We start from the raw sequence: 527,544 nt of genomic DNA, 5'->3' as shown, positions 1-527,544 counted from the left end.
TCAATTTAAAGAGGGAATAGTGTCATTTAAAGTATGGGTCCATATACTCTGTATGTATGTGTCTCTGTGTGGCATGGCTATCACTGTAGTTCTTTTATTATATATAGAAAGCAGAACTTATACCCTGATTGGATCCTTTTTGTCAAAATGTATATTATTTCTAGGAAGCCTGCGTTGGGCAGGAGTAGAAATTGTATATTCAATGCTTTGCCTGCCAAATGTTTTAATTTTTGCCCACTTGGCCCAATTTTCAACCTCGTCTGAATTAGGTTAAAATAAAATCTAAAAAGGGTCACAATCAGATTTTTTATATTTGTTTTTATATTTTCCATACAGGCAGGAAAAAAACAAACCAGGAGGCATGAAAGGTTTGAGAAAACAAGACAAAGAGAAATGATGAGAAAAGCATTATGTATCAAGAATGAACAATAGGGTGACAGAAGGTGGATAAAAAATAGCTTTGCTATTCACAAGCGATAAATGCTTGGATTGGGTGACTGGACTGAATTTGCAGTAGCTTCTTGCCTAATTTGCTTCAACACCTGAGTCTCATGCAAAGCAGCAATGGTAAAAGACACAATAGAGAAGGAGAAGAAGGGGTGAGATCTATCCAACAAACTGAAGATCCATTAGTATTGTTGTAGATACCCTTAATACTTCTATACAATGTCCCCGAATAACCTTTTTTAATGAACATTTCAACAGAATTCTAGTTGTTTTTTTTTTTTTTTTTTTTTTTTTTTTTTACAAGATACCAGATATAGAGAAGACACTATAACACCACATCAGTTACAAAATCTTCTTTTGTAGCTTTATTATATATACGTAGTATATTAATGTAATGTCTTCAGTGTGTAATTCAGTTAGCACATACATACTTAGCTTTCGAGGTTGCGCTGTTTAGAAATAAGAACAAAAAAATGTGCGCTTCTCCTATCCAGATACATAGCTGGTTGTCTCAGCCCAAGTAACTGGCCCTCCAGGGGTTAAAGCAAGATGGTTTCACCAAAACTTCACTACAAATGGCGTGAACATTTCCTTTAATTGTGGTTTTCGATATTATCTGTATAATAAAATCCAGCAAAATGAAGACAACACTGAAGATGAACCCCAATCCTTTTCTTACACTATGGGGAGATTTGTAATGGTGCTGCTAGCAAACAGTTGGTACTGGCAGCATAATGATATGTGTTACTGGAATATGGAACTCTTTCATTTTTAGACTTGGTACAAGAACAAATACGGTGGTTCAACTTTCCATAATGTGATTGGACGCATAAATACTTTTTAGTGTGACAATCACATTCCAGAAAATGTTGTTGCAAAATGTCTGCCGTTGTTGTTTTGCATGTTATAGGCACATTTTGGTACCTCCATATATATTATTAGATATTTCCGGTCCCTTAAATAAAATAAAAACATTCTAAACACAAGCGGCCCACACGTCAGTCTAATTTCATCTGTATGTCTAGACACTTCTAGCAACTGTACCGAGCAGAAAACTATTACATTATTCCAACACTAACTTACGTTTTCTTTAGTTATGTTCAAAAGGTCATAATGGTTTATCGAATTTTAAAAAGCGCATATGGTATGTGTTATCTTACTCCTTTCCTGAAGTGCCAAAAATAACGCTAATCTAGCAGACCCATTTTGCAGCTTTTCTCCTTCATTTAATGTCAAGAAATTAAATCTAATTTGATCATTTATCTAGCAAACAGTCCTTTCTCAGTTTGATTAATATTTCATTCAATCAATTTCATAAAGAAGAAAATGAAAGGTCAATTTGTTACTCAGGTTGGTTTACTTTTAAAGTATTTATGTATGTTTTGTAACCTAAATAATATGTCTGTTTTTTAGTTTAGAATAGACATTGGAAGCCTTTGAATAATTCTACACAGCAATCAATGGAAATCAATTACGCACGCACCAAGCAGATGAAACCTCCTTGGTATATTATGTATTTAATAAAGATACCATTAAAGGTACTCATTTTTTCAATGCTTATGTTCCTCTCTTTAAAAAAAAATAATTTATACTGTAATTTGCTGATCAAAAAATTTCATCTGGGGACTCTTAAATCTACAATGAAACCAATCTGCTCTGTTAGTCCACCCATTTCTGACATCGCTGAAGTGTCCTTACAGCAATGATCCTTCAAGCGATGTAACATACAGGACGAGACTTGGTTGCTATGCAACACAGGTAAGTTCATTTAGCTTCTAATGCTGCTTCTTTTGGACAGGGATCATAGAGAAAAAATTAAATGGCATTTCTGCTTATTTTCCTTTTCTCTATATGAAGCAGCACTTATAGTGCTATATAGTTTTATTGAGGCACCCTAGGTGGCACCTTTAACACCCACTATATGTACACCTGATTATTACACCAACAGGGACTTTTATGACATCACATTCTAAATACCTAGACAGTAATATGTAGTGCCCCCCCCCCATCTGCAGCTATAACAGCTTCCACTCTTCATGGAAGGCTTTCCACAAGATTTTGGAGTGTTTGTGGGAATTTGTCCCCATTCATCCAGTAGAGCATTTGTAAGGTCAGGCACTGATGACGGACGCGAAGACCCAGCTAGCAATCTCCATCCAGTTGATCCCAAAGGTCTTCAATGGGATTAAGATCAGGGCTCAGTGTGGGACGGTCATGTTCTTAGACACCAAACCCATCCAACCATGTCTTTATATGTCATGCTGGAATAGAAAAGGGCCTTCCCCAACCTCTACCAACAAAGTTGGAAGCATAGCATTGTCTTGGTATGCTGAAGCATTAATATTTCCCTTAACTTGACCTAGTCCAAACTCTGATTTCAATAATTAAGGTGTGTCCCAATACTTTTGTCAATATGGGGGTGCACAAAGACAGGTCACTGTAAGTGCTATTATTATGAAGTGGAATTGTCTTGTGGAAAGCCTTCCCATGAGATTGGAGGTTGTAGCTGCAAAGTGGGGACCAACCCCATATTAATGCCCATGGCTTTGGAAAGAGATGCCCAACAAACTCATATAGTGGGTCCACATACTTTTGATCATACGGTGAATATTTCACAGTAACTACGGTATTATTAAATTTCATTAACTAGAACACAAAACATACCCTGGATATGGTAGGTTAAGGGAGAGCAACCAGAGGCACTGCTGTGGGTTAAACTAAGGAAGATGAATATTATCACTGTTTAGCCTACCAGGAACAAATTGTAACTGCACTCAGACTGGAATCTAAACTATTGCATGCCATCAAGCGTAGGCAGGTGAACCAGAGGGTCTCTATCAAGGCTCTTACTATCTGGATCTCCCCCATTTAATGAAACAACAAAGGGTAAAGATATTACATGGCATTGTGATGCTGCAGATTTTTGTTACTGTGTGCATACAATTTGTCACAGCACACAACATTAGTTATGTTTATCTGTCCTCTTCCAGGCAAGCTAACAACTGTTCAAATCATCTTGAACATAGGTACCTAATACTTTTAATATAAAGACCCCTTATTATTTTGAAATACCTTTGGGAGCACATTTAAATACAAATTGGTTCTAAAATATATTTACTGACCCGATGGAATTGTGGTCACCAGCAATTCTGAGCCCAAAGATTAGGGACTAAATGTGCTACGCTGGCCTGAAATATGGTGGATGATTGCTGGCAACTACAGGGAAAGCTGTATTTTATTAGTGAGGTAGTAAGGATCAGATAGCATGTATGGACACTGCCGGCACCTGTAATGACAGCATTTAGATCTTCACCTAACACAGAAAAGTCATACCACAGGAGGTAAGCATTGAAGGCACGTTTCATTGCTTTGTTTGATGCCTTTAGCTGATAATTGTAAAAACCTAACTTTACACAGGAATAAAAGAAATAGTCAATGTGTTCATGTATGAATACACAAGATATGAGATGTGGAGGACTAATCTTTACACTGGTGTATGCATGAAATGTTAAATATCCGAAAAAGAGGAAGCTAAGCAATTAAAGAAAAAAAAAAGCATAAAATCCCTGAGGTTAAGCTGCAAGAACATAACAGGAAGTATAGACTACTTTGTAATATGGAAACAGCTGAAAGCTTGAAGATGGAATGTAATGTTGGCACTATTATTTTTTTATCAGAATTAAACACACAGGGGAACCTCTAGGGGTACCTAGAGTATTTGGCACCTGGGGCGGATCCTGTATGTGGCACCCCCTCACATACACACACAACACACATAAACAGCATAACCACTATCACTATACACAGAGCCAGACATTGATGGTGGTACAGCATAACTACTATCATTATATAGTGAGAGCAGGGTTACCATATCAGCCATATTTTCTAGGACACATATAATTTTTACGTATTGACCAGACCAGACAAAGTGCTGTCCAGCAGTATGGATAATGTATAACTGACTAATAGGTTCCCTAACATGAGTCTATGCATCCCACATACTGCAGGGCAGCATTTTATCCGGGCTGGTGATGAATATGAAAAACGTATACATGTCCTGGAAAACATGGCCGATGCGATCACCCTGAGACAGACGTTGACGGTGGTATATATAGGACTTATGCTGTACCACTGTCACCTAGATTGTAAGCTTGCATGAATTGGGCCCTCGTCTCCTTTTGTGTGGGTTTATGTGATTTTTAATTTTACTGACTAAATGTAATAGCACTACAGAATCTGCTGGTGTTATATACATTCATATAATGTAATGTCTGGCTCAGTATAAAGTGATGGGAGTTATGATCTAATTTAGAGGGTAACTCCCATCTCTATATACTGAGCCAGGCACTGATGGAGTACAGCATAACTCCCACCACTTTACACTAAACAAGACATTGACTAATACTTTCTCAGCCTCCCTCCCTCTTTCTCTTCCTCTCTCAACGTCTTCCTACATTTTCACCGTCACTGTGATTTTTCCTCCTCCTCTTCGTTCATCTGTGTCCTTCAGGTGTAGTGAGCGCGGAAGGCGGCGGGCGCGGCTTCAGTGTTGTGCACCGAGATATGACATCAAATCCCGATGGACAGCCGCAGTTGCTGCGCGCATCGCAAAGAGGGAAGGATCGGAGGTCTGCATTAACAGTTAACCATTGAAAAATTTGGGGTCACTTACAAACTGACTTGTTTTTGAAAGAAAAACACATTGTGTTCATTAAAATAACATGAAATGGATCAGTAATGCAGTGCAGACGGTGTTGATGTTGTAAATGACTATTTGTCTTGGAAAAAGCTAAGTGACCCCCCAAAACTTTTGAAAGGCAGTGTATGTATGTTTATTCACCGATTGCTGCAAAAAATTAATTTAAAGGACCTTTAATAAGGTATAGTTATAGCTAAGCTCTCAGGAAGACACAATAGTCATTTAAAGAAAACTTTGGGAATTAGGACAAAGTGAAGTTTATATGTTGGGCTTCACTCCGTTTTTTCCTTCCTCACATCTGATGAACTGAAGGGCCATGATGGGGAATCTCACTAAAGATCCTCTATCACTGCTCCACCAGTGAGACTTTTACATAACCGGAGGGGATATAGTCAAGATTTCTACTCTCCAGCCTAGGCCACAATATGCCACCAAGTCGGACATCAGTGCTTAGTTCTAGAACCACAAGATAGAACTAAATTTTGAGAGGCCTGTTCTACCAATCCTGACCCAAAACCAAATTTAGAGAGTTTGCTGGAAAATGTATTTTCTTTCCCAAAGAATTTGGACCATGGGAAGACTAGTCCATTTCTCATGATGTAGACACTCAGACCTGAATCCTCAGTGGCTCAAACCTCAGGATACTCATATTACTATCCCATGCATGTTTAAATACCCTTACTGCATTAACCAGAAAAAAAAACCTCTGCTTTTATTTGTCATTAGGTATGCTTATGCATATAACAACCAAATAGTATAGCATTTATTTTCAGAATGTGTGTAGGTGTGTGTTGGACTAGAGATTATTCTGATAATAATGGAAGTTTGTTAAAATCTTAAATTAAAGGGTCCAATGAAAGATCAGTGCTCTGTGTTAACAAAGATGGTGGTAACGAAGATGAACGGGCAGAAAACAACTATTACAAGATCGACAATCATTGTGTGCGGGCCTGGGCTACACATCTGGAAAAATTAAAGCATAATCCATAGGGGAAAGACACAATATGACTTTTTAGATTTTGTGAAATAAACTTTGGTGTTAACCAGAAGTCAGTAAATCCTGGAAAGCCTTTGCGAAATATACACTTGTGTAATCACTTATATTGAGAAAGTAGAGAATAGTCAGAACTGAGAGGACGTGGGAGCCACATTCTGAGAAGACTGCAGGCGACACGTCAGTGCCTATTTCACAGTTCTGTACAGTAGCTAAAGAACCATCGGGTTATAGAGAGAAAACTAGATTGTGAAATGAAATGAGATACCAGAAGACAAAAGTGATAATTAAATAAAATACATTTTATATAATTCAAGTACATGATTAAAAAAAACACTCCATACCTTTTTAACACATTCTTAACAGAAGCCGAGCACACATTAAAACCCATGACGATTCAAATGAATCAAGTTTCATCAACCCTTGGAGTGATGGCTGTTTAACCACAAGCTTATAATTTAAACATTATTTAATGTCCGCCCTGCTCCTTTTTATTCTCTCCAGCCCTTACCAACATAATAGACACATGGTACAGGAAAACACCGTTCCTTAACGAGGAGCTAAACTGTATCTCCAGTCAGTCATTCGCTGTCATCTTAAGGATACACAGTACGTTCTACCACCATTTTTCAAAGTAAATCTGGTCTCTTGGTATATGGAGTCCTTCGAGCTGTTTGCACATGGATTCTATCATTGGAGGTGGCCCACAGATGTAGCACAGATGATCACGAGAGACACATTTTGCTAGATCGTTTGTAGAAATTCTCCCCTCTGGCAAAAATAAAGAAAAACACAAAATCTGATGTACAGGAAAACTATTAAAAAAAGGGGCACAAACATAACAATTTCCTTGTGGTTGTTGAAAGGATAACATAATTATACTATCCCTAATTACTGATATCAAAATCTGTAACAGCTGAGAAAGTTATTTACTTAGCATTGATTGGTGAGCGTTAAAGTCTTTCATTTAGTTATTTTTACAGAAAATCAAAACTAAAAATGCACAAACCTGGCTGGGCTGACCTTGCTTATTATTAATAAGTAACATTTTGTTCTGCTCACTGAAATAGACCATTTCACGTCTATCACCCTCCCAATCACTCTCTGCTTGCAGGCATTAAAATGCTCTGGCTGTTAGTATTTAGGGCATAAATGTCAATTCTGAGTGGTTGCTAAAATATTTTCCTGTTAGGAAGTGCATTGCCATTTTTCTAAAACACAACACAACAGCCGTATTTAATTATTGCTGGGAAAGGTGGCAAATGAATGCACCTTTCATAAAAGAAATCTTCAAAAAACTTCACTTGTAGAGTCTATTAAAGTTAAGTATAAAGTTTTATGTAAAGTTCAACAGGCAGCAGGCGGTAAAAAGCTGCCATATGTGGTTGTAAAGTGCGGGTTTATTTGCTCTCAAGGTCTAGCAAAAAGGTGTGAAATTCCATCACCGTATACACCTTTTGGACGGAATCATTTGCTTTTACGTGCACACATGGATTTCCAAAAAACCCTTAATATGGAGATACTCGGTTTGCCCTTTATTCACAAATAAATTATATGAAACCTGCGGGATCAGCATGAAACTACAGGAGGGCAGTTTTCATTGCCTATAATTTAAGGAGCTGGTGGGTGTTAGAAACAATAATTAACCTGTGTAATCTTCCCATCATCATTAAAATGTCAAACCTTCTATTTCATGTTATTAGTATGGGCCAGGATAAGTTTTCCCATTGTTTTAACCCCACTAACCTCCACTACAATGACACGCATTCCCAACCAAAAAAAAAAATGTCCATTTTTGTTTTGTTTTAAGCCACATGGCCCAATGGAAAACATTACCCCCGTAATTCATTTTATCACTTTATATTTAATACTTAACAATTTACTATTAATAAGTTATAAGGGGAGCCTGGCTTTATACCAAACTGTTATGCTACTATTATCATTGCTTGATCGGGAAAGAAGAAAGTTTAGAATCTTTACCAATTAAACATTTATCCCTCTGAAGCTTTGTATACAAGTATTTTTATGCAAATCCTAACATTAGCGGTTTAACCTCCAGAAGTCCATCAACAATCCTAGCCTAACTTTATGCCATTAGGGATATAAAATAAATCAGGACTTCTGGTGGCAATTATGGAGTGGTTTGAGGTTCACCAAAGTAATGTTCTCAGTGCCAGAAACATTTATCTGAAATGAGATTTACTCGGGTCGATTTTGACATATCTGGTTTTTGGTGCTTTCTTAGTCAAGTGGATCACACTGCGTATGTCTTGTGTCTTCCTGTTAAAATAATACATTATACACGTCCATAACTTATTGTCAAGCGTTCCCCTCAACCTGTAAATTAAACAGCATCTGCATTCCTGAACACTGTGTCCATAATAGCTCATGATGGGCACTTGAACTGTCTCCATGAACAAGACCCAACTCACCAGTGACAAACGGCTGGAGCTCGCAGCAAATTGGAGAGTTCTGCTGCGTGACGTGAAAGCTGCATTTGATCTTTCCAGGAAAGCTGGTTACCAGACTAAGAATGTTTTTCTGCAAAATTTAAACAGACAATGATTAAGTTGAATATTTTTGCAAAGGAACAGAGAATACAAAACACAAAACTTCCTGCGGCGTGTATATTTGGAAATGAATCATATTCACTCGAGGCGCAATTATTGCTATTCTTTCAACAGAATATTGAAAATTGGTCCAAATTAAAAATGGCTACCTGCAGGGCTTTGAATGAACAGAACAACAGCCTGCTGCTAAGCGCTTCAATCAATCAGCTGAATCTATAGCCAACAGTCTTGCTGCATGCCAGAGACTTCTTAAAGGGGAATTACTATTACCATACTGTGATACTTAATACTTGAATTAGACCCAATTACATTAACATTGCTGATAATTTAGGAGTAAATATTTTGATCTGTGGGATGGTGAGCCTATGCCTCGCTCTAATGTAGTCTATGACTTATTTCAGCAGGACACGCTGATGGCTAGGTGGCATTGTTTAGCTTTCAGTTTACAAAAAGTGCAAATTGTATGTAGAAACGTAGGCACTTGCCACAGATCCAAAAAAAACAGAACTTAAAGCAATGGCCCATTTCCATTTCGTGAAGCATGGTAACAGGACACAATTTAAGATCACATTGTATCCATGCTTACATCTAATGCCATTTATGAAATGTGACCAGCAAATAGAATTTGGCTTATGTACTCTAAACCAGCTTGCCCCATGCAAAGTAAAATTACCTTTGCAGATATTAGCATTATTTCACTAATGGCCATGTGCTAGCTCTGGGGTTGTATTTACCCAATTTGTAGACCTGCTAAGAAACAGATGATTGCTATTATGGCCTGATATGTATAACCATACAATACATACAAGAGGGTGTACTTTCTTTCTTTCACACTCCACATTGTCCATCTGTATCTAGAGTATTAAACTGTCCAAAAAGGAATGTGCATTGACCAACAAATCAATCATTCCTTTACCTGTTATTATTACAGTCTTGGAAAATACGTTTAGAAAGCACTGAACAACGCAGATGGTAAAGGAAACCTATATTTCCAAAATGCTCAGCGCTATTAAAAGATGGACTATTTAGAAGGCAACTATTCCTTAGAAGCACTCTACATCAATAATCACAAGCACTGGCGCTGCTGGTGGCTGTCCCAGCCAGCGTCCCATTCATTGTCACTGCTGGAGGATTTGGGTGCTCGGTTCCAAAATGGCATCCATATTGGTGTCAGGGATCTGCTGTTCCATAGGAAGAACCTCCCGTTACATCACGGTGCCATTACTAAACAGTGGACAGACAGTGATGTAACACCACCACCCACATGTTACGGGTAGACCTGTCACACAACACTAGGCATCTTGGGAAAGGGACACACAACTGTTTGGTAAGAATGATGTGAACAAAAATAAATACATCCTAAATAATGTGCTGGTATACACACACAATCAACGTGAGAAAAAGACAAGGCTTAACACATTTTGCACTTTAGATGGTGCTTACTCATAATCTGACATAATGCAGGGTCTAAGACAAAAAAGTGTTTGCATTCAAGCCATTATAATTGTGCCTTATTTGCAAAATATTAATATAGTCCCCATAGATATAGTAAAAAATAAAAAATGATACTTTTCTTATATTCTTGATAGACCGAGCCACATTACATTACAAGCCACTAACAAAGGCTGAAATTTAAATTGTTCTCAGTCTCTTTTTTCCTGAGATGTGTTTGTAAAGGCGTAGGTTTGCATTTTAGAAGCATTAACGCTGTTGATTTTCGCTCTGCAGCTGTGAATGTAGCAGAGGCAGCCCATTTCCTTACAAATTCAAAGCAGTCAACAAGCAAGCGGCAAAAAGCAGTTCGTACTCTTTTGTCGAGACCACTTATCCAAGGCATGGCTTCTCCCTATCCCACTGGGCGCTACTTACACGCACAATGAAACAGCCTGCCAGGCTGGGCTTTTCTCGATAATAAACACCAGCAGGACAATTTTTTTTTATTATAAAAACTGGTCTCTATATATAGGAGCTAACCTTCAAGTTCAGAACTGAGAGTTCTAGTTAAGGAATAAGGTACGTTTCAGGACAGACGTCATTAGTTGGTGGCAATAAATGCACATTTTGGGATTTTCTACCATAATTGTAGGTACAAAGTGGTGTCCAAATTTAAGTATTTTACCATATGTGTTGGACAGTGTTAAACCCGTTTGGTGACACCTGCCATACTTTTAAAACATTGAAAACAAAATGTTCTCCTATGCCTACTCAGAAGTAATTTACAGAACAGTTCATCATTCTTATATTACTGAAGTACCGTATTTGCTCGATTATAAACAAGTTTTTTTCCCAGAAACAGTCATGGTAGTCTCAGACCTTACATCTGCGGCACAGCCGACTAGAATTAGGGGCTTGTGACCGACATTCTCTCACAATCTCAGTGTTCTCCACCACCTTCTCCACCAGCCACTTCCACATGCCTGTCTCCTTTTCCATGTGTGATGTAGGACAAAGTCACTAAGATCTGACACAGTGGTAGAGCTTGTGCGAAATTCTTAATACTCAAGTGAGGAAAGATGATAATGGGCAGTTGGATTCTTAGGAGGAACAAACAGGGTGGCTAGGGGTGTATTTCGTTATGATAGTGTTATGGAACCATTATATATATCAGCAAGAAACGCTTATTGCTTTAATGAATATAAGCTGGCCTCGACCAATAAAGGGTTACACCTCACGCAGATACGTGAGAGACGCAAGTAGCAGTGTATTCAGTTATCTATATTTTACTAACCGCAAGCGCCATTCTGGCTATATCTTGTTGCAGGAAAGTATCTAATATTTGTTTCTAACGGTTTTCTGCCTTTCTGCCTATTTCCGCATAGTTTCAGGATTAACCAATTAATAAGCTTTACGTAACCTGACGTCCCTTTTTGACGTCCCTATATAATCTATAATATAAACAAAATAAAGCAGAGTGATTTTGGACCTGACCCAGAGTGTGTCGTGTGTCTTATTTTTCTCTCCGTGCACGTACATTTATATTCACATAATTTGGAGCAGTTCAACAATTGAAGAAAGGCTTTATTGGAAAGCATCCAAAACAGTTGGCGCCCAACGTGGGGCTCGAGGAAGCCGTACCTGTCGGAGGTCCCTCCCGGGGAGAGTTCACGCCGTGAGCTGACGATTAGACCCTGGGACTGCAGCCCAGTTACAAGGTAAGATCGTTTCTTATCTACCTTGTGTGTCTCTCGTTACTCACGTGTGTATTCGGAGGAGGGAACTCAGGTGGTTGACGCACCCTCGAGAGGCAATAAAAGAACCCCATGTAAATCTACTGTATAATCACTTGTTGAACTGTGGTGCCTCCCTTTTGCTGGCGAGCACACTGTTTCGGAAAGGTTTCGGAAAGTGTTTCAAGTCTACACCTGATCAACCCAGTTGCTCTGATCCCAGACGGTGCTGTAAGACTAACACTAATTTGGACAGCCTAGTCGTCTGTCCCTAGCACACTGTAGAAATCGGTAAAGTGTTTCAAGTCTACACCTGATCAACCCAGTTGCTCTGATCCCAGACGGTGCCGTAAGACTAACACTATTTTGGACAGCCCAGTCGCCTGTCCCCAGTGCATAATATTACTACAGTGTGTGTGTGCCTCGCTCGTATCAGAAGGTTTCGGACGGTTGCGGACAAGGTTACGATACCGCTGCGGAATGGGGAACGATAACAGCGTTCCAAGTGGGTTCTGTACTCCCTCCCAATTAGTTGCTGACAGACGAGGGAAAAGATACATTAAGCAATTATCTAAGTTGGAAAAACGATATAAAGTACCCAGAGGAGGAACCTTATCAATTTGCACCTGGCAAAACCTCCTAAATGAAAAAGCAGGAAAATTAGACGACGACGGATTGAAAGATACTGTTAAAATCTGGCTAGATTGTAGCAAAGAATTTAAATCGTTAGATGGCGAAGAAATGTATGATGAAAAGCACTCAAGATATCTGTGTAAAATTCCAATGTCTTATACGCCACAGCTCTATAATGGCGCCGAGTCGTCGGACAAGGGGTGGAGCTGCCCAGCCTGTAATGCAATGACGTCAGGAAGCCGTCGCTCTTGTCTGTACTGTGAGGCCCCCCGCCCCCCGTCTACTCCGGCTACTGTGTCGTGTCTGACACAGACACCAGCGCCATCTTGTGACGCACTTCACCAACTGTCTTCAGTGGAAAATCCCCACCAATTGCCTGCCCCGCCTTCCATGTTAAATCCGGTACAGGCATCGAGGCCATCTTTGTTAACTGACAACGCCCAAAATTCTGGCCTACCTCCAGCTCCGTTATCTTCTATGTCTATTCCCACAGTGTCATTGTACCCAGTAGTTAATCCGGATGGCACATTTGTATTACCTACCCAGATTACAGCACCCAGACATATGGTCCCAATCATGATAATGGCAAGCGGTGAGGAAACAAAGAAGGAAAATATATCTACTAGTGCTGTTATGCTTCCGGCCCAACACCAGGCTGAGGAAGGCCTACTACTCCAGGAAGGCAAAACACTAGAAAAACCTCAAACAGTACTATTTCCACCCACTCCTCCCGGTACCTACACCCAGCACTACTGTCCCGTTAATGATGATGGGCCCAGGCGACAGTCCAGAAGGGGAGGAAATAGATACGACCAAGGGTGCAACAGCTGCCCCAACCCAATCCGATGCCGACAGCAGTATGATACTTAAAAAGGGAAAAAGGTTACCTAGACCGAAACCAATAACTAAACCCCAAAGAAGAACTAAGCCCAAACACACACAGTCCCCCTTGGTGGGTTTTGACCCACCTGTTCTCCATGCTGAGGAGATGGGAGCTAGGCCTAAGCACCAACCTATTTTCACTGATGAAGAAATAGGCACTCATGACAGTCTATCAGAAGAAGAGGGCTCAGAGGAGGGGGAGGAATCCCAAAGTATTTACCAGAGCTTACCTTTTGTACGTTCTCCTATAGGCCATCGCCGTATAAGATATACTCGACAATCTGATACCGAACAGCCCTCAAGTACGTCAGCCCCTCAGCCACCATCCATGGGGAATACAAATCCCAATAATCCGTTTTCTTCTCAATTCGCTGAAATTATGTCTGCAGCTATAGTACAAGCCACCCGACTCGCCACAGAAAATGCTACTCCACGAGATGGTCTTGCTTTCACGGAGCCGCGTTCCAAGTATGTAGCATTCAATCCGCAACAACTGTATACAATCGTCAAAGATCTCCCTGAACCTGATACACATCCAATGCCATTTTATCGAAAAGTTTCACAGGCCTGGACTACCTATGGATGTACCTGGTCTGACCTTGTTAGTATTGTCCAAGCCAAAGCAGGAGACTACGCAGATCTTATTCTCAACCAAATTATACGAGACCCATCTTATCTACCTTGCGATCCCAGATCCACTGAATCAGGTCAACAGTTTATCAAGCAATTGGAAATCTGGGCGAAGGACAGATTGTCCGAACAAACAGTATCTCTACAGGATATAACTCAAGAAAAAGGAGAGTCAGTGGAGAAATATGCCTACAGAATCAAACGACATTTTCGTGATCTAGGATTCTCACTCCAAGAAGTGGCACATATTCGTATGTTGGGTCGTGCCTTTGTAGACGGCCTCCATTCTGATCTCAACAAAGTACTCACTACCTGCCGCCCGGAATGGAGGTCAATGGATCTTGAAGTCCTTATACAGGTTGCTAAAGGATTGGAGGCAGGAAACAGCAAGAAAAAGTCCGCCATCATGGCGGTAATGACCGGAGCCGACGCCACTAATGAAGCCACGGACAGACAGCGACAACCTCGTAAATGTTTTGGATGCGGAAAAGTCGGTCATCTTAAAAGAGTATGCCGTAGTCGCCATCTGTGGGCCGCTTATCAAGCCCAGAACCAAAACCAGAACCAGAACACTCTTCCTCCACCTCCTCCTCCTCAGCCATAGGAAATAGGCGAGCAAATGGAGGAGGGGGACTCTATTTGCATGGCCGTCTCCGCCCCTCCTTCCGGCCCTTCCCCTAAGATCACTCTTGATGTAGCCGGAAAACCTTGCTCATTTCTTGTTGACACTGGCGCTGCTCGTAGCGTGCTTTGTGAGACGGATGCATTACCATCCTGGCTATCTGATATACAACTCCCCTGTAGTGGGTTAGAAGGCGTGGTTCAACACAACCCACTCACACGCCCCTTACCCGTCACAAGCTCTTCAATACATCTGCCTTCATCTACTCTAGCTCAATTTGTGGTCAGTGCCACTTGCCCTTTCAATCTTCTAGGAGCGGATTTTCTCAGCAAAATCCAAGCCAATATTACCTTCACTGACAAAGGAACTGTCACTCTCAACACTGCTCTTGCCCCTGAAGAAACCTGTATGCTTATGGCAGTAGTACATGATCCTGGTGCCGAAACCTGGGATAATCTATTTAATTCTTTGAATACCATGCTAGACCATCTTCCAGCTACCCTATGGGCCTCTGGACCTATGGACATTGGACGTCTCAATGTCCCACCGGTACAAGTTGTGCTTAAGGATCCTAATGTTCTTCCATACAAGGCCCAATATCCTTTATCAGTGGCCCAACTAGATGCAATATCTATTCAAGTAGCTGCACTCCTAGAATCCGGTGCAATAATACCTACTACTTCTCCTTGCAATACTCCGCTGTATCCAGTCAAAAAGAAGCAGATAGAAGGCCAACCTCCAGTGTACAGGATGGTACAAGATTTACGCGCTGTCAACGAAGCCACGGTTCTGGATACCCCTATTGTGCCAAATCCACATACTCTTCTATCCAGTATTCCACCTACGGCATCCTGGTTCACTGTAATTGATCTTGCTAATGCCTTTTTCTCCATTCCATTACACCCTTCGTGTCAATATCTTTTTGCATTCACACATGCTGGTCGGCAATACACCTGGACGGTGATGCCACAAGGAGCTCAAAACAGCCCGTCCAGTTTCAGCAAAGCCATGTCTTCTGTGCTTTCTTCATGGCAAGACGCTCACCCGGAAGTTGAGCTCCTGCAATACGTGGATGACCTACTTCTTTGTGCTCCAGACCCATCCACGTGTCAAGAAACTACCCTGGACCTACTCTATTTTCTAGCTACAGCTGGCTGTAAGGTCTCCAAATCGAAACTACAGTTATGCCTTCAAAAAGTGATTTTTCTGGGACACTGTATTACCAAAGGCCGTAAACACCTTACAATGGCACGAAAAAAGGCCATCCTGGAGTTGGCTCCGCCAGAAACTCCACATCAGCTACAGACCTTTCTGGGTCTCATTTCATACTGTCGTCCCTGGATTCCCGACGCTTCTGTGCTAATGCAACCACTCTATGACTGTATACCTCGAGAACTACCAGCAATTTTTTATTTAACACCAGAGGCACTGGACTCATTCGACGCTCTACAACAAATGATTGCCTCATCTCCAGCTTTAGGAATTCCGAACTATTCTCTGCCGTTCCGTCTCTATGTTATGGAACGGCAAGGCCATGCCACAGGTGTTCTCACTCAGATGCACGGTGGTCGACATCGTCCCCTCGGATTCTACTCCAAACGATTGGACCCAGTTGCTCGCGCGACACCTTCCTGTGTAAGGGCTATTCACGCTGCCAGCTGTCTTCTGGACGTCACTTCAGATATTGTCCTCGGACATCCCTTGACAATTCTAGCTCCACATGACATCTCAGCTATTTTACAACAGACTCAACCCAGACATCTCACTGCTCAGCGTCATCTTCGTCTCCAAGGGAGTCTGTTGTTGCCCGACAATGTTACTATTCAACGATGCAATGTTCTCAATCCGGCTGCCCTCCTTCCACTTCCAAGGGGGGAGTATACTGATATTCCGTCTACGGATTTTATTGATCTAGCCACAGAAGAAGATCTTCAGGAACAGCTATTGTGGCATACACAGTCATCAAATGTCGATTTTCCAGATGTACCACCCGAGGACGATCCACATGATTGTCTGACCATGATGCAAGCGGAAGTCGGTTCGCCTCCGAATATACAGGATACCCCACTCTCAAACCCAGAATGGACCCTATTTGTGGACGGCTCCAGATATGCCGATGACAAGGGTCATTTCCATACGGGAATGGCGGTTACGACTGACACGACTGTACTCTGTGCAAAAGCTCTACGACCGGATCAGTCGGCTCAGGAGGCTGAACTAGCTGCCCTCACCGAGGCCTGCATTATGGCTAAAGATTCTACCGCGAATATCTATACGGATTCCAGGTACGCCTTTGGAGTTGTACATGATTTTGGAGTCATCTGGAAGGCAAGAGATTATATCACCGCAGCAGGGACTCCAATCAAGAACGGGAAAGCAGTTGAAGCTTTGATGACTGCGGCCCTACTCCCGAAACAAGTTGCAGTGATCAAAGTCAAGGCACACTCACGGGCTGACACTATGGAAGCAAAAGGAAATGCCTTAGCAGATAGTGCAGCCAAGCAAGCAGCTCTCGATGAAGACTCAGTGGTCCCTTTAATGACGGTGACCAAGAAAGCACCAATGGAATTAGACTGGGATATTTTAATTCAATTACAACAACAAGCTTCAACCAAGGAACAAAATCAATGGATACAAGAAGGAGCATCCGAGGATGAGCGGGGAGCCTGGGCCAGAGGCCAATATCTTTGTTTACCCCGGACTTTATATCCTTTAGTCGCATCACTAGCTCATGGACCGACGCATCAGTCTAAAACCATTATGAAGGAGATTATCGACAAAATCTGGATCGCACCAGGAATCACCCCAATGCTAGCACGAACCACCGAATCATGTTTAATCTGTGCTCAGTGCAATACCGGAAGGACAGAACCTACACCATCCAAATGTTTACCGAATGCTCAATACCCTTTCCAACGGATTCAAATTGACCATATTCAAATGCCGATGTGTCAGACATTTCAGTATGTACTGGTAGTGGTAGATGTGTTTTCCGGATGGCCAGAAGCCTATCCAGTACGAAACCAAACCGCACCCACTACCGCAAAGAAGCTTATTCAGGAACTCATTTGCCGGTTCGGTGTCCCAGAAGTCATAGAAAGTGATCAGGGACCTGCATTTACGGCAAACGTCACTCAAGAAGTGTGGAAAATTATAGGTTCACATCTTGCTTTCCATACTCCCTACAGACCGCAGAGTAGCGGGAAAGTGGAAAGATTAAATGGCATAATCAAATCAAAGATATTGAAAATGACACAAGAGACTGGTCTAAATTGGGTACAGTGCCTACCCATCGTACTTTTTGCTATCAGACATACGCCAAAGGCGTCACACAAACTGACCCCACACGAAATACTTTTTGGAAGTAGCCCTAGGTTAGGACAATACTTCCCACAACAGTTGCAAATGAATTATGAAACAATGGCAAAATATGTTATTGCTTTGACTACTCAATTATCTAATATATATACCCAAGTTTTCTCTTCTATTCCAGATCCCAATATCCTCGAAGGTACTCACTCTCTATTGCCTGGAGAGTGGGTGGTCGTGAAGAAACACGTCCGATCTACTTTGGAACCGAGATTCGAGGGCCCTTTTCAAGTGCTACTAACGACTCCTACCTCAATAAAAGTTGAAGGGAAACCCACGTGGATACACGCATCGCATTGCAAGAGAGTCAAAGGATACGATCCTCCAATCAATGACTCCTAGAATGCATATCCTTTGCAAAAGAGTGGGCATCCCACTATTATTATCATTCATTTTCCAACATACATGGGGAAAACCAGCCCAAGCTATCAGTCACCAGGGGGGTCGGGTAGCCATTACAAGAGATGCAAAACAAGCAGGTCCTCCCATTTTTTGGTACAACTCCAGTAGCACAACAGTAGCCACATACTCATTCCAATTTTGTCACATTATAGATTGTGTTTCTAAACGCTACACCAATGTATATACCGGGTGATGACACAAGAAGGGGATACCACCGACAATTTTGACCCCGGGTATTGTGATGTTCAAATAGGAGAATGTGTTGGGTACATATGCTATGTTGGAGGGCAATGGGGGGACGACTGCAGGTATTGGGGCTCTGTTATAACTAATTCAGGAACCAAATGGGGATATAAGCCCCCTGAAGCCCTAGCCCTCAAAGATCAATATGGTAAATCATTGCTCTCACGAATGACTCTCATATCCACCGGAACTGGTGATAACCAACGATACACCCTTACTATAGAGAATCCCCGGCCAACTGATGCTCGAAAATATATTTTCGGGATTTACAAATATGGTTTCATGAGCGGCAAGGCCCCCTTCTATCTTAAAGATATGTACAATAGTTTAGAATGGGAAGAGCCACAAGGTAAACCATCAAACCAACCAGTTTCGAAACCACCGGAAATTCCATATGCTGTTCTGTGCGCCATTCAAAGTATGATAGCTATAGCGAATCCCACTTATGATGATACTTTAGCCATAGAAACTGGATATAATGATATTAATCTATGGCTCGAGTGGATGCAATATTCTGCTATTAAGCACAATAAGTCCAATTGCTATGTGTGTGGTAAAGCCCGTCCACATCTGGGTACAGTACCCCTACAGTTGCCCTATCAGTCACTACTATGTCTGTTGAGTCTTTATACCAATACCAGTAACAAATTCACCGAATGTGAGAAATGGAAAAGAGAATATCCTCTACTAATCGAGGCTCCCAAGCTCAACGGAGGAATTACTATATATTCTGGCACTTATATTTGTATTTCAAACACCAAAGGAACAGGCAAATTTCTTGGTAAATTCTCTAATGGTGATTGTGCTGAATACAGCAATTTGACCGGTCCCCCCACACAGAATCAAGTATATTCTCTGGGAGACATCTATTGGCTATGTGGAGATATGAAATTGCGCACCAGATTAGAAGGTAGTTGGACTGGTGAATGCGCACTGGCCAAAGTTATAATGCCGTTATTTATAATGTCGGAAGAGCCAGAAGCTGTTGAGGCCCAGTCTACCCTGTTCCGTAAAAAACGCAGTGTCTCAAAAGCCCCCGAAGGAAGTTTCGACCCCCATGTGTATATAGATGCAATAGGAGTTCCTAGGGGGGTCCCAGATGAGTATAAAGCCCGAGATCAAGTAGCCGCTGGTTTCGAATCCATTTTTCCCATTGTTACAATAAATAAAAATGTTGACTGGATTAACTATATCTATTATAATCAGCAGAGATTTGTCAACTATACCCGAGATGCACTCCAAGGACTTTCGGATCAATTGGAGGCTGCAACCCAGATGACTTTTCAGAATCGTATGGCATTAGATATGATTCTGGCAGAAAGAGGCGGGGTCTGTCGAATAATTAGAGAAACTTGTTGTACTTTCATCCCAGATAATACAGGCCCCGACGGAAAAGTGACCATGGCTATCAAAAAGTTAAATTCTCTAGGAGACGAATTAAAGCGCAACTCCGGAATCGATCATCCATGGGCCGAATGGTTTGGCTGGCTCAAAGGATGGAAACAAGCTCTGGTCCAGCTGGGAATAATTTTACTGATTATTGTGATTATTGTTGCTTTTATGCTATTCTGTGTAGTCCCTTGTCTTCAACGCCTATGCGATAAAATGTTTGCAGTAGGCGAGACTATCCCGTTAATGCTTATGTACGATGACACGATGCCAAGCTTTGCATCTTCTTATGAAACACCATCTAGTTCGATAGTTCCCCCTGACAGTAATCCCCGCCCCGTGTAGGGACATATAGATCCGAGGGACATGTCCAAGACCTGAAACCGGGATTTTATCCAATAGGGATAATTTGTCGCCACTGCAGGTGAAGAGGATGCGGGATCATGTCCGGTAGGATCTGTCAGGATTAGGGACAGTCGGCCATCGTATATTCAAGGGGGGACTGTTATGGAACCATTATATATATCAGCAAGAAACGCTTATTGCTTTAATGAATATAAGCTGGCCTCGACCAATAAAGGGTTACACCTCACGCAGATACGTGAGAGACGCAAGTAGCAGTGTATTCAGTTATCTATATTTTACTAACCGCAAGCGCCATTCTGGCTATATCTTGTTGCAGGAAAGTATCTAATATTTGTTTCTAACGGTTTTCTGCCTTTCTGCCTATTTCCGCATAGTTTCAGGATTAACCAATTAATAAGCTTTACGTAACCTGACGTCCCTTTTTGACGTCCCTATATAATCTATAATATAAACAAAATAAAGCAGAGTGATTTTGGACCTGACCCAGAGTGTGTCGTGTGTCTTATTTTTCTCTCCGTGCACGTACATTTATATTCACATAATTTGGAGCAGTTCAACAATTGAAGAAAGGCTTTATTGGAAAGCATCCAAAACAATAGTAGAAATATAGGAGGGGTTGAGAGTTGTTAAGGTCTCTGTGCGTCAGAGACAGGCATTCCTTCATCTTGGGGCCCTTGTGACATAATACCCATTAATGTGACTGGTCTTGCCCAATCATCTGGTTGCACCCATTTAATTATTTTATAGTAAGCAGGAGAAGGGCTGCTCCAGGTGAACCAGTCGATGAAGCTCATAGGTAAGCAGCTGATCTTATAAGACAGGGCTTGACAAATTTGTTTCAAATCTAGGAGCCAGGACTTTTTTTTTTGCCCCAGCACTCACACTTTGCCTTTGACCCCAGTTTCCCATAGGCATCTTTGTCACTAAACATGGGACTATGGGAAGCTATTTAGTGACAAAGATGCCTATAGGAAATTGGGGACAGAGTTTGCCCTTGCCCCCAGCCTCCCACTGCCATCTTTGCCCCAGCCTCCCACTGCCATGAATGCCTCCAGTTACTTCAACTTACCTGACCAAAGACCCCGATGTGCACTCTGTTCAATTCCCGCTCTCAAACATCTGTGTGATGCACCTCACTGAACGGGGCTGGCACCGTCAACAATGGTCATTGAGCAGCACGAAAGTTATTGAGCGGCGCTGGCTGACTCACTTCTATTTAGAAGCCATCCCCGTTGATCCGAAATAGAATTGAGTCAGCTGGCCAGCGCGACTCAGTGACCTTCGTGAGCGGTGACAGCCCCGTTCAGTGAGGAGGGTGGGTGGAGCCAATGCAGACAACCCTGCTGCTGCCGGAAAGGAGGATCCAGGTCCCCTGCAGCACCACAGGGGATCTGGACCCAATTATAGGTTTGGCTCATAAACACCTAAGAGCCAGGAAAAAAATATCAGTCACCATGGCGACCTGGCACCTGTCGAGCCCTGTTATAAGATATGTCAGCTGTGATCAGCAGCCTCCTGTTGATAAGTCACTGGGCACAATTGGTAGGTTGCGAGTATCTGCTTTTAAGCTATGCCCAAGGTGGCTTGGGACAGTGATGTCAAGGGTGATTTTCTATCTGTAGTCTAGATCTGACTAATGGGCAGCATACAATGTCATTACAAAGGAAAAAGCCTGTTTCACATACACAACTGCAAAACAAAAAATGCAAAAGTGTTTATGTACGAAGTTTAGAAAAAAGAGCTGAGCTACAGCATTGTAAAATTACATAATGTGCCAAAAACATTTAGTTCTGGGTTGCGATCTCAGCGCTTCCGCCCCATAATATTTTCAAGTGGAAAAAGAACAAAACAATATGGATAGAGCCTCCCTAAAGCTATCCACATACAAATGTATGAGCTGTGCATATTTCGTTGTTTCATCTTCAAAGTGATTTCTGAAGGTATTTTCTATAGGATTATTTTGACTTATTCAGCAAAGTAGTGACATTTGGTGAGAAATTGGAGCATGCTAAACCCCTCTCTACAATTACTGCTATATAACCTTGCTGCAAAAGCAATGATAGGGAAACTTTCACAGAAGGGAAACACAAAATTGCTACACAAACTGGTATTTTTCTACCAGTTTCACATTAATCTCTACTATCCTGACTTTTCAAAAAGTAACGTTATTTATGGGAACATAATGCCTAAAGTCTTTAGAGGGCCAGTTCTTCTATAGCAAAATACTTTGTATCAATGGTACTTGTAAACTTTATAGAAGGTCAGACATTTGCAATGCATATAATATTTAGTTCTATATATCTTTCTATCATCCGAGATGATTAGAGACTTATTTCACTGAGCCGCTCAGCATAAAGCATGGTTAACTCAGAGATTCCTTTAAGATGAAGCCACAGAGTGAACTATGTGTTATACAGGATCATGGCAATGCAACTCTGCTGCAAATTGCATCTTTTCTTAACAAACCCAGGAGAGAATGATATTTTGAACAGGCTTCTTGAATGGATAGTGTCATACATGTCAAACTGATTTCTACTTTTTCATCATTTTCATCACCAAAACCCTTCTTCGTCTTTTTTTTCTTCTTCTAAGGAAGCTTTAAAGCAAGCACTTCACTACAGTCTGGACCGGTTAATGCATTTCCCAAATGGGCACAGTCAAACTCTTCCATATTAATATTCTCTGTGATATTCACTGCTGTATGTGGCTCAAAGCTTCTGGGAGTGAGGTACATGGTAAATACTTATTTTATTATTTGATGGCATGGCTTAGGCTACTATTAGAATTCACTTTTCATGTTCATGAGCTCCTAGTCACAGTTTGGAAACTCAAGTATTATCCAAAACTTGGTGCAAAGCCCCACTGTACAATATAGTCCTCCCTCTTTGACTACTCAGGCCCCTCGCATTTTACATATATACGTCCCGTAAAACATTTTTATCTGCTGTCCTGGTGAAGAAATATGCTGATTATGGCACTTGGGAAATCAAGTATTTCAAAATAAGGGACCTATATTATGAATGAACAGCAAATTAGATTTAGTATGTTAGATTTATAGCAGACAGCAAATTCTAACGTTATCTAAATTAGCATTTCTAGTGTTGTCACTTGTTAGCATTGGCAGTTGAATGTATGTCATATGTGATTGACTCATGACCAACATATGCCTCGGAGGGGACATTTCTGTGGTCAACATTCTTATAGCAGGCTATAAAGTTACAATACATTAAGGTTAATAAAACCAAGAATGTTTGAAATTACCTTGAAAAGAAGCTCGCTGGTGTTTTTGGCACAATAATAGAGTTTTACGCTCCCTGTTTGGAAACCTTTTCCTGTAGTCGCCAGAGTTTTGTGAAGGTCAGCAACGTGCAACAGAATTGAAAACAAGGGATTGATCCCTACTCCGCCAGCTATTAAGACCAGATCCACCGGTGAGTCGGAAGGTTGAGGATCATAGTAGAATTCTCCACCCACTCTTAGAGCTACTTCTGAGCCGAGTGAACACTGAGGATAAGAGAGAGCCTTTACAAACATAAACAAACATCATGCAGAGAGAGAACACTCTAACAAACATTTGTGGAGGAATGGACACGTCCAATAGTACGAATCAGCTCAGGAGTTATCTCAGTTATGTTCATTAGGTGTGCATGTTGATTTATACACAATTATGTAAATACAAATTGTCACATAATGGCTTTACAGGAGCAATTAACACCTCAGCTAAACCCGATTTGTGCAAAGGCAGTATTTGTGCATATATGAGCTTTTAGACACATTGTAGATCTCATTTGTGAAATCTTATGTACTTTATTACAGTATCAACGTATTCACATGGATGAAAAAAACATGATGCCAACGAGATCCAAAACTTACCATGTTTAACAGTGTATTAAAAGAAACAATTTAGTACCCAAAATTCTATTTTGCTTTTTAATGCATACAAGTTCATTTTGCATTTTTCATAGATCATGGATTTAAGTAGTCACCGTGTTGCTAAAACTTGGTGAAAATAGGATGTAATAGTTTGGCAAGCTCAATAGCAAGCCAATCACATGTATTCTTGCAAAACCTACAACTGACTGACTGCTTCTATCCCACTAATTAAGAACTTCTAATGAGCATGTGCAGGATGCATACTGAGGTATGCTCTCTGTATATAGTCAAGTCACCTGGGGAGGAGTTACATGAGGAAACAGATTAATGAATGGTGGCACGGATTCACATGCAGTAAAACGCATTGAAGCCCATAAATAATGAATTCCAATATGCGTTTAACAAAAAAATTCCTTCCTAATTATATCAGACATTTAATGAGGTCATGGTATTACGGCTCTGTGTATTAGTGCACTCCATTACCAGTTAAATGCGAGGCAATAAATATACTGTATAAAAATATAATATATGGTAAACAAAAATTACATTAATTTTGTTGGAAAGGAATCTTTTATATAAGAGATCAGCTCCAAGTTATAGAAAGCACTCCCAAAATGGGGATATACGAGACATTGTGAAAGGAAGATGGATAGAGCAAATATAGCAAGTAGTAACAGAAATCTGTGGGGAGCTGTATAGCTCAAATGGAAAGGTCAAAGATTAGAATATAGGGCATAAAAAATACCTTAAACTCATGTTTTCCTTTTCTATCCTTCATTTGGTCATAATTAAAATAAATAGGCATAAAAACTAGGTAAATGTGTTTTCTTCTGCATATGCGCGAGTGTTAAGTGCCGACTGAGGCTATAGGAAGCTTTTAGTCACTAAATGAATATAAATTACTCTCAAGTTGAAGCTTTGGGTACCCAGTTTTTATAAAGTTTTAGATGGTGAAATAAAATTTTACTGCTGGTATACAAGACCGTATCGTTCACAACAACCGTCTGATTAGCACATTATTCTGTAAAGGGGAAACATGACACGCTGACAATAAATACACTTCTGAAAATGGTCATAACTGCTATCTATATCAAACAGCGTATTTCTGCTTCCATACAGTTTTTAAACCTGTGTCAGCCATGACCTTGCATCTGACGTTCTGAAGTTTATTACATGGAAATCCCTTCTTAAATCATTTTTGTTGGAGCAGCTGCAAAGTTTGACCTTGAATTTATTTTCTTCTTCTGAATAAAAATTCTCCAGCAACTCCTACAAACTTTTTTTTTTTTTTTTTGAAAGAGTCCTCAAAGTGTCTTACAAGCTGCTTGATAAGTGTGACCTGGGAGTGGGTACAAAGTGCTTTGATGACGAGCTAAAAGACAGAAGGATCTCTCGGTCTTTGGATGTCAATGTATTCCTAGAACACGGAGGTCACATACGTTTGCAATTACGCTGGTCTGTAAAGTCTGAATACAGAAGAGACTTGGCATTAAGGACTTGACCTTTACCCTAACAGCTTGGTGCTACCGCGTCCTGTGTCCTGTGTCTCATACATGAGAAAGAAACCCCTCACAATCCTATACACACAGGCAGCGCTTCCCGTTTCATTTCCTCTCCCGGAGAATGTGTTTACGCAGCTTCAACACCTACAATGCAGAACCTAGATTTCTACACAAATGACTGTGAAAGAAGAAGTACGAAGCCCCCAACACAAACAGGAAACTAATAAAACAATGTGAATTGTAACCCTGAGCCAGCAAAAAAGGTTGGACGTTGAAAACGTTGAATTTAAAAATCCCACAAGACCATTACCAAATGGCTTATTCGCACCGCTGATAATGGACTGTCATTTCTCCGTAATGCTTTGGAGTTAATGAGAAACAGCACCGTGTGGCAAGGAAGTGCGAGGAGGGGCAGGCGGAGGACGTTTTTATGAAATGACAGACAAAACATTGCTGCAGATTTTAAAAACAGATAAATCTCTAAACAATGATGTTGTATAAACAGATTTATTCCCCCTACTGTTAAAAAAGTTAATGGGTAGCAAATAAAATATTTTGCCAGTAATTATTCAGAGGCCCAGTCCTTTTTTATCATTCTTTCTTATCCTCAATGGGTACTAATGCCACATCCCTGCTACCTCTAAAACATAAGAGTAACATTTCAGCAATGTAGGATACCCATGTCAGAAGTAGGTGTCAATTGCTTAGTACAGACTCCTGGGCAGCTGTAAATGGAGCGAGTAGGCGTGTGGCCTTAAGTACATCTTTCAGGTCGACAGGTGCTCGGGAACCTGTCGACAGTCCAATTAATGTGTCTTTAGAAGCAAGGCAATTCATTACCTGCGTGTGAATCCAGTGGGCAGGAGGGTGTAGGTTATATTTGACTGCTAGCTCTAGAACACCTTCTCTTTCCAGGAGGCCAGGACTTGAACAAATTGAAAATCCTCCGACTACAGGAACTCCAGGAATAAAGAAGTCTACCCTAAAAAAAAACATTATGGAAAAAAAAAAAAGTTACATACTTGGAGTTCACTTATTCTAGGTTTGAAAAAGATCAGGAGCTTCTAAATTCTATTATATGTACACCGATCAGCCATAATATTATGAGCACCTGCCTAATATTGTGTAGGCCCCCCTTTTGCCACCAAAACAGCCCTGCCCCGTAGAGGCATGGACTACACTAGACCTGAGGGTGTGCTGTATTATCTGGCACCAAGACGTTAGCAGCAGATCTTTTATGTCCGTAAGTGTGGTGGGAACTCCATGTATGCATCCTGAAAACGTGATTCATCAGACCAGGCCACCTTCTTCCATTGCCCCGTGGTCCAGTTCTTATGCTCACGTGTCAATTGTAGATGCTTTCGAAGTAGACAGGGGTCAGCATGGGAACAAACTGTGATGCACTGTATGTCCTAACACTTTTCTATCAGAACCAGCATTAACTTTTTCAATGATTTGAGCTACAGTAGCTCGTCTGTTGGATTTGTCCACACGGGTCAGCCAACGTCCCCCCACATGCATCAATGAGCCTAGCTGCCTATGACCCTGATGCCAGTTCACTGCTGTTCCTTCCTTGGACCACTTCTGATGGTACTGACCACTGCAGACCAGAAACACCCCACCAAGAGCTGCTCTGACTCGTCTAGCCATCAGAATTTTATCACTTTTCCTGCTTCTAACACATCAACTTTGAGGATGAAATAACAAGACTATCAGTCACACTGTTATGGCTGATTGGTGTATGTATATATTCACACATTTGTTTTATTTTATGTCCTTGTCTTTTTTACATAGAAAAAACATTAAATAATATTTGTCAGGGCTTAAAAACATTCTTGTTTGTATGATACCAACACATTGCACATTAGAAGTAAGCAATAAAGAAGTAAACATGCCCAGAGCTATAACAAACACACTTTATGACCCAGGGTAAAAGGATATATTATGGGCCATAATTAATTTAAGCTTGGAAAATAAACTATTTTCCATGTTGCCGCTATGTTAAGCTGCACATGCGTATTTTCAGCTGAAGCTGGGAGAAATATGGAAGCTTAAAGTTCATATCACGTTTGGCTAAACCACATATAAGAAATGCTGCTTTTAACCCATCTCGCTGAACAGTATGACATCCCTACAGCCTGAAGTCGTTGAGAATAATAAAGGGCTTAATATATGTCACAGCATAATATATGTCACAGCAAAATGGTTACTGTGTCATATAAGATGGACTAATGATTATACACATTTGTAATACACATGAGACAGAATACAAATGAATCTAATTGTGAAATAAATGTTAATCTAACTGAATTCAGCACCATGTTTCTCCTGACGATTATCGCTAGGGCAAACCTTATAAAGAAAGGGGAGCTTTTTTTTCTTTTTTGGAAAAAAGTAATAAAAAAATTCTATTTCTAAAAAGGAGTCATAACTTTAGAATAAGGTATGAAACAGTACATGCTCTTTTAACAGCAGCTCTGAGAAAATCTTTACAGAATACATAAATTGCGAACTTCCTAACAATAATGCATCTGGTATAACAAAATAACAAGGTCATGCAGGCAACATCCATATTGTATTACATCTCGATTTAAATTATTTATTAGGTTCGGAGAGTTAAGAACGGCAAAGAAAATTATGCAGAAACTTCTATAGGAATTGTGTGAACCCAGACATTCCAAAGCAAGAGATTTTTATAATTAACTGTGCAATAGTAAAGGTTTTTTTTATGGTTGGTAACTTCAGAAATAGCATGTAAGACGGCAAAAACCTTGGTAAAAACATTGATGCTTAAAGATAAGAGTGTTTTGTCAGACTTTTTCAGGGTTATTTACTGAAGGGAGAGATGACAGAATTGGCAGTAGAGTTGTGTTTCAGTTCTTACACTATACATTACGAGTGCCAATCTAAGTGATCTTCCGCTGCAGGAAGAGCTTGGCTGGCTCTGTACAATACATTGTCTTCAAAGTCTCCTTACCCACTGAATTATGAATTATACAGGGCTAGCTTGGCCCTTAAGTTGGTGAAACTTGCTAGTGTTGGTCCTTTGTAATGAATACCGAAGCAAGATTATGGAAACTACAGACCTCCTGCTCCCCTACCTTCTGAGCTACTGTCATCTGAGAACTTGTTTATATGAAGAATAATATATATTTTTTTTTTACACAAGTTAATTTATCATTTATTTTTTTTGCTCTTTATACACATATTATTCTGTTTTTAGGTCTGTCAAAGACAGATATACTCATACCCAGCAAAACATTTTGAGGGACACCATGAGGGTAAAGAGGGACACCATGAGGGTAAAGAGGGACTGGGGATTTGGTACTAAAGCGGGGTGCTCCCTCCTAAATAGGAACGCATGACTGGTGTACCTTTTCCTCACAGACGATTGAGCTGAGAGTGCTACAGGAAAGAATAGCCCACTTTTAGAAAGCTTGCAGCACGACTAAATTATGTAGCCAAGTGTTTTGTATGTAAAAATATTAATGGAAATGTATAAAAAGCAGTTCATATTCACGTCTAGTGTTTTAATGAAAATACAGTGGAAGGTGTGTATAAGCACACTGATATACTGTATATTAGTTGTAAACAGTTGTTACGGTATGTTTCTCCACTACAAAGTTATTTTTATGATGCAACCCAACACGTTGCACTACGTGTTCAAAACTCAATGATTATATAGGTAGGCGAAACCTAACTACCTGGTGTTGCGCACACGAAAACAGGGAATACTTTCCGTTTGAATAATCACTTGGTGCAATTACAGAATCTTCAATACATATCATATCCTGACGCAGCATAGACACGTAGCAAATAATGAGGAAAAAAGAAACCCAGCGTAATCATCTTATTTAGTTGAATTCCTATATAATATTAAAATGTGTGTGTGTCACCGAGCTCTACTCCTCCGTGGTGTATGTATGTCAGTTGGGCTTCAGGCAAAGTAAATCACATTTGAAAGTATGTTTAAAATAAGCAATATCGCCTTCTATAAGAAAAGGTTAACAGAATAGAATTGATAACCATTACATACATTTGCAATAACTGGGAAGGATTTGTTAATCGATTATTCAATTAACAATTTATTCTTAATTAATTTATATTTTAATAAAATATCTTATGGCAATAATAGAAATGCTAAGTTCCTGCAAATGGTTTTACATATCAAGACAAAATAACAATCATCTGTTCCTTGGCAGGTCTAAAAATTAGGTAAACCTCAGATGAACAACACATGACATGATTTATTCAACAAAGCCAAAATGGAGAAGCCATGTGTGAAAAGCGAAGTACCAAAGAATCCCTTTTTTTCAAATGACTATTTGTAACTGTAACCATTTCTACTCTGTTTTAAATAAATTACAAAAGGACTAATTAAGACTTGATAAAATAATACCAAACAAACACATGAGAGGGGTCGGCTACTTCCTTTTTTTGAAGCACCTTGAAGAAGTTATAATAGCAAAACGGACAGGGTGCACTGGTGTCCTGATCGACGCTGTGTCCACAACACTGAAGGTCCAGACATATCGAGAACGACTCCCAAATAGTTCCTGACATCAGGAAACTTAGCAAAAGGCTAGGTTTGTGCACTTCTTTTTCTTTTTTAAGTGGATATAGCTTATTTTAAAGAAACAATTTTAAAGAAACAATATTGAATGTGACTCCCTTTGCTTGAAGACCAACTGACGTACATACATTACAGAGGATTAGAGCGCAGTGACGCACAGGAGCAGTGGGTTGCTATACACTATATTTCTTTTTTCTTATTATTTTCTATATATATATCTATGCTATGTGAGGATATCACATGTATTTAAGATTATAGCACTGCCTTAAGTGATTCTTTAAACAAAGTATTTCTCGAGTTTAGCCAGCACTACAAATTTAAGTTAAATTGTTTACTTATAGATCAGTTAATACATGTAAATGTATGACGTTTTGTCTGTGGGGGGAAAAACATGGTTTAGTTATTTTTTTACATATGCCCTTACTGTTAAATATAATACTCCTAGTAAAAGTGCTTGAATATACTATGATCAATTTTTGTAAATCCTAGTATAATTGCAATGAAAGGAGGGCTTACATCCAAAAAAGTCGATACATTGCTAATGTAATAAAGAAACCAAAGTAAACCATTAAATTGATTTTACCACTGGTTTTAAACTGGCGAGTTTATTATGCCTTTATGCACTAATGAAAAACATGTTGTATGCACAAAGATTAATAGTCTGAAATGCAATGACGTAAGATTGCCAGGCTTTTGAAATAATTTGGTTCCAGTAAAAAAAAAGTGTATTAGGCCATTGAATGTTGTTTTTGTAAAAGAAACAAAGCCCATGATATTTTAATACAACCATTAAGTGAGGAACATAATATAATCATACAATACATGGCAAGCTTTACTCATACCAGTTCTCCATGATGTAATTGCTTTCCTTAACCCTTCTAGAACTAAGCAAAGCAATGGATTGTTCATGCCTTTGAGTTAACACACAGGCTGTTAAGACTCTCATCCATACATTGGGACTGTGCCTTTCCAGTGGAATACTGGCTTTGGAATAGAAACATTGGTGTTGTTTTGATGATGCCATTTTGTAGTTAATTTACATCCAAGTGTGTGTGTAAATATATATTTTCTATCATAACCAGGGATTTTTTGTGTAATGTGAAAAAAATTAATAATTCTAATAATACATATTTAACTATACTTCATAAAGATTAATCAAAAGTTTTTAATGGCACAGAAATGTCCTTAAAAGAGGGTTTATTTTTTAGTATCATTTGTTTATAGCACCCTCTAGTGCAACAATGCGTATATAACAATCATAACTTTACAAAGCCAAACCTTATGTGACAACATACTAACCCATCTGAGAATAAACCCCCCTCAACGCAGAAAAGGGAATATTTGTACTTAACAGCTATTACATTATAGTTAAACTATACATTTGTTTGCAGCTCCCTAGACTAAAAATGTAAATGCTGTGGTTTACGGGCGTGACTGTGGCCTTTATTTATAGTTACCGTCCTCTTTCTGCCCACCACATAGGTGGTCACTGAACACATCATCCCCCACCTGAGTGGTAAACCTACCACTACATCAATGTATGGACGGATGATGCATCTCTGCTAAGAGACTGCTGTTACCCTCAGATCCCATGGGAACTTTTAGAAATTTTGTGGCCAGCATCAACTTCTTAAATGATGAGAGAGTGGGTGAGCTGGGACAGGAAAAGACACTACTTTAATATGCATTTTTACAACAAAAAAACCCTGACACAGCATTTGCAACCATACTGCAAAATCTTCTTTATTTCAACATGTACCGAACTTTCTCATCACGGATTGGATGCTTAAGCTGTATTCCAACATTTACAAAAAAATATATATATCAAGAGGTATTATTATTTGCTAGATTAAAAAATAAATGTTTACCGAACTGCAAAACAGTATGGAACGTTTTTTGTTTTTTTTATAATACACAGAAGGGTCAATGCTGTTTCGCTGAAAAACGAGGTAATTTCGGAACATGGTAATCTGTGAAATTAAACAGGAGCAACCCTTGTTACGCTGGCAAAAACTGCTAAGGGCCATGAACAGAAAAATAATGCAATGTTCGTACTAAACTAGAAAAAAAAAATTATACGTTGACATAAACCAAAAGAAATGTCCTATCAGTAATTCTTCTATGGAAACAGAAAATTGTCGCAGAGGGATATATATCGCCGGCTGCTTTCGCGTTGGTGAGAATACACTTCAGCGTATATCACATACAGCCTGTGGTCTTTATTTGAAACAGTAATTCCTGATTAGAAACATAAGGTAATTGCAGCCAAAGTAACCGTATATCTCAACGGGCAGCGGAGAGTGTGAGAAAGAATGTATAGGGCAGACCCTGTGGGGAACAAGCATGTTCTTTAATGCAGCAGCAGAATCGAAACATTAATAGACAATGACGTTTATTCACTTAAAGGAGAGTTTGGGTTTCAGCTTCCTTGCTTCGCTGTTCGTTAAGAAAAGACAGCAATGGGAAGTTTCTCTAGCATGAAGGACTCAGCCGGCCCTGCATGATGCATAATTCAGCCTGTAAGGAGACTTTGAAGACATCTGATTTAATTGTACATTGTGTACAGCCATCCAAGCTCTTCCTGAAGCAGGAGGTCACTGGGGTCAGACCCTCACAACGTATATGGCAGTCAAGGGGCTGAAACATGAGTCTCCTGCAAACTCTCATGCTTTTAGTGAATAAATCCCAACGCACCCACAAGGAAACGGGATGGATTCTGATCCCTACATTGTTTTAACCAGTGCAAACAAGTTTATATAGACTGTGCACAGACAAAATGAGAACAAAGTAATACCAGCCTCAAGTCTGCTAAATAAAATGGGGCAGGCAAACTAGAACCATGCAAAATGCATAACATCTACATAAAAAGTTAAGCATTCCTAAAACAAGGTTCTTCATATAACCTGAAAGTGAAATATTACTATTTCATATCAGCTTTATACAACATAATGATGATTGTGCTGCAGGAATAATGGTTTCCTGTTTCAGGGGCCCTGCACGTCTACTACCATTTTACCTGGTGGTGTAGAGGTGTTCCTAAATAGTACATACCGTGGACTCAAGGTACCTCATTCTGACATTGTAACCTGGTACCTGCACGATGTAAGGGAGCAGAACAGGCTCCCGTATAGAGGCACCCACGATAGCAGCCCCTGGAACAACTTTCATAAGAGGTAAGGTGGTGGGGCAGAGCAGCAATGGGCTACCCACATAGGTAAAAAATCAGAAGCTACAGGCAAAAAGCTTAGGCTATAAACACATTAAGAAATATCTTCTATAAAACTCCAAATCACCGATGCTCATGATATTCCCAGAGGTCTCCAGGACAGACATTATGAAAGGTTCTAATGAGAACTGTGTCTGTTTCCTAGTAGGATATCCTGTTTACTCTACCAGCGGAAAAGGGACTACAGTAATTTAGGATGCTGCTCTTGTGGATGCTTTTATTTTGGCCTTGTAACACAAAAATCACACACAAAAAAAACACTTCATGTGATAATGCTCTGTAGTCACTAATATCCTGCTCAAGGGATACCTTGAAACACACAGTTTCTGAAAAATAGCCAAATATTATGTCATAGTGTCTTATTACAGGCAGAAGTATACAACAGCTGAACAAAACGCACATTGCAAAACATAATATATATGAAATTTCTCCTCTACCACCACCTGTCTTGTGATAACTTTGATCCAAGTTAAACAGGACAGAAATGTTCATGGTTATCACAAGCTTTCTCCCAATCTCACCACCTCTCGTCACTAGTTATCATGTGAGGCACCAACGTAGGGAATGTTACTGAAAATGTAGGTTAAAGGTGATGTTCATGCATATTCTTGAATTAGAAACAGCCTATCGGAGGCATCATTTACTGATAATCCGAAAAGCATCACATTTTATATCAAGCAACATAAAGACGTCTTACCACTGTCCAGCTTTAAAAGAAAATTCATTGTTTTCAACAGCAAGTCGCACTCTCTTCACAGTAGCAGACTCGTTGATGATCCCGCAGACCTTTGCAGGAGAAATAATCTGAGAAAAAGAGTAATATTCAGTTAAAAATTGAGACAAGGGCCAACACACTGAATGTTTTATCAAGGGATCGTATAAGGTTCCCTTCTTGGTGATGGATATAGATTAATGTTACATATGTACTTCTCGTGGTGGCAGTCAGTGTGTATATACATTTATGTGGGGGTTATCTCTATATCGATGTGGTTATGCTTATTAAGCGTGTGTGAATCAATGTATGTATGTGTGTATGTGTATTATGCCTTTGTGTGTCTGTGTAACAACAGAAGAACAGGAACAGCTTCCATGACAAACGTAAAGGTTTATTCTTATACTGCCTCATCTGATGGGTGCTTGGTTATGGTCGCTAACTTTCATGCAATTTTGTGTAAACAAAATCTTGTTCTGTATGATGCCCCATCCACTCCCGCACCCCGTGCTTTGCTTGTAGTTCCCTGCCTGCTCCCTTAAATCCGATTCCTGTGCATGATACCGCCTGGAGCTTTCCAACCACACGGTGAATGATGCTCTGACAGTCTATGGGTTAATATAAAAAGTACCACATTTGTAGAAATGAAAAGTAGTAATCCTATTGAGCAGTTAATGCGGTGTATGTGTAACAGTGTTGCCACCTGACATGATGCCTATATACCGTAATTAAAACGTTCACCAGTTGCCCTATGTATATAGGAGAGGGAATGACCCCAAAATAATTCAACAACAGATGCCAAATTAAATGCAAAGCTTAAAATGTTACTGTCATTATTCCAAAACAAAAACATGCAGTGTGTGTGAATGAATCACGTGAAGGATATGCATAAAATATATTCGGAAGCCTTTGGTAACCAGCTACCAGTGCATGGGATTTAGGGTACTGTATATGACAAAATGTAGATGTGTGGATCGATTTAGAGCATAAATAACATAATTTAATGTTATTAACAAGGACTTTCTGAATAATAGCACTAGCACTATGCTAAACTGCATTGCCCTGGATTGGTTTTGTAGGTGTGCCCAACTGGTTCACACTTTACAGGGGGAGACATGTTTTCTTAGCCCTCCTGGTCCTCAGAGCAGGCTATTTTTTCTCCCCAGAAAATGTTCTAATGTCCCGCCATAACATTTAGTTACCTTGAACTACGTTTTAGTTGTTTGGTGATAGGGATATCAGGTAAACATTGCAGTTATCAGACACACTACCTTCTCAGAGTAAGGGGTTAGAGGTTTTTTAACTTGGATCTGCTCAGGTCTCACTTTTAGTTTAATTTCCAACAATAAAAAGGAACATTTTGGATATTTATGGTACAATGACTGAGCAATGCATCTCAATGCAATGCTCACCCACTTTGGACCAAGAGTATACCAAGGAAACACTTAAATAGAAAGAGAATGCTCAAAACAATGGAGTAGAAAGAAAAGACACTTACCTCGTGTCTAAAGGTATTGGCTGTTCTCTCCAAGTGGTCTGTTTTGCTTTTAGATGTCATTCTCCGTCTAGTTAAAAAAAAATAACAAAATCCAGATTTCAGGGTTACAAAGTTACACTTGGTCTTCAATATGCAGATAAATAAATTCATTTTTAAATAAAAAATCAGAAGAAATTACACAAAAAAAGTTACTACAAGAGGCCCTTTACTGAACACGCACCAGACATGAGCTGTTTTTGCCGGTCAGAAATAATTGTGCTAGCTGTTTTTACACTGAATGACATGCATCAGTGTTACTTACGAAAGCCCTCTGTCCTATAACAACAGCAACAAAGATCTACTGTTTGAGAGTTTGATGAGCATCTCTTTCCTAAAACAAAAGAACTGCCATCACATCACTTTGCAAACAATATTTAATAGCGCTTGTAGACAGATCACCCACCTATTCAGGAGACCGGCGTGCAAAGCACAGGCCCTCGACAGCAATGGTGCCGACTGACTAGTGAAAATTCCAGTTGTCCCTCTGAGCGCTTGGCAAGCAACTGCAGCAAGGGCCATGCTTGAGGTTAAAAGCAGATGATTACCTGCGGAATAAAGACGTACATCAAACGAATGAAGTGAGTGACATTATTATTATTTAATGTTTTACTATGATGAAAAAGGACAGATTTAACCCATGCAACAGTAGCGCCACAGACAGCGCCAGCATGTGCACAAAAATGTATTTTGCCATTAACATAATATATACAATTCTTCACTGCTCGTGAATGTGTATTATGAGATTTTAGAGACACACGTTTTTAACTGAATGAACTATCCTGTTATTCACACGCTTAAGCCATTTACCGTAATTAGACCTTTAAAGGTCACGATGCAGCATTTTTAAGGACCCTCAGATCTAAAACTACTATATGGGTGTCTTTAATTTTACAGATTACCTAAAGCTACAATTTTTACTACTAATGTGAAAAAAAGCATATGCACATTTTGTTCATCTCTTACAAGCCCATGCAAACTGGGCCGGCGGCTCCTATGTACTTAGCCCAACATCCCTTCTTTTGAGTCTTGAATTAATCAGAAGGATAATACAATCTGTAGTATCACTAAGGACATGATTATGGGAAATGGTAGTAGCACTTGGCAATCGGGTCTCTTCAATCAAAGAATTTTTCACTGGCATGAATAATAAAAAGGACATTTAAATGGAGGGTTACAAATTAGATAACAGGAAATGTACGCACAACCGTGCATTCAAAAGTACTGCAATAGAAAAGCATTAAAGGAGTCTTTTCTTAAATAAAGACAAACCCTGTCCGTTGCCCAATGTTTCACACCACTAATTGATGCTTGAGGCAGCCAATCAGTGGCAGGAAACCAGTCTTACTGCTACCAATGGGATTGCTTTCTCATTAGACCCCTTCCTGGAGAGTTCACAGAGCCTGGGCTGTCTTCAACCGATGGTAAGTATGTTAGGAGTTAGAACATGGGTTCAGGCAAAGGGAGAAATACATATGGGATGATTCTGTAGAGTCACCCTATGTGTTTACAAAGGGATACCACATAGATTTAGAGGGATCTCTAAGCTATCATGTGCATAAAAGTGCATGTGATGGCTGAAGTGTCCCTTTAAATTGTCTAATGTTAAACCTAAAACGCCACTTCAATTAAATATAACTGAACCCAAGTTCAGATATAAGAAAAAATAACAAGCTGAGGTCTTGTATTAGACAAAAAAGACCCTTTTCATCTGACATTCATTTAGCTGGGTGACAACTTCATCAGGGACAAGTGATACATCTGGTTATAAATGGCCTTATACTTTCCGTAGAAATCCTACCTGAATGTACACGGTCATTCACACAACCCTGACCACATCAAATGAAACGGTCACAGATCCTGTCACTTATTCCATATGGATCGTTAATATGCATATTGCAATCAGATATGAAAAGCTTTACAGCTCGCAAAAGAGTAACTGTTCAAAAATTGTCTTATCTCCAAAGCACTAAGAACTTCAAACCCAACTATCACAGACCCCATCAATCAACTCTTGAGAAACCTCAATGTGAGAAACGTTATTTTTTGGGGTATTTTTTTTTAGCAAAGTCCTTGTGGGTTACAATAAATACCACTAAATAATGGCCCTGCCTGTTGCTTATCTTCTGAGACAAGAAACGTTTGATGGCACATTATCGGTGCTGGATAGTAAGCTATGCAAGTCTCTCAACACTGTTAGACCTTCACATGGTACTGAAATGCCTCAAGATATTGTGAGTTAAATTAGTGATGGGCTAACATGACCATCATTCCCATTAATGCATAGGAAGTTATTGAAAACAATGGAAAATGGAATTATGCCAATCAAGGCGTGGTGGAAATATCATTCCAGCGCCAAAGACTACTAATAAATATTAATTATTGGGCAAATACATAGATACAGTATCCTGTTAGGATAGAACACAAAGAGATAAAGGGTACCTTAATGGTATCCTTGACACACAGCTCGTACATTACAGTTACAATCAATATAGTGTAGCGGGTTGGACATTCCCCACCTAGGGATTTTTGTCTTATGCCTTTACTCCTGTTGAGTTACATTTAATGAAATAGTAATCTTTCTTTTTAGGTGGAACATAAGATCTTCAATAGAGAGGCTATTCCTACGGAGAACCATTGCTTTAGACATATCATATATGGCTATATAGAATGAACGTATTCCAAACGCATTGAGGAGGTAGAAAGGAACTGGCTCACATAGGATGGTGGATGGAGGACGACTATGACAGGTAGGAGATGTTCTAGTTTAGTAAGATGTTTTGAGTGTGAGTCACAGAGCCATACAAGGAAAGTATTACAGGCTGTGTATGCGATTGTCAGAATGAATTAAACATGATTCCTAAAGCCATGGGAAGCAAGTGGGTGAGGGGGCTTCAAAAGTTAAACACAGTATGAGGAACGATATGTGTGATACACATGCATCCTTAAAGGCATCTTTAATCAAATATAAAATGTATACAAGATTCGGATCATTTATATAAATAAAGACAAACCTGTTTTGTAAGGTTGAACAGGGGTTGAAGGTCAGGAGCTCATCATAATAACCGCATATCAAGTCTCTTAGATCTCTACTAACAGGACAGAAGAGAATACGTTATGTCCGTATTACGTCCAATAGTAAGAAATCCTAGTAATTACATCAGGTAATCGTGAATTTCAACCAGATTGTTACCTATTGTTATTTGGCATTTTAAAGTACATTTAAAGAACTATGTAGACACCAATACAGTTAAAATTGGCATTATTGGGACTGCATCTGTAAATCGTAGGGAGCTCCTGCCTTCGTCTACCTTAATATTCTGCTATAATCGCCACATATATAAAGGACATTATATTCCAAAAAGTCCCATGGCCGGTCATTTAAGTGGCATTAATATACATGAAAGTATAATAATATGTGTGCATATTCCAGGGTTATCCATTTGTGTACACTGGTGGAAATAAATACAAAGACTCTGAGCAGGGCACAATTTCAGAGCCATAAATATGGGTATGCAAAATTAAAATTACGTAACATGGAACGTGACATCACTAAATACGATTGATTCTTGCTGTCGTGCAGCCAGACCGACGCGCTCTATAAGTTTCATGGCCATTACTTATTAATGTAACGCATTTCCAGTTATTACCCGTAGACTTTAAAGCACCGACTCTCTCCGGTTCTTTAAGAAGATGTCTGTGTCTTCACTCCGCTAATGACAAGTCAGTCGCAGCTTTCAGAAGCAATGTGGTGCCGGCAGCAGGTTACAGTGTCATTGGTAACTTCCGGGTTTGTGACGTTATTACGTTGACAGCGTCACCGCGTCGAAAGGGGGAAGCGGGGCATGCTGGGATGTCCCTGCTGCCGGCGTTCGCATGTTGTCACTGAATTGCTTATTATTATTATTTGTATTTACGCGAGCATCGGTTTTCATCGTAGGCCGCGGCAAAGCCTTATTATAGTTAGTGAACCCGGCTCTAGCAGCGGCGTGTTCTTTCCTGGGCTGCTTTCACGGCCGGATGATGCTTCAGCATTGGGTGATTTGGAGCATCAAATCATTAGGGGGTTTGTGCGCTAAATGCCGAGTAGACAGGTGAATTTGCCTTAAGCTGTGATTCAGCTCCTTGACTTCGCTATTCCTTATGAAGAGCCAACCACAGCGAGCGTCTGCTGCAGTAAGAGCTTGGCTGGCCCTGCGTAATGTATAGTTAAATATTACACACTGTATTATGCATTATGTAGGGGATAGTTACACTCGTGAACAATGCTTATTTTTGAATTTTTATATATTTGCGGTTGTGAAAGCAATAGTGCCTGAGAATTTGTTGTAATCAGCGGTTTGTCCAGCAGGTGGCGCCATTGCTATATATTAATAAATTCACATTATTAATAGGGACTGTACCAGGGTATTTGCAGAACGGAATGGAGGCCAACCATTGCAATTGGTGAAATTTTGAATTTATTTTATGATGCAGTCTAGCCCCAACAATACCATACCAAATACAATACCAGAAGCCGTAACACCTTAAACAATACCGGGATGCAGGGAGTGGGATTTGCCCCCCCTGCCCAGGACCCGGTGGTTCGTAGCAAACCATAAAGTGCCCATCATATAATACATTAGCTACTAGTCTCTGAGCTTGTTTAACAGGATTTTCAAGAAAGGCCGTGCCAGCACTGAAACTGCAGCCCTGTAACATGTATAAGTGGCAGTAATGAAGGCGGACAGTGTCGGAGTGTGCCTTCTATATGAGGTGTAATTGTGTGTCTTTGGATAGACTCACTCAAGCTAGGTTTGCTTTGTGTGCGCTGGAAATCAGCTTTGTGCTTTTGTCTACATTTATGGATAAGATCTGTCTGATGAGAGGCTTTGTTGTTTTCAACAAGCTATTTTCATTAGAAGTGGCTAAATAATCTCACATCTATAACATTATAAACATAATAAGCCTAAATAATACCCAGGACTTGCGTGGCCCAGCTTGCTTAAAGAACTCCCAGGATAGACACTAAATAATGCATAATTAACGAGACGAAATGTTTATTCTCGACAGGCTAGATTTTACACGGTCCTCTTGCAGCCCTCCAGTTCTCAGTGGAACTCCTCTGATCGTTTCAGAGCCAAAGAGCTGAAATATACATTCATTTAATGTCCCGTAGGTATAACGCACGTTTCTGGAGCACGGTTCTAAATTTGGAATAATCACCATGGAAAAAAAGTTGGAGCGTTCCAGCTCTTATATTTAGCACTTATATGACTCATACCATCTTTCTTCCTTTACTTCTGGCTCAAAGGAGATCACTTTGTGAGATTCAAATTTAAATATACATTTTTGTTAAAGCTACTCATCCAGTTTATCAAACCCATGTGTGAAAGTACTTCGATTAAAATAGAAATTAAAGTGAATTTGATGGCTGGAGTGTCCCTTTTGTACTGTAGCTAATATATATATATATATATATATATATATATATATATATATATATATATATATATCACACACACGGTACTGTATAAAACAATAAATTATTTTCTCAGTTCAGAGAGGTATCATTTTCCAGAGTTGATTTCCGTGATTGTTACAAGACCGTAGTAACACTTTGTCTGAATGACTGTCTGCAGCTTCTATGCACTTGCCAGTAGAAATGTGTTTCAATAATCCATCCTGTAATAAGGAAGAGGAAAATAAATGAATAAACACACTAAAATCACATTATGGGGTTTGATTGAAAACAAAAGAACCAAGGGAAATACACACACACACACACACACATTCTTCAGCTATTAGTCATCAATGAGACTTCATAAACCAGGAAGTATAAGCAGGAAGCATACTTAAATACACTTCCTGCACATGTTCTGTAGCAGTCTAATTAAAGTCAGTGGGAATAGGGGCAGCCAATCGCAAGAACATCAGTGTTCAACTAAGTTGCATGTTATTGGCTCCCATTGTTTTCTGTGCTACAGAGTGTGCAGGAAGTGTACCCAAATACACTTCCTGATTTTGGGAGAGGGAGACAGAAACTCCAACAACTATTGAATGTCTGCATCTCTTTGCATGCTATGTAATACGTTGGAATATATAAAAGCTTGTGTATTGTTTTTATTATTTCCTTTTTTCATTTAGGACATTTCATGTTCTTTCATGGGTTCTCTCCCCGGCCTCTCCAGCTTGTTCCTGACAGCACTTGTCATGTAATGAAACAGGGACATTTTTTCTTGTTTTGTTACAGTAATAAGAACTATTTACACTTTGAGGTAATAGCGTTGATAACTATATATTTGGCTAAAAATGCACATGCCTTTGACACACATGAAACTGAAAGCAATGTATTGAGTAGGATTAGCGTCGCTATAGAAACTGGGTTATTCTTTTGTTCCAAAAATATATTAAATGATAGATGTGATAATGCTAAGAGAAACTTTTCATTTGTCTGTTGGTATCCGATCAAAAGTGGATATGAAATTATAGGGTAGCAGACATCCAGAAATTATAGGTCTCCTTTTCAAATGTAAGTGTAATAAAAAAGGGGTTTTAGTAGTCTCTTAAAACAAAAAGTACACTTAAAGAACAATCTTTAGAAAATCAAAAGGAGCCTTGTACGCTATACTTTACCTAGATACCATATTTATATAAAAAAAAGTTTAACTTTTAAGAACAAATAGTTGTATAAAGGACTTCTATTGAGGTTAAAAACAACGCATTAAGAGTGTAAAAATCTATTTTTGATATCTCTGAATAGGCCCAGGAATTTCAACAAAATAATGTAATCTTTATGTTTTTTGATTTGAAAGGACCTGTCAACAGGATGCAAACAGATGTACCCTGTACTGATTAATATATGCAAATCTCCCAACAGCCCCTGTGTTTGTAGGATAGTCCTGATGGTTGGACGCTGTCCCGATGACGCAGGTAGCTCCCCTACAGTCCCTTATATCTGCAACCTAGCATGGTCCTGTTTTTTAATCAGCTGTTGTGACTGAAATAAAAAAAAAAAAGAAATCTCACAACGCAACATCATCGATGGAGACGGGGCACTACATCTATAAGATTGAGCAAAATGGATTTTTGAATTAAGAACCTCTAATGGACTATTTATATATTTTTATATTCAAATGATAAAAAGGTTTTGTACCGTGTTAGCCGTTGAGAAAACAGGAGAAAAGTATAGTTAAAATGATACCATTAATGAAGCTAAAACAGACTTTTCTAAATGCAAAAGCACAATTCACACGTTAACAAAGATTTTAGATAAACACAGAGGTATTGGGGAATTTGTTCAGCAGTAAATTAGCTGGACTAGCAGAGATCCAATGTATCGTTTTAACTATACTTTTCTCCTATATTTTTAACTATATGCATTTTAATATTTTTTATTGTTTAAAGTATTTTTCTATTTTATTTTTAAACCATATGTTTTTGAATTACATTAATTTATATTTGATTACTTTTTTTATGAAGGGAGTAATATTTATGCTAATTGAGCACTGCACTTTATAATAAAAATTCATCATAATTACAATGATGGAATTATGGCAATTTGTTATAACGCAAGACACTTCTTTTGGCACAATTGTGATTAAGATGCCTGTTCATTGATGAGAAGCATGATGTGGATACTCTTCCTAACTTCCCATAGGCTAAGTATAAACATGAGTCAAAATGATTTTTGAATTACATAACTATAAACACAGTGCATTTTAGTATATTAATGTTTGAAATCAGCACAAACTCAAAAAGCCATATTTATATTTGAATACCTCGTTAAAATCCCATATCTGCGTGGATTTTTCACGTAGAGAGCAGTTTCTGAGGACAGCCTGTTCATATCTCACATCAAGGCAAAGGGAGCGTTCTGATTTAAACCTTATTTCATTCTGGCTGTACTTGAATATCTGCAGGGTTAAAATATTTGCATATTGATTTCAACATAGTAAGGATCCACACTAGAATAACTTGATAAATGAAGAATTCGACTATCACATTACCTGAGTATTTGTCTTATCGCAGTTGGAAAGTTCAAGAGGTTGACCTGAATGTTTGTACTCAATACACAAGCCAACACCTGCGTTAAAAATCTGTAAAAATAAATATATATATGTATATATAAAATTTTATAATGTAAGATTACTCCTTCAATGTTGATTTAGCATTTTGTATCGATATATTGTTCAAAATAGGCCAACTAACTGTAGTCGGTATATAGGCATTACAATATGGGGGCCAGCCCTGGGCAGAGCCTAGATAATCACACTGGTCTATTAATGGTCTATATGCTCACTGTAAGGGGCTTGCATTTTCTAAGTGACTTGCTTTCTGTAAGTGACCAGTTTGTGCACCACAGCAGCGGCAGAGAAGTGGTATTATAAGTATACCAACAGTGGGTTTGTATCTCAACCAGCAACAAGAGGGTTGAAGGGTTTGTGGTAAAAAAACAAAAAAAAAAAAAACTGTGTTTTGCATTAACTGTTTGGTTTTTTTTCTCTCCCATTTTCTATAGTGTAATTAGTTAAGGGTGGGGTTTATAATCAATTAACTGTGTTGCTCTGTATATAAGGAAGTGGTTAAACTCACAGAGCTTGCTCACTGTAAGGGGCTTGCATTTTCTAAGTGACTTGCTTTCTGTAAGTGACCAGTTTGTGCACCACAGCAGTTAGTGCAACACAAGAGTGCAAGAGCAAGGAGGGTAAGTGACATAAAGCAATTGTTTAAATTCTATACTCGCGTCCCTTTATAAAGAATGAGCAAGCTTGGAGATTTCACTCAGTGCACATCATGCCATATGTATGCATGCTTGGAACAGCAGTTCCTGGGTCCATATCGCTGTGGTAAGTGTGATCAATTGGTCTCTCTGGAAGCTGAGGTTGGTGCTCTGAAGAGGCACATTGAAACACTGAGAGAGATTGACAACCTTGAGAGGAGTCTGTTGCTCACTGAGCAAAGTTTAGATGGGGCCCCTAGCAATGAGGGAGGAGATCAGTCAGAAGGGAGTCAGGCACATAGCTGGGTGACAGTAAGACGTGGTTGCAGTGGGGAAGGGAAGAGGAAGAGGAAGAGGCAAGCCAGCCCAGAGTCTCTCCCTCCCAACAAATTTGCCCTTTTAAGTGAGCATGTTGGGGAGGCAGACTCAGAGGTAGGCTTTGCGGAAAAAGCTGTTCTCCCTAACAGCCGGGAGAGCAGCTCATCCAATGTGCAGGGGATCCGAAAGGAAGGAAAGCCCAGGCAGGTTGTGGTGGTAGGGGATTCAATAATCAGGAAAACAGACAGGGTAATCTGTAGCTCTGATCGCAGCAACCGAATGGTTTGCTGTCTCCCGGGTGCCCGGGTTCGGCATGTTGCGGACAGAGTGGATAGATTATTGGGAGGGGCTGGTGAGGATCCAGCTGTCTTGGTGCACATTGGCACCAATGACATAGTAAGAGGAAGATGGAGTGTCCTAAAAGATAATTTTAGGGACTTGGGTAGTAAGATTAAGAAAAGGACCTCCAAGGTAGTATTCTCAGAGATACTACCTGTGCCATGCGCTACACCAGAAAGGCAGCGGGAGATTAGGCAGCTAAATGCATGGCTGAAGTCTTGGTGTAAGAAGGAGGGCTTTGGGTTCTTAGAGCACTGGGCTGATTTTGCTTTGGGGTACAATCTCTATAGTCGTGATGGATTGCACCTAAATGCAAGAGGGTCCAATGTGCTTGGGGAGAGAATGGTTAGACTGTTGGAGGAGATTTTAAACTAGGAATGGGGGGGGAGGGAATAAATGCCGGGTTAGACAGTATAGAAAGGGAAGGCGATTTACTTAGTAACCAGGTGGGTGGATCTGGGGGCTTGTTCTATAAAGATAATAGGGAGAAGCATATGTTTTGCCCCCCAAAGCAAGGACAGAAAGTGATTGCAGCATCGGTGTTAAATGACAAGCTGAAGGTCATGTCTACAAATGCTCGCAGTTTAGGGAATAAGATCCATGAACTTGTAACAGTTGTGGCAACTGAGAATGTTGATATAGTGGCTGTTACTGAGACATGGTATAATGAGAAAAATGACTGGGACATATCAATACCGGGGTACTCTTTATATAGAAAAGATAGAAAGGGCAGGAAAGGGGGAGGGGTGGCCCTATATGTGAAAGATAACATAAAATCTAACTTAATACAAGTTGGTGAAGAGAACTTAGAGTCGGTTTGGGTTACAGTACAATTTGGCAAAAGTAAAGTAACTCGCATAGGTGTGATTTATAGACCCCCAGGACAAGTAGAAGAACTCGATAATCTACTAGTGGAGGAAATAGCTAAAATGACAGTGAAGGGGGATGTTATAATCATGGGTGACTTTAATCTCCCTGATGTGAACTGGAAAACGAAAGTAGCTGGTTGTACCAGGAGTGCGGATATTCTAAACTCCTTATTGGGATTATCTTTAAAACAGGTGGTTGAGGAACCAACTCGTAAGGAGGCCACATTGGATTTAGTGTTCACAAATGGAGATTTGTTAACAGATATTTCTGTAGGTGAAAGTTTGGGATCTAGTGATCATCAGTCTGTGTGGTTTAATATACGAACAGTGACTGAGTCACACCACACAAAAACAAAAGTTTTAGATTTTAGAAAAGCTGACTTTTCTAAAATGAGAAAATGTATAGAGGAGTCATTATCAGACTGGCACAATTTAAATGGTGTTCAGGAGAAATGGGATTTTGTAAAAGCTGTTTTATCGAAGATAACAGAAAATTGTATTAGGTTGGTCAGTAAGAGTAAAAAATTAAGGAAACCGCTGTGGTACTCTGCAGAAGTGGCCAAAATCGTGAAAGACAAGAAGTTAGCCTTTAGTAGATACAAAAATACCCAAAGTGAGGAAGATAGACAGATCTATAAAATTAGGCAGAAAGAGGCAAAGAAAGTTATAAAAACTGCCAAATCACAGGCAGAAGAGCGAATTGCCCTATCAGTAAAAAATGGAGATAAAACATTTTTTAGATATATAAATGAGAAAAGGAAAGTTAAACAAGGATTAGTTAGACTAAAAACAAAAGGCATATATGTAGAAGAGGATAAAGGTTTAGCTGACTGCCTCAATGAATATTTCTGTTCAGTTTTTACAGATGAGAATGATGGAATGGGACCTCAGTTGGGAAAAAAGACTGAATCATTTGAAATATGTGAGTTTATCGAGGCGGAGGTTTTACTTCAGTTGTCTAAGATAAAGACAAATAAGTCGATGGGGCCTGATGGGATACACCCCAAGTTATTAAAAGAGCTTGGGGGTGTACTAGCAAAACCGTTAACTGATATATTTAACGAATCATTGGTAACGGGAGTTGTCCCTGGGGATTGGAAAGTAGCGAATGTTGTGCCTATACACAAAAAAGGCAGTAGGGAGGAGTCGGGCAACTACAGGCCAGTTAGTCTTACATCTGTAGTGGGAAAATTAATGGAAACAATGTTAAAGGAAAGGATTGTTGAACATCTGAAGTCACATGGCTTTCAAGATCAAAAACAACATGGGTTTTCCTCAGGAAGATCTTGCCAAACAAATCTTATTGATTTTTTTGATTGGGTGACTAAAGTAATTGATCAAGGTGGTGCAGTAGACATTGCGTATCTGGATTTCAGTAAGGCCTTTGACACTGTTCCACATAGAAGACTTATAAATAAACTGCAATCTCTGGGTTTAGATCCCAATGTTGTTGAATGGATTAAGGAGTGGCTGAGTGACAGAAAACAGAGGGTTGTAGTCAATGGCGTATATTCAGAACAAGGTCTTGTTACCAGTGGGATACCTCAGGGATCTGTACTTGGACCCATTCTCTTTAATATTTTCATTAGTGATATTGCAGATGGTGTTGATGGAAAGGTATGTTTATTTGCTGACGACACAAAAATTTGCAACAGGGTTGATGTTCCTGGAGGAAGAAGCCAAATGGCAAACGATCTAGGTAAGCTGGAAAAATGGTCAGAGCTGTGGCAATTGGCATTTAACGTGGATAAATGCAAAGTAATGCACCTGGGGCATAAAAACCCAAGGGCAGAGTATAGACTATTTGGTAATGTCCTAACCTCAACGTGTGAGGAAAGGGATTTAGGGGTAATTATTTCTGAGGATTTAAAGGTAGGTAGACAATGCAGTAGAGCAGCAGGTAATGCTAGCAGAATGCTTGGTTGTATAGGGAGAGGTATTAGCAGTAGGAAGAGGGAAGTGCTCATGCCGCTGTACAGATCACTGGTGAGACCTCACTTGGAGTATTGTGTACAGTACTGGAGACCGTATCTCCAGAAGGATATAGAAATGTTGGAGAAAGTGCAGAGAAGGGCTACTAAAATGGTTTATGGGTTACAAAATAAACATTACCAGGACAGGTTAAAGGATCTTAACCTATATAGCCTGGAAAAAAGACGGGACAGGGGGGATATGATAGAAACATTTAAATACTTAAAGGGAATCAACAAAGTAAAGGAAGAAAGTTTATTTAAAAGAAGAAATAAAACCGCAACAAGAGGACACAAGCATAAACTAGAGGGGCAAAGGTTTAATGGTAACATCAGAAAATATTACTTTACGGAAAGGGTAGTGGACGCATGGAATAGCCTCCCAGTGGAAGTGGTAGATGTTAATACAGTAAAGTCATTTAAGCAAGCATGGGATAGGCATAATGCCAAGCTAGATATAGGATAAGGGCAAGTACTAAAGGAGAGTACTCAGAGGTTGGGCAGACTGGATGGGCCTTCTGGCTCTTATCTGCCGTCACTTTCTATGTTTCTATGTTTCTATGTTTCTATATGTTGCATCAAGATGGCATAGGGGAAGAACACTAGGGCTGAAGGGAAGGGGGGAAATGGAATTTGCACATAAACAGGAGAATGGCGAGGTGACAGAGGGAAAAATGAAATGGACGTGGCTGTGGAGATAAAAACGGACAAGGGGTGATGGGGAATAAATAGGCTGAGCTGGGTTGCATTTACAATACACATGCGCCCCCCCCACACACACACACACACGCACACACACAAATCATCGTCGCTCGCTCTCAAAGCAGCCACGTCTTCATACATCACGTATTGGATTATAATTTACCCTGTCCACTATTCAACACATTAAAAATGGCGATGCTGATTTACATGGAATGTTAAAAAATGTAAAGTATTACGTAGAAATTATAATATATAACTCTAAAGAAGCAACGTGTTGAAAGCATCTCTGATCCTCAACACCCACACATGTAGGTCACAGTCTTACTCGTCCAGATGATCCCAACATGGAAAAAGTAGCATTGATTTCTGGGTAAATGTTGGCTAGAAACCACTCAAATTTTTTACATCCCAACCTTAGACGTAGCTGTTCACGTTCAGTAATATCAGTCGGTTCAACCTGAGACCAAAAACAAAGCAAATGTTATTGATGGTAGCTCCAGTATAGGTGCAATAACATAAATAAACACATTTAGTGAGCAACTTAATTTTAACAGTAGGGCTACGCGCAAGTTTTCCCAAATAACGTAATAGGGGTTTATCACATCTGAAAAATAATTGTTATAAATTCTGATTCACAAATATAATTAAGGGTTTAGAGTTCCAGCTCCATACAATTGGACAAGAGGAATCCATGTTCGGTGTAGGTTTGCTTAAAACGCTTTTGGTATCCTAGGATTGAAATCTAATTTACTGAATTTGTTTGACTCAAGCCCTCCTATATTTAAGCATTTTCTGGTGCTTCTCCAGAACCAAAGCAGATTTAGGTCTCAATTATGTTACCTTTATTTCCAAATGTGTTATGTACCCGACGCACAGATGTGCAGTTAGGTATTCCTTAGCTTACGTAGCCCAACTTGTAGTGTGTCAAAAGTGGTCAATGGTTTATTGACCATTCATAACTTTTATAGTTGTGTGCATCATACCCTGCTGATTAAAGCCTTTCCAATATGCTTATAGAAGGTATCCTTGTAGGAGTCCATCCATAACTCTACAATTCGGATTTTGTTCCGCAATACTGAGTCATTTTGAAGCGGAGCGTACGTGGTATGATTCTGATTTACATGTCCAACTCGTGAACACGGAACGATTTCCACTGAACCACCGCAGAGCCAAACCTGTGAAAATGAGATGACCATTGCCAAAAATGAATGCAGAATTGCAGAAACCATCATAAAAAAAAAATATACACCGCCTGAAATAGGAATGAAATTACATTTTGATATTTGTACAAATAAGCATGGATCTGTTAAAGATGTGTGTTCAATGTTAATAATTGGCAACATGGGAAGATACGTTGAAAGGTAATGCTAAGGCGTTCTAGTTATAAACTTAGTGGAGCCTTAGCCTTGCCGGCTAAAGACTTAGAAGCATAGATGGAGAATAGCACGCAATGTCAATAATCTTTGTAGGTACAAAAAATAATTTGATGTAAAAATCGGGATAGATAAAAATGTTGAATGACTTAGGTCTGTATCAACCAAAAATCACTATTTAAAACATGAGACCCATTGGATTAAGTAAACATTTACTTATATTTATATATATTTACTTATATAAATTTATATCTTACCCGGATAGATAACTCCAAGTTTTCAGCCCCCCAAAAGTTAGTGCCTGCATCAAACCCCCCAATATTTTGGAAGTAATGGCGATCAACTGCTACTACACACGCTGGTATTACTGGACTTCTAGAAGGAATACAGACGATATAATATTTAAGAACTTAACACAGACATATAGATATAAGACACAGCTACGCTAAAACAACTGTGTTACTTAAATCTAGTGATATAGCATACATATTAGATACATATTATGTTTATTATATTATCTCTGAGTATGTTTCTTTTTCCATACTGAAAATTTTTCTCTCACACAAATAAAGTACAGTATATAGCGTATATATATATACATATATATATATATATATTGTATATTGTGTCTACAATGTCAGAAATCAGAATGCTATTACTAAATGCATTCAGAGAGGCAACTAACTTGCTTCATTTATACAATATGTGCTACACTTGAATTCACCAAAACAACACAGATCCTATACAAGTACTCCTCATACACAGTATGCACAATGTAATTGGGAAATATGGAAGATAAATATAGAATTGTAAATTTACAAATGTGTATGTGTTTGTATATTATATATATATATATATATATATATATATACACACACACACACACACTTATTGAAAGGAACTTTGCAAACAGAATGAAACTAGAAGTAGAACCAATGGTTCATCCATTCTGCTTACTACTGATCTAGCACATACAAGCTTGATTCTATATTTCCAGCTCCAGGGTAGAAAACCCTGTCATACAATAGCTGTCAATCATCTGAAGGTTAAGTATTATTTCACAAGCTACAGAAAACACATCTAAACCCAATGCACACTGTTTGGGGAATATGTATAGCCAGCAGGAACTTTTCTCCTTATAACGCATTGGTTATACAAATCAGTGTACATTTTTGGAATAATAATAATTCCAATATTGTTTGAATCCCATGGAACTTTGCGCTATTTTCTGTAAGGTAAAATCGTTTTGGCACTTCCAAGTCAATTATGCTGTTCCATTTATTTTCTGGGGCAATTAGGAAATGATTACCTGAATGGAGCGATGGGAGAGTGGCGTAGCTTCTCTTCATGCTCCGGTAAAGTCACCCAGTGAAAATCAAGTTTCCAGTTAAATACGAGTCGTTGCAGATCAGCAGAGTAATAATACTCATATGTCTTCCGGTCAATAATGTCTAGAACAGGAGAAACTATTCGATTTCTTAAAAAAAGAAATAGAAATTAACGTATAATTTGCAGACTTTGACTTTGCTTGCCAAAACTTTATAGATTAGTTTATAATGTGTTGGCTTTTCTTCCTACACCAATCACTTATTCTTCAACTGAATATAGCTTTTTAAGATTACATACGTTTACTTTGTTATCTCTGTATTACGGAATGACAGAAAGTATATATATATATATATATATATATATATATATATATATATATATATATATATATATATGTGTATATGTGTATATATATATATATATATGTGTATATATATGTATATGTATATATATATATATATATATATATATCCCTATTTCTATATAGAAGATTGCTTATGTTTTAAAAGGATTTGAAACTTTTGTGAACCTGAAATCCAAATAAGTATGGGATGTAAAAAGCACCAGCAGATGGCACCACCTTCCCAATTTTACACTCAGTAAACTTTAATTCTAACAAAAACTTATTTTGTCACTTAAAGGACCTGTGCACAAAAACTCCAGTGATAGTGAATAAGAGTCCTTACATATTATTTTTATTAAAAAGGAAGTCCCCTTGAAAAATACACCTTTTTACTTTGCACATAAAATAGAATGTTTTGTACAGTGATATACCGGTAGTTTATTATTCAAGCAAAGTGAGTTTAGAGTTTTCTTCTACCAGGAATTAGGTAACCATTGCAGGCACACTTATGAGATTTAAAATGTGACGTGTTCTGCTCTCAGCTGATTTTTTATGGCAACTCTAACAATGCCCAGTCCTTTCCTCCATACATTGTAGCGAGTTTATTGGAGTAAGAGAACACATTTCATTTGTGCAGCTATATCAAAAGATTATGTGGAAAACATGGAATTGTTTTAAAGCATTCTAGTGTCAGAAGAACTTGTTTTTAATGTAATATCTTTTTTGTTCATATTTCCTTTAAATATATACAATGGTCCTAGTTGTAGAGTCAGCATTGGCAATTACAATGTATATCCATCCTAAATTGGGATTGTAAATTATTCAGCAGGACACATATGTATGATACAACACCTACTAGGGATGAGTCTGAGCAGTTCTTTTAGCTGTTATGTTGCTATTTTATATAAATGTAAAAAAATACTGAATAAGCGTAATTTTGTAGATATTTTCACGTCACATTCTAGATTCAGTTTTTTGAAAGAGCAGCTCACCTGTTATTCATTATTCTGCTCAACAATGGCTCCAACCAGCCTTTGTGACACTCACAGTGTGAGTCGAGGAAGACCAGGACGTCTCCTGATGCCCTCGCTGCACCCAGCATACGGCCTCCAAAAGCACCAAGCCTCTTGTTACTCCTTATTAATTTCACTCCACTGATTCTTGAAACATATTCGCTCAGGGCAGACTTAAGTTGTCCTATACTCAATCAATAAAAAATACTGGTTACAATTTCTACGCTTCCGCAACTAAAATTATAGCTAAAATGAAATAAATGGTTTAAGATATTTTAATGGGCGTTTTGCCTTCAGGTTGTGCATTTTGGCCACTCTCCCCACTTGAGGACTTTAGTGGGTTTTCCGTTCAGGGAGAACCTAAGAAGATCCAGCCCTCTTAAGACTTCAGTCTAGGGGGAAATGCTGTACATGCCTTTGTGGAAGTACAGGCCCAAGAAGGCAAAGATTGGGGACATTGCAATTTCCCTGTAAATAAAATGATGATGAGGAGGGTCCAAAGTTGGTACCTTGCCTAGGCCCTACGTAGTCTTAATGCAGTCTTAAAAAGGTGAAGCTTATTTTAACATTTTAAATGTGATGTATCATCTTTCAAACTCCTACATCTTACAGTTTGAAACATGAAACAATGAATACATTTATTTTGTTATGCTACAATATACTACCACCCCACCAACAATTGTCCATCTTTCAGAGGGTCTCAAACCACTCTGTCCCTCTTCTCTAGGAGCCAAGGTTGAAATCAGTGAAAAGTAGCAGGCAACATGTGAACTATGACTGGGCTACTCGGTTGAGCAGTTTGACCTCTAGGCGTGATTCTCACCACCTGCAGTCTTCTTCAGGTTAGATGCGGGTAATGCTGTGAGGACATTAGGCTGACCATAAGTCATGATTCTAAGGTGCTGGTTACCTTGATGACTTAGATCATCGACAAGGATAACTTCTTTTAGCCAGCGTCTTGGGGAATTGTCAAGCACACTGTGGACAGTTCTCAGTAATGAAGACAGGGCTTCATTATGAAAGGAGATGATAACACTGGCTGTCGGGAACTTCTCGTCATAACTTTGCTTGAGACATCTGCATGAACGAAATGTAATAATTACTTTGTATAGAGTTTAAAACAATCTCCCTAGCTTTACATTAGCACATTAGTGATTCTTGTGCAAAGCATAGTACAAGGGGAACAGTCACCAGACTTCTGTTTCTCTTCCAGGTTGTGCTGCTGTGTTTATTCAGTGTGTGCTTAGTATAAAGCAGACAAGCTCCTGGTTTTGTTCCTCCCAGATCCTGCTTCTGCAGGTTGCGTCTTTTTTTTCCCCTCGCTTCTACATTAGCACAGGTGTAACAGTTACAGTTATTTGCAGTCAGGGTTGTGTCAGTGCACTTTTGAAATGCAACAGAACGTCCCAGAAAGTTAGGATTTAATCAATTACATTGGCATGGGGGGGCATGTGAAACACCATACTTTTCTTTGTTCAACCGCGAAGGAGCACTGATTGACGCTTCCAAGCACTGGCTTGACTACAGGAGTACCTTCCTGTCTCCTCGTACTGGTTCAAAATTGTTCCTTCTGACCTGGACTGCATCGATAAGTACATACTATATTTGCTTATATTCGAGGTCGCCTGATAATCAGACCTCAAATAGAGATCGGACCATAAGACTAAGATCCAGATCCCCCACAGCGCTGCAGGGGACCTGGATTCTCCTCTGACAACCTCCGCTTCTGCTGGCATTTCCTCTGGGGCTTCTATGACGGAGCGCTGGCGTAACATCACCTTCTGGTGCTCCGTCATAGAAGCAAAAATGCATGTCTAACGCATATATATATATATATATATATATATATATATATATATATATATATATTTTGCATATGTAGCATTTTATAACTGCCCCCCCTACTTTGATCCCTGTCCCCCCATGTGCACCCCTAAATATGAAAGTTGGAGATTACAGTGGATGTAATTTATTTTTATTTAAGTTAGGTGTGAGTGGTCATATTTATGTGGTGACCTAAATCTATCAGGACACCTTTCTTAGTAGCATGACTGGGCATGGTAAGAGGCAGGGCTCGGGCAGGACTACCCACCTACCTTACCCACCCTGTCAACTTGGGACCCTCAGCTTCAAAGCATCACAAGAAGACCAAATGGTAGCTATGATAGCTATTGATTTCACAGCATGGTTCCCTGGTCAGAAAGGAATCAGAGCATGTCCCCAACCTGCAAATGATCCCCACTGCCGACAGAAGCAGGACAGTGCCAAAAACTAGGACTGTCCCATGAAAAACAAGAGTGTTGAGAAGTATGAGTAAGAAACCTATATAATTACACAATGAACCGAAAACAAACATAGGTAATGTCGGTCCCATTTTTACTACTACATGAAGATGCTATATGTCAGTATCTCTTGTATGCCGGTGCATATTGCACTTTGGATGAGGATAATAAACTACAAATTTCCCTTTCAAACTTACATATATAGAATTCTAACCACACATACATTCATTCAGGATCCTTAGCCAAAACAAACACGCCCATTCACACCCACACAGAATCTTCCTTCAAAACACGTACACTTATTCAGGCTCACCCCACGCCCAAAACGTACACACAATCCAAACCATAGGAACACATACATGCTCTGATACCCTCTCCTAAACACCCTAACAAACACTAGCAGGAACATCCAAAAGCGGATCAACATCATACACATCACACACCATACACACTAACCATACATGCGCACGCACAGGAATCACTCTTCTGAATACGTCCTCACTCACTCCCCTCCTAGGCACACATACTTAGAAAAACACACAAGGATGCGGATCTAAAAGAAACGAGTTCCATGTGAAAAATGTTACTTGTCATTTTACTCTTAAACAATAGAACTAGTAAAGATACCTAAAAACACAATCTATTTCCTAAACATATTGACGCACACTCACAGCACTGTAAGTTTTCTTACAGGTACTTAGCCTGGAGAAGTTAAAATTCGGCTGCAAATAAAAATTACTGGTGATGCCACAATATATAATCATTTTGTTTGCTTATCTACAATAATTACTGATGTGAATGATGCCGATTGATCAAATATTATTTGACCGGTTTAGCAATTTCATAAATTACCCTAAAATTAACGCGTCCTGCATTGAACACCAATGCCAACTCAACTGTCACATTACTCACAGTGGATGGCGTCCTTCTGGTATTGTCCTATGTACAGGAATTTTCTGAATTTCGGAGTCATAGCCCACTCTCTCTAGTGCCAGTCCTTTGTGCAAGACCTGGGTTGGTAAATCACCTTCGTTCTTCCTCTTCGGCTGCCCCACTATTCTGTACATTTTTCTCCTGTCTCTGTCAGGTCTCTCTCTGGGTCCAGACATCGTCATTGCAAGTAACCCTTCCTCCCTTAAAGAAGACAGAGGAGATAACAATTCCACCTTATACTGATGTCTTTCATCAACCCTCTCCAGAAACGAGCTTGCAGCTGTCCTATAATGATCTCCTTCACGATGGTGGTCCAGATTTCTAGAATTGCTCTCACTCTGGGTTTCTGGATCCAGTATGGTAACTATGGCTAGTATCAGCAGTAAGCCTAGCGTAAGCACCAGCATCTGCGGTTGGCACAGAAGGGACCTGCACCTCTTTCTCAACAACATGCTGCTTGTTGCTATATATGACACACACCGTCATGATATTCACAATTATCTTCATTCCTGATCAGTTTTCCTCTAATGTACTTTTCCCACGCAGGTCTTTATTTCCTCTCTCGGTATCCAACTTGCACGCTCCCTCTGTGTATATTTTCTTTTCTTTTTATTTCCTAAACCAACCGCAGCTCTCTCTGGAAAAATTCCTTCTAGACAATGTTTGATATATCAGTAAGTAGTACGCACAGGGATTTCTTCAGGATACAAATACAATCCAAAATAAGGAAATACCCCAAATCCTTTAGATGTTTTCTCCTTCCAGAAAGTATTAAAGAACTGATATACTCTCCATCAGAGAGACAGCATTCTGTCTTCCTTGTGAGGGAATCATTTCACATGGTCAGTGTAACTTCATCACTTTGTCCCAGCTGCTTGTAAGCGAATATGCCCAGATGTGAGCCCTGCCCTGTTGTGACACTGCACTCAGATCTTATGAATAGATGTAAATAGGCAGTCACTGCCTCCCCTTCACATATAATTCCAGCACTGCCAGACCTTAGAGAACACGGCTTGTCTTTCCTGGTCCTAATGCCCTCTCAGTTTCTAAACTTGTCTTCGATCAGCCGGGATGATTGGTCAAAACAAATCCCAAGGAATGCACAACCAAGAACAAAATGTGCAATATCCCTACGAAAACAAAGTTCACAAACAAAATGTTTTTAAATGGAATTTTTTTTTAGCTGATCCATAACTGTTACAATCGAAAGTAGGAACATTAAGTCTTGTTTCCCAAACAAGCCTTTTTGTAGAAATAATTTGTATTCAAATTGTTTAACTTGTTTGGTGTTTTGATCCGAAATGATGATAATTTTGTATTATTGGCTAAAAGGTTAAGTGAGGTAAACACAATCATAATTTAGTATCAGCCAGAGGTAGTGGCACGTCTGCCATGGAACCTATACTAGGTGATTAGAGTACAAATGAGGCAGCCTGTGATCTCAGGTGAACCTCTCTATAGCGACATTGCCTGGCTACATTCACTCCCTATGCAATATATTGGGCTAGCCTAGGCCTGTATGTAGCTAGCTGTTCTACCCCAACAAAGTTTCACCCTCCCACCTCACATGAAACAGGAGGGAGAGTGCTTTGGAGGACAAGCTCTGGGTAGTTCCAATGGATGTTCTGTTGGTAACTCCATATATACCTGGGAACTCTCTGGGATTGACCCGGAGTCTCAAGGTGAAGCATTGCTTTCTCCAGGTAGCACCACAGTGTTTAGCTATGCTAACTCCCACCCAGTTCCCCTCCTACTCAAGACAGTTTGGGACTAGCCTAATCCCTATGCACAGCTAGCCCTGCCCCATACACAGCTAGCCTCACCTACACAACCAGTTAGCCCCACTTCATGCAGTGCTATTCCTGCCAGAAGAGGGAGAGCTCCAGGTAGCCTGTCCTGGAATTTTCCTGTGTATGCCTATATATATATATACATGAGAACTTGTTATAGCTGGTACCCCAGAGTTCTCCCTTTCCTGCTACTAAAGGGAGGTGGATGGGACATGTTAGGGGAGTGTGGCTAGCCGTGGTATACTTAATACAATATGAGTGGCAGAAGAAGTGTGATGAGTAGCTGGAGTCAAACACCACTCCTTATCCTGTAGTCATAAAACATTGTTCCTCAGGTCTTCAGATTAGTATGTTAGTTGTGCCTTGAGGAAGGATAAATTAGGGAAGGCAGAGGGATCAATCAAGAACAAATGAGATAGTAGCTCTTGGATATGTTGAGCTTCAAGCGTTGGGATTCTATCCAGGATAAGATTGCATAGAGATATTCTGTGAGATGGATCTGAAGATATGCTAACATACCTTACCTCTGGTGACATCAAAATATAAATGGTACAGAAATCCAAAAGAAGAGATTAGTTTACCAAGTGATGGGGTGTTGGTAGAGAAGAATAAATGCCCAGAACTGAGCCTGTGACATACCAACAGAGATCAGTAGTGGAGGGCTATGTCAGTAGAGTTTTGAGGACAAGAAAGAAAGAGGCAAATTTAGACTAGGCATTCTAGTAGTTCAGCCAGTTCCCAGGTATGTCCATCTGCTAACAGAGTTTCTCAACTGTACCTGTCTGATGTGGAATGTGAGACAGCGGCTTTCTTCCTGAGTGGGAAAGCACCTAGACCTATGACTTCCTCAATGGCCCCTTTAATGTGGCTATGTGATACCATAATTGACAGATCAATAATGGACCAAGGAAATAAATCTACACCACAGAGGACATCAAGGATGGACCCTCTGTTGGGCTTGGTTCCAAATAATGCTCTGACACTCATGTAGGGGCACCACTGAAGTGTGGCATTATGGGACCCTCCACCTTTTTATGTTTTGTCCCCTATATGTAACCCTGTCATACCATCAAAAGCACAACTGTATATAAATAAAAATGCCCAGTTGGTCACTAATGCCTATCTACATGATGCCATCATAGGAAGGACAGTCATCCATTTCCATGATGCTTCTACCTTTGCTAGTAATTCTTGTAGCACAAACTATACACTACTCTGTATTCTTGGTGTGAACGCCACTCAGGGTATGGTGACTTTACCTCCCAAACCAGGTAACATTGTAGCCGGCATGACTAGTACTTAATGAATATTGCAAGGGAACTAATCAAGGAGCTTGAAAGTAGGAACATTAAGTCTTGTTTCCCAAACAAACCTTTTTGTAGAAATAATTTGTATTCAAATTGTTTAACTTGTTTGGTGTTTTGATCCGAAATGATGATAATTTTGTATTATTGGCTAAAAGGTTAAGTGAGGTAAACACAATCATAATTTAGTATCAGCCAGAGGTAGTGGCACGTCTGCCATGGAACCTATAATAGGTGATTAGAGTACAAACGAGGCAGCCTGTGATCTCAGGTGAACCTCTCTATAGCGACATTGCCTGGCTACATTCACTCCCTATGCAATATATTGGGCTAGCCTAGGCCTGTATGTAGCTAGCTGTTCTACCCCAACAAAGTTTCACCCTCCCACCTCACATGAAACAGGAGGGAGAGTGCTTTGGAGGACAAGCTCTGGGTAGTTCCAATGGATGTTCTGTTGGTAACTCCATATATACCTGGGAACTCTCTGGGATTGACCCGGAGTCTCAAGGTGAAGCATTGCTTTCTCCAGGTAGCACCACAGTGTTTAGCTATGCTAACTCCCACCCAGTTCCCCTCCTACTCAAGACAGTTTGGGACTAGCCTAATCCCTATGCACAGCTAGCCCTGCCCCATACACAGCTAGCCTCACCTACACAACCAGTTAGCCCCACTTCATGCAGTGCTATTCCTGCCAGAAGAGGGAGAGCTCCAGGTAGCCTGTCCTGGAATTTTCCTGTGTATGCCTATATATATATATACATGAGAACTTGTTATAGCTGGTACCCCAGAGTTCTCCCTTTCCTGCTACTAAAGGGAGGTGGATGGGACATGTTAGGGGAGTGTGGCTAGCCGTGGTATACTTAATACAATATGAGTGGCAGAAGAAGTGTGATGAGTAGCTGGAGTCAAACACCACTCCTTATCCTGTAGTCATAAAACATTGTTCCTCAGGTCTTCAGATTAGTATGTTAGTTGTGTCTTGAGGAAGGATGAATTAGGGAAGGCAGAGGGATCAATCAAGAACAAATGAGATAGTAGCTCTTGGACATGTTGAGCTTCAAGCGTTGGGATTCTATCCAGGATAAGATTGCATAGAGATATTCTGTGAGATGGATCTGAAGATATGCTAACATACCTTACCTCTGGTGACATCAAAATATAAATGGTACAGAAATCCAAAAGAAGAGATTAGTTTACCAAGTGATGGGGTGTTGGTAGAGAAGAATAAATGCCCAGAACTGAGCCTGTGACATACCAACAGAGATCAGTAGTGGAGGGCTATGTCAGTAGAGTTTTGAGGACAAGAAAGAAAGAGGCAAATTTAGACTAGGCATTCTAGTAGTTCAGCCAGTTCCCAGGTATGACCATCTGCTAACAGAGTTTCTCAACTGTACCTGTCTGATGTGGAATGTGAGACAGCGGCTTTCTTCCTGAGTGGGAAAGCACCTAGACCTATGACTTCCTCAATGGCCCCTTTAATGTGGCTATGTGATACCATAATTGACAGATCAATAATGGACCAAGGAAATAAATCTACACCACAGAGGACATCAAGGATGGACCCTCTGTTGGGCTTGGTTCCAAATAATGCTCTGACACTCATGTAGGGGCACCACTGAAGTGTGGCATTATGGGACCCTCCACCTTTTTATGTTTTGTCCCCTATATGTAACCCTGTCATACCATCAAAAGCACAACTGTATATAAATAAAAATGCCCAGTTGGTCACTAATGCCTATCTACATGATGCCATCACAGGAAGGACAGTCATCCATTTCCATGATGCTTCTACCTTTGCTAGTAATTCTTGTAGCACAAACTATACACTACTCTGTATTCTTGGTGTGAACGCCACTCAGGGTATGGTGACTTTACCTCCCAAACCAGGTAACATTGTAGCCGGCATGACTAATACTTAATGAATATTGCAAGGGAACTAATCAAGGAGCTTTTAAAATCTCTACTGTAGAAAGGCTAAACAATACGGTTTCCATTCTGAAAACAGATGGAACTGCACTTAAAAAAGGCACAATTTGTTGTACTGTAGAAGGGCCAGGTTCACCTGTTATAACCCATAGTTCATTGTGGTAAGGTTTTCATCTTGCACCAACTCACTGCTTAGACAATAAAGCTTCAGTAAAATGTTTCATAATATTTTGAGTTTTAAAGTAAAATTGTTGAACTCTCCTTTGTATAAGCAGTGCTATCTTCCACAGATGACCTGTGCTGATTATTTTAATAGCTGCTCTTAGCATTCATTAGAGCAGTCAATGGGGAGCCTGCCTTGTCACACAAGTAAGGTTATAGTGACAATCAAACAACTACAGAGGAAAAATGGGAATATTGGAATAAGTAATTAAATAGTGTAACGAGTCATAGTCTGAAATAAGATTTCACTATGTTCTGCCTTTGGACAATACTTATACTTGTGTGGCTGGTCCATCCCTAACAGCGGTACTTTTACCTCTTGTGTAATACACCCTAACTCCCTTTGGATTGTAAGCTCATTATATACCCTGTTATGTTATACACAACTTCCAATGTCCTCTTTACCTATTGTACAGCGCTACGGAATCTGATGGCGCTACATAAAACAATAAGTAATAATAACATGGTATGATGCAGAATTTCCAGAAAATCAGCCTGGACACTGACATCCCCTCCCACACTCAATTCGACATTATGGTCCTGTCTGTAACCCACGTACTTCAACTTAATTTAGAGTTCCAGTCAGGGGTAAAATGTGCATACATAATGTAAACAGTGCTGGATGGTTTCCTTCCCTCTGCTACTCTAATTCTTTCCACCTTGCATCAATATTTCCCGATCTGCCATATACTGCAATTCAGCTATACTATGGAGTTATGCTGTCCAAACAAAAAGTTTTCAAAAATTCAACAAATTAAGCCCCATCTTTTCATTTGAACTTTGTATTCCATTCATTTTCAGTGTTTTCAAGTCTGCCGTGCACCTTAAGCAGAAAAGTGTGCTTTATTCCATGCTGTACCGCTTTTAAGTGAACAAGAAAGCTAATTTGTTCAAAAATTGTGTTTCTGTGTTGTCAAAGGTTTCTGAGAACTCTGTTTCACTTAATTAGGAGAAATCCTACTGCAAGGATGTACGAGGGCATTGTGTTTCCACAAATAAATAAAAGAAGTCAGATCGCATTAAAAATGCAGATGCTGGACTTATGTATGTCAGGGCCCAGGGGCACCTGATGAGCTGAGTGTGTATAATAGAGAGGTAAAACAGGATTTTGTTATTGGGCTCCGAGATATCTCTTTTCTCCGAGGTGTATGTGAAAAACCTCACATACAGAGTGTCTCGCCTCTATTAAATAGATTAAGGAACAAGGCAAAGGAGCCATTAGAGTGGGGATTGGTACAAAGATAAGCCAATGAAGGCATTTGGCTGAAACCCTCGCCAGCCCATCTACTCATAAAGAAGAAGCAAAGAAAGGTTTATCCCTCCTTTTCTAAGTGAATGAGTGAGTTAGGTACGTTTGAAACCACAGAAAGAGAGTTAAGTCCCTCCATTGGTCCTTAATTGATGCTTTCTCAGGGTACAGGGCTATTTTGTGGGTAGCTTTATTACTTATGCTTAGGGATACACACATGGAGCAATGGGCATATCCTTCAAATTTCACCTTTGCCCCCTGTCTAGGAAAATGTCTGGGCTTTAAAATAAAACTTGGGAAACAGGAATGATTGTCACAGCCTTATGCTGCCTGCCCTCGGGTATTTCTTTCAATATTAACTCAACTACTGTAATAATGGACTAAAAGTGTCCAGATTTTAGTCTTTTCACTTCATTATTCATTACATTTCACAGCTGAATTTCCCAGTGCAGATATTTTTTCAGATATTTCTATCTACCCTTATCACGCCTCGCTATGCTTTTTTTGTAACTTGGAATGACATTATGCTTTCACAAGAATGTTTAAGCTATATTCTGGAAAATACATGCATGTGAAAAGAAGAAAACTATTTCCAGTCCTCTACACAGCCTGGCTCTGCTTCTGTGAAATCCTTGCAATATTTATTTTGGCTGTGAGAATGGACGCACGCCCGCTGGTCAGCACGGATGAAAGAAATCCTAACTATTACTACGTACGTTTTCATTTTCTTATGCAATTCCTAATAATATGGAACCTAAGAACATGACATAATTGTGAAAAATGGTTCAAATATGTCTGTATAGATTACTTAACAAATAAAAATAAATCGTATGTTTTTCTTTCCTGAGCTTCCAGAATATACCAATTTATGTTTTTCTTCTTTTTCTGAAAATGTTTTCTGTAGAACCCCATTGGATCCGGTGATTTCGGCAAATAAAATGCCGAGACGTTCTGTATTCTCACATCCAGAGATTAATCTGGCAAATGAAAAGCTCAACTGCTCCCTCCAGAGAACTCCACAGACTTCCAGTGAACTAAGTTAAAGTATTACATTAGATTTAGACAGTTTATCATTGCTGTCTTATTTTGTCCAGCCTGTTTTTCTTGGTGAAGTCCAAATATTTCACTCATGCTACGGATTCACTTTCTGTGCTGAGCCAGGTTTCCTCTTGAGCAGAAACTTTGCAAGTTCTATCAACACCCTCTTGGAAGGTTCTGACATGTTTTACACTGCTCTAATGTCATGGCTTGGCAATAGGCAACTGGATAAAAGAGAGTGATGAGAGTTACAGTCGACAAGAGTGGCACTATTTAAACAAAAAAATCTGTAGAGATATTTCTGAAGAAAATATTGTCCATGACTCTTCTGCAGTTGGACTTCAACTTGCATCAACCATTGTTTGTTGGCTGAGAAATATAGGAATTAGTGTAGAAAACAGACATGAAGGACTGAATAAACCTAAAATAACTGATAACAGATGGGTTTCAATAAATATAAATAATGCGGATTTTGTCTATAACATATGTAATTGAGTTATTAGTTTTAAACAAGTTTAAAGGAACACCATTCAGACTGCAGTCTGTAGACAAATCCACACGACTTACTTACTTAATGTTGTATCAGGATCGGCAGTTAATGATACAAATATTTATCCTTTCAGACAGAGATTGGGCCGTATCCAAGGAAAGCTGCCATCTCTCTCTATTATGAAGCAATTAAACAGACAAGAAGACAAATGTAAATACTTGGTTTTGTTGTTATGTAGATGGTATATTGAATATGGCACACAACTTACTTTGTTACAATAGGCCACCTACTTTAATACGGTCACTTAACAAAATTAGACCCCCTTTGCAGAAATAGAACAGTTCAAAATGGTGGATGCTGACTATAAGCTGGGTCAGGTACAAGCCGGATCAGAATTCCAGAAGTCAGCATTGTCAGAAACAAGCCGGGTCAGGATACCAGAAGTCAGCATTATCAGAAACAAGCCGGATCAGGATACCAGAAGTCAGCATTATCAGGAACAAGACAGGTCAAGATACCAGAAATAGCCAAAAATACCATTAGGAATAATGACACTCCCAGGTTCAAATTATAAGAACCCCTTGGATCCACCTTGTAGCAGGCCCAGACAGGGACAAAAAATAGGCCCGGGCGTTTCAGACTGAGCAGCCCATTTTTATGAAAAAACATATATGTACATACACATACATAATACTTGGTCATTCAACATGGGAAGCCTGAAGCCACAATTTAGTGCGACTAATCCTTGAAATAAATATTATAGAGTAAATAACACAATACCTTATCTTTTCCACTAAATGATTTCAGGGCCTTGAATGTTTTGTCCCCTGAAGTCACTACAAATTCAGGAGGGCTTTTTATCTCTGGATAAGTAAAAATGAAATAGTTCCTACTGTAAATTAAGGAAACAGATAACCAAACACACACACCAGGACAGGCTTTTCCACACCAACACCCAGACACACACCCCAGGACAGCCTCTGCCACACCGACACCCAAACACACACCAGGACAGGCTCTGCCACACCGACACTCAAACACACACCCCAGGACAGGCTCTGCCACACCGACACCCGGACACACACACTAGGACAGGCTCTGCCACACTGACACCCAGACACACACATCAGGACATGCTCTGCCACACTGACACCCACACACACATACCAGGACAGGCTCTGCCACACTGACACCCAAACACACACACACCAGGACAGGCCCTGCCACACAAACACAAAGAAGGTTTAATTGCACCTCCCCCAACACATTAATAAGGTTTTGGTAGCAGTATAAACTGCTTTGTGTGCCCACTATGTAGGAGGTGAGAGTAGGTTCTCACCCTATTGAGAGTGTGACTTGACGTGGCGGGTGAGCTTAATTATGCTTTGGCCAATTCATATAACCAAAACCTCTCATTTATATTATGTTTATATATTTGTTCCCAACTTTATTAGGGTGAGAAGTGCAGACAGTATTTTGTTTTTTGTATACATTGTACAGCCAACACACTGTATTTGCAGCATGCTCACACTGTTTGATAGGCCTCATATTATACATTTGTATTATTTGAGCCTGAGACTCTTTTCCATTCCCCTTCTCTCCCTTTCCTCATTCTTTCTCCATTCCTCCCCTCTTCTTCCCTATCATTCTACCACTTTCCCTCCACTGCTTGCACCCTCTCCTCAACTCACCTATAATCTTCTTACTTTGCCCTCATTTAGATGAGGAAGGTGAGAGTATGTGAGGGCAAGCTCATCCAACCATGTCTATACAGACCTTGCTCATTTGCTCATCATACTAATAAGCGTAATTAAAGTTTTGTGGAAAACACCTTTACCGGTAATGTAGATGTTCTGCTACTTGACTTAGGCTTCGTTATGCTTCTTACTCATGTTAAGTAAGGAATTAAAGTAAACGTCACGCAAAGTAAATACATTAACATTCTGATCCAAAAAAAAAACAAGTACCTTCTTATTGAGAAGAACAAAAACAGTAGAGTTTGCTCTCCACCAGAAATTGAAGGGTTAAAATAGCAAGCTTTTTCTGAGTCATTTTACAACTTTTTTTTTAAAAAAAATCTTTATGCTACCCATGTAATAGACTCACACAAAGCATTTCCTCAAACAAAACAAATATATTGCTTCATTTATGATGCCTTCTACGTAATACGGCCTGGTGAACAAATACACTCAATTTCTGAATTCCACAGAGACAAGTTCTACTTTAATTCATTTGATTAATGTACCATATTATACCACTGCTAACTACGAGCACCTGCTTTCAGTTTATATACCCTATTATAAAGCCATATTGATGATGTCATCACTGGGGATTTGCAGAGAAAATTATGAGAGCCATGGAAACTAAATAAACAAGACTGTTTAAATCTACAGTGCACGCAGGTTCTTTTTGTTACTGTGCATATTTTTTCTTTCTTTTCTAGAATTTGCTAGTATTTGGTTTATAACTAATTTATTAAAATGAGACCCCATTTGATCTTTAAGCATTCTCATTTGACTTTTAAAACATCTGAGCCTGCTTTCTTTCAATTACTGCTTGTTGGAGCTGGAACCAGATGGAACAATTATGTTCAAATACTGTTTCCATGCCAAAACTGCCTGAGACCTTGCTGATGCCCGGAACATTACACTTTGCTTTCCCATATATTTTTAGACCATTTATTATGCTCTGTGTTTGTGAAATGATGTGTGTAATCCCAAATTAATTGCTAAACTCTAATAAAAACACAATGACATTTAATGTAAACATCATTCAGTTGGCCTTCCCAGAGGAAATTTATCTCAAAAGGTCATCCGTAGGTTGAAGATGGACACATTATAAATATCTTAATATATATACAAAAGGTAAAGACACACCTGGGTAAAACCCTGATACCCGAGTCACTTTGTCTGGGAAGGAGAGCTGATTCATTCCCCACTATACTTGGGAATCTCTTCTGTTAGGCAGATGGCGTTGGTGGGAAGTGTGCCTAAACGCCGCTCACACGACTGAGATATTGGGCCGTGACCTGGAGACCCTGAGAAGTGTTGCTTGGCCCAGAGCCTCCAGGTGAGACCCGTAGAGTTCCCAGGTATGCTCCCCACCGACCTTCAACTTGCTCGCTGCCCACTTTCCTCCTACTCTGTTTAGCCCTGACCTTTATGCTGCTAGTCCCACCATTTGTGGCTAGCCCTGCACCATCACAAAGCCACTCCACTAGAAAAGGGAGTGCTCCCAGGTATGTCAATGTGTCACAGCAGTAAGGTCTTTATTATCTCATCGTTGACTTATCTTTAGAAAACATGACAGCTTGTGTTTATATACTCAATGATATATCTGCAGAAAAGTGAATACCAACTTTAAATCCAAATCGGGATACAAATTAAGAGTGATCACCTTAAGTAAGCTTGTAATGGGCCCAAATTTTTGTGTTAAGCCACTGATGTCAAAAGGCAGTACCGTAATTTAAGTAGACAGACCATGCTAGCTGTTTTGATAAGTTTAAAGGGAAGCAATGTTGTTGTGCTGCATGTACAATTTTATTGCCTACTTAACACCCCTTAAGGACAATGGGTGGTCCCTAACCACTTTATATTTATTAACCACACTATATATATACTTTATATTTAGTTTTTTTAAAAAAAGGTGAATTTAACTCTGAAACAAAAGTAGATTGAGGGCACATACCTATTATTTTCAAGAAGGGCTATGTGAAACTTCTAAGCAAGTGTCAAATTGACTTGGAATGTAGCTGACTCTGGCAGTATATGGGTTACTTATAACTGACTTTGGTTATATGTGTATTTTATGTGTAAAATGTCGCAGAAGGGCAGTCTCTTAGTTTTGGGAATGACTAAAAATCTCCAGCAGTCCTCACAAGTTTTTTAATGCACAGTATTGTGTTAGATTTGTAGGAAGTAGAGGGTGGTCCTTTTGTTAACAACGGTAGAGCTTTTTTCCACCTTGGTATGTCTTTTAACGCAATACTTAAAGATCTTTTAAAATCTGGCGTACATTACAAATTATTCCTTTCAATGCCGCTCTCACAAGAGAGAATGGTCGTCAGCTTGGATTTTAGTGAATGAATGCCATGGTATGAACAGTAAGACACTGATGTATCCACTGGGAGGACTTAAATGAAAAAAGTTGTTCTTTGATCTGGACACTGCCATTCTTGTTATATAAAATCACTGAAGACTCAATGTTCCGGAAAATATTTTCCCTTCCTTGTAGTCTATAGGGATAAGTCTGCTTTTAGTATTTTCCCCTTCTCATTCCATCACTTCTTCAACTGATTTCATTTAGTTAAGTGTCTCCTTACTTGGAAAAAAAACACCAGTTCATCCAAAACCTCTTCGATCTTTGAAGCTGAGACTCCCAGGTTATCCGTATAAAAATAAAAGGTCCTTTCAAAACTAATTATATTGAATTCTCCACTTTAACCCCTTTGCGACCAATGAAGCTGGTATGGCATTATTAAAAGTCGCTCTCACATGGCGATGCAGGTCGAGATTGCAAGGTTATTCAGCACTTGGTGAGCTGAGTGGTTGGTCTACATCCAATACCCCCGATTGCTGTTAAAGCGAATAATGTGCACAGATCCCTCCTCCTCACTCCTGATTGTGAGTTGGAGAGAGGAAGAATGTACTGATGTACTGACACCCTAATTTTTTAGGGATGAGGAGTGGAAGAGGACTCCGGTGGCAACCTGTGAAGCTCTGGTGAACTCCATGCCCAAGAGGGTTAAGGCAGTGCTGGAAAATAATGGTGGCCACACAAAATATTGACACTGTGGGCCCAATTTGGACATTTCCACTTAGGGGTGTACTCACTTTGGTTGCCAAGGTTTAGACATTAATGGCTGTGTGTTGAGTTATTTTGAGGGGAAAATCAAATTTACACTGTTATACACACTGTACACTCACTACTTTACATTGTAGCAGAGTCATTTCTTCAGTGATGTCACATGAAAGATATAATAAAATTCTTACAAAAATGTGAGATACTGTATTTGTATTATTAGTGAGAGTGGACGGTTAGAGGGTGGTTTAGCTGTTATTGAGAGGTTGTCTGATGTTGATACCACTGACACTGTGTTATAATTTGAAGTAGGTTAGTTTAGCAGCTCTTATGATGCTGGGACCCCAGTAAAGAACAGTAAGATAAAGGCCCAGCCAACCAATTTCTGAAAATTCAACATTCGAAAACTGAAAAGCGCATGTTCACGTTTAGGCCTCATAGCTTCCCCAAATGTATGCATTGCTGTACTCAGAATATGTTGGTGAATGCAAATTGGTGTTTTTTTGCAGCATTACAATCAGGGGCGTAACTAGAAACCTCAGGGCCCCGGTGCGAGAATCTGTTAAGGGCCCCCCCAACCCATCTATTCCTTTCTCACGATCTACCCTCTCCCTCCCTACCCCCCTTCTAACAATCTACCCTCTCCCTCCCTACCCCACCCTTCTCACAATCTACACACTCCCTCCCTACCCCCCTTCTCACGATCTACCCACTCCCTCCCTACCCCCCCTTCTCACAATCTACCCACTCCCTCCCTCCCTACCCCTTCTCACGATCTACCCACTCCCTCCCTACCCCCCCTTCTCACAATCTACCCACTCCCTCCCTACCCCCCCTTCTCACGATCTACCCACTCCCTCCCTACCACCCCCCTTCTCACGATCTACCCACTCCCTCCCTACCCCCTCTTCTCACGATCTACCCACTCCCTCCCTACCCCCCCTTCTCACGATCTACCCACTCCCTCCCCCTTCTCACGATCTACCCACTCCCTCCCTACTCCCCCTTTGTAGGTCACTTACCGTCAACTCCTGTGTTGGGAGCGTGAGGCGTTTGTCTCGGGTGCCGGCGCTTCACTGCTGAGCGCCGGCATATGACGTCATATGCCTGCGCTCAGCGTGAAGCGCCGGCACCCGAGACAAACGCCTCATGCTCCCAACACTGCACTCTGGGCAGCGCTGAGGCAGGCGGCGGCGGCGGCGGCGGCGGCGGGGAGCGGAGGCATCTTGGATTTCTGTCAGTCAGGGGGGCCCAAGAGTTGCCGAGCGGTCGTTTTCAGCAACCGCTCGGCACCCCTTGGGCCCCCCTGAGTGGCAGAACTCCAGGGCCCGGTTGCAGTCGCGACCCCTGCGACCCCGGTAGTTCCGCCACTGATTACAATGTGAGGGAAAAAAATACAAAAATAAACATACCGCAAGCTTTCATAGAGATTGGCGATAAAAAGATGTGCCAAACTGATCTTAGTGAAAAACCCTGGATTGTCTACTTTTCAGTAACATATAGTTTATGGGGTGTTTTTTATATCTCTGACCAATATTGCAGTTAGAGGCACATCATGGCAAATTTGAATGAACTGAAGTTTGAAAAATATGATGTGAAATATTTGCCCCGTAACTGCCAAAACAGATGAAAATCCTAGCCATATTCCAAATCAGGAGAAGTTAATGAATGTATTTTGGAGTTTTTTCCCCATAGATTTTTGCAATTTATATACATATTATACTGTAAAAAATAAAATTGCTAAAAACAAAGTATTTTTTAAGCATCATCAAAACCCACTGTAACACAACAATATATATAAAGTGATAACACTTTAAAAGTCAACAAATTAAATATTAATTAATGGATCATAAAAGGGGAACCCACTGACCCTGGTTAACACCGTCTACATTTGCCAATGCTCCCTGCTGCGCTACCGCCCCCTGGCACCACTTCACCAGTGTGTCACACACGTGTGTGCTTTGTTGGACATGTGATATCAATATCCCCAGAGCATCAACAATGCTGACTCATGGAACGTGGAATAGATGTTCTTCTTGCATTCCCTCCTGTATATATATATATATATTGTGTATACAGTATGTATGGTGCTAGAGTCAGTGTGTATGTTATATATACAATACACAAACTGACTAACAATTTATATACATACTGACTCAACAGTAAAATAACATGCTGGGGTCCCCTGCAAGGTATATACGATTGGGACCTCCTAGCTCCTCTCACACACAGTAACATACACACTAGCATACTTACACACACAGTAAATAGACATACCAACGCACAAACTAACATATGTACTTACTCAGACAGTAACATCACATATTTACACACATACGGTAACATTTTTTCAAACACACTAATATACTTACACACATTAACATACAAACATACTTACACACATGCATGAACAAACATAGACACAGTAACATACAGAGGTACTTATACACACACATATACTAAGAGACACAGTAACATACAGACATACTTATACACATACATACTAAGATACAGTAACATACTTACACAGACTAACATCCTTACTTACATACACATAATAACATACACACATACAGCAACATACCTACCCTAACATATTTATTTACACTTACACACACAACACCTACTTTTGTTGACTAAGGAGGACGTAGGCTGGTGTCAGCTCTTCTGCTTCCTCAAGGTCCTTGGGAAGCAGGGCCTGCAATACCAGCCTAGCGCTATGTCTGGAAGGGATCTGGTACTAGGGGCCGTGGGGGCCTCACTGCCCCGTGGCCAATCAGGCAGGCAAAGTCTCTGGTGAGAGAGCATGGCGGCCGGCCTGGAACCCCCCTGAACGCAGCCCTGACATATTTTAATTTTTTTGCCTTTGTTTCTATCCACTCTTTTATTTTATTTTGAAAAAACCCGCATTTCACGCATTTCATGAGTTAATGCTTTGTACCAACATTTTGCAAATATGCAGCAAATTCAAGGTCAATTTATTCCATGTAATTTAGCACTATAAACTAAAAATTTGCAAAATTTTCCTACATTTGAAAAGTTCCTTCGAATAATCTTGGACATATCTTTCTCATTAAAAGTCTTCTTGATTTGTGACAGTTTTTCATGCCAAAGAATGCTCAGTTGATTCTTCATATTTTCATCTTTCCTTCTTCACATTCCAACACTCTGACTTCACTTTCCAGTAAGATAGCGGTGAAAACGGCTCAAAGGAACAAAAATCTAGCAATAAGAGGCACAAATCTCTGACACTCAATCACATCTCAAACATGTAAAGGGATTCATCAGAGTCCATGGCTTGACCAGGGATAGAAGGCGGCCCTGGCACTTTAAGGCCAGCGGCTGCTGAACGATGTTTTTGTGGCAGCACGTTACGTTATTATACTCCCACAGTGTGGGTACCCAGCCGACAGTCGCAGGCTGCAGTACATGATGTGTCACTGGAGATCTAGCCGCTCAGTCCAGCCCTGTCCGCTCTATACATATCCTCTCTTTTTGACATTGCAGGTGATGTATTCAGCTGAATGCAGCGCACGCACATGTATACTCTCCACTAGCCAGCACCAGAGTTTGCATGCTCAAGTGTTACAAGGGAGGTTTTCAGACCCCCATATCCATGCGCAGAAAGTGTTTAATTGATTTCCTGGCACAAAATGTGGACTGTAACTCAGGAACTGCAGCATTTTCACCAGGTAAGCCTTTTCTTATTTTCTATAGGTAAGGGATGTATATTAAAGTACTTACACAGTAAAGTGCTAGATGGCCAGTCCAGGCATGCAATATTCTTAAGCACTATTAGGCAATATTATTCAAAGCACAAAAATATATGCTTCACCTTTAGAACTATGCCACCTGTTGTAGCGGACGTGCCTTGTCTGGAAAAAGCTAAATGTAATTTTAGGTTGTTCATATACACACAGTAATGATCACACTTGATCCAGGCGTAAGATACATAACTCTGGCTGTTACTCAGTTTATTGCTAGTTCACTGATATGATAGCAAAGGGAAAGACAAAGGCAGACTACAATAAAGGGCATTTTTCCTTGCCCTCTGCTATTGTATCAGGGAACAGGTAGACTGCTGGCTCTATGTATATCTTGTATTTATTATAAAGTTCACAAGCCTCTTGTGTGTGTGCATTTGTACCACGGACAGTGAGGATACCAAAGAACACATAAGGTTTGTGGTTTTTAACTCTGGAAATGGGCAGATTAGATGGGACAAAAGGCTCTTAACGGCCATCAAATTATATGTTTCTATGTAAACATTTACATGAGTGTAGAGCATATAAAAGCGTGTGTACCTCGTTTGTTCAATCATAAAGCAACTATATTAACAAACATGTACAAGTGGTGATATGATGTGCATTGTGATGTCATGGAAGGCAACCTTGCCTGGAAACTCTCTGAGTTTGACTGGAGTTTACCGGATGAAGCCCTGCTTCCTTGGAACTCCGGGGTCAAACTCCTCTTTCAAAGGAAAGATCATTGGTGTTCCCCCTACTCCCTGACCAATTATGTTGATAACAGTAAAGATATATATATATATATATAATTATTCATAGAAAATATCTCACTACATTATGTTTCTTGATGGAATGTGGTTATTCCAAGTGATTAAAAACATAATAAAGAAATGTATATTTGTTATGGACTCCATTGCACTGACATTTGCTCAAATAAAATAAAAACGCAAATAATTATAATAGTTTCCCTTTAAGCATCTGTTCATCCATGATCAAGTTTATTACGGATTCTGAAGTACAATAACAGATGACGGCGAGAAGCATGTGTCTCGTGCTGTGCAGCTTACTAAGTGCTGAAAAATATGGAATACATTAGTCAGTGAAATAAAGTATCAAATATTATCCTGGGAAGAAAACGCCTACACCTAATAAAAGCTCTCTGATGGCACAAAAGTTTTGAATCCAACGTGTGAGTCATAGATTATTTTTCTAATTAAGAAGAAAAGGAAAAAAATATATATGTGATGACTCTTAAATGTTAAAGTGCAAAGAATTTAGAAATACATTTTTTTTTTACTTTTTATGAAAGCCAGGAGAAAATTCACTAGGAATATCATGTTTAATATTTTTTTCTGGTATTTCTCGTAGGTGGGGCAAAAGAAGGAGCAAAACATTGGAGCTGCCAGACCCATAGGCCAATAAGACTCAGAGCAAAAAATGTTAAGAAATAGAGAATGTTATTTTGGGAGGACTTTATGGCAAGTTAAAGTAGAGACATTTTTACGTTTTTAAATTAGTTTTTGAGATAGTTTAAAAAGATGATTAAACCTTCTATGAAGACATAATTCTAAGAGAAATACTAAAGAGCAAAGTACTAATGTAAAGCTCTTAACCGGTTGATGCGCTTTCCGATCTACTGTTGCATCAAAAAAACAAATGAGATAATGAGCAGAGAATGTAATAAAATATCAATAGGGAGGTCTCCTCTGGTGTCTACTCTGTAAGCCGGAGAGCCAGCATTATCTTCCAGTGTTGTCTGCCATCGGTGCAGTGAGGCCCCTGTGAGGCTGATCGCATGTGGTGTGAGCAGCGAGAGTCCAGCTCTGTGCTGATCACTGACTGAGGTCATAGTGAGAATGCGGGAACTGTTACTCGCTTCAGAAAATGGAAGAAAAAAATATTACAAATACCGTACTGGCTCGGATATAGGCCGCCCCCATATATAGGCCGCACCCTAAAAGTTTGGTGCTTTTTTAAAGAAAAAGTTTTTTTCTTTAAAAAAGCACCAAAAAAACATGCTGCCACTCTGTCTTCCCCCCCTGAGATATGCTGCCACTGCCCCCCCGAGATATGCTGCCACTGTCCTCCTCCCCCCCAAGATATGCTGCCACTGTCCTCCTCCCCCCCGAGATATGCTGCCACTGTCCTCCTCCCCCCTCGAGATATGCTGCCACTGTCCTCCTCCTCCTCCCCCCCCGAGATATGCTGCCACTGCCCCCCCCCCGAGATATGCTGCCACTGTCCCCCCCCCGAGATATGCTGCCACTCTGCCCCCCCGACTTACCAGAGCAGACTCCCGGGTGTCTTGCGGGGCCGGCGGGGGACATCTACGCAATACGCGTATACAACTTCCGGTGTCGGCACTCAGCGGATGTGCCGGCACCGGAAGTTGTATACGCGTATTGCGTAGATGTCCCCCGCCGGCCCCGCAAGACACCTGGGAGTCTGCTCTGCTAAGTCTTGGGGGCAGAGGTAAAACGCATCGTGCGGACGGTCACCGGCTGCGGCGATGCGGGTAAACAACCTCTGCTGCCGGGACATCTGCACTATGTGCTTTAACAATCTCGCTTGCCAGGACTACACCCGTGGGAATTCCCGGCAAGGGAGATTGCTAAAGCACATCGTGCAGACGTGCCGGCAGCGGAGGCTGTTTACCCGCATCGCCGCAGCCGGTGAAAAAAGTGCGGCCTATATCCGAGCCAATACGGTATAAATAAATTGTTACAAAAAATCCATGTTGTTTACAAAAACCACAAAGGGTTTTGAAAATTCTGGAAATTTTAAGAAAAATAATTTTAAGTGAAAAAAGCAAACATTCATAATAAAACATATGTAACAAAGTTCCAAAAACTTCTTCAAGTACAAGTATAAAATAAAGAAAAATAACTTTCCTATTTCAAAATAATAAATAATAATAAATGGGAAATGCAGATGACCTTCAATGCAAATGGCTCATTCGTGCCGGCTCCATAGCTCAGGGGTTAGAGCACTGGTCTTGTAAACCAGGGGTCGCGAGTTCAAATCTCGCTGGGGCCTTTGTGATTTTTTGACTAGGATTGTTTTACAAAATTCTACATTTGAATGTAATAATCCTTACAAATTGAAATAAAACCTACATACATGTATTAAGAAACCATATTATGTATTCCTCTACTTTACTTCTTACCAACTTTTCTCCAACCAAACCACATCATATCAGGGAATTTAGGAATTTTAAATAAGATCCAGGAAGTAAAATACTTGGATGGCTATGAGAAGACAAGTAAAAAGTAAAAAAAACCCCACAAAGCTCTGCAGCATACTAAATCCTATGTTCAAAAATGTAATATCCTTAAGAATGGATAGGGTTAATGAACATAGTTTAACATATGACTATTCAAAATATTTCCGGTGCAGATAAATGTGGAATCCTTTTCTTGTAAACATGTCATTCTTTCCACGTCTCCCGGACCTGAATTACTAACTGAGAATTAACATTTCTACCTCATTTTTGAAACGGTATACCATTAAGCATGTAGACTGGTGGCAACATGCCGGCAGAAAAGTACTAATTCACTTAACACATCATATGCATAGTTTGAGAACACACACAGTTATACCACACACAGCATTTCTCAAATAGTCAGACCTACTCCAAAAGTTTATAATCCCATCAGTGGATCAGACAGAAACACTTCCTGCGAGGAAAGTTCTTTTTACATTGACTTCACAGCCGCAGTCATTATCATTTTTTGGATAGCGCCGTCATATTCTGTAGCGCTGTCCAATGGGCAATTAAAGTACCTCCTTTTAAAGGAATGATAATATAAGGATATAACCATTTAACACAATCCGGTATAGCGCCTCCTGTATCGTTGACGTCATAGTTATATAGCCCAGCTACACAATAAGTTCCCATTTAACTTGGCTCATTGACATCCATTCCCTGTTTATATAAAGCACTGTATTCACCAAACCCTTACACATGGTAGATAGATCAGCACTAATATTGGGTTTGGTGGTCATAATGTTATAAACATGTATAATGCAGATTAAATATATTTCATGCACATATTTTTGGTTGCATTTGCATGTGATGTCACACACTGGTCTGTTGTTACATGTGTGATGATGTCATAGTATGCCCACATACATATGCCCACATACATATTTCCAAACGAGCACTTGCACTTACGCATAATACCTAGACTGGATAATGATCTCATACTCCACCGTATAAAGTCTTTTCCCCGCCTCGTACTGATGCGCAGAGCCCAAGCCGTATATTCCTAGCAGACGATTGAGCACGAGTTTCCTGCTGCATTAAACTCCACCTATCATATTGCGTAAGCACTCACAACGTACGGCTCCATAGCTCAGGGGTTAGAGCACTGGTCTTGTAAACCAGGGGTCGCGAGTTCAAATCTCGCTGGGGCCTTTAAGATCATTTTGCATGAAATAAAATTGCAAAAGCGACTAACGGCTATAAATGGACCCGTAGGTGACAAATTTGAAGGTTTTTGGCTTTCATAAAAATAAGCATTAAAAGCATGGGCTAGTTTCAGATTTTGTCTTAAACTATAATTTCCCTTGTGTGTAACTACACCAATTCTATAGTATTTATTTTTATGAAATCCCATGAGCTATAGACATTTTTGTGTCTATAGAATCGGTCCAGAGATTAAACACAGCAGAGATCTATGAAATCACACACACACACAAAGTCAGCAGGGACGATGATGTGTAAAACTAAAATGTGTCCAGACAGTGATCTGTTGCACAGCTGGAAGCCAGGAGCTTAGTAATGGACGTTACTGCACCCTGCTCCTCTGAGCAGCTTAACACTTCGTGTGCCAGGAGGTGTGAAACAACAGCTAAAACATATTTCTAAGTGCTGTTGATCTTGCATTTATATTTACTGAATCTGTTTCGATTAGATCATTTTACAGAAACGCTGCTATTATTGCTACGAAGAAGTAATACTTATGTTTCAAGATTGAAACCCTCTGTATCTTATGGGATCTGTTCTTAAACAGATCTTAGACAGTGATCTGCTGCACAGCTGGAAGCCAGGAGCTTAGTAATGGACGTTACTGCACCCTGCTCCTCTGAGCAGCTTAACACTTCGTGTGCCAGGAGGTGTGAAACAACAGCTAAAAACATATTTCTAAGCGTTGTTGATCTTGCATTTATATTTACTGAATCTGTTTCGATTGGATCATTTTACAGAAACGCTGCTATTATTGCCACGAAGAAGTAATACTTATGTTTCAAAATCGAAACCCTCTGAATCTTATGGGATCTGTTCTTAAAGCCTCGCATAGAAACATAGGATTTGACACTGATTAGAGCTCCGCCTGTTCAGCTGAGCAACGCATTACAGTCATCACGTTGGCTCCATAGCTCAGGGGTTAGAGCACTGGTCTTGTAAACCAGGGGTCGCGAGTTCAAATCTCGCTGGGGCCTTTCCTGACAATTTTGTATAAAGAACAATTAGGTGAAAGGGGGCTTGTAGAAAATTATCTGTGGATGCATAATGCATTAAAAGTTTGTTGGTGTATCCATGTCTCCAATATGATGAGCAATCTTAATACATACAGCGTATCAATTACAAGGAATCTTAACATGCATAGCTTGGAAGGTGCCGGGGGGCATGATTTTATAAATGGCGAGAGCCATTATGGTCTATATACATTTTATATACATTTTAGACTTTATGTGAATCAGTGTGTATGTGAGATATATATATATATATATATATATATATATATATAATATACAGTTGTGTGTGTAATCTCATCCACTTTATACTGTGTCCCTGAAAGGCAGATATAAAATGTGGTCACCTTAGCCCTCACTTGTAGACGCATCGCTAGCTGGCACCAACTTGTTGCTTGTAGGTAATTCTCTGTGGACACATAATGCATTACTTGTATGTTTGCTTGTGTTTCCAATACGCACTCTGAAAAGAGCAATCTACATATTGGCTATGAACTACATCTTAGACTTTATGTGAATCAATGTGTATGTGAGATATATATATATATATGAGATATATGTGAGATATATATATATATATCTAATATACACCATGTGTGTGTAATCTCATCCACTCCATACTGTGTCCCTGAATGGCAGACGTAAAATATGGTCACCCTAGCCTTCACCGGTAGAGGTGTCGCTAGGGGGGTTATGGTGATTTTCTTGTGTGTCTGTTTTGGTGTGGCAGAGCCTGTCCTGGTGTATGTGTGTTTGGGTGTTGGTGTGGCAGAGCCTGTCCTGGTGTGTGTGTGTTTGGGTGTTGGTGTGGCAGAACCTGTCCTGTGTGTGTGTGTGTGTGTGTGTGTGTGTTTGGGTGTCGGTGTGGCAAAGCCTGTCCTGGTGTGTGTGTGTTTGGGTGTCGGTGTTTGGGTGTCGGTGTTTGGGTGCTGTAAAGAGACCCACAAAAGTTTCTGATGGCATAGCATATGCTGGAAGTTGGCTCCATAGCTCAGGGGTTAGAGCACTGGTCTTGAAAACCAGGGGTCGTGAGTTCAAATCTCACTGGGGCCTTCCTACATTATTTTGTCTAAAGAACAATTGAAAACAACTCGTTGAAGGCGGCCAGTAGGTAGTAGTAACACATAATGTGTTGTTTGAATGAGTATGCGTGATTGAGGGAATGAATCTGTGAATGAATGAGTATATGAATGAATGTGTGTGTTTGATAGCATGGATGTGTAAGTGCTGGAACCTAGGCATGATGAGACTGTGATTGCTGTTAGCAATCACACTCCTGTCATGCCAAGTCTTGTGTATTGATGCTGCCACCAGTATGGGGTCTGCACATCACTTACAGCCACCCTGTACCAGCATGTACTGGCTGACTTGGCATGATAGGAGTGATTGCTAACAGCAATCACAGTCCCATCATGCCTAGGTTCCAGCATTTACTGGTTGGATGTGTAAGTGCTGTAACCTAGGCATGATGGGACTGTGATTGCTGTTAGCAATCACACTCCTATCATGCCAAGTAAGCCAGTACATGCTGAAACCTAGCTAGCTGCCTCCCTTGTGTATTGATGCTGCCAGCAGTATGGGGTCTGCACATCACTTACAGCCACCCTGTACCAGCATGTACTGGCTGACTTGGCATGATAGGAGTGTGATTGACAGCAATCACAGTCCCATCATGCCTAGGTTACAGCACTTACACATCCGACCAGTAAATGCTAGAACAGCAATCACAGCAAGCACAGTCCCATCATGCCTAGGTACCAGCATTTACTGGTTGTCTGGGTAAGATAGGAGTGTGATTGCTGTTAGTAATTGTCCAATTGTGGTGTGTTACCTACTTTTATTAAAAATGTGAGTTTTTATTATTATTTTTAAAGGTGGAGGGTCATTTTTGGTTTTGGCTAAGTGAACCGTGAATGTTTTGGTCCAGAATTTTCATTTTGGTGCATCCCTAGAATAAATAGAACTATTTCATTTTTACTTATCCAGAATCCTGGATTTTTAGTCACAAAACTTTCTAGGCCCAGAAATCAGTGAGAGGAAAAGTAAAGGTTTTGTGTCATTTACTTTATGTTAATCTGCATATTTTTTTTAAAGGCCACAGTGAAAAATGAGTGCGGCCCGCGCACGTATACAATTCTGATGAAGTGGCCCACTGCAGAAAAAATTTGGACACCCCTGGTCTATACACATCTTAGACTTTATATAAATCAGTCGGGTGTCGGTGTGGCAGAGCCTGTCCTGGAGGGTGTGTTTTTGGGTGTCGGTGTGGCAGAGAATCTGGGTGCAATCTGGGTTCCAGGGCTGATTTGATACTAAAGGGGGCTGGCTAGGTGGTATAAATACACAATGTGGGGCTAGCTGCCTGCTTCCTTCTGTGTGTGAGCAACACAGAAGGAAGCAGGCAGAAATAAAATGTGGTCACCCTAGCCCTCACTGGTAGAGGCATCACTAGTCTCCCGAGATGCTTCAAAGACGTCTTTGTCACCAGACCATTTGTTCGATAAAGAGACCCACAAAAGGTTCCGATGGCAAAATTTGCCCCAGCAGTTGGCTCCATAGCTCAGGGGTTAGAGCACTGGTCTTGTAAACCAGGGGTCGCGAGTTCAAATCTCGCTGGGGCCTTCCCTGATTGTTTTGTACAAAGAACAATTGGCACCAACTTGTTGAAGGGGCCTTGTAGAGAGTTCTATGTGGACACATAATGCATTACTATTATCAGGGCTGGATTAATGTAGGGGCTGATGAAGCTGCAGCTCCAGGCCTCTACCTAAAAATAGGCTCTTTAATGCAGCAACCAAGCCCGCCACTCTAGGGGGCCAGGGCAACCCCCGTGATCACTTCCGCATTGGCCGGCTACTTACCTGTGTGAGCAATGTCTCCTGTACTGCCAAGTGGATGCAGGAGTGACATCACATCACATGACCCTGCTGCGCGTCTGCTTCCCCTGTGCGGTAAAACAAAAGTTGTTTGCACATATCCATACTATATGGAGAGAATATATACACATAAAAGAAAATGTACACATAAGTAAAAAAAATATATCTAAAAAGGAAAAATATATATATATATTTTTTCCCCTTATGTGTACATTTTATTTTTTTATATATATATATTTTTTCCTTTATATATATATATATATATATATATATATATATATATTTTCCTTTTTAGATATATATATATATATTTATTTCCTTATGTGTACATTTTCTTTTTTGTGTATATATTTCTTTTATGTGTATAGGCGAAATGCGTATTGCTACTGCCCCCCCCCAATCTCCGGAGATCCTGTGAGATGTCACACAAGAACCCGGAAGCAATCAGCGCCCTATAGAAGATAGACACCAACGGACTTTGTTAGGTTTTCTACCTTCCGTTTGGGACTTCTATGCTGGCTGTATACATTGGTCCTGTAAGCATATTTATTGTATTTATTTGATGCCGGAATTAAACCTACATATAGAAGTTTATTCTGCAGGACCTTGACTGATCTTATTTACTCTTTATGATCCACGCATATAGCACTTTATTAGTGCTGTTGTAAAGTGTGAGTTTGATACTGCAAAAATTTTCGATCTTATTCATCTTGTAATTAGAGGTTGCGCTATGTCTTATTTGTTTTTCTATGTTTCATGTTTCGAGTTTTAAATATTCGGACAGAAGATCCTTCCACATTCAGATATAGGTATATGTATCTATTTTTATATTAATTTTTGATATCACAGGGTGTGAACAACACGTTTTACATATTGATTTAGATTGATTTAGTGATTTATTATCCACAGCTCACCTACTCTAAGTTTCTTTTTTCACTTTATTGTTTTTGGGTGTGTGCAAGGGAGACCACCTTGAGTATTTGGTTTGGAGCTTTTCTTGCTGTTTTGCTAGTGCTGTATTTCACTTCTTGTTAGTTTTATATATATATAATATACGCCATGTGTGTGTAATCTCATCCACTCCATACTGTGTCCCTGAATGGCAGACGTAAAATGTGGTCACCCTAACCCTCACCGGTAGAGGTGTCGCTAGGGGGGTTATGGTGATTTTCTTGTGTGGCTGTTTTGGTGTGGCAGAGCGTGTCCTGGTGTGTGTGTTTGGGTGTTGGTGTGGCAGAGCCTGTCCTGGTGTGTGTGTGTGTGTGTGTGTGTGTGTTTGTTTGAGTGTCGGTGTGGCAGAGCCTGTCCTGGTGTGTGTGTGTGTTTGGGTGTCAGTGTTTTGGTGCCATAAAGAGACCCACAAAAGGTTCTGATGACAAAGCTTAGTCAGCAGTTGGCTCCATAGCTCAGGGGTTAGAGCACTGGTCTTGTAAACCAGGGGTCGCGAGTTCAAATCTCGCTGGGGCCTTCCTTAGACTATTTTGTATAAAGAACAATTGAAAACAACTTGTTGAAGGCAGCCAGTAGGTAATTATCTGTGGACACATAATGCATTACTTGCATGTTTGCTTGTGTGACCGATAGGCACTCCGAAAAGAGCAATCTAAATATTGCCTATGAATTACAAGGAGTTTTATCATGCATAGTTTGGATGGGGCCGGGGGGCATGATTTTATTAAAAAAAAAAAAACCTTAGCGAGTGCCATTATGGTCTATATACATATATATATATATATAATATACGCCATGTGTGTGTAATCCCATCCACTCCATACTGTGTCCCTGAATGGCAGAAGTAAAATGTGGTCACTCTAGCCCTCACCGGTAGAGGTGTCGCTAGTCTTCTGAGATGCTTCAAAGACGTCTTTGTCACCAGACCATTTGTTCTGTAAAGAGCCCCACAAAAAGTTAAAATATGAAAGCCTTGTTTAACAAAGCTACTGAAATATGTAAAAGAAAGTGGATCAGAGAAACTAACCAAACTGATGTATTTTTCTTACTAAAAGGATTTATCTCATGACCTGAAGTTTGGTGCCAGTTTTCTGACAGGAAGTATAAACTGTCAGCACATAATAGAAGAGAGGAAGCTAGGCTTGGCACATGAATGTGAAGTAAACGGCTTCTTCCCTCTTGTGTTTTTTTTTAAGCTCTTGAATTAGTTAAAAAAACTTAAGTACAGAGGAGTAAGAATTCACAAATTCACTGTCTCCATTCATTACTGAGAGTTCTTTCCCCTCTCATTTAATGGGGGACAGACCTCAGTGACCCAAATTGTAACTCACATCAAGTTACTTGACCCCAATATGACCCCCAACCTTAAACTAGAAATGGTTGAGCCAACTGGGTAAGACATGAGCTGAGTAAGGTCCAGGTCCGGTTTGCAAAGCTTGTAAATAAAGAGAGCTGGACTTGTCCTTTGGATAAGCCGGGTCGGTGTGATCATCCTAGTGATTGTGAATGAAGGCTCATAAATGGAAAGGGAGGATTTGTTTTATCTGGTTTAGTTTCAGCTTTCAATCCTCCTTGTTGACAGGTCTAGCCAAGCAATATGTTCGACTTGAGTCCTTAAAGAATTAATTTGATAACAGGATTCTTTAGTATGAACATCGTCATTCATGCATGCATTTAAACAGGTTAGGCAAACTGTCCGAACATCAAACCATGTGCGTGATAATGGCGTATTATCCATAGTACATATGTGGCATGTACACAAAACCATGATCTTGCCTAACCATGCTCAAGTAAAGCAACCTCCAAAGTGTCATCAACTGTTTTGCGAACAAAGGAAATTACCTATCTGTATATTGATATCCTTTAGGGAAAACAGATTCTTATTCCATGTTTAGTTGACCAGTTTAGTTTTCTAATTATATGACTAAATTTCTCTGTACATTACCTTGGCAAATCAAAATGACTGAACAATTTTGTTGATAAAACTGAACGTAATCCATTTCCTGAGAAGTATTTTGGGTAGCTTAGGCTATTTTTTTACTTAATTATCCATAAAATTGTCAAGGCTTTTTTTCCATTACAGAAGAATAAAGGTGTTGGGCAACAGGAGATGTGAATGAGGAATAAACACTGATTAGTAATGATTTTCTTGTGATTCACAGGGTTTAACATGAACCCAGTGGGACCACCCATACAGCACAGCTGCCCAAAACCAATAGTATTTAATTTTGCTCTCACTTTACTTTTCATTCTCTGTAATATGTTTAATTAACCCTTTAAAATACTGTTCCTTTCATGTCTGGTTTTAAGGAAATGTGAATGCAAAAATGTAATTAACCTCCAGTAAATTCCAGTGAGATTTCAGACTCTCAAGTAATATGGTTACTTTTTTTAGGATTAAGATTATTATCATTAAATGAGAAAGTGTGATAAAATATTTCTCTATTCTTTGTAAGTACTTACACTATTGAACAAATTAATTAATTGATGTCATCTCTGTAGCCAAATTCAGGGAAAGTGCTCATGGCATCTATCAATTGGATCCCACCAAACTTGACCACTGAGTTAGAGTTAGACACAGGTTAACCTTAGTGAATAATCCTGTGTTAAGAACCAGCATTTTTGGACTGCTTCAAGGCTAGCTCTGGTCTTAGAACAGGCCCAGACTGGCTATACGGCACATCAGGCAAAATGAGCATCAATAGTAAAATGTTTTTCATTGTGAAGTGAAAAGTTAAGTACAGAAGTCACTGAAGGATCCCCAAATCTTTGCCAAGTCATACTGTGCGGAAGCAGAAAATACAATGCTTTAGAATACCCAAAACATTAATTAAAACAATTAATGTAGGAAATATCACTTAGCAGTTCTTTGGCTTCCTGACTTTACTGACCCTCAGCTGGAGATACAAATCATTTTTATTTCCTCTTATTGTTAATTCTGATTGATGGAAGCCCAATTAAAAGCCTATAACTCCCCTACTGTGTTCAGTATAGTTAACACGTAAAGTACTGTTTGCTTTGAGCTATATAGAAGACATGGTACTCATGGGGGACCAAAGTAAGTTCAGAGGCCTTATAGGTCCTGGTGCTGGACAATCAAACTTCTACCAGGTGGTGAGCCTTTGGAGTTGAGGGCTACATGGAAGATTCAATCTAAAGTCCCAGACAGTTTATGTAATTTATGTAAGCCATTGTTAAAAAAAATAGCAAACTGTGTCTTTATTTGCAATAATAATCTGGCTTCACATACGGCGCCTCTAAAGTCAGCTCAGGCTAATATTGCCCCTTATTGGGTGAAGACTGGCTAGGAAAGGTGACACTCATCTCTAGCAAACATTGTATTTATTACAGATAAATCACACTGGGAAATTGCAACTAAGTAGCATTTATATGTATATAGTGATAAAGGAGACTAACAAAATATAAAAAAATGTAAAAATACATTTCTTGTGCTGGTGGCTGCTTTCTCCTTCAAAGCATGCTATTTTAAATACTGTTAGCATTCTGGTGAATCTGGTCATGCGCTACGCATTGTAGAGTTATTAGCTGCCCTCATCATGTTACATTATTTTTATTTATATTGAGCCAATTAGTAACTGTGTCAGTGAAATGTGAAATTGTTTTCTGTCAGAAGAAAGGCAGTCAGTTTGTAATGCTTATATTCCAATTCTCCCTGGGTTTGTGGAAATTGGGCTTCAGAACTTTCCGCTGGTTGTCGCCAAAATCCTCAAATATTTTTTTTACTGGTCTTAAAAAGCTAGAAGAAAACATATCATTTCACAGGAGACATGTAAGTCAGGGACAGAGTAATAAATCAGCCTATATCTTTTCATATGTACTCCAACTAGAAAACCAACAGTGGGTGTAATGCCATTTAGCTGTTAAAACATAATGGGTGGGTGGGTGGGGGAGTTAGGTTGCACTGTTCCTCATTTCATGGCAACCCATGTTGGTTATATGTACCTCACAATATTAAAGCTTAAAAAAAATATTCAATATTTTTTTTTTATTGCATGTGGTGATACTTGACAGATGTATCTAAAGTTTATGATTCAGTGATGTGTTAATACAGAATTAATAAATTTACAGATTCATTTTAATCCATCCCATCTTTACCGCATTCTGAAAAAATGACATGTAAGGACAGCAATTACCCCTCAAATGTTTGGCGGAACTTGGATAGAGACCTTAGAAAGATGGCTCCATAGCTCAGGGGTTAGAGCACTGGTCTTGTAAACCAGGGGTCGCGAGTTCAAATCTCGCTGGGGCCTTGCTTGTAGTTTTATACATTTGGCCACAAAAAATTTCTAAGCATTAGACAATTATTTCTAGTGAGTTAATATTTGAGTTCCATAATGGATTATCAATTCCTGTTTCTGTTCAGGTATTAGTACAAAGGACTTGATAAATAAAGTAAGGAGGTTTTACTTTACTGAGACAGTGGTAGATAACTCAAACAGCCTCCTTGCCTCTACCCTCCCAGAGTGTAGAGGCAAGTGTGGGATCTTCAATATGCGTAAAATAGGCATTTGACTAGCTTATAAACATATAATTTGATGCCAAATGAGACCATTTTTTTCTGATGCAACAGACTTAGATCTACGGACACACTCTTTACCATTCTTTTAATTTTTAAATATTTTAACATCCAAACAGCACAATTTATTTATGAGTCTTCTATGAGGGGCAGTGTCAAACGCCTTACTGAAATCCAGATAACTCAAAAAAGTAATTAAGTTAACTACTCTTGTTAATAGTAACTGCTTAAATAAGTCTGCACGTGGTATTGCCGAAACATTCCAACATTGACTTAAATGTGAGTGCTAATAAACATGTTCAGGAAGTATGCTTGTGGCTCACACTATCTGGTATCAGTAGGGGTCGCCAGTAAAATAGTTATAGTTACTTGAGACTGAGACAATGTAAACAGACACTGATTTGACACTGGTTCACGGATTGAGCACTGTGCCGTAGTAAAGGTGGACACCAGATTTTTTGGCGGGAGAGATGGTGGATGCAGTGGTTCCCCTGCTTGTACTGGAAGGGCGACCAAGAAGATCTGGCCCTCCTGCAGGCCTTTTGGGCGGGGAGGGAAGGAAGACAAGGCATATCCGTACAGGGAGTGCTTTGTCAGAAGATTTTCCAAGGTTCTAGCTTCTGCTGCGGATCTAAAAAAAATAAAAAATAATAATTTTGGTTGCTAGACTGTGAGGCTTTATTTCATTAAAAGGATAGGTTACTGCCCCACACAGCCTTATCACATATTAATGCATATTAAAACACAATCTTTTATCCAGTATGTCACGGAAGCCTCCGTGCCATGGGCTCCTGGAGGGGACTGAGTGCCAGCCTCCTTACTACAGACTATGGGCCCTGATAAAGAGTGCGATGTTATCCTTTTGTGTGTTATTAATAAAAATGTATTTTATTATTTCCTAACCGTTTACACACAGCACACTAAGGTCTGGGAGATAATCTAATCAAGACAATGTGTATTTCTTATTTTAGTGGCATCTGTATCCTTTTGTATTGTTAATCCCTTTACTGCCCTTGTTGTCTCTGGGATGCAGATTAAGGGGGCGGTTTGTATCCCAATATCTTGTTTTATGTTAATAAATAATGTGAAAGTGTTTTGCTGGATATATCTGTGTCTAAAATAAATCAGTTCTCCTCTTGTTGTAACTAAAGACTAGTCTTGCCTGGTTATTTGGATACTGGATAGTGATATGCCTTTACTTTGCTTGGGGATATTGCCGACGGATTGTGGGGAATTATTGTCCTGAAGGGAGAAGTCGCTCTTGGCGGAGAGGGGCAACCTGAAGTCCCTGGTCGGTCCGTCACACATTACAGCACAATTGGTCACGACTAACCGTGGCAAATGTTGTACCACCCAGGTGTATGCTTGGGGACGTTTAAATGTCTCTGTCTCTATCTAATATGCCACCCTGTTCTTATTGGTTATTGTTCTACATTGAGTTTTCACATTGATTGGTTGCCATGGCCAAAATTTTTATTCCCATTGGCTTGAGATACCAATGGTTATTGTGTTTGTTCCAATTCATAGCATTGACTTACCACCCATAAAAAGTATTGGTTTTCTCCAAAAGTGTCTTCTGCATTCTGACCGGCAAGTTGTGTCCTTATTTGTGACCTGGTTCTTAGGAAACTTTATGTAGATACCTATCTTTTACTGCAAGAAATGAAGCGATGACCAGCGTAACGGGTTCACCAAGAGAGCTGTAGTAACTCCCAGAGATCACCCAGACGTATCCTCCTGTTGTCCCCGGAATCACTTCCAGCACCAGCCAGCATGCGCACCTTGGAACCCTGCTATGTGTACCCAATAAGTAGACACAACTACCTTGAACTGAGTACAGCAGGAATGAACAGTTTATTGATGTAAAACAGACTCATATATCCAGAGAACTGCATTAACATAAATTAACAGATATATGCATACAACCCAACCTTTAATCCCTAGGCAGCAATCCTATTGATGGGATTAATTAAACAATGGAATTCCTGCCTGTTTGGCAGCCAGGCTGGAGCCATCTCTGACTACCTTGGGGCCTTGTATGACAGGTCATTCTGTCACAACCAGGGACCCTTCTATCTACCTGGTTCCTCTTACAAATATGCATGTAAAAAATAAAGAAAACCACTGAAAAAGTTGCAGCTCCAAAACCAAAATTTGTACACTGATGACAAGTTCTCGACCAGTCTGTCGTTTGACCAGAGAACCAAACTTCAATTGAATTAAATAACTGCATGCAAACTATTTTATATATACATATATATATATATATATATATATATATATTTCTATGTCATAGAAATGTAAAGTACATCATTATATTTTTATTTGTGTTTCTCAAATTGATACCACAATGAATAATGTGCTTACTAGAAGGCAGAGCAGCCATCAGAGGGGTACAAACATGTATGGGGCACAAGCATTAGACAGAGGGAAAAACATAGTTGCACCCTCTTAAAAACGAAAGAAATTAAAATAACTAATTTAATAAAGTTTAATAAACTTTAAATATTTAAAGGGACACAATTATTTCATTTTGAAGCACTGCCCACCCCTACCCATAGTGTAGTGTATATGCAGATGGTCTGTTTGGAAGGTTTGGAACATATGTATAAAACCATTCTAAAGACGGTGGCAGCGAGTAAAGTAGAAGTGGGACAGTCAGTGGAAGGGACAATTTCTAGGCACCAACTTCTTTTTAATCGCAGCACTGAAAGTTGGTCTTAATAAACACAGCACAATGGCTTGCACGGAAACCAGCTAAGTGTCCCATTAACAAAGCAGATCAGAACATATTGGGGTATAATACACTAATAAGAAACACAAAAGATGCATACATTCTTATATTCATTTTACATAGACAAGAGGGATGCTTGGGTGGGTTAAAATGCATAATATTTTGAACATATTTTTCATTGATCAGTGCGGTTAGAAAAATCTAGGGGCATATTGTGAGTAAGGATTTATAATGGGAATTGCATTATTTTAGCTTTCTTGCTGAATAATAAGTTATTTTAGCACACTCTAGTGGTAACATGCAAGTATAACTACATTGTAGTCTTGGTAATATTTTTGTTGTAATTATTATTTTATTTACACTGTATAGCAGTGCTTCTTATAGTACATACATTCGATGGTTACGACAAACTAGGACAAAATGTTACATTAGGTAATAGATAACAAAAGGTAACTGGGACAATGGTGTAGTGAGATTAGGTAAAAGGGTTAACATAGAAGGTAGGAGAGGGTACAGTAAGGCTGAGGGTTAGGAAAAGGTATAATCTGGCTGTTAATTTATTCTAAGGATTTAGGTTTGATGAAGGCATATCTTTGTAAATGTAATATATTAAACAGTTTCACCATATACTGCAATACTATTTTTTTCTGCATTTACACCGCAGCCTAACACATCTATTCCAAATGATGCAACCACTGACAGATTCCTTTACTGAATAATTAATCACGCTTTAATATTTAGTGACAATTGAGACGGAAACTAAAAAAATATTTTATTTTGCACATTTTGTTAATGTAAGATGTCATGTTATATAATTTTTTTTAAACTTTTTTAAGGAATACAACATTTAAAGTAATTTTAACTACAAAGAACTGTTTGCCGGTTTAGGATGCATCCTAATTTTATTACAATTTGCACTCTTGTTTTGCCAATGGATGTGAGCTAAGAGGACATAAAAAACATTATTCCAATTTGAAAAGAGCTTCTGTATCTATTTTTGATACTTGCCTGAAGCAGCAGCTTCCCTTGATGTTCTGTCCATTGTATGACAGTGGCCACTTAGTCCTACAAATCATAAGAAGAGGAATAGCTTTTTTGGCCTTTTCTACTACTGATTTATGGTTAACCAGTTACGGATATTTTCTATCAGCAAGGTCCTCCCTTTCTTCAGAAGCCCATTGTATTAACTACAATTTCTTTTAATTAGTCCTTTCTTGATCAGTTAATAATAACAATTAATAAAGCCAAACTTAGAACTAAATGCAGACATACATATCAGGTAGATACTGAGCAACTACATCAATTATTTATCTTGGCTGTCAGACAGGATTGAAATCAAAAAGCATTTCACGTCAATTCTGGCGTAATTCTTGCTACTGCTAATGGATCCAATGCTTTTGCACAGCAGGACTTTAGTATTCTGAATGGTTTCCATGTTAAAATGCATTGTACAAAAAGCTATCAGCCGTTTACAAAATGAATCCCTGGTCACAGGTGCAATGATTTTTGTTGCGTCATCTACTGTATTCCAAGAACAAATCAGACTTGGACCCTGGACTGCCCCTTTAATATTACATTGGTTAATCTGGAAGAAGATAAATCAGGTTTTCTAAAGTTTGAGTTTATCTTGTGAATGGGTCATCTACCTTCTTCCTCCCAAATTAGCACATGACTTTAGGCCGTCCTTCACATAAAGCACAGATATCAATATTGATTTAATAACTTTTATTTCACTATGGATAAATTATTCACCACGGCGGCCAACTATGTAACCCACCGTGACACTCAACAATATCTCATAAACAGTAAGTATTAACATTTCAACAATAGTAAACTCGTCACAATGTGTTTGATTGTTGATAATATCAGCAATGCTTCATTTAGAGTGCAAAATTTAACCTAAACAAATTCTTAGTCACATAACCTACTATTAAAAAGCCATATAAACCAACCCTAATATAGGCATAATGCTGCAACACTTTCTATGTTGAAGCCACTGGCGTCCCCTCCTGCGCGGTGGATACAAAACTGCTTATCACCAGGCCAAGCCCGAAGGCTTGTGCAACACGAGCAAGGCTATACACCTAAGACTATAGTGCTCTTGCACTATACCAGGGCCATAACAGCCATAAACATGCTGCAGATACAGCACAAATAGGGGCGCATGTGCATATAGGAAAAAAAAAATATATATAATAGTATAATAATGTATATTAAATGAAGCAAATATATGAAAGATGTGAATGCACTCACAAACAGTGCCGGTGTATGAGGTTCTTCAGAATAAAAAACATCTTTATTTATTCATTAAAATCTATAGATAAATAAAAGACCAAATGGTGGAATATCTTCCTGTAGATGGTAAAAGCAAACGAAATGCACTTACAGGATGGCAGATATCAATGAGGCGTTCAACTTAAAAGTCTGGAGGCAGGGGGAAAAGGTCCCGATATACGAATCATTGCGGATTATAATTTTACATTTCTCCTGAGGAAGCCCCCTAAGGCGAAACGCGTTGAGAAGAGAAGAAGCAGGAGTACAATATCATCTGATAGGAGTTGATCGGGATAATCGCTGACCATACTACCACTAAGCTCTGATTTTTAGCCTTTAATTATAAAAAAAATCTCCCTTCATTGCCCACAGCAAAGTGAACCACCATTTCTGCGGAACCCTACCCAAAAAATTAAGAAACTATCTACCCTCCCACCGCATAGTCTGATTCACCTAACCTAAAATCACTCAGGATCCGAATTAAGGATGCCTACCCACATGGCCAACCCAAGCCTGCTTTGCTGCCCAATAATGATACAAATGCCCCATAATCAAGATTGTGCACCACAAACTTATAACGACAATTAAACAGCCCATTCATTAACGGCTTCCTACACAGTCTATTCTATTCTGATATGCTTTTATTAAAGCCTCATATATTGCCCTAAAATGAAACTGGCCACATATATTTAATATATTTAATGACCATTTCATGCATCAGTTCTTAATGCCAGGGCTGATCTTTTTCAGCAAAGTCATAATATCATAACTATGTCAAATGCATGCTTTCAAACTATGACAATTCATTTTGCCTTGTCAGCATAGCTTAGAATTGTTATCATAACTTTGTGTTTGTTTCCTCTCTTTTATCTAACTTGATTCTACTTGACCTTTCAAGGGCCAAGAGAATTTAGTGTCACCAGTTATTCCTGGCTTTGGAGGAAACCATCATAATTATGTCAGGTCTCTGCCGGTGATGTATCCTGACATTCATTTGATGTTGTTGAATTTGTTTTTGATCTTATACTTCGTATGCTGAAGTCCATATTTTCATGTCATGCGACAATTTACCTGTTTTTTTTTTTATATATATATATATGTAATTTTATTTTATTTACAATCTACTATCAGTGTAACAACATTCAGCGTGAGCTGTATCCATCCAGTTATATTCCTTACAATTGATATCACAGCATGCTCCACTGTGTGATCAAAGTTTAACCAGTCATGTAAACTCGGATATAGGTATGTAGTTCTGGTTTAAAAGTTTAAACTAACCAATAAAACTAACTCTGTTCTGAGTACCTGTATGTCTCTTTGTCACCTTTGTTTATGAACATCTAGTTTCAGATTGATTCCGGCTACTTGGGCCCACATCCTCTTAAACCCTTTAAACATATTCATACTGGCATTGGACATTTCTTCCATTATTTCCATGTCATGAATCACTTTGGCAGCCTCCCTCTAACTGGGTGTTTTATCTGACTTCCGATGGCTACGACCAGTTTAACCCCCATTATAACAATACCCAACAGCTTATTTCCCTTGCTTGGAAATACCCCCATAAAAAGATGAAGAAGTGCAAAATAATGGTCCAAACATTTTGATATTTGCATCACTGAGAAGCAAATTAACACCAGGAATGTCTTGCTGTTTAAGACAGTGGGAGTTATGTACCGTGTTTCCCCGAAAGTAAGACAGTGTCTTACTTTCTTTTTATCCCTAAAAGCCCCACTATGTCTTACTTTCGGGGTATGTCTTATATTGGGAAAAAATTGTCGAATTTTTTGTTTTAACCATAACACACATATACCAATCCACACACATATACACCAATCCACACACATATACACCAATCCACACACATATACACCAATCCACTCTCACTTAATGCTTTCCTACCTTTCCTTTCTTCTTTCAGCTTCTTTTCCTCCTCTTCGCTCCTCTTCTTCAGTTCTTGTCTCCTTCCGGGTCAGAGGGCACGGACAGCGGTGGGCGCGGCTTCAGTGTTGTGCGCCGGGATCTGACAAGAAACCCCGGCGCACAACAGCTGTTGCCGCGCAGATCACAAGGGAGCGGTATCGGAGGTCATTAACAGACCTCCGGCTCCCTTGAGTGATTTTAAGCCGGGTTGAACCCGGCTTAAAATCACTCAAGGGAGCCGGAGGTCTGTTAAAGACCTCCGATACCGCTCCCTTGCGAGCCTGCTCCTCCAGCGGCGGACATTACTGTCCGTCTCTGGAGGGGTGCCGGGTGCCGCAGGTTGGCACCCCCTGGAGTGTGGCGCCCTGTGCGGTCGCACACCCCAAAGGTCGGCCCTGCTCTAAGGGGCCGGCCTTAGGGGTCTGCGGCCGCACAGGGTTTAAATAAAAACATCGGGGTTTTTTTTCAACTTTATTTAACATCCTCCATGTTAAATAAAGTTAAAAAAACTTTATTTAACATCCCCCGTGTTTCCCCGAAAGTAAGACATATGTACGGCTTATATTAGCTGACCCCTCTGAAACTCCCGATACGTCTTACAATCGGGGGTGTCTTACTATCGGGGAAACACGGTAGTAAGAGTAATTCTGGTGCAGTGTCATGTCCTAACACCATAGTAACCAATGGAATGTCCATGCTAGCTTCATGATAACATTGGTTGCCATGGTAAAAATATTAATGACATGTTGTACACTAAATGCATCAGGCAAACTGTTTCATGCTCTACTGCATAGGTCCTGCTGTATGTCTTATTTGTGTTTTGCGTCTCTCGGTTTGATCTATTTAATGTGAAATTAAACATTTTACCTATACTTATGCCTTGTGTGTTCCAAAGGTGGAACACAGCAATAAATAAATAAAAAATAAAGAGTGGGTGCTAAAACCCATAAAGGGTTGTTTCCATACAATGCAACTCAACTAGCATTCAGCGATCAGCACACGCGTAATGCTTATGCAATTTGTTCTACACATATAGTAATAAACATGAAAAGCACGTAAGCACAGCAACAATACAAAACATAATGTAAGATAAAGGCAGTACCTGTGAGATCCACCTTTGGAACACACTGGGAATATTGTTATGGTGACAAGACAACCTTTTAAACTTTGCATCAAATCACTTTACCATACCCCATACCTTCCATAGTCTGCTTTTTTTTACATTACCTAACTGATGGGAGATTTGTAGTCCTCAGTAGGGAGGTTAGAAAAACGCTGATTTAAAGGGACAGTCTAACATTCCATACAGCCCCCATGAAGAACACATTATAAAGTACTTGGTACATTTGTGTATGTTTAGTGTGGTTTGGAGATAATAAGGGCAATTTGAAATGGAACTCATTTGTCACCATAGTGTAACCAGAAGGGATCCTCATGTACATCTGCCATGCAAGGTGATGTGCCTCTTTAAAATTGATGTCCAGAGCTCTACCTACAGGCAACTAATCGCTAACAAAAAGAGTATCTGGTAGGAGGAGGGAGCTATCATGTGGACCTGTGTTATTCTGGATTGTGACGACAGTATAGCAATGACTTTCCACCTTATGGTTTATCTGGGATCAAATGCAAATAAACCCAAATAAATAAGCAAATTGCTTTGCTAGGCAATGTAGGTCAAGGAAGACAAAACTGTTTCATTAATTAAGTCAGAGTTGTGCTTAAATGCAAGTATGGTCTACCAACCGAACCTGTAGCCAGAAAGGTAGAAAGAACCATGGTTGACGTCAGTATCAGGAGTGTACATATCCACGATGCCATACAGTGGTAACATCTCTAGAATGTTATCAGTTATGGCTTTGTTGCATTATTAATTATCTCAGAGCTGGGTGCCCCTGGACAACAGGGTTTGTCCCTTATAAATGTTAAAAATAACAATAACAGGCATAACCAGCTGAAAGGCAAATTAACTAATTGACTAGGTATTGAAAATGAATTGTTGCACTAGAGCTTACTTTTATAGGAATCAAAAATATAAAGCTTGCATGAGAAATTATTAGCAGTAAATGCTATTCTAACATACAATCTCATAAAAATATACACGTTTACATCAATTAACAATGTTTCAATTATATGTAGTTCCCCCAAAATGTCTTATTTTTCAAGAAAAAAAGCACATGATCTTAGATGCTCGATCAGAAAGCAAATTAACATTAATACACAAATTATGTGCCAAAACGGTCAGCTAAATATTATTTTATTGGGACAATTTGTGTGTGTGTGGGGGGGAGGGCATAGCACATATAAACAGCTAAGCATTTATATATCACACAAGATATTCTAGACTAATTGTGATGGCTTTACTTGGCAGGCTCATGAACCTAGTCACCGCTACCAATCCGCTGCTGGAAAGGAAGCAAGTGATTGCAAAGACATATGTTCCTGCAACAGGATGAAGGTTAAACGGGAAGTCCTATGGGAAAATAATATTTTTCCTTGAGCATAGAATATAGCACAGTTTACAGTAATGTAGGTTAGCGTTAAAGAAAACTTGGTTTTATTCATTTTGTTCTAAAAAAAAAAAAAAAAACCTGTCCTTTAACTGCATACCTGCCATTGTTGTAAACTGTGTGATATTTTAGGTGACTTTCTCTTCTCAAACACTCCAAAGAGCTGATTCTTTATGGCGATACTAACAAAGAAATACTTTCCTCCACTGACTTTCATTACAGTGTCAGTTTCTGGGTGAATAAACGTATTCTATTGTTTATCACAAGGCAGTATGATAAAGAGTCAGGTTAGTAGACAAAGGTGACAGAGGTGGAACACATATAATGAACGAATAACCCAGATATGTAAAAGATTATTAAAACTTTGGAACTGTTTTATAAAAAGGATACAACTTATTTTTAACACAATTCTTCTAATAAGAAATAGTTCCCCTTTAAGGATTGTGCTCCTTATGGTTTTGACAAGTACAAAATAGCTATGCATAAAACACTAGACAAACACAGCATGATTACTATTAATATGGGGTACTTAATCTTATGTCTGTGAAACCAGTCTGACATTTGTCTGGGAAATAACTTGCAGCAACACAGGTTAAATAGGGACAAGGGCTATTGGTAATGTTTATTTTTAAATTGAGATTTGCACTAAATATATGCTCTAACAAGACCAAGCAGAATGGGTTTTGGCAAGTATAACGTTTCTGTAGCCTGCACCCAAGCAAAATAATGCTATTTTCCCATTGCTTTTCATATCTTCCCTTCAGGCAGTATATCATATGAGTAGGAGTAAGGGTTTAAAGAAGTAAGGTTTTTTAATCCTCCTGCACACACACACAGACTAGCGTACTTACACACACACTAACATACTTATACACACACTGTAACCTTCTTACACACACTGTAACATATTTACATACCTAAACAAACACACAATAATATAATCACACACTAACATGCACACACAAACATATTTAAACACACACATACACCATACTTAAACACTTAGCACAAACTAACATACATACTTAAAAACAAATAGCACCAGAAACCCCTCCTGATCTGTTGTCCACCAGCCTGTGAGAGCTCTTCTGCTCCCTTAGGTTCCTCACACGCTGAACGCTGGGAAACAACATATCCCGGCGCTCATACTCAGCTAGCTGGGACTGGCATGGTTGTGCTGGTGGTGGGGCACCATAGACAGGAATCATGGGCCTTCGTTACTCCAGTGCACGTGTTTATATGAATCTAATGTATAGTGGAGATGCTGACCCCTTGCTGATTATCAAAGATACCCTTTAATTCTAAGAGATATTTATGGGTTCTATAAAGACATATGAAGATTTCTAGTCATGTTGCAAGAATTAAGCCGCTCAGGGACTCCACATGAAGCATGCACATACACCCTCTGCCACATTGGTAATGCATTCCTTCTCAGGAATGATTTTGCAAAAAAGCAGAAAAACATGAAGAGATCCAGGAAGTCACATATGATTATACAAAATAGAAAAAGGCTCCAGGCACTCAAGGGTTCCATCAGGCAGATTTATTGAAAGAGACGAACAACAACGTTTCGACCTCACGATGAGGTCTTTATCAACTTGATAAAGACCTCATCGTGAGGTCGAAACGTTGTTGTTTATCTCTTCCAATAAATCTGTCTGATGGAACCCTTGAGTGCCTGGAGCCTTTTTCTATTTTGATTTACTGGGGAGCTGGCCCTTCCTGGCACAGCTAAGCACCTGAGTTCCTGTGGGGAGTGTGTGCAGATTCCTGATTCTGGTGACTATATGATTATACAAAGACATCCATGCCTCTCTTGCCTTAGCCAGTGTGAGCATTCGTGATGAATATACCTAAGAGAGTGGCAAAGTTGAAACCACTGCTCTGTAAGAATGTGAATGCTTATCTAGATTATGACAAAAAAGCATCATGATGCTCCCTATTGATTTTTAAATGACAGATGGACAAGTCCCATTATTTTGTTTTAAAAAGTGTATTCCACATTAAGAACCATATATCAACAGTCAAGTGTGATGACAACAGTACATCAAGGCATGGACAACTAGCCATCATCAAGGAATAATGGACTCTCCTTTGTCTCAGAGAATTTGGCCGGAGCATGGGTATATAGTTAGGACAAAAAACTTTTATCTAAGAATACGTATTGGTTGAAGATTGAATCGCCCTTAGTGGCAAAAATATCCAGAAATGCAAAAAGAACTGTATCTGTTTACTTGGTATGGCACCAACAAGTGAGTCTACTTTTTTTTTTTTTTTTTTACAGCTTATATTACAGCATAGGGGAGGTACCTTGTATGTCATAATAGGTTCATAAACCTAAGGTCTGGTCAGAGCCTACAAAAATATACAATAACCACCAAACGGGAAGTATTTGCTAGGTGTAAGTCCTTGCTTTGTGCCATGTACATGTTTGGCATTTCAGCAGCACCCCAAGACGTGAACATATATGCTTTTTACAGTGTGCTTCCCTTTCAAAATATATACAATAAGGTGGTCATTACTTTCGCTATAGCATCAACAATAGATGCAAGTATATTTCTTGACTGGAAAACAGGTAAAGTGGAATAATCAAATGTTAAAACATGGCTTATTTAGGATGCAAATTGACTGCATTAGGACGCTAGGTTGTATGCGTTTCTGAATAGGTAGGTTTTAGTGAGTAAGTAAGACAATCTGACACAACAAGGTAGGGAATTCTACAGAATAGGTGCAACACAAGTAAAATCCTGGATGTGGGAAGAGCTGATGATGGTAGAAGAGACAAAGTGCAAATTGTGGAGATAACAGTGCTGCAGATGGTGCATACTTCTTAAGGGTTCTGAAGGTCATGTTCATTTTGGAGGGGAGTTTATGAAAGGTCCAGCAGAGTGGGACAGCAGATAAAGAGTGGTGATCAACCCCCCCCCCCAAATATCTGGGTTGGAGATGCATTGGAGTGGTAAAGGGGGGAAAGGAGGAAGCTGGTTAGTAAGTATTCAAGATGGAATATCACATTGGAATGGATTAGTTGCCTGGTTGTTTCAGTATGAAGACAAGACAAATCTTAGAGATATTTCTCAGGTGAAGGTGGCAGGATTTGGTGGGTGACTAAATAGAAGGAATGTAGGAGAAAGCAGTCAACAGTGATAGCAACGCAACAAATTTGGTCCGGGTAGTTTTTCTATAATGAAAACTCTGCAGTGCTGCCAAGCTCCAATTTTACGAAATAATAGACTATATGTATAAAATAGCATCAAGATTGGAAAACAATATATGTGTAGGTGCACTAAACATAAATATAAAGAGGACCGTGGGAATCGGTCTTATTTTTTTGTAGGCACCATGAATTTCATTTGCACTAAAAGTGTGTTATCAGGAAGGATAAGCAAAGTGTCTGTACAAGGATATCAGTGTCCACGCCAAGGCTTGTGGAAACCATTGGGGCAAATTAGAAGGTTATTTACCGTATTTATCGGCGTATAACACGCACTTTTTTAACTAAAATATGAAGCTGAAACCCTACCTGCGTGTTATACGCCGATAAATCCTAGAGCCAGTGGCGGAACTACCGGGGTCGCAACTGCGACCGGGCCCTGGAGTTCTGCCAGTCAGGGGGGGCCCAAGGGGTGCCGAGCGGTTGCTGAAGACGACCGCTCGGCAACTCTCGGGCCCCCCTGACTGACAGAAATCCAGGACTCCTCTGCTGGCGGCCGCCGCCGCCGCCTGCCTCAGCCTCAGCCGCCTGCCTCAGCCTCAGCCTCTGCCTCAGCCGCCGCCTGCCTCAGCCTCAGCAGCAGCAGCCGCCGCCGCCTGCCTCAGCGCTTCAACTCCTGTGTTGGAAGCGTGAGGCGTTTGTCTCGGGTGCCGGCGCTCAGCAGTGAAGCGCCGGCACCCGAGACAAACGCCTCACGCTTCCAACACAGGAGTTGAAGGTAAGTGACCGGGGTGGGGTTAGGGAGAGAGAGGGGAGATCCTGAGAAGGGGGGTTAGGGTGTGTGTGTCTGAGTGTGTGTGTCTGAGTGTGTCTTACTGTGAGTGTGTCTTACTGTGTGTGTGTCTTACTGTGTGCGTGTCTGTGTGTGGTTTCCCAGATAGCAGTGATTCTGATGAAGTTTTTTTTGTTCAGTTTTTTTGTTCAAAAATGGGGGTGCGTGTTATACACCAGTGCGTGTTATACGCCGATAAATACGGTATATGTCTGCCACAAAGTCTACTACCCCTGCCCTGGTAAGCAGCAGTTGAATGTTGAAAGCGCTGTCATTAATAAAAGCACCTTGCCACATATCAAATTACCCGTCAATGGTCATATGACCTGTTGTGCGATGAGTGCATTGACAGTACTTCTTTACATGGATATTGACGTGCTCCTAAGTACTTTCACATGTATGCAACCAAGAATTAAAGAAGCCGTTATCTACATGAAGATCCTTTATCGGCCAAACAAGCACAATTTCAACTTAAAACGTTACTCCTATTTTTGCAACGGCCACTTACACATTTACACGTGGCCTTTTGCAAACGCAGTGCTGCAGGCATGTATTTGGATTAACCCAATAATTTCTCCCCTAGCTAAACCCTTCTTCAACCAAGCCATTGCTGGTTCATAATTCACACTATACTTTCTGTGACCCGAACAGAACATACATATCATGCACGAGACACATTGCAATACCGCGCAGAACACAAACATCAACAGCTTAACCAACTATATAGAGGCACACATGCGTGTAACGTCGATATTCATCGATTTATATAGTGCCTTTAGAGCATAGAAAAAAGGTGATTGGGGCCCTGCTGACATTACAATCTAGGAGTTAGAGTGTATTACACTGGAGGCAAGAGCGCCAGTCTTTGTGATGAAATTAATAATATTTCGGGAGATGAGTCTGCATGTAGGAGAGGGACTAAAGAAGGTGAGCCAGAGGGAGGCGGGAGAAAGGGACTTAACCTGTTAGTTGATCAGAGTCCCTAAAGAAGTGGGTCTTGAGAGATTTTTGGAAGGGAATGTTAGATAATCCAGGGAAGGCATCCCTGAGAATGGGAGCAGCCCTTGAGAAATGCATTAAATGTGCTCGAGAAGTCAAAGGACAGGCAGATCATCAGATGAGTGGAGAGACCGAGCAGGAGTCTATTCAGAGACATCAAAACACTCACATGAGTGTAATTACTGGACTGTCTCAGCAAAGCACCAACGATCGCTCATGCAGTAATCATGACAATGGGATAAACAGTTACCGGGGGAACAGAAGGACTGACACCTGGCGATGGAGGTAGGCGGGATAGATGCGCTAATAGAAAGGGAGTTGGGGATAGGCCACCTCTGAATATATGAAGGGCAAAACACAAGGTATTGTTTTTCCTTGTGCACAACTCTCACAATCAAGTGTTGTCAGGCCTGTGGGAGTGAATGGCATTGTGCACCATTTGGGATCACTATCCACGATTTAAGAAAAGAATTTAATTTCTTATGTCCCAAACCCTCTCACGGCCAGACAGCCAGTGCTTACGAATGAGCGGTAGTATACACCCAAAGCCTTACAACCCCGCTTATACCCACGACACCTAATCCACATACAGCTTTGGGCCGACTCTTAACCTGCATCCCTGCCCTCCGCAAACACCTGACTAAACAGCTCACCTTCCCTGTCCCGCCTACCTTTTATTAAACCTACAGACCCCGCCCACCGCGCGCCCGCTCTCAGAACGGAATACGAACAGTTCGGGAGAGGGACGCAATTGGCTGCGTGTTTTACACACCCGCCTTCCATTGTTAACCCTTCCACCGCCGAGACACCGAAAGAGTCGCATTGGTTCTATTCGAACCCGTTACCAAAAGGAATTACGTCAACGAAGAATCCACGTCAAAAGGACAAAAGCAGCAAACACCGCCGCGGTCAGGTAGCGCTTACGCGCAAAGATCGGTGTGACAGGCGCGCGCCCATCTTATTACCTCCCTCAAGTTTTTATTTGTCGCAGTGACGTATGACGGTTGGAGTTCCCACCCCCATAGTGCAACCAATCGGTGGTGCACTTGCGTCGGGTTTGGCGGTTGCGTTGTGGAAGGGGTGGTTGGTGAGAGAGCGCTACTGTGTTCTTCATGTACAAGGAAGAAGACGGGAACGATAAGGCGGAGTGTTCGTGTCCGGCCCGCTGTCTCAAGGCCCTGGTGGCCGTGTATTGAGGAGCGGAATCAGGCCTAGCGTTGTCACCTACAGGCACTCCCCGAGGTTGGCGGAGCTGCATGCGGTGGAGGCGGAAGAAGCTGCATATCGTCGCGCACCATGGTGTTTCTCAAGCTCCGGGAGCAGGTGAGAGGTGGCGGGGTGTTCCGAGGTGTCTGTCACCGTGAAGCTGGGCGGCTAACCGCATCTTCTGTCACAGGCCTGCAGCACAGCTTGGCCTGTGTTGTTATAGCCTGGACGCATTGCATGGCAGGGCACAGCGTTCCATTATTCCACATGCAGTATGAGATGCGATAACCTTAGCATGCAGCGATGGCTGCACTGGCCGCTGAATGCACCAGGTGCTGGGTCACCGCCAGCGCCCCCGGATCTCTGTCATGTGCTTCTCGCCACCGAGGGCCATCCCCGTGTGTATTGGAGCGGCATGTCGCGGGTGGGAAGGCGGTCTCCACGTTTTTGGGTCACCGTGACATGGATATAATTACACGAGGGTTTGACATGATGTTGCCTGTTTGTCATTTGCTTTAGGATGTCTCATGCTGTGTGCTTCATACCCTACACAGGACTTCATTGTTTCATGCACGTATCGCACATATATTATATTTGAATTGATAAGGATGTGGCTACTCCTGATAAGATATCCTTAAGTCAGCATGCCTGCTGCAATTATGGTGTTAGCATTTATTGCAATGCTATTTTTGCACAGGTGTGTGTGTAGCTTATGTGTGTGTGTGTGTATGTGTATATATATATATATATATATATTATACACACACTCTGGCCTTTCAGGTGTTCTTAATGTTAATATATCCACTGTGATCAATTTCCCGAATGCATTCCCGATTCTCTCGCGTATATCTCACCTCCACGTGACGCCAAACGACTTCCGACTCCACTATTGACTAACGCGGTCTGTCATGTAAGTGGTTTATATTTAGCTTCCCTCTAGTTAGCCATCCTCCATTTCTGGACTATATGTTCAAACTGTTGCTGTGGATATTCGCTCCTCGGGTTACACAATTTTCCACGATGCTATTGAATATATAATTCTGTTCTAGAGAAAATTGATTGGCGCTCTCTCTTGCATTGGAATTGGGGAATATGTGCAGTTAGCTTTCAAACCTATTTTTGCCCTAAGAAGTCTGCTGTTAGCTGCAATTTATGCCAACGCATTTCACACGTGGCAGCTAGCGCTCTAATATGCTATTTGTTCTATATATTCTCTGCGTTTCTTGTTAGGCTGGTCTCTGGGTCAGCAGGTACAGTTTAGCTTAAAGGAACCCTTTAGTGTCCCTAAAACACTCGCTACAGAAGAATGTATATTAAAGTACAAAACAAAGATGACCTAGAAGTTGCCGTCCTCCATGGTCCTAAATCTAATGCCGCTGATTAATTACTTCAAAGAGCTGATCAGTGACAGGAAAGCGTTCATATTGACCCCAATGGGAGAACTTTCCACGCGTGTGCCCCGTGACCCCGTGGTGGTCCGAAGGTCGCTGTGCCTTCTACGTAATTAAATGGCATCCAAAACAAATCAGCAGCCCCCAAAGAGGGACGGTAACGCAGCCAAGGTGGAGGAATAATCATTAAGTGGCTGATTAAGATGGCTGCTTTCAGTAGTGTAAATGTATGGTTTCCTCAAGAGAGATAGCTATATGCGTGTGACTTGTTTACATGTAAATACCATTATATGTTTAGTGTTTTCATCTACACAGTATAAGGTATGGGCAAGATGACAGACTTCAAAATGTCCCTGTCATTCAGATGGCGAGGTGTTATTTGTTAATGTAGAACCTTATCTGTACATATATTTATACATGACTCTGTCATTTTAGCTTTTTCTGCAAAGATTTAATAGCACAAAATAAGACTTTTTAATATGCTTTTTCTGTTGTTATGGCAACAGGAGATTTCATCCTGTCAATGTTGTTCCCATTTGGCAAAATGACAACTGTACAGGATTATGGCGGCTCTGCACCTTTTCCCGAATCGCGTGTTCGTTGGAGCTTAGAACATTAAACTCTTGAAATGATGTTTATGGCATAAAATGTGTATTTTTAATACGTTGCTTATGTGTTTACTACGAGAGGCCATCTTAACTCCATGTTATCAGGGCCAGCGCCTCACCTTATTTCCCCTCTACTGTAGACCTTCTTTCCTTCAGGACCGTAAGCTGCTGATTGCATCTGAAAAGTGTTGTGGAAAAGAGGAACGACTTGGTTATGGAAAATTGGTTGGATCCGGTAGTTTTACCACCTTTCTCGTTTCTCCGCTTCCGTTAGGCACAGTAGTAGGCTAGCGTTTAACTTTATATCTCTTAAACTATGGATAGTTTTAATGCAGGTACTTGTTAAGCCCTTTAGACATTTAAGGGGACAATCCAGCCATGATAACGCTCTTTAATGTACATTCCACCCTTTAAATGTACGTGGCTATCTCCGTTGCGAATGCAGAATTTGCCTCCCCCCCCGCTGTTTTCCTTTCACATGGTTTACTTCCCGCCCGTCAGCTTGGTGGATGTCACAGGACCTCTGTTCTGAAAGCCTTCCCATCGATCTCGGTGGGTTTGCGCTGTTGAACTTGATTGACCGGTGACTTTTATAAACCTAATTTTAAAAACTTGCTACGTAATCAGTGGTGAGAATCATCGGGCCATGGAGGAGACGGGACAAGTAAGTTATTGTATAAAGTATACAATACACCTAGAAAGTATGTTAATGTGCATTCTTCTTTGGTGAGAATGTATGAATGGAGGAATTCTGATTCACTTATAAGATATCCATGTTCTGTTTAGAAGAGCGTCTTTTAAGATGGATTCATCTGTTTCTCCTGTGACATAAAGGACGATAGTAATATTCCCAAAATGAATCGCAGTCATATGTGGTTGATATACCTGCTGTTTCACAGACAGGTTTATAATGCCCCATTACCTTTAGTTTACAATAGCAACATAACTATACCTAAAACTGCATTACTGTGCTCAAGATTACTCCTCTAAGGTCCTTTTAATAAGCCGGATGCTTCAGGAAGCTGTTAAGATGGCAGCAGTGGCGAGATGTATATACCCAGCAACGTCTGTTATCACGCTGTCTGCACAACATCAGCCCGCTATACATACATTACTGCACTGAAATATATGGGTTTTATGCAGAAAACAGAACACAAATATCAAGTGGAAGTAAACACTTACACCGCACACTGAGTTATATTGGATTACCATTGAAGTTCCTGTCTTATTGCCTTTTAAGGGGGTGTGTGTTAATTTATATATGTAATGTGTGTGTGTGTGTGTGTGTAAATCAATTTATACATGCGTGTGTGCGCGGGTACATTTTGCAGCACTTCCACACATTTTGTCACGTCTTCGTTTAGTTTGCTGTTATAAATTGTACATGCTAATGTGCGTAGTCTCTTAGTCTGCTTTAAAATAGTGCCTGCAATATCAAATATCTTCAAATACATGTGTATGGACACGCTCGTCATTGCCTGTGTTCTGTGTTAACGTGCGGCTTAACTGTTATAACAAGATAAATCATCTTAAACAAGCCGCTCATACTTGAAGTTAGTAGCCACTGACTATTTGATGCTTGTTACAGGGAGCTGCTTGATTTAAGATCAGTGGAGTGGAAGCCAACTTTCTCTTATGACTCTTCTTTGGCCTCTTTCAGTTGATGTAAATTTTCTTTGTTGCGTATCTGTGACAGATTGAGACTTCTGTTATCCTAATTATTAGGCAGAGGATCTCCTGTGGAATCGCTAGCGTACATTAAAAGCAGTCCTACCACTGTTGGAAATTGAAGCAAAAGTATTATATTCACAGGCTGGTGGATGATTTGCATTTACCAAGAGCCATCAATATTAAATCTCCAAGCCAGGTAACATTGGCTGCCTCACGTTTATTGTTGATGCTGCACCTGTTTCTTGCTCCTTAAATATTTAGTGGTCCATGAGCCCCCTCCCCCCCACTTTACCGACCAAGTAAAAAAAAAAAAAAAAAAAAAAGTTTACGTTGACTAATTGTCTAGTTCTGACAGCTTGTGATTCACTTTACATGTGCATAAGAAATCAATACATATTTCCTAACTAGCGACATATAAGTGAAATCCCACATGTATGTGAACAGAGCAGTGCGTGTTTTTTTGGTTTTTATAGGATCTGGGTCAGGTAATGTTCTGCGTTTTGACTTCCATATGTGACAGACTGCAGTTCTTATCTCTCCGGGCCACATATAGAATGTGCCCGCTTACTTTGTTGCAGCTGCTGAGAGTAATAAGCTGTTTGATTACTTATAGCCGCTGAAAGTGTTAAATTCTCATTAAAAACCGGCTGACTTTATTGGAGTAGAAATGTGATTATACCGCAGATAAAGATATATTTGTATTACGAGGCTGTGTAATGAATGTCGTTCTGATGACTTTTTACCTGTATAGGTGATTGCTTGTGCCAGAACCAAGGGTAAATGTTAAGTCAATAAAGACAATGATGTTGTAATTATGTGATAAACATTTAATAAAAGTAAGCAGATAATAAAGATCTCAGATGTTTTTAGGTTTTAAGAAGCCTGTCCATTATGTATGCATTTTACTATATCATATTACAATCCTACGACATGTTCAGTATATAACATGCGTATCCACAACACAAAACCTTGGGGGGGTGGGGGCTTTTTTACTCCCTTTATGTCTGTATAACCTCTTATGAGATTAAACTTGTAGGTGAGTTGCGGTGTGATTAAACTTTTCAGCTGATTTAATTCTTATTATGAAATGCTACCCCAAGTGGACTTCTACTCGGAGGCCCACGGAACTTCTGAGATGGCCCTCCATATAGCTCAGGGTTTTAAAATAACCTTTTGTGCCATTTTATACTGATCTTTATGAGTGTACTTTCTGGTTCTTCCAAAAAAATTAAATAAATAAATAAAAATCAAGTGGGCTTATAGGTTTGGCTGTCTGGCTCCAGAGTTGTATGCAGTTATGCCCAGCACTGATCTAGATTCCCAAATAATGAAGTTTGAACATATAGAAAGTTGCTCTTAGCTGCCACGTTGGAAACGTTATTCAACCTGTTAGAAACTGGCTATAAATGCAGTGAAGTGGAACAGAGCGGAGTGCGAGTGAGGCGTTTATTCAGTAAATAGCCAGCTATCTCACTGTCTTTGAAAGAAGAAAGGTTTCTACTCACAAAGCTCCTAGTTGTCTCCTGAGAAGTCTATGGATACGTTCCTTCCTTGTTTGGAAGGTGTGTTCTCTGGCTGACTTTCTTCACAGGATTGTCCCGTTTTAAATGTAGTTTAGACGTGGTGGTGCGAAGCAAGCATTCTCGCCAGGTGACTGCCTGCCTCCTAACCCCCAACGCTTTCATCCTAATGCAATTACCAAATGTCTTTACTGAGACCTTGTGAAAGATTGCTAGCTATTTGTTATTGTCAGTCTCTGCCGTTAGTGACCCGCTTTGTTTTCTCGGTGTACCTATGCTCGTTTATTAGCATCATGCCTTTCTTTTTTTTTTTTTTTTTTGGGGCATATCTTCAGTTTTACGATGACGAAGGTTAAAGAATTTATGAGCCTCTGTAGTTAATATGTAATCCTGCGAAGCGTGGTGAAGGGTTTGGCACCATATTCTGCTTTTCAAAGTGATCTATTGCTGAAGTGCTTCCCTTAAGGACCTGCTCTGCATATTTGTTATGTTTGGAATAAACTCTCCTTCGGCTACTATTTTGACTTTGGGAAAGCTTCCCAAATAAAACAATACGGTGACCCGCCATCTGGAAACGAATTTCCTTTTGTTACAGAGTGGAGTTTGTTCCAAGTTTTATAGACACCTTTTTTCTTTGTTGTACACTTTTTGTTACCTTTTATACTTATTATTGTGGCTTAAACTTTCTTTAAATTCAGTGCGATCAATATATTTTAATGTTTTTTTAATGTTTTAATAATGATCAGGTTTTGTTGTCACCAGTGACACAAAATATGTATGTTTTGTCAAGTCTTAATCCAATAGAGACTAAATTCTCAACAAAACAAACCACGTCCTAAAAGAGTAGATCAAAGAACATCATGTATGACTAGGGTAGGGTCTGTTGTCTCAGCTCAAAGGGTGTTTGATATGTCTGGTATCAGCGGTGGTCAGTGGAAAAAGCTTTGCATCTTATGGTAAGGGCTAGCAATGTACATTTTTTCCCCAGTCACATAATTTAGCTACTAACCTTACTCTAACAAAGGAGATCTCTATAACCGTAACTGTAACAGCTTTTATTTTAGCACTGGGGCGCAGCTCCTTAACCATTACTCTACACAGTCATGTGTAACAGCTTTTATTTTAAACATGTTAAAGGTACATGGATAAGTCAAACAGCCTCCCAGCAGAAGTGTTAGAGGCTAATATAGTGAGGGTATTTGAACACGTATAGGATAGGGATATGGCTTGACAAGACCAAGGACTAATAACGTTTTTAACCCCTTAACGTCCATTGGCGGGTCAGGCACGTCAATGAAAAACTGTCACTTAACAACCTATGACGTGCCTGACATGTCATTTCATTAAACAGGCTTAGAAAGTGATCAAACAGTAACATACTTACGCACGAGCTAACACACACATCGTATACTCACGCTTGGGACCAGAGTATGACAACTGACTGACCATGGCCTGCTTGCATGCAGTTGTGTGGGTAAGGGTTTGACAGGAGCCTCCGTTACACCAGTGGTTTCAACAAAGCATGTGAGTTTGTTGTGATGGCGTTCACCAAAACCCTTGGTTCTGGGAAGGAATTTCTGGTCGCCATAGTGACCTATTGCCTGAGGTTTGTAGAACCTACTATAATATCCTATTTGTGTCACTATTTGAAATGATTTTGATCCGGGTGTTGGGTTTTGTGCTAAGCCCGGGTTCTTAATATGCACATTCTGTTCTGTTGTATGTCACATATAGCTGTGTACAGTGCTATTTATACAGAATATTCCTAAATTTTACGATTCAATGGTTAAGGCCTCCGAGAGGAAGTGTGTACTTTGATTTTTTTTAAATATTATTCTTTATTGTAACTGTCTGGGGATTTTTTAATACATTATTGTTGGTGTCTCTGAAAAACATTTTTTCTAACCCAATTTGTAAAAAAAATAAACGTTTGATTCTTGCTGTACACCCGGTACTCCAGGAGATGGCAGGATTGCTTGATCTTGCTCTAAACTTCTTATCCTTGGGAACTACCGTGTTTCCCCGAAAGTAAGACAGTGTCTTACTTTCTTTTTATCCCTAAAAGCCCCACTATGTCTTACTTTCGGGGTATGTCTTATATTGGGAAAAAATTGAGAGTGATGGGAGTTATGATGTACTTTTAGAGCATAATTAGATCATGAAAAAGACATTGGAAATGGTACAGCATAACACCCATCACTCTCACACACTTACCAATCAACACACCTACCAATCCACACACATATACACCAATCCACACACATATACACCAATCCACACACATATACACCAATCCACACACATATACACCAATCCACACACATATACACCAATCCACACACACATACACCAATCCACACACACATATACACCAATCCACTCTCACTTAATGCTTTCCTACCTTTCCTTTCTTCTTTCAGCTTCTTTTCCTCCTCTTCGCTCCTCTTCTTCAGTTCTTGTCTCCTTCCGGGTCAGAGGGCACGGACAGCGGTGGGCGCGGCTTCAGTGTTGTGCGCCGGGATCTGACAAGAAACCCCGGCGCACAACAGCTGTTGCCGCGCAGATCACAAGGGAACCCGGCTTAAAATCACTCAAGGGAGCCGGAGGTCTGTTAAAGACCTCAGATACCGCTCCCTTGCGAGCCTGCTCCTCCAGCGGCGGACATTACTGTCCGTCTCTGGAGGGGTGCCGGGTGCCGCAGGTTGGCACCCCCTGGAGTGTGGCGCCCTGTGCGGTCGCACACCCCAAAGGTCGGCCCTGCTCTAAGGGGCCGGCCTTAGGGGTCTGCGGCCGCACAGGGTTTAAATAAAAACATCGGGGGTTTTTTTCAACTTTATTTAACATCCTCCATGTTAAATAAAGTTAAAAAAACTTTATTTAATATGGAGGATGTTAAATAAAGTTAAAAAAAAACCCCGATGTTTTAATTTAAATCCTGTGCGGCCGCAGACACGTAAGGCCGGCCTTGGTGGGGACTTCCCGGCCCCTTAGAGTGGCGGACCCGGCAAATCCCCCGTGTTTCCCCGAAAGTAAGACATATGTCTTACTTTCGGGGTACGGCTTATATTAGCCGACCCCTCTGAAACCCCCGATACGTCTTACAATCGGGGGTGTCTTACTATCGGGGAAACACGGTAGCTGAGTTTATCCAATAGCTGAGCTGAGTTTATCCAATATAAAATGTGTATAAACTTTATTAAATATTTGTGCTATAGCCCCCTTCTCTCTTCACACATTCACGTTTCCTCTGTCATTGGTTATAATAGTATTAGACATTCGTTATGAGTTTTTAGGATGACTAGCAATGGCTACTTAAAGTATATTAAATATGTTTTGAAAGGATAATATGGGGATTGGTAGACTTGATAAAATATGAGCTTTAGCACATTAACAATCAATTATTGGACTCTTATACCTTTTAATCAGTTTTAGTTATGACTTTGAAAATGATTTCTCGTTGCTGCTCTCCCCCTAAATGACTAATTCATTTTTGTCTCCTAAGGTCATTGGGGAAAATCTCAAATTAACCTAACACTTGAAAGTTAGAATCACCATAGGTCTAGGGAAGATAGTAATATATTTTAGTGGTCCCCCTTGAGGTCCAGAGTGACATCCATTTCAAATAAAAGAATACCCTACCTAGAACTTAGCAAAATGGTCAGTGTTTGCTGTGGCTTTATCGCCTGACTGTAGCCGTCATAGTTGCAAGTATTTTGGCACCGGTTCTGATAAAACGGCTAGTACAATGTGTGAGCGGTGACTTCTCCCTGGGCCGGGTGCCATGGGAAGGATGGTGTGCACAACATATCGATATGTGATTGATTTAGAGCGCCGTGTTGGTTAATTTGGCTGTGAATGGTTGTGTTTTTGAGTAAATGTTAGCGTGGCTGAGAGTGGTCAGTATGATAATATTGCGTCAGTATGTTGAAGAGTTGTTAATGCGTATGTGTCGGTGAAGCATGCTTATAAAATGTCCTTACTATTTGGAAGGTTCTGCTCTGTAAATGTAAATTACAGGCCCTGTGTATAATCCTAGGGGTAAGTAAAGCACAAACCTTTGCTATTTACCATGAAATGATATCTTCCTTCTATGGTGTCTGTCAGTGAGTGATGGATGATGACTTTGACTCTATGTATTAAGGCGAATCTGGAAAATTTTGGGAGAAAAGTACCATTTCTGTTTAGCAGTCTATCCCATTTGCAGTTGCACAAGGACCTTTATACAGTGGCTGAAATATGCTGCCGTAGTAACATAGTAATTTAATAATAACTAATAAGTCACTCAAGTTCAACCCTTCTACATATCCTCCCTACGTTCCAGATATTCTATACTGTGCCTGGACAAAGTATAACTCATTAAACACAAATTACTGTGTGTCACAGCCAACCTTTCCTTTAATGAGAACTACTGAAGATTACTGAGCTGCTGTGAAAATGTATGAAACAATGTCATTTTAGGGATTAAGAAGATGCGTGGTGGTATTTATTTACAACCGTTATTAAATGATTTATGCCTCTCCCTCCTGAGAGTGTTTGTGAGACACTCGGCAGAGTTGCTTCGTTATGCTCCCTTAAGTTTTTTTTTTTTTTTTTTTTTTTTTTTTTTTTTTTTTTTTTTATAAGCATAGCTGCATGAAGGGTTCGTTTAATGAGCATGCTCGGTAGATCGGCTGGTAATGTCTGCCAAAATGCAGGAGCAGGAAGGCTTCCTTCACGCAAAAACTATTCGCTCACTGATGCCTAGAAGAGAAAAACATAACCAACTTTACTACAAATTTATATTCTTTTTGTTTAGAACAAAATTTACCTATGGTAAAAATATAGCATTTCTTACAGTAAATAAGCTACTAAAATGTGTGTAGCTTTTGCACGCAATCTTTTTAATGAATAATTGATACAATGTATGTTGAGTTTTCTTTGAGATTTTTATTTCTAAAGTAGCAGCTTGCTGAAAGGTTAAAACCTGCTAACTAAGCTTTATGAAGAGCAGAAGAATACAGCTTGTGGGTTTGGTTTTTGTATTAATTTGTATAATCATTCTGTCCAGTCTCATACTTTGCATATACAATTTACAGAGACAATATTAGATGCTTTTTGGAAATATCTTCAATGCATACATGACCTGAAATCATATGACTATTACATTGGTATGATAACTTGTTTTGTAGAATTCAAGTAATAGCTTGGGTTTTCAGGATGCCTAATGATATAGTTTTGCATTTTAAAAGTGTAAAAGAAAATATGTACCAAGTCATTTATCGGATGAAACAAATCGCATAAACAAAACCTCCTCATAAATACTACAAATATAAAAAAATAAAACACATTAAAAAAATATACCGCAATCGCCATTTATAAACTCAAAACCAAAAAAACTAAAACCAGCTAAGGAGCTAAGTTAGGGGTAGGAGGCCAATTGCTTTGCACGTTTTCCCAAGTTCAAAAAGGGAAGGCCGATAGATTGTCTAAAGCTAAACGTTAAGTATATGTTTATATAATTGCTCAGTACTCTGCTAAAACCTTAGGAAGGCAGATATGAAAAAATGCTGTCAAGTAAGTGCCTTCAAAAATAGACACGTTAATAGTTAATCTTTATCAGTGAACAAAAAGCAAAGCGAGTGCAGTGGAAAAACGTAAATATTGGGTATGACCACTCTTTGCCTTCAAAACAGTAGGTACAGTAGGTATGCTTGCACAGTCAAGGATTTTGTAGGCATATATGATTATACCAAACAGCTGCTAATGATCATCAATCAGCAGTGAAGTCTCATCCAAGCAGAAATTTCAAGGCAGACAAGGCTTTCCAGATGTTTTATCCAAGCTCTTTTGAAGAACAAGGAAACTGGATCATAGATCCAGTGGACGTCCAAGGAAGCTTCATGCAGCAGATGAGACACTCCATGCTTAGCTTTTAGAAGATGTCGAGCAGAGCCATCTCCTCGGCATTGGCAGAAAACAGTGGGACTCTGGTACACCCATCTACTGTCCAGAGAGGCCGGTTGGAAGCAGTCTTCCTGAAAGAGTTGTGGCCAAAAAAGCCCTACCAGCCGACTCAACTGGTATGGAGCTCTGGACTGATGAATCAAAATTAGAAATTTTGGCTGTAGCAGAAGGCAGTTTGTTAACCAAAGGGCTAGAGGGCAGTACAAGAATACATATTTGCAGGCAGCAGTGAAGCATGGTGGAGGTTCCTTGCCAGATTGGGGTTGAGTTTCTGCAAATGGAGTTGGGGTTTTGGTCAGAATTAATGGGCTCCCCGATGCTGAGAAATACAGGCAGATACTTATTCATCATGGAGGCATCTGATTGACCCCAAATTACAATTTGAAGGCACTTACTGCATTTTTTTTTTCGCACTTGCCTAAAACATTTGCACTCTACTGTGTGTGTGTATATAGATATATATATTTGTCTAAATATTACGTGTGTGCTTATATAATGTGTAAAATGTCCTCTTTGCAGACCGTAACCAAATAAGAGTCCTAAGATTGCACAGTGAAGTTAATTTCTGTCACACGCTCTGTTATTCTGTCTGTTGTGGTTAGGAAATCCTAGTGTTCTCGTGAGTCATCGTCCCACATTTTAAATAGACTACATCCAATGTCTGCCACCACCCTTCCGAGGACCTTAAACGTGGTGAATCATTTCTCGGTGTTTCCCAGTTGGTGGGTTCTGCGCACAGCCCTCCTCTCTGCAGCTTGGATGTTGAATGACCTTCTCCCAACCACTGAAAATACACCCAAGGGGCATCCTCGGAATTCACAATCAATAGGAAAACCTAACGTTTTCTTAGCTGTAAGACCTTATACCCATTCTTCAAATCAATACATGGTAAATATTTTAACAGGGATGAATTCTCCACGCTTTCCTCAAAGTCCCACTCGGTTACTTGGCTCTCAAGCACATGCTGATATTAAGCTTATTGACACTTTTCCTGTGCAATGATTTTGCCCAGAATGCCGACACGGTTCTGTTACTAACTCGTTCCCCACCCTTAACTTTTTAAAATGTATTTACTTTAAACGTCAACATATTCTGTTGTCATGTAGCGAATAATTGCAAGATAGAGGTTAAAACATTTTTTTTAAACTTCATTCAGTACTTGGATTTTAAGCCTTCATTTCAGTGTAAATATGATACCTTTAAATGTTTAGTACATGGGAACGTGTTTTTTACATCTGTAACTATATGAACAGATTTATATAGATTTTTCTAGGAGAAAAGAGTCAAACAAGCTTACCAAGCTTTGACATTAGGCCAAATGGGTGAATAAAAAGCTGGTTTACTCTAATTTCTCTAGGTGTCATTGTAGGCCCTACATTATTCTTTTGAATAAAACTTGGGAAAAACAAGGATTATATTGTGGCCGATTTGGCTTTTTTTTTTTTTTTTTTTTTAAGGAAACATTTTGATGGCAGATAACAGCCATTTGCCTTTTTTTTTTTTTTTTTTTTTTTTTTTGCAGAACTTAAACCTTAGTCAGTCCTTGGTCTCCTCTTGGAGGCAGGATAGCTGTATGCCAATTACATGCATGTTCAAATTCTCTCGCTGTATTAACCTCTACCACCCTCTCTGTAAAGTAAAACATTTACTACATTGACATCTAAACCTCTGACCCTCCTGTTTTTAGATTGACCTTGAACAGTTCTCCACCTTACCCCCCCCCCCAAGCTGTATGTATGGAGGTCACTAGGTCTTTCCTGGCATCGTGTCTCTTGCAGACCATTCACCATTTTAATGCTTCAAGTGGCAGTCTGTTCATTTGTGTGACGTGAAAATCAAAATGACTTGGACAGCTGCAGTCAGATTTATTGTTTACCTTAATATACTACAGGTTGTTGGGCATTCCCAGTAAGAAATGATGCTTTGGATGCATGTGTTTACGGGGACACTTTGTCTAGGAGGCTGTGGCATCCGATCAGCGTTTTCTGCCCTTGTGTGTGTGGAGAGGCAGGGATTCTCCCGCGTACGTGCGTTCTTCCTCTGTTGTAAGCAGAGCTGCGGTTGTGGGATTCCCTTTTGATGTCACAGATGATCACTTGGGCAGAGGGGGGAGGGAGGGGGTGGTTGTTGTGAAAACATATTGCTCTATAGCTTTACCCCTTTAGTTTAATATCCGATCAGTTCAACTGACACTAGTAGGAAGCTGGGAGGGGTGTTTTTCTATTTGGGTCAGTAATTGTCTGCTGTTGGTAATGCAGTAGTTAGTATGGAATCACATATTATATATACAAGCTGCACTGTGGGGGTAATATGGGAGCACGTCTGGCTAGTTTCTAGGTTACTGTTTATGGGTACACACACCCATCCAGTGATCGGTTTATGGCAGGGGCTTGTTCCACTCCTCCTTACATCTTAGTTTGCTAGTAGTATAGGTCACATGACCTTGCATTTGTGACCTCCCCCCGAGTTGTGCCTCATGCTTCCCAATTGTATTTGCAACTCTGTCTGATCACCTCGAATTGCTGCGCGAGGGATAGTTTAGAGATCTGCAACTACAGACTTCTTGCAACCCTACCTAGGAAGTCATTTCATGTTACCATAGAGACCTAGAGCCTTGATAAGCCCTGGCATATAGTACATACACATACAATTTACACACGTGGCTTTTCCTGCTTCTGCCACGTCAAGTCTAAATACAAACACTAATCGTCAGCTTTATGCTTTGTTTGCACTGGTTTCTGCTGCTTGTAAGATTATATATATATATATATATATATATATATATATATATATATATATATATATATATATATATATATATATATATATATATGCATATGCATATGCATATATATATATGCATATATATGCATATGCAGAGGAATGAAGTCTCACAGATCAGTGTTCAAGCGCCGTTTCCAGGATCTTGTCTTGTGCTATAAGATTCCTTCCATCCCAAAATTCCAACTTCGGGCTGACGTTGAAGGGACCGCTTGGCGGGGCTGACTTCAAAGAGTACACATGAAAGTAGTTATACGTCCTGCCTTGCGCTGGAACAGCCATTTTCCATGTGGTTTACAGTGGAAAATATTAAAACTTCAGCAGGGTACATATTTTTTTTTCCCTTTGCAAATTAGTCACTAAACCACCAATGCTATGGAGGGGACTTTGGCCCCTCCCCGTTCCAGGAAGTTACTGGTTCACCCAGTGCCGTTTCTCCAGTGGCTTGTTAACATGCTCGCGTTGGTAGACGTTTCATTCTGCGGCTCTGCAGTGTGTCTGCTTCTTTCCGTAACAGCTGCGATGGAATGCTTCTGCCGGGGGAGTGAATTCGCCTGCGATTTCCTATAAACAGCCTCTCTGCCCGGGGCTCTGCAGCTCCTCAGCCATCCACCGAACAAAGCAGCCATCCAGAAATAGCAAGAGAGCGAATACTAAGCGCGGGGTTGATGGGAATCAGGCTGTTGAAATGAAGACTGTTACTCTTTTAAGGAACCGTCGATGCCTTCGTTAAATAAGGATTCTCACGGTGACCGATAAACTAGTTCCTGGCACAGTTTTTAACCCCTTAGCATTATTTGGTGCTGCAGCAGCGGGACTAATCTATTCACCTGGAATCCTTTAATGCCTGTGTAGCAGAAGATGAATGGCTGCTGATGATCACTTTGGTCTTCATGAAATCAGCACATCCTCTGCATTCCTGTTATGTGGTCCATTTGGGTCATAGAAGGCTACGTTCATCCCGGGCCCCTGCGGCCTGAGTCATCACATGTGAATGTTATTGTTGCTGCTTCTGTGGACCTTGCTGGATTTTCAGGCTTCGTGTAGGAGCTCAATACCGGATTAAGCCTGATGAAAGCCGCACAATGAATGGAAAACCATTTCAGATTCTCTTAGAAACGCGGTATTGATTCGGCTCAGTGCAAGTGTTTACAGAAACAGAAAAGCTGACTGGTCTGGTTTTTAGCCATTGACCTTGCCGAGCGTAGATTCGTTTTTTGCCACCATCTTTTACCTGATAACGCTTTTAGGACTGCCCGCTAATGCCACGTACCTCGTTATTTCCTTTTATGAAGGAAGGAGTGCAGATATTTGGGTGGTGGTAAATTAACGAATGCTCAAACTTTTACGTTGAGCTTTATTTGTAATATAAAGCACTTCCAGTATAATGGCCGGTGGAATATCTCCCATGGGATTTATGAGTATTTTTGTAGTGTAGCGTTGAGTCGTTTTATAAGTATCTTGTGAGTAAATATATTTACTGCGTAATAGTGAATATTATTGGCTTTGCGCCGTATTTTTATTATCGCATGGTATAGAGCTTTTGCTCGAAGTTTGTGCGAATGAGCCGCGTATGCATTGTGGTTTTGGAGGAGGGAGAAGATGATTCTCCAGCTTTTACTCCCAAATTACCTCGGGGAAGTGCATATCGACATTCACCCTCTGGAACTGGAACGGTAAGATCTACTGTCGGGGTTTGATAAAAAATTAATACAAAGAGCTTTAATAAATGGATAATTTCTTTTATTGAAAAGTTTTTTAAATGTATGATGGACCTGTCTAGATGAAGATCTTCCCGGCACTTGATTATACTTCCTTTTAAATAGAAATGCCTTGACATAAGAATTACAAACCATTTTTCTTAGAATTGCGCTCGCTGTATGTTCAATGGCGTGCAAAGATTGTTCAGTATTACGCAATGATGTCATTAAGCTGTAATATTATATAAACCTTGTATGCTTTTCTTAGATACACCGGGCCTTATTTATAAAGTGCAACCCATGGAGTGCCCCCCCTGCTTGCACCACGATTACCACCCTTATAATGTCCTTATTAACTAATTTTATGGCTACTTAACAGTAAGGCCTTCTACATATATCTGGTTTATAACTTTCTCTTTCTGTACTAAGCTTTTTATCTGTAAACTGAAATCTCTGTAGTCTATATGTGCCGTTTATATGGCAGGTTGAGTGTGTTAAAAATTCTTGGCATGCTAGACATTTTTTCTTATAATTATATGGTCTTTTTCGCCCCAACAAAACTTTGAGCATAGTAAGGTGGAGCTGTAATAAACAGTGCTGTTAAAAGGAATAATTTACAGAGTATAAAGAAAAATGACTATTGATTAAAAACATAAAGATGTCGAGTTCAACGACATCAGCTGTAGGTAACACATCGACCCGCACATTCTGTTTCCATTAATCATTGGGGAATGTCTTGGAGGTCTGTATCCGTAACCGTTTTTAATTCATTGGATAGCTGAATATCCTCTTTACAGTAACCCCCCCAAGTGGAAATACGCAAATGGGGTTCATGAGAATCTATGAATTAGCATTTTGGGCCTTTTAGCTCCTTGGCTGTTGACGCTCAAGAGTTCCAAGGTGTCTGACTCTCTGTGGAACTGGTGCTGTGGAGCGTTGGCATGTGCCTTTAAATGTTTCTCTAGTAACTACTGTAGAATTACAAGGATAATAAAAAATTGATAGTGCAAGCAGTAATAACTTTGGTCGTGTGTAGACCTTTAGCAGAATGCCTGAGCTCTCTGTTTCGGAGAGGCCATTAAACTGTCCCATACAGACAATTTACCTTCAGGAGAAGCGGTGGCACACCAACCCCCTCCGTGCTTCCATTTTCGTACCACTTTTGCTCGCTTAAAAACCACCAATCCGGCCATAAAGAACTCCCATTGACATTAATAGGAGTGCGTTCTGCACGGTGGGGGCCTCGTTAGACCCCCCCTGGAACTTTTGAGTTGATGAATATTGCATGCGTGTCCTTTGTCAAGGCTAAGAGCGTGGGGCAGGGAAAGACGCAAATGCCTATGTGGACTTCCTGACGGATCCTTCAAAGCATTTGCAGACTGAAGGAATGAATTAAACTGCATATGATGGCTGGAGTGTTCCTCGTTATGTATCCCGTGTTTCCTCTGCACTTAAAGAATTACATGTTTGTGTGCACTATTGCATTTTTAGGCTATTTGTTTTTGATTCTTAACGTAATATTTATATTCTCTTCTTTCTGTTTCAGCCTCCCCTTGTTCAAGCAATTTTTAATGGGGATCCTGATGAAGTCCGGGCATTAATATTCAAGAAAGAAGATGTTAATTTTCAGGTAAAAGGGAAATGTGGAATTCATTTTACATTTAAGTTCATTTGTTATGTGGGAATCATGTCTTCAAGGAATCCGATCAGATACTAGGCCCTAACTTCTGTCCAGAGTCGTATATCGCTGCTGTTCACTTCTATATACGTTTTATTTCTATTATATATATTTTTATTATGTTTCTGTGGATAATATGGAACCACATACCCCCAACCTTTTTTGGTGTCCAAATCGGGGGCACATAAGATGTTCTGTGACCGGGTCCAGGAGCAGGCTTGATTGGGGCAGGGCTGCACATACGCCATACCCAAAGAGCCACCTTGTGGCCCTCAGCTTCAAAGTGTTGCAATGAGGACACGTGGAAGCTGCAGTCCCCTTTATTTTACAGGAAGTGGGGCAGCCTGGTAGGACAGTGCTCGAAAACTGGGAAAGTTGGGATATATGGAACTAGGTAGTGGGGAAATTATCTTAAACTTGCTATGTTGCAATCTTTTCAGGGATGGCAAAATATGATTGTGTAGACTTCAGACATCTCTCCAGTTCCCTTATCTGCTTTGCATTGGTCGTATAGACATGGGGGCCTGACTACAGTCACACGAAAGCCATTAGAGTACATTTCTCTCTTGCTCTGTCTGTTTTCTTTACTTATTGGAGCTAGACTGTGAGACTTCTGTCTTTTTCATCTTCTCCTGGACTTCTTAAATACACCTGAACAGCACATCTCTCTAAGTCGGTGCCTGAACTTTCTTTGACATTACTTGTGAGTAGCCACTTGCATGTAATTCTCATAGTGTTTCGCTAGGATACGCGTCATTAACTTCTTCTACCCCGGTTGACTTCAACAGCAGTGTTAGAGCATGCGGAGGAAGCTGGCACCTTTAATTATTTTTCCCGCTTTTGGTAGCGGGGGAGAGTTAGATTTAGAATGCGTGCACCAATGTTCATGTGATAAAAATAATTTGGGTTTATGCAAAATGGACTCTATTGTGCATTTAACATGAAAATATGACTGAAGTGGTCCTTTTTAATAGAATTATAATGTAACATAACAGAAAGTACAAGGAACACAACCACTGTTTTATTTTCTCTATCGTTTGCCATTTAGACATGCTGAGGTCTCTTCTGTGGGGCTTCTGCAAATTTTGTCTTTGGCTTTTCCCCAAGGTTCTGATTTGTCTCCCATTCTTCCTCGTTATCCTCGTGAAAACTTTAGTAGAGGAGCTCTGTGGTACAAAGATCCGTGATACTTTAATACCTGCGCCATCCTTGTTTGTTTTGCTGTACCCACCAGGACGTTTCAGCCAGGTCCATCACATGTGTTTACGTACCCTTTTTATAGAGCATGACCTGTTTCCTCAAAATAGTTTACACAGCAGTAGACTTATTTCAAAGAATCGCCATATGGTTTGCCAACTTGTTCGTTCTGCAGAAGTGTTAGGGGTTAATACATTGTGCGGCTTTAAGCATGTATTGGGTAGGCGTAAGGCAGCCCTGAACAAAGGATCAAAATAACGCTTTCCAGAAGGGGAAAACTGCTTTAACTCAACAGGCACAAGGCAGCAAACCTACCGGGGGGGGGGGGTAACACGGTGACTTGCATTCAGTATTTTTCCTTTATACGGCAAATGCTGACCCTTTTCTATAGCTGTCCTGTCCTATTTTCATCCCGGCTTAGCTTGAGACTAGACTTGTTTTGTTCTTGCTGCTGTTTAATTGCGTTTCCGACAGATGTCACCATCTTACATGCAAGGTCACACTGGTCACCTGTCTCGCATACATGGCTACTTGTAGTAACTTGTTTTAGTGGGGCTTAGTGAAATCTTCCCACGTCCCTGACGGTACTTGCCCAGCATTGGCTTTCTGCCCTCAGGCTATTCCTATATATTTCTGATATGATTTGATAGACGGTTATATAGATCATTTGGTAAATTGTCCTTCCTATCTAACAATGATCATCATACCAGTAATGGAATAATATGTCTAACGTGTAATCCAAACACGTGTAATATGTAGCTGCCACCTTTTTCCCTGTGAATCCAGGTGGTCTTTCTAACTTGTTCTTGGTCGTAATGTGGAGCAAGTGCTAATTTAGCCTTGGTTGACCTTCTAAGCATGAGCAACTCCGTAGGCATATCCTTCAGTGTATGGGAGGGAAAGTTAGGAAGCAAATGGAAAATGTGTACGCAGGCAAACAAATTGGTATAGAGTTGCCCAGCACTTGAGTCACTTCAGTGGAAAAGGTAACAAACAGCTTTAGGTTTTTGGGGAAAGGAGCTACTTAGATCTGAGATGGAATGTCTTAGTAGTGGAAGGCGTTCTGATGGTAGTGAGTCAAAATGGCTTTGTGAATGAAAGTCTGAATAGTTTCCAACTGTTACAGCTTGGGGTGTTCATGCCAGCTGGAAAGTGTCAGATGCTGAGAGCTTCAGCTGCATCGTCTGACCAAGTCTTGTGCTACTAAACGCATATCTGTTCTAAATCATAGAGGGAATGGATTACATTTTGAGGAATTCTGAAAACCATGTTTAGCATCGTGACTACATATCTGCATTCAGATGTTTTTTTCCTCTGTTGCTATAGTTTTGTGCTCTGAAAGCAATGCATTCCACAATCTTTCAGTCTCTTGCACTAGATGTTTGCACGATCTGCTATAAAATGTTCATTGAGGTGCGAGAGCTGCTGCTATACTGACTCACATCAAAATCTGGCGCAGTGGCATCAGAGTCTGACAACAAATACCACTGATCAGCATTGAAAAATAGTATTTCCCGAGAGTTATAAATCTCCACAGCAAGTGAGGAGAAGAGAGTTAGGGTGTACAGACAGATACAGTGTTTATGAACATTGGATCTGTCATGCATGTTTTTTGCTTTAATGGCGATCGCGTGTGCGAAAATGCAGGAGACTGGCTGTAGAGCGATCGCTAGGGTTACCGAGGTTTAAAATGTGATCGCATGTGGCATTTCCTCTTCGGTACCTTACTAAATTTGTTTGGCTGCATTAGTTCGTTTTCCACGAGTGTGTGTATATAATGGCACTGCCATAAGCCACTTCTATTTTTAAATGGTTAGTAAACATTCCGTGGGAGACTTCATGCAAACTCAGGCATCATGCCTTCATTGGCTATGCAAACATTTATAAATGAAGTTTGCATGGGAGTGATAACACTCTATGGTGATGTACACCCGTTTTTAAGAGTTTTAAGCCCTTCTTGTCCCGAAAAAAAACCAATACATAACTTGTGTGTGTTCAGTATATGGGAAGGAAGAGAATTACAGCTAAACACGAGCACTGCAGAAATGTTACAACTGCCATTGTCACGAAGGGGTTAAAGTCCAGTTGATTGAAAGCATGCTGTTCTAAATCTGGATTATTAATCTTACAGGACTGTGCGGTGAATGAACATCATGTACTCCCTGCGCAACCACCTGTCAATCAGATTATAGTTTAAATACAGTATAGTAGATCTGCTTGCATACTTCAAGGAAGGTTTTTTTTTTTTTTTTACGTAACGTATATTTTGGACATAAACATCTATTTGTCAAAGTCCTCCTTGTGAGAATGTTAAGCGATCATAATGCAAGTTTAAAAATAATTCAAAATTAAAACTATTCCCTTAAAAACACAACTGAAATCCTGACATTCAGCCAGTGGTACAAAACTCAACCATTGTTTCCAATGTAATTTACGTGTGGAGCCATATGTCTTTACAGAGCAACTTTTAGAAGAAGGGTTCACAGCCGTTACTCTTGAGGAAGTTAGATGTCTTTAGTCCTTGACAGAAGACGGTTAACTTCTAATTTTATTTTGTTTTTAAACATTTGATTCAAGTGATCCCTGAAGCAGCAGTTACTTAGTACTGGTCGGACTTCCGGCAGGAGTTATGGTGCAACGCAGTTATAATCTAATCTTTGTACATATGCCTTACTTATTTGGTATGGTTTGTGTGCAGTTCTTGTAGGTATTACGAATAGTGTGTGTGTGTGTGTGTGTGTGTGTGTACATGTATGCACATTTTTTTTCTTTCTTGAGCCCAGAAGGGCACCTAGTACCCCAAGCTTAAAATGTCAAAGTCAGAGCTTTGATGGCCGTGTAAGTTTCAATAGCACCCACGAGTTGATAGTCTTTGCATGTCTGGTGATCTAATAATCTATCTTGTTCCTGAAAGTATTTTACACCAATTGAGTTATATTCCCTTTTATAAACGCCTCTGATGAAATATTAAGGTACCAGGAACAAAATGTAGCTCTCACTTTGCTTTAACAACTCACGTGGCCATCGTCCAGCCTTTCGTTGGACTACCACAGGATTCGGTAATATCAAGGAAGTTATCTGTGGGGTTCCACTGTGATGCATCAGTCATGGCTGCATGGAAGCCGCTTCCATGTCAAACATTTGCCTTTTAAATCTGAAATGCCTGGTGTTGGTGTGAAATAAAGCGTTGGTTTTGTCTGGCTGCACAGCCGTGACTCATTCCTTCCTTCTGCGGTCGTTAACAAGACAGGGGCCGTTTGTGTGGCTCCAAATGCCGTTTCTCACCGGTGCCGCCGGGAATAATGGGAATCTTTATCGATCTGTACATTCTGTTGTGCGTGCTTTCACAGCCACTCGCATCGGTGAAATTCTGCTCATGTGGCTTTCATCTGTTCCGTAATTCAGAAGGAAATATTGTAATATGCCTCTGCGTGCAATGTTTTTGCCAATTGTGTGTCTATATATAGAATTATTATACCAAGTTCACGGTGCCTCTTGGCACCGTTTTAAAGGGAAAATACAGTTCTTCTGGGACTTTCTGCATTTTTTCAAAATTTTTACCATCACTCCTGGGTTCCAGTGGCATGCTTGTGTTGGCTAATCCAAGATTTAGGCGGGTATGCACCTGGTGAAGTTTCCCCCCTTGGAAATGCACACGGCATCTGGATCCAGGGCTCTGGATCATCGAATGCACTTGATGGGGTTCTAGTGAGACCCCCATGCTCATGTGCAGAAACAGCACCCATTGATTTTAGTGCAACACTTTCCTGCCGCTGATTGGTTGCTTCAAGCAGCCAATCAGTGCAATGAAACTTAAGACCACAGATGGCAGCTGGGAAGCTGGAGTGTCTTTGAGGAAAATCATCACTGCCAATGAACTCTGTCGATGTCTGTGCTGATTTGTATTATATACGTATCGTAAATATTCAGGTATAATATGAGCCTGTGCATAATACACAGGTATAACTTTATACTCTATTTTATAGGAAAAATGAAGTACCTGTCTATAATACACACTCACCAGACCAGATCATGTCACTGGCTGATCTATGACCAGTGACCTAAAATGTCATTGATCACATAAGTTAAAGTATTTTAAATATATTTAAATAAGTCAAATAAAAATCTTAAGTTTAGGTCACTTGCATTGGTGAATCAATAACCAGTGACCTAAAATAATCAGTTATAATAAAGATGTACATATAATATATTTATTGTATTAATGTGTGCGGTTTGGGTTTTTTTTTATTATAAAACCTGGATGACCTCTAATGGGAGGCACAGTTGACCTGGAAGTAGCTGTTGAACATTTATTTTTAACTCTGCTGCATGGGAGAACAGCATAGTTCAGCATAGTTGATAGTTAACCCTTCAAATGCAACTATTGTGGCATGTATAGGGTTAATAGCTTTCCCTTTCGAATTACACCCAAGATTTTACGGGAAACTGTTGGGAATTGCTTGAGGACCTGCAAACTCATTACCGAAGCATGGTCACTCAGGTCATCTCTTTCCTGCATCTTCTCTACAGTGCTAACTTATTAAAAGAAGCATATGTTATGGAAAAATACCTGTCGGTTGTTAATGTATTTCGTGTCCTGGAACAGGCTTTGAATAATAGTCTGCCTGCTGTTTCAGATTAAAGGCCTTTTCGATTTAGTTGCAAACAATTAACTGTTTCCTGAGTAAAGACTTTAGCGGCATGTTCCGTTTTAGCCCCTTTGTGAGCAGACTTTTTTCTTTCTCTCCTTTCTTTCTCAAAATGTTATACCCTCTGTGGCAATGGCGTTTTTTTTTTTTTTTTTTTAACATTTCTGCAGTGTTTGTGTTTAAGCTGTAATTGTCTCTCATTTAGTGTACCCACACAAATTATATATGTTTTGTATTATTTCAATCATATGCAATGTATTATCTATATAAAAAATAGAACATGATTAAAATATTTTTCAGACAAAATAAAATCCTTCCCTGTTTTTTTGGGGGGCGTTACATGGCAAGTAAAAGTAGCTTGTTGCTATATTATAAGGGTGTACAATGCACCTTACATTTTGTTATTTACAATACATTTAACTGTTACTGCATATTTTACATGATCTACTCTGATGAAGGTGAATGGCGAAACAGGTTAAGGCAACTGTTGTAGCGAACAATTCCTTTGGATAATAAGAAAAATACTTTTATTTACCATATTATAACTAAAATTACAATATCTGCGAACAAAGTCTTTCTGTTGACCATACTACACCAATTTTTTTGTTTTTTTTTCTCTTCAGAATGCATACATATGTTGCAAATATTATGTGTATGTATGTGTGACACATCGGCACGCTTTATTTTTACATTTGGTGTCACATGTGGATGACCATAAGGTGCGTTTTAGGGAAGAGACAAGCCGTTACACATCACTTCTTCGCATTCTGTCAGTCCTCTGTTTCCATGCATACTCAGCATTGCTTCTTTTTATCGGTCATTCTGTCACTGCAGGAAATATGCCATTAATTTCAGTTCTGATAAACAACTTCACTGGAATTGTGCTTTCTTGAGCATTAACAGGAATAAACAATTCCATCTGGGATGAGGTGGATGCTCTAGTCTTTTCCCAATGTTTTTGCAAAATGTATTTTCATATGCTTTTACATCTAACATTTTGCAAGAGAAAAACATTCACACAAGTTGTTTTGAAAAAGTGGAGACTTGTAATGACTTTGCTGGCATAGCTATTGAAGTGACGTAAATATATTTTTCTTGCTTTCCCTCTCTAACGAGAACACACAGTATTTGTATTGTTAGCGCAGCGTAATCCCAAACAGAATAAATAATGGCTTCTTATGAATTTTTGTCATGCAATTAGAGAAAGGTCAGTGCTGTCCACTTCCCAGATGGAGCAAGGAGCTCTGATTCTTCTGAATTAAAACAGAAAAATGTCTAAAAGATAATTTCCCGTCAAACTCCTTTTTCATAGTGTACATTTAATACAAGAAGTCTCATGATGACTTAAAACATAAAAACACCATTTCCCCCTTGATCACCTGTTTTTCTGCGCCCTCATACGCATTCCAATGCCGCCTTCTTTACATAGAATACTCAACCGTTCTGACCTTCTCAGATTACCTACATCAGATTCTCTGGCCCACCACATACAACCTTTTCCTCTATAACTCAACCACTTGAAGGTTCTGTTTTGACATAAAGTGCAGAGATCCTCAGTATGTGTTTTTCAAGCGGTCCCTCTCAGCTGAATGTCACTCGTTTCTGTATAAAGAATACAACATTGGACGTTTTGGTGTTCTGCTTAGTACTATATTGCCTGATGTCAGATGCCTAGATTTCCTGCTTCTGTTGGCCACCTAAAGTGTTTACTTCATACACATCTGTGTCCAGCCTTCTCTTTTTAGATGAGATGAAAAGATGTATGCGTGTGTAAATATATAACAAACATCCATACGTAACAAAAAAAAAAAAAGTAAACCCTCTTTTAATTCTACGGACAGATATAACAATGATCTGTTCCGTTGCAGGTCTATAAATTTGCTAAATAAACACCACATATTAGACAGTGTCATGATTTATTCAACAACAATAAAGCCAACATGAAGAAACCATGTGTGAAAAACTAAACTAAAACACAAGTACACCTTTACAATTCAATAGCTTGAAGTAATCGTTTTCTGTATGACCTTTTCAGTTTCCCACACTGTCTTTTCAATGTTGCTTCAGTTCATTGAGGTTTGCAGGAATTTGTTTATGCACAGCTATTTTATGGTCCCGTAACAGCATTTCAATAGGGTTGAGGTCTGGGCTTTGACAGGGCCGTTGTAACACCTTGATTATTTCAGGCATTCTGTTGTAGATTTGCTGGTATACTTGGGATCATCGTCCTGTTGCATGACCCAGTTTCGGCCAAGCTTTAGCTTTAGAATACTTTAGTATACAGTTGACGCGATGACTGCAAAGTTCCCAGGTCCTATGGCTGCAAAACAAGCCCAAATAATCACCCCTCCACCACCATGCTTGATAGTTGGCATGAGGTGTTTGTGCTAATAAACTGTTTGGTTTTCCCCAAATGTGGTGTTTTGCATTATGGCCAAACATCTCCACTTTGGTCTTATCTGTCCAAAGGACATTATTCCAGAAGTCTTGTGGTTTGCTCAGATGTGACTTTGCAAACCTAGCCTACGCTGTCATGTTCTTTTTAGAGAGAAGAGGCTTTCTCCTGGCAACCCTTCCAATCAAACCATACTTAGTCTTTTTCTAATTGTACCGCCATCAACTTTAAAATTTAACATGCTAACTGAAGCCTGTAGAGCGCCTTAGACCATCGGAAAACGCATTTCACAATATATAATTACATAATTTTATGGCTGGGGGGTCACCACAACATGAGGAACTCTATTAAAGGGTCGCGGCATTAGGAAGGTTGAGAACCACTGCTGTAGAGTCCGAGATTTAACTCTCATGAGTAATTTTTTTTGCAAATTCTCTGACCATGGGGTGAGTTTGCTGGGATGTCTACTCCTGGGAAGATTGCCATTGAATGTTTTCCACTTTTGAATAATCTTTCTCACTGTAGAATGATGGACTTTCAATTGTTTGAAAAAATTACCTTATAACCTTTCCCAGATTGATGGTCAGCAACATTTGCTTCTCTAAGAGCTTTGCTTCGGCTTCTGTAGAGATGGCCACGCTTGCTGATGATCCATTAATCAAGGGCATTTGATTTCCAGCACCTGCATGCTAGTTTCTTAATTCCTTTGGAAGCAGTAACGGTGTACTTAGTTTTTTTTACATAATGGCTTCTCCATTTTGGCTTTATTTTTGTTGACTAAATCATGACATGGTGTAATATGTCATGTGTTCATCTGTGGTTGTATTTACCTAACTTTTAGACCTGCTAAGGAACAAAATATGTCCTGATATGTTAAACTAAAGAATTTAAAAAGAGGGTGTACTTTTGTTTTGTGTGTGTGTATATATATATTTATGTATGTGTATAATAAATGTTTCTTTAACCTTGTATTCCCCGCACCTTATTAGTGCTTATTAATAGTAAATTGCCCTTTTTGGCTAGTTTTAACCAAGCTGATAAGCACCAGATTCTTCACTCTTAGCCAGAACAGACTTGCGTTTGCTGTAACTTTTGAATTTGCATACGGATCCTGATATTTTTTTTTTTTTTGTGGTGACTAATCATATCAGGTTTGTCACATTTTCTTATATGGTTCTTTCATTTCATAAACACATGTACTGACATGATAAGAGTTGGTATGACTCAAGATAACATGTTGTCTATCACAGTGTGCACGTGTATGAAATGTTTATCGCTGTAGTTTGCATCTCTTTGTTTTTTTGTTTTCTTTTTAATGTTAAGTGAGCGTTGGGTTCTTATGTGGGCATGAATACGAATAATTGAGCGTTTCTGCCATGCGACATATTCCTTGGGTTTTTCTATCCTTCATAGATAATGTTTAGCATTTTAGTATACCAAATGTTTAGTATACCAAAGAGTTCGAGTTTGTATGCAAGATTTTCTCAAAGCTAAATTCTAATTATGTATGTTTTATAATTTCAGGATAATGAAAAAAGAACTCCCCTCCATGCTGCAGCCTATCTAGGAGATGCAGAAATAATTGAGCTTCTTATTTTATCTGGTATGTCAGCATGTCGGTGTCATGTCAAAATAACATTGTTTTATATTAAATATAAATGGGTGGAAGGGCATCTACGGAAGAGCTGTCAAAATGAGTATAACAAGTTATGGAAGGAGGATTAAGGACAATCGTGCGGAGAGGAGATTATTAAAGGTCGTTATTTGGTTGAGGTGGCATAATTTTAGATACGTCAATGTAAGTAAATAGTAAAAGAAAGCTGAATTACGCTTTCTTTGAACAGTGCCATACATGTAATGCTTAGCATTGAAGAAAACTTTCATTTAATTTTGTTCCAATTTGTTGGTCTGCAGACCTGACGGCCACCGTATTTTGGGAGACTATCCCTGCTCAAATACTACCTTGAGACGTCGAGTGGGAAGGTCCCTCTGTGTAATAAGATCTCCCGCCAACATTATATTTTTCTTACTAGTATCAGATTAAAAATATGTTCTCAAAAATATTGGGCAACCTCCATGTCTGAAAAATGAAAGGTTATTGGACCAAAATGAAATAAGACTAGTTTTTGTTAATACTAACGGTAATGTGTTTTATGTCTGAGATATTCTGTTTACTCCAAGTCAGTATGATAAGTCAGTATGTTTATCTAGTAGATTAGACCAAGATAACAGACAGAACACGCATGTATGACAAATATTCTGTGTGAAATTATCTGCCAGCAATCATATGTTCCCGATGTATATTCCAATAGTGCCAGCAATCATATGTTCCCCGATTGTATATTCCAATAGTGCCTGCATTCATATGTTCCCGATATGATTGCAGGCACTATTGGAATACACATCGGGAACATATGATTGCAGGCACTATTGGAATACACATGTTCCCGATGTGTATTCCAATAGTGCCTGCATTCAGCATTGAACCCGTTCTGTTACGCTTACAGCCTGCAGATAGGACACACTGTAGGCCAACGACGGCCTGATCTTCCATGTACCAGGAAACGTCTCGCTGGTGCCAAAACAGTAGGGCGTATTACGTCTTGTGATCATCTAGACCACTTTCCATAGGATATAATACGTCCCAAGGTCACGAAGGGTTTAACATGCTATTGACTTTTGTGCAATAATATTGGGGTACGTGCGTTGCTTGCAGGAGGTTTCAGGATTTTGTTTTATTCCACTGGCTAATCAGCACATTTTATTAAATTGTGAGAGGAAGGAGACGGTGAAGAGAGGAGGCAGTCTGAAAGTGATGTTTGTTTTAGATCTTCTCGGTTCTGTTGGCAGCACCTGAATACTAAGTAGGCTGTGCTTTTCCAGCATCAGCACACTAACCCCTTTTAGCTAAAGCATTGCTGACTTGTTACAGCTGATGCAGACGTTTCCTATAGAAGAGCTCACTATGGTAACATTCACACCACACGTGAGAAGAAAACTCAGGAAGTGCCTGGTATGGATTTGGGACAATGCCTTTTGTTTGATTAGTATGATTAGTACTCTATCGAGATAGAAAGGAACCAAGTGGGTATTCTGAGAAATGTGCCGCCCCCCATACATGCAGGCAACCTGCTTGATCATCGGGTTACTGTTGTAAAACGACGTAACTATTTATTAGAAGTTTTTGGACTGGTTTGCTTATTTGCATGATTGTTGTCTAAAAAAATCAGTATCTGAGGTGATGGGAAAGTGGAATCCATGTGAAAACCTAAACACGTCCAAGTACAAGTATAGCTGTGGAAGTGATTGGTAATCCGTGAAACGAAAATGTGTACGCTGGGTAGTGAAACTGGTATTACAGAGATGGAATCCAGCTGCTGCTCTTTCTTGGCCACTTTGGAACATGAACCAACTTCTGGTCTAGGGAAACAAATGTTAAGATTTATGTCTCGAAGGAAATGGTGGTTAAACAATCCAGAGCTGTCGGTAAAATGGAGGATGAGGTTTCTAAGGCGGGTTGTGTATAACTTGTTTTAGGCGCATTATAGTAATGCCTCCCACCTCACCTTAAACTCTACGTTTCCTGATTTTCCCTGCAGGGATCTGATCTTTTTACACCTTTGTGCACAACACTGCACTCTTACCTAGCCTACAGTGTACCGGCGCTGCGCCAGGTCCTACACGATGTTCTCTGGCGTCCACGAGCACACTTTCTAATACATATCTGTTCTTTTTACATTCATATTCGCTGACGTATGTGTTCAATATAAAACGTTGATTGCAGACTTTAGTTACCTGGAAGCTCTTAAGAAGCATGGTAAGATTCAGCTCAGAGTTCTGATGCGGTTCTAGGTTTGGAAACGGATTAAAGGTCGTTGGGATGCGTGCTTTTATGCGAGGAAGGAAGTGTTTTTAGAGCCAGACTGGTTATACACGGCAGCCCGGCGGAAGACTGCCACAGACTTCCCGATATTTTTTTCTTAGTACCTTTTTTATTTTCTAAAATAATGTGACTAATACCATTGTACGCAATCCCGCTTGTTGCTGTGGTTACGCGATCTTATGGCTTTATCTGTTAACAATGAGTCATGCATTGTATGGCAAATTTAGATTTATTTCATGGAAACTAGATATTTCCGCGCTCTCTTGTCCAGTATGGGGGTTTGGATCCTGGTTTGATTTCTTTATTAAAACAGATTAAGAGAACATAATTAAAACTATTTTGCAGAATGCATTCAATGGTCACTTCAGTTAAAAAAAAAAAAGTCTCATAGTAAAAAGTCCAAAATAACTAATTGATCCATACTGGGCATCTTAAGAAATTATTTAGTAAAACATGGAATCTAAAGGCTGCCTTTATTAGAAATAATAGCGGCGTATGATGATTACTATCTGTATAACGTGTTCATTTTGATTATTGATCATCTTGTAGGTGTAAGTATAACCCATTAAAGGCTCCGCTCGAGTCATATTGTGGTGTGTTTTAAAGCTGCGGCTCTTTGTTATTAAAACTGTTATCCTTTCCTTCTTTTCTTTCAGGAGCTCGAGTGAATGCCAAAGATGGCAAATGGTTAACCCCTCTGCACCGAGCGGTGGCATCCTGCAGTGAGGTATATATCAATATTTCATGACCTGATTAGCGTGCGTCCGTGTGCCATGTATATCGATACATGATACGTGGGTTAGGTCACAGTGTCTATTCTTTTAAAACAGAAACAAGTAAATGGTTAACAAGCATGACAGTTGAGGGCTCCATGCCACAGTGGTGTTTCTCACGCTGGAGGGATTAATAGTATTACAAAGCCAGTGCTTTCAAATGCCACATGTTGTGTGTAACATGGACGTGTGAAGTTTTATGCTCTACGGCTTTCCCTTTCATCTCGGGCTGTAATTTTGGGCACGTTACCTCTGGCGTTTATTTTTATTGAATTTATATTTGAAAATCACATTCATGGTTTTTACCACTGCATATTCTGCATAAATGAACTGTTACAAGTATTTTAGTAGGCACTGATGTCCAATAACAGCGGGGATTCTAGTGCTTAAAGGCGAATGTTATTTTGCTGAGCTTTCTCTTTTCTTGTGACATTTTCTAGGATGCTGTTCAGGTGTTGCTGAAACATTCGGCCGATGTCAATGCTCGTGACAAAAATTGGCAGACCCCTTTACACATAGCGGCGGCAAACAAAGCTGTGAAGTGTGCCGAAGCACTGGTGCCTCTGCTGAGCAATGTTAATGTGTCCGACCGAGCAGGGAGAACAGCCTTACACCACGCGGCCTTCAGTGGCCATGTTGAGGTACGGACGGCAAACGTCTCAGAAAAGTTGTCAAACGTCTGCTCTTAGGCGCTTTAGAGGCATCTGATATATCTGATAGCTACCTGCAACTTATCTACATGTTTACCCATGTAGCATAAACAAATCTCTGCTAAAACTCTATTGCGCACTACTATTGTATGTAAAGGAAACCGTTAATAGGTAGGCTGGCTATCCCAATGTCATAGCATTTAAAGGTGAATGGCAACAATTTTGTCTATTATACTTTTACGGCGTGTAAGGCGCCATTATATTCTGCACTGCTGTGCTACCAATTGGATAGATTTAACAGGATGGAATAGTTGAATTTGCCAGCAATAACACTTTGGAATGATGATAAAGAGCACATGTCATCTCTTTAGTCACATCTCATACCTTACAAAATATGGTACGCTACAGCAGCTTTCAGCAGCATTAATGGATTTTCTTTTGGTATAATCACAGATGGTCAGTTTACTTCTGTCTCGAGGTGCCAACATTAATGCATTTGACAAGAAAGACAGACGAGCAATACACTGGGCTGCTTATATGGGTAAGTTTTTCTTCACCAGCTAATAGCTGTTGGGAATCGGCACTGTGAAATGATTACAGTTTCTACTGTACTGAGCAAAAATTGTAGGCAAGTGAGAAAACAAATGCGGTAATGTAAGAATGGTTTCAAAAATAGACATGTTTTTATAATTGGACAAAGTGAGTGAACAGAAGAAAAATGTAAATCAAATCTGTATTTTGGGTGACTTCTTTGACTTCAAAAAATCATAAACTAGCTAGCTATTTTTTTAAGGAACTCGACAGGTTGTTTTAAATATATCAGAGAACTAACTACAGTTCTTCTGTGGAGATAGGAAGCCTCAGTTGCGTTCTCCATGTAATCCCAGATGGACTAAATGTTGAGATTAGCCCTCTGTGCCGTCACTTCCAGGACTGCTTGTTCTTCTTTACGTTAGAGATGTTCTTAATGACTTTGTATGTTTGGTGGTGTGCTGCAGAGTTAATTTGGGGCTGACCAGATGGTGTTGCATGATGGATAAGTATCTGCCTGTACTTCTCAGCATTGAGGAGACCATTAATTAAAACTTGCAAGGAACCTCCATGCTTCACTGCAACCTGTAAACACGCACTCTTGTACTGCTCTCCATCCCTTCAGTGAGCCAACTGCCTTCTGCTACGGCCAAATGTTTCACATTTTTACTCATTAGTCCAGAGCTCCTGCTGCCATTTTTCTGCACCTGAGTAGTTGTCGCCTGGACGTATGGCTTTTTGGCCACAAGTCTTCGGTGAAGACCTCTTCTGATAAGATTTCTCCGGACAATAGATGGGTGTACCGGAATCCCACTGTTTTCTGCCAATGCTGAGCTGATGGCACTGCTCGACATCTTCAGATTGCGAAGGGAAGCATGATGTGTCTTTCATCTTCTACACTGTTTCCTTGGCCCACCACTGCATCTATGGTCCCGTTTTTGTTCTTCAAAAGAACATCTGGAAACCCTTGTCTGCCTTGAATTTGTTGTCTGGAAGAGACCTTGCTGATGCAGTACAACTACCTTGTGTCTTGTTGCTGTGCTCAGTCTTGCCGTGGTGAATAACTAGCCATATACTGCTTAGCCTGCCGCTACCTCAAATACCCAAAGTTGGCAAATCCCATCTAAACTTTCATGGCTTTATTGATTACCAAGGAGCTGAATCAGTGGGACTGCACTGCATTTTAACATAAACAATTTAAAGCCTTCTCTGCACACCATCAATGAGGCACATGCCTGGCAAGATGAGCTGCTCAACCCTAAGGTTTGGTCAGGACCTGCAAATATGCATAGCATATAACTTTTGTGCAGTACTATGTGTATGTATACGTGTGTCTACATTTTAAATATATATATTCCCACAGGCACACAACGTTAATAACATTCCATGTTCTGATTGTTCCATGAGAATACAGCCGTTTCCTCACACTGGCCTGCCACATCCTTTTTCAATTATGTTAAACGAAAGCACATGTCGCAGCCTCGATCCATCCGTAGACTTGTTTCTGTTGTTTTCTAATTGCTCGGTTTGATGCAAAGAGGGTAGTTAAGCTGACCGTGCCCCGCGGTGGCAGGGAATTGTGTGCCTTTTGTCCTTGATGGCTCCTCTACCTCTTTAATGGGAACACCGATAGTTAGTACCGGGAGACAGACTAGGATAAGACATTCTAACGGTTCCTTCCAGGAGGGGTGAAATATGTTCTATTACCGTACCAGGAAGCCAATCTCCCCCTGAATCGCTAGCTCAAACATGGTATGTTGGTAACGCTGGGCAACTGTTTTCATTTCTTTTTGGATTTTACATCAAAGGAGATGAAAAACCTCTTGATATTTGTTAAGCAGTGCGCACATCACAGTGATCAAGTTATGAAAATACATTTAATCATGCCGTGAAATGCTAATGTACAAAATTGAACTGAATGGTGTAGAATTTTATGAGACAGAATATTTGGGTCGGTTAGACCCCCGGAAGTAAATACTGAAAGGTTGTAGTGCAGATAAGCAGTGTTTCCATGCTATATTTTTCAGCAAACATTAACCCCTTGCGACAAGCTCCTTACTTGTTAAATGCATTATCTCAAGCGAATCTATAAAAAGTGATTCCTTTTGTGTCCCAAGCGAAGATCTTTCATTTTGATTTTTTTTTTTTAATGGAACATTTTAAATATAATTAATTTGTAAGGGTACTCTGTGTCTGCCGGAATCGCCACCAAGGCTTTTCTTGTTTTAGCCCTATACAGGACAACGCGTGTTCTGCGTCACTATTGTTTTTTAGATTCAGTGCCATAAACAGGAGTTCACATGGCTGAGAAGGTAAACATCAGCTGTATTTTTCTTTTCTCAGGTCACATTGAAGTTGTTAAGTTACTTGTGACTCATGGGGCTGAAGTCATGTGCAAAGACAAGAAATCGTACACACCGCTGCATGCAGCCGCCTCCAGCGGGATGATCAGCGTAGTGAAGTACCTCTTAGACCTTGGAGTTGATGTAAGTGAAAATTGGTTGTTAATGTACTTTATTATTTTATTTATATAACGCCAACAATTTGCGCTTCTTACAATACATATATTCAAGGGGTATGACAAGACGAGAATTGACAGACTAAGGTTTTTTATAGTTAAAATGAATTATGAGCCTTGTAATGACACACGGAGTGTATGTATATGTGTATATACATATGTGTGTGTATATATATATATATGTGTGTGTGTGTGTAAAAATATATGCGTGTGTGTGTATATATGTATATATATATATAATTTTTTTTTTTTATTGCGTCTGTTTTATCGGTTTTAGGCTTATTGGCAAGGAGAATATTCACAGTACAGGAATACAGAGCATCATGCTGTATTTTTTATGAAAAGCACACTGACTCTCAGTAATGGATTACCCATTTTAGTTAATTACCTCTGATGCGTTGTTTTAAAGGTGCACTCCAGCTATCGTATGCTCTTTAATGCATGTAATAACCAGGTGCCTCTTTTAAATGTCTCAGTGTCCCCTTTGTAAATGCATGGAGAGGTTCTCCAGAATCCTCCTCTGTTCATTTGTCGTTCCTCACTCCCCGATACTGGATTTCCAGACGATGTGTTCAGCTTCACATTTCTGCTGCTGCCTCCCGCATCCAGTCAGCTCCAGTGTTTCAGTGAGGGTCCCGGGGGAGTCTAATGAGACCCCCTTGTGCGTCTGTGCGCTGTGATTTCTGGAGTCCTTTTCTGCCATTGGTTGCTTTAAGCAGCCAATCAGTGATGTTTTCGCAGCTACAATAATAAAACTGCGCCATTGTGTAGATGAGACATGGTTTTACATTGCTTGTTTGGCCTTTTCATTGCTGTATAGACACTTCCACGGTACAAAGGCCACACGTAGAAGCGTTGCCCTGCTATTCACAATATATGCAACACAATCTTACAAATAATCCATATTTCCCCCCCTCTTTAAATAGATGAATGAATCCAACGCTTACGGGAACACACCTCTGCACGTGGCCTGCTACAACGGGCAAGACGTAGTTGTGAATGAACTCATTGACTGCGGTGCTAATGTGAACCAAGTAAACGAGCGAGGGTTTACGCCATTACACTTTGCTGCCGCGTCAACTCATGGAGCGCTTTGCCTGGAACTCCTTGTCTGTAATGGAGCAGATGTGAACATTAAGGTAAATTTACACTTCTTCCATCCCCTTTCATTGCTACCTTACTATAAAAAGCAGTCTGTTCATTACGTCTGTTCATTGCCGTGAGAAACCTCAAAGGACAAAAAGCCCTATATTCAGCCTAATCCTTCATTAAATATTAAAGCTGACATTCCACTAAACTTAACCTTTTGATTGCCGTCTCTGCAATTGCTCATGGAAATTCCCATCTCCATCAACACATAACCATATCGGGTTTGAAGCGCAGGGTCTGAACCGGAATGTGTTTAAGATGAAAGCAGCCTGACCTACTTTCTTGGCAGCTCACACGGTTCACCGCTTTAAATATGTATTTGGAAAGTGTTAAAATATTACACATTTATTACCGTTCAACAAGATGTCTTCAGATCACTTATAAGGCATTCATTTAGTTCAGCATCAAGACTTGCGCATCACAAACAAATGTATTTCTTTGATCACCACAGAAATCTTAAACATTAAAATCTCTTAACATCTTCTGGGCCCATGGTAAACAGATAAGGATTTTTTAGTTAAGTTGATTGATGAGTACAGAGGCTGTATTTCTTATCACAGTTTAAGTGGTAAAACTTAACCAGACATCCATTTGCTTGCTCTGCCACGTCTAGATTTTGAATGGAGTTTTCGGTAAAGGAATAGCCAAATTTCAATTGTCAGTACTTTTCAATTGTGGTACTTTTGGAAGTCATGGAGCAGTCTGTTTGTGGACATGTTGAAGTGTATTATGTAGTATGCCTGTAATATGCATGTCAGAATATCGGGGTTTTTTCAAACCACTTTCTCCATTCCATTATGAAACTCATGCGTGATGGTCATGCCTTTTGGTACATCCATTATCCGTCCAATTTTATTATCGTTTGATCAAACGAATAAACGGTTGCATGTGTCGTCTTCTGGGTCGTTGAGGATTCAGCAGAACGGAGTAAGGCAAAAGTAAAACGAGATGGTGAAATAAAAACTAAACCTACGTTAAAATCCCATTATTCTCGAGCATTTTGCTCCCTTAGATCTGGAAATGTGGCCCTCGATTACTATCAGTAAATGCTAAGAACAGGAGTGTATGTAGGTTTATAGAAAAGGGAGTTTAAACCCTTGTGGAATAGACATAAAGCTGAATATAAGTTGGACCCAAAACCCAAATAAGGTTTTACAGCAGGAAGAATAACTATATGGTCTTATCGCCATCAATTTCTGTGTGTTCTGCATATTATGAAGAGATGACATAAGAAGTGTACATATCCTACCTGAGTGGTTCTCCATCCACCTTCCTCAGAAAAGACTGTAGTATTTACTTAATCCCATCATGTTCAGCACCTTGAGTACTGGGTTGGGAATCGCTGTCCTACATGTCGCCTTATACAAACAATCCCTATAGTCCTTAAACAAGCTGAAAAAGTTATTGTGCTGTAAAAAATGGTCTCTTGAAAAATAACATACTATGTTTTGGACATGTCTCTGCTGTTAATGTTTTTATGTGTTGAAGATAAGTTAATTTACAAGTTTAGCCACATATTGTGTTAAACGCCAGATTTGATTCTTTTTTGTGTGTTTAGAGTAAGGACGGGAAGACACCGCTACACATGACAGCTATCCATGGTCGCTTCTCGAGATCCCAAACAATAATCCAGAATGGTAAATACGTCTCGTTATGAATGCTAATAAGCAATGTTGTGCTCTGTTGATCAGCCACTTGGCAGAGTTGTGGGTAAAAGAAATGGGCTTGGAGAAGCAAGTTCTGTCAGTCATAAGAAGCACATGAACCTCGGCTCTAGTTTAGTCGGGGTTGTATATCTGTTCGATAACTTTTCATCCTTACATCTGCTAGCCAAATGGCTACTGCAGTGTATAGGCAAAATGTTACCTCCAGCAAAACTAGAGGGCAAAACCGGTAAAAAGTGAGTTTTATTTCTGGTTTTTGTACTTATCTGGAATTGTTTTATCGCAGGAGCGGAGATTGATTGTGAAGATAAGAATGGAAACACACCATTGCACATAGCTGCCAGATACGGCCATGAGCTTCTCATTAACACGTTAATCACCAGTGGTGCAGACACTGCAAAGTAAGTGCCCAGCACTACCCAGCCATTGAGCATTGTAATGCAACCTTGTAATAATGGCTTCAGAATTAGATTTAAAGGTTGCTTTCAGCCTTCCCCTGAATTCTTATTTAAATGTAATCTTTAGAAATGCATGCACTGTGTGTTTGGACCACTTTATACAGCCTAGAGTAGCTTTGAATCAGATTGCCGCCACGCTGTATGAAATCAACACACTTTTTCTCTATATGGCTGTGATGGTAAACGGTCTTCTCCAGCCTTTGCTTAGTTGCGGTTAGTTTTTGCCTATAAAAAGATACGGCAATTTAGTTGGCAGTTGGTCTGCATGACTTGTAATATCTTTATGCTGTCGTAGAACATATAACCCGATCTCTGTTCTGTATCCTAGGAGAGGCATCCATGGAATGTTTCCTCTTCATTTGGCTGCCTTGAGCGGCTTCTCGGATTGCTGCAGAAAACTCCTATCTTCAGGTTTGTCAGGTTACTGAGAAATGATTTATGTCATTAAGTGGTCTCTGAGCAAAGTGAAATGTAAATTGAATTGCCCCCGCAGTAATGAAAGATGTATGAATGTAACAAGACTTCCTACTAATATATTTTCCTAGAATTTGGCTGCTGTAGATGAGCTCATTAACTGTTTAGCAGTAAAAAGGCCCTGATCGTGGTAATTTATGAGCTTGCACCGAGTACTAGACATAGCTCAGTGCAGAAGTCACCCTTGATCTGTCGATCCTTGTTGGATTACAAGTGGCTCCCTCTTGTCTAGCGGTTGTGGTTGGGGGAGTTATGATTGACAGGCAGGCCATGATCTTCCTCACGTTCACCTGAGGCACAAGACTACAAAACATGCTTAAACAGTGATTTTTACATTGATAGAAAACTATATTGTCCCTGTGTTACGCTGTGTTCCTATGCACAACAATTGATGGCCAGCAGTGTAGATATGTAAACCAAATGTTCAGTAACATCAGTTTTCTTTCCACAGCAGCGCATGTGATCTTGTTGTTGTAATCCGCAACTCCCTGTGATTTTGTGGCCTGATGGGATATATGTAGTCAGTCAGCCAAAATAGTTTTCTCGGGGAACGTTTAGGCCATTGTGCATTGCAAATGCTGTGTGCAAAACCATCCAAACGCAAAGTTTAGGCTCCTTAAGACTGTGTCTTTAAACCCATGTTAGAGGAGGATTAAATCGCCTTGTGTTTCCGTTTCGTATTATAGGTTTTGATGTCGATACCCCAGATGATTTTGGCAGGACCTGTCTTCATGCAGCAGCAGCTGGAGGGTATGCATTCTCTGCGTTACTAGAGAATTTATATCTAAACATAGCTTAACCGCTTAGTGTTGGGTAGTGAATTCAACATATTTGGTTCCGCATATTTTATTTTTATATATATATATATATATATATATATATATATATATATATATATATATATATATATAATATATATATACACACACTCACACACACTATGTGGAACTAGAGAGAATTATCAGAGAGATAATTACACACATATATATATATATATATATAGATATATATAGATATATATATATAGATCTATATAGATATATAAATAAAACAAAACACATACTAGTGTCATGTTGAATTCACTAGCTATGTTTAGTGTGTGTATATATGTATGTAGGCTGGCTCTTCAGCTTTGCCATTAAGATCTAGGGTTATATAAATGTTATGTTCCCACTATCGGATTTACAGTACGACGTGTCCAGGATGAGAGAGAACCGTTTATGGGCAGTATAATTATTGGCTGGTTTGTTAATATTGTTCTTTACATTGTTTATGTTCATAAAATGCTATTCTTGCTTAACCCAAAGGGTGCGTAATTCCAATTCCTTGGAGTGTATATAACACGCAAATGTTGGGGCTGCTTTGGGGTTTAGGAAGCAGGTTCGCTTTCTTCTCCCAAAGTGTGGCTCGTTCAGCAACACCGAAAACTGCTCCAAGGGCCCTATCTGATCGCTCCTGGAGCGCCAACATGAGCCATATTCAATGCTGCGGCTGTCTGCTTTAAAAGAGCTTAAGTGGCGATCAGAAAGAAGAAAGTTAGATCTAAACACAAACCCCGCAATAATGTTAAAACAGCCATTGTCACAAAGGGTACAAAAATAGGAAAAAATAAAACGGCTTTAACCCCTTAAGGACAATGGGCAGTCCCTAAACCCATTGAAAGCAATGCATTTTGAGCCCGTACATGTACGGGCTTTGCCATTAAGGGGTTAAGTATCAACCAGAGCTGCATTCATTTCTGTAAACATGCGCCCATGCTACTTTAAATAGCGATCCAAACATTTTAGAGTTTAATTTCATCCTACTTATGTTAACTGCATCCAACAATGGTACTTTGATTTACATAATTCCAATGTACTTTAGCTGTGAGTTTGTCACGGTACAGAAATACCCTCCAAGCGACAGCGTGTGATGAGACGGAAGATCCCAGTGCAGCTCTGACACCCAAAATAGATCTAAATGTTTATTTTTAATCCTCCTAAATATCCCTCTGGCTACAAAATGCACATCTCTTCTATAGAGGTGAAAGTCTCCAATTCCCATGAAACTATTTCATAAATCTCCTTACAGTAGGGGAAAACTAATAACTACTAAAAACTTTTAGAATCGTGTTGCATAGAATGTCTGGAAATCATTTAATCTGTTCATGCGTTAAAACTGCTCAAAATCAATCTGAAGCCATTTACTTTAAGATAGAATTGCTGCATGTCGGGTTTAATAAAGCGTTGGACGACGGGCCATTTTACAAATAATAAATCCCTCCGAGACCGTGCTGTCTTTTGGATGTCATTTGTTAATTCTGGCAAAATATTCCCGTGTATCAAAAACTATTTGATTATATGGCAGAGCAATATAAAGTCACAAGATCAAATGTTGGAACATGCATGTGTTGTGGCTGCGCTGGATATGATGTCATTTCACATCCGGCGCGATGTCATCACGCAGCCATGTTTGTTTCTGGCTGCGGGCACCGGAGCTTGGGAGCAGATCTTCTGCATTTTAGTGGATGTGAGGAGAAACTCATGAGGTCATGCTGGTTGACATCTGCTGACATGGTGTTAATATAACTAATAATAAATACTTATGCCTTATTTAATTTATTTAATACATAGACTCTTTTTAAATACAGTTGTTGGATTAAAATTAGTTTTTGTATCAGCACAAGTAGATTGGGCTACCATTTTAGTCCCTTGGACGAGTAGTTTTTTTTTTTTTTTAGTTCCCACACCCCTGGTATACTGACTGATCACATATTGTGATTCTTAAAGTGGTTTTGAAATTTAAATCTCAGTCCAAATGCTGCCTGTTTGATATCTTGTCTCTTTCTAGGAACCTGGAGTGTCTAAACTTGTTGCTAAACACAGGTGCAGACTTCAACAAAAAAGACAAGTTTGGAAGGTACGACAGAGGCCGGCACCGATAAACCGTCATGGCTTTATTTTAAGGAGGGGTTAGACAACCCTCCCTTCCTTAATGTTTACGGCACGTGATATCGGCAAGCACTGGCGCTTACAGATAAATATCTCAGGAATACTTAGTTGATGAATTAAGCCACTTCTAAGTTAAAATGATGACTAGCTGTGCAGAATATCATGCTTCCATTTAATGAATCCATAATGTCAAAGTATTTTATAAGTGGAAATAACATAAATAATGTGTGTGTAAATCTTTCTTTTTCTTTTTCCCTGTTTACTACACGTGATGAAGGACTCCGCTCCACTATGCTGCAGCGAATTGTAATTATCAGTGCCTGTTTGCACTGGTGGGATCTGGTGCTAGTGTAAATGACCTGGATGAGAGGGGCTGTTCACCATTGCACTACGCAGCTACTTCAGATACCGACGGCAAGTAAGTTGTGTGCATGTCCTACACTTCTGGAATTCTTCACACACAAAAACCCCTTAGATCACCAAAAAAACGATTGGGGGAAAATGTTCTCTTAAGATTCCACAGAGCACTGCTGATTATCACGCAGTCTACGGTCTACACAAAGGGCCCATTTATTTCCGCACATACGCCCCTCTTTTTAGATCCATTTTTTATGACGCGAGTAGTCAGTATCTAATTAAAAGGGTGGCGCCTATGCATTCCAGAATTTTTTTTTTTTGGGTGGGGGGGTATAAGGAACACTGATCATCTGGAATGGAACATTTAGAAAATACTGAAGTTCTGTGTTTCAGGGGCTTTGCAATGTATGGCTCTTAATTTTCTAATGCAACTGGATTTTCTTTTTTTTATTAAGATCAAGTGGTTTTGTTAGTGTGATCCTGTTTAAACCCACTGTGGATATATATTGTCAGCTGCAGGGTTGTCTGTACAAAATAATTTGTATTATATACAATGATAGGGTTTATTCACTAAAGGGAGAGCTCTTCCTCACTTCACTATTCATTATGATGTGCATTCGTCAGATCAGGGGCTGAGCTGACCCTGTGTAATAATAATTCTAAGGGTAATGAGACTTAAAAGAAACCTTGCAGAGATATCTATGCAGGGCCGGCCAAGCTCTTCCTGTTGCAGAAGCTCGCTGGGGTTTCACCCGCCATAATATATTGGTCAGGGAGCTGAGACCATAACCCTCCTGTCAACACTACCCAAGTGTTGTACTTTGTAGATAATTATCAGTCACGCTTCACAGCTCATCCATAAACTGGACTGCCGTGCCTCCTAGTGGGAAGAACGTGTAATTTAGTGTTTATTTTACACGTCTCTGAAAAAAATGGGAACCAACTCGGGTAATGATGGCTTTTTTTGTGCCTGGGTCCGAGCCAACAATGAGATGAGGTCAAAGCCGTGTTCCTTTAATAGTCAATATGAGCATTCTTAAATACTGATGAACATCTGTGAAGGACATCAGCGGTTAGGTTAAATGCAGTGACGTTTAAAGATGGGTAACAGTATAAATAAATGTTCTGTACAAAGAATCTCCCTAGAAGGGCTATTTGTCTTTAAGGATTTCAAAGGTAAAAGAGCCCATTTATATATTTTTCAATCATATCTGGCAGTGTTAGCAGCACTTTATACTGTGAATTAATTGACCTATTCATGTCTGACTATAACTTTTTCAACAGGTGTCTGGAATACTTACTCAGAAATGATGCAAACCCAGGGATCAGGGACAGACATGGATACAACGCGGTTCATTATGCAGCTGCCTACGGTCACCGTTTGTGTCTTGAATTGGTAAGCGTTACCTGAAACCGTGCCTATAGGATTAGGGTGTTTTTGCTGTAGGTTATATTCAAGGTTTTACATTAGATGCCTTCAAAAGGGGTCTGGATTTATTATTTCTGGAAAGACATGACATACAGGGCTATAAATATAATATTAATATTATTTTAGAGCTTCTTGATCCAAGGAGAAATCCGATTGCCTTCAGGAGTCAAGAAGGAATTTTTCCCCCTGATGGCAGAATTCAAAATAGCTTAATTAGTGTTTTTTTGCCTTCTTTTGGATCAAGAGTAGGAAGGTTAGGTAGAAGTCTTGAACTTGATGGACTTGGGTCTTTTTTTAACCTTATGTACTATGTGACCATATGTAACTATGTAAGGTGAGATCTTATGTGTGGTAGGACGAATGCCGCGTTTATTGACCTATGTTAACTGTCACGTAAATGTCACGTAAAACTATGTGTTGACAAACATTTGAGCTGCAGAGGGGTTTACTTACTAAAGAGGAAGTTAGTAGGCAAACCCTAGTGAGCTTCAACAACAAATGGTCTGAGTTGGCCCTGTGTAATGCAAAAGTATTTTATTATTTTAACACCATCCTTACTAATCTACCTGTGCATTACACAGGACTTTATCACCCCCCATATATTTATTTTAGAGAAGATGCCTGCCATTCAAATCCGAAACACTCTTGCAAACTGACATAAGGGCAAAGCAAGCATCTTTTAATACGTGACAATATATGCAATCTTCTTACTGAGGCACTAATAGCTATGAAATGTGGTTTTGAGATTTTTTTTTATCCAGCCAGTATAATTCCAGACATTATAAAGATTACCGTTAAAAATATTTTTCATAATGGTCCGGCGTGGCTGTTCCGAATAGTTCTTTCTGCCGTTAATTCACCGCTTGCCTGCATGTGATCTCGTTCCGTTATGGTAACTGTTGTAAAATGTGCACTCTTTACCTAGGCCCTTTCGGCTAACCTATCAATATTGTCATGTAGCTATGTTTGATTGTTTGAATTTTTTAGAATGCTTTCCTAGACTTAGTCCTGTTATGCTTTTCATTATTTTTGCAGATTGCAAGAGAAACCCCCCTCGATGTCGTAAGTGCTTTCCCTTCTGAAGTTTCTAGATAGTGCTTATTGTCCGGAACTTTTGTAACTTCTGCAGGAATTCCGCTGTACCCGTGGAAATTCTAAGGATTTGCTAATATGTATATATAATGAAATCAGGAGGGAGGCATTTCTCTTGTTTACTTAACAAAATCTAATGTTTTAACAATATCGAACAAGATCTGGCATTGTGTGTTTCAGTAAAATACATGAAGGCCATCAGATATACTTGCTGTGTATATTTAGGTGTAGGTGATGTTCCACCTGTTATAATAATGGAAGTTTCTAATCTTGTGTAACACCAAGCATTTTTGTTGTAGCTCATGGAAACTTCAGGTACTGACATGCTGAATGATGCCGATACCCGGGCACCAATAAGTCCACTGCACTTAGCAGTAAGTACCTTGGGATTGTTTTTATTCATGCAATTCTTTTGATTAACGTGCCAACCATGTTCAAATCCACCAGCATTCTTGGCGCTTCCAGGTGCCATAACAGTTGAGCTTTCAAAATAGTTTTTTTTAATACAACCTGATTTCCACATAGTAATTACATGGTTATATTAACCCTTATGTATTTTAAAGTTATGCTCCTGTTTACCAGGCATATCATGGGCATCACCAAGCATTGGAAGTGCTGGTGCAGTCTTTACTGGACCTTGACGTAAGGAACAGTACTGGAAGGACACCCTTGGACCTTGCTGCTTACAAAGGACACGTTGAATGTGTAGATGTTCTCATCAACCAAGGAGCATCCATACTAGTTAAGGATTACGTAGTCAAGAGAACACCCATTCATTCTGCAGGTATGTCTCGCGGCTGATGTTGGGAATTAGTCGTTTGATGAATAAATCTGAGCCTTCTCTGTACATCCCTGGTATGAATGACGGGATGTATGCACCTATTTTGATATATCTAATTTAATTACACAAGGAAGAGTCCGCTAATTGGCTACATTGTACACGGCATGAACTAGTTAGTCTTCAGAGGCTTCCTATGCATCTGCCAGATAGCGAGTTATAATTGTGCTTTGTATTTTCTTTTTCCTTTCACAGCTATTAATGGCCATTCGGAGTGCTTGAGGCTTCTTATTGGTAATGCAGATGTACAGACAGCGGTGGATATTCACGATGGGAATGGACAGTACGTGAATGGCTCAAGTAGCACTTTTCTTCTCAAGAGCACACAAGCATTCTGATTATGCTTTCCGTCTCATTAGTATAAGTTTTTAGTGTTTATAGTCGGAGACTGGGATAGTGCATAAAATTGCTATATTTGTCTTATTCTGTGTCTTGGCTATTTTAAAAGTAAATGGGGGACTATAGTATTAGCATTTCTAATATATCAATACTATTTCAATGCTGATATGTGGTAAAGCTCTATATGGGGACATGGAGGACTATGTGGTCATAGGAGTGACCATCTCCACTTCAGACGGTACATTTCATTTCTGGATTGTGCTGGCCAGGCTGCCAGCAGATATATGGACTGTATATTTATATTTACCTGAAGACGGCACCTCCTGCATGCTGAGATACTTAGTGGTTAGTAATTGGGGGCTTGACATACCCCAGGAACCAGGGAGCCGGAGCCGCTAACATATTACTGCTGGCTCCTTCGCGGTTTCAAAGTATTTTATTGGCAAGTGTATTGACATACTGTACATATCCTTGTGGAATTAAAAGGGCTTGGTATTAAGCACAAGTACAAAATAACTTGACTCTAAATTAGTCTATCTCTGGCTGCAAAATGGTTAACCTTGCTACATGTTGCCTTTGGGCTACTACACAATGTGGATAGTGGTAAGGCACATGCTGCATGCGTTAGACTAAAATATGTCAGACTAAGAGTTTGTGATTTTGTATTCCAAGTGTTTCCGTAGCCATTTCCTGCTCTTTCCGATACTTGCCTTGTAAGTTGTCTGTCTAGGGCCTGCGATGCACTTCCGTTCGCTGTTTAAGTGCCTTTCTGGATAATAGCCACGAGGGAATAACTGAGCTGGCTGATGCAGTTTCCAGTAAAACGTGTCTATTCTTGCTCTGTGCGTTCTTAGGACTCCGCTGATGCTCTCTGTCCTGAACGGGCATACAGAATGCGTTTATTCACTGCTAAACAAAGGAGCCAACGTAGATGCCAAAGATAAATGGGGAAGGACTGCATTGCACAGAGGGGTAAGCATTTCCTCTAATATGCCCTTGTTTCCAAGCCGGTCCAGTCGTGCGGATTTCATCTGCTATGTATAGGACTTTGTTTAGTAAGTGATGTTCGGTTTAGACCGTTGGTAGAAGCAAGAAGTCACCGTTACTGTTAGGAAGTTTATCCCACAGCCTGCATAGATTAGGTGGGGCTTCTCTGCACCGTTACACAAGATTATGTGCTAAGCTTTTAATGTAAAGTCGTCCTTATTAATAACTGCTATTTCTTTATGCGTTAAATAAAATGTACATCGCAAAAGTTGAAGGAAAAATTAATAACTGATATTGCCGTTTTATTGGCCAAAAAAGATTTTCTGAATGTGCATAGTAATACTGAAATGTTGATGTTGTAAAGCACCGATATGTGTCTTGGACCAGTATATTATGTACATGACAGTAGTTATGTGTGTGTGTGTAATGTAATATATATATAGCGTGCCTATTTGGTACTACTTAAAGCTTAATTGTGTGGCCACTGATGCATCACACTAGGGCTACCCTGTAACTGTAATATCAGGACCCGTGTTTCATCATCTGAAACCTATTGTAAATTAAATTAGATTGCCTCATTATGTCACTACAGACGTCCCATGTATGTTGTCCCTCTTCTTAGTGAAGATACAGTGACTAGATGGGTACTTTCAGAGCCTAACACCAGGGGTTGTTGATAGGGCTACGTTTGTGGTAATGGGGCCTGAAATATACCTGACAATAGGTTGACTGTCTCCTGCCACAGGTCTCTAACAAAGTCACATTCCCATATAACGAAATAGTTAATTGTAGCATTTTTTTATCTTTTAGGCAGTGACTGGGCACGAGGAGTGTGTAGAAGCCTTGTTACAGCACAACGCTAACTTCTTGCTCCGGGACTGCAGAGGCCGGACCCCCATTCATTTAGCAGCCGCCTGTGGCCACATAGGTGTTTTGGGGGCTCTCCTTCAGACGGCAGTGTCGGTTGATGTTGTCCCAGCAATAGCAGACAATCACGGATACACGTCTCTTCACTGGGCCTGCTACAATGGTGGGCATTATTCCCGAATTGTTCCCATGTTCTACATGTTTGACCCCAGGTCAAAGTGTGTCTTAAATGAATACAGTTTAGATGTCTGCATTAGTTATTTCTGACAGAGGCTACTGTATCTTCTGGACTTGCACAATCAGACTGGTAAATTGCTTTTCTAGGTGTTTGCTTCTTGGTTTTTCCAGAAGCAAATAATAAAAAAAGATGATTGTATACAATAAAGGTGCAGCATTCTATCCTCATCCCATGGGCTGCATGATCTCCCTCACCAAGCTGGGTTTACGGAGTTTAAAAAAAAAATAATAATAATCCTCTGCTCTTCAAATAACATTCAAATGTTAGAGCCAGCCTTCCTCTTTCTTTCTTTCTTTCTTTCTTTCAACTTATTCAAGATACCGTATGTTCGAGAAGTATTTATAAAATGTAGTACTTTCCTAATAATAATAAAAAAAAATCTTTTCTGTTACTGTTCCCGTTACTGTTCCCTTTTTTTATTGGCATTTTCTAAAGTGTTGTTTGCTGTGAATGACTGGGAATCTTTGTGTTTCGTTCCCTTGTGAAGGTCATGATGCGTGTGTAGAGCTGCTGTTGGAACAGGAGGTTTTCCAGAAGATGGAGGGAAATTCCTTTAGTCCTCTGCATTGTGCAGTGTAAGTAAATGACAAAGATGTTTTTTTCTGTGGCCGATGCTCCTTTCTGGTTTTGACATTTCCTTTTTTTTCTTTTTCTAGTATAAATGACAATGAAGGTGCTGCCGAAATGTTAATAGATACACTTGGTACCAGTATTGTGAACTCAGTGGACTCGAAAGGAAGGTATGAATACAACAGATACATCTTGATACATTTTGAAATTGTCCTGTAGTATAAGAGACTGAATGATGTATCCTGTTGTGGGAAGACAGTGCTTTAGAAATCAATAATAATCTGGAGCCAAAGGAAGACGCTTGCAGTGTGGTTTCATGAGACATATGATCTTCCATGCTTCCTTTTCAAGGGGACCTTCTGTAACAGCACAAGAAACTGAAATATAAACGTCTGTACAACAACCAGCGTGCTTAAAGAATAATGTACTTGTTTGCAGGACGCCGCTCCATGCAGCTGCTTTTACAGACCACGTCGAATGTTTGCAGTTGTTGCTCAGTCACAACGCACAAGTCAATGCTGTAGACTCTTCTGGGAAGACACCACTAATGATGGCCGCTGAAAATGGTCAAACTAATGCAGTAGGTACGGTAGACGGTAGTGCTTTTTATAGTTTTTTTCCTTTACTTATTTAGTGCCATACAGCAGTGTGCACCTAAATCTAGCCCTCATGGCCCATCAGCATTTGAGGTTTTCAGTACCTCTGCAGCAAGGGGGTCTACCTGTGCTCTCCAAAGCACAACCAGGGGTTTGGAGTCCATTCTCCAAATCCACTTTGTTCGGGGACTTAGTTTTCACCTAAATGCTGTTGGCCAGGCATTTTAAAATGCCGGTGTTGAAGCGTATAGTTGTGCATCTGAGCCCAGAATGCCTTGTGCAACCGTACATTTAGTTTGATTGTATGCTAAGTAATATTACATTAACATGAATTCTGCAAAGATAATCTGCTTTTCTTTTGTCATTTTTGTTTATTTTGGCTTTTTCAGAGGTGTTGGTTAGCAGTGCGAAAGCAGATTTGACGTTGCAAGATAACAATAAAAATACCGCGCTTCATTTGGCATGCAGTAAGGTAAGTTGTCTTTGTGCATGCCATCTTCTTTTGGATATTCATGTAGGCTCTACACCTACTTCAGTTAGGCTCACTTTGCTTTCTAACACCCATGCCTTTACTTCCCACCCCAATAATAATGCAGTGGGCTTTGGCAAGATGAATTTCTACAATGCGGTTGTCAGGCTGTTCACTAAATTTATTTGGTGTGCCACTTCTGTAATCTTCCTACAGTTCTGAGCCTTCACTCCAATGAGTGCATTGTTACACAGTATATACATAGTCTCGTATCACAACAAACAAAGCCAGACATTTTCTATCGCGTTGAACATCTTTATGCAAAGGCAGTTTTTTACCCCAATGTACCAAGGTAAAACCCTCTCAGCCACATATGATGGCATGGAGGTTATGGCATAGATGGGACAATGGCTTGGTATAAGTGAAACATGGTGAAGGAGGATGGTGGAACAGAATAGTTACTATTTAGCAATGCACAGCCTTCCCTCTGTTTGGAAAAAGTGTCCAGCGTGCCTAAGATTTAATTATGTGCTCATAATTTCATATAAATATAGCTTGTGTAAAACCTTTTAGAAGATGGTGTCTTACACAGTAGAGCTCATTTATTTGTATTTCCTCCCATAGGGTCACGAAACCAGTGCCTTGTTAATATTAGAGCAAATCACGGATCGGAACCTCATAAATGCAACAAACACAGCATTACAGACGTAAGTTCCTCGTTGAGAATATCTGAAAAATAGAATATATATATATGTGTATGCATGTAGACACTACAGTAACAGACAGTGAACAATAAGGGATAAAACACCTGCTCGGTTGTCTTTGTTTTGCAGACCTCTTCATGTCGCTGCTCGAAACGGACTAACAGTTGTAGTTCAGGAACTTTTAGGAAAGGGTGCCAGCGTATTGGCTGTGGATGCAAATGGTAAGATCTTTTCAGTGTCGTGTAGACATTTTATGCCTCGCGTATTAAGCCAGTATCACAGCCTCATGCTGACAAAACGGCTGTCATGAGTGATGATCTGGCTGCTGCACCTTTCTTGAGCTTTGTCTAAAGGCTGCGTACAAGCGGGCATTTTGCTCTCAAGGAATCCATGTATAAAGTGGAGATAGAGGCAAAAGGTGATCATTGTTAACTGCATTTGCATGGGCCTACCCAGAATCCCTTGTGGCTGTGGCAGCCTTCTGCCTTGTCTGGTGGGTGTAGATGATAATGCCTCTGCTACCCCTGACATTTTATGTAGTTACTCAACTTGTTTGTTCCACGTTCTACTTATCTGCTTCCACCAATGACTTTGCAAAAAATAACAATCTTTTTGGGTGTGTTTAATTTAAGAGTTGTTCTGTAATTACCCGCAGGTTATACGCCAGCGTTGGCATGCGCCCCAAATAAAGACGTTGCTGACTGTCTGGCTCTTATATTGGCAACGATGATGCCGGTGTCATCCAGCAGCTCATTGCCATCCCTGACTTTAAATGCCATTAACCACTACACCAACACCTCAAAAACTGTCACGTTTGACTCCTTGCCCCTCGTGAGAAATGAGCACAGTTCTTACTGCAGTTTCAACAACATCGGCAGGGAAGATGGATACCCGTATAACGAAGACGACGAGCTTAATGACTCTGACTCCGAGACCTACTGACGTTCTGCAACAGCCCTGGTTTTAAGTAGTTTCAGTTTGTGAAAATGAAAAATTGGAATCCTATCTCTGTGCTGTCCGAACGGCTGGACGCGCAGAGGTTTCTTTGTCAAGTTCAAGGAAGAAGTAGCTTGTTTTTTTGTCTAATCTTGTTTTGTTTGTTTTTCCCCTTTTTAAACTGATTACACTGATTTATTGAATGACTTTAGAAAAGTTTTAAATTTGACCACTTTTGTTGGATAAGAAGCTCTTATTTCCTAACTTTTCTACTGCTGAATTTCAGTGTTCAGTAGAGATTTTATGCCCGTGGCATGAAGTCTTCATGGGAAAGAGATATATTGATATCCGTCAAAGAGCATTTAAGCAGTCCATACTGTTTTATTTAATATTTTATTGTCTGTGTCAAGAGAATTTTTATATGGCAGGGCACAGAAACTTAGTTCAGCTGAGAACTCAAACCATTGTACAGCAAACAGTATAGTGAAAATTGTATAAATAAAATGGAACATTTTTGGTGGCAATAAATTAATTTAGTACATCTGGCATTGTGTGTATATCAATTTGCCAAAGGACCAAATAGGATTTCCTTTTTTTTCTTCTATTGTTTTCTTTTAATGTGAAAAACTGGAAAACTGAGCTAAATCTAGACCTTTTGAATCTTCCTTTCTAGACATGTTCGAAAGAGTACTGTATGGCGTTCATCCCACTGTTGCATAAAGAATTATCATTTTCATTTTTGCATGCAACTTCTGGGAGAACAGGGTTGTTTTTATCCTCCCTGTATTCATTCTGGATGCCTTTTTGGTATCGAACAATATTCTCATACAGTAACCAGGGCCCAAATGGGATTTTGCCTGCAGAAATGGTGTCTTGCCATTTCCAACATAACACTAGGGATAAAGAGGGCTTCCTTCATTTTTACTTATTTGTTAATCTTTATGAAGAATCTGATTAAATGAAATGAAGGCTTGATTATGAATTGCTGAAAAAGTGGCAGTCTGTAAAAGCTACATTTGGGTTCCTATAGAGTTGGCTTTTAATATATTAGTAATAATGTCCTCTGGGTTATAAAACACTTTCACTAAGACTGCACAGCACAAAAATGTAATAAATCTGTCAATGCTTATTTATAGATTTACGTCAACCGATAACCACAGAATTCACTCGGGGGGGGGGCAGACAATGATATTTAAAATGCTCCTGGTGCATTTTTAAAGCCCATGCAGATACTTTTTTTGTTATGTTATATATTTATACCCAAATTGGCAAAGGTTTCCTGCAGAGCAGAAAACATACTTTTTTTATATATATATATCTATATATTATTATTGAAGAGAAGGTGTTCAAGACATCAAAACTGTATTAAGAGCCTTCCCATATCAGTGATGAGGCAGAGCAGGTAAGGAGATTCTAGTCCTTGTAAGACTTGTACGTTTCTTAGCTTTGCCCTCAATGACCAGTTTTCTCTCTTCCTTTTCAAGTGAAATTGCTTACTTTTAACACTAAAATTAGTGTCTTGGTGAACCATTGATTTCTTTTTTTTCTTTAAATTGTGAAACTGGAAACCTTGAAAAATGATCTACTGCTTTTGAGAAGACAGGACAGTATTCTGATCTATTTGATTATTTTGTGAGTTTTCTAAGACCATATCGGCATGTACATAGGAATAGTGACTGCTTGGATACTGTATCTACCTGCACTCTTTAAGTACGTTGAAATTCCTGTATATTTTATGGAGTATAATAAAAATGTGAGTTATGTTTAATTAATCGTTGCATCCATTGTGATAATTGCCAATGCCCCCCCACACACACACACACCAAGGTTTTATTGTGACAAAATAAAATGGGAGTTAAATGGGGCTTCTGATTTTGAACACAAACTCCATATCTGACCAGGAATCCAATCTTCCTCCCGTGAATCAATACTCCTTTTAATACATGCCAATATCTTATTTGCCTTTGCATCCGCTAGCTGGCACTGTGCACTACTGCTAAGTCTATTGTCTACAATTACTTCCAAATCTTCTTCATTAGTAGATTTCTCCAAGGGAACACCATTTTAAATTGTACTTTGCATTTTTATTATTATGCCCAAAATGCATAATTATATATTTGTCTACATTGAATCTCATTTGCCATTTATCAGCCCAGTTACCCAATTTATCCAAATCCTCTTACAGTGAAGACACTTCTAGTTCAGCCTTTATTACCCTAATTAAGTTGGTCATCGGCAAACACTGAAACCTGGTTCCCTATGCTTTCCTAGTACTTTCATACAGGACATTTTTGCATGAAGCACAAGTAGGAATTGCAATAGGGACAGTTATGTTAAAATGTCTCCATAAACAGACACCATAAAGATTACACTTAATGTCATAGAGAAGATGCTTCACACACACACGTAGTTATTTTAAGATCCATCTTTCTGCATGACGTGATGACTAATGTGTAAAGTGATAACAAATTAAACATAAAGGTACGAGATATGTATTGTTGGTAATGGAATTTCCTAGAAGTAAAACCATCACTGAAACTGTCAACAATTCTTTAAGTAAAGCCAACACAAAAACAGTCTTTTCACCATAGCGAACTTGGATTGTTCTTGCTGATTGGCCCAATTGATGATTTGCTTGTTAGTTGGTGGTAACGGTAATTAGCACCAAATGCTCCAAAAAATGTAATAGTGTCCAAAGACAGAATACCCTTTACAAAAACTGTCCGTTTATCGCATCCTCGTCTCTTCAGGGGTACCGTGAGAAACAAGTGAATATGGCTTAAATGGATTTGCCATGTTGTGTTGACGGACTTCCCACAAGCTTTTGTTTTTGTTCTTTAGGATGACATCCTGTTTTATTTGCTAAGATCAGAGGTGTTGTGGTTTAAATGCCCTCATTTAACAATCCATTGTCGGGGCCAACACGGGCAAGTTTCTCGGGCAAGAAGGTGTGCGCAGGCCCTGGATAATGCATAATTCAATGAATAGGGAGGCTTTTAATAAATTTAATTTCACTATACATTACATAGGGCCAACCAAGCTCTTCCTACAGCTCCTGTCCGCTCCCTGTTTAGTGAAAAAACCCAAAGTAATTTGTCTTTGTATCTGTATCTAGAAGAAAATTTGATAAAACTTCATGTAACAGTTTGGGCAAATATGATGCCAAATAAGAATCCGTTATCATGAGTAACCAAAGTAGAAGTTAAACTGGTGACATAGCTCTAATATTACATTAACATGGAAAAGTTTATAACAGAGCATGGTTGTGTTTACTTGAGCGTACTAGTAAGTTGACAAGGAAAACTTATTTTGATCTTGTCTAAGCCATCCAGAGGTCAAATATGATGCTGCTCATCTGCATTTATTCAACATAGGCAAATTTATATCGTGATATTTAATGCAAATTTAAAAATAGTGACTCAATCAGCATGGAATATATTATGATTTGATGAGTTAGTAATCTCCCTAAGTGAATTGGCAAATGATTGCAACAGCTTGTGAGTTTAAAGCAAACAAAAACATCGGCCTTCGAGCAAACGCCTACATTGCTACTCTAACTGGCCGGTAATGTTCCCTGAGTTAAGCACTAAGAGATCAACTAAATACAATTGTAATGGATTGCTATAGAAAAATATACCATATGTACAAAAGCATTGGGACACCCCTTCTAATTATTGAGTTTAGGTGTTTCAGACACACCCATTGCTAACAGGTGTATAAAATCAAACCCATAGGCGGTCTCGATGGACAAACATTGCCAGCAGACTGGGTCGTAAAAAAGAGCTTTGCCGCAAGTCAGTTTGTGAAGTTTGTCCTGCTGTATCTGCCGCAGTCCGCTGGAAGTGCTATTATTGTAAAGTTAAAATATTTCGTAGTAGCATCAGCCACCAAATGGTAACCTCCATACACTCCTGGAGCGGGGCTACCAAGTGCTGAAGAGAACCCACAGGGCCCACTCGATACTTCACAAGCAACATTATAATTATTGTTTTATATAGTGGCGCTGTATCCCGCTGCACTCTACAGTGAGTAAACAGGACATAAGTAGTATTTAACATAACTACAGAAATAAGGAGTAAAGTGGGCCCTGCTCAAACAGGCTTACAATCTGGATGTGCCACCTTTGCCCCCAAAGAGCCTGTCATTGCCATCTTTGCTATGAAAAAAAGCTTGCCAGTGCCCCCAAACAGCCTTCCTGTGACATATTTGCACCCATAAACTTAGATTCATGCTTACGTGCTCATTCAAGCTCATATACACTTACACATACGTTCTCATTCTGACATACATACTTGGCCTCACTTGCCTTAGTTAAGGTCAGTGTTTACGATTCCACAAAAAGACTGCAAAAATGACATCCATGGAAGAGTTGTAAGGTTTTGGATAGGCTTCGGATTGAGATGCTGTGGCATGACCTTACAAAGAAAGTCCATGCTCAAAAACTCTCCTATGTGGCTGAATTAAAACAATTCTGCCAAGAAGAGTGGGGCAAAATTCCTTCGCAGCGATGTAAACGGCTCTTTAACTTTTGTAAAAAATGTTTGATTGCAGTTTTGCTGCCAAGGGTGGTACAACCAGTTAAGTTTAGGGGCAATTACTTTTTCACCTGGGCGATATAGGTTTAGATGAAATCTTTACCTTCAATAAATGAAATCATTTAAAAGCTGCATTTTAAATTTTTCACATTCTTATATTAAAATGATGACCTGAACAGCATTGTAAATGTATGGATTTGAAGGTTGGTAAAGTCTTTTTTGTTGTTAAATATGACTAGGTTCACAAGCCTACAAAAAATCAAAAGCTAACCATCAAAGTGAGGTCCGTTGCATGCTGGGATGGATCATTTTCCTAGCAGAAGAGTCAGTGCAAATATTTTATTCCAAAACATCTTAACACAGAAGATAGGTAGGTTGCTTGTACTATTAATGTTAATTGCGTAGGTTACTTACTTTCCAATGACTTGAAGTGCCTACACTTACGCACATCATTATTATATTATTATAACAACTATATTCACCATTAATTGATAATTATCAAATTTATGTTGTTTGGCTGCAAACTATTTCTAATTATAATTTTTGCCTACACATACTATAACTATTAGATGTAGTTCTGAAGCACTCTCCTCCATCTTCAAGAGCGGCAGACATCTCCAGTGTTATTTTTAACCTAATTATTCTCATACTAATTAAGGACATATTTACTCAAAATATGATACAATTTTATTATAAACCAATGAAGTTGAAGAACTCTCAACTTCTACAGGACATCTCTAGCAGTTGTCCCGAGGATAAACTTTCCGTTGCAACCAAGGGTGCTCACTTTACAAATGACTTGATTGTTGTTAGTCCCGGTCGTAGTACCTGCCATACAAAGCAGCAGTCACTAAGCCAGATGACACGTTGCTTGCATTCATATAGCAGTAATTGCTTTTCCAGCCCCAGGAGTCAGGTAATTGTAATGTTACACCTGATGTTAGCAACAAAGGAAATATGTGCCTAGTGGTGAAATTCCCCCGCAGTTCGAACTGTATGACACTTTCGGCATCAGTTACTTCATGTCCACAGGTTTGGGGCTCCAGACCACCACATTTTACCAATGCACATATCTGTAAAGAGTATGTTCCATGTACTGTGTGAAGCCCATCAAACACACCCAGAGCATAAAACTCATCAGATAAAATGGCTTTCCTGTAGTTTAAAAAGCAGCATAGGGTTCCGGCGCATACTTCTGCAATCCCTTCACTCGATGTGAGTGGAGTGAAAGTGAAATTATCATACATCATCTCAGAGTAGAAGAAAGAAGTTGGCATCTGCTTAGTTGTCACAGATGACTTACAGAGAACCGATCTCTCATCTTTTTCACAAACCTGTGAATGTTGAAGCTCATTTAGTAGAATGGTTGGACCCATCTCAATGTTCAACAATAAATTCTGGTCATCATGGTATGAGGAAGCATCCTCGGATGGCTCCACAGGTACCTTTGCTATAATAAGTGTCCCATGTTCATTTGTCATGTCATAGTGATATGAAGACGTTGAAGGACTAAATATCCCACTGCCAGTCATACCAAGAGTTGTGTGGTGAATGTTTGCTGCCAACACATTAATGTTGAAGGCTGTTGCAAAGCCTCTTTGTATCTGAATGGCTGACAAGAGTGGTAATTGATTCATCCATGCTGTCGGATACAACACGTGCTTCACCTTATACTTCTCGACCAGACTCACCGTGGGCTCGTGGAAGAGAATATCAAAGCATGTAAACAGGGCAAATTTGTTGGCAAAAGGTGTATCAAATACTACATGCTGGACCTCATGAGGTGTGTCAAAACCAAATTCGAAGTACAAATTTTGTTTGAAGTAAGTGGCTACCAGCGTGCCTTTGTCATCAAACACAACGTTTGTATTAAACTGGAATCTTCCGTCTGATGGACACTGAGCGATCAGAGGCTGACAAGGCATCTTGGTTCCTAAGTTGGCAATCAGATACATTCTGCCCTCTTCTGCCATACAGCTCAGTCGCTGCAGAACCTAAAATAATGGTATGATACATCAACAGGCTTTTAGTACATGAAAAGCACAAAGTCATCCATTAGTATTCTTTTCTTCTTTTTCGTTATTATTATCAGCTAAGTGCACATTACATACTGCATCACTCATGTACGTTATACTTCTTAGGCTGTAATAATAGCAATGCTGTCATTATTTCAATTCTGTGCTTAACTTAAAGATAAAAATAGCCTATATTTTAGTACCTAACCCATATACAGACAGAATGCATTAACGGTTCTCGGGAGGGACAGATTTATTCATTATTTTGCATACAGAGTCGCACTACAGCTATCACTTCGGAAAATAAAAAAGGCCAATGATCAGCTTGAGATGATAGAATTCATAATGCTGTAACAGGGGAAGGTTTGTTGGTTATTGTCACAATATATAATTTGAACTACGAATAGGAGACGTTCTGGTATAAAAATATACATAGTAAAGGGTAGGAAGAATCTGTATCTGCGTGCCAGTGTTTCAAATCAGAACTCTGTGCAGCTAATGAGCGGGGTCAATATTCCCTCTCCAAATGACTGCTTGTACTTTAACAGTCTAATAATGTAGGTTCGTAGTACAGCATCCCTTCACTATGGCTACAACAATCAGTAATAATCCATCCATATGCCAAATCAAATCAACATCAATACAAATCCATCAACTCACTAGTAAAAAAAAAATTAAATAAAGCAATTATTGCAAAAGAAAAACAAAATTGCAGATTTGCAAAATGATACCAAGAACTGGTAGCTATTAATTATCAATTCCAAAGATTTGGTGTTTGGACCCGTCAGAGGTGTTCACACAATACAAATTTTGGAATACGGTAAATGTTATGGGAAGCTCTAAATATCCACTTGATCAACAATATAGCCATCTTACGACTTTTTACTTAACTTTCATCTTCGCTTAGACATACAGAGCTAAGAACATAAGCAGAGCGTGCTATTTAGCATACCGGTAACAGAGTGCTTTGTTCTCTTTTGATGTTAGTAACAGGCAAGTATCTCATATCTTTAGATCACAATCTTTCATCTTTAATATTATTCAACTACTAAAAAACTGGGGGAGGAGTACCATCCTCCAAGAAACCACAATAATTGTTAACATGGGTAAACAATTACGTATCCTATTGCTACATATTTAAAATCCAATAAGTTAGAGAAACAGTTCTGGATTTCCATAGACCTAACACGAGGTCCGGCTAGTAAAGCCTAGTGATCTAAAAAATAATATTACATGCATATTATATTATTATATTTTCAGTGCCATTTATGTCTGCCTGAACATCTTATTCTATTCTTCCTCCAACTAGTTTTTATGGATAGCGTCCGAATAAACTACGGAATAGCTACATTCCAGTACACAATTTAGAAGCACTCTAGAGTTGTGAAGGAGCTTAGCTACTGACCATCGGATCTAAACCATAACACAGATCAGGTTTCCTGCATTATGAAGTTGTCGGGACTCAGGTTCTTACCTCTGTATCAGGGAACTTGTGAGGCTCCAGACATGGATTCCATGGCAGTAAATGTGGAGGAGGAACATAGTCCAAGTAGGGGTAAATAGATTGTCTCGTATAGTTAAATCCATGTATCCCATCTTCCGGAAAGACAATAATCTGGGCTCCCTTAATAAAAGAGAAAGCACATATATACATTTAACAAGTATATAAGGTAGATATATAGAAACATGCAATTATATTAAACTACAATTTTACAAATTAATAAAAGTCACATCATGAAACACTAGTGCCTGAAAAAGGACATGACTGTCCCTTTAAGCATATTAAGTCAAAATGTATGCTAAGGTTTCACCATGTAAAGCAAGTCTACTGGACACAGGCCAGGACTTTCTTGGACTTGACTAGCACTTGGTAACTGCAGAGTATGGCATGTGTTACTTTAAGGATTTACACTTTTTCTCAAGTTAAACAATATTAGCAGAACCTGGATTCTGTTTTTCTACAGTGTTGTATTATAGTTAGGATCCATTTCATAACCGTACAGAATGTCTCTTGATGACAAATATTTTAGCTTTGTCATAATCTTGTGCTATGTGTATGTATGCAACAGCCAGGAAAACACAGCTGGAGCCAGAAAATGTCAGCATATGAGTCAAATGTGGATATGTTGCATGTCTCAAAAGTTGGCAGTACAGGCTTTCACTGAGCATAGTCTGTGCTAGAGAGCTAGAGATGAAAGATACGGGTCTACAACACACAGAGTTTTCAATTTCTCCTGACTTGAGACTTAAGTGTCTAATTATTTTGGGTCTGACAAGCATTGACTGATCCTATTTTCTTGAAGTACATTAAACTAGAGCTGAGTGTGTTTGCTTGCTACAAATTACTTGCCCCCCTCTGATTTTGGGTCCTTCCATGTACCCAGAAACACATGAGGACCTGAGTATCTGCTTGGCTCTGCTCTGTGTGGGCTTGGTAACCCAAGCAATAGTCTGACTAGGCTAAGTTCAGCCATTTACCTGCCACTGATAGCTGGCCCACCTCTCTAAGAAACTCTACTGAACTAAACCAATTTTTTTGCCTATTTACCATTTACCTATGGACCTTTTTTTTCAATGAAGCACTTCACCGTGCACATGCCATTGTAATCAACAAATCATTAGCAGCAGATATCATTAATACCAACATTAAAGGGCCCACTAGTGCACCAAGAAGACTTTGGCCCATAAGAGCTGCAGCTGCCTACTTTATGTTCCACTTTGACGTGTAGTCACCAGCATATTAGTTGTTTCTCCAGTTGACAAAACAAGACATTTTCTGTACTTCTATTTTGTGGCTAATTGAGATATGATGATCTTGCTTGAACTTTTAATGAGAGCCAATTCCATGCGTAAAATGTAACATTGCCAACCCCCTCCAAGCACCTATTTGAGCGTCGCTGTGAGACATCCGTGTCCTACCTCTGAGTTTCAGCTATATGACATTTGATGATTAAAGCAAAGTCTCCATAGAAATGTGATGTCAACATCAACACAACATAATTCCATTTTACCTGCTGTAAACTATGGCAGGAAAATATCTTGTTTTATCGCTTTAAAGTGATCCCTGATTCCCCTTGTATGATCCCTGCTGTAAATGTTTTCTTACTTTTTTTGCAGCAGTCTTCACTTGTTTTTCATAAATATCTAGATTTTTGGACATAAACTCTAACGCAGAGTTACGGTCAGACAGAGCTGTAGAATTGGGATTCAGGAACACATGGTGTTCATAGACAGCTGCCACATAATATTCCATTCCACGGACTTTACAGGGTAGAAAGTTGCTGCAGACAATCCAAATGATGAGACTGTAACTTGCTGGTAACATCGTAAGCACTGTAACTGAATGAGAAGAAGGACAATGTTAACTGACTTTAGAAGAAGCAAATGCATATTAAATGATACCACCCCCACTGGGCTATCAGGCTCCTTGTAGTGCCACAGCTCAATGTGCCAGTTAATAAAAAGAAGACCATTGATCTCCCAACCAGCCCACTAACACAAATGGAAGACTGTGCTGAGTTGGAACAGCCTGCCTAGTTTACTTGTGCCCAGCACCACGTGTTTAAGAGATGTCGCTCTGGGATATGATGTAGTAACGATTCTGCATGGACTGGTGGTGCCAACTTATATGTTACTGGTTACCCAAGACACATCAAAGCCATAATTGTTGTATTGTCCATAATTATTTAGGGTTATAGGGCACATGATAAAGCCTTCATAAATAATTACCCATCCCAGACTCTTCTTCATCAAACTACCAGAACCAGTTCCCATCACGTGAGAATGCCAGGTTAATGATGAAAACATATAACATTTAGGTATGTTGGCTGCTCTTACTGACTTATAGATATAATATATAATTCATATATAACATATAATTCTCTTCAACAATTGCCCTATATACTAAGTATACTTAGCTATAAAATGTAGGATTTGGGAAAGTAACAGGTACACTATCGTATGTCTATGTACCCCAAATCAGTGGCTTTTTTGTGTGTCTCATGACAATTAAGTGTCCAACAAAAAATATGAATGATGCAAAATGATACATGATTACGAAGGTATTTTTGGGAAGGGTTGGAGTGTTCAACAGTACTAGCGATGTTTCTAAAGTTGCGTTTCCCCCCCCCAAAAAAAAGTGTTAAACTCAGAAACATAAAACATGGTAAAAAGGTCCTCTGTGCAGCTCTGCACCCGTTCCGCATGCCAGACAGAATAACACATTGCTTTGAGAGTGTATAATGTAAATGATGTTGCTCATATTTATGGTGCTTGGTTCCTCAATACTAATAATTACATATTAAGCAAATAAAAGGCAGTTCTGTTTGATATACTATTGTGTGTCTTTGTCTTAAGAACTAAGGTTAAAATACAAAACATAGAAGAAACGAACAGTGTTGGGTGTCAGAAAGGCCCAGGTTATGCATGAAAACACATTAGCCCAAATATGTTGATCATTACTGTAATTGTTCCATTTATTTAGCTGTTTGAAAGAGACACAGGGGCATTGTCTATGATGAATGAAACTTGGTCTGGAAACGCCTGTCTATCGTATAAAGAGGTCTGAATTAATATGACCCGAAAGCCACTTTCCCGACACAATAAGGTAGAATTGCCCATTATGTGGCTTCCATTATTAAGTGATTTATCTTATTGCTCATAATCACAGTGCAATCAGAATCACATTCACCATATTCTGATGGAAAATGTCAGAATGGCCTCGAAAAACAGCCGTTATCTTTATACAGTTCAACATTTCCACTGTGTTAATACAGCAAGAATAGAAATGTATCTGTTATATAAGAGCCCCACACACTTTTCTCACTGCGTGTAAGAGGCAAACACATTACCCAAGCGTTCAACATTATGATATCAGAGGAATAACATAGGCCCCAACAGCCCCTATGTTGCATGGGCAGTCCCAGGTCCTAGGGGGTCCCAAAACCTTGTGGCACATAAGCTGCTAAACACATGCCCTAGGTTGAGGAACATAGCAATAGTATGTACTATTTGAGTGAATAACGACAGCTGTGATATATATATATATATGCTATATATATATATATATATATATATATACACACACACATACATATACAAACTTATTACAACAGTCCTCCTTTCTTTTTATTGTCTGTATTTTATTATTATATCGTATCTATTGGAATTGGATGTTACATTTGCCCCCTTCTCCCAGGCTGTGTAATATAAAGAAATATTATATAAAGAAATATTTTGGCTCCTCTTCCCCCATACTGACTCCTCATTTTATATAATGTTTTCTCAGTATAGAAACTGTTTGAGAAGACCGGAAATGGGAGGTGATTTGGATGAGTTCTCAAAATGCCCAAAGCCTACTGAATTCCCCAATGGGAAACGGAGATCTATTACTAATATCTTCAAAACTACCGTAGTACGTGGCGTATCCAAAAATGCTGACACTACATTTTTTTTTTTTTACATTGTTTCTTTTTAGACGACACATTTGCTTAAAGTGTTTTTATTTAATGGCCTCATCAACATATTTAAGACAAAACCATAAGTTGGTAGAGCACTGGAACGTCCCGTTATCAAAGAGCTTCTTAGCCACCCAACATTACCCTACACAGACATGTCTCCCTCTTTATTCTATATATTCCTCCCTTTTCATTTACTGCCCCGTGGGGGTTAAGTACATGGGTAGACATTTCCTCTACAGGAAAATTACTGAAATTATAACTACACTTTAAATCCTAAGGGTATAAAACAAAGAGAGATAAGATCTCAGGGGACATCATCTATGACGTAGGAGCGAAGCATCTCTCCAAGCACAAGGGCCTCTTCAAGTTTCATCAAACAAGGAATTTCATGAAACTTCTTTTCATGCTCAGCCTTTTTTGAGCACACTCTTACTCACGACAACCTCAGAAGGACTCTAATTGCTTCTCCATTTGTGGGTGAACAAAGCAGGTCAATTCATACCGCTCATCATCGCACGAACTCAGTGTGGGAAGTGTATTGTCATTAAGATGTATAAATTGAAGCCGAAACCCGGCTGTCACTCTGCTTATCGGATGACAAGAACACAGCGGTGGACAGAGCTGCCAACGAACAACTATTATTCTCAAGGTAAGAAATCGCTTGACTCTGGAAACAGCCAAACAGGGGACTCTTCTCCCGTGTTACATATTAAGGTCTGTATGTAGTGTGTACTTATTTACAGACATCTGCCTTGCTTTTTGCCAGGATGAAAGAGACACAGTTTGCAGTAGCTGCTATAATATCCCTATTTATTGCATGTGTGGCTGCACAATCCTCAAGAGAAGGAGAATGGAAGTCTTTGGGAAACCCATACAACAGAGACCTGGTAACTTCTTCCACTTCTTTCCTTTCATATTGTGGTTGGCACCCGTGGGTCTGGGGTATGTTTAATCTTAACCCCCCTGAATTCTGCACGGACAGTATATGCTCAGTGTTGTAGAAGTTAAGTCTTAACCCTACCTTAAATAGCATTATATGGGAAAAGCAAGGTTTACTAAAATATTAAATTGTAATTATGTCTCATTTGTTTAAGCAATCATAAATGTTACTAATTAAAGAGCCCCTTATATTCAGATTTTTTTTAAATAATTTAATTTTACCCCAAATGTGTATTACCAATATCTCTTAGTTTTAATATTTTTTTTATAACAATTCCCCTTTTTTAACATATAAGTAATGTTTTGGGGAGTTTTTTCAATTCAAAATTAATATATTCTTCCTGAATTTTTGTTCTTTTCTTTTTTTATTGCACATTTACTTATTTCTTAATGTTCATATTTTGGAGAGAAAATCAGCTGGTGTATACTGATTTATTCAGTGGACTAAAGTAAACTTTAAAAAGCAAGACATCCCAACTATACATTTCTGCCAAAATCAGTGATGAAATTGCATTATTTTTAAATTTTCTGATAAACATCTACCCTGATGTGCAAAAAGAAACCGTATACTGTTATATTCATCATAATAAGGTACTGTTAACACACTGTTGAAAAGTACAAGGTATAAATATAATTTTCAAAAATAATTGCTAGCAACCTGTGAAACATTTAATCATCTCAAAATACTGAATCAGATCTGGTGAGCCAAGAGTTTGTTTCAGGGGGCATCACATATCATGTAGATAAAATGCAATTTACATTTGTAAAAATGAAAAGCTATTTATAAGTACAATAAGTTAGATATTCTTTTTAGTACAAGAATAATTACCCTCTTCACGACCAATGACGTACGATCACGTCATTGGTAAAAAATAAAAACGGTCCCACGTCGCCGCCATCATGGGGTCAACACTGTTGCTGACCGCTCCATGACCAGGGCAGATCCACTGCACTTCCATGCATTTGATCGCTTATACAGCCAAATCTCATGCACAGAAACAGTTAAATAACAAAGGCAATGCTTGCAAGCACTGCTTTTGTCTCTCACTCTGTGATCGTGGGCCGGGGAGAGACAGGGAAGAGTAAAAAAACAGTAATTCCCTGGGTCCCAAGTTTTTATGAAAAATAAACTTTTTTAAGGTGTATTTTTTAATGTATAGTGGGTAATTAGTGTGATAAGGGTTGTGGCAAATCAGTGAGATAGGGTTTGGGTTAGGTAGGGGTTAAAAAATAAATACTTTAAAAAATGAAAACTCAAAATAAAAATTCTATATGAATATATGGTTTTTATATCAGTGAAGTTAAATATATTTTTGGTATTTTTTCACATTTACCCTAGCTAGTGAATGATTTATATACCTTTAAAACTGTGAATAAATTGGTTCTTAAAAAAAATCCAATTGTTTTTAATTTAACTCATAAACAAATAACAATATACGGTAATGTCTTACACATGCGAATACGGTTTAATATATGTATATATATATGTGTATATATATATATATATATATATATATATATATATATACATACACAGTACACAGAAAATCGGTCCAGAAGCATAAAAAAGCTCTGTCACTCACTCATGCGTGCAAAGCTAGTGGTCCAAACATCATAGCCACAAATAGGGCAATGGCCATCCACTGGCCTGGGCAATTCTATTTCAAAATTGTAAAAACTGGTTTTATCACCATAGCAACCAATGGAATGTTTTGGATGATTCCGTTCTATGGAACTTTTTTGCACCTTTCTTTCTTCCATTGTTTCAGGTCTAGGTACGCTGAATAATGGTGTTGCTTATTGTTATTGCTTATTCAATGTAATCGAACGACAGTATGCCACTCAACTGAAATACAGATTGTCTGCTATTTGTCTATAATGTTTACTTTTTTTTAAAAAAAATGTTGTTTTTATTTAGTTTTTCAAGTTTTTGAAATCTTACATCACTGGGAGAGGCACTCACATGGTTAACCCCGGCCCCAAGGATAAGCTTGTCAATGACCCGAGAACCAACGCAGACTCCAAGTACAGCAACCTTCAGCAACTTTTGGACAACAATGAGATTGCGGACATATTGTAAAGCTCTGATGTGTGGCATTAGGTGGCAAAAAACGTCCCTGTGTAAAAATCCAAGCTATTTATGTTGTTTTATTTGTCTTATTTTATACACAGTGTCAATAATTCTATGTAGTGCTTTGAATACATTTTGTTTTGAATTGTTAATAAAACCTCAGTAAATGTAAATACACTGTACAGCGCCACAGAATATGATGGCGCTATATATATATATAAAATAAATAATAATATATGTATGTATGCATGTGTTTATTTGATATGGTCTGGATTTTCCTATTCGGTCACATGACATTGAACGTTAGCCTGCGTAATTCTAGTTAATTTCCTAGAGGAGAATGCTGTGGCACTTGTGGCACTAAGCAGCTTATAGATATAGGATCACCGTATACCTGCGCCATGTATGTGTACATTTACTTAATGTGTTAATCTCTTCTGCTGGGAAGCTGTTCCACTTATCTACCACCATCTCAGTAAATCTTCCTTACATTGCATTTAAGCCTCTGATCCCCTAGCTGTAGATTATGTCCTCTTGTCATTAATAACGTATAAGTAATCACAGTATAGCGCTTGCATTTGTGCCGAAGGGGGACAGAGAAACCATTTTCAGTATCTCGTTCCAATGATCTTAAGATACAGAGCCGGAATTCTGCCATCAGCATAAAACACTGGACTCTGCAGCCTCTCTTTGCACTTTGACCATAAGATAACGGGAGTGATCGTATACAACGGCTGCGAGTCTCCAGCGCTTTATATGACCCGGACACACGCTGCTTATAGAATTGTAACGGTCTGAATGGTTTCTAGAAACAGGCGAAAGGAACCAGAACTCCAGAATGCAATCTATGCCAATAAGGGGCTTAACCCATCCAGCGCCAGTTGGGTGAGCAGCACATTAATCATAGCATACGCTAGTAGGAAGGGGTATCATATATGTGCCATGTGTCATCTGGCCTACGGGGAAACCCAGCCAAGTGGGAACACCGTCAGTTCACCAAAGGGCAGCTTAATAGAACAGAGGGAGCACAGAAAGGATCCAGACATGGTGCCACATAAAACCCTTTTTAATCTAGACAGTAGACACTCTTGTGTTAAACTGCATGTAGCAGCCCTGAATCAGAGTGGCCCAGGAGGCATTTGCCCCTCCCCCCTCACATGTATGGTGTATTACATAGCAATTAAAGAATCAGAAGTTCAGATAACACACGACAATGATACTGTCCTGTATAAGGTCACATGACTAAAGGTTGCAGCCGTTAATAGTTTGCTGATCGGGGGAAGTTTGCTGATCGGGGGATTTACTATGAGAATTACTCATGAACTGCAGCGCGCGACAGATCGAACATGAAAACAACTCACCTCTGATACAGTAACGCTTTTACTGCCCTTACCCACATACCTGCCCCCTCCTGCTACGGGAACACGAAGAGGCGGGGCATCGCCCAGCTCAGCATGTGATTCGTGGCCAGGAAACTAGACCACGCCTCCTGGCAAAGTTCTCCTAACGTTGAACAAATCCCTGCTGTAGTGACGTCACGGTGGGCACGGCTGGGGGCTGGTCAGGAAGTGTTCCCTGGTGCTGAAGTCTGGGTTAGAGTCCAGACTGGAGGAAAGATGGCATCTGAGCGGGACATCGGTGCCAGGGAGCCCATTACTGGGGCACAGATCATTGCAGAAGCTTTGGTGGCACAAGTAAGGGGGTTTGTGATTGTGTCATAGGATTGCCGTACCAGGTCCCTCCTGTCTGTAAGACACATGTCAGGGGCGGAGGGCATGGAGTGTAAATAACCTTTTCACTTGATCTTACCCATTGGTCCAGTTGGCACGGTATAGAGTCTTGGCTGCTGTAGAACCTGTTGAAAATAAGGGATTGACAGCTCTTATCTTGCTGTTGGCAATGTCCTGGTTCTTTCACGTTGTCCTCGATCATGGCCAAATGCGCTCCTATAACTCAAATCATACCAGCCCAGTAGCAATTTGTCCACCAAGGCAATTAACCCACCTATCAGTGATAATCCCACTAGTGATTTCATTATACGACATGTGATTCTCGCTATAATAATACATTACTATTGTATAATTACATATTCTCATAATCTGTGTCTGTTTGGGGTCTCTTAGAAATATCCTTGTTTTTTTAAAGAAAATGTTTGTCGCATGAAATTGATCAGAAATACAGCACAGACGTTAAACAAACACACACCGCACAGTCACATGCTAAGTCATACGCTCGTGCACACACATGCCAACACCATGCACTAATATACACACTAACACCATATGCTGGCATACCCTCACACTAATGCCATACAGTAGCACACATGATGCCATAGGCTAACACCACACTGTTACACACATGCACACAGTATCTATCAACATACACTAACACATGTTGACTCTGGCACTATACATACACACATTGACTCTAAAACTACAGTCCATACTCTGGCACTATACATACTCACAATGACTATCACTACAGTACACACACTGACTGTGACAAAATACATACACGCACACACTTTGGCGCTATACATACACACACATAGACACTGACTCTAACACTACACAAAAAAGCAAGAATTCAGCGCATGCCCAGTGAATTCCATTAAAAAAAACCTATCCGAGGCATAAATATTGGGGATTCCCTCACACTACACGGCCATATGTTGGTTAGCCTGCCACTATGTCAATGTACCCCAAATTCGGTGAGTCTTTTCTAATTTTTGGGCTATATTGGTTACCAAGGAGCTGTGTCAGTGGGGTTTCACTGCATTTTAACCCAAAAGGTACCCTCGACCAATTTAAAGGCTTCTCTGGGCACCATTAATGAGGCACCCGAGTGCCAGGAAGGCTGCTCAACCTTAAGTCAGAACCTGCAAATATGCATAGCACCAAAAATATACAAAAAAAGAGGAGTGCACAACATATAAAGCATAAAAGGCATAAAAAATTCAGATTCCCAGGTCGCTTCTAGAATAACAATGACAAACAAGTACACAAATCAATGCATGAATTCAGCGGATATCATTAAAAGAAAATAAGGCATACATATTGGGGACTCTAGCACTATATATATAAACACACATACGTGTTGACTCTATCCCTATACTCACACACACTGCTCACACTATCTTCTAGAGACCTGTCTGCCCAGCGCCCGAGCTGCCTGCTGCTGCCTCTCTACCGCTGCGGGGTCACGTAACGTGGCATATGAATGCCATGCACCCGTGGCACCCACCTTAGCACTCCCTGTAACCAAGCAGGGGGCAGTTTCCCTGCTTCTCGGGAGCCAAGTGATTTATAGTCTCCATGGCGACCTGGTGCCCGGAGTTATATATATATATTCACTCATTCTACAGTAGTAGTTTATTATTTAATCTAGCAGCTGTTTTAAAATGAATATATCCTACACAGCTATTCAATTTCAGAAGCCAGTGCATTGTGAACACTTAAAGACATATGGGCATTGCTATGGCATGAGCCATACACTATCTGTGCCATGCTCTCCCTCCTCCATACCCTGGCACTCTATCCTTCAATGTAGGATGATCAGAGAGTGAGACTAGAGTGGCTCCATATTTACCTGCTATCCTTGTGAACAAACATTTTTTGCATCTCTGATGATACGAATAAATGTCTTAACGGGAATCTGGCACGGTTAGATTGCTGTTTTGATTCTTCTTTTTCTTTTCAGAATGTAAAGTATATGTTTGGTATCGTTGGCATCCCAATTATTGAAGTGGCTATTGCTGCTCAGGTAGCTGGAATCAAGTACGTGGGCATGAGGAATGAACAAGCCGTGAGTACCCCAAACCAAAGCTAATAAATATGGGTAACCTAACTTCTGTTTCCCCCTTTTTTTTGGGGGGGGGGGGGTAATATGGGCTTATTGTGTCATAATGATAAAGTGCTCAGCACAAACCCCAGCTGAAAGCTTCAGGCTGTGGACCTCCAGTTGGACATTAATGATGAAAGCCAGCATTGGGTTTGAAGTAGTCTTCTACTACTACAGGAGTAAATAGCAAAACTCTTTCTTGTAGGCCTGCTATGCTGCCTCTGCCGTGGGATATCTGACAGGCAGGTAAGTAAAAAGGGCCACTTAACTTAAAAAAATACTTTTTTTTTGAAGGAGCACAAAGAGGACAGAACGGTCTAACTCAATAAATAAACCACCTGTCACAAAGACCACAGTGGAGGATAGATTGTATATGAGCAGTGTAAATAACTGTGTGGTATCCAACATTCTACTAATCCCTTGCTTTGAGCACTTTTTAAAATGTATTCTGTGATTAAATGAATTTGTTTTTATTTTGTTTTTAGACCAGGTGCATGTCTTGTGGTATCAGGACCAGGCCTCATCAATGCTCTCAGTGGCATGGCAAACTCTAATATGAACTGCTGGTAATTCTTTTAGATTGTCTTGATGGGTTATCTATCTTTAAAAATTGTGCATTCAAATTTAGTACCCTTTTTTCCTGAATGGATATAAGAATCCGTTCTTAAAATCAGGGGTGTCACTAGAAACCACAGGGCTCAGGTGCAAAAATTGATCCTCCCCTACTTCACAAAGCATTATGTCGCACAGTGCCAGCCTTGCCTGTGCCATTTTTGCCCCCCCAAACAGCTTGCCTGTGCCATCTTGGCCCCCCCAAACAGCTTGCCTGTGCCATCTTGGCCCCCCAAACAGCTCGCCTGTGGCATCTTGGCCCCCGAAACAGCTATATAATAAGATATAATAAGGCAGGACCAATTAAATCCAGATTTTGGCATGAGAATGGTATTAATGTGTTATAAAGCAGTGCCAGCAAACAAATTTTTTAGTGTTGTGTTTTGTATGGAAAGTTCAAATCCAACATATTTTTCATCTTATTATTTTGTACGCCTCCTGGGGTTGTTGCTGAAATGGTCTTAGTTGCTTGCTTACCGTGCTGTTCTTTTTTTTGAATATAGTAGAGGTAGAATTGACAATATTTTGACTTTAATTAGCCAAAACATAAAAAATAGTGTCTGTAGCATGTGTTCAATGTTTGCTTCACATAATCACCCCAAACTGTAGATCTTTCTAAAACATTACTGTAGAGATGTATCTAGATTCTAAATTGTTGTATATGCAATAACAATGCCTATAACCAGGCTTGAGGCACACCAAAGAGTTTATGGGCACAATCATGATTTGCAAATGGCCAAATCCATGTATTTTTTTAGGCCACTAATAGTGTTGGGAGGATCTTCTGACACCAATCAAGAAACGATGGGGGCTTTTCAAGAGTTTCCGCAGGTACGGCATGTGCTTTCATAACAAATCCCTGTACTGTGCTGATTCTGTGGGATGTATGCATGTAGTGTGTGTATATAAAGTATATAGATAATTGTCTACTAATGTGATCTCCTGTGCATTGAAATCACATATGACATCTTTTCAGTTCAACTCACAGAAACATGTAATGAGGGTGTTTTATTTTATTAAAAAAAATGATATGAATTAACACACACTCTTCAATAAACACATTTTTCCATTTAATTAAAGGTCCTCTCCAGCCCTGTTTTCCTATTAAATGCATACAGAAACCTTGTTATATCCGTTTAGGATGTTTGAACACATGGTAACCTCCTCTTATTCGCTCGTAGGTGACCTTGAAGCATAATGACTAACATGTGATGCAATCAAATATTGGAATTTGATGTTTTAGGTTGAAGCCTGTAGACTATACAGTAAATTTTCAGCCAGACCAGGTAGCTTGGAAGCTATTCCCGCCGTCATCGAAAAGGTATTTTCTAATGAAATTACACTTAATTATATTTATTAAAAGTGTGCAGCAAAAGGGCACCTACACAATATTAGGCAGGTGGCCATAATGTTATGGCTGATTGGTGTGTACATAGATATATATATAACACTATATAAAACATTTTCTACTGTTTATATACACTATTATTGTGACTCTTAGGGTCATGTCCTGATACACACTCCTAATAAAAATAAGGAGAATTAGGATCTCAAAGAAAGACTGCCCTTCATAGAGAATAACATCTGATATTTTTATGGTACCATTTTTTTAATTGACTATTTCTTTTCTTTAACGTAGGCTGTAAGGACGAGTATGTATGGCCGACCTGGAGCGTGTTATGTAGATATACCTGGAGACTTTGTAAACAAGCTTATTGAGAAGAGTGATGTTCGGTAAATACAAATTTTCAAAACACGATATAATTTTATAAGAATTAAAGTGTGATCAGAAAGTGTTGATTATTACTTAACTTGAAATGCAACTGAACTTTTTGCTAGTATAACATATAAAACATTTTTAGTGACTAACATTCAGATACACGGCAATAAATATATTTAGAATTGCTATATATGTGTGTCTTTGAGTAGCGTAGCATTCTTTTAAATGTGCTTTTGCTGTTGGGTAAACAAGTTGAGCTCAAATTAGCCAAATAAACGTGTTATTGTATGTTTTAATAAAAATAAAAAACCCAAAACCAACGCATTTTGTGTGACAGCACTATATGTTGGCTGCATTGGCTATATGTGTCTTTCTGTGCATTGTTTGTTGGTTACATGTTAATGGCATACAAAACAGGTTTGAGATGAATTGACTAAGGCCACACAGCCGCTTCATAGCCTGTCCTACCGTGTATTTAGGTCTCTTGTACCATTACAGAGGAAAAAGTCTCATCCAGCTACTAGGGCAGTCCAGAACAAAAAATGTCCCCTGCACTAAGGCTGACACACGTTTCACCCCTCATGGGCCTCGTCAGTGAGGTCCGGTTGATATCCCTCTAGGCACAATAAAGCAGGGAGGTCCACATATGGCGTACAAAGTTTTAGATGAACTCACCAAGGACGGAAAGCCGCTTCCTAGCCTGTCCTGTGGTGCATATGCACACAGGAGCATCTCCTATGTGACTCCTGACATGGACCGCCTTGCTTTCTTGTGCCTAGAGGGATACCAAGTGGACCCCACTGACAAAGCCCATGATTGCTGAAAAGTACATCTGGTTCTCTTATGCAGGGAAGTTTGTCTCTTTGTTTCTGTTCGGGACTGGCATTTTTTCTCTGTAATGGTACAAGAGAGTTAAAACCTGAGAAGATCTCAGTGGGGGATGCACTGTAGGATAGGCTATTATGCAGCCTGTCCTCAGTAAGTTCATCTCAAACGTGTTTTTTATGATATTACATGTTAATGGCCCTTATTTATTGCATTACATGAGCACGGTCTGAATTCCAGGTACATTGAGTCCTGTCTGCCGCCTCCAGTCAGTTTGGCGAATCCATCTGAAGTACACAAAGCCGTGTCAGTGTTAAAGAATGCCCGCCAACCACTTGTAATTATAGGAAAAGGTCAGTTACTGTATGCAGCTATCAATGTTATATGTAAGTGTTTAAGGATATGTCCAGTTAAGACCCTAGTAGAGATGCTTCCCAAATAAATTGGCAATATGAGGATTCTGCGCAAAGACGTGGGAAGAGTGATCTGATCGCTGACAGTGACTCACTCCTCTTAACCTAGAGGAATACATGTCAACTTTAATCAATCCCTGCTACCCATTACCCTGATCCTAAGTCCACCCCTGGCACCAAATACTAACACACACTCATACGAACACTATGCACTTATATGCACACACGCATACCAACACCATAGAGCAGGGGTGTCCAAGTTTTTTCTGCAGTGGGCCACTTCATCAGAATTGTATACGTGCGCGGGCCGCACTCATTTTTCACTGTGACAAAAAATATGGCCTTTAATAAAATATGCAGATTAAAATAAAGTAAAATTACACAAAACCTTTACTCTTCCTCTCACTGATTTCTGGGCCTAGAAAGTTTTGCGACTACAAATTCAGGATTCCCTAGATTTATTCTAGGGATGAACTGAAATGAAAATTCTGGACCAAAACATTCAGGGTTCACTTAGCCAAAACCGAAAATAGCCCCCACCTTTAAAAATAATAATAAAAACTCACAGTTTTAATAAAAGTAGGTAACACACAACTGGACAAAATTAGCAATATGACTTGGCAACCAGTAAATGCTGGCAACCCAGGCAACCAGTAAATGCTGGTACCTAGGCATGATGGGACTGTGCTCGCTGTGATTGCTGTTAGCAATCACACTCCTATCATGCCAAGTCAGCCAGTACATGCTGGTAAAGGGTGGCTGTAAGTGATGTGCAGACCCCATACTGCTGGCAGCATCACTACACAAGGGGGGCAGCTAGCTAGGTTTCAGCATGTACTGACTGACTTGGCATTATAGGAGTGTGATTGCTAACAGTAGTTACAATCCCATCATGCCTAGGTTCCAGCACTTACACATCCATCCAGTAAATGCTGGAACCTAGGCATGATGGGACTGTGATTGCTGTTAGCAATCACACTCCTATCATGCCAAGTCAGCCAATACACGCTGGTACAGGGTGGCTGTAAGTGATGTGCAGACCCCATACTGCTGGCAGCATCAATACAGAAGGGGGGCAGCTAGCCAGGTTTCAGCATGTACTGGCTGACTTGGCATGATAGGAGTGTGATTGCTAACAGCAATCACAGTCCCATCATGCCTAGGTTCCAGCACTTACACATCCATCCAGTAAATGCTGGAACCTAGGCATTATGGGCCTGTGATTGCTGTTAGCAATCACACTCCTATCATGCCAAGTCAGCCAGTACATGCTGTTACAGGGTGGCTGTAAGTGCAGACCCCATACTGCTGGCAGCATCAATACACAAGGGGGGCAGCTGGCCAGGTTTTTAGCATGTACTGGTTGACTTGGCATGATAGGAGTGTGATTGCTAACAGCAATCACAGTCCCATCATGCCTAGGTTCCAGCACTTACACATCCATGCTATCACACATACACTCATTTATTCATATAATCATTCATTCACAGATTCATTCCCTCAATCACACACACTCATTCAAACACCCTCCCCATCCCCTTACCTGGACTGCAGCTCCTCGATGCCGCTTACAGACGTCAGCAGGGGGCGCGGCCTCCCTCTGCCTTCTCTGCTAAAGCACAGAGGAAGTAGGATGTCACGTGAACTCCGCTTCCTCTGTGCAGTCCAGAAGACCCTCCCACAAGTAAGTAGCAGGGCTTGAGGTGCGGCTCGCATAAGATCGGTTGCCCTGGCTGCCGATCTTACGCGGGCCGCACCTCGAGGTCTCGCGGGCCGCATTTGGCCCGCGGGCCGCATGTTGGACGCCCCTGCCATAGAGTAACACGCACACACAAGCTAACAGAATCCATCCACACATGATAACACCATTTATTCTTACACAGGGTAACAACATACACTAACATCATACAGAAACACACACTGGGGCTAATGCCATATCCTTAAGCATATACACACTCACTCTAACATATAAACATGCCCGCTGATTGCCTTGGTTACTGGCCTTAGTACACCCCTGAACACACTCTAGCATTGTTTTATGTAACTTAATATGTTTAACTCCTATAATCGAGTATTTACATTTTTACGTTATTTTTAAAGGTGCGGCCTTTGCACGAGCAGAAAACAGCATCCGGCAGTTTGTGGAAGAATGTGGGCTTCCGTTTCTGCCAACTCCTATGGGTAAAGGGGTTGTCCCCGACAACCATCCGAACTGTGCCGCGGCAGCAAGGTCCAGGTATTATTAATAACCTGTTTTCCTTAGCTCTTAAATTGTATTCTGGTCGTTGTAAATAAAATTAAAAATGAAACACTCTAGAATGTAGGTTAAGGTATGTATAGAGTAAGGATCGATAAACCCAGGGATCACATTTTTCTAAGGATTATTATCTTGTGGTGTTCACTAGAGCCTCTTTAGGGCCAACTTGATACAAAGGGACAAGTTTCTTCTGAAGTTTCAGTTAACTGACTTAACAATGCATGGAGGATCTGAGTTGGCCCTCCATGATTTATAGTTGCCCATTGTTTACGGCCCACTCTGGGAAGTTCCTTCTGTGAGAGCGAGCTGTGTTGACCCTGCATAATGCTTTGATTACAGGATGGGTTTAGAATGTGGAGCCAGCTTAGCCCATATTTCAGGGTGAACTTGCTTGTTCTTTGTATATTTCTGTTAATGAACAGGTCACCGGAGAGCACTTTATATCGGCCCTGCACATAGTTATTCAATGTTATAATATCCCCTCTAAGACGCCATTTTTGTTGCGGATATAGATGCAACTTTTTAAGTCTCTAACTAAGATCTTCCAATCCCCTTTAGTTTTGTCGCCCTCTTTTGCATTACACAAACCTATGGTGTAACTCCTTTTGAACACGTTTTTGGGGAGAAATTATATGACAGACTGATCTTGTCTCACCAGTGCTCTGCAGCATGCAGATGTTATATTGTTGCTGGGTGCGCGGCTCAACTGGATTTTGCACTTCGGTCTCCCACCTCGGTTTCACCCAGATGTGAAGATTATTCAGGTAGGATTTATTATAACATGCATTGGATGGACAGGGACAAAAAACTGCCTGCCTCGTTTACCATGTAGGAAACCATTAAGAAAACAGAGTAACATTTTTCATTTATGTTTTATATTAATTTTACATTTGTAAGCTTGTTTGGAGCAGGTCCCATCTCACTTTCTAAATTGTAATGTGATGCAATACTTGTTAAGTCTTGTTTACCCATTGTACAGCACAGCGGAATATGATGGTGCTATACATATCAATAAATAGTAATTAGTATAACGTACTGTCTGCTTTTTTTCTATTTCCTTAGCAATCCGTTCTGTGTTAGCGTTTTTTTATTTTCTCCCACAGGTTGATATTTGTGCAGAAGAGCTCGGTAATAACGTCAGGCCTGCAGCTTCCCTTCTGGGTGATATTGATGCAGTGACTCAACAGGTAATAAGGAATGGCATGAGAATAGTAAATAGCATTGTACAGTAATGTAGTGTAACACCACTTTTGTAATAACTCATCACAGCCAGATCTGAAAGGCAATAAATGTGGCTATTCTTAAACAGAGGAGTAATCTAACTTTAGTAAAGGGGTTCATATTAAAAAAAATAACAATTCTAGGGCAAATAATCAAATTTGGAACCATTAGCTGATTTGTAGGGGAATTTAGCAGTTAGATGAAGGTATGCTTTTTTTGTTCTTTAACGAGAGTGGGCGCTTGGTTAGATATTTCTGTCTAAAGGAGAGCTACACACAAGACTGTATTCTTTCCTTTAGCTTTTGGAACACACGAGAAAAACTTCCTGGAAGTACCCATCCAATTCTGCTTGGTGGGAAAAACTCAGGGCGAAGATTAAATCCAATGAGGAAAACACAAAGGTAATGGATACATCACAAATATCCTGCATTTCTTAAGAAATATCAAAGGGGAAAGTATTGTGTTGCATATATAAAATTAACTATTATTATTTCTTTTTTGTGTTGTTGCACCCAGACCTTATACTCTGATCTACAGACCTCTACAGTATAAATGTTACTATTTCAAGGGAGATCTTTGATACCCCCAACCATCTCATCTGGGGCTGCAGAGCACTAGAAAGGTCAATCTCTTAAAGAGGTGATCAGCACCTGGTAGAGCAGTCCAAGGGCTGCCGCTCTAGAACAGAGTCCGGGACCGTATCTACATCACAGACGCCATTAGCCACAAAACCTTTTAGTTTCTCCCTTGCCCATAAAGATATTGACCGGGTGTAGTCGGGGGACTGCATCCATAAGGCATTTGCCTGGAGCGTCCCTTAGAGAGATAGAAACCCATGTGTGAAAGGGGCCAACTAGTTATCCTTGTTCATGATCAAGAAAGGACTCAATTGAAAAAACACATCTATAGTTGCACTGGAACAAGTTTTTTTTTTCTTCTCTTTATCTCATAAGGCTACCTCTGTTCACTGGTTTCCATAGGGAGAACTGTTGATCGGCATACGTTTACCTATTTTCATAGTTTTTTTGGGGTCCCACATTTCTTGTAGTCCTTGTTTTCAAGATACTAATCCAAACATACAAACCATACATGTCATTGGTTAATACTTGTCCCCAGAAATATACCCGTTTTTTTTGGGGGGGGGGTTTGTGGCACCCAGAGTTCTGATGTTATTACCCCTTCATGTAGGGGAACTTTAATCGTCAGAAGCCAACTTTGTAAAGAAGGACCCTGCCATCATAATGGTTCAAATTCTAATCAGAGGAGTCACAAAAAGGCATTTTTGTACTAATTTGGCTCAGCTCATGGCTGCTGTGAAAACAGATTGGTAAAATATAATCCGATTGATTAACATATACAACAATCATATTTGACACCAGGTTTTGGCTGCTCAGACAAAACTTCCAATGAATTATTACACCGTGTTTGGCTATGTGAAAGAGTCCTTGCCTAATAACTGCGTCATCGTGAGTGAAGGAGCCAACACGATGGACATTGGCCGGACCGTGCTACAGAACTATTATCCACGTCACCGGTAAACAGTGTGTTCATGGCTATTCCTGTTTGATTTGCACATTAATGTCCCATATTCTAATAATTAATCTAATTACCCATACATATAATGTCAAAGTATTTTAATCTGACAGTGATGACACTAACGATTATTACATTTTTTTAATGAAAAAAACCCCTCCTTTATCTGATTCTTTATATTGGTATATTTTAAATTTCTTGGCGCATTGTGAATGCTACTTCGCTTGTTTAGTTTTGTATATTGTGATGCTCCACAGATTGGATGCTGGCACATTTGGCACGATGGGAGTTGGCCTGGGGTTTGCCATAGCAGCAGCGATGGTAGCCAGGGAGCAGAGTCCTGACCAGAGAGTGGTCTGCGTGGAAGGGGACAGTGCTTTCGGCTTTTCTGGCATGGAAGTAGAAACCATATGCAGGTAAGAGTCCTTATAAGTAATTTTATATAGTTGCTTTTACCCAGTTGGATATTCTTGCCTGGGCACAACTTTGTCTTTCTTTGCAGGAGGATTTATACACAACACCAACTCATTACAGTCGCACAATAGATGAGCTGATTTATTTACACGCTTGGCAATATTGTAGGTAGATATTAGTATCTGCAGGAAATTACAAGACTGGTTAGAAAAGCGGTTAAAAAATAAACTTGGAAGATGCAGATTTAAAAATATACAAAGTAGGTAGCTGGTATTGATGGTGGAAATAGCACTTTTATGGTAATTCCATAATTATTCCCAGAAATGAAGTATAACAGCTTGGTACGGGAAAATCTGTCATTGCAATAAGTTGTAACGACTGAGGATGCTTAATATGCTGGTAGTGATTTAGCTTTATTGCTCCTGTCGAATGTGATCTTAAAACCAATCGGGGAGGAATAGCTGGACAGATGCTATATAAATCTAGATAGCCTGTAATAAATAAGATTTATAGTTTCCGACCTAGGTTACCTTTGCAATGAAGTAAGGCCTTCTCCGACTCTGTAATAGCCTATCATCTCCCTGTTGATCCCCTGTGCCTTCGCTCCGACCGCTTTAGTTGGCTACAAGGATCGGGTCTTGTGGGCCCCCATGAAACGTTTGGCCCTGGGCACCTGCTCCTTTATCCCTGCTGTAAACATAGACCTGCTCATAGGAATAGTCATCACAAGAAAATGTTTCTGCTGTGTATTTGATGCTCCTGATCACAGTAGTTCTAAAGAGATCTTTCCCTTCCAGGCATAACCTGCCCATCATTATCATCGTTGTCAATAACAATGGAATTTACAATGGATATGATGAGGATACGTGGGCAGAAATGTTAAAATCAGGGGATCCAGCATCAATGTAAGTACTTAACATTCTCGGTTTGGAAAAATGTTAAGAATCCTCCCCCTCCCCACAGCTCTTAAACAATTAACAGCGTCTGCATTGAATTACTAGATGTATTCACTAAAAACATGTTTTGTCAGAATGTACGCCGCTATATACATTTTCAACTTAAACCCACAGCTTAAATGTATTTTTATAGCAGAGCGCATATCTACTAGCGTAATAATAACACCAATAATAATAATAATAATATTGAATGTGCAATGGTTTACCAGCAGAATTGGGCTGTAATTGGTATGTGAATAGGTGAAGACGCATGGGGAAGCCTCTCGTTTACTTTTCCATTCGCTTCTTTCCAGTGCGCCTCCTTTGTCTCTTAAACCGAACGCTCGCTATGAGCAGGTGATGACTGCCTTTGGAGGAAAGGGATACTTTGTTCGTACCCCTGAAGAGTTACAGCAAGCGCTAAAAGCCAGCTTTGCAGAAAAGCGGTTACCGTCGCTTATCAATGTCATGATCGACCCGCAGTCAGATAGAAAGAAGCAGGTAATTTTAAAATTTGACTGCGAGATGTAACACTTTTTTTTGCCTTTTTGCTCTTTGTTTTTGTGCTTTGTGTTTATTATGTAAACAGTTTTATAATATAAATTCAAGTTACAAATATTTTAGTTGTGGAATATTTTGTAGATTACTCAAATCTTCCTAGTTATTTAAAAAAATAAAAAAAATACATAGATCCATTCTTCAAGTTATATTACTACACTTTATTATATGTATGTGTGTGTATGTATATGTGTATGTATGTATATATGTATGTATGTGTGTGTATAATATAATATAGTGTATGTACACTTCATTGGAATAATATGGCCAAAAATCTTTCTCTTTCCCCCTTCTTTCTCTCCCGCTACTCTTTTTCTCCCCTTCTCTCTACAAATAAGTTGTTATTATCAAACAAGTAACACAATGTTTGACAGTGATTTCACGTGCTGAACCTCCAACCTCGGAGGTTTAGATGTAATGTAAGACAATTTCCACAGTGACAAGGCTATAAGATATATATATTTCTGCTTTCCTATGTGCTATAAGTGATGATATATCGCGGTGTGGCCCGTCTGCATGTACTTACACGTGGCATGCTTTTTACAGTGTTATATAGTGTAAGGATTTCTCTTCTTAACAGGATTTATATTGTACACGTGTGCTTTTTTTTCAGGAATTCCACTGGCTGACTCGTTCCAATCTGTAATTGACGATATCTCCAAAAAGAATTTCTGTAACACAGGAAGATATTAGAGAATCCATTGCTGAATTACAAAACCAAGAAAGAAATTTGGCAGCGCACTTGCTTTGGTTTTCAAAATGTAAATAACTTTGTCTTCGGAGCGACAAGTAACCACACAATGTTTTAACGGTGATTTCTCATGCTGAACCTCCAAGCTGATAACATAAGCTTTTAGAAAATTATGGAATAAAATTTAATTTAATTTTTTTTAAATTTGAAACAATGCGTGTGGATTTTTCTTTTTACTAAAGCGTATTGCCAGCGGGACAAAAAAATAGCGTTGCTGCTATGTTTTAGGATGCACATGTTTTTCTAGAATGTGGAGTAAATGCCATTTTTTTAAGACGTACCTATGCAGTAATATTTCGGGAGTGCAAATGTGTGCTGAACATGACGATTCGGTATGCTAGTATACCAAATGTGTTTTAAAGCTAGAAATGGAGGATCTGCTCCATTTGTTTTTGCCCCTTGGGAAACGTTTCTCAAGTCAGGGGTCATAAAAAAACAAAACTTTTTTTGCATCCCAAACCCTGTTTGAGGACATTGGTTCATGAGGAAAAACCCAAAACATTTTCCAAAGTAGGGATGAAAAAATCTTCAAAATAGATTTGCTATATTTCTGCTGTATTAAAGGTGGCCACTAGAGGTCAGTACTAAACAGCTTAAATTTAAATGTCATGCAACTCCGAGTCGAAAAAACAGTTTTAAATATTTTTCTTTTTATTGTACTAAATGCATAACAAGCCAAATAATATTGCATAGCAACAGAAATGGATATAAGCTTTATCTGTGGATATATATATATATATATATATATATATTATACATTATACATATATATCACTTTCCTAAAGGGCTTTAACAAACTTTTATAATATCCTTGGTTTCCGTTCTATGCTGGCTAAACATCAGTGTTCAGATCAGTTTTATCGGGGAAAATAAGTCTCCTTGATGTTGCAAATATTTGTAACTGATTCCAGAACTTTAACAGGACTTTTTGCTTCCCACACCAAAAGGTAAAAAAAAAATATATAATAAAAATAGCAATAATTAAAGTAACCTTTTTTTTGTGAATCCTTGTTTATTCCAGCATGTAGGATTAAGACAAAAAAAAATCACAAAGAGGTCATAAAATATATAAATACAATCTGACAAGGCATTTTGGTTTTTATTCAGATTTAGGATTTGGCTTTGAAAGAATAGAAAGGTGAAATCGACCAGTCACAAAGAGGTATTAGAAGGAAGAGATAAAAGGGTTGGAAGGTAATTAGAGAGGCCACCAGAGTTCACTAGATCCATACAGCTATTATTGAAGTCAAAGATCCCCGAGTCACATCACACCTCAGAGCACATTAGGTCACATTTGGAAACTATTATGTGGTTGGAATGGACAATCATTGTCAATTACATACTAAAAGGATTGAGAACACAACCAAGAAGGGACAGCAGCAGGCTTAATAGCCTGCCCTATGGTGTATTTGCACTTGGGCATATCATGTTTTAGCTCACTTGTGCCATTGCAGGGGAAAAATCTCCATCAACATGTCAGTCTGATCCAGTCTATAATGGCGGACCAGAACCAAAACGCTAGGCAAATCTCCCCAGTACGAGGAAACCAACAACCCCAGTTGCACATTTAAGCGTTAATGGGTTGTTAGTGGAGTGCACTTTGTATTCCTTCTGAGTACTAGTGAGCAAGGATGATGTCTGGACTCACTTTTGTGGTTGGGGTGAATGTCAAGAGATCTCAGAAGGGTGAAATTGCTTACGGATAGGTTTGAGAACAATTGAGAAAGGACAGCAGGTTAATAGCCCGCCATTCAGCTCATCTCAGCTTGGGAGCGTCTCAGGCTATTAAGCCGCTGACCGTTCTTGGTTGAGTTTTCCCCAAACCTTTTTGTGGATAGAAACTGCACCTTACTTGTGAGGCCTATGAAGATTGAAGTTGTTGGTTCCTTTGAGAAGTGGAAGTTGTTCTCAAAACTTTTTGTATATAAATTTGTAGCTAAAAAAAGGCAGCCAACAGATGGAAACTGAATTCAGTCCAGAGGATGGCTGGCATCTGTTGGCTCAGTGGTTACTTTCGGAAGCACAGCTTAGTGGCCATTTTTTTATGGCGGAAGGCATGACACACGCATACTCTTTTACATGTCAGCTGATCTTAACTAATATCAGGTCTCACCCTGCCACGCAGGATACGGCATACCACGTTTCTACCCCATGTTACCACTTTCTTCCCCCAGTCTCTACTAAATTGTTTGTCCTTAATCCAAATTAATTCATTACAAGAACACGTATGATGTCATGTAACACCCCATCTACATTATGTGAGGATGTTGTGGTGTTCTGTCCTAGCAATGCTTTTTTTCAGCGTAAGCCAACTATTTTGAAAACAAAATATATTGCTTAATGCTTTATTTACAATACCAGCAACATGCAAAGCAGCACAAAGTATGCGCTGTAATTGGTGGAAAGGAAAGGATCTATCCATTATATATAAAGGGTAATCCTAACAATTTGATCTTGGGAGTACAGGTCCGCTTTACGTTATTGATAAATCATCTTTGATGTTAGAAATTTTTAGGGAAAAATTCCAGAGACCAAAGGAGTCTGAATCAGTAGACTAGCCACTAAAAACCAAGAGCATCGGGCCCCCTTAATCTTGGTGCCTGCACGATTCCCAACGTTGGCACAAAATACATGCACTTGGAGAAGTGAACCAGTTTGCCAGTCCTGCTTTGTATTAAATAATGTGATGTGCCTATTCTTTAACCACTGACGTGCCATTACAAGCAGTGATCCAAAAGCATTGCGTGCTTTACATTGTCTTCCCGAGCCCACGCCGTTGTTTTCACATCAATAGAGAGCATGTAATTGACAGTGATAATGTGGTTAGATTTGCTTATTTATTCCTATCTATTACTAGCCATGTGTTCAGCTTCTTACCGAAACTCATATACTGGAACAGAGGAAAAAACCCAGTGCATGGTGCGTGTTTTAGAGGGTGAAGGGGGATGCTAAGGCCTCGTTCTCTCAGTACAGCTATTTCTATGAAAATAAAATTCAAAATTCTAACAATCATTTTAATCAAATATATTTTGTATTTATGAATCAACATGATCCCCTTAAGCTAGAAGAAAGGAGCTTTGTATGGTTAATAACTGGTACCAACTACTAATAAATAATTAAATAATCAATCTTTTGCTTGACCATTCATTATAATATGTATCTAAAAATGCTTTTGCTCAAGCTGATTTTCCCTGTTACTGTATTGCGGTTAACATTTTAAAATAGATCATCATCTAGATGTACCCAGCAAGTGACAGTGTTTTACTAGTGCTGTATTATGACATTGCTGGATTCTGATGACATCATAATGCACTGAGCTCAGTTGTCCTTCAAACATCTACCAGATCTCTTCTTTGTAGATCATATATTTTAGTAAGAAGGAAAAATAATGATTCACTGCTGAAAAATGTATAATGTATATAAAGATCCATGGTCCAGGCTTCTAAATATCTCTGTTTCATCATGATACAGTTGGATCTAAGACTATTAACATAAATTAGAAGCAAATCATTTGAAGTCAAATATGAAACAATCAGTCTGTCTATTCTGCCATTTTTTTCTGGAGTTTTTTAAATTCAGTCAGTTGTATTCTTCCATAGATGAATAGTCTTGTCTTTGTGCCAACATGTGATCTCATGGCATCAATTTATTAGTGAATACGAAATACAGTTAATATTTTATAAAATATTTAGCATTTTACAAAAACTAGCTTCACCCGGTGTACATTTTAACTAATGATTAATTTTACACACATAGGAAAACATGTAAATGTCTCGTATTAACCCCGGGGACACCCCTGGGTGTCTCTGGGTGAAGCTACACTTCTTTGGTTCTCCAGGTCACGGTACTTAGTCTTCAGGTCACAGGAGTGTGGTTAGACACACCCACACCCCGCCCCTTTCCCCTGCAGACTCCAATAGGAATGTAAGCTATCTGAGGCTGACCCCACCCTTATAGATGACTAGCCCCACCTCTCGCGCAGCTAGCAGCCAGCGTACGTAACTATCCTGCCCCTCGCCAAGCCACACGCCTGAAGAGAAAGAGCTCTGGGTGCATGTTATTATATTTGAAATTAGATTTAGATAAAGCAGCTTGAGGGCCACATGTAAGATCTACTCATGAATTGGGGTGTTAACATGTTTTACACATTGCTCCACTTTTAATACGTCCCCAGTTAGAAGAGTCATGTGATCACCATGAAGTGAATTTAGAGTTCTCACTCACCAAGTATTAAACTCAATTCATAAGGGTGACTGAATGACTCCTTTAGGAAAGCATCACTTGTGCAAAAACATAGTAAAACGTTGTAGGAACCTCTTTTTTTAGAACCTTTTAGACATTTCCAGGACAGCTCCTGTTGTAAAGGTATTCAGAAGTGGACTGCAGTTGGCTACTCGTGCTTGCATGCCAAGTAGAGGAGAACAGCTGACGCTAATCCGGCTTCATTTTGGTATTTTCCAGGGCTCTTCACAATGAGGGGCATATTATGTTATTTTTAATAGCGTGTATTACTTTTATAATCTTTTAATAAGTCCCAGTGGAAAATAAATATACATCTGTTTAACCTGCTAGTCGCTAAGGGTTCATATTTGTGTCGCTGGCGGGGAGAAACTATTTTCAGTACCTATAGGTTAGGATTGCAGAACGGTGAAGAGCAAATCTTTAACCATAATTTGCATGTATTTAAGCTTCTTAGAATGAAATAATTGTAGCAACAAAGTTATTGTTTACCGGCTATTGGCTCTGTTGAAGCATCCAACTCAAAAACTAGTCTACTAGTTGGCTGTTAAAGAGAAAGAGGATGGCGGCCATCATTCACATACCTGGTGTACTCCTCAAAGTAGACCAACCGGTACTCTCCCTCTCCATGGCGATTGCCTTTATATAGGGGCAGTGCTATCTTCAGATAGGGGTGGGGCTAACCACACATAGGGGCAGGACTAGCCCCAGAGAGCCATTAAAGGAGGGAACTGGGCAGGGAGCAGAGGGAAGTGGGTGGTAAGTAGGCGCGACACAGAAATGGAGTAAGCATAGCCACACACACCGCTCTCTTATACTGGAGAAAGAGGAAGCTGCCCAGAAGAACGCCTGGAGGAAACCCAGCTAAAAGGCCCAACACAGTGTGAACAATACAAATTCACAAAATGTGGGTCCCACAACAGAAGCACGAAAAAGGCCCAGACATGATGTAAATGCTGCATTAAATCCTTTGTGTCTCTAGACCATTCTGTGTTGCGCTACGGGTGAAACACACAAAAAAGGCTGCTGGAAGTGGCCCAAAACGTTCAAATCAGAGCAGGAAGTATGAATATGAATTTCTCCAACATGAAAGAACCTATTATAACATTCAGAAATACATAAAAGTTTACATATTAACCAATATCAGTCCAAAAGAGTCAGATTTCATTTTAAAGAAGAACTTAAAAGCATGACCACGGTGTTAAATAGGCCATCAGGAGAGGAAAGCAGAACAGAAGAATTTAGGTTTCAAAGAGGCACTGTCCCACCAAAAAAAGGCACACTTGGGACAAACTCAACATATAACAAATTACCCATAGAAGCTCACTGTCTAATTCTCCTAGAACTGAAAAAGCAGAAGATCCCAACTGTACAACCCATAAGAAAATGATTCCATATTAAGTTAAATTACACATGTATTTCCACTTTTTAAATGATTGACATTGTGCATTACACAAAACCATGAATGATGTTTCTAATGATGAGTTCAGCTCTGATTCATTCACAGTGTTAAATTCAGAAGGGCAGGTAGAGCAGTACCTTTAATACAGTCCTCCTTATGTAACATTTGTTTTTCAAGCATTGCATTGCTGCCCGCCGTCACTAATGGTGTACCAATTTTTAACCTATTAGGATGTTCTCGTTTTACATAGAAAAACATGTTCTTAAAAATTCTAGGAAGTACCCAAAGCGTACGGTTCTTCTGTATGTACTCTCTATTCTGTAATAAACAATATTCCACAAGCTTGTGGGGACCTCATTCAAATGGTGCTATAGTGATCCTACAAATGGCAGAACACACTGCTGTCTTTACAACTACAGAATGTTACCATATACCTTTCAACATATTAAATGGTGAGTGTAAAATACTTTTATTATTTTAGGGGGGGGGTATGATTGTTGCAGAGTGTTCCAAGAATAATTATGCAACCCCACAACCTTCTATGTGAGTTATGTTAAAGTGGATCCAGAAACCTCACTTGTATTCTCCATTTATGAGTTAGAAGGTGTCCGGGCAGGTCAAGAGCATGCTTGGTGGAGTTCATTCAAAGATAGAATGCACATATAATTTACAATGCATGCTGCGTCACATCACAGAGCACAAACATTGAGACAAACCTGTACGTCCTGAACAAAACGATGCTGCTTCCCATACACAGCAGTCCTGCGAGAGGCAATCAGCAAGGCAGCTTGAGTCAAATGGGACTGTCCCATTTTTGGGGTCCTCTCCTGTCAAATTCGGGTCTGTCCCGGCATTAAGCATTGCCTATGCACAGTGCATTACGCGGTGTACAGGCAGCATTGCATTTTAACTTAGTTTGGTGGGTTGACAGAGGGGCATTAAAAAAAAAACTAAAAACACTTCATCACTGCCAAAGTTACACTATCTTGGCATCAAATTCAAATGAAGCCACACTTAGTGGCATCAGACAATGATAATTTATTTCTGACATTAAACTGTCACACAAGGTGACACAGATGTCCACATATTCCACCCCACAAAATGAGGTGCACTGTGCCTGTTGTGGAGGATTGTTGGTTACCTCCAAACATGGTGGTAATTTGTGGAGACTCCTGGGATCACTAGCAATATTGATGCCGGTGAATTTTGTTTACCTTACAAATATTTATGTTGCTCAATATTAGGCAGCCCACCCAGCTTACCCAAACATCAAAGCTGGCACCCCACTGATCCATATCAAAATAAAACATTTGGAGCATTGAACATAATGATAGGTATTATGAAAAAAAACACAATTCAATCATACTGGAGCACAAACCCCATACTTTCAACCCCCCTTTTCGACTGAATCATGAGCGTGTTCACTGGACCTGCTTAGATTCCTGCATTTCAGTGATAATGCCCCCCCAACGATGACCCACAATTTGATAGGCTATTTTTTTCTTATATATACCCCAGAACAGAAAGTCTGCAGAGATAAGTCCCTTTTGCTCTTCAGGGGCAATATATCCCTTCTAAGCGGTCACCTTATGGGGTCAAATTACATAAACTGGGTAAAAGCAGTACAGAATACATAGATTGTCTTTTGGAATCTATGAAGGAAAGAAGAGTGAGCTAAAGCTTGTTTGAGACCTCTCCTTGCTCTTTGTAAACAAGGACCACCGCCTCTGGGTAGACAAATACTACAGAAGCCCAGAACTATTTAGGTGTTCATACATGTTTGACACCCTAGCCTCTGGCACCAAAATAAAAAAATAGGAGACGATTTCCCAAGCAGTTGGTGTATCGCAATAAGGACTAGCAGGTAGGCCAGTGCATGTCAGAGGAAAGGGTGATTCACAAGTCAACAAGGCCCAGTGCATCATTGACTACAATAAAAATATAGGAAGGGTGGATCTAGCTAATGTGTATAGCCGTAAGTTGTACTTTGCACTTGTGCAAAAGTACACCGCCTGAACATATGTACAGGTCTCACGCATTTGTGCCCCTGAATACCGTGCAGAACCTTCACTTGAAGTGGTCATATCACCCATAATAAAGTTACTTGTAACTTGGTACACTGTGCATACAACCAACACTTTTTTTTTACTTAAGTATGACAATTAGCCATTCAGCCTGTGACAAAGTAAAAATGTATCCCTGATTTTTCATTTCTGGGGGATTTTTAACACGATATGTATCTATAATTAACATATTTAGAAATTGATTTTACAATAAGAGACTTTCAACACAGATTTCCCACTTACAGACCTTTTGTTCCATAAATAATCATAAATAGTGGTTTACATGACTTAACAGGGAAGCTCTGTCCTTTTATATTTAATGGTATAATGCATCTCTGTGTAGTCTGCTTTATATTTAACCTCTCTCGATTTAATTCCCATGTTGTGGAATTTATTCACTAAAATAGATATCTCTGACTCATACCATGAGAAAACAATGTGTCTTTTAATAAAAGACCTATTTACAGCCTCTGGAACAGACAACTCTCAGCACATTTTCTAAGATGACCTCTATCTTTTTGGTCAGCTTGGTTTTCTAGAAAACAGAGAAAAGACTTCTGGAAAGGCTTTTAGTCATATCATCCAGACAAGAGCTCTGACCTAATGCCAATGATCCACTGCAATGCCCTGGTTTCAAACATTTAGAGTCCCTAATTTGTATTTCCCCCAATTCCATTATGTTCACAGGTTTCAGGCACCATTTTGTCCAGTACCGGTTACATTGTATATTCCCTTCTATTTTTATGTTTTATAGTATATATCAAAACGTGCTTGCCATGGTACATTGTAGGAAGGTCTTTGGGGCAAATATGTTTTTCGGTCTCTGTGTAAATAGACCAGGTGTGTGCCAGGGAATATAAAATCAAAGACATAATATTGTAGTGATTTGCTAATAATGGTGGAAAACAATGATTCTAACAATTGGTCTTATGAAAAAATACAATCCTGGTGGATGTTAAAAATGTTCTCAAATTAGATTTGAACTTTAATATTACAGTGAAAAACACACCAGTTTGGGAAATAAACATCAAATTCTCCAGTCTGAGAACTTTTTTGCTCTATCATGCTGCTGAGCTTTGTACTGTGCAGAAGAAGAAGCTCACACCATAGAAGCCAATTCTAGAAAAGGCACAGATCTCCCATTTTAGGCCATAAACCCCCCTTTAGCAAGGTAAATGTAAGGGAGGAACAGAAATATGATGGCTGGAGGCTCTGATTGTTGAGCTTAGCAATCAGTTGAATCAATGCATGGGTAGTCTAGAGTACTTTCATATTAGCCACAATATCATATTGTGACATGTTGCTATAATATGGGATCATAAAGATATCTTCCATTCTTTGTTGCTTTCCCAATTTGAGTAAGCCATTTGAGACAGCCATTTTGTTCCAGGATGCCATTTTATATTGCTGATTCGCTGTAGTATGCTTGGAGGTCACAGGATCAAACACTAGAGACTCGCGCTATTATGTAAACAACGCAGGTACAGTCCAGCTGACAATAGGATTCTATTGCCATCTTTGCTGTGGGAATATAGGAAATAAATTTAAATTAGCTTGAAGTGCCCTTGCTATGCTTTTTGATGGACGTCAGAGTTCAAAAAAATAATTCCGAATTAAAAACACAATGATAAAACTGATCGATAATAATGCAAATGCTAAATTGCTTTCAGTAAGTCTCAGTCAGGGTTTTATTTCAGATGATACATACACCCTTTAACATTGACATTTTTTTTCCTGCAGTGACAAGCGCACCTCCTTCCATACATGGTGGGAGTTTGTTAATTCATTTAGCTTTTGGAGAGAGCTCTTCTGTCTTCCTTATTCACTTGTAAGTACAAGCGTGAGCCTTGAACATACAGATTAATAAGGCCAGCCAGAAGATAATCAGCCAGCTTTGCTTGACAGCTAAATGCTGCCTCGATACCAAAAACTAATTGGAAAAAATTGCCCTCATTAGCTATTTCTTCCCGCTTTTTCCCTGGAATCATTTTATACCGTGACTCTATTGCCAGTTTCCTGCCTGCTTCGTTCACCTACAAAAATTAAAATAGTACCATAACATTTTATATGTTATCAATCCACGCAAGCATTTTTTCATAGGTAAATGTCCATTTGAATTTCGGACAAGATATAATATGCCCTTTTTTATGGATGCAAAAAACCAGTTTGACTGAGAACGGCCAATGCTTTATATCTTTCCGTACATAAGGCCTTAGAAATGGAGATTGACAAAATCTTTCATCCATCTCCAAAAATGAGGACACAACCATTAGTTCCTGCTGTCGTTTGCCTCATAGGTGTTGTGACATCATGACACGTGCAATATATAAATGTGAAACATCACAATGGGCCTCTGGAGCTGGAGCTTCTCCTAAAGGTAAGTCACTGATTTAATTTTTTATTCTTTAGGGAATACATATCACAAAGAACTTTAATATACATTCTTTGTTGAGGATACTGCCTGGGACACTGGACTGTCCCTATAAGCATTGTCCATTCTTTTTGTACATTTTTGTCAAAGTATGCCATCTGCTGAGAAACCTGTCCTGCAGTCCATCTCTGTGTTGAGGATCATTTAGACGTACTTATGGATGTGGTCCTCCATAATGTTTTGTAAGCAAAAATATTCTCAGATACTTCCAAGGGGCTACAAGCTATTAAGAAGGTCAAATTAATTGAAAGAACTTGACTGGCCGCACAGAGCCCTTACCTCAACCCCATCGACTACCTTTGGGATTCGCACAGAAACACTCCAAAATGTTGCGGAAAGTTTTCCCAAAAGAGTGGGAGCTTTTATAGGTGCAAAAGGGGACCAACTACAAATGAATGTCTATGTAGTTAGAATGCAGTGTCATAAAAGTCCCTGATGCTCTAATGGTCAGGTGTCCCAATATTTTTGTCCATACAGTGTGTGTATAATGTATATATATAATGTGAGTGTTTTCATATATACACATATATAAGATATGGATGCATTGAAATGCTCCTTTTTCTCTGCTCAGGGTAATAACATGCTCTGTGCAGTCAGAGTTAAATATAACTGGTCTGCAGCAAGGAGCACAGCTATTGAGAATGATTAGAATTCCTCATTGCTTAAGGACACAGCCTGGAAGAGCAATTCTTACAGTGGGAAAAAGAAAGAGTCAAATCGACTCACAGCCCAGGAAAAGGGACTGGGGGCACACAGACACACTGCAGCCTGGCACAGAGAGTATAGGAGGGGGCAGATACCACACATTGAGGGTGGACACAGGCACACTCAAGGTGGCAGACACAGAAGCCAGCATTCAGACACACACACCCACCCTCTGGGTGGTGGCAATGGGAGGGTGCTCTCACTGACACACACACACACACACGTTTACACATGCACTAGCACACACTGAGTCAGGGGGCTTCCCTCACTGCTGCTAACATGATTGCCTTCAACCTGATCGCAATGGGATTTTACCTCCAGCTCTTTTTCTGTCTTGTCCTTTCTCAGGCTTCCTTCCTGGACAGTGTCTTCCCAATCCCTGCAGGTAAATGCTGCATTTTTGTGTCAATGCTACACCAGCTGCATGGTTGGTACAGGCTGTGCAGGGGCTGCAGTCATTCTATATGCTGACCCATGTACATGCTGTGCATATATGGTGGGACTGTGTGGGTAGCATGGTCAGTGGCATCCCCCTAGAGCTTTCTCCATTTCCTTTTGGGATTTCCTGCTCCTGGCACCAGGAGCTGCAGTACTTGCCTTGCATGTTTCTTTCTATTTTGGTCAGGGGATAGCCAGGGTGTAGAAGCTGAGAAAGAGACTAGAAAGTCAGTACCAAATTGTAAATGTGAGTCTATTAATACACCCTTGACTGACCTCATTCATTCCTGCAAGCAGGACTCTGGATCCCAGTGAAGTAAACATGGTGCTGATTACTCTAAATTATTATTAAATATAGTCCAAAAATCCTCCCTTGTCTGGAACTTTAGGGGAACTCAGAGCCCTTAATATTTATCATATACTCAGTGGTGTGCTTTGATTTTGCAGTGAGCCCAAATATAGCTTATACAATGATAATGGTGGGAAACAATGCATTATTTTATTTTTGGGGTGACACAATACAAACAAAAAAATCCAAAATATTTAGCACGCTTTTTATTGCACTAATTTGTATCTATATAATATTTTTTACGTGACATAATGAATGTACTACCTAATGTGTTTAATTAAGTTTAAAGTGTCACAACCCTAGATTTTGCAAATATATACTATATTACATATATGATAAACTTTGTTTTATGGATCATGGTGGATTATGCATTATTAACAGTAAATAATGATATGCATATTCTGAAAATGTACAATTTATATTGTGTAATATGGAATATTTATTTACTGTACCAATGATTTAAACAATAATGTAATATCTTGTTTGGGCGGTGATAATCAATGGATCAAGGAAACCCAAATACTCCAAGTAACATAGGTGTTTAACATATATCCAGTATCTATCCGGAATATATGTAAATGGCCCGATAGAGAATTTGTAATAATGTTGTGTTAAAAGCCATTTCTTAGCAGTGCATCACGAAGGACAAGCATCCAGATAATTAAGGTTGTCTATTCTGAAAGGTGACTGTTTCATTTTCTCCTAAGCCACTTCTCCATAGCAGTTTTCCCTAAAGTTTTCAGATTTTACTTTAGGCTTTCTACCTATATAATATTTCACCATGTCTCTTAGATGTAAATATTTGAAATTAAAATATACACTAGATTAAAAACAATTTATGATAGTCAATGGTTATTTCATTCTCTAGTCTCATTTTTTATTTATTATTAAATTATGTATTATTTTGTTTATGTTTTGTTTTCCAGTTAAGTCATTTAAATATATAAAATTAAAGAGTTTTTTTTATAGTGCAGTGCAGGGTGCTGAGTCGTGGCTTAGTACAATCAATAGTTATCTACAATTACTATAAAATAAAAATTCAGCCATATATTAAAACACGTTACCTCTGCTTTTCCAGATATTAAATGCACCATGTTGGCGTGTGTGTGCACATACTCTATTGATATTAGACAATAGTTTGTTCTTAACATGAAACATAAATGCCATTATAAATATAAGTATATTTTTTTCATGGAATCTGTGTACATTTTATTAAGTTTGTATACGCCGGTGAAGATACCAGTAATATGCAATCCATTATGCTTCTTTTGCCTGAATGAAGGCACCGATAGGTGTGGCTTGATCACTGCAGGATTTCTTCATCTCCAGCTGATGACTTTGATAAATGGAAACATTCACCAGTGATTTTAAGCGAATCTGGAATTTGACATTAACCATTCATCAAAGATATTTATGACACATCAAACAGCTGGAGTTTTTACATTAAATTAACGGGCTGCCCTGAAACAGTTTCATTATTTTTAAAGCTTCTCCTCCAGTCGATAAATAGCAGTCTACTGATACTGAACCCTGTATGATTTAGTATAATTCTATGAATGAAAAAAAAAACATATAACAAACATACCACCAAATATATTGTATATATTAATATATATATATATATATATATATATATATAAATATACAGTGTATATATACACACCAATCCATTAAGTGACCTATTCATATATGAAATATATATATATATATAATATTTGGCGGTGTGTTATATATCTCATACCACCAAATATATCATAAATATGAACTGAATATATAAATATGAATTGGTAGTTTCTCTGGCACTCAATGGATTGGTGTATAGATAGGTAGGTAGATAGATAGAATATAATTCACGTTGCTGTACAATATCCTTTTGAACATTGGCAGGGAATGGGTTGATGGTCATTATATTAGTTTAATTTAGACTGGCAGCATTGATTTTTTTTAGACTGCAGAGCATAGGCCTTCACTGGCTTGAGAAATCAACTAAAGGTTTTTACATGTTGGTTCCATGCATCGGTGAATGTTTTTTATATCTTCTTAGTGAGGTTGGTTATGATCAGTGTCGTTGAGTGGTACATAATCGGTCACATTGCAGTGCCTTTTTGCACATAATAAAGGTGGTTTAGATATTTAAAACAGTTACTTTCATAAAAATGAGATTCATTAAAAAAAAAACCATACCTGACAGATATGCCCATTGTTTTATATATTTTTTTTAATTTCCTGTGTGCAAAGACACCATAGAAGAAGAAGTTTATAACTTAAAATTACAGCTATGTTTATTCATTATTATTATATAGCATTTTGTAACCTTCACATGTGTTTGAAAGTATCTATACCTTGGCAGATATAGTCTTATAAATTGCATATTTTGTTATTAGATATATAGAGATGTACATATTGTCCCAAACTATTTCAGCAAAACTGATATTTATATCAACATTTGTAGATCAATATAAAGAATTTCCCTTTGAAACCATTGAAAGGCAGTCATCTTAACTCATTGGATCTTTATGATTATTCCTCCCTATAAATGTTCTCCTTTTTTTGGTGGAAGCTGATTGGCTCGATCAGCCTCAGAAGGTTAGCGTAATGAAAAAGGTGAGTTTAGTTCAGGGAATTAATTCATTACAGACCACCATCTGCCTCTGAGCTTAACTTCACTCCCGTAAAATAGTTTGTTGCACTTATTGAAAAACCAAAAGGCAAAAGAAACAAATTTAATTTGGCTGAAAGTTGTATAGTTCACAAAGCTCTACACAGATGTGTACTTACTGGATCACATTCACACCATGGACATGCATACTGGTTTTGACGCAACATGTAGAGTCTGCATGCTCCTTGTGGATGCTGTTGTGTTGCACAAACACACCAGTACACATTAAAGTGCCTCCTCAATTAGTACGTATTTTATCAAAGTAGATTTTGTTGTTTTGTTGGGAAAAGCCAGCTGAGAACTCTGGTGGAGATAGCTGGCCATTGGGACATATGTCCGATTATGACACTCACATTTGTTTCTCAAAGATCTGCTAACTTTCCCCATCTATATGGCAGTAGGATTTTTTCGCCAACAATAAAATTTTTCTCCTATTACCGGTACACTGATTTTGTTGACGGTACATAAGAACCATTCAGCACATATAGTCTTGTTTTTCCCTAATGTAAAGAATCAGACCTTAATTAGTCCTTGGTTTTGCCTTAGTTTCAGGATAGCTTTATGCCTATCCCATGTATGTCTACATTCCATCACTAAATCAGCCTCTTCAATTAAGTGTATAGCCTTGTATGTCTTTGTTATGTAAAAAAGGTAAAGCAATCCATCCACAACAACGAGCACACCCTAAATCAATAATAAATACAATTAAGGGAAAAAATAAATGACATGTCAGTACTGGTTGTATGGAGAAGACCCTGCTTCTCTTAAGCACTAAAACTTAATTTTGTCTTATCTCAATGATGACCTTGTGTCTTCTGTAATTATTTTCAACCAAAGACTCACACATAATTTGTATTGAACATGAATATATTTATGTTAAGTAATCATACCTCCCTGTGGACGCATGTATGCCATTTTGGTCTAGTCTTTCTCCATAACTTAATTGTATTCCAGTAGTTGAGCTGCTCACACTGCAGTAAGACAGCACTTATATTGGAAAACTCTAAACATGGGTCATATTTGTTTCTGTAGTTGTTTATAATGTACACTCTCTAAAGGTTATAGAAAGGGAAACTTTGTGAATATTATATGTGAGATTTTATAGCCAGCAACTCTCGGATTGCAGTAAAGGTAATTTGAATTAGCAAAATGTAGTGGGTGCTTTCCGTCCATTATACCTGCTATCGTTCTCAGTTGCATTATATTTCATTACAGTTGCTATCCTCTCTGAGTCTAAGTAGAGTAGGTTTTTGTCTGCTAGTCACGTTTTATCATCATTCTTGCATGTAAAAGAGACAGTTCAGTGTCCCTGACAGCCTTACCACAGAGAATGCAAATTAGAGTACTTTGTGAGTACTTTAATATGCATTCTTTAAAAACGTAAAAAAAATAATCAAAAAAAGGACTTAACAGACGTAGAAGCTGTAGCCCATGCTTTAGCCAATGATTCTTACCACTGATTGGCTACTTCAAGTAGCCAACAAATGGCAAGAAAGCCATCCCATTGATATCCTTAGACAACCCCCCCACAACGTTCACTGAGTAAGCTGCTACCCTTTTAAGCCACTTTTCGTTTTTCTGCTTTTCATTTTTTTTCTCTATATCCCTTACCAAGCTCCAGCAAATAATTCTAAAGCCCTTGGTGGGGAAGGGACCTGGTTGACCTTATTGCAAGGTTAACCTTGACTATAGTCCATAATACCCTATAATATTGCAGAGTTGAAACTGGAATTTTGGAAAGTTGAAATCAATTGCCATGAGTTTATGAAAACAATGATTAATTGTGTTCTTTTCTAATGGGTTAATTAGAAAAATGTCAGACATTCATCAAGAAATCACCAGTCATCAAAAATGTATGTTATGTTTACCTTAATTATACAGAACCTCGGAAACTAAGCAAATTTTATTTACAATATTTAATTGATACAGATTTATATTAGAGCAGGAACATCTACTTTTGTGTTTTTAACCATTTCATGGAGGTAGTGAAATTATAGCTGGAATCCTGTAATTATTCCCATATAGCATTTAGGGTAAGTGTTTTGACTCCATGGGAAATATATGTTCTGATGTAAGGACACATGCTTTAAAAATATACCTAATTTATATGTGAGGAATTTCATTACTATCCTCCACCTGGACAAAGTATATTGTATTTTAATGAAGTTTTATTTTTATCAATGTTATGTACATAAAATAGAATACTATTTTTAACAGTTTTTAATAATTTTGTCATCTCATTTAGGAAAAAAGTGGATCAGTCACTTTTTCAAAATCCTACATTTTATAGTTGTATACACTAAATTAACCCATGGAATGGTGTTTACACATGAAATTAAGCAATATATAAATATATTTGAAACCTATCTCAGTAATATACCCATTCTATGTTCAATATAGGAAATTCATTAGATGTGCTAGTTTTGCCACCTTTTGCCACATTTCATAATTTCCATAGGTTAAAACAGCATCCTATTTGTAAACCAAATAACTCAGAAAAAAGATAATCTGGTTGCCAAAGAAAAAAAATGTAGGCAATTTTGATATATTATTCTTTATTAAAAACAATGAAGGAGACAGCTGCCTTTTAAAACGCGGTACATGCTCGGAAATCAAGTAATTGCAATCTCTTGGGGGTTGGTGACTCCATTTGAACTCACAGAGTATCAGTGCTATTATTTTTAGACAGTTATGCCTCTATAAAGTAAGCAACATATTTTATGAAAGGAAAACTCCTGTCTTGTAAAGCATTAATCTAATAGTGATACCATTCTTGAATGATGACTTGTTTTTCCATTATATAAAAATACATTTGGATTATATCCAATTCTGCTTGAAATTCTGTGGCCTTAGGACACCTTTTATTTATGTCATCACATGTCTTTCCATGGCAACATATGTATACAAATATTGTATAGGTGTTACAGGGTCACAAGACAGTAACTAGGAATCAGAGATAAACATTGTGGCGAGAAATAGTTTTGCGAATTTCAAATGATTCAATGCTTAGGAGCAATTTAAGTGACTATCGCTAATTTGGGTTAATAAATATGGGTGTAAGACATAGGTTTATTTCATCCGTATACTTTTTTGCTCTTCACATTTAAGTAAGGTAGCATAATCCGTTAAAATGTAATAATAGTATATTTTTTTTCTAAAAAAAAAGTAGTCATGCTATTAATTTTGCACTTTTTTTTATAATGCAAAAATAAATGACCCCAAACAATTTGGTTGATGGAAATATTGATATATTTTTAAATTCTTGGTATTTAAACATTATTAATAATTCAATTTAATATGTTTATGCATATATATAGCTATAATACATCTTAAAATAAATGTATGCTGTAATTATGGTGTTTAATGAATTTTATCTATTTTTAAGTAAAATAGATTGTGTACATGACACAGTAAAGGAAAAAATATGCAGTTTGTTCTACGTCCTTTGTAATCAGTCCTCGATAGTTAAACACATTGCACTTCTCACGTAACAGATTTTTGACACATTTGGGCAAAGTGGTTGTTTATTATACTTGTGTTTTACAAAATCCCCATAAAATTGGAATATTTTATTAAGCTATGTTAACTAACAAAAATGTCAATTGCTACAGTTGGTACATTTTTTTAAAATATATTTTTTCTCAATTTTTCATTTGAACTGTATTTTCTTAGTTTAGTCATTATTAACCCAATAACCAAACCTCCAAATGTAATGATTTTTTTTCAGGGCTGCCAGTAAAGATTATGATTAAATATCCTTAGTGACAAACAATTGTACCGTATTCTTTATCTTTTCAGTATGTAACTAAAGTTAGTTTATGCGGGAACAAATTTGTTATCTAATTCTTAAAGAAGATATATACATTTTATTATGTGGCACTACTAATGATATGATTTGCAAATACTAACTAATATAAAATGAGACTAATTTTTAGGCATAAGATGGTGAGTTTTATATTACTTTTTATCACTTTTGTGGAGTTTTCTTGTTCCTACATACAATGATATACATACACAGTGCTTTAATGCATCTGTATTTCTTATTTCTCATCCATTCATCATTCCAGATTACATTTGCTTTACATTATATACAGTGCTATATACTAAAATGTATTATGTACAAAATTATGATCCTTTTCATTGATTCCATTTTATAATACACAACTGTATATTAACCGTTACTATGTATATCACGCCTAAATATGTTTTAATTTATAAAATGTTGATTAACGCAAAGTTAATGGAGAACGCCTAATTGTTCTAAACATATTTATCAGGAATGCTGACATAAAATATATGATTATACACAGTTTATTTTTAATTAAGAGAATCGTTTAATGTAATCGGCTGATAGACATCCTAGCCAGCCGTTGCTGCAGTTACTAATTTTTTATAATTTGGTGTACTTCGCTATAAAAAGTATGCTTACCGCTTATTCTATGCGTATTGTGTCCCACGTTATTCCATATACTATGCTATTCAGAGAATTTGCCATTTAGCACTTTTTCAACAGACCAGCTGCAGGCAAATGCCATCTAGTATTCAATATCTATTAGAATGGCATTCCTTTTCCCATAGAACATTTAGAAATATTGCTCAAATCATACTCGCTATCCAAATTAAATGAAATCACATTGCTATGTGCAATGTTCCATGTAGAATGCCCATTTTTTGTGGCTTTATATTATCATACTCATATTTTAATAGCAATAACTAATAGATTTCTACACTTTTGCTCCAGAATAATAAACCAATATTTGCAACCAAATAACAAGGCAATGTTATAGCAAATTATTTAACATTAAACTTTCAAAATTCCATACATGATGATGTGCTGCAGCAATCTAATTCTAAGATGCCTTGGGCCAGTAATGATTCTTGGCTTCTCTCATCTCTCCTAGTTAGATTTCTCTATTTTTTGCCCTCTCTCTCATTTTCTTGTTGAAAACATTTCATTGAAGCCACTTAAATCTTGTGCTCAGTCTGCCCATCTCTGACATCACATAAACCTAAGGTTTCCTAGTTTAAAGGGACACCACTGCCATCACACCTGTCACACTGCACTCCCATCATATTTATCACACAAAAAATGTCACACCTACCACACACATCACTCCAATCACCCCTATCACACAAACACCTCACAGCTATCACACATCACTCCCATCACATATCTCATACAAATCACACATTATTCCCATCACACCTATAACACAAAACACCTCACTCAGTAACAGTCACTTCCCATTGTGGCAGTTTCTGTGTATTAGGATCTGTAATGCTTTGCTGTTGTACGTGCATGAGCATGAAATGGCAGGTGTAATACATGGAGGAGGGCTTGGAGGAATGACAAGACTCTGTTTCTAGGCAACTGTGGTATGTCAATAAACTTTTAAGCACTCTTTTTAAGTTACAGGGAACACTAAGGAGCCAAAGAAAGTCACATAGGTTTCTTTTACCTCTCTCTCTACATGTTATATTTTGCAGAACGTTAAGAAAATAAAACATCTAATTGCATTGAACCGTATTATGAGTGACAGCTCCTCTCCTAATCCAAGCAGTAAAGATGAATGGTTTTCATGCTATATAAACATACCTGGGAACTCTCCCAGGTATGACACACCCCACCCCCCCTTTTTCCATTTAAATGGGGGTGTTTCCCACTGACGTTGACGGGAATACCCCTAATGTCAGCTGGACCTCCCACCGACATCACGGGACCTCCCACTGACATCACGGGACCTCCCACCGACGTCAGCTGGACCTCCCACTGTCATCACAGGACCGCTCGCTGACGTCAGTGGGCAGTCCTGGCGGCGTCCCGCAAGGGAAGGCTCTGGGTAGCCGGAGCCCAGAAGTTCCCAGGTATTTATATAAAGAAATGTTAGTAGTGTTTTGGTGTGTTAACAAGTGCTCAATTTCAACATGTTTTATTCTGCGGATTAAACCTTAATTAAATAAAATGATATGTATAAATGTAGGGAAAAAAACTTAATCAAAAACCCTGTTTTAAATAAAAGAAGAGGCTAACTTAAAATCATAATTCATTTGAATCTTCTAAACTATTCTATGTAATATTATTACTGATAATACATTTCTTTAATACATTTCACAGTTTCTCCAGTAGTTTAACAGTAATAAGATCTTAGCGGAAGCAGAGTGATTTAATTCATGGGAGCGTGAGAAAATGATGAATGGACACACTTGGGCAGTGTTAGTATAAAATGCGTAATGTGTGTCATGCTGCTTGTTTATTAGTTTTGATTTACTCCTTAGTAGGAGAAACACCTGTGATGATATGTCAGAGACTGTTCCTTAGCATGGCTTGTACCAGTCAATCAATACTTACAGAAGCCAATGAGTCACTTGGATTCAGGGCAAGCCTTCAGGACAGCTGGTGCAGGGCACATGATTATGCCAGTGATTTGTGTCTGCTCCGAGTATGAACCCCTCGGTATAAACAAACAAAGAACGGGCACTGAACTCAATAATATCAATCAAACAAGCTGATCTAAAGAACTTTGTTAAAGTCATAATATAACCACCAAAGATTATTTTCTTAGATTGTATCAAAGTGTCCAGTTTGTGGACTATGGATTATTTAGATTCTGGCATTTTAAGTGAGCAGCTGTTGGATAAAATGCCCGCTGTGACATTTTCAGTGTACTGAAAAAACGTAGATACATATACTTTGGATTGTTGTATAGTGTGTCAATTTTTTTTCCAAATGGTGAACATGTGCACAAAAAATAAAAAGTGCATTTGCACTCACGTGATGCACGCACAGATTGGAGCTTCACTGGGGGGCTCCGAAATCACCTTGGGTTTACTGCATCCTCAGCCTTATGGGCAGAGGATCAGGTTTTCACCTTCTCACAGGTACTCACTTGACCTTAGCCAAAGACTGAGACGTACATGTTTTTTGAAGAGACAGAGATATTTTTTGGGTGCAAAGCTGCCAAAAAATCAGCAAGGCCATCTACTTGGTTGTTATGGTAATTTCACCAGTTTTACTATTTTGTACCACAATTCCTCTTTGTGCGTCCCCTAAGACTGTTGTAGATAAAATACAAAAGAACGTTAGTCCTATAACTTGTTTTATAGTTTGTGTACTTAGCAACTTTCAAAAGTTAATTTTACTTTAGTGTTTCATTGTTTAAATGTTTGCGGTACATTATTTTTGGGGATGTAAAAAACATAATTGTTTGTCTTTACCCTTTCTGGTGTACGTGCTGTACGCTCTTAAGAAACAAGTGAAGATATTGCTAGTCATACATGCTGGTTTCATGATCACACGCACAGAAATGTTGCAGATATTGTGTAAATGCATCATAATTTTATTGGTCCCTATATGTGTAAACTAAAATCTTCAAATACATTAATTTCAAACTGTACAAATGTTTTATGAAGTGTTGCTGAGAAAGATCATACTCTTTACCTACCTACATGGGGCCGTGACTGATTAGCAGACTGAAACTCATATTCAGGCCTAGTGCTTCCTTAGCTTACTAAATAAGACATCTGACACAGGGCTGTAGAATAATGCTTATATATAATATTGCAACACCCTAAAATCATTAGGGGTTGGGGTTGAGGCTCCATAGGGAGACTGGGGCCCTATGCTTTTCTGATTTGTTTTAAGGTTTAGGCCCATTACCAAAAGCATGGGCACCCAAAGAATGGACATACATACACGCATGACAAATGAAGCTGTCTGAAATAATACAATATTTAAAAAATAAGTTTTAAAATACAAAACAATGTAATGATATGTTTTTAAATATATATAATTATATTATTTTCCATGTAAACACTGTAACTTACATACTTTGAAAGTATGAAGCTAGAATCTTTTTTAGTTAGCGTCTCATATAAACGAGGAGGTCTTTCAGACTCTATCTAATAAAAGGAGCAAATTAAAGGAAAAATAATTTGACATATATTATCCTGGAGCTCCATACAGACTGCAATTATACAGAATAATATACTGCATGCAATAAACAAATTGTATTAGAATCTCTGTTAATTCTTCACAGTAAACAAGACTGAATAATGGAGGTGGATTTTCACAGCCATAAATTTCAGACTTGATTAAATAATTCATTCATGTCAGACACAGCACTGCAGAGCCCTGCAGAATGATTCCCCGAAGTTGAAAAGATGTAACATAAGAAATATTCTATTTACATTCTCTGCCAAAAGTCTTAATATCCCAGGGACCTAAAATCCAACTAATTTCCTCTGTTTCTCCATGGCCTAATCTACAAATGAATAGCTTTATCTGTGATGGAAATTGATTTAGTTTGAATAAGTAAATACGCTGAAAAAATGTGGTAGGCTTTGAACCACTTTGGGGGCCCAGTTATTTACTTATTTTTAATAAGATTATGAATAACAGCAGTAATATCAGTGATAATTTTGAAATATTGTGGAAACGAGTTGCATACAATTCAAGGGACAGTCTGATGACCTAGGCAGGACTGACCCCTTTTGGTCTACGGCATATGTAAAGCCAATTGTAACAAACACACATTCAAACACTTACACACAAACACTCACTATAACACTATAACACGCAACGTTCATTCCCCTTCAGAGCCTTGTCTCCACATGCTGTGGAATTACCACAATTTCCAGAACAAACAGCATTTATTTGGTTTACCTATCTACATATGATGGTCATCGGAACAACAGCACCAGTCAATAAATGCAATGCATTTGGGATGTTGGCTATTGCTATCAACGACAAAGTACTTGATAAAGCACTTACTCTCTGTTTGTTCAAATGACACTGCACAAGTGTCACAACTGTTTTGTGGCCTTATCTATTTTGGTCACAAACAGTGTTATACCTTTTGGAAAATGAAGATATCAAATGTTCATAAGGATGACACAAAAGCTTCCATCGGTTCCATGAACACAAAGCCATGGGGGTTGTTGCCTAATGCTTTATAGGGTAAAAGGAATGTGGTCTTTGTTGTTTAATATTTTGTAATGATATAGGAAAATATGTAACTATTAACTAGCCACTAAAATGTATTTAAGTGTCATAAATCAATAGTCATGTTGTCAGTGGTAGAAGAGACACAGTTTCTTACTAATGTCCTATGTCCTAAACGAGTTGAATGTTAAACCAGGTGATGAGTCTCGGTTGGTTGAGATGGTGTGCTGTATGTCAAGGGTGAGGCTTATCTATTCAAAAAGAGTCTTTGTTGTGTAAGTTTAAGTGCTGAAGCAACCCAGTTTTCCCTCTAGTATAGGATACATTTAGAGGTAGCTTGCTTAAGCTAGAACAAGTATAGCTTAGAAGGGCAACGGCTCATTGTATAAAGCAAATGTTAGGGGTTGCTTAGTGCCTAAGAGAGCATGGGCAGTAGTCTAGAGGCTCTTGTGTTCTTTAATAAAGAAACTAAGAATCTTTGCTTTTTTTGATGGGGCACTTGTAGGCAGACTTAAATATCAGGCTTTAATAAATCTAAGAGAAGAATCATTTCCCCATGAAAGGGGGTAAGAACCATTCAACCCAACTAGTCTGACAATGTTTCCTGACTTTTACCTAACTCAGACCTTAATGAATATTAATTAGTTTAGAGGAAAGATATACATTTTATATTAATATGTGCTATTTAGTTGTGAAACAGTAAGGCATGATATTTAGAAGTTTACTGTAGCTTTTGGTAGTATGTATCTACGGCCAATGACCACCATCATCCAGAGGTTTTCTAGCGCTGCTAAATATCATGACGCTATATCAAACAATAAAAAAAATAGTCATAGACAGCAGCATATGGGTAATAATCTGCCCACATGTTCCTGGCTCCATAACACTGTGACATTCCTCCCAAATATCCAAATATCTAAATATCTAAGAGCGTCTGGAGCAATGGCTTAAAGATTAAGACTTCACAAAGAGCATTTGTAATGATGTTATGTTAGTATGTTTGTTGAGAATATTGATACATTTGATATCAGTTTGATGTCATGTTTAGGATACATACATAGAAATAGGCAACCTTGGCTTTCCTTGTATTACTGGACAGCAATGTCCATGATATTTAATAAGCTATCTGGGAGTTTTTGTCTAAACTTTTTTTGTAAAAAGAAGACAAATTACTTATCTTGTTTTAGATGATGATAAACATTTTCATTCAGAAGCAGAATGTCCTGTCCAGAATTCACTTCATACATTTTGAAATTTACTTTTAACAGCGTTTCCATCGTTTGAGCAGAAGAAACGGAGCAGTAGCCGGGGATGCTGCATTTTTACACCTCCTCCCCCACCTATATTCCCACCACCACCATTCTACAGAGAGCGGAGAAATTCAGTGAGTATCTAAAATCCTATGGAGGGGAGATTTATTATATAAGGAACATTCCAAAATTAATGCTATGGAGTATTACCTCATTACGAAAGACAACACTAAAACTGGTATTGAAAATATTTTCATGTGCAGTAAAAACTCCATTTTTTATGTTAAAGTCAAAATTACAGTTATAGCATATTACATATTACATTTCCAGGCAATGCTGTAGATATACTGTAGTTTGACATGTTAGAGACAGACCTGGGGAAATGGGGGAGGCTGTCACAGGGGCAGGTATGGGGTGTGGGCTTTGGGCGAGATGAGGTAATTGAGAAGAGGCCAGTGGGCCAAGAGGGGAATAGTCGTTCTCCTTTACACTGTCCATATGAGTGTAGCCACAGATATGGCACACCTTTAGCATTCCAGATACATTGGTGTAAGTTGGTAATTGACCACAATAAGTTCAAAATGTGCCTCCAGCCTCTGTTTTTTTTATAACTTTTTCTCTTTTTATATTGATGATTTTTATGGGTTTATACTTAAAAGACTCCTCCTACATACAAAGAACAACTACCGATTGCAGAACACGTAACTTTTTTCGTAGCTACCACTGGACTAAAATATAAAAATTTACTGGGAACTGATCTGAAGTATGAAAGAAATCCGGTAGTGCACTCTGTTGTTGTGCATTTACAATGATTAACCTGTAACGAATCCTAAAAAGTACAGGGTGGTAACATAGTTAATTTCTCCCGAGATTTTGATCTCCAGGACCAAGTGAAAGAATGCCTCATTCTCCATCCTGCACTGTGGGCACTGTCTGCAGATGCACATAAGAAATAGATGTAGATGCATAAATGTCCTTAGGGAGGAGGCCTCCAAGAACAGCCATCTAGTACGCTGTAGAGTAACATGAATTTTTATTATCCAACTTTATGCCTCTTAATAAATTTAGATATTATGCTCCTCTAGGCATTTACAAATACTGTGGTGAAACAGAACATTGTGATGACATTTGTATCCCGAGGAGTGAAAGAAAATGATATATTATTTATAACCTGTTTCAATGAAACTTGCAGAGGTCTACCATTCAAAAGGGTTAAAAATAAGTCAACAGGGCTGAAAAAGGGGTTTGTAGACAATCCCTCTTTTAGGTGGAAGAACAGTTTAAAGAGTCAAAGGGAAACGGTTCCCTCGTCTTTTCAGAAAACAGTTCATATCTTTACCATTGAACATAAACATAAAGCACAAGATAAATAACATGTAGAAAACAAACCCAATAGTCATTGGCACAGAGAGGTTTAAAATAATTCATGGAAAACATCAAGAGCAACCATCATCATTTCAGTCAATGACACTTGGAGTCAGTAAGTCTTCTTTTTATAGAATATTCGTTCTATTCTTCAAAACAATTACTCAGGGGAACTTGCCCTTGAAGCATAAGACCACTGCCTAATATAAACGACTGAATTTCATTAAGTGAACGTGCTATGGTTACTGATTATTGTACAGGCAACACCGAGAGATTTATACTAAAATAATACAGCTCTTCATTATATCTTACTGTCGGTCTACCTATCTATCTATTAAACCAGCTATCTAAAATGTATTTTTCGATCCATCATCTATCTCTTTTTGCTGAATTTTTAAAGTGCCCCTTTTATCTAAAAACATGGCCCGGGGCAGCAAAAAGTCATGGCCCCCTGTGGTGATGCCCCTGCCTTAGCCACACCTCTTCTTGGTTAAGAAGATAACTTTTAAACAGTGTAAACCATATTCATATAATATAATATCAAATAATATCGACAGCAATTGAAAAATACAAGTAATTCTAATCATAAATATACAAATACAGAAAATCAGAAGTTTTTAATTATTTGGTCATCACAGATGTGTCTTAGCCAATGATAAGAATCTTTTTGAATAATTGAATGAATACATTATCACCATGCACAGCCACTGCCTATATTCACCAATGTATACTGTTTCTTATGTTTATTTCTGAAAGGAATATGATGAGGATTATAAAAACTCACCACTGGAGTATAACCCAACAATACCTATATGTGTACCTGGCCCACCAGGACCGGAGGGACCTCCTGGTCCACAGGTTAGTGCTCAAACAGTCCATGCCGAATGTATCCTGCGTCATAGTCAATGTGCTGTTCCACCTAATGGTGAGTAATACAAGAAGTTACGTTAGAGGAGTTTAGGTTGTAATATAAAATAAGTAAATAAGAGTCCCATCTGCATATGTACACCGGGGGTCTCATTAGACCCCCTGAAACTTGGAAGAGCCGGTGATGTGTGACTCTGCATTACTGCACACCAGATGGATTACGCTGAACCCATCTCCTTCAATACAAAATATCTTGGGGCCCTGCTGGAAACCATGAAATCTGTACATGTTAGTGATACCTTTTAGTGGTAAAGTAGAGTCTAGATCTTACTTTATGAATATATTCTAGAGAACCCAATTTTAAAGAAGACAAATAGGCTCCCAAGAATGGCCAGGGTGCTTACTCTCCAAATGTTCGCATTTTGATACATTTTCCCCTAAGTATTCAGATGTGTTGTAAAACACTTTAAGGCGAGTAAGGACATAGTGGGAGCTCAACCATTGCCCTGTTTATGTACACTTGCTTCATGAGAACGGACAAATAACTGCATGACGCCAGTGCGTCAGTCAGTCCTTCGGGCGTTTTTTGAGGGTCTTTTAAGCTTTTTGTGTCGGAAATGACCTGACAGTTGCAGTGCAGTACATGCATTGATACGTGAACGAAGGTAGTGCTTCAGTACATTTTTGTTTTACATACATGGTGTGGACCCCATTGTGTACGTTAATGTGGAGTATGCATGTACCTTACCTTTTGTCTTTTTTATTAGGGTTCTCAAGGCTTTCCAGGGACAGCTGGACCAAAAGGAGATAAAGTATGTTTCTTGTGAGCACTTTTACAGACAGCTACTGTATTTAGAGAACTCGTTAAATTATTCATTTTTTTGTATTTAGGAATGCATGGTGACCTGTTTAATTCATGTTCCTGAGTTCTGGTGTGCATGTGTTCTCTGCAGACTATAATTTAGTGCTCCCTTTATGCATCCACGGTACTGGCTGTGCAGTCATTAGTAATGAATCCTCCTGACAAGGACCATCAACCTCAATCCTTCATTTATGCACCAGAACCCGCATAGCTGCACTGCGGTGGTGGCTAATCCAGTCAAAGTGAACATGATATCACATCTGGGAGCTCCTACAATGTCATCCCACAGGAGGACACCTTGCAAATGTCAATCTGATTTTGACTGGTTACAGTTAATATTATGAATGTATACGTGCCTGTCCTAAAATGTGACTAAACGTTCTTTGATCTCACAGGGTGAAATCGGCAGGCCAGGGAGGAAGGTATGGTATAATTATGCTTTTATTAAAACCAGTTTGTCTGCATGGTTGTTTGTTTAATGTCAGACTCTACATAATAGGGGATTCTTTTTTTTTCTTCACTGATGTAATCTGGAAGAAAAGTGTACAACGCGAGTCCTTGAGGGCCGCAAACATGCTACAATTTTTGCATATCCCACTTTAATATTAAAATGGAGTTGTACAGCCCAAGCACCTGTGGTGTGCCAACCTGTCTGATAATCCTAAAGGTTATTCCATTATTCATTTTCAATCCTAATTTATGTATTGTATTCAGCCTGTTCAGGTAAAAACGGTAGTCCAATATCTTCAAATTTCTTAGTTAAGTCAATAATTCAACGCAAAGGACCATTGTAACATATTATCAGATCGGACAAGAAAATGGAGTAAAAATGAAAATTAGGGCTATGTTTTATTTATACGTGACCCCTTTATAATTTAATATACATTTTAAAAATCAGCTATAGTAAATTTCATATTTTTATTTAGGTCTTGTCTTTACCGATCTTTTACAAAAGGAGTTTGAGCTGTCTTCTAGAATAGTTCTGTTGGTAAAGTTACAGGGAAGCTTACGCATTTTGTGTTATTTTTCTACACCTTGAGCCACAAAGTAGGTTAAAGCGTGTCTTCTACGTGGGAATCTCGTGGATTCTATTCTTGCAGTGGTGTTGCCTCTCGTCACATGTAAAGGAACACAAAATATCCAAGACTTTGTGGCACCACTAAGCAAGATGTCATTTTGTTTCAGTCTACCATAAAAATACTCTGTGCAAGCTCTGCAAGTCTGTCTGGATTCTAGAAGTTCACATGGCGATTCCCATACCAACAAGCTACAAATAGCATGGGCCCTGCACATGCTAAGCATTTAATCTTGAGGCCGACGACACTAGAACATCATACACATCCTGTCTCGGAAGCACTCTGAATCAGAGCAAGGGAGAAAACATAGGATTTATGCATACATGCCTACGAATGTTTCAACAGACTGTGGAAAATCTACAGTTCCAATTATAGAGGAAAAGGTCTCATGCATACACACAAAATATTTCTTTCATGTTGCATGTTGTTACATATTGATGTACAGGTATGAAGCTAACTGTTGTGTTCATTTCCCAGGGAAGGCCTGGTCCTCCTGGTGTTCCTGGAATGCCAGGGCCTATAGGGCCTCCAGGACCAATGGGACAGAAGGTAGGAGTCAATTAGCTTGTAGACCTGTTAATCCTTTCAGCCTCAGAATAAGACCCATTAGCATCTGTATGTCAGCTGTCCATAAGCCAACTTTATGGCCCACTGTCCCAAACTGCATTACCTCATGCAGACTGCTGGGTAAAGACTACACACCTAATGAGTTTAAATAAGGATGCCGCCACGTGAAAGAGGACCATCGGTGGTTGGTGGTGTTAGGCCCCTTAAGCTCCAAGATACAGTCCTGCCTGTCAAGATCTTCAGGCCAAAGGCAGATAAAACATTTGTCTAACCATTGTTGATAATCATGTTTAATTTTGATCACTCATCTTGTGACTTCCTTGTTATATATTTTAGGGAGAAAAAGGGGATTCAGCAGCTTTTGGCTTAAGAGGACCAATGGGCCCCAAGGTTTGTAAACATGGCTACTGCACGCTTTAGTTTTTTGTTTTTTCCTTTATCAGATTTTTATTCTATAAATCGTTTCAACGTAATAGGGTCCATAACGCATTTGGAAAGGACATGAGAACTTTAAATGACCAATTGTCAAATGTAATTGAGTGAATGCACTATACTTTTCACTAAAATTGATTATTTTGGGGTTGAAATTATATCACAAGCTACCAAGTGAAATTCAGCACTATTCCTTAAAGATATTGGCATGTAGCTTTAAAATATGCTAGCATTATTATAATATTGCAAAAGAAAATAATAATAATTTGCATGCAAGCACTGTGTTTTATCAAAATCACTGGTACCTTTCTTTATTTGGTGTATAATATGTTGTTAGTATTTTTTAAAATATTGATCTTGTGATGTTATGAATTCATCACTTATTGTCAGTATAATTAATTATATTTACTGGAGAACAAAATTCAATTGTGCAAATAAATACATAAAACAATTGCATAAATATGTTGGTGACAGGTCCAGTTTACACTAAACTAATGCAAATATTAAGCCAGCAGGGCCGTCTCTACCCAATGTATCAGTTTGTCTTGGTCTATCAATTCTAGTTTTGTCAAACATCTTGAATATATATATTGTAAGAAGTGCTGTATAAACTGAAAGAGCTACATAAATAAAACGTAGTAATAATAATTTTAACCAAATATTAGAAATATAGAAATAGTTTTAAAGGAGAAACGTGAGAAAAGCTATTTTTCAGTTGTTTTTATTTAGTTGAGTGTCAGTTACTTGTTAAGAATTTTCTGTTTTAGTATGTTTTTTAGCTATTTTTTATATTATCAATCATAATATGGCTTGTGGAATTTTTCTGAACCAAAACTCATAAAACAGCTGGATGTTACACATTACCTTTACCAGAGAAATTACACTCAGGTTTCCATTTCAAACCCAAACAGCCATTCTTGCATTATCAAGCCATTTTAATCATGTCATTCCAGATCATTCCTTACCCTGTAGTCCTTGTTTAAACTTTTTGTTAACTGTACCCATAGTTTGGAACTTTGGTTAACAGGCACCCCTTCAGTTAACCAACTGGCACCAGTATCCTACAGACAAACCAAGATTTAGGAATCTTGCCTTGATGATCTGCTCATCCAGTAATGTCTTTACTACTAAGGCAGCAGTAATTCTGGGCCTCTTAGAGGTCCTTTGTTAGCCTACATCCGCCCACCATTGGAGTTGTAGGGTTGCTATGGTTGTTTTTATTTAACAACCTACTCGGACATAGACGGCATTCTAAGGGTAAATCTAACATAGCCCGATGAAAAATAACATAGCCGGAGCGGCTTAGATGTCTTGTGTGATTCTTCAGAAACATTCATTTATCACGTTGTTATTCACTAATAGCATCCTTGTGGGAGTATTAATTAGAGAGTTAGATGCCAGAGCCAACGTTATAGTAGCAGCCCTATATATCAACTGGCTAATTACCTGAATGTCATTTAGTACAGTTGGCTTTGAGTAGAATAAGAACATATTTTTATGGCTGGTAGAGATGCCAGATATATTTAAGTCTGATATTGATGTGACTTAAAAATTGAGCTTTTGATGCCCTACTCAATTTCACCGTTTTACACTGCTCAGGACATTTAGTTAATATTTCTGCAATTCTTTTAAGGGTTTCCCTGGCGCTAAAGGAGAAAAGGTCAGTAGATCTGGCTCGTTCGTACTAACCATAGAATGCTGTGATACAGATTGAAGTGGAGTTTTAGGGTTTGTGGCCTACTAAATAATTGCTGTGTCAATCTTGATGGTTACATTCAATGATAGAAATTGCTACTTGGCAGCCTTGTGACATCATTTCATATTCGGTTTGCCTGTCTTTAACAATACATCTCACTGAGAATTTTCCCACTGACAAATAACCTGGAAGAAACGAGAAAATGCAAAATGGCCGCACAAGTTATACTATGATCATATTGCCATGTAAAGATGAGGGGAGGAGTTTATAAGCTATTGAGGGGAAAACTCTTTTTAGCACATCTTATCAGAGCCATCTTTTATGATCAATACAGTTGTAACTGTGTTCTACAAGAATGAAAAAATATAAAAACAGGGTACTTAGCTTTTTAACCCTCTATTCATTCCTCGGAACACATATGTGGTAGCTTCCCCAAGGACTCTTCCTTCAAAAAGCCCCTTATAACAGGTATATGGATAAAACAGAACAAATTCTGGGGATACAGCTTTAAAAATACTCTGTAAAGAGAATAAAAACCACAAATGGTGCAATAACGTTTTAAGATACAGGCTATCTTTAAGGCGCAGTTCCTACTACAATCTTGTGAGTGTGGCACAACTAGTGGGGGCTGTTTTAAACCTTTTAAACGTTATTGCACCATTTGTGGTTTTTATTCTCTTTACAGAGTATTTTTAAAGCTGTATCCCCAGAATTTGTTCTGTTTTATCCATCTTTTATGATCACCTCATAGTTCAGTGTATAAAGATATTTATAATGAGAAATCAATGAATCCTCAACACTCAACGAGCATTTTATTAAGCCTGTTTTATATCAGTTTTTGGAAGCCATACCATTACCAGATGAGCAGCGACTCTGCTTTGTATAAAGCACTTATTAGTAAATGTTTTGTTGAGAATGTGTGTAATCGAAGTTAAGGCAACATTATTATCTGCAAATATGACATTTTATGACATTATGCCATTTACATACCCTACATTTTCATTCATAGCCTATCTGTATTTGACAATGGCTTCTAGGTGGCTATCAACCTGTATATCCACAGTATGTGGAAGAGATCGTGTAAGAACATAGTTCCATCATGGCTTATTACTCTATAGATTAGATGTCATATTTACGTTTATTATCCTTATAACATATATAAAGATTTCAATAAATAACTTGTTTTCTGAGCGAATGGAGATTGCAATTCTATGAAAACTATTGGAAAAATGTGCATTTGCCTTAATCTAGTGGAATATATAATTCTCAGTAAAGATGGCTAAACTAACAAACTCGTTTTTCTTCCTTATTCCCTTCTTGCCAGGGAATGAAAGGAGACATGGGTGAAATGGGTCCCAAGGGCGAACAGGTAGGTATCCTGCTTGCCCCGGTTATTATTATTCTGTTTCTCTAAGATTCTAAATTATTGGTGATCAGTCCAAATGTGTTCCTGTAAATCATATACCATCAGCAACAGATATCCTTAGCATATTTATCCTAAATCACTGTTTTTTTTTTGTTATTTTTCAGGGTTTTATGGGGCTGCCAGGAATGCTTGGCCAAAAGGTAAGGTTGATATGATATTGGAACAAGTATTCACCATTTAAGCGCCTCTTCTCCGGGTCAACACCCGAATCCTCTGGGTCGCGGGAGCGGGAGCGGGAGCGGGAGTGGGGGTGTTTCCCACAATGTCAGCGGGAACTCCCCCCAACATCAGTAGGAACGTCCTCCGACATCAGCGGGAATGCCCCCTGAGGCCAGTGGGCATCAGTGGGCAGTCCTTGGCACGTCCTGTAAGGATAGGCTCCGGGTAGCCGGAGCAGACAAGTTCCCAGGTATGCAGATCTGACTGCGTGAGAAATAAAATGGAAATATTACACAGAGGCACATAAATAATTAAAAAGATAATTGATAGTTATTCAATGGAATGAAAGGTCCATGCAGATTTTATCAGTCTCCTAAATTTAGTATATATAGCTGAACATGTTTAATTGATATTGCTTTTGAATTTTTAAACATACAGTGGATATTATTATTTAGACAATTGTAGGTCTGCTTTCTATTATCATGTTAGATTAGGTCACGATTGCTGAATCAACTGATGTTACCTTTGTAGGCTGCGTTGTTTTTATTTTTGGCCTTGTACTGGAGAATGACCCTTGTATTGGAATCAGCTGTCTTATAATTCTTATTATCCAGGCTAAATATAGCAATGCTTTCTGGAAGCAATTTTCCTAGCGGTGATAATTACATCATTTTTAAATAAGAATAGTACTGAACATTTTTCCTTTTGTATTTTTTTATTTTTAATTTAGAGAAAGCCCTTAGAGGTAAACATCATGCAATTAATAGAATGTAATTCATATTGTCTCTAGAGACAGAAATCAGATAGTAGGTTTGTTCACAAAGGAATACACTAGGAAAAAATACCCGGGGACAGTCACTTTGGTTCTATTGTTACTTCAATAGGAATAAGTTAAGTATGTGGGGAAATATATTAAAGGTGCTGTTCCACTTTTAAGAAGTATTTTCTGTTCCTGGGACAACTGTGAATACCTGCTTTACATTGTGTATATTTAGGCTGTATTAATATGCATTTCCTTAATTTTTGAAAAAGGGAGAAATGGGTCCAAAAGGAGAGTCAGGAACTCCCGGTAACAGGGGACCAACTGGGAGGCCAGGAAAGCGTGGAAAACAGGTACATAAATAAAGATCATTTAAGTATTTGGAAATGTCTGCTGATATCAAAGTGGGTATCAAGTATAGGGTTAATTAACTATACTACGTGCTACACTTTATAGTTATTTTTAAAGAGCAATCCATGTGGATTGTCACCAATGGAAAGACCCACCAGTAGGAACATGACCCCATCATGTCACTCTGCAGTCCTCCCCTTCCATTCTGTTGATGTTGGGACTTTCTGAACCATATTGCATTCAGACTGATGGCAAACAGAAGCCTATTAAAAGTTTGATAGAAAGTTTTATCTTTAATTTTCTTTTTATGAAAATGGGCACACAATATGAAGAATAGGCAAAAACCAGTAAGTGTCGCACTCAAAGAAATTCTCTGTTTAGGCATCTTGGGTTGAAATGTCCTGTGTGGTTTTGAGTACCCCTTCTATCACCTATCTACATGCAGTATGCTGGTAAAATATTAGCTATATTGCTACAGTGGTACATTCATTCTAGAAATGTGAGATGCTCCAGATGCAAATGATATTGTGTTCTCTCATTACACGGGATTGATCTTGGTCTGTGCTGTGGAGGATCACTATCTTTAGTCTGCCATCTCACACTTTCAGGTTAAGCAAAGAGTAGATCACTCAGGAAATTGCCAGAAACAGGCCAGGGATTGCCTGTGTATCCTTGCCTGAAAACAAATATTGCATTAGTATCTTTTAATTGAGATGCCTGTAGTCAAGATAAGGTATCCAAAAATACATGCTCCCCTGTTTTGAGTTGTGCCTGGATGGGCAGTGACGTATTCTGGCCTAGGCCGACTAGGCCCAGGGGGGCAGCAGTCTCCTTGGCACAAACTGGGGGACAGATCTCCCTCTCCGGCGATCAAACCCTCCAGACAGTGGGCTGATTACAAGGGCTGGCCGATTTACGCTTTGGACGCTGTGCCGGCTCAGCACAGCCTCCATAGACTTCATTAAAAGGTGCTAGGTGAACACAGTACTGTGAACAGGCCTCATACTCCAGTTACTAGAGAATGAAAAGCGTCTACAGACTGGTATTGTTTTGTTCTAGTGATATTTGCAATTATATCTGAAAAGGAGGATTATAGTTTGATGGTCTAAATAACTGCAAATAATTATAAATGGGACATAGGGACTAATAGGTGGAAATGTATTTTTTTATACAATGATTTATGTACAGTGTATTAATGTGTTGAATGTGCAGTTGTTGTAGTGCGTTGGATTAAAAGATAAACAGGCTGGTTATGTTACTAAATCAATGTTTGCCAGTGGTCGAGCCTCTCGGGAGTCTTATATGACGTACTTCGTCCATAAAAAAATTGCAGTCAACTGTGTAAGTTGCTATTCTGATGTTCCAAACTAGTAAAATGATATACTTACCAATGTCAGCTGATTTATATGCGCACTTGTGACTCTGCTGGTTCAGCACAAGCTAAATATGACATCATAGCCCGCAGTCAGAGGCAGTGGGGAGTGTTTAGTTCCCATACAGGTTATGTGAGTAAAATGATCTGTCCCTTTCTCAAACATTGCAGGTTGAAGTTCAGTAAATTGTGTTTACATTAAAAGAAAATCAATGTATACCTATCAGTAACCCACTGGGAGCAGCCATCTTTGCCTTTTGTTCTCAGATTTTTGTGAAGCTGATTTATTTAGGCTTTCTTCTGCCCTCAGCATAGCTAGGAGATATCTGATTTGCCTGGCTGTATCCATAAATCACTGCTGATTGGGCCTTTGGTGGTATTTGGAATGCCCCACTTCCTTCTGCCCACTTCCTTCTGCCCAATATAGCCTTACTACCCAATCGTTTTTTGGTCTTTATATAAATCCATGTGCTTACGCCAGCAATTATCTGACTCCATGAGATTAGTGAAACAGCATTGTAGTATATATCATCCATGATATATTATATAAGCACGTCTCATGGAATTATTAGTACAAGGATGCATAAGCTACTAGTGGTTCCCTGCCATTGAGTTCATTTCATCATCTATTCCATCATCCAACAATCTTTCATTATATAGGAGCCCTCACACAGTTCAGCACTGAAAACAGTTTTATAGTTTGTTAATGTTCCTTTGTTTGAGTTATTCATACGTATATGTTCTTCCTCTGATATCAACCAAAGGATTAGCCAAGGCACTTCATGCCAATTTTCTTTCATTTTATATGGTCCCTCTTGATCCTTTAGGATACTTTTGTCTAATCAAGTTGGGAAGTGGTTCCTCCAAGTGAGCCTTAAGCACTGGAGATTGTTGATGTCCTCGCTGCTTCTCTATGAAGTTATTTTCATGAACATTGCTGGAGATTTCTCAGGGATGGTATTCTAAAGCCTCCCACTCCTGGTCTATATGGCACATGCATTGAGGTGGGTCTATCGATGCATGAGGATAGGGCTGGTTGAACTGGCAAAGTGGTATGGAGTGGGCAGAAGGAAGTGGGGCATTCCAAATACCACCAAAGGCCCAATCAGCAGTGATTTATGGATACAGCCAGGCAAATCAGATATCTCCTAGCTATGCTGAGGGCAGAAGTAAAGTGCATCTTCAAAGCTGCTGATGAGATCATTTGCTTCTATAGCCCATGAGGAACATTTCTGGATCTAGGAACTGGGATAAAATCCACAAAAAGTGGCTGCAGTTTACGCATACGTTGAGTAAGCACATATGTTTCTGTGTTATTATTGTGTTTTTTGTAGGTCTTTACATGTTTTATGAGTGTAGCGACTGGCTTTTTCTCTTACTGTGCAAATTACCACTTGCTGTGTATCAGCAGCAGACATCCCTATATAAATATCCCTTCTGAAACGCCATCTAAATTAAGAAGGTGCTACTTCCTTTTCCACTTTAAGAATCATCTTATGCGACATCTAGCCTCTTTTTAAATTGGAAAGTGGCCCAGTTCCAAATAGAGGTGCCTTTCTGTGGATTTTTATACAGCGCAAGCAGATTTTTTTTTCTGTTATAGCAAATTTATTAATAATGGTGAAATTCTTTCCTGCATGGGCATGTTATTTTACTTAACTACTCAACATGAGATCATGTAAAAACCTTTATTTTCATAAAGGTTTTTTTAAGAATTGAGTCACTAAAAATCACACGTAATGGTGTAATACAGGCATGTCCAAACTTTTTTCGAAGAGTGCCAGATTTGATGAAGTGAACATGTGCGAGGGCCGACCATTTTGCCTGACATTTTCTGAACCATTAAAATGAAATGCAAATTAACTATTTTATGCAAAGTTTATTGAAAACGGCATACCACATCTATCCCTTTCTCACTCTCCTTTTTCAGCAACCGCTCGGCACCCCTTGGGCCCCACTGACTGGCAGAACTCCAGGGCCTGGTCGCAGTCGCGACCCCGGTAGTTCCGCCACTGCCTACAATTTCTTCATCAGATGCCCTTGTGGCTGTGTGTGCCGGCGCAGGGAGAAGGAAAGCCCAAATCTAGCGACGTCCGAGATCGCAAGATTTGGGCTTTCCTTCTCCCTGCGCCGGCACACACAGCCACAAGGGCATCTGATGAAGAAATTGTGTAGGGGAGGGCAGGGGCGTACCTAGAGTATTTGGCACCCGGGGCGGATCCTGTATGTGGCACCCCCCCACACACACACTTTAAAACTACCTGGCCGAAACTGAATATGACCCCCCACACACACCATAAAAAAAATCTAACTCTTTTATTTAAAGTAAGTAACACACCAAAATAGGACAAAACAATTAAATAACAATATATATATATATATATATATATATAATTGTTAACAGCAATCACATTCCTATCATGCCCAGGCATACCCAGATTCCAGGAGGCAGTCGCAGACTTGGCATGATAGGAGTATGATTGCCTTATCTACCCCTTCTCGCTCCCTTCTGCCCTATCTACCCCTTCTCACTCCCTTCTCCCTATCTACCCCTCCTAACTATCTACCCTCTCCCTCTTTGAAGTTCACTTACCTTTCAGGAGTCCTGCGGTGGGGGTGCAAGGCCTCTGTCTCCCAGCTCTGCCACTGTATGGAACAGTATAGAGTGATGGGAGTTATGATGTACTTTAGAGCATAATTATATAATGAAAAATACATTGGAAATGGTACAGCATAACACCCATCACTCTCACACATTTACCAATCCACACATACCAATCCACACGCATACCAATCCACACGCATACCAATCCACACATATACCAATCCACACACATACACCAATCCACACACATACACCAATCCACACACATACACCAATCCACACACACATACCAATCCACACACATACCAATCCACACACATACCCCAATCCACACACATACACCAATCCACACACATACACCAATCCACACACATACACCAATCTACACACATACCAATCCACACACATACACCAATCCACACACACACCAATCCACACATATACCAATCCACACGCATACCAATCCACACGCATACCAATCCACACATATACCAATCCACACATATACCAATCCACACACATACACCAATCCACACACATACACCAATCCACACACACATACACCAATCCACACACATACACCAATCCACACACATACACCAATCCACACACATACCAATCCACACACACATACCAATCCACACACATACCAATCCACACACATACCAATCCACACACATACACCAATCCACACATACACCAATCCACACATACACCAATCCACACACATACACCAATCCACACACATACACCAATCCACACACACATACCAATCCACACATATACCAATCCACACGCATACCAATCCACACGCATACCAATCCACACATATACTAATCCACACACATACACCAATCCACACATACCAATCCACACATACCAATCCACACACATACACCAAATACACACACATACACCAATCCACACACACACACTAATCCACACATATATACCAATCCACACATATATACCAATCCACACACATACCAATCCACACATATACACTAATCCACACATATACACTAATCCACACATATACACCAATCCACACACATACACCAATCCACACACACATATCCACACACATACACCAATCCACACACATACACCAATCCACTCTCACTGTATGCTTTCCTACCTTTCCTCTTTTCTCCTTACAGCTCCTTTTCCTGCTCTTCGCTCCTCTTCTTCTTCAGTTCTTCTGTCTTCTTCCGAGGGCACGGGGTTCAGAGGGCACGGACAGCGGTGGGCGCGGCTTCAGTGTTGTGCGCCGGGATCTGACAACAAACCCCGGCGCACAACAGCTGTTGCCGCGCGGATCGCAAGGGAGCAGTATCGGAGGTCTTTACCGGACATCCGGCTCCCTTGAGTGATTTTAAGCCGGATGTCCGGTAAATACCTCCGATACTGCTCCCTTGCGATCCGCGCGGCAACAGCTGAAGCCGCGCCCACCGCTGTGTGGCTGTGTGTGCCGGCGCAGGGAGAAGGAAAGCCCAGATCTCGCGCTTTCCTTCTCCCTGCGCCGGCTGATGACGCCAAGTCCCGTGGCTCACTTGGGGGCCGCATCAGTCCGGAACGCGGGCCGCAATTGGCCCGCGGGCCGGACTTTGGACATGCCTGGTGTAATATCAGATCATATTTTTGGATCTGGCTTTTTCAGCCACATTTTAATCCTATAGAATTCTCTTCTGGCCAAGTGAAGACAGCTGGGGAGAAACAGAAATGGCGGGTGAACATTGATCCTTTACCTAATACAATGTCCAACTCATGCAGATCCAAACAATAACTTTTTTATAATTGTTTTTCCCTGTAGACACAGTTGTCTATTTCTTCATTTTTACAGATGATGCTTTTGAGATGTATCGAAAACTGATTGTAGTCTTTGATTAATAAGACAAATGTGTGGTTTTGTGACTTATTGACTTCCAATGGCCTTGTGGTAATAACTATGAATGTACTGTATCCCTCCAGAGTGGGGATAAGGTGGTCCATGGGAATACGGCCTCGCTTCTCTTGGGGGAGGATGACCAATAGAGGAATCAATAGATTCAGACAGTGTTGTTGGAGATATATGGTACAACGTTTCATCATTCTCTTGGGTTTGTTCGCTGTTTGCAAACAGGATTGCTCAAGTGATGAATGAAACACCACACTATGCACTTCAGGTTGTTAAGTATCTTGTTGATGACACATATTAATTACCACATAAGAGCAGGATGGACTGAAATCGAATTCATCAGTACGTAGAGTACCTTCCTCATTATTTAGGACACATTTTGTGAGGGCAACATAATACCAATGCCGTGTATGTACATCAAACTACAGCAAGAGACATTTTCCCATTACCGATTGATTGTATTTGGTGTAAAAGTACTGAGGCATTCTAGAAAATTATATTATAGGTAAATAAAACAACTTAATACATGTCTCTAATTAACTTTTTTCCATATAAGTTCCATATATTGACTAATTTGGCAGTTCTTTCATTTATATACCTTCAATAACATATACCTTGAATCTAACAGATAAGGTTTTATATATTATACTCTCCCAGGTATTCCTGTTTAGGTCCCTCCTTGGGACCCAATCCAGTTGCCCCCCCCAATGTCTCTTTTTTCCAGCAGCTCGGAATGTTTGCTGGGTATGAGTGTATCAGTGTTCTTTAGCCCTAAAAGTCATAGTAATGTGCATAAAAACAATAGAAAACCTGTTTCAAAATGCAGTTGTATAATGTAAATATAGCCTTCTCAATGCCTTACACAGTAACATAAACGTGTATAAATAGGTCATAAAGTCACATAAAATGTCTTGGCACAACTTTGAACCTAGACCTGCCTCTGAACCACACTTTTAAAGCAAAATGTATCTCTTTTGCCATTGGGAAAGTTGGGAGGTATGGATCATAGAACATATTAGCAACAAGCTTTAGGGTAAAAAGTACACTTTTCATCGCCATTGGGTATTTAGTATCTGCCAGTTAGTGTTGTGCTCTGCTTTGGTTGATACAGTGGTTGCTGCGAACCATCTTTGTGTGTAGGTGCCCAAAGAACATGGTAAGAGTGAATTCCTTACCAAGCCCATAGGCATCAAGAGGGTACTTCAATGTTCATGCCAATATGTTATTTATATTCAGTATGCATGTGTCTTTGTGTCACATTCATTGTTGGCTTCTACAAAGATGAATACTTATAACGCTTTTCATGTGTTTTTTTTTATATTTAACTATATATTGACCCACAGCGATATAACACAGAATTAGTATTTTCAGAACAGGAGTGTCTGATGTACTGTAGATTACATAAAATTTGTATATATATATATATATATATATATATATATATATATATATATATATATATATATATATATATACCTCTGTTTGTGTTTTTTTTCCTCCTGTTTCTATTATTATTTGAATATAAAGAACCAGTTCTAAACAGATGTTGTTTAATATAACACTAAGATCATCATAGCTAAAAGAAACCCAAGTAAATCTACCCGTTTTACTTAATTCCAACCTTTAATCTAACTAACCATAGGTTCCGTTATACTGTAACGGTTTATATTGATAACAGGCACAATGGACAGGTCTATGTATATCTGCAGTCGGTGATATGTGTAAATGACATTGCTTCTTACTCAACTTTAGGGAGAAAATGGGGCAACAGGTCCCATGGGGATTATGGGACCCCCTGGAAGACCAGGTGCCACTGGAGCTCCAGGACCCCCAGGACCAGGTATGATGTCATCAAATGCAGAAGGTAACAATCACATTTTAAATGGGTACAAACAATGCGCTTCTTATGTTATAATGTAATTTGGAGTTGGATGAGGTTATCGTAATTCAGAATCGTATTTCTGCATTGAGACCCTGCTCACAAACCAAATTTGTGTGATACTTATACCAATTAAGGCTTTTTTGTTTCTCATTGTCCAATCAGTAAGCTTGATATAATAGTGCAGAAAGAATGTATTGTGATAACCTGTTCCATTGACAGCACATCAAATGTCTGGACCAAAAGGAGAAAGAGGTGTTCCTGGTCCTCCAGGAAGATGTCTTTGTAAACACCCACAGACTGGGTATAACCCGCATTATGATGAATCTTTCAATGGATACAATTATGCCAAGGTAAGAATGGTGACTTCTCCCCCCCCCCCAGTTACATTGGGTTATACAGGTTATATATCTGATATGCTCAACTACTGACATTTGAAAACAACATTGTATTTATTCAGTCAATAATTAAGCTTCTTATTTCCTTATATTCTATGGATTATTTGACCTAAGACATAAATAGCACATTTTACATAAACATGATCTCTGAACACTCGTCTCGCAGACAAAAAGAGGGAAACAAAAAACACCTTTAAAGAAAATAGCCTTAAAACCATGTTATACATGATACACTGACGCACGTGGAATGATGGCTCTGCATATTGGAATACTGATGCTTTGTGTTAATGTGAAATGCTTTGAGGACAGTGCCTGGTGGGGAGTTGACTTGGGCAGTAATAATTCCTAAGGTGTGGTGAGGCTGGACAGGTAGCTCTCATAGAGCAAATATTGAAACTTGCATTGAGAAACCCAAATGTCCCTGTATTTTTGAAATAGCCAAATCATCTGAAGACGTTTCATCTGTCCACATAAAGACACTACAAGAAATATGCTTTGCTTTTTATAGCCTGTCTAAGGATGTTTATGATGCCTTTTAGCGGATGACATTCATAGAGTAAGGTGTAATGCCACATAAGCATTCAATATTTAAAGGTTCATTTCTTTTTAAGTAGCTAAAGCCAAATTAAAAATGAATTGCTTTAAACAATAGAATTTATATTATTTATACGGTGTCTTAAGTATTATCACACATTTTTAGTGTAAGTCAGAAAAATATATTGTTTTCCAGTACTTTTTTTATTGGCACTAACGTGATATTTGTCTTCCAAGATATTCTTGGTTGATAGCCAGGAGGAGCTGGATGGATTGAATGCTGACAATGCATTAGCTTTTCGGAAAGACCTTAAGTCTCTGTATTACAAGGACACAAATGGATGGCTTCCTATTCAGGTAAGCAGTTTATAAGTCATGGCAGGCCACACACACACGCAGACATATATCTTATTGATGTAAAATATCAACTTGGAATGACCTCCTCACATCAAAAAATTAAGCGGGTAGGCATTTGGTTAATTAAACTATGTATGCAGAACAGGCGGTTGAAAAGTGGAGCGAACGGTACGATCTATTCATTGGTTACGTTACTTTATACATAACTCTTTTTTTTCTATGCCAGAACATATTTGGCTGCCAAGCAGTTGAGTTGATTACTACTTTGGATGGTGTGCAATAATATTTTATTGTAGAAGGTCTTAATAAAATGTTTTGGGTACCACATGCCTATGGAAGTACATGAATAGGCTCCGTGAGAGGTAGACACAAAACTTCATGAGAGCTGCTCTGCACAAATAAAATGTTTTCATTTATGTTCTGGAAGTGACTACATAGGTTATAGTATCATTAGTATACAATTCATTTAATTTTTAAGAAAAACGGGTCAAAATCATGTTTTAATTGCTTTTGCTAAAAGAGGTCAACAAAAATGCTTTTGAGCAACCAATCTTGAATACACAGTAATTATCTATGACAGTTGGGTCTCTCCCAAAAAATTATCTCCTAAACTAAACTGTGAACTGCTGCTGGACTGTTAGCCAGTTCATAGATCTTTCTATATTGGCCCTCACTTGGTCATCTGGTAGAGTATGTCCACAAAAGCCTCCCATTCTTCTCATCATATGATAACTCGCATCTACAGCTACTGCACAGCAAACACCTTCACTTAATAATGCGGCCGACTTTCTGTTTTATGCGTCCAACATACAGTCCAAGTAAAACAAGGGCTAATCCTGCGGTGATTAGACAACTTTGGATGCTCATATGCTTTTGATGTTGTAGACCAGCAGTTCATGAAATGCACAGAGTGGCATTAAAACCTACCGTGTTTCTTTACAGCTCACACCGTTTATTCACCCCAGCAGCACTTGTGGGGATGGAATTGTCCAGCCTGGGGAGGAATGTGATGATGGCAATAAAATCCTCACTGATAACTGTATAAGTAAGTTTGTGATACACACTGATTCCCTGCAATACTCATGCTGTAATCTTGATATTAAGGAATCCAGCCATTTTAATACAATAGAATCTAGTACTTTTTATTGGGTCGATATAGAAAAAATATGTCACATAAGGGACCTAAGAGGTATCATTCTAGAAGAGGCCTCTGAGGTTCTGAAAGCTTATGTTGTAAAATAACAACATTGAATTGGTGTGTAATAAACTCCTCAGTTTGTTGCAATGCTGATAACTCAACAGCTAGTTATAAATAAAAGAAGGAAAATGTACTTGTCAAGGGAAGCTGATATATGGCAACTCGATGTGGAGCGTAAAGTGGGTGCTGTGTTTAAAATACAAAGAAAGATTAGCTAATCACATTCTGTGAAAGCTCCTGGCAGTAACACGTAAGCCCAATCGCTAGCAAATGTGTATTGATGCCCATGAAAAATCTCAGTGCTCTTGTTACATTGCTTACCAAACCTCCAAAAAAATACCCTCAACAAAAGTGTCCCTCTTTGGCCGTTTCAAATTTTGGAATGATAATTTACCTTGGTAGTATTAAATTAACACTGAAATTAAGTTTAAATGCCTAATCTGCATTGTAGAGTATCCAACCCTGATTTTAGTTCTGAATTCTTCATCATATTTTCAACTTTAGCTGAAGAATGGACATTCAAGGACATATCTTGTCTTTGATTGCCATGCTGCTTCTTGTTGTAATAATTCATGGTGGCAAATAAAACCTAATGATGGTAGCAATAGACCACCACCAACCAAAAGCCAAGAACATTTTAAAAATATATTGGTATTATTACAAATAATATGGAACAAATTCTCCATTAATATTTTGTAATTTGACATACCATTTTTTGTTTTTTAAGAATCTCGTATAAACATGTCAGGTTTTTGCACTGGACTAGGAAAAGCTGTGTAATAACATGTAATAACCATGTTTACTGCTAGAATGCAAGCGAGCCTACTGCGGAGATGGCTACCGGCATGAAGGGGTTGAAGAATGCGATGGAGAAGACTTTGGATTCCAGTCATGTAGGACATATCTTCCAGGGTATGTACCAAAGACTAATTAGGAAGATCATGGTTTGTATCAGAGTTATCTGCTCATTTTTAAAGACTCACTAGAGTAACAAGGTATTTTCAGATAAAACTAGAATTTCTGCATCAACCATACTTGACTCTGTGTCAGTGGGAACTAGTAATAACAAAGATGATTCTACTTACTCGATATCACAATACATACAAAACATATTATGTATTATCTCTAGCTTGCAGGCAGGGGCCTCTCTACCTAATGTTTGTCTGAGTCTGTCAATTCTAGTCTTGTCATACCCCTTGAATATTTGTATTGTAAGTAGTGCTGCGTAAATTGTTGGCACTATTTAAATAAAAGATATTAATAATAATAATTCATAGTATGTGAGCGTGTGTAATGCTGAAGTTGGAAATGTTACATTCACCCCTTCAGATTTTTATTTGAATGGCAGCTTGTGTTGGACTCCATTTTTTTATCATTGTCTGATCCTAGCTGATTGGAGTTGGCCAAATGTGTTAGCCCTTTACCATCATGACCATCTAGTCTTTAGTAGCACCTACCATTTCTTGGCAGTCATGAGTAATTGCTAACCAACCGAGCTCCAGTTACATTAGTTAGCCTTGTAATATTGCCCTCTTCTTTAAATAGCACTCAGAGAGAGGCCATGCGCACAAACTAATTATGTGTTTTTCTATAATAGGTCTTATGGACAATTACGATGCACTACCTACTGCTACATTGACTCTACACAGTGTCGATACTTCACATGAGAAGTCAGCCGACATGGAGAGAATGAAACGCGATGTCACAATTAACACCAGGTGCTATCGTAACAATGTTCAACAAGATTGGGCAATATACTAAAATTAATGTACGGGTGAAAGAGGTGACTCTATGCCGCTGATGGCTTTTTGAGAATTGTTTTAATGTCCAACTGGAAGAAATAGGACCACTGCATCCTGTCTTAACAAACCGCGCTGATCAGTATTTGCCAGCGACTCACGGTCTTTATATGCCGATGTATGGAGATTTCTCACAGGGCAAAGGCAAAACCATCACAAAATAAGATTTTCACTCTACAGGAAAATTGTGTTAACAAGACAACATTACCTCGACTTAGCACTGTTATACATGCAAATGAAACTCTTCAGGTTTATTATTTTGGTTTTCTGTAGACTTTTACTAACTAAGCACCTAGCGAATGCTGGGTTGTGGTGTTTTCCAAGAAAGTTTAACTTCTTAATACAATGTGAAAAGTTAATGTACTGTATTGTACCTGCGTTTTATTATAGCTTCAGCGTTATGAAGAACGTTCTACTAAGTGGTTCTGTCTGTGAATTCTATTGATCAAGTGCAAGCAGCCAGGAAATCTATGGAATGGAAGGTTTTGGGGAGAAAAACAACATCAAACAAGGAAGAACACAGAATTTTACTATTTACAAATATACACAATCTAAGTTGATGATAATGTTGCCGACCAAAGACTGTAATAAGTGGAACATAAGTTTAAAAACAATTGTGCTGATGTGAATGTTTTCTTAACCTTTTTAATAAACCGAATGGCATGATTCTGTGAACATTTTCAGGATGGCTTAAAGATGCTATGAAATCCTATCATAAATTATTCCAAGTGTTTGAGCGGAGAGAACACATTTAGAGGGGGAGTACTGATATTTGGATGAAAGAAAACTTCCTTTAAAGCTTTTTTTAAAATAAAGCAGTCAATATCTTATATATTGAAAACACAACCTAAACTACAACATTATTGTTGTGATAATGAAAAATGCTTTAACATTGCAGATAAGCTTTGAAAAGGAACGAGATATCCAAGTTACTAGAAGATATATAACAAACGAAGCAGACAACATATTGTGAACACAACCTTCTTGTCTACGTTTTACAACTCAAACCTTCTTTCGACGTGTAGGGCGAATAGCTGAGTAGCATAATTATCTGTCATTAAATATTTCAGCCCTTTCTCAATACATAGCAAACTATAAATAAGTGGGTTCTTTTATAAAAAAAATACATAGATTCTCATATGATTATCCTTTTTGTTCATGCAGTTCCAGCATGTGATCAAATGAGTCTAGGGGGGACAGCCATCTTGGTTTTCCGGCATTTCCTAGTTGAGTAGCACCAGCACGGTTCTCAGTTGAGAAAATGCTCATCCATTCTATAATACAATTGCATGGAGATATTTTGCAGATGGATATTTACATTATAACAATGGTAAACCTGTTAAAATGACCATTTTCATGCAGTGCTATCGCAATATAATTATAAAGAAATGATAAATGATAACAAGAGTTTACATAAAAAAAAGAATGGTGGCAAGGGAGTTCTATTCAAAAGAATTATTACTGTCTTTATCCCGGATCATTTACTACTGCTTCTTTTTTTTTTTACCTCTTTACAATCTCAAATACCTGTTTTTCCTCTTGATCTTAACTCCCATAAAAATCTGACTTACATACATTGATGTTCTGGCGTTTAGACTGTTCAGTGTCGGTAGCTGTCCTGGTTCCGTGTCTGTTTGGGCAGGTTCCAAATATATTTGTATTTTGCATTAAGTGTTTTGATGTATGTGCTGCTTGTTCAGCGTAAAAATACTTTTTATTTATTTAATACCAACAAGTATATGGACTGCAAGCTCTATATGTATTATGCATATGCTTTTAACAGATGTAATGTTGATGATGTTTAGTCTATTATTGTTTGTTAACCAAGCGGTATGTTAATCACTTTCTAATTCTGAAAACCAATGAATCACAGATGGTAACGAGAATGTTTGAAATTATTTTGTACATGTTCTTAAATAATAGCAGATAAAGATTTGATATGCATGACTTACCTTTCCCATCAAATTTAGTAGTACATGCCTTAAAAGACAAAAATTTGATATGCCATGACATAATGAATACTTTAATGTACGAATATGTATGTATTTTAGTGTGACACTAGAATTTTCCTTTCCCTCTGCATGCCCTGACCCTGGAATTCACAGATGACAATAAACAAGTAATGTCTGCTCTCTTACTATCGTGTCTGTAGTCATTATTTCTACTTCATTGGAACAGTATTGTGTTACGAAGGTGATAATGGTGGGGAAATGCTTTACGTCAATGACATATACTTGCATCAAAAGCAAAGGATTGCAGAAAAAGAGGCCTTAGCTCCTCCCAATCACATTCTATTTTTCTATTTCACTAACCGGACCATATGAAATTGGTGAGGACTGTGCAGACAGGAAGTAGACAGTGATTGAACAGAATAGGAGGGGACTAGGCAGGGGCAGAGTTGGCACTGGCACGCTGTATCGGGGGCAGAGGTAGCACAGACAGGCTGCTTCAGGGGCAGCAGTGGCACAGCAAGGCTGCTTCTGTGGCAGTGGTGGCATAGCCAGGCTGTTTCAGGGGCAGCGTGCCACAGCCAGGCTGTTTCAGGGGCAGCGGTGGAACAGGCATGCTTTTTTAGGGGCAGTGGTGGCTGGGGGAGGCTGTTTTAGGGGCAGTGGTGGCAGGGGGAGGCTCTTGTAGGGGCAGCTGTGGCACGGGGAGGCTGCTTTAGGGGCAGAGGGATACGTCAAAGTCGGGCTTACCGTATAGTTATAGGGGTTATGCTGCACTACCGTCAATGTCTGGCTCAGTATATTGTAATAGGAGTTATGCTGTACCATATCTGTTCAGTAAATGTTATTTAATGTATATATAAGGTAATATACAAGATATTCATATATAGCAAAGAATCTCAGGATCTGCTTATAAATGTGAACACCACTCTGTAGGTCATCAATAAATATACAAAAAAGCTCTCAGTGAGAGAGACAGGGGAAACAGAGGAGTAGGTACTCACTGGATACAAATGTATCACCATCAATCATAATTGAGAAGAAAGTAGAAACATCAGCCAGGATAATAGTCAAAGCAGTTCTTTTCTTTATTTCTGGAAACACCGACCGGTTTCTGCGTGAACAAACGCCCTTAAAGGTGAAACCTTGATAAGGGTGTTTGTTCTAAGGCCAAGGTCTGATTAAGGCCTGAGTCTTTACATGTGAAAAAATGCTATCAAAATCTATGTTTCTAACTAACAGAACTATAGTTCCTGTTAAAATTTTCCTGTATCCAAAAGATGGCCAGAGCATTAACCCACATTGCCAAATCCCCTTGTTGCAAGGCTTCTCTTCACTGCCTTAAGAAATTAAAGCAATGACAGCCCTTTTAAGGAGTCATTATATAAAGTGATTGTCCGCTTCCCAGAGATCCATTTAATCATGCTAATGGCAATGAGTTATGGCTTATTGACTATTCTGATCTAGGGCTAGTTAAAGGCACTGCTGGCAATACACGCAAATTAAATGGAGCATATTTACGGCAAATGTAAAAGAACAGGTAAACCAACTGCCAAGCATCCTAAATCAAAATAGTTGTGGACCGTTAAATCCATTAAGGGCTACAGAGTATCCAAATAGATTTAGCTCAGTGATACTAACAAATCCTTGTCAGGAACACCACGGGTCCTCTTCCTCGACTGAGACCTTAATGCTTTCAATTATTGTCTAATTTCTACTGGCAGGGTCCTTTCTCCTCTTTTCATTTAGATATTGATGGCTGGCTGGGATCCAGGGTGGATTGGGCCAGAGGAAAAGCAAGATTGGGGCATTTGTGATTGCATTTGCAGTTTCCGAGTCTGAAAGAATGATCGGCAGCCAATATGCAGAAGAACATTAACCTGTTCAGATGATGTTAGTGAAATGTGCCGCAACATTAAACTAATTAGGAAATGCTATTGCATTCCGTACTTAGGAATGTGTCCTCCCATGAAGAAACATTATCCTTCTCGTCATATTGATCAAGGGGAAGGCCACCTGAGGTTCTCAGGCAGATTTAAGAATACATCCCCCACCATAGAATTGTCTGGGAATAATGGGAGTTGTAGTCTAGCTGCAACTTGCAAACCTAACTTTGCCCAGTGCTGTAATGTGCTGTCAGAACCACCGAATCAGTACACTAGACACAGAGAAAAGCAGCTGTATTCACATAGGGGTATATTCACTAAGTGAGCACAGTTGGCCCAAAAATACCTCGGAGACGATATTTTTTTTTTACCATCAGCTTAATATCTTCATAGAGTATGGTGAATAGATATAACCTTTAACCATATGATTTCTTCACATTACAACTTGATGTTTGGTGAAGAAACCCTTGGTAGAAGTTTTCATTTCTGGTGTATTGTTAATTCCTTGCATGGTGATAGTTGTCCTTTATTTGAAATGTTAAAATACCCATGCAGGAAGATACCTAGAAATATAATCTTTCTGACGTATTCTTTATCGTTCCCCTCGGATCTGCATTTAAAAAGGTGATGATATCCAGGGACGCTTTTAGGTAATTTTATAATTAACAAGGACATGGTTGTTAACATTCTCTTCTTTGTGGATATGTTGCTGCATTGTAGTATTATGTCGTACTCTGCCTATATCATTTTACCCACTCAGATATTTGGCAACTACATTGATAGTCAATTAATTCAATATCAGTTATATATTGTGTGACAAATCATGTAGCTGAGGGCCATAAATCTCACTTTTAGGGATCTTAAGCAAGGTCCTGTAGGGCAATAAAGCTCAGGAACACTGATTTGCAGCAAACTGTGTCATTTATTTGCAAGTGCAAGCACCCCAAAACGAAAAGCTTTGCAAACCTGATTCGATACCCGGAGCCTTCCCTTGCGGGACGCAGCCAGGACTGCACATTGAGGTCATTGGCCAGTTCTGATGATATCAGTGGGTGTTCTTGCTTACATTGGGGGTCTTACCGCTGATGTTAGTGGGCTATCCTGCCGACGTTCCCACTGACATGTCAGGAAACACCCCCATTTAAAGGGGAAATGGGCAGGGAGTGGGGCGCAGTGGCGGAACTACCGGGGTCGCAGGGGTCGCGACTGCGACCGGGCCCTGGAGTTCTGCCAGTCAGTTCTGACTGACAGAAATCCAGGATGCCTCTGCTCGCTGCGGCTGCTGCTGCAGCCGTCGCCGCCGCCGCTGCCGCCATATGACGTCATATGCCGGCGCTCAGCAGTGAAGCACCGGCACCCGAGACAAACGCCTCATGCTTCCTACACAGGAGTTGACTGTAAGTGACCTACAAAGGGGAGGGTAGGGAGGGAGTGGGTAGATCGTGAGAAGGGGGGGTAGGGGGGGAGTGGGTAGATCGTGAGAAGGGGGGTAGGGAGGGAGTGGGTAGATTGTGAGAAGGGGGGGTAGGGAGGGAGAGGGGAGACTGTGAGAAGGGGGTAGGGAGGGAGAGGGGAGACTGTGAGAAGGGGGTAGGGAGGGAGAGGGGAGACTGTGAGAAGGGGGGTTAGGGAGGGAGAGGGGAGATCATGAGAAGGGGGGGTAGGGAGGGAGAGGGGAGATAGTGAGAAAGGGATAGATGGGTTGGGGGTGGGGGGGCCCTTAACAGATTCTCGCACCAGGGCCCTGAGGTTTCTAGTTACGCCCCTGGTGGGGCGTGTCAAGACCCCGCGACCCGGAGGATTCAGGTGTTGACCGAAGGAAGCAGCGCTTCTCTCAGAGTTCTCCGGGCCAAACCCAGAGAGTTCCCAGTCATGCTTATCTGGCCCAGGCTGGCCAGCCCAACTACTCATTTCCCTGCCTGACCCAGCTAAGCCAGGCTCTGGACACCCCCGACAGACAAAATGCACGAGTCCAGGCAGGTTTGCCACGCTTGGCTCTGGGATCTTTTTCTTGTGCTGGGAGCACTTGGGAACTTCCTCTTCCCACAAAAGCCTCTGTGATTGAGAGTTTCCAGGGGGTTTCAATGTCCAGCACCTGATGTAGGCTCCATCAAATACTGAACCCTGCAAACCCACCTTGGGCACCCAGGGACCCATAAATTAGGCTGACCACATCAGCCATGTTTTCTTGGACACATGTATAATATTCACATATTGCTGACTAGCCCATATGCAATATTGAAGATGTATAACTGACTAATTGGCTCCCTTCAGCAGGAAGAGAGATATTTGTATCCCATAGAAGTACTGTGTGTGTGTGTGTGTATATATATATATTCTAATGAATACAATATATTAGTTATATGTTGGATAATGCGTTACTCCAACTGCCCTTATTGAAGGAAAAGTCATCTCAATACAACATTTCAACATATAATTTTAGACACATGATACATCTTGTTTTGTGTTATTACATTTCCTATGTGCTATTTTTGATGCCTACACAGCAAACTTTTTTTTTTCCAGAGGGGAAGAGATTGTCCTTTCCATTCCCATCCATGTTTTTCTAACCTCTGCTTAATTATTGTACTTGTCAGTCAGCACATATCCGCCACCTGCTGGGCACAAATGGTACTGAAGAATGTGACCCATGTACTCTGAGCGAGTTGAAAATAGATTGTCTGGCTATAAAAAGAAGTTCAACTCATCATGATTGTTTACCTTAGCCAAACAGCAGGATAAAAATAAAAGATATACATTGCAGGAAATGAAAAGTAATGTAATCTTTTTAAGAAGTCATGTTACAGTCGATTTTTGGTATAAAACTGAAAGAATGTATACAGCTAAATAATCATTTTTATAGGGAAAATATGTACCTGTCAAGTTTCTGTTTATCACTAGTAGTCCCTCTAGGTTGTATGCTTTATCTAATGTAATGGTTAATCTTAGCGCTTCTAGTTTTGTCAGATCCTTTGAATGTATGTTGGCGCTATTTGAATAAAGTATAATATTAGGTGTAGATGAGATGAATAGGCGACACTTGTTACAAAAAAAAGTTATTGTTATTAGGGTCACTGCAATCCAGTGCATTCAGGAGAGAGGAAATCAGAGACATAAGACAATAGAAAACCAAGGGCAGGCCTCGGTGTTAGGAACCATGTAATGCATATTTGCAGCCCCAATGAGCAATTCATCATTAGGCTTTTTGCTGAGAATGACCATATATCCCACTTTACTCCAAAATAATGGCGGCTCAGCTATGAGTTGTGCCCTGGACCCCCTCAGTGTCCTAGTGGGCTTTAGAGAGGCATTATTATAAAGTAAAGTTATGACTATGACGTATTTATTGGTTAGAAAGGTTTCTTTATGTAGTCATAAAGTAGTCATGTAGTCCACTACGATGACAAGTTTTATTATTTACAGCTTGAATCCATTGATGGAATGGAAGTATTATCAAAAGCAATATAAATATAGCCCCAGTGGGATTAACAGTTGTAAAACAACAAAAGAACTTTACTGTCCTATTGATCTATATTGCTGAGAAGTAAGCTACGAGTGTGAATTTCCACCCAAATTATACCAACTAATTTAGCATCTGTTCGCTGGTGTTAATATTATCAGCTCGCCTGTAGTCTTCCTAGAGTAGACATGCCGAGCATACTTTCCTATAGGTCATAGTTTTCCACTTGGTTTTACTCAACAGCTGGTACCCGGACTCCTTCCTGCAACCGAGAAGCGGTTCAGCTCCTCAATCTGTAGCGTCTCACAGGACTCTTACAGACCCTCCTTAGTAACCCGATAGTGGAGAAGTGAACTGAAGTATACAGCATGCTGCTAAACTTGATATAGGGCTTTCTTTTCTGCATCGTGTGGCAGCTGGGTTCCTGATGGAGCTTGTCACTTTAGAGCTAAAAGAGTTAAAACGGTAATAACGCATACTTGAGGATCAGTCAATGAAAGCTATCTGCGAGGGCATGGTATAACACCCTACAAGCTGAACACTGATCACAGTCAATATACTTGAAGCCATTTGATCACACGTCGCGCACATTGTTCTAGCCCAGCTATTGTTTGTGGTAAGGTACCAAACTGTAAGTTATTAAATTAATGTATAATATATAAAAGTTTTTTTTTTACATACTGTGGATGCGTAATTGCAATTATATTTGTAAGTCGGGCTTGAAGTAAGGGGAATACATTTTCATTTGTCTGCCCATTTAGGTAATATTCCATCACACAGACTCATTCCATCACATAGGCATTCAAGAGGGAAAAAAAACAGCAAACCTGAAAAAATATAGAAACAAAAGAGAGATAAAGAGAAATATACAGTGGAGAGATAATGGGGAGGAGAGAGAAAGGGGAGAGTTAGAGAACAGGGAAGACATGGGAGAGAGAAAGCGAGAAGGGGCGATAAGGATAAAGAAGAGGCATGGGGAAAAGTGGGAACAATATTGGAAAAGGGAATTGATAATGAATAAGGGAAGAGAACAGGGGACATATGTGAGAAAAGGGAGATAATGAGAAACAAGAGAGATAGAGACGAGATAAAGGAGGAGATAATGTGAAATGGGAGAGATGAGCTATAGAAAAAGAAGCGATAATGAGAAAGGAGGAAGAGATAAAGAGAAAGGAGGAGAAATATAGAGAAAAGAGGGGGAGAGACAAAGAAAAGAGGTGGAGAGATAAACAGAAAGTAGAAAAGAAATAGACAGCAAGGGGAGGGGAGATAAACAGACGGTGAGAAACAGGGTAAAAAGGGTGAGGTAAAGAAAAAGAGAAAGAACAAAGAGAAGGGGATCTATACATCTGAACCTGAACGTTTATGCCTTTTAGGTTGTGCACTCCCCTGTTTTGTATATTTTTGGTGCTGTGCATATTTTCTGACCAAACCTTGGGGTTGAGCAGCCCCTCCTGCCTCACATGTGCCCCATTAATGGTATCCAGAGAAGGCTTCACATTGCTCGAGTACTTGGGGTACTTTGACATAGTGGTGGGCTAAGCAATATATGGCCACATAGTGTGACAGAACCCCCAATATTTATGCCTCAGATAGGTTTTTAGAATGGTATTCACTGGGCTTGCGATTAATTATTGTTGTGTATTTGTACAACGTGTGTGGACCCAGCTGTATAGATGGGAAATATGCAAGCAGAAGACTATATTGATGGGAAAATGCATGGATTGGGCTGGCTGTATAAAGAATATGCATGGATCCAGCAGGATGTATAACATGAGTGGATCTATGTGCATTTAAAATATACAAGGATCCCGCTGTAATTATGTGAAACATGCATGGATCTCATGCATTTATATGGATCTGACAAATCCAGCATTTGCCCACTTACGCTAGATGACCCTACAGGGGCTGTTGCTGATTTATTGTAAACCCATCATCAGGGCTAATGTTCCCTCTTGGCATTTCTAGGGAGTCGATCCACATACATGCAGAAAAACATCCAATTTGTTTTGGCTGACCTATGACTCTAGGGACTTTAGGCCTAAAACTGGGTTAATATTGTCTCCGTTTTGGATGAGACATCTATGTTGTGTTTGTAGGTCCGCACTGAACTCTGTTACTCTGGATACCTTGGCCTCTATAGACCCAATTTTCTTTCTTACGTTTTCTGGTTGAATTTACTTAGGTGCAGGGATCATAGAACAGAGCTAATATAACGCTAATATAATATAGGCGCAGCCTGCATCGACTTCTGCACTAATATCCAAGCAACTTGTGCCTCGGAGACCTTGTCAGTGGGCTGGTTGGGTTCTGAAGACCTTTCAAAGGATGGCCACAAAAACATGCAGGGGTGTGGGGCCTGAGAAAGCCACTCTTCGTAGTTTTCAGGATACTTAATACCTAATTTTGTTTTCCATAGAAAGCAGTAAACTAAAAGCAAATGAAATGTATCGCTGCAATCCTGCAGGTAGAAGAAATGTAAGGTTGCTCTTACAATTATTTTTTGTATAAACAGTGCAGATTTTTATATTGACCTTAAATAACTACACGTAAAATGTACCAATAATTGTAAAAGAAAAAAAAACTATAAATATCAGTAACAATCACTAGGTGGCGCTATAACACTATCATTTTGGCATTGAATTCCCTATAATGAGGAATGTTTTTAAGGCTACAAAACAAACACTCCACATGTTCTAAATACAAAATATACAAACATATTTATATCACTCTGTTATATCCCTTTCTGAACCATGGCAGCAGTTCTCTGCTACAGTGTGGTCTACTTTAAGCAAACATCATAGGTAAGGTTAATATCTTGTTTTAACCAGCGTTTCCCCCCTATTCCTGTTCTTGACTTAAAAGTCTTGACTTAAAAGTCCTACACACTCTTCATTTTTCTACGCTTATTCTACTGATTACTTGTTCATAGGACTCTGTTTGAATATCACCTGTTACACACCTTATTGCGTATCCCATTGGCAAATGAACCAACTAGAAAAAGTAGAGGACAACATTTGCCTTGCTGTAGTAATAATGAGCTGCTCAGTGTTTCAAGAGATCAACTCCTTTCCTTACGTGGGTAGCCATCCACATAATGTTGTGCTTCAATTACATCACCTTCAACATAACGCTTAGATAAAAGCTGGAATGACATCACAATCACCAAACTTTCTTCACCAATTGTGATCGTGAGTTGAGGACGCAGGCAACAACTGTCTCTTGATCTCTTGCATATAAAGCACAAACAAGAAAATTCATTTCAATTTTTATTACCTTTTATTCTTTATATACAAAAGTTTAGAAGTACAATCTGCAACACCTGCATAGCAGATAGATCTAACGGAAATCTATTGTTATAGCACTGTACAATGGTACAATAAGTGCATCAAGAACACTGAGATACATAACACATAGCACCAGTGAGCTGGATTCAAAACCGGTAAAATGTTTGTGATAAAGCTTTGATTATAGCGCATTGTGCACAATTGAAAAGCCTTGTATTTACCACTTCCCTATTTGTTTTTTGCTCTACAGTTTGAAATTAATAATTATATTAGTCATAGAAATAGGACAGGATTTAGAAGAAAAAAAGAACAATCACATTCTCTATAGAAAAAAGTATTGTAGATCGAGCACAAGCTAGAATTGGGTGTAGCTTGCTCACAATAATAGGAGGCTGCTCACAATGGTAGGAGGCAGCTTGCTCACAATGGTAGGAGGCTGCTTGCTCACAATGGTAGGAGGCTGCTTGCTCACAATGGTAGGAGGCTGTTTGCTCACAATGATAGGAGGCTGCTCACAATAGTAGGAGAATGCTTGCTCACAATAGTAGGAGGCTGCTCGGTGCAAGCTAAAATTGGGGGTAGCTCGCTGACTACAGTAGGAGGCTGCTCAGGAAACACAGAAAAATGTACATGGGCTGCTGCTAGGCCCTTCTTTATTTTACCTCCCAGAGCACCCCTAAAAAATAAAAAAGGAAAGTATTGGCTAATGCACCTTATGGCGACCCTGTATATATCTTTACACTAAATACTTGTAAACAGTGAATTTCCCATTAAACAAAAATAAGTGGAAAAAGAATCCATAAAAAATGTTCTCCTATATTCAAGTCTCTTTCCAAAATAAAACAAATAAACTAACTTAGAATAACTTGGTTTATTCTCGTAAATTCTTTGTATTGTGCGGGTGCATTGTAATATACAGATTAGTAATGCATTTTAAATGTTAAGAAGCAATAATCTACCAACTACATCTATAAATTGCATATTCGTCAGCTCTTAATTGAATAGACTTTTATGATATTTTATGATACATAAATCAGCAGCATGTTTGCTTTATGTATAATTTTCTGCACATAAAAAGCTCATGTGAATGATCCACCTGTGTGCATCCCTGTCTCAGGGGAAAATAACTTTTACTGTAAATGAAGATAATTTCTTTAGTCAAAGGACCTCTTCAACACAATATATAGATTGACTTTCTTTAGTATGTTGGTACTTCAGTTTAGTTTAGGTGTCGCTTTTATATCTAGTATCATGGTTGGGTTTAAGCCATGGTCTCTCTACATTGAAAACATGTCCGTGAGATAACACATTCTAATGAGAATGTCTTACAGCGTTTTTAGAATACTAATGCAATTTCTTTTTACTCTGTCCTGATGTACCGGTATATAGTAAGTCTCTAAAATGAAACATTATCTTAAATATTATATGAGGTATGGTTTATAAAATCTGTAGCAAATGTTGCTCAGAACAAATTTTATTAATTTATTATAATTGCTATTGGGCAATTATCTCAAAGACTGTAGAAATAAAGGACAATCTGTATTGTATTATATATGTTTGCCTTTCGTGGTAGTTTCTCCTAAGCTACTAATGTACACTACTCCATGTTTGTCTTTAAAAATAGTAGAACGATGGTATGTGGGATTTCCCAAGGATTACTTTCCATATACTCTGCACTTTGTTTTTTAGTGCACAATACCATTAATGCTAAAATTTTGATAGTTACCTGTAAAATATTTTTAGGCATCCTGGAGACACCTTTAATACCATTAATGCTAAAATTTAGATAGTTACCTGTAAAATATTTTTAGGCATCCTGGAGACACCTGTACCTCGATCAAGGGTGGTTACCCAGAAATTCTACACTCGCTATAAGAAAAGGTTCTTATCCATTGAAATTAAAGATTTGTACAAATCTTAAATTTAACAGCAGCATCCAAATAGTTTAATCCATTAATACCCAAGATTTATCAAAGACGTTGCTAACTATATTTACAAAGAATTTCAGCGCTGGCCCTGTTCTCCTGCATTATTACATATAGAACCCCCCAGGAAAGGTTCTGTGGAATTAATGGGTTTCAAATGGCAAATTATCTTGAGAAGCATTTGGTAAATGGCCCATTATTTGGGTCACTTGGCCCCTAGTGGACAGGTCCTATGGTTCGCTTTTGTTTAACTTATTGGTAGTTTATAAAGACAAAATAAAATATATGGTTATTATTATGGCAAAAAAAAAAAAACATTGTTTGCACTTCATATAAAATTTCTCATTCAATAAATAAAAGATTGCATATATGAATGAAAACAACACAATAAAAAAAAAACATGTATTGAGGGAGGTTTTTTTTTGTTTTTCTTTACATCTTTTCTGTTCCTTTAGCTTGACAGCTTCCAAAATTGAAGACATTTATACATAAATGTATCTGCATCTAGTTTAAATAGAAATAAATGGGACAATGCTGAGCAATTGGAGATTTCACTGGATTTATTCTAGGATAATCCAATTTTCCGGCACATTGTGTTGTGAAATCTGGGGATGTGCAGCGACGACCAGTGAGGTCAGTCCAGATCATCAATACCGAGATAATCGGTATAGTTTTGCTCCTTGGGCATTGGTGATGGACGTGGATTGGTGTACTTTTCACAACTGTAGTGCATTTCATCTTATGAATGGATTTATGGACATAAAATGCTCAACATGTGACAATGGGCGATCACCCCACTAGCACTGTTGCTAAATATAAATGATTCCTCAGACGGTAGATTCCTAGAGTAATATAAAATATTTAGTAATAGAAAATTGTAAATGGGAAATTCTATTACACAACACATGATAAAAGGCTGCCAACAAAACACAATTTCAAAGTACAATCAGTATAATTGGACGGCACTCGGATGTTCTGGTTTAGGTTCCTCGAGGATTGTTTCAGAAACTAGTGTTAAATGGCATCTTCTGAAGGGTTCTATAAAACCCAGACAATTGGGACAGTTCAGAAATGTTGGTTACACAACCCGTTTGGCCTTAAAAAGCATATAACATACATATTGTGTACATTTACAAACCTGAAGATGTTCTGCTCTGAAAGTAGACAAGCTCCCAGACGGCCAGCCTTGTTCCTCTCTTGTAATTATTAGGCCAATAGAGCCTCTTGGTATTTAGCTGTTCGTTCATTTACACAAAATGAAATTTTTAAAACGTGTGACTACATTATATACAACAAATAATATATATTTAATATAGGTATCTGCATTTTGAGACTCCTCTGAATGACAAAGCTCTAATAATAAGTTACATTTCTTATCTGTTACTCCCCATTCACTGAAACGGCTACTCAAACGAGGTCCTCAGACTGAAGCCCAATAGACTTATGAGCCCTTAAGAGGGCAACTTCACAGCCAAAACAGAAGTCCAGATAACAGAACGTTTCCCTTTTCAATGCTCTTCATAAAAGACGTTACGGTAGCATCAGAAGATGCCACTCATACAGCTGGCCTAGGGGAACCAATGAGATCAATGACATCTGAAATCCCTGAATCTTCGACCGGTCACTACTCCTCATACTACTTCATCTGATTCCAAACCATGTTTTTCGTACAGACTGTCCAGGAGGTGTAGGTGCTTCTCCATGGCAGGAAGGTAGATGCTCAGGTCTCTCTTCATGGCAACATGGAAAGAGTCTCTCTTGTCGTCTCCCTCATTGACAGCGAGGGCGGCCACAAATCCATCGTACGCTGGTGCTGCTCTTAGGGCCAACTGCAAACAGAACCACACAGATACGCAATCTGGTAACCCGAGCATTTTTCCTTAAAAGCGCAGACCAAAAAAATGCATTGCACAATGATATTAAATATTTCCCACACTATGTTCTGAAATGTAGATTTACGTAAATCATGAACTTCTACACTGCTGTAGATATTATTTTAACATGTTTTTTTATGCTTTGATTTAGTAACAACATATTATATTTGTCTTCAAACATACATTCGTGTTAGAATGAACATTTGTTTTTAGCTAAATAAGATACACCTGGCTTTAGGAACAGATGATCACACTTACTGGTTCGTTCCAGAGCCACTTTGCCTCTTTAATGTGTTGCTAAAAGTTTGTTAGGAACAAAAACTGGACTGAGCAGGCAGTGGGTAGAAGGAGAGAGATGACAATGCCCTGGTTGCACCAGGATAAAGAATTATGAAAATGATTCTCTCAGACAAGACTCAAAAATTCTTACCGCGAAAACACCACGTACAACCCAGCCGTGATACTGCCGTAATGTCCTACCATATGCATTACCTAAAGACACAGAATGACAGAATCAGAGGCAGCTACAATAAGTTATAATTTCCTCTATAATAATAAATAATCTATAGGAAATAGCACTTACTTAAGGCTGCTTGGATGTCGTTCTGACCATTTTTCAGCTCAGTTAGAAATGCATACAAAAACTTCAATCCCCTGGAGGGCAAAAGGAAACGTTACTTGTCAGTTTGATCCTGCGCCAGACTATCTTTGGCCCGCAACTCCCACCATCCTGTGAACATTTCACAGTAAATTAAATGCATTTTAAGGAGAGCCTTCTTGATATGCGTTTCACAGCATTCCTAATCCTTTGAGGGTGATGGGAGTTGCACGTCACTCGCTGAACACGATGAGACATATAACCTGCTGCCAGAATGAATATGCGTTGAAGTTCACCATAGAGTTGCGGAGCAGGTAGGTCTCATATCATCTCTGATCATATTACCCTTTAATCTCAACACTTACATTAAAAAGGGGCAAAATAATCTTGCTTAATTTTGGAGCCACATATCCCTACAATCTTACTAACAAGTCCTGATGGTGCAACCAGCTACATGCACCCATTCTATCTCTAGCCAACAAAAGTCGGGTGGAGAACATCTCCCCGAGACTCGCTGAGTTCAGGTTTACATGTATACGTGACCTAAACATCTATTAAAAGGGAGTCTCATTTTATTTGTGGAAATGAAAGTTAGAGCAGTTGTGTTTTATCTGTCTTTATACCGGTCTCATCCAGGTGCTCTTCTATTCGATGCACGCATGCAATTCTTGAGTTATCCGCAATTTACCTTTTGAGCCACAACAAAGCCTCGGTTGCAGAGTTCCTGACGTGTGCCACATTTGCATGAACTTCATGGAGGACGATCTTCTGTAGAGTCGTGAACTCTTCTTTATCGGTTATGTATTTTTGGTTTATTTTCTGGAAAACATGGTAACGGATAAGCTTTACCATCAGCATTAGGTGCGAAACTGGTAAGAAAAGTAGCATTACTGACTATAAGTATTATCAACTGCATGAGTAGCACGCGATATTAGAGTGGATTCAACATTTCTAGGTAATAAGGAGCAAGATGATATTTATAAATCGGCTTGGAAAAAATTTAATTGCAATGCCTTATAAAAAGCATGTAAAGAAGCGACTTTTGGATAGCTTAACAGTGTTCTTTCTGGCCTTAACTGATGTCAACGTCAGACTGATATAAAAGAGAAAGTCTTGCTAAATTATATGATTCACGCATTTAAGAATGGTGAACAAGTGCCCCTCGAGTCTAATGAGTTGCAATATGGATTGCATGTGGCCACGAGTGTCTCAATAAATGCACTAGAGTTCAGTTTTAAGACACTGTGATAGCTTTACTGGGCCAGGGTGTTTATAAGACTTGAAGAGCTGCGTACATTTTGAAAGAACATATGAAACACGGCTACCAAGTGAATTCCATTGGTTTTAAATTATTCCGATTAGTGCGTTATTGAAAACAAATTGTTCTGACTTCATACAATCTCACCTTAATATTTCCCACAAAGTCCATTTTTACAGGAGCAAACACTGTTGATCCCAGCTTGTCTACAGAAAAACAAAGCATTAAGTGTCAATGACCATACAGAAAACTCTTAATAATAATAATAATTAATTATTATTAAGTTCTAATTATATCAACAAGCAAAATAAAGAGCACATATATACCTTGTGTACATGTTAGACATAGAAACAAACAATTTAAATCTACAGATGTGTCTCTGACGTCTTGGATGTAAGGAAATAGGGCTCTAAAGTAGGTTATAGACTTTACCGGCACCTATATGTTCTGAGACCGGTAATAGAGATCAGAGATAATTCTTTAATCAAGTAAATGTTTGCCTCATTCATAGTTTTTGCCAGGAACATAAAACTCAAAAGTGAGCACTAAAAAGGCTTCTAAAAAATAGTTTTTTTATGCAGTTATATTGCCAAGGTTTAATTGCTCAACATACTATTTATTTATTTTTTGCCATCGGTGGAACAGCATCTTTAAAACGCAGCACAGCAGTAACTCTAGAAGTACATACAGGCAATCACATACCCAGAACGGGAACAATTGCATAACATGAGTTCAGAAAATATTCGGTTGGTATTCCATCTTCATCATCCAATATAATGTCGCTGAATCTTCAAAATAAATATGTCACTTAAGTACAGAATAAGGCTTGTGTAACAGCACAAAATACAGTCGTAATATAAAATACAATACAGTCGTAATAGCTACATATAATTCCCTAAAATCATGTGGGGTCTGTACTGGAAAATTCTGTATGGGTTTAATAACCATACCTATAACATCACAGGCAATTAATTTATATATACCCGTATTTGCTCGATTATAAGACGACCCTGATTATAAGACGATCCCCCAAAATCTAAATATTAATTTAGGAAAAAAACAAAAAGCCTGAATATAAGACTACCCTTTAGGAAAAAAGTTTTACTAGTAAATATTAATTCATGGAAACTAATTTTCATATTTAATAAAAGCTATGATTGAGAAAAATATATATATTTTATTTCCTTTTATTTGCCAACCTGCCCCCCCCCAGTTATGCACATCTGCCCCCAGGCTTGCCACTCTGCCCCCAGAAATGCCTTATACCCCCTATTTGCCACTCTGCCCCATGATGTGCCTTTTAACCCTCTATATGCCACTCTGCCTCCAGAAATGTCTTATACCCTCCTATATGCCACTGTGCCCCATGATATGCCTTTTAACCCCCTATATGCCCCTCTGCCCCATACCCCTATATGCCACTCTAGCATACAGGGGGTTATAAAAGGCATATCATGGGGCTGAGTGGCATACAGGGGGGTTAAAATGCATTTCTGGAGATATATATATATATATATATATATATATATATATATATATATATATACTGCTAACAGCAATCACACTCCTATCAAGCCAAGGCAGCCAGTACACGCTGGAACCTGTGGATGATAGTAGTGTGATTGCAGCCTCCCTATGTCATGCTACCAAACCCCCCCCCACCCCCCTTACACATCCATGCTATCACACACACACTCATTCACAAACATTTAAATACTCATTCATTCCATACCCCCCCCCAAAAAAAAACCTCCCCCACCCCCTTACCTGAACTGCAGATCTCCCACTCGCAGACTTCTGCAGGGGTGGCTGTGCGAGCAACTTCTCTGGCCCCGCCCCCAGAGGAAGGAGGGGGGAGGCAGAGTTATGTGAGGACTGTGCTAGCTTCCTGTTCTCCTGGACGCTGCTCGCGACCAAAGCCCGGTAAGCAGCCTGGCCCCAGCAGAATGAGGTCTGATTAGAAGACGACCTCGATTATAAGACGAGGGGGATTTTTCAGAGCATTTGCTCTGGAAAAAACCTCGTCTTATAATCGAGCAAATACGGTAATTTAGAAAGGAGGTGTTTACACAGACAGCTGTAAACTGGCTGGAAAACACTAGGACTTCTCTATCTCTCTTCATTTCTCTTCTGACAGTGTAGGCAGACCTGGCACAGGTTACGACTAGTTGAAGACCAGTTGCATACTTGTCAATCGCTCACTTCTACTTGGGAGAAGAAATGTCTTAATCATAATTATTACCATGTTATAAAGGTCACCACACCAGTTTTTCTACCAGTGAATGGAAGCAGAGGCTGGAACTTATTTATATAAGGTAACATACAGGCTGATCCACCCCCCGGTGACTGGGTATACCTGTGAGTCATTGCATTGAAAAAGGTGTGAAGATCATCAGAGCCTCCCATTTCTTCTCCTCCTCCATCACTTCCATCACCTCCACCTTCATCTTGCTGCTGCGTGCTGGCCACCGAGGGTGCTTCAGCCTGTACATCTGTCCTTCCATCGGTTCGGTCGCTGACTGCAGTGCTGTCTGCATTCTGAGAAATGGTATCCGGGGTCCCTTTACTATCTGCACAGATTAATAGTAGCTATTATGAAACAAGACACGCTAAAGCAGCAAAAAGCTAAGTTACACTTCATTATATTTAGCAAGAAATGTCAATAAAAAAAAGCTATGTAACTGATGGAATATATCTGGGTCTTTATACTACTATATCTCAACCGTTCACTAAAATGAAAACTTCAATAGTAAAATTTCTTTTTATGGATCTACTCAAACATAGCTTCTCCACTGTATGAATGTCCTTCATCAAAACCCGAGGATGATTAAGGTTTGGTTTCTCCCCTGTGGCCATAGAAAGTAAAAGACCGTGAGAAACAAAGATCAGACAATGGGTTATTTTAGTAAAAAGCATTCCCACTAAATAAAAAAAAATGGTTTCAATAAACTATGAAATAGAACACCTGGAAAAGGTTTGAATAGCCTAGTTCAGGTGAAACCAACATGTAGCTTCCCAAAGGCGAGGGTTCCTCTAGTTGTTAAGGAAATTCAAATCACTTAATGTTGTTAGAAACATATAGTAGGAACAATGAAGGGCCATTAATAGAAGAGAAATTCGTTTCCTACCCCCCCCCCCCGGCCTATCATATTTACAAAAAGCAGGGACATTAAAAATGTAAAGTATACCTTTTACCTACTTGGCATTTTAGCATAATTTATTTTATCCTCTCCAGCCCTATTTTCACAATAATTGCACACTGGGACCACATTCCACCAACACTGATATATTTTACATAAAAAATTAGCATTAAAACATAAACATCTAATTTGGGGTAACCACCTGTTCTTTTAAGTAAACAAAAAAGTATGCTTATTGGGGTACACTTTTTTGTTTTACTAATATTGTGACTGCCATGGTTATAGTTCCAAAAAAATCTAATTGAGATATTTTACCTAGTTCTGTAAATCCATGGCAGATTACTATGCAAAAAAAAAGCCAAACCTTTCTTTCTTGTGACATACGTGAAGGAGTCATTTCTACACTATCCATTATCAACAAATTAAAAAAGAAAAAAAGTTTTTAGCAGATTTGTTAAGTAGTCTTACCTGCTAAACGTTTGTTCCAATCACCGGACAGAGAGCTGACAGGCACGTTTCTGGAAATTTCCATACCGATGCAATGGACATGTTCATTTATTGAATGCTCTTTGTGGTTGTTCTCTTCCTTTAATGACCCATTTTCAAGGTTATTATTCAATTCAATTTTCCTATAGGGAATAATGACGTTAAAATATTAGTATTCCAGTGTAAATGCATTCTCCGGGACTGTACAATTCTAATTATGAATTGGGCTCTTTCCTAAATGTTATCAAGTTATTTCAACTGGAGCCCTGACCAACAAATGTGTGGCTAATAGGGTGCATTAAAGCTTAACATGGTGATGATTAAAAATGCAAATAAATGTAAGTTCAAAGTCTACAGACAACAGGATTAGTGCATTCACACCTACATTCCTCTCCATTCTTTTGTAGAATGCTGTGAACACTCACAATTCTGAATTTACATGGAGATGACTGTTGCCCCCAACCCCCTCCTGCAGCCCTCTTATTTATAGTTTTTTTTTACCTTTATGGTGCAACAAGAGATGGTATTGAGATTAGGGCTCTAATATTTCAGGTAAAACCGTTTTTACGGATTCTGTCCTAGATAATGCAAGATGACTGGGTATCCCGTAAGGAACTAGACATTTATATATGGCTGCCCATAGATATCTAGAAAAAAAATAGTCCTCCAAACAGGGACAACTGATTGTTTATACATTTTTAGAGTTATCCCTAACATAAAGTAGTGGTTTCTGAGGTAAAACTTAAATTGCCTAATACAATATATTCTGTATTTGCAAACCTCAGCTTTGTGACTAGATGTTGCTTTCTATACAGAACCAGCAGCGTATTACGGTGATCAGTGCTGCCCAGCATGTATAATATGGGGGGCTTTCTCATCCCGTTATTCAGATGCAAAGAAAGAGTTAGTTTACTATTAAGAAAAAAGAAGTTTGCAACTGAAACAGTCAGAAAGGCTTGTTAGTGACAACAATGATACACTTAACTATTGTACTGCTGGACAGAATATTGTCCCACCTTGCGGGGTGGGGCGATGGGCACCATTATTTTTTAATGCAATGTATTTTCAAAGATCCACTCACCTTTGCGCAGATGCATGAGTTGGCAATGTAGACCGACGTACCTGACACATAAAAACAAAATGAAATGCTTCAACTACAAATATTCAGTTTGAAATGCACTGCGTATTATCTAAAATCTCCAGGAAAAGCTATTGCGTTTATAAAAAGCATGAAATTCCCAGAATCTCAATCTCAAAGCATACACACTGGTGGGCAAAAGCAAGGTTTGAGTATTGTCTTGTCTTGTTTAAAAAACAAAACAAGAAAAAAAACCACAAAACAACAGGTCGCAGCAAGAATGCAAGTTTGCCTTTTATTGCTGTGATTATATATATATATATATATATATATATATATATTTAATTTGTATACATATTTGCATATGTTTATTTAGTGTATAGAACTGTAAGATGCAGGGAAAAAAATTGTGGGATAAACATTGATATTTTTTACAGGAAGGGAATGAGTTAATTGTTTTTCGGCTCCAATTACTTGTGTTGTTAACTTATGCAAATCTGAAATGGAAATGCATCTATCTATAGATATACATCTTTCCCCTGTCTTGCTTCAATCCTGTTGGGGGTCACAAGCCGAATCTAGGGTATGGAATTCAACATGTGAATGAAGCGTGTGTTATGCTGCTTTATGATGTATGCAAGTCAGGAGTTTAGCAGCCGGTCACGTGGATGTCACAGAAGCAAACTTTGTACCTTGGTGGGTTTCAGAACGGAGAGGTGTGGAGATCCTGGAGGTGTAGCCTGCACGAGGTGAGACGTGAAGGTGGTATTTGCAATCTGCATACACTCCTCCAGCGTTTTCAGGAATGTATTACATGTAGATTTCAAAAGTGTTCCCATATCAACATTTTCCTGGAAAAAGAATGCATATTACATAAAAAAATGCACACAGAAAACTCAACACACTTTTTTTCCCAGGTACAAAGCATGAGCATTTGGGTCAGAGGTCTATATAAGATCTTTCCGCCATCGCTCCTCCAACTAAAGCAGTTTACAGTTAGTAATCTCTATGGGAGACTTGTCCAACTCAGCCCTTGAGGGCAATAACCTTGCTGGAATTTTAGGATTTTTTACACCTGAAGAGATGCCACATGGGCTGCACAATTCTCCTCTAAACACAGTCTTGTTACACATTTACAGAACAAAATCAGGGTTAAGCTATCTTTAGCACAAGAGAAAAAAAGGGGTGTGAGCCTCTGACAGCACTCTCTCTCGAGGAGTGCCCAGCCTACAATGAAATGACAGGTAACACAACTCACCTGAGAATCCTCATCGCCGACTGCAGAGCTTTCTTTCGTTTTGTTGACTTGTTGCACTAGAATATCACAGTACAGTCTTAATTCCGACATCTTCCTTTTCAGAACATCTGTATTGTCACTGAACTCTAGAATGAAGAGGATAACAAGTATAAAAAAATAAATTCACAAACTACACACACACACTGCTATGCTGGTTACTGGTGATTATGTCCAAGGAAAAGCATTTCCAGTTGATGGGGTCAGGTCATCACAGAGATTTGATCATGTTCTTGTGTAATGTAATCTGTGCTTAAACAGATGCTGAAGAACAGGTTGCCTCTCTGCAACAAATCAGATTAATAATTCCTTAACACTATATAAAGGACTGTGAATGAGTGCTTAAGGATACTGCGACATAAACAAATCAATGAAAAATGCACAAAATTCAGACAAAAGTCATCAGTGGGTGGCAGATTACCCTGGTGGTGAACCCACTCGTGAAACTTCAACTAGTATTTTGGAGCTCAGTTTCTGAGATTCCCTGATCTGCCCAGCTAATACAATCTGCATTGGACTTGTGAATGTGAAGTAAAGAGTTAATACGCAAACATCACACACTCTGGCATTTATTACTTACAAGCAGCGGACAACAGGGTTTGGTTGTTCATTCATTCATTCACACACATTGCAACATCTAAAAAGATGCTAGAGAGAAGAGATGGTGTATATGCTGTATAGGTGGAATCGACGCCACCATAGAATACTTAAGTGCACATACGTGCGCAGAACACAAAGTACTCAAAGCCCTAGAAATTAGGATTCCCATACAGTACATCTCTTTATTAGTAAAAAAAAAATAATTTTCCCATTAAAGCAAAGCTGCAGATTCTGTGCTTTACCAATAAGTAATAGGATATACCGTATTTGCTCGATTATAAGACGACCCTGATTATAAGACGACCCCCCAAAATTTGAATATTAACTTAGGAAAAAAAGAAAAAGCCTGAATATAAGACGACCCTAAAGTAAAAAAGTTTTACCAGTAAATGTTAATTCATGTAAACTATTTTTTTTAATAAAAGCTATGATTGAGAAAAATATTTTTTTTGTTTTTATTTCCTTGTATTTTCCAACCTGTCCCCCAGTTACGCACCAATATGGCACTGTGGCCCATGATATGCCTTTTAACCCTCTATATGCCACTGTGCCCCATGGTATGCATTTTGACCCCCTATGTACCACTCTGCCTCCAGAAATGCCTTATACCCCTATATCCCATTCTGGCATTTAGGGGGTTAAAATGCATATTATGGGGCAGAGTGGCATATAGGGGGTATAAGGCATTCCAAGAGGCAGAGTGGCATTAAGGGAGTTAAAAGGCATTGTATAGAGCACTCTGCCTCCAGAAATGCCTTATACCCCTATATGCCACTCTGGCATTTAGGGGGTTAAAAGGCATATTATGGGGCAGAGTGGCATATAGGGAGGTATAAGGCATTTCAGGAGGCAGAGTGCTCTATTAAATGCCCCCTTAACGCCACTCTGCCTCCTGAAATGCCTTATACCTCCCTATATGCCACTCTGCCCCATAATATGCCTTTTAACCCCCTTAGTGCCAGAGTGGCATATAGGTGTATAAGGCATTCCAGAAATGCCCTATGCCCCCATTTAACACACACACACTTACCGGTGCTTCCAATTTCCTGCTGTATTGCCGGGGCAGCGGGTTGACGTCTCCTTCCGCTGCAGAGGTGGAGTTGGCAGCGGGGCCACACTAGCCACACCTCCTTCCGGCTGCAGCGGACGTTGTCTACGCGGATCGCGTAGACGTCAACCCGCTGCCCCGGCAATACAGCAGGAAGCACCGGTAAGTGTGTGTGTGGGGGGTGTTAAATGGGAGGGGGGAGACAGGAGGATCCAGGTCCCCTGCAGCGGTGCGGGGGATCTGGATCTTAGTCTCCTAATCAGACCTCTATTTGAGGTCTGATTAGAAGACGACCCCGATTAGAAGACGAGGGGTATTTTTCAGAGTATTTGCTCTGAAAAAAAACCTCGTCTTATAAATCGAGCAAATACGGTAGTTCGTTTTGAACCGTAGTGTTCAGTAGTGTAGAGAAGACAACTCCTGAATTTAGCACTCTTCCCATTCCCAAAAAACAAACATTTGCACACAGCCCAGTATTTTTTGTTCCTTATCTTAAGATTTGATTAACATGCAAACACGTCCCGCAAGCTAAAACCAAGGTGACCATGGAAATCTATACAGAAAGCACAACAGAAGCTGAAAGGGAAAAGCCTTAAGGTTAGGGCACTCTGTAGGTATTCTGCACGCCAGTATCTCAAAAATATTGTATCTTAAAACATATAGGGGTTAAGTATAAAAAGTGACTTGGTAGTCAAGCGTCACCATAGCAACCAATGAAACGTTGCTGTAATTGGAGCATTTCACTGGGAGCTATGGTGATATAGACTCCTTTACAAACGTTGCACCAGAATCCCTTTTTATACAGATCTCCTGGTGTATAAAGAGAGAGCCCACTCACCTTTCTCCTTCTTTGTGCGGACGTCCGTAATGCAGGCTTTAGCTGACCCCAGCGCCACCAGCCACTGCTGTCTTTCAGCTGCCGTCCTGGCTTTCAGGTAAAAGTACTGCTCCCCTGGAATAGCCAAGTCCATCCGTGTGTTATCTGTGGGGTGAACTAAAGGCCCAACATTTCAAAATTAAAGATATTGAAAGTTCTGGCAAAAATAAAGGACAAGAAAATGTATAAACTATAAAGCAATTCCTCACTGGATACAGAATACCCTCCATTAATTGGCCAAGAGTTTATTATTACGTCTAACTTGAAACCACAGTTTAGAAATTCCCGATATAAAGGGTGATTTTGGGGAAGCGGAGCCGTGTTTGGACACAACTAGAAGAGGTTGCCAGGTATGCTAACTGGGGGCAGGTAATCTGGGTCAAACAAGGCTTGTGAAAGTCATTGGTGCTTATGAAGCCTTTCGAAAAGTATCAGCCGCAAAGTAAAGCCTTAATTAAATCTCTCCTCATTAGAAGTGATTGGCAGTTTTCCCAATTAAGTCAGAACATTCTGACACTCACTATAACAATGCATTTATGTGCATCAGGCATGACAGAACGATTTAAGTTACATATATATGACCAGCATTTTGCTTACAACACTAACTAGATTGTAAGCTCCTTTGAGAAAGGCCCTCCTCACCTTTTGTGTGATGCACTGCTTGCTATGTCCTATCTACCCACGGTACAGTGCTCCAGAATACAATGTCGCTATATACATCAATAAGTCACGATAATAGTAACTCACTTTTCAAATAGAACAGTAAAAATAATTAATATGGAATCCTGTTGAACGTTCTATTGGGACGTAGTTTTACCTTGAATTTCACAAACGGCCATTTGAATGCTTCCTTTACAGCCCTTCCAAGCATCTTCTTTCGAGTCGTAATAAGACAATATCCCTCCACGCAAAAGAAACCATCGAGGCTGCCACCCTAAAACAACATCAGAGAAATGTTCAGATTAGCAATACAACAGCAAGGGAATAAACACAGAGTAGAATCGTTTTACGGTGTCTGGCATATATTCTGTTCAAACTGACAAATAAGGAACTTAGTAAGAGTCAGGAGCCAGGTAGGAACTTTACATCTTACACGACCTTAACTCAAGCGAGTGAGGCAAATCCTCAAGGTCTACCATTGCAACTGTATAATAAGAGGCTTAGGTCAGTCTGTAGAAAAGAGAAGAAACTTGATACACTAGCTCAATCTGAAATAGCACATTTTAGGTCTAGTAGGTAACGTTAACATTTGTCACAAACTATCCTTTAGTCAGAGACCAAAGTCTTTTCATAGCCAAGGGCATATACCTTCACCAAAGATGGATAGATATGGGGGTTCTGGCTAGGCCAAATCCCAGGGAGAATATGAAATAAAGGAAAAGTAGAGCTCTACATTAAGGTAGCTTAAAACGAGGAAACCGTAACGGACACATACAGGGTATCAGTGCTTATTCTTATTCATGATAAAGATTGCAGATGATATCATCACTCTACTCCGTAAGTACTGATTCCTGGCCAGTAGATAAAACTTAGCGATATATAGATTTTAATATTCATCTCGAAGTCAAGGACCAGATGACATAGCAAACATTTCTTACAGCAACCCGACAATTAAGTGGACAATGGAAGGGAAGGGTGAATTCCAGACATACTGGTGTATAAAGAAAACACCCAATTAAAAATCAATCAATACTGGTCCGGCAGAAACAATATGGAATAGGTGGGAGATTCATAAGCAATACCAATGCATACTTTATTACCAGCACACGCATTGTTGTATAAATAAATGTTCCAAAATCAGATCCTTTATATTAACTCTCTCTTGACCAGTGGAATTTTGTACCATAAAGGTCCGGAATTAATCCTTTCTGCCATATTTACCATGTTTGTTCAGAATAACCATTCTCCCAAGTTAATTTATCATTCATTAATCAGATAAAATTGTTTGACTTGAATGTGGCTTCTGTCTACTTAACACAGAAAAAGAAGAAAAAAGTGAACATGGGAACCCACAATGGAGGGGCACAAAATGTTGGTGAGGACCAGGACCGATAGGGTAGCACTGTTAGGAAATTTCTACGTTGCCAGAATTAACATACCTGTATTGGACTCAAATATATATAACAAAAATAGGTGAAATTGAAAAAAAAAAAAAAAAACTTTTTTGTTACAATCTTACAGGGGGAGAATGTCTGTACCAAAGCGCCATTACACCAAACATGCAATGCAGGCTGCTTCTGATTGCAGAGAAACCTGGTTTTTATGTTTTGTTTATTTATTTATTTTATTGGTTATTTTTTCTATTTTTACTGATTTTTGTACTTTACAGTCCCTTTAAAGTGCAATTTAACTTTTTTCTTAAAAGGACACTCCAATCATCATTTCGACTTTAATGCATAATATAGGTGCGAGGTACCTTTCAACTTTCATGAATTCCATTTTGCAAATGCATGGGGGGGGTCGTCTGCAAAATCCCACCAAATGCATTTGCCCCCCCTTACCCACAACCCAGCCAAAGCTAAATGCCCTATGGGAGATGCAATTGGCATTGGACTTGTGAACGTGAAGTAAAGAGTTAATAAGCAGAGCTGGCTGTACGCTGCATTCATAAATCAGATTATCCCCCAGTGCACATGTGTAAAGTATTCCCATTTTAATTGGTGTACTTTCTTTTCATTCATTGGCTGCTTCAGCAGCCAATCAGAAATTTCAGATCATGGCGGAAGTACTCACAAAATGCTTTATTATACATTCTATAGTAGGGGTGTCAGGGGCTTTAGATGAATCCTTCAAGCAATGCTTAATACATTAGTAGTGGGGAAATGAATGGAAACTATTTTAAAGGATAGGATTGTCGAGCATCTGAAGTCACATGGGTTTCAAGATCAAAAACAACATGGGTTTACCTCAGGAAGATGAGCCAAATTAATATTGATTTTTTTGATTGGGTGACTAAAGTAATTGATCAAGGTGGTGCAGTAGACATTGCGTATCTGGATTTCAGTAAGGCCTTTGACACTGTGCCACATAAAAGACTTATAAATAAACTGCAATCTCTGGGTTTAGATCCCAATGTTGTTGAATGGAGTATGGAGTGGCTCAGCGACAGACAACAGGGTTGTAGTCAATGGCGTATATTCAGAGCAAGGTCTTGTTACCAGTGGGATACCTCAGCATCTGTACTTGGACCCATTCTCTTTAATATTTTTATTAATGATATTGCAGAAGGACTCGATGCTAAGGGAAGTCTAACTTTGGAAGGTTAAGCACAACTTTTGGTCAATTATTGACATTAAATAATCATATTAAAATTTATTGGCTTGTCCCAATTTAAAGAAGGAGATATATAAGAAAAAAAGAGGAAAACTGGAAGGGCATTTATTGACATGTCTGATAATTACTGCATGGTACTTATCTGATTGAGTCAACATCGCTAAGCTTGTAGAAATAAATCCTCAAACGAACATAATGGAAAAAGAGATTACAAGATATTTATTATTCAAAAACCTTTTGGCCCAAAAGAGGGGTCACTGTGAGCCACTCAATCATCAGATGCATTTTAAAGGAAACGATAGCCGAGAGGTCCCTTGGACTCTGCAAATCCCCCCAATATGCATTGCCCCCCCAGCTATTTTACGTGCAGGAGGTGTGTTGCACCCCCGATGGGAGCGGCTTCCCACTAATACCTTAAGGGACACACAGAGGGCGTGAACTGCAGCTTCTCATTAAGGTATAGGTTTTTTGTAAACAATGCATACACAAGTACTTTCACACACATTGTTCGTTTAGGGGCCCCCGGGTGACACTGGAGTGTCTTTTCAACAGATAAAGAAGCTCCATAGCAAAATCCCCAACTGACTAGGACAGGGATGCTGGTGAAATAGCCCTCAAGGCCTGCATAACAATTTAGGTTTAGTACTGCCTCATTTGTCGTATCAGGACAACAGGACTGGAGTGTCTTTTCAACAATTTGCAATTACAGAATCCCCAGCAGAGATACAGTTACCTTCCACCAGGACCAGGAAATGCCACAATTCTGACAATGAATGGTTTATGGTTCAGAAATTTTATAAACCAAATCTTATTATGGATAGGTTAGCGGAGGTAGTAGTTACACATCCCTGTCTTTCACCAAGCGCAATGGCAGATTCCAACATATTAGGGATGTTAGTGACACAAAACAAAAGGCAAGCAGAAGTCTGACTGCACTGACCTAGTACTTTTATTTCTCATGACCTGACCCAGAATTTACTATAGCGATGATGAGTACAGGCAGAGTAGCCCCATGGTATGTGATAATCAGAGCTGTTTGGTGTATGGCTGTGCATGTATAGATACTTCCATAAATAATAATTATAAATGCAGAATGTAGAATAATATTCTAAACCACTATTTAGGTCATTGGTGCAGATAGTGACTAATTAAGATGGGATTCAGAAGCTAATCTGATGTTCCTAGGAGTCAGGAAACAGGCGTGTATATCGCACAGTAACCATGCACACTGAATCAAAGTGCCTCTTTCAGCTCGCAAATCTAAAACGAAGAAAAAAGTGCATTACAGGGATTTAAAAAAAATAAATAAAAATAAAAAACCCACATTATTATAAGATTGGGGTACACTGCTGTTACAAGCGAACAAAATAAAATATCTATACAGGGAATGTGAAATTGAGTTGTATATTCTCATCTTCCACAAGTTGTGTATGAGTCGGAAGACCAACCAAATAGTAAGGAGAACACACAATACTATTTTCGTAACTACAATGCAAAATGATCCAAGATGAATGACTTTTCATAGACATACATAAATGCATTTGCAAACATCATGACCATAGTCAGAACCATTTGTGTACCAGAGATTGTAGGTTCAGTTATTCCTCCAAACGTCATTTATTTGGAGGGACAGCCGTACCTACAAATCCCTGGACTTGTCTATGTTGACCAACTTAACTCTGAGGGACCGAGGAGCATAGAAGGCCATTGTTCAGCAATCACTTCTGTGTTTAGGGATGGGAAACCAGTGACTAGACATTGTTTTGCAGTTTGGTCACTGATTACTCTTCCTTATATTTGAGGCACATGGTCATGTACCCCAAGAATTTGTAAAGGGGAAACTGTTCTAAGATGCATTTTGGATTAGCAGCCTGGATGGAGTGGCTCCTTGGGACGGAATTACAGTAATTACAAATTATAATTTTCTATGTGAGACATATATTTGAACCTTTAAAACAGATTTGGGTTCAAAACGTGGCTCCTCGCAAAAAAACATTCCGTAGAAGCGTAAAAATAATATAGCAAATCGTTGGGTGTTGATTTTACGTGAAAAATACTTGATTTTTGCTTGGCTAGGCAGTGGTAGTCAACCATATGTAATACTGACACATTGTCATAGTGACTATTCGATAGTCCTACGCTACATTGGTCTGAGTTGAGCAGACGATACACCAGGGGATATATATATATATATATATATATATATATATATATTAGGGCTGCAACTAACGATTATTTTAATAATCGATTAGTTGGCCGATTATTTTGTCGATTAATCGATTAATCGGATAAAAAAATACATTATTTTAAATTGAAGAAAAATTGCAATAAAAAACGTACAATTTACACTTTCATCTCTTTATTGCAATGGCCTTCTTATTTTACTGACATAATAATAAAAGCTACAAGAACCCAAACACAGTGCTTCTCAAACTAGGTTTTAATACAAAGTTATTAGTAAATATTAATTCATATGTTAACTATTTTTCATATTTAGTAAAAACTGAGAAAAAAGCCTTGTTTAAATTTTTTTATTTACCAAACTGCCCCCAGTTATGCACATCTGACCCCCAGCTTGCCACTCTGCCCCCATATATGCCTTATACCTCTTATATGCCAGATTCCACTGTGCCCCCTGATATGCCTTATACTCCTTATATGCCAGTGATATGCAACTGAGCCCCCGATATACCTTTTAGCCCCAGATTTGTTTTATGCCCCCCTGATACCCCCTATATGCCACTGAGCCCCCTGATATACCTTTTACCCCAGATATGTTTATGCCCCCCTGATATGCCTAATATCCATATGCCTTATACCCCCTATATGCCCTAAAAATTCATAATACCCCCCATACACCACTATAACTCACCCATACACCACTCTGGCTCCTCCCCCTCCCATACACCACTCTGGCTCCTCCCCCTCCCATACACCACTCTGGTTCCTCCCCTCCCATACACCACTCTGGCTCCTCCCCCTCCCATACACCACTCTGGCTCCTCCCCCCTCTCATACTCCACTCTGCCTCCTCCCCCCTCCCATACACCACTCTGCCTCCTCCCCCGCCCATACATCACTTTGGCTCCTCCCCTCCCATACATCACTTTGCCTCCTCCCCCTCCCATATACCACTCTGCCTCCTCCCCTCCCATACATCACTTTGGCTCCTCCCCCTCCCATACTCCACTCTGCCTCCTCCCATACACCACTCTGGCTCCTCCCCTCCCATACATCACGTTGGCTCCTCCCCCTCCCATACATCACTTTGCCTCCTCCCCCCTCCCATACTTCACTCTGCCTCCTGTGAACCTCCGTTTCTGACAAGACACCAGGGAGCCTGGTAGAGAGGCAGAGTGGCGTATGAGAGGGGGAGGAGCCCGAGTGGTGTATTGGAGGGTGGCTCCCATACACCCCTCTGACTCCTCCCCCCTCCCATACACCGCTCTGCCTCTCTACCCGGCTCCGTTACTGAAGGCACTTTCATTGCAGCTTCATAGAAGCCACAGTGTAAGTGAAGGGCAGTAACGGAGTCTGTCTGTGCGATGCAGACCCTCACCGGCTATCAGAGAGGATGATTCTCTGTCAGCCGGTGGGGGTCTGCATCGCACAGACAGACTCCGTTACTGCACTTCACTTACACTGAGGCTTCTATGAAGCTACAGGGAAAGTGCCTGTCAGTAACGGTGCCGGGTAGAGAGGCAGAGTGATGTATGGGAGGGGGGAGGAGGCAGATGGGAGGGGGAGAGAGACGGAAGTGAGAGACCGGCCGACAGTGAGAGGAATCCAGGTCCCCTGCAGCGTAGCGGGGGATCTGGATTCCGGTGTTATAATCCGATCTCTGTTTGAGATCGGATTATATAAGGAGAGGAGTTTTTCAGAGCATTTGCTCTGAAAAAACCTCTTTTTATAATCAATAAAAATCGATCCGATTAATCGATGATGAAATTCGTTGACAACGATTTTCATTATCGATTATTATCGATTTTATCGATTAGTTGTTTCAGCCCTATTATATATATATATATATACACACACATAATAAGACCAGCTCTTTAATAAATTGTCCTAAAAGGTGTATACTTCTTGAAATGCGGTACATGTATGGAAACAGTACAAAGTGGAATCCAAACATTAGGAAGCCAAAGATACATCATTAAGTATCAGTCATGTAAATGCTATTTAATGCACAGTGTCATCGCTCGTGAAGATAGGGTGTTGTTCTGACAATACAATGCTTTAAATGTGTATCATCAGCACCATTACTTATAATGGGTGTTAAAATTGTGCTACAGGTGCTTGAGTGTTACCGTCAGGCAGCCGGTCTTGATTGATCAGTCCGAATTCCAGTATAACCAGTACTGGTTTGGCCAAGCTATACAACAGACTACAACTAAAGACTCTAAACAAACAGCGTCCCGCTTCTACCTCTTTTACTTTTTTGTTTACCTCCATCACCCCTAATTAGAATGCACAACTTCCAAAAAAAAGCTGGTGATTTGCCCTTCTTTTAATGAAGACGTTTGGGGTTCCCAGATCCATACCACTGCTCAGCAATACATCAAATTCACACACACAGTTAATTTAAATCGTTGATATGGAAACATGAACATTAAATATAAATCCTGAATATCAACTGAATGAAAGATGAAAAGGGCAAAAAATAAAACAAAAATCTAATGAAACAACTGTTTCACAATGTCTATGGTTTTTTTTATAAAACTGGATAAAATCCAGCAGCATATTATAAATAGCACATGCATTTTGGTCTCGTCCCTCCAGTTCATTAACGGTAACTCTTCCGTACCAAAAAGATAATAAAACATAGCTCGAGCTTGTGTAGTTCCCGCAACACCTCTAATTAGAACACCATAAAATCTTGGCAATATCAGCAAACATGCCTATAAAGTTCTGAATAAAGAGCCCAGTCATCGGAGCTGCACTTCATGTACCGCAGGCTGCTTCCTGCTGCGTCATGACATGTCAACAAACACCGCCGATATACGTTCTGTTACACATGCTTTATCAACATAGAAACATACAATTTGACGGCAGATAAGAACCATTTAGTCCGTCTGGTCGGCCCATTTTAATCAGCCCGGATAGTTATATGCCTATCCCATGCATGTTTATATCACTGTATTAGCTTCTGCTACTTCGGATGGTTCCATTTAAGAGCATTAGTTCAAGTATAGAGAGTTTTTTTTTTAAATAAATCTGGGCTATAGTTTGGGGGGGGGGCGAGACACGGTTTTCTTATAGTTCTATGTCTCTCTCCAACTCATAATCACTGTGAGGAGGAGAGTCGCAGAGAACAGAGAAAAGAAATGGTTACCAGCATTGCTTCTGGCTGACATTACCTCATTTGTGGTGAGGTGGGAGAGATCTTAAGCGAGGACATACCAGGTATGTCATTGGTCACAAAGGGGTCAAATAAAAGGGTATGTATAGCAGCAGCAAAAAACAAAAGCTTCACTCATGTAAATCAAGGCTGTACACTAGTTCTTGGGTATTCTTGTCTGAAAACAAGTAGGTTGATATGTTTAGCTGCCTGCGCACAGGCCTCAGTAAAATGCCTACTTGTGCGATGATAAGTAAAACAATACAAAATGAGAAGCCCTTGGAATAAAATAAAAAAAAAAAACAGGCCACTACGCGCAATTGGACAGCCTTCGTCTGAAGGCAACAATACACTATATTCACACAAATAAAATGAAAAGGGATAGGGAACGTGATCATGGTCCAGAATATTTCGTATCACCGCAGAAACAGGTGGACCAATTCAACTGGTCTTGGTTGCCATGGTGATACAGCTACAGTTCAAGCCAGCCACAATCCTGTGTTATAGATAACCCCTTCTTAGTCTCTATTTTGGGGAAATAGCACGGGCAGGCGCAAGGGTGATCGAAAACTATTTCCAAAGGCTTTGTATCAGCTAAACGCTCTCAAATAAACTGAATAACCATTATGGTTCCAGGCTATCTTATACCTGAACAGGTAAGATACCAACTGTTAGTATGGATACTAGCACTGCAGGGTAGAATGAATGGGTGAAGGATAGTGGAGACTCTTAACTTCCCAGCACTGCTTTAAACAGCCATAACAAGCATCCAATGTGTATTACCATAACACTTTTAATAAAAATTAACTACTATATCACCGCAAAGAAATGGACAGATAAAATCCCCACAGCAGATGCACATCACAATGGGGTTTATTCACTAAAGGGAGAGCTCCCTTACTTCACTACATATAGTAAAAGGGGCTACCCCTATTAAATTTCTCCAGCAAGAAGGACTGAGCTGGCCCTGTATAATTCATAAATCAATAGCTAAGGCTTAAAAGAAATCTCACTGATTTAACTATACGTGACGCAGGGCCAGCAAAGATCTTTTGGAAGCAGAAGCTCACTGTGGTAGGCTCTTCATAATGTATAGTGAGGTCACAGCTCTATGGTAGTGAATATACAGCGTCCAGCAGCCCGGTATTTCCTGTACATACAGACGATATCCTCATGACATAGATAACAGGCTAAATCTCCAAATCGCATTAGCAATGTGTCGGCCAGGAGCACTCACCGCTCAGGTAATTGGTCCACTTGTGCAATATCCCTTCCATGCTCCGGGGCTTGTCTTGATTAACTTCGCATGCCCCAAAGTCGTGCTACTGACAGCCCTGTGCCTCCCCTGAGCTGATGTCTCAGTACTACAGCAGACACAGGACCCAACGCGGGCGGAAGTACAGACACTAGTACCTAGTAAATAACAACTCCTGGTGACGCAACACAACGCCCACTGTACGTTTCAATCGCCAGAGAGCAAACAACCCGCTATTCTACTGCCCGAACGGCTGGAGATTTGTGATCAAATAGGCGAAAGCACAGCGCCTCTCACCGCCGTACACTCTCTTCCTGGAATGTATGAGCAGCCAATCGGATCTCACAACCGGTGCACGCGATGTCGCCTTCGAACCAATGAACATCCCCGGCTAGCTGCTTTCCCTGCCCACCTTTCCAGCCAATCCGAATGAAAGCTGCACAGTTTAGCGGCCCATCAGCTGGCGGTAAGTGTAGGAGTAGTCGTGCCACGTCTGCGGGTGCTGAGGCGTTAATGGAGAAGTGAGAGGACCCTCAGGGCTCCGTGTCATGCACAGTTACTGAGCGAACACCGACATGAACCTGCTCTTACTCACCGCGCTGCTCGCCTGCGCCAGCGGAGCCCTCATACCGGGGCCCGAGGTGCAGATAAAGGTGCTGGAGAAGCCATTCCTCTGCAAGAGGAAGACCAAGAATGGTGACATGCTGCTGGTTCACTTTGAAGGCTTCCTAGAAAAGAATGGGACCCGTTTCCACTCCACGTGAGTGCTTCTCCTGCAGGCATCCTGTGATAACCCACAAGGGGGTTTACAAGAAGGACAGAGATATAGACTTTGTCAGGGAGTGGGATTAACCTCTGGGGTCTGGGAGCTATGGTGAAAGGGTTAATAATATCGTGTAATAACTGGTGATAAATAATACAAACTGTGTACCATAAGCAATAATATGGTGTGCCTTACTGATTAATACTCATTGAACTTATTGTTAATGTTTTTTGGGGGGGTGGGATTTCAGCTCCTGCTATATGAGCTAAATGGACCCAGCAGCCCTTCTGTATTAAAGGACACTGTCAGCAGTTTTGGGGTAATGTAAATTTGGGGACTGTAGGTAATGGGATTAATCAATATGATCCATTGTGTGAGATTGCCTCTCATATGTACTTACCAGCCCAGCACACATATATTAAATATCTCATATAATATAAAAAAGGATCGATTTGATTGGTATAACTAGGCTGAGCAATTGTCTCTCCTTCTCCTTCAGTTACGCGGAAAACAACGGCCAACCGGTGTGGTTCACGCTCGGCATTAAAGAAGTTATTAAGGGCTGGGATAAAGGCCTCAAGGAGATGTGTGTCGGAGAAAAGCGAAAACTGGTAGTGCCACCAGCTCTTGCGTATGGGAAAGAAGGGAAAGGTAATTCCTAGAAGCTACTACGGGCTCGCGTGTCCCCTTTTACCCTGGTTTATTACATGCTGTGTTAATGTACGCTGCCCTCTTTAATAAAGGGACATTGCTATACACGTGCGTGATATTAGATACAAATCAGGGAATGTAGAGAGGGTAAACCGGCTTGCCGGGGCAACCACTTTTTAAGACCTGTAACAAAGCGTATTTAATGAAATGGGTTTTATCGTGAAACGTGGAAGGGATGTAGATAAAGGGAGCCGCTGTTCATCTGGTACCTCCAAACCTTGCAGTCATGGTGTTGACGAGTAAATTCAGCTTAGTTGGCTCAGAGTGCTGCTTAGTTTAATGGATGCGTCTTTGCCTTGGTGTGTAAATTCCCAATGAATATCCTATCGTTATGGAGAAAGTTCCTGTTAAACTCAGACTGGTTGAGTTTGTAAAGTAAATGTGAAAACCAGTGCCCGTCCGTATGTGGGCTAAAATAAAAACAAAGGGGGTATACTTCCCTTCTTAACGGAAACACAGCTGCAACCCTGTAAAATACTCTCCAGGTGTTGTAACTTCACAAACAGATTCCACTTAGGGGCGCTTGTGTAAACCGACAATGAAAAAACAAAGACTGGTATAGTGTAGACGTCAAAATGGACGACTATTGACCAATTCATTCTCTCAATGCACTCATAAAATTTGGGTGGTATTCAGAATAGGATTCCTTGGGGTCTGTATGCAGGCTCACATATATAGGAAAAAGCACAAAGACAGAAGGCAAAAAAAACATGGGATGTATCTCTTCTTCAAAGAAATAATAGAAGGTAATCGATGCACTTACACTTGGATGAATATACTAGGCATGTATGTCACTCGGACTTATCTCCAGGTATGGTTGCTGTCTGATTGTCCACAGCTTCGTGATATGGTTCCCACGTCATTATTACTGTTCCGCTAGTATCTCTGATGTTTCCAAATAGGGTATATTTCCAAATAGGGTATAGTTCAATGACTTGTCTTCCTATATCACCAATCTTTTCTCATCCAAAGATTAATCAATCATAAAATGTATTATGGGACACAGCCCTATATTTATATATTACAAGCAACTCTTAATACATGATTCCAAATAAATAAATATTCTAAAATAAATACTTAAAATCCATATATAGTGTCCAAGTTCCATGAAGAATGTATAAATAGATAAAAACCAGTCTATTAAAAAGTCAGTATCTACCGACTATTTAAAAAGTCACTTAGTTTAGGGTTCCTATTAACCGCAGACTGGTTGTATAGGTAGTCCAGACAATGAAAAGGGCGACGGCCACCGATGTACAGTAAGCTGTTCTCTTGGAAGTGTGGAGTTGGAGGATTATGGCTAGTTAGTAGAGTTGAGTAAAGTAGGTTCCTTTACAGTGCCAGTCTCTCTGGTGTAATATTTACTACAGATCTCAAATCCAAATATATTTAACAATCACACTGTAGATTTTAGCATGAAAGCCAAAGTTATTAAATCTGGATTACCACTATATATTATTTTTTTACTAATATGTAAAATACTTTCCTTGCATGCGATTGTTTAAAAGTCACGGAATCTCTATTTTAAATGGCTGTTAAAGCCAGTTCCAGTTACTTTTTTTACTATGTGCATGGAACAGACAGAAATCCGATGTCGGGATGACTGGAATATGTTTTAGCAAGACGTTCGCTAGATTTAGCGTTCCTTTATGTGTAGACTGCCAGCACGTCATGCATGAGTAATGTTTTAGTCTGTGTGTATTTGCAGAAATAATATTTGGCTCCACTTCAGGTATACTAACACCTTTCCTGTTTTACACGGGGCTGCTAGTATTTTATGCATGAGTACCTCCTTGGAAAACCACCAGCCTTAATCCAGAACAAATGCATGTGGGTTTCGCGCACTCCCTTTAACTCTGCACCTGTTTGAACCGGTAAGCCTCTATGTTGCACCTTCTTGTCTCTATATTTGTAACCATATTTGCCTTCTCTTTGTGTGACCATATTTGTCCAAGACGTGTATGTATGTAAAGTTTGTTTTACCTTCTTTGAACTTTGTAATATATACATATGTGGATTGGCTGCTGCTATATCGGGGTCGGACTGAGACTTTTTTTTTTTGTTTGTTTCTTTCATCCAGTGTTGCATGTGTTCATCCATTATTTGGACGAAACTGTAAAATTTGGCACGAAAACGACTTGGTGCATTAGTAACTTATTTGGAACCCATTTACCTATCTCTGTGTTGTCTGTTTCGAATATGTCATTCCACTGAACCCAGCTTTACGAAGGGAAACTGTTCCCAGCGTCAAGCCATCCATCTTCAACATAGTTGAACAGTGGGGACTGTTACTGGTAGTTAAGGGATATTCATCTTTAGCGTGCTAAATTCTGTGGTCTAGACAAACCGGTATTACGTAACCTTAGTATGAAATGCTGTCTAGCCGACGTTTCTACAGCATTGCTGCACTTTGCCTGAGTTTGTATTGTGGCCAGAAAGTGTTTGAGAACGTCTGTATTTGCTTTCCAGGTAAAATTCCTCCAGAGAGCACTCTTATCTTCCACATTGACCTTATCGAAATCCGAAATGGACCAAGATCCCACGAATCCTTCCAGCAAATGGATCTTAATGATGACTGGAAGTTATCAAAACAAGAGGTATACTTTTTCTTTTTCACAACCACGAGTATGCATTTTAATGTCTCCTATCCCATATAAACTATAATGCCAGTGCCCCAGGCAGCCCGATGAACAATGAATGCAAATGAAAGTTCTTTGCTACAGGCATTTAACAAGCAAAAATAAATGCCTTCCCTTAGACAGAAGCTGCAGCTCCAGAGCCAGTGCTGCAGCTGACTGGCAGCAAGCTTACCACGTGTTAGAAGAGAACTCTGGCTAGGGCATGGGAGAAAATGCAGGTCCCCCATTTGCAAACAAAACACTGAAAATATAAATGGACCGCTTTAAGGTTCATATGATATGATGAATTATTCAAGCTGTGTCGTCAAGCATACCCAACTAAGTGTTCAAGTATGGAAAGCACATTTCTTTTCCTAAATTACCCAACTAACATGATTAAAATTCTATTAACCATAAAACATATAATAAGCCTCTATAAATGTAATTACAAGGTATAATAGTGTTTGAATATTAAATTTTTATAGATGTGGTATTTAAGGATTTGAAATTATGGTGTGTGTATTTTTTTTCCCTTTGTAAACAGGTAAAAGAATATTTAAAGCTTGAATTTCAGAAGCATGGATCCCAAGTAAATGACACCCATCATGAAGTCCTCGTGGAGAGTATCTTTGAAAAGGAAGATGAGGACAATGATGGCTACATTTCTGCCCGAGAATTTACATACGTCCACGACGAGCTTTAATGCGCAGAATGGCTTTGTATCAGTCTGCAGCATTTACTAACCTATTGCGTTCACTGACCTGGGTTGTAGGATTCGATGATGTCATTGTAGTCGTACACGCACGGAAGAAGTATGGCTGCCAAAATCTGTGAAGCTGCGGTCATTCTGAGCCAGGGATTTTTATGACTGTTAATGCCAAATCGGGTTACTTTTAAGAAAACCCACCTGAAAGTTGGATGGCCTTCTTTGGTTGTAACACATCTTTGTTCAGTAAACATTTGAAGGCTGAGCCGCTTGAATTTTTAGATGTTGACCATTAAACCTGGCCGTTCCTTTTAATTTATGCAGTTTTTAAATGGAGCCAAACTTTTGTTTTTATATCTAGGCCACTTTAATAAAGAGGACTTTATAGTAATGCTGTGGGTTTTTTTCTTTTTCATTGAGTGTTACGCACATACAGTATTCAGCCGCAGTTTCTTAGCAATTCTCTGCAGATGCATGTTCATTATACCCAGAACTCTTACATTCCATTAAGAAACAAATACTCTTGGAGATTTTAACATCGGCCGTGTGCCATCGACCTGCCCCATATACAGGAAAGTGTTATGAGGAGTATAGCAAGGTGTTTGTCTCTGAATTTTTGAAGTATCTTTGTATTGTATACGTTTTATATATAAAGCAGCCGGACCTAGCTTGGTGTTTTATTATATATTTTATTCGAATGGCTTGATCTTGTGGTCTGTTGGGCACTACATGGTTCTGGACCCAGGGTAGGCAGCGGCGGACTAAAAGCCCCATAAGCAACAATGACTTCCACAAGCCTTGTCACAGATACTGCTGACACACTGACTACTCCTTCACTGCATTCATTCACTGTCGCTCTTCATACTCTCCAATACAGTTGGATGTAGTTATTAGGAAGACCCCAACTGGGATGCTGCCATATGAAATAATATGAAATTATGGCAATGCGTGTGACATTGCCTTGTGCTAGCTGACTCCATGTGGGAATAACAACTCCCATATTCCAGCATATAAATGCAGAGCAGAACCATTCGGTCAATCTATCCTGATCTAAGAGTCAAACTGTTTTGATCAGTCCTTGGTCTAGTTTCAGATTCGGGATAGCGTGTTTAAATTTCACCACTGAATTAGCCTCTACCACCTCTGCTGGGAGGCTGCTCCAGTGAATTGTGGTGCAGTGTTAGTGTGTGGGTAGCAGTGTGATGCTCTTTACCCCCCCAGCAGGCAGTGCACTGTGCAGCGCATCGCAGTTGCTCCGGCAGTTAGGGGCGGCGCTAGCACAGAGCAGGCGAACCGGGGCGAGCGGCCGTTCATCTCGGTGCTCGCGATCATCGTTCACAGCCAGGGGTCCGGGGCCTGCAGCGGGTGAGTGGCAGCCTCTGGGGTCTGCTTGCGGGTGTGTGTCGCCCGGGGCTGTCGGGCTGTAGGATGGATGCTGCTGCTGCGTCCTGGGTGTTGTCTGATCTTCATTAACAGCCATAGACTGAAAGCCCCCGTTCGGGATTAATATCCGCGTCTGTCTGACTCTCCATCTTCCCATAAAGGATTATGCTGATCAAAAGGATCTGCTCTGTTTAATCTATTAACCCTTCAGGTTACAGCTTCGGTGATGATCATCTACATTCCTGTTTTCGAATGCAGCTGCATCACAGCACATTATAGTGAACAGTGTCAGCAATGTCACCGCTAGTGTGCTCCATACATGAATAGTCCGTACCTTGAATGTATGTTTTATTAGATCACTAGTGCCATAATCTTCTTAACGAATTAGAAGCCACAATCGGAGGGATCAGATGTCAGACCATATGACATGTCCGTGCCCTAGAAACAGAGATAAAGAGAGAGCCATTCCAACTCCTAAAAGCAATCACAGGGTTATCCCAGTGATATATGTGTGTATATATATATATATATATATATATATATATATCTTTCCACAACTCATTTCACCTCCGATGAGGTCAGATCAGTTAGATATTTTTTTGTTTATAAAATATAATTTATTATTTGTCAGCAGGGCATGCGAGCCAAGAATGGAAAATAAATTATTAAATTAATATTATTAATAATCATGTTTTATTTATATACATTGAAAGAGTTTGAGAAAATAGAACTGACAGACCAATACATTAGGTAGAGGGGGCTCTGCTCAGAAGCTTACACTCTAGACGGTTAAGAAGTTACTGAATGGGCTGTGGTTGGAAATCAAAAGGGGGGGTAGCTAGAAGAAGAGGGAGCCTAGATTTGATTTTCAAACTCATCAATAGTAGAACAAGCCACATAATCTGCTGTTTGAAATGAAATATGCCCAAGGGTTTAATAATGGACCCGGACAGACACATTATGTGGGCTGCACTAAAACCCAAAATATTTATGAATTCAAAACACTTGGAGTTTTGGTGAAGCTCACCTGTCAGGTAGCCGAGTCGCTGGCCGACCTGGCCGACCTTACAATATGTGACATGTATGTCACACTTTCCAAATTCCTAGTAAAAGTCCAGGTTACTTGTTATTTTTGTCTCAGTTTATTTGATTAAATCTGTATCCAGTTGGTATACAAATAATACTAGCCTAGCCGTTAAGTGGGTTTTTGTGTGACCCCACTCTGATAAAAGGTGTCACTTGACAGGGGGTACTGTGCTAGCAAATGAAGAAATATACCTGGGAGCTTCCTAAATGAGCTGACCCTGAGATTCTTGATATAGAAACCCTTTACTAGCCCATTGTGAAGATTAATTACAGCTTGAGGGCAGTCTTGATTCCCCAATTTGTGAAAAGTTAAGTGCGTCTTGAGGACATCTTTTTTTAATAAAACCTTGGAGTGAATTAATTATTTGAAAGGAGAAGTTTTCATACCGAGTTCCCCTGCAGTAAATCTCCACTACCTTTACTTTTATTTGCATGGTGCTTAGATTCGCAGCACCCATCGCACATGTCCCTCAAGTTACCAGTTTCCAAGAAATGAAAGTGACCCATTGTTATACCCATTGACGCTTCCCTCGTTAGGGCCAAGATGTATCACGGGTTCACGTGGCTAATTCTGGATTTAATAGATTTGTATAATAGATTTAGTAGATTATTATTTCTAAAGTTTTTAAATAAGGAAAGATGCTGGATATCCTTCACCAACATTCCACCAAGATGTCACCAAACAGCTTGTCTGTGCCACATTTGCACCCAAACAGCCTGCCTGTGCCATCTATCCCCAATGAGCCTTTCTGTGCCATCTTTGCCTGCCAAACAACCTGTCTGTGCCATCTTTGCCCCCAAACAGCATGTCTGTAACATGTTTGCCCTCAAATTGCTTGTCTGTGCCATATTTTGATGCCAAACAGCCTGTATGTGCCATCTTAGCCTCCAAACAGCGTGTCTGTGCCCCCCCCTAAAAAAAAAGCTTGCCTGTGTCTCTCTCCTTCAGTGCAGACTGGTCCGGCATGCAGTAACTGGATATAATGTAATTTACTGCATCTTGGAATCCAACACGCGCAGTGCTGCTAACTGCAGGTGTTTCCAGCAGCTAGTAGCTTTTAAAGTGGCGATCATAAGGGTCCACCGGGCCCCTACATTGGAGAGCCTGGTCACAGTTGTGGCTCCTGCGACAATGACTGTTACGCCCCTGGACGTGCAGTGCAAATCCATTATTCACAGTCTATATGCTATAACCTCATCCTTCGGACACACAGACAGTGCTAGCGCATTCCTGTCCCATTGACATCCCCCGGGGCGACACACAGGCCCATTGTTGTATAGACAGGCGCAGCACTGTGGTCCTACCGTGAACGTGCTTCTGGTGCGGAAGACTTTCTGAATGTAATTGTTCTATAAAAAGGCTTAGATCTGCAGATTTGTATAAATGATATTAGTTGAATTTTGCTTCTGTGAAATATTAAAGCATCTCGTCACCGAGACAAATGTAATCAGTAAAGCTTAACAATCCCTATATGTTGTGTAAATATTGTGAATAGACCATATGGCAATGTTTTTAAGACATTTACAATGAAAAAAATATTTTTCTCGTCTCTTATACTGAGATTATATAATGTGCGGTTCACCCCCTACTTCTTGATTGGTTGCCCATTTAACTTATTATTTTAAAATATATGTGGTACATGATTTTTTTTTTTTTTTTTTATTACAAAAATAGATAAAAAAAATGTCCTGGCTTTCCCTGACTAAAATCACAAAATTCAGGTTCTAAAATTGAATAAGCTTGATTAATTGATTAATTCATTAATTGACTAATATAAAGTAATTAGTGGGAACGGATCGACTATATTTTATAATATATATGGCATAATATATTCTTTATGTGATATTATCTGTTAATCTATTTTATTTTCATGACACTTTACTTTCTAGGATGGCAGATTCTCCACCAAGCGTTTGTTTTGTGGTTTTTCCACCTTTAGCAAAAAATAATCAAATCCTTTTTGGGAAGAATTCAGCTCGACCAAGAGATGAAGTTCAAGAAATACTGTACGTACCTGCTAGTGATCATGAACCCGGCAGTAAAGTACAGGTAAGGCTGTCTCAACAAATAATTCTTTCATTATCTAAAACGTTGTTTTATTCCTAATTTTTGTCACTTACTTATGCAAAAGCAGGCACTGATATTGGGTATTGACATAAATGCCTCTTAAAAGTTTTTATGGGGAGGAAAGAATAAAATCACAGATCTGCGCAGATTGATTTGGATGATCGACCCTCCTCGCCTGTTGTTCCTGTAAGTCTTATTGTCATGTTATACACTACTTGTTTACCCATTGTACAGCGCTGTGGAATATGATGACGCTATATCAAACAATAAATAAGAATATTGTCAGGTTGAAAGGCTGGTGTGGAATTGCGTTGTGGTCAGTGTGACAGATACATGGGGGAACGTAACCGTTGTGGTCACAAGTTGGTTGATGCCCGTCACAGCTGAACGAGAGTCACTGTTAGTAGACTTCCCTTCTAAGAGAATTCAATATGCTGTTAATAGCTAAACTTGTTTGCTGCGTAGGTATTGATTTTTCCCTGTTGACATGTATTCCCCTCACAGCCACGGGCGTAGGAACCGGGGGGGACGGGGGGGACGGATCCCCCCCAGGAAATCATGCGGGGGGGACCGATAATATAGAAATCCCCCCCAGGGTGAGCGCACTCGGGTGCAGCTGTGAGGGTGCTCACAGCTGCCCGATCGGCAGCTGCAGCCTGCAGGACTGGTTAGGGAAATCCGTGATCTCCCCAACCAGTCCTGCAGCTGCATTAAGGTCACACTCACCAGCTGTCTGTAACTGAGCGCCGGGGCGACGGGATATGACGTTTATATCCAGCCCCGGCGCTCAGCAGAAACAGCTGTGCGCAGCCGCACTGCACAGACTGCGAGCGGCAAACAGAAGGAAAGTTAGAACAGAAATCAGAAAGGAGGAAGCAGAAAGCAGGAAGCAGGAAGGAGGAAGAAGGAAGAGAAAGCAGAAAGGAGGAAGAAGGAAGAAAAGGTAAGATTTGTGGAGAACCAAGGTGGGTGGATGGTTGATTATTGGGGGGTCTGATGTGGAGAACAAAGGTTGTGGGGGGGTCTGATGTAGAAAACGAAGGTTGTGGGGGGGTCTGATGTAGAAAACGAAGGTTGTGGGGGGGTCTGATGTGGAAAACAAAGGTGGGTTAGGGGGGTCTGATGTGGAGAATGAAGGTGGGTGGGAGGGGGTCTGATGTGGAGAACAAAGGTTGTGGGGGGGTCTGATGTGGAGAACAAAGGTGGGTTGGGGGGTCTGATGTGGAGAATGAAGGTGGGAGGGGGTCTGATGTGGAGAACGAAGGTGGGGGGGTCTGATGGTAGATTTGTGTGTGTATATACATATGATAAGGCATGTGTATGGGCACTTGGGCAGGCATATGTGTATAGGGCAGCTGTGTATATGTGGGTGTATGTGCATACGTCTGTATGGGCAGTGTATATGTGTACGTCTGTATAGGCAGTGTAAATGTGTATGTCTGTATGGGCAGTTTATATATGTGTGTGTATGGGCAGTGTATATGTGTACGTGTGTATAGGCAGTGTATATGTGTATGTCTGCATAGGCAGTGTATATGTGTACGTCTGTATGGGCAGTGTATATGTGTACGTGTGTATAGGCAGTGTATATGTGTATATGTGTATGGGCAGTGTACATGTGTATGTGTGTATGGGCAGTGTATATGTGTACGTGTGTATAGGCAGTGTATATGTGTATATGTGTATGGGCAGTGTACATGTGTATGTGTGTATGGGCAGTGTATATGTGTACGTGTGTATAGGCAGTGTATATGTGTATGTCTGCATAGGCAGTGTATATGTGTACGTCTGTATGGGCAGTGTATATGTGTATGTGTGTATGGGCAGTGTATATGTGTATGTGTGTATGGGCAGTGTATATGTGTATGTGTGTATGGGCAGTGTATATGTGTACGTGTGTATGGGCAGTGTATATGTGTACGTGTGTATGGGCAGTGTATATGTGTACGTGTGTATGGGCATTGTATACGTGTACGTCTGTATGGGCAGTGTATATGTGTGTATATAAGGAGTGTATTTGTCTTATAGTGTATATGTCTGTGTAAGTATGTGCAAGGGCAGTGTATATTTATGGGGAGGCATGTGTGTGTGAGCAGATTATGTATGTTTGGGCAGGCGTGTATAAGGGTAGTGCATAAGTGTGAGTACTGGCAATTGTGTATGTGCAGGCAATTGCAGCGTATACGTGTGTTTTTGTGGGCAGGCATGCGTAAGAGCAGTGCATATGTGGGTATGAGCAGGCATGTCGTACTTAAAGGGAAGATTATGATTCCCTGTAACACATGTTTAACCCATTGTGTGTGTGTACGTAAGTGTGTGCATGCGTGTGTATGTTATTCAAGTGTTTAAGTGTGTGGATATGATCCTGTGTGTATGACATGTTAGGAGTCTTAGATGGTTCCTTCAATACATCATAGTAGTCTCTGTGGCCGTGTCCAGTGCGGTCCATCTGTGGTTGTAAGAATTTTCTCCCATTTATCTAGTAGAACGTTTTATGAGCTGAAGGTGATAAACCAAGACATTTTGGACAACACTATGCTTCTAACTTTGTGGGAACAGTTTTGGGGATCATGACTGTGCCCCAGTGTGCAAAACAGCTACTTTGCACCATAACCACTACAGTGCGTTGGTTGTAGGGTCTTACTCTGCCTGCAGTTAATAAAATATTTCTATAAGAGCATTTAAGTGTTGTCTGCTCCCAGACCACAAATGCGGAAAGGGTTAATTGCATCATTGCATTTCTGTAGGATCTTTTGTGAAAATGTTGGCAATTGTGCATTACTTAAAGTATTATTACCGGTTGTTCTAAGTGAAATAACTGAAATATAGGCCAAACTTTTGGTTAATTTTCTTTGACCTGTTTGTTTAATAAAGAGCTTGTCTGTGAAAACTGAACATGATACTTTTTTTGGGGACATACTAAAACGAATGACAAAATGGAATGCCCATAGACTTTAATGGGGAGGAATGCCCATAGACTATAATGGACAGGAATGCCCATTGACTTTAATGGAAGGGAAAAGAATCATTGATTTTGAAATAAAAGCTTAAGAAATAGCATTTAGATCTTTGGCACACATACTCCCCTAGCACACACATGTGATCTTAAACTCAGATTACGTTGGATTATAGCTGTTTTCTATGGAATGACAGGGGAATGACAGTATTGATGGAATGCCCATAGGATATAATGGGAGAAAAATCAAACCTGTTTTTCAGACAAAACCCTCTGAAATATCATATAGATCTTTGGCACATATACTCCTCTAGTACAGAGACAGGATCTAAGATCTATATGCCAAAGATCTATATGATATTTCAGAGGGTTTTGTCTGAAAAACAGGTTTGATTTTTCTCCCATTATATCCTATGGGCATTCCATCAATACTGTCATTCACCTGTCATTCCATAGAAAACAGCTATAATTCCACTTAATATGAGGTTTGGAACTTATAACTGTACTAGGGGAGTATACATAACAAAGATCTATATGATATGTCATAGGGTTTTCTCTAAAAAACAAGTTTGATTTTTCTCCCATTATATCCTATGGGCATTCCATCAATACCGTCATTCACCTGTCATTACATAGAACACAGCTATAATTCCACATAATATGAGTTTTAGATCCTGTCTCTGTACTAGGGGAGTATACATGACAAAGATCTATATGATATGTCAGAGGGTTTTCTCTAAAAAACAAGTTTCATTTTTCTCCCATTATATCCTATGGGCATTCCATCAATACTGCCATTCACCTGTCATTCCATAGAACACAGCTATAATCCCACATAATATGAGTTTTAGATCCTGTCTCTGTACTAGAGGAGTATGTGTGCCAAAGATCTATATGATATTTCAGAGGGTTTTGTCTTAAAAACAGGTTTGATTTTTCTCCCATTATATCCTATGGGCATTCCATCAATACTGTCATTCACCTGTCATTCCATAGAAAACAGCTATAATTCCACTTAATATGAGGTTTGGAACCTATAACTGTACTAGAGGAGTATACATGACAAAGATCTAAATTATATGTCAGAGGGTTTTCTCTAAAAAACAAGTTTAATTTTTATCCCATTATATCCTATGGGCATTCACTCAAAACTGTCATTCACCTGTCATTCCATAGAAAACAGCTATAATCCCACATAATATGAGTTTTAGATCCTGTCTCTGTACTAGAGGAGTATATGTGCCAAAGATCTATATGATATTTCAGAGGGTTTTGTCTGAAAAACAAGTTTGATTTTTCTCCCATCATATCCTATGGGCATTCCATCAATACTGTCATTCACCTGTCATTCCATAGAAAACAGATATAAACCCACTTAATATGAGTTTTAGATCATGTATCTGTACTAGGAGGGTATATGTGCCAAAGATCTATATGATTTTTCAGAGGGTTTTGTCTGAAAAAAAGGTTTGATTTTTCTCCCATTATATCCTATGGGCATTCCATCAATACTGTCATTCACCTGTCATTCCATAGAACACAGCTATAATTCCACTTAATATGAGGTTTGGAACTTATAACTGTACTAGGGGAGTATACATGACAAAGATCTATATGATATGTCAGAGGGTTTTCTCTAAAAAACAAGTTTGATTTTTTCCCATTATATCCTATGGGTATTCCATCAATACTGCCATTCACCTGTCATTCCATAGAACACAGCTATAATTCCACTTAATATGAGGCTTGGAACCTATAACTGTACTAGGGGAGTATACATGACAAAGATCTATATGATATGTCAGAGGGTTTTCTCTAAAAATACAAGTTTAATTTTTCTCCCATTATATCCTATGGGCATTCCCTCAAAACTGTCATTCTCCTGTCATTCCATAGAAAACAGCTATAATCCCAAATAATATGAGTTTTAGATCCTGTCTCTGTACTAAGGGAGTATATGTGCCAAAGATCTATATGATATTTCAGAGGGTTTTGTCTGAAAAACAGGTTTGATTTTTCTCCCATTATATCCTATGGGCATTCCATCAATACTGCCATTCACCTGTCATTCCATAGAACACAGCTATAATTCCACTTAATATGAGGTTTAGAACCTATACCTGTACTAGAGGAGTATGTGTGCCAAATATCTATATGATATTTCAGAGGGTTTTGTCTGAAAAACAGGTTTGATTTTTCTCCCATTATATCCTATGGGCATTCCATCAATACCGTCATTAACCTGTCATTCCATAGAAAACAGCTATAATCCCACATAATATGAGTTTTAGATCATTTATCTGTACTAGGAGAGTATATGTGCCAGAGATCTATATGATAGTTTAGAGGGTTTTGTCTGAAAAACAGGTTTGATTTTTCTCCTATTATATCCTATGGGCATTCCATCAATACTGTCATTCACCTGTCATTCCATAGAAAACAGCTATAATCCCACTTAATATGAGTTTTAGATCATTTATCTGTACTAGAGGAGTATATGTGCCAAAGATCTATATGATTTTTCACAGGGTTTTGTCTGAAAAAAAAGGTTTGATTTTTCTCCCATTATATCCTATGGGCATTCCCTCAATACTGTCATTCACCTGTCATTCCATAGAAAACAGCTATAATCCAACGTAATCTGAGTTTTAGATCACATGTGTGTGCTAGGGGAGTATGTGTGCCAAAGATCTAAATGCTATTTCTTAAGCTTTTATTTCAAAATCAATGATTCTTTTCCCTTCCATTAAAGTCTATGGGCATTCCTCCCCATTATAGTCTATGGGCATTCCTCCCCATTAAAGTCTATGGGCATTCCATTTTGTCATTCGTTTTAGTATGTCCCCTTTTTTTGTGCGGAAATTGTACATACACACACACATACATTTATATAAAATTTGCCATGAACAATTCCCAGTTTACTGAACAAGAATATACCCTACCAGTAAAAATGCTATCCCCCCCAGATTTTTAGGGGTTCCTACGCCCATGCTCACAGCTATTCAAACCGATGTTTTCTTCCAATTAACTTGTTTGCACTTTCAGCTTAAACTACAAAAAAAGGATACACGCTATAGTGTTTAATGTATAGTTACATAGTTACATAGTTACATAGGCTGAAAAAAGACATGCGTCCATCAAGTTCAGCCTTTCCTATATCTGTTAATTTGTTGCTGTTTGATCCAAAAGAAGGCAAAAAACCCCGGCTTCGCTCTTTCCAATTTTGCACTAACCAGGGAAAAAAATTCCTTCTTGACCCCAAAATGGCAGTCAGATTTCTCCTTGGATCAATAAGCTGTTTCCCCATAATTAAAGATTATATCCCCGAACATTATGTTTTTCCAGGTATCCATCCAGTTGCAGTTTAAACGTCTGTACAGACTCTGATAAAACTACCTCTGCAGGCAGAGAATTCCACATCCTTATTGTCCTTACTGTAAAAAACCCTTTCCTCTGCTTTAGTCTAAATCTCCTTTCTTCCAGTCTAAATGCATGACCACGTGTCCTATGCATAGTCCTGTTTATGAACAGATTTCCACACAATGGTTTGTATTGGCCCTGAATATATTTATATAATGTTATCATATCCCCTCTGAGGCGACGTTTTTCTAAACTAAACAGATTTAAATCTGTTAACCTTTCTTCATAACTAAAGTGCTCCATTCCTTTTATTAATTTTGTAGCCCGCCTCTGCACCCTTTCTAGTGCTATGATATCCTTCTTTAGAAAAGGTGCCCAAAATTGTACAGCATACTCAAGGTGCGGCCTTACCATTGATTTATACAGAGGCAAAATTATATCTTTATTCCGCGACTTGATGCCCCTTTTTATACACGACAATACCTTACTGGCCTTAGCAACCGCAGACTGACACTGCACATTGTTGCCGAGTTTGTTGTCTATAACAATTCCCAAATCCTTCTCATTTGTCATTACCCCTAATTCACTACCGTTTAGGGTGTAGGTTGCTTGTGCATTCGCTACCCCGAAGTGCATAACTTTACATTTGTCTACATTGAATTTCATCTGCCATTTGAGTGCCCAGTCCCCCAGTCTATCTAGATCCCTCTGCATCACTGTAATATCCTGCTCGCCCTGTATAACTTTACCTAGTTTTGTGTCATCTGCAAACACAGAAAGATGACTTACAATGCCTCCTGCCAGGTCATTTATAAATATGTTGAATAAAATTGGTCCCAGAACAGAACCCTGAGGGACACCACTTACCACTTTTGACCAGCTTGAAAATTTACCATTTATAACAACTCTCTGTTCTCTACCTCTAAGCCAATGTTCTACCCAAGAACAAGAATTTGCATCTAGGCCAATTTCTTTCAGTTTGAATACTAACCTATTGTGTGGAACCGTGTCAAACGCCTTGGCAAAATCCAAGTAGATTACATCCACTGCAACACCCTGATCTACACTTCTACTTACTTCTTCGTAGAATGCAATTAAATTAGGTTGACATGACCTATGTTTCATAAAACCATGCTGATTTATGCTAATAATACTATTCTTCCCAAGGAATTCTTGAATATTATCCCTAAACAGCCCTTCAAATACTTTCCCAGCAACGGAAGTTAGGCTCACAGACCAGTATGGAAAGCATACTCAATGGACTGTATTCTATGAATTTGCAAACAAATGTATAGAATAAGGGAAACTACCGGTGACTCTTTATGACATCATGAACCCAACAACAGATACAGGGACGGGTAACATCTGCCAAGTGCCATGCCATTGGTGGGGACTTCAATTCCCATGAAGCTCAGCCAGTCTCAAAAGTCATTACCCGATGAAATGAACAATTACACAAAAGATCAATTCATTTACTTTACCATGATACCAAGGTAGCATGGGCAGGGCTACTGTTAGTTTTTTTACCCTTTTGCCACAGACGCCAGCCCTAAAACATAGCACCCTAGACCAACACTTAGCCTGTCTAGTGGAAAATCTTAACTTAATAGCCAGGTGCGCTAAACAAACAGCTCTAGTGAGCATCATTTCTCCACACTGATGAGAAGGAATGGTAGTTGGTCATGGTTCACTGCTTCCTGTACTTATTCACTTTTGTTAGCGCTTTATTGTTATTATTGATATTTGTAGTGCACATACCTTGAAGTTGACCAAGTCCAGAGGACTCATGCTGTTCTACTTACTAAACCAGTCTGGATGTGGGGAGGAGAGATGGGAGCCAACGAACATGGAGTTTGCATTGGGAACGTGGCGGTCACCACGAAACAGGAAGCATCCGATAGCAAGTTACTACTAGGGATGGATCTTGTCAGGTGAGTGATTATAATAATAGTCATATGATTTCATTATTTGAATGAAAGACTGATTGTAATGTCATAAGCTTCAAGACTTGGTACCTGTGTGCGCTGGACAGTCTTTTCCTTTGGCGCTGCCCAGGGCCGGACTGGCCCACCGGGATACCGGGAAATTTCCCGGTGGGCCGGAAGGTCCGGGGGCTGGGCGGCCATGAAGACAGCCGCTGAGCTGCCCCCCAGGCTGCCCGAAATCTAATCAAAGCGGCCGCTGGGTGCTGATGCGGCCGGCCGGCATCAGCACCCAGCAGCCGTGTGCGATGGCCGTCTAGTGATGGGAGCAGTGTGAGGGGTGAAAGCTCCGCCCCCTCGCACTGACCTTTCACCCCTCACGCTGCTCCCATCACTATGCGGCCATCAGATTGCTGGGAATGTAATCTGAACAGCCGATGCGTGCTGATGCCGCCGGCCGCCTCTGCTTTAATACTTTTTTTTTTACTTTATATGGCGAGCCGATCCAGCTTACCATATAAATAAAAAAAAAGTGTTAAAGTAGCTCCGGCCGGGGGCATCAGCACGCACCGGCCGTTTAGATTACATTCCCAGCAGCCTGATGGCTGCATAGTGATGGGAGCAGCGTGAGGTGGAAGCTCCGCCCCCTCGCGCTCAGACTGCTGCAGCACCGGATGTCAGGTCAGTGGCATCCTGGCTGTCAGCATAGAGGAGAACAGTGTGCAGCTGCCAAGAAGTCAAGAGAAGTAGAAGGTGAGTAAAATAATGTATTTTTTGTACTGTATGTTTTTTGTATTTGTTAAGAACAAAAAAAATCAGCATGTGTGTGTATGTAAGTGTCCCCCCCTATATGCCACTCTGCCTCCAGAAATGCCTTATACCCCCCTATATGCCACTCTGTCCCATGATATGCCTTTTAACCCCCCTATATGCCAGAGTTGCATATAGGGGTATAAGGCATTTCTGGATGCAGAGTGACATAGGGGGTCAAAAGGCATATCTGGAGGCAGAGTGGCATAAAGGGGGTTAAAAGGTATATCATGGGGCAGAGGAGCATATAGGAGGGTATAAAGCATATCGGGGAGGCAGAGTGGCATATAGGGGGCATAAGGCTTTTCTGGAGGCAGAGTGCCCCATGATATGCCTTTTAACCCCCTTCATGCCACTCTGCCTCCAGAAATGCCTTATACCCCCTATATGCCACTCTGTCCCATGATATGCCTTTTAACCCCCTATATGGCAGAGTGGCATATAGGGGGTTAGAAGGCATATCATGGGACAGAGTGGCATATATTATTTTTTATTTAATATGGCAAGCTGGATCGGCTTGCCATATAAAGTAAACAAAAATGTCCCATGATATGCCTTTTAACCTCCTATATGGCAGAGTGGCATATAGGGGGTTAGAAGGCATATCATGGGACAGAGTGGCATATAGGAGGGTTGAGGCATATCAGGGAGGCAGAGTGGCATATAAGGGGGGTATAAGGCTTTTCTGGAGGCAGAGTGCCCCATGATATGCCTTTTCACCCCCTTTATGCCACTCTGCCTCCAGAAATGCCTTATACCCCCCTATATGCCACTCTGTCCCATGATATGCCTTTTAACCCCCTATATGCCAGAGTGGCATATAGGGGTATAAGGCATTTCTGGATGCAGAGTGACATATAGGGGGTCAACGGCATATCTGGAGGCAGAGTGGCATAAAGGGAGTTAAAAGGGATGTCATGGGGCAGAGGGGCATATAGGAGGGTATAAAGCATATTGGGGAGGCAGAGGGGCATATAGGGGGCATAAGGCTTTTCTGTAGGCAGAGTGCCCCATGATATGCCTTTTAACCCCCTTTATGCCACTCTGCCTCCAAAATGCCTTATACCCCCCTATATGCCACTCTGTCCCATGATATGCCTTTTAACCCCCTATATGGCAGAGTGGCATATAGGAGGTTAGAAGGCATATCATGGGACAGAGTGGCATATAGGGTATAAGGCATTTCTGGATGCAGAGTGACATATAGGGGGTCAAAAGGCATATCTGGAGGTGGAGTGGCAAAAAGGGGGTTAAAAGGCATATCACGGGGCAGAGGGGCATATAGGAGGGTTGAGGCATATCAGGGAGGCAGAGTGGCATATGGGGGGTATAAGGCATTTCTGGAGGCAGAGTGACATAGGGAGTAAAAGGCATTTCTGGAGGCAGAGTGGCATATAGGGGATAAAAAGGCATATTATGGGGCAGAGTGGCATATAGGAGGGTATAAAGCATATCAGGGAGGCAGAGTGGCATATAGGGGGCATAAGGCTTTTCTGGAGGCAGAGTGCCCCATGATATGCCTTTTAACCCCCTTCATGCCACTCTGCCTCCATGAATGCCTTATACCCACTAAATGCCACTCTGTCCCATGATATGCCTTTTAACCCCCTACATGTCTCAATCATAGCTTTTATTAAATATGGAAAAAAATAGTCTACATGAATTAATAAAGAAATAAAAGTTTCTTACCAGAATATCGTGAAGAATAATGTGATCAGTGTTTTGTTCCACTGAATAAAATGGAACTCTTTCATCTAAAAATGTTCGCAGTAGTAAATGTTTTGATCCCATTATGTGTAATGTATTTCATTTATTAGGGCCTTTTAACACTTTTGCTTTCTGGCATTTTAATACAAATAATGAGATAAAAAGAATGGCACATAGTGTGACTCGGGTGTGTATAAGGGGTGCGTGTGGGTATAAGAGCTTCACCGTGAGATAAACTATATGGGGCTGGTCTCCAAATTTTTCCAGGGCTGCTTTTCAGTCCCAGTCCGGCCCTGGCGCTGCCCTGTCCGTGCCCCGTCTTTACTTCTTGGGGCGTCTGGATATAGCGGCATATCCCAGCGCCAAACATTTAAAGGAGTGGAAACCATGAAGGACTGTCCAAGCACAGCCCTTGTTAATGGGCCAGTTAGGGAGATTAGCGATCTCAACCAGCCCCATGAGAAGTGGCGTTGCAGGAAGGCTGCAATAATTAAGTTATTTCTTTTGTCCTTAATTTTATCTCAATGAATATATGTTCGATGGAGCTAGACTTTTTAGTGAATGTCTATTGATGGATATTGAAGTCAGTTAGCTGAAGTCACAACTCTCCTGTCAATTCATGCTTTGATTGAAAACATATTAAGATCTCAGTTTTAAATTTTCATTAAATATATAAAATGTCTGCTAATTGGATGTTCATAAACCTTCTATAAACTGGGATGTCAGTGGACTAAAATCATTACATTATCTCTCCTATTTCAGGCTTGGTTTAGAACGAGGAAAAACCGCCAAAGAGTCTGTAGACATAATAGTGTCCCTACTGGAGGAACATGGACAAGGTGGAAATTATTTTGAAGGAGATGGCATATCCCAGACATTCCACAGTGCGTTCCTTATTGTGGACCGAGTGGAAGCCTGGGTGTTGGAGACAGCGGGGAAATTCTGGGCAGCTGAAAGAATAACAGGTTCATTTTTCACTGATTTATATACTACAGCCAAAGACACAATGAGTTCTTCGGGGTGGTGAAAGAGTTGATGAATCTCAAGGTCCATTTGCTATTTGACTACAACTCCCACCGTGGTCTACTGGAAAATTGGGGTGGTTGTTGTTAATGGATTTTAGAGGGCTGTCTGCTTTAAATACTAATGTTTCAAGCTAAGGGTTTCAAAAAAAAATGTGGGATTGCAAAAAATGCACATTTTTAATGTTTTTACATGTGAACCAAAGAGCTAACAATATTTGTGAATTGTGGATTAAAATGCTCTTTTGCCTTTTTCACTCATGCCCACATTTCCATATATTTATTAGTGGGATTCCTAATATTTTGAGGGACGCTGAATTCTATATAGTATCTATGCTTTATGTCGGCAAAACAAGTTGACCAACTCACAATGCCTCTAAGAATAGAAGAAACATATTATAAAGCTAGATTGTAGATAGGTATTGTGTATAGGCAGGTAAAAGGTGGCGTGGAAATGCGTCATGCAAAACCTCTTATGTTGTCTTTCTATTTAGTACAGTGGGTTTAACGTTATTGTTTGGTATTTTCCACCAAATGAAATATATCTGTGGAAAGTGGCTTAACACTGAACCAAAAATGAACACTTGGCATTGAAAAAAAAAATTAACTAGAATATAATAATAAAAAAAAAACAGATGGAACAAAAGTAACGAAAAACCAAAGCCAAGCTTTTCGTAAAAAATAAAAGCCTGAAAATCTAGTCATATGGAGAAATTCTTTCCTACTCCTTCAAGGACATTAAGCATAATATATATATATATATATATATATATATATATATATACACCACAAGTTCCACTTTGAGTTAGTAGCCAGGTAGGCTAGATATTTCTATTCTTCTGCTTACTAGTAAAACTACAAGACTTAGCTTTGGCCATGAAGTAGGTAAGTGTAATCTTTTTTTTGTCCACAATAATTTCTGACATATGATATTTTAAACTGTCTACTTTGACTAATAAATGACATAAATCATCATAGAAACATAAATTGTCACTAATTATGAAACAGCCATTTGAGATCTATGGCCCCAGACCCAGACAATTCCCCAGACAATTCTTTTTTTTTGTTCAGAATACCTAAGCCTTTTCCTTGATCGCTTAATTTAATATATGACAGGGATGTTCCACACCTATAATGACTGTACTACCGGTATCATATCTTTTAATATTATTTGTTTGTTTACACACTACATCCACACGCCTTACTCGGCAAAACTCAAACTCATGAGAGGTTCACTAAATGTTAAACTTACAGCTATTACTGAATTGCATCTACTAAAGACCCAACCGTGAATGGTTCTTGGAGGCTTAGAGAAGGCCCAAGTTCTGAAAACAAAAACCCAGAAATAATAGTTGGTGCCAGCAAGTGTACCAATGTTTGGTGCTTTTACAAAGGAGAAACTTAGCCCTTAATACCGTATTTGCTCGATTATAAGACGACCCCCCAAATCTGAATATTAATTTAGGAAAAAAAGAAAAAGCCTGAATATAAGACGACCCTATAGGAAAAAAGTTTTACCAGTAAATGTTAATTCATGTAAACTATTTTTTTTAATAAAAGCTATGATTGAGAAAAATATTTTGGTTTTATTTCCTTCTATTTTCCAACCTGCCCCCCAGTTATGCACATCTGCCCCAGAAATGCCTTATACCCCTATATGCCACTCTGGCATTAAGGGGGTTAAAAGGCATATTATGGGGCAGAGTTGCACATAGGGAGGTTTAAGGCATTTCATAGAACACTCTGCCTACAGAAATGCCTTATGCCCCCCATTTAACACTCCCCTGTCAGACTGTCAGAGAGAATTGCCCGCGCCGGTGCCGCACCGGTGCAGGGAACTCTGATCTCTGACAGCCGGGGAAGGTCTGCGCGATGGACGCAGACAACCCCCGCTGCTAGCCACACTGCCCCGGCTGCACACCTGGGACTCAGAAGCACCGGTAAGTGGGGGGGATACAGGAGGATCCAGGTCCCCTGCAGCTGCGGGGATCTGGATCTTAGTCGTCTCATAGTCAGACCTATTTGAGGTCTGATTATAAGACGACTCCGATTATAAGACGAGGGGTATTTTTCAGAGCATTTGCTCTGAAATAAAACTCATCTTATAATCGAGCAAATACGGTATTTCCTTCCAGCACCTATAAATTCTCAAATACTTTTACACAGCAACAAATATACCAAATATGGTAGCTAATGTATGTAACCACAGGTTTTCGAATGATCAATTAGCCATTTAAACTTAAACTTGGATTAGTGAACACAAATGTGCCCTTGGAGCACGGACGTGATGGGAGTGATAAAGGCCCCAGAATACTTTTAGTAACTGCAGAACTTTCTTAAGCTAATCTTGAGATCAGAGTTTATTATTTTTCTTTACCAAAAACTGATGTTAGAATAACGATTCACCAAAGTGCATGCCTCCACCTTCTTTTGTTCTCCTTTTTTTGACATAGACGGAGTGAAATGCATTTGCGATCATTTCTCTATAAAGACACAAATTGATCTGGAACACCCAGAGCTCCGCAGTCACGCAAAGAACCAAGGCTGGTGGAATGAAGATAAAGAATTTAGTTTTTCTGACGTGTTCTCAGAAGATAGTGGACGTGATTGTTCCCGAAAGAAGACAATTGAAAATCAAGAAGGTAGCATATATAGAATAACATTATGTAGGTCCCAGACATGCTAACTGTACCTTAGCTGCCTGTATAGAATTTAAAGCAGTAATGTTCTTAGACATATTATTGGTATAGGTGATTTTATTTTGCTTGCTGTACTCTATAAGTTTTGTCGCTTGTTTGCATATCATAGAAATACTGAAGAAATATACCGGTATATATATTTATTCTTATCACAGCACCACCTACTGGCAATCCACATGTCATACACATGGTATATACGGTTTATATATATTTACCATGTGTTTGACGTGTATTGCCAGTAGGTGGCGCCGTGATGAGGATAAAACACTTTATTTTGTAAGAAGGTATAGGCTCCCCTAAAATTACAGCTATTCAAATTAGACTTTTTTTTGTGTTTTTTTTTTTGCGTTTTTTTGGATGCAGCTATGATGTCGGTGGAAACTATGTTCAGTGTTCTTCGTGATAAGAGCAGTGGTGTCTGTGTGGACTCTGGGCCGTTCATTACTACAGCTAGTGCCGTATCAGTGATACCTCAAAATGGGAGCTCTCCTTGTATCCACTTTGTAACTGGAACACCAGATCCATCAAGGTGAGTCAGGTGAAGATGACACAGTGGGTTGTATACATTATTTATTTAAAGGCGTAGTCAAAACCCAATGCCGCCTTCTTTGAGAAATGTGACCAGCACTCTTTCCCTTTCTCCTTTTTCCCATTTGTTTCTCTCCCAGCACACGACAGCTCTATATTTACTGCTCCATTTTTTAGTCACTGAATTTTAGTTTGTACGAATTAGCCGAAGAAACCGAAAACTGATCATACTGATGTTACGATTTATATTCCTGTTCGTTCATCTTCAGGTCCGTATTTAAGCCCTTTATCTTTGTAGAAGATGTAAAGCCGGTAAACAAGGCTCAGTCATGTTGTCTAGGAGGTGAACCGTGCGGCCATGGGCACTCGCAGCGGAGCCATGAGCTATATAAACGTCATCAATGCGCCCTGTCTTTAATAGAGAATGACCAGGTGAGTCTAACTCCAAAATACACATCATAGCGTATAGAAGGGATGATAACGAACTAAACCTCTCCAGACAACGCTTTTTATAAATAGGAACTATTTATCCACTTATAATATAACTTATATTTCACAGGTGATACTTCATTGAGGAAATTGTCCCAGGTATTTTTATACACACAATACAATGTTTATTGGGTTTTTTATACTGTTTGTATACTTATTTACATTTTCAAAAACAAATGTTGCCAATCTTTTTTCATTATTATATAGTTATCATATGGTAGTGACGCTATAGAACATCAGCTCAAGAAGACCGAAAAAGAAGCATAGCATTACAATAAAAAAATGTATTTAATGGCTACATTTCCGAATAAATGTGTTCTAGTTTCCATTTTATTGTTTATCTTGATAAAAGAGGGAATTCGTGTTTCCTCTATGTTATGCAGGCTCAAGGAGAGAAGCTATTAAGTATAATGCAGGACCTGGAGAAACAAGGCTTGGAGGCCATGGAAGATATACTGAAAGGTTCAAGTCCCTTAGATCCGGCAGAGATAGTGGACCTTTTCTATGACTGTGTTGACACAGAAATCAAGTTCTACAAGTGAAGTAAGATGGTTGTGCTTGGTACATAATGCGGGTACTTGGGAATGAAACGGATAATTAGGGATTTTGTTCTAAAGGAACAATCATGCCTATTTTTAATGTCGATGTACGTATGTTCCCCAAATTCTCTATGCCAACAAGTAGTGTTTCTGTGAGAAACATAATGGATTTTTGCCCCGGCCCTTCCCTATAATAGCATGCTAGCTGCCTAGCAGGTGCTTGTGCTGATTGCCTGGATGGGACAAGACTGTGTTGATTGCTAGATTCAGGGGAAATGCGTTGGGGGGCTGTTGCTGCTAATGTCAGGAGGCAGCTTCCACGTGACTAACAGACAGCTGAGAAAATGTGTGGCTTCCCCTCTGAAGCACCACATGCGTTGGTATTATTGTAAAAAAAAACTCTACTGTTCCTCTAAGACATACTCACGGTGTGAGAGCCCCTAGAGTAGATTTAGTAACTTGTGAAAAGTTACACAGCAGCTTGAAAACAAAGCGTCACAAAGTCAAGTCGGATTTGTCACGGAGGGGTCAGAAACCTCCTCATATTTCAGTGCTTATCAGGAGGGGGAGGAATAGCATGGTATAGATCTATAACTATAGGCGTTTTGTATAGCCCATATAGGAAATATAGGTGCTACAGGTTTATTGTTTCAGAATGTGTTACGCATTTAGATCTGTTTATTTTCTTTCTAGTGAGTGTGCTTGGGTCTGCTGTCTGCCTCCAAACTTTTTCTTACAGCATCTGTTTAAAGACCGTACTCTAATGCCCTCAATTATTCACTAACCCAACATCCCACCCTAAAAACCTTCCTCCTCACCCATAATAGTTGTTTCATACTAACTTGATTTATACATTTATGTTCATTTCAGAAAACCTGGAGCACATCCTCCTTTATTAGCAGAAGAAAGAATCCATATGTTGGCCAGCTAGCTTCTCCACGTTCTGGTGTGATGACGGACAGTTTCTCTAGCTTTTTGTTCCACCTCGTCGTTTGTTCAGTGATAAGAATGGGCTTCTGATTATATGTCTCTGCATGCAGGATAACTCTGAGATGAATGTGTTTGTGCGTTTTCTGTGTCCATCTCTTCAATCCAATAGAAAATAACTCCATAATACTTTTTATTAAACATTAATAGTGATTATGCAGATTAATTTGACTGCCTTTACAATGAAACCAATTTGTAGTTTTACTTCTAAATGGTCAGAAAAAACATTGTACTATAAAAAAAAAAACAAGTAATAGGCTGAAATCCATTGGCAATAAAGATTTTTTCAACAAATTTATTAAAGTGTCTCATATTTTGCGGTACAGCTGTAAGTCCAGTGTGGGGACCGAAATGATGATGGTTCAGTGAATATACTATCTATTTATTTATTAGCAAAGTCCTGGGAGAGGCAGAGCTTTTGGATGGTTATTATATATATATATATATATATATATATATATATATATATATATATATATATATATATGACACACACATATACTGTATCTATAGGAGGTCTATTCACCTTGTCAGTAAAGTATAGTGTATGAAAGAATCAAATGCATTTTTAAAATTATTTTATTTATAAAAGCCCCCTCACAGCAAATTACAAATAATAAAACAGGAACAGTCAACTGGTATCCAAAACGCACACAATTAAAATAATAAGGCATGCTCAGCAGAGCTCACATTCAGGGTTATCACCGTTACCATAAAACTCACAGCTAGTGCACTATACTACACCTGCTTTGAATACTCTATATTTTGTATATTGAGCCCCGTGTGACTATGAAACCCATAGTAGAATAACATTTCTCAGTAAAAACCAGTGCAACCAGATTTCAGTTGTTTATTTTAGTTGAACAAGAACCAAATCCATCTTTACCAGCAGATAACCAGTTAAAGATCCTTTATGTTTTGCATGGTAAAGGGCCCTTATTGAAACCACTGCAGTCCTTCAGCATGTATATTTTATAATACATGTGCAAAGGCGTGGTAGCCCATTGTAAAAAAAAAAAAAAAGGTATCACCTCTATAGTGAATAGTAAACTCACAATACATGTCCTTTTCAAAGTAGGGATTTCTAGTCCAACACCAATTTAAAGTTACAGGCTGGTCATAAGTGCTGCATTTCTGAAAAAGAAAAAAAAATCTCGGCAAAAGGACATGTATTATACTATTCACTATTTAGAGAACTGTATCCTCCGGGCGGTTTACAGTTTGCAAGGACTGGTTAGGGATATCTCTGCATTAATCGGCTTTTATAACCCAAATTAATGTAGATTTTTTTTTATAAAGTATACACACTGTTCACATATTTATATTACCACTTAGCCTTTAGCTACCCTTGTAAATGATAACACAAATCATAGAATATATAGTAGTTATGTTGGGCTAAGGAGCCGAAAAATACATTATATTAAGTAACTTATTACTAAAATAATTACTTTGAAATAAAGTTACAGTAATAAATTACCATTCTAATTACTTGCTTTGAGGATTTTATTAACATATTAAATGTCGGTTAAGATTAGTGTTGTAGAGTTAGATTTAAAATAATCGATGTTGATAAATATACTTTGATCCATATAAACATATATGTCAATACTGCGTCCTTTTAAGCATTTTCATGTATCCAACATGAGAACAGGTATAATGGGACAATATTAACCATACATGGTTATAAACCACCTAGAACGAGTAATGGCTTCTTTATGGAATTATGAAGGTTTAAGGCTCATCTCATCTGGAACCTCAGAGGCGGTGGTAGAGGTGGTGCTCCTGGGTAGGCTAAAAATAAAAAAATATAAATATTGATTAACTAAACACCACATGGATACCTTGCTAGGTCACAGCTAAACCCCTACCTCTATTAGCTGTTAAGAAAACAATCAAATGAGCAATGCAAGATTTGGGTGATCTTCTCAAATTATTGGTTATTTTATAAATGCAAACATTTCATGCTTTTCAGTAACAGTTTATTACAGGTGTCAACTTAGGTCATTAAAACCATAATCTTGATTGAGTTCATGTAGTTCTTTATTTTAAATGGAATCCGACAAGCAACACCGTATATCGCTGTATAGCTGAAAACTTTAAGGAGAGTTCCAACCTTTTTTCTGTATTTTGGGATGTTTTTCTATGCCAATAGGGTACCCAGCATTGTGTACTAAGTAGCTTTTGTTATTTGAAGTAGAAGAGCATGAGATATTTTGTAACATTTCACACGAGTGCCCCTTTGTTGCTGTTTTTACCTGCAGTAAATCAAGTGTTGGCTACAATTGAGTGTCGCCTTTCCTAGTCAGATTTTGGACATTAAGGACTGGCCTTAGATGACCCCGGAAGTGCCGTACATGAAACATGAGTATTGTTGCATCTAAGACACATTTTACTATTTTTGGGGCAATACTTGGCTTGCGTAAGGACATTTTTATTCCACACACAAACATTTCCATGATTGGATTGCGCATGGCATCATGTGAGACAAAATCAGTGCCATGATCTAATCTCCTAGACGCTTTTATGCCGAGAGAGCTGGCTGCATACACAGCAGAGAATCATAGGTAGGTGAGTACAAAAGACAGAAAAACATGCTGAAAGCAATTATTTGTTAAAACTTTTTCTGGCACGTATTACATATACTTTGCTTACAGTCACAGGACAATAATAAAAGACCGGTGGTATCTATGGCCTATGTCCTGTCCTCTGTTGCCGCTTTGCCCATGCATCCTTGACACAATCAAATGCTTCCATTATCCTTTCTTGTTCCCCATTCGTATTTTCTACATTATTCTTATTTTGTCTTTCACTGTAGTATCCTCAATATGTGCAGTCCGTGCTCACAGCACACTGACCATAGATCCTGAGGTCTCACTTAATCCCGAGGGCAGGGCCAGATTAACGTAGGGGCTGATGGAGCTGCAGCTCCAGTCCCCCACCTGAAAATAGGCCCAGATAGGGTGGGACTGGCCCACCAGGAAACCGGGAGATTTTCCCAGTGGGCCAGCCAGCGGAGCACTGAAGTGGCCGCACAACCGCCAGGACCGGCTTTAACGCGGGGCAAAAGGGGCAGCACGGGTGTCGCAACTGTGACAAGTTAAAAATTTTTAAAAAGGAAATAAAAAAAATGGCAAACCAGATGGGAGAACGGTTTCTGTTTTGCTATCATCATCAATTGCACCAAATGAGAAAGTGCATTAATATCATTACCTTAATGACGGATACACGTTGCTATGATATATTAGATCATAAATAAGCATTTTTTAGAATGTTGTAGGCTATGTCATTTTCTACTCATGTATAATATGCACCCCACCTCTAACTGTCCTAAGACTGGGGGAGAAATTATTATAGGTGTCTATCTATTCTAAAAATCCATCACTACATTACTTTTCTCCATGGAAATAACATTCTCCACCCTCTGCAGTCTGCCCTTTCCATCCAGTGCGGCCTAAATTTCCTGCCAATAGACATTTTGCCTGAACAGCTCAATACATTCTTTATACTTTTTGGCTTCTTATTTTGAGATACCAAAGAGTTTCCACCAATTGCACGGCATTGATTAAAAACAGTAAAAAAAATATTTTAAGCTTCAAACATTTTCCCTCCTATTCTGTTACTGATTTGTTTTTTCTCTGTTGTGATGAAAGTTACGACTTACCACGAGGGCACTTGCTGGGATAGACACGTTCAAAGGGTTCAAAATGTTCTGGAGCTGGCAAATCCTCCACTGAATGGAACGTAAACTTAGATTCAAAATCATCTGTGCACACAAGCAAATATTAAATGGTTAGATAATAACATGGTGCATGATACACCTAAGGGATTCAAGTCTGATTACAGTCACCCACAAAAAATGCATATTAAGGTAAACTTGTTAAAAATGATAAAGCCAATTACATTTTGGAGAAGCATGGAATTGTTTTCAATAGTTAAAATAGTTAAGACCACCCCCCCCCAAAAAAATAAATAAAAATAAGTGCATTTACAAAAAAAGACAGCCTCTCAGAACTCAGGAAGCTGCCCACCTAAAATATCTTGTCCTGCCTTGCTGTTAAGGACAATATCAACCTTTCTACAGAAATGTCATAGATGTTCTTCTAACTAGCACTGTGTCCAACAATAAAACCGTTTGCCTTTCTGTGTTACAGTGTGATCTCTGCACCGGTAGCCAGTTATATGGAGAAATAAGCAAATCAATTTTATTTTACCCAAGGGGTGATTTGACAGGCCTGACATGCGGTTCGAAGAAACTTGCTGCCTGCTCGACAGTTCTGTAGAAGATGACCTTGCTGGTGGTGGTGGGGGAGGAATTAGTTTTCCACCAGGGGTTGCTGTAAGAAAGAAGTTGAAACTGTATAAAATAGTTATACGTTGCGTACATTTCTTTAACTATTGTAATAGTAATAATATCCCTTTAAATGTCCCATGAGTTAGGAAAACACTCCAAACGCTACATCTTAAAGGGTTAATGAGATAAACACAATTGTAATAACCTATTAATAAAGCAATAATGCCTGGGGAAATTTAGTCTGACCTATCCAACATAAATTATAGTGTCACTTTAAAAACACAAAAATCCAGGGCTGCAACTAACGACTATTTTCATAATCGGTTAGTCGGCCGATTATTTTTTCGGATAAAAAATAAATGTAATTTTTTTCGTTTATTTAAAATAATTTAATTAACAAACTGGATGTTAAAAACAAACAGGAAGGTCATGTGATGCCGGCGCTCCATCATAGAAGCCCCAGTGGAAGTGTCAGCAGTAGCGGAGGCACCCACCAGTTGCCAGAGGGGAAGATCCAGGTCCCCTGCAGCGCTGCGGTGGATCTACCTCTCTGGCAGCCGGCGAACTTTGCGCAATGCGCGCAGACAACCTGTGCCGCTGCTAGCCGATACTTCCGGAGGGGCTTCTATAGTGGAGCACTGGAAGGTCATGTCACGCTGGTGCTCCTTCATAGAATCCCTGGTGGAAGTGCCGGACAGTACCGTAGGATGTCTGCGCGCATCGCACAGACGCCCACCGGCTGTCAGAGAGAAGGATCCTTGTCCCCTGCAGCGCTGCGGGGGTTCTGGATCTTAGTGTTATTATGTGATTATAAATGTGATTATAAAACTAAACCTCATCTTATATTCGATAAAATCTATTCAACTATCGATAATGAAATTTGTTGGCACCGATTTTCATTTTCAATTATTATTGATTAGTTCTTGCAGCCTTACAAAAATCACCTTTGTGAATCCTTAAGGGTGCAGGTGGTGGTGGTGGTTGCAAAGATTGTTTCACAGCGGAGGACTTAGGTGGCCTGGGTGGAACATTACTCGGCTCAGTGACACAAGATGGAGGTAAGGGAAAAGGCTCTGAAAATCTTCGCCTAGCAGATTGTGACAATGGAGGCGGTGGGGGTGGAGGATAGTCCCTGATGTCTGGTGGTGGAGGAAAATAGTCAGGAAGCTCATAATCCATACTCGGTTGTCCAGATGGCAAGGGTTCTATATATTCACTACAGTCATATGGTGAAGGAGAAGAGCTTGAGACTTCTTCTGCCCTGCCAGAATAACCAGGAGTGGGTGGTGGTGGAAGATGATGAGAAAAAGGAGGCGGTGGCGGCGGCAGTGGCGGAAAAGGCTGAGAATGACGTCTTTGTGACCTTGGAGATTTTTCTGCTTGGTATTGAAAAGGTGGTGGTGGCGGCGGATTTGAGGTTCCTGTTGATTTTGCATATCTTTCTTTAAATGGAGGGCCTGCAGAGGAATTTGGCAACATTATCTGTGGTTTACTGCTGGATGGTGGAATTGGTGGTGGACCTGGAGGTGAGGAACCAAAAACAGATGGCCGTGGCGGTGGAACTCTCATTGCAAGAGTGGGTGGTGCAGATGCAGGTGGTGGCTTTGGTAGTTCTGGTGGACCAGGTTTTGCAGGTGTTTGGTCTTGATATTTCGTGGCACTGTTTTTCATTCCAGGCAGCTGAGCAAAACCTTTATTTACTGCAAAGATACTGACATTACTTACAGCCAAAAAGAACTGTTAAAAGATTACAACGCATGACAGTACTGATCTGGCCTATTAAGAAAATGAATAAATATTATTAAAGAATCTCACATCAATCACTTCAAGGAGTCCTGGACTTTGCTTTTATAAACACAAAACTAATTATTATTTATTTCTGTTTCTATTGTGCAATTAGTACTACGTTGCTATGCTTTGTGCAAACAAAATATTTTTAAAACTACACAGGAAGGAATACATCTTTAGGGATCAGAGTATATATATATTAATATATATATATATATATATATATATATATATTATAATATATCATATTTCTAAAAAATAATGTCTTACATACATGAATATGATTTTTAAAAAGCTCTACATGTCACCAAAAAACTATTATTCTTGAAAAATAAAGGTTGAAGAAAGACATAGCAAAAAAATGAAAATTGTTCTTGTTGTGTATCGCAAAATAGCTCTAGTCCTTAAGGGGGTAGTATATTGTACTATTATATTTATATTATATTTTTATAAATGAGATGAGATTTCCTTTCTTACCTGGCGAATCTCTTTGACCAGTTGGTTTAAGTACAGGAAATCCCCCTGCAAATAAACCCCCTGTAGGGGGCGCCCCAGCTCCCCTTCCATTTCCGGTGTTGTTTTTCTTTGTACCTATATGATGACAATGGAAATGATGATGATGTCATAACCACACTAATGACAATGCGCTGTACAATCTCGATCTCGTAGGAATGGCATGTTATATTTAGGTTATTAGGTAACGAAACGTAACATGACCTCCACATAGGGATTTCATGAAAAATCTTGCAAAATGTCCCCTTTTCACATAACAACAATCACCAAAAATCAATCCTTGTGTAAAACATGATGCCAAAACATTTACACTTGTCCTTGTTAAAAACCTAGAATTTCAAGTAGAGCAGCTTTCAACAAGTTTTATCTCCTAGATAACAGTGGTTTATTTGTTCCCAGAGACAACATTAGCACAGGCTACATTACACAAAGGTATCTGAAATAAGGCGGCCTATTAAATGTGAAAAAAATGTTTTCCAGATCTACAATCTCATGGTTGGGTTGATATGGTTTCTTAGTGTCCTGAAAAGTAAAAAATCTAATAGCAACTAGTTAAGCTGATTTCCAACAGCACGTGCATGTATGCAATAAACACCATTGATAGATTTAACAAATGAATGCCTAGGAAAGTCTTTTGCAAAGACATACATTGTACTTCTGAGTAGAAACTGGGCTGATATACACTAGAAAAATAAGATACTGTACAAGTGCCACACTCAATAAAGTGCCGACATAAAAATATATGCTACTCTTTGAATGCCCCAGGAGCAGTCAAATATCAGATGCAGGAATGCTCTATGTAACCTATCAGCATCAATGTATGCCAATCAAAATCTCCTTTCTTCAAGCCCACAATAAGACAAAAAATGACTTCCTTACGCTCAGCTTTAAGTCTTAAGCCTTTATGCTCCCCGTGCAAAAAAAAAAGAGCAACCCTCTCATACAGCTTGTTAAAGCTTCAAATTAGTATTAACCTTTGTAAATATTACCTACTCACCGTCAATTTGTGGAGCACTTCGATCATTAATCTGGGCGACTTTCTTTAATCGAGCTCCCTTTTGAATGTCTGAAAGTAATGCAGATCTACCCCCTGACCCGCCTGACACTTCCTGCTTTGGTTTTGCCAGTGCAGGTCGCCCCTGTTGGAAAAAAAAGAATTAGATTTTAAATATAATGTCCACACTGTGTCAATGTGTTACAATATACAGTCGTGTGAAAAGGAAGTACGCCGTCTTTGAATTTACATATCAGGACATAATAACAATCATCTGTTCCTTAGCAGATCTGAAAATTAGGTAAATGCAACCTTAGATGAACAACAAACACATTACATATTATACTGTGTCATGGTTTTTCCACCAAAAATAAAGCCAAAATGGAGAAGCCATGTGTGAAAAACGAAGTGCACCCTTACTGCTTTCTTAGGAATTAAAATGCTAAGTAGCAGACAGGTGTTGCTAATCAAACACCCTTGATTAATTGATCATCAGCAAGCGTGACCACCTCTAAAAAAGTCAAACTTTTGCTTTGCTGGAGCATTCAGGTGTTTGTTAACACAATGTCAAGGAGGAAAGACATCAGCAATGATCTTAGAGAAACAATTGTTGCTGCCCATCAATCTGGGAAGGGATATAAGGCATTTTCCAAATAATTTAAAGTCCATTATTCTACAGTGAGAAACATTACTAAAAGTGGAAAATATTCAAGACAGTTTCCAATCTTCCCAGGAGTGGACGTCCTGACAAATTCACCCAAAGATCATATGGTGCAATGCTCATAGAATCAAATCTGCCCGTTTTCCTCTGCTCTTAATGAGTTCTTGGTCTGGTCTTAGAGTCAGGATAGCATCATACCTATCCCCAGCATGTTTAAAGGAATGTGTTAGAAGGAATATAGTGCATATATTAATGAGCATCCACTAGATGGCAACACCCTGCTGCAGTCACATATACTCTGCTTGTATAATTACTTCACAATAACATGTTAAATAAAGCTCACCTAAAACTTCCACATTTAAAAAGGCTGAACCTTTAGCTAACATCAAACATCACTTTATAACCGTGTCACACAATACAAAATTCGTAGTGAACATAGTGAGACAAAGCCTCAAAAGGTGGCGGTAAGGCATTCCATTAGAAGATATTATTCTCTCCGTGGAGGGTCTGATGTATGTTCCAGCTGCCTCTAGAGATACGGGTAGCATTTAATCTCCCCATCTTCAGTATGCAATATGAAGGGCCATCGTTGAGGTTCTGTTGTCCATGGAAATCTCCAGGCCTCTGACACCTTCGCAAAAATCAAATCATCCTCACCAAGCAGCATCTTAGATTCTGTCTCATTCCTTCTCAACCTCCTAATAGAGTGTAAACTTACAAAATTAGGGCTCTTCTCCTAAGTGTGGCTTATGTTTGTCCGTGTTATTTTTTTCTTTTTGAATTGTAACAGCGGTAGAGAGGCCTGCTAGGGCTCTCAAAAAAAAAATAATAAAACATAAATATTTTAAGAATTTTGAAACCACTATTTTGTGGATGGCTGACTCATTTCTTTTCCTGTATTTGATGTTGGAGGAGTTCTACACAATATAGGCAGTATAAGTGAAGAGGAGGAAAGAGGCATAGGCAAATGTTTTAGTATAATGTTAAACATACCACCGCACTCTTCATTCTTAACAGGATGAAATCCAATACATTATTAGAGAGATTATATATATATATATATATATATATATATATATACACACACACTATATATATATATATACAGAAACACGCATATATATATATATATTCATATTGATTTGGATTACTGCCACATTACGGTTACATTATATTTTCTGAGCTTCTGTTACAAAATACGCATAGAGTTGCATGGCTTCATATATCTTTGGACTTTATTACTGAACTATTCTTTTCCTTCTTCTGTGAGGCAGAGACAACCTTGGTTTCAAGGAAGTAAACAGATTCAAATATGCTCTGCACTTCCTCCTCCGACACACTACCAGGCGGTGATTCTCCAGCCGTCAGCACATGTTTGATGACAGACGAGTGGGAGAACTTGGAGAATCCAGAAAGGAGGGTGTGAGGGTGCGCAGGAGTGTTATTGTGTGAATACACTGCACATTTTCTGAAATAAACATGTCTGCATACGTCTAAAAGTAACCTATTAAAATGTTTTATCCAGGAGGGAGCATTAGACCTTCAACACAGTGAAATGGTCCTATATAGTTTTTTGAAAGTAAAATATTTATATCTATACAATGTCTACTGTTTCCTGTTTGGCCAAGTCCCTGTTTACAAACCTTCATGCTCTTAGTTCTTTTAAGAAACGTTAGTTTTCCCTGTACACTTACAGAATGTAAGTTGGTGTTTCCAGAAATAAAGAAAAGAACTGCTTCGACCGTTATCCTGACTGGGGTTTCTTCTCATTTATGATTGATGGTGATACATTTGTATCCAGTGAGTACCTACTCCTCTGCTTCCCCTGTCTCTCTCACTGAGAGCTTTTTGTATATTCATTGTTGCTACCTACAGAGTGCAGTTCACATTTATAAGCAGCTCCGGTGATCTTTTGCTATACACTTCCAGAATGTATACTTTCCCGATACGTCACTTTTTGACTGCTGCCCATTTGCAGGGCTGCTAATTAGGATTACCACATTGGCCATTGTTTTCAGGACACGTACACATTTGATGTTACTGAAAAGCACATAAAATGATATGCTTGAGCATGTGGGATGTGTATGAATTACACAGATTTAGAGAACACCAACTGCAGACAGCTGTTTCAATCATACACATCATCAGTGTAGAACAGGATCATCCCTGGGCCATGCCGGTGAAACTGCTTAACAGCTGTGACAAAAGCATTCTAAAAAATAACAAACTGGTACATTTCAGTAAAGTGGCTTTGATGTCCTGGCCACTTTATCACAGGCCTATGATCTCCCGGGTGGAAATGCTGCCTGGTCAGACGGAAGGTTGTTCAAGTGACTGGCAGAAGCAGCTTTTTTAAAGTCTTGCTGGCAGGGAGGCCAGTGTCTGCAGAAGACACCCCAAACCCTACATTTTCACTTTAGATTAGCTACTGATGAAGGTCACATTTCCTGAGTTATCCGTTGCTTTCTACACTGCATCTATTTAATAAAAGCGACTACCAAACAGGAAACAATAATCATACATTAATAATAATAATAAAACATAATTTGCAGCCAGGTACTGTTTGGAGTGCTGGGGTTAGGGCCTATTTGTGACACGAACTTGTTATGTGAGTTATTTACATTACTGGTGATACCTTTAAGTGCGTACATTTGTATACAGTGGTTATAGAGTATTGAGCATCACCAAGGGAACTCTACAGGTTTAGCAAGTAATCCGGCAGCTTGCTAAACATCTGCAATTCACCTCCCAGATATAAGTTATTATCCACCCAGCAATATCACTTCACTGCTTGCAACTCCCTTCCTTGCCTCATTATACCATCAGTTCTTGCCCCACCCAAATGTTGGCAACAAAACACACACACGGCGTGCCAGACTTTGTCTGACCTCTCAGTAAGGATTTGTAATAACGGATTGCAAGACACTGCTCACCCTTCTGGTGTGAAAATGTCTGAACGTCCACGTACTACATACATACTCGGGCATACACACATAATATTGGAGAGAGTTCAGAGGGGGAGTATGAAAATGGTAAATGGTTTGCAGGATAAAAATTATCAGGAAAGACTAAGGGATCTCAAGAAGGGAGATGCGATAGAAACATTTACATACATAAAGGGATTTAACAAAACACAGGTGGGAAATGTATTCAAATAAGTAGAAATGTTAGAACAAGAGGTCATAATCTAAAACTAGAGGGTCATAGGTTCATAACATGCATAGGATAGGCATAAAGCTATCTTAAACTTAAAAGAAAACCAAGGACTGAATCTTTACATCAGGGAAAATGGGCAGGCTAGATGGGCCGAATGGGTTTTATCTGCTGCCAAATTCTATGTTTCTATTTTATCCATATTTTTTTTTATTTATTTTTTACTAGAATAGGGGAACTGGTAATTGTAAGAACAAGCTGCTGTGTTTTAAAGAACAAAAATGGTAAATTAGCTTTTTTATGTAAAAGCCTAAAAGAAAGAGATATTATAACAAGCTGCTCATGAGAAATAAATATTATAAATATACTGTATAGACAATATATAGAAAATATTGCCTTAAAATAAAGAATGTTATCTGACAATACATTCCTACATTAAAAGGGCAATCAGCTGCTTAGCAATGACATCAATATTTGTTCTTTGTTGCAGATAATGACAGATAAAATGCTCAGCAGATACACATAAGCAGTCTTCATTTGGAGATAATAGAAACTTTTCTACAAGTGCTTAACATTCCTCTGGGAAAGTCGCTGCTTTGAAGGTAGAGAGTATATCAAAAAGGAGGGTCTGACGAAGTCCCTACAGTAGAAATGTATGTCGGCATAATGATATGTGTAATTAAAGGGACACTCCTGACATCATGTGCACGTTAATAGATATGATAGCTGAGCGGTCCCTTTAAACTTTTGTGGTTTTCCCCTTGGAAATGCTTTTTTTTCCAGTTTAGATGAATGCACATGAAACTTCCAAAAGCATTCATTGTTCAGGGAGCTCACTGGGTCACGGAGAGTCACTTTAATATACAGACATTTCATTTGTTCTATTACAGTGTATGCAGTTGATTGTTTTCTGCTTTAACACATCAACTCCAGGCCCCGCGGGCCACCAATTTTTGGAAATCAAAACAAGCAACTATTCGTCCTGAGTTTAGAAATACCCAAATGTTTGTATGGTTTTTTTGCATGTTATAGGGCAATAAGTACGAGTGGCATTTTGCTATTTCGAAACCAATTTTTTCTAAATCTGGTCAGTCTGCCACCATTTGCCATTTAACATATTTGAACTTGGCCGATGCAATTTAACTAATTAAACCATATATTTTTGAAAACTAGACACCACATGGTATTTCAAATGCTTTGTCAAACGTTGTGTTAGTATTTTCTTTTACTTCACAAAACACCCCAATATGTGTTCAGCAACAACTCCTGATTACAGTGATACCCCCATGAATTGAGTGTTTCAGGTTGTTTGGGGGTAACACATTTGGGGCAAGTTTTTCAATTTGGAATTTTGACAAATTCTGCCCCATGTCCTATTTGCGGCATATTTGAAGCTGGCCAATTCAATTTACCCCATCAAACCATATATGTTTGAAAACTACACATTCCAACCGTAGCCAACAGTGATTTATTTGTGTGTTTTTCCACACACATTGTACTTTTGGTATGAATTTACTGCTTCTTGGAATTTTGACATGTTTAAAATTCTGCCCACATATCCTATTTGGGAGACCTTTGAAGATGATCAGTTCAATTTACCCCATCTAATCATATATTTTTGATAACTAGACACCCCTGGGAATTTCAAATGCTGGTATTTTAACTGTTTCCACGCACTAATTTTACCACCAGCGTTTGTCAAAATTTGTGGTGGTATTTTTTTGTGTATGTTTTTTTTCCACACACATTGTACTCTTTGCATGCAAGGATTATTGTGACGATATAGCACTAATTTAAGGACTTGCTCATAAAATAAACTTTTGTTTTTCTCTCCTGTCTCCTCAATCCACCCTTCCAAAGGGCCTGAAACAGTCAACAATAATCTGTAACTTAAAAGAAGAGAAACAACAAGGGCAGGAATAGGCATGCAGATCCCGAGAATGGGTGTTAAGAGACCTGACTCTCATGACTTACACTTAACATTGGTTCTAATTCGATATGTACTGCCTATTAGTAAATACCAGGTTTATGTAGCATACATAGAACCGTAAAATACAAGAGTTTAGAAAACTTTTACAGATCTGTTTTAACATGCAGGTCAGGAAGTAAAAAGCCTGGGCAGCGTGGCCAGGGACAAATTTCATACTTTAAGCACAGTATGTAGGTACCCAGGGAGAGCCTGTTTGAGTAATGTTTACCTGTCTGCATGATCCAGTTTCTGTATGTCTTGCATGTTACAATGTAACACATGTACCCATAATTAAGTCAATGTTTCCATTATGCGATGGAAAAAACTTCTTTGACCTTTTGCAACGAGGACTTTCCTCTTTTCCTCATTACCGCTCAGCTACATTTCTGTTACTATGCTGCCAGATCACTTCCCTTCTTTTTTTCCCTGCTGTTCCCGGAGAGATAAGCTCCAGAGGCATCAAGGGAGAGCAGAATAGCATGTGCCAGGAGATCTTGGCCTGGTTCTGTATCCTCAAATTACACCATGTGCTTACAATATACTAAGTGAGAAAAAAAATAGGAAAAACTTAACATTTTGACTTAACCATTTCAGTGCCGCATGGGTGTGCCACTAGCAACACGTTTTAAATTTTCTCAGGCCAATGCTTGAGAACAATGGATAAAAACATCTTGCTATATTGGACATGTCCTGGGCTATAGTACTGAACATGTAATAAGTCTTCCTCTAAAAAACAATGGATATTTGCCTACCATTTACCATTCACATTCTATACTTTAATAAGCTGTCTGCATTTTTAGTTCTTTTTGTTGTAATAACAAAACGTTTATACGGAATGAATAAAATGAGGAAACAAGAATGGGCAAAACAGGGAAAAAGACATTAAATAGAAACTGAACACCAACCTTAACTTTAAGTGACAGGTTTTTTAAGTCATGCCATGGTTCAGTTCACATATATACATAGAATAGAAGATTAGAAACATTCCGAAAACAAAAATAGCAACATAACCATGACACAAATACAAGCTGCTCATATGTGTATAATGATCAGAAACAAAAACAAATAACGCATGAATGGATAAGAACTTAAAATTTGCGTCTAAGAAAGTTGCCATGGAGTGTCTGAAGCCCCCTCCAGGGTAAGTAAGCTAACCGGAAAGTGCAGTAACCCCGTACAATAGTGTCCCAAAACACATTTGTGTACCATCCACTCCTGTACAATATACATATGTTAAAAGAGAATGCATGGAACATCTATACCATAGCATGCAAATTATGCCTGCAGTCCTTATTATTCAAGTCCCCAGGCTGTATGTGGAATTACAAATATAACACATTAAAAATCTTTAGGCAACGGCTGAAAAAAGCTTTAAATTGGGGCCTGTCTGGGGGGGGGGGCAAATCCGTGTCCCTCCTGTCTTCTTTGTAAGTCTTTCCCTGGCCCGATAGTCTAACTCTAACAATGGGCAGCAGAGGGCTTCAATCCTGATGTATATGGTTATAAAAATCGGAACTCTACACTATCAAAGATGCTAACTTTCTAGGATCTCAGGAATAACACTGCGGTTCTTCTTCAGACGTTTTACTACATTTCCCAAATTATAAGATTCCTTGCGAGATACTGAACAAATCTTACACTCCTTTTGCAAAAATGTAAAAGACAAACAGAGCTCTGCGGGACCTCGTATCCAACAGCAAAAAGGCTTGCCCAGTTTGTTCTAATAAAATCTAAATCACATTCCCATGTGTTTTGGTAGACAGTTGTCTATTGTCTCACAATGGGATTTCCAAGGAACGGCTATTTTTGTAACGAGAAGAGCTGTAAGGAGACACCAATTTCCTTGTCGCCACCAGGAAGGGACAACTGTAAGATCAGCAAATGGAGCCATCTGGCACTTGCTGTTGTTATCTGAAACAGGGTTCAAAAGGCAGGTTTTCGATTCAATAAACATTAAGCTTTATGGCTTAAAGAAACAAAAATCACCTTAAGGGAACATTTACTCGCATAAGTAAAATGTTTTAACAATCCATGTACCTGATCAGCACATTGATTATTGTTGTACAAATAAAAGGCAAACCATTAAACTATTTAATATATTTTATTTATATATACTTAACATATTACCTTTAAGAAAACAATTAAGCCAAACTAGAAGTGTAATTTACTCCACGCATGCACCAATTTGCATACAGTAAAATGCATTGGAGTCCATGTATACTGGATTCCAATACACATTAAAAAAACATTTTGAGAACTAAACTGTTCCTTTAAAAGTGTCTTACGATAATTTTAGAATAATTCTAATCTAATAGGCTTCAATAAAATACAGAAAAAATCCTAATAATAGTGATATTAATGTTCCAACTAATACACCACTATGGTGGCTTGGCTAAAATTTGGCACTCCAGCTAATATGGAGGTAGGGCAATTATAACCCATACCCGAGAAAAACATCAAATGTTCACCTTATTGGAACCATAATACACCACAGTTAAGTAATTATGACCGTATCAAAAGTGGTGGGTTCTTAGAAATCCTCTACTGGGAGCGAGGACACTGCTCTATTGTCAGATATTCGGCAATGACTTGTAACACAAAACTGTAAAGAATGTTCCTGTACAATACTTTTTAATATAATGAACACAAAATCAGAATCAAGTTTTCAATAAAAGTACCTCAAAGGAGAAGTGGTACTACGGCGGGTGCCATGGGTGCACAGTACGGTAGTGCGGTGGTAGTACTTTGGTGTTAGAGAGTGTGTGTATGTATGCGTAAGCGTATGGTGTTATATAGAATGCGCGTCTTTGTAAAAATGTGTACATTTATGGTCTTAGAGTGAGTGTGTATATGTTGGTATGTACAAGTATGTGGCGTTAGAGTAGATGTATATGTACGGCATATATGGTGTTAGGAGTGTGTATGTCAGTATTTGGGGTCAGCATATGCGTGTTAGCATGTGTGTGTAGTGTAGGGTGAGCCTAGGATTAGTGGCGCAAGGGAGGGAAAGGAGATAGTGTGTGTATGTCCATGGTGTTAAGAGTGAGCTGGTGTTAAAAATTTGTTTCCATAGTTGTATATTTTGTTTCTCAGTTGGCATGGTTTCCATTAATCCCCCAAATACTGATGTAAGGCTTACTGGTCTGTAATTGGCCCGGTCAACTTTTTGTGAACCACAATTGCCAACTTTTTACCAAAACACTCAAATGCTCTTTTATTAATAACTTATCCTATCAGGTCCCATAGATGTGTCTGTTTTTACAATGGAGGTTCAAATAGAAACATTTGTAAACATACATGCGTTACATGTCTCATTGTTTCTCTTTCCGAGGCCCCTGCCTTTCTTTAGGCAGTCAACTAGACCTTTATTGTTATTTATATAATGTCCTTCATTGTCTTTATACATACATATATAAGGTTTTTAATAACCTAGCAATTTTTTCCTCCATGAGTGCTTTGGCGCATCTAATAATAGGCTTTCCTTCTTTAAGTTTAGCTTTATATGTGCTCTCATCTTCTTCTGAGTTTGCTTGTAGTTTATAAATGCTATCCTTTCTTTTATTCTTACTAGCAGGTTTCATGCGATTTTCAGCTGCCTTCGGCAGAACATCTCTTGAGTATTTCACATTTTATGTTTCTATGCAATTAGAACCAAACAAGATACACAACTGTTTTAATAGTATCCCCTAAAGATACATGGCAAGGCTAGTACTACTTAGAAAGATAATACACAAATATAAACCAAATATATAACCCTTACCATTTTGCTGTTAAATAGTTCCCTATGGACAGATATATGATTCACTACCATGTTCAGAGGAGTATCACTGAAGAATAGTTTTTTTGTATTTTTTTCCCTGTAATATTAGAACATACCTGAGAAAATGCAGGTGGTGGTGGTGGAGGAGGGCCACCATATGCAGGTGGTGGAGGTGCAGGAGGCAATGGAGGTGGAGGAACTGGCATAGCTCAGGTTTCTTATCGGCTATTCTGCAGCCCTGTAAGGTAACATAAGAACATGTAATTGGAATTTGTTCAATTAGCACACAACGAAGTATCAATAATGCCATCATTGTTACTGCACTACCACATGGAATAGCAACTCTTGTAACATATACTGCTGAAATATATACTGACTGGCTGACCATAGAAGTATCAGTATTTTAATGGATTACGATAACATTTAATTACCAGTTGAAATGATATATATATATATATATATATTAATTACAGGTTACATTAGGTAATGTCAGGGTGTGTTATATATAAATTATAATACTGCAAACAATTAGTACAGCTCTGTGTTGCTTAACGCTGTACCATTTAGAATATTTACTTTGCTAAATTGATTTACAAAACAATAGTTAGTCGGGTTTGGACTTTACCGTTACAGACCATTTTTAAGTAATGGCGATTTGATGCATAAAATGTAATAATAAATTCCAGGTTATTGTTATCACGAATGGAAACCCTTGGTAAAGCACAGCTTCCCTGGGTCTCTGGGGCAGGTTCTTCTTTCTCCATGGGCAGACACCTACTCCTCACCTTCTTTGCCCTAATCCCCGCCCACATACCCTCCCATGAAAAGCACTCTGGGGCTACCCAACATGAAGCCACTAGCCCAGAAACGTACCAGAAAGTACCTGTAACCTGCCCAGGTATGATTATAATGTACTTCATATAGGAACTCTGTATAGTTCTGTGTTCATCCATTTAGGTTCATGGCCATTTCAAGCCACTGTAATTATGTCATGAAATTAAGTATTAAGTATTTTCAAGAATAAAAAAATCATCCCAGTATCCTACAGTCCAAATGCTTGTTCCAAGTGATTACCCCATGATAGTCAGTGTAGACATTTCCTGTATCATCCTGTAAATGTATGAAAAATAACAGTCTAAAAATAAATAAAAAAAAAAAAAAAACATTCTAAATGTAATACTAAAGTAATAAAGGCATAGAGGAGAATATTATATCTGGTGTATGTTATGTGTATAATGATAACATATAAAGTACACTTTACAATTATTGACTATTTATTTTCAGAAATTGTATGTATATATATCACATGGGATTGGTATATTCATCAGTCCTTCCCAATTATTGATCATGGAGTGGTGTGGCCGCTGCAATAAAAGTATGTTGTGAATTTGCCACATACATACACAGCATTTTATACTTTTTTTTTTTTTTACCATTTCTGAGTATGTCCGCATGCATTAAATATTGAGAGGCAGATGTTTTATTTGGTTATTTGTGTTAATGAGCTGCTGCATCTAATAAAAAATGTAACTGTGTATATGTCACATCCAGCATCTTAACGCACATATTACCAGATACAGGAAAAGCAAAAGCACCACTAATTCTTGGGAAAGGAGACTTTGGGGGTGCACAGCCAATTCATTTTCATTGTGATATGCCAATAGTAACATTTTTAAGGGAAATGGAACAGAGCAAATCAGTGTTTTTCTTACACACCCTCAACATATGCATTAGGGTACAAAGTGCGTATTGACAGTTTTAAAGATATGTGGAGTACTGCTGAAGCCCGATTTATTTTTCTCGCAAGTGCTTTAACAGTTACAGAAAGTTTTTATAGACCAAAGTACAAGGACCATAAGTCATAAATGGTGAAAACGTATACATATATATATATATATATATATATGTATATTTATTTATTAGCAGCATTTATGTATAAAATTGTCTTAAAATACGATATTATCTTCATCTAAGTTATAATAATGAACAAACACAATCTGTTTTAGCTAATAACAAAAACGTATTAAAATAAATGTATTATTCTTGTCCATATTGAATACATCATTCAAACATTCACATTGTGGGTTGGAAAAAGTATGTGAACCCCTAAGATAATCACTAAAACAAAAGTTAATTGGAGTCAGGAGTTAGCAAACCTGGAGTCCAATCCATCAAATTGGATTGGAAGCGTGCTTTAGGGCTACTTTGATTTTAAGCATCTGCTAATGTAAACCATGCGTCACAAAAAAATCTCAGAACACCTACAATCAAGAATTGTTGAGTTGCATAAAGCTGGAAAGGATTACAAAGTAATGCCTAAGAGTTTAAATATTCATCAGTCCATCAGACAAATTGTTTATAAATAGAGATGATTTAGTACTGTGGCAACTCTCCCTAGAAGTGGATCCCCAGCCAATATTACTCCAAGGGCACAACGCAGAAAGCTCAATGAAATAGAAAAGAACCCTAGAGTAACAGCTAAAGGCTTGAACGAATCACTGCAAGCGGTTAACATCTCTGTTACCACCACAGAGGAATCTAACATCGCTGTTCAACTGAAGTTTGTCAAAGAGCACCTTGACCCTCCAAAAATGTTTTGTGGACCAATGTCCACAAAACAAATGTCATCATAGAGGGGACAATAAATTCTCATGTTTATGAAGATATCAGACAGGATAATGTCAGGGGAAGCTCAATGGAAGTTGGGTGATGCAGCAGCACAATCACCCTAAACATTAAAGTAAATCTACTACACAAATGTAAACCCCAGACCTTAACCCATTAGAGATGCTGTGGAATGACCTCAAGAGAGTCGTTCACACATCCAAGGAATATGACTGATCTTAGGAAGTTCTGTATGGAGGAATGGTCCAAAATTCCTACTGAACATTTTGCAGGTCTGATCCACAGCTATCAGAAATGCTAGTGTGAGGTTATTGCTGCCAAAGAGGGTTTGAGTAGTGATTAAATCCAACAGTTCACTTACTTTTTCCATCAGCATTGTGAATGTTTAATGGGCGTGTTCAATAAAAACAAGATGATTATCGTTGTATGTGTGTTATTAGGTTAAATGCATTGTGTTTGTCTTTACTTGTGACTTAAATAAGATGAACAATTAATGCAGAAAACCAGGTAATCCCAATGGGTTAATTTACTTTTTTCATCCCACTGTATATAATTAAGAGATTCATACATAGTTTTGGGTAACATGCTGAATGGACCTTATATCTTGTTGTCTGGTTAAATAGAGGCTTAGCTATTACTGGTGAACAATAAATACTACTTCAGGATATCCAGCATGTGTTTATCTTCAAAAATCATCTGTATTTATTAAAGCATTGCTATTGGCAATATATAACTATTTTTTTAATACCACCCCTACCCCTTCCTAAGGACAGAGGCTTAGTTGGTGGCCATTGTCTCCTCCACACATCTTTAAAAATAATACCAAGCGGGCCAAAAACACCTATTAAATGGTGTGTTTGTTATAATTCAGAGTATAATGATGAATATAACTCTTCATTCAGCTCCAATATAGCCAGTCCATAAGAAGATCATCCTTCCTCATGTGAAACCTACTGACAAGCACCTCCATTTTTTCATATATTTTTCTCTATTGGGTTTATTCAGTTGACAGGAGAGTTGTGGTTTTAACTCCCCAACTTCACCATCCATTATGAAGAGCTGGAAAGCTGGAAAGGATTATAGTGAGCTTCTGTTGATTAAGATCTTCAGTAGTCCTGTATAATGTATTGTTAAATCAGTGAGAATTTTCAAAGTCTCAACACACATTAAATTATACATTAAGCCGAGCTTAAGAAACCTACCAGTCTATTGTACACTTCAGCCCTTCACTTTGCCCCCCCCTTAGATATCTAGACCCAAAATCCATTTAATCCCATATTTATTAATTAATATTTATTAATTCCCAATTAATTCGTTAAAGTAGCATCACTAAGCATCAAGTTGGAGACTTGGTGAAAGTACACAGAACCTTTGGATGGTCCTAATATGTCCCCCAGACAAGGTCAATGTGATGCTTCCATTAATGAACTTTTAATGGAATATTGTGGATTTTATGTCCACCAGCTCTGATTTTAACTATTAAAAGCTTTCTAAAAATAAACTTAAATCAGCCATACAACTGCTTTGCAGCAGCGGTATAGATGGTATCACCAGGACGCATCCCCGTCAAGGAACTATGTTTGTCTGTGCAAAGTGGGACACTTTCACAGCCCTTAAACAAAGTTGATGTAGTAGACGCTAAATACACATTTTTGACACAGGCATGATTTTAGAGGTGACAATCAGGTGGAATTGGGTTTATATGTGGCAGCCAATCAGCGGCGGACAAGAGCCCTCACTGAAATCAATTATTTTCCACCATATTTTTTAAACTGTCGAAGGTACGGTTTTTAAAGAATATTTTACTTTTGTTTATGTGCATAATTCTCCTTTGGGAAGCCTCAAAAACTACTAGTAATGTATAAACCAGTAATTACTTTGTTCTTCAGAGTTTACCACCAATCACATGACAAAAGCATTTTATATAAAAATATTTTATATAAAAATATAAAAGTGCCCTAATTACCTCCTGTAACTATAAATCAAGCTACGTGCCAATTACTGTAACTACCTACTTACTCCACGTGAACCAATACAGTACGTTCTATAACATCATTGTTTTTCAACCCCTTCATATTGATTTATTCTTCACACGCTGTGTACAGAGGATTATGAAAATTATATTTTCCCAACATTTGGATTGTTCTAAAAATCCCAGCGTTTAAAGACTCTGCTGGAAAGGCTAAAAGTATATATAGTTGGAACGGCAAAAACAATGCATTTTTTAAAAATGCAAGTAGATGTAATGCTCGAGATTCCAAAATACGCACCATAAATAGTCTATACAGCCTATGCTGATTACAGGTTTCATGGAAGAGGTTAGAGAAGCATAGACTGAGTTGGTGGCTTGGGTTCATTACAGGAACAGGTTGGTACCAAATGCCCCTGAAGGACATCATGGTCTCCTGGCCACGCCAAGAGTCACATCTGCCCTCGGGCGTAGTATGAATCACGGCTTCGTATAAGGGCTGCATCATGACTACAGACATTGATATGGAAGTAGCCACACATGTCCAGCGTGGTTTGCTTCAATCAGTAACATAAAACACATGTGAATCTATGTATGCATGTATAATCTGTAGCAACCCTGCTCACAGGATCAAACAGCTGCAGACAAATACTTATTTTCCTATGTATATATTTATATATACATACATTAACACTATTTAATACATTACTATACATCTGGAAATATTATACATAGGAAAACAAAAAATGGTTACATGGCATATATCTGTACAGAATACATAGATTCATATATGTACTATCCCCTATATCACTATATAAGAAACAAGAGGGGTTGAGTATATATATGTGTGTGTGTGTGCGTGTGTGTGTGTGTGTACTATCCCCTATATCACTGTATAAGAAACGAGAACATTATGTATATATATATATATATATATGTACTATCCCCTATATCACTATATAAGACACTAGAGGGGTTGAGTTTATAACCGAAGCCCCGTAGCCCGAGTCCCGTAACTATTTTAGGGCTGCTCGTAAATAACAACACGTCAGTGCCCCGTCTGCTGTGTTCCTGGCAACCTTCGCACCTGTGCCAGTGTAGGCAGAGTGTGAGTGGGCCTGCCCCGGGCACTCGCTCTACTCACCGGGCGCTACTCGCTGGGGGTCTCTCCGGTAAAGTCCCGAGGTCACCGGACACTTTTTTCTCCGATGTGTGCAGGACTTCTACAGCCGGAGCGCTGTGGGGCGGCGCTGGGAATGACTTAGAGCACCGGGGCGGGGAGTGCTGGGAGGCAGAGCCCAGACATGGGACGGGGACTGCCCTCTGACACCTGCCGTATAGCCCCATGTGACACAGGCTCACAGCAGCTGCTGGCAACCGTCCTGCCCCGACCAGACCGTCCACTCTGCAACCAGAAAGAGCAATTACACTACGGAGCCCGGGGTTCGCTTTAATCAGCTAACATTCTCCAAAGTCATTGACCTAACGTGCCAGAGCACGACACGGACACGCGTGGGATGACCACATTGTGTCCAACATGTGATCCACTAAGTAAACTTAACGTTGCGTCATTTCCCTGATCCTTTATGGGTGAGATACCCTCAATGGTGAGATATGGTCAAGAAAATCAGGAGCAAACTATTAGCAAAGTCAGCGCAGAATACCAGTGAGTTTGGAAAACATTGGGTTAAAACAGTGGCGTGCAAATCTCTAACGCCAACAACATAGGAATACAAATATAAATAAAATATTTAGAAGCTCAGTCACCGATATATACGCACATTAAAAAATACATTAAGGGTTATGCATAAATAATGTCGCAATTAAAAATATAGATTGATAAAAACATAAAAGATTATTGCAATAAAAATATAGCAAGACATGCAACAAAAATCGAATAGTAAAAATAATATTGGATGTATGCTGCATCATTATATATATATATATATATATATATATATATATATATATACATATACACACGCTATAGGGTGCAGATGGTCATTACACCAACAGAGACTTTTACGACCTTGCATTCTAGATACATAGACATTAATATGTAGTTGGTCCCCTCTTTGCAAAACTCTCCCCAGAAAGTTTGGAAGCACAGCATTGCCCAAAATTTCCTGGTATGCTGAAGGGGACATGGCAATACATTTTGTAGGAACAGTTTGAGGAAGATCCTTTTCTATTCCAGCATGACTGTACCCCGGGGTGCAAAGCAAGGTCCATTAACACATGGTTGGATGGGTTTGGTGTGGAAGAAGTTGACTGACACACGCAGAGCCCAGACCAGGCCTTCTTCTCCAACATCATTGCCTGACCTCACAAATGCTCTACTGGATGAATGGGCAAAGATTCCCACTGGCACACTCCAAAATCTTGTGGAAAGCCTTCCCAGAAGTGGGGAAGCTGTTACAGCCACAAAGGGGGGCCAACTACATATTAATTAGGCTATGTAATTAGAATGTGGTGTCATAAAAGTACATGTTGGTGCAATGGTCAGGTGCCCGAATTTTTTTAACCATAGGCATACACAGAACTTTTCTGGGGAAACATATCATTAGCCCCATCCAAGAGGCAAGGAGGATTGGGGAAGTCTTCCTTACTGCAGATGTCCATCTTTTCACGTTTTGCATTGAGACTGTATTCAAGATGTCATCTAAAAATATGTACATTGAGGATGGGCGCATTCAGAGCATGACTGGAGGTTTACTTCACACAGGCAGGATCTGAGTTGTTCATGGAACTTGCTGTGCCTTTTTCTGAATGTCGCTCAGTTCCCTATAATGAATACTAGAACTGATAATTGATGGATTTTCATCACATTCAAAAAACACTTTAGAGGCCCTGCCTATAGCAACCTTCAATAAAACGTCTCCAAACAACTCATTACATTACATTATCCACAAATGCATCCTATACAGGCCCACGCATCAATTACGGCTTGGCAAGGTTGTATTTAATGGGTTTATTGTTCTTCAAGCTTACTAATCATGTAACTAGTGTAACATAAGCTATGGAGTGTAACATAATCATAAAACTAGTGTAGCATAACCCCTGCAGATACACTGCACTCACACCTCACAAACACTTAACAAACACACATCACATATCCCGGACATCCCTGGCTTTCCCCCAAAACCCCCCAGGGTTTAAGCCCTTGTTAGCTCACCCAGTAGACCCTCTATTGTCTGTAATGTAGAAGATAGATTGTAAAAGCATGCTAAATGTCATCTTGAGAACTGTGGTTGATGTTCCTGTATCTTCACTAAGATGTACACTTAAGCAAAGTGAGGTACTCAAGGTTTTGAGTCACCAAAATTACACACCATTTGTTTAACAAGTTTAAAGTACATTAAAGGGTTTATTTAGTGAACTGTGTGGTTGCCTGAGCAATAGCAGGTTCTAGAGTCCAAAAAATAAGTGCCTTATTACTTTAATGCCTTCAGAATTATACAATCAACAGTACATTGATCTCTGTGCCAGCTGTTTAAGTTGAGGAATTTTATCTCACCATTAAAAGTCCAGGTATGTTTTCGGAGTTAAGATCCTAAGCTGGGCTCCACTAAAGTCAACAGATGGTCAGATCTGAAAGAACTTAACAAACCTGAAAAACCGCTGTGCTGTAGCCCTTGCATTCGTTATATTTGTACCTTGTTTTGGGACATAAAATGGCTTTCTGAATGAATATTATAATAATTTAAAGAATTCTAAAAAAAAAAAAAAAAGTATCTCCCATGAAAATATTAGCCAAGAATAGGAATGATATCAGGTCACATAATGTAGACAATTACTATAAAATGTCTACTATTCTGCCTTTTGAGCAACACCAAATATGAAAATACTCAAGTCTTTTAAACAGGTAGGCAATCTATCAGTACAAACAGTTCACATTAATAAATGTAAGCTCTCTTGTTCTATTTTGTTTCTTTGTGACGTGGTAATTTTATGTATGCAATGCCGCTTCTATATTTTTGTTTCTGGTAAAATGAGACAAGCAATTTGATAGTGTCACATATGTGACACTCTTATGGAGTTTTGTTCCCAGCTGGTATACCAAGTTATGGGTGGAGACAGGTGCATTTACTTTCCAAGATAATGCTCTCCCCATATGAAGAACAGATGTACAAACTGCCTGAAACTGCCTATAGCATGTGCATTTTGTTTGCCAATCAGTGTAGTTGTTTGGAGATATTCAGTTTAAAAGTTAACCTCATGGAAACTGAGATCAGCGGCAGCTTGTGGCAAAGCCAGCATTTTATAATTAACTTTTGATCTTTTAAGTTTTCGTTCTCCACCCCTTTGTAGTTACCTCTGCTAAAATGTAGAACTAGCTGTCTATGGTCTCTTGTTTGGAGCACATGTCAAAGGCAATATCATCAACCAATTATATGTATGCAATTCAGCTTTCCGTGGTACAGAATATACTAATTAGTTTAGTTTGGCACATACTTGTGTTTATAATTGTGTTTTCATGAATATATAATATATTATGTATAAAAAAGTGATTCTGGTGCAAATTCTAAAATAATCACAAAAGCCTCCACCTCATGGTAGTTTGGGTGTTGGTGAGCAGGTCTGTCCTAGTGAGCCGTGCTTCTGGTCTGGCTCGGCACTTGTCACATCGGGGCCCGCTCTCCCACCTGTAATTCCTTCTGACATTATAAATGCATGAGAAGGCTACCGAAGCAGGACAATGATATGTTCTTAGCTCACTTTAATACAGTTCCAGCAAAGAATACCCTCCAAAATATTGGCTGCATATTTGCTTTTTTCACCATTATCTCTTTAGTTGCTATTGCTATGTCATGTAATGAAAGAAATATTAACCAATCACCAGGATTGTAATGTTGAGAAATTCTTCAGCTTGTGGAAACTACTACAAAATTGGCACATGTGGCCAGAAACGCCAGATTCGCTGCTTTAGCTTATCTGGTAAGTACTGTGGAAAGTTTTAAGGTGTTAGGATTACCTTTTAAACTGTTCAGCATGGACAACTGATGGGTATACAGTTTTATTGTGTGTGTAGTATCGGTCAATGTTAAGATGATAGATGAGCTTAAGTTTCACATGGCCAATGCATTGTCAATGCATGGTGGGACATCCATTTCTATCCTTGGTGCAAAGAGCTTGCTTTACAGCTCTGACATAGTATATGTGGACACAATGTTAGTGTCAATGCATTGTGTAGGATCTACTGTTAATATACGTTCCCAATATACGTACATACACAAAATGGCTATAAAAACATCTCACGTAAGTAATAAGCATCTTACATATTACATTTACATCCATCTATCCATCATTTTCTATGCTTGTTTGATAATGCAAGTCTTCTGGTGTAGGAGAACATGAAAAAATGGGTTTTTCAAAGAACAAAGCATGATTTCCATTGGGAATATATCATCTTGGTTTCCTTCAGACTTTAGGAAGCTTGTTTAGCAGTCATTTAAATTTGACCTTGATCTTAATATATGAAACAACCGTGTGCAATTATAAAATTAGGTTGTTCTTCCGCATTCTAGTCATAACATACCTGGATACATTTTGCTTGTGTCTGGTCGTTAAATACACTCCCTGGTGACCTGGTTGGTGTGCAAGTTCCCTGGGCTGGTTGCTGATTGGCTGCTGGAGTCAGCTGACTAGACTCAGCCAATCAGCAGCTGCCCCTCAGCCTCCTGATTGGTGGATGGTATCACCTGACCAGAGCTGACCCATCAGAAAAAGGCCTTCATCATATTCAAGCATTTATTTATTATTATTCATAAGCAACTATTTTATGTTAGTTTTTCTTTTTGCTTGAATTTATGGGCATAGTTAACAATTACCACATTTGCCAAGGAGAATTTACACTTGACGTTACTGGCTTGGCAACAAGCCGGCAGTAGCTGGATTTGACCTTATGGGTAATAGGGTGGCAGTCCAACACCTTAACCACAACTCCAAGAGACAGATACTGGACTTGGTCTCCGTAGCGTAATGGGTTAGGTGTTAGAGTTTGATTCTCAAGATTTTGGGTTTGATTCCCTATGGCTTCTTTTTCATCTTTTTCTCAATCTGTTTTTTTTTCTATTTTTCTGCATTTGGTAAGCTATTCTGAGCAACCACGTAGACCAAAACATAAGCCATCTTGTCTCTGCCCTTACAAGCTACCATTCTTTGGTATATTTAGTGTGTTTGTTTGGGAGACAAGCTAGCTACAGGACTGCATTGGGGTAAACAGTAAAGGATTGTTTCTGAGAGGTATTCTCATCTGGCTATGTAGAGTAATGGTTAAGGTGTTAACCTAGTGCCCATGATGTCCTGGGTTCAAATCCCTCAGGCTTCATCTTAAACTTTCACTCAGCTCACTTCTATATTTTGTTTTTTTGTGTTTGGTGAGGGAGAAAAAAAAGGCCCGTGTTAGCAAGCAGGCAGACCAAAACAAAAGCTACCCAGTTTATCTATTTAAATTGAATGATTTAGTCAAAGGGCTTTGGGTCACTCAGTTGGGAGTATTCAAATCTTACTGGAATGGGGTCTTTTTTGTCTCATTAAAAGCTGAGTTGAGTGGCATGTATAACATATAGCTAAGTCAGTGAGATTTCTCCAGAAAATCCCTGTCCTTGTTAATTATACACTATACAGGAGCAGCTCAGCTCTTCTGGCAAGAGAAACCTGCGATTTTGGGCCTTATAGAATGTATAGTGCACTATCCTGCTGGAACCTTTTTTTCTGCCAAGGGCCATTTGGATATTTATATTATCATTCACAGGCCATACAAAATAATCAACTTAAAAATTATCCCCTACTCCTGGCTTCTGATTGGCTGAACCTGGTCAAGTGACTCCACCAGCCAATCAGGCATTGGGATTGAGTACCAGGGGGTTTTTAAAGCTTTACTTTCAGCCCTTGTTTCTTTTGACGCTCATTTTCTTTGAGAAAGCCAGGTGTTGTGGTTGCAGTGGGATGTGTCCAGGCCTGGGCTTATCTTTGTAAAGCATTTCTCCTGTCTGTGTTTTTATATTGCCATTGGCCCTATTCTTTTGTTTCTTGTTTTGGTTTTTAATGCCTCCGCTTTTGCTCTTACTTGAAGGCACACGGTTTCTCAGACCCTATTGTCTCCAATAATACTAATGTCTTTTCCTTCACTTTTCATGAGTTGTTCTCCTTTCCATAGCTTTAATGTGTCCTGTTCAGTCCCTTTCTGTTGTGTCTCTGTATCTAACTGGCTTGATGTGTGAATACTAGGCCCATTTGAAGGCAGGTGCTACAGTACAAACAGTGGGGTTTGTTCGCTAAGGCGAGAGTTTGCAGAAGGGTTTCCATTTCAAATACCTTACTTTGCCGTTTACCTTGCTTTGTCAGTGTTAGCGCAGACAGTTTTTGTTTTTTGTATACATTGTACAGCCAATACACTGTTTTTGCAGCATGCTTACTCCTGTTTGGTAGGCCTCGTATTATACATTTGTATTATTTGAGCCTGTGACTAGCTTAGCGCACCGACACTTTTTCTTTTCCCTGTTTGCACATATTTGAGGTTGTTGGCTCCTCATCAGTCTGGTTGCAGCTTGCTGTCCAGGGGTTAATAGGGAGGAGGTTTAATTGCACCTCCCCCAACACATTAATAAGGTTTTGGTAGCAGTATAAACTGCTTTGTGTGCCCACTATGTAGGAGGTGAGAGTAGGTTCTCACCCTATTGAGAGTGTGCCTTGACGTGGCGGGTGAGCTTGATTATGCTTTGGCCAATTCATATAACCAAAACCTCTCATTTATATTATGTTTATATATTTGTTGCCAACTTTATTAGGGTAAGAAGCACAGACCGTTTTTGTTTTTTGTATACATTGTACAGCCAATACACTGTTTCTTGCAGCATGCTTACACCTGTTTGGTAGGCCTCGTATTACACATTTGTATTATTTGAGCCTGTGACTAGCTTAGCGCACCAACACTTTTTCTTTTCCCTGTTTGTCAGTGTTAGCCAGGGCTAAGACTGGCCACTCACCAAAATGTTCTTTTCGTAACGTCAGGCCTCAATCGGTCCTAGGCCTCGTGTTGGTTTTTATGCCTATCACATGCATGTTTACATTCCCTCACTTTATTAGCCTCTACCGCTTCTGCTGGGAGGCTGTTACATTTCTCTACCACTCTCTGAGTAAAACTTCTTTACATTACATCTAAGCCTCTGACTCCCTAGTTTCAGATTATGACCTTGTTTAACCATTTCTCCTCTTTTGAAACAAACACCCCTCATGTGATTTGTTAAATGCCTTTAAGGATTTAGTCTTTTCTCCAAAATTATACATATCGAGATTCCTTAGTCTTTCCTGATCGCGAGCCTGCATTATTCATATCTACAATGGTAAGTGGAACATTTCCTTTCACTGTAACTCATCTAGCGCTCAGTTTTCTCAGATAATTGTGTTGCTTCTTTACATGTGGAGTTACCTATAGAAATGAAACCATGTGACTACGGAGCTTGTGTTGCCCCAGGACAGCATGGGTACGTATAATAATTAACAATGTTGCAATTGTGAATAACGCATTGATATCATTTTATCCGAGTTTTCTTGTCATTTTTGAAATCAGGCAAAGATTTCCATGTGGAACAGATCAACCAGTTTCTCTATGCCTCATTTAGCATTTTAATATTTTATTATTATTATGAACTTCCCCCTCTCAGTATTGTATGTCCCATTCTGCTCTCTCCTGCTTGCTTCCCCTTGTGAGTACATTTATTTATATAGCGCCAGCAGATTCCATGGAGCTGTGCCATTTTCTGCCATCCCATGATCATTTCTGGCTGTAAGTGCACCGTCTTCATCTCACATCCCTTTACCAGGGGATTCCCATTGGAGAATTCCACTCTCCCCTTTTTCCTTCTGTCTGTGTCCATCCTCAGTCTCTCCATGTCTGTTCTGGTCAGTCACATGGATCCTGCATATATTTTTTCTTTCAGAAAATGTAATTCTGAGCTGATTGTTTTTGGTGGCAATTGTAATAAAATCCTTTCCCCTAGATATACTCATTAGTCCCAAGGTGCCTTTTGTTGATGAGGACCTGCTTATCACAAGGTTGTAAGATAAGCATTTAGTGTCATTGTCCAAGACAAGATTTGGTGGAGATCTCATAGACAAGAGAGATATGTTTGGCTAATATGTCAAGCTGTCAAACACCCTACATTATGTTAAGACTACAGTTTCATTGGAACAGGAAAAGACCAAAATATTAAAGCTTCTCCTTTAGTGTATTTTCTTTCTAAAGTTATCCCCAAAATGCTTCCGTATTTTCAGTTTTTGAACTGAAAACGCAATAATTACATGAAAATATAAAATTCAGGTACTGTTGACGCGCACAGCCGAACGCCTTTCTTACGTCCTCTTTAGCACAATACCCCTATCTTTTTAACCACCTGTTTCTGTCTCCCTTTTTTTTTTTTTAGTTGTTGTCATCATCCTTTTTTTTTTTTTTAAATCGATGGGTACCAATAACTCAGGTGTGAAATGTTAGATACAAAATAATTTGCGAAAATCTTACCTCTCTAGCATTTTGAAAATGGGTTTTATTGCTTTTGTGTTTACCAAGTAAAAAAGCAAGAGCGAGTGCCATTAAGGTTTTTGATGCTCCTGCATGGTTATCTAAGCATCAGGCTACTGTCTGGGCCAGTGCACTATTGGGTAAAAGAGGGCTAGGTGGTAAGGCAAATTGGTTGCCTCAATAGTGTGTGCAGCCTCTAAGGTGGCTCATTAACTTGTTTTCTTTTTCTGCTTTACGAGCGACAGTGGTAGACTCTGTTGATTCCACATAGATGTGGCAGAGACCGTGGCAATGATGAGAGCACCTGACATTCTAGGACATGCCGTGATCCCATGCAGCTGTTAAGACTAACATGAACTTGCGATCAGAGGCAAGATGGTCCGTAGCTGTGCAAGTATTTGCAAAACCGCCATTGTGTGTGGCCACAGAGTGTGGAACCAGCCTTTGAGTGATCCTTTCAACCAGTGAGTATGAACATGTAGGTTTATTTTTATTGATTAAGTACCAATACCGTCTGTGCAGCTTTCTCTCCATATCACCCTTTTGTCCCTTCCTCCCATCAAACAGTTCTGCTGCTCAAAGTCCCTCCTCTTCCTCTTGTTCCCTTGCTAAAACTGCTTCTTTGCCTCCCTGTTTCATTCCCCTTTTGCATGCTTCTTTCTCTGCTTATTTACGTAAGTGTTGTGACCCCCCATAAAAATTTCCGTCACCCAATCTGGTTCAGTCCTCCAATACCTCCCTGCCTGGAAGTTATAAGGAAGATACTCCCCTTTGCCACTTGTTTCGCCAAGCATTACTTTTAACAACCCATACACCAAGTAAAAAAGCAAGAGCGAGTGCCATTAAGGTTTTTGATGCTCCTGCATGGTCATCTAAGCATCAGGCTACTGTCTGGGCCAGTGCACTATTGGGTAAAAGAGGGCTAGGTGGTAAGGCAAATTGCTTGCCTCAATAGTGTGTGCAGCCTTTTAAGGTGGCTCATTAACTTGTTTTCTTTTTCTGCTTTACGAGCGACAGTGGTGGACTCTGTTGATTCCACATAGATGTGGCAAAGACCGTGGCAATGATGAGAAGACCTGACATTCTAGGACAGGGGTGCTCAAACTGTGGCCCTCCAGCTGCTGCAGGACTACATCTCCCATAATGCTCCTTCAGCTAAGGGGCTGGCTGAGGAGTATGGGAGATGTAGTCCTGCAGCAGCTGGAGGGCCGCAGTTTGAGCACCCCTGTTCTAGGACATGCCGTGATCCCATGCAGCTGTTAAGACTAACATGAACTTGCGATCAGAGGCAAGATGGTCCGTAGCTGTGCAAGCATTTGCAAAACCGCCATTGTGTGTGGCCACAGAGTGTGGAACCAGCCTTTGAGTGATCCTTTCAACCAGTGAGTATGAACATGTAGGTTTATTTTTATTGTTTAAGTACCAACACTGTCTGTGCAGCTTTCTCTCCATGTCACCCTTTTGTCCCTTCCTCCCATCAAACAGTTCTGCTGCTCATGGCCCCTCCTCTTCCTCTTGTTCCCTTGCTAAAACTGCTTCTTTGCCTCCGTTTCATTCCCCTTTTGCATGCTTCTTTCTCTCAGTAAGTGTTGTGACCCCCCCAAAAAATTTCCGTCACCCAATCTGGTTCAGTCCTCCAATACCTCCCTGCCTGGAAGTTATGAGGAAGATACTCCCCTTTGCCACTTGTTTCGCCAAGCATTACTTTTAACAACCCATACTGACCGCCCCTTGCCCATTCTCCTCTCCTTATTTAACATAGCATTGCCAATTTAGTAAAATTTTTCTCCTCTAGCCATTCTTTCTTCCCTTAACCGTCTGATCTCAGTGGCCATGTTACAGCTAAATGCACTACCAGCCTAAAATTGTCAGGTCCCTTACCCTTGTTAAAAACTTGGATTCCATAAGAACCATTTGGCCCATCAAGTCTGCCCATGTTTCCTGATGTAAAGGCTCTGACCTTAATCAAGTCCTTGATATCTGGTCGTTAGCGTGGGGATGGCTTTGTGCCTGCCCCGTGCATGTTTAAGCTCCCCCACTGTTTTAGCCTCTGCCCCTTTTGCTGGCCGGGTGTTACATTGATTTCCACCCTCTGATTTAAAATAAACCTCCAACTCCTTTCTTTTAGATTATAACCTCTTGTTCACACATTTCTCCTCTTTTGAAAAATAAAAAAACCTCCATCCTGTACTTTGTTTAAATCCTTTGAAGTATTTCAATTTTTCTATCACACCTTCTCTCCTCTATAAGGTATATGTATTAAGTGTTTGTAGTAAATTGTTTCCTGCAAACCATTCACCATGGATAAGCCGCCTCCACTTTGGAATCCATCACAAGAAGCTGCCTGGTGACCTTGAAAACACCTTACTAAGTGTTCAGTAGTGCAGGTGTAATAGCCAGTTCATGCATTAAAATTGCATGATTTCGTCAAAGGGATTTGGGTCACTCTGCCAGCATCAGCCAATGAAACCATGCACCCCTCATAACTTGCAATCAGGCCTTCAGGGTGGTTGGGGGTATTCAAATCTTACTGGAATGTGGCTTTCCTTTTCGTGCTAACCTTTATTTCTTTTTCCTCTTTCGAGGTCAATGCAGGATGAGCTGCTATGTCGATTTGGAACAACTGTTGTGCCCTGGAGAACCTGCTTGAAATCCTTTGGCAACTCAGATTGATGAGGAGCTGGATGAGAAAAGCATCTATGAACCGCATTATGCTTGTCAGAAAAGCATGTTATAAGTTGGTTCTCCACAGTCTACGTACCATGAGTAAAAATGTTACAACAGCTAAAATGCTAAATTTTATTTTCAGGAAGCAGGGATAGTGAAATAATTGGAAAGAGAAGAGGAGAGGCAGTACCCGTTCTTGTTGTTGGTAGTAAAGTGGTGTTTTTCTGCTCCAAGTTGATGGCCACAAAACACCCCCCCACGTGATGAGGGCCCAGCTAACAGCACAGACCTGTGGAATATGACAAGCAGTGTGTCCAGCGTGAATTGCCTTGTCTATTTTTACACATTAACAGCTCGGTGGAGTTTGCTATCCCAGTTTGGAGGTAACGGAAGTATGGAAAATGCTACACCCAATCACAAATGGAGTCTTGCTGAGCTGATAGATGCAACTCCCACCTAGGAAGTGACTTGACGTGGCACATTAAGGAACTTCTCACATTTTTAATGTTTTATGGAAATAAAATGAATTATTTAAGTGTTTGTGCATTTTTTTGTTTTTTTATTCCTTTGGTTTGTAGTTGTCACTGCAGGTTGTAGGACGAGCTAGCACCTGCACCTTTAGAGGGAGGCTATAGAAAATGCTCATTTGGTTAGTGAACCAAGTTGGTGAAGCCTTCTGCTTGGCCTCCTCCAGTGTGAGGATTCGTGGACTGTTGTGCAAAAGCAAACAAAGGGGTTTAATTTGAGTGAATTTGCAGCTTTGGGCAAGATAATCCTGGATATTTTTGAATTGTTACTATAACAGACCACCTCAATATCAGAAGCAAGTCTGCGACAGTGACCTAATTTAAACTCCTTGGTCCTCAGCCCTAGCCTCCTGATTGGTGGGTGGTGTCACCTGACCAGGGCTGACCAATCAGAGGGAGGTGAACTGACCGGCTGCTGATTGGTTGCTGGAGTCAGCCAATCAGCAGCTGGCCCTCAGCCCTAGCCTCCTGATTGGTGAGTGGTGTCACCTGACCAGGCCTGACCAATCAGAGAGAAGGGAACCAGAGCCGGCTGCTGATTGGTTGCTGGAGTCAGCCAATCAGCAGCTGCCCCTCAGCCCTAGCCTCCTGATTGGTGGATGGTGTCACCTGACCAGGGCTGACCAATCAGAGGGAGGTGAACCAGAGCCAGCTGCTGATTGGTTGCTGGAGTCAGCCAATCAGCAGCTACCCCTCAGCCCTAGCCTCCTGATTGGTGGGTGGTGTCACCTGACCAGGACTGACCAATCAGAGCGAGGTGAACCTTGGCCGGCTGCTGATTGGTTGCTGGAGTCAGCCAATCAGCAGCTGCCCCTCAGCCCTAGCCTCCTGATTGGTGGGTAGTGTCATCTGACCAGGGCTGACCAATCAGAGAGAAGGGAACCAGAGCCGGCTGCTGATTGGTTGCTGGAGTCAGCCAATCAGCAGCTGCCCCTCAGCCCTAGCCTCCTGATTGGTGGATGGTGTCACCTGACCAGGGCTGACCAATCAGAGAGAAGGGAACCAGAGCCGGCTGCTGATTGGTTGCTGGAGTCAGCCAATCAGCAGCTGCCCCTCAGCCCTAGCCTCCTGATTGGTGGGTGGTGTCACCTGACTAGGACTGACCAATCAGAGCGAGGTGAACCTTGGCCGGCTGCTGATTGGTTGCTGGAGTCAGCCAATCAGCAGCTGCCCCTCAGCCCTAGCCTCCTGATTGTTGGGTGGTGTCACCTGACCAGGGCTGCCTAATCAGAGGGAGGTGTACAAGAGCCGGCTGCTGATTGGTTGCTGGAGTCAGCCAATCAGCAGCTGCCCCTCAGCCCTAGCCTCCTGATTTGTGGGTGGTGTCACCTGACCAGGGCTGACCAATCAGAGGGAGGTGTACCAGAGCCGGCTGCTGATTGGTTGCTGGAGTCAGCCAATCAGCAGCTGCCTCTCAGCCCTAGCCTCCTGAGTGGTGAATGGTGTCACCTGACCAGGGCTGCCTAATCAGAGGGAGGTGTACAAGAGCCGGCTGCTGATTGGTTGCTGGAGTCAGCCAATCAGCAGCTGCCCCTCAGCCCTAGCCTCCTGATTTGTGGGTGGTGTCACCTGACCAGGGCTGACCAATCAGAGGGAGGTGTACCAGAGCCGGCTGCTGATTGGTTGCTGGAGTCAGCCAATCAGCAGCTGCCCCTCAGCCCTAGCCTCCTGATTTGTGGGTGGTGTCACCTGACCAGGGCTGACCAATCAGAGGGAGGTGTACCAGAGCCGGCTGCTGATTGGTTGCTGGAGTCAGCCAATCAGCAGCTGCCCCTCAGCCCTAGCCTCCTGAGTGGTGGATGGTGTCACCTGACCAGGGCTGACCAATCAGAGAGAAGGGAACCTTGGTCGGCTGCTGATTGGTTGCTGGAGTCAGCCAATCAGCAGCTGCCCCTCAGCCCTAGCCTCCTGATTGGTGGGTGGTGTCACCTGACCAGGACTGACCAATCAGAGGGAGGTGAACCTGGCACTTAACTTACAAAAGGAATTATTTAATTTATACTTATCCAGAGATAAAATGCCCTCCTGAAGTTGTAGTGACTTCAGGGGACCAAACGTTCAAGGCCCTGAAATAATTTATTGGAAAAGTTAAGGTATCTGTAATATTTATTTCAAGGATTAGTTGCACTAAATTCTGGCTTCAGGTTTCCCATTTTGAATGATCAAGTACTATGTCCACACTGTTATGTATTATAGTCCAATAACAAAAGTATAATTCCATAGCACATTACATTTGGCAATATATATATATATATGTATATGTATATATATGTATATGTATAATGTATATATGTGTATATGTTTTTTTCAGTGGTATGATTTAATGCTGGAAATTAATGCCCCCCAGTTTGACTGTGGTATCTTGTGTGCCCCCCCTATATATTGTTTCAGAGTCGCCACTGGGAAAAGACCAACGTATGGGGGCAACATAACTAAAGTGAAGTTGGCGTTTTTTGTTTTCCACTGGTAATATATGGTTGATTAACGTGCAAAAGCTGTCTGGTCGTGTCACCTAGTGCTAATATTTATTACACATTTTTTTGAATGTAAGTTCTGCAATAGAGACACCCTGTGCTTAAAGTTCAGTATTACATTGCATTTGTTTTAAAAAGGCAATCTGAACTAATATACTATAGTCATACGGAAAGTACTCAACCGTGTATTTGTGGCAAAAGTATGACAATAATAGAGAACTGGTTATGAATAAAGTAAGACGTAGTCATGACCACTTATTTGAGACTAAGGTATATACCGTATTTGCTCGATTATAAGACGACCCCCCCAAAATCTGAATATCAATTTATGAAAAAAAGAAAAAGCCTGAATATAAGACGACCCTATAGGAAAAAAGTTTTACCAGTAAATGTTAATTCATGTAAGCTATGTGAACAATTTATTTATTTAATAAAAGCTATGAGAAAAATATTTTGTTTTTATTTTCTTTTTTTTTTTTCCAAACTGCCCCCCCACAGTTATGCACATCTGCCCCCTGGCTTGCCACTCTGCACCAGAAATGCCTTATACCCCCTATATGCCACTGTGCCCCATGATATGCCTTTTAACCCTCTAAATGCCACTGTGCCCCATGATATGCCTTTTGACCCCCTATGTGCCACTCTGCCTCCAGAATTGCCTTATACCCCTATATGCCACTCTGGCATTTAGGGGGTTAAAAGGCATATTATGGGGCAGAGTGGCATATAGGGAGGTATACAGCATTTCAGGAGGCAGAGTGGCGTATAAAGGGTTAAAAGTCATTTCTGGAGGCAGAGTGGCATTAAGGGGGTTAAAAGGCATTTCACAGAGCACTCTGCCTCCAGAAATGCCTTATGCCCCCCATTTAACACTCCCTCCCCCTCCCTCCTCCAAACTTACCGGAGCTTCTGAGTCCCCGGTGCGTAGTCTGGGCAGCGTGTAGCGCTCTACGCGATTCGCGTAGACAACTGCCGCTGCAGCTGGGGAAAGTCTGCGCGATGGATGCAGACAACCCCGGCTGCTAACCGCACCTCCTCCCGGCTGCAGCGGAAGTTGTGTACACGAATCGAGTAGAGCTCTACACGCTGCCATCTTTTGACCCCATTGACCTTGCCCCCCAACATACCCCCTGCGTCCTGGGGGCCTCGTCTTGAATCACATTGCTGCCAGCAAGCCCCTAAAACAGTAACATATCTATAGGCGAGGGACGAGCAGAGAGGCAGCCTCCCCTGGGCTGGTTTTCAGGGGCACGCCGAGGAAGGAGCCAGGTTGTGATCTCCCCAACCATCTCTGCACATCGTGAAAGGAGAAGCAGCTCGTCTTCTCTGGGCCTGCCACCCCGAGGTTCTGTACCCCCACTGCAATCCTGCCTCAGCAAGCGGGACCGGTCAGAACATCCCTGTTTGAAGAATAGACTGATGCAGCCAGTAAACGGTCCCTTACGAAAAATTACTGCAGTTTTTTTTCTGAAGTAATACTGCAGTTTTTTGGACATGAAAAAACTGCAATACTGCACTTTTACTGAAGTATTACTGCACATTTACTGCGGTTTTACTACATTTGTACTTCACTGTACTGCAGTTATTTTTTGTAAGGAAGTACAAATGCAATAAAGCTGCAATACATTGAAGTACAACTGTAGGTTTGTATTATAATGACATAAAAGTGCAGTAAATGTGCAGTAATACTGCAGTAAAAGTGCAGTATTGCAGTTTTTTCATGTCCAAAAAACTGCAGTTTTCTACAAACAAACTGCAGTTTTCTACAAACAAACTGCAGTATTACTTCTGAAAAAACTGCAGTCATTTTTCGTAAGGGGTCCATTTCAAACCAAGGTTAACTATGAACAGTTTCCATATGCATTGCACTCCATCTAGTGGCTAAACTTGTAAACTACTGATGGCATGAAAATCGGAAGGACATCATTAGTTATTTTTTTTATATATATATATATAGATAAAGGGCTGAGCCAAGGTTCTGGTGACCTCTATGTGGTACGAATACACAATGCACATTATCACCTTAAGGGATAAATTAACTCTAGGTTATTGGTTATAGAGTATTAACCCTTCACACGGGATTAAATCATTTTCAGCACTTTTATACATCTGTTATACATCTTTGTATAACTGTTATTGATTTCCCTCTTTAACATTTAGATTATCCACACATATCTTTTATACACACCACTGTACATCTTTTTACACACCACTATAAATATATAGTGGTTAAGTACATAACAAAAAACACTTAGATTTATAGATACTAAGTTCCTAGTAAGAATGGGGGGCTTGTGAGGGCCACGCTCATCAGCCCACATTATAAAGATATGTTACTTTACAAGTTTTCATTTTGGAATCACATCATATGTCAAGGGTTTTATCTGTCTTTGGGATGTACGGGTAAATATAAGAATATACCCATCAGTTTTTGTAAGCTGTCATTTGTTTTGGAATGTGGTAAGCCTTAATAGCACTAACAAAGTGCCCATTTAGTACATAGCAAAAATGAAACTGGGGATTCATTTCGCACTAACATCCCTCTGGTACTGTTCTACCTTACATGTTGAGCCACCAAAGAATATGATGTAGAGTTATATGAGCTTTTCAGGAGGTTCCATCTCCTGAGCGCAGTGATACCCCACATACATGGGTTTGTTAGGTTGTTCGGGGACTAAAAGGCCCTTTTTGAGAGGTGTGCATTTTTCAAATTGGAATTTTGACATGTCAAAAAGTCTGCCCACATATCCTATTTCGGGTATCTTTGAAGCCAGCCAATACAATTTACCCCATCAAACCACATATTTTTAAAAAACTAGACACCCCAAGGTATTTGAAATGCTGGTATTTTAACCCTTTCCATGCACTAATTTTACCACCATCAAACGTTATGGTACAAAATTTTTTTTGTATTTTTTTCACACACGTTGTACTTCGGTTATAAATTTACCGCTCCTGGTATATGTCCGTGCTAAACACCCCAATATGTGTTCAGTAACATCTCCTGAGTGCAGTGATACCCCACATGCATGGGTTTGTTGGGTTATTTGGGAGGTAAAAGGCCACCTTTGTGAGGTGTGTATTTTTTGCCATTTAGACATCTGGTTCTACTGCCCACTATGAACCCGGCCAATTCAATTTACCCATCAAATCATACATTTTTTAAAGCTAGACGCCCTATGGGCATTTATAATGCCAATATTTTAACGCTTTGCGTGCAGGAATTTTTGTGAAGATAAAGAATTGTAGGACTTGCTCATAAAAAAAGTATTATTATTTTTTTTGAATTTTTTTGAACTTTTTTTTAAAAAAAAAAAAATTTCATTGTTTAAAAATTATTATTATTTTTATTTACTAATCACACTGGTTAGTGAGCTGTGCTCCATTGACCTCGCATGGTTGGATGCAGTACCTGTATTCAACCTGCAGGAGGAGCTCGAGAGAACTCATCGATTTTTCAGTAAGTAATGCCATCTTGTGAATGACGGCAACGTCATTTACATGATGGCACTTGTGGTTGCTCTTCAGGGCAATCACAAGGCTATCGGGGTAGGGGGGTTGTGTTGCTACATGCAGGGCCGGCCCGACAATGGAGCCGAGTGGGGCAACCGCTCCGCTTTTTTTTTTAAAGCCGAGAAGAGAGAGAGAGAGGGCGCCGAGTGGTTTTATCTTACCAAGTTGTCAGTACCCACTCGGCGCCCCTCACTCTCTCCTCTGCGAGCCCTCTAGCTCGGTCTCGGTGCCGGCTTGTAATGTTGAGCGCCGGAAGATGACGTCATAGTAGTCGTCATCTAGTAGGCATGTGACAGACTTGACTGTATTAAAAAGGTTAAGCAGGTTGGACTGTTTCTGTAGAGACCTTTTTTTTTTTACAGAGAAAAGGCCATTCCTCTCACAGTATAAGTTGCATACCTGACCCTTCACTGAAAGACACAGTGTGACAGATATGGCTCACAGCAAGCAGCCTCCAAGCTCAACCCCATTGAACACCTTTTGGGATAAACTGGAACGGAGATTTTGAGCCCAGCCTTCTGTCCAACATCAGTGCTTGACCTCACAAATGCTCTACTGTATGAATGGGCACAATTTCCCAAAGAAACACTCCAAAATCTTGTGAAAAGCCATCCCAGAAGAGTGGAAGCTGTTATAGATGCAAAGGGAGGCCCAACTACATATTAATGTCTATGTATTTAGAATACAATGTCATAAAAGTACCTGTTGGTATAATGGTCAGGAGTCCCAATACTTTTGTCCATATAGTGCATGTGTAGTTTATTTATCCATTGTTTACTTCTATGTGTGTGGCTAACCTCTTAAAGACTAGAGAGCAAAACATCATGCAACGTTATGTGACCCAATGGTAAGACTGTGGTTGCGCACACTGTGGGAGCTGTTATAAAAGAGGGCTCCAGGCAAGGTAAGGGTGTGAGGTGTGATAGATGGGTTATATATATTTAGTGTGTATGTGTGGATTAGAGGGAGTGTGTATGTGTACTTGTCTGCTAATGGATTTATTTGTTATTGGTGGGGGAAATGGACCAGTTTGGGGAAAGTGCTGCAGGTCAGTAAGAATGGTTTGTTACAGTCATGTAGTAATTTCACATTTTACATTTTAAAAGCATTTGACCCTGACTGGCATGACCTAGCAAATCTATGACATCAGCACTTCCAACATGTGTCTAGTCATTGTTCTGTAGAAGACCATGATGTAATATCTGCTGTCTGAAAAAATGTTTTATGAAACATAACATACCAGTGCAATTAAACAATGGTCTTTACCAAGAGAGCACAGTGACCTGTTCTCACCCTGTATTGTACAGTATTTACCTAGAATTTGAAAGATTCCAGATCTAATGATTTTCACATAATTAATTCTGGGAACAGGTACAAAAAACACATTGTTAGTGACAAGTTTACCAGGCCTTAAATCGCAGGTATTCAACCCTGTTCACATGATCTGCTAGCACAGCATGTTTTCTTTGACGATATGACTCACTTTTAGTTGATTAAACATTAATTAGACAAATCTGACAGGTTTGTGTTAGGCACTTAAATTGGGGAGAGCTGTCAAAGTCTAGCCATTGGGTCCATTATGTGACTTGGTAATATAGAGGCACTTATCACCAACAACACTATTTTCCTACCAAGTAACACAGATTTGTTTGCCCCAGGGTCGCCACTATTAGTCCTTGAGGCAGTCTTTAATATTTATGTGAGGAACTTGTGTTGGTTCCACCAAACTTATGAGTAATCGTTAAGTATAGCGCAAAACGCATTAAGCAGTTAGTCTGTCTGGATTAGATGGCACTTTATTTAATAAATATTACATTCGTAGTGCAGGAATAGTGTTTTTCTTTGTGCTGTTCCTGTGTGCTTTGGAAAGGAGCCGTGGGTCCCAGGCCCCCACCCCAAGGGTGTGTTTGAGTTGACGCTCCAAACTGGGGGACTGTACGAGTGAAGAGCGTGGTGGTAAGCAGCCCGGAAGCTTTATTTTTATCTGGTTCCACCAACATCCTGTTAGGTTTTGCCTTCTCCATGTCCTTTCTCTGCATACATTAGACCAGTCCTTACCAAACCCCATACCTTCCAAGTTCCCATATGGGGCAGGGGGGGGGAGAGCTCTGAGGGAGTATACAAGATATGACTGTTTGGCATTATTCATTTTTTTATCTCATTGGGTGGTTTTTAAGATATTTCTGGTTCAGAAAAACAATTTCAACTTAGGGAATATCTGAACTCTCCAAAGTAAAAACAGACAAATCCATGGTACTTGATGGGATACACACAAAGTTATTAAAAGAGCTTCAGAGAGTTCTGGCAAAACCCTTGGCAGACTTATTTAATGAGTCACAACTTACAGGAGTAGATCCAGAAGATTGGAAGTTGGCTATTTTAGTACCACTTCACCAAAAGGTAGCGGGGAAGACTTTAAATACTTTTTAGTCTCATCTCAGTAGTCTTGAAATTAATGGAAATCATGCTAAAGGAAATGATTGTTAAATATCTGAATGTAAATGGTTTGCAAGACCAGAAAAGAGGAGCAGTAGAGATTTCAGTTGAATGGAGAAGTCAATGATTGAATGTCAGATGATTGTAGATAATGGTGTATAATCAGAGCAAGGTCTTGTCAATAGTGGGGTATCTCAGGTATCAGTACTAGGACCATAATTCTCAAAATTTTTATTGGTGATCTTACAAAAGGTCTCAATGGTAAGGTATGCTTTTTTGCAGATGATACGGAAGTCTGCAATGCATTGGCTTGTTTCACCATATTTGGTGAAACAAGCCAAACGGCAAATTATTTAAATTAGAAGGATGGTCAAGAGTGTGACAGCCACAGTTTAATGTTCATAAATTTAAAATAATGCACTTAGAACATAAAAAATCCCGGCCAGAATATAGCTCTGAGTTGGGAGAAATTATTTCTGAGGACTTAAAGGAAGTCAGGGAATGCAATAAAGCACCAGAAAACCCAAACAGGATGCTGGATTGTATGCAGTAACTAGAGGCCTAGTAGAAGAAAAAGGGAAGTGGTTCTGCCACTTTACAGATCTCTGATCATTCCTTGTGTACAGTTCTGAAGAGCATATCCATAAGAATATTGACATTTTTGAACTGGAGGGGTTCACACCTGCAAGCACATCCAGCCATTGTGCATAGCCAGAAAAGACACCCACACTGATAAGTCGATCCTGATGTAATGGTGAAACTTCACTCCTAGCATGGCCAATGATAACCTGCAGGAGGCAAGACTTGTCGTCATAATTTTGCATACAAAGCTGTACATTTCATCCTCTCTGACAATCTTCTTAGAATTTGAGTTTGTAGGTAGAAAAGCATAAGCTTCATATCTATCTCATTACCCAAAAAAGAACATTTAGTTGGAGAGTCCTTTACTTTGTCATAAGCAATGGGGACACCAGAGTCATCAGCTACCCCAATGGCCCGACAAATCTAAACATCTGAAATCAAGCATTGGCCCAATAAAAGAGGGGGGAGTGATCCAGTTAATTCAAGAAGGGTATTCTCTTGGATCTGCAGACCATCACCAATGCCAGGAAAGATTGAGCTAAAACTAACACACAGGCACAAATCATAACAACTACAACCCTTAAAAGAGCAAACCAACAAATTATGCCAGTCTAGAACCGTAAATAGGAAGCAATCAAAAGTCTTGATATCGAATATAGCAAGCAAGGCCCCAAAACTGCATTCCCTGACAGAATGCAATGCCCTGTCAAAGAATATGTAGTGGACCCTGCTATCTTCCTTAGCAATACCGCCATTAATCAAAGCTCCTAATAATTGGGTGAGCGCCCCTCCAGTGAGAGCACTTACGTGGTATACATTGAACCAGCAACATTACTTGTTAACAAGTTTACCCTCTCCAGCCTCTATACGGAATGGAGGAGACTACAAGGCATCATGACAAGCATCAAAAGGCTGATATTCTAAATGCCAAACCTACATTTGTGGTCATATTTAAACCATACCTGCCCCTGGTGCATCTTGTACACACTCCAAATTTAGTCTAGATAGGCAAAGAGAGCCAGGTTGTAGCGTTGCACAAAATCCTTGTGAACGCTGTAAAGCTTTGAAGCCAATAGCCAAAGATGAATGGCAAGTTTTGCTCTTTTCAGCTTCTGCCTGTCTATACATCTAGACTCATTCCTATGAGTCGAGACCGGGCACAGTATGTCCACAAATCTCATTTTTATTTTCTCTCTGAAATCCTCATGGACATGCTCTCTGTAAATGTTTTGTTAAAAGTCAGATAATTAACTTTTCAAAATCCATTTTAACTCTTCTTAGTCACTTCCATTAATAACTCTCTTAACTTAATGAAAAGGAGCATTATGGTTACCCAAAGCACTAAGCCTGTCTGCCTGCTTCTGTAACATTCTGAAACTTGATATAGGTGATATTTATGTGTTGTTTATGTGTTGGCAATTCAAAGGTGAGCAGTACTAGACTTTTACCTTTGTGTTATTATCCAGGTAAGTTCACTGTCAGACAAGACAGAGATGAACTCTTCGTGCACATATTTTATTGCCCAGGGGCAAAGGGACTCCCTCTCCAAGACTTTACCAACTATGCTCCATACTAAGTGTCTGTCTGGTAACTTTATTGTAATAATGTAAAGCTTTGCAGTGCATAGGTCAATGGACATAATGCAATCTGTTATGCTGGAAGAGAGGCCTGATACAGCATTCTAACTCTATTGCATGACATTCAAGGCATTGTAAAATGAAAATGTGTAACAATGCTCTCCAGGTGGATACAGCCATGAAATAATGGAGCATTTAATTATCATGGTAATAATGATTTGACGGGATAATCACAGATACAAAAGCTATCTTTGTTAAATGCTCAGTGTTATAATGGCTATTAGATTCTATGGGAACTTTGCCTTCACCTGTGTATGCACGAGCTCAGCTGAATTAACATGTTTCTGTACAGACGTTACAGAATAAAATATACATTATCTTGGTATAATTATGGGCTACTGTACTTGTTTCAGTGAAGTGCTGTATGCTTGGTGGCACTTTCGTGTTTTACATGTTTTCCAAATGTTTACTTGCAAAACAACACTTTCTTCTTTAGAAATGACATCATATCATGTCTATCTGAAACTTCTGTATGTCAAGTGAAGGAGGCATTTGTTCACATCGGTGATATTAGTCAGAATTCAAATTTAGGTAATCAAGAGGTTCATTCCCACCAGTATATTCAGATAATTGGTGAATAAGCTTGTTAGTGTAACAATCACAAGCAGTGACATACTGGGTTTCATTCACTGGGTTTTAGCACTGCTTCCCCTGGTCTCTGGGTTACTATGTTTAATCATCAGTGGTGTTTGTCGTGTGATGAGAGAGAGAGAGAGTGTGTGTTAGCATAAATGTTTATGTGTAAGTGTGTGTAAGCAGGGATGTCTTTGTGTAAGTGTGTGAACATGTGTAAATGGGTGAGCATGGGAGGGGGCAATTGCCAAAGCATGCTGCAGGAGCAGGGTAAGACATGAGTCCTAGACTTACCTCTTCATCTCCCTAATTTTAAGAAGGAGGTGGGGTTGAGTGGGATCACATTGTTGGGCCACATTGTGTTCAGCTAGGAGCTAACCTAGCAGCCCAATGGAATTCTGAAAGTGGCAGGTAAGCTGAACTGGCAGAGCATGGGCAATGAGAAAATAGACTCAAGCTTGAACAGGCAAACAGCATATAGTCCGGTGGCAGAAGAGTTGAGAACTGCACACTGCAGGGATTTAGAAACTGGCAGATGCGGACGCTCCAACAATGGGAAAATAGACAGCAGCTGACTGCAGAGAGAGTGGTAGATGTGATGAATTAGCAGACAGAAGGAACTCTGTTGGAAAAGTGAGTAGACTTAAGCTGACCACCAGAATTCTGGAACGAGCCACCTTGGCCAGAAAGTGCCAGCCCTCTCCTGGTGCTGCCCTGCTGTAAGTGGGATGTCTTACCGCACATAAGTGGGTGAGTTAATGAGGTATACGTCCCATATACTGCACTTAATGTGAAAGCAACGTGTGAGAGGTATATGTGTTCATGAAAAATTACTGTTGTGGTCAGCCGAGATGGGAGTTGTGCTAAGGCTGTCCATTTATACTGCTGAAGTCTCTGCAGACCTCCATAGTGTATTTTCTATCTAGCACTCGGCTATATGGCATCATGTCCTAGTATTCTGCAGGAAGAAGATGAACTGAGGGGCAAGGCCCCCTTGGTATGGTAGGTCAGGGGGCTCCTGGCGGGATGGCCTGGATCATGCCATAAATACATCACTGCCTGAGAATCAGACATAAATAACTAGATACATTTGTTCTCTATTTTGTACATTTTAAAAGACTCATTTGTTACTTACCACCACCAGTAAGTTATAGTTTAGTTCTTTGTCTCTTCAGTTTGTGTTCATTTGGCAAGTTACAATGCAGCCTTCTTAGCCCACACCTGCTAATTAAAAATTTATTTGATTTGCGTTTAGTGAACCTGAGCAACTCCAGATGAAGGTAATTTAATACAGACAACATTTCACCAGAGTTGACCAAGTTATTATGAGTGAATTACGGCCAGATAGTTGACAGGGGTATGATTCCTCTCAGCAGATCCAATTTCATAGTTTAAATATGATTTGCTAAAAGAAAAAAAAAAGTATCAAAACAAGGTAAATTACAAAACAACCTAAAAGCAATAATGATATATATTACAATTATTGACTCTACACATTGTTTAGTATCTATTTCATACTACGTACTTTACTCTTTTATAGATATATATATATCATCATGACGTGCATCATAATCAGGTCTGTTGGGCGCTGGCGCCACACACTCATCTGATCTGCTGCTCCAGCTTACTATATGAGAATAAAAACGTAGCCGTCAGCTGCACTTATGTCATCATTAAAAATGATACCAGAAAAAATTACAATCTCCAAAACAGGTTCCTTCTGCATATAGCTTTTATAATTCATTTGTATTCCTAATACTGATGGCTTTCAGTCTTGCATCCAATATAGTCAGTCATATTTTAAAAAGCAATTTAGAAGGTGCGGATATCATAGCCCACCGTCCCCCAAATATAATAAATATAAAATAATAAAATAATGTACAACCTTCATTTCTATACTCTTGGAAACGCTTTCTTACATTTTCTGTTCATCATAATTTAATGTTGCAATATAGGCTCTACTGCCAATAATATTTTATAAGCCATGCGTGAGAGATATTTAATAATTGTAAGTTAATAAAATGATCTTCCCAACAAAAGGTCAAATGATAAAAACAAATTGTAGATCAGCAGTAAGTACAGGCCAGCAGAATGATTACAGCTATTCTGTATCTCAACAAAGTAATTAACATGCATAATTGTTTCCAAAGGTGACTTTATTACTTTGGGGCAGTTGAAGGTCAACAGAGTTTTCTCATGTTTCTAGTGTATTTGGTCAAGATCAGATCTGTAAACTTCACGGGTGTTAGTTGACTATTTGGCAGGACTTGCTGTCCAAGGCTGTAAGATGGCTTGTGGTGGGGCAACATTGTTATCAAAGATATTGATCACATGCCAATGTTATTTCTTCTAGAACTAATTTGAACAAATTGTTGAATGAGAAGCTTTTGCTCATAACATTGTTTACATCTCTTAAAATGTGGTCATTTCCCCCCTCTATTGGTTAACATTTTTTGCACAAAGTGTAAATGTGATCTATAACGGTTGCTGTAGAAGTTTGAGATAAGTTACCTGCTTTAAAAATTGGAAAGGGTTAAAAAAGAGGCAGTGTACAATGTACGATGCTGAAATAGATCCTTATAGGGAGGGCAATTTTGGGGTGAAAACAGTTGACACTTGCATTAGGCAGGAATTATGTTAGAAATCCCTAGTTGTTTTCCCTTAAGTGTACTCACTCTTATGGTAACAGTAAGCCAGTTACTGTTGTTAAGCTGTTCAGGAAAAACAAAGTTTTGTTAACTACAAGCGAATGTCAAACATGGGCAAAGGTTGGCACCACGCCCTTGCCCTTCCATTGTCTCCAGTAATTTGCTCAGCCAGTTCAGCTAGATGTAATCAGACGGCAATATATCTCCAGGCAATTTCCAAGGTGCAGCCAACATCTCGGTGACATCAGCGTAGGACCAAGTGTTCTTTTCGGATTTTGGTTCATTCTGAATGAGTTTGCAGTCCGAAATCATTTTTATTTGCTCATTTTGAAAAAAAAGTGATGTTTTATAACAGCCATTGAATAAGTGTGAGGTCAGTAGCATGGGCAGTTGCCATGGATACTGAAAACAGTTCCTAAATGTTTATGTGTTGTTTTCATATGATGGTCTCTTAGAGAAGACAATAAAAATACAAATCTTTTAAGAATTATTGGCTTAGCTTTCTAAGTGGAACAGCACCTAATAAGCAATAAGTAACTGTTTTTGCTATATGCAAGGAAACAATGAGGTCAAATACTTTTTAAATGTCTAGTGCCAACCATGTATGTGATAGGTGGCCATTGTTTCTCATACATAGTTGCATTAAATTGTGTCGAACCCCCCCCCCCCCCCGATCGTTACAAGTGATTGGAGAGGAACCTTTTCTGTAGTGTAGAGGAGGCTGGTGATTGGCTCCTGGAGGAAGTGTTGCCCGTACAATAGAATGCACAATACTTAAATTATAAAGCAAAGCTGGGTTAGCGCTTACAGTGAAGATCAGTAGCTTCTCTAACATTCAACAAAAAAAAATCTTATGCAGCAATTGGCCCATGGAGCAAGCAGCCCAATAAAGTTTCTACCCTGGTAACAGATGATCGGGTGGGATTGTGAGATCAGCTGGCTGTCAGGCTAGTAAATACCCTGGTCCTTGCCACTACCCAGGGATCAGCAATTATGACATCACTGGTCAAGAACAGATGATGGGGCAGCCCTGGTACTTTAAGGCCAGCGATCTCGAAATGACATAAGTGTGACTTCCGGCTGGATACATATGGTTGCACATTATGGTTTTATGCTCAAGCACTGTATGACCTGGCATATCCAGCCAGCAGATCAGGTGACTATGGAGTGCTATTGCCCAGCCTCGTAATATATGAGTTGGTGTGGGTGCCACAAAGTTGTTTTTTTTTTTTTTACTATTTTAGTAAGGAAGTGCATGCAATACTTTTTCCAGGTTTTTCTCAGAGACTCTGGGTGAAGCACGGTGTGATGGCACCCAATCTTTGAGTCGTGGGAGTGGTATTTAGGCACTCTCTGCCCTATTCCCCTCAAACTCAATACAAATTCAAGGTGTTTGAGGATAGCCCACCCATGTACACAGCTATCCTCTCCCACACATGTAAATATCTCTCCCCCTCGCAGAGCTTACCTCGCCTGGAACTTCCCAGATGTGATTGTAATGCATTTTACAGAAAAGAATATTTGAAAATGTACTGCTTAACTCCTTTCCTTTTACAGATCTAACATTATATTATACTTGAGCTAATTTTCCTAGTTAGGAAAGCTTCTCATTCCCTATTATATTAGGATAATGTAAGTTTGCATGTAACCTCTCACAAACCCCACCCTTTAAAATCATCTATCTTTATTTATTACGTACGGTATTTTACTTACTCACCCATATCTTATCACCTCCTATCTTGAATCCAAGTATTTACTATAGGTTAACAAATGCGCCCTGCACGTACTTCATAGAAATATCTTATTGATTGGAATTTTTCTTTCTACTAAGACTTTAGATTTTAAAATATAAGAATCACGCATTTATTTTGTACATTTTGTAAGTCTTTATATGTGTATCAGAATACATATATGTATTATTGCTTCGTAAAAATGTCTTCCACTCAAAAAAGTAAATGGGAAAAAAAATATGATTCATGTCCTATAAATAATTGTTGATCTCTGGCACTTCAACTGCTGCGGTCTGCAACTTCCATCATACTTTGTTAAGAACTGGCTACCTACAAACTAAGGTGTTTCTCAGACCACTGCCGGTTGTATCAGGTGAGAGGGTATAGCGTTGCATTGATGTCATTCGGGCATTGGGTGGCTCAAGTGTGCCCCTTACCTTGCAGCGCCCGAGGTAGCTCTCTTCTTGCCAAGTTACGACCCTGTTCTTTGGGAAAACTGCCCTGGAAGTAATAGGTAAGTTCAGTCATACCAGCTGCAGCAAATTAACATCATGCAAGACATATATCTGGTTTAGGATTATGTGTGTTATTGTACATTGCAACTATCTGCTAATGTCTTGCTGAGTATTTGGTACAAGCAGAAGCTAGGGCTCCTCTCAGGTTCTGCACATCCATCTTTGAACTTTCTTTCCATTCTTCCCACATGTCTCCCTCTTACAAAGACAACCTCCTTCTGCTATATTTTGTTATTGGTATAGTTACCCCTGATGGCCTCCTTTGTGACACAGAAACAGCACCTTAGTTCACAATCAGACCTTGGTTGCTAGGTAACTAGTTCTTTTTATTTACTGCTGAGTCTCCAGCAGAGACAGGTGGTAGAAAATAGAAATTATTAATTTTATTGAATGTTTTATGTAGCCCCATCACATTCAGTAGCACTGTACAATGGGTAGAGAGGACATTATATAACATAACAATTTGACATTAATGTTTTCAGCAATTTGAGCTGCTCATCTGTTGAATTTGACCCCTACGTGCCAGCCTTCACCCCTCACAAGCATCAATGAGCCTTAGCTGCCCATGACCCTGTCACCAGTTCACCCATTTTTCTTCCTTGAACCACTTTTGATAGGTATCGATGAGTGCAGACTGGGAAAACCCCACAAGAGCTGGAGTTTTGGAGATGCTCTGACCCAGTTGTCTAGCCATGACAATTTGGCCCTTGTCAAAGTCGCTCAGATCCTTACGCTTGCCCATTTTTCCTGCTTTTCACACATTAACTTTAAGGACGAAATGTTCACTTCCTGCCTAATATATCCCACCTACTGACATCAGTGTTATTCACTTCACCTGTCAGTGGCCATAATGTTATGGTTGATCAATGTATATGCATCCTGTAAAACAAAATGGCCGATTTGACAACCCTACCTGAACCTATAAAGTTAAATCTGAGAAGAAGCAGCAGAGCACAGATTCAACACGCTTATGAAGAGTGGCAAAAACTTTCACTATACAGTGTCACGATACAATAAAATTAGACACAGTTATAAATAAGCTTAATTAGCCCAAAAGATTTGAGAGATTGGAGAGACAGTGGCCACTTAATTATAATTATTTTAACTATTATCATTATGTGGTTTTATAAGTCCTTTTTTAAAAGACACAGTGAGTGTATGCATATACACAAATACAAAACAAACAGGACCCCTAAGTTAAGCATAAATATTATACATACATACTTTTCCCTCATCAGGGATCTGTTTCGGTGGTGTACATACGTAGAGACATAAATGTTTTGCATTGCTTTTTAAGTTATATCTACATCATATCTGACCATCTCTTGAATTCAATAAAATCAGCTGTGTGTTTGCAAGACTGCTTCATGACCCATTTATTTCTGGTAATAAATGTAGAAAACATTCAAAACAAAGGAAACGTGGGAGTTTTTTTGAAGGCAAAAATGCAATTAGGTTTGTAAAGGAAAGGAGATGCAACAGTAAAAAAAGGAAATTGCTTAACTAAGATCTTTCCAAGTGTACATCAATATAAAGAAATAGGAAATTCCGTTCAGGATATTGAAGCCTCTTATGATGATAAGGCAACAATGCGTGTTGTCACAAAGTCACAAAGCCTTAGAACACCTGAACCAAACATTTCTTAGTTTATGGTTTCTTTTCTATGCTTTTAGTATTGTAAATTTCTGCATGTGTGTGTTAGTATTGTAAACTGCTCCAAATGTAGCCAACCAATAGGAATCCCAACCACTAAACCAATATCTAAAATACCAGTAATCCCTGAACCAGTATTTGCTAATGGTCCCTCCCTAGTATAGTTAATTAGATCTTTTGATTTTTTTAGGTAGATATGGTTCAATGGAGTACAGTAAGTAGCGTTATATAATATCAACTTATGTTGGTACAGTATGACAAAAAATGAATCTTCTTCAGTTAACTACAGTTGGAGCTGTGTAGTCAATGATGTTCTTCTGTACATGAGTAAACATCACCTTTGTACATCAGCTGGGGTGTGTAGCATGGAACACACTGATTCAAAGTAATTGTGTTCAATCTCTGTTGGTGGAACCCTCTGAATATAGATATAGAAACACAATCATGTCCTGGAAAAAAAATGACTGATATAGCAGCTCTAGCGTCATGTGAACTCCATCTTGGATGTAACTGGATAAATTAATTGAGCCAAGACTGTGAAATTGTTCTTGGGCCAATGCTAAAGTGCTGTAAGTCTTGTGGACTGCGTTGAATAATCCCCTCCCTCTGTTGTTGGTTGACCTGATTGTAGCGCTTAAACTTGAAGGTATGCACTTATAAGCAACAATTCATAAGTCCTGTAAATAGGGACATGAAAACGCCCTGTGTTTCACTTACTTTGGCAAATCTATGGTCAAATCCTAACATGTGATTTAACTAGATAATACATAAATGGAAACTCTTTTATGATCAGAACCTTTTAAATATATCAAATGATTACATAGGCAGCATTTTTTTTTATTAAAAAGAGAAGTAAAAAAACTAGAAGGCATGATTTGAAGTTAGAAGGTGGAAGGCTAATGGGTAACATACGAAAACTGTAGAATTACCTTGGTTTGGAAGTAGTACAGGCAAACACAAAAATGATAGTTCCTCCAATGGTTCTTTAGTAGTCACAATAAGTATGAGCCATGGTCGAATCTGACAGAATAAACTTGCTTTGTTTTGGTGTTGCTTCATGTGGGATACGGTTTCTGCTTTGCCACAGTGAGAACCAAGTCTGTAGGTTATATGTAATAGGAATCTACCTTGTTGATACTTAGCACCCCTGCAAGCATCACTACTGCTTATGACTAGCCATCGATGGTCCTCACAGAGCACCCCACCTGGCTTGCACTGGGAGAAGAGGAGGGCACCTCCATTCTTACAAATATTAACAAAAAACTTCTATAATTTCCATTTAGAGGACAATATCAATATTACAATATTACCCCACTTAATGTTTTAAGTCTAAATTGTATCAAAATAGTTTGCAGGTCATATAGATGTCATAGAAAATGTACTGTTTTTAATATTGTTTTCTTCTGAGATCGCTTTCTAAAGATCCTATTTATTTTAATAACATCTGGCTACATTTTGATAACAAGCAGAACGATTTGGTCTAATCTAATGTATCCGTATAAAGACACAAAGTGCATTAGTCAACTTTTGACTTGTTAAGTTTTGTATAAATGCTCTGCAGAATCAAATACATAAAATGCGATAAAAGTGTATTTAGCAGAGAGGAATTAGGTAGGCCTCACGACAGGTAAAATGGTGAGTATAATGTCAACAACACTAAACTTTTTTGTAATCTAGGTTTCACATAAAAAAACATTGCTGACAATGTCTGTTTTAACATAGCAAGAATATTTTAGTTGGTTAGTTTGTGAGCCAAAGGTTCGGAAAAATCCGGTCATTTTTTTTCTCAGCGACTACTGTTCTAGAGATAGTGTTTCCAGTTAATTTACTGACATGCCTTCTTTGTGTCAGGTGCTCACCTTCAAGTGGAAAGCAGATGATCTCCGCCTGTGGCAGTGAATGTGCCTTTTAAAGGATTAGAAGTATTGTAAGAATGAGCATTGGTTTGCAATATTTATTTGTTGTTTTGCCACTATTATAGCTGAAGCAGACAAAGCATTGTAGTTCTGCACGAAATAGACAACTCGAGAGAAAGCGCATGTTTTAAGGCAGATATAGAACAATGCAGGACCCCATGTTAATACAGGACCTCTTTGGTCTGCAAACCTCAATGAACTAAAGCAACATTGTAAAGAAGAGTGGGCCAAAATTATTCTACAACTACAACTATGTGACAGACTGATAAAGTCATACAGAAAAGGATTGCTTCAAGTTATTGCTGCTACAGGTGGTTCTACAAGCTATTTAAGGTGTGTTTAGTTTTTTACTCATGGCCTCTCCGTTTTGGCTTTATTTTTGTTGAATAAATAATGAAATGGTGTACTATGTCATGTGTTGTTGTTCATCTGAGGTTGTATTTATCTACTTTTCAGACCTACTAAGGAACAGATGATTGTTGTTATATCCTGATATGGAAAACCATAGAATTCAAAGAGGGTGTACTTTCTTTTTCACACAACTGTACATGGAACACACATTTTAATTTCCAACAGAGAACACCCAGTCTCAAAAACTTTAATGTTTTTATGTTTTTATTATCAATTACCAGGTAATTTATGACATATTTTATAAGCTACAGAACTATTTTCATGGTAGGGGGTAGGGGGTACAATTTAGGTTTCTTGCTTCTTACTGGGCCACTTCTGTATTCATTCACACAGGCAATGATGACATAAGACAAATCTCGACAGCTTCTTCTGTGGGAAGTACAAGGCGGCCACTGATTCTGTCCACAGGCAAGATCTGGTAATCTGGAATAAATAGTGGTTAGTTAATATTATGTGTAAGAATGTGTGTATGTACAAAGTGTTTTGATGTTTTGATTTAGTAATTTGTAATCTCTGTAAATGGTGTCTGAAATGACCAGTATGTGGAAGCGGAGATAATATTAGGCTATGATATGATGAAACAATTAAACCTCAGTCTAGATACAAAGTGAGCAAATACTACACAACACTGTGGAATATTTACGGTGTGATCAATTAAATGTACAATCACTGGATCATAATAATCTTAATTCCAAACTCTTCATAATCTTATACAAACAAGAGAAAATCAACATAATATGTTTCTTATGAGGTAGAGCACTTACTTTGAAACAGTCTGAGTATACTTTTTTGGAGTAAGCATCTTGTTCATTTCCACTGCCACCGAGGTGGTAATTGGGGCTTGAAGGGCACGTAGTGAGGGCATCTGCAAGCAATAGATAAAAGTTTGCTAACACTTAGATAGACAATTTACTTGATCTGTCACAGCCATTTTCTAGCTGAGAGGAGAGCATGAGTGTAAAGTGGCTCCTTATTAATGCAGAGTGTCAATAGGAGTACTCGAGTATAACCCCAATGATATTAATGAGCATATGACATCAGAGCCCTGACATCACACTGTGGTGCCACAAGGAGACTAAGAAGCAGGGAAAGTGAAATAGCTATAAAATGTGTAGATCAGGTTACGTCTTTTATGCTCCACACTACATTTTCCTTTAGTTCCAATCAAATTTATTTAGAGGAAAATACCTTTACTGGTACAGCAGGGACCAGTGGACGTGCTGCTCACGCTCACGAGGATGGTTCCGGAAACTATAGGTATGAAAAGAAACAATTATAAAAGCTAAATAATATGCATTTTGAAAATCTTTATTTTAGTCGGTAGAGTTTTTAAAGAAAATTGAGTCTATTAGCCATTTAACTATTTCAAGTCTTTAAAATAAAACATATGTTTTCTTTAAAATCTGTACTATAAATTGGGGTAATTTGGCATCAGAGAGGGAACCCATGCATAGCACATACACAGCATGCAAGATTTAACCCAGTTTAATGACAGAGGGCACAGGGGGCACACTAGTAATTCTCTGTGTGTCATGATGTTCCCTGACAATCAAGAGAATGACACAAAATCCCAGGCTATTAAGGCCAAAAGTATATACATTATACATATATAATATACATATATATATATATATATACATCTATATGAAACAGTTATCTATAGGTAAGCTGCTGAAAGAGGCACAATCAGTGTATTTGTTGCCTTTTGCCCCCTTTATTTTACGTGTCTACCTTTGTATATTCTTGTGTTTTCCGTAACATTGCTTTATGCGCAGCCATTATACAATTTTATATTAACACATCACTCAGATTCTAATGCCCTTCCCAGTGTTAATGAAATGCTACATACTGTAACGGCAGGTAAATCACCCTCATTATTCCAATGGATATTCCCATAACCTTTACAAGATTTAATGTTCCCTCTTCTAAATATATCACCTCAATCACCTCGTCTCTTACCTGGCTGAAGAAGTCTGAGGGGGTTTCCCCTTCTGTTGTTGTTTAAAGAGCCTGTTTTTATATTTTTTTTGAATGACTATTTTTTTAGTACTAACAAAGCATCTTATTGTCCAACGAAATACTATAAGGCAAAAAATAAAGAATAAAATCCCCATTTTCACTGCTTGTAAACAGATAAACTAAATAAGTCTCTATTCACTCGCACAATTTAAAATTGTGGCCAGATGTCTGTATTGAAGTAAACAAGTGACATCACAGAAGATCAGGCAGTGACACAACAGAAGTAAAGGTTCTGTGTAAGAATTACGTTGTGATGTAATATGTATGGGGGAGGTGAAGTGACATACAAAAAAACCCCTAATGCTTGTGTATGTACATATAGATGGTGGTTATTGAGGATACTTTATTTTGACAAAGTTTGAGTAAGCTGCCATCAGAAATGTACCTGCAGCTTCTTTTCTAATGGATGTAAATTTTACACCATAAAGTAACATGTAGGTCTAATGAAAACCAATTAAAATGATATTCTTATCAAAATAGTTTTTGTGTTATGAAATTATTTGTATGAAGTGGAGAAGTGGAACTGTCTCCCTGGTAGAGGCAATGACAGTTAGGGAATTTAAAAATGCAGCTTAAAGATATAGGGTTACTAGACTTGGGCGCGGGCAGAAAGTTTGTATTCATTTTTGTGCTTATTTTCGGGGGAAACTTTTTTCTTCCTATTCAACAAAATTCGTCCAATATTTTCATTTTCGGAAATCCCATTTGTTTGTCTGGTTGCCATGGAGACAAGAAATAAACTCATAGAAGAAGTTGAATTAGAGGACAACTGTAGTGGGGGGAATTTGTTCTAACATCGGAGCTGCTGTAAAACTCATCTGCTCAGCTATTCGCATGTAACAAAGTAACTCTGAACAAATTATCATAAAGGAGCAGCAGCCGGGGAATATGTATGCTTGTATAACGTGTTTAACAGGAAAATAATCCTGCACATATTTATAATATTACATTCATAAAACAAGTCCTTTAGGTGCAACATCAGCGCAGGTGTAATTTATGGAGGTGCAAAGTGGATGTCATGGTAAGTCATTTTTTTCATTATGGGTGCAGAGGAAATTTCTGGAAAATGGATGCTATAGTGAGTTATTTTTTCCTTATGGGTGCAGTGGAAGTTTATGTGGATGTACAGTGGGTACAATCCAAATGAATATTACAAAGCTTTACATATCTGTTGTAGACAAGTCTTTTAAGAGAGAGATCAAATAAAAGGCTGAAGAAGCCAAGAGGAGCCATGGCCTGTCTCCTTTGGGATTAGGGCACGTTATTTAAACTTTCCATCCTGTTCATCTGTGCTCAGATGTTCCGTACCGTTCTTGATTCTAGTCCTGTGCTCTGCTGTTGTGATTCTCCTCTGCTTGTCCTTGACCATCAAGTCTATAGCCTCCCCAACCTTTGGCCTGCCTTTCCTTTTTTTTTGTTTTGCCCTTTTGGATTTGGTGTTTTGTAGGAACTTTGGCTTATTCAACCTCGCTTTCAGATTGCCCCTTGATACTTCTGCCTTGATTGTCCTTCCCTGCCAGTAAGTTCCCTCTTGTTCTGGGACTTTACACATGGTCAGAATTTACTGGTACCCACCAAAATGTATTCCACAGAATTTCTGAGCCATCCCAAACTGCATATGGGAAAACGGTGCATTATGTTGTAGAATATGTTGAATCAGAACACCGCCCGCAAAATATGTGATCCTTAACATCACATGCTTTTCAGCATACTGGCGTTGGGAACTAGAATGGTAGCTTCATTATTCTTGCCAACATGTGCTGTGTGTTCACTCCACCCTAGGCTATTAATTTAGACCAGCTAGCTTGGCTATTTTTCTTTAATGCCTTCGCAAGCAGCCAAACAAGGCCTTTGCCCTGAGACTTGCACAAGAGAGGGCACCACAGTATCTGTGTGGGAGCAATGGTAGGGAGCCCACAAATAGTTCTTGTTCTGAGCCCTGCATAATATAAAAGGGTGACCTGTGTGTTACAATGTAGCATTCTGCAGTTGTATGCATAGCTTGGTTGAATTACATTTAAACATATGACAATACCCGTGTTGAACTTTATTTTCAATTTGACTTACAGAAACAACAGGTAAGAGGCTTACAATCTAGATGTATCATATATGCACTGCAAAATTGGCAGTTCAATATAAAATATCAATGTAGTTAATATTCCAGCACGTCTACGTCTAAGCAATGCAATGCAAATCATATCCTATATGAAAATGAGGATTCCTAGAATTTACATACATCAATATCAAACTTGCCTCCTCCTGTTAATATTTTTTTTTATATTGTAGAAGATTCCTAAATTTTGCCATTGGCATATGAAAATGCCATCATATCCAATAATTTGTATTCCTATATCCACTATTTGCTTCATAGACACTTTCACACAGTCTGTTCCTCTTGGTTCCTTTTAACAATAGCGGAGTTTGATTTGCAGATTCTCAGAATTTTATCTGTGCATAAAATGTGTTGAACACATCTGCGCAAGCGATATACTTAAATCCAGCCTCCTCGATAAACTTTATTATGCATTTTTCTCTAAGGCCCTTTAAGGCAACTGGCCACCTGGTGGTGTAAGTGTAAGCCCGCTGGAACCAGATGACCAGTCCTGGTCTGTGCTGCACACCCCAAAGGGATTGGAAGTCTATTTGGGTAGCTATATGTCTAAATGATATATACATCTAATATTTCTATATGCATAAACCTTAAAGAACAGGAATTTTACTCTATATGTTTCAATGGTTAATAAAATCCCCAGTTTGTTTGAAAAAGAAATGTTTTATATGCCCCCATTTTTATTTTGCTTGCATAATGTACAATCTGATTTTTGATAAATCGTAAGAACAAAATCCCTTGAAAATTGCATTATAGTAGCATACGCATAATTTATGCCAAAAAGAGGGGAGCCCTACAGCGTATATCATCTCCTGGCAAACACAAATGAACTGGCCTGAGTATAATGGCTGAGATAAACAAAATGAAATAAGATCCGGTTGACATTTGTTTTTTGCTCTTTTTTGTTTTTTTTTGCTTTGTGGTTAATCAGAAGGCCTTTAGTATCATCTTTCCCCTGCTCGCAACAGGAACTGGCTCAATCTACATTCTCTTTCTAACCACAGAGAAAACGCACATAAAGAAGGACCAGACTTCTCCTAACCAGGGACACTTACAGAATTACTGGCCCACTTTAAAGCAGTCATTGGGTTACTCTCACATTACAATGAGCAATGAAAAAAAACTGCTTTGTTCAGCGTATTTTGCTCGCTATATTAGCCTCTACCACCTCTCATGGGAAGCTGTTCCATTTACCTACCACCTTCTCCGTAAAGTAAAACTTCCTTACATTACATCTTAAGCTGTTACACGCGAATTTTGGAATATGGCCTCTTGTATTTCTCCTCTGAACAGAACATTATAAAATATAACATTTACTATGTATTGCACAGCTTTCATTCTGGAAAGGTGATGTTTTCCCAATATTAAACACGTTTATATATTTCTCCACATAGACAAATCTTTCCTTGCATGCATTAAAGTCCACATGGTTTGACTTTCTTGTGATACTAAGTTAGTCTGTTGAAGTAGTTTTTACTTTCTCCATACCATAACTGCTATCAAAAACTTTCAAGGATGAGACAAAATCAAAAGGATTTTCCACAAGGCAGACTTAGCGTGTATTTAGAATATTCAAGGTTGCCACAGGGCTTAGTTGTAGACTCATCCAGTCTCTGTGCTCCTCCATTTTGACCAAATTCCACCAACTTCCCTCTTATGTCCATGCCCTGCTACTAATATTTATATATTAATTTCATAATGTATGTGGTCACTAGGGACAGGTGAAGAGGTACTTCAGCACTGGGTCAACCAAATGTTAGGTTGAATGTATCCAACTTAGAGAAAATGTTTTAAAGGAGCTCTTCCTTCCACATCAACGAACAGGACAGACTACAAGGGAGTAGAGATTGTGTCTCTCTTTCGTAGATATCAGGCAGTCATCCCCTCGTGATGATTAACATCGCAGAAAGAAAACATGCTCCAAAAGATGGGGCATTGTGCTGGAAGACGCACACACATACTCGTATGGCTAGACCACAAAGGTAGACCTCCCTCAAGGTTAGCATGGGAATAGCTCAAAGGATAACTTAGCTCTACCGTCGTCAAGATAGCAGAAATAATGATATACCCATACAAAATTCATTCCTGACATCATATTATTATTGTGCATTTACAAAACTAATAATATAATCATCATTAAACTAAATTGCATCCATAAACTAATTACTGAAATGTTCTTCTCACAGACAAAGGCCATATACTAGCCAAGCCCAGCAAAACCTTTGGTGATACAATAACCATTCTGTGGTTTATTGAAAGTAGGGTGGAACCTTGACTCTGCCTGAATGAATACTTAATGCAAACAGGAATACTTTTGTTAATAAGTTTCTAAGACTTGTTGAAAATTATAAGCTGTGGGAGAATAAATAAGGAGTTGATGTATTTCCTACAATGGATTTTAAAAAAAAAAATACAATTGTAAATAAAATACCTCCCTTGTTACAGAGGCTCTAAGGGTGTTTCTGGTAGTGATTTCTGAGAAAGGAATAAAGAATACATGATTAATTAGACAATGTCTGTAGGTACGTGCTTGCTGTCAAAGAGCTAAGAAGAAGAAAAATCAAAACACCACCAGTTGAACAGACAGTTACGAAAAGACTGTTTGACCTATTGTTAGTTTTATTGGGTTTACAGTGCAAGGTCTCTTTGTCGACAGTGACAAGTGGGGATAGTAACAAGGACTGACTTATTCATAGCTATTAAGATGACTAAGCCACTTAGTAGAAGAAACAATTCCTAAATTATTGTTACGGTTTCCACACATATTATTGTAACATTTGAGGGCTGTAGAACCCTATGATATAATCACAAAGCAAACATTCTGAGCTCCCATATGAGATCAGCAATAGGGAGGAAAGACGGACAGTGGGAGTTGGGTCTCAGAAGGCTGTTCTTCCAAAGCACATAAGCTGAAGAGGTATTTTTGCACAAATAATATTTCATTTGTTTTGCTTTCCAAAAAAAACAAAAAAAAACCCGGAGCGAGCGCACAACCTAAAAAGCATAAAAAGGAATACACATTCAGGTTCCCGAGTTGCTGCTAGTATAATGACCAATAACTAGACAAACAAAGCAATAATTCAATATTGTTCAAAAATACCTAACTTTCCATGATGCTTACCAAGGAGCTGAATAAGAGGGACTGCATTGAATTTGTAATAACTGGTGCCCACAGAAGGCTTTAAATTACACGATAGTCTCATTGGGTTAAAAATGCAATGCAGACCCACTGATTCAGCGCCTTGATAAGCAATTTAGCTAAGAAAAATTAGATAGGACTCGCCAAATTGGGGGTACTTTCACATAGTGGGTTAAGCAATATATGGCCATATAGTGTCATGAAAAATTATGCCAGAGATAAGTGTTTTTTGGATGGTATTCACTGGGTATGCTCTGAATTATTGTTTCATTTTGAATACCCATTGTTTGGGATATTTTCTGGGTGCATCTGTTCCTTGCACCTAAAAAAAACAAAAAAACAAAACAAAAAAAAAAAAAGGTTCCTAATTTATATGATGATGATGATTTAGTCCACACATTTTGAAGATTATATATCTGAATTGGCTAAATATACTTAGTCATTAAACCTGTTAGTAATGTAGTGTATTTCTATTTGTTTCTTTTATCTATATGTACTACTTTTTAAAGTAAGTGTTTTTATAGTAAGTGTTTTTATAGTGTGTGTTATATATATATATATATTGGAAAGTACATTAAATACATTCTTGTTTGCATTTGTAGTATTTTAATATTCATTAAGCCAGTAGCATTACATTTTTGCCTTCATATGAATATCAATTACAAAATATTTGATCAATAGATTTTTCAATATAAAAAAGTTGCCTCCCCTTAAAACAGTTAGAAAACGTATTCCAGGTCAAAGTGCATTTGATAAAGGGGAATCATTACAAAAGTTCTAAATCAGGACAAATTATTCTGGCCAGTGGCTCTTCAAGCAGTGAATATCTGCCCCTCACAAAACAAATACTAGACCTAATTCATGGATTTCCATCCATGAAATAGTTCTGTTAAAACATTAAGACAAATAATAAAATCAGCCCTATAGCTACAAGCCTACTCTTATTTCAAGAAATAAATATTTTATGGAGACTTAAATCATGAATTGTTTACAATATGCAATTGACACTTCAATTGTTACATATTATCAAAAAAAAAAAATAGATCTTCATCCAGAAAGGGGTTCAGCTGAAATCTCCATTAAGCAAACAAATAGTCCTATTTAGAATGAGGAGATGCTAACATTTAGCACCAATTACTCGTCTCCTTGTTTGTATTTCTTTTTTAAGACATGGTCCACCTTCGTACAAGTCTTTACAAAGTTATCCTATAGGATGTATCACTTCTTCAATACATGCATCACTGTAGTAATTAAAATAGTAAAGGGATGCCATCACTCATGAGACTAGATTAAGAACACTGAATTTAGTGTTTGCCCAGACCAGTGGTTGATTTTTCCATTTTAAAAAAAATTGCAAGACTTCATTTTTTTCTTTTTAAAAAGGTACAGGTTTCCTACCACGGACGGAAGCCCAATTGAGAGCTTTACTATAGCTCACTGCCTCTCGTCATTTGCATTAGATGGATTCTCTTGAAAAAACTTAGGGCTTTCCGGTAAGCTAACACGTACTTTCCTCTTCTCCTTAAAACGTCCAGAACGAGAGATCTTGAGGTTTCTGCGACCAGTTTTCTCACTAAACATCCTGTCTGTCTTGGTGTCCCCATTGTAATCTGTTCCTCCGCTATGCATAGAGTTGGGGTGCTGATTTTCTCTTGAGCCAGGCGAAGAGCTTATTGTAGATGTACTTCCCCATGCTCTATCCTCTGTGGTCTCTGCCGAAACAGACCCGGTGTACGAGGAAACTTCCTTGGGCTTTTTACGAATGGTTAGGGATTTTAACCAGCTGGTAGTGCTCTTCCCAGTGGTGCTTTCAGCCATGTTGGACTTCTTAGCCTTGTTTTTTTACACAAGTTCAGATGCTTCTTTTTCAAGGTCTGTGGAAGTCTCTAATAAGAGAAGACAAAGTTGGTTAGTATTTACTGGTATTGTATTGAAATAAGTATATTTGCCCAAATCAGTCTGTATTGTAATTAGCACATTTAGTGGCACACAAAAAAACCCCAAAAAACAACAAGCTGTATCTACATTTTCAACATGATTTGGTAAATGTTACATTTTTTGATGCATACATCCGAAACAAACACAACAGCCTTCATATCTGTTGCATTCATTTATCACCCAAAGAGTTTGGATAATACAAGCGACCCATGCTGTGCATTCTAGACATATAGGTATACCCTGCTTATAAAGGTTTACATCAACCCCATTTTATTCTCATTTTTTTTAGCCTAATAGTCTTTTGTGGTGCAATCTTTTTTTTCTGAACGTAAAAAACTGCGAACCCAGTTTCCCTAGAAGATGTATGAAATAACATGTAGCCATGCATATCCAGCCAGTGGCCGCTGTTTATAGATATATAAATCGTGACACCAGGGCCCTAATGCATCTCTTTATCTTAGTCTGAATTCTAAGCTTGTCTTACCTTTTGCATGTATGTAAAAAGTGCTACATATACAATATATACACACACACAAACATTTTGGAACCAGATTACTGTAGATTTCATGGGAGACATTTATTTATTACTTCTAGGAACACATATTACTGGGCTGGTATTCATGCCAAAAAAACACATTGTACTGGTTTTATGCACCCCCTGGACATTTTGCATTTCTTTGGAGTAGCACACAGTCGCTGACTGTTTAGGCTATTGGTGATGACCCACTTCTGCGCTGTAAAAACACTCCAACAGAATCAGTAACTGACAAAAACCAAATATGCATTCTTGTACAGAGCTGTATATCATTTTTCTACCTGTATGCACTTAAATGTCACCCCGTATTGAAATATGTATACTTGTGTATATATTTAACGACATGTTCTCGGTTATGCCCCTGCGTGCTTTATATGGTTATTTGTTTCCAGCGACAAACACTTTCAATCAAATATATCATATATATATGCCACAACCTGGGCAGGCAACTAATAAGTCAAACACTTTGCATGAGCCTGACAGTCTAATCACAGAGCTCAGGGGTGTGTTGCGTAAATTCCCTGGAGGACACAGATACGGAGATGGACAGATACACCTGCTTCATTTTAGTTTCGGCTAGGAGTTTGGTTTACTTAGTAACACAGTGCCGACTGAGAAACACCCAGCAATGCAAAACATTCCAGTTCTAACACGAGACAAGAGGTCACTTTCTACTGTATTCATTGTATAAAAGCCTATGTGCAATATCTAAGGTCGCACTATTCAAAGTCCTGGGGAAATTGGAGACCTTAATGATCATAAATATTTCAATAAACAGCAAAGTCGCACCAGAAAAAAAAAAGTACTGTGTGAAGTTTCAGAACCAGGTTCTCCTTATACTTAGTGATGCATGCTCAGTATTTGGGAGTCAGGCACTGGGAGAGGTCACATACAACATATTGCCAGGTGACCCTATCCCACCCGCATTGTGTCAAGAGGGACTGCTCCCTGTGCTAGAGGAAGGTATAAAAACTGTGTGGGGTCTATTTTTCATACCTCTAACTTTTTACATAGGTAGGGACAGTCCCTCTTAGTGACCCTTATGCCTCTGTGCTTCTTAATCTCCTCAGTTGCACAAATAGCTGTCAATAGGTTATGATGTAATAAAGTCTCAGTAAAGTCTTGCCCTTAGCCATACCTCTAACCACATACCTAAATCAAAAATGTCCCCGTTTGCTGAGGTATGCACTGACAGTCATGCAAACCAAGACCCAAAAGAAGAAAGTATACATAATTTAACAGGAGATCCAAAATTCCTTAGTGGGTGCGGAGGCGCGTAGAACTTGCCAATGATTGGAAAGTTGGAAACAATATGAAAGCTACTGTCATGTATATATACGTGCATTTTCTTATGGGCTATTCAAGCCAGATGATCCCCTTAACGATATTAGTATTAAAACATCCAAAGAGAAGCTAAACAAGTATCTTGAATTAGACTGTTATTCTTCAAGTTAAATTCAGCTTATGTAAAACTATGTTTTATAGTAGTCCAAATACTGTGTCAAGAGCAGGACCCTCTCCTTCTCTTTTACCAGTGTGTTATTGTTTGCGATTATAAAAGTACGATTTTTACTGTAAAGCACTACAGAATCTGCAGTGTAATGTAATGCATCTGAAGAAACAGGGCACATTTCTCAGCCAAGCAATATAAAAAAAGACAACATGCTTCAAATTTTGTGATATTGCTAAATTTTAATCTAATTTAAACGATGTCTGAAAAACCTGGCATGCTCCTTTTCTTTCCATGCTTGCACATTTTTAGTTGTGTTTTTCCATTTTAACCATCTAAACCTGTATGCAAGTGTGACCTTCAATAAAATAGAAGTACTTCAAAGTACTTGAAGTTTTGTACAAAGAGTCATATGGAGGAGAATCAGCTTTTATGGCACTTAATAAAATGGCCTCAGTCATTTTGAGAAATAAGATAAGCTTCACAGAGCTTTATCTAGAAGCATATTAAGAGTATAAGATTCAGTCTTAAGTACACAATAAATTGTTTCCACCCTCAAAATTAAAAAGTGTTTTTTAGAATGTACACTTGCCTTTAGTGGATTATTATTATTAATTTATATCAGTGCATTGCACAGAATTTCACAAAATATGGGTACACACACACACACACACACACACACACAGCTTGCAAATGAGCAGAAATACCCAGGGAACATACTAAAAACAAAAAACATTCATTTAATCAGCAATGTGAGCTAAATGAGTAATACATTTACTTATCTGGTTGGATTATTGTACCAATAATGTTATTCCAATATAAGGTTAGTTTGCTATAGAGACAAATGACATTGCACTCTTTTCTGGGGGAAAAACATGTTAATGCTTGCTTGCAATTACTATTTTCCATGGTTACATTTTAATAGCTTACTGGTAAAACTGCTAGGTTGCAACCCTAATCACTGGGGAAACCAATGCGAGAAGGATCTTGATTGCATTCTTAGCCAGTGGATATTTCCTTTAAGTTTTGCATATTTACCACTAATTTCTTTCAGGCTACTAGGAAAATTGTTTCATAAGGCACTTCTTTGCACTCAAGGTTTGATAAGAGAGAGTTAAGCAAGAGTGCCAAGAAGAGAGATTTCTGTACAGTTTCATTGTTTGCCGGAACGTGAAGGTATTAAACTTTGCCCGTACAATCCCCATCAAATATGGCATGAAATCTCAAGTATAATAAACACTTGTACATAATATTCAATCATGGTTTAGAGACCACATATGCCGTTAAAAAGTACATTATGCACAAGACTTTAGTAAAGTTACTTTAACACTATGAATACTAGGGGTTGGACACATTTTTGGACATTGTTGGAAGTCCCCTGCCCTCTCGTTACATTCTTATTCTCCTATTTTCACAGTTTAACCACCATTTATGTGATTGACATTTTAAGCCCAGGTTGCTAGCTACATACACTGCACATAGCTGGCAACCTAGGCTAAAATAGCCAAGTGATTGAACGCTTAAGTCCACACAAGCTTAATACGGAAGATGGACCAAGAGAAGATGGGGTCATTGATACCTTCTATTGGACCAACATAGAAAAAGCACCTACTCCACTCAACATACAACATTGTTAGGATGCCGCAGAGTCCATGTTTTTAATGCTGACGGCTACATACCATCAGAAAGCCTGGCAAACATTGCCGCTTGACACCATTAAAATAACAGGGCATCTTTTTTCAGTAGTTGTACAAGATAACCAACTGGTGCTCCCTTGCCATTTTTCTATGACCACTTGTCAGTGGTACAGGACATACATTGTTTATGCAACAATACTGTATTTAATGTGTTTTATATTACATATATATTTCTAATATCAATATATAGAATGTAATTTCTAGAAAACAATACACATCTTACCATCTTATAACAATAACTCCATTTCTGACAATTAAGGAACAGTAAGGAGGTGCGTATGCACCTTATAATACTTGTTTATCATGCAGCGTTCACATATATAACATACAAAAATGTTATTATGCACCTAAATCATTATGCTTCTTGTGTTTAAAACATGTAATTAAGGGGGGGGGGAAACACTGACAGGCTTTATGGAGTACTAGAAACTCATAAGATTACAGAAAGGCCAGATCAGCCTGGTTCTTTGACAAGAGACCATATGCGTTTATCATAGAATTCATTTCATTGTAAGCTGTTTTTTTAGTTGACTTGTTAACAATTAAGAAGTGGCCTGCAATTAAAACATTGCAAGCTATTTACTCACTTAAACTGCTAGAGGCTAAAAAGTAATATCAATGTGCCTGTTATTAAATATGTAACCTAAATACATCGATCAAGGCGTCCCAATGTATATGCGGATGAATAATATTGTGTCTTGTCACTGAACTATGAAACATGTCATTTAATTGGGAACTATCAATGGTGGAGAATATGCAAACTATTTCCTTTATATTCTAGCAGATGTATGTAATAAACATCCTGCTTTCAATGATGGACAAAAAGAAAACGTTAAGGTTAAAGTATCAAAAATAAAACTTAATTTGTCTCGTTTATATTAAAATATTAAAAATTCAATATATTTAAATCTGTTGCTACATTAAAATTATGTATAGACTACAGCCAAGCATATGCCTTTTAATTCTAGCTTCTGAACATACCCTACTCTGCTGTAAAAAGGATTTTTTCCCCATTAACCTTTATTTTTGAGCAAGTTTATTATCTTTAAAATGAAGTAATTTTTAGTACAATGAATCTGTATAACAATGATTTACTCTAAAATACTACACCTGCTTTTCACCATTAAGTATAACACAGATGTAATTTAATGGGCCAAGAAGCTGCCCCCCCCCCTTCAACTAACTATTTCCTTAAAGTTACAATCTAGAACCTATAATATAAAGATATGAAGGAGAATGAGGTATTTCATAACTGATTATTTGTGGGTTCTTCAGATGTCAAAAGTTCTTGGATTACCCAGTTTTGCTCTGAAATAACCCAAAAGCGGACGGGCACCCCCGTGGCAGCTACCAGGCTTAGGCTTCCTCACCTGTGGTGCAACAGGTTCCTCTGAGATCTTCTTTGACCCAGTGGGAGGACCGAAACCAGCAACAGGTCCAGATGGCTACAGATCCAGGCAGTGAGATGCCAGCACGGGGTTTATCCAACGCATTCTGCTTAACCAGAGGAGCTCCAGTGTACTCGGGGAAGATGCTGTACAGTGCGTGCAGGTGGCTTAGGCAGTGGCTTGCGATACAGGTAATGGCTGCAGCTATTGGGTGGCGGTGGCAGTGTAGAGGCGCTGCTGCAGTGTGCGGTCCAGGTGCTGTTCGCTGGTGCACAGGTAGCAGGGAGAGGGCGCCTGTCACACGTCACTGCCTCCGGCTGGATGGAACCCCGGACCTGCCAACCACCCTCCCACTAATACAGTACGGCGCTACCTGCTCTCCCATTGGCCGCCCTGTCACTTGAAAAGACGCCACGGGCACCAGCAGCGCTGTGTGTTACCGTAACGAATGCCGTCTGCTTAAATTATTCCCTAAAGCGTAGCTGCTTCCGTTCGCTGGTGCCAACCTCTACCTCCTGGCACCGCCCAGCGCTTCACCCAGGTACCTGTGTGGCAAGGTGCTGAGGAGGCGGTTCGAGCGGCAGGTGTACACGAACGGGGAGGCGGTCTCAGCAGGGCCCTCCTAGTGTGTCTGTGATTGGCTGTCTGGAGCAAGGCGGCGTCCCATTGGCTGGAGCCTATGGCAATCATGAGCGCTATCAGGTAAGGCTCTTGCCGAGAGGTCAATGCGAGGTGAGGGTGCTTCCTGTGTGTGGTGTAATTTGTTTCTTACAAGGTGAAGTTTACACACACGGGGATTCATCTCAAAGGTGTCATTCGGCTCATTTTCTTTACTTATTTTACCTCCTCACTCTCAGACGGTGGCGTCTCCACCAATCATATGGAGGGGAGGGAGGGGCACATAAAGTGACAGGGACAAAAGTAGGGGGGCACTTATAAAAAGGCTTTTTATATAAAAACACAAAACACACATATTTGCAAAATGTTTATAAACAAATAACCTCTGTGAAATATGCAACCAAGTCTGTCTGCTTAGACATCAGATATTAATTATATAGTATGTACAAGGATCTGCCACAGCATCTATATTGCACCCACAGGACTTGCCCCAGCGTCCAGTTTACACACGTTCACATGATTTATCCAGCACCCAGATTGCGCCTCTCAGAGTATTAGGTCTCCTCTCAGTCTGGCTCATACACACCCTGTATTCATTCTATACCCTTTAGGCGCCTAACAGTAATGGATAGAATGCACACATATACTCTACCCTTACAAATGCTGCCCCATACACACCCACACCTCCCCATACACACCCACACCTGCCCACACCCTTATACATAAACATCCTGGCTTTCATTTGGCCTTGCGTCCACACACTTGCTCGCCCTTAGACACTTACTCTAGCATACAAACATTTTCCAAACACACACAGGCATTTCTCCCTATGTTATTACCTCTCTCCTTTCTGCCCATCTCTCGTCATTCTTGTTGCCCCCTTTATCTCACCCCTTTCTATTTATCCCTCCGCTTATCTGTGGTCCTCCCCTTGATTATTATCTCTCCCCTTTCTCTTTATCTCATCTCTCCCTTTTCTCTTTATCACTCCCTCTTTTTCCCTTTACCTCAAACCTTTACCCTAGCTTTCTTCTTACCCTTTATTTCTACCTTTATCTTGCCATTTCCTCTATCTTTCTCTATATTCTTTATCTTTCCTCTTTTTATGAGCAACCCTTTGTCATTACTCTCCCATTTCTCTTTCTCTCATCTGTTTCTTTTTCTCTTAATCTCATCCCTTTCTCCTTAGCTCTCCCCTCTTGTTAGCTCTCTCATTTTCTCTTTATGGTTCCTCATCTATCACCCCCTTCTAACTATTTCTCCTCCTTATCTTTATATCTTTTCTATATCCTATTTCTTTCTATTTTTATCTCTTTGTTCTGGTTATCTTCCTACTTTCTCTTTAGGTCTCCTAGCTCTCCGGTTTCTCTATCTCTACAGAGGAAAAATCTTCATTGACATATCAACCTGATCCTTACCTTATGGGTACTACAGATCTGATATGGGGGGCACATTTCCTCTGCACAAGGGAACAAATAACAGCTGGTATCCCTCCAGACAAAAGCAAGGATGACCATTCTGGTGTACTGGGGCATAACTAGGAACCACCGGGCCCTTATGCGAAAATTCCACCCGGGCCCCCCAACTTCAACAGCTAATTTGTACCATCATTGCCCCTTGCCTCCCCCTTTCCAACATAAAACATATGTAAACACACAAATTACAGACACATCCTGTCAGGTTTAGGTAATGGATACCCAAAGCAGGAACAATATGTAGGCTGATTAGAAGGACATAAGTCAGGGCAGGTGGCAAATACTCAGTCAGGAGACGGTCCAGGAGTCAAAATACCGGAGGCAGGCAGTAAAGAAGTGGTACAGGAACAGAATACGGGTAAAAAGTCACTAGTTCATGCCGGAGTACTAACGGATGACGTTTTGCGCGGTCTCATGCCTTTTCTCCTACTACCTGTAGAGCAAGTAGGTATACATGTTTTATTCCATGCATGCGCCTTACCACTAGTAGGCGCGCATGCGTGTCAATCCGTCGAGGCCTTAGCTGAAGCCTCACAGTGGAGCCGCGTGTGCACCCCCAGTCTCCCGTAGGTAAGACATCCATGCTCACACGCACACACAATTACACATCCATGCTCACACACATACAATTACACATCCATGCTGACACACACACACAAGTACACATCCATGCTTACACACACAAGTACACAATTATACATCCATGCTTACATATATATACACAAACAAACACATATACATACATCCCACCTCCCTCCCGCCTCCGCTTACCTCTCAATGCTCCTGCAGCTTTCCCTCCGGCTGCTCGCGGAGAAACAGCTTTGCGAGCAGCCTCTGTTTCACCTCTATGCTCCTGTCTCCCCGTGCCAGTTCAAAATAGTTTAGAAAGGGCCCTTCCGACCTGAATTGGTACGGTCCAGGTCGGAAGGGCCCTTTCTAAACAATTTTGAACCGGTATGAGAAGACAGCAAGAATGGGTTTTCAGGGGTCGCACCAGGCCCCCTAGACACACAGGCCCAGTCGCAGCTGTAGCTATCCCTGTAGTTACGTCAGTGCCAGTGTATCTTTCATGTATTTTCATGTTAATTATGTTGTTTATGTTATTTATTGATGTTCAGTTTTGGTAGTTAACAAGGTCGTGTGGCAGTGACTAATGTTAATAAGTTGGCTGTTGCCTTGCGTTTTGTTTCTAGACTGCCCTTGTGGGTGGTATCAGACAGCTTAATTAATAGAGACCTTTCCCTTTGTGATGGCACAAGTAAGCTAAAACTCAAGATGCCCCCAAGATAGAAAATACTTTGTTCTCAAGATCTTTTTTTGGTATGTGATTTTACCTTTTTAGCTGAAATATTTAGCTTTTCCTTAGCAGGTCAAAAAATTAGATAAATACAACCTCAGATGAACAACAACAAATTAAATATTACACTGTCATTGTTTAGTCAACAAAAATAAAGCAAAAATGAAGAAGCCATGTGAGAAAAACTAAGCACATTTTATCTAACAGGCTTCTTGAAATTGTCTTTCAACTAGAGCATGGAATTTTGCCAAAATGCTATGTCACATATCTACAGGTTTATTTATGCAAATTAATTAGCACACATGTTGGCTTTTAATATAGGTCTTACGTGTTATGAGCTTTTACTATCGTGTTAAGGAAGTATATATATATATATATATATATATATATATATATATATATATAGATAGATAGATAGATATACAATGTCAAAAAATTAGAGTATTGCAGTGTATGCTGCGGTGATACCTTTTTTATCGGACTAACATAATATTTAAAAGACAAGCTTTCGAGAGTTATCCTCTCTTCATCAGGTCTGAAGCAATACTGATCAACATGATCATTTAAACATTATGTTAGTCCAATAAAAAATGTATCACCGCATACTCTGCAATACTCTGATTTTTTGACATTCTGTCTACCAGACTAATACGGCTTAACATATATATATACTATTTAAGAGAATCAAAATAAAGACTAAATGAGTAATTACACAGAAGGACATGTGACTGCAGACAGCTGCAGATGTGACTCGTGGAAGAGGCGGCAGTAATAAATCAAGTTCAGCTAGTCCCATTTTTGCAGGTGAAACTCTAGTCACAGCTGAACCTTGTGGAAAAAATATTCTTCGTATCATCATGGTCTTTTACATCTATTTCAAAGAAAGATTTGAGGACACTCGGAATATATATGTAGCTTGGAGTAAATGCTTAATTTTCAAAGATCTGTATAGTTGAGTGCAAGACTTTATAAGTATTTGTGCATCGTAACACTGCATGTGCCTAGTATTACCGTATTTGCTCGATTATAAGACGACCCTGATTATAAGACGACCCCCCAAAATCAAAATATTAATTTAGGAAGAAAACAAAAAGCCTGAAGACTACCCTATATGAAAAAAGTTTTACTAGTAAATATTAATTCATGTAAACTAATTTTCATATTTAATAAAAGCTATGATTGAGAAAAATATATTTTTTATTTCCTTTTATGTGCCCCCCCCAGTTATGCACATCTGCCCCCAGGCTTGCCACTCTGCCCCCAGAAATGCCTTATGCCCCCCTATTTGCCACTCTGCCCCATGATGTGCCTTTTAACCCTCTATATGCCACTGCCTCCAGAAATGTCTTATACCCTCCTATATGCCACTGTGCCCCATGATATGCCTTTTAACCCCCTATATGCCCCTCTGCCCCATGATATGCCTTATACCCCTATATGCCACTCTCGCAAATAGGGGGTTAAAAGGCATATCATGGGGCTGAGTGGCATATAGGGGGTTAAAATGCATTTCTGGAGATATTTATATATACTGCTAACAGCAATCACACTCCTATCAAGCCAAGGCAGCCAGTACATGCTGGAACCTGGGGATGTTAGAAGTGTGATTACAGCCTCCCTATACCATGCTACCACCCCCACCCCCTTACACATCCATGCTATCACACACACACACTCATTCACAAACATTTAAATACTCATTCATTCCATTAATCACACATACACACACAAGCTCAAACCCCCCACCCCCTTACCTGAACTGCAGATCTCCCACTCGCAGACTTCTGCAGGGGCCCGGCTGTGCGAGCAACTTCTCTAGCCCCGCCCCCAGAGGATGGAGGGGGAGGTAGAGTTATGTGAGGACTGTGCTAGCTTCCTGTTTCCTGCTGATAATAGCAGAGACGCTGCTCGCGATCAAAGCCCGGTAAGCAGCACGGCCGAAGCAGAATGAGGTCTGATTAGAAGACGACCTCGATTATAAGACAAGGGGTATTTTTCAGAGCATTTGCTCTGGAAAAAACCTCGTCTTATAATCGAGCAAATACGGTACTTACCACCGATCTTATAGAAACATAGAATTTGCCGGCAGATAAGAACAAATCAGCCCATCTAGTCTGTCCATATTTCCTGATGTAAGACTCATGTCTTAATCGGTCCTTGTTTTAGATAGCTTTTTGCTTATCCTATACATGTTTAAATTCCCTTACTGTATTAGCCTCTACCACTTCAGCTGGGGGGCGTAGCTGTTAAACTCGATATATAAAAAGTACCTCCCACCAAAAATATTTATTACTGATATCAGATCAAAAATAGGTTTTCAAAAGTATTGTTCTGTTTTCTTTTTGAAAACATCAAAGCAAGGAATCAGTGCATACCTAGCAAATACTATTCAAAAGTGCCTATCTGCATAAATGGTCATATCCTGCTTAACCTGCCGCTACATGAAAGTACTCCAATTTTGGGGAGTCCTATCTAATCTTAACATGGCTGTATAGCTTATAAAAAATCAGGTAGGAGGACACACAGCTTGATCACAGATTGGGTGCAAGGCTGAGAGCAAGTGTCCAACTTCTGTCCAACTTGTACTCATTACAGCATAATAATCAAGCTCCACATCATAACAGCCAAAAAAACCAAACGTATTATATATTTAATTCCTCAGTATGATAATTAATGAGTTTGACTGAAGCATGGAAGATGGACTGTTATGGGGAAATGAGGAATCATAATAATCAGTGGTGTGTTTAGGTTTGGTGCTGCCCTAGGCCTTATCCTGGCAGTGGTTTCAGCCTCCCCCCTGGGCTGCCTTCCTTACTGAGTGCCAGGATATCATGTCGGCATAGTCCTCCATAGTGTCAATGGGCTGATTGAGGAGATAAGTGATCGCCTCTTTAAACTGCCCATTCAGTGAACAGCGGCACTACAGGGAGCCTGATAGCACAAATGGACTTGCTAGGCCATTATACATAACCTTACTTTATATTAGATGATTACAGTAGTTAAACTAAAATATAGCTAACCCTCTTTTTTATATATTGTATAAATTAAGTGATATGCCCACAAAATAATACAAAAACATTTAAGTAATGTTCATGTCGTTGTAAAATACAACTAAAGGTATTGTTGCAGTACATTGACATTTTGGCTTGAGGCAAGGAAACCCCAGGAAATGGAATCTACAATTTTCTCATTCTTTACATGTTTGCACCCTAATATATCCATCATGTATTTTAAATGAATAGTGAATACTGTAGAATGTCTCTTAACAGCTACTTAATTGTAATAACCACCTAGAATACCCTCTTGTAATATTCTTTCACATACTTGTCAGGTTTTTTTGTCAGTTGCGGTTTATTTTACTTACAAAGGTAAAATGAGGGTGAGGTGTACCTCAAATTGGGGTTCTCTTTGATTGACTTCTAAATAGATTACACATAATTATATATTAACTTGTGTATAATTAAATCCATATTCTATGTGTACAAGTAACCATTTTTTGTTTAGAGCCCCTAATATATTGCTTATAGCTCAGCTTACATATATTTCATGTTTTTGTAAATTTGGAGGTTGGGCCACATCTGTGTTCCACCTCTGCTTTTTCATATAAGATTTGTTCTAGGCTTTTAATGAGACGTTGTTAATGGTTGACACGACAACTTAAGATCTGTTGGGGTTCTGCCAAGTCTCTAGACTACTTGGTACCAGGTAATGGCACCTTAGTCATTATGGCAAAATGCCACAATAACTCTTAACTGTATTTGTTATGGGTGTGGTAGCCTGGAAAAATATCTTGTTTTCTCTAGAATGTCACAATGCCATACTGTTATTCCAGGCAACAATCAATGAAACCTTGTTAAATGGATTAAAGGGAAATATTTTGTGATGTAATCATCATAATTGTGTGCTAAGCAAGAAGATGTCCCTATGTCTGAAATTCTCACAGTTCCATAATTTTATGACCATCTGTAAGAGGTCATATATGAGTAAGACCAAATACTACCTACAGCAAGATTTTGGCTTTGTGATTAGAGTCCAATCCTAGAACATTTTTCAGACACCCTCACTTTAGCTTGTATCTTCACTGTACCATTGCATGGTTTGCTCCTGTTTTTGTGTGTTGGGAAACAAGCATGTCTGGACTGTTTTGAGGATCAGCATCAGAGTGAATATGCTGAAATATATTACATTTTAATATTTACTTGTTCTCCTGGAGACTAGACTACAATCCCTTCTCTTAAATAGTCATTACAGATGTTCTTAGGATGATCGTTAAGGAAATAAGACAGTAAAACCCTGAGAGAATAAAGAAGCCAAAGCAGCAAAATAGACACAAGTAATAACATAGTAACATATCAACCTTATTTATTGTTCATTTTGTTACAGTCTACAGACCTACTACGGTGTTCTATGGTCTGTGACCATTGGATTTGATACCTCTTTTATTGTGCTATGGTTATTCACATTATACTGTTTATGATGTCTAATGTATCTCATTCCTCTTTGGACAATAAAAAGATTTATTTAAAATTATCTTTCCAGCAATTTGATGTTCTGGAGCATGCACACAAGAATCTATCCAACGGACACTTTATAGGATTTCTCCAAGACCATACGGCTATCCCACATCTTAATATTTGAGTTGTTAAGAGTGTAAGAGTCTAATTATTTTTAACACTTACTCTTTTTATATCTTTTTATATCAATATACTGCACTATAAGTTCCTTCTTTTGTCTCTTTCATGTTGTTTTTTTTTTGTTTGACCTATAAGCATTATTTGTAGAAGTCTTTTGGGCAAGTATTTATAACTTTTACCCTATTTAGATGTGCGCTAAGTTCTTAGCTTTGTTAATTGATACTCTGGGACCCACCGCTACTAAGTTACAACATGGAAAAAAGTAATTTTTATTATTGGAATAGTAATAGTAGAACTTTTTCTATGGCGTAGAATTATCTGTGATATGGCAAAGACACATTTTAACAGCACACAAGAGGGCCCTGCTCAAACAAGCTTACAATCTATGGTATATAAAAAGTTAGAAATCCTTGTCATTAACTGGAAACAATTCCAAGTAAGTTATCTTTTTTGAGCCAATAGACTGTAGATGTGATAGAAACATTTAAGTAATAAGGGATTCAACAAAATACAGCAGGTAAGTTTATTTAAAATAAGAAAAAATGTCAGATCAAGAGGTCATAATCCATAACAAGGAGGGCAAAGTCTAAGATGTAAGTGGTAGATGTAAACAGAAGTGGTAGAGGCTAATTTAAACATGCATGGGATAGGCATAAAGCTATTCCAAATCATAAACAAGAACAAGGAATAAGTAAGTCTGATTCATTACATCAAGAAAAATGGGCAAACTAGATGGACTGGATAGTTCTTATCTGCTGTAAAATCATGTGTTTCTATGTATATACTTCATTCTCATGTCTTGATATGGCTTATAACTCATAGGGTTAAAAATATATAAATATTTTGTGTGGCTGCAATAAATAAGAACACTTAGAAAAAGTGCTAGTGAAGTTCTGGGGTTCACAGATGCAAAATATATTTTGTTATGAAGAGGTTAAACATTAAGAAACTTTAATAACCTCAGAACTAGTCTTACACGCTATTAACAAATTTGACGTTTTGATTTATAGCTATTACTATAAGTGCTTGACATAAGTACTGTATATTTACTTGATAATGATAATGATTGCAGGGGAGTTAAATGGAGGCACAATAAATTCGTATCACAAATATCCTGCAGTCATGTCTGTCATTGTGTAGCGTAAGCTGCTTTTAATTGTCTAAGATGCTGTTAGAGTAATTGAACTTGCAGGCCTTTCTCGGCTGCATAGAAGCAAGTGTGTAAAATATATTTACAGCGTATTAATAAAAGAAACTTAATAAGCCTGTTGATGAACGCTTTGACTTGTGTAACATGTTTGGTGGCTCTGATGTGTCAGCAGCCCTTTGCTATTTGTGATAGTTTGTATGCGTTCTTGTTGATACTGAGAAAGGTCTTGACTTCTTCAATCAATGCTTCAGTCTGGCTTGAATGGCAAACCGGGCCTGTTCAGTTATAACTGCATGATTGATGACGCCATCTCCTGCCTTCGCCCACACCCATGAAGCACTGGAATGTTGAGAGGGAGCATTGCTACTGTAAGGAAGACAAAGGGTGTGTAAGCACAGCATTGACTGTAAAGAAAGCTATGCACATAAGGGCGTAGCATCCAGTAATCGCATATAATAATAATAATAAAAAAAACACCATTGGTAAAACAAGTTCTATAATGGTCGGGCTTAAATCCATAATTTAATGAGGTAAAACTGTTTGTATTCTTGAGGAATTATATGTGATGACTGTAGATTAATTTAGAATGGTGTCTGTAAAGTGTATTATTTTTAGTACTGTAGGACAGTGCTTATTTTTCTGTTGAGTGACACAATCTAAACTATATATATACACAAGTGTTCAAAAGTTTGGAGTCACATGGAAATCTCCTTGTTTTTGAAAGAAAAGCTAATTTTGTCCATTAAAATAACATGAAATGGATCAGGAATACAGTGCAGACGTTGTTAATGTTGTAGATGACTATTGTAGCTGGAAAGAGCTAATTTTAAATGGAATATCTTCATAGGCGTACAGAGGACCTTTATCACTCCCATCAGCAAAGTCTCCCCCAGGAAACATTTCAAGGCAGACAGGGTTTCCAGTTGCTCTGTCTAAACTCTTTTGAAGAAGCACAAAGGAACATAGCTGCATCAGAAGATGTCCAACAGCGCCATCAGTTAAGCATTGGCAGAAAACAGTGGGATCTCGGTATACCCATATACTGTCCAGAGAAATCTGGTTAGAAGTGTTCTTCATGGATGCAAGGCAAAGCAACTCAACTTTATTCATAAAAAACAGGAACTGAAGGGAAGAAAAATGGCAGCATGTTTTCTGGACTGATGAGTCAAAATTGGAGGTATTTGGCTGTAGAAGGAGGCTACAGAGCAGTTGGAGAGCAGTACAAGAACAAGTGTTTGCAGACAACAGTGAAGCATGGTGGAGGTTCCTTGCAAGTTTGGGGCTGCATTTCTGCAAATGGAGTTGGGGATTTGGCCAGAATTAATGGCCTCCTCAATGGGAGGCATCCCCAAACATACAGCCAAAGTCATTAAAAACAATTTTCAGAATAAGGTCTGCAAGTGATGTTATGGGCCCCACAGAGTATTGATCTTAACATCGCGTCTGTCTGGGATTACATGAAGAGAGAGCAGCAACTGAGGCTGCCTAAATCCCCAAAAGTAGAAAAGTATAGTTAAAATGATACCATTTAAATCCCCAAAATAACTGTGGTTCGTTCTCCAAGATGTTTGAAACAACCTACTTGCAGAGTTCCTGCAAGAATTGATGCTGTTTTGAAGGCAAAAGGTGGTCACACCAAATATTGATTTGATTTACATATCTGTTCACTCACATTTTGTTAAATGATAAAAATAAAGTATTGAAATGCCTATTTTTTAAACCATTTCCCACACCTGCCTAATATAAATATATATATGATATATCAAAAGTATGTGGACACCTGACCATCACACCTATATGAGCTCCTCTTTGAGACTATAGCAGCCTTCTGGAGAATGACTGTGGGAACTTTGCATTATGGGAGGCCCACCTTGGGGAATTAGCGCTTTAAAATGTATACTAAGAGCAGGGAAATTTTCCTTTTGTTTACAGTAGGTAGAACACTTCCCTAGGCCAGAATTAGATATGTCCACACACTATGTCAGGAATGTGAGATATGGAAAATACCGGAGGTCTGTGTTGAAACCACAACAAAGAACCAAGAGGGATAGTTTCACTTTAAAGAATAGTTTAGATTCATTTGACACAATTGCATGAACAATCAATTCACCTTGTTTAACTGAAACTATAACTTTGCAAAGCTAAAGATCATTGACTTTGTGGAAAATTTTGAAAAATAAATGATGAAAAGTGATATCATATTCCCTCAATTTAAGCTTCACCCATTGGGTGCCAACAATTCTACAAGTAGCGTTGAGTGGAACCATTTAAATCTGTTTTGTAGAGGAGTGATTTGTATGTACCATCCGCACAGTCATGCAAATCAGTTGCTGACTTGTGCATTTCTTTTAATACAAAAATGAGGGTGATTTCCAATGAAACCAACAAAAACGAACTGCAAAAGTTCAGAAAATTCACCACGATTCGTCCGTTCGTCATCACGTGTAGCCGCCACCATTACAAGTCCGTTTTGGGGGCTTGTTGATGAGGTATATTGGGAGGGACAGTGTATAGGAGGGCACATATCAATGACTTTTTCACTCTTGCCAATCAGCATTAACAATGAGAAAGGACATAAATTAGATATATAAATGCGCTGTCACCATTTTAACTTGTCAGTAGAAGCAGGTACAGACTGATGGGAGTTGGTGTGTGGCAGTGGGAGACAGTGACAGTTAGTTTAGCAGAGGCTGAGATTAATGCTCATTACTCACCTACCATACTGAAAGTTAACTATGAGTGTATTTTGGTTCAAACAAAGTACTCTTGTGGGGTGGATTGCAGAAGCTGTAGTGACTACTGTGGTGATTACAGGGACTGCAGCAGACATTTTTCCCCTGTTCTTGAGTTTAGTTGATTGAGACCGTTTCCCGTTTATGCTACCAGCCAAACCTGTAATTTATGGACAAGTCAATTTTTTTAAAAACTTTCTATCATAGTATCTATTGTTTTTCTTTGATAAATAAATATTGATTATTGGTGGCAATATAATGTGTAATACCGTATTTGCTCGATTATAAGACGAGGTTTTTTTCAGAGCAAATCGGGGTCGTCTTATAATCAGACCTCAAAGTCTGTCTATGAGACGACTAAGATCCAGATCCCCCGCAGCTGCAGGGGATCTGGATCCTCCTGTCTCAAACCCCCCCCCCGCCCCACTTACCGGTACTTCAGAGCAGGGGCGTAACTAGAAACCTCAGGGCCCCCGGCGCCGGCGCCGGGAACTCTGATCTCTGACAGCCGGGGAATGTCTGCGCGATGCACGCAGACAACCCCCGCTGCTAGCCACGCCTCCTTCCGGCTGCAGCGTGAGTCTACACGCTGCCCCAGCTACATGACAGGAGACTCAGAAGTACCGGTAAGTGGGGCGGGGGGGGGTGTTAAATGGGGAGCATAAGGCATTTCTGGAGGCAGGGTGCTCTGTGAAATGCCTTTTAACCCCCTTAATGCCACTCTGCCTCCAGAAATGCCTTTTTAACCCTCTATACGCCACTCTGCCTCCTGAAATGCCTTAAACCTCCCTATATGCCACTCTTCCCCATAATATGCCTTTTAACCCTCTAAGTGCCAGAGTGGCATATAGGGTTAAAGGCATATCATGGGGCACAGTGGCATATAGGGTTAAAAGGCATATCATGGGGCACAGTGGCATTTAGAGGGTTAAAAGGCATATCATGGGGCACAGTGGCATATAGGGGGTATAAGGCATTTCTGGGGCAGATGTGCATAACTGGGGGGCAGGTTGGAAAATAGAAGGAAATAAAACCAAAATATTTTTCTCAATCATAGCTTTTATTAAACAAATAGTTTAAATGAATTAACATTTACTGGTAAAACTTTTTTCCTATAGGGTCGTCTTATATTCAGGCTTTTTCTTTTTTCCCTAAATTAATATTAAGATTTGGGGGGTCGTCTTATAATCAGGGTCGTCTTATAATCGAGCAAATACGGTATATATATGCTCCACGAGGCTCCTGCTCCATCTACCAGTGTCTGCCTGCCCAGTGCCCTACAACTGCTGTTGTTGCACCTCTTTGACAATCCTAACTCTAGAACTTAATTACTACAATGAAAGGTGAGCCCATAAGGTGTCAGGGATCTTCTTCTTTGACAACGCACCCCGAATGTCATTCTGAATCAAAAAAGACCCCCAACGAAATTCGTTGCCGGAAAAGGAATGCAGCAAAAAACATTTTTCCTGAATCTATTTTGCTTTCCGTGTACATATCTAGTGCAGGTAATTTCATCATTAGCAATGCTTAGTGGAAGAAAGTTCCTGAAGAATGGCCAGTATGAATATATGTGACTGTTCCAGTGCTCAGCATTCATCACTTAGCTCATCTAGGGATTCTAAGCCACCATGCACCCTAAAACGTTGTGGTCATGATCATACCTGGGAACTCTCTGGGTGAAGCACCGCTTCTCTGGGTCAAGACCCGAATCCCCCTGGTCGTGGGAGCGGGGTCTTGACATGCCCCACTCCCCGCCCATTTTCCCTTTAAATGTGGGAACGCCCCTGACGTCAGCAGGAAGGCCCTCACAAGGGAAGGCTCTGGGTAGCCGAAGCGAAGAAGTTCCCAGGTATGGTCATGATGCAGAGTTCTTCCTTGGTTACAAGGACTTAGTTTATGTGATTAGATTTCCACATATAATCACCTACCTGCTTCTACTGACAAATACGGTATTTTGCAAACTCTTCTCAGCCTTTGAATTATGTTCCAACAAGTAACTCACAAGTTTTATATGGAAACAAATATTTTCAAGTAGTTTATGGGTAGAATTTCCAATTTGCTAATTAAACCACACATGAGTAAAAGGAAACACGTTAAATATCATCATATTTATTGTTTCATTCCTGATTGGACATTTTCATAAATTACAAGTATTTCCATTTATTTCACAAAAAATGCTATTGAAACACACTGAAAAAAAGAATATGACAAACAATGCGATAACAAAACAGAATGTTTGGCAGTGAAAAAGATTTTGATAAATTCGGAGCAATCAAATTCTGCTATTCAAAATAGTAAAAAATCTACAATAATTTAGCAAGAGCTGCTAGTTTAGGGTCTTGTTCATTTATTAAATATCTGGGCAGGTTCCATATATGTGACTCACTGTGGGAGAGAGATCATGGGGTGCCTTTATTGTACTCCTCTCAGGTGATTGCTGACTGACTCCTGTTTCATTTGCAGTTAAAGAAACCCCCCAATATTCTGGTAGAATGGCTGAAGTAGCCATGATCTGAAGAACTATTTCCGCTAACTTTAACTTACCAGACAAAGCAGAAGGGTTTTTTTTTTGTTTTTTTTTACAAAGGATCATAGTGTAAAATAAATAAATGAAAATGACATGGATCCTCTGTGGCTGATAAGGGAAATCATATATGTTTGGTACATTATATACATGTTCTGTGCCTTTTTCGTTATGATGGGGTGATGATCGACAGCAGGATTGGGTTTGCGCTGGGGAATTCAAATAGCACTTGTTGGGTAAATTGTAAAGTTTCATAACACATGTAGGCACCACAGTTACTTTAAATAAACATGGAAGCTAGATTGAATCATCTGGATAAACTGGGACTCTTAAACAGTTAATAGTTTTGGGACATGGTGTACTGGAAATGCTGTAAAATGTACCCATAATAATCAGTTTGTCTCAATTCCATAACAATATCGGGGAGCATCAGTAAATGTGAGATAAAATCTAAACGCCAATTGGTAGCATACTGTGATTACACCAGCCAATCACAGTTACATTAAATCGGTTGGCCAACCTTTTTATTACAAAGTATAACAATTTGTTTAAAATTATCCACAAAATTCTACAGGCTCAAGGTGAAACATTCAACCATTTGTTAAATCATAAATACTAATTATTAATTATTAAGGAAAAAAATAGCAAAAATCTCTCTACATGAGGAACAACAAATTGTGTGCAATAATCTCTATATTACATGCTATTTAAGTGATTGTGTCATTGCTGTATTGATAGGGTTAAATAATATTATTGTAGGAGCACTACAATATAAACATTTATAGGCAACCTCATAAAAGGGTCTATACATTGGAACAGGAGTCACTTTAAATGGCTTAAACATCGTAGCAGGCGAGTTACAAATTGAAGAGGCCCACTTAACAAATCACAAAACCTCATCCCACTTTACAAGATCTGTAACCAGAACACAACACATTTCCAATTATACTGTTTAACACTCTAACAAAATAAACAAATATAAAAACACTGTATAGAGAAAAGTGCTGATATCATTGCTTAACATCTTCCACGTCACATGGAATAGATCATCCCTTTGCCGTGGCCAGCACAGCAAGATATGTGACTCCCAGTCCTCACCACTAATTGGCTGCAGGAAGCCACTGCCGTTGAAATCAATGGATGCTCTTTCTATGCATTCACATGGGAGATCTCATTAGACCACCTGCACAGAAAACATCTAGGATGTGGGCAAATGCATATGGGGGGATTCTGCAGAATCCACACCTGCATTTGCAAGATGGACACCATGGAAATTCAAAGGGACCTCTCAGCTACTGTATGCTCTAAAATGCATATGATGGCTGGCATGTCCCTTTAAGTCTGTGAGAGCATAATATCCTGAGAGTTGAGTTACACTTTTCTTTTAAAGATTGTGGTGAATGAGTAATATTACATAAAGATACTAAAAAAACTCAACAAACAATGCAGCTCTGCTATGCCTGACTTGAGAGAGATCAGTTTAAGAATGATATAATGACAAGCTCTACTAACACAATATGTGCTATTTAAAAACACTGGTGCTGGCAAAACAATTAAGTTCTCATGGATCGAGCAAAGCTACTGGCAGAATGACATCAACGGGCAGATGACGAGACGTGACCGCAAACTGGTGGGTGCGAAAGTGTCTTAAAACCACACAAAAGCAGTGACATCTTTAAATACCTAGAGCCTGATTCATATTTTACTGAAAATATTACTTCTTCCATCTAAAGATAGGGATATAAAACAAAGATCTAATCATAGGACATGGAAATTCTCTCCACAACAAAGGTAAAAGGTGGTATTGATATTGAGGAGTAGCGGTAAAATCTGCATAATACTTTTAATGCTGACTATTTACATGCCTGGGGGCCCAAGACATAGCTGTTACTGGAGCCTGGTCCATAAAAAACTGAATATGATTGGTGGGCAGGGAGTAAAAAAAACATGAGTGGAAGATGGGCAAAAAAGAGGTTAAAGGTTAGAAGGTGAAGCCCAGGCCCTGGCTGGCCATCTAGCACACCGAGCAAATGGCCGACAGCACCCCATCCTTACTCTTACTGCTACTCCAGCGCTCTAAAAGAGTATAAAAACATGAAGCACAGCTGTGCATATCCAGACAGCACGTATGTTATTTAGCAGATGCTGGCCAGAGGGTGCCAGAGCTGCTTTCATCCACAGTCTGACCCTAATGAAGCAACACCCACCTACCGTCAAGGTGATCGGAGAAAAAAGTGCCAGATCGGCATTATACGGCACCGGGCCGTAATGCAAAAGAGATTTACTAAACATTCCGCTTGGTTTTCTCCATCTAATGTCTACCTCGTGACAACGGTTCCTGTAAAGGAGACTGAGTGTGGCCTTGTGCTTTTTTCAGCAGTAGCAAAGAGAATTTGAGCTTCTGGAATCTTTCCACAATGACTAAAACAAGTGGCCATTTATTTTAATATGAGGCCATATGAGATCATTAAATAAACTGATGATGACGATGAATGCTCACCGATTACAAAAGGGCTCCAACAAGAAAATCCTATAAAAATATAATCAACAGCAATTTATTATTTTTGAGTCACTGGATTATGCAAATAAGTTAATGTTGGCATTTTTACTTTGCCCCGTAGGGATATGTGCAATAACCCTTCAAACATCACTTCTAAACAGAAACACAATAATATTTCCATACAGTAATATGTACAGGTAAAATATACAAGGACCACATGGCAGGTAGCAGTTCAAAAATAGCTATGTATGGACAAAATTGCTGAATTTACCCTAGATTTGAATATACTATATATATTCAAAAATAAAGTGTTTTTTTTTCTCCATATTATAAGATTTGGCTATGTTTTCTTAGTCTTTCTCCCTTTATATGAGCAGAAAAATTCATATGTCTATGAGACATATGGTGCTTGAAATCTTTTGGCATTTTCAGCGAGTCCACCGAGCAAACACTATTACACCCTGCTGCTTTAAACTGGCCATCTAAAGCACTGGCTGCAGTTAGCAATCCTTCATTTGTTTAGAATAAAACATCTTCATTTTGTATTAAAATCTGCACAATTAGCTTCTGATATCGCATATCATTTAGAGACGTGAGTGCGTTTTCTTCAGGCGGCCTCATCAGTGTTGGCCCAAACACAATCCCAAGATTTTCGGCACACATGAGATTGTCCTTCTCATTCTGTGTAACCCTAGAAGAAGAAGAAAAAATGACAATCAACATTATTAATAGTAATAACACATGCATGCCCGAGTAAAGCTGAATCTACCAAGTTCATTATGTCATCATGTGTTAAAGCCCATTTTTCCTAGGTTAACAATTTCATTTTTAAATAATATGTATTTACATTTAATATATTTTTTTTTTCTAAATTACACGCAATCTGGCTACTAAAGAACTGATGACATATCATAAATATCAGCTCCGAAGATAACTGAGCTACTGATATCCGCAGGGGGACCCAGATGGTTAGGTAATGTAAACCGTCTGCGATATATGTTTTTGTTTGTTTTTGTATGTTCCAGCCAATTGGTGGGACAGCATGAACCCATTGGTCTTACTTAATGCAGGGCCTTCATTTTCATTATTTTCATAATGTGACATAAAAACACACAAAAAAGTAGGCAATTGCTTATCTCCTTCAACCTTAAGTTGTGTAACTGTTCCCAATGACTATTTGGTTTGGTTATTTAATATTTGGTGTGTAATATTACAGTTGTCACGACTGCTGTGACTCAGGAGCCTACACCAGAGGAGTCCTTTGCCCATTCAAAGATTGATTCTTTCTAGTCATGTTTGTGAGCGGAGCAACAATCTCAGAAAGTTCTTGATACATTTTCTATAATAGGTCACAAAACCCAGGAACTGTTGGAGGGGTTGGAGAGCCAGTGGTAGAAGCCATTTAGAAATGGATGATAACTTCACTGAGTACATTTCAAAGCCACATGCCGTAATGATGTATACCAGGAAGGAAATACAAGGAACCTAAAACTGACACTTCTTCAGCTTGGCATAAAGGTGATTCTGTTGTGGACCTTGGACCAGATCACCAGAATGTATCAAGATATTGTTTAGATACAAAAACTGGTCATTTCTAAATTCCAGGAACACTGCGCGTGCGTTGCACAGAACAAAGGGCTGAGAGTTGAGAAGGTAGTTTTCCACTCATCATTCTTTCTGATACGGATCAAATCATACACTCCCCTAAGATCCAGCTTGGTAAAAGTTTGGTATTATTTAACTCCGGCTTGTTGTTCTTTCATGTTACTTCTGAGGAAGCCTTGTGAGGAAACGCGTTAGGTTTACTATATACATGTATCTCTACTGGACAGTCAGAACACACCTTTTTATTGTATACACATTCAAATACTTGTACATTTCACCTGTATATAAGTTATATGTATTACATTTATGTCTCCAGCTTTGGGGTCCTACTGTTTTTAGTGCTAATACCAATATTTGTTTTTTGTGGCATGTTTCTCTCTCGAGCATAGGGAACTGCTCTGTTTCATGTTTTATAACAGCTACCCTATCTACACTTTTCTTCTTCTTTTCCATTCCAATTCTCTCTCTGACATGGGTCTATACAGAATTCACAATTAACAGGTTAGCCAGGACTCTCTAATGTTTTACAACAGAAAATAACTATATCAGGCATGATTTTACACATATGTTGTAAGACCCTTTAGATTTCTGGGTTTTCTTGTCCTATGTAATGATTTATTTTGCGTGAATGAGCATATTGTCCAATGTGCACTTACCACAAAAACCCTTCCCCTTAAGTCAACTACGAGCAAACCCCATTTAAGTGTAGCTGACAGGTTTGATCATTTAGTAAGAAAAATGTTCTATTTGCACATCGCTCTTTGGGAGTGTTATATAATTATTAACTAATTGCGGAGGATCAATACAACTTTCCAGTACAGAGATATAGATAGCTGTAGATGTTTTGGACACGTAAACACATTTCAAGTGCTGTACTTCTACAGACCTTCATTGAATTCTGACAATGAAGCAGAAAATGAACTTACTTTTTAAGATGAATCATTAGAAATCTGAGTGTCTCGTAATGAGCTGGTGGAAGGAGCATGAGGGCTTCATGTATGGCTTCTAACCTCTCATCTGGATTGGATATTTCTAAAACACATACAAACACATGGTTTATTGACAATTTTCATTAGGACAAATCTCTCCATACACCGGCAATCTCCTATTGTCAGATACTTCAAATCCATTAGGGTAGACATACCGCAAGCTGTGTTTATTAACTGCAACTCCCCTGTATGATTTATTGAGGAAATGAACAATGACAGGCCTTGTAATGGAGAATGATGCCGCTGTCAGAAAAATAAAGGGAAGCAATGCACTAGAAGGCCAACAAAGGCCCGCTTGTCTATTTAATCCACTGAAGATGAGCAGGAGGTACAGTTTATCTGTGCACGTTGCCAGATCAAAGGAAGCATGGTTTCTCTCCAAAAAGATCCCGTCAAACTAATCTGATAAAGCAATTGACTAAATCATGGAGCCTAATTTGCAAAGTTTGCGGATGATGACAACATGGAGGCAGATCACTGAGTCTGAAATATATGGCACAATAAAAAGTCTCAGACAGCACAGTACTGCTGCGTGTTCATGTTACTCATTTATTTCCCTGTCCTCAAAGACATAATTACATGACAAGGTCACATGTAGTGCCAAGGAACACACATAAATCGTTATAAAGCTAGTTTATGAGAAAACGACATGTCACACAGAGGTCCAAACATCTGCCTACACCACAAATGCGCACAGCGTGCTTTTTTAATGACATGCTGTGATTCTGGGCAACAGGCATGCCAATGGGAACACTCATGAAAGTTTACTACCATCCACTTTATGTGTAACCATTGTGCAGCGCAGACTATCAATTAACTCTTCTTTACAGTCTTTTTCATATTACACTTGTGAACAGCAACAATAGTTCAAGAGTTTGGTATATGAGAAATTGCCTCTAGATTTTTAACCCAGTGAAGGTCATCTGTGCATCTTTTCTTTGGTCAAGTTGATTAAAGTTTACTACAATCTTCAATAGATGTGTAATGTTTCTAGTTTTGAGAAATATCTTTTTAACAAGAAAAAAACGTTGGATAAACCTGGTCCAAACTGCGTATTGCTGTATTGATATAAACAATACAACGATTGGGTATTTATGCAGGAATGGGCAGAACTGGATATACAGCTAAAGCAAACGTACCTGGCTTGGAAGATAATTGGCTCTAGATGTAATTATAGGGATGCACAACACTTACTTGCTGCCTCTATAAACTTGGAATAGGAATCATAAGTTATAACTGGAATGGGCAAGTCCCGGAAATATAGCTTCAGTGCCCCAGCAATGATGTTTATATCTGGATATGTAGTACTGGAGATGTCGGCTTTGTCACCATCTACAACAGAAACAAAAGGACAAAAATATTATATAGCTAATACTCATGAGTTACTAGGAATCTTGTCCATGTTAAATGTTCCAAAATATAAAAAAAATAATAAAAACTGAACTTGGTCAATTTAAGCCAACAAAGTGTGATGGTAGAGGCGGTGTTCCCCCACGTAAGTTTATGAAACACAAGTGAGACAATACGATTTTTCTGCCGACTACACCATATCCCTAACCCAACCTCAGCAAGGGTAGGTAAAGATCCATAAGGAACCCAGCAAGAGGAAAGTGATCAGGGAAACTATCCTAAAGCTCAACTGAGAAGATTGTAAGCACATTGCCTTCGGGCTTTTGGGTGAGTATCCCTGTTAAATATTTTTATGATATGCCTCCCTGCTCCCTGATTAATTTAAGACTTTATTTATAGCGCCATAGCTGTCCTGACTCTGCATACCCTGGTGAATATTATGAGCTTATTTAATTAGTGTTTTGATGGGACTGAGTTTATTTACTTTTCTCTACCTGGTAAGTACGGAGAAAGGGAATACCTGAGATTCTAGGATTAGCACTCATCACTTCACGCTCATACTACAAGAACTTCCGATTGCTAAACCCTAGTTTAGGAATGTGGACGATTAAAAAAAACACCAAAAAACTTTCATCAGCTCTTTGTTGTGCTGTGTCCATTCTGGGATCTTCTTAAGAGAACTGTTTAGCACATTATGTGGTTTAGTAGACAGTTATACCTTTTATTGGTGGAAACTCTATGTAGAGGTATAGCAGATGCAGAGGGATGCACGTTTTTTTTGTGGGGAACTAAAATAAGTCATAATTTGAATGTGGAAAGTTTCTTTCCAGAACCTCCTCTTGTCTCTAGGATATATTCAACCCATGGACTTACTACAGCCTCTATCTTGCTACATCTTCTCTGTGAGTGTATATTCTTCACTCCACGGACTCAAAGTAACATGCACTTTTATGTATACTAGTTCTTGAAATGTTGGCAGCTAAATAAATACTTGCTTTAGCTCATAGTCACCCTCCTTTCCAACACTCCTACTAATCGGCTGTAGGTCTATGGCACGGTGACAGTGCCTCTGTCTCTTCTGAACTTAGTAAAATAGTCTGACACTGGTTAAAGTATGAGATTTTGCTTTCAAACTGCTCTTAAGGAAACGTAAACAGTACGGAGAGTAGTTTTATTTACAATGCGTTTATACACCCTCCGCAAAAATAAAATTATTTTGGTAACAAAAACACCAGCTGCACCTATAAAGCCCTTGAACGCGTCTTTGTTTGATGATTTTAATTTCTCGATGAATTGGTTCTGTCAACAAGGGAAAACCTTCTAGATGTGTACCAGTCTGGAGAATGAACTGATACACACTGCACCTGCTTTATATGTGGAGGAAAACACTGCTAATTCTTCATCATTGTATTGAGTCTATTGCAGCCAGGGGCCAACTCAAAATTTTATTAATCATGTGACGAATGATTAGATTAATAAAAGGATTTCTCTATGTATGTTGCGCTATACAGGAATACCGTAAAAACCCAGCTATATGTAAAATAATCCCCCTGCTAGTCATGAAATACAGGAGAATTACGTTCTGGAATGCATTGGCTATTGAGATTTCTCTAAAATGGTCACAGTAGGCCATTAGAGAGGTGTCAGTCCCGCCAGACACATATCCAAGTAGTATAAAAGTCCAAAAAGAATCCAGCATTGGAGGAAATGCTTATTGTAATTGAGGCTACACTCTACTGTAGAACATGGTTGCACAACTCTAGTCCTGGAGGTCCACAAACAGACCAGGAAATCTGCCTGAAAACAAGTAGTCTAATGAATTTTTCATTGAGACGCCTGTGCTTTTGCCGGAATATGCCAAAATTCTGGCCAGCCTGCAGCCCTCCAGGACTGGCGTTGTGCAGCTCTGTATTCCTCTGTGGCCATACGTGTAATTACATGTTAAATGGAGAACTGCTAAGCATATGGTCTAGATTTTTCCTCCTTGTATCATAGCCCACGACTGCTGACGCTCCATTAACAATTTCTATTAGCTTGTATAGTTTTGAGTTTTTTTGACATATTGCTTCGCATGACTAATCAGTTCTGTATATGTTTCCTGTCTGGATATCGTGAAGTTACTGTTAACTTTCACAATACTTATATACTTAGTCATATTTTTCTTTTTTACTGGTATTTTCTTGTTCTGCCATTTATGTTTTTTTTATTATTATTTTTGCATGTCTGTGCTGTTTAGGATATCTGCCAGTTTAAGGGATTTACTTCACAAAAGGGCCAGTCTCCTTGCGAAATTCTAAACCATTTTCCAAACAAGCATCCCCATAAATATTTTAATGCTACAACCAGGATTGATTACATTTTCATCAATGGTAATGAATTTGGCTCCAGCTGAGAAGCCTCTGGTGTTCTTAGTTTAAATAAAACAAAAGGTACAGAGCTCGGCATGTTTTTTATTATCAATTTGGTTCTCGTTAAGAGATGGAATCTTTTGCAAGTTTATTTCTTGTTATCAGGGCCAGATTCTGCTTAAGAAAATCTAAGCACTTGCTTAATGTCCACCTCTTCCAGGCTCATTATTTTTACATACCTCCCAACATTTGACATTGCGAATGAATGACAATTTTGTTGTAAGGGAATGTGGGTAGGGCTTTACCAAGACTTTTTATGTAACTTCCTGACCTATTGATAGTTGTAATAAAAAAGGCATATAAAAGAATGTATTTTATCTCCTTAAAACCTTCATGACGTTCCTAACCATCATGAAAAAAGTGGCCCGATATTCTATCATGACGACATGACAGAGGCCAACTGATGTAAATCTGCTCGCTATATTTCATGGAAGGATATTTTTTATTCTAAAAACTGATTTAAATATTGTAATATACTACTTATGTCATTATATATATATATATATATATATATATATAAAGTTCATCCAAACACATTATGTAAAAAAAAAAAAAAAAGTTTTAACTGTAAGAAGCAGATACTGATCTTATTTCTTAGGAAAACCTCCTCTTTTGTCTTTTATAATAACCCCTGCAAAGAAACTTGGCTACAAAGACTGAATTGTAATATCTGATAGCTACCACTGATAAATTGTCGTTAATGGGTTAACCTTTAGAGCAAATCCTATTTAAAAACCACAGATTCACTGTAAAAGTTGAAGAACAAGAATGTCTACCCTGTCAAATGAAGAAGGCAACTGACACAGCACAAAGAAGCATACCTTGGCTTTAAATATAGTTACTTTTGTTTGAAAAATGAGCATTAGAAGAATTAACGTGACCAAGTATAGATAATTATAGGTTAATATTTAAAGAAAGAAGGCGAGGCATGTCCTGAAGCAGAAATTGTGGAAAGAATAGAAGTAAAAATAACATACTATAGTGCTCCTTGTAAACTTAAAAAACACATACATATGGGAATTTTATTTTATAGAACTATAGCACTTTTCAATACATAATTTTTATAATTAAGTGTCCCATGATAAGTGTTCAGTTTAACCCTTTATTAGCACACCCCTGCCTGGGAGGAGATGTAAGCAAAAGGTACCATTTACAAATGATGTCGGACATTATCAAAATATGATATGTGACCTGTGAGACTTAATAAAATAAATAATTTAGAGTTTTTAGACTTGTGCGTCTTCAATGTACTAAAGTGTGCAGTATGCTTCTAATGTATGTTAATATGTTCAGTATTTTACATGCTAGACCTCATGTCTCCAGCATAAAACCTATACAAATAACTACGGTAATACAAATCACTTCTTGTTAGTCAATGCTATTCAGAACGGATCTTTGCACAGGAAACACACCTCGATCAAAGGCCATTTTTACATCTTCAATATGCTCTGTAAATCCTGAGACTCTGTAGAGACCTTCTGATTTCAGACCTGAAAGACCAAGATGAATGCACTGTCATGGAAACATCTGACATTTTACAGAACATCAAAGCCCCGCACAAAAAACTATTTAGATACAGTTTGTAGATATCTATAATACGGATCAAAAATTGAATGAATGAATCTATACAATTCTAAATACATACTAGGGATTAGTACTGCTATTTATCACAAACATTATACTCTTCTTTCAGGCTGGTCCGTCCATACTTGAAAGAAGAACAGCCAGGGCTATTTCGTACTGTTAATTGCTTAGTGGGAATTCATACAGTATGTGTACACAATTATTATGTATCATTTCTGTTCACACTTTAGTGGTAGCCTGACATATAATCGTGGTCATTGCCGGGGGAAAGATCTTCCACTTCCCCATATAGATCCAGTCTTTAACTCTATGTGTTTAGCATGGTTAAAACCTAGAGGTAAGCCACAGCAAGTGAGGATGTTTATGGATTTAGAGTTTTTTTAGCAATTCTGAGAGTCCACAACGTTTATTAGTTGAGTCCTCATTGGTGTCATTGGGGACTCAACATAATGGTGGTGCTCGAGTTTTCAATGTGCTGGGATCAATCAATATCAATAAAACTCATCAGGATCTGGAACCTTAATGAGTTTCCCCTCAAAATGACCCCATTAAATAGAAGAATGACTACCCTGAGATCTTTTATCTCAACCTGTAGCTAATTTACCACACATATCAAGCGGAAACCATAAAATAGTGTATCTTTGAAATGAGGATAACAATTTGTTGCTTACTTGGTAGAGAACTGCTAGCCAAAGCACATTTTTACTGCAACCTATTTATTTGGGTAAATAATCATGACTTCTCTTTGTGCAACTTTTTGTTTTTTTATATGTCCGAGATTATCATTATATTGAATGAGATTGTTAGATAGTTTTTTTCCTTCATACCTCTTCCTTCAATCTCTCGGATGCACATGTCCACCACCATTGGCCGAGGAATATTGTGTGCCTTCACTAAGGTTGTAAGGTCACAGCTGTACACCTTCTTTATACGCTTGAGGTCTGGCTGGCAGTCACTGGGTACGTATTTAGAGCACTGTTTGTGTACGTTAAGTCCACAATCTGCAAAACAACAAATCAACGCAGTTAATAGACAAAGCACACATGGGCTTCCATACAATTGGCAAACATATAATGTTAAAATATATAAAACACATTAAAACCATAATGGGAATATTCTTTAGACTGCTGTTCGGGGAAGAATGATAGATGAAGAAGCTAAGTATTTGGAAGACAGAATGCGCTATTTGGTTACTTAAATTGGGTACCATAACTAAGAAAGCATGGTATATTATGGTGCTCCTCCTCCTCTTGTCTACCCTATCTGGCTCGACTCTTTTAAGCTTGATTGCACATTAGCTTGCTTGACACTACTTGTTTTATAGAATGACAGGACTTGGGTGAGCAAACATTGATGCCGGGTAAAAACAAATCCATCCCGTTAAAAGGTTTGGGGTTTGTTAAGCTATTGCTTTTCTTTGATTGGTGAATTTCCAGGCAGGTTCACGTGAAATCCCTGCTACAATATATTTAAGCCAGCATTCCTTCCGTCACTAAATGTTTTTCTATGCTCCATCTATATGACTACCGTGTATGTTGGACAAGGCTGGCTAGTGAGAGTATGAGTGGGGTCGTTTAATAAATAAAACTAATTTCCATATTATTCAGGCCCCTCAGTTTCCTTCATAACAGAACAGACATTTGGAGATACAGAATATTTATACATGTGAAATCTGGGTATGTTCTGTAGAAATCCCAAAACAAATGTCTTCTAGAATTAAAATGAAAAACATGGATTTAGCAAGTAGCGATGGTAGGGAAGTTACTCTGCCCCATGTTAAACATCTCGTAATATGCCTTGTGCTAACACCCTATTACTGTGGTCAATTTACCATTTGGGCTTCTGTAAATGAAGTCACATTTTATATGTTTCTGATAACTGTTCAGGCTTAAAATGCCCTTAAAAGGCTTCAGCTCCTCCGATGAACAGCAATACATGACAAACACTTATAGTTTTAATAGACATGTCCCCTGAGCCGTGCTCCATATTTGAACCGTATAAAATGATTTGGTTTCAAAACATATTCCAGTCTGTCTGTTGATTCAGAAAATAGCCGTAGTGTCTGAGTCATTGAGATATTTCTGTACAATTTCTGTTTAGTTATTGCCAGACTTGAACATAAACTGAAGACAAAGGGCCAAATGTGTGACCCCTTAAGCCGTCTATCCTACATGGAATTTCCCATTGACTTTATTAGGAGGTTTCCAGCAGTGTGAGTGGGTTAGACGGCTGCAGCGGATGCTTGTTTTAATAGACAAGATGACATTACAGCTAGAAACGAGTTATCCGAGCTTTTATATTCAGAGGAGTCCAAAGCCCAGCTACCTTCAGTTCTTTTCACTAAACAAAACAAAACCCCCATATACAGTGACTCAGAAGTATAAGCCTGGGAGCCATAAAATATTAAAGGGACACTCCGGCCGCTCTATACACTTTAAGACATATGATAGCGGAATGACCCCTTTACATGAAAGGATTCACCAGACCCCCATGCACTTGCGCTATTTCCCTGCCCCTCAAGCTCCTTGGCGCCCACATGTCCAGTTTGCCATAAAAATGCACATTATATTTACCCCTGGTCAGCTCCAGCACTAGCCTGTGTTAGAGTTGCAGGGTGTCTAATAAGACCCCAGTGTACATCTGCATAAAGCAGAAGCGTTTTCCTGCCACTGGACCTGATATGAAACTCAGAATGCAGAAGAGGTGGCGGGTTGCAGCTCTGAAGTGCCAGCTTCTTCTAAAAGGAAAACAGCAGTAGCTTTATTTATTTTTTGCTTTCTACAGGTAAAGAATGCATGTTTGTTGGTGAGGCTGCAACTCCAGAGCTGCAACCCTTTAAATTTATAATACAATACAGCAGAAGATAGATATGGTCATCCTACTCTCCAGTCACATCCACTCCCCACCCAGGCTCTACCCAATCTCCCAACTTATTTTAAGTATACTGGAGATAGGCCTGTCTCTACATCTAGCTACCCCTATGTGTGACTTAACCTGCCTGTTACTCCCAAGGGAGGGAGAGATCCTCGGGCTAATGCTGGCTGGCAAGTTCCCATGCATGATTCTTACAATGAGGTTACAGCTCAAAAACATACATCTCTAATAAATAACAATCATGCACATCAAACACAACTGCTCATGAAACCAGCCATCAGTTTCCTCTGTACATAGTAAGTCTGAGAAATGTATACATTGACTTAGATGTCTGGATACTACTGTCTGGGAGAACAAAAGGCTTGGATAATTTGGAAGTAATGAACAAAGCAGCTCTGCCTGACATACATAATAAAGATGATAAAACTATTCTCTCAGGGCACTTTATACAAATAGAAAGATGAGATAATAATCTGTGTGTTTGTCCCGAGTTTCATTTCGCTGCTTTACGAGAGGTTGGTAAAGGCTAACGAAACCACATAGTTTGCTGTTACACAGGTAATGACATCTTTTGAGGCAGTAAACACAAAGGATTTTGATTACATTAACCCAGAACTAAAAAAATGAAGGAAAGAATACGATCTATGAAAGTCAGCGCTGTCACAAAGGCGGCAGCTGGAGGTCACAAGCATTTGTTGGCAGTGTCCACAGGCTTTTAGAAGCCTTTTCAGAACATTTTTCGGGTGCGTTGTAGATCCCACGTTGTAGATCCCACGTTGTAAACTCGCAATGTGGTGAAGCAGAGCACCACAATAACGCGCCACATTCTAATGTGTGACTTCACTGCCTCACAAGGGGTAATACGGGTGCCCAAGGCTGTGCCCATTGGCCCAGTTTAGACACCTGAAATGTTGGGGGGAAACAATGCCTTTAAAATGCAATTATTTGACCCTTTTTTTAACTGAAACTCAACACAAGAACATCTATTTTTATAAACTCCACTTGAATGAATCTCTCCCAATGATAGAGTCTTCAAGAGTAAATAAATCCTTTAATATTTTCTTTGATAAATTGCCCGTAAACAGTCATATAATCATGGTGAAAGTTAATATCACATCCGCTTTGATGTTGTGCTTGTGTAAAAGTGGCAGCATCATCAATTTAACGTTTAAAACAGAAAGCTGCCACATTTTTTTTAATAGGTACAAATACGTTTTCCTAAACGCATTTCCATGCTTGAATATACTTTTTTTTGGCAATATAATTACATTTTAAAGTAATGTTAAAAATGTATTACATTGTAGGTTTCAGACATGTTGTAAACGTAATATCAGGCTAAAAAAATGCCAGCTTTATGGTAATTATAGTTTGGTAAAATTTGGTAATTTGGTAAAATTTAAAAAAAAAAAAAGAAATTACAAGATTACTTTGACACAAAGCATTTGTCCTAGGCCAGTAAGTAGCAATACATATGTAACATGGGAACATCTGTATTTATATTCTGCAAAATGTGATTAGCTGCTTTAAACTCTATGGTTTAAGCCCCCGACATCAGTCTATAAGGTGGGTTCTTCTTTTTTTGGGGGGAAACTGGGTGGGTTCTAGACATGCTGCAAAAGCAGGTTTCATAGACCCCTTAGATCAAAAGTAATAGGAGATGTAGGCAGCTTGATGGGAAGCTCTATTGCTTATTTCCTTGATATTATCACAACCACATGTTCATTCTTGCTGACTGGGGTGTTTCCTTGGGCTTGACCCTGGGTCTCCAGGTGAAGCCTAGTTTCCTTGAATCTCTGGGTCACCTTCAGGGAAGCAATGTTTGGCGATGCCCACTCCCTGCCCACCGTCCCTCCTACTCCCGGCTTATCTAACGCTGCCTGGACTAAGCCGGGCCCTGTGAACAGCTGGGTCCCAACCCACTTTATCTAGTCCTGGCTCCATGTGCTGCATGAGGGAGAGTGGTAGTACTGCTGACTGCCAGCAGTGACAAGACAGATGATCCCATGAAGATGGTTCATTTTCCCACCACCACTCAGTAAAGTAACACTTCCTTATATTACATGCAATCCTTTGACTTCTAGTTTCAAATTCTAACCTCTTGTTTTAACATTTCTCTTCATTTGAGATCAACTTTCCCTCTGTACTTTGTTAAATCTCTAAGTATTTTAACGTTTCTATCACACCCCCTTTGTCTCTACTCTCTTCCAAGGGTAGACCCATAATTCAAACCAGCAACCAAAACCACAGATCACTCATATAGATATTTTTTACATTCCATTTTTAAGTGTTTGAAATGTATATTCTCCATCACGGATATCCACCATCTGGCATTGCCAGTGAATTTCATGAACATTTTTCTTCATTGTGTTAGCATTACATTGGAATCAGCCGATTAGACCAAGAAGGAAGTATTAACATGCTGCCTGTGATCCACTTTCATGGTTTAGGCAAACTGTTTAGGAGCCTCTGACGCTAACATTGGGAAGGCTACGGTTAGTGGCTCCAAGGTGCAGTAAATAAAACACACTGAGATACTTATATGGAAACTCATTCCTCACTATAACAGATACACACAAACATTGCCTCCTCTCTCTTGCACCACTAACCCTAGGCACACTACTAACATTTAAACACCTTAACCTGACACCCACCCACGCTACCACCCATACATACATGCTGATACCAAATACTAACACATACACTCATGCTAACTCCATACACTAACATACACACAATCTAGAAGCATTTGCACACTTATGCTAACTCCATACATGAACACATCCACTCACTTGCCAACAGCATATACTGACACGCCAACACCATACACTTACATGCACACTACTATCATACAGTAACACACGCTTACATTAATAACATACACTTACACACACTCTCCAACACCATACACTTACACAAGCACGCTCTCTCCCTCTCCCAGCATCACACAGCACACACATAAGAACACATTTAAGTGTGTAAGCATTATATTTATAATCAGCTAAGCTATTTTGTTGAGAGTGGAAAGCAAAGAAACCAATCTAATTAAATGTAATTAATTATATTGTCTCACAGTATAAGGTAACCGTAGGCTACAAAATAATGATGTGACGAAACCCAATTTACATCAGTGATTTACCAAGGACAGCCTGGAGGCACATTTAAATTGGGAACCAAGTAGGTTCAATGCCCTTAATACACTGTCCTGCTACTTGGAAGCATTAATTTATCCGATGTCTGTAAAGCACCTCAAATTTAACGCAATCATCAGCATAAATTAACAGTAGTCGAAAGCTGGAAAGATAATTTCTACTTAGTGGTCAACAATGTAGGTAAGTATACACATGACTACTGATGCTAAAGTGTGCCCTTTAACTCCTTGTCTTTAGTATTATCAGGTAAATACATCTAAATGTACTTTATAAATGTGATGCTTTTCTGTTATCTGCTATAGAATATACAGACTCACATACACAATATATAAAACCTATAAAAAAAGATTAATTTGTAATAAATTCCGGAATGTTAAGCATTGCTCATTTTATCAGGATATGTCCTTTGAATGAACCAAATTCCCTGTCTGCAAAAACAGATTATCTAGTTATTTTCTCTCATATGCAGAGTTCAAATAAGGGTGATCAACTGACAATAGGTAAACCATCCTGGATACATTATCAACAATGGGAAAAGCACTGGGGTTGTGGCTAAGGATCCCTTTCAGGTCACACATCACTAGGGATTCATGGCAGTAAATCATTGTCCTGATGAAGGCATACATCCCCCTACCCCACCAACTGAACAGGTCAAGGGGTGCAGAGAGACCCCCTGACATTTGTGGAATGGATATAGGTGCATTGAATGGAAGCTCTATTGCTACCCCACTAGCAGCAATTTGTATAAAGGTCTATTTACACCATTATATTATAAAGGGTGTTTGATGAGAGATTGAGTTTAAATATACTGTACCTGAGCATCTGACTCCCTGTGCAATAAGACCCCACATGAAGTTTGCACAGTACTCACACCAGTGTGGACCCCTGAATGTGTGAACCTAGAAAATAAAAAGTTCAGACATCAGAACACAGATGGTTTAAAAGAAAGCAAAGAATTGAACAAAAAAATAATCTATGGTAGTCTTAGGCAATATTTCCAGGACCGCTGAAAGAAGGGACTGGGTGCTAGGAAAAAGGGGGACAAGGCAAGTATGTTATGTAAAAAAGACCTAGGTGCCAAAATGGGGGTGATGCACAAAAGTATTGCAAGTGCATGGTATGCCCTAATATCATACTTGTGATATAGTGATATCAATAAATGGCATTAGAAGCCTTTACCAATATGCAGTTACAGATGTTGTACCGACTTTTCAATTGTTGAGGTTAATTTTGTTTGTTTTGCAAAAATTAAGCAATTATTGACACATGAGAAGTACCACTTTAAATGGTCTTACCAATAACAGACATATGTGTTGGAATTTATTATTATTATAATTATATTTTTATTATATAGCGCCAACAACTTACGCAGCGCTTCTTACAATACATAGATTCTATCCATATGACAAGACTATAACTAGACGAATAACTAAACCAGTTATTTTGAGTTAACACAAGATCACTTATCCATTGTTACAATCAATCTTTTCTCTTAGTTTTCATCTCTGAAACATCTTTATGAATCATCCTCATTGGGTGACATATGTCAATTAATGTCAATTTGATTTCAGATTCAATATCCAGGTATCCTTTATGTTCTGAAACAGCGAGTGATATCTCTATGTCACTGGTGTTTGACCGCTTGCGTTTTTTCTTTTTTATTTGTAAGCAAATATTACTTTACATATATTTCTAATAAAAATAAAAAAATTAGTAATTCCAATGATAATAATGTGGGATTCTGCCGTCTATGGAATCACAGAATGTCCCTAAGTCCCATACTATCTTCATTTTGCGCCCAAAAGCACATACCAGGTAAAAACACCCTTAAAAATAATATACTATGTTCCAAATACCTATAGACATTCCATGGCAACCCAATACTGCCAAGCTAAAATGCAAATCTTGTAAATAATTTATATTCACTGAAAAAGGAATGTGAATAATTAACGTAGACATTATATTAGATTTTACAATTGTGAGATCACTTTCACTTTAGCAACGAATATCCAAAGTGCTGCTGTTTCAGTTATTCTGCTGAATTTTGATGAATATTTTTCCAACTAAATGCAGTGTTAGAAAGTTATTTGAATGGCATTTGCTGGGTATGCACTGAATTCTGTGCTTATTGGTCATTATTATTCTAGCAGGAATCAGTGGGAATCTGAATGTTTATGCCTTTTATGTTTTTTCGGTTGTCCTCTCCCCTATTCTGTATATTTTTTGTGCACATTTGCAGGTTCTGACCAAACTTTAGGGTTGAGCAGCCCGTCCTGCCACACGGATGCCTCATTAATGGTACCCAGAGAAGGTTTTTAATTGCTTGAGAGTATCTTTTGTGATAAAATGCAAAGCAGTCCAACTGATTCAGCTCTTGGAACCAATATAGCCATGAAAGATTAGATAGGACTTGCCAACCTTGGGGTTCTTTTAAGTTGTGCCGGCTAAGCAACAAATGGCTATAAAGAGTGAAAGAATCCCCGATTTTTACCAGCATGCCAGAAATCTGATCTCACAATTTGATTTCACCCCCACAGCGTTTCTTAGCATGGTAGGAGGCAGCCACATTGGGCCATCTCCATGGGCTGTTTGAAGAAGATCCAGATCAGTCTATGAACAACTTTCTCATCTCTACTAGAGGAAGCCAGCAGGTTAATCAGTAAGCCTGTAGCTTTTCTCTTAAAATGTAGTTTCATGCATAGTGAAACCCACAAGATGTCTGGTGGGAGCGGGTAAGATTGCCGCTGGTTGATGAGGAGCTGATTTGCAGCCTTCCTGCACTGCATAAATTATTTTTTCCTGGAGAAGAGGCCCTTCAGTGCCACTTTCATGGCAAGGACAAACAAGAGACCAAGAGACCAACAGCCATAGGGTTTGAGTAAGCTGGTCTAGAATTGGTGCATGTAAATCATATACCGGTGACCTCTCCACCATCAAACACACCTTAGCAAAAAGAAAAGATTTTTCTTGCAAGGAATGTTCTTATGGTAGAATGGAAATCTATCTCCAAACAAGAATTCATGTAATGTTTGACATTTTCTGTATGTTCCACAGAAATGTACATCAGTTGTGGTCACAAGAAAACCGTTACTGTTTATTTTCCACAGAAAATTAAACAAGTAATGCAAGTCACAAGATGCTGAAGGCTAAACACTGATACGCGGAACACATGTTTCTTTCATCCACCACTTTTCACTTATGCCCTTTATTTGGGTTTAGTGGAATTACAGCTCTTCCCAGAAAAATATGTCTTTATTATACAATGTTTTCCACATTTTTTCCAAAATGTTCAGTTCATATAACTGAATACCAGTTTCATTATCAGGATTAATAAAATATTAATTATATATAATATTCTTCCTGATAAATAGCTAGTATAGTGTAGTCTTATAGTAGTCCTTGGCATATATGGGTAAATTATTGTTAGGCAATAGGACGGCAATAGGACGGATAACTTAGTTTAACTCTTTCCAAGACTGCCATACCCTAGTGGCATGTGCAGCTTCTGGGAAGAGATCAATTTGTCTTATTTTTCATTTTTTTGGGTTGGGGAAGCAGCTTCTGTTTTTTAAATTTTTTGGACAATTTAAATAAGAACAAATATTAATTTTTTAATGCTTTTGGTGAAATTTTTGAAAACTTTTTTTTCATTATTAATATTATCTTTTTTTTACTTTCTAGACTTTCCAGACTAGTTATTCTTTAGGGGACTTCATGAAGATGTCATTAAAAATAATATTTGAGGTTTCTTCTTAGGGAGACGCTGCCTTGTTTTACACTGAACTCCCTGGTAGCTGATCTCACACAGAGAGCTGTGCGTCCCTCCGTCGCCGATCAGAGTGTATGAGATCGCCCAACAGGGAGGGCCAAATCATACACATACAAAGCAAACATTCTGGGCTCCTATAAAACAGAGACATCAGAGAAGAAAAGAAGGTGCAGGTCCTAAATAGAAACTCTTGGGTAGTATACAGAGGAAAACACATGTACTTGAAATACACACTAACAAACATAAAAACGACATGCATAAATCTCCTACTGCTCATCAAAGGGGTTAAAATTCAAATAAATATTGTATGTGTGGTCCAAATCTAGAAAGCACCTAACAGACCTTTGTTATTACATTTATTTACAGTCTTTTTCCTTTCAAGTGCTTTAAGAAGGAAAAACTGTTTTCTCTTGGAATGAGAGAGAGAGCCAACTTACATTCTGCAGAACTGAAAACTGCATATTTTCCCAGGGTCTCAGTCTTGCTAACACACATACTTTTACAGACTTCCGACCTCTTTTCCCAGAAGAATTACATGAGTCAAAAGATTTTTGTCGATTCTAATTTACCAAGTTTGGCTCCGTACAATAACATCTATTCAGCGTTTGGACAGATGGGATGTTTTACTCTAATAGAGGGGATGGTAAATAAGAATCACTATAAAACATAATGTTAAGAGTATTAAGCTAATTAAACTACTTCTTAATATTTATATGTGTCTCATTAACACTAAATGTTAGTTTTGTTGCTTTACACTAATCTTAATTAGTATGGCCACATGTCTGAGTTTGCTTATAGCAAATACTTGTACTTTTGCCAGACCAAGAGAGGCTCATTTGTTTTCAGTATGTCCTTTTGTTTTTAGAGTTTTCACTTGAAAACATTAAACAGTAGAAATATAAAGGTAAAAAATACATGATTATAATGATTGTAACTTTTAGGGCTGAGCTGTTTAAATACAGACATGATTTTGTAATAAAGAAACATGCACGATATCTGTACATCTATTATTAATAACGCTTTCTGTCACTTCTCTTACTGGTTGCTCCTCCCTACAGCATTCCATGGAGAGGTTAGGTTCTCTTCATTGGCTGCCGGGGAACGTAGACTCTTCTCCCATTGGCTGCCTTAGCACACATCCCATTGCTCATTAGTTATTCGTTAGTTTGTCTTGATAACTAATTTAAGTTATATCTTTGCGTTGATCTTTCTTTTGCTCTACAGAGGATAAATGCCACATCCCTTGCCCAATAAGATCTCCATTGTCTGCTTCATTAGGTTCTGGCAGTTGTCTGCTTTATTGTGTTGGAAGATCAGGAAACACATATAGCCACAGAGAGAGATAGAACTATGCTAAAAGGCATCTTTCAAAATTGATCCTGAAAAGGAGGACAGCCACCCCAGACCTGATGTTTCCAGCAAGGCTCTCAGGAGGACCTGGGAAGGGTACCAGCGATGATAGTCAGGGCCTCTCCACTACAGACCCCTTACACATTGGTAACAAAAGCACACAGGTATCTCCTGTACTCACATGTTTTACTCATTGGTTTCAATCTAAGTTGCCCCAAGCTGGAATTTGTGGTCCGGGTAAGTTTTACCTACAAGAAGCTTCTGGTTGGCCCTTAAAACCACTTAGGGAATACCTCAAGATCAAAATGTCTCAGTGTTCTTTTCTACACAAAACAGTGCCCATGCCTGCAAAGATCCCTGGTGCAGACTCATGTGAAAAAAAGTCAAAATAACTTTTAAAACCAGTGGCTTTCTATCTATCTCTGCCAATGTATCCAGTTAAAGCATTTATTATGAGGTTACAAATGTAGCCCCACAAAACCCACTGGTTGATGTGAATCAGGAATGCTTAATAACATGTTCAAGGATGATACTTAGCACAGAACACTGGCATGTAAAATGTTAACAACATGTGAATATGTAACATATCACATCTGTTATATCAAAAAGGAGTTATAAAGTCCAACTGCTACACTGAAAATATGTAATGCACATACAATACAAGAGCAGCGGGACACATGCACAAATGTCACTATTAATATTTAAAGTAAGAAACCCCGTTGCAATACATATTTCATGCGTGCATCTCTGCATTTTGCATGACCATAGTGTACACAAGAAATTGTATCATCCGAGTCACAAAGCATTTGCTGTTCACGACCAAATGACAGCTTGTTTCTACACCCTTGTAAGCTCTTCGAATGTGTTGGAACATCACACTATGTCTGTTCTCTCTGCCTTCAGCTATGAGAAACCCCAAGTGACTCTGGAGTCCTGTGCACGGCGCGGGCAGCTTGAAACGGGGTAAGCTGTATATATAGTGGAAATGAGCTGCCTTAGATCGCTACTGTCAAGCAGTCAGCATATTACTCATAAGAAAAACCCCAAAAAGACTAAAGTAGTGTACAAATTCCCCTTTATTTATGATTAAGAGGGCATTCTTTTGTACATTGCCTCCATAACCTCTGATAAACACTGCAGCAAAGTAGTGGAACAGTCATCTTTACTGCTTAAGTGACACGGTAGCCAAAGAAAGATATTGCATTAGCGTATCAGGTGCAAGTTATCTGTGTTCAGAGACATTAACGGGCATAATGCACACCGCATACAATAAAACCTTTTGGCGGTGTCATTTACAGAGTATGGATTAACTCTTGCATTAATGCTCCACATCACTTCCATCTCTGATGATCTGGGTCTCACTATTAATGGCAGAAGACTAAAAACAGAGGTACTTATATTGCTGTCTGAATCATACCTGAAACTATAATCAGTTTAGGTTAAAATTCTGTGAACTATAAACATTTCTTATTGTTTCTAATACATTTTACACACACTCATGAAAAAGTGCACAATGATCAAAGATGTCTTTGTGTGTCTAATTAGAATATTTACACATTATGCAGGAGTAGCTTGATAACCTTTCACGAAAAGAGAAAACATAATTTATTTTCCTCATAATACCACTGAAAACAATTACAGGAAATTAAAGAGTAAGAAAATATTCTGTTTTAAATCAGATTTTACATTTAATACCCAATAGACCAGAAATACTAGAATTGAAAAGGTTTAGTATATATAAATATAAAAAAGCAATTCTGGTAAAATGCCTGGAAAGGGCTATTATTACAATAATAATGAATTGTGCGGTAGTGCAGAGAGGACCATTCCATCCAAAAGAGTTACCGACACCACCTCCAGGGGACGGCATATGCCAACTGCAAAACGAGAGAGGTTTGTTCAGGATCTGAATTTGATTTGAAACTGAATTTCTTTGGACCCAAAGTTTTTTTAAACTGTGAAAAGTCTCCCAAGTTTCCAAAATATTCAAATTACTAATGCATGTTGTCATGTAATTGTATAGAATATGTATTTTGAGACAATGGTCTATTACGGTTTCTTTTCACAACACTACAGAACACGACGCTGCCGGTTTTTGTGATATACTTTTAAGAGCAACTGGCAATAGCAAACCAGCAACGTTTTTCTATATTAACCACAAATGCCGATTGTCCACCGGGAACGTTTAATGCCATGGAAATACGGAAACTATTTTCAACAGGCAGCCTTGTTTATTCAGCGATATTGTGCTGGAAAAAAGACAGCGGCATTGGCTCTGAACATTATCCTTATTATATGAAAGTGAAAACTACTCGCACTCCAGAGGCTCAGGCTTACAACATGGCTGTAGCTGTAACGTTGGATGTGAAATATTGTCTTTCTCAGAAAACCTACTTTTGTTTAACTAATAGCCAGTATTCTTTGAAAAATTTGGGAGCAATGTTATTAGGGTTTATTCTCTTCCCCCTCGTCACCATTATTTTTGAAGGGCCAGCACTTGCACGTTTCTGCAGCAACAAGGACTGAAATGGCCCTGCATAATGCATAAGTTGAGTGGACTTCTCATTGATGTCACTTTGTAATGCACATTGAAGTCAAAAGCTTCTATTCACTAAAGGGAGAGTTGTGGTTTCAACTCCCTCACTTTACTATTCATTATGAAGGCCGCAGGAAGAGTTCGGCTGGCTCTGTATAATGCAGTTAAACCAGGGATTCTTGTTAAACTCTCCATTGAATCAGTTATCCAAGGACAGCGCTTGCTGGATAAGCCCATCAGTGTTGACCCTTTACCATGAATAGCGAAGTGAAGGAAGTTGAAGCCCACACTCATTTGTAAACTCTCCGGCCACTTCTTCCTTTAGTGAATAAACCCCAAGGAGCTGGAGTCACAACTCTCCTGCAAACTCTCCTATTAATTCTCTCTTTAGTTAACTGACCCCTATATCAATAAGGATTGTAATGCAGAATAATTTAACTCTCAGTGTGCCACAAACGTGCATTGGCAAACATCGGCAAATTTCGGGGAAACAAAAGAAGGAAATCAGGTATTTTGTATTTTTTTTTTATACCAAAATCATTTCCATTCAGAGGCGAGTACAACAGATGATGTGAATTCCTGAAACATCACTGTGTTCCTCCACTTGGAAGAGAAAGGGAAGAATAAGAGAAAATAATAGGGAACGACATATTATTTTGCGAATACAGCAATTTTTAGGCCTATACGACATGTCTTGGCAGCTGAATAAAAACCAATGTCCTGCTTTGCCAATAAAATGAGCAAAGGCAAGCTCACATTTTTCCTTTGTCATCGCCTTTAGTTTTTATTTTCCCTTTACTACAGCACGGTTTGGGGGTTAGACGTTGCTACACGATGCTGTTTGGACTTCCTGTCTGTAATCATTCAATTAAACAATAAATGCAAATCCATTCCTTCCATCCTCCTCCTTTAGTGGTTCGTTTTCAAGGCTTCTTTAATAATAAAAATTATTATTATTATTATTATTATTATTATTAGGTGTTGAGTAAGCCTCCATCAGTTGTACCTGCTGCCATTGTTGAAGCTCCAATCCTGTTGGTGTAGCGTGATGGGCTGGATGACTTTAAGTCCGTTGGGACAGATATATCCACCAGTGAGTCTTTAAATTCTATGAGCTGTCTAATGCTAGGCTCCAGGATAAATCAGCTTCACAGACCACTAATTCCACAGTGACACTGTTTACCCTTAGGGTCTCCTTGGAGGTTGTTAAGGGGGGCAGAATGGACAACTGCTATGGACGCCTAAGGAGTTGCCCCTTTTGCCATAAATTAAACATCATCCTGTTTTTTTTCTTCCCATTAAATCCTTTACATTTATGGGGAAACTCTATATTATTCTTCATCACCTAGATGTTTTCACATACCAAATCCATCAGGGCATTTCTCAATCCATTACAACCACAAGTAAACTATAATTTGCTCATATTATTTTCACTGCATTCCTTACATCTCAGGAATACTTTTCTCTCTAACAATCAATATATCTAAAGAAAATAAACAGTAAATGAGCACCCGGTGAATGAAAAGACTTGGCTAGCCATTAAGTATGATGACCCAGACCACATACTAGGAAATATAGAAAGATGGAAGACTGCCAAAAGAGCCAATGCTACTTTATGTTGAGTCTTTTATTCATCCGATTTAGCTTGAACTAAGGTCAGAGGCATTACTCAGAGTGTCATAAGCACAATTTTAAAGTAAGCAGATTTCCGCATGCGAATTGCATCATCTCACGGGGTCCTGGGACCAGTAGTGATTCAATGTGATGATGCCATAAACAAATTATAGTCTACTTACGCATCACAGATAAGTGTGACCTGCATTTACCCTGTTACTGAAAACCATCCTCTCTACAGCAGATCACCCCTAATGCCAGACAATGACTAGATTCCGGGAATGCAGGCTTTAGGGTATACAGCTGAATTTGTACCGTGACAGAAAATAGAACATAAGCATTAACCTAAAAAAAGACTTCAAGGTAAAAAGCCAGCAGGAGCAATAAGGCAAATAAGCAACTCTGTTTAAGTGTAAGCTTTATGTTAACCACTGTCTTCCAAGAATACTGAAGATACGAAGCAGATGTGACTCTGGGCTGAGATTATTACATTATAACGTGTATGAAACCAAGCACCGCAGTTCAATTCCAGGGATCTTTGGTCGGAAATGCAATGTATGCGAGGCTGTATATATTACAGAGCAACATTATTAATCCTTTCTGTTTATATTTATGTATTGTATAAAAGACACGGAACACAAAGCTCGGCTGAGTAACCGCTTGCTCCAGCTGTTCCGTAATTCCCATGATGCTAAGCTAAAAGCCGGCAGGGCATCTTGGGAGCTGTATTCATTCGATTGCTGAGTGGATGCTGTTTTACGGTCATTCTTTTAACTATTTCAGGTGAAAACACACTTAGGTTTTTACATTGCCAACAATGTGTCAAAAGCTTGTGTTGCACCGACAGACCAAAATGTACTAGTTTAACCCTTTACTTGAAGGGTGATACACAATCATGCAGCTTTGGTTAAACCTATATCATAGTCTCTTTCTCTCTTACTAGGCAGAGCCAGCTAGCACAACTCTAGCCGTTAGTGATTTACAATTCTCATAACCCATAGCCATGGGATTTGCAGATCGTCAACAGCTTCAGAGCCGCTGTTTGCTTTCCCAGAGTTTAACGCTGCTTACGCTAATCAGACAAGATCTAACTGTATCAATCATCGCAGGAGAGATCCTTCCCAACGAGTGATACGTAGGAGGGCAATGAGGCATATGCTTCTATTTAATAAAGTCCAAGGGACTTTTTACATTTTGTGCAAGCTGGAGATATGGAAGATCTTTATTATTTCTCTCTTGCTAGAACAGCAACACTTTAGTGAATAGCACTTTGTTTGTGTAAATCTTTCCTGAATACTGGCACAGGAGGACATCTTAAAAATGAAAGTGGAATTATTTTTTTCTAAAAATACATTTTGTATCCTGGTCTCTAGCATCGGACATAAAGACTCCATAAATGTATCCGTTAGTGGAAGGTGATACTTCTAATGGATATATAGGAAAACATAGGCTTTGGGACCTGTGGTCTCTTCTTCAAATGCAAACACATGAAGTGTATGGAGCAGCTACATTACATGCAGTAACTTTAACAAGTGAAGTTACAAGCTCTTGGTAGCTGTCTACAGGTGTGACACATGGCTGGCTCATTTGGCAACAGAGGGCTATCTCTAATGTCCACCATTGCCTGCGATCCTTTAGTACAAGATGCATTAGCCACAAAGAAAATTGGCCACTGGAACCAAACAAAAGCAAGGAGTAAGTAATGCTTAGTTTTAACTATAAAGAAGATAAAGTGTGTTCTTTTCTGTGGAGACGAGAAAAGATGTTCATATGGTACCCGCTTTGGCTTACAAGACATTCTGTGAAATAGTGAAACTAGAATAGAATATAATTCTTAACCCTTTAATGGAGGGGGGCTTGCAAACTACACATTGCCCCTTTGCACTAAAAAGGAGGACAATAAAGCTTTTGATCGACAAGAGAAATAATATAGATTAAAAGTCGACTCTTACCTTGAAGTTGTGTGCTTTCTCATAGTTACAGTGGTTGTCATTTTGTGACAGGGCTGCTCTTCTAACCAGTGAAGTGATCTGTGAATAGGCAAAAAGTTTCAGAGGCTGCCATAAAATTGCACTTCTTCCTCCCACCTTTACCCCCAACGCCAGTGCCAGGAGCTCCTGCTGCTTCCTGCCCTTTTTGGATTTGTGGACAGCAGCATAGGTTTTCTCATTCTCCAGCCATAACTCCTCGGACAGCATGGTGTCCGAATCCCAGATCTTTTTGGTTTCCTCCTCTGAGCCTTGTAGGCTTACAGTCACTAGGTTGGTCCAGCTGCTTCTGATGCTAGACAGCAGATTGGAAGCAGCTGCAGCCCATTCTGCGGAGACCTCCGGCATGTGACTTGAATGGGCTGTCTTGTGGGATGGAAGGAGCTTCTGCATTTCAATAACTAACGGCTCTGCTTTGTTTTACTTCTTAACACAGGCGTGTGCCTGCAACAACAGCAGCCCTCACGCTTAAAATGAACAAAACCCCCTCCTCAGCAACAGCATCCAACCAGAAGTTTGTTAGTGTGCAGGGTAAGGACACATCTACATATCGGTGCCACTACTAATTTGTAAAGGAAGCATCATTTCTGCTCTGTGAGCAATTTAAACCGATGTGGGAAGCCTGACGCAGAGTCCAAAAGACTGGGATAGATCCTGCCTGACAATCTAAAAAAAAAGATGCCCCGTGAGCCTGCACACCAATAGATTAAACGAGGCTCAATCCCGATGATGGTTTAATCTTGCAATCATAAAATCTCTCCCTTTCATATACTGCAAATCCAGTAGCAGTTAGAGGATTAGTGGAGGGCTCTCATTTTTTTAATCTATTGCCCGTTGCATTTACCTTAATGGCTTTCTGGGCTTCTTTATAAATCTTTCACCAAACTGTATTAACTCATTCAGACTATTTCGCATTGTAGAACTGCACAACTGAACAATATAAAAGTAGCTATAGAAATGCTGCCTACTGATGAAGTGTTTCCTTTCCCAGGCACATTCATCAGCATCCGCAAGAGAATATTAAGAGAAAATGTGAAGGTTTCTGGCAATACTAACCAGAAGAAGTCATTGGGTGACCATGAAGATTAACAGCGTATGAAAAAAAACAACCTATGGCGCTTTCTAAAAGCAAATGCCAAGTGCTACTGGCATTAAAAATAACTTAAAAAAACATTCTTTAAATTCTAGTTCTTTCTGTATTCCCAGTACTTTTTGTATTTCCTTCACTGTTATCAAAATGATCTTTTTATGATGAATACATCGGAAGTCATATTCCCTGTGTACTAAAAGAAGTATGCATGAATAATAGCAGGGGATTTAACAAAGGCCAAGGACATGTGAGATGCAGCTCTTCCTAAACATATTCCCTGAAGCTCCTCTTTTGCGAGGCTGGTATCATTCAGAGTACATGTAATCAGATTAATGAGTATGCAGACATGTTGCTAAAGGGAAGATGTATTGCTTTGCGTCAGCCAGTGCCAGTTCTATGAAATTCTAAGTGACATTTTGGGAACAAGTTGGTGTGCTGTAATTCTGACCAAGAGCTACCAAATGGGGTGCATGTATTGGACATTGCATTCTGTACAACACTGCCAAAAGATTCTGGCTTTTTTGCAAAGTTATGACCCCCAATACCCGTTATTTCCGATATGCTTGGTCGTTCAACATTCAAAACCATCAGTGCCCTAATATAGTCTAGTGTCCCATCCAATGAAGAATGCATGTGAAAGTATTACCCTTTGGGAGAAGCTGCAGATTCAGAGCTATAGTGTACTGCCCCTATGTGGTCTAGTTTTCACACTATTGGCAATCAGTGGAAGGCATGTACTCCCAATTAAAATCAATGGGGGTGCTTTTTACATGCAAAGTAGCCGTTGATCAGCTAAACACATCTCTTGCAAACCTAGGAGCTAGGGGACAGGAAAATAGGCAACTGCATAGGGAGATTCTATAGGATCCCTCCATGTATTTAGAAGGGGAGAAACAATAATTAAATGGCTGGAGTGTGCCTTAAATAAGTGGCATAGTGAGATAGAGGAGCAATGATACATCTGAGAAAGGAAGGAAAATATTTACTATATTTTCCTTCCTTTCTCAGATGTATCATTGCTCCTCTATCTCACTATGCCACTTATTTCGTTGTTTGCCATTGTGCTGATACAAAAAGTATCCAGCAAACATTATAGGGTATAAAATGTTTTCTATTTCCATCTGACTTCATAAACAACAGGAGGTATGAAAGAAGTTCCCAAGGAACAACAACAGTTACTTGGACATTTAGGGGCAGCGAGAACTGTCAACAGTAAAAGGTGGTATTGCTTGGTCTGGTTTATCGGTGAGGAAGCTATCAGGGCAAATCTGGCTTTGCTCGGTTGTAGGCAAAAGAACTGTTCTATAGCCCCGCTCCCTGTGAGTATCCGCACGGACCTTTAATAAGGACATTATGTAGTCAGCTAACCCAGCTTAAGCAGCCAAGCACACCTCCAAATGCTAAACTTGACAAGGGACAACCTTTTAAAACTCGAGGGAAAAAAGATTTCCAGCACCAGATTTTTTTTTCTTATAGCAAGGCTAGTTAAGATGGTGATTTCTGATTTATTCCTTCTTCCTTTGATGTACTGATACCAAGTATGTCTCCACTTTTATCCATCTATATTTAAACATCTCCGTCTGTAATCCTGCAGATGCCACAGAACAGCTGGACATTCTACATTTGGTGGCTGTGTGAGGTTACCAGACAGAGTTGGATTTACATGATGAGTTCACTGTGTAAAATATTTTGGATCGTATCAAAGTATCATATAACAAATAAAAACTATGGTGACTATTTCTGCTGCAGCTCCTTCATAAAGAAGAAAGAAGCAAACACAGACAAAGTATTACGTGCCTCTTTCACAATCCTGCATTTTACCATCAATTCTACTTAATAAAGCATGTTAATGATATTTACAGATTTAAAACACCTACGCGACCATACATATAACTTACAGGATTATTGCACAGATCTCACCTCCACTGAGATAAGAGTCTCTTATTTTGAAACTAAATATCCCCAAAATAATTATTCTGATTGCATAATAATAATAATAATAATAATAATGTTATGCTATAAGATGTGCAGATGTCAGTTCCTCTTCAAATATTTGATTTCTCTTCCTCATGCAGGGGCTATTTTTGATGTTTAAAAATGATACGTCTGGAATATTTTAAAACTAAAGGATGGCGTATTTATTTTGTTGCATTAGTTATGGAAATCTGTTTCACTTCCTAGGCTTATTGAGTGGTTAGATGGCAGAAAGATACATTGATTTGCAAAAAAAAAAATGGTGGATATATAACTACACTGAGAAATGTATAAACGGCCCCTTCTGTCTAATATCTGCAACGCAGTTGATGCCTGTGATTGATTATTCATTACAATGCACCCAGCACCTGTGCCTCTCTTAGAATTAATTAAGGCTGTGTTTTTTAAGCTGAAATAACTGGTTTTGTGAGATATTCAGCAGATGACATGATGACTCTGGCATTCCATGTTTCCCGAGGGAGAGAATTGTACAGCATGCCGCTTCTCATGATGTGTTTTGCAACTAACCACACTTTGCCTCTTAAAATGTAGGCCAACTACAAAAACATGTAATATAACCCTTGTGTATTATTTATGTGAAGGAATCATTTATTCCGGAATGAAAAAAATCGAATAACTCTTAAAATGGCAGAGTGAAGTCCAGAAAAGTAGGAAAGCGCTATAGAAACAGTGTCAAGGTTGTCTGGCTGTCTGTACCTTTCAGCATACATATCCATTATCTTGGCCAGCTCGTGTGTTGATAAGGTTATGATGTAATAATACGGTTCCGAGCAGCACACTTCCTCATGGAGATAGGTAAGAGAGACTTATGGCAGCCAAGGCTATCAGCTGGCTTTATTGCTTTGTCGCTGTATCTAGGTGCTGTAGTTACCCTCTGCTGCTACGTACTTAATTCTAATGAAGCTAATCTCTTCAAATGATAGGCGTAATTAGGAACGCAACAGCAGCAAAATATTCAGTTCCTCTTTCAAGAACATGAGTTTTCTGTCCATTTATAGATATCACTTCTCCACACGAAATATACCTTTCAACAGTATGTAGCAGTCTAAATTGAGGTGGGAATCAAATTGGGAGTGAATTGATTGATTCATTGTCCGCCGTAATTATATCAGCTTGTGACTACCACATCCTGCTACGTAGGGCCCTAAATGTATGATTTTTATTACAACATCTTTAATGGGACATTTTGGGATCTCTGACAACCCCACTTTAGAAGGAGGCATATTAAAGTGCTCTGTGATCACTTCAATATACATGCAGCAGAGAGGCGGCATCCACCCTGGACTTTGCCAGCCTGGGCCTGGGTCTAGTTGGCCTAGGGCAGTATACCCCACTAAGCGCTAGTAAAAGTTTGGACATTGTGTTTATTTTGCACTGCTTTTACCTATATATTATAAATCCCGCCTTATTGTATCCTAAGGGAAATAAGTAAGTGCTGATAGATACATGTAGAAGTATATTGATGCCTTTTAATGCGGCATGTTGCTTAACCACAGACAACACAGATTGCCTTTTCTTTTCAGAAAATTGTACAGTTACAAGCTCCCGAGAAGGCATCACATATTTGCTTGTTTTCCCTTCACATATCTTATAATTGTAGATGTATATTTGCCGGGGCAAGCAGTGGGTCCGAACCTTCTTCATCATTTACAGGCCCCCCTCATTGGTTCTTGTGGTCTGCTACATGGGACTAGGCTCTCATGGCCTGCTACCCATGTCTAGCTCGTTGTTGAGGCCCAGGTGGTCCCTCTCCAGGGGCCGGGGGCTAACATTCCCTTCCCTTCCCCCACTTCAGGGGGTTTGGGGCCTTGTGATCCCTTTCCAGGGACTGGGTCCTGATGGCTCCTTTACAAGCTTTAGAGTCTGGTAGCCCCATGGTGGGGAGCATAAGCAGGGTAATGGGAGGAGTTTGTTGTATGGTTTGTGTGGCGCCCTGGTTACAAGTTTTTTTATCTTTGTTTTCATATTTATTTTAAACTTCCCATACAATCCGTAGTCTAAATATAAAGAATGTTATGTGGCTTTGTCTGCTACAGTTGTACACTTTACCGAATGTGTGGACTACAAAGAACACATGAAAATTACACCAGAAAAGATGTGTTCCCTCGCATGTTGAGTCAAAGCACGTGGATTTCCTATATAAAAAAAACCAAAAAACTCAAAACCCTATTTGTAAATACATAGAGCCCAAGGTAACATTCCTCACAGATCTAGATAGGATGCTAGATAGGAATCTATACAGTTTTGCCTGCTTAACATGACATGCCCCATTTGACTTTGCTAGCATTTGATATGAAATGTTTCCATACATCAATAACCTACTTTGTGACTTTCGTTCCAAGAATGAAATATTTATTTTTCTGCAGGTTTGTGATCGTTGAAACAGTATTTGTTTATTATATCATCAACAATTCTGAAATTGGTATGCAACTCTAATTTTGTGTGCAGCTTTTTTTGGGGTCCATGGGTGTGTTATAATATTCATAATCATAATAATAATAAAAACAATGATCACACACTTTGATAGTAGATCATCAAGTACTATGTTTGAGAGTACCCTGGGCATTTTACATGGTAACCAGTGTGATAGAGGTTAGGAAATTCCAGTTCCAGTGACTTTCTGTTAGCGGTGGTATGGTCCAAAAAGTGGAAGATCAGGTTCCTCTAGTAGGAAGGAGCTGAGTGGTAGCTCAGCCCACTACTGCATATGTTCTGTCCACTACATACTCCACTCACTTCGCAGAAGTGAGCCATGTCAAGTCTATGTGGCTCTAAAAAAGACAAGTTCCAATTACACCAGAGTTTTGATCTAAGTCAAAGAGATATGTCTTGTTCACCCCAAGTTTCTGGATATATTTCTCTTTGTAAGGTCAGGCCACAGTAATCCTCTGTCATAGACGGCAACTTAGGTCATAACTTTGTGTAGCTATGTTAGAATTACTGCATGATGGAAGCTGCACTCCTTAGTCTGAAGCTAAAATAATTATAGAAGGAAGCGGCATTAATACCTCTTAATGCTCTGATCAAAAGCGAGAAAGCTGTATCGTCTATTAACAGTTTCCAAACATCAGAGACTGCCCTAAAGAGAGAAGAGCGCTCCTCAGCTTTCGATGTATAAATGACTTAACTCAATCCCATTTTCTGAATCTAGGTCAACCATTCTGCTAGAAAGAAGCTTTCTCTGCTCCAGCTGATTTTGACTAATTTAGTGTAGTGTGTTCAGAATAGCTAAAAGGAATATTCATTATCAAAAGGAATTAACCAAAATCAGAGATCTGATGTCCCGGGGAAATTGGTCTTGCTGCTGAAGATTTAATTGTAGTCTTCAAACAGCACCCTGGTCTGAAGCCGTTTGTTGTGGAATATTATGAATATTAGGAAAAGACTATTATGTTCTATATCATCATGGTAAGTCAATTGGTTAAAAAATGGAAACAGTTTTACTTTGAACATAAAAAGGGTGTAAAATAGTTTTATTTATTAAAAAGTGAGTTCATGGGTAGCTTTGATGAGATAAAAAAAAAACATTAACTCTATATTATGAAGTGCCAACCTTTCCTCGATGCAAAAAAGGTTAGACTTGCGAAACATAACGTATAGTTCATCTATTACTTCACTTTTGCAATTTAATAATTCTCATGCCTATATGGCTACAAATTAATACCATTTCTTTGTATCTCTTGAATAATTATTGTTTTCTATCTCTGCCCTCAAATAAATTACAAAGGCAGTATTAAATGCATCTTTTATGATATTTCTGTACATTGACAGTGGATGAATGAGACAAAGATAAATCATGTAAGAACTTTTTCCACCTTTAATGTGACCTAAAACATGAACAATTCAATTGCAAAATAAGCTGACATCTTTGGGGGGGGGGGTTTAAAAAAACTCACAATAACCTGGTTGCATAAGTGTTATAACTGGGGCTGTACTCATGTTAAATAGAAGTCATTACACACCTGTCATCATTTAAAGTGACTCTGATTTATCACATATAAAGTTCAGTTGTTCTAGTAGGATTTACCTGACATTTACTTAGTTGCATCTCAGAGCAAAAGCCATGGTCTGCAGAGAGCTTCCAAACATCAGAGGGATCTCAATGTTGAAAGATATTAGTCAGGAGAAGGTTACAAAAGAATTTCCAAAACATTTTATATATACCATGGAACACAGTGAAGACAGTCATCATCAAGTGGAGACAATATGGCACAACAGAGACATTACCAAGTACTGGCCATCCCTCCAAAACTGATGAAAATACGAGAAGAAAACTGGTCATGGAGGCTTACAAGAGGCCTATTGCAACATTAAAGAAACTGCAGAAATTTCTGGCAAGTACTGGCTGTGTGCTACATGTGACAACAATCTCCCATATTCTTCATAAGAATGGGCTATGGGGTAGGGTGGCAAGATGGAAGCCTATTCTTACAAAGAAAACCATCCAAGACCAGCCGAGGTTTACAAAAACAAACATCAAGTCCCCCAAAAGCATGTGAGAAAATGTGTTATGTCTGATGAAACCAAGGTTGAACTTTTTGGCCATAATTCCAAAAGGTATGTTTGGCGCAAAAACAACACTGCACATCACCCAACGAAAACCATACCCACAGTGAAGCATGGTGGTGGCAGCATCCTGCTTTGGGGCTGTTTTTCTACAGCTGGAACCGGGGCCTTAGTCAGGGTGCAGGGGATTATGAACCAGTACCACATACCAGGCAATTTTGGCACAAAACCTTCAGGCATCCGTTAGGAAGCTGGAGATGAAGAGGAAGGTCACCTTTCAGCACAACAACGACCCAAAGCACACATCCAAATCCACAAAAACATGGCTTCACCGGAAGAAGAATAATGTTTTAGAATGGCCAGAGCCCAGACCTAAATCCAATTGAATATCTGTGGGGTGATCTGAAGAGGGCTGTGCACAGGAGATGTCCTCGCAATCTGACAGATTTGGAGCACTTTTGCAAAGAAGAGTGGGAAAATATTGCCACGTCAAGATGTGCCATGCTAATAGACTCCTACCCAAAAAGACTGATTGCTGTAATAAAATCAAAAGGTGCTTAAACAAAGCATTAGTTTAAGGGGGTGTACACTTATGCAACCAGGTTATTGTGATTTTTTACGTTATAGGTCACATTAAAGGTGGAAAAAGTTCTTTAAAATCACAAGAACCTGGGTGTGTAGACTTTTTATATCCACTGTAAGTAAGGTGCTAAATTAGATGTGTGCTAAAGGCGAATGAGTGCCGTGCTGTGTGTCACACCAGTTAGTATAAAAAGATATCTGTGTTTTGAAACACCTATTGTTAACTGAACTTGCAGGTTATTACAAAAAATATATATGCTTACATCGTGGGAAAAATGCTTTGGATTTTATCCATGTCAGACGGGGTAAATGGCCATTGATCCACAGCTAGGAGCTACGCTCCCTTCTCTTTATGTACTTTACTCGGAATACCATGGAAACACCAGCAAAACAAGGATATTGGCTGCATTTACACCATAACTGTATCCTTCCTGTGCTCCTCTTATAGACTTTCTGTACAGCTCCTTTTAGTGAATCCGTGTTGGACTTATCTAAATGTCATAGATCGAACCTCTTCATACAGGGGCAGTGCTAGTCATGGAAGCCATTAGTTGGGTAGTATGCCTTGTGTTGGATCCATCTCTAGCCCTATCCACGTCCATGCTCTAACTTCACCACTGAAGGTGTACCTCGTTGAATGCCTAAAAGGTTGGGGGCCATTACAGTACCGTATTTTTTTTATATACAAACATTTGCATTGTGGAATTTAACAAGTCAATTTAAACACTCACAGCAAAAGGAAGTTACATGAAACCAAAACAGTAGCAAAGGTTCCTCCAGGCAATGCAGAGAAATGACTCTAAAAGCCTGATTATCTTCTTTCCGAGATTTACGGTTAGTTATGCTTCCAATGTATAGGTGTGGTGAATTAACACAATCAGCACAACAGATAGAATAGTTTTTTTAACATTTCCGCAGAAGTTAATATCTCTCACGCAACAATCTTGTTAAAACAGACCATGGGCCATAAGAACCAGATGACCCACTGGGTCTACAGATACTACTTTACTCCCCACTGCCGTCTACATGGCCAACAAGCCCCGTCTGGGTAGCCTACCCTGTAAAGTGCTCATGCATGGCAATCAACCCTAGTTAACAACCCTAGTTAAACAAATACCAGATTTAAATTAAGATAATTATCAAATTAATAATTAAACAATTAATTGGACATTGTTTTAATAACTAGAGTGTATGTAATACGGTAATAAGTTTTGTCAGAAAAATACATCTATTGGTGTAGGAAGACACCATTATAAGCTTTCCCTATCCATTCAAGAACAATAAATTCCATTGTCACCACCTCAAGGATGAGTTTAGGTTGCTGTGGCATCTCAGATAAGCACACTGTTTAGTGAATAAATCCTTCTATTCTCTATTACAACAGTGGCCCATGTAATAAACGGAAACTAATTGAATCCTGCTCCCACCACGTCCCCTGTTTGTACGGACATTCTGGACCATCCTCTGCATGACTCTATTAAGCTTCTCTCCCCTGCATTCCATGACTTACTCTTAATTAACACAGTTATTGGTTTAAACCTTGGGCGGAAATTATTATAGCCTACCGAGACCCAAACTATGTATACAAGGCTGCTAGTGTGAGAAAGAGAGCTATGTATGCATGTTTACGGTGCAATCGGCTTTGTTTAAATAAACAGTTTCCGTAATTTCATGTAAATGTTTCAGCGTGATGACAGGGGGCTGACAGTAATGAAGAATCACGACAGCAGAAAAAAAAAATGAATTTGGAAGGGGTGAGATGTTAAGTCTAATAAACTGTAAATGGGGAGAGCGTGCGTTTAGCGCTTCAGCTTTGCGTACAAAACAAGCAGCTGGAGGCCATGTCGCCTTTTGTCATATAAAATGAACTATGAAGACCATGTCAAGAACAATAATGTCTGAGACACTCAGAACACCCTTACATTGTCAAACAGGCTAGCACTTGGCTGCCTAATTCTAACGCTTGATGCCCATTGTTAACCATATCATAGTTACAAACAGTAATGGCTTTCCTGAGACAGCTCTGACAACATTTGTTATGTTGTCATTGGGGTATGTTCTGAATGCTGCTGCCCTTCTAACATGGGTCTAATCCCAATTCTGCCTACATACTGTGTGTTTACCGGTAACATCAATACCTGGGAACTTTCTATATGAACTGACTCTGAAAATATTAACCCTTTAATAGGCCAATATGTAGCTTTGATGTAGCAACTCGTCAAATGCTTTAACCAAAAACCCTTGAGAGTTCCTATGTATGGTAACATCACCCACAGCATTGAGAACCAGAATACTAGTAAACAAGCACATGTGATGTGTCCTGTGCTGTTTTAAGTCAGTCCTGTTCAATCGGCAAAGCTGTCCATATGGTGGAGCTTATCTCAACTTAGTATATGTGACCCTTATAGTCTATAATCTCCTTTACTGCCATATGTAGGTATAACCGCATGCAACTATTCTCTTGCAAGGAAAAAGAAAGTGTATAAACACATTTAAATCTGCTGTTCCACCTACTCTGCTGATTTTAACACTTTCTAAAGCAGCATCGGGTCTTATTCCTATATTATTGCTGTTATGTACTAAATTATAGTTTTACCGTTTAAGTACAGGCGGAATGAGCCATGTGTTGCTCAGCCCTCTTGCACTCAAAGGGTGAAGGTCTGCGAGAGAAAACATACGAAAATTGTTTCTTAAATTATACAATAGGGCCATGCTCAGGGTAGACTTAACAAGGGAGCAGGTGAGTAGCTATACCCTGGTCTGGTAAACTCTTATTTGACTTATTTAAAGTGAGACACTCAAGATTTATTTCAGGCACCATCCTGCTGAATAACCCTACTCCCCTCCTTTTTAAGGCAGTGGAGACCATGGGCCAGTTGGGAAGATCACAAGATCTGTAAAATTGTAAAGATCACAAGACCTGTAAAATTACATCGTAGTTCTCATATTGCCATGTTGCAATGTTTTGAAGCTGAGCGCCATGATATGAAGCCATATTCATTACATCGCACAGTAACCGGACAAGTAGGGTAGATTGGTGGTTCTGCCGCCAGCCCTGCCTCTAACATGGCTGGATACGTCACATGCCCTTCTGCTTCAGTATCTTTTGGTTAAATATGTTTGGAATAAGCACTGGATAGTAAGCATTGAGCATTTGGCCAATTTTTTAAATGTTAAAAGCGGTCGGCTCTACCTTGGTTAGACTGTCAAGCAGCAAGTATACTTTCTAACCAAAAAGTATTTGGACACCCCTCCTTACTATTGAGCTTAGGTGTTTCAACTGATTTGATACAGTCAAGCACACAGGCAGCCATCTCCATAGACAAACATTGGCAGTAGAATAGGTCATACTAAAGAGCTCAGTGCCTTTAAACGTGGTGCTGTCATCAGATGTCCACCTGATGTCAGTGGACTGCTTTTCTGCGGAACCACATCAAATATCACTTATCCCCGATCTTTTTATCACTCTCAGGCCACCGACATTTGTTTTATGTGTACTTATCGCAAAACATAGCCAGCTGGGGCTAGGAGTCATGACAGATAGTCCCTTTATCACACACACTATGCTCTGGGGACCAGCTATAACCAGAAACAAATGGAAGGGATTCATGCTATTGCATCAAACTTGTTAACCTCTGTGAGGCACAGGTCTAAACTGTACACCAATCCGATAAAATAATACGCAAGAACAATGCATGATCTTTTATTCCAATGGCTTCTGTTTCACTCTATTAACTGAATAGTTATTCTGAATGCACTACAAAACTCGTTGACCTCTCATATCATTGAATACCTACAAATTATCTCTTGCACGCAAAACAAGGTCAGAGTTTCTAGAAAAGTTAACCATTTAAGTGCAGTTGTACTTTACTTCACCTTATAAAAAGGCTAGTTAACAGTCATGAAAGAGGATCTGTGTGTTATCCCGCACAATTACTTGTGATCAAAGCACCAGGCAGAAAGCATGGTGACAAAATTGAAATAACAAAATATGCAACTCTCCTGAGCTTAGCAATAAAGCTCGCCCGATGAAATACGTTGTTGTGAGTGCATTAAATAACTCTGTTATTATATATGCAAGTTTTGTATATATATCAAAAAGAACATGTGGATGAGGTTGCAGTTACTAATAATTAACACTTTAAACTACAATAACTCATGGTCTTGCATATTCTTATCATTGTATATGGAATTTAAAATGGTATTGGAATAGTTTAGGATGGTGGTCACAAAAAATATAACCCCTTTGACCACTTCATATTAAGGTCTATGTATTCAGAATGCAATGTCATAAAAGTCTCTGTTGGTGTAATGGTCAGGTGTCCCAATACTTTTGTCCATATAGTGTAGTTAAAATGGATTGTCTAAAGCGGATAGACTTGGATGCATATTTCACAGAGGTTGCTAGAAATAAAGAAATCAGTGTGTGTGAGCATAGATGTGTATGTGTAAGTTTGTGAGTATAGATGTGTGTGTGTGTGTGTGAGCATAGATGTGTATGTGTAAGCATTTGTGAATGAGCATAGGTGTGTGAGTGGTGTGAGATGGAGTGTGTGTTAGCATCAGTGGAGTTAGAATGAGTGTGTACGAGTGTATACGTGAGTATGAGTAGGTGTGTTAGCATGTGTACATTTCTGTAAGTGTGCTTACGTGCACTGATCAGGCATAACATTATGACCACTGACAGATGAAGTTAATAACACTGATAATCTTGTTATTATGGCACCTGTCAGAGGGTGGGATATATTAGGAGCATCTCTAAAACTGCAGCTCTTGTGGGGTGTTCCTGGCTGCAGTGTCCAGTATCAAAAGTAATCCAAGAAGGGAAAAGTGGTGAACTGGTGACAAGGTCATGGGCGGCCAGGGCTCATTGATGCATGTGAGGAGGGGGGGTCAAAGGCTGGCCTGTGTTGTCAAATCCAACAGAACAGCTACCGAAGCTCAAATTGTTGAAAATGTTAATGCTGGTTCTGATAGAAAGGTGTTAGAAGACACAGTGCATTGCAGTTTGTTTCATATTGGGCTGCGTACCTGCAGACCAGTCAGGGTGCCTTTTCTGAACCCTGTCCACTGTTGAAACTGCCTGCAATGGGCAGGTGAGCCTAAGAACTGGACCAAAGAGCAATGGAAGAAGGTGGCCTGGTCTGATGAATCACGTTTTCTTTTACATCAAGTGGATGGCTGGGTGCACCAGGATGCATCCATGGAGGCCCAACTTGCAACTTACAGGACTTAAATGATCTGCTGCTAACGTCTTGGTGCCAGATACCACAGCACACCTTCAGAGGTCTAGTGGAGTCTATGCCTCAACGGGTCAGAGCTGTTTGGTCATAATGATCGGTGTACGTGTGCCAGAGTGTATGTTGGCGGGGAGGTAAGGGGCACAGGAAGCTGGTTGGGGGCAAAGATTGCACCGCTAAGCTGTTTGGGGGAACTGACAAGCTGGAGCAAAGACTGCACAGGCAACCTGTTTGGGGACACCGTAGGATATGTTGCTTGGTGAGGTAGGGGGGCCCTGGACAATTTTCGCACCGGGGCCTGTGATTTCTAGTTACGCCCCTGACTAGGTTGTTTGATGTTAAAATACATTTAAAACATACATCCCCAAAATATTTTCATTATATTTATTTTGGCAATAATCACAAGTCTTTTATTACCACTTTCTTTTAAGCACATGTTTGGAATCAACCCAGTGTTTTTTTTTAGAAGGATCATAAGCAACAATCGGTTTGTCTTAAATTTATTAAAGGTTTTAATTTAGTAAGATTAGCTATAAATCCTAGGGGATTAAGAACGCTGGAATATGAAATATGTTTTCTATTATATTCTCCCAATATGGGTTAATGTAAAGGCATTCTAGCCATATGGTGGTCACAGCATATCTGTGATTTTGAAATCCTAAAGATCAATCAAGTTCCGCAGATCTTTTTATAGATAATTTGGGGTCAAATACCATCCTATGAGTATTTTAATATTTATATGGAAGTAGAGATTGATGAATTATTAATATTCTCCCCCAATGTTCCTGTTAGCAAACAATGCAGTTCTGAATAGGGGATCAGGCCGGAGGGTATACCTGGGCCCTATACCTGATTCTTTGCATGAAAGAGCATGCAACTAAAAAGAGTCAGGTCAGTCAAATTAACCCTTAATTTCCAAAAAGCATGGATATCTGAAAAACAGCAATATAAATTAGCATAAATAATATTTCCTCAATGATATAAACATTGAGTATAAGCAGTAGGTAAAAGTGTCATGTTTATAACACTTAACTTGCAATCCTGATTATTTTATGGGCCTTCCTTATGTTTAGGTCTAGGTAGTTTTACTTCATTGAGAGGGTGGTAGAACAGCCTTTAGCAGAAGTGGTAGAGGTTAATACAGTGCATAGGATAGACATAATAATCCTTAAATGGTCCTTAAAATAATGGTTATTAAAATAAATGTCATATGACTGCTAGGTAATGCAATGTTTTGTAAGATGTCCTAATTCTATTTTCGAGTGGCTGCAAAACATTTTATCACAATGCCTCAGGCTTCAATTATATGTTTAGCTCTGGACAAAAAGGCAGTGATAATACCATAACAAATGTAAGCTTATTGTATGTTGCCAGTGGAAACAAGCCCAGGGTTGAGTCGACTTAACTCAATGTCACACCAATAAGGTTTAAAGGGGGTGAAGCTATGATAGGCCCTTTGAGGTATTTGAGGCCTTGCCTGGTCTGCAACCCAGTTGCCCTGTGTTTCTGCTTTCTGCCAGTGCGCAATGCCAGCATATCTGGAAACTCTCCAGTTCAACATCCGAATCCGCCAGGTCGCAGGAGTGTGATGCTGACACGCCCCACTCCCCGCCCATTTCCCAATTAAATGGGGGGGTCCTGTGACATCAGCAGGAAGGCCCACAATGTCAGCAGGCTGCCCACCAACATTACTGGACCATCCACTGACGTCATCAGGTAGTCTTGGCCGCATCCTGCAAGAGTAGGCTATGCGCAGCCCGGCCCAAAAAGTTCCCAGGTATAAATACCACTTAGACTCAGGCACTGTGTTCCTATTTCACTAATGTTATTCAGACACTACCACTATTACACTGATCCCTAGATCCTTTGACCATGTACACCACACACGCAACTGTGATGATTGCAAAAACACAAAAAGGAAGAACAATGGTGAGCAATTTGTCTGGCACTAGGATTCTCAGGACATGAAGCCAACCCGTGCACCACTAATTCCATAAACGGAATACATGGAGTAATAATGTCCTTGATTTTACAAATGGCAGATCATGTGGACATATGCCAGGTGGTGCTTGGACTGTGTGCAGACTGAAATGAGCCCATAGACATTGCAGGTGTTCAAGAGAGATAAACTGCTGAGCACAGAGATGAGTAATAGGATTAGTATTAATCAGCAGCCTCCCAGCCTATCAATACCGTGACTTACAGGATAGCATAAATAGTTGCTTTTAGTTTATGATAATCCCACTAAACCTTCATTTGAAGACTGCAAGCTATGAGCTACCACTTACTGTACCTTGAAGAAAATTTCATTACAACCATATAAAATAACAGGCTATAAGTCCCTGAAGAACAACTAAACTTTACTTGATGCCATCATATTAAAGTGGAAAAAAGGTCTTCAAGAGCTCATAAAATTCCAAGAATCTGTTAAGAAATTTCACAGATAATAAGTGCAGTGCAATTTTAATTTTTATTCTAAATGGCTTTTATTTGGTTTTTTAAATGAATATAGTTTTAAAGGTACATCAGAAGATCTGAAGGTATACTGGGAAAAGCATTTATATTACCAGAAGCAGAAGAAATGTTCTCCCCAGCATCTTTCACTGTATGTAAGGTTTATACAAGGGTGGGGGTGGGAGTGGGGGGTCGGTAGCCAATCCATGCTACAAGTTACATTGAAGTCCATGCAAAATGTATGGCATACAAATCATGAATGTACTAGACAGTGTCTTTAATAATAACTGGTCAAACAAATATTCAGCTGTAACAAAAACAGCATATTTTACAAGTCAAATAGGAAACTGTGATTTGTTTTTCTTCTTTCTTGGCAAACAATATTGACATGTTTCAATTTAGAATGGCATGGCAGTACAACAGACACAAGTCCCCTGCAATGTACTGCCCATCGACAGCATGCAATTACTGTAATTTGTTTAAAATGGTTCCATATGCTTTTGATGGCTCAGATGGGGCTATGATTATGGTAAAAGTTGCCAGTTTTTAACATGCTTTCATTCTTTCAGTTTAAATACGTCAACACAAAAATGCCGTACGCCATGGTTCCCAAGAAAAATGAAGCCATCTCTGCTAGATTACAAATGCCACAAATACCATCAAATCATCATGATATTTTTTAAAGGAACGGTCATCCAAAAAAAAAAAAAAAGAATAAGAATATGAAGCTTCTCTGTGCATTCTGTGTCCTGCAGCTTCCCTGAAGGAAACCTTTGAACTAAACGTGTAAATAAACAACCATACAAGTAATAGATGTCTTCAATCAAAGATGATAAAGGCTGTGATGATAGCATTTTTCCTTTAAATATGCCCCGGTGGGCTCCTGGCTGTAGGTGACTAAAGCCTTTCTTCTTTATTGTATGGGATAAGGCTTCCCTCCACAGCCTGCTAACTGTGATGAATTCTATAGGGGTTATGCATTAAGGTAACACAACTGCATGGCGGACATAATACCAAGTGTCGCAACTATGGCAGAATATCTTAGAAAATGAATTAGAAGCTTCTATAGATATTTCTGTTGCTTCTGTTAGGTCTACATTTTGGCATAACTGATGTACTGAGTGTTTTTGGTATTGCTTTTTGCCTACCATACAACTATAAACCACCCCCTATGAAAGCCACTTGGCTAGTGTTCGTCCATAATCCCCAATTCCCCATGTCGTCGGCCTCCATGTCTGCGGTCTCTGGTGCAGACATGGAGACATAATTAAAAGAATAGGTGTAATAGATGTTAGAGGAGAGCAAGATGAGAGATAAATTAAGAAGACTAACATATTATTCAAAGACCTGAAGCAATTGGTTGATGCCAATAACCACCCACTTTAACGAGTTATAGAACCAAGTATATGATGCCAATAGTTACTTCCTGCATCACATAGCATTCCTTAGTCAGGAGAATGAATGGTCTCTTGTAACACTACAAAGAATGTGAGTGATGAACGACTCTGGTCTTCCTTCCACATGTGCGTCAAAGAGAGAAATGTTTTTATTATTTCAAGTCTGTTTGAAATTAGTAAAGCCCCAGCAGCGACGGGGTGTGTGTGTGTGTGGGGGGGGGGTGGTTGTGATGCAGATAAAACATGACATTTATAAATAAAGATATCATGTTTGCCATAAAACCTTTCTTGAATAATTCCTTCTTTTGTACGACTGTAGCCCCAGGAATAAAAAACAAAGGAAGGAAAGCTCACAGTTCTGGGCGCCAACTCTGGCCAACCCTGGCTAGGCTTCCAAGAATTCATGCTATCCTTTTACCCAGAAGCGCCTTAAAGGGGTTGTTCCACAAAAAGCTACCAACTTAAATATTACCAACTGCATTGGTGTGGTAGATGAAAGTAAAGTGATTTTAATGCAAAAAAAAAAAGAAAAGAAAAAAAATGCACTTTTTGGAGACTTCCCAAGTTTGTCAGTGACCGGTCAGTTGTCTCTTTGTGTTTCTGTATTGTGTTATTGGAATGTATTAATTAGGAGCTAGCAGGAGAGTTGACCATACTTCACTATGAATTATAGAGGGCCATGCCCAGTGGCTTTCTGCTGGAAGAAAGGCAATGCTGGACCTGCATAATGCATAATGCATAAGTACATTCTTGAGAGGGCCAGCGCAGCTCTTGCCTTTGTCCTATCTCGCACTTGTTTATTTTGCCCTCTTTGTTAGTGTCTGTTTAATATTCATTCATTCATTGTATTGCTAACTAAAAACTAGCAGGGTATACAAAGTCAAATTGTTTTTGCCATTTAAAAAATATATAAATAGTAAATTCATTCCTAAAGCATAATGCATTACACAGATCTAAATGGAGATACAAATTCTTATTTTATTAAATAAAAAGCTGCATGAAGAAGAGGAAAGCTCCATCCTGGTGTCATTAAGATAAAGTGCTTAACAACAGACTAAGACCTAACATTCACGCATGGACATACAAATCAATCAGCTCACAATGCAGACAAAAGCCCAACAAAGGCTTATACAGTCTTGCAAGGTCAGGGTCAGCATAATACACAATGCGTTTTAATCTGCACCTGCTTTTTAGTTTTAGATACAAAATCAGAAACATGCCAAAAATTTTTTTTAAAAGGTATACTGTATTAAAAAACCGTATAAGCGCCATTTGGTTATGAGATTTAAGCAAAATGTAGAAAAGATAGATGGCATGTGTGCATTTAAACAGTTATTGATCTATAACTCCATTTCTGGTTGTTTGGGTAATATGTGATCATTTAAAAAAATATTTTATTATAATATGCTTTCTCTCAAGCCCGAAGGAAATAATGCCCGGCATGACATTTTACAAAAAAATGGTTTTATCTCATGCTTAGCAAAGTACTGATTATTTAAGGCCATGCAAATAGAAATAAGCAGTGCAAACAAAGGAAAAGAAACTCCCGTTTGTTTAAAGAATTCCTTCTTCTCCTTCAGAAATTCACTTGAAAGACCAAACCACTTTTTATATAAGCGTATATATATATATATCAGCACAGAAATATAGTACCCATTTAAATCATCAATTACGCCACTTTATACCGCAGTTATACTTTATAAGATCATTGTTAGCATTTCACACCTTGACAGGTTTTTGGTGTTTAAATTCCTTTATATTCTATCTGCAAATGTGCCTTTGTTAATATTTACTTTGAACACAAGGACCTCTGGTGGCAAAAGTAAAAATATCCACTTGGGTGTTTTAACTAAAAAACTTTCCTTGCAGTATGTAAAGCAGGGGCGTCCAGCCTGCAGCCCTCCAGCTGCTGCAAGACTACATCTCCCATAATGCTCTTTCAGCTAAGGGGCTGGCTGAGGAGGATGGGAGATGTAGTCCTGCAGCAGCTGGTGGGCCGCAGGTTGGACGCCCCTGATTTAAAGGAACACAATCAGACTTTTGTTACTATGTCTATGAAAACTCATAGCTGCTTTAATATAGCGCTTCTAAGCAGAGAATCCCTGTTCATACGTTATTATAATAAAAATAATTATTAAAACACAATGTTTCTGTAATGTTTAAGATTATGTTAGGTGGGGCAAACATATTTGTCTAGGCAATGAACCTTTTCCCATGGAAGAAAGCAATGCACTCTACCAAGCTTCTACCAATAGATGTTATATTACATTCTACACACAACCTATCTACACACAACCTATCTACCCATCCATGTGAAATTTCTTATTGGAATGTATGGTTCTAACAATCACCTCAATATCCACCCAAAAATATTTCTCCACGACCTACTAAAAGTACATCCTACCATGATCTCCACTAAACGGGGCTTAAAATCCAACCAGCATTTTTGGAGCCAAGGTCACCCATACAAGCCTTTAAATGATATTGATGCAATCACATCAACATTGTTGGGTCTTGCCAAAAAATATCAGCCAATAAGTTACTAAATGTATCTTTCTACACCTCACCTGCTACAAGAAGCAGCTTTTACCATATAAATACTACACCATTCTCTGATCCAATATGCCATGGACAGGAACCATTTCTTAACCTAGTGATGATCCTACCTCCATGACCATGTACATAATGTATGTTCCACATTCTGTGTTTGGCTGACTGCACCCTGTACCCACCTCTTTCACAATACGCCATATGCACAATTGTGAAGTAGTTTTTTCTGCTACATAGACATTGGTAAATAGTGTGCTTAAGATAAAGAACATTTCTAAACTGATTTATATATGTGAAACAAGGTTTATATCACATGACTTCATTGGGTCATATAACCCGGAAGCCAGGAACACAATACGTTCATTATAAATGGTTATATTTTAAATTGTGATTACTGGATCAATTACCAATAGAATGGTTGACCTAAGCGAGTCTTCATTCAATGTAAAAATGTTATGTTTTACTGTTAAGAAAAGAAAAATAAGCATTTCCAGTGCAATCAATGGTTGTGCCATTTATATATACATAAACCTGGGCTGAACTGCTGATTGTTCAAAGAACTGTAGCAAATCAGTTAACTATTTGACCCAGAAACTTAATTTAGAAAGAAGTGCATCAAAAAGTCCACAGTAAAAAAGCAAATCAATAAGCTTCAAATAACATGTACTTTTTCTACAGTGAAAAACCTACTGACCTTAAACATTGAGTCATATTATTGATTGACTTAGTATAATTGAATGGGAATTTTTAACTACAAAAGTTATTTCTGGCGAAAAGTTTGAAATGCGGCCTTTACATCATAGCAGCCAACATTACATTGGTTGCTATGGTAACTATAACAGTTAAAAAAATCCGCCCCCATTTTTCTATGCAAAAACTGACACCTAACCATAATCGTGGTTCAGCATAAGGTTGCATACTATGCAACTGGTAAAATTAAATAAGAAAAAAAGAAAGATTTTGGTAAAATAGTGAATATAAACCTTCTAACAATTCTCTGAGTAACCCAAGCAGGAAAGAGGGAGGGTGCTTTCTTATCTTTTACTTTAATATTTAATCCAACCCCTTCCCCTAACATATTTCTTGTATCTCTGTACGGTGTTCTAATCAGAAGAATTATTTGGCAGACCTTTGCTGTCCCACTGAGGAAAGTCTGAGTAGTCCTTATGGCCTCTCCTTAAGAGTAGAAATTCTAGACCTGGACCCGTTGTTCATTGTGTGTATTCTTCTTCTAATATACTGTCTGTAAACACCTGTGGAATGTATATTAAGGGGAACGAAAGAAGTACAGTGTTGCCATTGTGTTTTGCTTTTAAGGAATGTGTGGACAGATGGCCACGGATCATTTATTGTTATGCAACAGAAAGCACAAAAGGCCAGATACCTTTGCCTTAAATACCAAAATAAATTACTTTACAAGTCTGCTTGGGTGTTTCACAAAGCCCACTTCTAATTAAGGATCCCCTATGTGCCTGTTTGAAAAATGTCATTATATTAGTATGAGGACATTAGGTTTTACATAAAAAAAATCCAATTCTGCAATAAGCAGATACTAAAGTTCCTTCATCATCTACCAATTGTTTGTTCACCATTTGTTCCAGGACACATGTACCTTTCTTATTTTGGTGACCAGTATACATAAAGCGTTGCTCCTACGGCATGTAGGATGTGTAGCTGAGTAACTGATTCCCTTCCCTTTCACTACGGAGATCCAAAAAGACAAAAACATATGCCTGGGTTTTCATGCTTTGGCAGATCCATAGCATTTTGCTGATGGGCATACATCACAGAGTATGCAAAAGTATTAGTAGCATGACTTATCCTAAAAAATACTATTGTGTAAGCATAGAAACATGTAATATAAAAAAGCTTAATTTCCTTCTAATTCTTCTATTACCACTTTTAATCTCTGTACCCCTGTCCAAAGACAAATGAATGAATGAACAAATAAGAGGAAATAGCAGGAACATATAAGTATAAATCAACATAAAACTACACCTTGGAGGAGTGATTGATAGGATGTGAATCTTCTAAGCAATGATTCACTCCATTTGATTTGGCAAATAAATAGCATTAAGTGATCATTATTTTGCTTTAGGACATAGGACTGAAATCTTAAAGGCTAAGGAAAATGGAAAGAGTGACTTCACCAAGCAACATGTCCCACAGTGCCAGTTTGCCCCCCAAACAGCTTGTGAGTGCCACCTTTGCCACAATACAGTATATTAGTGCCCTCTTAGCCCCATAACAGCTTGCTTGTGCCATATTTGCCCCAAACAGCTTGCCTCTGCCATATTTGCCCCCTAAATGCTTGCCTCTGCCATCTTTGTCCCCAAACAGCTTTTCAGTGTCATCTTTGTCCCCAACTGCTTATCAGTGCCCTCAAACAGCTTGTCTGTGCCATATTTGCCACAAAAGAGCTTGTCAGTGTCCATAAGCAGCTTGTTTGGGTCCATCTTTCACACCCAACAGCCTTTCTGTGCCATCTTTGCCTTAAACAGTTTGCCAGTGCCACAACCAGCCTGCGACCATGAATGTTAGATCTCTGCTTACATTAATATGAATATATATATCTTCCAATACAGCATAAAGATATGTAAGGAAGATGTCTTCAATGTATACATGTCTACATGTTTGCTACTTTATTTGGAGCCTCTACAAAAAGACATAGGGTACATCTGTGCACCTATAGGCAGACTATGCTAAATTTAATAACTTTAAACCTTCTCCGGGTCGTGCTTGAATGGCTGTTTTACACATTTAAATGGTGCTAATAGTGGGCAAAAAAGTTGGATGTTGGATTAGAAAGTCTGACTTGAAATCAGCATTACAATTCATCCCAAAGGTGTTCAATGGGGTTAAGGTCAGGGCTCTGTGCAGGCCACTCAAGTTTCTCTACACAAAAGTATTTATGGACCTTGTTTTGTGCACAGAGGCACAGTGATGCTGGAACGGGACAGGGCCTTCCTTAAACTGGTGCCATGAAGCACCAGAGCACTCTGTCAATGCGCGTGGTCTATCGCTTCGTGGCTGAACTGTTGTTATTCCTAGATGCTTCCACTTACAGTGCACTGGGGCAGATCTAGCAGGGCAGAGATGTCATAAACTGACTAGTGGCACAGGTGGCATCATATGACATTTAAAGTCACTGAGCTCTTCAGTACGACCCATTCAACTGCCAATGTTTGTCTATGGAGATGATTGTCTATGTGCTTTTACCTACAAGTTAGCAATGGGTGTGGTTGAAACACCTAAACTCAATAATTAGGATTATTTTTTATCACATGGTGTGTATGGGTACACTTCTTTCTGCTTCTTACAGTACAAAATATTTGCTGCTCTTTGCCCACCATCTGCATTCAGAAGATGTGACATACTGCCATTCAGCAGATTACATAGCATAGAATAAAGTTTTTTTTTCTTTTTACTAGGTGGGGCCTAAAGATTTGCTCTTGATATCTGTATACTGCAGTGCGTCATTGTCTGTATGTTCTATCTTGGAATAAACTTAATCAAGTTGTCAAGAAGACAATAAAGCACGCCTGGCTATGTGCAATTCCACCCTGTGCTAAGTTCAAAGATACGTGCAAAATAGCAGGCATGTGTAAACAAGAGTAACATATATTTTATTCCTTCTTAGGATCTTTAAAGCGTATTTGTAATGCTTGCTGGCTATAATTTTTGTAATTTTTCCATACTGGAAGTTCTGCGCCTCGTCATGATGTACCTTGATCTGTAAAACGTGTCTTCGAACAGTCAATTACGTTTTCTTAAATGCATCTACATACTATGCAATAGAGCTACTTACAGTATAGGGCATGTGGAAACAAGGTCATAAATACTTCAATGAAAAATAATTCTTTAGATCACTGTACATATAAGGCAAAGAAGGTAAGGGAGTAAGAGAGAGAGGGTATGTATGTTAAAATTAGTGTGTATGAGTAAGTGTGTATGTGTTAGCATGAGTGTGCACATGTGTTAGAGGGAGTGTGTATGTGTGTGTGTTAAGATGAGTGCATATGTGTTTGTGTGTCTATGTTAGTATAAGTTTGTGTGTAGTATGTATGTCTGTTACTGTGTGTAAATATGCGCACAAGTGCATATGTTAATTACCGTGGTGGCAAGGGACCACTCATCTGGGAAGGCTTTCCACAAAATTTTGGAGTGTTCATGTGGGAAATTTAGCCCATTCATCCAGTAGAGCATTTGTGAGGTCAGGCACTGATGTTGGACAAGAAGGTCTGGCTTGTAATGTCCGTTCCAGTTCATCCCAAAGGTGTTCGATGGGTTTGTGGTCAGGGCTCTGTGCGGGCCAGTCAAGTTCTTCCACACCAAGCCCATTCAACCATAAAAATGGCCCCAAACTGTTCCCACAAAGTTGGAAGCACAGCATTGCCCCAAAAGTCTATATATGCTGACTGGGACATTCCAAGACATTTTAGACACCACATGCACCGAATGCCCCCCTAAATCTCTGTATCTATCCTAAATCATTTTTTCTCATTCAAGACATAGAAGCTTAACTGCACATCTGTAAGGTGTACAAAATTATACCTGCATGTACATATAATAGCCACTAGAGGTCAGTCGTGATTTCTTTAGAATGTTTGGAAGTGATTGCTGCTCGCCATGGATTTAAGACACAGATGCTGAATCCTGTCACCAAAGAGCGACAGTAATGTAACGAAAAGGGTGGAGAATGGGGAGATCCTAACAACAGGAGGTCTTTACAACTGTTCTCATTGATATTAGCAAAAAGTTGGTTACTAACAGATATATATTATTACTATTATTAGAAATGCACTGACAAGCAGAATTTAGTATAGTGAACAGCAAAAGTTTAGTATTGGGGTAAATGTCAAATCCCTTCCATATGGGTAATATTAAGGAATTAATCTTCATTTACCACATTTGGTTGCCTTTAACATGAAACTATTTTTTGGCCATAAGGTATGAAATGCACTGGACCTGGCAGACAATTTGGTTTATAGACACTCTAAGATGTTCTTCCCTTTCTATCACGTGTAACTGCTTCAGTCTTTAGTCACTTTGTGCTTGGCTGTGTGTTGCCTACTGAATTGCACTGTTGCTTAGTGAGTAAGGATGTGTCTGTATTAGCTCTTTGTCTTCTTTGGGTCGTCTAGGGCACGGACCCGGTAGTATCACTATTCCATGTGTGCACGCAAAAGTCCCATCTACTTTATAAATTACAAGCAAGTCACATTCCATCAGGACAGAACACCGCAGGCAATGCCATCATTATTTTCACATCCACAGCCTCCGCTCTCATTAGAGCTTCACTGACACATTTACATTAACCTCCCCAAAGGGGAGAAAAAATCTGGCATGACTGAGGTGTTCTCTAATTTGTTTGTCAATGAAGGTCAGAAATGTAAAAACTAAAATCCATGGACTGCGTTCTTTCCATACGTCTAAACTGATCATGAAGTATTTCTAAACTGCACATAGCAACACAGTGAACTGCAGCAGAGAAATATCCATGGATAAAATTATCCGACATTGGATCACAAATGTCGTTTGTCCAGTTAGGTTGCATGTGACTGTATCTGGGATTCTATCGCTGCATAAAGAGAACCATTTGTGTTATTATTTAATCAAGCTGATGTTCTGTTTTTATGTTAATCCAATTTGTTTTTTAGCTCTGTCATCCAACAAACTGCATAATAATTGAATTGCCCTTCATTGCCCATGATCCCTCGGAAAAGACTTTATTTGAACCCCACTGTCAGCCCGAGCAAGAAGTTATAACTTCTGAACCCCTCCAGCCATTTTTTGAAAACATACATTTATCATCTATTGAATTGTTATTGTTAGAATAACAATATAAAAATATATTACTAAAGAAGTATGTCCGCCATAAATTGGCCATTGGGTATTCACAGGTGAAGCTCCCCAGTTGATAACACTTTGATTACCAGCTGGCCCCTACATGTGACTTAAGCAATGTTCCAGCTAATGCTTTATGACACAACAAAGGATGGGAGCTCCTGAAGGATGGAGGTGTTGCTAGCCCGTGTCTCAGCCCTGGCATGGGTCTCCCCTTTTAAACTATTCATGCTTCAGGGATGAAATAGCAAATGCACTGTTTACCTTTTCCACGGATGGGTTTCCTTCATGTGACAGGTGTAATCTCTTTGATTCATTTTTCGTCCTGCTTAGTCTCCTCGTGACTTTTCCTTTCAGTTTTGATGAGTACCCAGTTTGTTCATAAATGGGGTTGGTTGTCATTTTTGCAATATACTCAGCAGCTTTTGTCTCTATGTACAAAGTTATAAGGCCATCTGTTACCAAATCATGGATGGATTCAAACCGTTTTTCTCCCACGAAGTGCTTGCCATCATAGAAAAGTCTGTAGTTTAACGTCTGGTGACCAAACCTGGACGACAGGTAATATTACATAAATGAGGAAAATGACAACTTTTTGAGATGGCAAAGACACAGAATTGTTAGATACTTAATGTGATTAAAAAGCTCATAGTAAATAAACATTATGTTGAAAGGCAGTGGTGTTACATACATTTGTTCGATCTTGTGACATAACTCACCTGTTTTCTAAGTGGCATGGAATTGTATACAAAGAAAAATAGAAAACATCCTTGTAATAGAGAGGATACACATGAGGACCAAATGTTTGAGTCCGCAAGTTTGGCATCTCATTATCATACCTGGGAACTTCTTGAGGGATGCGGCCAGGACTGCCCACTGATGTCAGTGGGCGGTCCTGTGACGTTAATGGGAGTTCCCCCTGATGTCAGTGGGAGGTTCCCCTGAAGTTGGGGGCGCTCCAGCTGACAGCAGCAGGAAACACCCCCATTTAAAGGAAGAAATGGGCGGGGAGCGGGGCGTGTCAAGGCCCCGCGACCCGGAGGATTCAGGTGTTGACCCGGAGAACCGGAAAAGCGGTGCTTCACCCAGAGTTCCCAGGTATGCTAATTATAAAGTAATACAGTGCTGTGAAAAAGGATTTGCTCTGTCTGGATTTCTTCTATTTTTGCACATTTCTCAAAGTTAAATGTTTCAGATCACCAAACTAATTTTAATATTAGACAAACATAACCCGAGGAAACACATCAAATGATCAAGATGATTTCATGTATAGTGGGGGAAAAAGCTATCCAACCCTACCTGGAGGTAGAAGGCATGGAGTCTGTGCCTCTCTGTAGTTTCCCTTTTTTTAACAGCTGTGGTTAAAAAAAAGTCAAAGTACATGGGCCAAATGACTCTTATCAACAAGTGAATGCTTCTATGTTTTTTATGAATTCCATTAGAGGAAAGCAAAGATTTAAAAGCCAGGGTATGCCTATGAATTGCAGGACTTTTACATGCACTGGAGAAGGAAGCCATAAATAAGATATTTTCTATTACCTTTAACCACAGGGTGACTTAAACAATTGTAGCGTTCTTTTTCCACGTGACAGCATTTTTCAATACATATGTTCTTGAAATTAAAGTAATGAATAAGGGTCACTGCAGACATTTGAAGGATCTATGCCCACTGCCCAGGATTAAGTGACAGAAAGCCAAACAAACAAAAATTATTATTATTATTATTATTATTAATGCAATATGCAAATGTCAACCCAGAATAAAGATTATCAGGCTTGACATTCTAGCACATGTGACATATCAAAATAACCAAAGTCTCAGCAAGGCAACACAGACTCTGGTACGTAAGCTTAATGCTAGAGATTACACGTAGGTGGCTTGGTTTGGTCTCAGGGATAATGTTTAACAAGCACATCAAACTGAACATTGGTTTCCAACTAGAGCAAATATATGAACCCTTCTCATGCTGAATTGGAGGCACTAGGCATTATTTTATAAAGCACTGCTTAACATTTGACACCGGAATGGTTAAAAAAGCAGTCAGGCTTAGTGCTGATATGTATTTTCAGTTATTTAGCACCTCAAAGGAACTGCGCTCAGGGAATACAGACTTGAGCAGGCTTTGTTAATACTCAAGTGATTCTCATTTACAATGTGGCACCACTTTGTTTCGGCTTGCTCCAGATTCTAAAACATCTTGCATTATAAACACTGCAGTCATAAATGATTCATGGCCATCCATGCAGCGTACATCCTCTGTGTACAACGGTTTAAAAGAATCTGTTGGCGATGTGCATGTTGGAATCTAAGCGAGGTGGAGAACACCACATCATACTGAGGAAGAGCCTCACTTAACCCGCGGCTGTGGGTCCTAAAGTCTGTCTGTGATTGTTGGGAGTTGTGGTTCACAACAGAAGATACCTAGCTATCCTGCGAATATATGAAATTTATGTAATTAAGACAGTGGTGCCACAAGACTCTACAGTTATAGGCAAACAAATGATGAATAAACATGACAAAAATAGGAGGAAGCAAATAGTTAATGGAAATGAGAAGCATTTTTGCTGTTTCTCCTGAGCAGACAATTATAGGAACTCTAACAGAATCAATATGGGAATCAGCTAGAAAACCCAGCTCCAAATAACTACTCAGCTTGCGATGGATTATTTCAAACGCACTTTGTATTTTCCTACCTAAGGGCCAGAGTGTAGCATCCGGATTGCCTTTGACTTTCTCGGATAAGGTATGCTCCTTCCACGCCACCCAGAAGCTCGTCTGCCTGCTCCCGAGAAAGGATGCCATGAAACCTGACAGACAGAAGAAACTATCTTATATGTTGTGCTTTTAGAAGGATAACATGTGTGCTTTTGTGAGTTCTTTACCATATCTGTGTCGTGTACCATAATATTCCAGCGCAGGATCACAAACAGCAGAATATGGCCAAGGAAGACTAGGAAATATTTAATTGGGAGTTACAGTTTACTGCATACACAAACTAAAAAACATTTTTTTTAATTTTTATAATAAATTACAGATTTATGTCAGAGAGCCACGAAGATTAACCAGGGTTTTAGACTACTGTTTATGCTGCTGGATTATCTAAAATGGAGTATAAGAGCGAGATATGTAACAATAAGATATCAAAAAGTTTGAGAATAACTCACCTGAATACCAATGGCTGCTTGACAGCCTGCTCGATAGTATATAACCATGAGGAATAACCCAAGTTTAAACTCACTCATACCATTACATAATCTTTATCAATTTATCACTTTTATCCTGCCCACGCAGGTAGTCCTGAACTTAAATGCAAGGAAAATCCCCTTCGCACAAGGGAACCAACCACCCCACACATACATTTGGACCTTCAGTGGGGTGCGGTAGGTACCTGAGCAGGGGTGCACCATAGGGAAGGCTTTTAAGTGGCTCTCAAACGTTTTGGTGTGTGATTTCACCAATTCTTGGAGTCCACCCCAAGTGGAAAGAGGAGTCTAGACCCCCTTGCTCATTTGTGCCTAAAGGGTACCTACCCAGAAGGGAGAGAGAGAGAAAGCTCGGTCACCTGGCCTTAAGATTGAGTTGACAATATGGAGCCAGAGGGATAACATGGATCCCTCTGTATAAGAGGCTGCTTAATACATGGGTGGCTATGGGGGACACTTTTATAAACTTGTGAGATAAGATGAGAACGCCATCAGAACCTAGGACCCTTTATTTTGCACTTCACTTAAATTACCCTAGCCTATGGGTGGTGGTGGAGGGGAATTCTTACAATTACCTGTTGTAGGTTGATGCCTGTAACACACAGAATCACACTTTTCGGAACCACCTTTTAAGTTGTTTTTGTGCATGTGTGGAGTTTTTATGCTGATTTTGCCTTGCATTTTGGTTCTGGACTGTCTGTGATGGCAGCATCAGACTGGAATATCAATGGAGACGTTTCTCTGAAATGGCCCATGTGAGCTAAAACTTGAGACGCTCCTGAACAAGAATATAATGTAGGACAAACTATTAAGCAGCTATATGTTCTCAGGGAGGTGTTTTCAAACTTTTTGGTAGATTCAAAATAAGCCCCATCTTTTGTTATCCCTGGTTGGCTAGCACAGCTTCTACCAACACTTTCTGTCATTATTACCAAGGTCAGCCTATAGGGATGGATCACAGGAAATCATTATCATCATAAAATATCGTTTATAAAGAAGAACAAATATACAACTTTTCTAAAAAGCTGGTGACTTTTGCAGTTTTGGTTCCTTTAGGTAATACATGAAGTAACCAGGAAGCAGGGTGTGTAAAACCAAAAAGGAACAAAGTGGTGGATGTTATGCACGTACAATAACTTAAGAACAAATGTTATTCAGCTATTTTTCATAATTAGTGAATGGTGCATATAAATGAAAGGCTTCCTGTGTTGTTAACTTCCTGTTTTTACCTCTGCAATGGGACTTAATATAACAAAACAAATCCACTTTCTTTCTTTCCTCCTTTTCATTCTTTCACTGTTTTTTATTTTATATTTTTCTTAATTCTCATACTTCTTCCCATTGATTTTTTTCTTTCTCTTTCTGTTTATTGTTTCATATGCACAATTTTTCATTCAATGGGCCTTACTGACTAAAGAAGAGATGGCAGAAGAGCTTTACTATTCATTATGAATGACCAACACTAGCAAGTTTCTCCAGTAAGAGGGCATGACCTGGTCCTGTATTATATATATATATAATGTAATGTGTACTTTGAAGAAACCTTATTGATTTAACCATGCATAACAAAAAGGCCAGCCAAGCTCTTCCTGCAGCAGAAGCACACTGAGGTTAGATCTTCATAATGTATAGTGAAATCAGAAAACCTAAAACCACAACGTTCACGCAAAGTCATGTCAACTCATCCTTTAGTGAATAAACCTCAGTGTCTCTTTTGTTTTGTATCTTTTCCTCTGATTTTTTTTATTTTCTCTGTCTCATTCACTCTTTCTTGTCTCTCCTAGTCTGCCATGTGTATCGTGTAGACAATGCATTCCACAACCTCTGTCCTGAGATGTTGTTACAACAAAATTACGCATAATTGGTGAAAATGGTTGCTCTGTAAATCTTTGGGAGTTTATTTTTTAAAAAGCCTGTGTATTAAAATTCCTGATGAATGAATTATTTTCCATATGACAATGTCACATAGGTGTGTAGTTTTGCTGCTGTTGAATACAGAATGTTTACTTTTCTAGATTTTATTTTAACTGTTTTCTTTTTGCCATTTTATTTACAGTAACACATGCTGTATATTTATATGGACAAATTCATTAGAAAAGCCATTGCTTCTTAGTCACTGTTGCTGTGATAGCTTTATGCTTTCACATTCCTCTACTGCACTAAATAGAATGAATGAGATTACTTATGTAGCTTTAGTCATCCGATGTGATGGATACACCAGATTATAATAACTAAAAAAAAGGCTGCTGAAACCTACATGCATTACAAATTTTGCATAATTACAAGATAATGTGTATGAGCAATAATGTATGGATAAATCACTTAAACTTATTTAAAAACAAATTAACAAGTAAAATAAGGCATTAGCAATGTCAAACTCACACGCTGCTTTTCGAAAAGGAACAGGTGCTCAGAGCAGCCCTTCAACAAGCATGATTAATGGTCCAACGCTACACTGTTAAGGAAGAAAACTGCTTGGAGCTGCAGTAAGCTCGCAAACCAGACCAGAGAGAATACATCACAGGTATTCGTTAAGAATAGAGATGAGTATTTTTACTTACTCCCTTCCATAATGCTTTGGTCTGTTCTGCACCTGTGTTAAATAAAAAATATGCATTAATACCATCACATTTGACACAATAAACGTTAAGGAAGATGAAAATTAAACCGCATTACATTAGCTTTCAAATAAACTCCTGATTCATACACAGAAGCCATGCAATCCTTGAAATGTATTTGTTATATATTAATAGCAAATATAGTCACATCCAATATATAAGATGTCAACATTTTTTGATACAACTGTTTTTTTTTCCAGAACTGACCTCCAAATGTTCTAATTTGCCAATTTCCTTTCTTTCATTCAAGAGAATGGGTATTCTACTTATTGTCAAAAATGTTCAAAAGAAACGCCCTTCACCTTCCTTTTGCCAACGCAAATTAGCAAAAGGCAAAGACATAAGTACGCTCACTCTTTCAAGTGCAGAAGCCTTTAGCATTTCTTTTGTCCTGGGATCTCTTGGGATACCTTCAGTTGTCTTTCTTGATAAAGTAGTCTACAGGTACTATGGCTTTCATAAAATCTCTGTTAGAGGAAAAGGTTTCTTGCCCATTGTAATGTATGTTGAAGCCAAACAGCGCCATCTCTAATTTTCAGCCCAAACCTAATCAATTCCTCGCCCAATGGAGTTCCATCTCTGCTAAGTATTGGCAACGTGATGTAGAAGATGCCATTTTTTCCCAGGGATGCATGTTATCAACAATATTAGAAATAGCAGAGGCAATACAACAATAGGGCGATTTCCCTTTTTCCACAGGGCATTTAATATTACAATGACCCCGGGATCCGACATCTCACAGCGACGTTGAAATATCCTACTGTGCCATGTAGCGGTTTCAACCTCTGACAATTCTATCCACACTTAATGATGTCATATTTAAGAAACAAACACACTCGGTTTCAGATTAAGATAGATCGAGTGAAATCGGCTACAGCCAAACTTGCTGACATTGGTTATTTATTTCATATTGGCTACCAGGTGCATTCTGCCTTACTCTGTTTAAATGTGGACATCAAAATAAAATTAAGTTTGAATTTGGTATAATGGCTGCACATAAATCATATACTCAAAGAGGGAAATTTGGTATACCTGAGTTGTAAGATTACATATATATATATATATATATATATATATATTCCTACAAAATGTGCATGAAAATTGTGAGAATACCCTTTTTACTATACATTTACCAGGTTTTTTTAGAAATACCTGAAATGCTTAAGAATTCTTCAGATAATTACAGCATATAAATCACATCATTGGATGTTCATGTATACGCATGTTTATGTATTTCGTAAAGAACCACATTTGATTTCCCCTCACCCCCGGTTTAGAGCCAGATCAATGTTAACCCTTACCTGTGATTATGGACTGCTTACGAATTATATTTTTACATTTACATCTTCTTGTGTTACTCTATTGTGAATACCCATAAAACTCAGAGCTGAAGCTATATAACTGACTTTATTAAAGGGGTAGTTGTGCAAATTGTGTTCGCTTTACCGATTCTATCAGAAGCACAAGAAGCCACATTTAGGATTGAACATGCAGGTGTCCCAATGTGTTGTCTCAAGGTAGACAAGGTAACATACCAGATAAAGTGGCTCTGCAACATAGAATCCATATATATATATATATATATATATATATATATATATATATCTCCGGAGAATGAAACGTGACACAATTGATTGAATTAAAAATAGTCTAAAGCCAAAAACATTAAAAATGAGTTGATGTGCTTTGATTTGTAAGAAAATGAGGTTCAAAATGAGATCTGATGAAATCCTAAGCAATTTTCATGTCAGATTTCAATTTGCTAAGAAAAAGGAAAGTTTGAGAATCACCGCTGCAGAAGACAATATAAAAGGAATATCAAGATGATTCTCAAATTGTTCATTTTTCAGAACACTGATATGGCCACAAACCATATAACAAGCATGGCCGCTGATTCTGATAATTATCTCTATCTACTAATGGGTGCTACTGCTTTGCTACAGTGTTCAAAGGAACAAACCAGGATGGAGGTGATTAAACCTGCATTAAATGGGCATACGCAGTTGCACAATTCTAAAACTAGTGATGCCTTCTAGGATAAAGGTCATGCAATTCCTTTTGGCCTTCAGTGATTATTGTGCCCTGGCCTCACTTAGACATTGACTTTGGATGTAGGAGGCAGCCGAAAAAACCCTCTACAGTTCATGTCATACTGGGTGAGGAAAGCCTTCAAAGAAACATTTTAATCCAATTTTAGAGTATCTATGGAATGTTTACTACATATAATAGATGCAATGGACAGAAATATAATAGTTGCTGCAGAATATCTATATAAAATAGTTTAGAAACATAAAATCGCAAGCTTATATGGCCGGGATCCAATTTGTTAGATGTATCTAGCCAGGAAAGATACTTTAAAGACTCTTACTGCAATAGGCCTAATAAACACATGTGCACTGCTGTATATATATATATATATATATATATATATATATATATATATATAAAATGTTTAGATATGTGACGTTACCTTTTGGTAGGGTCACAAAGAAAAGTTAAGACGAGAGGTCATGCTGAGACATGGGAACTTAGTTTGTGTGGCAAAGTGTGATGTGTGTGGTATGTGTTTGAGTGTGTCATTTTGTTTAGACTTTTGTGAAGAATTTTTTTTTTAGAAATAATATAAAGGAAAAAAAAATATTGCAGAAAGTGAATAATTGTGGTCAGAACTAGTGGGGGAAAAGGTTGCTTCCCACCCAAAAACAACAAAAGACTACCCAAAGGGTCAGAAATCAACAGCTATACCAACAGCATCCAGGGAAATCTGGAAATCTGTCAGGAAAGCCCATAGGAAGAGGAAAATGGGATTTGTTTTAACTTTAACAAATGAAAAAGAACAGTCTGTTCAAAGAACAGTTGATGTTCAGAAGATGCTATTTATGACCCTCAAGAGGCACTTGGCTTGTCTTTTTACAAGTTTCATTATTATCCCCATTACAATGAAGAAATTTAGAATAAAGTAACATAATCCGTAATTCCATAATCTTATTACTGGAGCATGGCACAAAATGGAGCTATCATATTAACAATTTCAAAATAAAGGAGATTACTTTATTTCAGATTGTGAATTTCGCCAAAGCTTCAAAAACCTTTACACTGAATAAAATGTTTCCTTAGAATCGGAGCCTTTGATGTATAATCCTCAAGATATTTCATAACTGTGGAATGCAAATTTTGCCCCTTAGGATACACGGCGGATCCTCATCAAAGTCTACTGAATGGTAGGCAGCTGTTCCCAACTTGTTATTAGTCTCTACGAAAGTGTGTGATTTCTTAACCCTATCACGAACTTATTAGATGGATTTGAACCCGCATTATTGGCACACACATTTGGATCACACTGCCGCCAGCTATTAGTATAGCTATAACCAATTGTGTTAAGTCATGTATATGCAATAGTGAAATGCAGCATTTTATGCTGGTGATGCCTACAAATAAAGCTAATAACAATGACCTCAATGTTACCGTGAAGAACTGGAGATATAAAAAGACTACGAGTATAAACCATCGACAACAATAATAACAGAAGTAATAATAAAGTTGTTTATTTTTTTTTACTAAAGAGCTGTAGATAATACAGCTAGCAAAATAAACTACACATTTAAAAATAATTCACATTTACAATTCAAGTTTCCAAAGCACTTTTGGATTTCTAGGAGAAAACACGCAGATAAGGACAGAATATATGTCACTTTTTGACTAATTACCCGCTGTTTCATGGCCACCATCATTTCCATAAGGCTACCACTTTGCTCGTAGTTTTGAGCTCTGTACAGGGTTGGCACTGCGTAGTTCTGAGAGTTCATACAGCTTCTTGCCAGCATATCAAATCTTATTAGTGGAGCAGAGGTAGAGCATGTAGTTAAATCACTTACAGTGCGCAGAAAAGTGTCAGGAGCCCACCGTCGTACAGAGAAGATCACAGATGCTTTTTCCTGTGTTGTCTTTTTTTCTATACCTAACTTGTTGATGCATTTCAGATTAATGGCCAATTATTTTCTTGGTTTTAAGGACCACACATGCATTTAAGTTTTAAAGGGAAAGCACTACTGCTAAATCTATAATACGAGTAAGAGTGCTTTGAGTTATTCAAAGCCCATTTTGTGCCCAGACAGAACTGAGCCAAGGTCTAGATTGATGTTCTTTGAGAAGAAAGTCGTGTATTTCTGGCTGACTTCTTGTTTTCTTAATTCCCCTTTGGTATTCCCAGGTATATGGAAGAGGAAAGGTGTATATATATACTCAATACCGATTGAAGTGTTTGCTTTATGGTTAATCTGGGGTTTCCGCTCGCACAGATAATAACTTGGACTAAACCTTATATATTTTATAGAAAATATTCAATATAATATATGTTAAAAATATCAGTATGCAATACTATGAAGGTTAAACAAAGAAACGACAAACCTCTTGCGGGCAAATAATTCTTCTGGGACGTGGAGCTTCCTGTTGCAGCTGATACACTGTGAAACATGAAAACAGCATTGGATTAATATCTGTAAATAATAATCTGTGTTTAAAAAATGCATCTCATGTGTTGGGCATGGGCTGCCTTTTGCCTCACTAGTTGAACAATACAAACATACATTCATATACTTTGGAACAGGGTTTGCTACCCGAAGCTCTCCCTCACCTGGAGGAGCGGCTTTGTAAGAGGGTGAAGCTAGCTATGAGTGGGGGTGGGGCTACCCCAGACAGGTTAATGTGGGAGGAGACTAGGAGGGAAAGTGGGCGGGAAGTGGGTATGGCCAAATACCGCTCCGCTGCCCAGAGAAAGAGGAAAGAGACTGGTGCATTTTTCCATATTATCATATATTTATGATCATTTACACTTTATACTTAATTCATTGTTGAGAAAGGAATCTTTCTGTGTGACCATCAGAGGTTAGAGTAGGTATAGCTGTATAGCGTATAGATACAGTAGCTCTAGCCAGCATTGTGGCATGATGCTGGGGTAGAATGATTCTGTGATGTAATCAGTGGGTGGAGCTGTGATGTCATGTCTTGTCCACATTTTGTCTCACTGAAGTTACAACACATCATGCCTCAAGCCCATTTGTGTGGCTTCCCATCATGCTTGGGCTTTAATCCACACACACAGAGCATAACTTCACACCGTCCCCAAAATATTGGGACAGTTCGCAACTAACTAAGTTAATGGTTGTAGCACTATTTTCAACGCAGGAAGTACTATTCATCAGGCTTCCTAACAACCTGCAATGATGTTGGTACGTGTTAGAGTATACCCCTTGAAACAATGCTGCACTTTTTAAACACCTTTTCAGATGTGAGCTCCATATGTAACCCCGTGTGGGGGCAGCTCAACCATTTTCATTTGCTCAGAGGGTATGTTATGTCGGTTTGAACAATCTTTAATAATAAAATGGTAATAAAACACAATATCAAGTGGGAAGGGCATTCAACCATGTATATTATGGTCAATATTGTATATACTGCATATATATATATATATATATATATATATACACACACACACACACACACACACACACAGGGTTTGATTGACATGCTTCAGCTGAGGCCACACCTACTGAGGCCTAATCCTCAGTTAAAGCCACACCCCCTGTGCCTGGATAACAATTATAAGAAGGCGGGGCATAATGCATGGCGAAATTAAAATGAGCTATTAAAGTGGTTGTTTACCTTTTTTCTGCAGATACTTATCTGAAATTTTATGCACAACTTTCAGGAGCCACAATGGAAAAAAGTTTTTCGAAAACCCGTACTAAATATTATGGAAATTTTCTATTTTAAGATCCCAAACACTTCACTAAACTAAAAATGCGACAAATTCTTATGTAGCAAACTGTTGTCCACAAATATCTTCGCTATTAAATTACTGTCAAGCGAGTTTACTTTGAATATGTTCACTGGTGGGCAGGACAGCTTTAGATCTAATACCGCAGAGACATGGATCTGAACCACAAATGAAATTAGTTGGAAGAATGAGACGTTATTCCAATTAGAACAAATGCTAGAAGTAACAGTGTATGCCACGCAGCAATTGAGAACGATACAAAAATATATCCTTGTGTGAACGTATGTATGTGTTCGCATGAACATATGTGTCAGTGCTTGTATTGATGCATGCCAGGTAACTATAAACCTGTGGATTTGACATCTGCGATGGGGAAATTATAATTCGAAAATGATTCGAAAGATTGTTAAGGGATACTATTCAGGAATATATTTTGACCAACAACATCATTACTGGGAGTCACTACGGTTTTATGAAGACTAACTTAATTGCGTTCTCTGAAGATCATGGCGTTTCAGTGGATGTGATTAATTTAGCTTTTGCAGAAGTGTTTTTGAAACAGTTCCACATAAAACATTGCTGTCACATTATGCTAAGGTACTACTACTTGCATCTAGAATAAAGGTTTGACTTAACCCCTTAAGGACTATGTTTTTTTAGTTGCACATCATAAAATAAATCATAATATCCTTCCCTTTCAGTTAACCACACTAATAACGATATTGTTTGTTTTTTTTTAAGGATAAAACTACACATAGCCAGAGGAAATAAAAAAAAAACAACATTAAGGTATTTGTCCTGATTTTGGAAACACCTCATATGCCTGGTATTTTCATCTATTTTGGTAGTTATTATGATAAATATGAAAGATGTGCATCACTGTTTCCAAGCCATTTTTTATGTGATATGCTGGAAGTTGGGCCCCAATAGCGGCCAGAAAACCCAGAAGTTCTGAACAAAAGTGTATTCTTTTTTTTAAGTTGACAACAGGAAGTATTTTATTAGGGGCATTTTAACACTTTATTAATCCATTTTAATTACAGGTTTTGCATTAAAAGTTAGAAACAAACAATTTGCAGTATTTCAGTAGATTTCTTTCCCAGAGTACGTGCCAGAACTGAAACGACTCTTGATTTGTATTCAGCATGTTTCACAGACGTTACAGGGCTAAAATCATGTGCATTTCAGTTTTTACAAAAAATTGGAATTTTGACAAATCACTTTCCAGGGCCCATGTCTCATTTGAGGCACAGTAAATATTTAACCCCATAAGATTTCAGAGACCCCTCACTCACCATTCTAGACGGCTCACTGCAACCACAAATCTAACTGGAACACAAACATTTAGGTTTTTTGCTCTACCTTTTCACATGCCAGACACATGCCCTATATGCAATATGAAATGATTGTCTTGTACTCTGAATTTAATATCTGCCAGCTGAGACATTGATTGCACAGAAAATAAGCATGGTGCAAACCCATATATTATAATCCACGACACGTACCAATCGAGTGCCATTTGATTATCATGATCTCTTCAGAAAACCAGGTCATTTCTGACTTGGTCTAAACTGCGTATAACCCTACTTAATCCTTTGGATTGTGCAAACTTTTTGTACATAAAAGTGCTGTATCTTGCTAAAATGACCAATTTATTTTGATGGCTGGAGTGTCATGTAAAGTTTGGGATGATTGGCATGTAAAGCTCGGGATGATTGGCATGCAAAGCTCGGGATGATTGGCAGGTTCTCACTTCCCTAACCATATGTACTCAGGTGAGGATGTGAGTGCCCTGTGTCCTTTCCTCTTGTTCGCAGCCACTGGATGAGGGGTGCCCTGTGACCTCATAATTTCTTGTGCTTACATTATTTTCCCTATTACCTGGGCTGTTTATAAACAGAATAAAACATGGAATTTGAACGGCTTAAAAGCACCAACATTAAATTACTCCAAGATTCTACCTCAATAAGATGCTCTTTTTAGCTGATTTGAACACTGTTTGAGGGAGCTTAGCATTAGCGAGGCTAATATTTGAATTAAAATATTATGTGTAAATTAGAAATATTGATTTGTCCAAGTCTTACTGGGGATTTGCTTTAAGCTTCTTTCATATTCACAGTCTAGACATGGAACAGACGGGAAAGTAAAAACTGACAGTACTCACAGTATGATTTCCATACGGGCGGCTGATACTCTTCTGCATCTGGAAAAAAAATGGAAATTGATCTGTTAGTGAACAATGCTGGGAAATGATCAGGTTTAAGGCTGTCCGCAGAGGTTTACGTCTGGCTAAAGACAGTGCTAGAAGCAGACGTATCCATTACACTGGACACTCACTAATCACAATGTTTTGCGATTTTTGTGCATTTCGCTTGATATGTTTTTCAAAATACATACTTTTATATGACCATTGCTGTAATGACTGCAAATGCTATGAAATGACATTTAGGGTACATCGTAATCAAAAGCTTCCTCCAACAAACTTATAGACAGACTGCTGATCCAGGTTGTCAATCTAACACTGATTTAAATACAATCAGTCAATTTGGGAAGAAACTGTACATATAGATCCAACCGTCCAATACATACACGATTTGCCTATATAGAAGGAACTAATCATGATCCATTCCATTATTGTGTCAGCAGCCTACAGTCCAGTATATAGTACCGAAATAACTATACACAAAAATGTACGTGCTTACTAACAGTAACGGTTTTATGATAATGTGACGTGAGTAGTAACATTTCTGTGGAGTTCCCCTTTAAAATAGACTGCCTCTGTGAGCTTGGGATAGTATTTGTAATTCTGGTATTAACCACAAATCCCAAATGCAATTTAACCATAAAAATGGATGTCATTCTTTCCGATTGCACAAGGGCAGGCGATTGGCTGACTCTGCTCTGTTACAGCTGGATATGGCAAAGATAAGATAGATGTGCTTTTGTGGGCACTTCAGGCCGTGCAGAAGCCTGGAGATTACATCCATATGTCACCGCATTTCTTGTATTATATTTCCTTTTTACACAAAGAGGAAAACAGGACACAATAATAACAGTTGCTTATAATGGGTTTTGCTTGGCAGTGACAGAGGGATTTAAAGATTGAAAATCCTGAAATCGTAAATTCTCACTGTAGTTTCAGACATGTGGATGAATACACAGGGTCACTAGGGTCGACAAACATTGCTGTAGGAGTAGCAGCCATATTAATTAAGAGTTTTCGGTATTATTAACTTTAATATTGTTCAGAAGGTCACACAGAAGTAAGTAAAGCAGAGCTCCATATTTTATGTTATGGAGCCAACTAAAGACATTGAGGAGTAAACAGTATTTCATACAAACAAATGAAAGCACAAAAGAAGAATTAAAAAAAGAAGTATAATATATATATATATATATATATATATGCACACATACAATTATATACCTTATATACATAAATACTACATAAAGACACAAAACAGGAGCTCCTAGGTAAGTTAAAGAACTGAGTTTCACATGAACCTACCACCAGGGATGCACAGCCCTGGTCCTGGAAAGCCAGGAACAGGCCACAATTTTTGCATACCCCTGCTTGAGAAGAGGCATCGCAATTAAAAATTAATTAACATACTTGTATTCAGGCAAGAGTACACAGAAACCCCGCCTGCCTCGAGTACTGGAATTGTGCCGCCATGCCTTAGACTTTACTTAGTCTTGTGTGATAGAGAGAGATAGTGTGGGAAACAAACTTAACTGCCTGGACCAGAAAGTACCAGCAGTCCCTTGAACATTAGACACTGATAGTGGTCGTCATGATCTCATCCCTACACATTCCATTCCACCTCATGTGGGATTTCCACATAGCCTGTATTTTACGGATCAGCAGTATAAAATGATAGAAGGAAATTTATTTTCAATGATAACACTATGTATCACAGGGGCACATTTCAATCCCAAGTATAGAACCTATCTTACAAATATAATACCACAATCTTCAAACTAAGTTCAGGATTGTTCCTCCGTGATTATAAAGATAATTTGCAAATCAGAGCTTTAAATAATCACATTGCCAGTAATCTTTCTGGCATGCATGACCTTCTCTACAAACGCGAAACAATTGATGTTTGGAGCTTGGTAATTTTATTTCCTTCAATCTCCAAATCCAATTACATTCTGTCTGTCTTGTCACTTTCTTGAGCAAAACTGAAGCCCTGTTTCAAAATTCTGATTACTTGCAATTTTCCTCACCTGCCAAGTCAATATCCCAGTACGTTGACCAAAGCATTAAGTTATTCTTAGGAAGAATCATAAAATCAATTACAGACATACTGTATGGATGGGAGGATCAGGACAAAGATTGAAGTTTGGATATAAAACTTTAGTTTCTGAAGCCATGAGATGATAAAACAGCATTCCACATAACGTTTAAACAATATGTATAAAGATTCTTGGATCGGCGTTATACTGTACATAGGGATGAAACGTACAATTGGAAAAATACAGGACCAGAAACACAGTGGTGTCAAGTTCTGCTACTACAGACAACTCATGTTCATAACTTTATGAATCAAGCTGTATTGAACAAAATATGCTATTGTTCTATTTTCTGAGATTAACCCACAGAGTCGCTTAATAGCCCACCTAATGGTGCTTTCCTGCTCATGGGCATCTCAAACTTTAGCTGTATTGCATCTCTCTAGAGTTAAAACCTTCATCAACATATTCCTGTAAGAGGTGGGTTCCAAGAGATCCCTGAAGGGGCGAAATGCCATACAAAGTTTGAGATTAACTAACTGAGGATGGATAGCCTTTAATAACCTGTCCTACAGTGCATCCCCACTCAGGAGCATCTCAAATGTTTGCTCTCTTATGCCATTAGAGGAAAAATCAATATATTAGCCCACCCTAAAGTGTAAAAGTGAGTTAAGATGTGGACCTCCTTGCTCACTTGTGCCTAGATGCATACTAACCACTGGTGAGTCCTGTGAAGGTAGAAATGCATGGCTAGGCTCGTTCCCTTATGCAGAGAAAAATTGTCTTGCATTTTTAGTTCAGCCTGGGAAAAATAAAATGATAATTTAGTGAAGTAGTTCCAATTGGTAATTTGTACATTCCAGGATAGGCAAGTATAAAATAAATGAATAAAAAGAAATGGAAACCGCATGCAGGGCTGCTACTGTTGTGTGTCTGCTGAGTCAATCAACTTCACACTCAGGAGAAACTCTTTGAGTACACAATTCAGGAGGCTCACTAAAGATCTGTGAGACGTGATACATCTGGGACTACACAGCCAAAGAAGCATAATTAGATCAACATACATCATAACGGTCAGTGTAGATTTTTTTTTCTTTCTATTGTTCTTTTCTGCTCATGTCAAGTGTGCAAAATTGGGAAAGAGAATTCACAAGGATCTCCTTTGTATAAAAAGCCTCAAAGGAGAAAGCAGGTTGAAACTGAGAAAATTGTATAGCTTTAAAGAAGACAGCTTCTTGTTCTGTGTTTCTGCTGACCTGAACTAGTCATACCCCAGCAGGACAGGCTTATTTCGTAGAAAATCATTAGATCACCACATTATGTATTATTAAATAATATCCAACATCTAAGGGAACTGAGAAAATCAACCCAGTTTCACTTATGATGAAAACATTTGCCTCCTTATTAACAGATGACAGAACGTATCTGCATGTCTCCAAGAATTTTCATGGATATTATGCCACAATAATAGCATTTAAAGTAGACCAGGGCAGATCACAAACCGGTAAAGTTGCTATCCTATGGCCATCCTGTGTTTAAAGTTACTGAGGTCTTCGGTATGACACATTCTCCTGCCAATAATTAGGGTGTCCACAGTCTGATTATATAGTGGGCCCCACAACACCATAATGAGTGGAATTCTAACTTCCTAAATTCCTCAGTTTAAGATACCTAGATTTGCGGTCCTGAAGTTGTATTTAGGTTACTATATACTTTATGTGTGATGGTTCATACATTTTTCTTTAAATAATTTATGCCTTGTTTACTTGCCCAGTGGATGTTTCATATTCTCTAAACTGTTGAAATACCAACAGAACTCTGATTTGTCTTGATCTTTCTTGTCAAACCCTCACCTTGTAACCTTATGAATAACACATACAGACCTTATGCAAATAAGTTATTCTGCTGGAAGCATATTGCCATACATATTTAAAGAGGATAACTCCAAAATGAGGTGTTTGACTAAGAATACTTTCCTCTGGAATGGGTGAGTAATAAACAAGACAGTTTCCTAGAATGCATATAAGTCTTTGCTCATGGCAGCCTAGATAAAGAGTAGAGGAGAAGTTCACCTTTGGAAGAGAGCCTAAAAAAGTAATACAATACAAAGCAAGTTTGGGATGAATGTTCCAAGGATGGACAGCCAGATAACAGCCTGTCCTATGGTGCATTCTTGCTCCAGAACACCTCAAGTTTTAGCTCACTTATATCTGATCATTCCACAAGTGCAGTCCAGAACTGAAGCGCAAGATACATTTTCTCTGTATGAAGAAACAAACAACCTCAGACTTATCAGCCTCAGTATGTCTCATGCCTAGGGTCTGGTTGGAATCCCTCTATGCTCCCGAGTGAGGATGAACCGTAAGGACAGGCTATTAAACTTATTTTGTATGGTATTTTGCCTCGAAGGATACTAGATACACCCCACTGACAAGGCTCCTGCAGGTAGAGATGTATGTCTGGGGTTCTTGGTTCCCTTGTGCTGAGGAAATTTGTCTTGCGTTTCAGTTCTGGACTGCACTTGTGGCATGATCAGACTTATATGTTGATGGGGCTTTTTCCATTGTTTTGGCACAAGAGTGGTGATGCAGCGTAGGAAAGGCTATTAAATAGCTGTTCTCAGTGAGCTCATTGCAAACTTATTTTGTATAGGTGAAATCATTGGTCATTTTGGAATCAACACCACCGGGTGCAGGTTGGAATATTTTTTAGTTGCCCTTTTTTACAAAAAAAAATCTTGTAATGTTTTTCTGACTTTTGGAAGACCACATTCCTTGGGCTAATTATTAGGACTGTTGGCTATCACTTGGCAATGGCTTCTAAAAGGTATGTTGCAAAAGGTTTCATGAAGGATCAATTAGCCTTTTAAACCTAAACTTAGATTAGTGAATACAAAGAATAATTGGAACACAGGAGCCATGGTTGCTGATATAGGGCCCCTCTACACCTAAAAATATATTCCATTGAAAATCTGTTGTATCCAGCTACAATAGTCATTTACAACGTCAACAATCTGAACCATTTGATTTTATTTTAATGGACAAAATTTGCTATTCTTTAAAAAAATTTAGCGCATGTGTATATTTTACTATTTTTACTAGTATTCTTTTGCCAACAACTTACAAGGTTGCACGCACCTGCACATGTATCTTATTAGTGAGTATTTAAGTTGGTTTATGCTAGCATCTGTTAGCAAGACTGAAGTTAACTGAGTATTCAACTTCTAAATCCACTTTCCTTTATCTTTCTTTTCCTAATATCCCTTCCTTCTCTCATATACATGTCCCTTTCGCCATATTCATCTGCCTTGCTTATTCATCTCAGTTCATCTCCAGCTCCATCTTACTTTCCCACTCCCCTCTGTACCTCCCTTAAATCAATTTATGCCCCATCATGCACTCCCCCATAACTGGGAGTTTTTGGTTAAGGTTACTTTTCCTGCCTATGCATCACTCCCTTCCACCGGTTCTCCTTCCTTTTCTGTCCAAAGCCCACCTACAAAGTATTGGCTTCCACCATATTTCTCACTACCACATGATGATCACCAAGGACAAGAGGGAAAGTTGAGAACTGTTAACCTATGCATCACATTCCAGACAAAAAACACTTCTACTGTTAGAATTTCAGCAATCTAGACACAATTTTAGCCATGGATCATCCCCGAGAAACTCCTTGTCTCAAAATGTTTCAGCGAAAACACAACTAAAGGAACATTAACAAAAAAAGTTGCAATAGACAAAAGACACTATTGCATCACAGCTACTAGATTCCAATAACTGCGGGTATATAAGTCTCGGCTTTGCTCACTGTGCTGGTTTTGCTGACCTGTTCCGATACTATGGGATAATACACATTATTGTTGCAGCTAAGGAGTGTGTGCTTGCAATGTATTTCGCACTGGATGGTAGATATTATCTAATAGACGTTATTCAATTATCAGTTTAAAGCAAAATGTATCTTATTTGGTACCAAGCAAATAACTATCCCAAGGAATTATTGTTTGTGTCCATTTATCACAGAAAAAAAATCGTATGAATGCATTCCATTTTCCCAAATACGACAGCCTGTTAAAGGTTTGCATCACTGAAAACAATCTTTATTTTTAGACTAACCATTGTATGAGAGCAAAACATACACAATGTGAAATACAAGAAAAGATGTTATTTTGAGATACTAACATATTTACATATATTCAGCAGTTAAACAATATATGTACAATACCATATATTTATCATATATTTGTTTATATATAAAACGCTGTGGAATAAAGACCATCTATGAATCATCAAACTAGCCTGGAAGTAGAATAAATAGGGGCTGTGTTATCTGCTCTGTCCATGGTACTGAATATTATATTCTAAAAAAAAAAAAAGATAATTGAGGTCCTATTTGGGCTCAAGGTGTTAAAATCCCTTGAATTAGAAACAAAATATGTACAGCATCCTACACTTTATCAGCAACCACCACCCATGTCCTCTAACCACAAGAAGCAGTTCAATTAGCAGGAAATAGCAATATAGTTTTGCAAGTAACAGACACACATCTTGAGTACAAAACGTTCTTCATGAACATATAAAAGACTGTAATAATAATTTTAATTTCGCTAACAACCCTACTTTCTTTTTCCTTAAAGCAGCCAGGTCCTTTACAACCAAGGACTGACTTTGAAAAGCAAATGTTTTAAGACCAATCTTGGTTCATTTTCATTTCCTAATATTGTAGATTAAAGATATGAGACATGTCTATGGTGTGGCTGAGCTTGTTGATGAACTCCTCCATGGAGAATATGTTTGGTATGGTCTGGACGGTCCTTATTGGCCTGATATAGGAATGTTTGTAACCATGTAATAGTTCTTATAAGGCATTCGTGTGTAAGCTACTTTCATAATCAATCTAAAATTACTTATGGCTAAATAGGCAATTATACTAATACTTTGGTTCGTAAAACCTTACACTTTAGTTAGATAGTGACAATGTTATATCACCAAATGCAAAAGACTGCAGTAAATCTGTTGCACACGTATACGGGGCTTCCCTTATAAACCAATCGATAGCCTAAGCCGCTGCCTTATCTGTTTAAATAATAAGCAGATAAGGTTCCTGCTTAGGGAATCCATGTTCTGGTGTAAAAGGTTAGCTCATGCCAAAAACTTTACACGGATATGAGGAGATGCCCCAGAGGCAAAATTGGCAATTAGGTTTAACCAATGCATTATCTTGGAGGATGGAGAGGCCGCCAGGCAAGAATAAAATGTATTTTGCTGATTGGAAAAACTGAAACTAATTTACATGTCCTTCATTAAGTAAAATATAAACGAAGAGACCCATTTTTCACTTTGTTTGGAGCACTGGGTACTCTGGAACACTATCATTTAGAAGCGACTGTCTCTATAAATAATTACACAAATGTAGCTAATCTTCTAATGGGCTATTATAGATTAATAAGACAAATAAATAATGCATTTTCTAACGTCCAGAAATAATAAAAACAAAATCGCCCAGCGACAGAACGTTTCTCTGCAGTGCATCAAATTAAACGTTAATACATAAGACAGCTAATCCAAAATCTTCTGCGGTAACTCTTTAGAATCTCCAGAAAACCTCAAATAGCTACAGTTATTAGGACTAACGTGACAAAGAATGGGTAGAATCTAACAGGGAGTTATCACAATTTATTTATTAAAACTTCCTACTGGCTGTGATGTATGTTTTACACAGTGTAATTGTTTTGGAGATATCTAAGTTCTTCAACGTATGGAAGCTGAGATGGCAGCCTGTGGCTAGGTCAACGTTGTCTAATTGATTTCCTGGCCTGAAGTTCTCTTGCTTCTCCTCGCCCAACATTACAGAGGCTGCTGGAACCAATCAACAACAATCAGCGTCTTAACCATACCCCCCTCCCCAACATTTCAGGTGTCCAAATATACATATTACTTGTAATAATAAGTGAACAGAATTACAGGTTAATTGTTTGAAATGTTGGACCTGGGAAAAGATTTGTTTGTTAAATTCTTCCTTGGAAAGTCTTCACAATTTTATTTGTGTCATTACAGGAAAAAACTCCATTAACACATCAATCTTGTTCTGCCCATTTATATATTTAGTGTGTCAACTATGTGTAAGCTCTAAATGTGTTCTTTTCTCTTGTACAGCTGAAATGTTTATTATTTGAAAATAAATCGGCTTCCACACTTGAAACAGACTGAAATACTGGTTTACATTTACCAAGGTCAATCACAAATTCAGTTGATACAGTGGGTTGTGCTGACTCGCAGCAACAGATCTATTTGACTGACCTTTATATTTTCCATAATAATAACAGTTCTGTCAGTTTCCCCAGCTTTATTCCAGGCTTGAAATATATTTTAACATGACATAATATAATATATATATATATATATATATATATATACACACACACTGATCAGCCATAACATTATATATTATGTAGGTCCCCCTTTTGCTGCCAAAACAGCCCTGACCCGTTGAGGCATGGACTCCACTAGATCTTTGAAGGTGTGCTGAGGTCTCTGGCACCAAGACGTTAGCAGCAGATCCTTTAAGTCCTGTAAGTTGCGAGGTGGGTGCATCCTGGTGCCATGTGTTCTCCAGGTAAGCGATGCATCCACATGATGTAAAAGAAACCGTGATTAACTTTTTCAGCAATTTGAGCTACAATAGCCCGTCTGTTGGATTTGACCACACTGGTCAGCCTTCGCCCCCCAAGTGCATCAATGAGCCTTGGCCATCCATGACCCTGTTGCCGGTTCCCGCTTTTCAGATGTTTCAGACAGCTAGCTACATACACACAGACTAACAAACACACTCACTCACCTTGCACAGACTCTGAGCCTCTCTTCAGGCTGCCGAGCTGTTACTGTAGGATCTTGTAACATTCCGTTACATGACCTCACTGAGACTCTGTGAGCAGGCTGTCCCTGTTTGGAGAATTAGGAGGTGATACACATTCAAGTATATGCTTTTGTAGGTTATATATTAAAACTGATACAAAGTTTGAAAAACACCTTACCACCATAGCAACCAACTCCTTTATTAGGATCATTTTGTTAGCTGCATTGGTGATAAAACCACTTTTCAGGTATCTGATATTTAAAATCCATTGCTATGCAGACATAAGTGGGAAATAAGTGGGAAATAAAGAAATGCTTTAGTGGTGGGATTACTCTCAGCAGGACTTTAGTTGAAGGTTGTTAGATCTTTCATCTTAAGGTCTTTTTTCTTAAGCCAACTTTAGGTTTTGGGGAATAAATCCTTTATAAATTCTTTATCTGTCCATTGACCTATGTGATAGTACCAACTTCAGAAATAGTTTTTCTTTGCTATCAAACTAAACGGTGCCATAATAACGTAAAAATAAAACGTTAACTCATTATGATATTGTAATTGCTATTCTGTACAACTCAAAAAGCCAAGGGACTTGTTCATGTCCTCGTGGCTTAACCTATTGTTTGGGAAGCCAAGTGCAATTACTTTTTATTGGACAATGCTTTACACTTGGTTTTACTTTTTGATATTTTTTTTCTCAGTTTAGAGATGCATAGAACCCAGGTATCTCACTTAAAATAAAAGGAACTCCTTATCACATCATGATGACATCACATGTTTGTGAGGGTGTCACATATTATTTTACCATTTTTAACCTCTTCATTCCCTCTTCAGTTTTTTGGTACCTGGAGCCATTTTTGGCCATTTTTACCATATATGGCTTCAATTGAGATTCTTCTTTTCTGTGTTTACTGTGCCCTTACAAATTACACATCCTCTTTTCAGACCAAATAGGGCTTTCATTTGAAACCATAGAAACATGCAAAAAAATAATAATTGTTAGTGCTAGCATATTTTAAAAAAACCTTTCCGTGCACTTTTCTTAGAATTTCTTCTACACGTTAGGTGCCCCTGTTGAACAATGACCAAATGTATGTTTGGCAATATACTCTGATTACAGACATACCCACATACAGTACATATTTTTTTATGTTCTAGAGGGTCACATCCATCCCTTACATAGTGCCCTATAGGGTAGTATTTTTAATAGTTATGGCTTAATAAGTTTGGGGGTAGTGAGCAGGGATGGGGGCTTTACTTTTTACATGTAGACCTAGGGCAAGGGGATGTAAGGTTTTTTAATTATTTTTTATTTTAAATATTTTATTATTCCTTTTTTAACACTGTTGGTGCAATATGCATAGATATCTCTCAAGGGAACTCTGGAACATGTTAGTATGCCAGTGACATCACTTAGCTCACCTTATTGTTTATTTTTTTTATTTATTATTTTGTTTTAGTGATTTTTTTTACTTTTTCCACTTGTAGGAAAAGGGGGAAACATTATTTCTCACTCTCTCTGCAACCCCCTCTGCACTGATCACACTGTGATCCCCAAGCAAGCTCCATAGAAATGGTGCAATCATCTCCCCGTCCCCTCATACTCGCTGCCTTGGTGACACCCTTGACTCTGACCTCTAGTTCACCTCCCACATCCATTCTGTTTAAAAAGCGACATCTTAAAAAGATTGCCCGCACGTTTTCCTTCCTAACACAAGATGCCACTAAGGCTCTTGTTCATGCCCTCATTATCTCCCATCTTGACTATTGTAACTCTGTCTTAGCTGGTCTCCCTCATACCCACCACACCCGTCTACAATCCACCATGAATGCTGCTGCCAGACTTATCTTCCTCTCTCATCCCTTTATCAGTCTCTCCCCTCCATCAGTCTCTTCACTGCCTGTGAGCTTCAGGAGGCATTTCAAAATCCTGACTCTTCAAAGCTTTTCATCGCGGTTCCCCTCCCTACATCTCCTCATTCATCTCTAATACACTCCTGACCGGTCTCTCCGCTCATCCGATGATCACCATCTGTCTCCTGCTCTGATTTCTTGCAAGATTTTTCAAGGGCTGCCTCTATCCTCTCCCTTCACTGGCCTATCTGTCGCCCTGCCTTTGGTCTTTTAAGAATGGCTACGAACACCCTTCCTCCCATCTTTCTCTGCTCACCTTTCCTAGTCCCTCTCTTGCCTTCATACACCGTTTATACTAGTGTGGTTTCTGTCATTCACCTTCACTCCATCTAGATTGTAAGCTCGTTTGAACAGGGCCCTCCTTACCCTGCTCAATGTTATACCCTGTTATATACTACTTGTTATGCCCTGATTACCCATTGTACAGCACTGAAGAATATGAAGGCACTATATAAAATAAGTAATAATGAGGATCTCCCCTACCAGCCTTATTGGTAAACTAGGAAGGCCAATCAGCCCACCGAGTGGACTCAAAGGTTGCTGCCACCCTAAGCCTACCTTGCCTAGATGAGAACACACCCCTATATGTACCAGTACCTTATGATGTGCAGTCATCCCTGTTATTACATCTGCAGTGAACTGTGATCGCCATGATTTTTACCTTGCTCCTTAGATCTTGGGAATCATAGTCTAAAGATGCTGTGATGCCAATGGTGGCCTGTTTCTGAAAGTGATCTGAGGCAGCTAAAGTCAATGTATATGGGTTGCTGTATTGTGAGATGGCCTTGTAAACATTTAAATTGTGTACAGAATATTTTTAACCAAAGTTTTATCTAAAATGATAACTTTCCTCAAATAATCTTAAGAGGACCTTTTTTCTTTACCTATGCTCAAATACCTAGAATAGCACCGATAATAGAGAAATGGAAAAAGGAAGTCATTGAATAAAACAATTTCTCACTTGTCTCATTCCACTAACAACTTGTGTTTCCTGTTTAGCTACTCTCACTCTCAACTCATACAGTTACACTTCTCTTTCAGTCTTCTTAACCCTTTTTGGTGCATTTTAAGTGAACCATCACCTTCACAGGTTTTGGCATTATTAGATGTATTTATTAGAACTGTGGCTTATACAATTAATTTGTGATGACTGTATTTGTGGAGATACTGAGTTTTTAACACAGGGGACTATATTACTTCAGGGAAGCTGTTGTAAAAAAAAAGGGGCACAACTAGCATCATCTAAAACATTTTCTGAACTTGAGTTTAGACAATAATCATCCATGTAACAATAGGCCAGAGATAATTTCATGGGAAAATATAATCATGCAGATACTGAATGCATTAGCTATATTTTCCAAGTTGTTGGTGACCAGTAAATGCAGAGTGCTGCCCATTGTTTTAACTCCAGAAGGGAAGGAGTTACATAGTTATATATCTGACTTATATGGCGCGCTCAGCAATATGTGAAATGTTTACATGTCCTGCAAAACATGGCCAATGTGGTCAACCTAATTGCAGCGAAGAACTAGTCATTGAGTGGTAGCAGTAGTGTTATGGCTGTGACTGTCACTCAGAGGGTGTCTCTGCACAGGTATAACGTGTTGCGGGAACATTCATCCCGCTGTGCACCACTGTACCCCAAGCTTTGAAATGTCCTCCTGATAGACTATAATCTCTAGCAATGTACACGTACATACCCTGCAGACTGAATTGTATCCCATTTTAGTTTGGCCCAAGAGCCCTTTCTATTTTTTTTTTTTATTTACTAGTCTGAGGAGTGAAGTAAGGAATTGGCCGATATACATTTAACTTTCTGGTTCATTAACAAGTTTACACTGAGGAAGGGAAACAGTTAATGGGACACACACAGCCTATTCACATATCTGCCCCTTTTCCCCTTTCCCACTAGGGATATATAAATCTCCTAGATGTGAACACTCTTAGCCCGCCTTACCTAAATAGTGATCTGCTGGTGTAATGAGGAGATAAACTGGTAGCTGGATGCGCTTAATGTCCATGTCAATGGGGGTCTCTGTGACCTCCTGGAAATCTGGAGCAAGAACCTATAAGGGCTGGCTGAATTAGAAAGAGATGAGGTGCATAATTCTAACTAGGAAACATGTTTGGGACTGGGGTTCGTGGGTATGGGGACCCCTAAAGAACACATAGAGAGGGTTCTAAGGAAGCTGTCAATTTGCATGCAAAACACAAATAACACAATTCCCAGGCAAAGCCTGGATTGTACCTAGAAGCCAAAAAAGTGTATTTTTCTAATAAGGTTAAAATTAAAAAAATAGCTGTGTGTTGCTTGGGGACAATGTGGTTTATTTACTGTGGGTAAGTTGCTGTATAAAATATGAATTTTTCCGGAAGAAATTGAATGGTCTGCACAGAGCCCTGACACCAACCCCACCAAACTCCTTTGGGATAAACTGGAACGGAGATTGTGAGGAGTGAGGTGTGATAGAGAAAGGATCTTTTAGTGTGAATGTATATGTGTAACTGTGCGTGTATGTGTGTGTTTGTGTGCGCCTGTGAATATGTCTCAGTTTGTGGGAGTAGGTTTGTGTGAGTGTGTTACAGTGAGTGTGTGTTAGTGAGAGAAAGTTTGTGCTAGTGTGTATATTGGTTACTGAGAGGGTTGCCCCCCAGGCCAGAAGGTGCCGGTTCGTCACTGCTCACAGTCCTCCACACTCCTTATCACACATCACCCCTTTACCCTACCCAAAGCATTTCCATACAGTACTATTACTATTATGTAACTCCACTGTGCTCCCACCTCCGTGAGCGGGCCTGTCCAAGTAGGACTCGCCTTGTTTCAGGAATTCCCTCGCCAATTTGCCAATGAGACCACTCAGACCAACAATGTTGATGAATGTAAAATAACGCACAATATAGCATTGGAAGTACTGTTCTGTCCGCAAAAACAGAAAAGAGGAATATGGGAGGATTTTGTCTGAGGACTTAAAGGTAAGCAGGAAATGCAACAAAGCATCGGAAAGAGTAAGCAGGGTGCTGGGTTACACAGCAAGAGGCATTAGTAGCTGAAGGCAGTGGTTCTGCCACTACAGATCTCTGGTTAGACCATTGGGTGTAATGTAAGGAAGTTTTACTTCATGAAGAGGGTGGTAGGTACGTGAAACAGCCTTTCAACAAAAGTGGTAGAGACATAAAGTTATCATGAATCTAGCACAAGACTCATTAACCCATTCACGATGCATTGTCATTAATGGGTTTAAGGACAACTCGCTGCCTTTAAGGGGTTAAGATCTTTACATCAGGAAAAATGGTCAGGCTATTTGTGCCAAATGGTTCTTATCTTCCATCAAAGTCTATGTTTTAAGTAAAACATTTTTTAAACCAATAGCCCAGCAGCTTAATAAGAACTGCAAGGAATTTCAATTACAGAACATATTAGTTATTCATCCTATAAGTAAAAGAAAGTGGGTCAACAGCCCACTCAAACCGTTCTGCAAATCAGATGAACCAGCACAGGAAAGATGAACACATTCAATCATTGTATTATTTATTACTCAAATTACAGCAGAGTTTAAAATTACATTTTAATTGCAGTGGTTTGGAAGTTTATGTCACTGGGGCGGTGGTAGTTAAGTGAAACAGTCTTTTAGCAGAGGTGGTAGAGGTTAACACAGCGAGAGAGAACTTTATACTGCATTGGACATAAGGCTATCTGGTATATATGACAAAACCAAATAAGGGGAAAAAATGGGCTGACTAGATGAGATGAACGTTTCTTATCTGCCACCAAATTCTGTTTTTATTTTAACCCCTTAATGACAAACCCCGTACATGTACGGGCTCAAAACGCATTGTTTTCAATGGGTTTAGGGAACACCCATTGTCCTTAAGGGCTTAAAACTTGAGGAGTTTATCTGATATCTGATTATTAGCAAGAGGTATTACATGATGATTTTCCTGGACGGTTTGATATATATATATCAAAAAACAAAAGATGCCTCTGGGGCTTTGTAGCTAAACCCCCAATTCCCTTAAAAACAGTGCCATGTCTAAGCACATTTACCAGCTTCTGTAACAGTATGGGAAAGGCAGCACCAGCCCTCCAGCAACAACAAACTTCTCGCATTGATGATATTCTCTTTAATAACTTTCCACAGCACAGACGAAAAGTGCATTGAATGCCGCTTAATCAAAACACACTGTGCTACAAAAATCACATTGTTTAAGTGAGTATAGGAAATCAGTTCATGGACAGGAGTTGAATGCCTTGCGAAATGCCATTATGATTTCTATTTTAATTTCTTTGTTGTTATATTCTACTTTTCTAGGCATCAATATGCCTATGTTTGATTTTCACTATCCTATCTTCAATCATGTTTCCCACAAATCTACAAATCCTTTTGCATTAAGGGATTTGGTCTAATTAATTCTGGTTGCTTCCCCGTTGCCTTTTACATGTTTGAATCCGGTACAACAAAAATAACATTCCCTGTCTGTTTGCCCGGAATACAATCTTATAGTGTTTGTTAAAAAAAACGCTCTGGACAATGTGTTGGCTTAACAATGGCTACTGGACGAAAATCTGCAACTTAGTTCTCATGTTCCATATGAAAAGTGCACCATTAACAAAACACAATTGATTGTGATGTCTGCAAACATTAGGAATTTGATAGCTTGCTTAATGTTTGGCACATGCAGGAAAACAGTTTATTATTGTATTTTATATCCAAGTATGTTCTGCTACTACACAAAAGAATAATTATATGTAGTGGAAGCATGCGTTGAATTCATTAAGTGTAATATATGTGTTTCAAGCTACATGGAATAGATCAGAGATCAGAGTTCCCCGCATCGGGGGGGCCGGGGAACTCTGACAGCCAGGGAAGGTCTGAGCGATGGACGCAGACAACCCCTGCTGCTAACAGCACCTCATCCCTGCTGCAGCCGAAGTTGTCTACGCGAATCATGTAGAGCTCTACACGCTGCCCGGACTATGCAGAAGCTCCGGTAAGTTTGGAGGAGGGGGGGTGTTAAATGGGGGCCATAAGGCATTTCTGGAGACAGAGTGCTATATGAAATGCCTTTTTAACCCCCTTAATGCCACTCTGCCTCCAGAAATGCCTTTTAACCCTCTGTATGCCACTTTGCCTCCTGAAATGCCTTATACCTCCCTATATGCCACTCTGCCCCATAATATGCCTTTTAACCCCCTAAATGCTAGAGTGGCATATAGGGGTATAAGGCAATTCTGGAGGCAGAGTGGCACATAGGGGGTCAAAAGGCAGATCATGGGGCCCAGTGGCATATAGGGGGTATAAGGCATTTCTGGGGCAGAGTAGCAAGCCTGGGGGCAGATGTGCATAACTGGGGGGGGGCAGGTTGACTAAGGGTACTAAGAGGACAGCTTGGTTCACCTACATTAGACATCATTGGAAGCAGGCTAGAATTTTGTAAGTCTTGCAGGGCTTTTTGTCTCTATGATAGTGAACGGTCTTTTACGCTGATATAAATGTATCCTTCTTCTATTTCCACTGGCTGTACAATGATTTATTGTTGCCTGATTCTACTGTTTTTGTTTTAAAGAAACAAATAAACATTGAACAGTATAAATATATGCTATGTGGACTTTGTTTTTCTATAAAACCCGTGACTTTTGATTTTTCTTTCAGCAGGATTAAAATTGTGCATGTCAAGCCCTGTCTTCTTCTGCTGTGCTCCTGACCCTGTGCCAGGTGAAATCTTTCTAGCAGGATGATCAGAGACTGGCCTCAGGAGCAGTCAGCCTTTTACAAAAACTACTTAATGACTAATATAATATCAAACCAAAAGAATATACAGTAGAGATCTCTGAAATAGCAGTGAAGACAACCTTGGCAGATACACAGACGCATCTTTATTTCTGAAAGACTGGGCGCTAATATAGCTGGAAAAAGGTCTTCTGAATTCTCAAGGGTAGTGATCCATGCTAAGCAATGCCTTGAGGCTGATGAACAATATTTCGCCAGATCACTTATTAATTTTTAATCATGTCTCCGGATTTAGGAATCAAAGATAAAAAGAAAATGCCCTAATCACAACCAGTTATCATATTCTAAAAAATCCATAAAAAGGGGGGTAAAGCAGAAGTCAGTTCTAGTGGCAAACTAGGCTTAATGGCACAACTGACTGATCTCCGTATAAAGGGGAAGGGAAGCAGGACCAGGTGCACCTTACGTCCTCCTTCAGGAATATGGGGTCAATCTCTGTGTTTTGCTGTGCTGGAAGGGGTCCCAGGCAGGGGATTCTGGGAAGGTGTGCTGGATAGTATAAAAGAGGGCTTCTCCTCTTTCTCATGTGGAACTCGTTTCAGCATGGTAGAGCTTGGGCAGCTGTGCATGAGGCAGTGGAACATCAAAGGAGTGTGTGGCTGAGGGATATGTTTGGGGACTTGTCAAGGAGTGAGGGTCAGGATCCAGGGTCTTCCACTTCTAACACATATATGATCAGCTGCTAGTGAGCATGTGCAAGAAGTTTATGTATGAATGTTTTCTGAGTTTAGTAAAGGCAGCCAGGGAGGAGGAAAATGAGACTCCCATAACTATATAATTCATGTCCCAAATTGCATGCAGTAAAATGCAGGGAGTCCACAGAAAGTGGACCCCAACATACATCAAAAAATGAAAATTTTGAGGACTAAGTGATTAAAATCTTCAGGTAGGTGGGGAACCACATTTTACCTATACAATGTTTATCAAGATTGCTTGCAATTCTATGTGTAACAAAACATTTGCTTGTTCAAAGGTTTTCTCTGGAGCTGGATAGAGGATTCATGTGTACTTATCAGGTGCGGGAGGCAGAGGATTTTTATCTATTCATCAGTCGCTGTCCCAAAAGTATCCTTGCTTTCTAAAGCAGGTAGGTATTAAAAGCGGAATAATCTGGGAACATATGTGCTAGTATCCAAAGAAATTAAAAACTCAGAAGAAACCAGCCGTAAGCTATAGATTACATCACAGCTTTTCAATAAGCAATAATTTATTTGAACATGTGGGAGCACTGACTATTTTTTCCATCTGTTTGCTTAAAATAAAGAGATTTAAAAATGAAGTTGAGATGCAAGAGAATGAATCATGCAAAGATAATATATAAAAAATTTAGTTTTGATTTTTCTATTTCTCCTTTTTAATGTAGGAGGCAAGTGTCTTCGAACCAATGATTAATAGAGACAAAAACAATCTTTTAAAGCAATTTTTTTTTTTTACACGATTGTTCCTTATTATAGAAAAACTCACATTACTCTAGCATCCCCGTTCTCTGAAGAATGCTTATGAAGCAACCAGCAATCCCTTTTTGTGTGTTCAGCTAGCTTTGCAGTCTCGTAACGCGAACCTCTAGGGCAAAATACTCTGGGAACATGTCAAAGCCCATTCCTAATGCTTGTGCCCTGCCGACTGACACCATGCAGCCGACAGATGAGTGAAAGAGGAACGTCTATCACAGATTTCACTCAAACAGTAAAACAATTAATAAACAAAATTCAACAGTCAAGGATTACCACCAAGCAGGTATTTTACAGGATGTGTAGCGCAATGTGGGGCATATAATAATTCAGTACTAGCAATTGTTAAAGAATGGCTATCAACAACCATATGACCTAACAAAGCACAGCATAGCCTAATTGGCAACCAGAAAATGCATAATCATCTGCCTAAAAAAAATAAAGCAAGGCTACAGTAAACATGCGTTTTCTGTTTAATTGAATAAAAGCAGCACGTTCACAGCAAGAGATGTGCATAAAATTACATTATAAATAGTTCTCATAACTATATCTAGTGGGAGGTAGAACAAGGCACATCTGGCTGTTCTAGAATGGGCCAGCTGCTCATAATACAACAGGGCTAGAAAACTGGAAAAGATAAATTCAAGGCATATTATTCTTTTAAACTATCATGTTTCTCACATTTTAAAAAAAAAACAAAGCAATAAAACAACCAACCTTATTCAATATTGTTTTCAGGTTTTTTAAGAGGCTTCATAAATATACAAAAGCTTTTGACCTAAATAAGAATGTGCTTGACTTCCCCATCATTGTATATAACTGCACAGAAAAATGTATGCAAAAATAGTAGCCATCCCAGGTAAAGAAAATCAAAGTATGAACTGGTACACACATAAAACATGTGGAGGCTATGCAAAACTCAGATTTATATTTAACATATATGCAAATAATTACTGAAAAGTGTTTGATTTTCATGGATTTTGCATCAGTCTCAGGGTAAATGGTCCAGTCTCAGGGTCACACAGTCTGGAGTTGGCTCCAAGGCTAGAGGAAGAGCCTGGCAATAGGAATGCTATCAAATATGGAAGTAATATAGATAGAGCGGTGTTTACCTATCATGCCCTATCGTACCTCCCTAGGCCTGATCCAGGAAAGTGCTGAACCACCTACTCTAAGGCAGCTGTCCTTACCTCTGTGACTTGCACAGCACTTCTTTAAGCAATAAATATGACTTGGACCAACCTCCACAGTGTTAATGGGCCAGTTGGGAAGATTAGAAATCTCCCATATAACCAGCCCATTGAGCACACTGAGGGGCATAATCACCCAACAGGCATTTGCAACGGGAAAACACCACCCTCTGGACCTGCTGCCCTAGTGAGTCTGGGCAAGAGCTGGATATAGATCCTCAAAGTACCTATGATGAAATAGATAAGCAGCTTCCAGAATACCGATTTGGAGCATACTGGTCTCTATGATTGGAAGGAAGCATAGACATATTAAATACTCTGGCTAATGAGTCAACTCTTGGAGGCCGATGAAAGAGATAAATCAGCTCTATATAACAGCTGTTTGAAAAATGATATAATAGATCTTAACCATGTAATAACCATGAATAAAAAAAAAACTGATGGCAGTGGGATGAGACATGGGCACTGAGTGGCCTCTAACCTGAAGACTCAAGGCCAAACCTAAAGAATTCCCAGGTATGTACAACTTTTTGACCCCAGATCAAAAGGATTGATGCAAGACAATCCTTTTAAAGGTCACAAAATAGTTAAAGTTATGGTTAACTGGAAAGGCATAGATCTTTTCTTCCAATCCTTTAGCTTCCTGTCTCATTGTTTGTCATAAGTTACAAAACCCAATAAAATCTCTATTTACAGTTAAAACAAATGCAATGGATAAACATTACTCCCTTCTTTACAACTGGAACTACAATACCATTTTAGAGAGATAGTAATACTAATCTCCAGAAGCTGCCAGAAGTCATGGAAATTGAGACACTGGAGAGGACATAAACCTCATTGTCAGGGCTGCTCTGTCAAGTTCAACACTGTTGTCAGGTATGGATTATGTTATATTTTCCGAGAAGGCCGAGGATACCAAGATCAGCCTATGTGGTAAGCGTTAAGAAATCCATAGCGGTTTATGTAAAAGATACAGTCATCTGAGCCATAGCAATATTGTAACTATGTAATTTGAGACGAGATTGCACTGATAAAGAAATCTGTTTGGTTTTTGAGTGTATAACTACATGTAGGCTGTCAGACCTCTCAGTACCGAAAACATGTGTCATCCCTTCTGGCAGAAGCGGTCTATTTTTACAGATTGCCTGCCTGTGCACATTTGTAAGGAACTTGTCCTGCACAAAAGTATCAATAAATGAAAAGGTTATGATTTAACACCACAGGCATAGTTCTGAAGTGTTGTATCTACATTAAATGTTTCTATTTTAACCTTTAACCCTTTGCTGCATTACATTAAATGTCAGATTAAGTAGGTCAACTTTAATGATTTAGATTAAAAATGTGACAAGTAAAATAATTAGACGCTCTATTCAGTCTTAGACTCTCGTTGAACAAGGAGACCAAGCGTGACCGGACTGGCAGATAAGTCATAGATGTGTGGCTGTCTGCTGGATATAAGTAGCCGCATCAAAGCCATAATAATGCACCTCATCACATCTGCTTCTGAACAGACCCTTGGAGGCAGGAGGGGCACAGGGGTATTGCAGCTCCTTACCTTGTACATGGTGTTTGGGGCAGATGTTCCTACTGCCCCATGGAAACTTCTGAACAATATTAAATACACAATTTTATCTATGCAATACCCACGCTGTACAAAAATGAAAAGGAAAAGCAAAATTCTTGTATTTTAGTTAGTGTTATTTCTTTTGGAATTTTGGGGACTTTTCTGGAAACTGAAATTTGGTGTATAATGTAGAAGAAATAGCATATTAACCCCTTAATGACAAAGCACGTACATGTACGGGCTCAAATGCATTGTTTTCAATGGGTTTAGGGACTGCCCATTGTCCTTAAGGGGTTAATTATATTACTGTCATGTTGCTATCTTGCCTACTCCTTCTAGCAAAACCTGCCAGGACCAAAGAGGGACAAGGACATCACTCAAATGCTGTGAAAGTTAAATTTGTGTTTATATGTTTGTCTATAAAAAACAGCTTTCTTTATGTTTGTCTAGTCTTAATATTTATAAGTTGTTTGATCTGATTTTATTTACAACATGTGCCATCTGGTGTTCATGCACACAGGGCTAGCTTTGATATATACACACACACACACAGCGATCAGCCATAACATTATGACTACCTGCATAATATTGTGTAGGTCCCCCTTTTGCCGCCAAAGTAGCCCTGACCCATCGTGGCATGAACTCCACTAGACCTCTGAAGGTGTGCTGTGGTATCTGGCACCAAGATGTTAGCAGCAGATCCTTTAAGTCCTGTAAGTTGCCAGGTGGGGCCTCCATGGTTCAGACTTGCTTGTGAAGCACATCCCACAGATGCTCAATTAGGATAAGATCTGGGGGATTTTGAAGTGAAGTCAACAACTTGAACTTGTGTTCCTCAAACCATTCCTGAACTATATTTGCTTTATGGCACGGCACATTATCCTACTGAAAGGGGCCAATGACATCAGGGAATACCATGTCCATGAAAAGGTGCACATGGTCTGCAACAATGCACAGGTAGGTGGTATGTGTGAAAGTAACATCCACATGAAAGCCAAGGTTTCCCAGGAGAACATTGCCCAAAGCACGCTGTTTCTATCGGTTTTCCTTCTTCCCACAGTGCATCCACGTGATGCAAAAGAAAATGTGATTCATCAGACCAGGCCACATTCTTCCATTGCTCCATGGTCCAGTTCTTATGCTCACGTGCCCATTCTAGGAGCTTTTCCAGTGGGCAGGGGTCAGCATGGGCACCCTTACTGGTCTGCGGCTACCCAGCCTCATACACAACAAACTGTGATGCACTGTGTGTTCTGACACCTTTCTATCAGTACCAGCAATATCTTTTTTAGCAACTTGAGCTACAGTAGCTCATCTGATGGATTTGACCACACGGGCCAGCCTTCATCCCCCCCGGTACATCAATTAGCCTTGGCTGTCTGTGACCCTGTGGCCGGTTCACCTTTTTTCCTTCCTAGGACCACTTCTGATAGGTACTGACCACTGCAGACCGGCAACACCCCACAAGAGCTGCGGTTTTGGAGATGCTCTGACCCACAATTTGGCCCTTGTCAAAGTCGGTCAGATTCTTACACTTGCCTATTTTTCCTGCTTCTAACGCATCAGCTTTGAGGACAAAATGTTCACTTGCTGCCTAATATACCCCACCCACTGACAGGTGCCATGATAACAAGACTATCAGCGTTATTCACTTCCCCTGGCAGTGGTCATAATGCTATGGCTGATCAGTGTCTATACATGTATATATATATATATATATATATATATATATATATATATATATTACAGCGCAGTCATGTACCTTTTTTATGAAGCTCAGTGAAGCATATAGTTCACCGATGCCCTTCTTTCGGTAAAACGAGTAGCATTTGCTGAGAAATGCCGCTTGCTTGATTGTCCCAGCAGCTGCTTCCTGGCTTGTCCATTTTGCTCATTTGTGCATTTTGCTCATATTTGCTCATTTTGTGCAGTTATTAGGGGGGTATATTCCCCTGCGCCTAGTGCCTTCTTCTCTATCAGCCAGGTTTAAGATTGAGCCATTCTGTAACCCATCTATGAAAGAATTTATTTTTGTCTCAATTACTCATTTATTTTTTTTAACTTGGTTTACTGTAAAACAACCTCATGAGTAATAGTCTAATTTTACACATTACACTTACTAATAAATACACAATAACATGACCTGTATATCACTTTCACTTCAACTTTAGAGCACATTGTAGCATATACTTTACAGAAAGTGTATATATAAAAAAAAAAGTTTTTTTTATTTTACATAAATACCAGGGCAATATATTATGAAGGCTTGAGTGATCAATGTAGGCTCTATGTATGTATGCGGATAATAATATCGCATATGTTTAAAAATACCAGTTTTCAATGAGTTGCATACCATAAATACAATGTTTGCTGTGGTTATTTCTTTCATGCCACACAGTGGAAGTGCTGACCAAAAAAAAAACTATAAAAAAAGAAGACTTTGACTAATGATGTGTGCTTTGCTGGCCTGCATTTATTCTTGAGCATTTCACAAAGCCAAATGTCTAGCTATCCAGAGATACAATAAGTCATCAATCACTAATTACAGTCTGCGTTCTTACTTCAATTAATATCAACCAGAACACTTTTACCTCCATACGGTGATTTTTTTCTATGGTGATTTTATACAGTTTTAATGCATAAATTACAAAAATATGCATTTGGTGATATATGAACCTCCTGCCCAAAAAACTTTAAGCTCAAAAGAGGAATAAATTCCATGTAAGCAGTTTGTTAGTACAATTCCTAGCAAATGTTTACGTGTAGCAATAGCAATTGCCAAGTTCAGTTGGTATTTGCATGATTCCCAGGTATTAACTTTATATTGGCCGGAGTGCTGGCTGCCTGAACCACAATGCTGACTTTTCACCTTTTTATTACCCCATGTGTGACGCAAACCGGCAAGATTTGTTTAAATAAACAATGTAGTAAACTAATTAAATTAAATTAAGTAAACAATGTTTTGGGTCATACAACCTCCTACCTCGTTTAACATTTATATAGCACCGGAGCTATGAACTTAAAACCAAGGATAAGCTCATTTATCGAATACAAGCAAGGAATATCACTTAAGGATTTAGTTATACTTGTAAAAAAAACAGCACCATTAATAGTAAGTTATCATAACTAACAATACATTTATATACTATACTTATCATAACTTACAATACATTTATATACTATACTTACTTTTCACCTTTGTATTACCCCATGTGTATAGTATATAAATGTATTGTTAGGTATGATAAGTATAGTATATAAATGTATTGTTAGTTATGATAACTTACTATTAATGGTGCTGTTTTTTTACAAGTATAACTAAATCCTTAAGTGATATTCCTTGCATGTATTCGATAAATGAGCTTATCCCTGTTTTTAAAACACACTGCTGTTTTTCTGTAATTTGCTGTGCAAATCATCTCCTATGGGGTCCCTTAAATCGGAAATTAAACCAATCCGGTCTGTTAAACTGCCCATTTCTGACATCACAGACGTGTGCTCTGTTCCAGCAAAGTTCCTTCAAGCAGGACAGGGCAGGACTAAGCCACACTAGTACGTCAATTTACCTTGTAATGCTGGAGAAAAAATAAAATGACATTTCTGCTTATTATCCTTCTCTCTACATGATGCAACACTTATCTAGTGATATTTTGTGAGGCATCCTAGGTGGAACAGCACCTTTAATATATAAATTTTTATTGTTCTTGATCTGGTTTTTCAAATCGGATCAGGAGACTACAAAGAGCATCACGGTGGTGCCATAGATGCCTTCTGGTGACAGGGGTTACCGTGCTAAAGGCTGCTCTTCCTCCAAGCAATGAATTCTAATAAATGCCACTATCTGAAATCTCTTGTAGTCATAGCTACAAATGGCAGTTTCTGATGATTGAGGTGAGTACCAATATCTTGATGTATTCTAACAGTTCATTTGTAGAGATGACAGATTCAGTGAGGCTTCAACCTAACGAAAAGCAAAAAAGACGGGTTTTATTAACTCCTTGACTGTACTGCTGTAGACTGCCGAAACCTTTTTATTTCAATCTAATGACAAGAAAAATGAAGTGACCCCAAGCAATCTGTATGGAAACGTAGTCTCGTAATGATCAGTGATTTCTTAAAGATTATACAGAAAGGTATATCAACGAAAGGAGATCAGAAACACGCAGGAAGTCATTACCAAAAGACACATGGTCACCAGAAGGAAATGATTTTCACATCTTAATGTGTCACATTAGTTTATTTTATATGTAAGCCTGGCCTGCAATTCAAGAAGATCTTTATATGGAGCAATTAAGATCAATGGATTCCACACTACTTTTGTCTCATTCCATTACAACTTGATAGAAAAAAGCCACTAAGGAATATCATGGTGGATCAGTGATCTGGGGTCTTCTTCTACTTTACCTTGACTCTTTGTATTGAGTAGCAATGAAGATGAGATTTGGGAGCAGTTACTCTCTACTGCCCTAGTGCAGGAACCCCGCACCAGATGCAAGGATGGGGTGGGAGTTACCCTACAATGTGGATACCTTTAAATAAATCATAGAGAGCAAGGCCTCAACTGAGAAGCTCCAAATCTCCAACATACAACATGGAACAGCCTCCCAGCAGTGGTAGAGGCTAAAACAGTGAGGATGGATGGAACCTGACACAAAGCTATCCTGAATCTAAGATGAGTCCAAGGGATAATTAAGGTCTTTATATCATGAAAAAGGAACAGACTAGATAGGTCGAATGGTTCTTATGTGCCTTCAAAGTCTATGTTTCCAGAAATATTGCAAATGGCTTAAATTCAAAAATTTAGCCTACAAAAAGTTTAAGAAACCTTGGCTAGGATTTTCATGTGGGGACTGTCTGCCAACATTTTCCACCGGTGGTCATTCCCTAGATTTATTTATTGTCCTCCTTTTCAATGCCATAATTCAGTCATTTCTGCCTGGTTTCTAAAACATGGTTTTGTTCTTTGTATCCCTCTCCTCTATGTCTACGGAAAGTAAAGTATATTGCCAGAGTGAATGCATTTCATGAGCTTTATAATCAAAATAGAGCTTTCATGTGACTGTAACATGCATTGTAATTTGTGAAAGGGAATTGTCATTAATACACCTTCCAGTTTTTCTGTGGTATACAAGGTTTGACACAAATTAATGAACATTCGCCAGTTCAGTAACATGCAACAGCAGCCCTGATCAGCGGTTTTAACACTACACGGAATAAGCTAAAGGGGATAACTTGCTTGGGGAAGGGGAAGGTAAGAATAAATCTTGAGTGATGAGTTGACACAGTCCCCGAAAGGCATCTTCACCTTGCATATGAACATAATAGGAAGTGATGGTGTCTGAAAGTTTTTAGTTAAAGGAGAGAACAATCCTTAAAGGAACAGCCACCACCATTTTATTATTATTAAAGAGCTAAATTAAATTTATATGGATCCTAACAAAACATTTTAACAAGCCAGCTTGATTGTTTTTTTTTTGGGGGGGCAACAAAGGGGTAATTCCATAGTAGTCGATGTAAGATAGCAAAAAAGTTGGAAGCCAGCAGTAACATTTTTAAAGGCATCTGTTTCCCAAGATACTTCTAATACAACATATTGTATACCCAGTATAACTGGCCATCTATTATAAAAAAGTTGCCAGGATTTATCGAGCAACTTTTGAGCATTGACTACTCAACTAAGTAGGTTTAGTGAATAAACTTAATTTTCTTTATGTGTAATCATAATCAATGAGAATCAGTTTATTAACCATTTCATGGGGGCAAGGTTAAAAGTGTTGCCCACATGTCTGGTATACAAAATTAATGTAAAAGGTTTAAATATTGATTAGTCAGTGCTCTTCTATTATTGTGTGGAGATGTAGCATTAAATACCATATTGCAAATGGCGGCAATAAATGTAATAGAGAAACCGGAGAGCTCCAGTAGTGATTACAGCTGCTTAATGCACCTCCCGGCTGAGCAGTAACCCCTCAGTAGTAAATGCTGAATTACACCAGAATTAAGAAGCCCTGGAATATTTCTATCCTTTCAAAATATCAACCCATTCTTAATGCATCTGAAATCTAATCCGGAAAACATTCTTCCAGGAAGATCTTGGAGTCTAGGCCTACAACATAGTGCTGACAATTATGGGAGTTGTAGTTCAACAGGTGATCTAGAGAAGCTGAATTTGGGAACCTGATTATGCACCTTCACTTCAAGACTCTAGAACTCAGGATACGAATTCCAGGTTTTCATAGGAAAATCTACTGATTGTGATACATACCGTTTGGGCTTGGGAACCCTGGAACCAGGAGCACAACGTGCCACAGCCCACTAGAGGTTAGCTGCATATATCATATCATATGCATTATAGCATATATACATTTATATCATATAACATAGAACACAGTGGATGTTCCCCTTCACAGATGTTTGTTGAAGAAAAATAACATTAATATGATCTTAATATTCCTAGAACAGATCTGTATATGTGTGCAGACATTTATTGTCTCAGCCTCCTGGTGCACAGAGGATTTACGGCACTAACCACTACAGTGCATCAGAACCCTTTATGTTTAGCACTGTCTTCAATAGATGGAAACAAGGAAACCTATATTTTGACTCATTAACAGGAAGAACTTTTATCAGCCTCAAACGTGTTACTTTCGTGGCAGCTTCACGAAGCTAGTCAGATCTCAAGATCTTCCCACACACACGCATGAAGATGGAGCAAACAGCTTTTAATTGTGCGTACTTCAATGGCACATCTCATCTCATTGTTTAGGATAAGAGATGGCAGAGAAAGACGTCACGTGAATTGCCAGAATAACAGATTACGGTCTGTGTCATCTGAACCCTGACATCATTCAAAGATGCAAATACTTGCATATGCAAACTACAGTATGTATAGACAAGGGGTAGCCAACGGCTAATTCTCCTTCAACTGTGAAACTAGAACGTTCTCTGCGTACAGAACAACTCCCGAAAAAGAAAGTAGTGTGCCTAAGGTTATGGGAGTTGCAGTGCCAGAATACCTGCCGACCCTGAGGCTAAACAAATAAACCGCAACCATCTTGCATTTCCCAGGAAAGTTTACCAAGCACATTTTTCTTTACACTTATAAATGTGACTAGCTGAATCTGCAAGTCTCCTCCTGCTTTAGCGAATAGACTCCTTGGAATGATTCACCAAAATCATTCTTTATGACTAATGCAAGCATCTTGGGGTGTTCAGTTTGACTACTGTACATTCTAGTGGTACGGCAGCACAAGATATAAATCGGATCTTATTCTGCTATATAGAATGAGCCTCCGCTGCCATATGTTAGGAAAGCTGGATATGATTCGTTTTATTAATTTGTTTGTATTAATGTCTAATGTGTGCCCTGGTTAAAAAAAAAAAAAAAAAACAGCAGTTCTGCCCAGGAGCACCAGAACTGGTCTGTTCTCAAATTGCAGAGGTCTATTTTCATTCGTGGGCAGCAGGAATGTTCATGACTCAACTCCTTATTTCAATGTAACACATGTAACGTTCCCAATGTGCTGTGGGTGTTGATCACTAAAAAAGATTACCCCAGAAATGCAGTTAATCTCCCATAACAGAGACAAACATATTAAAAACGTACAAATATAGAACAAAGTTGAATCTCAGGTTGTTCTCCAGGTTGCAGCCTCTGTGAGTTCTACAGACAACTAGCAGGACAATCCTGATTTGGGACCTGTTCTTCACCACGCTGGGTCCCATTACTTCAGGATACTGGGAAATTGTGAGAAGACAAGTCATATACCCCATATTATATTATATTGTATATTATGTAATGCTAATAAAAACCATGTTTCATCATGAAAGCTTTCACAATATATTTACAATAAAAAATGCATTTTTATGAATTTCATATCCGATTTAAAACACAAATAAAAGACTATGTGGGACACGCATCAGACCTTTTTTTTTTACTATGAAGAAAATTACTTACTAAACCTTTCAAAAATTAGAAGCCAAAATTAGTGGTGGACTTCACTGACTCTTGGAAAAGACAACGGCAGTGGTTTCTAAATTATACGGCGTTACTAAATGGATTGTAAAAATAAATTGCTTGTGTAGAAGCACTTTATGATATTATTAATTCATATGCTAATCATTTTGTTATAGAAAGTAAAGGTCTATCCTGCAGTAAACACCTCATTCTGTCAACACAGCCATTCAGTGTACTGTTGTTCCCATCTTGCTGTGTTGTGGCGCAATGTGATTATGATGTCATAGGTGTTCTTTGCACTATGGGGTCAGCTCTTGTGCTCATGCAAAGGCAGTGCTGCTAGCTGAAAACGTGTGACGCAGCGAGTAGGGCTGTGGGTGTACGTGCAAATTTCATAAAGATGATGCCTCTATTGGCTGAAAAATAATAGATTTCACGTTTTTGAGACAATCTAGTACATAATATGCGTGAAGAAGAGACCTGGGTAGTTTCATAAGCATGGCACAATTCGATACCTACACACACACACATATATATATATATATATATATATACTCTGTGATATTTTGTCACTATAACAGTGGAGATATTTGGATAAAAAGTATAGTAGTCTTCCTTTCTCTTCACCCCCCGCTTACAGAAGCTGAAATAACCAATCAGCTCCCCCCCAACTTCCAACTTAACAAAAGGGAAGGAATAATGTAACAGAGTTGAATAGCGATTCAAATCCTGAGACCAAGAAGCAGGTGTCTGTGATCATGATATACAAAACAAATTTGTTTCTGATAAACTCAAATAATAAACTTATTTTAATCCAGAACAACATCATATATGATGGTGCAGTGAACCTTTAAAGATGTAGAATCAGCTGTCAGGTACTTTTTACTGCATTATCATTAATGTTGTTTTAAAGTTCTGCATTGATGTTTGTGATCCTCTGTTAAGGAGAAGTTATCTGCAGCTGGTACCTGGGCTCAGGCTGGTAAATCATACCGTGAAAACCCAAGGCGGTTTATTCTATAACTGCGACAGGGATTAGAAGAGGACAGCAATTAAAATAAACCCAATGGCCAGCAGAGCCCATGAGATAAGATGAAGTTTAGACTGAGGATGAGCCCCGCCGAGGGCTATAGACATGTTCCATTTACTAAGTAGGTGGCCATTCACTTACTGTATTGCAAACGGGTTCCCACAGATGTTCGCAGCTGCTACAGGTTTAAAGCAAGCCAACCAGTGTTGATCTCAATAATAGTCACATTATAATTCTATTAGGATGCATTTTACCCAAAAGTTGTTATATTTATAAATAAATAAAAAATCGCAACATTACAAACTAAATATTATATGTGGTTTTATTGAACTCGGCATATGGAAGCCTAACCAGACTTGGGTTAATAAAACATTAAAGGTGCTGTTCCATCCACACAGAACATTTTTGTGTAGGTTTGGGGCATCCAACAGTAAATAGGTAGTTATCAAAGTATTAAATCGGTAAAGTTAGTGGATCAACACCTGTAATGCTAAATTTAACCAGTTTAGGCCACTCTAAAGTGTGTTTTATCTGTAGATTATTGGTGCAGTAAAGTATTTGCACAGCTTCCACTGATAGCGCTGATGCCTTGCGACAACAGACTTCCATTTCCAATGGAGATCCAATGTAGCAGCACACAGAATACAAGCGCATGCACACTCATTCAATAACGGGAGCCAGGCATGTGAATGCACAGCTTCCAGCACATTTACTGAATAACTGCACAGGCGGGACTGTGTCATAAACACAACAATATCAAACCACTCAACTGGCAAGGGAAGGGTTACACCTAAAGCAAATATACGAGTGCACGTGGTGCACAAGGAGTTAAACCTGAGAAATTGAGAAATGCAATGCCCTAGGGTTAAAGGAACGCTTTGTGGCAAAAGAAGAGTTAAACTTAACTGCGTATCCCTATTTGAAATAGAAGAGTCATGCAATTGTGTGTGTGTGTGTTCACACTTACACCTTCACAGGTCTTCTCCCCAGCCCCTTATACTATATATATATATATATATATATATATATACACACTATATAAATGTACAGTATATATATATATATATATATTTATATACACACTATATAAATGTACAGTATATATATATATATATTTATATATATATATACACACTATATAAATGTACAGTATATATATATATATATATATATATTTATATATATATATACACACTATATAAATGTACAGTATATATATATATATATATATATATATATATATATATATGTCAAAATAGGTTTGCATTAAGAATTGGCACTCTGATAAAAAAAAAAAAAGTTACATTATTCATACCAAATATTGTGGTCAGTGGCTCGGCTGCCCCTAGCAGTCTTTTCCTATGTGTGTCCGTATAGGTGTATATATATATGTGTAGGTGTATATATGGATATATATATATATATATATATATATATATATATATATATATATATATATATATATATATATATAATAAATCCGTCCGTATACAGCCTCTACCTATCCAATAGTAATTGCAGGAATAGTCCAGCTGCTTCGCGCACCAACTCCCATCACCTGCGCAGAAGGCGGCTAGCTCGGGCTGGTCTCCGCGGGCGTCTAACAGTAAAGTGACTCACCGGAGGACACGGAGGAGCCGGACAGGCTGGAGTTGCTGGAAGCTGCCATCCTGTTACTGGACGGTCCGGGTGTCGCCTCTAGTCCATGTCACATATGTGCCGAGCTGCCCCGGCTCCTACTTCCTGCTCGCGGATGACGCGCACGCTGCTGGCGGTTACTGTGAGTGCAGGTGTGCGTTCCCAGGCAGCCTGGCAGGCATCCCCGGTGCTCGCCCCCCGCCGCCGCACGGCCGCTTCTCCCGGATGAGCAGCCCGGCGGAGGAGAGCCTCCTCCCTCAGCATGTGCGCCCGGAGATCGCAGTGACAGCTCCTCGCCGCGCGTGTTTGCTGGGGATGGCAGGCTGGCTGCTGAGAGGAGGAACCTGCCCTCCCTGCCATGCCTGCTTTCTTTCTTCCTGCTCTGCGGGGTGAGAAGTAACTTGTGGCCACATTCCAAAATGTGCCGTCTGCAAACATTACACAACCGGCGATCGGGTTACCGCAAAGGACCCGCATCTCCTGCGTGATATGATTTCTTTTACTGCATACACAGCCAATGAAACATTTTCCGGGACACTCTGGGTGAGGTTTCAGGGATCATGTAATTACAGTCATTAAGTCCAGGGAAGGACCATCGCATGTGGATTTACACTCTTAAAACATTGTTTACTAATGAAGTATCTCTGCCACCCTGTCACCGGTCTTTAAACAGGCCCAGACTAGCAGTCTGGCACACCGGGCAAACGCTTGCCACAGAGCCACACACTGCCCCGCTGCAGCTTCTGCCCTACCAGCTGTACACGGTCAGCCATATGTGAGCATAAACTCGTACCAGGCAGCCATCCAGACGCACTTCTGTAATAAGCTGGCCTCTGGCCTTCAAGCGCCCATGACCTGGGTAAGAACACTAATAATGCCCCTGGTGTGGTGTGTGGGCACATGAGGCCGCCCATGCAAATAAAATATATGGGGCTGGTGTCCAAATATTTCCAGGGTTGCTTTTCATTCTCTGATCGGCCCTGGCAAAGGAGATAAAATGATAACAGGAAGATGCTAATATTGCCACCATTAGGCACATAGTATCTCAGAAGATACTGCTTGTTGTCTTAAAACTCCGGTGACGTCCTAAAAAAGAACCTCACTTCTTACGGATGCAGAGGTCACGACAATATCATTTGATTGTCAGCATGTATGTCCTAGTGATTATGTCAAAAATTACCTTAACTATCATAATCACAATAATTAGATGAAACTTGATTTAAGTCAGAGCTGTGACTTTGGGGCTTTGGGCAAAGTCAGAGGTTGTGCCCCATGCTTCACATCTGGGAGCAGAAATACGCACAAAGAGGCGCAAGGCATTGCCACGAGCGGCTAAGGGCACCCTTCACCTTGCTTCAGCTTTAGCCCCACAGAAGTTCGAACCCTGGATTCACTGATGCAGAATTTATCAAGCACAACCTGGTGAGCTCACTATTCACAAAGATGCATGCAGATCTAGCCCGAGAAGCCTCGTTAATGCAAGTTTCAAGCTTAACTTAAATTGTAGACTTAAGTACCGTAGGTCCGAGCTGCCAAATGTATCAGTAAGTATTGTTACATCACATCTACTGTATTTGGCCAGACAGAAAACTGTGCAATTCAGGTCTCTAGTAACCCCTTGCCTTATACTACTTGCCGAGACAGAGGACAGTGGGCTACAAAATGATAACTTTTCTTTCAGACTGGAGACAGAAGGCATAAAGCGATGCAAATATTGCCCATTTCCTCTGATCTTCATGTTCAGAAGCTCATTTCCAGACCACGATGAGCTGGCAAACTTCCATCCCTGTAGGTACCGGAAGTGAACTGATTCAGTACTGCTAAATTGTGCAGCTGGACTCATGTAATTGCCTTAATAAGACTTGCATCAAATGACTGTTAATAAGAAGAACCTTGCAATATAAGTAATTATACTTCTCAATGCCAGCATGATGACATTTCCAAAGCAAACATATAGAAGTTTTGGGTTAATATGATAGGGATACTGCCAATCGTACCATACTTACCTGGGTGGCCCTTTAAAGATCCCTTCTGCGGCAGTCAGCAGCGATAGAGGTGATGGTTCTGTCTACATGTGCATGCATCTTGGGCTGTTAAAGGGACAGCAACCAATTCATGTTACAGGCTGGACTTCATTTAAACGATACACCATGGCGCACGTAAACATAGGGGAGAAAAAAGAATAAAACCATAGTGTAATATGTAAACACTAGATAATAATATAATGTGGTGTCTGATAAATTCATGTTACAGGATGGACTTCATTTAAACAACCGACACTTTATCTGTTAATGCTGCGCTTGGCGCTCTGGATCTGACGCTTCTCCTGAACCAGCACTTGTATCCCAGTACCTATAACTATAGTACCTATTCAAATATTTGTATGATTAGATACCTAGACTTTGAACCTCAGATTGTGTTAATGCATCGATAAACAAGTAAAAAACATGGGCTAGTATTTTGACTACACGTGCCTGATCTAGTTTGGGTTGATAATCCAGTCTCTTTTTTGACTGTGATTTTCATTTATGACATCTGACCTGCCTTGGCCTCTTTCCCTTGTATACTTGTTGTATTTCAAGTCTGGTTGCTCCTGCGGTCCTTGCTTTCCAAGGCCCTGCTGTCTTGGTCTAATCTGCACAGACTTTTCACCATCCAACCACCTAACATTGTTTCTGAGTTACTGTGAGTTGCTTCTACTCATCACTGGGCTATTCAAGATGTTGTCTACCTACCAATGGTTCTGAACCTTCTGAGTTCTGCCAGGTTTTCCCAGGACATAAATAATGTTTGCATATTACTACAAGTAAAGTAACCATGGAACAGCTTCCCTGGGCTGGTCTCCTGTAAAACATGGCTGATAGTAGCCCTGAACAATGTATTCTGTTGCTGTAGCCAATTTTCAGGGATGATGCTATTACATGAGCAGATTAAGCAGCTACTTGGAACTGCCATAGGTCTAAGAGGCCCTCTCAGATGATGTAGCGGGGGTGAGACTTTCTGATAAAGTTATACCAATATAATGTCTTTGTATTTAAGGCATGTTTGTGGTAAGAATTCTGTTTCTCTATGTACAATCATTGTTTCAGCATTGGGATTATAGATGGGACCCCCTCTTTAATTAGAGAGATGTCAAAAGACATACCTTACAATTCTTTTCAAATCCCTCTTGCAAGATGGATTTAATCCTGCACACATATACTAATAAACTGCAGGGATGCTATAAGAATATGAAACAGTACTCAAGAGTTGCTGCTGTTTACAAGATAACAATCTTTCAACTAAATAAATATCAGTGGTTCTGCACAACAATTCAAAAATAGTATGAAATACGGTCCGGGTTTCGCCGGATGAATTGCTGCTTCTCTGAGTCACAGAGACGGGAGTTGCGTCTAAGCACGCCCTCTCACCGCCCTATTCCCCTCCCATGCCCAAACACATTTAAACTACCTGGGGCTAGCCCCGCCCTTATAGATAGCCACCCTCAACCTTGAGATGCAGGGAAGTGTCCTGGGTTTGACCTAGGTGACTCCAGGTCAAACTCAGAAAGTTCCCAGATACACAGCCTTCAATCTCCGGGTGTAACATGCAGGTAGCCATGCCACCTTTGGCATCTCTAATCTGACTTTACCTCGTCCTAACTCTTAGTCTAGACTATGCCACGTCTATTAAATGAAGGAAGATAGTTTTCCTGTTTGGACAGGTTGTCTGCATACAAACCGACTCAGCTGACATTCAATGTCTCTAGCAGCAGGGGCTGATATTACCATCACTGCTGGAGTCTTCTAGGTTGTTATTTGAACTCTGTGTGATGACATATTACATATATCGAATATCCAGTTTCAATACATAGTGTTCCTGCAACACTTAAGCATTCCTTTTGTTATGAGTACCATTACTCATGATGGATAATGTAACCCCAGGGTCTTGATCTTCCTTACCGGCAGATCAGGGAGTTTGTGTCTTTGACATCGATTTAAATGACACCAAATGTATTTCATATATTGTGATGGTGGAAAAAGAAGTGTCTATAATGTTCCATTTCCCTCTGGAGTCTTGAAATGCATGCAGTTGCCATGGAAACATCACAGAAAGGGCAGAGATTTAAATTGCTATCAGTTCTTGACCCAAAAGAGTGAAGCGATTTCCAGCTGAACAGCCGAGGAAGCTATTAACAATACAGTATTTATTGAGTTCTGCAACTATTCATAGAGTTGCTTTATCCTGTCCCCATTTGTCCTAATCATTAGTTGCATTCTGTGTGCGCGCTTTTTCATCTAAAGAGAACTTCATTAGTGGTTTCTACAATGAGAAAAATCTGGGATTCAGTTACAGCAAATAGAGGCACAAACTGTGATCTCAATAAGGTTGACCACGGTAATTAAAAGCGAAGAATGGAAACTTCATTTTCTAGAATTTCAATGTTTTTTTTTTCTTTCCCAGGAATGAGTAGAGACATAAATAAAAATAAAATATTCCTTCTGATGGAGAATGCACATTATGGTTAGAGGAGGCTGTCTACAAAATGATTTTAGCTGCCCTTTGAGGCGCTGCTTTTGTCTCACCAAGATAATAGCGGGGAAGAAAAAGGCTGTAGAATGGAGATAAGAACATCTGGAATCCAAGCCAAATGTGAACTCCAACAATATTTTGGTGTTTTCTTTGTTGCACCAAACTATTTCTTAGCATGATATATATATATATATATATATATATATATATATATACACTAAGCAGGGACAGACTTTTCATAAAGAAAACTACGTTTATGCCTTTTGTAGGGTGCAACTGGAGGCAAATGGAAAATGCTTAATGGTAGCCTTGTCCAATCCCACACATGCTCACCCATTATTCACCAAGCCCTGCTTACTTTCGGTAAATTACTTCCTTTTTTGCTTATGCCCATCCAATGTTCTATCTACAATGCCTTTTTATTCTACTAGCACATGAGGGTGGAAGCAATTAGCCCTAGGAGTGCCTGGAATGTAAATCTACTAGCCCTGGCTCTACAAACCCTGAATTTATGCGCACATTTTGGCTCAATGTTTGTTGGAAGCACTGTAAGAGGTTGTCTCTTATATTTACATATTTTAATCTTATCTAGGTCTTAGCAGCAGAAGCAGAATACTAATTGTAAATGGAACTTACTGAGGTCAAAAAGATGTCAAGTGACCTCAGGAATGGCCCAGGTGACTGTTAAACTCCAAACTGGAGAGTATCATCTCAAGTCAATTTGCCCTTAATTGATCCCAAGATATTTGATAACATGGTATTTTTTATTTATAAAAATGGAATGTTTGCCAGCAAAAAGAGGATAAGTAAGAAGGAGAAGTACCGGTAATTTTCTTCAGATTTTGCAAGTTGTTGGACAATAAGTCCAAGTAGCGTTTTGCTAATTCAAAACCATTTTTTCCCCATTCTGCCCCATGTGCTATTTGGGACATCTTTGAAGTCGGCCAATGCAATTTATCCCCATCAAACCATACATTTTGGAAAATGTACACCCCAAGGTATTTCAAATGCTGGTATTTTAACCCTTTCCATTCACTATTTCCACTACCATGCCAAACTTTGTGGTAGTCATTTCTTTTTAAAAATGTTTTTACACAAATTGTACTTCAGGTATGAATTTATAGCTCCTGGTATATGCCACTGTCAAACAACACCCCAATATGTGTTCAGCAACATCTCCCATGTACAGTGATACCACCCATGCATAGGTTTGCCAGGTTGTTTGGGAGGCTTTTTTTCATTTTGGTTAGTCTGCGACAATGCCCTATTTGAGACATCTTTGAACCCGGCTACTCCAATTTACCCCACCAAACCATTCTTTCTTTTTTTTTTTTTAAAGTAGACACCTCTTGGGTATTGCTAATATTTTAACTCTTTCCATGTCAGGATTTTTGGGACGATTTTAGCACTTGCTCATAAAATAACCTTTTTTGATTTCATTTTTTTAAAATATTTTTTTAAATTTTGTTGTAACTGGATGGTTCCCCTGGTGGTGACATCACTGCATACTTTTTTACAATTTTTTATGTTTGGTATTTTTATTTTTTCCATTTTGTTTAAAAAAAATAATTTTTTTTTTTATTATTCTATGACGGAGAAGCACCGGCAGAAGTGCCGGCAGCGGAGGTTGTCTACGTGCATCGCCGCAGCCGACAAACGTCTGCGCGATACGCATAGATAATCTCCGCTGCCGGCACTTCCGCCGGGGCTTCTATGGTGGATCACCAGAAGGTTATGTCACGCCGGTGCTCCACAGCTGCCAGAGAGGAGAATCCAGGTCCCCTGCAGCGCTGCGGGGATCTGAATCCTAACTGCATGTCCCGGGCGTCAGGCGATACAAATTGTGCATCCCTGCGCTAAACCCTGAATATAGGTCGCACCCCCACTTATATAGGCCTATATTCAGGCCAATACAGTTTTACTGTATTTGCTCAATTATTGTTTGTAATGGTTACCAGCGCAGTGATCGGGCATTACCTTCTAGGAAATGTCACTGCCGACCTCAACCGGAATGTCATCGGAGGACAGGATGTCCGACTGCTCCCACTTCTGGCCAGTCACACACATTGCAATCCCCAATGCAAGCCTATGGAGACTTGCTTGGTGATCAGTGTGGTCATTGCAGGGGGATCGCAGGGAAGAGCATGAGAAAAAAAAATCACTAAAAGTAATAAAATAAATAAGTAAAGATATAAACAATAAAGTGCGCTAAGTGATGTCACTGAGACATTACTAACATTATAACAGCTCAAGAGTTCTGTAGAGGGATCATTATCCATATTGCACCAGTAGCAGTGCAAAAAATAAAAGCATAAAAAAAAACAATTAAGAAAAACGTACATCCTATTACCCTAGTTCTACATGTAAAAATATTACCCCAGTCCTGTTCATGACCCCCAAATCTTAAAAGTCATAACTAATAAAAATACTACCCTATAGGGTACTATGTAAGGGATGGATGTGACCCTCTAGAACAGCGGTTTTCAACCTCTGGTTCGTGACCCCTTTGGGGGTCGAACGACCCTTTCACAGGGGTCGCCCAAGACCATCGGAGAACACATATTTCACAATATATAATTACATAATTTTATGGTTGGGGGTCACCACAACATGAGGAACTGTATTAAAGGGTTGCGGCATTAGGAAGGTTGAGAACCACTGCTCTAAAACGTACGTCTTTAATCGGGGGATGTTGCCAAACATAATTTCGGTGATTAAAAAAAACAACTTTTTTTCTTTTTTACACACTAGCATTCACAATTATTATTATTTATTTTTTTGGCATGTCTATGTTTTCAAATGAAAGTACGGTATTATTTTTCACAAAAAAATAGTCCTGGTAAGGTACTAAAAACCCCTGGGACTCAAGGAGTTAAAAGAAAGGTCTATCTGTCATTGAAAAAAACAATATATTATTTGTGTGGGTGATGAAAAATAAAAGGGGGGGTTAAAATATAAACGTAAAATATGCTGATATACACTATATATATACAGTATATGTGTAATTTGTGTTTGTGTGTATATATATATATATATATATACATATATATATACATACATATATATATACATACATATATATATATATATATATATATATATACATACTTATATATATATACATACATACATACATTTCCAGCCTCTAGTGCCCAATGCTGAGGGTGGTAGTGGAAACCTGGAGACTGGGCAGTCGCGGCCCTCGCGGGTGATTTTGAAACACTTGTTATTTCGTTTCGTGTGTTGCCTGCCCTCACGTGTACCCAGTCACAAGACCCGGCCTGCTTTAGGGAAGTACCGAGTACGAGCTGCTCGCCAACCGCAGCGGCTTCCGCCCTCATCGTCTCAGTGAAAGCCGGCGGCCGACTGGTAAGTGGTGTGGGAGTTCTGGTCACGCCACGGGGCTGTGCGTTGTGTTTACCCGCGGTGTGTATTGTGTGCCACGCAGCTTACTGAACGGGGGCTGTCAGAAGCCTTCCGTGCATAGACCGCTTCCCGCACAGTCTGCATACACAAGCAGCAGCGCTATACCCGGCGCTGTATACGGCTCCTGCAATGTGTGGACACACTACAGACCTCGCGATCCACGCGTGCTGTGTGAATACTGCGGGAAGTTCCGTAACGTGAAGGCCGTTTGCGCTATTTTACACCTCGGTTACATTTTACACAGACTGCCACAATATCAGCTAAACGGAGGGTATAATGGGTTAAAGGCGGCCTATGTATGACCCCTATAGGTAAGATCTATATGTTTATTGTTTCCCCTTTTAAAAAGGGAAGCCTTGAAGAGCAGTCTTACCGAAACCATGCTTTTTAAACTCAAATTTGAGAAGCCTTCAAAATCTGTTTCCCCTAAAACACTATTTTACGACCCATGAGTTATAAATACATCTCTTGGTGTGTTTCGGAATGTTTTAGAATGGCTCTGACCGAATAACTCTCTGACTGCAGTAACGTCAGCGTCAGTACCCCTGTACAGTGTTACTGAGTGTGGGGATAAAATGATCAGATTCACGTAATGTGTCTTAAAAATGTTTAAAATGCGTACATCTCTAAAGTGCAAATAACAGGGATATATTTTGTAATGTTAGTAACGGTTAATTACCGTAAAAACTCAGGTTTATTTAATAAACTTTACATAATAAACACCCGTAACGCCAGCTTCACAGGTATCTTCACACACTCGCATATACAGGCGCTCTCACTTGCATATACAGGCGCTCCCACTCCCCTATAGTGACACTCGCATATACAGGTGCTCCCACTCCCCTATAGTGACACTCGCATATACAGGTGCTCCCTCTCCCCTATAGTGACACTCGCATATACAGGCGCTCCCTCTCCCCTATAGTGACACTCGCATATACAGGTGCTCCCTCTCCCCTATAGTGACACTCGCATATACAGGTGCTCCCTCTCCCCTATAGTGACACTCGCATATACAGGTGCTCCCTCTCCCCTATAGTGACACTCGCATATACAGGTGCTCCCTCTCCCCTATAATGACACTCGCATATACAGGTGCTCCCACTCCCCTATAGTGACCAGAGCCTGCCTTTGGTGTTCTGGCGCCCTGTGCGGACTACTCCTCTGGTGCCCCCCCAACCCAAAAAAAGAAAGGAATAAAAACTTGTAACAAAACTTGTAACAAAACCCCAATCACTATATACTACGCCAAACATTGATGTGGTGTAGGCCTACCACTTCACTGTCTGGCTTAGTAGTAGGGATGCACCGAAACGAATTCTGGACTGAAACCGAAAGTGCAGCATTTACCTGGCCAAAACCGAATATGACCCCCACCATAAAAAAATCTAACACTTTTATTTAAAGTAAGTAACACACCAAAATAGGACAAAACAATTAAATAACAATGTGCAGTCGCACAGGTCGCACACCCCAAAGGCCGGCCCTGATAGTGACACTCGCATATACAGGTGCTCCCTCTCCCCTATAGTGACACTCGCATATACAGGTGCTCCCACTCCCCTATAGTGACACTCGCATATACAGGTGCTCCCACTCCCCTATAGTGACACTCGCATATACAGGTGCTCCCACTCCCCTATAGTGACACTCGCATATGCAGGTGCTCCCACTCCCCTATAGTGACACTCGCATATGCAGGCGCTCCCACTCCCCTATAGTGACACTCGCATATACAGGCGCTCCCACTCCCCTATAGTGACACTCGCATATACAGGCGCTCCCTCTCCCCTATAGTGACACTCGCATATACAGGTGCTCCCTCTCCCCTATAGTGACACTCGCATATGCAGGCGCTCCAACTCCCCTATAGTGACACTCGCATATACAGGCGCTCCCACTCCCCTATAGTGACACTCGCATATACAGGCGCTCCCACTCCCCTATAGTGACACTCGCATATACAGGTGCTCCCTCTCCCCTATAGTGACACTCGCATATGCAGGTACTCACACTCACCTATAGTGACACTTGCACGGGTACATTGGTGCATGCACAAACTCTCTCCATGCATCACACTTGTCTACATTAAGGCTCTCCTACCATCTTACCTACCTCTGGAGGCTCATCTCTTGTGGTCCAGCAGCTGGTGACCGGTCTGGTCCCTGTTCCCTCGTGGTCCTCACACGCTGAGTGAGCGGGAAATGACATCATGTGCCGGCGCTCAGACTCAGTCAGTATGCAGGGACTGAGTGATAGACAGTAATAATATACTGGTAACGGGGGGAAAGTATCGAGGAGTCCTGTGGCTGTAATTGAGTTATAATATAAAAACAATATTTCTGGTCTTGTTTTATTCCGAGATTGTCGTCATCCTCGTATAAGCCAGTGGCAACAGACTCGTGTGTCAACTGCCTAGGTGTGGTATTTGCCTCGTTCATTATATTTTGGGCAACACCTTATTAATGCTTCTTAAAGAAACATTCTAGTTTTATTTTAGTATTTTCCACATGCAAATTTGAACAAAACATCAATAGTCCAATAACAAACGTGCGATTGGCTGCCGCTGTTCCCTAGAATGGGAGCTCTACTGAGCGTGTGCAGGAAGCACATTACTATAAGCAGCGATCACACAGCAGGGACAGCTAAGAGAAGAGAGGATTTACATCCAAATGCCCCGTTATGTAAAATCTACTCCAGTATGCACTTAACACGTAAAACTTCGACTGACGCGCCGCCAAATATCCAGCAGTGAGAGCGCCGTGAAATAATAGACTGTGAAAAAGGTGGTGGTAGTAGTAGTAGTAGTAGTATACAAATGGGTATGTTGGGTGGGCTAGTAGTGGCCACTGGTTATCATCATTAATGTGTCGCATGTGTTGTATGTTTGTGTTTTTCCTGTGGTTCATGTTGTTTGGGCGTGAAACACGCTATTGTATTTCCACCTACACTGCATTTCCTGTGCTGCCGCCGTGGTCAATGTGCAATCCTCGAAAGGTGTTGTGTACCGGTATTTTAATCTGAGCCGGGGAGGATGGCTAAAGCTTTGCTTTACAACTATTAATTTTTTCTTAATATTTAAGAGTATAACTATATTTATAGACCCATTGGAACATCGTATAGCTCACAGCGAGCTGCTTTATAAACACAGCTTAAGCAGACAGCACCGGCTGACGAAAGTACCACCGTTCCTCACTGCAATAATCCAGATATATATCTGTGTTCTGCTCCTGGTACAGCCTCAGGGTTACTGAAGGCAGCTTTTGTCAAAGTATATTCCCTGTGTTCATATCCCCAAAAGCCTGGGGTAGACAGATTTGGAGCCAGACAAAGTGGGGAGTGCCCCCCCCAATCATGTTGTTTTTATTTATTTAACGTTTACTCATTAACTGATATACGTGGTAAACTTTAAAACAGTGATTTGTTTATAACATCTGGACAATATAATATCCAACAGGACACGTGAATTAACAGTATATTTGTCACACATTAATATTCTTAACTCCTTGTACTGTTAAGTATTGGATATGTGATTGTATTGATTACAAATTAATAATGACACATCAGGTATTCTCCCCTGGGGCAGTATTTAACAAGTTAAATATATTGGCACATTCTAACAAGTACTTTGACGAATTAACCCATCCGGCGCCTGGCATACAACTGGTGAGTGAGCAGACATTGTCAAAAATCAGGACTTCACAGCAAAAAAATAAAAGCATTTTCTACCCACATTGCCCAGATTCTGTAATGACTGTGGAACAGGATCCTTCTAGCAGGATCCCTGCAAACTAATCTAATGTCATCCCGTTTAATAAAAAGCAAAGCTCGTTTATAAAACATTACCAGTACTGAGTACACTAACGGCAGCATGAATCTTTATATAAAAATCTCCAAAATGAGCCACAAACACGATAAATGCCAGCAAGCGACTTCAGATCACACGGAAATTAATCTTCTAAAGTTCAACGGTGCTAATAAAATAAGAATGTATTCAGCCCGGCACACAGTGTGTTAACAAACTGGCAAAATTAACCCCTTCCATTGCTCAAATCTGATGTGACCAAGGATATTTTGCACCAGCAACCCGTGGATTTGCGGATAAAGGACAGCTCCGCGTTATGACACCATCAGTACACGCAGTACTGTACAGTGCTCAAAATTAGCCTTATCGCTATAGCAACTAGAGGATTCGTCCAATTCTTTACCATTTTTTAACTATTTCACTTTAATTGGGTTTAAAATATTATGGCCAGCATGCTGTGTGCTCCACTGATAAAGATATTGTTAAAGTGTCAACAGTTGAATAAACTTAATAAGCTCCGTTATAGATCTCTCTGCGGTGTAATATTACTTTTTACAGGTAAGATGCATTCTTTAGCACACATACATTGTAGAACCACGGTAGGTTTTTAATTAGTATGCTTCCCAGGCATTGCCTCAATGTCTCCTCTTTAGGGCTGACTCGTTGCTGTCGTCATAGTGGAGAGAAGTGACCGGATTTGCATGTTCATCTTGAAGTGTATCATCGTGCCGGGAATTGAGCTTTTATTTTCACAGAATCACTCGCCTGCCAGTAGTCTGATTAATTTAATTACCGTGTACATTAGCTTTATTATGTTTGCAGACTTGCATTATCAGAGGTAGGAACTTCAATTGTGGTTACACAAGCATGCACAAGAAAGGCACGTCATCAGATGTTTGTGTGCACAGGATGTATCTTGGGGTTGACTTTTACCCCAGTACCATGGGTAACCTAAAATACAGCCAGTAAATACAATGTTCCTGCCTAAAAATATGGTTGTTTGTGTTACAAGGGTATGGGGACATAGTTGTTTATATATGAATCACCCCATAGTAACATTTGTTACTTTGTCACCTGTTAAGAGCTGTAAGAGCTTTTTCATGTAATGAAGAGAAGCTCTAGTTTCTATAAAAGTAGCGCTTGAAAGGAGGCTTCCTTACATTGATTTATGTCTGGAAGAGCCAAGTACGTTTCTTCTCCCAGTAATGTGACCTAGAGTATCTTCTGAAAATGCTCCTAAATTATCCCCCCCCCCTTCTGTTGATTTACTGGGTCCCTTTGGTAGAAGCTGATTGTGCCAGTTTTTGGAAAGATGGTGCAAGGACGACAAACAATTGTCTCCAAAAACCAGGGAAAGCAGTAAAAGTTATAGGCGGTTTTCATATATTTAGTTGTGTTGAGAGTGCGGAGGGAGATCACATGCTGTACTCTATATAATTACAGGGCAGATTTTCTCTGGTTAATATGTAGGCAGTGTTTATGATGACTGCTTTGAAAAGACAACTTCAGCACAGCATGGACAACTTTTCTATGGTTCAGCAATTTCTGAGCTCCATTAACTGCTTCGGTGGTGCATAGCGGAGTGTGGCCTTCCCCTGGTGGCAGAATCTATAAAGGTTCCTGGCCTCCAAACACAGGGTGAGATGTTCCATGCCAAGAAAGGATTAAGAGAACACCTGTGTCAGTAAACATTGTGCTTGAACAATTAATTAATGCTTTGCTAGTTGGAAGGCATCTTTCTTGAGGTACTTTGCAAAGTAAAGGTAAATTTGAAGGAAATGCTGAATTTGAACTTACAGAATACGTGTCTCTAATATACCTAAAGCCACACGAGTTTTCCTTATTGAGAGCATCCATCTTCATGCCAGGCAGGAATCCTACTCTGGACTCAAATCCCTTGGGGTTATTTGCAGGAGAATTTAAATATTTCAGCTCTTCAGCCACACTATTATGGTCAACCTCAATGAGCTACTCCTGCAGGAAATCCATCGCTAATGTGGGGAGACTTTCGTATTTTACGTATTAAACAAGGCTTTTGGCTGGACCAGCTCATCCATTCATACAGGAGAAGTCTGTGAGTGACAACAAGTATGCGTATGAGGCGAGACAGGGACAAGATACAGCAGCCTCCACACTGCTATGGATGGGTAATGCGCATAGGATGGGTAATGCGCATAGGATGGAAAATCTGGCTCTGTATATAGATAACGGCCACACATGCAATCCAGATCTGTTTGTATAGAGATATAGATGAAGACCTAGCACTGTGCAGCTGATTAGTGTGGCTAGCAGGTAAAAACTCTAGGCTCCATCAAACAATACTTAATTACCATGGTGCCTGGAGTTTGTCTTATATGTGGGTTTGTTACAGATTCCTGTCGCAGGGATGTTTGTTTATTAGATTGTCTTGTTCTACAGCGACAGCTGGGTGAGCCAGAGTGGACTGGAACCAAATGCTTGGTTTAGCCAGCCTTACCGGAAGGGGACACATGGGAGAGTGTTTGCCTAGGACAGGGGTCTCCACGCTGTGGCCCTCCAGCTGTTGCAGGACTACATCTCTAATAATGATCTTTCAGCTCAGAGGCTTGCAGAGGATTATGAGAGATGTAGTCCTGCAGCAGCTAGAGGGGTGCAGTTTGGAGACCCCTTGCTTAGTATATTAGTTGAAAAGTGGTTAAGAATTGGACTAATCCTCTTGTTGCTATAGCGATAAGGCTAATTTTGAGCGCTGTACAGTATTGCGTGTACTGATGGTATCATAACGCGGAGATGTCCTTTATAGTGTCAACAGTTGAATAAACTTAATAAGCTCCGTTATAGATCACTCTGCAGGCCAATATAACAAAGCGAGAATGCATAAAGATGTCTAATATGCATTTGTCTTAAAACGTAATATGTGAGAACTAGAATTGTTTTAAAAAATTGTAAACACTTGAATATCATACTGGTAATAAAAACTTTTGGGTGAGCAACAGTATTTCTCCAACACTGTCCTCTATGAGGGATGGGTATAAGTACTCTGCCTGAACCTCATTACCCTAGAGAACAAATGAATCGGTATTTATGGCAGAGCCACATGCAAGGATGCTGCAGAACACAATATAGCCTCCAGGGGGCAGCAGGGGGCAAAGATCTCTAGGCCATCATTACTACTGTGAGTGGAAGGCACTAAAACTAAGAGTATCAGGGATAAGCTAGAGATCTTACTTTGACCAGTGTGCCAAAATATTCTTGTGTGATTTCAGTAATCCACTGGTGTTTTTATTTCCAGAAGGGCTGGTAAAGCAGTTTTTAATATAAGTTGCTGCATGTTCTGTATGATGCACAGAAGACTTTGTTCTCAAAAAGTAGCCTTTTGCTACTAAAAGCCTTAAATACTATTGTGCTCATTTTTGCGTAAAGCAAACTGCTACAGAAGCCTAGCACCATGCTTGATTTCACTACAGAACGTTGAGTATGCTGTTATTGTTTCACAAGTTGATGCGTGGAGACCACTTCAGCATCCATGACCAGAGCTGAGGCATTTAGCAAACTTGGGCCTTGCCTGGTCTTTGAAGCCAGCAGAAGATGTAGGGGTTTTATTTATTAAGGGAGAACTGACAGACAAGTCATTTTAGCTCCATGTCTTCACTATACATTATAAAGGTTCCGACTCTATCAGCTTCTGCTGCAGGGAGAACTTGGCTGGCCTTGCCTAATGTATAGTTAAGTCAGATTTCTTCTGCGTCCTTGCACGTTGTTACACAGCTCTCCTTAAAACTGCACATTAAGTGAATAAGCCTCATAGAGTAGGTCGTAAGTAGGCCAGTTATGGTTACCTGATAACTCAAACCACTTTACGTTGCACCTCCATATTCTGAAAGCCGAGAAGAATTGTTTGGTCCATCTAGGTTGTATGTTTTTCTACCTCTTGTCCTAGCATATCTTTTGGTTAGAAATATATAACACTTGCTGTACTTCTTACACATTTCAATAGGTTTCCTGATACTTATATCATACCCCTTCCCCCATCCTCTTTTCTTCCAACTATACATGTATGGTATATCAACACTGGTAGACAAGTGACCTCAACCGGTTCTCTTTCTTACAAGGAGTCAAAATTCTGCGTTATTCCATATACAATTTCATTAAAAATGATCTATGCTTTGAGCTAGGTAATCTGACGCTAAACGTATTGCTTGTCGCAGTTGTCTCCTAGGCACGTGTCCCGGCAGTCATGGGAAACCTTCCTCAATGCGTTGAATACTTGGTATTTATTGTATTTTAGGGATGCTTGCAATCAATGTGGACTCACGCGGGGCACATATGTACTTGGGGGGGGGGGTTAATACTCTCTGATTGTAGTTTTGCTTTAAAATGGATTTGGAGATTGTTGTGTGACAAACTCTAACTTGTAGACCATGTAATAAATTATGGAACACTATGAACATTTATTAGTCTACTCTGGTTATTGCCACAACAACTGTGGGACTCACTCTGTTGTGATCCCAGAGGGTTAAAATTTCAGATATACTTATCTATGCATTTAAAATACTGGTGATCAAGTCTGATCATGTCAGGTCTGTCTAAGGATTTTAATGAAAATAAACCATGTTGAAAGGCATACTAAACAAGACAAGGGTTAAATCAAGGTCTGCGAAGAACACTTTGTCCACCCGTAAGAATGCTTTAATCTGCTGCCTGTTTGTTTTATTTTTCTCATTACTGTTAGTACTACAATCAAGTGTTTATTAGTTACCCCAACTGCGTTTTACTGTCACCAGCATAAGCCGAGATTTACTGACTACCCTGTAAACTCAATTCTGTTTACAGTCACCAAAAATTTGTTTCAATGTGTGTGAGAATTTATGATCTGAATTCATATTTTATCGTTTTATCGCCCTCTAGTGGCCAGTTACTTGCATTTTTTTTGGTACTTTGTGGCTTCTATCAAAATAAAGCACTCCGCTACTCAGAAAGCATAATCATCCAAAGATACAAGTTTATTGTTCGAGTGTTCGGCGAACACCAGAATGTGAACACTTTTTTTGCACATTCCCAGTAGCAATGGGAATAGCAGCAGCAGCTGCCAATCACATCTGCTGTCTGAACACTGATGACTTGCTAGCATACGTGTAAAGAAAACATTACCAGAACTGTAATTTTATCTTTATCTCTGAACAGTTGGATGCATAAGCACTAGCCCAATAAGTCTTTTTTCAGTCTTTGTGGCAACATCAAGCAAAACATTGACAGACTAGATGGGCCGAATAGTTCTCTCTGCATAAAATGCATGGCACCCTAAAAAAAAATCTAGCTCTGTTGGTTGTTCAACACTTTTGTTGTTTGTATGAAAACGAACCGTGTCTTCTCCTATAATAAAATTGTATGTATTGTATATGAATCCTATATCAACTGAGAGTGTTCTATGTACTGAATGTATTTTTTTCTTTTGTTCTACAAAATCAGAAAGCAGAATGAAGAAAAGGATTACGTTGCTGCTTTGGTTTTCCTTGGTGGTGAACTTGGAGTCTGGATGGTCGTTTGGGATGGTGAATCCTTTTGGGCGCATGTTCAAGGGTGTGAAGGTTTCCACAACTGCAGAAGGCGACCCTGGAAAACCACTTTTCCTTACGCCCTACCTAGAAAGTGGGAGAGCCGATGAAGGTTAGCACTATGTTTTATCTGTCAATAATGTGGCCGTAAATGAATTAGAGTGGTATTTTAAAATACTGTTGGAGAAGCTGAATAAAAACGGTCAGTTGTAGAACATTCTGCACAATGGGGTAGAATATTCTCCACCAATGCGTAATACCTGAATTCTTTGCATTAGTTTGTACATAAGGTGGAAACAGCTGGAGGCGATAATATTATTGTGTAGCTCAGCTGTAGTTTCATGTAATCTGCTTCTCTGTTGCAGCAAGGCAGTTAAGTCTTCTTGGTGAGCTTCCCGGAGCGAATGTGAAAAGCTATGCTGGGTATCTCACCGTGAACAAGACCTACAACAGCAATTTATTCTTCTGGTTTTTCCCAGCTCAGGTACGTGTATGAACTAAAGTTTGGTTCTCACCGTAGGATTAAAGAACACTTGACTGATTCCAATCGATTGTCCTGTTAACGTGATTATTCCAGGTTTATCTCTTTGGATATATTTTCCCTGTTTCATTTCAGTTTTTTGTCTAATTTACTATTTATTTACATAGTTGTAGCATTTAGCCCACACCCAGTGACCACTGCCTTGTTCTCATGAGCCCATGGTGTCTACATAACAGGTCTAGAGTAATTTCCCATGTCATCCCCCCCCTGTCCAGGTTTGACTCAATCGGTCAGTTCAAATGGACATATGCAGGTCACCTTTAAGGCCCTGTTGGCAGTAGATAATACGTAATTTTTGTCCTTTACCCATAGTGACTTGGTTTTGTGGATAAACACCTTGTTTTTCTCAAAAAAGGTGAGTCTGTTCTGTACCTGAACTGTGTTGTTACTCTGGTGGTTTGTTCAGAGCTTGTTTTCCCCAGAGTATTGCATGGACCGGAGCGACTAACCAGCTAAAGCCAACTAGAGTGTAAGGGAGGGAGTTGCGATGGGCAGGGACACCCTGCTAGACACCCTGGTTCCTATTATAGACCATCATCTGTCACATTTAACAAATCCTTTATTTTGTTGTTCTATACCAATATAACAATAAACCTGTACACTTAGAAATGTTCTTGTTTTTCAAAGAAAAGCAAATGTCCGTTAAAATAACATGAAATGGGTCAGGAATACAGTGCAGATGTTTAATGTTGTAAATGACTATTGTAGCTGGAAACAGCTGATTTTTTTTTAATGGAATATCTTCATAGAGGTACAGAGACCCTTCATCGCTCCCTTCACTCCTGTGTTACAATGGCACGCTGTGTACGCTAATCCAAGTTTAAGTTAAAAGTATAATTGATCATTTTTGCAATTATGTTGCAGCTAAAATTGTCCTCGTTTTCCATGAAAGCAGCTAAGAGGACCCCAACGTCTTGAAGGGTGGTATATGTATTGGGAACCCACGTTCTATGTGAAACTGAGATCTCCATGATCATTCCACCCTGTGACATTATTGCCCCCTATCAAGTTACTGTCCACCTTTTTTGTTGGCAGTAGATTTAATCCTTTTTTAAGGGTAATTACTGGCAAGAAAATATGATTTTAATTTAACGTTTTAATAAAGCCACACGGCCTATAGCATAAAGTGCCAAATTTTATATCAAAATTAGAAGCCAGCATCAGTAATTGCTCTTCTACAGCATCAAGGATCCTGCTCTAAATTCTGGGTAATTTACTTGCAGTGTCCAGCAGAGGGCGCCATGGTTTATGTAAAATCGTTGACAAATTGTGGTTTTGCATGATGTGATTTCATCCCGTGTATTTGAAACCTTCTGTGGCGTGCTTTCTTATGTCCCAATCTATACACAGTCTTTTATTTTGCTATTTTAAAACGGCCTAGAAGTCCTCAACACCTCGTCTGAATCATTTACCATATTATGACTACTACAGCGGTATTATACCAGAGGTTATCAGTGTTGTCCCCAAGTACCACTAATCAGTGATGTTAATGTCTTGGACGTGGATAACGTCAGCACATCTATCCTGTTCTAGACCTGATTGCGGTAAAACTGGTTTGTGGTGTGGCACCTTCAATATTTTAACATGAGTTCTTTTTTAAATCAAGGTAACTACTTGCTCAGTATACCGATTCTCTTACGTTATAGGTCAATCCTGAGACTGCGCCAGTTCTTTTGTGGCTGCAGGGTGGACCGGGAGGAACCTCCATGTTTGGCCTCTTTGTGGAGCATGGACCTTATGTTGTAAATGAGAACCTCACATGTAAGCATTAATCAAAACATTATTACTTCTGCAAGCTGACCTTTCTGATGCAATTGTTCTGATCAGTAGCTTTTATGTATTTCTCTGCCATTTGGTATAAGGGTACCGCCTCTCATTCTCTGTTAATAGAGACAAAGGCTTCTCCAAGTTAGCTGAAGCCTTTTGTCATATTAACAGTCTTTTTTTATAACTAAATTAATTTATTAAAACTGCATGTGTATTTTGCTTATTAATTATTTTTTTATTAGCGTAATAGTTTTGGTGATATTCAACATTTTCCTTAAGGAAACCAATATCAGCAACTTAACAAGTGAGGGGTAGATTATTTGTTTAATATAGACCGGATACAATAAGTAATATCTAATATAACAAGTTGATTTACAGAGACAGGCGTGGATGGCCCTGATCCAGTCTAAAGCGATTAAAATGGAACTCTCACCATTTATTTTTATTTTTCTTCAAAATATTATTTTGATTTTTGAAACCGTTTATAGTTTAATGTTTTTAGATAGCTACGCATTAGACATTTGTATATATCCTACTAGATAAACTGCTTGTCCCCTTACCATACAGCCTGTTGTAAACACACAATGGCTTGGTCTCAATCTCCCAGCTGTACAGTCTGAGTCTGTAGAGGAATGGACCTCATTAGCGTTGCCATAAAGAATCTGCTCAATGGGGCGATTCAGCGGGGAAAGACACCTAAAGTATCACATGACTGACCAACAATGGCGGCCTCCAGGTCTGCAGATAAAGGGAGTTTGTTGGAACAAAATGAGAGAAAACATTGTTTTTGGAAATTCTAAACAACTTTACTGCATAAAGCACTGCCTTTGATGCACAACGGTTAAGATGGTTGTTGTCATGGTATCCAGACAAGGTGGGTTTCTCATAATGTATTGCTTATTTTGATCTGTAAACAGTGATTCAAAGGTTTATTTAAAGTGTTCTGAAGCGTGCACAGATCCGTGAAACAGCAACAGTTCCGCTTTAGCTTGACAGCTTTCTATGACGGCATTTGGAGTCGGACTTTTGCATGTGTGTGTAATAGTTCCTAGAATTCATATTTTGTATGTCCGGTGCTGTATTACCCGCTTTTTACCTTCACCTCTTTTTTTACTTTTTTTTAGTGAGTCTTCGGAATTTTTCTTGGGCACAAACATACTCCATGCTTTACATAGATAACCCAGTAAGTGCTCACATCTTCTTCACAATGTGCTCTCTGTGATGCATTTATGGAAAGTTTAATATGTAGCCAATTTTATTTCTTTAAGTCTGCTAAATGAACATTTTGTATCATGTAATCTCTTGATGCCCATGTGGTAGAACGACCACGTGCTAGTATTTGTATTAGGTCATTATTTCCCATTTTTTATTGTTTTGTTTCCCTTTGTCACAGAGAAAGTATGTTATGGGTCTCTGAAAGTAATTGGGCAATTCAATATCCCAACGAAGCTATCTCCTGCCCTTTCACAGCATAATGCCAGCTTAGCATAGCCTTCTGTCTACCCTCATATGGAGTTAAAGGGGGGGGCACAGTGGCAAATTTTCCAGATGTAGTTATCAAACAGTCGTAACCACAGAAATCTCGCACAATATTTTAAAAAAACTTTTTTACAATTTAGGTTGGTACAGGCTTCAGTTTTACGGATGATGACCGGGGGTTTGCTGTAAATCAAGAGGATGTTGGAAGAGACTTGTACAGGTACGCGTGTCTTGGCATTTGTTGACCGTGATGTATTCGGTTGAATCCTGCCCCTTGGCTTGTCTGAGGGCAGAACCATAGCCGTCATCCCCCGCTCGCCCCCGCAGCTGCCGTCTTCTATGCTGAGCGCCATCTCCATGTATGTATGTATGCTGTATTTTACAATCCCACATGAGTACCCTATGGATGGTGTGCCTCCAGAATGTAATGGGGCTGGCTGCAAGGGAGCAGAGATCTCTCATAAGAGCGCACGGAGCAGTAGCGTGTCGGGGAGGAAGATTCCCCGATGGGATCTAGGAGCTGCTGCCCTTCCTACACCAGAATATGCCACTGCTTCTAAATGTGGATCTAGACACAAACCCTGCACATGTAGCATCCATTTAAAAAGCAAATCCAGAAGACGGATATATACCGGAGATGAGAATCATCGAATGTACACTGTGTGTTATGCATGAGGCGTATTTCAATTATTAAGTGTTTATTTTGCCAGTTGGAACAAGAGTAGCTTAATGGCTAATATAAAACCTAAATAAAAAACTAAATAACTATTTTTGCACATTCCCATCAGAGGCTGTTACAGTTCATCTTGTCCATAAAGCGCACATTTATCATACTGAGCTCCGCACTTCCCAGTAAATTGATTTGGCTTTTAATAGTACAGCGTAATACGAATACTATTTCAATAGCTACGGAATCTCCCGGCGCTCTATAAATGTATTGCAATCTGTCATGTTACTGTTTTAAGCTCATAGTGTTCTAAATGATTTCACAATGCATCTACAGAAATATATATATATATATATATATATATATATATATATTTATATTATTATCTTTTATTTATATAGCGCCAACAGTTTACGCAGCACTTAATAGAATACATATATTCAAGGGGGATGTCAAGACAAGAGTTGACAGACTAAGACAAACCGATACATTAGGTGGAGAGAGCCATGCTCGCAAGCTTACAATCGTGTGTGTGTGTGTGTGTGTGTGTGTGTGTGTGTGTGTGTGTGTAGGGTCTCCGCTTTCATAATGTAATGTTTTATTTTTTTTTTTTGGCTAGTGCGCTCACACAGTTTTTCCAGATCTTTCCTGACTATCAGAAGAATGAATTCTATGCTACAGGAGAGGTGAGTGTTGTGTGTTGCATGTATGAGGGGGGTATGGTGATAACATGTTTAGATAATCTTACTGCTTAGGGCAGGGATCAACAGGCCCCCAGGTGTCAGGTCACCATGGCGACTAGAAATCAATTCCTGGCACCCAGGACAAGTGGGTAGCACTGGCCAGGGCCACCATCGGGAATCTAGCTTCTTTGCTAGGACGCAGTGAAGAGAGTGCCACAAGGTGCCCAGCAGGGCCACGTAACATGCATTATGTGACCCAAGGTAGAAGACGGGCAGCGGTGAGACCGCTCTCCGTGAGGTGAGCGGGGGAGTATTGTGTCTGTGTATACTGTAGTGTCAGTCGGTGTGTGTATGTATATGTAGATTCAGTGTGTATTTTATATATGTATAGTGTTAATCAGTGTACATGTGTGAGTGTATGTTGTTGGATAGTGTGTGTGTGCGTGTGTATATAGAGTGTGGTGTGTGTGTGTGTGTTTCCGTACAGTATTGCAGTGTGTGTTGTTGGATAGTGTGTATATAGAGTGTGGTGTGTGTGTGTGTGTTTCCGTATAGTATTGCAGTGTATGTTGTTGGATAGTGTGTATATAGAGTGTGGTGTGTGTGTGTGTGTTTCCGTACAGTATTGCAGTGTGTGTTGTTGGATAGTGTGTATATAGAGTGTGGTGTGTGTGTGTGTGTTTCCGTATAGTATTGCAGTGTATGTTGTTGGATAGTGTGTATATAGAGTGTGGTGTATGTGTTACCGTATAGTATTGCAGTGTATGTTGCCATAAAGACCTCAATTGTTTACTTGTATCTGTTTGTTTTTCCCTAGAATGAGCTATTATGCTAAGCATAACTCTGGTATATGTATATTTTCCGTAATCTGTACTAGACAGCGTTTTTGTTTTAAATTTAGCATTCCACTGATTTGCAAACCGATTAGCACTCAACACCAAATAATGTTAATGGTCTAAACCTCTGAGTTTATACATTTATATAGGCAGAGAGGATACATGTGCATATATACACTAAAACATTTACTCTTTCGGACGATTGAGAAATTTGGAATATTGTTCATCCTAAATTTCAGCCCCTTCTTGCCTATGCAACTATGTACTGGAGACTGCGGGGTGTGCGGTGCTCATCATGAAATCTCATAAACACGTTGGATGCCATCATGAAGGAAATATAAATCTAGCAAGATAACCATAATGAACATAAAACAGGATTCTTTGTGGATAGATGTTCCCTTTCAAAGCCTGAATTATTCTATTTATATAATATATAAAAATGTGTACATTTCTTGGGAGGTTGATTAAACCCTGTTTATCAAGTTAGTATGTAGAGCAGGATTTATTTAGTTCTAGAGGTAAAATCACAGCATGAGCTTCTTTTTGTTTGTTTAAAATCCAACGCTTAGAAAGTGATGTCTGAACAGAGAAATCTATGATGTCATAATAAAACAGTTACAGGATTGCATGATTAGTTTATCCCTCAAGGGAGGTTAAGGGCCCCTTCTTAATTGTTGGGTTTTTTTTAATACACTTTATCCATGTGTGTATAAAGCTCTGGAGCCATCATTGCAATAAACTATTGGCCATTGCCATACACTGTACATTAATTTCTGCAACGCTAACCCTGGCCAGACTTTTACAAACCTCTTGAGGAAATTGACTCCTTATAGTCTGTTCCACACAGTATGTTTACTCAAGAGTTACTCTGTCCGTTTAGATATTGCTTTGAATTGTTTTACTTTTTGTTTTTTCCTTTTTAAAGATGTTTTTGTCCAGTAATCCAGTCCATAATGCGAAATGCACTTCAGTGCTTAATGGTTAACATTGGGGACTTTGTCAAAGATTTATTTACTTAAATTGTATGTTTTTGTATTGAAAACTTGGCAAACTCTCTAAAATGTTATAAAATGCAGTAAATCCTGTCCTCTAAATTGTATATTTTTAGTAACATTTTCCTAAACAGCAGCATCGAACGGGCTTGTATATTGTAATGAAAGATTTGCGGTGTTCCTATACACATCAACTCTAATATAGGTTCATTATAAGCACTTTTAATTCAATCATCTGTAAACATATAGATTTGTAAACCTAGCTATATAGATCTATCTAATCTAATCCCATTACTCTCAGCCTTCTAAAGAAAATGAAACTGGCATTCCCATTGTTGAGGTGCTTATTTTCTTTTTTAATATAAAAAAACATTGTTTTATTTATATATATATATATATATATATATATATATATATATATATATATATATATATATAATATAAAAAATATATTTTCTTTTTTAAATCAACAGGGAGGTCGAGTAAAAATGTCAGTATTTGGAGTGGAATCTTAGGTTTGATAAAATGAAACCTTTTTAAATTTCAGACTTGTGTGCGTTCTGCTAAAATAAAGTACGCAGAACACGGTTACTGCGCCAACTCATGAAGTGTGAGCTGACAGTGGGTTCCTAATGCAATCCACCCTAAGGGATCATGGGATTGTGTACCACTCTGTAGACCACATCTCTAGAAGGACGTAGACATTTTGGAGAGGTGTCAGTGGAAGGCGACTTAAATGGTAAATGGCCCGGAGAAAAGAAGAGAGAGGGCAGGGGTGATAGAAACATTTAAATACTTAAATGAGTTTAACAAAGTACACAAGTGAAGTTTATTTCAGAGGAGAAATGTTTGAACAAGAGGCCATTGTCTAAAACTAGAGGTTTAGATGTAAGGAAATTTTACTTTACCGCAGGGGTGGATTAATGGAACAGCCTTTAATCAGAAGTGGTAGAGGCCAATACAATAGGGGATGTAAGCATGCATTAATCTAAAATGAAACCAAGGTCGGATTAAAACACAAGTCTTTACATAAGGCTAGAAAAGGGGCAGAATAGATCTGCCGTTAAATTCTATGTTTCTATGAGACATTGTAAGTAGTATAATTCTCAAACTCCAACAACTAGATGATCTGGGGGCCGTTTTGCATGCAGTAAAATAATTTGGAGTCAATGCTAAAGAGACTCCAATATGCATTTAAAGAATTGAGATAATTCTCCTAAAAGTAAGTTTTATATTACCCTGTGTACAGTGTTAATACTGTATGTTGTATTCCCCGGTTTTATTTGTAACATGCATATGAGTATGCATAATGTATACATTGCAAATGTTGATATTATAGTGAGACATAACATTAAAATAAAGTTTGAGAGATGTTTATGGACAATTTTAAAAAGTGCATTAGAATAAATTACATTGCAGGAAATGACTATAATTACCATGCTAAACTCCTGAATCTGTGCTTTTCATCTAAATGTTGACCTGTTTTTATTTAATGATACCCTGCTGGTAATTGTCACTATTTCCGTAGTGGGACCCTAACTGACACTTAATGTATGCATCCGCCTCTGATGGACGTAACGTTATTTTAATGGACACAATAATAAATATAATATACATACTAAATGTTGGACTACACATCTAAAACTGGCTTCGAGAGAAAGCCCTCTCTGTCCTTTAATGATTTGTGTAGATATGCCTAAAAAAAAAAAAAAAAAAAAATATATATATTAGTAAAAAAAAGGCTCCTGGTTTTAGGATAGAAAATTCCCTTATGAAATTACAGGCCAATAGCAGTTTGTTCCCTCTTGTGCAAAATTGGCTCTCCCAACCGGTTATATATAAAACAGCTTGTACCGTATACATTATTTTTTTTGTGGATCTTTGTTTCTTGCCTTGAGATGAGGGAGCCTGCCAGACACATTTGTCTTCTTTAACCAAAATTGAAACCAGCAGTTGAGTTTCGTGGAGAGGAGGAAACCGGAGGAAATGAATGTTTACTTCTTCCAGTCCAGAGTCATTGTAAAAATGAAGTGTAGTGAATAATTATCATTCTACTTCTGCCCACTTATTAAAGCAAAAGAACCACACAGTTTGACAAAGGCATAAAGTACAAATTTAGTAACTTTTTTCATACATAACTATGGACTACTTTGCTGCCAACCACCTGCCTGGAACTCTCTCTGTCTTACTTTACTATCATGGTGTACTTTGATGTGTTGCCACCCCATTTGTATATTCCCTTCTTCTACCTTCATTTTTTTAATTTAATATCTGGCCTGCAGCTTTCTTATATTCCTTTTTAGAGTACACATTTCTAAAATAAATCATAGGGGCTTTTTAATCCCTTAATGACAGCCTGTACATGTATGGGCTCAAAATGCATTGTTTTCAATGAGTTTAGGGACCGCCCATTGTCCTTAAGGGGTTAAAAAACAAAACGGTTTTTCAATGAAGGAAGCGAATATTTGTTCAAACTTTGGTTAACAATACAGTCCATAATACAAATCAAAAGACCATGGGGTTGTGGGTGGGAATAATGAGTACCATAAATGTGTCATACACGTGTAATCGACTTGTACGTTTGGATTCATACGCATTGCAAATTTATCAAATTTTGGTTAACTAATTGAATCGTACAAAAACCAGGCCAGCCCCCCCTGACAAATCGGACCAAAACAAAGCTAAAAGCTCTGAATTTGTGGGCCCACATTCACTCCCACTCGCTCATTCTTGTACACTCTCTCTCTTACACTCTCTCAAAATGTTTCCCTACTATGTCGGCCGAACACATCTTCTTCCACATCTCCACGGACATGACCAGGTGGGAACTTCAGCTAATGTTACGTTGCTTGCAGTGACGTCCTCTCCCCGATCCTCCTTTTGGGGGACAGGGACGTCTATGAAATTGCAATCATTTTTCCCTCACTGGAACCAAGTGTGTAATAGAAGAGTTCTCTAAGTAGAAGCTACCTGGCTGTGCGGGATCCCACAAGCTAGGAGGCTGCAGCTCCAGGAAGAGTCATTCTCTGTAGGCAGGTGGTTAGGTCTGGGTTTATGGCACACTGTATATATATATATATATATATATATATATATATATATATATATATATATATATATATGCAGGTTTGAGTGTATTTATTTGGAAATATCTCTGTAGAAATGTATGTGATTGTGTAGTATTATATAGTATTATTTCATAGCTACTTGGTTATGTGTAGACTGTTAGCTGAGTAACTTTCTCAATCTTGTGAGAACAAAGTTCGCTTTACGTGACGTTCCCCGTTTTGTTTGTAGCCCCCTACCTGTCCCCTAATATTATTCCTAGACCTGATACTGTCTGGAATTTTCTAATTCCAGGGTGAATTGTGCTGTGTCTGCTGAGTACCCCACAATACCTCTCACCCTTTCTCTATGCCTTATGTTTATCACCCCATTTTCCCTCTAGATTGTAAGCTTGCGAGCAGGGCTCTCTCCACCAAATGTATCGGTTTGTCTTAGTCTGTCAATTCTTGTCTTGTCATATCCCTTGAATTTATGTATTGTATTAAGCGCTGCGTAAACTGTTGGCGCTATATAAATAAAAGATAATAATAATAAATAATAATAATACTCCTTACAGTTTATTCTACTACAGCTCAAGACCCGTGGCTTATAGTTGCAAGATGGAAAGTTGCCACTCTTTTATTTTTATTTGTTCTCCAGAATTCTGATACTGACATTTTTATGAGATGCGTGTCATGCAGCTGTCCATAGCCATTTTTATACATGTCATAATCCTTTTGATAATCTGCAGTTGGAATTTAATATTAGATGGTGCCATCTTTTTTGTTTTCAGTAAACGGGAAGCATAATTAGAGAACTTTGCCTTCATTTGGTTACAGACCAATGTGTTTTTGGTCAACCGCTATGGAAACATAACTTTGTCTGGTTTAGCTTGTTGTCCTAATTGACATGCAAGATGGAAATGGTTAACATGATCCTCTCAATTCTCTTACTGATTAACAGATCTTCGGTAGAATTTCCTGTAATGGGCTAAATTGTGTTTACCCTTCATAATACAGAGAATCATCTGTTTTCAGAAGAGTTGCACACAAACTACGTTGGTATACACTTCAGGTTGGGTCAGCTGGGAGCTCTGGGCCATCATTCGAAATAGACTCCATATATATTTATATATTTTTTAATGGAAGCAATGGGGACAAGACTAGCCCTTTTAAGAAAAAGTATTTGCGTATTATAAGTTAATAAGAATCATATATACGGTGAACTAGCACATTGTATAGCATGCAGTTCACAGCCTCCAACATGCAGGAGATAGACAGACATATGGCTTTCCTGACTCTAAGATGAGACCAAGGACTGATTACAGTTTGAGTCTTTAAAGCAGGAAAAGCAGTCCGATTAGATGGGCCACATGGTTCTTATCTGCCATCAAATTCTAATTCTAGACTCTGAATACACAGTATTTCTTGGCATTTTCACAATGAATACATCTCCCACACCACACCAGAACATGTGATTTCTAGTCCAAGAAATAGATTCACTTGTCTGTTCACCTAACCTTGTCTGGCAATGACGATGATCTGATTGGAATTAACTCTTGATGCTGCCCTCCAGAAATGCACTACTCTGAACACAGTAGTATTTCTTTGCTTAGAACCAGGATTTGGTGGCCACTGGTATTTAGGACAGGACTAGAAATTCTAGCAACTCTTAAGAACGTTGAATTTTGTAACTACAGAATTCTGCAGATGCTCAACTGGGTTTTAACAGAGCTACCCCTTATTGTACTTAGTTGCCCTTATTCTTGGTTACTGTTGTGTTATTAGCATAAACTTCTTCCCCAAAGAATGATCAGCGTATGTTGCGGTTTATATTTATCGCAGTCTGATCTAATGCATTAAGTAATGGATGCCGTGTGTCCCTTTTCTGCTGTAAGACTCTCTTGATCAAACCTTTTAGATACCCTTCCACTTAGGGGCGCTTTAGATAGTCAGGATGAACGATCGGGCAGGGTCATTACTTTTTTTTTTATTGTAGCTGCTTGATTTATAATCCATGTATTCAAAGGATATGCCAAAGCAATACATTAAGTAAAGATACTTCCTAGAATGTTGGGGGTTTTTTTTTTTTTTGGAATGTGATTGGCCTTTGTGTAACATGTGCTCATTAAATTAATATATTCAAATTTAATTTCAGTAATTAGTGTTCTCTTTAAAAGTCAGGTTGTTTGCTTCTACAATTCAAGGAATATTGTTTTAAAAAGATTTCTAACGTTGCAAAACCTATCTTGTATTAAATATATTCTCTATTTATCTAAACGTAATGTGTATAGTAATAATATAGTACGCGTTTGGCTTAAAGAAAACCATTAATATATTATCTTCATTCTCCAGTCCTACGCTGGTAAATACGTTCCTGCCATCGGCTATTATATCCACACGCACAATCCAAGTGCCAAAGTGAAAATCAACTTCAAGGGTATCGCCATTGGAGACGGTCTCTGTGATCCTGAAGTGGTAAAGTATTATTGTTTTAATTCGGTTTCCCGTTCTTTTGATCTCTAAATGGAGGTGGAATTCCCTTTGTCTCCTACATACTGTTTTGATAAAGTCTGCAGCATTCCCATAGGCCCATAATGTATTGTTAACAAATGTTTCAGATCCCAATTTAGTTGCTCTATCGGGCTTAATCTAGGGCTTAGCATTTCTGATTTGCTCTAGCTGATTTTAGAATGAAACCTAAACCACATGATCAGGCCAACGTGTTTTACTAACGAATGCTGTATTTCTGTGTGTCTGTTCAACAGATGCTAGGGGGCTATGCTGACTTCATGTACCAAACGGGCATGGTAGACGAGAATCAAAAAGTGTTTGTCCAACAGCAGACTGATCTGGCGGAAAACTATATCAAACAGAAGAAGTGGATTGAAGCTTTTGATGTATGTCATAATGTTCTGATGTACCATGGTATCAAAGTGTACCCTGGCCTTTGCTGCTGGCCCATTATATTGAAGCCAGATCCTTATTATTTTTTCTATATATATATTTTATCTTTTGTGTATGTGTGTATAATATATATTTATTTTATATTTTGTGTGTGTGTGTGTATAACTTTTTTTTTTTTTTTTTTTTTTTTTTTTTTTTATAGCAAACAAAATGTTAAAAACTCAACCTGCTGTCTAATATCTATGATTGATTGCTGTGTGTTAATGTACATTTCCAGAAACTCCTTAAATACGTGCCTACATGGTAGTAATTACATTGAATGCAGGGCAGAACCAGAGCAAAGGAATTCAAAATAACATTTACTTTTAAGTTCCTCGCAAAAGGCACAACGCTTCAGGACTCATGAAGTTATTTGGGTAGTGTCAGTCAGAATTTATACATCAAATCCATCAAGTGTTTCCATTTCTGTGAAGTGTGACTATGTAAAAGTTAAGATATATTCTCACCAAGAAAATAAATAAACTTTACTAGCAACTTAGTAATAGTCCATATCATGCTCCAGAAAATGACCTGCAGAACTTCAAAGGGTTTGCCTCTGGTGTTCCTGGATGCAATTGTAGATTTTAACTAAATTTAGGAATTAGTGGGTAAGATTTTAAGATCAGTTTACTACCCCCAGGAACAGACTTACAAGGTAAAGCCAATGTCCAACATGTGAAGTTTTTTTTTCTCTTAACACTAGGGAGCTCATTTAATGTTCCAAATGGAACATCACCTTTAACCTTTAGCTGTGAGACGGTAGCTGGACCACTGAGGGGATTCTAGATCTGACTGATCGTTACGCGGAGCTGCTGCTTTGTGGTTCTATAGGTTACAAGGAGGTCAGGGTATAGAGCAGGCGATTGAAAGGAGGACCATGACATTGTGCAGTTGTGTGGAGTTATGATTTTCGGATAAACATGTTAATTATGTCAATGCAAATTTGTGAAAATTTCCTGTGAAGGACCTCTGACACCCCTCTCCTTCCTGATAATGCCTCCTATTAATTGGAGATGTCTCATTCTTTCCCCATTGTTTTGTGCGTTTTCTATTTAAATACGGATTTATGCCAATGGTCCAATCGGCTTTTACAATTGTTCCTTTTTTTTTTTCTTCCTTCCCAGGTATTTGATTCCTTGCTAAATGGAGACAGGACATCATATCCTTCTTTCTATCAGAATGTCACAGGATGTACCAATTACTTCAATTTCCTTCAGTGCCAGGTAATACATGGTATCCTGAATCCCACAAATTAAGTTTGGTTGTCAAACTCTTGAATTCCACAGCTACTAAAACTTTTGACCAGATTGATGATGTATTTTCAAGCTTGCCGTCTCCTAAAATTGAAGAAAGAATGCTGGGCGTCTGTGCATCTACTGATGTGCGATGTTTGTGTGCATCGTTTGAACCAGTGATTGAGAAGACCTCTGTTGCACAGACCTCAATCAATGTCAGTTTGGTGGGCCGGTCAGGAAAGATCAGAGAATTGCCTCAACTTGCACATGATCCTCGTTGTCTCCAAAAGTGAGAGAGTAGGGGTGCTTTGATGGCACATCACTCAAATATCAGGACTGTCCCATGAAAAATGGGATGCTTACTCTGATGTCAGCCCTGACCAAATAGATCTCATGCATGCTAAAGATTGTGCCATTTTAATGCTTTAAAGTGTTGGATTTAGCAGTAAAGGTGGAACATAATAATTATAAAAAAATCACATTTTAATACAGTATTTCTTACATATCTCCCTTTTAATTTAAAAATATATTGAGGTAATAAAAAAAAATGGACCGGGTGATAACTGTATGTGTAGACGCATACCCCATGATTGTGTTCTGTTGAGCTTGTGTCTGGACAGCTTAAACTGCATCTTGCTTCTAGATATGTTGAACAAGCTTATGGCATGACTACACCTTTTTTTCATTTAGTTTTTGAGCAAATATCCAGTTTGTTTTAAACCTTTATCAAAAAGGCAAGTAAAATATATTTTACAGCCTTGTTTTTGCATATCCAGTCTCATTGATGTATTAAATGCTATACTCGTTAATGTATAATTGTATTCTTTTATGGTCTGACCTTTTGATTGCAGGAGCCCTTAGACCAAGAGTACTTTGGTCCATTTTTGGGACTCTCAGAAGTAAGGAAGTCTATCCACGTGGGAAACCTAACCTTTCATGATGGATCTGAAGTTGAAAAACATTTGGTTTCAGATGTGATGCAGACCATAAAGCCTTGGTTAGCTGTGTTAATGGATAATTACAGGGTAAGAGCCCCCAGATTCAACTCTTATTACACATCGGGATGACTGGTGTTGCCTTAAGGCTTGTGTGTTTAATGTCATCTAAATTCAGATGAAAGAAATTTTCAACTACTTTTCTTACCGCACCAGGAAAAGGTGGCTTTTTTTTTTTTTTAAACCCGAGCTAAATTTCTCTTCTGTCAATGAAGAATCATGTCTTATCTTATTTAATAGTATAAAATCTGCCAAGTGGCTGGGATTTATATTTTATTAGGCCCAATTTGTTCAGCTGCCTAACCAGCTCAGTTTCTCAGCCTGTGCTCATTGGGTATTGCTCTCTCTGTGGCTTTCCATGTAGAAATCCAATTCAAGGCCACATGGATATGTAATTTTATTTTTCTCCACATTATCACTTTGTTCTCTTCTTTAAAAAGACTATTTGTAAAGCATTTAAAATTAACGACTGCTCGTTTCATTTGAAGTTTTAGCCAAAGGTGATTTAGGATTAGGACTTTCTCCTAAGCTGACCATTTGGTGGTGAGATGTAATTACATATTCTTCCAGCTGCCCAAAGAGCACCTTTTTTGCCTCGTGTCCATTCTTTCCAGAAGGGCATGACATAACCTTGATAATTGCCATGATGTAGAGAGGAACACGGACCTGTAGAATTTATAATGAAAAAGGAAGCATGTGAATCCAAGATGGAGTATCTTATTTAAATTTTTTTGTTTTTTGTTCTCACGACGTAAGAAAAATATTTGAAATTATAGCAGGGACCGCATGTCTGATGAATATTACAAAAGAAGCAGAGGGGAAGTTGTTTTGGGTAATCATTCGTTTAGCATACTTTTATCATGTCAATGGAATGTGCAATTAAGATCGGAAGGAATGGAAAAAGTGTTTTCTCTCTCATTCAAGAAAATTTATATTTTTCCCCAAATAGCCAATATAATGTGAATTCATTTTTATTTTAAATGCAAAGTCCAATCTATGTAGGATATGACTTCATCCCAAGTTAAGACCAGCACAATAGCCATCAGTGACACAGATCCCTCTACCTTCTTCTTGACCAGGGTCTCTCAGTGGTTCCAGAGTCACTATTGATAGCTTTGCTTAACCTTGTCTTTAGTCTGGCCTCTTATTGTAACTGTCTCCTACTTTATGCCATTACATTTTAAGTTAGCCAAGTGGTACATCTGTACCTGCTTAGTTTCAGAATTACCTAAAGGGGTACATGTGCCAAAGGTTGGATGCCAAATTAAACCAGAGTGTCAGATCCAGTCCCTAATTGGATTGGGGTGCTGACCTCATGCAGAATTCCTCATTTTATTGCACTTCATAAATGGACGCTGCTGAGGACTTCAAAAAGCAGGCCAATCATTGATGGTGTGGTTGACTTTTCACCAGTATCTCAGATGTTTGGTACAATGCAGTAGTTTTATGCATAACAGACCTTTGGGATAATTTTTCTTTTTTTTAAACAGATTTTCCAAATTTCAGCATATATTTTTTATAAATCTTAAATACGCGCTTCACACACTCTAGCATTTTTAAATATTTATTTAAGCTCTTTAGCTAAATAAGCTGGCATGTTTTTTTTTGTTTTTTTTTGTCAAATTCAAGCTACAAGACTTCACATTACATGTAAGCGGTTTCATAAATGGCCTTATTTAGCTGAGGAATAGTCAACGTCTCTACAGGAAGACTGTACTGGTGACACGGGTCTTAATCAGGTGATTGTCCTCTGGGGGAAAAGTTCTGATGATATAATATGGCATTAAGCCTTAGTGGGAGAGTTAACAGTTTAGATATTACCTTTCAGGAAATTATGGTTATAAAACAGGTTAGGCTGTCGATATCTCATCTGTAGCTCATTAAATCCCAGCTAATTGCATCCTTGTTCTGCTGTTCTTGGGTTTTGATCTTTTTGGCAGTTTATAAAACATTTCTAAATCCTGAACATCTGAGCAATTTTAGTGCTTCACAGAAGCCTATTAATTGGTGCTTTAGGGTCCTACACACTAGTATTGGATATCCTTTACAAAAGCCGTGGGTAGTTTTATCTTGAAATTCTAGTTAATATTGAACCTTTTTAGTTTAAGACTCAACTTGGTTAACATATATAATTTTTTTTTGTATATAGTTTTCAGGTCCAGACTGCTAATAGACGTAAGTCTTCTTGTTCTATTATTTAAGAAGCTGCCAATGCATTCAGTGACAAAAACGTCTTATTTTAACTTTTTAGCGAGTCTGCCAAACCATTGATCAGACATAAATATCCCAACTATAGAGAATTATTTTTTTTTTGTAATCGTAAGCATTATATTTGATATTTCTCACCTCTTAGCAGACAAACCTTGCAGGTTTACAATAACCATTTACATAAAGGTTGCCTATCATAAACCATTGGCCTTGTTGTTGATCTGATCTGTCTTTACAGGAATGGTGAAATTAATACAGTGGCACCATTTGGTATAGAGTTCATTGTAGAAACAGATGGCAAAACCATAGGAGAATGTTTGTTTTTACTTTTTGAACTCTGTATTCAAAGGCTGCCGGCAGTTTTATGGAAAATGTGATTTACCTATGAGGTTTCTGTTTATTCTGGATGTTCAAATACATCGCCATTAATTGTAACGCTTCTGAGAGCTGTACAGTCATTTGCGACAAACATGATGGAGTATGATGACCAGGGTGACCTTTTGTACCTCTGCATTTGGCCACTATGTTGCATGGCAGACACTCAAAATGTTTCATTTTCTAGTTACAGGCCACAAAAAAGTAACAACCACAAAGGCAGCCAAAGGGTAGTATGACAAATGTCTGTGTTTGCACATAATCACAGGTTTATTCAGTAAAATGGGAGGTTTGTTGTCATAAAACTTTTATTCTCTCTACCTTTTGTTATGCATCAAGACAGGCCGACATGAGTGAGTTCCCTGCCCTGGTCCCGAACAATTCTGTCTAACCCTTTAACCTTTTGAAAGGGCTAGCTGTACCCCTAAGCTACATGTTTTTGGGTTCTCTTCATGTAAACACTTTGAAGCTCCTTATTAGCACAGATCTTAAAATACACAAATCAATGCAATCATCCTCGACTATATATATTGTGTGAATGAGTATACGTGATTGAGGGACTGAATCTGTGAATGAATGAGTATATGAATGAATGAGTTGTGTGAAAGCATGGATGTGTAAGTGGGGGGGCATGGTACAGAGTTGCTGTAAGTGATGTGCAGACCCCATACTGCTGGCAGCATCAATACACAAGGGGGGGGCAGCTAGCCAGGTTTCAGCATGTACTGGCTGACTTGGCATGAAAGGAGTGTGATTGCTAACAGCAATAACAGTCACATCATGCCTAGGTTCCAGCATTTACTGGTTCCCTGGGTATGATAGGAGTGTGATTGTCCAATTTTGTTCTCGTTCTACTTCTCTGGTTGTACAGTGTCTACTTTTCCCTTCTAACCCCCCCCCAAGCCCCCTTTTTGACTCTGTCCCTAACTTTGATTACTAAAACTCAATCTCTCCACAACTAAAGTTTTTATATTTTTTCTTCCAACATTTAAAATTTTCTGATGTCCTTCAATGTCAGCAGTGCAACCAAAACACCTATCTCTGTCCCACATGCTCACTGCATCAAAGTCAGTTGTCTCTGATCTCTCATTCATCTCTTACAGTAATCTTTCTAGAAACTACTCCCTACATCTTAAAATATTTGCCGTTGTGTCTCTTTATAGCACAAGATGGAAATAAAGCTCTTCAGCTGCCATCGTCACTGCTTGTTAGGTCTTAGCTGGTCTCCCTCCTACAATTATTCATGAACGCTGCTGGCAGGTGTATCTTCCTTACCCATCCACTGCTCTACTTAAATATCTCCCCGCTCTTACTCTCTACACTGGCTGACTGTATGTTTCAGGATTTAATTTGAAATCCAGACTCTCACCTACACTGCTCTTCAAAATGTTTACCTACCTACATCTTATATCCAACTACACCATCCCTGATGATCGTCTTCTGGCATCTGTTTTAATTTGGACCTTTCATGCTTGTATACAAGACCTCTGAAAGGCTGTCCTATGCATTGGAATGCCTTAACTCACAATCCTCTTCTTTGGGAAATTATTAACCCCCTCCTTCCACCTTCTACTAGTTTACCTCTCCTAGGTGGTCTCCTGCCGTTGGGTGTCTCCCACCATATACCCTCTTTGGAAGTGACTGTGAGCGTGGTGTGATAAATGAGTTACTCCTTATTCGGGGTAGTGTTTTGGCTTCTTCTTTATGGTATACTACTGGATGTTTCAGCTATCTATGATTCATTAAAAATGTTAATGCGTCTAAACATTTCTAGATGAGGTATTTGATGTACATATTGAAATGCCCTGCAAAAAATTTATATTTAAGTCTGTGCTCATTAAATAAAGTGGTTTTCTATTGATTGTAAAGCTTTCGTATCTATAACACACTACCTTGTTACCTCCATATTTGAGTTTAGGCAGGGAATTGAATGACAAACTGTATGTGTGTGTGTATGTATATATAATATATATATATATATATATATATATATATATATATATATTATATTCTGTATGTAATGCCATATCTGGGACAATTGTCAGGGAGTCTCTCCACGTGAAGTTTTCTATGGGAGGGAAGTATTCAGAGGGGAAAATTAGATGATTCACATCCACTTGATCAAATTACCACTTCTTGTTCTGTTATTTCTAATGGTTACCACAGACATCGCACTCTTTGTTTCCTGAGTGTGATAACTCTAGTTGATGGATCTAGTTGTGTAGGAAAAGGACATGATAAATGTATACAGTAATGATAACCACATTGTTGCAAATACTATAACATCTGCAGTATCTTTTTTTTATAATGTATTTTGAGACAAGACTCTTTAATACAGTTATAACATTGTTTCAGAAACTGCAGTTTTTACAGATGTGTTATGGAATACGTACTGAAATATGAACATGTGGTTTCTTGGGTAAAAGCCATGCTTTCAAATTGTGATGTATACTTATCCAGCCATTCATATCTGCCCAACAGATAAATCACCACAAATGACCACAATAACCTAGATTTATAATTCAGATTCAGGGATGCTGGCGTTCATTAATGGGTTGGAGGCTGTCGTTCTTCCCTGTTCGAACATGATTTCCAGCCGGTGGGATTTTGACCAGTTTGTGAATCTATTAAGACAAAGAACATTGGATTTCAAATCCTATAATCCACTCCTTCCCCTTTATATGTCTGTTTAATGGAACATCCATGAGTATTTTGCTTCGTTAATGCTTGAAAAAAAGCTCTTAATCACTTTAGAAAGCAAAATAATCAGCAAGCAAGACATACGTGTAAATTGGTTTGACATAGGTGGTAATAGGGCATGTAAACAAAGGGCCAAAGTGCAGCTACACCCCCGTGTCTCATGTACTTGTTAACATAAAACGTAGCTTGTCCGGTGTCCTGCTTTGAATGTTCTTTTGCCCTAAAAGTATTGTGATTTACGATATGTATTAGATGCTGAAATCCAGTGTATTCAATTAAATCTAATTTTCTGGGGTATTACATGCAAGACTCATAGTATGCTGGGAAGTCTTCCTGTGCTTTTATCACAAGTGCCACGTACATGATCAAATATATAAACTTCTGTAGTCCACACGTGGTGTTTAGGAAGATCATTGCATTTTCCCCAACTAACTAATGCAACAAACAAAATGTTTCTTTCCCCTTTCAATATTCAGGTTCTCCTATACAGTGGCCAGCTTGATGTCATAGTGGCTGCCCCTCTTACTGAACGATTCATCCCTACTGTGCCATGGTCCAGAGTGGAAGAGTACAAGAAGTCTGATCGCAGATACTGGAAGATAAGGCCCTCTGACAGAGAGGTGGCTGGATACGTACGCTCTGTTGGGGAGTTTTTTCAGGTACGTGGAAGATTTCAAGGCGTAGAGAAGGATGATGGGGCTGACGGCAAGTCCTATATCAAAACACATTGTGGTACACAATTGTGTACCAATACAGGACCACCATAAAGTAAGGCCAACCATTTGAATGGGCCCCTTTGCTCTGGGGCCAGCAGAATAATGTTTTGTTTGATATTTAATAATTGAAACACACTTTATGCCTCATTAGTTTCTGATGGTATATTATATAACGAATTATAATATAATCTGAACCCCTCTGCAACATCTTCAGGGGACATTCGTATATTACCTTGTGTTACAATCTTCGTAATTCTTTCTTTGGCCCTTTGTTTTTTAAGTAGATTTGTCATTAATTTATCCGGTCTATTACTTTTATGATAAAATTTTAATTTTAATTTTTCCATACAGTATCTGGTCTTTTCCAGTTCTTTCTGGTTAATTTTGTCTTTAAGACTTACAATATCTTTTATACAAGTTTGTGTGGGGTCCGATTTAAGATCTTTCATCAGATTATAATAGGACACATATAGCTCATTTAACGAGCTCTCCCGTTTTGCTAACATATTTTTTTTAATCTTAATAAAGAAACCCCGGGCAACCGCCTTATATGTACACCAGCGTATCCCTTGGGATGTTTGACCTGCCTTATTTTCTTGAAAAAATCTTTTTGTCATATTGGAAATAATTTCTCTATTTTTTGCTGAAAGCAAGAGCGAATCATCCAACCGCCATGTTGTACACGAAGTTGGACCCCAAATATCTTTAAGATCGAAAAAAATTAAACTATGATCAGACCAGATGTTCTCCCTCAATAGTATCCGTTCAACTTGGTTAATTGCTCTAAGGTCACCAAAGACCATGTCAATTCTAGAGAATGTCTTATGTACATTTGAATAATGAGAATAATCTCTTAAAGAAGGGTGCTTAACTCTCCATAAGTCATAAAGGTTGGCTTTATCTATAATGTTACGAAAGGAATTAGATCTCTTTTTTAAATTTTTATTAATTTGTTTATGCTTACCAATTTCTTTATCCATTGATACATCTAATATACAGTTAAAATCTCCTGCGATAATAAGAATCCCTGTTTTTATTTGTTCAACTTTATCCAAAATAATTTTAAGATGTGTAAGGGGCTCCTTATTAGGAAAATAAATATTAACTAGTGTATATTTTATATTGTTTAATGTACCAACCCATATCAGGTAGCAAGCATTTACATCCTCTTCTATATATGATGTTTCTATGTTAATGTTATTTGAAAAGGAAATCGCTACCCCTCTTTTTTTTTTATCTTGCAATGAAGCATGAAAGGTATAAGGAAAGGATCTTCCCCCCCATCTTAATTTGTCAATAATCCTCCAGTGCGTTTCTTGAAAAAACATTACATCAATCCTTTCTTTCTTTAGACACGCATAAACTCTACTACGTTTTTCAGGCGAGTTTAGACCTTGGGTGTTGACCGAAACACATTTAAGACCCATTTAAATAAAAATAGAAAAAATAACTTTTCTGGTCTATCCCAACGGCCCTAGCCCACCTGCAAAATTTATATAGCCCCTCTGTTTTTCCGCCTAAAGCCCCAGCTCCATCTCTCAAACCGTAAAAAACCTTAACAGAAATACAAATCATATTAAAACATACATAAACATATTGAAAAGGAAGACTCAACAAATATACTCCATCACAGGAGCAAAAAAACAAAACAAGAATGCACCCGAAAGTGCGACATAACATAAATAAACTAAACAAATGCATCTCAGTAATAACCAAATTATCAAGATACATACTTAGGTTCAAAAGAACCGAAAGGAGGAGAAGAGATGGGAAACCTAGTTAGAAATAATGGAAAGCCTTGAGACCGGTGAATGAGTCATATATTGTAACAAGAAAAAAAAAAAAAAAAAAAAAAAAAAAAAAAACAGTTACATAGTATTTCTTCCTTTTGCCCTTTTTCCTTTCCCTTTATACTTGCTCATTTCTATTATAAATTTACTTCCTCAGTCTCAGTAGCATCATTATGTAGAGAAGGCACTGTATAGAGATGATATATCGTAGTTGTGTATTAGGTGTAAACTATACACCAATTAACAATAGTAACATAAAAATTAAATTAAATTTTCCTCCCTTAATTATTTCTACTTAGCTCCCAGGTCTTTTCGGAAATTACATCCTTGATCACAATACATTCAATATATACATGTATAGAGCATTCAAATATAGTATAAAAAGATCTTATCTATAGAGTACGTCTCAATTAGAATCCTGTCTTAATAAGGATGCAATAAGGTGAAGATTCATCAAAACATGATGACAGATTTACGAATACCCAGACCCTTTTAAAAATTAGCCAGTATGCATAAAAAATTTAAATCGATATTATAAAAGGAGTCATAGCGAGTACTATGTGCAACAGTTCTTTAGTAAAGTGCAATAGTGTCTAAATTATACGTAAAATCTATATTAAGTCTGTTAATTAAAGTAGAAAAGAATTATTAGTAGTGAGAAAGATAATTGTGCAAACTGAATATGTTATCCGGTAGTATTCTACTTCCTAAAGTATTTGTGTGTAAAAAAATCTATACTGATGACATTATTTGATATATTTATTGTGCGAACTGATACTAGTAGTTAGCAGTGAAGAAAGAAGGAAATAAGAGAAAAAGAAAAAAAATAAAAATAAAAAATATATAATATACCATCAGAAACTAATGAGGCAGAGGTAGAGACATATTTAAAATCGATAAATTTTCCAGCTTTAAACCAAGAACAGAGAGAAACATTACATAGGCCGTTGCAAAGGGAAGAACTAAGTGTAGTGATTGATAAACTACAAAGAGCTAAAACACCTGGGCCAGATGGATTCACAAACTTGTTCTATAAGACCTTTAAAAAAGATATTATTGATCGAATGTTAGATATGTTTCATGAAATCACGACCATAGGCTATTGTCCAAAAGAATTTCTACAGGCCAATATCCTACCAATATTAAAAAAAGATAAAAATTCTGAAGACATAAAAAATTACCGCCCTATATCATTAATAAACGTTGATACAAAGTTATTTTCGTCGCTACTTGCGGAACGATTAAAACCTATCTTGCAGACTCTGATCCATCCGGACCAGGTCGGCTTTGTGTCTGGTAGAGATGCGGCAAATAACATTAGATGTCTAGTGGATATATTGGACTATGTAGAAAAGCAGAAGTGCCCCCTTCTGTCCCTGTCATTAGATGCAGAGAAAGCATTTGACAGGGTCAGTTGGGGGTACCTTAAAGCAACTTTAAAACATTTTGGTCTTTCTGGTTGGATGTATACAGCCATTAATGCTTTATACTCGAATCCCAGTGCCCGGGTAGTTGGCGCCGGCCTCTGTTCGGATTGGTTCGATCTTAAAAATGGCACCCGTCAGGGGTGTCCGTTATCTCCTATTTTATACATCTTGTCTCTTGAGCCCCTTGCTATCCAGATAAGAAATAACTATAAAATCAAGGGCATTGATATAGGTAATAACATATACAAACTTCTTCTTTATGCGGACGATGTGATTATTTTTTTATCTGATCCATTGTCTTCACTTCCCATCTTTCTTTCCGAAATAGAAAAATACAGTAAGGTCTCGAACTATAAGTTAAATATGAATAAGTCTATCGCGCAAGTTAAAAATATGAAACCCCATCAAGCTCACAGACTTTCAATGAATTATTCACTGCATACAAAGGCGAGTGAGTTTGAGTATTTAGGGATCTGCATTCCAGATAAATTGGAAGACCTAGTTGCTAAAAATTACTTACGCATGTTAAAAACCTCTACTGAATTGATTAGAGAATGGCGAAAAACAGATCTCTCTTGGTGGGGAAGGATTAACGCGTTAAAAGCTTACTTAATTCCGAAATGGACTTATTTGTTCCGGACGCTTCCTGTAAAGATCCCAAAGAATTGGTTGGAAATAATTCATACTTCTTTTATAAATTTTGTTTGGAAAGGGAAAATTCCTAGGATAAATTCTAAACTACTGGGTGCTAAACCCAAAAATGGGGGAATGGGATTCCCTTTGATTCAACAGCTATACGATGCAAGCATTTTGTTACATATATCTAAAATATATCAACAGAATATTAAAAAAGAGAGATGGTATATAATAGAACAAAATGCTTTGGGAAACACCCATCTTAACAAATTAGTATGGTCTATAAAGGATAGAGACACACTAATCCAAATCCAAGGGAAAAATATGGTCCTAGAGGCAATCATTCCAGAGTGGCTACGTATTAAAAAAAGATTAGGTATTAAAGGAAAATTGATAGACTCATTAAGCATAGACGTGCTAGAAAAAACAATTGATAACATCTCTCTTGCTCAATGGACAGAGGCTGGTATACAATCAATATCTGAAATTATGATACAGGGAGAATTGATTCCTTTCCCAGATCTTGTAGAAAAACTGAATCCTTTTTCTCCATCCATATTTAATTACCTAAGGATCAAACATTGTATTAAAAAACACGTAGTTTGCACACAGAATGAAACCCATAAGAGAATTGCATCTATTTTTAGTCTTACCCAACCTATAAAATTATCAAAATGTATAGAACTGATGAGAGTAATTGAGGGAGACTTACCTACTATTCTGGTAAAAGAAAGATGGGAAAAAGATTTAAACATCACAATTCCAACAGACCATTGGTTAAATATGTACAAACAACTCTTTCCGAGAGTCCATGATCTTTCACTGTTAGAGACTCATTACAAAGTCGTTAACAAATGGTATAGAGTCCCCACTAAAATTGCCCATATGTTTACTACGTGTTCTAATATCTGTTGGCGTTGTGGGCAGGGCGAGGGAACCTACCTACATATATGGTGGTCCTGCCCAATAGTGTTTAAATTTTGGACAGACATTTTAGTTTTTTTGAAAACCGTTGGCGATATAAATCTGCCGAACTCACCTTTATCTCTTATATTACACCAAGGTTGGCCCCCAATGTCTCCGACTCAGTTAAATCTAATGATTCACACATGCTTGGCAGCCAAGAGATGTATCGCCAGAGAATGGAAACAAGCTAGACATTTTGTTTGGTCTCATTTTGAGAAACAATTGCTGTATCAAATTACTATGGAAAGGGAGATTTCCCGAACTCTTCATATATCTTTAAAAAAATTTTGTTATTGGGACACATGCCTACAAAATATCATTAGATCACGCTCTCAACTGGTTTAGTAGTCCCCCTGAAGTCTGGATACTTCTTGCCTTCGCCCCAGCTCCATCTCGATTAATAGTGCGTTTAATTATTATTACTTTTTTTTTTTTTTTTTTTTTTTTTTTTTTTTTTTTTTTTTTTTTGTATTGTTTGTTTGTATGCTTGTATTGCTTTCTTTGTGGTCTGTTGGTTACATAGCCGATTGGGGGTAGATCAACTGATTGCTTTCCTTTTTTTACAAATGTATATCCTCATTCAGCTTGGGACCCTGACAGTCAATATATATTATCGTCTATTTTCTATTGTCCAACACAGAGGTTGTTTCTCTGTGAAGGTCTATGTCGTCTTCTTTATTTTTGTATAATAAAATAAAATAAAAGAAAAGAAAAAAAAAAAAAAATAAAGCAGTTTTAAAAAAAAAAAAAAAAAAAAAAAAAAAAAAAAGAAACACACTTTATGCATAGAGACTAACCATCCCCTTGCTACAACAGGTAACTGAACACTTACATGTGTTCTCAGGATGCCTGCATATCTAACTGGTGAAGTTAGGAGAAAGCCAGACATTTAGTAAGTTATTGTTCGACCTGACACTGTCATATAGGCCACACGGCAGAAGGACTTGATCCACGCAGTAAAGCAAAATTTCTCTATTAATCCCTGGAAGTTGGAAAAAAATTCTCCTTTTGAATTATTGCCACATTTTAACATATAGATGGTTAGACAGCAGAATCAAAACAAAGCCGATCTGAAAACGGCAATCATCAGAGCCCAAGATATGGCGATAACCTTAAATATGGCCTTCATTTTTCACCGTGCACTTTATCTTATGTCTGAAATGTGTTTCGTATTCAAACTGTCATAAACCCCTGCTTGTTTTGGATCTGTAGAAGAAGTGTTTTTAAGTTATTAAGACAAGATACTTAAAACTGGCATCTGGTTCATATGAACATGCAGTATTTTATTAGTTATACACATAACCCTGTCACTGATTTATACCAAACCCTTTTTTTCTTGGCCAATTTTCCACAAACTTGCCCCGTTGGTCCTAAAAAAAAAAAAAAAAAAAAAATAAACAAAAAAAAATCAATCAAAATGGTTAAGGGCGAAAACATGTGCTGATCAGTGGAAGTAATTGGGACACAGCAGTTGTAGAGCTAATGGCCACAATTATCTTGCATTGTATCAGACCAGGGGAGCTGCCATTGTTATGATTGAGTTGGCTCCATGGCTACACACAGTCATTGGAGTTCTTCAGATCCTGCTTGTTCCATTCCCTAGTCCTCACCATTGTGTTCCTCTCGGATTGGAAGTCTGTTTAATCACCGTATGTCCTACCAAATGCACATACCTGCTTGCCTGAACGAACTAGTACTGATGTGCTATAGTGCAGTTAAGCTCTCATTCCCTGACGGGGGTACTGTATCATAGTGTAGCTCATGAATGGTTAATTCATCAAGTCCTACAGGCGAACTTGTAGAATCGTAGGAGTTGCCTTCTCAACTGCAGTCTACCTGTTGCCCTCCAGATGATTTTCTTTTTGTGGCTCCAGCTTTTAGGGATTCCTAACTAAAAAGACTAAGTAAGTGTTACTTTTATAAGATTCTGTCTGTTCTACTTCCTGGGGTAATTTATTTTCTGTTCCAAAGAGGTTACTGATTAATTTGTACGCTGCATGTATCACAGGGCAAACCTGCTTTCAATCATCTTCAAAGTATTTCACGTTCAGACTTTTGGTTAATGCGGGGCGGTTGCCTACCAAAATCTGGGTGTCCATTTCATTTATTGATTTTGATTTTATGTAGTATGTCTTACAGAACAATATAGGTAAAAGTTTTACTAAATACTGAAGGGGGAAAAAAGTAAGTAAAAATATATTTGGCAATGAATCTTAAGAATATTACTCTGCATTCTGTGAATTAATTTTGAATTTACTAAATGAAGATATTGTGGGGACAAAAAAAAATCCAGTGAGTGAATAAATCTGTTTACCTCAATTGGAAGGTGCAAATTCTAAGAGTAATGGAAGCCAGAGTTAAATCCTTTAATGTCTCAATTTGCTAATAATTAAGCTTCTTTAAATTGATACTTTGTACTTCTACATGTACGCTTTTTTAGGGTTTTTTAACATTATTGATAGTTATTAGCTTCAGAGTTTCCTTAAAAGCTGGAGTCATTCACTACCTCAACTGGCATGGCTGGTAATCCACTGTCCTACCGAATAGCTTTACAGTCCAGCCAATTTCCACAGTAGCTTTGTGTGAATCCCAAAAGAATACATACTGCTAACATCAATGTGATCTAAGAGGTGTGAGAAAATACATAATAATCAACATATCTTAGTACTTGCCTTACTTACAAGTGAAGAATTAATGTAGTAAAAAAATATAACAGTAGCGAAAAAATTGTTGAAATAGGGAAATCGCAGAGGGCAGCGGTGCTTTACCATAGGCAGATAAGGGGTCTCTTCAGAGCATGTGAGGGGTTGAGGCATTGAAGATTTGTTATACTCTGGCCCAGCTCCGGCTTACAGTATAGCCAAAGGCCTCTGCTTATCTATGCTTTTTACTCCATTCAGAGGGTGGTGTGAATAAGTAGAACGTTGATGCTGTAATTATACAGTGAGGGGATTAAACATGCATGGAACAAGCGTAAAGGGACACTCCAGCCATTACATGCACTACAATGCGTATGATAGCTGTGGGTCCCTTTACATTTTTATGTGTTCTGTTTTCCCAATACGGGGGGGGGAGTCTTCTGAATCCTCTCGTTTGCATTGCCCTTTTCCACACCCTCCAGCGAAATGCCCTGCAGGCCAAACGCCTCTCTGCACATGATACCCCAGTGATGGCCACTGGGGTATCAAAGACCCCTTTGCGCATGTGTGAAAAGTGCTTCCATTGATTTTTAATTGGATAATTATCCGGCCAGTGATTGACTGCTTCAAACAGCGCACCATGGAGGAGGGCAGTTGCAGCAACAGGGCAGCCCCTCTGTTTCTGATAAGTGCTAAGATAAGACAAGAAGCGGAATAAGTGTTGATGTTTTTACAGCAGAGTTGATGGGCTGAATAGATAGGAACTGCTGTTAAAATCTTTCTTTACAGTTCCTGATGAGGGCTGATTTGATCAGATTGTCTTGTATGGACCTTTATCTCCCTTTGTTGAAAAGGAAGCCGAATATTTGCATTTCAAAGAGCACTTTATCTGAATCCATTACCTGGATCTCCACCATCTCTGACCTGAGCAGCTGAATAAAATGCTTCTTCTCATAGGTGGAAGGGACAGAAGGCGGCTAGTAAAATAAATGGTTTTTATTTAGCCAGTTTTTGTTATACTTTATTATTTACGTAAAATAGTTCTTTAATTATAACCACCATCATCATCATTTTGAAGTGTCGCCAGAAATATTTGATTGTCACGTGACAAAAAGCATTTACAGATGTGAAAATAGAAAAGGCTTCTATAAAGTGTTCGGAAATAAATATTCAAAGTCCAAGTGGAACATCATCTTTAACAAAGTGAATCTGGAATGAGGTGGTTAACTTGGAAATACTGGCAAATATGCCTTTGGTGATCACTGTTCTGGTGGGTTTTTAACCCTTGATGCTTGGAGTCGAACGCCCCTGCCTGTAGCTCTCTCTGAAATATCTCCTCTGTCTGAGGAACATTGCTGTTAATAAGTTCAGCTCGTCATGGGTGGAAAATCGATTGTGTGAAAGGAAATCTCTTCCTCCTTGCCTTGTTGATATGCATGATGTATTAATCAGACGCAGCAAATTACTGTGGTCAAAAAAATAGAAAAGGCGACATTCTACACTAAAACAATGAACGGCTGCATCGCTCATGTTTAGGTTTTCTGTTTATATCATTTAATGCTGTGTTCCGTAGCACGACTAGTAAAAAAAACTATGAGAGGGTATTTGAGGAAAATAGCTTAATGTATATTTTTTGTAAATACCCAATGTTTAATCGCATGTTCGTTGGGTCGGGTATCACAGCAATGACACAGAATGCACTTACGATTCCTTTGAAACGTCTATAGATCTAATGTGTAAAAGTGCCGAGGTCGTGAATGCCAATGCATGTACCAAGGCCTGCTCTGACAATACTTATACATATGTCTGTTTTCGAGGTCGCCGTGCCCGACACCATAGTACACACACACGGGACATTATTGAGATTGGTTGGTTACCGCCAATAGCTCTGGCGCAGTAACAGTATTGTTTTAGATGTAGAATGCCCGACAAAGAGGGGAACGTTATGGGGAACGTCCTTGAACGTTTTTTAATGCAGCCGATTTACCTGCAGCTTTGAGAATATAAGCTGTTTTTGGTTGCCAATATTTCAGGAGCTGTACCGTGTGCCTCGATGTGGTCTGTGCTGCCTCACTGTAAAGGTTTGCTGTGTATGTCTTATACTGTATGTACAGCCATATTACTAAATCTAGCTACAGACAACTACATTAGATGCCTTTTCAGGTTTAAGAAGCTGTGACATGTCTGCCATTTGTAAACCAAGAAGCGTTTTGTTGGTTCACTCTCCTAACATTACTCATCACTATGGGGCCCTTGTATGCGTTATCAGGTATATGTAGTATAGATAAATAGCAAGACGATTCTCCGAGGATAGCAGTGAAACGGAAAGGAAAGCACTCCACTCAGATGACTTTTTTTTTAAGTCATAATGAACAACATATGTAGTTCCCAGCACTTCGGCCTCCTACTGAGTTTTCCCTACATTTCTACAAAACACAACTTCTCTTGTATTTACCTAATACAGTATGCATTCTCTGGTGTCCCAGATGCTGAAAAATGAAATGGGGATTGCTGTCTAGCACCCCGCTGTCCCACCAAGCTCTGCCTCTGTGCCGCAGGACAGTGACAGAGTGGCGAACATTTGGGACTGCCCCACACAAAACAGGACAGTTGGGAGACGTGCTGTGTGTAAAAACTCCGGATAACTTGGTATAAAGCAACAACATGTTTGTATTGTACGAGGAGAATGGAGGATTTATTTGGATCCCCGAGAGAGTAATACGTTCCTGGCAGAATAATGCTGATTAAGCCAAAGGTCAAAGCAAATGGACTAATTACAGTAGTGAGAATTTTTGAGGGCATGTTTGCATGCCTTGGATACTGAGCCCCAAAACATGTTCTCCTGAACTGTTTTCCATAACTAACCACAATTTTTGTAATTTTTATAACGTGCTGTCATAGCCTGTAGTGTTGTACGACGCTATGATAGAAGATAGAAATAGAGTAATGTGTGTTAAATGGATCCATATGTGAGGAAGTTCTTGTTTTAAGTGATGCAAACAAATAAATATTAGATTTAGAATTTGATTTTTTTTTTATGTTGGTGGTGTTTATATGGTCGTATGGGGAGCAAGAACTGATACCACAACCGTTAGCTCGTTATATACGTCGTTATGTGGAATGCATTGAGGTATTAGTTGAGTGTTTACAAACGCCAATCTGTGGTTGTTTGTCACTGGATTAGTGGTCACAGAGTTTGGGTTTCTTGCTTTAGTTTAGGCTTAGTCCCTATTTAATGTCTTTCTGTTGGACCTACTTGGACCATTTTGTGGGTAATTACTAATTCAGAATATGTGAAAATGGAAAAAGAGGCAGCGTATAATATGCTGGAGACTGGAAAGACTCCAATCACTGGAGACGCTCGCCTTATTGCGTTCAGGGCTGTACACGAGCCGCTCTATAACCTTCCTTTGTTCTGTCCCAGTTGTCTACTCTTTTGAGGCCATCTTAATCTGTGCTCGTTATATATCATCCTTTTTGTAGACATTGGTCATTTTATAAGCCAACACTTTATGATGTGTATTATAGTTTACACTGGTGGCTTAATTAGCCACTGCATATGGCTGCCTACACAGAGCCACTCGGTGCCACCCGAGAAGACTCTCTTCTTTCAGCATTGACCGGAGAGGCTCCTAACACAATGTTAATACCGCGCAGCCACTAGATTGACCATAATGTAGAAGTCTTCAAACACTTTGACTCTTACTGTAGCATGCGCTTTGCACATTTTCTGAGTATATGCATATTGACTACATAAAATGTTTCCATTGTCCTAACCGTACAGTGTCTTTAGAGCGATTGCTACGGATATTTTAAATAAAATAAGCACAAATGCCTTTTGCAGTGCATTGGCTTTCATCCATATTGTTAACATGTGTCTGCATATTGTGCCACAGGGCAAGTCACATTCTTCCATTATCTTATTAACAGAGAGAGAGGCCAGCAGTACAACTATCACCCTCAGCATCTTTGGGCTCTACAGCAACGAAGAACATTTTTATTTCAAGTTGTGAGTGGATAATATTGCCTCTAATTTGAAATGAAATTAGGCAGAATATTAAACGTTCAGTTCTGCCCAGTTTATCAGCCCTGCCAAAAAAGCCGACATTTATTAGGTTGCAAGTTGAGGCATACTCTTGTGCTTTTAGTCTTCAGACCCCCTCTTTCACAGGTCAGGCAGGAAATATGGGTCACGGTTAATAGGTCTTGGCTCCAGAGTTGGAGTTTACCTTTGTTGTTTGTTGGAAATGAGATGCTTGTGTGAGATCAGTACATTTTGCTGGCAGATGTTACTTCTTCCTTTGTTAGACAATGCTAGCGAGAGAATGAATAGGTCATTGGTGCACATCTGCTTGCTTACAGTCAAGCTAACCTTTGTATTTGCTGTTTTATAGGCTGACTGCTCATAAAAGTCTTGCAAGATGCTGATTGCCATCAGTGCTGGCTGTTTAAGTTGAGGTGTTAAAAAGTCTGAGTTTTCCATATGTGTCAATCGCAATAAAGGTCAATTTTGTGTTTAATATTGATAAAAAGTTTAACCTAGGATAGCTTTGCATCTTTTTGTTTGTTTTTCCTTCTCAATACAAGCAGAGCTCAATACCACATTTATACATATAGTACAATATTTTTAGGACTGAAATAGCAAGCAATGTTTAAAAAAAAAACACACACACACACACACCATACTCATATGCTTAGGGTCTGCTTACATGAGAATTCACTTTCCTTTTACTTACTACACTTTTATATATTTTGTGTGTGTGTTTTAATGTGGCACACACTGGGTTGGGTTCATCACCATGTCTCTCTAGCCTTCTGATCATCCTCAACGATAGGTGGAAGTATGCTCGGAAAGGGACTGTGTTCCAATCATAGGTAGGAGACCCGCTCTGAATGTACTGTAAAACCTGTGGAGCCCATGAATGGATGTTCTAGACACATGTGACATCACTTAGACGCACAGAGGAACGAACATATGCCTCTAGCTGGTCATCTTCTGGGCTCCTGTCATATGTTCAGTGGAACCGTTCCAGTTTGTTCTGCTCTTGCGTTCCTGTTTGGGATCGTTCTTCAGTAGGACGCCATAGAAAATAACTGCACATCTGTGACGTGTGGACAGTGTAACCAGTCGGCTATCCCTTTGTGTAATTTAGTTTGCATGTGTACAACTGGCAAACCCACGCTGGCCTGTAACCTGGGAGGCATGTGATCTGTGTGTGTGTGTATATATATATATATATATATATATATATATATATATAATTATGTTTATTTATAAAAGGATGTGTTGTAATCTTAGGAAGTGCTGTGTTTAATCTACTGCTGAGAATGATATAAAGGCTCTGTAACCGTCAGTAGCCCTCCCATTAAATCCTTTAAATTCCTTCACCATTTTTCCTTTCTATGACTGTTTTTTGTTTTCATTTGTACTCTAGGAATGACTAAATTGTGTAAATGTTATGCTGTGTTAAGATTAATTGGTCTGAAAAAAGAAAATACAAGGAAGGTTTCCAATATTATGGTTATTAAATGGCTTCAACTGTTTGATATGCATTTCCATACATGGACAGCCATGCCGAGCCACCCTACTGTCCCACTCTTACAGGCAATAGGGATAGAGGGCAAATTGGTAGATTGTGATCTTCTCTGTCCAGCCCAAAGAACTGCAAAATTGACTTGTGGCACAATGGGCCGCTGGCTGGATATACGGTATGTCCGGTTGTACACTACATGAGCATACAGATGTGCATATCCAGCCATCTGCTGCACTTATGTCAGGTCAGCCCTGTCATCTCCAGTCCGGCCCTACTGTGGCCCTTCCCACCTCTGGCCCCCCTCCCCAACAGATATCCCAGTTTGGACAGCTGCAATGTTGACAGTTTTGAATTTCCTACTTGCATACATACACACATACTTACACCCATACATACATATCCTCCATTGTCTTTATAACTACTCCTTGGTATGTCTGAATGTTATATTTTCTGTTTATACGGACAAGTCCTCTGATGCTTTGTGTGACAGTTTCAATTGACTTTTCAGAGCAGTCATTTTTATTATCTAGCAAGTAAATAAGAAAAGCAATTGAATTGCCCGTGGAGAGAGTTTGCGGAATAAACAATCGAGTCTATGCTAAAACATCTGCTGTAAACTACAAACTAAATGCTCATTCCAAAGCATGTTTTATTAAAAAAAAAAGTTTTAACCATTCGTGCAAGCTGTAAAAATGTTATTCAGTTTGTATAAGTAGAACATTTTTCCGTAATTTGACAATTATACAAAAGCATAAATGGTTGACCAAAAATAAATTGGCCTGTAAAAAAGGGGGCATCCAGTGTATAAAAAAAATAAATAAATAAGTTTTATACATATTATGGAAAAAGCCCTAATTTTCTAGGTGTCTCTATCAAGCATCCGCAGCATCTTTTATATGTTACCCTCACTGTCTTTATTAAGAATAAGTTGGTATTTAAGGAGGTACGATCTGACCCTGCTTATTTTGCGTATGGTCTTGTAAATCCTTCTCGCCCTCCGCTTAGGAGTTTACGTATATTCAGGTCCGTGTGGAGATTTCAGTGTTGCAGCCGGTGAAGTGCCGATCTTTAAGGAGATCACAGCCGAGACCCGTCAGCTATGTGTTAATGTAATATTATAATTGCTGTTAATTTTCAAGCAGGTGTTGACTCTCAATGTGTTTGTTCATACTTTGCAATTTTTTTTTGTATATTAGAAAAAAAGCAGCGGCATGAATGGTTTTGCATTAACCCGGCCTCTGGGCACAGCTGTTTAAATGCAACAAGCTCCTGTTATCATCTTTACGGCACTATTAAGAAATGCTCACAAAACATGTGCACGTTCTTTAAATATGTGGAAGAATGGTATTCCACTGTATGTGCTCTTCTCTTGTAATTTTTAGGAAATTTACGTTAGGAAGGGGTTTAAATGATTTATTAATATAGTAATTTGTATACTAACATCAATCTTTTTTTTTTGTACCTTTTATTGTTCTTACTGTAAAGAATTCCTTCGTTTGTCTATGCACTCCTCACTTTTCCACTCTTTACATTGGCCATGCGCATATGTATGCAATGGTATAATATCCCCTCTATGATGTCATTTTTCTACTGTAGTGTATAAAAATGCAACTTATTTCAGTCTCTGTTCATAATTAAGATCTCCCAATACCCTTATTAATTTTCTGGCCCTTCCTTGCATGTTTTCTCGTTCTATAATGTTCAAGGTGTGGTCTTACCATTGACTTATAAAGAGAAAAAGATAATACCCTCCTCCCGTTAATACCCAGTTTTATACTTGCCAATATTTTATTGGCCTTTTCAGCTGCTGACTGGTATTGCACACTGTTGCCAGATCTGTTGTCTATAATTATTCCTAGTATTTCCCAGGGAGATACCGTTTCTATATGTTTAACTCCAAGCATCAAGGTTTTCAGTCCACTCCTAGTGTGAATGACTCAAGGTCCCACAATCTTTTATTTCTCTACTCTTCCAGTTTGCTTCCCCAGTCTGTCATTGTTGAAACTGTAGCTCATACCTCCCAAATCACTGAAAAGATGGGCTTTTGCAGGCAGTTGGGGTCATTGGCTGGATGGGGAGATCCTCCGATCTCCCTTGACAATTATAGGGAGCTGTAACATCAATGGAGATCAGCGCTTTTGTTAGGTGGCTCTTCAGGTGGAATAGGCTGGTAGCCCCGCCCACAGCCTTGCCCACACCTTTTACCACACCCCTTACAGAGCTCTGACAATTTGACTGACAGGTTTACTGGATAACCAGAGACAATGAGGCTGTCTGTAGCACCACTATTTAATAGTTAAAATTAGGTTAAAATAAGATTTACTTCCACTGGCACTGCATGTCCTTAAAAAGCGGAGCACCAGGACATGACATCATATATATATATATTTTTATTTTTATTTTCAGAATCTTAATTTGCCTTTTTCCTGATTTATTTTAGGAAATGTTTTTCAAAGGAATTCTGTATGATTATTAGCATTGCATTGAAAAAATTAAGTATTACTTAACAGCCGTGTTCATCTTTGTTTTAATGTGAAGCAGATTAAAAGATAGACATTTTTGGCATGATTGTTTAGTTTAATCCTGAGATATTTAAAAAGCAGACTGTAACATAAGACTGGAAATCTCAGCTTTCATGAGAATGGCTGAAACGTCTTTATTACACTTCAGAGACCTTTTTGGAAGCGAGCTAGAATGTAACGAATGTGCTTCCCCACATTATATATATTTATATATATATATATGCGAGTCGGAGCTGTATATGTTACTATAGTTTCAAAACAAAATTTGTGACCTCAAGAGAAATACCCCTCTGTTTGAGCAATTGGTGCCATATTTCACTGATCTTTAATAACCCCTTAACCCTTTGACCAGACTTGATGAGTGCTTCGTTCCACACTGTGGTTCGGTGGTGGGACCACAAAGTGTTGCTGAATAATTTTAATGATTTACTGGATTGTGTAGCATGAAGGAGAAGAATAAAAAAAAGTAATGTTTGTAGAATTTTGAGGTTTGGGGCCAGTGTGAATTGCTTGCTTGGGTTCAGTGTTTGGTTGCTTGTATTAGTATTGACAAAAAGTGGTCGTGGTGTGTCCCTAGAATGTCTAGGACTTGGAGACTGGTCAGGAGAATATATAGGTTTCTAGAGGAGAAGCTCAAGAGGTTAAATGGCTTGTTGTGCCAAACTTGCATCTCAAAACCAAAGATTTTGTTCACTTCTTCTATTACAACATATGTGTAGTATGTTTACCACTTTACTGCTTTCTGCTGTACCTTTAGCGCTCTGTTACCTTTTTATTGCCAGTATGAACAATGCCGTGTATGGATCAAATATTTTATACTTGCGTATTACAAATGTTTAAAGACTGACCATGATGGTATGTGGTCGGTTTTAATAGCTTGTTGCCATAGAGAGTAAATAATATAAAATAACATAGGTACCTTTTTGATTATGTTGCCGGTGAATATCTGAAAATCAACCATCTTTTAACTTTTTTTATTCTCTTTTTTTTTTTTTTTTTTGCTGCGGTTTGACCTAGTATTCACTTGTAAACTTAAGAACCTCTAAAATGTATAGCTACTAATTTATTTTTGTATTTTCTTTCAGGTAATTGTGAGAGGAGGCGGCCATATTCTACCATACGACCAACCAGAAAGATCCTTTGTGATGATCGATAGATTTATAAGAAACTGTAAATCCCTAACATGCTAGCAGGGATTTTAATGCGAAGCAGGAATCCATGTTTTCCCTGCTTTATAAACTACCGCTCCCTCCACAGATGAAGCAGATGTAACCTATTATGTTTAACCCTCAAAGTTCCAAGGGATTGGACCTCTGTCCGTCCTTGAGTAGTTTTTCTTTGTTCATGTTTATTGGAAAGGGGTTTTGGTATGCAATGATGAATATAAAAATAAACTAATATCTTTTGGTACTATACATGCAATTTTATTTCTGTACCAATATACATTTGGGAACCGAAGTGCCTACCAAGATTATCCAATAATAAAACTATCACAAAGGTAAGTCATGGGATAGCCCTCCCATTCTTTGAATTCAGTTCCATTAACAAAATACACTTATGACTTGTAGACGATACTAAAATATGTAACTGACACACCCATTATAATCATCTTTTATTACTAATTAATTCACTTACGGGAACATCTTTGGCAAAGTAATTCATCATCTAAAACAAGACATGTATAAATCATAATCTACTAAAGACGTAATATTGTACGGCCTGTTTTTTGGGTTTTTTTTTTTTTTTTAATCTTTGTCAATTTAACAATTGATATAATGAAGCGGATAGAAAGCTGAATAAAATAGGATGTTTGACTGCACTCCTTAGTGACTTGTTTGCCCCAGGACAAAAACTATATTAATAGTGGAATTCCAATTCGAGAAAGATACTAGAATTAAAAGAAATGGGGTCACTACATATTGGTAAGCAGGTTTGTGTGCCACTAGGTCTCCCTGCTGTCGTTAGTATGTCATAAGATCTCATAGGGGGGCAGAAACTCCTTTAGAAATTGCAAACATTTTACATGTTACATTATAATATTTTAAATATTTATCTGGCATTCTTGTTAAGCAATGCTTTTTTCCTATTTTGCATGGGACACGTTTTCAAATATCCCTTATTTACTTATTTTTAAATGTATTGAATCAGTAAAAACTAGGAAAATGAGCACTGTGTGTAGCAGTACTGTACATCCCTTAATTAACCATTTGCTTATGAAACCTTTTACCACCAGGATGGCATGAAAGGGTTTTATGTGACATAACGAAATGAGATTATACAATTGATTGACAAGATACCTCCTGTCAAAAGACCCATAACCCATTTTGACTGCCCCACTTAATTGCTCCTCTATAGACTTTCACGTCTTTATCTTCTCTTCCTATGACTTGTATTTGGCTGTCATAATGAATGTATTTCTCACCTAAATGCAGTGCATTGATTGTGATAATTAAATACTGCCGTCATATTATAGTGTGTGGTTTTTTTTTGTTTTGTTTTGGGTTTTTTTTTTGCATTACTGTAGCAGCCTGGGCTTGTGTATATGTCCCAATATTGGTT

The 527,544-nt window shown here is 39.1% G+C and overlaps 14 protein-coding genes and 7 non-coding genes across 29 annotated transcripts; 14 read left to right on the top strand and 7 right to left on the bottom strand.

The window, feature by feature from the left end:
• Positions 1-6,421: 6,421 nt before the first annotated feature.
• On the bottom strand, positions 6,422-39,612 carry OXNAD1 (oxidoreductase NAD binding domain containing 1). Of its 3 annotated transcripts, none has more exons than XM_053467651.1 (9): positions 39,484-39,612; positions 38,848-38,925; positions 36,240-36,381; positions 35,798-35,864; positions 34,285-34,391; positions 26,629-26,770; positions 23,675-23,917; positions 8,573-8,681; positions 6,422-6,911 (listed from the first exon to the last, which is right to left on the bottom strand). In XM_053467651.1, the coding sequence occupies exons 3-9, from the start codon at positions 36,353-36,355 to the stop codon at positions 6,757-6,759; spliced, it is 939 nt and encodes a 312-aa protein (XP_053323626.1). In that variant the 5' UTR covers positions 36,356-36,381; positions 38,848-38,925; positions 39,484-39,612; the 3' UTR covers positions 6,422-6,756. The 3 variants fall into 3 exon arrangements, with proteins under 3 accessions (XP_053323626.1, XP_053323627.1, XP_053323628.1); XM_053467652.1 differs by having other exon boundaries at positions 38,848-38,922; positions 39,484-39,609; XM_053467653.1 differs by lacking the exon at positions 38,848-38,925 and having other exon boundaries at positions 39,484-39,609.
• A 1,759-nt stretch (positions 39,613-41,371) lies between these two features.
• On the bottom strand, positions 41,372-56,937 carry GALNT15 (polypeptide N-acetylgalactosaminyltransferase 15). Its single transcript, XM_053466832.1, has 10 exons — positions 55,985-56,937; positions 53,701-53,867; positions 52,770-52,974; positions 51,415-51,582; positions 50,363-50,480; positions 49,716-49,907; positions 49,058-49,189; positions 43,822-43,911; positions 43,594-43,728; positions 41,372-41,497 (listed from the first exon to the last, which is right to left on the bottom strand). The coding sequence occupies exons 1-10, from the start codon at positions 56,455-56,457 to the stop codon at positions 41,372-41,374; spliced, it is 1,806 nt and encodes a 601-aa protein (XP_053322807.1). The 5' UTR covers positions 56,458-56,937.
• An 18,596-nt stretch (positions 56,938-75,533) lies between these two features.
• TRNAT-UGU (transfer RNA threonine (anticodon UGU)) lies at positions 75,534-75,606 on the top strand. The gene has a single exon. It is a non-coding gene; the product is annotated as a tRNA-Thr (tRNA).
• Positions 75,607-76,914: 1,308 nt separating this feature from the next.
• TRNAT-UGU (transfer RNA threonine (anticodon UGU)) lies at positions 76,915-76,987 on the top strand. Its single transcript has one exon. It is a non-coding gene; the product is annotated as a tRNA-Thr (tRNA).
• A 955-nt stretch (positions 76,988-77,942) lies between these two features.
• Positions 77,943-78,015, top strand: TRNAT-UGU (transfer RNA threonine (anticodon UGU)). The gene has a single exon. It is a non-coding gene; the product is annotated as a tRNA-Thr (tRNA).
• Positions 78,016-79,028: 1,013 nt separating this feature from the next.
• Positions 79,029-79,101, top strand: TRNAS-UGA (transfer RNA serine (anticodon UGA)). The gene has a single exon. It is a non-coding gene; the product is annotated as a tRNA-Ser (tRNA).
• Positions 79,102-80,597: 1,496 nt separating this feature from the next.
• Positions 80,598-80,670, top strand: TRNAT-UGU (transfer RNA threonine (anticodon UGU)). Its single transcript has one exon. It is a non-coding gene; the product is annotated as a tRNA-Thr (tRNA).
• Positions 80,671-82,319: 1,649 nt separating this feature from the next.
• On the top strand, positions 82,320-82,392 carry TRNAT-UGU (transfer RNA threonine (anticodon UGU)). Its single transcript has one exon. It is a non-coding gene; the product is annotated as a tRNA-Thr (tRNA).
• Positions 82,393-86,073: 3,681 nt separating this feature from the next.
• TRNAT-UGU (transfer RNA threonine (anticodon UGU)) lies at positions 86,074-86,146 on the top strand. Its single transcript has one exon. It is a non-coding gene; the product is annotated as a tRNA-Thr (tRNA).
• Positions 86,147-101,815: 15,669 nt separating this feature from the next.
• On the top strand, positions 101,816-152,572 carry ANKRD28 (ankyrin repeat domain 28). Of its 4 annotated transcripts, none has more exons than XM_053467736.1 (28): positions 101,816-102,158; positions 119,202-119,285; positions 129,099-129,177; positions 132,114-132,184; positions 132,671-132,871; positions 133,334-133,421; positions 135,755-135,897; positions 136,856-137,068; positions 138,637-138,715; positions 139,029-139,143; positions 139,529-139,611; positions 140,361-140,424; positions 142,504-142,572; positions 142,882-143,022; positions 144,246-144,357; positions 145,426-145,452; positions 145,782-145,856; positions 146,065-146,266; positions 146,516-146,603; positions 147,514-147,631; positions 148,457-148,676; positions 149,239-149,326; positions 149,408-149,491; positions 149,760-149,905; positions 150,307-150,389; positions 151,011-151,093; positions 151,220-151,311; positions 151,746-152,572. In XM_053467736.1, exons 1-28 carry the CDS (start codon positions 102,132-102,134, stop codon positions 152,030-152,032), a joined length of 3,162 nt encoding a protein of 1,053 aa, XP_053323711.1. In that variant the 5' UTR covers positions 101,816-102,131; the 3' UTR covers positions 152,033-152,572. The 4 variants fall into 4 exon arrangements, 3 of the variants coding, with proteins under 3 accessions (XP_053323711.1, XP_053323712.1, XP_053323710.1); XM_053467735.1 differs by lacking the exon at positions 101,816-102,158 and adding an exon at positions 116,480-117,631; XR_008354333.1 differs by lacking the exons at positions 101,816-102,158; positions 151,220-151,311; positions 151,746-152,572 and adding an exon at positions 116,474-117,631 and having other exon boundaries at positions 149,760-149,901; positions 151,011-151,094.
• Positions 152,573-156,885: 4,313 nt separating this feature from the next.
• BTD (biotinidase) lies at positions 156,886-168,450 on the bottom strand. The gene is made up of 4 exons (XM_053467741.1): positions 168,407-168,450; positions 161,683-161,915; positions 160,051-160,200; positions 156,886-158,555 (listed from the first exon to the last, which is right to left on the bottom strand). Exons 2-4 carry the CDS (start codon positions 161,899-161,901, stop codon positions 157,371-157,373), a joined length of 1,554 nt encoding a protein of 517 aa, XP_053323716.1. The 5' UTR covers positions 161,902-161,915; positions 168,407-168,450; the 3' UTR covers positions 156,886-157,370.
• Positions 164,622-167,080, top strand: C5H2orf66 (chromosome 5 C2orf66 homolog). Its single transcript, XM_053467749.1, has 3 exons — positions 164,622-164,684; positions 164,802-164,922; positions 166,893-167,080. Exons 2-3 carry the CDS (start codon positions 164,803-164,805, stop codon positions 167,052-167,054), a joined length of 282 nt encoding a protein of 93 aa, XP_053323724.1. The 5' UTR covers positions 164,622-164,684; position 164,802; the 3' UTR covers positions 167,055-167,080.
• Positions 168,451-168,598: 148 nt separating the features above from the next.
• Positions 168,599-182,102, top strand: HACL1 (2-hydroxyacyl-CoA lyase 1). Its single transcript, XM_053467738.1, has 17 exons — positions 168,599-168,739; positions 170,745-170,849; positions 171,091-171,131; positions 171,371-171,451; positions 172,256-172,328; positions 172,741-172,818; positions 173,137-173,231; positions 174,283-174,395; positions 176,556-176,691; positions 177,371-177,476; positions 177,816-177,899; positions 178,233-178,334; positions 179,313-179,467; positions 179,724-179,882; positions 180,678-180,785; positions 181,130-181,316; positions 181,987-182,102. Exons 1-17 carry the CDS (start codon positions 168,662-168,664, stop codon positions 182,017-182,019), a joined length of 1,734 nt encoding a protein of 577 aa, XP_053323713.1. The 5' UTR covers positions 168,599-168,661; the 3' UTR covers positions 182,020-182,102.
• Positions 182,103-193,102: 11,000 nt separating this feature from the next.
• COLQ (collagen like tail subunit of asymmetric acetylcholinesterase) lies at positions 193,103-229,034 on the top strand. 3 transcript variants are annotated; one of them, XM_053467746.1, is made up of 17 exons: positions 193,103-193,349; positions 206,620-206,735; positions 208,723-208,824; positions 209,601-209,645; positions 210,091-210,117; positions 211,249-211,320; positions 211,675-211,728; positions 213,404-213,430; positions 214,791-214,835; positions 214,997-215,032; positions 216,084-216,164; positions 223,789-223,876; positions 224,138-224,268; positions 225,085-225,204; positions 226,147-226,249; positions 227,212-227,314; positions 228,000-229,034. In XM_053467746.1, the coding sequence occupies exons 1-17, from the start codon at positions 193,244-193,246 to the stop codon at positions 228,067-228,069; spliced, it is 1,326 nt and encodes a 441-aa protein (XP_053323721.1). In that variant the 5' UTR covers positions 193,103-193,243; the 3' UTR covers positions 228,070-229,034. The 3 variants fall into 3 exon arrangements, with proteins under 3 accessions (XP_053323721.1, XP_053323719.1, XP_053323720.1); XM_053467744.1 differs by lacking the exons at positions 226,147-226,249; positions 227,212-227,314; positions 228,000-229,034 and having other exon boundaries at positions 223,789-223,900; positions 225,085-225,388; XM_053467745.1 differs by lacking the exons at positions 213,404-213,430; positions 226,147-226,249; positions 227,212-227,314; positions 228,000-229,034 and having other exon boundaries at positions 223,789-223,900; positions 225,085-225,388.
• Positions 229,035-241,898: 12,864 nt separating this feature from the next.
• Positions 241,899-263,125, bottom strand: PLEKHA8 (pleckstrin homology domain containing A8). The gene is made up of 14 exons (XM_053467739.1): positions 262,813-263,125; positions 253,779-253,895; positions 252,923-253,078; positions 250,401-250,525; positions 249,835-249,993; positions 249,146-249,186; positions 248,047-248,207; positions 246,795-247,008; positions 245,141-245,226; positions 244,586-244,644; positions 243,869-243,999; positions 243,166-243,236; positions 243,013-243,074; positions 241,899-242,537 (listed from the first exon to the last, which is right to left on the bottom strand). Exons 1-14 carry the CDS (start codon positions 262,850-262,852, stop codon positions 242,340-242,342), a joined length of 1,620 nt encoding a protein of 539 aa, XP_053323714.1. The 5' UTR covers positions 262,853-263,125; the 3' UTR covers positions 241,899-242,339.
• Positions 263,126-263,275: 150 nt separating this feature from the next.
• FKBP14 (FKBP prolyl isomerase 14) lies at positions 263,276-267,643 on the top strand. The gene is made up of 4 exons (XM_053467747.1): positions 263,276-263,590; positions 264,093-264,244; positions 266,774-266,901; positions 267,467-267,643. The coding sequence occupies exons 1-4, from the start codon at positions 263,406-263,408 to the stop codon at positions 267,623-267,625; spliced, it is 624 nt and encodes a 207-aa protein (XP_053323722.1). The 5' UTR covers positions 263,276-263,405; the 3' UTR covers positions 267,626-267,643.
• Positions 267,644-268,878: 1,235 nt separating this feature from the next.
• SCRN1 (secernin 1) lies at positions 268,879-289,478 on the top strand. Of its 2 annotated transcripts, none has more exons than XM_053467743.1 (9): positions 268,879-268,993; positions 271,988-272,147; positions 280,231-280,412; positions 283,683-283,759; positions 286,396-286,584; positions 287,005-287,170; positions 287,439-287,601; positions 288,042-288,201; positions 289,068-289,478. In XM_053467743.1, the coding sequence occupies exons 2-8, from the start codon at positions 271,989-271,991 to the stop codon at positions 288,198-288,200; spliced, it is 1,095 nt and encodes a 364-aa protein (XP_053323718.1). In that variant the 5' UTR covers positions 268,879-268,993; position 271,988; the 3' UTR covers position 288,201; positions 289,068-289,478. The 2 variants fall into 2 exon arrangements, with proteins under 2 accessions (XP_053323718.1, XP_053323717.1); XM_053467742.1 differs by having other exon boundaries at positions 283,683-283,885.
• A 1,126-nt stretch (positions 289,479-290,604) lies between these two features.
• Positions 290,605-306,676, bottom strand: WIPF3 (WAS/WASL interacting protein family member 3). The gene is made up of 7 exons (XM_053466990.1): positions 306,430-306,676; positions 296,774-296,915; positions 295,741-295,854; positions 294,420-295,175; positions 293,396-293,518; positions 292,846-292,947; positions 290,605-290,975 (listed from the first exon to the last, which is right to left on the bottom strand). Exons 1-7 carry the CDS (start codon positions 306,517-306,519, stop codon positions 290,923-290,925), a joined length of 1,380 nt encoding a protein of 459 aa, XP_053322965.1. The 5' UTR covers positions 306,520-306,676; the 3' UTR covers positions 290,605-290,922.
• Positions 306,677-351,563: 44,887 nt separating this feature from the next.
• Positions 351,564-358,550, bottom strand: PRR15 (proline rich 15). Its single transcript, XM_053467572.1, has 2 exons — positions 357,971-358,550; positions 351,564-352,866 (listed from the first exon to the last, which is right to left on the bottom strand). The coding sequence occupies exon 2, from the start codon at positions 352,796-352,798 to the stop codon at positions 352,415-352,417; it is 384 nt and encodes a 127-aa protein (XP_053323547.1). The 5' UTR covers positions 352,799-352,866; positions 357,971-358,550; the 3' UTR covers positions 351,564-352,414.
• A 16,719-nt stretch (positions 358,551-375,269) lies between these two features.
• On the bottom strand, positions 375,270-471,241 carry CHN2 (chimerin 2). Its single transcript, XM_053466311.1, has 13 exons — positions 470,993-471,241; positions 439,560-439,598; positions 436,024-436,079; positions 431,560-431,591; positions 428,489-428,602; positions 426,060-426,345; positions 400,099-400,176; positions 389,692-389,776; positions 383,682-383,855; positions 382,683-382,760; positions 378,707-378,844; positions 377,450-377,555; positions 375,270-375,609 (listed from the first exon to the last, which is right to left on the bottom strand). Exons 1-13 carry the CDS (start codon positions 471,039-471,041, stop codon positions 375,438-375,440), a joined length of 1,407 nt encoding a protein of 468 aa, XP_053322286.1. The 5' UTR covers positions 471,042-471,241; the 3' UTR covers positions 375,270-375,437.
• A 7,535-nt stretch (positions 471,242-478,776) lies between these two features.
• CPVL (carboxypeptidase vitellogenic like) lies at positions 478,777-526,400 on the top strand. The gene is made up of 13 exons (XM_053467181.1): positions 478,777-478,891; positions 488,202-488,399; positions 488,653-488,771; positions 490,475-490,589; positions 491,720-491,778; positions 492,215-492,294; positions 493,361-493,427; positions 500,652-500,774; positions 501,065-501,196; positions 502,367-502,465; positions 503,329-503,502; positions 509,232-509,414; positions 526,071-526,400. Exons 2-13 carry the CDS (start codon positions 488,210-488,212, stop codon positions 526,173-526,175), a joined length of 1,446 nt encoding a protein of 481 aa, XP_053323156.1. The 5' UTR covers positions 478,777-478,891; positions 488,202-488,209; the 3' UTR covers positions 526,176-526,400.
• The last annotated feature ends 1,144 nt before the right edge of the window (positions 526,401-527,544 follow it).

Source organism: Spea bombifrons, chromosome 5 (assembly GCF_027358695.1).
Source record: "Spea bombifrons isolate aSpeBom1 chromosome 5, aSpeBom1.2.pri, whole genome shotgun sequence".
NCBI lineage: Eukaryota > Metazoa > Chordata > Amphibia > Anura > Pelobatidae > Spea > Spea bombifrons.
The sequence above is the reverse complement of the archived record's forward strand: the minus strand, read 5'-3'. Positions and strand labels throughout refer to the sequence as shown.

What these genes read in the sequence shown, in the direction of transcription:
- COLQ (XM_053467746.1), top strand. Translation starts at nt 193,244, where the DNA reads ATGATTGCCTTCAACCTGATCGCAATGGGATTTTACCTCCAGCTCTTT. An exon ending in ACAGAGAGCGGAGAAATTCA is followed by an intron (nt 206,736 to 208,722) that starts GTGAGTATCTAA and finishes TATTTCTGAAAG; the next exon opens with GAATATGATGAGGATTATAA. An exon ending in GAGGACCAATGGGCCCCAAG is followed by an intron (nt 211,729 to 213,403) that starts GTTTGTAAACAT and finishes AATTCTTTTAAG; the next exon opens with GGTTTCCCTGGCGCTAAAGG.
- PLEKHA8 (XM_053467739.1), bottom strand. Translation starts at nt 262,852, where the DNA reads ATGGAAGGGATATTGCACAAGTGGACCAATTACCTGAGCG. An exon ending in GGCCGTTTGTGAAATTCAAG is followed by an intron (nt 253,079 to 253,778) that starts GTAAAACTACGT and finishes TTGGGCCTTTAG; the next exon opens with TTCACCCCACAGATAACACA. An exon ending in TTGGAACAAACGTTTAGCAG is followed by an intron (nt 247,009 to 248,046) that starts GTAAGACTACTT and finishes TAATCTGTGCAG; the next exon opens with ATAGTAAAGGGACCCCGGAT.
- HACL1 (XM_053467738.1), top strand. Translation starts at nt 168,662, where the DNA reads ATGGCATCTGAGCGGGACATCGGTGCCAGGGAGCCCATTACTGGGGCA. An exon ending in GTGGGATATCTGACAGGCAG is followed by an intron (nt 171,132 to 171,370) that starts GTAAGTAAAAAG and finishes TTTTGTTTTTAG; the next exon opens with ACCAGGTGCATGTCTTGTGG. An exon ending in ATTGAGAAGAGTGATGTTCG is followed by an intron (nt 173,232 to 174,282) that starts GTAAATACAAAT and finishes TCTGAATTCCAG; the next exon opens with GTACATTGAGTCCTGTCTGC.
- ANKRD28 (XM_053467735.1), top strand. Translation starts at nt 117,518, where the DNA reads ATGAGCCGCGTATGCATTGTGGTTTTGGAGGAGGGAGAAGATGATTCT. An exon ending in ACACTGGGCTGCTTATATGG is followed by an intron (nt 133,422 to 135,754) that starts GTAAGTTTTTCT and finishes TTCTTTTCTCAG; the next exon opens with GTCACATTGAAGTTGTTAAG. An exon ending in AGTCCTCTGCATTGTGCAGT is followed by an intron (nt 149,327 to 149,407) that starts GTAAGTAAATGA and finishes TTCTTTTTCTAG; the next exon opens with TATAAATGACAATGAAGGTG.
- CHN2 (XM_053466311.1), bottom strand. Translation starts at nt 471,041, where the DNA reads ATGGCAGCTTCCAGCAACTCCAGCCTGTCCGGCTCCTCCGTGTCCTCC. An exon ending in GCCCGTATGGAAATCATACT is followed by an intron (nt 436,080 to 439,559) that starts GTGAGTACTGTC and finishes CATGTTTCACAG; the next exon opens with TGTATCAGCTGCAACAGGAA. An exon ending in CTAATGATTCATCTTAAAAA is followed by an intron (nt 375,610 to 377,449) that starts GTAAGTTCATTT and finishes TTCTTCTTCTAG; the next exon opens with GGTTACACAGAATGAGAAGG.
- FKBP14 (XM_053467747.1), top strand. Translation starts at nt 263,406, where the DNA reads ATGAACCTGCTCTTACTCACCGCGCTGCTCGCCTGCGCCAGCGGAGCC. An exon ending in GGGACCCGTTTCCACTCCAC is followed by an intron (nt 263,591 to 264,092) that starts GTGAGTGCTTCT and finishes CTTCTCCTTCAG; the next exon opens with TTACGCGGAAAACAACGGCC. An exon ending in GGAAGTTATCAAAACAAGAG is followed by an intron (nt 266,902 to 267,466) that starts GTATACTTTTTC and finishes CTTTGTAAACAG; the next exon opens with GTAAAAGAATATTTAAAGCT.
- OXNAD1 (XM_053467651.1), bottom strand. Translation starts at nt 36,355, where the DNA reads ATGGCCCTTGCTGCAGTTGCTTGCCAAGCGCTCAGAGGGACAACTGGA. An exon ending in TCTTTTAAAGCTGGACAGTG is followed by an intron (nt 26,771 to 34,284) that starts GTAAGACGTCTT and finishes GTTTTTTTTTAG; the next exon opens with GGTAGACTTCTTTATTCCTG. An exon ending in CCAGCGAGCTTCTTTTCAAG is followed by an intron (nt 8,682 to 23,674) that starts GTAATTTCAAAC and finishes TAAATTTTGCAG; the next exon opens with AAAAACATTCTTAGTCTGGT.
- PRR15 (XM_053467572.1), bottom strand. Translation starts at nt 352,798, where the DNA reads ATGGCTGAAAGCACCACTGGGAAGAGCACTACCAGCTGGTTAAAATCC.
- GALNT15 (XM_053466832.1), bottom strand. Translation starts at nt 56,457, where the DNA reads ATGTTGTTGAGAAAGAGGTGCAGGTCCCTTCTGTGCCAACCGCAGATG. An exon ending in TCTCCCATCGCTCCATTCAG is followed by an intron (nt 50,481 to 51,414) that starts GTAATCATTTCC and finishes TATTCCTTCTAG; the next exon opens with AAGTCCAGTAATACCAGCGT. An exon ending in TGTTGGGATCATCTGGACGA is followed by an intron (nt 43,912 to 49,057) that starts GTAAGACTGTGA and finishes TTATTTTTACAG; the next exon opens with ATTTTTAACGCAGGTGTTGG.
- BTD (XM_053467741.1), bottom strand. Translation starts at nt 161,901, where the DNA reads ATGTTACCAGCAAGTTACAGTCTCATCATTTGGATTGTCTGCAGCAAC. An exon ending in TGAAGACTGCTGCAAAAAAA is followed by an intron (nt 160,201 to 161,682) that starts GTAAGAAAACAT and finishes TCTTTTATTAAG; the next exon opens with GGAGCCCAGATTATTGTCTT. An exon ending in ACAAGTTCCCTGATACAGAG is followed by an intron (nt 158,556 to 160,050) that starts GTAAGAACCTGA and finishes CCATTATTTTAG; the next exon opens with GTTCTGCAGCGACTGAGCTG.
- CPVL (XM_053467181.1), top strand. Translation starts at nt 488,210, where the DNA reads ATGAAGAAAAGGATTACGTTGCTGCTTTGGTTTTCCTTGGTGGTGAAC. An exon ending in TGCTTTACATAGATAACCCA is followed by an intron (nt 491,779 to 492,214) that starts GTAAGTGCTCAC and finishes TTTACAATTTAG; the next exon opens with GTTGGTACAGGCTTCAGTTT. An exon ending in CTGTTGGGGAGTTTTTTCAG is followed by an intron (nt 509,415 to 526,070) that starts GTACGTGGAAGA and finishes ATTTTCTTTCAG; the next exon opens with GTAATTGTGAGAGGAGGCGG.
- C5H2orf66 (XM_053467749.1), top strand. Translation starts at nt 164,803, where the DNA reads ATGAAAGAGACACAGTTTGCAGTAGCTGCTATAATATCCCTATTTATT. An exon ending in ACCCATACAACAGAGACCTG is followed by an intron (nt 164,923 to 166,892) that starts GTAACTTCTTCC and finishes GTTTTTATTTAG; the next exon opens with TTTTTCAAGTTTTTGAAATC.
- WIPF3 (XM_053466990.1), bottom strand. Translation starts at nt 306,519, where the DNA reads ATGCCAGTTCCTCCACCTCCATTGCCTCCTGCACCTCCACCACCTGCA. An exon ending in CCTGTCAAATCACCCCTTGG is followed by an intron (nt 292,948 to 293,395) that starts GTAAAATAAAAT and finishes TTGTGTGCACAG; the next exon opens with ATGATTTTGAATCTAAGTTT. An exon ending in TCCCAGCAAGTGCCCTCGTG is followed by an intron (nt 290,976 to 292,845) that starts GTAAGTCGTAAC and finishes TTTTATTTTTAG; the next exon opens with CCTACCCAGGAGCACCACCT.
- SCRN1 (XM_053467742.1), top strand. Translation starts at nt 271,989, where the DNA reads ATGGCAGATTCTCCACCAAGCGTTTGTTTTGTGGTTTTTCCACCTTTA. An exon ending in GACAATTGAAAATCAAGAAG is followed by an intron (nt 286,585 to 287,004) that starts GTAGCATATATA and finishes TTTTGGATGCAG; the next exon opens with CTATGATGTCGGTGGAAACT. An exon ending in CTTTAATAGAGAATGACCAG is followed by an intron (nt 287,602 to 288,041) that starts GTGAGTCTAACT and finishes TATGTTATGCAG; the next exon opens with GCTCAAGGAGAGAAGCTATT.